General features: G+C 41.4%; 45 protein-coding genes, 2 long non-coding RNA genes and 2 other non-coding genes across 88 annotated transcripts; 28 read left to right on the forward strand and 21 right to left on the reverse strand.

Moving 5' to 3' along the window:
- Positions 1–3,054: 3,054 nt before the first annotated feature.
- On the reverse strand, positions 3,055–8,917 carry LOC135500528 (uncharacterized). The gene is made up of 3 exons (XM_064792049.1): positions 8,826–8,917; positions 8,285–8,350; positions 3,055–8,020 (listed from the first exon to the last, which is right to left on the reverse strand). The coding sequence occupies exon 3, from the start codon at positions 7,986–7,988 to the stop codon at positions 3,360–3,362; it is 4,629 nt and encodes a 1,542-aa protein (XP_064648119.1). The 5' UTR covers positions 7,989–8,020; positions 8,285–8,350; positions 8,826–8,917; the 3' UTR covers positions 3,055–3,359.
- A 3,445-nt stretch (positions 8,918–12,362) lies between these two features.
- Positions 12,363–16,880, forward strand: LOC135500440 (adenosine receptor A1-like). The gene is made up of 2 exons (XM_064791914.1): positions 12,363–12,585; positions 14,240–16,880. The coding sequence occupies exon 2, from the start codon at positions 14,653–14,655 to the stop codon at positions 15,970–15,972; it is 1,320 nt and encodes a 439-aa protein (XP_064647984.1). The 5' UTR covers positions 12,363–12,585; positions 14,240–14,652; the 3' UTR covers positions 15,973–16,880.
- A 1,463-nt stretch (positions 16,881–18,343) lies between these two features.
- Positions 18,344–21,898, forward strand: LOC135500745 (UDP-glucuronosyltransferase 2C1-like). Its single transcript, XM_064792399.1, has 2 exons — positions 18,344–18,417; positions 19,149–21,898. Exon 2 carries the CDS (start codon positions 19,165–19,167, stop codon positions 20,695–20,697), a length of 1,533 nt encoding a protein of 510 aa, XP_064648469.1. The 5' UTR covers positions 18,344–18,417; positions 19,149–19,164; the 3' UTR covers positions 20,698–21,898.
- Positions 21,899–22,485: 587 nt separating this feature from the next.
- Positions 22,486–25,492, forward strand: LOC135500365 (2-hydroxyacylsphingosine 1-beta-galactosyltransferase-like). Of its 3 annotated transcripts, none has more exons than XM_064791797.1 (2): positions 22,486–22,582; positions 23,428–25,492. In XM_064791797.1, the coding sequence occupies exon 2, from the start codon at positions 23,444–23,446 to the stop codon at positions 24,974–24,976; it is 1,533 nt and encodes a 510-aa protein (XP_064647867.1). In that variant the 5' UTR covers positions 22,486–22,582; positions 23,428–23,443; the 3' UTR covers positions 24,977–25,492. The 3 variants fall into 3 exon arrangements, with proteins under 3 accessions (XP_064647867.1, XP_064647865.1, XP_064647866.1); XM_064791795.1 differs by having other exon boundaries at positions 22,525–22,749; XM_064791796.1 differs by lacking the exon at positions 22,486–22,582 and adding an exon at positions 22,838–22,915.
- Positions 25,493–30,993: 5,501 nt separating this feature from the next.
- LOC135500205 (UDP-glucuronosyltransferase 1A5-like) lies at positions 30,994–32,653 on the forward strand. Its single transcript, XM_064791491.1, has one exon. It carries the CDS (start codon positions 31,006–31,008, stop codon positions 32,527–32,529), a length of 1,524 nt encoding a protein of 507 aa, XP_064647561.1. The 5' UTR covers positions 30,994–31,005; the 3' UTR covers positions 32,530–32,653.
- Positions 32,654–32,671: 18 nt separating this feature from the next.
- On the forward strand, positions 32,672–43,788 carry LOC135500204 (2-hydroxyacylsphingosine 1-beta-galactosyltransferase-like). 5 transcript variants are annotated; one of them, XM_064791486.1, is made up of 2 exons: positions 32,672–34,476; positions 41,039–43,788. In XM_064791486.1, exons 1-2 carry the CDS (start codon positions 34,346–34,348, stop codon positions 42,585–42,587), a joined length of 1,680 nt encoding a protein of 559 aa, XP_064647556.1. In that variant the 5' UTR covers positions 32,672–34,345; the 3' UTR covers positions 42,588–43,788. The 5 variants fall into 5 exon arrangements, with proteins under 5 accessions (XP_064647556.1, XP_064647557.1, XP_064647560.1 ...); XM_064791487.1 differs by lacking the exon at positions 41,039–43,788 and adding an exon at positions 35,352–37,786; XM_064791490.1 differs by lacking the exon at positions 41,039–43,788 and adding an exon at positions 35,342–37,786 and having other exon boundaries at positions 34,420–34,476.
- Positions 43,789–44,414: 626 nt separating this feature from the next.
- On the forward strand, positions 44,415–66,824 carry LOC135500085 (dehydrogenase/reductase SDR family member 9-like). 6 transcript variants are annotated; one of them, XM_064791245.1, is made up of 7 exons: positions 44,415–44,483; positions 45,307–46,846; positions 61,325–61,591; positions 62,004–62,265; positions 63,882–64,039; positions 64,199–64,443; positions 64,934–66,824. In XM_064791245.1, the coding sequence occupies exons 3-7, from the start codon at positions 61,330–61,332 to the stop codon at positions 65,273–65,275; spliced, it is 1,269 nt and encodes a 422-aa protein (XP_064647315.1). In that variant the 5' UTR covers positions 44,415–44,483; positions 45,307–46,846; positions 61,325–61,329; the 3' UTR covers positions 65,276–66,824. The 6 variants fall into 6 exon arrangements, with proteins under 6 accessions (XP_064647315.1, XP_064647311.1, XP_064647312.1 ...); XM_064791244.1 differs by lacking the exons at positions 44,415–44,483; positions 45,307–46,846 and adding an exon at positions 58,320–58,479; XM_064791243.1 differs by lacking the exons at positions 44,415–44,483; positions 45,307–46,846 and adding an exon at positions 60,273–60,440.
- LOC135500322 (UDP-glucuronosyltransferase 2C1-like) lies at positions 50,497–55,717 on the forward strand. The gene is made up of 2 exons (XM_064791714.1): positions 50,497–50,687; positions 52,671–55,717. Exons 1-2 carry the CDS (start codon positions 50,557–50,559, stop codon positions 54,208–54,210), a joined length of 1,671 nt encoding a protein of 556 aa, XP_064647784.1. The 5' UTR covers positions 50,497–50,556; the 3' UTR covers positions 54,211–55,717.
- Positions 55,158–58,146, reverse strand: LOC135500323 (2-hydroxyacylsphingosine 1-beta-galactosyltransferase-like). Its single transcript, XM_064791715.1, has 2 exons — positions 57,872–58,146; positions 55,158–57,381 (listed from the first exon to the last, which is right to left on the reverse strand). Exon 2 carries the CDS (start codon positions 57,369–57,371, stop codon positions 55,827–55,829), a length of 1,545 nt encoding a protein of 514 aa, XP_064647785.1. The 5' UTR covers positions 57,372–57,381; positions 57,872–58,146; the 3' UTR covers positions 55,158–55,826.
- An 829-nt stretch (positions 66,825–67,653) lies between the features above and the next one.
- LOC135500631 (isatin hydrolase-like) lies at positions 67,654–70,039 on the forward strand. Its single transcript, XM_064792188.1, has 4 exons — positions 67,654–67,854; positions 68,212–68,439; positions 68,807–69,019; positions 69,372–70,039. Exons 1-4 carry the CDS (start codon positions 67,754–67,756, stop codon positions 69,592–69,594), a joined length of 765 nt encoding a protein of 254 aa, XP_064648258.1. The 5' UTR covers positions 67,654–67,753; the 3' UTR covers positions 69,595–70,039.
- A 687-nt stretch (positions 70,040–70,726) lies between these two features.
- On the forward strand, positions 70,727–86,361 carry LOC135500590 (melanopsin-A-like). 4 transcript variants are annotated; one of them, XM_064792135.1, is made up of 4 exons: positions 70,727–70,838; positions 76,005–76,968; positions 77,193–77,316; positions 84,455–86,361. In XM_064792135.1, the coding sequence occupies exons 2-4, from the start codon at positions 76,066–76,068 to the stop codon at positions 85,726–85,728; spliced, it is 2,301 nt and encodes a 766-aa protein (XP_064648205.1). In that variant the 5' UTR covers positions 70,727–70,838; positions 76,005–76,065; the 3' UTR covers positions 85,729–86,361. The 4 variants fall into 4 exon arrangements, with proteins under 4 accessions (XP_064648205.1, XP_064648206.1, XP_064648207.1 ...); XM_064792136.1 differs by lacking the exon at positions 70,727–70,838 and adding an exon at positions 74,249–74,403; XM_064792137.1 differs by lacking the exon at positions 70,727–70,838 and adding an exon at positions 74,640–74,781.
- Positions 86,362–97,888: 11,527 nt separating this feature from the next.
- On the reverse strand, positions 97,889–107,961 carry LOC135500653 (bifunctional 3'-5' exonuclease/ATP-dependent helicase WRN-like). Its single transcript, XM_064792235.1, has 18 exons — positions 107,873–107,961; positions 106,757–107,385; positions 106,431–106,506; positions 106,219–106,286; positions 105,745–105,853; positions 105,354–105,428; positions 104,798–104,987; positions 104,426–104,532; positions 103,362–103,907; positions 102,997–103,077; positions 102,422–102,616; positions 101,601–101,943; positions 101,179–101,291; positions 100,617–100,776; positions 100,142–100,234; positions 99,564–99,726; positions 98,927–99,072; positions 97,889–98,392 (listed from the first exon to the last, which is right to left on the reverse strand). Exons 2-18 carry the CDS (start codon positions 107,376–107,378, stop codon positions 98,228–98,230), a joined length of 3,252 nt encoding a protein of 1,083 aa, XP_064648305.1. The 5' UTR covers positions 107,379–107,385; positions 107,873–107,961; the 3' UTR covers positions 97,889–98,227.
- Positions 107,962–108,090: 129 nt separating this feature from the next.
- LOC135500752 (zinc finger protein 236-like) lies at positions 108,091–112,862 on the forward strand. The gene is made up of 6 exons (XM_064792403.1): positions 108,091–108,179; positions 108,551–109,063; positions 109,291–110,290; positions 110,534–111,264; positions 111,436–111,732; positions 112,010–112,862. The coding sequence occupies exons 2-6, from the start codon at positions 108,590–108,592 to the stop codon at positions 112,226–112,228; spliced, it is 2,721 nt and encodes a 906-aa protein (XP_064648473.1). The 5' UTR covers positions 108,091–108,179; positions 108,551–108,589; the 3' UTR covers positions 112,229–112,862.
- A 566-nt stretch (positions 112,863–113,428) lies between these two features.
- On the reverse strand, positions 113,429–120,437 carry LOC135500405 (SAP domain-containing ribonucleoprotein-like). 3 transcript variants are annotated; one of them, XM_064791859.1, is made up of 10 exons: positions 120,384–120,437; positions 119,576–119,675; positions 119,155–119,214; positions 118,392–118,468; positions 117,923–118,062; positions 117,595–117,685; positions 116,823–116,893; positions 116,136–116,286; positions 115,778–115,858; positions 113,429–115,286 (listed from the first exon to the last, which is right to left on the reverse strand). In XM_064791859.1, the coding sequence occupies exons 1-10, from the start codon at positions 120,414–120,416 to the stop codon at positions 115,068–115,070; spliced, it is 1,023 nt and encodes a 340-aa protein (XP_064647929.1). In that variant the 5' UTR covers positions 120,417–120,437; the 3' UTR covers positions 113,429–115,067. The 3 variants fall into 3 exon arrangements, with proteins under 3 accessions (XP_064647929.1, XP_064647931.1, XP_064647932.1); XM_064791861.1 differs by lacking the exon at positions 119,155–119,214; XM_064791862.1 differs by lacking the exon at positions 115,778–115,858.
- An 875-nt stretch (positions 120,438–121,312) lies between these two features.
- Positions 121,313–123,722, reverse strand: LOC135500404 (mitochondrial protein C2orf69-like). The gene is made up of 3 exons (XM_064791858.1): positions 123,713–123,722; positions 123,123–123,416; positions 121,313–122,569 (listed from the first exon to the last, which is right to left on the reverse strand). Exons 2-3 carry the CDS (start codon positions 123,411–123,413, stop codon positions 121,739–121,741), a joined length of 1,122 nt encoding a protein of 373 aa, XP_064647928.1. The 5' UTR covers positions 123,414–123,416; positions 123,713–123,722; the 3' UTR covers positions 121,313–121,738.
- A 1,367-nt stretch (positions 123,723–125,089) lies between these two features.
- On the forward strand, positions 125,090–129,195 carry LOC135500573 (uncharacterized). 2 transcript variants are annotated; one of them, XM_064792113.1, is made up of 7 exons: positions 125,090–125,166; positions 126,054–126,194; positions 126,638–126,773; positions 127,254–127,423; positions 127,649–127,945; positions 128,455–128,595; positions 128,892–129,195. In XM_064792113.1, exons 1-7 carry the CDS (start codon positions 125,115–125,117, stop codon positions 129,095–129,097), a joined length of 1,143 nt encoding a protein of 380 aa, XP_064648183.1. In that variant the 5' UTR covers positions 125,090–125,114; the 3' UTR covers positions 129,098–129,195. The 2 variants fall into 2 exon arrangements, with proteins under 2 accessions (XP_064648183.1, XP_064648182.1); XM_064792112.1 differs by lacking the exon at positions 126,054–126,194 and adding an exon at positions 126,235–126,465.
- Positions 129,196–129,640: 445 nt separating this feature from the next.
- On the reverse strand, positions 129,641–136,169 carry LOC135500519 (uncharacterized). Its single transcript, XM_064792041.1, has 5 exons — positions 135,713–136,169; positions 131,994–132,214; positions 131,587–131,612; positions 130,914–131,080; positions 129,641–130,435 (listed from the first exon to the last, which is right to left on the reverse strand). Exons 1-5 carry the CDS (start codon positions 135,731–135,733, stop codon positions 130,349–130,351), a joined length of 522 nt encoding a protein of 173 aa, XP_064648111.1. The 5' UTR covers positions 135,734–136,169; the 3' UTR covers positions 129,641–130,348.
- A 690-nt stretch (positions 136,170–136,859) lies between these two features.
- LOC135500406 (uncharacterized) lies at positions 136,860–138,572 on the forward strand. Its single transcript, XR_010449439.1, has 2 exons — positions 136,860–136,948; positions 137,798–138,572. It is a non-coding gene; the product is annotated as an uncharacterized LOC135500406 (long non-coding RNA).
- A 908-nt stretch (positions 138,573–139,480) lies between these two features.
- LOC135500648 (small ubiquitin-related modifier-like) lies at positions 139,481–143,428 on the forward strand. Its single transcript, XM_064792219.1, has 5 exons — positions 139,481–139,554; positions 139,670–139,717; positions 140,236–140,322; positions 140,541–140,612; positions 140,969–143,428. The coding sequence occupies exons 1-5, from the start codon at positions 139,534–139,536 to the stop codon at positions 141,026–141,028; spliced, it is 288 nt and encodes a 95-aa protein (XP_064648289.1). The 5' UTR covers positions 139,481–139,533; the 3' UTR covers positions 141,029–143,428.
- A 1,721-nt stretch (positions 143,429–145,149) lies between these two features.
- On the reverse strand, positions 145,150–152,595 carry LOC135500636 (transmembrane protein 106B-like). 4 transcript variants are annotated; one of them, XM_064792198.1, is made up of 7 exons: positions 152,303–152,432; positions 151,508–151,682; positions 148,215–148,275; positions 147,611–147,779; positions 147,316–147,506; positions 146,897–146,947; positions 145,150–145,985 (listed from the first exon to the last, which is right to left on the reverse strand). In XM_064792198.1, exons 2-7 carry the CDS (start codon positions 151,641–151,643, stop codon positions 145,838–145,840), a joined length of 756 nt encoding a protein of 251 aa, XP_064648268.1. In that variant the 5' UTR covers positions 151,644–151,682; positions 152,303–152,432; the 3' UTR covers positions 145,150–145,837. The 4 variants fall into 4 exon arrangements, with proteins under 4 accessions (XP_064648268.1, XP_064648266.1, XP_064648264.1 ...); XM_064792196.1 differs by lacking the exons at positions 145,150–145,985; positions 146,897–146,947; positions 147,316–147,506; ... (1 more) ...; positions 148,215–148,275; positions 152,303–152,432 and adding exons at positions 149,186–149,888; positions 150,273–150,625; positions 152,482–152,595; XM_064792194.1 differs by lacking the exons at positions 145,150–145,985; positions 146,897–146,947; positions 147,316–147,506; positions 147,611–147,779; positions 148,215–148,275 and adding exons at positions 149,186–149,888; positions 150,273–150,625.
- Positions 152,596–153,481: 886 nt separating this feature from the next.
- Positions 153,482–159,813, reverse strand: LOC135500334 (glycine--tRNA ligase-like). The gene is made up of 16 exons (XM_064791737.1): positions 159,521–159,813; positions 159,106–159,207; positions 158,738–158,840; positions 158,432–158,573; positions 158,041–158,129; positions 157,783–157,859; positions 157,408–157,550; positions 156,965–157,280; positions 156,634–156,798; positions 156,326–156,433; positions 155,852–155,997; positions 155,414–155,499; positions 155,033–155,142; positions 154,697–154,790; positions 154,334–154,524; positions 153,482–153,909 (listed from the first exon to the last, which is right to left on the reverse strand). Exons 1-16 carry the CDS (start codon positions 159,767–159,769, stop codon positions 153,802–153,804), a joined length of 2,229 nt encoding a protein of 742 aa, XP_064647807.1. The 5' UTR covers positions 159,770–159,813; the 3' UTR covers positions 153,482–153,801.
- Positions 159,814–160,197: 384 nt separating this feature from the next.
- Positions 160,198–163,541, forward strand: LOC135500207 (tRNA N6-adenosine threonylcarbamoyltransferase, mitochondrial-like). Its single transcript, XM_064791496.1, has 9 exons — positions 160,198–160,319; positions 160,582–160,681; positions 160,887–160,981; positions 161,171–161,233; positions 161,478–161,607; positions 161,818–162,022; positions 162,229–162,374; positions 162,622–162,752; positions 163,058–163,541. The coding sequence occupies exons 1-9, from the start codon at positions 160,279–160,281 to the stop codon at positions 163,200–163,202; spliced, it is 1,056 nt and encodes a 351-aa protein (XP_064647566.1). The 5' UTR covers positions 160,198–160,278; the 3' UTR covers positions 163,203–163,541.
- On the forward strand, positions 163,527–169,619 carry LOC135500206 (solute carrier family 40 member 1-like). Of its 3 annotated transcripts, none has more exons than XM_064791492.1 (9): positions 163,527–163,568; positions 164,121–164,356; positions 164,637–164,692; positions 165,043–165,202; positions 165,480–165,722; positions 165,945–166,154; positions 166,446–166,679; positions 167,544–168,080; positions 168,455–169,619. In XM_064791492.1, exons 2-9 carry the CDS (start codon positions 164,188–164,190, stop codon positions 168,784–168,786), a joined length of 1,941 nt encoding a protein of 646 aa, XP_064647562.1. In that variant the 5' UTR covers positions 163,527–163,568; positions 164,121–164,187; the 3' UTR covers positions 168,787–169,619. The 3 variants fall into 3 exon arrangements, with proteins under 3 accessions (XP_064647562.1, XP_064647565.1, XP_064647563.1); XM_064791495.1 differs by having other exon boundaries at positions 163,543–163,558; XM_064791493.1 differs by lacking the exon at positions 163,527–163,568 and adding an exon at positions 163,585–163,876.
- Positions 169,620–169,642: 23 nt separating this feature from the next.
- Positions 169,643–172,022, reverse strand: LOC135500209 (rRNA N6-adenosine-methyltransferase METTL5-like). The gene is made up of 6 exons (XM_064791499.1): positions 171,925–172,022; positions 171,344–171,497; positions 170,961–171,075; positions 170,608–170,798; positions 170,290–170,372; positions 169,643–170,039 (listed from the first exon to the last, which is right to left on the reverse strand). Exons 2-6 carry the CDS (start codon positions 171,450–171,452, stop codon positions 169,863–169,865), a joined length of 675 nt encoding a protein of 224 aa, XP_064647569.1. The 5' UTR covers positions 171,453–171,497; positions 171,925–172,022; the 3' UTR covers positions 169,643–169,862.
- LOC135500208 (ELL-associated factor 1-like) lies at positions 171,991–176,336 on the forward strand. Of its 2 annotated transcripts, XM_064791497.1 has the most exons (8): positions 171,991–172,225; positions 172,705–172,799; positions 172,989–173,125; positions 173,356–173,573; positions 174,054–174,080; positions 174,816–174,938; positions 175,181–175,237; positions 175,488–176,336. In XM_064791497.1, the coding sequence occupies exons 1-8, from the start codon at positions 171,991–171,993 to the stop codon at positions 175,529–175,531; spliced, it is 936 nt and encodes a 311-aa protein (XP_064647567.1). In that variant the 3' UTR covers positions 175,532–176,336. The 2 variants fall into 2 exon arrangements, with proteins under 2 accessions (XP_064647567.1, XP_064647568.1); XM_064791498.1 differs by lacking the exon at positions 174,054–174,080.
- Positions 176,337–182,490: 6,154 nt separating this feature from the next.
- LOC135500731 (male-specific lethal 1 homolog) lies at positions 182,491–187,915 on the reverse strand. 2 transcript variants are annotated; one of them, XM_064792364.1, is made up of 5 exons: positions 187,422–187,915; positions 185,431–185,594; positions 184,549–185,222; positions 184,222–184,294; positions 182,491–183,899 (listed from the first exon to the last, which is right to left on the reverse strand). In XM_064792364.1, the coding sequence occupies exons 1-5, from the start codon at positions 187,839–187,841 to the stop codon at positions 183,791–183,793; spliced, it is 1,440 nt and encodes a 479-aa protein (XP_064648434.1). In that variant the 5' UTR covers positions 187,842–187,915; the 3' UTR covers positions 182,491–183,790. The 2 variants fall into 2 exon arrangements, with proteins under 2 accessions (XP_064648434.1, XP_064648435.1); XM_064792365.1 differs by lacking the exon at positions 187,422–187,915 and adding an exon at positions 186,286–186,515.
- Positions 187,916–188,440: 525 nt separating this feature from the next.
- Trnan-guu (transfer RNA asparagine (anticodon GUU)) lies at positions 188,441–188,514 on the forward strand. The gene has a single exon. It is a non-coding gene; the product is annotated as a tRNA-Asn (tRNA).
- Positions 188,515–214,073: 25,559 nt separating this feature from the next.
- LOC135500188 (uncharacterized) lies at positions 214,074–375,076 on the forward strand. Of its 6 annotated transcripts, none has more exons than XM_064791437.1 (16): positions 214,074–214,152; positions 256,578–256,788; positions 257,404–257,602; positions 258,995–259,157; positions 260,031–260,196; positions 349,473–349,650; positions 355,461–355,535; positions 357,058–357,153; positions 358,262–358,395; positions 361,352–361,399; positions 363,585–363,772; positions 365,842–365,960; positions 366,326–366,532; positions 367,067–367,150; positions 367,432–367,576; positions 368,936–375,076. In XM_064791437.1, the coding sequence occupies exons 2-16, from the start codon at positions 256,683–256,685 to the stop codon at positions 371,045–371,047; spliced, it is 4,020 nt and encodes a 1,339-aa protein (XP_064647507.1). In that variant the 5' UTR covers positions 214,074–214,152; positions 256,578–256,682; the 3' UTR covers positions 371,048–375,076. The 6 variants fall into 6 exon arrangements, with proteins under 6 accessions (XP_064647507.1, XP_064647504.1, XP_064647505.1 ...); XM_064791434.1 differs by lacking the exon at positions 214,074–214,152 and adding an exon at positions 255,971–256,357; XM_064791435.1 differs by lacking the exons at positions 214,074–214,152; positions 361,352–361,399 and adding an exon at positions 255,971–256,357.
- On the reverse strand, positions 262,460–268,924 carry LOC135500700 (platelet glycoprotein V-like). 2 transcript variants are annotated; one of them, XM_064792316.1, is made up of 2 exons: positions 268,864–268,924; positions 262,460–267,060 (listed from the first exon to the last, which is right to left on the reverse strand). In XM_064792316.1, exon 2 carries the CDS (start codon positions 266,847–266,849, stop codon positions 264,906–264,908), a length of 1,944 nt encoding a protein of 647 aa, XP_064648386.1. In that variant the 5' UTR covers positions 266,850–267,060; positions 268,864–268,924; the 3' UTR covers positions 262,460–264,905. The 2 variants fall into 2 exon arrangements, with proteins under 2 accessions (XP_064648386.1, XP_064648385.1); XM_064792315.1 differs by lacking the exon at positions 268,864–268,924 and adding an exon at positions 268,562–268,805.
- Positions 270,179–274,668, reverse strand: LOC135500610 (leucine-rich repeat-containing protein 70-like). Its single transcript, XM_064792161.1, has 2 exons — positions 273,769–274,668; positions 270,179–272,832 (listed from the first exon to the last, which is right to left on the reverse strand). The coding sequence occupies exon 2, from the start codon at positions 272,752–272,754 to the stop codon at positions 270,910–270,912; it is 1,845 nt and encodes a 614-aa protein (XP_064648231.1). The 5' UTR covers positions 272,755–272,832; positions 273,769–274,668; the 3' UTR covers positions 270,179–270,909.
- On the reverse strand, positions 277,377–281,527 carry LOC135500312 (slit homolog 2 protein-like). Its single transcript, XM_064791701.1, has one exon. It carries the CDS (start codon positions 281,231–281,233, stop codon positions 278,771–278,773), a length of 2,463 nt encoding a protein of 820 aa, XP_064647771.1. The 5' UTR covers positions 281,234–281,527; the 3' UTR covers positions 277,377–278,770.
- On the reverse strand, positions 293,115–295,657 carry LOC135500688 (slit homolog 1 protein-like). Its single transcript, XM_064792298.1, has 2 exons — positions 294,436–295,657; positions 293,115–293,875 (listed from the first exon to the last, which is right to left on the reverse strand). Exon 1 carries the CDS (start codon positions 295,367–295,369, stop codon positions 294,437–294,439), a length of 933 nt encoding a protein of 310 aa, XP_064648368.1. The 5' UTR covers positions 295,370–295,657; the 3' UTR covers positions 293,115–293,875; position 294,436.
- On the forward strand, positions 310,641–330,292 carry LOC135500190 (carboxypeptidase N subunit 2-like). Its single transcript, XM_064791440.1, has 2 exons — positions 310,641–310,815; positions 324,820–330,292. Exon 2 carries the CDS (start codon positions 325,672–325,674, stop codon positions 327,544–327,546), a length of 1,875 nt encoding a protein of 624 aa, XP_064647510.1. The 5' UTR covers positions 310,641–310,815; positions 324,820–325,671; the 3' UTR covers positions 327,547–330,292.
- LOC135500441 (reticulon-4 receptor-like 2) lies at positions 335,256–346,669 on the reverse strand. 3 transcript variants are annotated; one of them, XM_064791916.1, is made up of 3 exons: positions 346,357–346,669; positions 339,265–339,405; positions 335,256–337,950 (listed from the first exon to the last, which is right to left on the reverse strand). In XM_064791916.1, exon 3 carries the CDS (start codon positions 337,858–337,860, stop codon positions 336,310–336,312), a length of 1,551 nt encoding a protein of 516 aa, XP_064647986.1. In that variant the 5' UTR covers positions 337,861–337,950; positions 339,265–339,405; positions 346,357–346,669; the 3' UTR covers positions 335,256–336,309. The 3 variants fall into 3 exon arrangements, with proteins under 3 accessions (XP_064647986.1, XP_064647985.1, XP_064647987.1); XM_064791915.1 differs by lacking the exon at positions 346,357–346,669 and adding an exon at positions 340,933–341,180; XM_064791917.1 differs by lacking the exon at positions 346,357–346,669 and adding an exon at positions 339,769–339,787.
- Positions 375,077–379,992: 4,916 nt separating the features above from the next.
- LOC135500737 (rho GTPase-activating protein 21-like) lies at positions 379,993–413,780 on the forward strand. Of its 3 annotated transcripts, none has more exons than XM_064792376.1 (18): positions 379,993–380,180; positions 381,657–381,811; positions 390,694–390,822; positions 396,421–396,641; positions 396,783–398,722; positions 399,673–399,912; positions 406,677–406,827; positions 407,226–407,280; positions 407,655–407,864; positions 408,093–408,293; positions 408,533–408,710; positions 409,005–409,207; positions 409,526–409,651; positions 409,829–409,937; positions 410,211–410,374; positions 410,598–410,723; positions 411,010–411,115; positions 411,355–413,780. In XM_064792376.1, exons 2-18 carry the CDS (start codon positions 381,761–381,763, stop codon positions 413,466–413,468), a joined length of 6,324 nt encoding a protein of 2,107 aa, XP_064648446.1. In that variant the 5' UTR covers positions 379,993–380,180; positions 381,657–381,760; the 3' UTR covers positions 413,469–413,780. The 3 variants fall into 3 exon arrangements, with proteins under 3 accessions (XP_064648446.1, XP_064648445.1, XP_064648444.1); XM_064792375.1 differs by having other exon boundaries at positions 379,993–380,170; XM_064792374.1 differs by lacking the exons at positions 379,993–380,180; positions 381,657–381,811 and adding an exon at positions 388,064–388,310.
- Positions 413,781–424,041: 10,261 nt separating this feature from the next.
- On the forward strand, positions 424,042–424,720 carry LOC135500805 (fibrinogen silencer-binding protein-like). The gene is made up of 2 exons (XM_064792456.1): positions 424,042–424,503; positions 424,700–424,720. The coding sequence occupies exons 1-2, from the start codon at positions 424,042–424,044 to the stop codon at positions 424,718–424,720; spliced, it is 483 nt and encodes a 160-aa protein (XP_064648526.1).
- Positions 424,721–424,995: 275 nt separating this feature from the next.
- Positions 424,996–426,706, reverse strand: LOC135500537 (putative nuclease HARBI1). Its single transcript, XM_064792059.1, has 3 exons — positions 425,627–426,706; positions 425,305–425,504; positions 424,996–425,117 (listed from the first exon to the last, which is right to left on the reverse strand). The coding sequence occupies exons 1-3, from the start codon at positions 426,560–426,562 to the stop codon at positions 425,114–425,116; spliced, it is 1,140 nt and encodes a 379-aa protein (XP_064648129.1). The 5' UTR covers positions 426,563–426,706; the 3' UTR covers positions 424,996–425,113.
- A 597-nt stretch (positions 426,707–427,303) lies between these two features.
- Positions 427,304–436,982, forward strand: LOC135500630 (uncharacterized). 4 transcript variants are annotated; one of them, XM_064792185.1, is made up of 11 exons: positions 427,304–427,377; positions 429,138–429,213; positions 429,842–429,908; positions 430,816–431,531; positions 431,733–431,843; positions 432,308–432,459; positions 432,747–432,909; positions 433,063–433,200; positions 433,894–434,033; positions 434,324–434,722; positions 435,104–436,982. In XM_064792185.1, the coding sequence occupies exons 4-8, from the start codon at positions 431,514–431,516 to the stop codon at positions 433,084–433,086; spliced, it is 468 nt and encodes a 155-aa protein (XP_064648255.1). In that variant the 5' UTR covers positions 427,304–427,377; positions 429,138–429,213; positions 429,842–429,908; positions 430,816–431,513; the 3' UTR covers positions 433,087–433,200; positions 433,894–434,033; positions 434,324–434,722; positions 435,104–436,982. The 4 variants fall into 4 exon arrangements, with proteins under 4 accessions (XP_064648255.1, XP_064648253.1, XP_064648256.1 ...); XM_064792183.1 differs by having other exon boundaries at positions 433,063–433,185; XM_064792186.1 differs by having other exon boundaries at positions 430,816–431,026; positions 433,063–433,185.
- An 893-nt stretch (positions 436,983–437,875) lies between these two features.
- LOC135500576 (116 kDa U5 small nuclear ribonucleoprotein component-like) lies at positions 437,876–446,658 on the forward strand. Its single transcript, XM_064792116.1, has 17 exons — positions 437,876–437,969; positions 438,522–438,659; positions 439,018–439,256; positions 439,463–439,640; positions 439,991–440,164; positions 440,307–440,473; positions 440,846–441,037; positions 441,375–441,601; positions 442,007–442,134; positions 442,399–442,592; positions 442,965–443,217; positions 443,420–443,604; positions 443,822–444,035; positions 444,304–444,605; positions 444,991–445,144; positions 445,390–445,497; positions 445,864–446,658. Exons 2-17 carry the CDS (start codon positions 438,537–438,539, stop codon positions 445,957–445,959), a joined length of 2,934 nt encoding a protein of 977 aa, XP_064648186.1. The 5' UTR covers positions 437,876–437,969; positions 438,522–438,536; the 3' UTR covers positions 445,960–446,658.
- A 109-nt stretch (positions 446,659–446,767) lies between these two features.
- Positions 446,768–455,368, forward strand: LOC135500259 (succinate--hydroxymethylglutarate CoA-transferase-like). Its single transcript, XM_064791601.1, has 12 exons — positions 446,768–446,875; positions 447,765–447,825; positions 447,944–448,017; positions 448,406–448,491; positions 448,659–448,709; positions 449,341–449,461; positions 449,844–449,939; positions 450,387–450,526; positions 451,025–451,120; positions 451,676–451,845; positions 452,685–452,851; positions 454,512–455,368. The coding sequence occupies exons 1-12, from the start codon at positions 446,773–446,775 to the stop codon at positions 454,658–454,660; spliced, it is 1,314 nt and encodes a 437-aa protein (XP_064647671.1). The 5' UTR covers positions 446,768–446,772; the 3' UTR covers positions 454,661–455,368.
- Positions 455,369–478,938: 23,570 nt separating this feature from the next.
- LOC135500865 (rho GTPase-activating protein 23-like) lies at positions 478,939–493,973 on the reverse strand. Of its 2 annotated transcripts, XR_010449524.1 has the most exons (6): positions 493,729–493,973; positions 493,471–493,611; positions 492,380–492,609; positions 491,521–491,676; positions 482,598–482,825; positions 478,939–479,440 (listed from the first exon to the last, which is right to left on the reverse strand). XR_010449524.1 is itself a non-coding variant. In XM_064792533.1 (4 exons), exons 1-4 carry the CDS (start codon positions 493,750–493,752, stop codon positions 491,532–491,534), a joined length of 540 nt encoding a protein of 179 aa, XP_064648603.1. In that variant the 5' UTR covers positions 493,753–493,973; the 3' UTR covers positions 490,936–491,531. The 2 variants fall into 2 exon arrangements, 1 of the variants encoding a protein (XP_064648603.1); XM_064792533.1 differs by lacking the exons at positions 478,939–479,440; positions 482,598–482,825 and having other exon boundaries at positions 490,936–491,676.
- Trnal-uag (transfer RNA leucine (anticodon UAG)) lies at positions 486,316–486,395 on the reverse strand. Its single transcript has one exon. It is a non-coding gene; the product is annotated as a tRNA-Leu (tRNA).
- A 2,258-nt stretch (positions 493,974–496,231) lies between the features above and the next one.
- On the forward strand, positions 496,232–500,337 carry LOC135500534 (astacin-like metalloprotease toxin 5). The gene is made up of 7 exons (XM_064792053.1): positions 496,232–496,348; positions 496,670–496,694; positions 497,069–497,154; positions 497,884–497,965; positions 498,806–498,923; positions 499,506–499,681; positions 499,992–500,337. Exons 1-7 carry the CDS (start codon positions 496,295–496,297, stop codon positions 500,213–500,215), a joined length of 765 nt encoding a protein of 254 aa, XP_064648123.1. The 5' UTR covers positions 496,232–496,294; the 3' UTR covers positions 500,216–500,337.
- A 365-nt stretch (positions 500,338–500,702) lies between these two features.
- On the forward strand, positions 500,703–505,057 carry LOC135500533 (zinc metalloproteinase nas-15-like). The gene is made up of 8 exons (XM_064792052.1): positions 500,703–500,791; positions 501,101–501,122; positions 501,591–501,673; positions 502,121–502,196; positions 502,891–503,008; positions 503,167–503,342; positions 503,965–504,183; positions 504,794–505,057. The coding sequence occupies exons 1-8, from the start codon at positions 500,747–500,749 to the stop codon at positions 504,946–504,948; spliced, it is 894 nt and encodes a 297-aa protein (XP_064648122.1). The 5' UTR covers positions 500,703–500,746; the 3' UTR covers positions 504,949–505,057.
- On the forward strand, positions 504,598–512,982 carry LOC135500535 (Golgi-associated plant pathogenesis-related protein 1-like). Of its 2 annotated transcripts, none has more exons than XM_064792054.1 (5): positions 504,598–504,737; positions 505,101–505,293; positions 510,995–511,156; positions 511,401–511,514; positions 512,468–512,982. In XM_064792054.1, exons 2-5 carry the CDS (start codon positions 505,290–505,292, stop codon positions 512,659–512,661), a joined length of 474 nt encoding a protein of 157 aa, XP_064648124.1. In that variant the 5' UTR covers positions 504,598–504,737; positions 505,101–505,289; the 3' UTR covers positions 512,662–512,982. The 2 variants fall into 2 exon arrangements, with proteins under 2 accessions (XP_064648124.1, XP_064648125.1); XM_064792055.1 differs by having other exon boundaries at positions 504,599–504,723.
- A 562-nt stretch (positions 512,983–513,544) lies between these two features.
- On the reverse strand, positions 513,545–521,838 carry LOC135500225 (uncharacterized). The gene is made up of 9 exons (XM_064791525.1): positions 521,748–521,838; positions 520,359–520,553; positions 519,640–519,852; positions 519,214–519,381; positions 516,495–516,800; positions 515,912–516,298; positions 514,830–514,946; positions 514,513–514,650; positions 513,545–514,214 (listed from the first exon to the last, which is right to left on the reverse strand). The coding sequence occupies exons 1-9, from the start codon at positions 521,788–521,790 to the stop codon at positions 513,970–513,972; spliced, it is 1,812 nt and encodes a 603-aa protein (XP_064647595.1). The 5' UTR covers positions 521,791–521,838; the 3' UTR covers positions 513,545–513,969.
- A 419-nt stretch (positions 521,839–522,257) lies between these two features.
- LOC135500224 (uncharacterized) lies at positions 522,258–529,319 on the reverse strand. The gene is made up of 7 exons (XM_064791524.1): positions 529,202–529,319; positions 528,433–528,623; positions 527,642–527,874; positions 525,645–527,375; positions 524,846–525,124; positions 523,563–524,492; positions 522,258–523,132 (listed from the first exon to the last, which is right to left on the reverse strand). Exons 4-7 carry the CDS (start codon positions 525,721–525,723, stop codon positions 522,435–522,437), a joined length of 1,986 nt encoding a protein of 661 aa, XP_064647594.1. The 5' UTR covers positions 525,724–527,375; positions 527,642–527,874; positions 528,433–528,623; positions 529,202–529,319; the 3' UTR covers positions 522,258–522,434.
- LOC135500806 (isatin hydrolase-like) lies at positions 526,930–528,581 on the reverse strand. Its single transcript, XM_064792457.1, has 3 exons — positions 528,433–528,581; positions 527,642–527,874; positions 526,930–527,375 (listed from the first exon to the last, which is right to left on the reverse strand). The coding sequence occupies exons 1-3, from the start codon at positions 528,579–528,581 to the stop codon at positions 526,930–526,932; spliced, it is 828 nt and encodes a 275-aa protein (XP_064648527.1).
- A 10,253-nt stretch (positions 529,320–539,572) lies between the features above and the next one.
- LOC135500586 (uncharacterized) lies at positions 539,573–540,928 on the forward strand. Its single transcript, XR_010449481.1, has 3 exons — positions 539,573–540,003; positions 540,392–540,464; positions 540,892–540,928. It is a non-coding gene; the product is annotated as an uncharacterized LOC135500586 (long non-coding RNA).
- The last annotated feature ends 8,283 nt before the right edge of the window (positions 540,929–549,211 follow it).

Here is a 549,211-nt window from a genome sequence, read left to right on the forward strand (position 1 = left end):
AGTCTCGGATTTATGCTACACCAGCCACAAGCAGTGAGAGACAGGGGACGAAATATCCAGCTTCAGCAGCCACAGGTTGTTTAGAGAGAGACAGGAGAGCAAAATTTGACAGACTATTCTCCCTGTTACACCAGCCGCAGGTTCTGACGGACAAGACACTTCCTCCTTCACACCAGTACATGCTGTGACTGGGGACTATACCACTGGTTGTGAAGGACTCTGATTTATGTCTCCTGCTTTACCAGCCACACGTACAGAGAGACGGGGAACGAAACATCCGGCTTCAGCAGCCACAGGTTGGTTAGAGAGGCAGGGCAAATTTTGAATGACGGACTATTCTTCCTGCTACACCAACCACGAGTTCTAAAGAAGAGGAGACGACTCCTGCTGACCAGCAGCAAGTTGTGAAAGACAGGGGGCTTTACGAATGGTTGTGAAAGACCATGATTTATACATCCTGCCATATAGTTTGTGAGATATACAGGGGACTATACCGCCTGTTACGCAAGCTACAGGTTGTAAGAGACAGGGATTAATACACCTTGCTTCACGAATCACATGTTGTGAGGGAATGAGGACTCAGCCACAGGCTGTGATAGGCAGGGATTCATACAACCTGCTTTACGAATCACATGTTGTGAAGGACCGAGGACTATAGCTCCTACTACACCAGTCACAGGCTGTGATAGGCAGGGATTTATACACCCTGCTTTACGAATCATATGTTGTGAAGGACCCAGGACTATAGCTCCTGCTACACCAATCACAGGCTGTGATAGGCGCGCAGGGATTAATACAACCTGCTTCGCGAATCACATATTGTCAGGGACCAAGTACTGTACGTCCTGCTACACCAGCCACAGGTTGTGACAGGCAGGGATTTATACACCCTGCTTCGCGAATAATACTGTGAGGACCGAGGACTATGTCTCCTCTTCCTTTACCACATAAAGACAGGGGACCAAGTTGTCGAAGACCGGATACCCGAGTTTTGAAAGACAGGGGAGTGAGCTATGAACGACAGGTTCCTTCTGCACCAGTCGCAAGTTGTAAAAAAACAGGGGACCAATTAGTTGTAGAGACAGGAGACCCGAGTCTTGAAAGGCAGGGGAGCAGGCTGTGAAAAACATGGGACTATTTTTCCTTCTACACCAGTCGTACGTTCTGAAAGACAGGAGACTTCCTACTGTTGCGCCAGTCGCTAGTTGTGAAAGACAGGGATCGATACCAGTGGTTGTAATGACCGTCGGTTTGTACCTTCTGTTTCACTAGGCACTGGTTGAGTGCTGAGGGGACTATACATCCTGCGTCACAAGCCACAGGCTGTTAGAGGCAGGGGACTATGCATTCTGCTACACAAGCCACATGTTGTTAAAGACAGCTAGGGGACTATGCCTTCTCCTCCTTCACCGTCTTCAGGTTGTGAAAGACAGGGGGTTATACCACTGGTTGTGAAAGACCGATCCCTTTTGCTTCTCAAGCCAGATGTTGTCTTTCAGAACTAGCAGCTCGTGTAGCAGGGGTATAGTTCATGTCTTTCAAAACTTGCCCCCTGTCTCTCTATTAAACAACATTTGGCTGGTGAAGCTGGAGGTATAGTCCCCGGTATCTCACAACCAGTAGCTGATGAAGGAAGAGGTACAAATTCGGTCTTTCACAGGACCTTCACAACCGGTAAAACATTCCGCTGTCTTTTACATTGCAAGCAGGAGGAATAGTCCGCTGTCTTTCACAGCATGTTGCTGGTGATTCAGGAGGATTTTGTCCCCTGTCTATGCCAGCATGTGGCAGTGTGGCAAAGGTATAGGCCATCTGCCTCTCTCTACCTATGCCTGGTGAAACAGGTGGTATGGTTGTGGCTGATGTAGAAGGAAGATTCCCCTGTCTATCGAAACTTGGGTGTCCGGTCTTCCAAACCTTGGTCTCCTGTCTTTCACCGCTTGTGGCTGGTGTAGAAGGAATAATAGTCCCCTCTCCTTCGAAACATGGGTCTTTCGTCTCCCACAACTTGATCTTAAGTCTTTCACAGCCTGTGGCTGGTGTCGAAGGAAGAATAGTCCTATATTTATCAAAACCAGTGTCTCCAGTCTTTCACAACTTGATCTTAAGTTTTTCACCGCTTGTGGCTGGTGCAGAAGGAAGAATAGTCCCCTCTCCTTCGAAACATGGGTCTCCCGTCTTCCACAACTTGGTCTCCTGTCTTTCACAGCCTGTGGCTGGTGTAGAAGGAAGAATAGTCCTCTGTCAATCAAAACTAGTGTCTCCTGTTTTTCACAACTGTCTTTCACAGCCTGTGGCTGGTGAAGAAGGAAGATTGTCCTCTGTCTATCAAAACTGGTGTCTCCTGTCTTTCACAGCTTGCTCTCCTGTCTTTCACAGCTTGTGGCTGGTGAAGAAGGAAGAATAGTCCTCCGTCTATCAAAACTTGGGTCTCCCGCCTTCCACAACTTGCTCTCCTGTCTTTCACAGCCTTTGGCTGGTGTAGAAGGAAGAATAGTCCTCTGGCTATCAAAACTAGTGTCTCCTGTCTTCCACAACTTGATCTTAAGTTTTTCACAGCCTGTGGCTGGTGTAGAAGGAAGAATAGTCCTCTGTCTATCAAAACTAGTGTCTCCTGTCTTCCACAACTTGATCTTAAGTTTTTCACAGCCTGTGGCTGGTGTAGAAGGAAGAATAGTCCTCTGTCTATCTAAACTGGTGTCTCCTGTCTTTCACAACTTGATCTTAAGTTTTTCACAGCCTGTGGCTGGTGTAGAAGGAAGAATAGTCCCCTGTCTATCAAAACGTGGGTCTCCTGTCTTTCACAGCTTGTGACTGGTGTAGAAGGAAGAATAGTCCCCTTCTATCAAAACTAGTGTCTCCTGTACTCACAAGTCTTTGAAGAGGAGACTGGTTTTACCCTGGTGTTTGTATTCCAAGACCAGGTGTTCTTGGTCCTGTATCAAGGGGTGCTCAACACCCTACAAGACATAGAACGTCTCCCTTCCAGTGCAACATTGAAAGAAATTGGAAGCAAGGACCACAAATATATTTTTAGAAATATAACAACCACTCCTTTATTTATAAGTTCAAAACAATGAAAATATGTTGAGCCAAGGTAATTCATTCTTACATTTGATAATTCTTCAAAGAAAACTTAACAGCAAAGTACATGTAGAAATATCAACACATTTGTGGCAGGCATATAATTCCCCAACTTCCACTACAGGGTGGCCCAGAATTATTTTCCATTGGACAATAGAATTCTATTGTGTATCCATTGTATGAGGGAAAATAATTCTGGGCCACCCTGTATAGACTGGCCAACAATTTCAAGAGAAAAGGCTTCAGTGCCTTTTGTGTTCACAAGCCCCTTCACCCTACCAAATTTTCAAGACATGCACATCAGTTCCTTCCTTCTGTTCAATCTTTTCGGCCTTGATGTGTGTTTTTTCATGGGTACGGCGACTCGATGTCTGGGTAAATGTCATTTCACAATATTTGCACGTGTAGGGCTTTTCACCGGTGTGAATGCGGACATGTAACTTCAAATGTTCTTTCCGTTTAAATCGTTTTCCACAGGTAGGACACTCAAAATTTGCTTCGGTGGAATGGACAAGTTTGTGTCGCGTATGATATAATTTCCATTTGAAACTGAGACCGCAGACTTCGCATACATGGGGCCGGTCTTCCGAATGGAGCGACTGATGACGTATCATTGTTGACCGATCGCGGAAGGCGCGGTCACACGTCGGACATTGATGCGGACGCTCACCGGTATGAATACGTTTATGATTGCGCAGCGTCAATGGAGTCTTTACAGCTTTACCACACACGTCACAGATATAATCCTTAACATCACTGTGGCTTTTCATATGCATTTTTAGCGCATGCCTCGTCGCAAACTTGTGACCACAAATCTGACAAACTGCCAAATAAGTGCCTTTGTGCATTTTCATATGTCCTGTAAAATGGACACGCGAGTTGAAACCTTTCCCGCAGATGTTGCATTTGAAATCTTTTTCACCTTCCTTTCGCGTGTGAATTCGCATATGATTATCTAAATTGGCTTTCGTCGCCACTTCTGTTCCACAAACCGAACAGAGGAAACCCTTCTTCGCCTCGGGAAAATGCTTCGACATGTGGGTTTTCAAATTCGTCGCACAGGGGAAACTGCGACCGCACTCCTCGCAGCTATAGAGGTTGATACCTTTATGCATCAGGACATGGTGGCGGAGATACGACGGACTTTGGAAGACTTTATTACAAGAGAAACATTTCCCAGTTTTTAAATCGCAGTCGATACCGTCTGTTACTTGCGTATACTCTGGCTTCTCCTTTATTTTCCTTCTTGTTGTGTACGTGCGTTTTGGTTCGTTGGACAGTCTTGACGACTTCTTTCGGGACGACCCGGGCTCAGGAGAACTTACGGATGGTTCCAGTTTCACATCTTCATCTGCAGTCTCAATATCGCCGAGTTCCTTGGAGCCAGACAGGTCTGCTGCAGCGGAAGTTTTCTCAGGAGTTTCTAAGGAGAGGGTTGGACGTGGCCCAGGCTCGTTTATCATCCTGGCAAGAGACTGAGCAGCCTCTAACTTGGACTTCTCCTCTGCAATGTCAATCGCTGTTGTGGCAGACTTTCCCGTTCCAACCAAACTTTCGTTGCTTTTTTCAATATCTTGGGCTTCAGATTTTGGTATCACTTCACACTGAGTTTCATCTGTGGCAGACACTTGTGGAGTTGCACTGCTCAGCTGCTGCAGTGGTGGTTTTGTCGAACTGGGTGAAATAACTTGAATTGGTTTGGAGTCAATTGAACTATCCTCATTATCGTTTTCAATTTCTGTTGTGGCCAATTCATTCTGAAAAGAAGCCGGCGGGTTTGCAGTCTGCCGCACCTCAACAACTTCATCTTTGATCATGATACCCGTCTGTGCGTCTAGGCTTGTTCCTTCAGACTTAACAATGACAAATGGAGAGGTCACGGGTTGGGCTGGTTCTACCTGCACCGCGCTTTCATTGGAGACGGGGAAACCTGCGCCCGAACTTGGTCTCGATAACGACGATTCAACCAAGGCACAGGCTGCAGAAAGTTCATCCCAACTTTCCGCGACTACATTTGGTACCGAGGTTTTTGTCGATGTGTCAAGAACGTTTTCCAAAGGAACCGTAGTAACTGGTGCAGACTGAACCATTTCAATTGTTCCGATATTCGGTATAGTTCCGATATTTGTGGTCTGCATTTGTAAAGGTATTGCATCAAGTGATGCCTCAGAAACAACTGGGCGCGTCTGCATCCCGCTTTCTTGTTGCTCAGTGATGATATTCGAAGTTTCCGGCTCATCACCTGCTATCACAAACGTGACGTTTGAATCCGCGAGTCCCTGTTTCTGCATATCATTCCTGTCCAATACGACCGGCATCGGGCCATTCTCTGAATCAATCAGCAAGTAGATAAGCCTCTCCTCGTCTCCGAAAGTCACAGTATGCGTATCTGGTATGACGATTCTTGTCGCATTAGGATTCTGTGTCACTATTTCTTCAGTTGCGCAAGTCTGTATCTCTACTTCATTTGCATTGCTGGGTACGACCACTTCGCTGTAAACTATGTCTTCATTTTTCATGACATCTTGAGGCACACTAGTGGGGTTATCCATACCGGGAACCCATCTTTGTTTGTTTTGGCCTACAGTCGAGTCAGCTTGAGAACCGACATAAATGTCATCTGGATTTGCTGTGGTGGTACCGGCAGACCACTTTCGATCAATTTTGCCACCCACATGCAAACTTATGAAAGCTTCCGCAGGAGTTTCAGGAACGACATCTTCAGTTACGTCATCATTGTCATAATCGTCAGAATCTGCGCCCGACATATCACTGCTGCTTGAATCATCACTGCTAGTGGATGTCTCCTTCTCCTCGACATTATCATAATACGTCTCATCCTTTAACACCTGCTTCGTCATGAGCAGCGCTTTCCCACGTCCTCCTTTAATGCCACCCTTGCGCAAAATATTCACTCTGTTAACCCTCTCACTCTCATCATCAACATAGACACCAGTTAATTCAACATCAGCATTACGTGTACTTAATCGTTCCAACTCCTCTGCTGATAACTTTACGTCGTTCTTTTTTAAGTGGGACTTTTCATGTTGGCGCATACTGCAGGACTGAGTGAACCTTTTCGCGCAATATCCACAAACATACGGCTTCTCCCCGGTATGAATCCTTTGATGCAGTTTCAGATGTTCGCGACGCTTAAAGGATTTCTCACACTCCGTACAGGGGTATTTTTTCTCATCAGTGTGGATGAGCTTATGACGCGATAAATACAGCGGGAATTTAAACGTCAAGCCGCAGATGTCACATTTGTAAGGTCGGGCGTCGGAATGAACGGTCAAATGGCGGTTATACGTCGTCTTGTTACGGAAACGCAACTGACAAGTTGGGCACTCGAAAGGCTTTTCACCGGTGTGAATCAGTTTATGATTCTTCAGCGTGCCAATAGAGGACAGGCCCTCCCCACAAATATCGCACATGAACGGTTTGATATCAGCATGCGTTTTCATGTGCGACTTTAATCCATCCTTCTGAAGGAAGGCACGGTCGCAAATTTCGCAACTGAACATGTAAATACCCGCGTGAAATTTCAAATGACCCTCCCAGTAGCGCTTCGAATTAAACTGTTTACCACAGTCAGCGCATACGTAGTCCTTCACACCGTCTTGGCGCATGTGAATTTTCTTGTGCGCAACCATGTTTCCCTTTTGAGTGAAACTCGAACCACACTGGTCGCAGACAAAGGGTTTTTGAGGCATGTGAACATTCATGTGATATTTCAGCGAGCCCTTCGAAAGAAATCTTTTATCACATTCGTCGCATTTAAATTTCCTGTCCTCATATAGAGTGTTTTTCGGACAATGTTTGTTCAAAATATGTTGCCTGATGTACGCCCGATTGTAATCTTTCTGACATTTTGGACAAGTAACAGTAGGAAGCTTGTGTTTTTTAGCTTCAATTTCAACACTTCTGATCATTTTTTGTAACTCGTCTGGAATCTCCTCTTTATACTTCGTCTTCTTTTCAATGTCCAAGTCCAAATCAGTCTCAAAATCTCTTTTCCCCTTCTTAACAGAACTTTGACGTGTACTGTCTCTAGAAACCATGTCTTCCAACGATGCCCGTCTTTTTCTTACTCGGCGCCCACGACGAGGGGATAGTGCTGTAGCACCACTGGTACCAGCTCCTTCATTCTTGAAACTCTCATCACCATCCGGGGCATTAGACTCCGACACAGTCTCCTCCGTTCCTTCAACATCTTCAACGACATCAACATCTTGATCATCTTCGTCAGACGAATCTGAATCCATTCCTGATTTCTTAACAACGGGACGTCTCTGTCGTCTGCTAGATGGAGTTCCATCTTTCTGCCCCACGCTTTTGCTTCGTACTGTCTCACCACTCGACAAAGCTTTGAACAGACACGATTCCTCGCCATCTTTTCCATGTCTACCGTACTTAACCGGACGGATTGTTTTACGTTTGGCAGAAGTAGACACTTTGGGCGCCTTTTCAGACCCAGCTGGATTACTTTCTGACATCTCACAAGAAACTGCAGCATCCGGAGCTCCCTCCATCATTTTCCCTGACTCTGGTCTGTCGAAAGTATCAAGACACGGCAAATCCTTCTGATCTGGATCATTTTCTGGAGTCCCACAGGGGGAAACTTTTTCACGAGTCCCTTCCACTGTCTTTCCTAAATCGAGGTGATTTTCAGGAGAAACATCAGCCAAGTTTGCCATTTCAGTTGTTTTGTTACTATCAGTGTCAGTCACTCCCTCCAGAGGAACACTAATGTCATCATTTGGCTGCCCACTGAACATCACCTCATTCACAGCCTCTCCTGTCGCTACTCGAAAAGTTACAGCCTCGACCGGTTCTCCTGGAGACTCTGTCAGGCCACTCGAAACAGCTTCTTGTTCCACGGTTGATTTCAGGTCGGCCATCATTATATATAGTCAGTCACACAGATGGGCAGCAGCTGGAAAGAAAAGTTGGATTTGGTAATTGCAATCTAGCTTAAAGGGGGACTATAGGCAAGAGCCAAGTAGGTCAGATTAAGTTCACAAAGTTGATGCATATTTTCAAAATTGATTGAAAAGTATATAAATGAGAGTGATTTGCAAGATTTCTGAACATCTTGCTCATCCCTTGGAGGAAGAATACTCCCGCGACATAGGAAGCAACATCTCAAAACCTACAAGTGCCAAAAAGAAGTTGTTTATTGCAATGCGCATGTATTTACCTTTATTTATTCAGTTTTTACTCTTCGGCAACACAGTAGACAGACACGCACCAATGAACCCAGACTCTGAAAAAATATACGAAGAATTAGCTTGGGCGTTGAGGGATTACGATCTTTTACGGCACTAAAAAGAAAGACCAATCACAGACTCCTTCCCAAAACCCTGATTTTCCCCAAATCCATTTGTACAGGAAGCTAAGGCCAAGGGCACTCCGCTGAAATTTAGACAGCCCTTTCCAAAGTCTCCAGTGCTTCCCCGCCCCCCCCCCCCCAACATCATACCATGGCAATTTTAAGTAGAATAAAGATGAAGTCGCAAGTCATGTCTTGTTTTTAAAACGAGTAGAAAGTGACCTAAAACCTATGGATTGCCTTTCTGTACATAAATGTACACAGAAGTGTACATAAATAAACTGCAATACACAGCAGTTCTACCAGTTAACTTCGTCAACTAATAAAGGCCAATTATGGACACTTTCACAATTCATACGCGGTGCTGCATGTCTATATGTGTCCCTGAGATATATAGGAGTTTACTTACGTGCTATTAAGATATTCTAAGGGGCTTTATTTGCCAATTTTTTTTAGAGTAATCAGGACGAATAAATTTTGCCCTTGATGGCGCCATATGCATTTCTGACTGATTTCGCGAGTCCGAAAGGAAGTTGGGAACTGAGGTGGTAGATTGTGACTTTGTCTCTGATAAGTGATATCTTTTTTCTTCTTTTCTTCTTTATTTGCAAAGTTTACCAACAGATATTTAATGCTGTACGCCTTGTCCCTCAAACGTACTCAGAAAAAGTACAAAAAGATACATATCACGGTTTCATCAGGTTTTATCAGTGTTTCAACGGTGGCTGTGACAATGGGTGATAGGAAATAAAGACTAGCAAATGCTTTTATCTAAATCTCAATGTACATTTACACTAGGCCTTCCTGTACAAAACCAGAATAAAAGCATTTGCTAGTCTTTATTCATATCACCCATTGTCTCAGCTGTCATTATCTGAGTGTAATGGATTGAGAGATAGCTTGTTAGATGTTGGTTGTGCATGACAAGCTCTATTTTAGACGCAGATATGATAAGGAAGATGAGTAACTTCTGTTGAACTGTAAATTGATAATCTGCCTAAGATTACATAGAAATATAATACGTTGTATACAGAATGAGGCAAAATAATACTTAATTTAAAACCACTGCATCTGCAAATTTGATTCTTATTTCCGTGATACATTATTCCACAAGGATGTCAAAAAGTGAGAAATAAGACCAACCACTGCAGACCAGAGATACCCCAGGGAACTTCACCAGATATCTTAGAGGTGAGTAGGGCCAAGATTATGTATTTGACTTGACTTTTCCATGACATCCTTAGCATAGTTATAGAAACTTTGAAGAGGCTTTGTAGACAGGTGGTTGCTGGTGTTTGATCGCTTTGTCTCTCCTCCTACCATGTATGCACTGCGGAACTTCTTTTTCTATGCGAGCAGCTGATACCTGCCTACTTAGTTGGACGTGGTTGAGCTGCTGAAACTTATGTCAACCAGAGACTAAGTAACAACCAGAGAAATTACGTCATTCAATCTGCCACCTGTTACCTTGGTGTGGTTGAAAGTATGATATCACAACAGAGACAAAGTCACAACCAGATAAATGACGTCACTTGATCTGCCGCTAGATACGTGCTACCTCAGTGGGACAAGGTTGAGCCGCTGAGACTAATGACAGCCCAGACAAAATCACAACCAGAGACAAAGTCACAACCAGTTAAACAATGTTACTCGACCTAGATAGATGCCTGCACATTGGCAAGCTAGAAAATGATTCTTATAGGGTGAATAATCATGTTTACTATCTTTTCAGACCCCCGTGTTTGCCAAACAAGTCTCAGGCAGATTTGATGTCGGTGGTTTAGAGTCATAATTAGAGTGTTACAATTACTTCAGAAAAGAACCACAATTAAGCTGGCTTTCATCCAGAACACATTTCAAAATGGGAGAAGACTGTTTATTTGGCCTGTCCAGACTGATGAATTTTCTGTTACCTTTTTGCTTGTGCCCTACATCGACTCGAGGCCAATGAACTTTTTGGGTCACTTGTTTCGATGTGTGTGTGTACTTTATTACATTTGATTGAAGTAGTATATTCCATGGAGGAATTATCAACCCTTAAATGGAATAATAAAGCGTTATATTATATAAAATGTCATATTTTTTTTCCTAGAAACATGCATTGTGTTTGACATTTTCGTCTACACAAACATGATGACAATTATAGAATCAAAATACTGTAGGGGGCCTAGTCTTGATTCATGAAAAGAATCAACTTCTGTGTGTTTATGCACTGAAGAAGACATGCTTCAAATGGCCATTTTAAAGGACGATATAGGCAGCAGCTAGGTAGGCATGACAAAGTTTCATCACGTCGCTAATAGGGGTCTCTCCTAATTCACACGACGTCGAACTATTTACCCTTGTTCGAGGAATATATTTTCTGCTGAATCAAAATTGACCACTTACTGGGCATTAGGCACCTGTAGAGGGCCAATTAACCCCACTGCTTCTGCCTATAGTTCCCCTTTAATAACTTGCAATCTTCGAGCACACCTCTGTCCACGGTGCAACAGTCCCTTTGCAGGTGGAGACTGTGAAAAGTGCCCCGAATTCTAACGAAGGCAGACAGTCTCTAGTCGTTGCTTTGGGGTACAACCGAAAACGTTTTCGACCCATGTAACAGTCTAAAATGCCCCCCCCCCTCCCGGAAAAAGTATCCATCACTATCCTATTTTAAAATGAAGGATTAAGGTATACAGTTCTGTCGAGACCGAGGTTATCGGCCGGCGCATAATTGAATCCTTCGTCATCCTAGGACCGCGACACTTTCCTTTGGCGTTTTCGAGCTTACACAAGGGCCGCGCGGGTCGTCTCAAGCGGATTTTGTCATAAATAACTTGGCGTTATAAACGCCAGTGCGGGTGACAAAACTTGTTTTGAACTACTGGGCCCGATCCTCGAAAAACAGGGTCAGTCCTCCTCCCAACGCACAGTGAAACGTTATTGGGGATAGTGCCGAGTGTTGGGGGATAGTGCCGAGTGTTGGCCTGAAGTTCAGGATGACCAGGTCCCGGTTTATTGCTGGTATGATGGGATGTTCTTGATTCCGTTGAAAGGGATATTGTAGGTAGACTGATGTTTCTCGAGGATATATCACCATGTCTTGCCTCCTCTTATCTTGTACTTATGGGGGCTGTCTGACACGAGAATTTATGGCTGTGTAACTAAGTCTCTCGATACAGGCTTGGGGAAAAGTGCCTCCTGCAGAAGTCGGTAGTTCTTGACATAGGTTTTGACCCAAAAAACAAGAACTTGACGCAATACTCTGGGTTGATCATATAGGTACTACCATTTTTGCTAGAGCTTGAACCCCTTAAGCAATTAGAACGCCTTCGAAACGAAGTCAATGCAGATTTAAAGCCTGGGAGGCTGTTCTCTGGAAAACAAAGACGAGACTCCTACCTGACCTTGAAATTGGCATTCTCTTCGTTTTGAAGGAGTTCTGATTGCTTTAGGATTTCAAGTTCTAGTCAAGATGTTGGTGCTTCTGGTCACCCCTTGACAAAAAGTATCGGCGGGGTGTTGCGGATACATACATTATATACCGGCACCGATATTAACAATTATCTGATAATGATTCACGGGATCATAAAATGGCAACATGAAGGCAATTATGGTGTTTTCAAGGAAAGTCTAAAATCACATCATCAGAGGAAAACCCTCTCGAAGTGAGCAAACACCAGTCTATCAATGTTGCTTTCATTCAACACCAAGAACGAGGAGTTATTGGACCAATAACCATATAGCACATGCTGTACCCAGAGACTTCGTTTACAACCATTATTTAAACTCAATGGTTTCTAGGAAAAAAGTGCGATGGATAAGAACAGCGTTGCTGGCGTCATCAACGGTAAATAAATGTGAAATAACGGCGTACCCCTTTAAGGAAATCGAATTATAATCGGTCGTTTGCTGACGCTATCACGACTTTCCTGCTCAGTTCAGTAAAACTGCGCCCGTTAACAAGATTATTGGAAAGCAGTGGCACGTATAAGAGTATTCCGGTGATGGAGATTTCTCATAAAGCAGTTTGGTTTGCTGTTTGTCGAATCGCCGCCTGCTGATCGGTGCGAAGTATATCAGGAGAAGACGATCGTCCGTAAACTGAAAAACAGTATAGTGATTTCGACCTAGCCGTTTAGAGTGGTGAATTTTACGGAATAGGATGGCGTCAAAATGTATTGAAGGTAAGTAATTCGTCTCCAGCATCAATAACTAATGGGCTGTCATTTTAAAAGGGTTGACTACTGACATGCACCACCACTTTTGCTAGATCTTGAAGTTCTATAGTAATTAGAACTTGGGTATACCTTGGGTCTATTTAAGTAAAGCCGTAGTGAGTCCGTTAATAATAATAATGATAATGTTGGGCTCTTATATAACGCATTCCCATGGTTTCTCACCTTGCTCAATGCGCTTTTGGGACCATTTTTATCCTGGTCTACGCAGAAATCAATCTGGGGTTTCAACAAGCAGCTACTAAGCGCTAAATCGAACTCGACCAACTTTTACTTTCCTTTTCAAATCATACATAAATTATTATTTGCCCAACTTTTACTTTCTTATTCATATCATACATAATATTTGTTATATATTTCGATAGTGTTTGATTTTGGCACATTCTGGACGCATTACTGCTTCATAGCAGTAACATTGGCATTAAAGGCCTACGCCGTTCGTTAAAAAATTGAATTTGTAATTTAATTTAAAAATGTCCAATTGCGGAAATACATACTAAATATAAATTTCAACATTGTCATTATGTAGACTGATATATAAAAATACTATGAATACCAAGTTTAAACAAATTTGTACTCATTGCGTATTGGTGGATTTCTATTTCACTGGACCAAAAGTAATTACGAACGGGTACCCCTTCAAGTCCCAACGCTTTTGTAAAGCGAAATTTATTGATAACGCTCAGTTGTGCTAACTCCGGCGTTTGTCTATAATAAAGATTGGGCAACTGTTCCCTGCTAATTAGAGTTCTCCGGATTGAGAGTCAACTTCAGGTAACAAATGTAGGTCTATGGTTGTACTATCAGTTTAAAAAGCCCCTCAACATTATGTTATTGCCCCGAATTAATTAAACGGACCAATCAGTCATATTTGGGTTATCCTTCCGCGTCGCTATCGCCAATACTGGACCTTTATTACCGTTACCATGGTAACCTTCCATCCAAAGTGACCACGAGAGGACTTTATTAGATTGTAGCTAAACACATAGTTGTTTACTGAAAGATAACGCGTCTGTGATTTCCGTGAAATTCCTCATGCGGTGGCCAATCGCAGTGACAGATAAGCAAGCCACGTGTGATGTGACTATCAAATATGACAAAATCTGGTGTTTTTCGTTACATTGTCAGACAATTACGAGTACGTTAGAAGTATATAGACGTACTGAACATATGCATCGGAAGAACAATCACTAGAATGGACTGTGGAATTAAAAACCCGCCGAAAACATACGTGCGAAGAACATTAATTTCTGGGTGATGGTGAGATTATTCATTTGTAGGGGACAACTTGGGCGTGGGATTTACCTGGCCAGGAGGATAATGTGCCGACTTGACACCATGTGCCGCCACTTGTACTATTACACTGATGCTGTTCTCTGATAACGATTTTCATCAGTGTTGGAAGGCAGTTTTGGGCATGGCTTGCAAATTTCAGCCGCGGCAGGCCTACGGTTAAGCCCCATGCTGTTACATTGTTTTTTTTTGCAGTTGAAAGACCTGTTTGGAGAAGTTGCGGTCCTGCTGGAAGCCGTTTTTGTACAAAAAACCAACATATCTTATGCCGAAGTTGTCCCTTTAACTCAACTTCCCTTTGTATTTTCAGGTACACCACATATTGTCGGCATTCTCCGGGCGTCGTCAGAGTAAGGGAGACACGTCTGGGTCATCGGGCCCAAAGCCACGCAGCAATCGATATCCGCGGAGCATCTCTCCTTCCTTGACCCAGTCTTCTACGAGTAGTTTGAAATAGATAGTGACATTACACAATCTTCATTTGGATCATTGTCAATTCTGGCACGAGGGAGAACTCACCGAAAGTGATATCCAATCCAATCCAATCCAATCCGTGTTACCCCGAGCGTCGCGTGAACCGTATCAATGCCTAGTCACTAGACTAGACTGCTGGCATCGACATAGACCAATTTAAGTCTGTTATAAAACAAATCTAGCGTGACTGATTGCATCTAAAGGACTTTTACCAGGTGTGACATTCCTCAATATAGGCATTAGAAATAAATGGCGACAACCGATCTGTCGTCGTCAGAGCTCGTGACTGGATCTGGCGAGCCAGACGACAAGGGAACGGAAGATTCGATTTTCATGATTCCGCTCACCCCCTCACAGCCCTTCCTGGGCGACCGGGTACAAGGGATTACCGATTTTCAGCTGGGAATAATTGTCGCCATCAGCGTCATCCTGTTCGTCGTGATAGTTACGGGTAACATCATGGTGATACTCGCCATTTTCCTTTACAAGAAACTTCAAACAGTGACTAACTGTTTCGTGAGCAGCTTGGCTTTCAGTGATCTCTTGGTAGGTCTGTTCGCCCCCTTTCTGATCTTATCAACGACGTACCCAGACTGTGAACTGTTCAGATCAAGTTACCAATGCATTGTACCTTTCGCTGGATTTACAATGTTACTCCACGCGTCTATATCAAACTTAACAGCAGTAACGTACGACCGATTTATAGCCATTGCCTATCCTTTCGCCTACCAGGAATTCATGACGAAAAAACGCGCCAAGTGTATCATAGGCGTCTGCTGGGCAATCGCAGTCGGAATAGGTTTCATCCTACCTTTTTTATGGAACAATGTACCTTTAAAGGAAGCGTGTACCTTTAAGGTGATTCTGCCGTTAGGATACTACGTGTTGACTACACTATGCGTTCCTCTGCCTCAAATCGTTGTCATAATAGCGCTCTATGTTGTTATCGGACGAGTTGCGCATGAACAGGCGACCAGGATCGCCGAATCATCGTGCGTCATCGACTGCAGTGAAGGTGACAAAAAGGTGATGCGGGCGTACAAAAAGGAACGAAAAGCCACCGGCACCATCGCAATTATTGTTTTAGTGTTCTTGTTGTGTTGGCTGCCGTTTATAACATTTTTGTCTGTTGATTTGTTAAGTGGCCGAAATGACACAAGTATGGTTGTCGGCGATGACACAAACACTGTTACTGGCTTCGTCAGGGTTCTGTTAGCATTGTTAGCAATTGCCAACAGCGGGGCGAATCCAATCATCTACGCTTTCAGACTGCGCAACTTCCGGGCGGCATTCTGGAAACTCCTCGCGAGATCTCGTTGCTGTCGTCTGCGGCGGTCGCAGGACTTGGACTTCAGTAGGACAACTTCGGAGAGCGCGGCTCAGAGATACAATATCAAGGGTTCCTCTCCAACCAACAGCGCAATCTTTCGCTGCAAGAGTGAAAACAAATTGATTTCGCAAATTGCGCCTAATGATAAACTTGCAGTTACATGTATAACTCAGTCAAATCCTAATTTGAACATGTTTGTTGTAGTTCAGGGTTGTACGGGTGGTGCAGGAGTTAAGTAGCGACTTTATGCAGCAGGATGAGTTAGGGGGTCCTGTTGGTCGACTGCGGTGAGTGATATGCAGTTGGGGGAACTGGGTCTGTTGGGGAAATGGGTGTGGTGCACAATTTGACAGTGATGACAATAGTCCTTTCGCAATTTGAGCAATGCTACTGTTCTAGTAGAAATTAGAGACACCTAACGGCCACTTTGTGAACCATAACCTGGCCCATCTGACTCTTCTCTATAGTGTCTGAATGAGTTACACGATGAAGCCAATATCAACTGTCGGTATTCACCCATCTACGTATGGGCTTATCAGTCGCAGACGCCTGCTAATTCTGAAGAGATTCGCCAAATCTGGCAAGGCTCGTATCACCTGAAATCAGTGCCAATCATAGGAAGCTTTTTCACAAGTCCCATTATGCACAGCGAATAAACTACGACGCCACCTATTTTGGCGCTGATTTCAGTCGAGGTTTTGCAGCCACCAGGTCAGGCCCTACGACGACGTTTATCTATTGTGTGACCTACGACGACGTTTATCTATTGTGTGAGTTCACATATCTATTGTGTAGAGTTCACAATAGATAAACGTCGTCGTAGGGTTGGGAAACCTTACTGCTGCGACATGTAGCGGTTAATTTTTCTCTCAATATTCAGTGCCAAGGTCACTCGTACATCAATGGCCATCATGTGGCATAACATTAGTTAGGAAACTGATGGAAGTTTGGATGAAAACAGGTCAGTGCAGAACCCTTAAACTACCCAGAAAAACAAAATAATAGGTCGTTGATTTATGTTACACCCGTTTTATTTAGATAGTGAAAGAATTTCTTTTGTAACAGTTGCGTGAATTAAATTTGTTTTGAAATTGATTGCGCCATTGTTTCTGTGTCAAACTGCATGTCAATGAGAAAAGCAAACTTGCTCAATTCAACTTAAAGGACAAGTGGTATGAATAGATTTGCTTTCCATTAGATGGAGACGGACCACTAACGAAACAGAAACCCTACCATTTATGTCAGTTCATTATAAACAGAGGAGTAGGTTATGTTTTCGAGGTGGCTCTCTTTAGTTCTTTAAGGACACAGTTTTCATACGACTTGCCCTTTTAGCGATTAACCCAAAATCTGTCGGCACTTTTGCCTACATTTTAGCTCCATCATCTTGGTCTCGACTCGCCCAATGCGACGTGGGGGGGGGGGGGGCGGGGGGGGGGGGGGGTTCCGCGAAGCCCCCACCTAAAGAAAGATCGCCAACGCGACCGATTCGATCCCATCGTAATCAGGAGGTTGAACAATGGGGTCGTTAGTCGCGATGACGTTTCGGGGGCTTTTCGAAAAACCCCTAGTTATCTCTTTATGAAAAAGAATATTATTGCCCCTTATAAAATGGAGCTAAGATGCGGATTTCGACACTTGCAGAAGCAGCACCTGGCGTGCATCCATGCCTCAAGAAAGACTGGTCGTCTACAGTGCCCACGTAGGAGGCAAAATAGGGTTCAAAAGCGACACTATTGTGTAATTCGTACATTTATCTATACATGTTTTAGGCATTACGCTTTTGGCATTCGTTGGAAATAATCGTGGAGGAAAAGTGATGAACGTGTCCAAAGTGTGGATGAAGAATTTTTCACAGGTGCGTGACTACAATGGATATTCAATCGGTTACCATTGCATGTAAAAATAACATTTATTCAATAAAAGATGGGACCCAAATTATATATGTTGGATTGAATTAAATGTATTAAAAAGACCCGTAAATCACTTATCAATAGCCTAGCATAATAGGCTTATATCGAACTTTTAACACTATAGAGCTAGTCAAGACGTCGAGACGGGCTTCATGCTATAACACTATAGTCCATTCGTAAATGTTACGCCTGCATCGTTTGGAAATCTGGATGGCGAACTACTGGTCGGATTTCTTGAACTTCGCCTCAAAACCAACCATGATCTTATCACTTTAGTATCCATGGTAACGAAATAAATTTTTAGCATGCATTTGTGTACATTGACGTAGTGCACTGAACTCGAACATTTTCCGCTCAGTACGGTTTATTTCTCGACCAATCTGGATGAAATGTTCAGGTTATTGTCTTTGTGTCCCTCCACTCATGTACCAAGAATGAATGAGAAATATCCAGAAACAAAGTATGGCCTATCCAGGGTGACACTAGGACTTCGCTGAAGAATTTTATTCATTTCTGCACTGAGAATGCTGAACGCCAAAAATCCTGTTAAGGTTTCACTTCACTAAGAAATCCGACCAGTATAGTTCGCCCACCAGAGCCCTCCAGAGCCCTGCAAACGATACGGACATAAGATTTACGAATGGACTTTAGTAGAGCATATTGGGCTGGTAATAAAGCATGTGTATGTTTGGTTCTCGTCTCAAAAGTCAAGTTGTTCTCAACCGCATTGGAACAGACCTTCACTAGTGGAAAGAGAGCTGCTGAAACAAGGTAAGGCAACAATTTGATAGGGCGAATTAAAAAAATATCGTCTGTTAGTCTTTTGTTCATGTAGTACGTACTCACATTTTCCCGGTTTTAGGTTTAAGGAATTCATACTGAACTGGAGGTATTGGTTGTCTCACCAAAACCGCGAGGGTGGAGCATATGCCGAGGTTTTGTCCAACATTTCAGCTCCACCCGAGCTGGAATTATGCCCGGCAATAGTTCAGACTTATGCCTTCCTGTAAATTCTAACCCGAACGTCTCATCTTTTTCATACTGCTACTTACTTAATTACATTTTGCGGCGTACGAAATGTTCATCTCCAAATGCCCTCCTCCCCTTTCCTGCGTGATACGGCCCGTATAAAGATTTTATGTTGATTTTCCATACAAAAAATGCTTCCAGCAGGACCGCAATTTCTCCAAAGAGGATCATTGAAAACGATTTGAAAATGAAAAACAATGCACTAGAACGGGGTATAACCTCAGGCCTGCCTGTAATTCGCAAGCCAGTGTCCAAAACTGCCTCGCAACACTGGCGAAAATCGTTGTCGGAGATCAGCATTAGTGTGATACTACAAGTGGCGGCGCATGGAAGAAATAGGGCACATTATCCTCCTGGCTTGGTAAATCCCACGACCAAGTTGTCCCTTTAAATGCGTTACCAACATGCAGTGACGACCTGACAGTAACTTGTGTACGAGGTGCTGAAAAACATAATCGCTTAATTCTTTGCAGGTTCACCAGTTGCAAGATGAAGGGAATTTTCGTCCTAATCCTTGTGTGGGGGACTTCCTTCTCACTTGGTAAGAAAATCCTCCTTCTCCCGCTAGTGACCAGGAGCCACGTTCTACAGTTGAGTTCAATCGGAGATGGGCTTCAGAAGAAGGGCCACGAAGTCCACATAGTGGTCCACTCAGGTCTGAAGGTCCCAAGTAATATCCTAAAGTTGGGCATGAAAATCATACGATACAAAACTAATGATGAAGAATTAAAAATGGACTCCGTTGAGTTCCAAAAGAGCTTGGCTGAAGAAGGGATGACTTCCGCAAAAGTGCGAAAAATGTTGAAGATCATGTGGACAGATAGTGAAAACATGGTTGACAACCCCGACCTAATTGAAAAGTTGAGAACGGAGAAGTTCGACTTCGCAGTTGTGGATGGCCCTGGTGGCATTATTACCGGCCTGTACACCATTCCATATAGACTGGGAATAGAACATGCATCCATAAGTCCAGTTATGCCGTTCAAGACCTTGGCGATGTCACTACAAGTTCCGTTTTTGAATCCCTCACAGTTAGACCCAACATTTTCTATGGTTTCCACCTTCTGGCAGCGTCTTAAATCGTTCTTGTATTTCAACATGATATCAGCGGTATCGACGTGGACATTTGATGAGAGGAGATTGAAAGCTACTTGTGAAACCCCGTTTGAGTCGCTCCATGATTTGATGATGAAGACACACCTTTGGCTGATCGACCTCGACCCTTTGGTGGACGTGCCAAAACACCTGGCCCCAAATATGGTCAACGTTGGCGGCATTGTAACAAGCCCACCGCTTCCATTAGAAGAAGAGTTGAAAGTTTTTGCTGACAGCGCCACTGAGGGGTTGGTGGTCATCACATTCGGAGGAAGCATCGGCTTCCTTCCCGTTGATTATGTCAACAGGATCGTTCAGGCCGTCGAGAAGGTCAAGTACAAGGTCGTATTCAGGCAATTGACAAAACCAACGGTAAAAGTGCCTGCAAATTTAAAGATTTTTGACTGGGTGCCTCAGAATGACTTATTGGCTCACCCGAACACCAAAGTCTTCGTTACTCATTGCGGCAGCAACGGCCAGCACGAGGCAGTGTATCACGGAGTCCCTATGCTAGGGGTTCCGTTATGCACTGACCAACTCTACAATGCTGCAAAACTCACCGCCAAAGGCCTAGGGAGATATCTGACACTCGCAACTGTCACTCCAGAGGAGCTAGCAGCCGCCATTGAAGACGTCGCAACCAATTCAAGGTACCGCGCGAACATCCAGAAGGCTTCCACGATCTTCAAGTCCCGTCCAATGGCACCTCGAGAGAGGGCAGCGTACTGGATCGAACACGTTATGGAACACGGCTCGGATCATCTTCAGGCTTACACGAATCAGTTGGCCTGGTACCAGATTCTCCTGCTGGATGTTATGGCTTTCATACTCGTGGTCGTGTTGTTAGTTTGTTTCATCATTTACAAGTGTGTGAGGTTTATATGCAGAAGATGCCCTAGTACATCACGGAAGGAAAAGGTAAACTAAAACTGCATCACGAACAGGATGCCATGTAGGAGACGTCTCCCAAAACGCTGGCGAGGGATTCTTTCTTTCTACCACGGTAATTCTTGCATATAAAAGGTCAAGGAAAGCCGGTCGCCTTATCACATGCTGGTTGAGCAGCACAGTGAGAGGTTCTCAAAGCACATAACGTCGTGCACTATGATACTATGCACTAGAAGCTAGCTTGATGAGTCATCACTTGAACTCAGGTTTTTAAGGACTACTTGGCATTGTTTCCAGATACTAATGAAACAGAGCTTCACATTAAACAAGATTTAGGATCATATGTAATTATATGGATCAGAAGCAGCTGAAGAGTTTTTGAAACGTAGCCTAAACCAAGGAAAAAACATGCTTCCTCGAAAAGGCAGGATTGCACATACGTCTTGCGAAAAGAATGTTTATTTACTTGGGAATGATTTTTACAGACATGTATCAACGAGTTCATGCTTCAAATCCATTTGAGAGGGACAGGGGCAGAAGATAGGCAACGAAATCCATGTTATTGTTGGAAGGATTGACTGTAGTGAGAAGGGAGATTTTCCATTTAAGAATAGTAGTCTCCATTTTTCAGGGGCATAGCTGACGGGGGAAGAGGAGAGGGCATTGGGTGCAAATGACCCCTCCAGAAGTCACCAAAAAAGGGTTGCATGGTCTCCAAAATTTGCTTGGGTTTAGCAAGGCATAGCTTTCATAAATATGAAAAATATGAAATATTTCTATGCGATTGATTAGGGTACCAGCAAACGTTGCGAGCCATTCGAAATGGCCCTAGGTCGTGCTTGAGTAGGTATTACATTGTAAATACATTCCTCGTATACGCGTGAATAATTTTGTCGTGCTGTCAATTGGGAGAGACCGCCCTATTGGCTGCTTCATGTAACTCAATCTGACCTACCTTCCACCCGCCTTTTGACTACCTTTAAAGGTGGAGTGTACAGGCTCACTGGCGTGTAGAAACTCCTTGACGCATACCATTCCAATCCCGAGCTACCAATTTCCCTGTGCAGAACTGGGGTTCGCTCATAGAAGAACGCACAAGAAGATGATGATGTTCCCCATTCGCATTTATTATCAACAACACGCGAAATACGTTGTAAATATGACAGTGTACATTATTTATGAAACTACATGTAACAATAGCTTCGTTAATCATAACATGGAACCTCTATTATAGGATATAAAGCAAATAAATGTTTTATGTAGAAAATACTCAGTTATTCATTTTGTGACAACCCTACAAATGATGCACATCCTATCATCCTCCTAACGCAGGATTGGAACTGTATTTATCGATGCTTGAATTGGCTGCCATTATCTCGGAATGGCCCCGACCAGACCCATTTCATTATTATAAGACTTTGAGGACCTCTAGGGACCCAAAAGTTTGTGTCATGGTAATATTGACGTCATCCAGAGAGAAAAAACCACTCCGTGTTCGTTCTCGTTCTCGGATTAAAGTCTGAATTCTCCAATATCAAAATACAGTAGGGAATGCAGAGGGAATACAGAACTTAGTCTGAACTCTCCAATAAAAATATACAATAGGGAATGCAGAGGTACAAAACGTATGCATGCACACTAGTGAATTATTTCGTTCTCCAGCAACCAGCAAGTGTATGAAAAAATGACTTTAAATTAAAATTTTGCATTTAATGCATACTTGGGACATGTTTGTATAAACTGACAGTTTATGAAAACGCACAGCTGCATTTCCAATCAATTTAATAATCAGCAAAATTTAGCAAGTATGAATTATGAATGAAATACGGGCCATCCTTTTGGCACATTCGACGATTCTGTAACAGTATTAGCGGCTTTGTTAATCGATTCGGCTTCAGCTCGGAAGTTGCTTGAGTATTTCCCTGTAGGTATCGAAAGTTCTTAATCATTGTGATTTAGTCTGACGACGATACCGGCCTCCACCCACATCTCTTAGAGCTGCGTCCACTTCTATATGGGGGATGCCTGGTCGACCCGTCTGTGTAGACATGCACTCACTTCTCTCTGGAGATGCCTGGTCGATCCTTCTGTGTAAGCATGCGTTCACTTCTCTCTGGGGATGCCTGGTCGACCCGTTTGTGTGGACATACGTCCACTTCTATTTGGGAGAAGCCTGGTCGATGTGCTCCATTGCGAGGGGCTCTCCTTACTTCGTCTGTTTGGGAGTCCTTGCTGACGATTCCGGGATCCGGATACCGTAAGTTGTTCTTATTTCAGGGAAAAGCCACCCAGAGTCTTCGCTACATGTGCGACGCTTCCTCTCTTGAGTCGCTTATTTCCACTGATGAAGGTCTGTTCCAATGCGGTTGAGAATAACTTGACTTTTGAGATGACGAAAAACAGCTTCCAGCAGGTCCGCAACTACTCCAAAGAGGATCTTTGAAAAATATTTGAAAATGCAAAAACAATGCTCTAGAACGGAGTATAACCTCAGGCCTGCCTGTAATTCGCAAGCCAGTGTCCAAAACTGCCTCGCAACACTGGCGAAAGTCATTATCGGAGATCAGCATTAGTATGATACTACAAGTGGCGGCGCATGGTGGAAAGAAGGCACATTATCATCCTGGCTTGGTAAATCCCACGACCAAAATGTCCCTTTAAATGCGTTACCAACATGCAGTGACGACCTGACAGTAACTTGTGTACGAGGTGCTGAAAAACATGATATAAAATTGTAAAGTTTCAAAATTATCGTTTAATTCTTTGCAGGTTCACCAGTTGCAAGATGAAGGGAATTTTCGTCCTAGTCCTTGTGTGGGGGACTTCCTTCTCACTTGGTAAGAAAATCCTCCTTCTTCCGCTAGTGACCAGGAGCCACGTTCTACAGTTGAGTTCAATCGGAGATGGGCTTCTGAAGAAGGGCCTCGAAGTCCATATGGTGGTCCACTCAGGTCTGAAGGTCCCCAGTAATATCCTAAAGTCGGGCATGAAAATCATACGATACAAACCTAGTGATGAAGAATTAAAAATGGACACTGTTGAGTTCCAAAAGAGCTTGGCTGAAGAAGGGATGACTACCGTAAAATTCCGCAATATGTTGAAGATCATGTGGAAAGATATTGAAAACATGGCTGACACCCCCGACCTAATTGAAAAGTTGAGAAAAGAGAAGTTCGACTTCGCAGTTGTTGATAGCCCAGGTGGGTTTTTGCCCTGCCTTTACACGATTCCATATAGACTGGGAATAGAACATGCATCCATTAGTCCAGTTATGCCGTTCAAAACCTTGGCGATGTCACTACAAGTTCCGTTTTTGAATCCCACACAGTTAGACCCAACATTTTCTATGGTTTCCACCTTCTGGCAGCGTCTTAAATCGTTCTTGTATTTCAACATGATAACAGCGGTATCGACGTGGACATTTGATGAGAGGAGATTGAAAGCTACTTGTGAAACCCCGTTTGAGTCGCTCCATGATTTGATGATGAAGACACACCTTTGGCTGATCGACCTCGACTCTTTGGTGGACGTGCCAAAACACCTGGCCCCAAATATAATTCTCGTTGGCGGCATTGTAACAAGCCCACCGCTTCCATTAGAAGAAGAGTTTAAAGTTTTTGCTGACAGTGCCACTGAGGGGTTGGTGGTCATCACATTCGGTGGAACCATCGGCTTCCTTCCAGTGGATTATGTCAACAGGATCGTTCAGGCCGTCGAGAAGGTCAAGTACAAGGTCGTTTTCAGGCAATTGACAAAACCAACGGTAAAAGTGCCTGCAAATTTAAAGATTGTTGACTGGGTGCCTCAGAATGACTTATTGGCTCACCCGAACACCAAAGTCTTCGTTACTCATTGCGGCAGCAACGGCCAGCACGAGGCAGTGTATCACGGAGTCCCTATGCTAGGGCTTCCGTTATGCACTGACCAAATCTACAATGCTGCAAAACTCACCCCCAAAGGTCTAGGGAGACATCTAACACTCGCAACTGTCACCCCAGAGGAGCTAGCAGCCGCCATTGAAGACGTTGCAACCAATCCAAAGTACCGCGCCAACATTCAGAAGGCTTCCAAGATCTTCAAGTCCCGTCCAATGGCACCTCGAGAGAGGGCAGCGTACTGGATCGAACACGTAATGGAACACGGCTCGGATCATCTTCAGGCTTACACGAATCAGTTGGCCTGGTACCAGATTCTCCTGCTGGATGTTATGGCTTTCATACTCGTGGTCGTGTTGTTAGTTTGTTTCATCATTTACAAGTGTGTGAGGTTTATATGCAGAAGATGCCCTAGTACATCACGGAAGGAAAAGGTAAACTAAAACTGCATCTCGAACATGATGATATGTAGGAAACGTCTCCCAAAACGCTGGCGAGGGATTCTTTCTTTCTACTACGGTAATTCTTGTATATAAAACGAGGTCAAGGAAAGCAGGTCGCCTTATCACTTGCTGGTTGAGCAGCACAGTGAGAGGTTCTCAAAGCACATTACGTCATGCATTACGATCGAGAAGACCCAGCCGGTAATCAGGGGTAACAATTATCGCTTTAAAGGAGGATAAAACGTTCCAACCATGCTTTGCCAAATGTGCCAGAGTGACTTGCTAAAAAACGCACTTGAAGAGCAAAGTTTCGGCAGTCTCGAAAAGATTGCGGGAGATCCGGAGATTTGGCAAATATTGTGCTGTTTTTGAGTGGTTTACCTGAGCCTTTCCCAATACGACCACGCAAACTTTGCGCGATGATCTTGCATGGTTGCTAAAATTTGGAGAAAATTTGCTTGGGTTTAGCGATGCATTGCTTTCATAAATATGAAAAATAAAATCTTTTTAGTTTCAGCTGGTTGCATGACGTTGGTATGTACAATTTCTCAAGATGTGGATGTAAGGTACTTTATGAAATACATGTATAGCCATGTGATTGATTCGCTTGGGTACCCGCAAATTTTGCGAGCTATTCGTAAATGTGGCGCTAGGTCGTGTTTGACTAGGTATAACATTATATATGTCGCGTGAATAATTTTGTCGTACTGTCAAATTGTAGAGACCCATATTTGCGGCTTCGTCTAACTCAATCTGACCGACCTGGCACCCGCCTTTTGCAGGCTCACCGGCGTGTAGAAACTCAGCCTCTCATACCGATTGGCCAGCGCAGAACTGGGGTGAGCAACGCATACTCGCTCATAGGAGAACACAAAAGATAATGATGATGTTCTTCATTCGTATTTATTATCAACAACACGTGAAATACATTGTAGATATAACGGTATACATTATTTATGAAGCTATACAAAGCTAGTAAATCACTACTATAATGGACGTAGAAATAGTTTGTCACACACCTCCTCCGTCAGTTCAGATCGGATGACCTCGAAACTTTTATTGAAAGTCGTGGTTGATATGGAGATGGTCCTCGCCGGGTGAAATGGGTAAACTTTGCAGCGATCGAGGAGAATAGCATTTTTTGTTCTTTCTATATATGGGCATACTCATTAACATAAGGGGCCTTTTCAGCAGGTCTGATTTGCATATGGGGCCATCTATTAAATCGAAAGTGTGGGATTATACAAAAGTAAGCCGGGAAAGTATTGGGGCCACTATATGTTTGAAGCATTCATCAATTTCCGTAATTTTCCTCCTTTATTTTGGTCGTACCTTCCCCCTTACGTTGTTAATCGCTCTTAATTTTTCTAAGTACCGTATGGGAATTCATCACGTGATACACGTCTCATAATTACAAAACCGCCTCACCGACCCAAGCACTGGGCGCAAATTAGCGCACAGCTCCCCATATGAATACAAGGGGCAAATATAAAATATGATATAAAATCCCGATTAACATTTCTTTACTGCGATAAAAACAGGCTAACCACTGCAGATTAACAGGTAAGTGAGTGTTCCAGAACGAGTGGAGTCCGTGCGGAGGGTGTCGAAAAAACCCTAGGCGAACTGCTTCCTCCATCTGGTGCTGCCACCCACTATGCTCGCGGCATTTGTTGTACTAAGTTCGTAACACGCCATTGCCTCTTCACCATTCGCGAAATAGTTCGTCAAAATAAGTCGGGACCACTTTGAAGAGTGGTGGAGTTTGATTTTTCCGGTCGTTTTGCTCCATACCATACTCGACCCCACCTCCAAACCAAAGCCAATGAAGACAAATCCCCCCCCCCCGACCTATCAATACATATACCGTGATTGCCTCAATCATTAGAAGAAGACAAGGTCACAACCCCTCAGAACAATCAACCCATATCACCCAGATTGTCCCAATCATCAAAATCAAGACAACATCACAACCCCAAGACATATCATTTAATTTCACCCAAATTGCCCCAACCCCACAGTAAGCCCACACCCTAAAACAACCCGCGCCACGGGTATTATGCTAGTCATCGGAAAGTAAGAGTGGCCGACAAGTGATGAAGGTAAACAAAATGGCTTAGAATTTATTGACAGGTGCGGCCTGATACCATTTGTGCCGATTCTCAACTCTGACACTGGGACCTGACATGACCGGCCAACGATGACAAAGACAGCTAGAGTCGCCTATCTAATCAATAGTGTACATTATACTGATCGAATACTCAATCGGATTGTTTTATGACATGTAAATCACTTATCAATAGCCTAGCAATATCTTGTTTCATTATATCCATACATACCTTTCACAACTTATAGGCCAATGTCGAGCTTTTAACACGATAGAGCTTGTCAAGACGTCGAGACGGGCTTCATGCTATAACACTAGAGTCCATTCGTAAATGTTACGCCCGCATCGTTTGGCGCTCTGGATGGCGAACTACTGGTGGGATTTCTTGGACTTCACCTCAAAACCAAGCATGCTCTTTTCACTTTAGTATCCATGGTAACGAAATAAATTTTTTAGCATGCATTTGTGTTCATTGACGTAGTGCACTGAATTCGGACATTTTCCGCTCAGTACGGTTTATTTCTCGACGAATCTGGATGAAATGTTCAGGTTATTATTTTTTGTGTCCCTCCTCTCATGTACCAAGAATGAATGAGAAATATCATGAAACAAAATATGGTCTATCCAGGGTGACAATAGGACTTCGCTGAAGAATTTTATTTATTTCAGCACTGAGAATGCTGAACACCAAAATCCTGTTTAGGTTTGAGGCAAGGATCAATAAAAACCCAACTTCAAAGAAATCCAACCAGTAGTTCGCCCTCCAGAGCCCTGCAAACGATACGGACATAAGATTTACGAATGGACTTTAGTAGAGCATATTGGGCTGGTAATAAAGCATGTGTATGTTTGGTTCTCGGCTCAAAAGGTCAAGTTGTTCTTAACCGCATGGGAACAGACCTTCATCAGTGGAAAGAGAGCTGCTGAAACAAGGTATGACAACAATTTAATAGGGCGAATTAAACAAATATTGTCTGTTAGTCTTTTGTTCATGTAGTATACGTACTCGCAATTTCTCGGTTTATAGTTTAAGGAATTGATAACGAACTGGAGGTATTGGTTGCCTCACCAAAACCGTGAGGGTGGAGCTAAATTGTAGACTAAAACCGAGGCAGAGCCGAGATTTTGACCAACATTTGAGCTCCACCCGAACTAGAATTATGCCCTGCAATAATTCATATTTATACCTTCCTATAAATTCTAACCTGAACGTCGCCTCTTTTTCATACTTCTACTTACTTAATTACATTTTACGGCGTATAAAATGTTCTACCCCCCCCCCCCCCCCCATCACACAGCTGAGCGCAAATTTACAAATGCCCTCCTCCCCCTTACCTGCGTGATGGCCAGCTGAGTTAAAAAGTTAAAGTCAGCCTGGTACCCTTATACTCCTGGGTGGAGAGAAGCAAGTAGGGTGAAGTGTCTTGCCCAAGGACACACAGATGAAACAGTGTTGATTCGACTTAGTATCGAACCTACGACCTCCTGGTTATAAGCCCGGCGCTCTAACCACTCTACTACTGATCACCGAGAGCCCTGCATTAAACACTGTGTACATTACATGTACATGGCTGTTCATTGGTTTTGGTAAAAAGTACCCCTGGAGCCGATCAATCCTCACCAAATTTTATATGTGTTAAGAAGAACCCTTTACCAATATCATGATAAAATTTTACATTATTCCAATACTAAATGCCATGATCAAGTTGTCCCTTTAAATGCGTTACCAACATGCAGTGACGACCTGACAGTAACTTGTGTACGAGGTGCTGAAAAAGATGATATGAAATTGTATAGCATTCTAAAATACCTTGGTACCGTAAAGTCAACTTTTAAATGGAAAATGCATAAGCCTCGTTCTGAGAGCGGAGTGTTTTGGACACGCAACCAAGATGCTCTACCAAAGTTCCCTCGGGTTGCACTAAAATGTGGAAACCATGCACACGTCACGTCAATGGAATTTCAGCTCACTTCAGAAGTTTGAGGCTCTCAAAACACTGCTTCAAACACAAATCAGCCAAGGAAGCATCAACCACCCTAAGTTTTTTAATGAGCACTACACATATTTGCCGAGAAAAACGCTCCAAATAGGTAGTTGATAAAGCTTGGAATCAGTGAAACCTTGGAACCAGTGATAAACCTTGGAATCAGTCCTAAAAATGCATAAAAACATGAAATAATGCCATACGAACCTAACGTGGTTACGAATCAACATTTGGAGCTTATTCTTACATGATCAGATCGGAATTTTATGGTAATTTAGAAATCTGTCGCATATCCGATTCAATAGTCTATATTTTAAAACAACCCAGTTGTACCTCGCCTCCAGTGTACAGTACTGATCTCCCAAATATGGGAAGACACGCCCACCACACACCCATAATATGGACCAATAGCGCTCCGCTTATAAATACGCCACCACCACACGGGGCCTTTTCGATCAGACGAGTTGCTTGGGAAGTTGGGGGCCTGTCATGCATTATGCATGGATAAGGTTGACGACTATGTCTAGGCCTAATTGTCTATGATTGACTGATATTTTATAACAAACGATGAATAAAAGAAGCCTAGTCATGTATGTTTATCACCGAAGTTTGCGGATGAAAATTTCCTTCGCCGTGAGCGATTTCTTACATCTTCCAGTACGCATCGAGGGATGCAGAGATCTTTGTGACGTCACCAGTTCTAAGCGGGTTTTTTTATTCACGTGTGTGTTTCTCCTATGATCTCGTGCATCTAGTACCGAGCATAATACTTTATCGTCTATGGAATACAAAACAATCATAAAAACTAATTTTTGCTTCCATTGAAGAGAAATAAAATATTTTAACGACCACAGCGCATTGCCAATTGATGACGTCATCCTCCACATTAAAAATGTTGGCTTCTGAACGAACTGGCAAATTGCTATCAATAAAGTCAGCTGGGACGAGACTGTCAGTTGGGAGGGTATAAATCGTGGAAGGAACGCACCCGATTTCCCGCGCTATTTGCACAGTGATTCCATGGTTTACATTGAATATTCCAAGGTTTATCAGTGTTTCCAAGGTTTCACTAATTCCATACTTTATCAACTACCCTCCAAATAGCCCATTTGCGCGGATTTTAGCATCACTTGAGCGAGCCGATGCGGACTTCCTATGCGCGCTGTACAAAATGTACATGTCTCATTTTCTGTAACGTTGCCGTAACATAATGTAAACAACGGCGGTACCGGCGCTCCGGCCGGGCCGGCGATGGATGGAATTTGCCAAATTCGCGCATATTCAAGTTATTTTCGTGGCCTATCTTTTTAAGTTTGAGGTATTTTAGAATAGAAATTGAACCCGAGGCGTATCGGCTCGGGTTTGGACTGTATTTTAGCTCCACCCTCGAGTGTCTTGGTAACTCAACCAAGGTCCGAAGCCGAGGGTTCAATTTCTATTCTAAAATACCTCAAACTTAAAAAGATAGGCCACGAAAATAACTTGAATATGGCAAATTCCATCCATCGCCTGCCCGGAGCGCCGGTAGCGCCGTTGTTTACATTATGTTACGGCAGCGTGCATAGGAAGTCCGCATCGGCTCGCTCAAGTGATGCTAAAATCCGCGCAAATGGGCTATTTGGAGCGTTTTTCTCAGCAAATATGTGTAGTGCTCATTAAAAAACTTAGGGTGGTTGATGCTTCCTTGGCTGATTTGTGTTTGAAGCAGTGTTTGGAGAGCCTCAAACTTCTGAAGTGAGCTGTGTGCATGGTTTCCACATTTTAGTGCAACCCGAGGGAACTTTGGTAGAGCATCTTGGTTGCGTGTCCAAAACACTCCACTCTCAGAACGAGGCTTATGCATTTTCCATTTAAAAGTTGACTTTACGGTACCAAGGTATTTTAGAATCCTTAATCAAAATTATCGTTTAGTTCTTTGCAGGTTCACCCGTTACAAGATGAAGGGAATTTTCGTCCTAGTCCTTGTGTGGGGGACTTCCTTCTCACTTGGTAAGAAAATCCTCCTTCTCCCGCTAGTGACCAGGAGCCACGTTCTACAGTTGAGTTCAGTCGGAGATGGGCTTCTGAAGAAGGGCCACGAAGTCCACATAGTGGTCCACTCAGGTCTGAAGGTCCCTAGTACTATCCTAAAGTCGGGCATGAAAATCATACGATACAAAACTAGTGAAGAAGAATTAAAACTGGACACTGTTGAGTTCCAAAAGGGCTTGGGTGAAGAAGGGACTTCCACAGAATTGCAAAATATGTTCAATATCATCCAGACAGATAGTGAAAACATGGTTGACAACCCCGACCTTATTGAAAAGTTGATAAAAGAGAAGTTCGACTTCGCAGTTGTGGATGGCGCTGTTGGCATTTGGACCTGCCTGTACACCATTCCATATAGACTGGGAATAGAACATGCATCCATCAGTACACTTATGCCGTTCAACACCTTGGCGATGTCACTACAGGTTCCGTTTCTGAGTCCCTCACAGTTTGACACCACATTTTCTATGGCTTCCACCTTCTTGCAGCGTCTTAAATCGTTCTTGTATTTCAACACGCTATCAGCGGTATTGAAGTGTGATGAGAGGAGACTGAAGGCTACTTGTGAAACCCCGTTTGAGTCGCTCCATGATTTGATGATGAAGACACACGTTTGGCTGATCGACCAAGACTCCTTGGTGGACGTGCCAAAACACCTGGCCCCAAATATGATTCTCGTTGGCGGCATTGTAACAAGCCCACCGCTTCCATTAGAAGAAGAGTTTAAAGTTTTTGCTGACAGCGCCACTGAGGGGTTGGTGGTCATCACATTCGGTGGAACCATCGGCTTTCTTCCAGTGGATTATGTCAACAGGATCGTTCAGGCCGTCGAGAAGGTCAAGTACAAGGTCGTATTCAGGCAATTGACAAAACCAACGGTAAAAGTGCCTGCAAATTTAAAGATTGTTGACTGGGTGCCTCAGAATGACTTATTGGCTCACCCGAACACCAAAGTCTTTGTCACTCATTGCGGCAGCAACGGCCAGCACGAGGCAGTGTATCACGGAGTCCCGATGCTAGGGCTTCCGGTAATCGGTGACCAAATTTACAATGCTGCAAGACTCACCGCCAAAGGCTATGGAAGACATCTAATACTGGCAACTGTCAGCCCAGAGGAGCTAGCAGCCGCCATTGAGGATATTGCAACCAATCCAAAGTACCGCACCAACATTCAGAAGGCTTCCAAGATCTTTAAGTCCCGTCCAATGGCACCTCGAGAGAGGGCAGCGTACTGGATCGAACACGTTATGGAACACGGCTCGGATCATCTTCAGGCTTACACGAATCAGTTGGCCTGGTACCAGATTCTCCTGCTGGATGTTATGGCTTTCATACTCGTGGTCGTGTTGTTAGTTTGTTTCATCGTTTATAAATGTGTGAGGTTTATATGCAAAAGATGCTCTGGGACATCACGAAAGGAAAAATTAAACTAAAACTGCATCACGAACAGGATGATATGTAGGAGACGTCTCGCGAAACGCTGCCAGGGATTCTTTCTTTTCTACCACGATAATTCTTGTATTTAGGACTAGTTGTTGGCATTGTTTCCAGATACTAATGATATATATACAGAGCTTCACATTAAGGAAGATTTAGGACTACATATATAGACCTCAAGCAGCTGAAGAGTTTTTGAAATAGAGCCTGAACCAAGGAAAGAATATGCCTCCTCGAAAAGGTAGAGCCTCCCCCACTGACTACGCCCCTATTTTTCACGATTGAGAAGACCCAGCCCGTAGTCAGGGCTAAAAATTAGCGCGTCGAAGGAGGAAAAAACGTGCCAACCATGCTTTGCAAAATATGCCAGAGTGACTTGCTAAAAAGGAACCTGAAGAGCAAAGTTTCGGCAGTCTCGAAAACTTTGCGGGAGATCCGGAGTTTTTAGCAAATATTGTGCTGTTTTTGAGTTGGTTTGCGTGTGCCTTTCCCAATACAACCACGCAAACTTTGCGCGATGATCTTGCATGGTTGCTAACATTTGCTTGGGTTTAGCGATGCATTGCTTTCATAAATATGAAAAATAAAATCTTTTTAGTTTCAGCTGGTTTCATGACGTTGGTATGTACAATTTCTCAAGATTTGGATGTAAGGTACTTTATGAAATATAGCCCAGCGATTGATTCGCTTGGGTACCCGCAAATTTTGCGAGCTATTCGTAAATATGGCGCTAGGTCGTGTTTGACTAGGTATAACATTATATATGTCGCGTGAATAATTTTGTCGTACTGTCAAATTGTAGAGACGCCTATTGGTGGCTTCGTGTAACTCAATCTGACCGACCTGGCACCCGCCTTTTGACTAACTTAAAGGTTCAGTGTGCAGGCTCACCGGCGTGTAGAAACTCAGCATCTCATACCGATTGGCCAGCGCAGAACTGGGGTGAGCAACGCATACTCGCTCATAGGAGAGCACAAAAGAAGATGATGATGTTCTTCATTCGTATTTATTATCAACAACACGTGAAATACATTGTAGATATAACTGTATACATTATTTATGAAGTTATTCAAAGCTAGTAAATCATCGGAAAGTAATATTGGCCGACAAGTGATGAACGTGTCCGAATTTGTTTATCTAATCAAAAGTGTACATTATACTGATCGAATACTCAATCGGTTTTTTTTATGACCAGCTATCATTTACAAATAGCCTAGCAATATCCTGTTTCATTATATCCATACATACCTTTCATAACTTATAGGCTTATATCGAGCTTTTAACACTATAGAGCTTGTCAAGACGTCGAGACGGGCTTCATGCTATAACACTATAGTCCATTCGTAAATGTTACGCCTGCATCGTTTGGCGCTCTGGATGGCGAACTACTGGTGGGATTTCTTGGACTTAACCTCAAAACCAAGCATGCTCTTTTCACTTTAGTATCCATGGTAACGAAATAATTTGTTTAGCATGCATTTGTGTACATTGCACTGAATTCGGACATTTTCCGCTCAGTACGGTTTATTTCTCGACGAATCTGGATGAAATGTTCAGGTTATTATTTTTGGTATCCCTCTTCTCATGTACCAAGAATGAATGAAAAATATCCAGAAACACTATATGGTCTATCCAGGGTGACAATAGGACTTCGCTGAAGAATTTTATTTATTTCTGCACTGAGAATGCTGAACGCCATAAATCCTGTTTAGGTTTGAGGCAAGGATCAATAATAACCCAACTCTAAAGAAATCCGACCAGTATAGTTCGCCCTCCAGAGCCCTGCAAACGATACGGACATAAGATTTACGAATGGACTTTAGTAGAGCATATTGGGCTGGTAATAAAGCATGTATATGTTTGGTTCTCGGCTCAAAAGTCAAGTTGTTCTTAACCGCATTGGAACAGACCTTCACTAGTGGAAAGAGAGCTGCTGAAACAAGGTAAGACAACAATTTAATATGGCGAATTAAACAGATATTGTCTGTTAGTCGTTTGTTCATGTAGTACACGTACCCGCATTTTCTCGCCGGTTTATAGTTTAAGGAATTGATACCGAACTGGAGGTATTGGTTGCCTCACCAAAACCGTGAGGGTGGAGCTAAATTGTAGACTAAAACCGAAGCAGAGCCGAGATTTTGACCAACATTTGAGCTCCACCCGAGCTAGAATTATGCCCAGCAATAATTCATATTTATACCTTCCTATAAATTCTAACCTGAACGTTGCCTCTTTTTCATACCGGTACTTACGACGTATAAAATGTTCTACTCCCCCCCTTCCCCCCATCACACAGCTGAGCGCAAATTTACAAATGCCCTCCTCTCCCTTACCTGCGTGATGACCAGCTAAGTTAAAAAGTTAAAGTCAGCCTGGTACCCTTATACTCCTGGGTGGAGAGAAGCAAGTAGGGTGAAGTGTCTTGCCCAAGGACACACAGATGAAACAGTGTTGATTCGACTTAGTATCGAACCTACGACCTCCTGGTTATAAGCCCGGCGCTCTAACCACTCTACCACTGATCACCGAGAGCCCTGCATTAAACACTGTGTACATTACATGTACATGGCTGTTCATTGGTTTTGGTAAAAAGTACCCCTGGAGCCGATCAATCCTCACCAAATTTTATACGTGTTAAGAAGAACCCTTTAACAATATCATGATAAATAATTTTACATTATTCCAATACTAAATGCCATGACCAAGTTGTCCCTGTTACCAACATGCAGTGACGACCTGACAGTAACTTGTGTACGAGGTGCTGAAAAACATGATATAAAATTGTATAGCATCAAAATTATCGTTTAGTTCTTTGCAGGTTCACCAGTTGCAAGATGAAGGGAATTTTCGTCCTAGTACTTCTGTTGGTGACTTCCTCCTCCCTTGGTAAGAAAATCCTCCTCCTGCCGCTAATGATCAAGAGCCACGTTCTGCAGTTGTGTTCAATCAGAGACGGGCTTCTGAAGAATGGCCACGAAGTCCACATAGTGGTCCACTCAGGTCTGAAGGTCCCCAGTAATATCCTAAAGTCGGGCATGAAAATCATACGATACAAAACTAGTGAAGAAGAATTAAAACTGGACACTGTTGAATTCCAAAAGGGCTTGGCTGAAGAAGGGACTTCCACAAAATTGCTAAATCTGTTCAATATCTTCCAGACAGATAGTGAAAACATGGTTGACAACCCCGACCTTATTGAAAAGTTGAGAAAAGAGAAGTTCGACTTCGCAGTTGTGGATGGCTCTGCTGGCATTTTTACCTGCCTGTACACCATTCCATATAGACTGGGAATAGAACATGCATCCTACAGTTCATCTATGCCGTTCAACACCTTGGCGATGTCACTACAGGTTCCGTTTCTGAGTCCCTCACAGTTAGACCCAACATTTTCTATGGTTTCCACCTTCTGGCAGCGTCTCAAATTTATCTTGTATGTCAACATGCTATCAGCAGTAGTGAAGTGTGATGAGAGGAGACTGAAGGCTACTTGTGAAACCCCGTTTGAGTCAATTCATGATTTGATAATGAAGACACACGTTTGGCTGATCGACCTAGACTCTTTGGTGGACGTGCCCAAACACCTGGCCCCAAATATGATTCTCGTTGGTGGAATTTCAACAAGGCCACCGCTTCCATTAGAAGAAGAGTTTAAAGTCTTTGCTGACAGTGCCACTGAGGGGTTGGTAGTCATCACATTCGGTGGAACCATCGGCTTCCTTCCAGTGGATTATGTCAACAGGATCGTTCAGGCCGTCGAGAAGGTCAAGTACAAGGTCGTTTTCAGGCAATTGACAAAACCAACGGTAAAAGTGCCTGCAAATTTAAAGATTGTTGACTGGGTGCCTCAGAATGACTTATTGGCTCACCCGAACACCAAAGTCTTTGTCACTCATTGCGGCAGCAACGGCCAGCACGAGGCAGTGTATCACGGAGTCCCGATGCTAGGGCTTCCGGTAATCGGTGACCAAATTTACAATGCTGCAAGACTCACCGCCAAAGGCTACGGGAGACATTTAATACTGGCAACTGTCAGCCCAGAGGAGCTAGCAGCCGCCATTGAGGATATTGCAACCAATCCAAAGTACCGCACCAACATTCAGAAGGCTTCCAAGATCTTCAAGTCCCGTCCAATGGCACCTCGAGAGAGGGCAGCGTACTGGATCGAACACGTTATGGAACACGGCTCGGATCATCTTCAGGCTTACACGAATCAGTTGGCCTGGTATCAGATTCTCCTGCTGGATGTTATGGCTTTCATACTCGTGGTCGTGTTGTTAGTTTGTTTCATCATTTACAAGTGTGTGAGGTTTATATGCAGAAGATGCACTAGTACATCACGGAAGGAAAAGGTAAACTAAAACTGCATCACGAACAGGATGATATGTAGGAAACGTCTCCCAAAACGCTGGCGAGGGATTCTTTCTTTCTACCACGGTAATTCTTGTATATAAAAGGTCAAGGAAAGCAGGTCGCCTTATCACTTGCTGGTTGAGCAGCACAGTGAGAGGTTCTCAAAGTACATAATGTCGTGCATTATGATACTATGCACTAGAAGCTAGCTTGATGAGTCATCACTTGAACCCAGGTTTCGAGAGTTGGGGCTTTAAGGACTACTTGGCATTGTTTCCAGATACTAATGAAACAGAGCTTCACATTAAGCAAGATTTAGGATCATATGTAATTATATAGATTAGAAGCAGCTGAAGAGTTTTTGAAACGTAGCCTAAACCAAGGAAAAAACATGCTTCCTCGAAAAGGCAGGATTGCACATACGTCTTCCCAAAAAAATGTTTATTTACTTGGGAATAATTTTTTACAGGCATGTATCGACGAGTTCATACTTCAAATCCATTTGAGAGGGACAGGGGCAGAAGAAAGGCGACGACACCCATGTTATTGTTGAAAGGATTGACTGTAGTGAGAAGGGAGATTTTCCATGAGAATAGTAGTCTCCATTTTTCAGGGGCATAGCTGACGGGGGAAGAGGAGAGGGCATTGGGTGCAAATGACCCCTCCAGATGTCACCAAAAAAGTGTTGCATGGTCGCAAAAATTTGTTTGGGTTTTGCGAGGCATAGCTTTCATAAATATGAAAAATGTGAAATATTGCTATGCGATTGATTAGGGTACCAGCAAACGTTGCGAGCCATTCGAAATGGCCCTAGGTCGTGTTTGACTAGGTATTACATTGTAAATACATTCCTCGTATACGCGTGAATAATTTTGTCGTGCTGTCGACTGGGAGAGACCTCTATTGGCTGCCTCATGTAACTCAATCTGGCCTACCTTCCACACGCCTTTTGAATACCTTTAAAGGTGCAGTGTACAGGCTCACCGGCGTGTAGAAACTCCTTGACGCATACCATTCAAATCACGAGCTACCAATTTCCCTGTGCAGAACTGGGGTTCGCTCATAGAAGAACGCACAAGAAGATGATGATCGGTTTTCCATTCGTATTTATTATCAACAACACGCGAAATACGTTGTAAATATAACAGTGTACATTATTTATGAAACTACACGTAACAATAGCTTCGTTAATCATAACATGATACCTCTATAATAGGATATAAAGCAAATTAATGTTTTTTGTAGAAAATACTAAGTTATTCATTTTGTGACAAACCTACAAATGATGCACATCCTATCATCCTCCTAACGCAGGATTGGAATTGTATTTATCGATGCTTGAATTGGCTGCCATTATGTCGGAATGGCCCTGACCAGACCCATTTCATTATTAAAATACTTTGAGGACCTCTAGGGACCCAAAAGTTTGTGTCATGGTAATATTGACGTCACCCAGAGAGAAAAAACCACTCTGTGTTCGTTCTCATTCTCGGATTAAAGTCTGAATTCTCCAATATCAAAATACAGTAGGGAATGCAGAGGGAATACAGAACTTAGTCTGAACTCTCCAATAAAAAATACACTAGGGAATGCAGAGGGAATACAGAACGTGTGCATGCACACTAGTGAATTCTTTCGTTCTCCAGCAACCAGCAAGTGTATGAAATGAAATGGCCAGGGCCATTGTGCTCACCTGTCGATATGAAAGGGAGAGTATGAGGAAGAACTTGTCATTGTTAGGGGTTAATCATGCAATAGTTGTGGGATGGTGTGGTTTGTCATGAAAGATAGCCACCTAATGATATGGCACCAAATAAATAAAAAATCAAGAAAATGTAAGATACAAGTCAGAAAAGACAAAAGGGAAAAGATAAAAAATAATAAAATAAAAAAAATATTTTTGGCCGTCCCTGACCGGGGTTTGAACTCACGACCTTTGGATTGCCACAACACGAAAAACACAAAACATGCAATTTCGGCCATATCTGTGTCTGCGTTGTGACCTCTGTGACCTTGACAAGTTGGTCAAATTAAAAACCCATATGATATATGATGTATCCTTGCTATGAGTACCTACCACAAAAGTTTTATCAAAAACAAGTCATAAATAAGCGAGATATCACACTTTTTAGATATCCACATTCGACCCCCTGGTGGCCAAATTGAGAATCAGATCGGACCGATATTCAGCACAAGAGGTTATCTGATATAGGGGGTTATATGTACCAAGTTTCAAGTTCATAGCTGTGGCGGTTGAGAAACGTACCATAGTTACAGTGAAACAGCCAATTTATGCCATTTGACCTCTGCAACCTTGAAAAGTAGGTCAAATTAAAAACCCGTACGATATATGATGTATCCTTGCTATGAGTACCCACCACGAAAGTTTTATTGAAAACAAGTTATTGATAAGCGAATTATCACACTTTTTAGGTATCCGCATTCGGCCCCCTGGTGGCCAAGTTGAGAATCAGATCAGACCGAAATTCAGCACCAGAGGTTATCTGGTATAGGGGGTTATATGTACTAAGTTTCAAGTTCATAGCTGTGGAGGTTGAAAAACGTGCCATAGTTACACTGAAACAGCCAATTTACGCCATTTGACCTGTGTGACCTTGAAAAGTAGGTCAAATTAAAAACCCGTATGATATATGATGTAGCCTTGCTATGAGTACCTACCACAAAAATTTCATTCCAAACAAGTCATTAATAAGCGAGATATCACACTTTTTAGATATCTACATTCGGCCCCCTGGTGGCCAAATTAAGAATCAGATCGGACCGAAATTTAGTGTCACAGGTCATCTGACCAAGGGAGTCCTGTGTACAAAGTTACAAGTTCATAGGCTTAGCGGTTAAGAAACGTGCCACTGTTTTTGAAACAGGATACGACGACGACGGACGACGGACGACGGACGACGGACGACGGACGACGGACGACGGACGACGACGACAGACGACGACGGACGACAGACACTGCAGTATTGTATAGACTCCCCTACGGTGAGCCAAAAATGACTTTAAATTAAAATTTTGAGTTTAATGCGTCCTTTGGACATGTTTGCATAAACTGACGATTTATGAACACGCACAGCTGCATTTCGGATCATTATAATAATCAGCAAAATCGAGCAAGTTTGAATTATGAATGAAATACGAGCCATCCTTTTGGCACATTGGACGATTCTGTAACAGTATTAGCGGCTTTCTTAATCGATTCGGCTTCAGCTCGGAAGTTGCTTGAGCATTTCCCTGTAGGTATCGAAAGTTCTTAATCATGGTGATTTAGTCTGACGACGATACCGGCCTCCACCCCCATCTCTTACAGCTTCTGTGTAGACATGCGTCCACTTCTATCTGGGGGATGCCTGGTCGACCCGTCTGGGTTGACATGCATTCACTTCTCTCTGGGGATGTCTGGTCGACCCGTCTGTGTGGACATGCATCCACTTCAATCTGGGAGATGCCTGGTCGATCCTTCTGAATAGGCATGCGTTCACTTCTCTCTTGGGGATGCTCGGTCGACCCGTTTGTGTGGACATACGTCCACTTCTATTTGGGAGATGCCTGGTCGATGTGCACCATTGCGAGAGGGCTCTCCTTACTTCGTCTGTTTGGGAGTCCTTGCTGACGATTCCGGATAACGTAAGTTGTTCTTATCTCGGGGAAAAGCCACCCAGAAGCTTCGCTACATATGCAACGCTTCCTCTCTTGAGTCGCTTATTTCCACTGATGAAGGTCTGTTCCAATGCGGTTGAGAATAACTTGACTTTTAAGATAAGGAAAAACAGCTTCCAGCAGGACCGCAACTACTCCAAAGAGGATCATTGAAAAATACTTTTTTTAAAAACAATGCACTAGAACGGAGTAATTACCACAGGCCTGCCTGTAATTCGCAAGCCAGTGTCAAAAACTGCCTCGCAACACTGGCGAAAGTCATTATCGGAGATCAGCATCAGTGTGATACCACAATTGGCGGCGCATGGTGGAAAGAAGGCACATTATCCTCCTGGCTTGGTAAATCCCACGACCAAGTTGTCCCTTTAAATGCGTTACCAACATGCAGTGACAACCTGACAATAACTTGTGTACGAGGTGCTGAAAAACATGATATTAAATTGTATAGCATCAAAATTATCGTTTAATTCTTTGCAGGTTCACCAGTTGCAAGATGAAGGGAATTTTCGTCCTAGTCCTTCTGTGGGGGACTTCCTTCTCACTTGGTAAGAAAATCCTCCTTCTCCCGCTAGTGACCAGGAGCCACGTTCTACAGTTGAGTTCAGTCGGAGATGGGCTTCTGAAGAAGGGCCACGAAGTCCACATAGTGGTCCACTCAGGTCTGAAGGTCCCCAGTAATATCCTAAAGTCGGGCATGAAAATCATACGATACAAAACTAGTGATGAAGAATTAAAAATGGACACTGTTGAGTTCCAAAAGAGCCTGGCTGAAGAAGGGGTGACTCCCGTAAAATTCCGCAATATGTTGAAGATCATGTGGACAGATAGTGAAAACATGGCTGACAACCCCGACCTAATTGAAAAGTTGAGAAAAGAGAAGTTCGACTTTGCAGTTGTGGATAGCCCAGGTGGGTGTATGTCCTGCCTTTACACGATTCCATATAGACTGGGAATAGAACATGCATCCATAAGTCCAGTTATGCCGTTCAAGACCTTGGCGATGTCACTACAAGTTCCGTTTTTGAATCCCTCACAGTTAGACCCAACATTTTCTATGGTTTCCACCTTCTGGCAGCGTCTTAAATCGTTCTTGTATTTCAACATGATATCAGCGGTATCGACGTGGACATTTGATGAGAGGAGATTGAAAGCTACTTGTGAAACCCCGTTTGAGTCGCTCCATGATTTGATGATGAAGACACACCTTTGGCTGATCGACCTCGACCCTTTGGTGGACGTGCCAAAACACCTGGCCCCAAATATGGTCAACGTTGGCGGCATTGTAACAAGCCCACCGCTTCCATTAGAAGAAGAGTTTAAAGTTTTTGCTGACAGCGCCACTGAGGGGTTGGTGGTCATCACATTCGGAGGAAGCATCGGCTTCCTTCCCGTTGAATATGTCAACAGGATCGTTCAGGCCGTCGAGAAGGTCAAGTACAAGGTCGTATTCAGGCAATTGACAAAACCAACGGTAAAAGTGCCTGCAAATTTAAAGATTGTTGACTGGGTGCCTCAGAATGACTTATTGGCTCACCCGAACACCAAAGTCTTTGTCACTCATTGCGGCAGCAATGGCCAGCACGAGGCAGTGTATCACGGAGTCCCAATGCTGGGGCTTCCGTTATGCACTGACCAAATCTACAATGCTGCAAAACTCACCGCCAAAGGCCTAGGGAGATATCTGACACTCGCAACTGTCACCCCAGAGGAGCTAGCAGCCGCCATTGAAGACGTCGCAACCAATCCAAGGTACCGCGCGAACATCCAGAAGGCTTCCACGATCTTCAAGTCCCGTCCAATGGCACCTCGAGAGAGGGCAGCGTACTGGATCGAACACGTTATGGAACACGGCTCGGATCATCTTCAGGCTTACACGAATCAGTTGGCCTGGTACCAGATTCTCCTGCTGGATGTTATGGGTTTCATACTCGTGGTCGTGTTGTTAGTTTGTTTCATCATTTACAAGTGTGTGAGGTTTATATGCAGAAGATGCACTAGTACATCACGGAAGGAAAAGGTAAACTAAAACTGCATCACGAACAGGATGATATGTAGGAAACGTCTCCCAAAACGCTGGCGAGGGATTCTTTCTTTCTACCACGGTAATTCTTGTGTATAAAAGGTCAAGGAAAGCAGGTCGCCTTATCACTTGCTGGTTGAGCAGCACAGTGAGAGGTTCTGAAAGTACATAACGTCGTGCATTATGATACTATGCACTAGAAGCTAGCTTGATGAGTCATCACTTGAACCCAGGTTTCGAGAGTTGGGCTTTAAGGACTACTTGGCATTGTTTCCAGATACTAATGAAACAGAGCTTCACATTAAGCAAGATTTAGGATAATATGTAATTATATGGATCAGAAGCAGCTGAAGAGTTTTTGAAACGTAGCCTAAACCAAGGAAAAAACATGCTTCCTCGAAAAGGCAGGATTGCACATACGTCTTGCGAAAAGAATGTTTATTTACTTGGGAATAATTTTTACAGACATGTATCAACGAGTTCATACTTCAAATCCATTTGAGAGGGACAGGGGCAGAAGATAGGCAACGACATCAATGTTATTGTTGGAGGGATTGACTGTAGTGAGAAGGGAGATTTTCCATTAGAATAGTAGTCTCCATTTTTCAGGGGCGTAGCTGACGGGGGAAGAGGAGAGGGCATTGGGTGCAAATGACCCCTCCAGAAGTCACCAAAAAAGTGTTGCATGGTCTCAAAAATTTGCTTGGGTTTAGCGAGGCATAGCTTTCATGAATATGAAAAATGTGAAATATTGCTATGCGATTGATTTGGGTACCAGCAAACGTTGCGAGCCATTCGAAATGGCCCTAGGTCGTGTTTGACTATAGGTATTACATTGTAAATACATTCCTCGTATACGCGTGAATAATTTTGTCGTGCTGTCAATTGGGAGAGACCCCTATTGGCTGCCTCATGTAACTCAATCTGACCTACCTTCCACCCGCCTTTTGACTACCTTTAAAGGTGGAGTGTACAGGCTCACTGGCGTGTAGAAACTCCTTGACGCATACCATTCCAATCCCGATCTACCAATTTGCCTGTGCAGAACTGGGGTTCGCTCATAGAAGAACGCACAAAAAGATGATGATGTTCCTCATTCGCATTTATTATCAACAACACGCGAAATACGTTGTAAATATGACAGTGTACCTTATTTATGAAACTACATGTAACAATAGCTTCGTTAATCATAACATGAAACCTCTATAATAGGATATAAAGCAAATAAATGTTTTATGTAGAAAATACTAAGTTATTCATTTTGTGACAACCCTACAAATGATGCACATCCTATCATCCTCCTCACGCAGGATTGGAACTGTATTTATCGATGCTTGAATTGGCTGCCATTATGTCGGAATGGCCCCGACCAGACCCATGTCATTATTATTAGACTTTGAGGACCTCTAGGGACCCAAAAGTTTGTGTCATGGTAATATTGACGTCATCCAGAGAGAAAAAACCACTCCGTGTTCGTTCTCGTTCTCGGATTAAAGTCTGAATTCTCCAATCTCAAAATACAGTAGGAAATGCAGAGGGAATACAAAACTTAGTCTGAACTCTCCAATAAAAATATACAACAGGGAATGCAGAGGTACAAAACGTATGCATGCACACTAGTGAATTCTTTCGTTCTCCAGCAACCAGCAAGTGTATGAAAAAATGACTTTAAATTAAAATTTTGCATTTAATGCATACTTGGGACATGTTTGTATAAACTGACAGTTTATGAACACGCACAGCTGCATTGCCAATCAATTTAATAATCAGCAAAATTTAGCAAGTATGAATTATGAATGAAATACGGGATATCCTTTTGGCACATTGGACGATTCTGTAACAGTATTAGCGGCTTTGTTAATCGATTCGGCTTCAGCTCGGAAGTTGCTTGAGTATTTCCCTGTAGGTATCGAAAGTTCTTAATCATGGTGATTTAGTCTGACGACGATACCGGCCTCCAACCCCATCCCTTAGAGCTTCTGTTGCCGACCAGTCTGTGTAGACATGCGTTCACTTCTCTCTGGGGATGCCTGGTCGATCCTTCTGTGTAAGCATGCGTTCACTTCTCTCTGGGGATGCCTGGTCGACCCGTTTGTGTGGACATACGTCCACTTCTATTTGGGAGAAGCCTGGTCGATGTGCTCCATTGCGAGGGGCTCTCCTTACTTCGTCTGTTTGGGAGTCCTTGCTGACGATTCCGGGATCAGGATACCGTAAGTTGTTCTTATTTCGGGGAAAAGCCACCCAGAGTCTTCGCTACATGTGCGACGCTTCCTCTCTTGAGTCGCTTATTTCCACTGATGAAGGTCTGTTCCAATGCGGTTGAGAATAACTTGACTTTTGAGATGAGGAAAAACAGCTTCCAGAAGGTCCGCAACTACTCCAAAGAGGATCATTGAAAAATATTTGAAAATGCAAAAACAATGCACTAGAACGGAGTATAACCTCAGGCCTGCCTGTAATTTGCAAGCCAGTGTCCAAAACTGCCTCGCAACACTGGCGAAAGTCATTATCGGAGATCAGCATTAGTGTGATACTACAAGTGGCGGCGCATGGTGGAAAGAAGGCACATTATCATCCTGGCTTGGTAAATCCCAAGACCAAGTTGTCCCTTTAAATGCGTTACCAACATGCAGTGACGACCTGACAGTAACTTGTGTACGAGGTGCTGAAAAACATGATATTAAATTGTATAGTTTCAAAATTATCGTTTAATTCTTTGCAGGTTCACCAGTTGCAAGATGAAGGGAATTTTCGTCCTAGTCCTTGTGTGGGGGACTTCCTTCTCACTTGGTAAGAAAATCCTCCTTCTCCCGCTAGTGACCAGGAGCCACGTTCTACAGTTGAGTTCAGTCGGAGATGGGCTTCTGAAGAAGGGCCACGAAGTCCACATAGTGGTCCACTCAGGTCTGAAGGTCCCCAGTAATATCCTAAAGTCGGGCATGAAAATCATACGATACAAAACTAGTGATGAAGAATTAAAAATGGACACTGTTGAGTTCCAAAAGAGCCTGGCTGAAGAAGGGGTGACTCCCGTAAAATTCCGCAATATGTTGAAGATCATGTGGACAGATAGTGAAAACATGGCTGACAACCCCGACCTAATTGAAAAGTTGAGAAAAGAGAAGTTCGACTTTGCAGTTGTGGATAGCCCAGGTGGGTGTATGTCCTGCCTTTACACGATTCCATATAGACTGGGAATAGAGCATGCATCCATAAGTCCAGTTATGCCGTTCAAGACCTTGGCGATGTCACTACAAGTTCCGTTTTTGAATCCCTCACAGTTAGACCCAACATTTTCTATGGTTTCCACCTTCTGGCAGCGTCTTAAATCGTTCTTGTATTTCAACATGATATCAGCGGTATCGACGTGGACATTTGATGAGAGGAGATTGAAAGCTACTTGTGAAACCCCGTTTGAGTCGCTCCATGATTTGATGATGAAGACACACCTTTGGCTGATCGACCTCGACCCTTTGGTGGACGTGCCAAAACACCTGGCCCCAAATATGGTCAACGTTGGCGGCATTGTAACAAGCCCACCGCTTCCATTAGAAGAAGAGTTTAAAGTTTTTGCTGACAGTGCCACTGAGGGGTTGGTGGTCATCACATTCGGAGGAAGCATCGGCTTCCTTCCCGTTGAATATGTCAACAGGATCGTTCAGGCCGTCGAGAAGGTCAAGTACAAGGTCGTATTCAGGCAATTGACAAAACCAACGGTAAAAGTGCCTGCAAATTTAAAGATTGTTGACTGGGTGCCTCAGAATGACTTATTGGCTCACCCGAACACCAAAGTCTTTGTCACTCATTGCGGCAGCAACGGCCAGCACGAGGCAGTGTATCACGGAGTCCCAATGCTGGGGCTTCCGTTATGCACTGACCAAATCTACAATGCTGCAAAACTCACCGCCAAAGGCCTAGGGAGATATCTGACACTCGCAACTGTCACCCCAGAGGAGCTAGCAGCCGCCATTGAAGACGTCGCAACCAATCCAAGGTACCGCGCCAACATCCAGAAGGCTTCCACGATCTTCAAGTCCCGTCCAATGGCACCTCGAGAGAGGGCAGCGTACTGGATCGAACACGTTATGGAACACGGCTCGGATCATCTTCAGGCTTACACGAATCAGTTGGCCTGGTACCAGATTCTCCTGCTGGATGTTATGGCTTTCATACTCGTGGTCGTGTTGTTAGTTTGTTTCATCATTTACAAGTGTGTGAGGTTTATATGCAGAAGATGCACTAGTACATCACGGAAGGAAAAGGTAAACTAAAACTGCATCACGAACAGGATGATATGTAGGAAACGTCTCCCAAAACGCTGGCGAGGGATTCTTTCTTTCTACCACGGTAATTCTTGTGTATAAAAGGTCAAGGAAAGCGGGTCGCCTTATCACTTGCTGGTTGAGCAGCACAGTGAGAGGTTCTGAAAGTACATAACGTCGTGCATTATGATACTATGCACTAGAAGCTAGCTTGATGAGTCATCACTTGAACCCAGGTTTCGAGAGTCGGGCTTTAAGGACTACTTGGCATTGTTTCCAGATACTAATGAAACAGAGTTTCACATTAAGCAAGATTTAGGATCATATGTAATTATATGGATCAGAAGCAGCTGAAGAGTTTTTGAAACGTAGCCTAAACCAAGGAAAAAACATGCTTCCTCGAAAAGGCAGGATTGCACATACGTCTTGCGAAAAGAATGTTTATTTACTTGGGAATAATTTTTACAGACATGTATCAACGAGTTCATGCTTCAAATCCGTTTGAGAGGGACAGGGGCAGAAGATAGGCAACGACATCAATGTTATTGTTGGAGGGATTGACTGTAGTGAGAAGGGAGATTTTCCATTAGAATAGTAGTCTCCATTTTTCAGGGGCGTAGCTGACGGGGGAAGAGGAGAGGGCATTGGGTGCAAATGACCCCTCCAGAAGTCACCAAAAAAGTGTTGCATGGTCTCAAAAATTTGCTTGGGTTTAGCGAGGCATAGCTTTCATGAATATGAAAAATGTGAAATATTGCTATGCGATTGATTTGGGTACCAGCAAACGTTGCGAGCCATTCGAAATGGCCCTAGGTCGTGTTTGACTATAGGTATTACATTGTAAATACATTCCTCGTATACGCGTGAATAATTTTGTCGTGCTGTCAATTGGGAGAGACCCCTATTGGCTGCCTCATGTAACTCAATCTGACCTACCTTCCACCCGCCTTTTGACTACCTTTAAAGGTGGAGTGTACAGGCTCACTGGCGTGTAGAAACTCCTTGACGCATACCATTCCAATCCCGATCTACCAATTTGCCTGTGCAGAACTGGGGTTCGCTCATAGAAGAACGCACAAGAAGATGATGATGTTCCTCATTCGCATTTATTATCAACAACACGCGAAATACGTTGTAAATATGACAGTGTACGTTATTTATGAAACTACATGTAACAATAGCTTCGTTAATCATAACATGAAACCTCTATAATAGGATATAAAGCAAATAAATGTTTTATGTAGAAATACTAAGTTATTCATTTTGTGACAACCCTACAAATGATGCACATCCTATCATCCTCCTCACGCAGGATTGGAACTGTATTTATCGATGCTTGAATTGGCTGCCATTATGTCGGAATGGCCCCGACCAGACCCATTTCATTATTATAAGACTTTGAGGACCTCTAGGGACCCAAAAGTTTGTGTCATGGTAATATTGACGTCATCCAGAGAGAAAAAACCACTCCGTGTTCGTTCTCGTTCTCGGATTAAAGTCTGAATTCTCCAATCTCAAAATACAGTAGGAAATGCAGAGGGAATACAAAACTTAGTCTGAACTCTCCAATAAAAATATACAACAGGGAATGCAGAGGTACAAAACGTATGCATGCACACTAGTGAATTCTTTCGTTCTCCAGCAACCAGCAAGTGTATGAAAAAATGACTTTAAATTAAAATTTTGCATTTAATGCATACTTGGGACATGTTTGTATAAACTGACAGTTTATGAACACGCACAGCTGCATTTCCAATCAATTTAATAATCAGCAAAATTTAGCAAGTATGAATTATGAATGAAATGCGGGCCATCCTTTTGGCACATTGGACGATTCTGTAACAGTATTAGCGGCTTTGTTAATCGATTCGGCTTCAGCTCGGAAGTTGCTTGAGTATTTCCCTGTAGGTATCGAAAGTTCTTTATCATTGTGATTTAGTCTGACGACGATACCGGCCTCCACCCCCATCCCTTAGAGCTTCTGTTGCCGACCAGTCTGTGTAGACACGAGTGGTGGAGTTCGATTTTTCCGGTCGTTTTGCTCCATACCATACTCGACCCCACCTCCAAACCAAAGCCAATGAAGACAACCCCCCCCCCCCCCCCCCACCTATCAATACATATACCGTGATTGCCTCAATCATCAGAAGAAGACAAGGTCACAACCCCTCAGACCAATCAACCAATATCACCCAGATTGTCCCAATCATCAAAATCAAGACAACATCACAACCCCAAGACATATCATTTCATTTCACCCAAATTGCCCCAACCCCACAGTAAGCCCACACCCTAAAAAAAACCCGCGCCACGGGTATAATGCTAGTCATCGGAAAGTAAGAGTGGCCGACAAGTGATGAAGGTAAACAAAGTGGCTTAGAATTTATTGACAGGTGCGGCCTGATACCATTGTGCCGATTCTCAACTCTGACACTGGGACCTGACATGACCGGCCTACGATGACAAAGACAGCTAGAGTCGCCTATCTAATCAATAGCGTACATTTTACTGATCGAATACTCAATCAGTTTGTTTTATGACATGCAAATCACTTATCAATAGCCTAGCAATATCCTGTTTCATTATACCTTTCATAACTTATAGCTATAGAGCTTGTCAAGACATCGAGACGTGCTTCATGCTATAACACTATAGTCCATTCGTAAATGTTACGCCCGCATCGTTTGGCGCTATGGATGGTGAACTACTGGTGGGATTTCTTGGACTTCACCTAAAAAACCAAGCATGATCTTTTCACTTTAGTATCCATGGTAACGAAATAATTTGTTTGGAAGTGACTATTTGGCAAGCCTGGCTTACCAAACAGCGACTTTTTTGTCCTGAATGGAGAGCCGAACTCATTAATATTTATAAATGCCCAAGGGCTCATTAATATTCATAAGTTAGTAATGCGCTGGAGAGGCTCAAGTAAGTGAGGCTGGAAAGGGAGAAGGGAAAAATTGGCGGAGCCCTCGCCACCTTTGCCGATTTCGAAATTACACTGTAACCTCGTACAAAAGGGTTTTCAGATTATGCACAAAACTTCAATGATCGAACGTACGCACTCGGCAATCGAGTGCCATTGTCGTCATTTCGCTTCAGAGGAATTTGGTTACTCTAAAGGAAAAACCGCAGTAACAGCCATTTTCAGATCAATACGACATTATGCATATTCATGAGTAGGCGTGGTTTATTCATCGGCTAGTGCCAAACAGGAAAGAAATTTTGCTCTGTTTGGCAAGCCCGGCTGGCCGAACTGGGCGGCTTTTAAGTGCTGTTTGACAAGCGGCTCTCCAAACAGGACAAAAAAAGATGCCTGTTCGGCGAGTGGCTTGCCATATAGACCCGGCCAATCTGTTTAGCATGCATTTGTGTTCATTGACGTAGTGCACTGAATTCGGACATTTTCCGCTCAGTACGGTTTATTTCTCGACGAATCTGGATGAAATGTTCAGGTTATTATTTGTTGTGTCCCTCCTCTCATGTACCAAGAATGAATGAGAAATATCCAGAAACAAAATATGGTCTGTCCAGGGTGACAATTGGACTTCGCTGAAGAATTTTATTTATTTCAGCACTGAGAATGCTGAACGCCATAAATCCTGTTTAGGTTTGAGGCAAGGATCAATAAAAACCCAACTTCAAAGAAATCCGACCAGTATAGTTCGCCCTCCAGAGCCCTGCAAACGATACGGACATAAGATTTACGAATGGACTTTAGTAGAGCATATTGGGCTGGTAATAAAGCATGTATATGTTTGGTTCTCGGCTCAAAAGTCAAGTTGTTCTTAACCGCATTGGAACAGACCTTCACCAGTGGAAAGAGAGCTGCTGAAACAAGGTATGACAACAATTTAATAGGGCGAATTAAACAAATATGGTCTGTTAGTCTTTTGTTCATGTAGTCTACGTACTCGCAATTTCTCGGTTGATAGTTTAAGGAATTGATACTGTCACAACCTCGGGGCTAAAAGTACCAGTGGTGACCTCCAGGTCAGAGCCTCTGGCCAAACTTACTGATCCTCCTTGTCATAAATTATCTCATCCCAAAATGACGCCCCCTGATATACACTGACATCAGGCGGGTACTCCAATTAAATAAAGTCCAGGCCAACAGTTAAAATATACGGCATTTATCCTCAATAATCACCCCACCCACACCCGGTTACAACATTAATATATACAGGTACATCACAATAGTCAAAACAATCGCACATAAATGGTCCCTCATAAAACATCAGGGAGACAGACCACTCATCCGTGGCAATACAATCACTTCAGATATACGTCGTCAGGGCAACAGTTAGCAACTGTTGCAAATCAAGGCAGAGTGGCAAGGGGTTAATCCTCAGGAGACCGGCATGGAAAAATAGTATAAAAAAACTCTTGGAATAAAACTATTCCAAGAAGAATCAAACCACACCTCGATTCCAGGTGTATACAAGTTTTGCCCCAGCAAAACAGAAAGATTCCCGCAATTGAAGCTACCCAATACAGGAGATTCTGGGCCCGTTTACCAGTCCAACCTGGTGAGCTCGCCAGAAGCAAAAAAACTGGTCCAAAGAAAATTACGCGAGCTCAACACGCATATCGGGAGGTCTAGCGATTTCGAAATGGTCTGCAGTGACCGCAAGGCCCCAGTGATCCACCAGCAGCACGAGGGGTATGCAGAAAAAAAAGAATTTATACCAGTCAGAGACTTGAGCAAGTCACTGGCCTCTCCACAGACAGAGGAATAAAAAGGGTACCCTCAACTCCTGAAGAAAGGAGGAGATAAAAAAAACGTACCAATGCTCGACTCTTAGCAAGAGTTGTGCCTGGAACTAGGTTTACATAAAAGGTTACGAAAATGATAAGGCTATTTTGGTGCCCGTTTCAATACCGAACTGAAGGTATTGGTTGCCTCACCAAAACCGTGAGGGTGGAGCTAAATTGTAGACTAAAACCGAGGCAGAGCTGAGATTTTGATCAACATTTGAGCTCCACCCGAGCTAGAATTATGCCCTGCAATAATTCATATTTATACCTTCCTATAAATTCTAACCTGAACGTCGCTCTTTTTCATACTGGTACTTACGACGTATAAAATGTTCTACTCCCCCCCCCCCCCCGATCACACAGCTGAGCGCAAATTTACAAATGCCCTCATCCCCCTTACCTGCGTGATGGCCAGCTAAGTTAAAAAGTTAAAGTCAGCCTGGTACCCTTATACTCCTACGTGGAGAGAAGCAAGTAGGGTGAAGTGTCTTACCCAAGGACACACAGATGAAACAGTGTTGATTCGTCTCAGTATCGAACCTACGACCTCCTGGTTATAAGCCCGGTGTAATGTTTTTGAGTGTTTCTATTTTTGAGTGTTTCCCCTCATTGTTTGGGAACGCTAAAATATAGATTGACAAGTTTTTCTGTGTTTCCCCCTATTGAAAAGTCATGGTCTCTCTAGCTGCCTATTGTTTGGAAACACTGACACATGGGAAACAACCACAGATGTTACACCAGCGCTCTAACCACTCTGCCACTGATCACAGAGAGCCCTGCATTAAACACTGTGTACATTACATGTACATGGCTGTTCATTGGTTTTGGTAAAAAAGTACCCCTAGAGCCGATCAATCCTCACCAAATTTTATATGTGTTAAGAAGAACCCTTTAACAATATCATGATAAAATTTTACATTATTCCAATACTAAATGCCATGACCAAGTTGTCCCTTTAAATGCGTTACCAACATGCAGTGCTACCTGAGAGTAACTTGTGTACGAGGTGCTGAAAAACATGATATAAAATTGTATAGCATCAAAATTATCGGTTAATTCTTTGCAGGTTCACCAGTTGCAAGATGAAGGGAATTTTCGTCCTAGTCCTTGTGTGGGGGACTTCCTTTTCACTTGGTAAGAAAATCCTCCTCCTGCCGCTAGTGACCAGGAGCCACGTTCTGCAGTTGAGTTCAATCGGAGACGGGCTTCTGAAGAAGGGCCACGAAGTCCACATAGTGGTCCACTCAGGTCTGAAGGTCCCCAGTAATATCCTAAAGGGGGGCATGAAAATCATACGATACAAAACTAGTGAAGAAGAATTAAAACTGGACACTGTTGAGTTCCAAAAGAGCTTGGCTGAAAAAGGGACTTCCACAGAATTGCAAAATCTGTTCAATATCATCCAGACAGATAGTGAAAACATGGTTGACAACCCCGACCTTATTGAAAAGTTGAGAAAAGAGAAGTTCGACTTCGCAGTTGTGGATGGCGCTGCTGGCATTTGGACCTGCCTTTACACCATTCCATATAGACTGGGAATAGAACATGCATCCATCAGTACACTTGTGCCGTTCAACACCTTGGCGATGTCACTACAGGTTCCGTTTCTGAGTCCCTCACAGTTTGACACCACATTTTCTATGGCTTCCACCTTCTGGCAGCGCCTTAAATCGTTCTTGTATTTCAACATGCTATCAGCGGTAGTGAAGTGTAATGAGAGGAGGCTGAAGGCTACTTGTGAAACCCCGTTTGAGTCAATCCATGATTTGATGATGAAGACACACGTTTGGCTGATCGACCTAGACTCTTTGGTGGACGTGCCCAAACACCTGGCCCCAAATATGATTCTCGTTGGTGGAATTTCAACAAGCCCACCGCTTCCATTAGAAGAAGAGTTTAAAGTTTTTGCTGACAGCGCCACTGAGGGGTTGGTGGTCATCACATTCGGTGGAACCATCGGCTTCCTTCCAGTGGATTATGTCAACAGGATCGTTCAGGCCGTCGAGAAGGTCAAGTACAAGGTCGTATTCAGGCAATTGACAAAACCAGCGGTAAAAGTGCCTACAAATTTAAAGATTGTTGACTGGGTGCCTCAGAATGACCTATTGGCTCACCCGAACACCAAAGTCTTTGTCACTCATTGCGGCAGCAACGGCCAGCACGAGGCAGTGTATCACGGAGTCCCGATGCTAGGGCTTCCGGTAATCAGTGACCAAATTTACAATGCTGCAAGACTCACCGCCAAAGGCTACGGGAGACATCTAATACTGGCAACTGTCAGCCCAGAGGAGCTAGCAGCCGCCATTGAGGATATTGCAACCAATCCAAAGTACCGCACCAACATTCAGAAGGCTTCCAAGATCTTCAAGTCCCGTCCAATGGCACCTCGAGAGAGGGCAGCGTACTGGATCGAACACGTTATGGAACACGGCTCGGATCATCTTCAGGCTTACACGAATCAGTTGGCCTGGTACCAGATTCTCCTGCTGGATGTTATGGCTTTCATACTCGTGGTCGTGTTGTTAGTTTGTTTCTTCGTTTATAAATGTGTGAGGTCTATATGCAGAAGATGCTCTGGGACATCACGAAAGGAAAAGGTAAACTAAAACTGCATCACGAACAGGATGCCATGTAGGAGACGTCTCGCGAAACGCTGCCAGGGATTCTTTCTTTTCTACCACGATAATTCTTGTATTAAGGACTAGTTGTTGGCATTGTTTCCAGATACTAATGATACAGAGCTTCACATTAAGCAAGATTTAGGACTACATATATATAGACCTCAAGCAGCTGAAGAGTTTTTAAAATAGAGCCTAAACCAAGGAAAAAATATGCCTCCTCGAAAAGCCAGAGCGTACCCCACTGACTACGCCCCTATTTTTCACGATTGAGAAGACCCAGCCCGTAGTCAGGGCTAAAAATTAGCGCGTCGAAGGAGGAAAAAACGTTTCAACCATGCTTTGCAAAATATGCCAGAGTGACTTGCTAAAAAGGAACCTGAAGAGCAAAGTTTCGGCAGTCTCGAAAAGTTTGCGGGAGATCCGGAGTTTTTAGCAAATATTGAGCTGTTTTTGAATTGGTTTGCGTGAGCCTTTCCAAATACGACCACTCAAACTTTGCGCAATGATCTTGCATGGTCGCTAAAGTTTACTTGGGTTTAGCGATGTATATAGCTTTCATAAATTTGAAAAATATGGAATATAGCTATGCGATTGATTTGGGTACCCGCAACCTTTGCCTTTAATGGTCCTATGTCGTAATTGACTAGGTATCACATTTTAAATACTTTCCACTAATAAGCATGAATAATTTTGTCGTGCTTTCAAATGGGAGAGATCCCTATTGGCGGCTTCTTGTAACTCAATCTTACCTACCTGGCACCCGCCTTTTGACTACCTTTAAAGGTGCAGTGTGCTGGCTCACCAGCGTGGAAAAACTCCTTGACTCACACCATTCCAATCCCGAGCTAAGGCTGAAGCATCTCATACCAATTTGCCGGCGCAGAATTGGGTTGTGCAACGCATACTCGCTCATAGCACAACAAACAAGAAGATGATGTTGTTCTTCATTCATATTTATCATCAACAACACGCGAAATACATTGTTAATACAACTGTTACATTATTTTTGAAACTACATGTAACAAAAGCTTAGTAAATCATAACATGATACCTCTACATTAGGATATAAAGCGAATAAAATGTTTTATGTAGAAATTACTCAGTTATTCATTTTGTGACAACCCTACAAATGGTGCACATCCTATCATCCTCCTCGCGCAGGACTCGAACTCTATTTATCGATGACTTGGTTCGGCCCCTGCTTTAATTGACTGCCATTATCTCGGAATGGCCCCGACCAGACCCATTTCATTACTATAAGACTTTGAGGGCCTCTAGGGACCCAAACGTTTGTGTCATGGTTAAAATGATATATCAGAACAATTGGTTGACACTGGCTTTTTCTAACGACATGCGTTTTTTAAATCTTATCCCCAACGTGACTTAACATCTGTGGTCGCGGCCATTTTCAGTCCGTCTGGCAGAGAGAATATGATTGAATATGATGTCTGCTTTGGAGAATCTTTACGACACTACATGTAGATGACATATCTGGCGACATCAAAAATGGTTTGTGCGAAATCAGTGGCGGAAAAGCAGCTACATGCATTACGTTTAACTCGCATAACTATACGGACTTTTCTGGACGACTTTATTTTGCCTTAGTTTACCTTTTCCTTTCGTAATGTCCCAGAGCATCTTCTGTATGTAAACCTCACACACTTGTAAATGATGAAACAAACTAACAACACGACCACGAGTATGAAAGCCATGACATCCAGCAGGAGAATCTGGTACCAGGCCAACTGATTCGTGTAAGCCTGAAGATGATCCGAGCCGTGTTCCATAACGTGTTCGATCCAGTACGCTGCCCTCTCTCGAGGTGCCATTGGACGGGACTTGAAGATCTTGGAAGCCTTCTGAATGTTGGCGCGGTACTTTGGATTGGTTGCAATATCCTCAATAGCGGCTGCTAGCTCCTCTGGGCTGACGGTTGCGACTGGTAGGTGTCTTCCGTAGCCCTTGGCAGTGAACCTTGCAGCATTGTAGATTTGGTCACCGTGTACCGGGAGCCCTAGCATCGGGACCCCGTGGTTCACTGCCTCGTGCTGGCCGTTGCTGCCGCAATGAGTGACAAAGACTTTGGTGTTCGGGTGAGCCAATAAGTCATTCTGAGGCATCCAGTCAACAATCTTTAAGTTTGCAGGCACTTTTACAGTTGGTTTCGTTTTTTGCCTGAAAACTACCTTGTATTTGACCTTCTCGACGGCCTGGACGATCCTGTTCACATAATCCACGGGAAGGAAGCCGATGGTTCCACCGAATGTGATGACCACCAATCCCTCAGTGGCGCTGTCAGCAAAAGCCTTGAAATCCTTCTCCAGGGGAAGTGGTGGGCTTGTTGAAATTCCGCCTACGTTGATCATATTTGGGGCCTGGTGTTTGGGCACGTCCACCAAAGAGTCGAGGTCGATCAGCCAAACGTGTGTTTTCATCATCAAATCATGGAACGAATCAAACGGGATTTCACAAGTAGCTTTGAATACGCTTTCATCAAAGTTCCACGCGATTACTGCTGATATTATCCCACACATAGCGGTCGCTGTCAGACGCTGACGGAATGTGGAGACCATTGGAAATGTAGTGTCGATTTGTATTGGAGTCAAAAACGGAACTTGGAGGGACATCGCTATCTGTTCGAACGGCATGAACGGAGTGACAGTTGCATATTCCAATCCCAGTCTATACGGAATGACGAAAAGGCATTTGGACACGGGGCTTCCGTCAACAACTGCGAAGTCGAATTTCTCTTTTCTTAACGCTGCTATCAAGTCCGGGTTGTCAACAACCTTGATGCACTCTTTTGCTATGTTTTCAATTAGTCTGAGAACGCTTGAATAAGTACTGCCGCCGGCCGCAGCCGCATTAACCATCGTAAGCTGAAAGTCAGCAGTTTCCATCTTTATTTCATCTACGTCTGTTTTGTATCGTATGATTTTCACGCCCCACTTCAGGATGTTGCTAGGGACCTTCTGAGCCAAGTGGACCAACATGTGGACTTCATGGCCCTTCTTCAAAAGCCCATCCCCGACTGAACCTAACTGCAGGAGGTGGCTCGAGGTCATGACCGGCAGAAGGAGGATTTTTTTGCCGTCAATGACGCTAAAAGCTGTCAGTAAGAGGAGGCAAGCCAGGACACCCTTCATCTTGAAGAACCTGCAAAGAAAATAAAGCGGTGGTTTTGAGAGAGATGTTGATGTTGTGTAACATGGGCTACTACGCTTTTTACGTTGATCTCCTAGACTATGTATGACATCGGTATAATCAGTTTTCGGCTGTGCAGTCAACAAGTAACCAAGATGACCTAGCCAAATTTGGCAAAAGGTACGGACAAGTCCTCAGGTCTCAGAGTCCCTTATTGTCCCCAAAACGTCACCTCGTTCTCGTTCTCATTCTGGGATCAAAATCTGAACATCATGCAAAGCAAAGACAGTGGGCCTCGGTGTAGCTTACGCTGTCGGAAAGGAAACCACGGTGTCGTGGTTCAGAGTTTGCACGAAAAGCAAATACCAACCATGGACTGCCCGAGCATAGATCATACTGAGGAAATCCGGGGGTTAGTAGTCACTTCTCTGGCGAACATTTACCCCTGATTTTCTCAGGATGGGTGTGGATGACTTGGGCTCATGCTCATTGGAGCTCTTACCTTGCTTTTTCGTTACGTTCCCGGGACCTTGGGCAACGACTGAAGTAGAGCACTGGAGTGCCAAGGAGAGTAATCGAATGCCAACAGCTCCTCGATGTTACCCACTTTTATGCATTCATCAACAACGATATCGGCCTATCAGTATAAAGTATTGATCACAGATAGACGACTACTTGAGCTGTCCTCATTGCCTTTGTCTTTGTTCTCGGTCATGTCAGGTCCCAGTGTCAGATTTGAGAATCGGCACAAACGGTATCAGGCCGCCCATTATAGGTCTAGTTGGTGTATTTTGTTAGTCTGCTCATATACAACTGTTTAGAAAAGCCCCTGGAATATGTATTGACCAATTATAATGAGAGCTAGATTAAACTGACGCCTGTTGTGTCGGTCAAAGTCGTCAACGGTGAAAGAGCTGACCTATTTTCTGAAATCTCACAGTCAATATAGATCTACGTGTAAAAACCATACTCAAAGTACTTTTCAATGTCGTAGAACCTATTTATTGACCCGCTAGTACATCGATTATCTTAGTCTACATGTGTCCAGTGTGACATACGTGCTAGCTTCTGACACCATGACCTTGTCTGGACGGGCCTGGTAAAGAAACGGTTGGTATCCCATACGTTTGGTCCTCTTCCCTCAAGTTCAGTGACAGGTTGTTCGTAACCGCATTGGGACAGAACTTTGTCAGTGGAAAGAATACTGCTGCAACAAGGTAAGGCGAAAATAGAGTCGAATTTCCGTCAATAATTTTCACTTGCCAGTTAGTTGTTTATTCAAGGGGCATGCATGCATGCATGCAGTACGTATGCGCACGTTTACCCGATTTTTCAGTACTATACCTCCCCTTACACAAATTAATGACATGTAAAAAACCTGGGTGATCAAGATGGATTAGGTGCTGCGATTTTTGTAAACAATTAACGCCATATTTTTGAAAACGGTGCCATTTCAAACATGCGTTGACTGGTAGGAACTTTCAATGAAACCTCCTTCTTTCTTTGCAAATTATCGTTTAGTTCTTTGCAGGTTCACCAGTTGCAAGATGAAGGGAATTTTCGCCCTTTTCCTACTGTGGGGGACTTCCTTCTCACTTGGAAAGAAAATTCTCCTCTTACCGTACATGACCCCGAGCCACCTTCTGCAGTTGGGTTCAATCGGAGACGGGCTTCTAAAGAAGGGACACGAAGTCCACATGGTGGTCCACTCAGGTCAGAAGGTCCCCAACAATATCCTTAAGTGGGGGGTGAAAATCATACGATACAAGACCGGCGATAAAGAATTACTGATGGACACTGCTGAGTTTCAAGTGGGTTTGATCGAAGGAGGGGTGTCTTTCGGAAAAGTGCGCAAAGTGTTCGGTATCATATGGACAGAGTGTGAGAAGATTGCTGACAACCCCAACCTCATTGAAAAGTTGAGAAAAGAGAAGTTCGACTTTGTAGTTGTGGATGGCGGGGGTGGGTTAATGACCTGCCTTTACACCATTCCATATAGACTTGGAATAGAATATGCATCCGTAAGTCCAATTATGCCGTTTAACAGCTTAGCGATGTCACTACAGGTTCCGTTTCTGAGTCCAACACAGTTTGACACCACATTTTCTATGGCTTCCACCTTCTGGCAGCGCCTTAAATCGTTCTTGTTTTTCAACATGATATCAGCGGTATCGAGGTGGACATGTGATGAGAGGAAACTGAAAGCTGCTAGTGAAACCCCGTTTGAGTCGCTCCATGATTTGATGATGAAGACACACGTTTGGCTGATCGACCTCGACTCTTTGGTGGACGTGCCCAAACACCTAGCCCCAAATATGGTCATCGTTGGCGGAATTTCAACAAGCCCACCACTTCCCCTGGAGAAGGATTTCAAGGCCTTCGCTGACAGCGCCACTGAGGGGTTGGTGGTCATCACATTCGGTGGAACCATTGGCTTCCTTCCCGTGGATTATGTCGACAGGATCGTCCAGGCCATCGAGAAGGTCAAGTACAAGGTCGTATTCAGGCAAAAAACGAAACCAACTGTAAAAGTGCCTGCAAACTTAAAGATTGTTGACTGGATGCCTCAGAATGACTTATTGGCTCACCCGAACACCAAAGTCTTTGTCACTCATTGCGGCAGCAACGGCCAGCACGAGGCAGTGAACCACGGGGTCCCGATGCTAGGGCTACCAGTACATTCTGACCAAATCTACAATGCTGCAAGGTTCACTGCCAAGGGCTACGGAAGACACCTACCTGTCGCAACCGTTAGCCCAGAGGAGCTAGCAGCCGCTATTGAGGATATTGCAACCAATCCAAAGTACCGCGCCAACATTCAGAAGGCTTCCAAGATCTTCAAGTCCCGTCCAATGGCACCTCGAGAGAGGGCAGCGTACTGGATCGAACACGTTATGGAACACGGCTCGGATCATCTTCAGGCTTACACGAATCAGTTGGCCTGGTATCAGATTCTCCTGCTGGATGTTATGGGTTTCATACTCGTGGTCGTGTTGTTAGTTTGTTTCATCATTTACAAGTGTGTGTGGTTTATATGCAGAAGATGCTCTGGTACCTCACGGAAGGAAAAGGTAAACTAAAAGTTCATCACGATTGAATGCTTTGGGGGCGTCTGGCAAAAAGTTACGAATCCCTCCCCCCCCCCCCCCCACCAAGCGGTTAGCTGGCCGATGTGCAGTCAGGACTGTCCATCTCCGATCGACCTTCTTGTATTTGTTTTGGGCAAATATAGCTTCATTCCTACTAGGTATTATTCATAAACGGCAGTTATCCATGAACTCAAAAGGCACATGTAAGATAAGAATAGCAAGCTGTTTAACTAACTTATCAATGAAAACTATAGGATTTCTTTATAAGAAATTTAAAAATTCGAGTATTCGAGTATTCGAGTAAGGTTTGGCTTCTTAACAAAAACCCATTGCTTCAGAGTTGTCTCAAAACTTCGATATGATGTATTTTTGATACTGCGTGTACTAATAAAGCGCTTTATTGCAAATAAAAACTTGTAAAAGTTTATATTGAAATTGAAACTGACATTGAAACTGAAAAAGGCTCATTGATTTAGGTGAATTGTCAACAAGGCTGAATGTCAATAATCCACGCTTTCACACTTTTCACCTAAAGGATGGCTGTTCAGAGCACATATCATTAGGATCGGCTGCGAAAAGTGTGCGACAGTAGTTTTCACCGTATACTCCGCGCAGTAATATAGAAGTGCGATGAGGCCGTCCTGCTTATATGCTTGAGTAGCATGTCTGCCTTGGAGAATGGCTTTAGCGTAGTCGTCAAGAAGTTGATGCTTCTGCTTGCGGGATTTCTCCGCATTTCATAGGCGCTTGTCGCGCTGCGCAGTTAGCAGTTAACCTAGCATCCACTCTCAAAATGGACCTTAATCCGGAATTCACGACTGTGTTACAATATTTCTTAACAGGGGTCTTTATTTTTCGTCTCATAGAATGGATGATTCGTCTCCCAACCTTCGGGGAGGTGCACAGGAAGTACGTTCTTGTCACAGGTTGTGATGGAGGTTTCGGGCGCCATCTTGCCCATCGGTTGGACAGTATTGGGTTTCGCGTTTTTGCCGGCGTGGCGACGGAGGAAGGAGAGGAACTAGTCCAGCAGGGGGCGTCTGTTCGGATTAGACCGGTGCACCTCGATGTGAGGGACCCTGAAAGTGTCAAGGCAGCTTTAAGATATGTCAGGGCGCATTTGGCTGCAGATGGTAAGAGCTTTTTGATGTCTTTCTTCATCACCCAGTGCTCTACAGAAAAATCCGTGCCACGGTGTGCTGGCCCGGATTCGCATAGAGACACCCGCTTAATTATTGGCCAATCAAACCCTGCTTCGGCCCCTATTTCTGAGCCGGACAAAATGATACATGTCTTCGGATTGGCCAAACCCTGATCCGAGATTTCATATTCCAGTTTTAGGAAAGTCACAAAGGAAATATATTCTTAAATGGAGACCATAGGGAGCAGCTCGGTGAACCTGATTACATTACACGAAGTCGCCAAATAATAGGGTCTCTGCTATCTCACAGTACATTGTTCATTGACACCAATTCACACATCTACGAGGAATATCGTTTCAGTAGGTCAAACCAGACCAAGCATTCTTTTTCGATTATATTTCAGGTCTGTGGGGCGTTGTTAACTGCGCAGAAGCAGTAGGCCCCGGTGGATATTCAGAATGGCTGGACCGGAAAGACTATCAGGAATGCTGGGATACCAATGTCCTTGGCCTGACTGACGTCATCACTACATTTCTCCCCATGGTTAAGAAGGTCAAAGGTCGTATAATCAACACATCCAGTGTTGCGGGAAGACTAGGGTTCACCAGTGGTGCCCCCTACAGCATGGCAATGCATGCAGTTGAGGCATTTTCGGATAGCCTAAGGTAGTTATTAGGTTTTTTATGTTTTGTTTACTTTTAAAACTAAGCCGGTGGCGGCGTGTCGGTTCCTATATATTACATACATACAGTCGCCCCACAACCAACTTAATAGCATCGACAATTTTGCAAGCAGCTGATGTGTTCACCATGGAGAATTAATGCCCCAGATTGCCTTCCAGCTTGCCGAGCAGCCCTGCAGTGTCATGGAAAAGGAAAAGTATTCAGTAGAGTTGGAAAAACTGTGTTGTTGGAGTCTTTCAACGAAATGTTGTATGCCGATGGTTTCTGGATAAAGTTATCGTATATAGTAGGAGAGGTTTATAATCGAGAAAATGAGCGATAAAACTATAAAAATACAGGTGTACCACACCCTTCATTCCGGTTTATTAATTTTACTGTGTTTTCATGTGTTTCTTGCTCTTGTTGTGCCCTTACCCTTCTTCCCGTGGTATTCTCGTGTCCTCTCTCGATCCAACGTTCAAGTATCGTTAGTTAGCGTCCGCTATCTCCCTGCCATACACCACGCTGAGTATCGAAGAGATCGGCCTTTCAGATCGAATAAAAAAACAGCAGACTAAACTGGTCAGGCGTTGTAAGTACCTGCAAATATTTGTGTCGGTGATAAATATTGACAGAAAATAGACGAATCTGACGTCAGTGAGTTAAATTTGTTTGATAGGTATTTTCATTGGGATGTTTTTTCATTATCGTTGGTGGTCCACTATCAAACTGATATCCACTAGCAGGAGAACACTATACCTGTATTTACGATTTACACGTACGTCCTCAGGCATCACTAAACCATTTGCTACCTTTATTCATCAGGTTTGTTGGCAATCCAGGTGCCTGCTTTAAGGGACTATTTTGGCCTTGGACTAAGATTATCAGGAGATAACACCTCTGCTCGCCACACTGCACCACCACAAGTCGCATCCCACTGAAGTTCAAGTTTTTAAAAAAAATTCAATCATGAGACCTTTTTATTTTGCATGCGCAACTGAACATGTTTTTAATCTCTGGTGTACCAATGTTTTGTTTCCATTTCAAAGTTTGGTGAACTGGTGATTTTATTGGTCCTTTTCATTTATTTTTCAATTGTTTCGATCAAGTATCATATATAGTTGATCAATGATAACTGTCGCTAAAATGGAAAAGAGAGCTTTTATGGTTGGCCTACATAAGTCTACAATAACAATCAAAATAGTATTCATGATTGTCATTGGACGGTCACTTTCGAACATCTATCATCAGGGAATTAAAGGCCTATGCCGCTGGTTAAAAATTGAAGTTTGTAATTGAATTTGAAAATTTACAATTGCGTACATACGTGGCATTTGTCACCTGCCCCCTTCTTGCTGCGCCCCCCCCCCCCTTTCGTATCCAGGCCTCACCATATCACACAGGTGTGACTCAATCCCGGTTGGATACTACACTATCATGTGACTACTGAGTGATATTGTTAGTTCGGCTTTATACACTAATAAATATACGTCCCATGCCCACACTACTAATACCAAAGTCATTCAATAATAATTTTATTAAAAGACTCTGCCAAAACTGACCATTTCCATTGTGAAGTATGTCGCCGATAGGCTTGTACTATTTTTAATTCGTTCCAGGAAACAGTTGAAACCATTTGGCGTCAAAGTCATCATCATCGAGCCTGGCCTCCACAAGATGAACCTGCTTGGGAAAGAAAGGCGGAATCTTTGGCAGACCTTCCGGTCCGCTCCGGAAGAAATCCAGAAGGAGTACGGTGAAGAGTTCGTAAGAAAATGTGCGTTAAAGGATAAATGGAATAATTAGAGGCACTTTTACCCCGATGTCGGCTGTCCAGTCACCTGACCATAGTCTACTAAAAACAAACCTAAGAAACAAGACGTTTTTTTCAACTATTAAAGAGAGTAAAAATCACTATCTAGTATTCTGCTTTCAGTGCTGCGTTCTGACGTTGACGAGACGCTGGATATGCTAATCAGCTCCGACATCGAGGCTGTGATGGACGGCTTTGAGCATGCGCTGACATCCCTCTTTCCGAAGAAGAGGTACAGCGTAGGGAGACAGGCAAAGTACGCCTTCATCCCGATTAGTTACCTTCCGAGCAGTGTCCAGGACTTCCTGTTGTCACTGAGGAGACCTCAGCCAGATATCGTCAAGAGAAGGTTAGAAGAAGCAAAAAAGGTATACATGTACACCTTTTATTTCAAACCTGATGGGTTACAAAAGTAGTTTCTGGATAGAAGACAGTGCTAGTGAATCGAACCCCAAAAAACTTGCACTAAAGGACTTCAGATTTTGATCCGAGAATGAGAGCGGGTGCCATGACGACGGATATCGCGGTGCTTGTTGTCAGAAATGCAATGAAACAGTTTGTCTTTAATGACTGGAATGCCTAGAAAAATAATACAAACCAATCAAGTTGACTTGATGACGTCAACTAGAGAAAGAAAATTACCTCGTCCTCGTTCTTGGATCAAAATATGAAACTCTCTAATATATAGGCATTTCCTTACAACCTGCATGCAGTTGCCTTCATATCAGCACGGACAAGTGTGAGTGACTGAAACTACTGCCTCAAGAGTGTAGACCTTCTCCAAAACCATTTTTTGTTTCTATTACGTAAAATGAAGGAGAGATTGCTCTGAATAAACCTATCTGCTTTTACACTTAGGTCGCTGAAACTCCTGAAACAACAAATATTGGAGAGAGTGAAGGAAACGATGCTCCTGATAATGTATCAGACTCCATGACGACGGGGGATGAGAAAGTGAGTGAGCCAATCTCCAAGGAAAACGCCGACATGACGGCCTCGCCGGTCAGGGTCAATTCCACAAAGTCTCCAACGGATTCAAACGTTCCTCTTGGAGCCATAGCTACTAGAAATGAAACCATGACAACCGGCGCCACCATAGCAACCGGTGAGGAAACCATGGCAGCGAAGGTAGACTGTACCAAGACCAGAGACGTGGATATTGACGGTGTTGAAGAAAAGGCGGTCTCGGGATCGTCATAGCCTAATAGACTAAAATTCAGTTAATAGAAGAAGTTTGACAATTAATCATGAGAGTTACCATAGAACGGTACCCAATCGTCTCATAAAATGGAAGCACGCCGGACGTATAAAACTGTTTCAATGTTTTTACCACGTCACAGAGCCTTTCTCCATTTTCGTGACCTCTGGTGATGCACCTGTTTCACAGAATCGTTACTATGGAACCTTCTCCTTATCCAACGGGCAATCTGTAATGACAAGAAATGAAACGAAAATGGAATCTTGTTTGACCAAGACTAATTCGTTCTAACTGAACCGTTGGAACTAATTCCGCCGCAGGGCCTGGAATCAATTGTATTAGTGTTCATCTCGCCTTGAGGTTCGAATATGAGAATGACTCGAATGATATGGGTCGAGGTTAGCTAGTCAATCTGCTTGAATCTGTGCCTGGGCTGGATTGCGGAAAGGCTCACAGTCAATTACAAAGTCTTCCAAGCATTGCGGCGGAAGAAGTTCACTTGGCAGGTGTGATTTTTTTGGCGAAGCATTGGCTTTGTATATATGCCTGGCATGTGTTCGAGTACGAGGAGATGTCAAATAAAGCAAGCAAGAAGACAAGGCTTAGCACGGTTCACTGACTTACCTTTGAAAGGAATCCTGATGTCAAATTACGTAGGAAAGCGGTCACCAATGAGAACCATCCTTTGGCTTGGTCACATGACGTGTCCTCAACCAATCCGTGCGTGCAAAGGCGATAGTTATCCGAATTCTGTCTACCCAGTTTCATGGAAGATTAGAATCGCCCAACAAATAGGTCATTGCTTTAAATGTGCTTCAGAGCTTCAGATAATTGGTCTGGTCAGGAAAAAATGCGCTCATACAGTCCAGAAATATGCAAATTTGGTACAAACACACCATCAGTATTGTTTGTTACACAGTTATATACACGTGACTATATATCAGGAAAGGATCTTCTATATCTCAACGTCTCTCAGAGAATGATTTTACAGGAACTAACAGCTGCACTACAAGGCATGCTGGTATATTGGAATATTATTCACTTGATTCAACGGTTGGGGGTGGTATTGATCTGGTCGTGGCGCATAGGTCGTTCGAGTGTGAACTAGCTCGGGCCGAGTCGTGTGGGTGCAACGGCTATTTAGGGTACGTGTCGGTAGACCGGCGCTGGCCCGCCCGCCCCATGTGGAGCGTAGTGGATCGAACATATTTTAATTGGCTAAGGCGTCGGCTGAATATGCGATTCGAAGCAATCTCGCATGGCTTTAGCATTGTTTGGTAGCACTGCGGCAGGAAAATAAAAAAACACTGCCGCATGCGCTGTAGCAAGCGCACCTACACAATGCAAAAATCGTATGCGTCGTAAATTATGAGGAAGTTTTCGCAAAGCCCCAAAACGCCAACGCGAACGCCTAATCGTGATAAGCAGGTCTAACAATGGGATATGCGTTCGCGTTGGCTTTTTGGGGGCTTTGGAAAAACTCCCTATTTCTTCTGGCGAAATCGTTTCCGTGTAATATCACCCCTTATCAGAAATACATCTCAGTGCTAATAAAATGATTTAACAAAAACAATAGATAGTTTGATACTTTTTAAATGTGACCTACTCACAGGGTGAAGAGTTCAAAGATTATGAAAAGTTCGGAATGATTCAGTTTTAATGACCTGGTCAGGAAAATGCCCTAAAGGTTCATACTGAACAATTATCAGGGACAGTGCACACGGGAGATCACAACTAACGGATGCTTTCATCAAACTAAAAATCATTTTTGGATCGACACCCGAAAAGTGCTGATAACTGCCGTAGCTCTGTGACGTTTATTTTCCTTGGCTCGATTCTGCTGCTGACTTTAAGGTAAAGGACATTTTTTCATAGTGCCATTAAATCAACCGAAGTGCTTCCAATTGTACGAATTGCGGTACGAATCACCACCCAGTGGCTGTTTTTTGTGCTGCAGACCTTTCCCAGGCCTTATCAGGCATCACATCTAGGGTAAGTCGGAGGGCCTGCCCTGAGTACACAAGTTTTAGATAAGATCTCTCAGCTCAGTATATAGGTGGGGTCAAATACCTGGGTCACCAACACGCACAACGACGGTAGATCGGCATGTCTAGTCTAGTCAAAAAAGAAGATTACCACTGACCTCAGAACAACCCCTTGACACAGAATAGAACAACTGGTAATGAGCGGTTGTTACCGCAAAAAAGACAAAGGAAAAAACATGTCTAGATAAGTCAATCACGATACCTCTTCTGGCGAATTGCCCGAAGAATCTTTAAGAGTGTTTGGATTGTCTTTGTCTTTGTCTTTGTCTGCTTTGTTTTGTTTTGTTTTCGTTTGCTTGCACATGAATCCTATATGGCTTTCAGATTCAAAAAACAATACCGCACCCTTTTATCTTTGTCGCCGCCCTGTTGCTCAGCACCAGTCACGCAGCACCCAGGGGGTCAACCATCTTCGAGGCCAACCAGCTGGTGGACATGTCACACGACTTGCGGGAAAAGATGGCGACGTGGCCCGGACACACCAAGTATGATTTCAATGTCGACGTTAGGGGCATAGCACCTGGGAAAGACTTCTAGTGAGTGCTAGTGCCTTATTTTTCTCCTTCTATTCGTTGAAAACCAATATAAAAAGATTCGTGGAACCATGCACCCGGTCAGCCATCGAAGATGTCCACTTTGGTTTTGTTCATCTGTATTCAGCCCGTCCGGCCTCGGGCCATGAGCGAAATCAATCCGTGCGGGTTTGAATTGTAGAGAATTTACCCAAGAATTTACCCCGTGGCTGACTTCTCCATTGGGGTCTTATTGGAGAATGCATTGCCGGTAACTTGACAATAAGAAACGTCAAAAGAGAGAGCCAGATAGAGCTTATATCGCCTCTCTGACGCTGATTCCCATTTCTACAGAATTTCCTAATATTATTTTTCATCCAGTCTTGAGTTGAACAGCCTGCATTTGTCCGAGCACGTCAGCACGCACATGGACGCCCCAGCACACTTCGCCAAGGGCAAGTGGCATGTGGATCAAATCCCCACCCAGAACATCGTCGGGGCTGGTGTGGTTGTGGACATCAGCGACAAAGCGTTCAAAGATCCAGACGCCGAAGTAACCGTGGATGATTTGACGAAGTGGGAGGAGACGTACGGGAGAATTCCTGACAGGTAAGTTCACGATCGTGAACTCCCTCTCCCATGGCCCCGGCGATCCGTGTCAAGTGCCCATGAGAGGTGAAGGCGTACAGACGCGAAGAGTGGCCATGAATGGCTCTTAGCGAAATGGTCGGAACTGCCGGACCGGGTCATGCCGATGGCGTCAACACGACCTTCGAGACCGATTTACGTGATGTGTTCCTCGTGATTTTGTATTTCATACCTATACCATTCGATCTAAAAAGGTAGTGAGAGGAGAAGAGGAATTGTCAAGTTGGTTGCGCGCAGAGGCGTTGCGATGGATCCCGCGCACCGAGGGGTGTAACCTCTGACCAATACATTATTATCTTTCTGATACGGGGTTCTCTTTCCGATCTAGGGCGTTCGTGTTCATGAATTCGGGCTGGGAACATCGCTGGAACAACATCACCGCTTTTCTCGGCAATGACAAAGAGAACACGACAGGATTCCACTTCCCAGGATTCCATCCCGCAGCAACAAAGTGGCTAGTCGACAACCGGGATATCATGGCTATTGGGGTTGACAGCATCTCATTGGATAATGCTAGGACGAATGATCATGGCACGCACAGGTAGCACGGCGGAGAATCAAAATCCTCAACTCCGAGCATTACGCGGTTCCGAGCATCACGTATTCCTGAGTCCGAGCAGTTTTTGCGGTGGAACGATGGAGGACTCGGAACCCGGGAACACGAGATGCTCGAAACTGCGTAAAGCTCGGTAGTTTCTGATTTTGATTCTCCGGGGTGGGTAGGAGTCGGTCCAACTTCCAGTACAGCAGGATAAATGCTGTGTAGTCCGTCATCAGGTTGCAAACGCAGTCTCAAGGTCTTTGAAATTGGGTGAATAACACTCTGTAACGTAATTCGTTCAAAAATGGATGAATATACATGTAATTTGAATCCTCTCAGTATTTTGCTTCAGATATGCCATGGGCCATAACGTCATGGGCTTCGAGATGGTAGCAAATCTTAGCCGAGTCCCACCACGTGGCTCCACCATTTACGCACTGCCGATGAAGGTGCACGACGGAAGTGGCGCCCCAGTGCGGATACTAGCGGTACTAAATGGAGCGGCGAATCTGAACAGCGGGTTGTTTATGCCTTTAACAATGATTCTGTGCTCGCTGTTGGAATATTTGGATTAACGTCTGACGAAAGTCATATCAATCCGAACTTAGCGGTCAGGCGCTATCCGTTTTTTAGATGGTTCAGCACAGTTTTCTGCCCATGGGCTCTCAGTGCCGCATAACAAATATGAGTTCCGGGCAATCAAAAGTTACCTCCAGATTTCTCTATTTCACCCAGAGGCATCCTGGCCACGTATTGCTCCATTCTGCTGCGCAATCTCATCATATACACAGTCTCAATTTGCCAAAAGAGTAGGTCAACCCAAACATTACTTCAGACCAGGCGCAAAAACAGTAATACCTTTACAGCGTTGTGCATTTATGGTGTAACGGAGGAAGAAGAGACACAACGATTCCACTGAGGAAAGTTTTGTTAAGAAGTTCCACGCTAGACATCCGATTCACACCTTCATAATAATTTTATTCTATCTTAATTACTGCATATACGTGTATGCTATATGTTATTTAGCTGAATAAATTAACAACAAATCATTCATGGATTATTTTGTCCGCCCGTTAGGCCTCGGCCGATTCATTGGTCGGCTGCATATGGCACACAGCGTATGGTACCCGTACTAATATTCTAAATGACCCCCCCCCCTTCTATAGGGTATAAATACAATATATATTTTTGGGCTTCTTCTGGGACTTTTTTTAACTACCTACGTTTGTTTCACCACTGTCATTCACGCGCCCTTCCGCTACATGGATAATGAGTAATACCTACGTGATATAATAGATGGCAATAGTAGACCTTGAAACCCAACGCAGTCGCGATATTACAACGATATATATACAAATGCCTATTTCGTCATCTCGATGGGCGACATGCAGGACAAGGCCAGGCCACTGCCTCCGGAGTGTAGCGATGAGAGGATGCGGATCTCCGTGCAATCAACACTGTCATCACATGTTTCAGCACACAGAAAATATATTTGTATGTTTTTCCCAAGCTGTTACTTTAACTGTTCAAATCCACCGGCTTAAAGTTCCAGGAAAAAGATCAAAGTTACCGGCGGCACGGACTGTGGTAAAAACCCACAAGCGTGACGTCACTCTGGCCTGAAGCCTGGTATTAAGCGGCCTCCCCTATGAATGGAATAGTCCAAGTAGGGGTTACATAACGGTTCATTACAGCCAGAATGTTTAGAGGGGAAGGTTCGCGGTGTGATTTGTTTCCGTGTTTACCATAATAAGAAGATGAGATGCGGTTTTTGAGAACGCGATGATACGCCAGTGGTAGGCTACATAATGATGATATGGTAAGTAAAGGTTCGTGTATAGTAGGGTCTTGACAATGCCATTTGGAAAACCTAGATTCTTGCCTTTGGTTGGTGCTACCGTGCATTACTCATCCACTGATACTGCTCCATCACCTTTAAAGGCTGCTAAACCTTCATTAAAAAGCTTGTCTCTCTCGTAGCTACAGTGGAACCTCCCTTAGTGGAACCTCTCTATCAAGCACAACCTCTCTATTATGGACACTAGTTTTGGTCCCAAATTGGTTGTTTCCATTCAAATTGACCTCTAATCAGGACACCTCTCCATTATGGACAGCACTTGTCAGTCCCAAGGGTGCCCTTAATAGAGAGGTTCTACTGTATATGTAAGGTAAGCAATTCCCTAGAGTTTTGAAAGATTTCCCCAAGATCCAAATATGTTTAACAAGGATCAAAATCATAGTGGGGTGTTCTCGGCATGGACGAATATTTTTTCCTTTGTGTTAGGCTGTTATCTTGGACAGACATCTGCAAGAAGTCCATGAGGCCAATGTCATGGACGATTGCGACAAGGGCAAGCAAGAGCCCAAACAATTCAAATGAACACTCAGAAACTGTCAGAAGGCCTGAGTTATCTTCGGACAATGCCATGCCACTATATGACCCTTTTTTCCTGGTAAAACGCACGGCTGCTTACTGCCCGAACAGACTTCATCAAAATTATGTTGCAGAAAGACCACACTCCCTTTAATAGCTTCAGCGCCAACTACAGGTGCCATCTTGGTTATTCTTTTCCAAGCCAGTACCCTTAGGTCTGTTTTCATGGCCATTATAGGTGCACACAGTTGCCAAGATTTCGGAAAGTTGCCAATGATAAATCAATCATAGAAAAATTCAAATTTATGCCAGAAAGTGTCTCTTGAGTTTGTTACATAGGCCAAAAGTGTCTCTGTCCCAAGTTGAATTTGAAGGGGGTTCCTGATTTGTTGCATTGGTTACCCTACTCTGGCGTATTTTATGCAGCCACATAATCCTACTACAGGCCTCTGCGTGTAGGCCTACAAATCATCTAGCCTCACAATCCTCTTAAAAAACTTCGAACCACCATCTATCCCAATTCCAAGTTGACACATATATTATAACAATACAATACAATATGATATAACAACAAGTCCTTGAAATTTTCCTGTTTGGCAGCATGCTTGCCTATGTCAACTGTTATTAATTAATTTAATCATCAGGCAATGGCCATAAATTGTATTTACACTGCAATCGCAGCTTGTATTGACATTGATGGGTCAGTTTGGTGTGAGTTGTCCTGGGCAATATTTGTGACGTTATTTCTGTAGCTTTTGCACCGGAGCTGGAGTATGGCGGGATAAAGTCGTGTTGTCTTTTCATCACAGATGGCACCTCCTTCCTAACTTTTCCCCTATTCGGAATCCCTATCCCATGATTCCCGATTTTTGGGGCAATCCCGATGTCCCAAAAGAGACCATGAGTATGCCAGTCCGATATATGCAGTGGAATACTGTACCTTCCTCGTTTCGAGAAAGTTTTATCTTTGAAGTGTTCTGGTGGGATTACAAACTTGGATTTAAGATAAGAGATGCCATGAAATAGTATCCAAGAACACCTTTGATTTCCATGAAAGAAGCCGGCGAAGCACAAGCAGGTACATTGGATGACTTCCCTGTTTCAGAAGCCAATTAAATGTCAAAATGTCTGGAAAACCCAGAGGCCTGAAATGATGTACAATTCATGTAAAATCATGGTAGCTGATATAAAAGATCTGATTATTTTCGTGTTGGGGTTGATGAGAACCATGCAATTGCTTTGCAAAACATCTCATCTGATCTTTAACTTGCTCATCAGGTAGATCAGTGATCCATCTCTCTCTAGTTTTCTTAGGTTTCTTCTTCTTCTTGGCATTTGATTTACTATTTGTGGCTACATCTTGAGAACCTGGCTGTTGCATCTTGCTCCTCCCTTGATCCCTATAGCGCAGTCTCTGTTGAAACATGGCCATGTTTTTGCGATTGTCATGATTGTAGTGTAAACGCGAAAAATAAGCAACTCACAAAATATCTGTTTTACAGTATCTTATCAATATTCCTTTACTTCTGGACAGTTTTCTTGCTGATATCTCAATCAAGATACTTTTTGTTAGTGCATACTCAAATGTCAATCATTTTATTGCATCCGGATGCACTTATAGTGTGTGTACCCTGTATACTCCTGTGAATAGAAAACTTCTTTGACAAAATAAACAACCCAGAAAAATGAGTTATGATCATAGCAATGAGACTGAATGATCATCGATACATTTCAGATAACGTTTTGTCGGAGCAGCAAACGTAAGCCGGATGTGAAAATATCCTATCTTTAAGAGTTGTGGCTTTCACTAAATGTATAAGGAGCCATTAAATTCCAGTGTACTAAAGCGCCCAGCAAAGAACCAATTCAAATCACTGCAACCATAATTGCATGTGACCAAACTGCAGACAAGAGATATTTTGTTGCACTACAGAATTGTGTAAAACTGCATTTCTTTTTTCCTTGACCACCAGTACGACAGCGTCCCTTTAACCTTCCAATTTCCTTGTATGTTTTTAAAAGAAGGTAGTTCAGCCAATTAGCCTACACTCAACATTTTCCCCATAGCCATGAGATAACATCATACCAACATTGAACAAAATCTTATTTTGTTGTGGGAAGATCCTGTATCTTATCGGTGTTGTTGTTGTTGATGAAGTTTCATTGGCCGAATACCAGGTCACAATATGAAAAAGTAATGTATGACTTTATGAGGCTTATTTTGCCCCTTAGCAATCCTTTAGTTGTTTTCTTCCTAAGCCTGTTGAAATCGCTTTTATTCAGGTTGTTTCTATAAGGCTCTTTCATAAAACTTGGGTCATGCAACCTTTCTCCATCCCTGAAAGCTTCTTGTTTCTAAAGGAGTAATTTTCATTAGCCTACGTCAGTTTGAACAAAAAGTCTAGGCATTTATATGTCCCGTTTTGTGAAACACCTTGTATAGGTTATAGTCTGACAACGTTCTATTAGCCGCCTCCAAAAGTTTTTGTCTGAATTTTCTGTAAAGCTCATGTGATGTCCGACTATTTACAACAGCCTTTCCTCATTGGTGGCATTGGCAATTTTGCTACATTTGCAGGCTGTCAGAAGTGCATTTTGTTTCTGTTGTTTCTATTCTCTTCTGTTATACTAAATCAATGGAATGGGGTTGTGGTTACTGTCTGAAGTATGTTTTTATTGCCGAAGAACTAGCCAGGTAAGATTTGTTGTCGGCACTCTGTTTATGCTATTATCTTTAAACAGTTGCTAAGTGTTCATTTGGATACTGGATGCGGATGAAAGTAGGCCTAGGGGTGGGAACAGCTATTTATTTTGAGATTCAGCCATATTTATTTGGGGGGCATTGGTGTCTTTGTTTCATTTTGATTCAATCGGCTTCACAAGTTGCTGCTGAAAGATAACTGTCATCTTCAAAACATGCTTACCTGTACCTGGCTTTGGATTATGTCAACTTGGCAATCTTTTGTCTCGAAGTTCTTAAGACAGTCAAAGTTGGACTTGGATTCAATTGGTAAGTTGAACGCAGTTTCTCTTCATTGGCAACTTTCAGTCGAATCCTGTGGACCATTAATGACATCATTGGTGCCAAAAACTATGTATTTTCACCTCAATTAAAAAAAAAGCCATACAAACATTGAAATCAGCTACATAGATATTTGTTATCAAATCACTGACCTTTGTCAATGGATTTATGGAGAGCAAAACCATCAGAGATAGCAAAATGTTCAATATGTTTTAGGAGAACCATTCTAGCCAGTTGCACCTGTGCGATCTTGTCCAGTCATCATGTCGTGGCAACGTGGACTGATTGTTCAAATGCGCGACAGCGAAAGGCGTACGAGGGAATACGTCCCCAAATCTCATTCCCAGATGGACCCTGCCCTCTAAGGTCAGATTTACTGTCTCTTGAGACTCACTCGATTTCGATCAGAAACGGTTTATCTGATTCCGTATTGTCTCACCATGGGTTTGGCGTTGAGACTTTATATTGGTTGGTGCTCAGATTAGCCTTACCGACAAAAACCACTTGTACTTCAGGTACTAGCCATTAACAACCAGTGATTGGGTATTTTTGTTACATGCAGTTTAGTTGCATCATTCTTCTGCTGAAAGCTTCATTTACAGATAACTGAAATTCCGAGGTGTAACTGTTGTGCAATAGGCCTGGGCTAGATGATAGCCAGGATCAGGGAGATTATTTATTTCTATTTGGATCTTGGATTGTACCTATCTAGGGAAGATTCATCTTTAGTTATCTTTCTAGCCTGAGGTCGGCCTATATAAGCCTCGCGTACACCACCTGAAAATGGACCACCAATCTTGGTTCGCGAACCAATGTCGCACCATCGAAAATACACCAAGCGCGTACACCAGCGCTACAGCTAGTTATAAAATCCGGCAAGAGATGGCGCGCAAACAATAAGCAGAAAGCGCCATTTCGAAAGCGCTGCCTGTCGCCGAACCATCTAACTAGCTAATTGCCGATCCATCAGCGCGTACACCACGACAAAGCCGAGCTTTTAACAAGCCAGGCGAATTCGTCCGGTAATTTGTACCGGCAATGGATTGCCGAACAAATTTGTCGCGGCAATGTAGTGGTGTACGTGCAATTGGTCCACCAATATTTCGTGGTGTACGTGCAACTATAATAGTCAGGAGGAGTAGCAGGCCTTGCGATAATTATTGGCAATTATATAAAATACAGTGTTCCTATGGGGTGACAAGAATATAATCTTATAAAGTGTGCAAAAAGTCCTCGTAAACACTTATTTTTTACATATAATCAAGATTGACTTTTCTCATGGGGCTTTCGTCCACTTGAAATTCAATCACCAGACATGGGTCAGTACATATTGATCGATAATAACGATAATGATATATATAGGCATATATGCAGATAATTACATAAATTACGAGAGTGTTATTCTTTTCGATGCGGGTCAGTCGGAAATGCTGGCAGTCGTCTGGGTTATGTAAGTAATATTAAAGGGACAATATAGGCAGCAGCTAGGCAGGCAAGATAGAGTTACACAAAGTTGCCAATAGGGGTCTCTCACATTGGACCTTGTTTAATGCTTAATCACTTAAGAAATGTCCTCTTTCTCTTTTCAGTTTCTCCCGAATGGTAATATTTGAGGATTGAATGAGAAACTGGTGAAAAACTAAAGCAAGGATGGCAACGGACCCAGGATTAGCTGCGACAGTGAAAGTCACAGTTATCGACACACTGAACACATCAGTTCTTCATTTTGAGAACGACTCACTGTATCATGAACATCACGGCCCGCCTTACTGGACGCTACCCGTCAAGATCATCTATTCCTGCACGATGTTAATTTTCATGCTTTTGGCGTTTATCGGAAACCTAATGGTACTGACCGTCATCACGCGGCACAAGATGATGCGAACCCGTACGAACCTGTTCATCGCGAACTTAGCAATGACGGATTTTCTCGTCTCGATTTTAAACATGCCTTTCTCAATTGGAACTGTGCTGTACGGCGATTGGCCATTCGGGGAGGTCATGTGCCAAATCAATGGATTCTTTATGCCACTCCTGTTCATCTGTTCGCAGCACACGTTGATGTACATGGCGCTGCATAAATTCTTCACGATAAAATACCCATTTAAACGGATCGTGACCGTACGCAGGGCCGTAGGAATGATGAGCGCGGCATGGATTATTTCCGGTGTTCTAAGTGTGCTGGCCTTAACCGGCTTGAATCATATCTTATATAAACCATTCACAACGCAGTGCGGTCCGGAGTATCCCCAAGACAAAAAAGGTTACATTCATGTGATCATCATGACTATTTTAACCTATGTCATCCCAGTTTTTGTCATGGCATTCTCCTTTATTCAAATGTTCATTGAGATTCGAGCGTTTTCGCACCGATTGGAGAAACACACTAATCAAGACAAACAGACAATTATTGATCAACAAAAACGGGCAATTGTAACAATGTTTATTGTGATGGTGATGTTCCTGCTCTGTTGGACTCCGTACACCGTTTACGCCATTGCGTCATCGATCATCAGGGACAAGGAGACAATTCCGCATATCGTCAATGCTATTGTAAGTACACTTTTAAATGACTTATACGGCAGATCAGAGCCTATTTCAATGGGCTAATCACCCATCCTGAAGATTGACCAAACAGAACCTTAGCCTATGAGTGGCAACAACTTCTTGCCCAATCAAAAGCTGTCTTATGTGAGATGTCTGTAAGTTTCGACCAATGACAGCTTGCCTATTGTCACATGATATACGACTTGACCAATCAGTGATCTGTATTTCAGGTGTACCTGTGTGGTTACATGAACAGTTCCCTCAACCCCATCATCTATGGATTCCGGAACCGGTCATTCCGGAATGGTTACAAAGAGTTCTTCTGTCAGCGGGACTCTGGTGTTATGAGTGAAGGTGAGTTGATATAGATTTTAACACCTTCACTGCCGGGTTATTTTGGGGGAGTGATATATTTTTGAATTAAGAACAAACAAAGTGTCTCATCCATACTTGTTGTTTGGTGAAAGCAGCAGTGTAGTACGGTTGGCTCTAGGAAAATTCGTCCCCGGAAAATTCGTCCCCGGAAAACTCGTCCCCGGAAAATTCGTCCCCGAGGATAATTCGTCCCTGGAGAATTCGTCCCCGAGGATAATTTGTCCCCGGATAATTCGTCCCCGAGGATAATTCGTCCCTGGAGAATTCGTCCCCGAGGATAATTCGTCCCTGGAAAATATGTCCCCGAGGAAAATTTCGTCCCCGGAAAATATGTCCCCTAGGATAATTCGTCCCTGGGAAATTCGTCCTCGAAGATAATTCGTCCCCGGAAAATTTAACAAAAGTTGAAAGTTTCTGACATTACTTTCTAGTAATACCTACTACTTACTACTTTCGACTTTTCTCATTCATTATATCTCTCTTTACTGCCCTACTAGCTAGTTACCTACTCCGCTCTTTTCATACTAGTAGGTAGAGGTAGGCAGGCGAAATAATTTTTTTTTTCAAATAAGTATTTTTACTGGTCAGAATGAAAGAAAAGCTCTAAATTCTTCAATAAAATATTTCGCCTGCCTACTTCTACCTACTATAAAAATATAGGGGTAGGTAATAACTAGCTAGTATGGTAGTAAAGAGAGGTGTTACACTGAATGAGAAAAATCGAAAGTAGTACTACAGTCCATTCGACAAGACTTAAGAGTCTTAGAAAGTAAAGTCAGAAACTTTCAACTTTGTGAAATATTCTGGGGATGAATTATCCTCGGGGATGAACTTTCCAGGGACGAATTATCCTCGGGGACAAATTTTCCGGGAACGAATTATCCTCGGGGACGAATTATCCTCGGGGACGAATTTTCCAGGGACGAATTATCCTCGGGGACAAATTTTCCGGGGACGAATTATCCTCGGGGACGAATTTTCCGGGGACGAATTTTCCTTGGGGACGAATTATCCGGGGACGAATTTGCGGGGACGAATTTTCCGGGGACGAATTATCCGGGGACGAATTTTCCTGTAACCAGTACGGTTAATGATTGAAGCTATTACTGAGTAATGCCAGTTTAAGGCATTTGTGTGTTGTTTGAGAGAATGGCCTAATTTGGCCGCTGTCGAATTCCGACTGTGTGGCTATGCTACCGTGATGCAGTTTTTGGCACCAGGTTGGTGACTATATCATTGTCGTCAGTTTTCACCAATCGATTTCACCATAGTCAATACAAGGTGTGTATATAGGCTAGTCCTGTACAAAGTGGGGTCAACCTACTATTTGTTTGATATCAACGATATTATACCCATAATACTGCAGTGTTTGTTTATCAGTAATCACCATCCAGCTGTGTCTTGGCCCAGCTTTTGGATGTAATTGCATTTTTTAGTTCTTGAGATCATCATTTCAGTATCTTTTTCGTAACTGTTAACATGCTGATTTGAGTACCTTTTAGAATGTAACTATCATCATTAGCCAACCGGTAAAGGTACCTAACTGCATACCTTCCAACGGGCCCTCATGAAAATTGTTAATCGCTGGAATCAATGAATCATGTTCATTTATACCATGTTGCCTGTGGCATATTCGAATAACCCAGATTTCAGTGAGACCTCGGACATAAGGGTTTGCCTTGAACTTGAAATCCTAAAGCAATTAGAATATCTCCAAAATGAAGTGAATACCCATTAAAAAATGGGAGGTTGTTCCCTCTAAAACAAAGAACTGACTCCCACCCTTTTAATGGCATTCAGATGAACATATCTTGTTCCAGCCAAAGACTAACCTCAACAATGCTTTTGGCTTTTGCATTACTGTACATTGGCAATGCATTGCTGTGCATTGGCAATGCATTACTGTGCGTCTTTGTGCACTTGGGGGTGGGGTGTTGCATGAGTGACAGAACCAACATTACCCATGCTTTTTCATCACTTTCATTACATTTTCAGCATATTTTTACTAGCTTGCAACCCATGTGAAATGTCCCTGGCAACGTAATGTCCCTAGTAACACAATAGCAACCATTTCAGTTCTTTCAAACATTTTATTTGAAGCGGACCATGTTGCAGAGAAAGCAGTTGACAACCAGATCCTGCTACAAAATGGACTCGCTGATAGCAAGGGTAACACAGTTTGTGTAAATTGGTGTTGTGTTTGTATGTAAGGTAAAATGGTACAATTTTAGCCCTGTTGCAGCTATAGCTTATACTGTGCAGCTTCCCGTACAGTAATGTGCACAAAGGCAATAATTGTACTGGGGCTATAATTGTACCACAATACCTTATAGTTTTGGTGTTGCATTTATTTTGGCTGTGGTTATTCTTGCAAGACGGTATTTCCTGCTGAGAATAGTAAACAATTACCATGGAATAGTTCACTAAATAGTTAATGGGTGTACTATTCATTATTACTGTGAATATAAATGATTACCATTGAATTACAGTAAAGTCTTGAAGAAACAATAATCACACATACATGTACTTTCAAATGAATATAGCCAGGTGGCATTTTCGTATCTGCACATGAGCGACCGATTCCCACGTAAGATCAGCCTGCAAGAATAGCCACAGAGTCTATTTTTTGGTTTATTTTGGTCATCTCTTACACTATTCTACATAGTATACCCCCTTTCTGGTTATTCTGAAAATGCCCCAAAATGATATTAATATTAGTGGTGTGGAGACTTTCAAACTCATTGCGTTCCGTACTAATCGCATGCCGTGATTATTTTAAGTGGTCCGCCTTTCGTATTTGATTCGATATATGCAAAGCGACCGGGGGGGGAGGGGGGGGATCATGCAACTGTTCTGAAACTTGCAACTCACACAACGTAGTGAGTGTAATGGTTACGTATGTATACACTGTATGTAAAGTGTAAACAAAATGCATATATCGATCATGTCCATCGAATCTGAAAAAATTTGTGCAGACCCATAACAATTCTGGTTCCAGTACAGTTTGTCGCGTTCCATATGTGCCGCGCGTTGGCTGATCCTGCATTCATGACGCACCGCACCCACAGTTACGACGACGGACGTGAATCCCATTGTTTCCTTCCTCGTGACGCAATTATTTCATGACGTCATGAGCCATTGACCATTCACACAAGTAGATTTATTCACACCGGCGCCACTGAAGTGCGGGTGTGGGACATCATGTATTTTTTAAAATCATCTGCTAGGACATACAGTTGTGTGAGTTCACTAGAGCTTGTATTTGTACATCTGTCTGAATGTTGTATTCAGAATTGGACATTTTTCAAATTTTGAAGATATGCGAGTTCCCAATATCAAGCCCTGGCATGGCAAAGAAGATTTTGCACTCATGACGAAATGTCCCATATTTCCTTTATCTTTGAGAGTTCAGATCTAACTGAGGTATCACCTTGTTTGTCTTGAATATATCTTTGCATTGAATTGATAAAAAATGATTATCTGAGTTCAGTTGAACTTGAGCTGGCCTTTTAATACAAGACAGCATTTTGTCTTTCTGAAGTTCCAATTTCTTAGTCTTTATCAATTCTTTCAAATACTTTTTATGCTGTATTTGAGTATAAAATGATTCTGTCAGTACAGTGTGGATTGTATTCTTGAACAAATCACTCTTTTTGGAATCATAAAGATGGCGTGGCTTGGTATTTTTGTACTTTCATTTAATTCCATTGAGTAAGTCTTCTTGGAAAGGGACAGTATATTACATCCCGAGTCTTTCTATTTACTTCTCTTTCATCATCATTTTATTGACTTGTCCCAGTTGTTCAAAATAAGGTCATTTTTGTCTGTCTGTATTTGTACTGTTCCTGCCCTTGTCTCAATAATAGGCAAAACATGATTTGTGATAATTTGGAGATAAGAAATTTAAAAAAAAAATTAAACATGCAAAAAAACATGCATAGATCGTCATAATATACTTGACATTGTGCCGTTTTTGTTCCTATCGATCCGCGCCCTGGTCTATTATCGAATGTTCACAAATGTGGCCTGAAAATGTTAAGAAATGGGTGCCTTGATTGTACTTACGAGCTTCATATTTTCATATTTTGCCGATCTATGAGAAATTTGACTCATATACCAAACCTCCGATGTCCAATTTGTTATATAATTCTATCTTATTTTCCACCTCAATATATAATTCTATCTTATTTTCCAGCCTCAACATCACTCAATCTTATTTTCCAACCTCGATATAACTCTTATTTCATTTTCCAGCCTCATTATGTAATTATATCTAATTTTCCCGCCAGAATATTTATCGAAACCTTTCAAGTGGATGTACGCATTGTCAAAATTAATTGTATTTTTCTCTGCAGTGTACGTTAGTGCTCGGAGATTTTCAGCTATGTCTGTCTTGGCTTCCTTAATGGCTCGGAGGTACTATCGGCTGTTATTTTCATCCTGCATCGCGTGTATTGCTTTACGCGCTGTGTAAATGCATCCGCAACTGAAGACCAATTCCCACATACAAGTTTCTGATTCGAACCCTGTATTTGTCAGAAGTAACATCACCCGCTGCATGGATAGATTACTCAGCAGGCCAAATCTAGCTAAGTGATCTGTGCTGGAGGGTTCATCCCCATTTCGCCTACACCCATTTCGCCTACACCCATTTCGCCTACAAAATTTACCCGTTTCGCCTACTCACCATTTCGCCTACTCACCGTTTCGCCTACACCCATTTCGCCTACTCACCATTTCGCCTACTCACCGTTTCGCCTACACCCATTTCGCCTATTCACCATTTCGCCTATTACCCATTTTGCCTACATCATTTCAAATGTTTTATGATAGTGACTTCAAATTCAAAAGATGTTTCAGCCTTCTAGTCTAATTTGAAATGTCTATTGGTGCCAGAATTTTGTAACGCTTTTAGAAATATGCAGTTTATCCAACTGAATACCAACTAAATACTATCAGACGAACTGAGTAGGGTCATGAGTAGGGTCATGATTTGGCTGAAAACAGTGGAAATATCATGGTCTCTCAAATTTGTCCAATTTGAAGAAAAAACATTTGTGGACAACCACCAGTTTTAATAAAATTTCACCATTTACTCGCCTGACTGTCTGGAATGTCATATCCAAATTTCAGATTCACAACCCGAAGCATTATTTGATGCAAGGCGGTCAAACTGTGACAATTTAACTGGAAAAAGGCTTAAAAAATCAATGGTGGTCTTGTCTCAAGAGGCCGGGTTGGAATGATAAAGTATGGTAAAGTTTAACTGGGAAATATGCTATAATATGAAGGAAAAAAACCAAGCTCAACAATTCGTAAAATTGTTCAAATGTCCAGCGCACACCACTCTTTTCCTTTTTAGTAGGCGAAATGGTGAGTAGGCGTAATGGTGAGTAGGCGAAATGGTGAATAGGCGAAATGGGGGTAGGCGAAATGGGGGTAGGCGAAATGGGTAATAGGCGAAATGGGGGTAGGCGAAATGGGGGTACACCGTGCTGGAGTATTGAACAGTAAATGAGAAGGGACATTTTCGTGAGCGGTGATTATGTAGTAGCATGATAGAAGGCTAAAAAGCTGATCATGCAAAGTTTACTGTAACAGAGAGTTTTCTGGAGCAATGCAATTGTGATATAATTTTGTAATCCTTCCCTAAAATAGGATGGTATTTTTTAATTTCTGTATTAACCATTACATATTATCTGTTCTTGCTTCAACCCCAACAGAATTAAGGAAAGATACTAATTTACTAATACATTTACTAATGCTTTTTATCATAATTTGTTAATGCTGCTATTAGGATGCACAGATGTGTGATGAAGGTTTGTCTGCAATTAATACAATGTTTCCTGTGCTGGTCTTGCCAATTTTGATATTATTCAATAAATGAACCTTTCGTTTCGAAGACTGATGCTGCTTGCAATAGAAAATAAAAAGAGGCTGCCTACTAATAGCTTAGATTTGAGAAAAACCCACAAAGTTGGAACTTTTAGCCCTCTTTATCTCTGGTTTTTGGAATATGTGTAGTCTCCAGTTTACATTGCTGTTAGTGTTGGTGATGATAAAAAAGATATGCATTAGACACAGCAATTAATCAAGAGATGGATTTTAAAAAACACACCATTTTGATAGATGGAACGCGGCTAAAGACGAATTACTTCGTAGTTAATGCACATTGTGGTTCTTCCTTTGGGAGCAGCAACTTTGAATAATGCGATATTTCTTGCTTATTTTAATAACCTTTTGTTATTACTCACCCATCCTCCCATTCCTCTGGGCTTATGGCTTAACGTGTATAGCTCGTAAGCGCCTTGCGAACAAGTGATTTCTGTTGCTGCAACCTGCAACAATCATCGCTGTGATAAGTGTGAAAAAGATTGCTCGTCTGCAGGTAGAACTGGTAAATTACTTGGTATGCAATTGATGGCAGGTCGCATGTCCAGCAATCGCCAAGCCTTGTCAGAGGCTGCAAACAAGACGAAAGAAAGACCTTTTTATGACCTGACAATCATGATTGCAGGTTGCAACAACGAAAATTGTTATTTGCGGGGCACTTGTGAGAACTATGGCAATTTCTGACAAAAAACCCTACGTTTAGTTGGTCTATTGGGTAGTACATGTACTCCTAAAAGTGACCCATTTTTCAAAGAATTCAGTTGACTACTGAGTCATAGGAATTAACTTTTTGAAACTTGCCCACCTCAGAGGAGAACATATCAGAGAACATACTGTAATGTATCGTAATTATATCATGTGTAGGTTTCTCTTAAAGTTTACTAATGCTATTTCCGTATACTTTGCATAATGTTAGGAATGCTTTGCCTTGGACAGTTACGTTAGTATGTATAATTATTCAGCTCAATGACTGCTGGTTAGTGTTGTGTCGTAAAATTGTAAGCTTACACCAATATTTTAATCTCGAGACCCTGGCCTGATAAATTGTTAATTTACCAGCACTCAGTCACACCCTGTCTTAAATGCCAAACGCACTCGGGAAATGTTAGTTTCATCCTAATAGTATAAAAAGCAACAATTTGGAGTAGTTTCAACCCTTCTGCTCCCGTCCGTAGGTTCGACTGTTGGAGAATCGATATAACACTTATTGTCTTCCTCTTTCCAGGAGATCTTCAAGTCAGCGGAGCGCACAGTACCCTGCAGCGAATGACCAGCACATTGTCCAGCCACAGCCCCACCAGTAGGCAACAGTCGATGAAGCAAAACGTAAACCAAGCGAAGAAATTAACGGCCTCATATCGCAGCGAGCGACAGTCCTTAGTGTCACAGAAGCGACCGAGTTTCAAGGATTCCGCAAAAAAGGTTTCACTTTCTAGTGGCATGATTACGTACATGAAAAACGGCAAGATAATAAAAGTTGAGTATCCGAAGGAGAAGCCACCTTTGAAAAGACAGCAAGGGTTTGATCATACATGTAGTTCAAATGGACATATGAAAGATGGTACAGTATCTGATGATAATATGAACTCTGATGCAAAGAATGGCATTGTGCGTAAGGAAACGCATGATCAAAGTAATTCTGGCTTGCAGTCACAGGGCGACTCAGAAAAAAGTCCTACCGGTGCAAAACAGTCAGGCCCTGGTGTTGAAATGATGAGTCAGAGTAGTAATTTGAGTCTGTATGACAATGTGAATGATTTAGAGGGCGATTTTAAAACAGCTGAGTCCGATTTGGAGGACGAGGTGTTTTTGCCGACGATATCTTGGATTTCTACTGAGAGCCGCCCAAGTTATTTGACCTTGCACCCAAGGTCGAATTCTGGTCACGAGAACTTTGGTATTTCTCCCAACTCTCCGGGGAGCCCTAGAGACATTTCTCCTGGTGCTCTTGGGTCTTGTGGAGGAGACCGCAATTGTCTGGTCTCTTCACCGACTCGACTTCTTCCCGTAGCGGAAGACACTGAGGATGTCAGCGACAGTGCGAACTGTAAGACAATGACGGTTATCAACCAGCCGCAAACTTCACATCATAAACTGCCAGGTCTCGATCAGAAACCACAATATTTTAATAAGTGTGATAAAAAACCTTCCAATTTGGAACTAGACGGTCTGAAAAACCAGCCGTTAGATATGGGTGGTGTAACAGCTCCACTCTTGAGCAAAAACAATCATACTGAAGTTGTACCACCGCATAATACTGAACGGCGGCTCTCAAATCGTGATATGCGGGCAGACTTTTGGAACACAGAAATAACCAACATCCAGCAGTATTATAGTCCAGCAACGAGCAAGAAAATAGTTTGCCGTATGCCCTCGATGGATTCGCTTTCTCCGATGATAAAGCAAAGGAATCGACGAAGTGCTGGGCCAACTAAGAGTGATACGAGTCTGAGTAAAGGTCGTCTGTACGATATATTTGTTTCGGATAATAAAGCTTAGTAACAGACATTGGTTGTGTTGGGATTTTTTTGCCCAACCATTTTATCCTTTGTTGAACACTGATTATACTGTAACAGGTGTCTGTTTTGTCAGTCTTGTTTGAAGGTCCATGCTGTTTGTTGAAAAACTTTTCAGTCCTTCCATAAATTTACTGTGATTGTCAACGACCACATTCTGTCAAAAAGAATGTGGTTTATATACTACAATTATATGCTGCTTGAAGTACTTCCTGCTGGCTTGAGAAAGGTCACATTTTTTATCTGTTAGGATCAGGATGTCAATCAATTTTTATAAAATGTATAATGGGATACTGCCAAACAAATTTTAAAATTTAACACTTTAGGTTTTTACGGTTGAAATGACCTAATTTAATCGCATTGAACTATGAATCCTTTTAACAATGGCACTTATTTGGTATATTTAAGATGATGACCTTTTTTAGCTCACCTCTTAGCAGAGGTGAGCTTATCCCATACCGTGGCGTCCGTCGTCCGTCGTCGTCGTCGTCGTCGTCGTCGTCGTCGTCGTCGTCGTCGTCGTCGTCGTCGTCGTCGTCGTCCGTCGTCCGTTAGCAGGGCACGTTTCGTAACTGTTAGAGCTATTGAGTTGAAACTTGGGACACATGTACCCTTATGTAATGACACCTTGGAGACCAAGTTTCGGTCCGATTCGTTTCATGGTTTGGCCACCAGGGGGCCAAACGTTAAAAGTGAAAATATGCAATATCTCCCTTAATAGTAGTCGGGAAATTTTGAAAAAAATATGATAGGTACTTCTAGCAAAGGTGCATCATATATCCTCCGGGTTTTTGATTTGACCTCCTTTTCAAGGTCACAGAGGTCAAATGGTGTAAATTGGCCGTTAGGATGTAACAATGGCACGTTTCTAAACTGCAATGACTATTGATACCAAATTTGGTACACATTTACCCCTTAGTCAGGTGATCTCAGGGACCGAAGTTTGGTCCAATATGATTCACCACTTGACCACCAGGGGGCAAAATCCAAAAACCTTAAAAATGTGATTATTCCTTAACCTCTTGCCCGATTGCCACCAATTTGATATCATGGGTACATCTAACCAATATACAGTATATGTCACACGGGTTTTTAATTTGACCTTCTTGTCAAGGTCACAGAGGTCAAATGGTGTAAATTCGCCGTCAGGCCGTAACTATGGCACGTTTCTTAACTGCAATGACTATTGATCACAAATTAAGTACACATGTACCCCTTGGTCAGGTGATCTCAGGTACCGAAGTTTGGTGCGATCTGATTTGCCGTTTGGCCTCCAGGGAGGGGGCCAAATCCTAAATTCTTCAAAATGCCATTATTCCTAGTAATGACTTGCCCGATTGGCACCAATTTTATATCATAGGTACATCTAATTCTAACAACCATTCAATGTGTCACCCGGGTCTTCTTTGATTTGACCTACTTTTCAAGGTCACAGAGGTCGAATGTACTGTAAATTGGCCATTTTGGGGAAATTGTAATTGCTTGGACCTACATCAAACCTAACACTACATGACACAATACCATGCTCTTTATCCATCTTTCCTCCACATGAGGTGAGCACAATGGCCCTGGCCATTTCATTTGGGCCATGATCGGTGATTGTAAACTTCTTCTTTTATACGTCCATTATGATTGTTTTATTAAGCAATTTGTAATGAAACATTTTTTGGCAAGGTGTGTATTATCAAGAATTAACAAGGACTTGATTCATTCTTGGAAGTTGTTTAGAAATTATGCCTGATCCATTGTAATAATGACTTCTTTGCCAAAACTTAACTCTTTCAAACTGTGGAGTCCTTGGGCTTTGCTGTTCGCTCCAGTTTGGAAGAGTTCCAACAACTTTTGCTCAATTGAATGCTCTCCACAAATATTTCTATGCATTATTCGTTACTGTCTGTACTCCATTATCCTCGTATTTTGCAAAGTGGCCAATTTGTTATATCGCATCGTCGGCCCGCATTATTTTATGAGGGTTGCTTTGATTCAAAATGTCTGAAAAAAACTTTGACTGGTCTGCTGTTATCTCGATTCCGAGAATCTTTTAATAGGACACGCCAATACACCAAAAACACCCCAGACTGCCACCCTTGAAATTGGCATTCGTGTCATTTTGAAGGAGTTCTAATGAAAGTCACCATTGTGACACAGTTTTGCAAACATACTGAAAAGCATTGTCCTTTCCCAGGACAAGCCACCTTGTTCGCGTATGTGTTATTTTCATACTATTGATTAAGTCTTGCTCTTGAGTGTTTATCAAATGATAGGAATTTTAATGAGGTCATGAGAAACTTGAGTACCAAGATGAGTACGAGTGGAGTTAAGTGACTACCACCACTATGCACTGTGTCTCTCAGTTTATATCCATCCTACAATTCCAAGGCTTGATTATAAGTTTAAATCCAGTCTTCCATTGTACATGTTGTATCATAGAAAGTTTCTAAAGCTTTGAAAACTCCACTGGGTGTGGTTTTTTTATTGTCATTGCCATTATGAAGATGTGTATATTTCAACCTATTAAGTCTATTCATTGATTTGTAACACACTGTAAACAAAACAAAAAAGTGTTTTGGATAGTTTTATGTGACCCATCACAGCAAAATCAGTTGCATGTCACACAGAAGATGAGCCAAAATGACACTAGGAGATAATGGAAGAAATTAATGAACACAGATTTCACCTAGGGCAGATAGCTGTGAAATGAACAACCAGACAGTCTAAATCTCCCAAGCTTAGGGCAACATGTACCTGGTATTGCTGTGACTGGTCACATATGTCTCAGTCAACCATCCATCGACTAACAGCTCTAAGCATTGTTTAACTTCGATGATGGGGATGAGCACATCAATCTCAACTTCTTTATGAAATTCCTCCACGAATTGATGATTAGACATCTCTTATACTTTGGAGTATGATACATCATCCCTCCCTTGAACAAAGTCAGCTCGTCTGTGAATTGCTAAAGGCGTCGCATTGCGTCGCATTACGTATTATTGGTTTGATTGTCTCACCAATCAGCACTGGGGTAGAGCTGTCACTTTGCCAAAACCTCGGTGCGATACCTTGATATTAGCATGCATTTTACCTCCAACCTTGGGTGTTTGGTGGGACAACAAATCACCCTCAGTTCAGCGTCAATTCCTTAAAAGTTACATTTGTAAAAAGAAGTGAAAATATACCTTCATTTTATGGCCAACATAACTGTTTGGGATTACACTGTTTTCAGAGGTCAGTGCGACCACGTTTCAAATTAGAAATCAAAACATGTTTTTTGAGTAACTTAATTTTTGTCTTGTTTCTTACATGCTTTACTTGGAAACTAGCCCAGCAGGCCAGTAGCTAGCTTGTTCTACACCTCCTGCTACACCAGCCAGAGGTTGTGAGAGACAGCTAGTGGTCTATACCCTCAGCTTCACAAAACACATGTTGTGTGGGACAGGGGGATATACCTCCCCTGCTTTTACCACATACAGGTCATGAAAGACTGGGGACACTGTTTGGAAAGACAGGGACCAAGTCGTTAAAGACAGTGAACCATTTTGCCTGCTTCACAAGACACTGGTTGTGATAAACCAGGGTCCATCTCCTGTTTCACTAAATACTAAGTGAAGGAGACGGAGGACCAGGTTGCAAAAGACATTTAGCCAAGCTGTATTATGAATGACTGTGATATTCCTCCTGCTACACCAGCCACAAGCTGTGAAAGACTGGTGACCAACTGGTTGTCATCTGGAGACATGCATTTTGAAAGACAACAGACTAGGTTGTGAAAGGCTGAAAACTGTTCCTCCTGTTACACAAGCTACAAATTGTGAAAGACAGAGGATTGTACCACTGATTCTGAAAGACGGGGTTTATATATCCTGCTACACCAGCCACAAGTTCTGAAAGACCGAAATCTTCCTCCTGCTACACCAGTCGCATGGTCTGTTCAAAGAACAGGGGACCATACCATTGGTTGTGAAATACTGGGTATACCTCCAGCCATGGGTTGTGAGATACGGGGGACTGTGCTTCTTGCTTCACCAGCCACAGGTTGTGAAAGACAGCTAGGGACTTATACCCCCTGCTTCACAAACCACATGTTGTGAAAGACCGGGTACTATACCTTATAACAGGCTGTGAAAGACAGGGGACAACGTTGTGAAAACAGAGAGGGAATCAGGTCATGAATGACAGCTCCTGTCTTTCACAACTTTCTTTCCTTACTCTCAAAACAATCTGCGGCTGATGAAGAAAGAGGTATAAATCTAGTCTTTCACAACAAGTGGTACAGTCCCCTGTCGTTCACAACCTATCACGATCACGCAGACTTAATCGCAGCTGGCTACTCCGAGACGGGGAAAGAAATGGGACAGTCACAGCAAGAACGCCTCCATTGTTGTGTCAACACGGTGAAAGGGATAAGACTGTCATAACCATGTAGACCAGATCAGACCTGGCTGCTCCATGCTATGAAACATGGAGTAGCCGATACTGAGACAGATGTGACAGCATAGACATACAGATGAGACTGCCGCACCGAATCGGGCTAAACAGCCGTCGTGAGAGAGTTGAGAGGGTCAACACCAGACCACACAGGCCTGTCTGCTTCGTCGTGTTGCCGAAACTACTGTGAAAGGGACGAGACAGCTACACAACGAAGCTGTAAAACGATGGAGCTGCCAGACCCGACGATTTGGTCTGGTTGTGACGACAGTGTCATCTTTCACACTTTGTTGGCAGAACAATTGAGAAGCCAGGTCCGATTCCGTCTGGTTGTGACTGCTACATCTCTCTCAATGTGTTGGAAAGACAGTCGAGCGGCCAGGTCCGAATCTGTCTGTGTGATTGTAACTGTCTCATCACTTACCATGTTGGCAAAGCGGTGGAGCTGACAGGATCCACCCAGTCTGGTTGTGACTGTCGCATCTCTATCACCGTTTTGACAAAACAGTGTTGCCCCGATATCTGATTAGTCTGAATGTGGCTGTCTCACCTCTCTCACCGTTTTGGCAAAACGGTGGAGCTATCATGCCCCATTCGGCCTGGTTTAAGCGGTTTCGTCCATACCACAGTTGTTTCAGCGACACGATGATGAAACCAGGCCCGAAAACCAGACCCGATTCGGTCTGGTTGTGACCGTCTTATCTTTCTCACCGTGTTTGTTAAACAGTATAGAGCTGCCAGGTCCGATTCCAACTGGTTGCTGCTGTTTCAATCGGCTAAGCGGTGGAGTTGTCCGGTTACATTCGGTCTGGTTGATGCTGTTTCGTGTCTCACAGTTTTGCAACACGATGAAGCACCTAGGCTTTGTTCCGATTGTGGCTGTTTCATCTGTCTCACCGAGTAGGCACCGCGGCGAGGCGTCTACAAGTCGGTCTGATTCGGTCCGCAAGTCAGATTCGTTCTGCGTGATTGTCTCTTCACCGTGTTGGCAAGACGGTAGAGCCGTCTGGTCTGCTTGCCACTGTCTCGTCTCCATCAACATTATAGCAAGTGAGCTGCTTCGTCAATTTCCGTTCGATGGTGGATGTATCGTCGTGTTAACTATTGGAAAGACAAAGGGGGACAGCCCGATTCGCTGCGGTTTTGGCTGTCACATCTCCCTCACCGTGTTAGCAAGACAATGGAGCTGCCATGCTCAATTCGTGACCAGTCAGAGCAAAACAAGGCGCATGTCGCTCGGAGCTTGGAAGGTTGAGACTGACTGGTTGTTCATTTCACTGCTGCCTGCTGCAGTGAAATTTAATCCTATTTCTTCCTTATTATTAATAATGGAATAAATTAATCTCAGTAATTTAATTTCAAAAGGTGCCCCCCCCCCTTCCCAGAGACCCTCCCCCGGACCAAAAATCTAGCAACTCCACTGCCTGTCATTAAAGCCACAGGGGAAAGACAGTGTCACCACTAACTATTCGTCCAGCTGAGAAGACGCGGAAAGACACTCTCAAGGATATTTCTGAATATCCTGAAATCTGAAAGGTGATATTGACAAATTACCAGGGAAAGAAGTTTGATCTGCGGTCAAGTATTGATTACCCGGGCTTTTTTTATTAGACGGGAGCTTTGGCGCCAAATATTACTCATGATAATGACGTCATCCGGTCATTACCCGATCGTCTGACCACGTGTGAGATGCAGCGGTGCGGCGGTTTCAAAACGTCTCCTTTAAATTCCCGTATTTTACTTCTATTTCGCGAATAAAAACATATTTTGGATGGTAAGTTCATCGATTAGGTATCTTAGCTCAACTATATTCCGATTTTTTGGAGTTTAATTTGTTATCGAGGCAACAATAAGGCTTTTTTGTGCATGGGCAAAAGTGGTGATGGCAGCAGCGTTGCGCGTTGCGGCCACCCTTGCGGAGAGATTTTTTTATAAAAAAATATCGATTCAATGTTCCATGATTCATGCCAAAGTGCCTCAGCCAACTGAACTACGTTGAGATATTGACCACATTTACCAGTGAAAATCATCTTTGAACTGACCAGTCCAGTGCGACAACTGAATACACTGTTTTGGTGGCCTTTCGCATGTTTGCACAGCGAAGCACGTGTGTACACACAAACACGTGTACGCTGTGCACGTGCATGAATAACATGCAAATGCAGTGCATGATGGTATACATTTGAAGGGCCGTTTCGGGGGGGGGGGGGGGGGGGGGGGGGGGGGGGTCAACGAACTACAGACGCTACAATTTATTCAAATTTTGATTATGATTAAAAGTGTAAAATAGATCTTGGTGTTCAGATTTCTGATGTCCCTCTTGGAGACAGGTCAATGTCACCACCGTACCAGACAGAAATAAATTTTGGTGTTCAGGTTTCAGATGTCCCTTGAAGATAGGTCATTGACAACCACAAATATATCTCAGTACGGATTTCGGATGTCCCTTGAAGTCAGGTCAATGTCACAACCACCAGTAGATTTTTGTGTTCAGATGTCCCTTTAAAGGGGCAACTTGGGGGTGGGATTTACCTGGCCAGGAGGATAATACCCCTGCTTGCCACCATGCACCGCCACTTGTAGTATCACTCTAATGCTGATCTATGGTAATGATTATCGCCAGTGTTGTGAGGCAGTTTTGGGCATGGCATATGAATTTAAGACTGAACTTTTTTAACACCCTGTCCTTATGCATTGTTTATTGCAGTTCAACAATTTTTCAATTATTCTGTCTGGAGAGGTTACGGTCCTCCTGGAAGCCATTTTTGTATGAAAAACCATCATATCTAATGCCCAAGTTGCCCCTTTAAGACAGGTCCACAACTATAAATAGGTGTTCAGATTTCTGATGTCCCTAGGAGACAGGTCAATGTCACAACCAGAATAAATTTTGGTGTTCAGGTTTCAGACTTCTCTTAAAGACTGGTCACTGTCACAACCACACATTTATCTCAGTACGGATTTCGGATGCCCCTTGAAGTCAGGTCAATGTCACAATAGATTTTGGTGTTCAGATGTCCATATAAGACAGACTCACATCCACAAATAGGTGTTCAGGATTCAAATGTCCCTTGAAGACAGGTCAACTTAAGAACCTGAAAGATATCCCTGGTGTTCAGATTTTAGATGTCTCTTGAGGACATGTCAATGTCACAACCACAAATCGATGTCAGTGTTTGCTCTGGATTTTGGGCTGTGAAAATTTGCTCTCTGCCTCCTGTTCTTTCAATAACAGGCCAAGATGAGAAACTGCCTTGTTCCTGTCGTCGCGCCTACACTTCTCAGTACGGGAGTAGCTCTGTCTACTGATGCCTTGATGATATTGCCAAGGACAATAAAAAGTTGAATTGTATTTGTTTGGAAATGACAGATGGTGTTGCCTGACATATGAGATCTGTCTTGTGTCTAAAGAGACTGGACTATGCAGGTGTCTTCCATTTGCCATCAAAGACAGAATAGGAAATGACTAAAACTAAGATAGTCAGCTTAAGTATGCCAGATTGATTTGGATAAAATTAGGTCAGAGACACAGCCCATTGCTGGGCTGTTTCCCAGTGGTGGTCAACCCCTGAGGTTGAAAATTATATTGTCCAATTCCATGTAAAAAACAAAATGGTCTGCTTCTGCAGGATCTACATTGAAGACGAACACACAAGAGGAGTGACTGGCCTGGATGGTGGCAACCAAGCTGCTGTTGGGGAAGAGACTGAAGCTAAGGGTCTCTGGTAGGATGACTGACCTGGATGGTGGCAGCCAAGCTGCAATATGGACAACTGTTGGGGAAGAGACTGAAGCGAAGTGTCTCTGGTAGGATGACTGACCTGGATGGTGGCGGCCAAGCTGCAGTTTGGACAACTGTTGGGGGAGAGACTGAAACCAAGCGTTGATCTTTGGTAGGGTATTGCAGGGTTCTCTTTGACATCTTGGCGAGCTGTATGTGAATGTGTGGAAAGACTATGCTCCATCCATCGTGGGACATGAGGCCTCAATGCATCTCTCCATTTCTCTTGGTATTTTCCTGACCAAAAGAAAGGCCCATCTCTCTCATTTAGGCTGTTGTCCTCCTTTCCCCTGTGGTTCTTGGAAAGCATTAGGATTTCTGTGCCCTTGTGTCAACCTCTGGTTCTAGGCGAGATCAACTTTTGGAAGCTCCAAAAATTAACAGTATTAATTGTTTACCTTCTGCAGGTCCAAGAAAACCCTTGTGATTTAAAACAGATTTGTTTTCTTCTACAGGATGATGATTGAAGACGGATCCTTGGCATGCAAGAGCAGGGCTAAAAAGAAAGACTTTGGCTGGGGTGGGATGGTGGCAGCAAGATGCAAAGAGTGGACACCTGTCAGCTGATTGGAGACTTGAACCTTCTCTGGTACATGGTAAGTATCAATATCTATATCTAATTGGAGAATACCTTTGAAAGGGACTAATACTGAAATAAAAATGTCAAGTTCATTTCTCAGATAGCCCTGACCTAATATGGTACCATCTTGGTAAGACAGGAACTTTCCAATATTTTCCAAATCAGATTTTTCCCACAACTTGGGACACAGTGGCTTTGTTAGAAATTAGTTTCATTTTAATTCATTTGCTTTTGAAATTGTTTGTTTGTGCAAGATTTTGTTGAATGATATGCAATGCATGCTGTGATAACCAAAGCTATTGGTGTGTGTTTTGCTCCTGAATAGGTAAGGTAGCGAGCACCTGACTTAACTCTCAGTGCTTCAACTGCAAAAAATATCACAAACTGAATTCGAGAGCCAAGATAAGATGAGCAGCTGGCCAAATACATTCCCAAAAAGTGTTTAGATGATTTCAGAAAGCATGCTGGCTAACCACCATGCCCTTATTCATTCCATCTTAGAAAAAAACGCAGAAGCCAAAGTAGTCCTTGAAAAATTTCAGCAAAGTTTTTTTGTTAAGAGAATTACTCCTTTTTCAGGCCCTGCTGTAGACCATGAGCCATGTGAAGATAGAGGGGCATAATGTTACAGAGCGAGAAGATCACAAGTGGGGCATTCCAAGTTATGACGTTCAAACCAAGGACATCACCTAGAGGGGCACATGACATCGACAGAGCGAGGACAGTAGTACCCTAACCCCTTTTAGAACAGCAGACATCTACAAAAGCACAGCCGTTTTGGGGTCACTGTTTAGAGAATTTTGAGAAGAATCTGAGCGGAAAACCAAGCTGGCTAGTTTGGAAGGTGAACCAAGAATCCCTGTTGCTTATTCTCGAAAACAAAATCCCAACATTAGAAAGGCATCTTCTTATCCCGGGGTGCCTCTCCCTTGGCATCTTGCACCAAAAAAAGAGTGTTCAGGGGTGTATTTCTGATAAAAATGTAGATCTCTTGCTGGTAATGTAGACACCCACACTTGCACAGTGACAAGATTTAAATTGCGTTGCAAGGAATGAAATCAGCACCTCTTGTGTCAAGATTGGTAGGCACCATCTTTAGTCAAAGAATCTTGTGTGTGGTATTGGTCTATGCACTACAATTCTTAATGCTTCAAGTTCTTTTTCACCCTGTTTCAAGATCTGGGGCATGGATGCTAGTGTCACTCAGCTGTCCAAGAGAGATTCAGCACCATTTGACAGTGGAAAGAGATGAACCGGTTGAGTTTGGCATTATTGAGCTATCAGTTCAGCTTCAGTTATCAATCGAGTAGACACTCTTAACTTTTTCAGTCAAATGTTGGAAAGACCACAGTAAAATGAGTGCAAAATGATATTATTGAAAGGCACTTTAGAGAAAATTCAAGTCAATTTCTTTTTCCTTTACTCACAATCAGTCCTAATTATTATTTCAGCTCTGGTTCACCAGTAATGTCCTCAGATGGTACAGTATGACTATGGGATCTTGAGCGTGAAGAATATGATAGGAAAGATGGGACAACAAGAAGACCTGGCCATTATTATTTAGCTGAGAATTGACTTAGGTTTTCAATGCAGGCCTAGCGGTTTAGATATTCTATTCAAATTCTGCAGGAATATGGTTTAATGCTCAGTGAACCCGTCTTCCTGGATGCAGAGAAGGAATGTAGTTAATAATAAGTTACTGTAGCTTAGCGAGTGTAGTGACCTTTTTAAAATATGTGCAGATTCATTTCTTGCTTTGATTGAAGCAATATTGTTGCTACACTCCTAAAGCAGTGGCAATGTTCAGGTCTTTTCTGCCTCGCGGGCAAATTTGCATACCAGTAATTATGTGCAGACTTGGCTCTTGTAGGACTGTGTCCATTGAATGTAACAAAAATAATCGATGCCTATTTACAAATGAAATGAAGAGTCTGCATTTTGGTGCATATAACTGTCGGGTGATTTCGCTCTGAACTTGTGACACTCTGATTAGTCTGAAATAATCATTATCTCGCCCCTCTGGGAAAATTTTGCAGCCGCGTGGCACCTTCTTGTTACCGTCTGAGAGATGGCGATGTCGGAAGGGCATGACGGTGGGCAAACCTATTGCGAATGGGCAGCACAATTGGGTGTAGGATATTCCGAAACCATTGCACACTCCTGAATCTGCGGTGGGTTGGTACCCCACGCTACGTAAGGAGTAGGTTTCTGGGTAAGACTTGGTCCACGTGAATAGATGTAGCCTTAAAAATGATGAGAAGTTGCGAATTGACGCCCTGTGAAGTGTCCTTCGACCAGCTAGTGCAAATCCGGTCACTGTCTCCAGGTCACCATGCCTCGGTCAATGAGCGGGCGAAGCACCCAATGGCTCCGTCAGGAGTACATCGTCAACTTCAGCCCGTAGTCAAACCGGTACGCGCACAAATATCTTAGTTGAGAGTGGGGGACATCAGTAAAGTGCTTCTCATCGGGGTAATACAGTATTGACCCCATTTTTTGTTGGATTCATTTCCACTGAGGAGTGGTCGATAATGAGAATTGCAGGCCAGTCCGATTGTCACCAGTTCAGAGGGCGATTACCTAATAGTTATGTGGCATTCTGTCAAACGGTTAGCTCTTTCACATCCTTTGTAAATTAGTGTTGCTTGTTACATGTCACATTCAATGGTTCCTTTGAGGTTGATAGTTTCTGTGATTCTACTTTACGGTGAGCAAGCTTGTTTTGGCCTATAACTGTGTTGTTTGTGCTCTGTAGTATGTGATTTGAAAAGTTGTAAATCTGGTTATTGGAGTTAAGATTGTACAATGGAATATCCACACCTGGTATTCTAGTTACTGTAGCTTAGATAGTGCACATAGTGACCTGTTTGTTTTCAATTTGAAAAACCTATGTGATTTGCCGCACTGAACCCTCCAGAGATTGTTTACAAATGAAGTGAGCGGTCAGCCGTTTGGTGTAACTCTGGCTATCTCTGTATGTCTTCTGTCACCCTTGAATACAAATGCCTCAACTTCTTCTATCCCATCTCATCACCTTGAGCCACCCAAAAATGTTGCATGTTGTCTCTGAATGTGAATGCCTTTCCTGTCTTCTGTTGCATCTCAATGCATCTACTGTCTTCGGTGGTGTGTTGTATCAAGAGCAGGACAGTGGTTGCAGTAGATACAGGAACGGGTAGGCAAGGTTAGTATGGCCAGGTTGTCTTCAGGAGCAGGCAGGCCGTCTTCAATAGCACAGTGAAGCAGAACCTCTTAAAGCAGAAGGGACCTTGTGTCATTATTGTCTGCAAGAGCTCCGTGAGACAGACCCCAAGTCGGAGCCCTACAAGACTGTGTGATGGAACAAAAAGAATGAAATTGAAAAAATTGATTTTATTACAAACTGGAATAGATTACAGTATGACAAATTGATACAAAGCACCATAAAAAGGTAGTAGAATTTGGAATTGCAGAAAGGCCAAAAGCTTTACCTTTTTCAAAAAGGCAGTCACATTAATTGAAAGATATCAACATGACGAACTAAATGGTACTCCATTTCGCTCTTACACATAACTCCCACAGATAAAGTACATAAATGCAGGACATTTTGTCATGGTGCAAATCCTACACCCGAGCTAGGGTATGATAGAGTGGGTCCTCCAATGTCCCCAGCAGGTCTTGGATCTACATATGACCTCTGTTATGGATCAATTTCATTCAACGCCGTGCAAAACCGAAGGATTTTTTACTGCTAAGTGCCGGTTTCTTGGTCGCAGTGCCACTGGCACCGTTCTGTGAGCTCATCCAACCTGGCAGTTTTCTTTTTCCATTCTGCTCACTAGGAGTCGAAGACACTGAGGGTGACGATACTCTTGCAGTGAACTGAAAAAGAATGAGATGTCAGCATCAGCATTCAATTAGCAATTTAGGCATCTTGAATACATCCACACTGAAGTTGGACCCCTATAAAATGATTTATATCCGGCGTCCTACTGAACCGCATATCATGAAATAAAGATCAAAATGAAGCAATATCAATGCGCTATTCTATCCATTAACCCTTCACTGCCGCAGGGTTTGCAGTTTATAAGTACCCCATGCCCACACCAGGTACAGACTGGGTGACCTTGATCCCAATTTGGCTAAGGAAGTTTCATTGTAAAATAGGTGCATGTAACTTTGAGTTGAGTGCTGCCATCTTGTTTTTTCAGGTGTAACCAACCAAAGTAACTTTGAGTTGAGTGCTGCCATCTTGTTTTTTCAGGTGTAACCAACCAAAGACTTGAAGACAGTGCTTGACGGACAGAACATGGGGAAATTTAGCAGTAAGCATTACTGTGGGCCAGTAGTACACAGTGCATGGACTCTGTAGATACCAAGTGTGGTGGCGAAATAATTAAGTGTCCTGCCCCTTACCTTGGGCCCTTGGTCATTTTGATTGACGTCCAAAGCACCACTCGTACCACCAAATTGCACCACTAGAAGGGCGATGGTAACCTTTATCTGTTCCCATGTCATGTGTTCTGGCAGTACGTCTTTTATTGGCGTCAACTTGGTAATATCTGAAATTCACACGAATACTTGTAAATAAACATTCACCCATCCCAAGGCCGATTTTGGAGAGCTTTCAACAACATCATCGGAAAGACTTATTTTTTTGAGGACAAGAGCTCCTTGGAGGTGTTGATTTTGATTCTGCACAACACCGAACCATGAAGTGATGTATCTAGATTATGCCTGTTAGCAATGCTGAGCACGTTTGCTTTTAAATACTCCCTCTATACATTGAGGAGAGTTTCTGTACACAGAGGCTTCTGGTTACCCTTTAAGGAAATATTAGTTCATATCAAGTCTACATGTACATGTACTAACATTTTGTGGGCATTTTCAGATGCACCCTGAAGCGTCCTCTCCATAAGAGTGGTGTAACTAAAACAATGGCAAGCCTTTCAGTAATTTCCAGCACTTTAATCCTACCCCTACATATCTGAAGTCCAGAAATAACTGACGGTCTTTAAAAATACTCGGACCATCCTCAAGGGAATATACCTACCTGAGTTAATAGGAGGTGCTCTTATCGCGTCTGTGATCTGCTTTCGGACCTGAGGTGTCAGTCCCAACTTGGCCGGATCCACAGACCAGCCTAACTTGATAGCATCACACAAGTGATTGACGATAGATCCCTCTTTCAAATTCCGCATTTTCGCAACCACTGCCTGGAGAAGGAAATAATTCTGTCGGGCGAGCAGCACATTTTCGATCTATTTTCTATTTTATGAGGCAATAAGTGAAATATGACATCCTCCTAAAATTTATTAGATGACTATGAGGTAAAAAGATAAAAAGGTAAAGTTGGCTTTGCTATTGTCCAAGACGCTAACGGCTCATCCGGCCAGAGCTTATCCCGGTTCCATCGCATTTTGAAATAGACCAGGAGTATTTCACCCCAGGATAGGATGGTTAGGATAGGTGAAACACCTATCAATCTCATCTCAACCCCTATCCCTAATCATGGACCTTAAATGTCCTTAATAGAGAGGGTGTCCTTATTAGAGAGGAGTCCACTTAAGGAGGTTCCACTGTATCTCTGGAAGTTCAGACTGACCGATCACTCTGTTCTGTGTTACTTACAACAGACTGATGTTGATGGTACATCATGAAGGACGTCCTTGATGTGTTAGACAGTTTTGTAAGGATAGCCTCATCAATACTCCGACTGGCATTCTGAAAAACAGCAAGAGCAAAACATTTTTTTTGTTCAAATCCTCAAATGTTTCTTGTTATATTTTCTTCCATTTGGTTTGGTTTTTCCCTTTTTAAACTGGAAATGTTTTGCTCCCTTGACCATGAAGGACAAAGTGACAACCAGACAGTTTCGAAACTTCAACTTAAGGATTAAGAGACGGACACCAAAACCAGTGTAGCTCCTTGCTCCAGGTTCACGGGAATTGCACCGGTAATTGCAACAGTGTCGCCAGGCAGATTATTCTCACCCTTCTGAAAGGGGTGTGGATTGAAGCTGCCGAGTACTTACAAACATTTCCATGGATAAGGATGTGTATACACCTTCTTTGGCAGTCCCCCCCCAAGGTTCCATGTAACTTACCAACATGGATGCTGATGGTTTCTCCTCCACAAAGTTATCAAGGCTGTAATCGTTCTCCTTACAATGCGCAATGATATGTTCCAGGAAATCAGCACCGAATTTGTCGATCTTGACCTCAGGGAAGTCTTCAAGTTTGAGTAGGCCATCTTTTGTGCTTGGTCTGAAATGGACAAAATCGCACGTCATGTAACAAAGAAAGGAACCAGCCTATTTTTCCTACCTCATATAAACACAGTGGCTGGGCCTTGGGAGGTTGGTTTGAGTTATGTCAAAACGAAGATTCCCCTAAATGTACATAGACAACTGAAGAACTGTTTTCGCGTTGACAGCCATTGCATACAGTGAATGTTGTCCATGGAACCTCCCTAATCAGACACCACTCCATTAACGACACCCTCTCTATCAAGGACACTAGTTTTGGTCCCAAATTGGTTGTTTCCGTTGACTTTGACCTCTGTAATCAAGACACCACTCTGTTAAGGACAGCATTTGTCAGTCCTGTGGGTGTTGTTTATAGAGAGGTTCTACTGTATTTTAGTGATGTGTTGAATATTTCGCCTACCTAATTCCAGCCATGTCTACCAGCACCTTATTACTGGCGACCATATAGGGAGCACAGCCCTGTTCATCTGCCAATCTGTTCCTCAAACCAATAAGAGACGTGTACATCTTGCCCTAAAGAATAGATACAAAGCAAAATGTACAATCCCAAATGATTAGTTTATATGATGCTGGCGCAAAATTTGTCCAGCAGCATTGTTAGGGCTCGGCCATAGTCACAACACATTAGGTTCGATAATCACGAAAGAAAGAGCATTGATTCGACCTACCCTAAGGATAATCTAGTGTTGTACAACATCACTATGTTTTGGTAAATGTGATCTGGTCACATTCCTGAGTTTAACTAAGAATCTTTGGCCAGAACGCTATAAAAGACACTTTACAAAAATAACAGTAACCGAGAGCCTGACTAGGCTCACATACCCTAGCAGCCTTCTCCTCTGGTGACACTGCTGGTACGGCAGAGGTCACACTCGCCGAGCTCTGTTGGGCGGCCAGCCAGGAACTCTGGGGAACAGACGGTAAAATCCTGGGCAGATTCTCCAGCATCTTCCTCTCCTCCACACGCTCCTTCTCGACCGCCCTGATTTCTTGATTCGGAACCATCATGAGTTGTGGTTCATTCTCGCACTTTAGCTTTTGAAGAAGTCGACTCCCCGATGTGCTGAATTTGAGGATTCGACCGACACCAAATGATTCTTCTTGAAGGTATCCGGAACAGACCATTTGGCGCCCGAAGGCCTTCCACCACTTCTCTGGATGATAACTGAAAAGGATTAAATGATCAGCATATAAAAAACTTTTGAAATGAAAACATCCTCCCACAGGGCCTTTTTCAAGTTTCCATCACGAAAATATGGGCGTCACTAAGCTTTTAAATAATATCAGTATGACTCATTTGGGCTTTGGCCGCGCATGGTCGGGTTGAAGTGAAAGTCGACTGGGCAATAGCCCACGTCGAGAACGGCTCATCCGGCTGGAGCTTATCCTGGTTTCCATGGCATTAAGCGACTGGGAGTATTACTCCCCCTGGATAGGAGCGCATGGTCGGGGAGAGGCACATCATCCTCCTGGCCACCTGAATCCCAATCCTAAGTTGTCCCTTTAAAAGTTTGTCTGAAAATCTTTGTTTGGAATGTCCTAAACCGCTTCAGGTCAAAAAATCCACAAGGATCAAGTAGCCATGGATGATGAGCATGAAATAGTGAACAATATCTAAACAAAATAGAAATTTCAACACATACTCTCCGGAGCCAAATTTTGGTCGATGAACCAGATACGCTGGCATCTTCTGAGCGGTGGATCCTCTCAGGAACAGGACGGGCACTCCCATACCGTATCTCTCACCGGTCGCCTCAATAGCGCTGAGGAAATCTCTCGCCTCCTTGCCCAAGTTCACCTCCCTTGAACCCTGTGACGAACCAGTCGCCAGAGCTTTGCTGCAAACAGATTAGATATCACAAGAGTTTAGATGCAAAAGCCGCTGAAGCAGAGTATGACTGAAATATATCAAGTTTGAAGAGTTTTAGAATAGAAATTGATGCCTCACAGCTGTCAGTATTGGTCGTCTCACTAAAAACCGCTCAGATGGTGCGGTCATTTTGCTCAAAACCTTAGCTACCATCTCGGTTTTCACCAACAGTTTAGCTCCCCCCTCGCAGGTCTTTGGTGAGGCAAGCAATAACTCCAGTTCGCTTTTAAGTAACTCCTTAAACCAGAGTCAAACCAGAAAAGTTGCCTTTAAAACACTCAATCAAAAGTTCACAAAATGGCCATGAATATTTCCAGATTGACGGACACGGTGCTTTGTAATACTTACTTATATTCTCTACAGTTGTCACAACAGTCGTCACTACCGCCTATGTTGGCCATATTGTCTTCAAAGTGCGACAAAATAGACCTGAAAAGGTATGTCAGCATCATGATTTTAAAGGGGTACATCATTTGTAATTACTGGCGGCTCATCAAAATAGAAAAGCAGTTATACACCTTTACAAATTTTAACCTACAGCTTACATCTTTAAATGCGTTAAAGAGGTCAAGACGTACCCATCTAACACGGCAGACATCTTAACACTGCATTCACACTCGCAGCTACGGGATTAGTAAAGCAACTTTTAAAAGAATGTGAGTTAAAAGCAGAAAGACTCACATATAACATTTCAGTTTTTATCATCAACTTACTTTCGTCGACATTCAGTCGTAGCCAGATACTGCTCCATCTTGTTTGCCATCTTCAACTTGTGTGCCATGAACGTGGCGTTCATTTTGTCAGCAGAACTATTAAGGATAAATTTGTTCGTCACAAAGTCTCTGATTGCATAGGCACTGTGACAATAACTCTGCTGCCCGTCCCGCCCCGCTCGGCCAATTTCTTGATAGTACGACTCTATATCTTTTGGCGCGCCATAATGGATGACTTTCCGTACGTCGGGCTTATCGATGCCCATCCCAAACGCAACTGTAGCGACGATCACCTTTACTTTATCAGTCACGAAACTTCGATGCGATTCTTTCCGCTCTGCAAAGCCTAGACCGGCATGGTACCGCGCACATGGTACTTCCATCCCTCTAAGGACTAACGTCACGTTTTCTGTTTCTTTCTTCGTCGGGCAGTAGATTATCGTCGGTCCAGGGAACTGTAGCTTCCCATTGATGAGTTCCATGTGATGTTTTAGGTCCCGGTGGATGTCATTGGACTTGAGCGAGACAGAGAGGAAGAGATTCGGCCTGAAGAAGAAACAGTAATGTAATACTGTAATTTTTTAGATTTTAAAAATGACCTTGATTCCAAAAATGAGTGGTAAGAACTGACCATACTATATATTTCATTACATTTGGCTTTTGCTGTTTTTCTTCTTGGTAGGCAGCCGAAGAGTAGAACTTCATTTGAGGAAGTGCCCCATTAATACAAATACAGATAGAGATTTAGGAAACACCTACACAGAATAGGCTTGCGAGAATCTGCTCACTGTGAAGCTACAGACCACACTATATCTCATGTAATTCTGACCTGCTCCCCAATTGATAGAGAGGAATAATGGCCAACAGATAGCACTCGGACAACAAAGTTCTGAGCCACTCTGTGGCGGAACATGCCGACTTATCGGTGAACATCAGTCCTAAAGTCTCCTCAGCATGTGGCGGAACTCTCTAGGACATCTCACTTCGTCACCGAAAACAAACTGTCTAGCGTGCATCTTTAAAATCCTGAACAGAGGAAATGGAGAATATAAACAACTCTTCACCTATCAAATCCAGTAGAGGTGACCTGTGGTGTCTTGAGTTTCAGCGATCGGCAGATATCCTTTCGAACCTCAGGGGTAGCAGTGGCAGTCAGTGCCACTAGTGGCACCTGAAAAGTCATTCAATGAGTAGAGATGTGTATATTTTTAGCAAAATGTGAAATGCTTTGGCAAAAAAGGCGCTTGCCACATATTGAGAAAACGTTTAGTTTTTTTCATGAAAATGATTGTATAGGTAAAAAGAACTTCCCAAGTTGTCTTGAAGCTGCCTGGAGGCTATTATAACCAAGTAAAACATCAGTAAGGAATGCTATTAATGGTCTTAATATTGAGTAACTAATCTACAGTTTTTCTCAAAATACCTTTGTTGCGTACCTTAGGGAGAAAGTTCCTAATGTTTCCCAGTAACCTGTAGCCCGTTCTGAAGTCGTGCCCCCACTGAGAGACGCAGTGGGCCTCATCTATAGCTATCAAGTCAATACCAACATTGGAGTCTATGCTCTTCATCAGATCACTCGCCTCACAAGCCAACTCTGGAGTCATGTACAAGATGCGATATACACCTCTGAAAAAAGTAACTCACTGAATTTAGACTTAGACCGACAGATTCTCAAAAATTTGAAGTCTGCTGGCTAAGTTTGAGGCAAGTGTGGTGACACAGTGGAAAAGCATCTGACTTGTGATCAGAAGGTCAGGGGTTTGAGACTCAATCACTCAGTACTTTCCACTGGTCTGAAATAGCCAAGTATAGTGCAGTTTATGTGCTCCGAAAAAAGGTTTATGGACTAGGCTGGGGAACAAATTGTGAAGTGCTTAGACTCAGAGAATGCACTGAAAAGTATAAAACTGCTACATATAAGAACTTTGATTTCATTTTCATTTCCAGGCATCTGAATGTGGCACTTACAGATATATTTATAGAATAACTTACTTCAAGACGTCACATCGTACTTTGGCATTGTCAACCTGTGAACTTCCAAGAAAGGTTGCTTTGATGTTGGCAAGACTGAAATGAACGGTCGCTCATTTAGAAATACAGTAGAACCTCTGAAGTGTCCTGATCAGAGAGGTCAAATTGAATGGAGACAACCAATTGGGACCATAAGTAGTGTCCTTAATAGAGAGGCTGTCCTCAATACAGGGGTCCACTAAGGGAGGTTCCAGAGTAGTTACATGTATCATAACAGGGTACCATATACCAGATTTTTTAAATATCCACAGTACTTTTTGAACACTTATTTGGTTTGTTAGCTGAAAGCACATGACTATAGGATCATCAGTTAAACTCTGCTAATGGCGTAACTGTCCTTTAGCAAACTTACCAACAAGCCATGACCTGGTCCTCCATCAGTGATATCAGCGGCGAGATAACAATCGTCATGCGACCAGTATACAATGATGGGTACTGGTAGCATAAACTTTTACCATAGCCTGCAATTACAACAAAACAACACAATATAAAGTCGAGTTGTGGGTTCTCAATTTACAGCGGGTTTTCTAAAGGTAATCTTACTCCTTCAGATACTGTTAGCTACCAAGTCTTTATGTTGGAAATATAATGTATCATTGAGGAATAACGTTCAATTTAATCATAAAAAGTTATGGATGATACAGTTTAGATTATACAGAGACTGCCATGTTGCCTAAAACTGCTTGTCCATACACTGTTTGCTTGCGCAGACTGCAGGGTTTCCGTGTTCCGGGTTAGCTTATTATTGAACACAGAACATAGAAATTTTGGCTTCATGACCGACTGGGTCTTTGCCCGGCCTTATGACCTTGAGACAGAAACCTACCAGTAGCCATGATGACACACTGATCTCTCTTGTCATTCAGAATGGAATTGATGATTTTCCACTGCTTTCTGGAAAATAACTAATAAAATGACTGGAAACTTGAGAAATTTTACAGCCTTTAGTAAATGTCATTAAGCATAGACAATTATTTTTGAGCTGGTGAGCAGCTGAAATTTGTTAATACAATTGTGTCAACAAAAATGAGAACTTACGGTCTGAACTTAGAATATCCAAAATATTGCTTCAGCACTTTGGAATATTTAGGGTCAGTTGGCTGATGTAATGCATCTGAAATATGAAGGAGACGTTTCCAAAGGCAACGTAAAGTTTTGGAGAAAAATCTCAACTAGAATCCATTCAGAAGTTATTGGGTTGTCATAAATAGTAATGAAAAGTAGTGGTCTTTAAGTTTAAATGACATCTCTTTGTCACTTTTCTGGCACAAGGCTGTTTTCGCAGAAGATACATACATGTATCTTTCATGTTAAGAAATCTTGATTTAGACCTCTATCAGCTATTACTTCATTTCCACTCTCACCATCAGTATCCTCATCTGTGTCTTCTTCGTCATCTTCTTTTGTCTCCTCAACCAGATCAACCTCGTCTTCGCCACCAAAGTCAATATCATCATCATCATCATCCAGGAATGCTTCCATAAGACCACTGATCTCTGCCTTTGATAAATTGGCATCAGGATGCCCCTTTGTATCATCCGTAAAACTAGAATTCAGTTTCACATCTACGCTATCGACGGAGTCCTCACCACCTTTAATGAGACTTATAGCAAGTCCACCTTGACCATTGATGTCTACACTGTTTTGTACGCTGTCACAAACGCCATTCTTAGACATGTCGTGTCTGTCATCAAACATATCTGATGATTCATCGATCACGCTGCTGCTATTAGTTTTATCAGCATCACAATCTTCATCTTTGCTGGGGAGAGATGTCTCAGGATGTGACATATTTTCAGCACATCCTAAAGTCGATTTCAGAATTTTGCTAACTTTTGTGACAGATTTACGAGCACTGTCGACGTGATAGTCAATCTCAAATAGCTCATCATCAGGAATACCTCCGTTACCACAGTTCCTAAGTAACAATGATGCTGCGTCAACTTGGCTCAGGATATCGCTCAGTTTACTTTTGATCTCCTCCATGACTCACCTAATATTAAAAAGTAAATTAAATAATTATTGAAATGTGTTGTTTTGCAGTTGAGTGCAACGCAGTGTTTTCTTTGAAGTGGATATGCGTCAGAGGTTATGTCAGTTTGTGCAAACCGTACCATATCATCATATCCGGGACCGAAGCCGAAGGCAAAGTTCTGAAGTGTCGTACTTTCGATCATTATTAGTTGTGGGTTTTCAGTATACTTCAATCAAGTTATGCCTCATGTGCCGATGCTAAGTACCAGTTAAAATAAGTGACTATAGACTACAAGTGAAATATAAATAGACTGCTGACATGGTGTACACGCATACGCATGCATACACAGCACTTTTCAGGAACACCCTTGCCTTTTCACTTTCAGCATGCAGTGCAAGGCCAAGGGCGAGATAAATTCATTGGCACATCTTTCACACAAGCACTGTCGGCGAAAATTTCATGGTTCTTCTTCATCTCTATATTTTCTTTTTGTTCATTAACTAACCTGATTCCTTCTAACACGGTTTGATCGACGAGAAATTGCGAATAAAGTGGACAAATTTATAATTCCCTCCTTGCATCCCCGATTTTCACCATTTTGTTGACGTCATTTTGATTTTCTACTTCCGTCCGACGAGTCTGGCACAAGCCGAAAAATATCCCTTCGCTTTGTATTGCAAAATGTACAAGCATGTGTGGCGAGTTCATAACGATACGCGCAAGGTTGGTTTGGGAGTTGAGAGGGGAATTCTGTTTTTGTTTTCAAATCCCAACACCCTTCGTGGAAAGATCACCTCAAAGTCATTTCAGAGGCAAGTCTACATCAAATAAAGTCGGTTTTATTGTTAACTAAGGTTTCAAGTACCTGATCAACACCAACATTTGATGTCAATTACAGTATTTATTGTAGATTGACGACAAATTTGAATGGTCATAATCTGATTATCTGAATTTCAGCAATAAAAATATGAAAGTCAAATGCAGACTAGGCTGACCAATAATAGTAATGCCCTTAACCCTAGCCTCTCTCCCAGTGAGAGTTTATAGTAACTGGCTACTACTTCTACCAATAACTATGTCAATGCACCTGTACCATCCTGAAGAAATCGGGGTTAGTGTCATAATTTACTTGGGATTTCAGTTTCAGTTTCACTCACTGTTGTCCATACATTTCTAATTTCAGTACCTCTCATCTTGGGGGCAAAGACTTGCCAAATCAATCATGGATGAGATCCCAAGCACAAGTTGCCAGGGCAACGTTGCCAACATTGTCCTCATCCCAGATCAGACAGGTGACCAAAACAGTGCCGCTGTCGCAGCATTGCAACAGCAGATCATCGCCATAGTCACAGATGCTGGTCAGCAGGTGTCGTCCCCTGCCAGCACCGTCGGGACAATCTTTCACGATATGGGCCAAGACATCAACTGCACCTTCACCCAAGCCATGACGACCCTTCAACAGCCTATGATGCAGACTCAGCCAATCATGCAGAATCAACCGATCGTGCAGACCCAGCCATTGATGGAGAGTGTTCCAGGGCAGGATTTGACTCCCCTTACAGGACATGTTCACACCGTCACGGAGGTCGGAGAGAACACGGACGCAACACTCGCAGCATTTGAAGCCATCACGGTTCTCGCGGATGCCAGTAATCGTCAAGGCCATGGGGAGGTCCAAGACTTGGAAGAAAGAAAGGTAAATGTTGTCACTAGTGCCTAGGACAGGATTCTTCTTGAGGATGGGTGTTCTTGGTATTATTTCTCCTGAATCACATGAAGAGTTTAGATGCAAAAGCCACAAAGTCCACTTCAGGGTTTTTTTCGGGTGAAGATAACCTTTCTGCTGTGACTCGAAGTCTAATGGTTTTTGCATTAAAATTTAAGGCTTTTAGCAGTTGAACCCCCATATCTTTTGCCTTTCAGGTCTACTCATCAGTGAAAGCAAGTCTGTCCAAGTCGTTAGTCTCTGAAGTTGTGAGGAAGGCTGGGAGCCTGGAGAGTGTACTTACGAACATCGCTACTCAGTTGAGCATAAGGAACATCCTGTGTGAATATGATGAAGGGACTGGCGTCTATACGCTTGATGGCGACGTAAAAGAACTCGTAAAACTTCAGGATGTTCTGATACATTACTACGATGAAAATATTGACTTTAATGTCGAGAATATTTCACCGAGCAAGGCATTCTGTGAGACTAAAGACCAAGGCGTTGCCTGTGATATCTTACGGACGCCTGTAACGAAGTCGAAGTCTGGTCGGCTACTGAGTATGAGAATTTGCGAGGATTCCTTCGACAACAATGATGCAGAGTATGGAGATGACATGGATGATGAGTACGTTCCGACCATTCGTAACAAACGTCGGCATTTGAAACGGAAGAGGGAACCGCCGAAGAAATTACGCGAGATCATTTGCGAATTCCCTGGAAAAGCTTCAACAAGCAGGAACATTGGTCCAAGCAATATGTCAAACATTCCTGTTGAAAACTTTACAAGCATTCTTGGTCCGGTCAGTCAGACTGTTGATGATGGCTCAAAGATGCTGAAATTTGAAGTCCAGCCAAGTCTACTGGGAACACAGAAATTGGAGACTCCGAACCTCCAAGAAGAAACAATGCTGGCACAGTCGAACGAGGATGTTGTCAGTTTACTTGAGAAGCCATTAGAGGGCGATGATGCTAGAGGATTCATTAACATTTCAAACTTGACGGGCGTTGTCCAAGCAGGATCAGTTGAGGCAGAAGATTTTGCCAAATATGTTGACATGGATGCAAATGATTTGCTCGCTGAAGGGACGTCGGTTCTCGGGGGTGATGTGGAGAAACCAGAACTGAAGCCTCCACTGGAACTGCCGCCGGTTACCCTTAGTGATGAGGAGGCTATGGCTGCGATGGAAAGGGAGGAGGTCGAACAGAAAATTAGAGGTAGGTCGATTGTTTTTAATTGTTGTAGTGTACCTGGTGAATGCGTTTGTCAGTTCAGTTGCAGGTATCTCCAGTTATAACGAGAAGGATTTTGAAGAGACCTAGATGGATTCGTTTTATCAACCCAGATTGGGTGCTGAACCCGCCGAATGGTTAATAAATAAATGGCAATATAAGGCAAAAGTGGTGATACAACATTGCAGAATGTTAGTTCCATTCTTTAATATGTCTTTAATTTTTCAGTTGCCAAAGGAAAAGTCATGACTTCACCACTGCAGACGTCACCAGAGAGGAAAACGAAGAAACGCAAGGACTACGATTCTTTGATGCCTTACAAGTATCACTGCGAAGATTGTTCCTTCAAGTCGAAGCGTGAGAGTCACTACATAAAGCACATGAAAATCCACAAGGACAATCCGGATCTGACAATCCTAAAGTGCAAAGTGTGTGATTTCAGGACAATACGCCAGTGTCACTTGAAACGTCACCAAGCGGAGCACAGTGCAGAGATTTTACAATGTGGTCAGTGCTCATATAAAACCACTGATGAAGACTTGTTGAAAAAACACACCGTAGCAAAACATTTGCATGGAAAACCACCATCTACGGCTACAGTACAACATTGTCCAAAGTGCAACTATAAGACGACTCGTCCATATCACTTTGAGCGACACCTACGGGTCCACGCAGATATTCTGGGCATGTTGACGGGGGAGGAGGATCAGTCGGCAACGGTGAATTTAGTCCACTCGTACCAATGTCCAAAATGCCCATATCATACGAAAAAGAAGGAGCATTTCGTTCGCCATCTTGGTGACGTTCATTCGGAACATCGCCCTTATTTATGTGACACGTGCGGCAAGTCCTTTAAGCGAGCAGACGCACTGAAGCAACATCGCGATGTCCATGTTGACAAAATGGCACGGATGCTGCCGTACACTTGTGTGACTTGCAAGAAAAGTTTTAAATCAAAGGTGAGGCCAAATATGAAGTTAGCAGAGGGTCGGAGGCAAAACAACTTATGTTCCAACCTGTACGATGCCAATTTGGCAAATACGACGAAATACGAAAAAGCGCTATATAAGAACTAACCATCATTATTATTATTACTACTAATTATGGTTGTTTTTTTGTTAATTTTTCAGGCCCATATGAATGACCACAAAACGAAACACACCAACGTCAGAGCCTATCTCTGTGAGATCTGTGGAGCGTCGTTCAAGACCAAGTCAGTCCAACGGAAGCACATCATCTCCATCCATAGGAATCCTCGAGCCTACCGCTGCCCGCACTGTGATAAAAGATTCAATACGAAGTTCGCACTGCAGAGGCACAGCACAACGCACATGGTTCCAGACGGACTGATCAGGACAACGGATGTCCCTATGTCGGAGCATGAAGTGGTGAACATCGATGGGCAACAAGAGACACAGTATATCCAGGTAAATTGTTGTTGGGTTCTGCATATAAGGGGAACACCATTCATCAATACTGCAGTTCAAGAAAATAGAAATGCAGCCATACACATTGCTGTAGTGCAGTTGCGAACTAATTTGCTGAACTTTGGTATACATAGTATTTGAATACCATTTGGCACAAAGGCAATGTTGAAATTTGTATTCAGTTCATATTAACGCAATTGGATTTGTTTTTCTGAAATTGTTTTCCTTGTCTGAATACTCACAAATGCCAGTATGATAAGAATAATTTCTTCTCCAGGTTGAAGTGAATCCATCTTCACAGCTCACGACCATTCAGACGATACCCATAATGCAGATGGAGAACGCGCAGGTCCAAGATGTCATCATGAAATCAGAGGATTCATTCGTAGAGCAGGCAGACGGAACAAGAATTGTTCCACAAATGTATTCAGGGCCTGGCGAAGCAACAACAGCGCTACTGTATCTGACGACTGGGAACTTCCCTGGATCGTTTTAATTTTATGGATTCGTACTTTGCGTAGCGAAGGATTGTTTTCTGTCAGGATGCCATATAATAAAAGTATAGATATAATCCATACTTGATAATGCAAATATTAGTAGAACTTACATGTACAGTTATTTACGAGATGTCCATGCAAGTTAATGTGTGGTTCTCAAAAATACTGTGCTACCAGGCTTAAGCCAGTTGAGGCATGACTGTAACACATAAGCATTACACGTACATAAAGTAAGCATATTCTACAAGTGTCTTTCAATTCGCTTAAACACACTGACACAGTATATTTGAGCTACATGTGTAATATATACATGAACATGCAGTATGCCTATTTATTTAAACAATGAAGTGTAGATTATTTGTAAATACATGTATAGGAATATACCTCCAAGAAGGCTGAAGTTATATAAGATATTGTCATTTCGCCGAACGTTTTACTCTTTTCGTTACTCCACAAAGATAAAGACACAAACATGTACATGTAAATCTCATCAAGATTAACTCTTGCTCTAATGAATTGTGAATAAATCTGAATTTATCTATCTGTGCTCTTATTGTGTTCACTTCTGTTCCTTTCAATCGAATTGTTTTCCCAATGCAGCAGTCATTGTAACCCTGTACCCCTCTGGTCATGCAATCCACACTTGGTATCTTCGCCTCGGGCTGGGATTCAACTCTTATTTACTCATTAATTAAGCTGAGACGTCGGGAGTTCCACAAATATCCCACGAATTCTTTTGGTGTCTTCAAATGATGTGCACCTAAGAGCAATTATTTTGATAAAAAGCAACAGACAGTCCACTGAAAACAGCAGTGTCCTGCAACTTCCAGGACTACATATGTATGAATAAAATTCAAGTCGACAGATTCAGACACAACCTGTGCACAAGAGAACATTTCCCACACTCAACTTTGCTTTGAAAGCTATGTCTTGGGGGAGACTGGCCTTCTCAGCTTTGGCCGGCAACCAGTCCAAGAGAAGGACCACTTCGAAAAACCAACACGGTTAGACGTCGCTAGTCAACATGTGTGACGGCAATACTTGACCAGCCAGTTTGGTGTGGAATGAATTGAAAATCGGGTCCCCACGTACATTCACAGAATGAGATGCACCAAACGCATATCAATGGCACTGTGAATTTTCTGCAAACAAGGAAGATGAAAAAAAACAGGTGGCAAATTGAAGGGGAAAAAACACTGTTTTACAGAGTACCTAAATTTTTTTATTGAAAACATTGTAGTTAAAAATGGACAGAAGAAACCCATTTAACATTAATTTAGGGGGCCATTCATGTAGTATGTATGCAGAATGTTTCCTATTTTTCAGTACTGCCTCCCCCTATGCGTACGTACCCTCAAGGCCAGATCTGAGACTACCAAATGCACGTATCCGCAAAATGATGGTCAATCGATACTGGTGTACGTAGTCATTGGCACTGTTGATGTCTTCCCGCTGCATGATAGAACACAATGAAGCGTGCTTTTGAACAGATTTCATGTCAAATGGACCCAAGATTTCCAAGAACTAGGCAGCAAATGCCTCAAATCTGGACAATCCCCACTAAACTATGCATTATACATTCGTAATTTATGTCGAAATGAAATGAAACATGAAAATATGCAATGTACTTATTTCTGGCAGTTACTAAAATGTGTTGTCACTGGTCAACAACTACACACATCCTATCAAAAACTATATAAGGCAAACTTATACTCTATTTTCATTGATCTAAGACTAGTTGTTTAACTACTAGAAAATCGAAATAAAGGCCAATTCGGAACTGACCATCAGACAAACTGGTGTCTTCAATACATTGTCTAACCAAATTGACAGTGATAAATGGCATCAATGACCACATGCATTATATTCAGCTGAATTTGTATATTCAGAACTGGTTTTATATCAGTGAAACTTGAGTATATTTTTGATCTCATACACGACACTATTTACATGTACAAATACTGTACACATGTACAACTACATTGTAATGTACAGGAATCACCATCGAATGGTTAAAATGCAGAAAATACATTCTTCACAATGAATCATTCAAACTCCCAGAATATACTCAGGTGACCTGCTCAAAAAAGTAGGCATTAATAGGATCAAAGACAGATATTGAGTTATTAGAATGGCCTGGTTTTGCATGAAATTACCTTTGAAATGATAATGACTATTGTCAATTCCTGGTCATGACGTACTTGCAACTGGATCTTGTGCTTAGTCATTACCCATGACAATTCCTTGTACAAATACCTACGTGTGTATTCAAATTTCCAATGCTGGAGCGGTTGTAGGCAGATTAAACTGGTTGGACAGGATGTACAGATTTGTTTGAGGTAAGTTTGAAGAAAATGCATTAGGGCCTAGCAATCGTGAAAACTAGAGCGCTATGCAATATTTCTTGACATCTTAGAGCATCAATTTTGGCCTTTTATCTCCCTTGTTTTCACAAGCGATAAGCACCGACTTTTACCAGAGCAGGTCACATGATTACCGGTATGTCAACACCGCAATAAAGCAATGATTTCAAGGTGAAATCATTCCGTACACTTCCGATATGTTTGAATGACTCTGAAAAATAATTGTCCTTGATATCCCATACTAATATCAGTGACAAAATGAAGCCAAATACTGTAAACCCCATTATTTGCAAAAACATCCTTTTCAGATTTTGCTTCCACTCACTTCTGCAAATGGGTGCATTTTTAAGTGATAAAGCCATAAGTTAAACATCACGTCCTTTAAGTTTGCAATCGTACCCCCTGTTGCAAAAAAGTTCGCAGAAATAAAAGACGTTTACAGCATTTTGACATTATATTCATTTTTCTAAAAAGTTTATACAGATGATCCGAATCTTTCCTCCCGTTTTCGTTTCTTTTCGTCAACATTACCGTTAGCGCCACCACTGGATGTTGAAGTAATCTTGCCGAACCGCTCCGCACGTCGTTTGCGCTTCTCGTCCATTTCGCTACTTGTTGCTGCCGCGGAGACCGATGATGCTGTCAGTGCACCAAATCGTTTCAGACGTTCTTTTTGACGCTCGGAATCTTCCAGCTGAAAAGACATGCAGTTGCGTCACACATCATGCAAGGTTCCTATTGTACCAAAATTGTCCTCGGGTTTTATTCCAAAATATTTTGCGATTCATAAGGGAAGTGCGAGAAAATGCCTTGTATCCGAATGAATACGGCATCATTCGCACAGAAAGCCTAAATTAAAAATTTGGAACACACACAGGGCTAGATTTTGTATTTGAGACCCCCCCCCCCCAACCCCCTCTGTCTAACATATAAGGAACAACAATACAGTAGAACCTCCCTTAGCAGACACCTCTCCGTTAAAGACCCCTCTCTATAAAGGACACTAGTTTTGGTCCCAAATTGGTAGTTTCCATTCAGTTAGACCTCTCAAATCAGAACACCTCTCCAGTGAGGATAGCACTTTTCAGTCCCGAGGGGTGTCCTTAATAGAGAGGTTCTACAGTATAAGGAACAACAATATCTAGGACACAACGAGAAGACCTGAAGCACAGTATCTTCACTTACCCGCTGTACTTTTTTAGAAAATGCACTATCAGCAGAGCCAAATCTATCCTGTCTTTTTAAAAGTTTTTCAGTTTCTTCAAGCTGCAAGAAAACGCCAACACAAAATCAAGTGTTTGATTTTTTCAAGGCAGGAGGAGCTGCTCAATTCAAGGCAGAATTTAATGGGTCACCATAAATGATCCATTCATCGAACAAAACCGAAAATTTTGATTCCTCTTTTATTTCATGGTCAGCAATGTCTAAATATTTCCAATGCACTTCTCTCTTGAATAAAAACAAAGATGTCGGTTTTTGCATTTGAACTCTTCACTTTATACTGATAATGGCAGAGTAGTCACCCCATTTTCTGAGACCTTACCTTGCTCATGCTAGGAGACACTGAGCTGCCGAACCGCTCTGCCCTCTCCTTCAGTCTTTTGATATCTGTTGGTTTGACACTTGTCCCAATGGGGACTGCTTCTGTTGTGCTAGAAACCGCTTCACTGCTGGTGCTGCCTGTGCTGCCAAATCTGAAAGGAGGATATAAGGCTTGTTAACTTGTACACACACCTTTGCCTAAGACTTGTCAACTTGTACACACACCTTTGCCTAAGACTTGTTAACTTGTACACATCATTGCCTAAGACTTGTCAACTTGTACACACACCTTTGCCTAAGACTTGTTAACTTCTACACACACCTTTGCCTAAGACTTGTCAACTTGTACACACACCTTTGCCTAAGACTTGTTAACTTGTACACATCATTGCCTAAGACTTGTCAACTTGTACACACACCTTTGCCTAAGACTTGTCAACTTGTACACACACCTTTGCCTAAGACTTGTCAACTTGTACACATCATTGCCTAAGACTTGTCAACTTGTACACACACAGTTGCCTAATATAATTTAATATAAGACTTGTCGACTTGTTAACATCATTGCCTATCAAGACTTGCAAATTTGTACACACCATTGCCTATCACTACGACCAGATATCCATTACGACGAAACACCAAAAGGAAGAAGAGTAATTCATCATGTAATAATTATTGTAAGACCAACCTTTCTTCTCTTGTCTTCTTCTTGACATCTTCGGACACGACACCAAATTTCTTCGCCCGAATTGCCAATCGCTGAAATGAGGGTGTAGACTTGAGTGATTCAATTCAAATATGACAACTTATGATGATACTCTGATACCGGTTCATAAGAAAGCAGGAACGGACTGAAACGAACCAAAACGGGCCGGATCAGAGTTAAAATTTGCCAAATGGAGCTTCTAGTGGTTTTAAATGGCAACTATTGGCAAGATAGGGCCCCTGAATTATAAATGATGTTCATATAATGAAGATCAGACTTCTTTTCCATCGTGATATTGATGATATTGCCTGATTTGGTCGAGGCCGATTCCAGTAGCAGACAGCGCTTATACTGCACAAGAACTGATGACGTCACTTCAGCTCTGTGTGAAAGTAAATTTAGTCCTCATTAAATATTTAGGGGCTATCATGGAAAAGAAGTCTGATCTTCATTATAAGAACATAATTTATAATTCAGGGGCCCTATCTTGCCTATAGACGCCATTTAAAACCACTAGAAGCTCCGTTTCGGCAAATTTTAACTCCGTTCCGGCCCGTTTTGGTTCGTTTCGGTCCGTTCCTGCTTTCTTACGCACCCCTCTGATACCAACCCATCAACTGATTTAGCCTAGTCTGATAGTGAAAGCAGGTAGGTATATCATATGATTTCAAGTGTGCCCTTAAGTGATATAGAATGCGACAAGGCTGTCAGAGTGGCCATCAGTGAGTTAGAAAGTGACCTTTGCTATTCTTACCTCAGAGGCTGTTAGTGTGGCCTTTAGTGATTTCACTTTCGCATCACCATGATCTTTGTCAGGACTGACTTGATCCTCTCCATGTAGTACCCTGAAACAAAACTTAAACAGTTATCATGAGCATCCAGTTACTCTGTGTTTTAAAAATATTTTGCATTGAAGCACTTTGCAAAAGAAATGAAAATGCTTGCCACTTTTGAAACACTGACAACCAGACTATTAGTTACTTTTTGTTGCACTTCGCAGCAATTATAATCTCACATCACAGCAACAAAAATCGCTTGTTTGCACCACATCTAGATATCAGTAAAATAGTCATTTGACTTACGAGGCTGGTTCCTTCTTGCTCTCTTTATCATCGAGAATCGTTTCGACGGTAGTTGTGCCAATTCCAAGGGCATCTTCAAGTTTATCATCCAGAAGAGTATCAGGGGGGTTGCCAGTATCCAAAGGGAGAGCCTCATCATCCTGAAATCAGAATGAATAATTAGTTTGTCTGAACATGAACATCCTTGGCCCAGTTGTTCAAATCTCCGCTCTCTGATAACAGTGGTTTGGCAGCTGTTAACAACCTTTGGTTTAGCTGCCGCTAATGTCACTGCTAAGTTAGTGGAAACTCAAGAGCTCCGCCATGGAGTCCTACCAAGTCAAGTCGCGGGTCACTAATACTTAGCGGTCGCTAAACTAACCAGGCTTTGAATAACCGGCCCCTGGCGAATCAATTCCTCTGGATCCTCAGCACCCAACTTGAACAAAAACAGAAGAGGAACAACAAGTAGAAGAATTAAAGCACCCACCTTAAGAATTTCATCATCAACGTTTTCCTCCAAGTCATCGTCACCACCAAGTTCCAGATCAGGCTCATTGGGTTCACCTGAAATATTAAGATGAATTTTTAATATGATAGTATGTAATTGTTTGACAAGAATGAAAATTAAACTCTCATTAAAGTTAAAAGCTCATTTACCTCCTGGTATCTTGTGGAAGAAACTCCAACAAACTGATATCTATGTTAAATGTGTTACCAAAAGCCATTTATAAGCTGAAGCCTGAATTTGTAGCATTGCATATTCTTGCAAATCGTCTGATACTTTAAGCCACTTCTGCATTTTACTGACCAGTTACAGACCCAAAAAAAGATGGGGAGTATACAATAGTCATTGTAGTATGGGTTAGAAATAATTTTACATTTCTTACCAAAACCTACATTGCGACCACAGTTGTGAAATAAAAATGCAACAGACAATAACTAAGAAAATTTCAGAGAACACGCAAGAGAACAGATGATCGAAGAGTTACCATAACACGTGGTGACTTTGGCCAAATGTGGGGTCAAATTTTTTCCACACTACAGCTTGAACCATACATGTCACAAACTTCTATTTCAACCAAACCACAGTACAAAAGATGTTGATACTAGGTATCTTAATGCATTAGAATTATCATAGTTTCACCCAAATAAGAATTTGGGAGGTCAATTTATTTCACCGCTTTTTATGCAATTAAAAGAAAGGCAAAACCATTTTAACCCTCAATTAAACAAGTATCATTCATATTCACCAATGGTAGAGCTGTTACTAGTGTCTGTCAATATGTCATCGTTGTAATTGTCAGCTGTTTCTGTGGAAGCAAAAAAATTACTGAACTCTGTTGCCAAGAAAAAATTATTTTATTACAATCCTAAGCTAACTTTTATTTTTAAAACCTGGAATGGCAGAGTAGAGGAGTTTGGCTGGTCACAGTACATCATTCCATTCAACTCAATATTTTAGAATGTGGAACTCGGAGTGGGGTTAGTCAATTTGGGGGTGGAATGGTCAGTCGAGTAAGGCTCTCTATCAGTATCAGTTCCGTATTGTCTGTTTCTGTCAGTGTTTTGACATTGCACTATAGGTTGCCTTGTGACCTTGCATGCCTCATCAGTCGTAGTCTTTACAAGTTGACCTGCAACCCTTGCATGCCTCGTCTCTCTGTGTCTTACCATTGATTTCCATGTGTTCTTTGAGGCGTGCAATCAGTTCACTTTTGTTTCCAGAGACGGTAAGACCACGGTCCTTGAGCTCCTTCTTCAGGTCATTCAACTGTAAAACAAATGTGGGACTTGTAATTTCTCCTCTTTTCACTTCAGGTAAGCAGTTCTAGACAATATAGCTTGACTTTGCCAACTGTGTGGGGTCATCCTATGCTATTTACATTGCATGCACAATGCCCTGGAGCACGATACACAGTTATTCTGGCACAATGATGTGATCGCACTCTTGTCTCGATCTTCAAGAGACCCTAGTCCCTAGCAATACTAGTACACTCACTGACTCAGAACACGTCAGAAGGCCTAAGCCAACTATGGTCAATGCCATAGTCCCTGTGAGTGTGAGCCTTTGTTCAATGTTCTAGGTGAAACACACGACTGGTCTTCGCCCAAACAATTAGCTTCCACATGTTCTACGCAAAGGTGGTGTTTAACGTTACATCTAGGATTCTTCATGTATCATATCACCCTGCATACTGTGCATATCGTTCCATGTACATGTACGCCAGGCCTAGGGCATGTACTTAAGCCTATACATAGTGTACACATCGTAGTACATTCGTAGTGTATTTTATACACAAACAAAAATGAGACCGGTCAGGAGCTCTTAATAAACACAATTAAATCCGCCACATAGGATCACACTGCTCATTGATTTAACATCTGCATGATCACAAAGACATGTGCTTTCAATATTCAATTACAAAACGGGGAATTACTACCAATATCGAGGAGAAAATTTGGAAAAAAGTAGACAAACCTTCATTTTTGAGAAATTCATGGTGGCGGCCATTGTGCTGGATTCCTACCTTCATGGCTTCGCAGGCAGAGGAGAGCGGATTGTGAAAAAATCGTCTGCTAACGATATACAATGTTGCATTTTTGTCCGAATATAAGTGTCTCCTCTAATTCTCAAGCTTACTACGCGAACGTTCCTTATGGGATGATAACATGAATGAAAAAAGTGAAAAGGCATGGCCTGAAGTAGAGAAGGCAGACAGCATCAGGCAGTACAAACAGCTCTTTTCAACAAAGGACAAAATCACAACTTACTCAGAGGGAAGAAATGACTGCATTATTCTGGCCTCAACTCTAATCATGGTCTTACAACTGTACACTGTTCTCCACTCTTGTTACTCTAAGGTTGGACTTAACAGGAATGAAACGTTGAAAGATGTACATTTAAGCTTCATACCGTTACATCCAAACTTATTGGCCCAATCTTATTTGCAGGCCAGTGTCATCACTCTCGTCCCAACTTACGGCAGTTTTAGCCTCATCTGAACAGCTGCACACAGAGCAGGATTCAAGTCTTTGGGAAGAAAATGAGGATTCCAGCCTATTCTCTGCAGAAGCAACAGGTCTAAATCTAAGAAAAGCTAGTTAAGTCTCAAATCCAGTGTAGAGGTCTGTCTCAACTAGGGACAACATGAATCCTGTCTCAACTTGGCCGGGAACATCAGTTACTAGAGAAGTCTGCAGAAGACAATTTCTGCATCAACTTAGTACAAGTCTTACTTTCAGTCACATTTCTGTGAGATAGGATTTCAATTACAAGTCCATCTTGTGAAGATAATTACAACAACCTGCTGGGAATGCTGATCTCAAAAGACAAACGACTAAATGAAGAAAAAGTTGTTCAATTTGATTTTTGATATCAATATATTTCATCAAACATGATGTAAGACTATGGCATACATTACACTGAAACATGTAAATATGTTTATAGATGAACCCCACAGGGGCCAAATGGAAGATTTTGCACATTGCATGCACAAGAACACCAGACTGTAAAGACAGTGCACAACCTACATTGAACTGAATGTGTCGGCAGAAACAGCATAGTAACAGGATAGTACCTTATTTATGACAATCCGAAACTGAAGCAAGTTCATCACAAAGAACTTTACAATCATAACTGAATTACCAATGGTTTAACATGTCATGGATGTATAATCATCGTATCATTTTTGTGAGCCAAAATCACAAGCCCCAGTCTCCCAAAATAAATGTAACCATAACCCAGTCCCATAGCTTTTCAATTAAAGTGCACAATAACATTTCTTAAATGAAAAACACTATTATATACAAGACTGATACCATAATGGTGATGTCTCAGAAATTTGTAAGAACATTGAAATGATTACATAGACTTCTTTCTTCCTCGTCAAAATGGACAACCTCAGTAACTTTCACGCCCATCTTTTGTAACCTATCGACAAACTTCCTCTCCTCTTTGCCAATCCAGACTCGCATCTCATCTCTGATTTGATACGGCGTAACGTGGACAAACACGTTCAAATTTAGACCAATCAGATTCTTCAAAACAAACAGATGGACGATCCAAGTATTTGAACCACCCGAATGACCCCCATCTAACCAGTATAAGGAATGAATTTTCTCGACCAAGTCTTTCAGTTCAGGTTCCTCCTTGGCATTCTCAAGTTCGTAAATAAATTGATTCAGGACAATGCAACCTTTACTGAAGGCAGATAGTATTAGGGGTTTTTCCAAAGAACACTCAACTGAGATTGAATTTTGACCATTACTGACAGCACAGACTCCCTTACTTAGTTCGCCATTTTGTTCCCCAAGTCCCGACTCCTTTTGATGATCACTTGAATATTTTTTCTCGAGATCAACACTTCCATTGTCACAGTCACTGGAACATTTACCTGGGAGTCTAGCCATGGATATTGCATTGTGTAACAGTGCATTCAAATGTTTAAAACCACCATGGTCACTGTTGTGAGTCGGTGCCCCAAAGTCATTTGACTCAACAAAGTTTTGATAAACACTGAACGTTTTTAAATGCATCCGTGACGGTTTGACAACCCATACATGAGACTTTGGAAATCTCTTGTGAAGCAATTGAGCAGTAGATTCTAAGTTCCATTCTTTATAGCGATGGTTGTCTCGATGATTCATCATGTTTTCCTTGTAATCCTAGAAGTATGAACAGAAAAATATTTGCAATATTGTTAACATGACCAGGGTTACATTGAGCATCCCATTTTTATCTTCACAGAGTAACTTTACAATGATTATCATAGAGAATTAAAAACTAGTGATGAAGATCTTTTGCAATTAGATTGGCTTTAGTTTAGATACTTATATTGCAAGATGCACAATATGCAGTGTCAAAAGTATTGAAAACTATTAGATTAATTCCCAACCACAATGACAGATGTAGGGGGCAACTAAAGCTAACAGAACTCCCTTCACCTTATAATATGACCTTATGTCGATGACAATTACATTAATACTTGTCAGGGACAGTGATTTTCATCTCAAATAAGTTGTTTCAGGAAATTTAACCCCTGGAATCAGGACACCTTGATTTAGAATAGATTAGAACAGCATTTGCCAGTCCCAAGGGTGTCTTAAGAATGTCATCATTTTATGGACAATAATGGCATAACCTCCCTATTTAAGGACACCTCTCTATTACAGACGTTAATGTCCAGTCCCAGTCCCATGGGACTGTACTTATAATCACCTGCACGTCTCCTCCAAAGAAGACAACGTTGCTCTCAGCAGCTGAAGACAGTCCACAGAATATAACATCATTTACTTTCTCCCCATCACCAACGATCCCTATCAATCTTCGGCAGACTGCTTTGTCTTTCCCAGGCCGAATGCTCCGTTCAACTCTGATATCAAAAGCCTCACTAGAAACTCCAGCCGACATCACTGAAGCACAAAACATGGGAATGACTGTCACTGTCAACGTTCTCAAGGCAACAATTGTACCAAGCAGACTCCTGCCAAATTTCACAATGCAACTCATTGACTGAAATTGCAAGACGTATGGATGCTATCGATTGCCTGAAATGACTCTCACTCTGGCTAGCACATCACCATGACATCACGTCACATCACTATTATTAATTACACTGCCAAGCTTGATCAGAGAATTCTTACAAAGCAGGCTAAGCAGCTTGCTTAGTCTTGTCAAATTGTTTTGTTTCACTTTACTATCTTTAATCTTGTAAGACTTGTTTAGCATGTGGATGATGATGTTATCATATCCAATCTACTCTACTGCAGACTGCAGCACACAAGCATTCAATGATGTTGTTAACTCACTAACTGCTTACAAATCCATCCAGTAGATACGTTTTTCTTCACTTTTTGAGAATGATATTAGTAAGTATGTGTGTAGAAAGTATTTCTCTAATTTTCTAACTTAACTATTTTGCACCTATCGGCCAAAGTGTCGTGAAATATCAACTTGATTAGTAAATTTCAAAAACAAAATTACTGAAAAGTTTGCAATAATAACCCAAACCATGTCCACGTTGTGTGAGTCGTTCGAAGTAAACTTGGTACTCCCTTGACCCGATAATAGCCGATACGCCTCCCCTTTTTTCCTGGGGGTCTCCCCAAAGCATAGATGTTCCTCGTCTCTACGTTTGTAAGTGAGTAAAATTATGCCAGGTTGGTGATGAAGGCTAAATTTCGGTAGGGGTAGGATAGGGTGACGGCATGTAAATTTGTTTTCACCCATCCTGATGATGATGATGACGTACGGGATATGACTTTTGAACACCCACTTTCCAGGTTTTCCCGATAGTGGCGCCACTGTCTAATCGTGACCGGGCGCCACTATCGGGAAAACCGTGCAAGTTGGTGTACAAAAGTCATAACCTCTCAAAACTGAGCCTGGGGCAATTATTCATTGTACTGTAAGAATAAATATAATCCTACGCCATAATGGGTGATTCTGACACCTGAGTAAACTGGTATATTGGTACAGAAACGTGGCACAGCCGAGCAATTTTGTCAGAAAAAAATTCCAACTGGTCTGACCTGGTTGAATTGAGGGATGGTAGTTCTTATTTCATGTCGTCTTCTTTTAAAGCATAAAGCAACAAACATAAAGGTCTCTTTAAGAATTACGTTATTGGGCGTTTTTCTTCAGATAATCATTTATTGTTAAAGTAAAGTTAAGTTTGTGGTCAAATATAGTAGAGGTTATCATCCGACTTCATACATTACGCACCCAGGTCTCTCCTGAAACAATTCAGCAGAACTCGGATGAGCTGCCGGCTCAATTCTACACTCCGGATGCAGCGGTATTGGCCACGTGAATATAATGACGACATCGGGGGCCTAATTCGATTCGCGCAACAGCCCGCTCGGAGCATTTTTTGACCGGCAGGTATCCATTTATACATGCAGTGTAGAGTTGAACGTAGTGAATCTTACCATCACTAGAACACAGGGCCATTATATTTTGGTTTACGAGTATTCCAACTGCGTTACATTGAGACACAAAACGCGTAGTTTTGAAAAAAGCTTAGCATGAAATGTGACACTCGCCATTAAGATAAAACTATTAATTGAATATCTAATAACGCATGATACCCGCGGCACGATCAGCCATCCTCCACTCCGAACCGTCCCCGCCCGCCGCTCCCTGCCCAAGTCGACTATAAAACATTGGGCTCCCATTTCACCAGGGACAGATGTCAGAAGGAGTTCAGCCATGGACAAGTTGATTGTACTTTGTCTCGCCCTCGTGGCCATAGGCTTAGCAGGTAAGCAGAATTTTAACGCTGGATTCTTTTAGTCTAGACTCCTGACCGCACTCTCGCTATCAACCCGAAAAGCTAAGGCAATTTTTCTTGTCCTGTGTTCGCAGATTTGAGGAAGCGTTGGTTCAGGCGTGCCACTTTGGTTTGGCGCCAACCAGGATTGTACATACACATGGCTCCTGGCTTGGCCACGGACGTATAATCTTCGTAAATTTTCGTACAATTTGTTGAATTTGAAGGACATGTATATTCTTTCAGTTCATCTATAGGCTAGATGCTTATCAAATTCTTGCTGGGTGTCGACACGGTGTGGTCACTCTTCCAGTCGTTATGGTTGCCGTTCTGTGCGACCCAAATGTCTGGGCCCAATGTCTTACATGACTGACTGGCAACAGGGTCGTGCACACGGGACCATCTAGAACGACCCGGATCGTTCTAGATTGAACCGCCGTGTAAACGCGCACGATTGTGATCTGGTCTGATCTGGTCCATGATTCAGAACGAGTCTGTTGTCATTCATGACGTCGTGAGCAAAGTCATCTGGTTTTGGTTGCTACCGGCCCTATATCTCCGGAGCGCGGCTCGACCCCCGGGGCCACCCATTTCGTTACTCTGGGCTGAGATGTTTAAAACCACGTTGGCTTTAACGGCGCCCTATAAAATCTCAACATGAAAATTCTGATGGTATTAACTAAAAGAGATGGTTACTTAACGTACCGTGACTTTTGTGCTTTTGAACAACCGGGCCCTGAAATATAAGGTGGCTGGACGAGGCCCCGTCAACTGCTTCCGCAGTGCACAGAGCGGAAGGTATCGGGCCGTGTTCCACGATCGTAAATCTGCTGTGTTAAGCGATGAAGTAACCACAGTTTTTTGCTGTCTCTTTGAAGATGCTGGCCTATTTGGGGGTCACCAGAACCGGCTCGAAGCGATGCGAAATATGTTACGCCATCATCGCAAGCACATGAGAAAATGGAAACAGCATGCGCTGGACGATATGATGAGAACCCATCCATTTAAGAGCAAAATAGGTAAGCCTTAAATTACCACCTGATATTGTTTCTTTTCAAGATGCGCATTTGCCTATGGCTGGCCGTCGCCATCATCGCCATCATCGCCATCATCGCCATGGCGGACCACCTCACGGCGGACCACTTCATCCCGGACCTCCTCACGGTGGACCACTTCACGGTGGACCCCATCTAGGTGGACCTCATGATCACCTGCAATATCACGGAATGGTGCACATGAACCATTTCATCAACCACATGATGAGGATGAATCCAGTGATGGTTAACAGGGGTAAGTCCTCGCATTGTAGATCAGTGCAGGTATAGTTCGCCACCGACAGTCGCACCTCTGGTGAATTCACTTTTCACACGAAAGGTTTTCGAGACAAAAATAAGTCGGTATCAAAAGTGGGTGTTACTTCGCCCCGTTAGTTCGTTTATTCCATATTACTCCATCATTCCAGCTTTAAGCCGGGTGCAATGCGCACTGACGCCAACCTCATTTCCCAAAGACGGGTCCGAACAACAGAGGACCCTTTGGCCTTCTTTCTTTGCCAATGTGCAGTCCAAGGAGGCGTGCGAAATGTTGTGCTATGCCGAGTGAGTCACATCTTCTTTTCTCCATCTGCAATGACGAGATTCTGATGGTTGCCCTTGTCACCACAAGCCGACCAGTCCGTGGGACAGTAATCAGTATCTCTGGAAAAGTACGGTAGCACTTCATTTTCCGATGGATTATGTCAAGAATTAATAAAGACGAGTTTTTATCGATTCCTGGTTATGTCTATTGCAGACCAGACGCACGCCTCGCCTCTAATTCATGAAAGATCTTTGAAATTGTTCATGAAATTTTGAGACAACTATACGACAACACTATATAGTCCCTGTGATCGTGCATACCATGTATCCTCAGTTTCAGGGTTTTTTTCACTCCTACGTCATAACACATGTAAAATATGAAATAAGAGAGTGGAGTATACTGATAACCACTGGCATAAGAACATGGCAATAAAGTTACCTGCCACAAAACGCCCTTATAGGTAAAAGGAGACGCTGACAAACCAACTGCCTTGTTTTCAGGCCATGGGGTTGTGGTGCCTACGTAGTTGCAGAAGTAATGGGTGGCCCGACCCCATGCATTCTCTTCAAGAGGAGCAGAGCAAGCGAAATGGGAGCAACCGCTGAGCTGCCAGAGGAGATGAAGAGCAACGCCACCTATCATGAAATGAGATGCAAGGGAAAATTCATGAGTAAGTACATGATGCATAATCAGAAACCGTGATCAGAAAGACGGATACGGTGACTGGTATTTTGATATCAATATCATCATCACCGTCAACTGTATTTATTCTCTATGTCCATATCTTATCATAGGTTATCCTCCTGCTTTTTTTTCGTGAAGTTTCGTCGCCCGTAGGCTAGTTCTAATGGTATCTCATTTCTGATCTCATTCTTTCTTATCATTTAATTTGTAGATAACGAAATGCTTTTCAAGCTCGGGAAACAATTCCTAATTCGCAGCATGCCCTTGATGCTGGCCCATGTCGACCCACTCCTGAAAGGCATCAATGAGCGCTTGGGACTCGCCGAGCCCGAAATGCCAGACAGCGCAACGAATCCTTTCGCCAAGCCAAAGACTGGTACGCCAGAAAGCCACGGGTACCCACAACCATCCCCAAGTCCTTCGCCAGAGACTTACGGCAGACAGGGAGGTTATCACCGTCGTCATCATCGTAACTTTCATCACCAACCAGCAAACGGATTTGGACCATGTAAGACGCATTAGCGAGTTTTTGCAAACCCCCAAAACGCCAACGCAAACGTCTATCCCACTATTCGACATCGTTGCAGCACGTCTGGCAATGGGAGAGGCGTGGTTGTCGTTTGCGTTTCGGGAGCTTTGCGAAAACTCTCCACTGTCGCGAAGGGCAGAATAACAACCGTAATCTCGGTTCATTCGGCAACCTTCGCATGTCCTAATTCATTGTCGGAAACTTTGACTCCACCTTCTGTGGGCTGAGATCAGATGGCGGAAGATGCCCTCCACTATCCTTACTTTGCAAGCACACAGAAATGGTAGTCATGGTGAAAGTGGAACCGTTTTTACTTCAGATTCGAATGCCGCTGGATCAAATATTCGACACCCAATTCAAGTACCACGCCCAAAATGTCACTTTAAGATTGATGGGAATAATGTAAAATCCCTGGTGGTCACGATGTGATGGATCGTTAGATAGTGTTGACGATGTCGATGTTATAACCAAGTCCATTTTTCTTGCAGCGCCTGCACCAGGTCGCAAGTCAGTCGATGGCAATGATAGCGAAGCAAGTGTCGGCCATCCCGAGCATGCGATGGAGGACGCACCCGTAAAAATAGAAGGGTCCGACCCTAATGAGCACCCAACGTTGAACAGAAATTTAGGTACCGGTACATCAATTGTGATCCATTTTAGGTAGTCATGAGCTACATTGGTGCCCCAATACTGCGCCAAAGATATCAGGTTATTTGTACACTAACCATCTCATATGGGAATCTATCAGCTGTTCAAATGACGAAAACCGTTGCCATGGTGAACATGGCAATATTGATCGACGTCACCTACATGGTTTTGCGACGGTGGTAATGAGAACTAGCTTCGATTCGAGCTTACTGGGAGTCTGTTCTGGTTGGTCGGGCGGCCGGGCACCTCCACTTAGTAATCTCCTCTGCCATTTCAGAACCCCGTGAGTTTGTTGAACAGGACAGCATCGACGCCCCAGAGAAGCCCAAGGTCGGACCTAATGGAGAGGCAGAGGAAGGCCAGGGTGGGAAGCGAGAACAAGAAGTCGACCCAGATATAGCTGCAGATAGGCGGCGCCGTCTTAGGAAGTCCCATCACACGATGGAACATGACACGATGGAACATGACACAGACGCATTTTAGACACACAAATTTTGAGATATTGTAAGGTTGGGTTTTTTTTAACAAAAATATGTATTAATTACTTATTTTTGTTAACAAATAAACATAAGAGAATTCAACTCAAGTCTCGCTTTCTTTTGTAATGATGTTGCTGATTTGCCTTGCCGTAACCCTAAAGGGACAACTTGGCTTGCCACCATAAATGTTTTGTATTACACTATATAAATGTTGATATCTGATAATGGTTTTCGCCAGTGTTATGAGGCAGTTTCGGACAGGCTTGTGAATTTCAGGCAGTATTATTTACGATTACTTCCCGTTACATTGCATTGTTTATTGCAGTGCCATGATTTTTCAGTTTTCTTGTTTGGCGAAGTTGCACGGCTCTGCTGGAAGCGATTTTTGTTTGAAAAACCAACATATCTCATCCACCAGCAAAATGCCGTTTCTGCACGGCAGGTCAGCGAGGGTTTTTTTACAGGTGAACCTACCTGTGAAAAAAAACCTCGCGGCCGGTCAGGCGTCGAACGAGTAAAAACAACACGAACAAAAATGATATACATGTACGTGTACATTTTTATTGTTAGTATGTGTACATGTACATGCAATAACGTTATTGATATTTCAAACTCTGTCCCCAAGATGAATGACTTCGATATTCTATGTCTCTGCTTGAGAAACTGAAACATAGATGTAGCCGAAAAACTTTTTTTAATGACATGAAACTTAATTTTGATACTACATTTACATACGTGTATTTATGAAACTTTCGCCCGTTTCTATAATCATCCCTAAGCCCGTTTAAAATAACCCATTTGTTGAGACTCTGGACGCAGTGGTATTTCGTTGCAGTACGCTCTCTGCCGACGAAGGTCCGCGCAGTTAGCGCTGATTTGAGCGTCGACTGGCTAGACTTTCGTCATCCTATTCATACTGTGCTGGGTATAAAGGGGCGAGGTCGGTTCACTACGTCCGGAGTGTACGACTGGCAAGCCAAACGACGTTGCATTGGTGTCGTCGCTTCCCTTAAGTGAAATGATGAAGAAGTTCGACTGCCTGAGGAGTCTGACTGTTAATCGGTCTTTGGCGCGAATTAGCCGTAACCGCATGCCAACAGCATCTTTTCACGTGAAGGACTTTATCAATTACATATCGCTACTGGACGGTGTGTATTTGTTGACAACAACAACAACAACAATGGAGAATAATGGCCACAACATTGATGTGTCATCCAGTTTCCATGACAATTAGACCTGTATCCACTTGCGCGCCTCAGATCGTCAACATGTCCAATACTTCGGCAGCGGACGGACGCTTCATAGGGTCGGCGTTGGTGCACTTTCTCACAACCTCTCGAAGCTAAAATGAATGGAAGATTGATTAATAGCACCTGCACTCCGCAGTGGTTCTCATGGTACTGGGTGACGTGATGGGTACAATAACCGTAATCAGTGGCTCGTGACAGTGCATGTCCCTATCCGGCAGGTATGCCGACCAATAATGGACCGGCGTTGGGCGTCGGTAATCCTTCCTCCACGGAAGGAGACTTGAAGATTTACGCACACCGCCAACAAATCGGTATGCCATTCATTCTACTTTTACAGTCACCGGGATCAACAGCCTACTAAGCTCTGTTAAAATCCTCGATGGTGCCCGGTTTGGATTTGAAGGAACATGGGTTGTACCATACATTAATACCGCAAATGGGATTTTCCTTTCACAAATTACGACATCTTCAGATTATGTTTTTTTCCACTAACACGTTTGCTATACCGAGAGGCTGTGAATAAAAACCACGAGGATAATAGGACCATGAGTTATACGAGGATGAACTTACGACGGCGAGGATCTTTTCGTCTTCGTCCTCGTTTACCAGTTCCATGTTGGACTCGTTCTCTGATCGAATCTTCAACGAACTTAGGTCCGCCACCCCAGAACCCGATAATACCGAGGACGAAATTTCAGTCGAGACGACGTCAGTGGTGAACGCTGGGTTGTCCATTTCTGTAACGAGGAAAGGGAACGCAATCATGACATAGGCTCGATTCCTCAGGAGGACTTCCCACTGTGTACGGCTCCAGCGGGTACATCTACAACATGTATGATTGGTTGGATCAATCATAATATCGTCAAAACTCGCCAAACGCACCTGGCTATTACTCTATGCATTAGCTTAGGTTGCCACGCCCGAAAAATGCTGCAGTAGAGTGGGGTTGTGAGGTCAGAGGAGTATCATCCAACAATACATGAATGATTGTTGTGAATCTAAACGAAGCATTTTACATGAGAAAAAAGACACGCCACGCAGCAGCTGGTCGCATCAATTTGCTGTCTGCCCCGTGGCCTACGTATAATAAACACCCCGGACGCACTCCCTCTCCGTAGATGAACATATAGGATTACGAAGAATCGGGCTGGTTCGCGTCACGAGCCAAACGTAAATACCTTCAGCGACAGAACAAACGCATCTTTAGAAGAAAGAAAAACAAGTGGAAATGAAATGGACTCACCTAAAGATGTCTGTTGCTCTTTGCCGCTGCAATGAAAACAAGAAACGAGACAGTGCTGTCTATGAAAAGAAATCATGGTCGCCTGATTCCACGAAATCGTTTTCCGCTGCTTCATCCCACCAATCGCGCAAGCGGGTAATTTGAATGATCGAACACCCACTTGAACGAAGTTTTCCCGCGGCGGCGACAACATCGGTCAGCGTCCGTTTACAAAAATCTTGCAGCGAAATAATATGATGTATCGTGATGAGGATGGAGACTACGAGATTGGCCCGGCCTGGGCATATGGGTCGGGTCGTCTATGCGTTGGCGTTTCTCGTCGAGGCCTCTGCGATTACAGCTAACTCGGAACACCAAGTATAATATACCACAAAGAGGCGATGAAAAGATTTTGTACATGATCCTACCTCAAGTTAGTGTCTTCCCCTTGATTCTTCTTGACACGGATTTTCACGGAATCCGTCCTGTTTCGCTTCAGATCTACGACGGCCACGTGGCTTTCTCCAAGATCGATTTCCTCGAGCGCTTCCTCTTGTATTCGGGAGACAGGCGGGTCTGGTAGGCAGGAGAGTTTGTCGAAGTGATTGTCTAATAGGTTGAGGGAGTTGTCCGAGTCGACTTGACGGGCCTGTAAAAGAAAGACGGAGACTGCACATATGGGTCTATATAATGCCCGATTATAGGCCTGTTTTACGTCAACATCATCAAATGTCCAGTCAAATTCAAATTCAAATTCAAATGACCACTGAACTGGGTTGTTGGGGAAACGACAGCACCAATGGGCAACAGAGGCACATCGAACGCAAAGAAAGAAGGAAATCTCATCATTGTGCGGCTAATGCAACAAATCTCCGTTCTTGATGTCGATCATTTATACCGTCGACTTCGAAAATAAAGTCACATTTCCCCATATATCTATCACAACATGAGCGTAAAATAACCATCCAGTCTGGTTTGAAGGAATTCACTGCAGTGGTTATCAGCCAACACAACTAAGCAATGGTACATCCTTGGCCATCCTTACCTTAAATCAATATGCGCTCATATCTGACTGTCACCGCTGAGCACTTCCAATGATGGGAACAACTGTCAATACAATGGGGGCAACATGGAGACGAGCCGTTATCAGATATGTTTAAGGGGGCCGTTTCAAAACTACTAAATGTTCCCTTCTCGCCACCTAAACACGAATACTGCTGTACAAAACTACGTTCAACGTTCATCTCATAACTTAACTAGATTCGACCACCAATATCTGCTACAGTTGCCACCGCAGCAAAACTATTTTGGAATGAAAATAACCCCAAGCGCAGTTGGTTGAAAGCGGAAGTGTCATCAAAGGTCATGACCTATTGCATCAGCGGGCAATTTAGATTTACAAAATACCGCTGGAGCCGAGCAAAGTTTTCCCATATCGGCTACCGCAGCGGGGAAAAGGTCTATAGCATCACAAGGTATTATGTCGTTTGATAGTTTTTTACGCGCAATTTTCATTTTCCTTCTCGTGTTTGGAACGCGGAAAAATCTAAAATTTTGGAATTCGATATCAACTGGAAAACAAGAATATTTTATCTGTCATCTTTTTTGTGATGATAGTTATCGAACAGTAATCGAAATGTAGGATTAGGTGTGACAGAACAATAACTGATTGTTATATTCATTCACTTTACACGACATCGACCCGAAACTAGATGTCGAGTTCATCAAACGTGGCATCATTAACGTATAATCAAGTAATCAATATGAATGATTTTATCATCAATGGTTCGTGCCGTCTCTGTGGCTGGATAATGGCCTTAGGAAAAAATGATAAAAGAAATTTATAGGGCAGGGCGGGTCCTAGCGTTCAGAGCGGCACCCGAGATATTTTTCAGTAATTCGCATTTAAGGTCCCGGTCACACGCACGTGCACGTCACAGCTACAACTTCCAGGGGCCGTTTCAGGAACATTCTCAGACGTAAACCTGTTTTATCTTCGAGCTGTAGAGTAAGGGTGCCATCTAACACGGACGCCTTCTGCACCGACGTTTCTCTGAGTCCGTGACTCTATAGGCTTAAGTTAGAAATGAATGCTTGGGATGCTTTTCGCCAACCTGAACACTGACAATGTACCTTTAGTAGATGTTCAACGAACCTGAAGGCTTTTTAGATTCTGAAGCTTCTTTGGGTTTCCTTCATTTCGCTGAAGCAAGGAGTGCATATTTCGTTTGGTGAAAAAACTTTAAATGTATTTTAACAGACTCAAATATTTCTAAATGCGTACTAGCTTATTTTGCCACAAGCTGGTGTTCTGTTCCTTTAATCGAAGTAGCATCCGATTTTACCACTTTATATCGCCTGAGTCTAATGCGCAAAAGCGGATCGGCAATATCACATCAGCAATTAAAATCAGGCACGGAAAGCTGGTCAATTAATGCAATGACGAGGTTCCTTGATTAATGCCATGATCTTTTGCCATGGTAACCGAATTGTCGAGAATGGAAATGGCATCATAACATTGGGAAACTGTGTAATTTATGTTTATACATTTACTTGAAGAGGGAGAACGACTCGATCACAACACAATGGCGTCAACAGAGAACGACTCGGTCATCACAGCCCAATGTCATAACCAGATATAGCGCTGTGCACATGAGTGGTAGACTCCCGGGGCAGTCCATTGCATCATCCTAACTGAATCTCCTTATGGGCTAGGGTGAGGGACGATGCCGGTCCACTGCGTCCGGAGTGTTATTGAGTGGCTCCTCCTGAGACCAGACAGAATGCCTCATGATCAAGTGACATCATATAGCGAATAAATTATAAGCGCACACATTATATATTATAACCAGCCATACTCTTTTTCTCTTTGAAAGTCCTCAGATACAACCTGAGTGACAGTTTTGGTGTAAAGCGCTTTGAGACAGTCCCATGCAGGTCACAGCGAAATCGCGAACATTGTCATTTCATCGATGTTCATGTATATAGCCCGAAGCCGCAAAAACAAAACGACATAATACGAACCGGAAATTAACCAGGGAGATTCTTATGATGCTGCAGTGGTCAACCGAGCTCAGTGATGTGTGCGAGGGAGGAGCATATGTAATTGACTCTGATATTAGAGGATGGAAACGCATGACTTCGGGCCGGGGACCAATGAGGAGCCAGCATCCCTATCCTAGTCGCGGACCAATACGGAGCTGGCAGAAATTCAACAAGATTGCCAAATTTTCTGTGCCGTAGAAATAAGTATCCATTGGTTACGACGTGGTAATCTTGGTTACTTATCAATGCGGCCTGCATGCTTACCGCTGTGTTAATTCAACGTCCTCAAAATTTAAGAATTATTCAGTGATTGGATTGTTGAGAGCATCAACAGGTGGACCAGATCAATACAAAGCCATAAGCGAATATTGAAGAAATGTATTGACATTGGTGACATCGGTGACTGGGCCAATATTGCAAGTGTTTTCTCAATGCACAGAGATAATGAGAAACTGATGCAGACGCGATCAATGGCGTGACAATAAAGCGGATGACGTTGTCATGGTAATATAATATCAACAGTTTGTGCAAAAATGGTAAGCAAACTTATGCGGGACTCGGTTTTAAAGAAATGATGATGAGTAACTTAATTGGTGAATTAGCACTCAGTTAAAGAAATGATGAAAACTTTGGTAGCACTAAGTTTTCACGAAATATTGGTAACACTAGTTTTTTTTAAGTAACGATGATGAGTAACAACACTAAGTTTTTAAGAAATGATGTTACCTTCATGTTAGTAGCACTATGATTTTAAAATGATGATGGGTAAACTTTGGCAACACTAAGTTTTTAAGAAATGATGATTAATAAACTTTGGTAGCAATAATATGTTTTTAAGAAATAATGATGAGTAAATTTTCGCAGCACTAAGTTTTTAGGAAATGATGATGAGTAAACTTTTGTACCACTAGGTTTATTTCAAGAATAATGATGACGAGCCGATGATATACTACTGCCATAAGAATCGAAATGGACCAACTTAAGTAGGCCTACCGTTTTCATAAGATGTATACAGATGAAGAATATGACTGTAACCCCTTGATGCGGTACGAAATTTGACAGTAAAATCTAACAAACACAAAGTAAGGGGCCACCAACTTACCATTTTCTCCAAAGACCCCATCAGTTCCGTCGGTTAAGTATACGTAAATGTATATCTGTGTTTATGTGTATCTGCCTCGGTTGTTGTCAAAGCTGTCGATGAAAAGACGATATGCTTTCTCCGGCGGCGTTTCTATTGGAAATGCGCGGTGATTGGGTCCCGGGATGCCGAGGCCAGGCATTGATAGACGAAATCGCAAGTTTTCCACCAGATGTCACCAGAGCGTTAGCTCTTCCATTAACATACCATAAACAAACAAAGAACAACCACATTCGTATTATTCAGCCCAAATTCAGCACTACAACGTTTGTAGGACTATATTGTTCAGGATCCAGTTGCTCAAACGGCGTTAGAAGCAAACGCCAGCGTTAGCCCTACTAATCTCCTTTCGTTAATGTCCTTCACTACAAAAGCCAACGTACCGTACTGCTAACGCCAACTGACTGGACCAAGAACTTTGGTGACATCTTTTGTGGCCTAGTGAGCCCCCCCCCCCCCTCGAAATATATCTCCAATTCGCCACGATAAACTCTGAATTCACCATGGTGATGAAATTTCACTTAGGTGAATTCGATTGACCATGAATTCAGCCTACCATGGTAAACACTATTTTAAGTCCCATGGTGATGGTTTGCTATGAATTGTGGGTTTATACACCACGTTGAAAAAGGACACACATTTTCGTAGGGGCGGGCGCCGGTAGCTTGGCTATGGTGCTGTGACCATGGAAGGTATCTCAACCGCCTCAAAACATTTCACGACGGGCTAATTGGTATGTGTCGTGTTTAGGATGATAACGACAGGGGAATCACTGATAGGTCAGCCCCGGAATGCAATGCAGGATATTACTTGGAAATTTTTAATGAACATCCAGTAGCTTGGCACCAATAAAACTTTATGGCGACCTCGTTTTTCAGTCGTCGCTGATTCGTCGAGACTCGCGGATTTCTTGACTCGCAACACAAACCCGAGATTTTTTTTTGTTTCGGCAATAAACTTTCGCAGAAATGATGTATTTATTCCAGACAGTGGCACTTAAGTAGATGTCACTATTTCGAACAAATATTTCCTGTTAGCAAGCACCTGGTGTGAGCCTATAAGTATAAAACGACCGCACCTGGTGCGGCGTGGCAATCTTAAAGCTGTCAGTGTCCGACCAGGCTGCGGAATTCAGTGCGGACCACGAAAGCATTCTCATTCCTCGATTATATAGTTGTATTTGCTAAGTTATAAAAGGTAAGATTTTCAGTCACTGGTAGTTAGGGCCTTTTGGGGCCATCGCTCAGAATTCGAACGGACTGCACCACAATTTTCGATTACAAAAGTTTCACTGATATAAATGTCCTATATAAATGATGAGTCGACATGGTATTCGACACTTCTTATTTTTCTGAAAAAATGCACTCAAACACCAGCGACACTAATTTGACACTATGAAAGTCTTGACCCGTGCCATGGGGGGGGGGGGGGGTAGGCTCTATAGGGTTTTCACAGACCGCTGAAATTATCACTTCGTAATGGTAGCACAGTTTTGGGGAGGAAGGTCGTTTTCCAAAAAAATACCAGTAAATTCATGGTCAACTTTGAAGATGTGTCTCAGCTAACAGCATTTCTCGCACTATTTCAATTTCTTCCCAAGGGGGGGGGCACGGTAGCAAATTGGGCTTTATCATGGGGGTTCTGTCTGATGGACCTCAGGGTGGAACTCTCCTGAAAAAGTTTAAACCTAATAAAACTTTGAAGCTGCGGGTTTCTTTCGCGGTAAATCAACCATGCGAACCGTTCCCGTCGCCAGGCTTACCATGGCTCAGGTCGGCAGACAGCCAGAGCCGCCTGGATACACTCTCACCACGCGGTCCGTTGTGTGATTAGCTTTCTTTTTTTAACGAACAAATATTTTCTCCATTTGTATTGATTATTGGTAGTGGCACAAACTTTGGTCAGATCAATTAATTCATTGTACCATAAATGAATAAAGACATAAAAGGTCCCGGTCCACAAAGGCCCTGCAATGAATTTAAAATTTTCTCTGTCTTTTTCATACTGGTTGTTATGTTTACATGATTTCTTATTTTTACATTGCAGATGCAGGCACGAGTCCTCTTCCTTACCGTCCTTCTGATCTTTGCAATCTCCGCTAACGCAGCCAGTATCCGAAAGTTGCTGAGCCATCCGAATTTTTGTGACGTCATCCCAAACCCTCTCAAAAACGGAAAGGTCAAAGTGTGCTGCGTTCCTCGGGTCGATTACTGTGTCTGTTTCATAAATTCAAGGGAGTCGGACAAATACTGCAGAACGACGTAAAAGATGCGGGCGATAACACTCTGTGACATTTCTGCCTGTACATTCCATTGGACTGGGTGGTGAGGGGGTAGTGGCGGGGTAGACTCTTTCACCAGTCTCTTTCATTCAATCATTACAGCGGAGCCGAGAGTCGTGGTTACATGGGCTTGTGGGGCTTTTGCATAATGGGAGTGTAGACTCCAGCATTTAGTTGAGACCTAAACACAGTCCTCTAATACGTGGAGGGACGAGCCACGTGTTTATGTTAAACCAATGCCTTTGTTTCCTAATAATGGAGTTTTTTTCATTACAAGAAGGGCGGACTGAACTTTGGGTGGAAGAGAATAACACTACAGGGCCCACGTCGACACAATTTGCATCCACTTGTACTGAGCAGTTTAATAATTTTTCAAAACATAGTTTGAAGATGTAACGGTCCTGCTGGATTCATGTCGTGCACGGGTAAAAACATTCTCACGTCACACTTTTTGTCCTTGCTTTCAAGCGAAATGATTAGGTCTACATTTGACATAACTTTTGTAAATAATAACGCGTAATAAATTATTTGTTTCATTGAGTGCTGTTTGCGATGTTTGTCATTTTGACCGGTGTGGAAGTAGTGGAAGGGTCACTCCCATACAGGGATACACATCCCGGAAAAAGCCAGCTAGGCATATGGTAATTATTTCCATCAAGGCAGCGAACAAGCGGGCCTGCGCGGGAGATCTTTAGCCCCCATCAGCGGCCGGGAAAAGCCCATGGAATTGCTAGATCAACCTTCTGCTGCCTCTATCTTTACTAAAAACACAACATTTGAAGAAAAAAAACTACCCGACCGACTTGCAATGGTAAACAACACCCGGTTGCCACACTGTCGCTGGGCAATGATCGGTCACGTCCTGGAAGAACGAATGGACTGCCTTAGGAGTTCAGCTCCGTTGCAAATTGGCCTTTGAATTTCCCGCCTCGCTGCATGGTTTGAATTTCCCGCTATGATTCCCATTGGCGTATAACTCTGTAGACGTCATAACTTACTGGTTACGGGGTTTGGCATACCAGCCTCTGAGTTCCCGCTCGGTCCAAAGATGTATTTTGGACACCAGTTGGTGCATGAAACAACCAAAAACCCTTCTATGGGTCGTGTTGCTAAATTTCTGTTGAACGGTTAGTGTTATATCCGAAACAAAACGCTTTAAAATCCTTAGGTTCCAGGTTTAAGCGGATAGTTCGAAAAGGTTAAGCTGCCGCGACGTCTGACGATGTAAAACACAACTATATTTTTTATGATAGGTGATATAAACTTGAATATAAACCTAATAAGAATACAAACCATTTAATTTCAACAACGTGTAGAGAACATATTGTAATTTGGCATTAAACCGTATGATTTATTGCCATCTTCTTGTCTCAGCCGCCGATAGTTCCTCACGCCTTCCTCGGAATCAATCTCCGGCTCAATAATTTTCGCCAAGTTCAGGTGCCGGTTGCCGCCATATTGTAAAATTTTAGAACGTGTGGTGAAACAAAACGTCGACAAAATGTCAGATAAAGCAGGACAGGTAAATATTCATAAAGTTGTGACTCAGAATCCGATTAAAATAAAGCAATACCATTCTGTTGATACCACGTTTGTTGTAATTGCACTGTTGTAACTATTTTATTTTCTCATTTTAGGATGGAACGAAAGACAAAGAATTTATCAACATCAAATGCGTTAGCCAGGTAATATCCCCGCGAATCGATTTTTGTCGACAACAGTCATGACGATCATCATTTAATCAGTCGACAATGTTGCAAGCTGCACACTTCCCTTGGTTACCTGCATTAGTCCCACTGCGCTGCACACTATTTAAAAATTTTCAAACGACTGAAATGGTAGAAAAGAAAGAAAAGATAAAATTGAAAGAAGTGAAACTGAAAATGAAGTAGGCAAGGCCTAAGCTAAAGTTAGTATAGACTGGCTGTGCTGAATGAAGACAACAAATCATGGAAAAAGAAAGTGAAAGCCATCATTTCATGACTGAGCTGAACGTCTTCTATCTTTGCAGTGCTTGGGCTAGGCTTGGCCGGGTCATATATATTGTGATTCGCTGCTCGCAGAAATGCCGCCATCATCATCAGACATCATTCATATCATTGAGCTGAGCGGGAAATTCGTTGAAATGGTCCCTGCTCCACTTCAGTATGAGCCCAGTACCGCCCATGATAATTATATCAACCTTTCTCCTTTCTTTCCGCAGGGTGCCCTGACAGAAAATGAGGTGTTATTCAGGGTGAAGCTAAACACAGCGATGAGAAAAGTAATGAAGTCATATAGTGAACGATCTGTAAGTATAGGACAAGCTTGACCTCAGAAAAAAAGACAATTTTGTGCTTAATTTATTTGAAAGGAGCAGGCGGCCGTAACCAGAAACAGGAGGTATTATGTACCCTGCTGGTGTTTTGTACTGAGAGAGGTTAAACACTTGATTGAAGTAGGACCTAGTGAGTGTAGGAATTTAAAAAGTATCATATATAAATCAAAATGTTTGGTTTTATTTCTCAGGGAGTTCCAGAAAGTAATTTACGATTTCTCTTTGATGGACGAAGAATTCTTGAAGATCAAACGCCGAAATTGGTATGTGAATAAAGATCAGTCTTAAAATTGGTTGCAAGAAGATGTTATGACACATGAAAAATCATCAGGTGCTTTCAAGCACTCTCAGTGAACCGTTTTGTCGCCGGAATTTTGAGTTACATACTGAAGAAGCAATCAGAAATTGAACCGAAGTTATCAAATTCTTTTTAAGATATAGACCATTCAAATTACTAATTTGAGCCTTTTCAGTGGTTGGTATGGCGTATGAATATAGGGTTTTTGGTCTCACTAGAGTATACACCCTAAAAAACTATCAGAATTTCAACAAAAGTTATCCAACTCTTTTCAAAATAGTACCATTCAAATTTCTAATTCTTCGCTCTTTTACTTTTTAGCTGGGTTTCGAGGACGGTGATGTAATAGAAGTTTACCAAGAGCAAACGGGAGGACACTAGCCTATTTTATCGCCGGGGATACCCGGACAGGACTTGTTTTTATCTGCTGTACAGAAATGAATTCAATGATGTTGGTGATTCGCGATATTGAGGGGAAGATGACTCTTTCTGCTGGTGAACAGAGTGAGGAGAGAGACTTCGTAGATTGAAGAATGTTGAAGTGGGCCGACACTTCAGGTTCTATCCTAGGGAATTATTATCAGTCAGTGTCTTCCCTGACTGTTTTGAATGCGTTGGATCGACACATTTTTAAAAAACAGTGCCATCTGGGCCCGCCACTTTAAAAAAAAGAACGAAATTGTCATTAAAACCATCTGGAGTCATTTTGAAAGCAGATGACTCTAAAACATTTTAAAATGCATTATAAGTCCATAAAACTGCAAAAATATATGTCTTAGTATCGAAAAACAAAACTTGCATCCTGCCAAAAACTTGATTAAACAATGGTAGGTTCGACGTGTTCAAATCAAATGCCAGGGGGGAAACACAGTGTCACATATTTTCAAGAAATTTGGTTTTGAAACGCCCAGATTCATCTGTCTGAACTCCATTGGTGCCATTGGTGGTGGCATGGCTAAAAACCAGTAATTTGAATCGATCAGCGGAGGATGTGGCGTCCAAATGTATAGTTTCAAATATCATGGCAGAGTTACGCTGTTGCTACTGTACTGCCTTGAAATCATTATTGGATTTCATATGTCATTGTTCCTTCTGCAGTGTATTAATAGTTTTTTAAAGAGGTGGGTGAGGAGATGCCTTTATTACTAGTGAGTTTCCGAAATTGACAATTCTCATTATTTAGACACAATTCTTTCCAAGGGGTCAGTCCATTCAAGCGCCGTATGGAATCAGTTTTATGTAGCATTATTCATAACCATTCCTTCAAGTTCAAAGGGCCATTCTGATAGTTCATCCTGGTGTAAAAATCTGCATTTGATTTTGTTATATGCTTTATTCGTTCAAGCTCCATTTATTTGTTGACCAACAAATAAGTCGCACTCCCATCGTAACCTTCTAGACTTGTCCTCTTGCTTTAAAGAATGGCCCGTGAGGGTTGAAGCCTTTTTGTATATTTCTCATCCCGTTCAATGCCTCGTTCTGAATTCTTTGCCTTGTGGTAAGACAGTAATATCTGGAATCAGCCAGTTTAGTTACGAAGTTGCAAAATGCTTATCCGTGTGTACAGGGCTTTTTCAATAAGTAGGGTACACGCTGTTTAAATTGTAGTTCCTCTGGGTTGTTATGCTCAAGACAGATTATTCTGAATGCGTGTATGAACGTGAAGTGGTTACCTTTGTTAGGACTAGTATTACCTCTTGTATCATTTTATAACTTGTACATGTATGAGGGAAATTTATGGTTATCAGCTCGAAGCAAACACACCCCAAGCTTTTAGAGAATACTTTTAAACAAGGTTTCGAATGAATGTTAAATATCCGCTTAGCCATAGGAAAACGGCAACTAATGTAAAATGGGTCATTGTTTTTCTGCTAGGTGGCAACACTTGCATTTGGGTGCTGCAATTGTTAGAACTTGGTTTACATTCCAAGGCTCTTCCTCTGTCTCTGACCGCCATGTGGTGTCATAACCTTATGAGTGTGGCTGAGCAGGTAGAAAAAAACTTCTTAAGCTTACCCAAACAAACAAAGGTGGGAATTGATTCTACTTTTTGTTAACCAACAACACTGAACATAATCGCTGGTGTGTTGCTGCCTTTGAGAATAGTAATGATGCCTGATCATAATTCATAATAAGGATATTTGTTCCCAGTTGATTACCCTAAGTTTGAGTGTAAATAGTCCCATCTTATCACCACAATATCAAGTTCATGTAGCATCAGACAGTTCCGTACCACCCATTTTTTTGTTGGACAAAATGTGCTTTGCTTTCTGCGGAAGAAATTTGACGAAGTGACCTCAAATGAATACATTTAAGACTAAGTTGAAACTAGTAACTTTCTGACGAGTATTTGGATATTCTTTTAGGGCTTCCCTGCATAATTTTAATCATATGTATAAAAGTTGGATATTTTTATCAAAACTAGTGGGTCCAAAGTTGACAATTCAGTTGGGTTGGTCCCGGGGATGATATCGGATGAAAAATTCTAATCATAACTCTTGCTGATTCTGATGTAAGCTGTGCCTGAAAGCTTCAGCTGTATGAATTCCGTCGATGAAATAAAGTTTTTTTGGAGGTTGTCTTGATCAAGTTTAACAGAAATTAAGATTGGAGAAGGTGACTTCGTCTTTCGGGTTTTCTTTTTTGCACTTCTTTTTTCTTCACCATGATTTTCCAAAATGATGAATTGTCTTTTGTACCATTGTTCCATTGTAAGATATGTGTATTATGATGCGTCATTAAATTTGTGAACATAGACCAAAAAATTGTAGTATTGTCATACATAGGTGTTCTTGTTCAATCTTTAGCATGTTTAGAGAACATGTCAAAATGGAATCCAAGGATCTTGTAGACGCATTAAAACCCTTTTAATTGTGTCTCCTGTCCCAACCAACTTCAGAACTTCTCTTATCTCACTCAGGCACATGAAGGTCCAAATGCCAGCCTCGAACCATTCGTCAAATAGAAGGCATTTCTCTGCAGCACTTGCTGAATTGTAGACCCTCTGAGGGTTAATGCTACCTTTTATTGTCCCATGCAGTTTAGTCTGATGTGTTTTCATATCGGCTGAAAAAATGAGAAATTTGACAAGTTCGAAACATGTAGAGAACCGTACAACCGACATGACACCATGCAGGACCAGGAGGTTGGATACCCATGTCAACAAAGTGTGTGCCAAGGCCTACTACGGTCTCTACCGGATACGCCAAATCCGTAAATTCCTCTTGGAGAAAACGACCAAGACCTTGGTACATGCTTTCATCATTGCCCACTATTGCAATGCTCTCCATGGTATACCTGCCAGGGCTACAGACCAGGTGCAACGGGTTTTTAACTCAGCGGCAAGAGTTGTGTGTTTGGTGGGCAAGTTTGACCACATTTCCCCTGTTTTTGGCACAGCTACACTGGCTTCCTGTCAAATTCAGGATCCAGTACAAAATGTTGCTCCTGGTGTTTAAGTGCTTGACTGGTGAAGCTCCGGAGTATCTCAGATCCATGATTCAATTAAAAAGAACTGGGCGCTCTGGCCTTAGATCTGAATCTGAGATGCTCCTGGAGGTTCCCCGGTTCAAGCATCCAACTCTCAGTGGACGCTCATTGTCGGCAGCTGCTCCAAGTCTGTGGAATCAGCTGCCGACGAGCGTCCACCATGCCGATTCCATTGAAGGTTTCAAGTCCCTCCTGAAGGCCCACCTATTTGCAGCTGCCTACGGGAGGGATAGCGCCCCAGAATACTCTCCTGCGGAGTAATTGGGGCGCTATATAAATAATATGTATTGATTGATATTGATGTATTGATTGTCCTATGGAGGCAACTAGATATTTGCCTGACTGTCCTTTGTTAGGTCTTCAAGACGGATTGGTGTTACTACTAGTCTTATGTTAGAGGTGGGCATACTCCGTGTAGTAGCAGTAGTGCGATTAGGTGGTCCTATTGTATTTCGTCTGCATTCTATCATTCCCCACAGTCCCTTGAGATCTTGGGGATAATCTGGCAGTATCGATTACTTCGGGCCAATAGTGGGCAGTCTATGGACCCCTGGTTAATTCCGGGCACCAGTGGTGAAAGAGTTAACACATGGCCAGAAGCTGTTGTCACCACACAGACGTGTGTCATCATGACTGAAGGTAGTTGGACACCCTAGCCGTGTTGGATGATGTCCATCTTGAGCTAGCAATACCATGAAACTGGCAAGTCACCTCTCGATCTCTCATTGCAGGGAAAACTCAGATGACTGTTGGCAAGGGGTCGTCAGGAGTCTACAAACTACTCATCACAATCCAGAGTTGGAATATAAGGTGCAGGTGCATGGGATTGTATATAAATCTATGGGACAAAATCATAAACCAGTTTTGGCACCTCCATTTCATACAGGCCTCTTACACTTGAGATAGAACTTTTGTACAAGTGCCTCTCAGTCGGTTTAATAACGTCGTTATTAGCATCCATGGGACTGGGTTATACATGTATATCAAATAATTGAATAAACTGCTAATTATAATAATGCTAATAATAATCTCAGACACTTTATTTCAAACTTAGAAACATTTTTTACTACATAATTATTAATATCATGCCTTTCAACTCAAAAAGTCTAAATTAATTAACAACAAGAAGATTTTTAAAGAAAAAACCACTGATAAATATTTTTGAAAGATGTCCATACCAGCGTTTCCAGCTATTTCGTAAAAGTCTCTAGGGCCAGTATTACATGTCACTTGTGACAAGCATTGCATGTCACTTGTGACGAAACTTTGAATTACCAACTGGAAAACATAACATAACATGACAAAAGAGTGAAAAGAGACATCGTGAATCCTGTGACATCTCCTTTTTGGAATTTTGTACTTAAAGTGACACAATACAAGTGACAACATGAAATCTATGTCATTATTAATCCAGCCTAACTATAAATACTACTTCATTCTACCAAGTTTACAACCTCCGTAAGGTCTTCTACATCAGAAGCTCAGAGATCTGTTGGTAAATTATCCCTTTACAATGCACTTGCAAGTGCTTTATCAGTGGTTACCATTCCTTGCAATATTTGGTCTTATGCAGAAGTGGAGATTGGGTGACAGAAAACATAGCAAAAGCAATGCATAATTTGCCGCGTCACAAGCAATAATTTCAAGCTGTTACAAATCATACAGTCAAAAGTCCAATCAATGTCGTCCTGATGAATATCCTCATTGAAATAATCCAAGCTCACCGAGCATTTGGCTGACAGCTGATCTCCGACGACGTTTGGGTGAGGTCGCAGAGCAATTGACGTGTTGGTACGTTGTAATTGTGTCCTGTTCTGTGTGCCCGAGATAGGTTGAATTGATCGAGATACTGGAAGAAGAGTTGAAGAACTTAACTCGTGTTTTATACTAAAAGGGTTATATTCAGCAGTCAATGCATCTCTGTACCCGGCCCTGGTAAGGGATCTATGCCAGAACAGTGGCGAAACGTTGAAAGTTCCAAATTTTTCTTCCAAAAATTTCCAGATGAGAAAATCATAATGATACTCTCTTGACACCTTGGACTTATCAAAATTTTCGGGCAAACAATGAAATGGTGTGAAAAGACCCTTCAAAATATTGCCCTACTTGCAGTGACGGTTTACATTTATGTGTGAGTTTCAAAGGTCCCATTTAGTGATTTAAAAGTTATCAATAATGACGTTGCACTGTTGGTGCTAGTGATCTCCTGGCGTTCACCACATTTGCTTGGGCAATCTCGAGAAGAACCCTGCCCCCACAGGATTAGACAGCAGGTGAATTTGTGGCAAACAGCATTGACATCCTGGGTGATAATATGTTGAATATGGGACAAACGAAATAGTTTCAAGCATCGACCACCTCAACTGGGGGGAGTACGGGGTTTGCATTGACCGCTGCATGATAGAATGTTATCATGTTTCCATGGCTACAGATTTTTGTCAGATGCCAGGCGCCAATTGGCTGTCCTACGAGTAATCGACAAAGTGCCCCAATTTCAAGCAGTGTCTGCGCGAACACTGCAAAATGAGTAAGGTAAACTGGTACAATTATAGCGTATGCAAACATCAATTTGTTTTCTGCACTGTAGGGGCTATAACTGTGGCCGGGCTATAACTGTACCACCTTATCTTACTGGTTTACAGAAAACTTACTCAAATTCTATGTCTAGTAGCGACATCCATGATCCTCTACCACAATAAATTCTGGAAAGAAAAGCCGTTTGATTTTACTATAAAGCTACTGTACAAAAACAAAACTTACTCAAATTCCATGACAATCTGCGACGACCAGTTATTTTTGACGCAAAAACCCCTGGAAAAGAAAAGACAGTGTTCTTTGGTAACTCATACATTAGAAATGCGTACCTGAATACAATTTCGCTAAGCATGTTAAAACGTTTAGTCATTCAGTAGCCTGCACCTAACGTTACGCGAATCACTGGGGAAACATTGTCTTTTACTATCTGTATGTCTATCTGCCCCACAGCCATGTACCCACTGGGACAACTTTGTATAGTTGTCTCTGTGACACCATAGTTGTCTATCATCCACAAAACAGACCAGATCTCTGGTCCTTTTTCCCGTCCATTCCTTTAGATGTGCTTTACTATATAATTAAACCCTTCAACCTTAAATTCTCTACCTAAGAGACAGTACTGAAATTTGTTCTAAATAACTTACGCAACATATCCCTCATCGAAATCAAAAGTGATGTTCATTTTTATATAATGTAAGCTTGTTGATCGGAGCGGAATGTTCAATTCTGAAGAATTTGTAGCAGTCGCCTGCTTCTTATCGTCATGCATTGCCGTCATACGGGCCGTCGATACAGTTACTGGGTAAAAATTGTCATTTGTCACGTTGAATGAATTCTGAAAAGAAAAGCCAAAGTTGTTAAGCGTGCACTGAAAAGCGTGCCTCTCAAAAATTCCAAACTCAGGAGAAAAAATCCTCGAGGAAGAATGCTGATACTTACCGTGAAATGTAATATCACTAATCCTTTTCCACTTGTGTTGACAAGTGCATACTCTGGTTTTATTTTGAAGCCCGAAGTCGACAGAGACACGCTTCTTGGAATAAGGAAGAATATAGTCAGAGCCGCAATCACAATGCATGCTATCACAGCTACCGCTACCTTTGATTTTCTGAAAACAAGAAACGAAGATGGTCAATTTACAAAGTATTTTTAGACACGCCTAAATGACACAGCCTCCATTAATGGTTGATAAACTTGTTCGTAAGTCGAAGGTTTTGAGGGACCTTGGTATTTATTTTTCTCTGAGATTGCATCAACACAGTGCTGTGCAACGTCATTTCATAAACATCAAACCACAGGGTCGCATGTATCTAATTTGCCCTTGGCAGAACGTAACGTTTTGTCCCAAATTTGCGAGGAAAACATGTTTTTTAGTATCTGTAATACAGCTCTGAACAGTAGCCCATCCTTCTTTTAATGATTTAAAATTTAATCGACAATACCAATATGCCAGTCAACTTGCCGATTTTTATATTCAAAATGTCCGAGAGCCAGAAAAATGTCCAAGATTTTGCTTAACAAGATATGTTAACATCATACTTACATCTGTGGGTTAAGTCTCATATCTGTCACTGGTATCAGTGCTATTAGCTTGGCCTCTTGTTCTGAAAACAACAAGGAGGTGGGTAAAGATGGGAAATCATCTTGGTTTTTCTGATGACACATTTTGGCAAGGCTTCATTACACTTCTCTCTCTTGAATTAATTTCGCACGCTAACGCTTCCTTTCATGACATCACTAGTTTTCACAGGTAGTATTGTAGTTCATGCTTATGGTCATAATTATAATTAATACACTGAACGTTCATGTGGGACGCTCTGATCACCTCATGCAGCTGGGTGTATGACCAACTCGGCCTATTACCAACTCGGCCTGGGTTATAAATCATTGGTTTATTGGCATAAGTTTTTCTTATATTTTTTTGTTTTTTGTTGGTATATATAGGCCTACTATGTATTCATTCCCGTTGGAAATTTGAAGAAAATTCATTGGGATTTGAAGGAGAAATCCATGAAATAACGGCGGCGAATGTGGAAAAGTCGCGGTAGCACTCCAAATGCACATTCATGACTGTGATTTCATGGATTTCTTCTCCAAATCTTGATGAATTCTCTTCAAATTTCCACCAGGAATGAATAAATAGTAGGTCGATATAGCAACAAAAAAAAACAATATAAGGAAAACTTATGCCAATAAACCGATGATTTATAACCCAGGCCGAGTTGGTGGGCCGAGTTGGTAATAGGCCGAGTTGCCCCGTAATCTGCAGCTGATCTCCAACAGAATTTTTCTCTGGGAGTCAGATGACTGATGAGAGGGTATTTGGGGAGTTGGTGGTCTAACCATGAAACAAGTGAAGACATGAGCCACTTAAACAACGCTTTACTAGATTCTAAAACTGGCCGAGACAATTTCTGACGCAGTTGTATACCAATGACTGCACAGCACTGGGCCTCACCAAAATTATTCATTTTAAAGTATTCAGACATGAAGTGACTTACTAAACCAATGAAATAATGTACATATTTATTGAATTTGGCTGATGAAAGACTACACAGTACACTTTAATGTAAAAACGCACATAAAAAACATCATGAAATACAAAACAAATGCAACTTTTATCTTTTCCAATGGGACCTCACTGCAGTACATTTACATGTACATGGGTGTAGATTTGCAGTAGATGGGCTTTGAAACTGGACACATAAATGCACTGCAAGTTCAACTTTCAAGTTTTTAACGAATGGCATAGGCCTTCAAGCCTGACAACTGCACATCATACAATGTCTCCACACGCATTCTGACTGGGATCGAGGTCTCCACTCAGCTGAACCTGCATTTCCTGAAGATCATTTTCAGTCTGAGCAGACGTGATCGCTGGTTCCTGTCCATTCCCGTCCCCGGCAACCTCTGGTTCCTGTCCATTGTCGTCCCCAACAACCTCCTGAGCTGCTTGAGTGACATTTTCCACTTTTACTTCCATCGCCAACAATACCTCTGTCAGATTCGCCTCATTTTCAACCACATCTAGTGCATTCTTTCGCTCCTTTTCAAAGAACCGCGAGATGATGTCGGGATCTAGATTCAGGACCTCAGAAATCGACTGCAGGGCAACCTGGTCAGGTGTTTTAGAAATTTCGTTGAAGAATTTTAACATTGTAGCTTTGGCGTGTGCACTAACTATTCTCCGTTTCTTGTAACTCGGTTCAGTCGATTCCTGGAAGGAAGAAATAGCTTTTTGAAGGACATGGGATTCAACTAATGCTTGATTTGACCTTCATAATGTTACATGATACCAAAAACATCAATTTACACTTTCTACCTGTAAACAAGCAATTTAAATCGTTGTGACCTGCATGTTTAATCGCATGCAATAATCAGTCATTTGCAGTGGCTGCGGTAATCTGCACGATTCAATACCAAACCCAGTGATTACCGCTCTTCCCCTTCAGATGAAACGATTATGATTACAGGTGGCTACAGTTTAAATCAGCCGTAGGCAATGTTGTTGAGAAGTTTCACTAGCCCTGAAAAGCAACGCAACTCACTGTGCCATCTATAGGAATTCATCAAAGTCCACTTCCTCATTGTGATCACTTACCTCGAAGTACTCTCGCCTCATGCGCCGCTGATCTTTGGACTCCATCTTGTACTCCTGGTACAAACGTAACCTCTCTTCCACCGGTTTATCCAAAAATTCCTGAATTCGCAACAAATTCTGAATCGTCGTTTTAGTATCCGGCATATTTCCTGCCTCTCCTCTCCGCAGCAGGTCCGACAAATACCCCTGGGTTCGCCCGCTTGAAACAGCAGCGAAAGTCTCTTGGCTTATTTTCATTTCTTTCAACTCGGCACGTATCTTTGCAAAGACTTGCTTATCTATTTTCTTTAAGAGTTGGGAATTGTCTTGTTCAGATTCTTGGGAGGGAGCCTGAGGTTCGACACCGGGAAGATCTGGAAAGCAGGGGTAGTGCTTGTATGTATCACTTTGTCTCAAGTCTGTGTGTGATGTCCCGAACACCAACTCTTTTAAAGAAGTCGTACCCTCAATCCAACCAGACATTTCGAAATAGTCTTAAATCTCTAAATTTCTTAATGCACATAAATATTTTTTTAAACTTGTGGATTATATGGCATGAAAATGTGTTACAATACGAATCTGAGGATGATGGTGATGATGATGATGATGATGATGATGAACTAGAAAAAGATGATACCAATGCATGCCTCACTTCAGTCATCCTGAGGGGTTAATGTTCGACTCTCAATTTGTGTGGAGAGCCGGAGAAGCGAACATCAACCCCTGATTTCCTCAGGATGCACTTCAGTGTACTTCCTACAAACCTATACATATCTACACCCATTTCTATTGTGCCCGTTTCAAGTTAATGAATGTTTGCAGGTGCTTTAGTTTATGACCCAAGTCACCAAGTATGAAGTACTGAGCATTTGACTTGAGTGAATATAAAACTATGTCAATTTTGATTTGGTTTTTAGATCAGGACAGGACTGACGGGACAACACATCTTAGACACCATGGGCCAAATTCATAAAGGGCGTTTGGCTTAAAAACAGCGTTTAACTGCTGAATAGACAGATTCTGGCCCGTCATGTAAATCTTCACAGAATATGAATAGGCCCTGAAACTGATTAGGGAGAAGTTGTACATGTCTAACCCTTAAACGCCCTTTATGAATTTGGGCCTACGTGTACCTAATTACTCTTATCAGTCAATTTGACCAAAATAACTCAATGAGCCCTCAAATGCTACAAACTAACCGTTTTGGTGTGACGGGTCGCATTCTTTTTGATTCCCAACAAAAGAAAGCAACTAACCTTTTGGTACCCTTCCTGTGCCCCGACATGTTGGACAGTGTACGCTTCCTTTCATCAACTCTTCATACCCATCATGATTATTCTCCGAGGAGATCAGCGGCTGCTGCATTTCTCTGCCTTTTATACTCCCATACATGTGTGATCGATTTTCTTAACTGTCCATCAGCAGCACTCACTGAAATGAAAATGAATTGGAACATTTATTAGACTATGTATCATTCAAAGAGAGAGACTAGAGAGTATTGGCGTCAATGCCCAATGTAGCAGTTTAGCTGCACATTGAGTAAAATGTGTGTAGCAAGTGTCGCTTAAGACAGACCAGATGTCAAGAAACATTTATGTCCAAATGAACAAGGCGAAAACATTTCATAAGGTGGTTCCTATGGTGCCTGTAAGAAAATTAAAGAGGTTGCTGATTAAACCACTTAGTCCACCTACCTAAGACTATGTCTATGTCTACGAGGGCTATTTTCGGAATTTTCAACTAATGACTAAGGCACTTACTAAATCTGAACGCAAATCACCTCGAAACTTTGCCAAATTCACAATAACTTTGAAATGAGAGCTATCCTTCTTTGTGCACATACGCACTGGCTTCTTTTGATTTGATCACCATCACTAGAGACACTGATCAAACACTGTAACCTGGCCTTGTAATGACATCGTATTGTTGAATATCGTCGCCGCAAGGCTTGCGTTGCAACTTTTCATGAGCACAACTTTTTGGCCCTAGAATAACGGACTTTGGCGTCAAGATTAAGCAATTCACAGATGATAGAATACATCATAACGTACCTTAAGAACTATATCGACATATGTTATCGACTGTAGACACGTGTCTGGTTTAGAATGGACAATAATCTTGATTTTATTGAAGAGAAAATTGCACAATTTCTCAAAAATGACGATTTTAAGAGTGTAGCAAAGGAAGCAAATGATGTTGTAAATAAATATAAAAATCTATAGAAACGTACCTTAAATGACGTGATAAAGTCAACAACTGGCATTCAAATTTTATCATGACAAAATTTGTCTAAAAAATGTCATAGAATTGAACCTATTATTCTCTATTTGCAACATACTTTTCTGTCAACCTCGCTTCCAGGTAAATATTATCCTGGGTACGGGGTTGATCATGATGGTAATCACATGATCCATTATTATATCATAATAATGCCATTATATGGGCTAGACTTTAATCACCTGGTAATTTGTCAGATATTTATTAGATTATACATTCTGGGACGGGTCAGAAGTCCAAACGAGTAATGGGATGTCATCACAACCAATGGTAATGTGCCTCCGGCCGACCAACTCGCAATGTCACAACCAGTCACTTGCAAAGACGATCGACAAAAACAAAACATACTTCATAAGTCAAGGTCACAACCTAGTCACCGGACAAGTGTTGCCGCTTAAAAAATGGGTACAAAGTCACAACCAACTTTAAGGCCCTTTTTGTGTGGACCACTACCAGAACAATATAATTGATCCTCTACACGTGTAGGCCTATGTCCGACACAGTTCAGATAATTTCGGTCTATATGTCCTTATCAGAAGATTTAAAAGATAGGCCAACAGCACAATTGATATATGATATGAGGGCTGGGACAACTACTCACTGGCTTGAACAGAAGACCTGCATCTCGGAGCCCCATATACCAATGAGCAGTACACGGATGGTACCAACATCGGTTGTACCATGCAGTACCACAAATGTGGTATTTCAGCAAGGTTCCAAACCCTTCAACTGCAAGACTTGCGAGTACCCTACGGCACATTTTTTGCTCGACATAAGACTTGAGGATTTCACACTTCCAAATTCTTAGTCCTTATCAATTCTTGGTTGTATATGTACTGATGGACACAAAGTGCCCAGAAAATACATGCTGGGCATTCAATCCAACAGACCTATATGACAAAGAAAGGAGAGTGAGGCACAGAAAAACAACATATAAAGTAGATCATTGATTATTTAATAGTTTAGCACATCACAATACATGACTGTTTGAAGATGAATTATAGTGGATTACATGCATTCTCTCGAAGCTTTGATAATCCTCAGGCACAGAGCGAGAGGCACCGTTTTTTCTAAGACTAGAGAAACCTACTGCAAACCATAGTTATCTCCATGAAATGTTCTCTTACATGTACAAGTACCAGTTTTCCATTAAAAGTTTTTTAATGAGGACTCGAATCTGTGAGAGACCTACATAATGTGAAATCCACAAGCTTTAGAGAATGCTATCTGAAGTGTTCAATACGTTCAACCTTCTTGTAAATGTTGAAAATGTCTATTTTGTAGTTTCCTGTTGCTCAAAGATTTCGTAATTATTCAGACAGTCCTCCCATGTCCGTCTGCCGTTGGCCAAGTCACTCACGATCTTTGGAAGCTCATCGATCTGTTATGACAAAAAGATAGGTCAATCAATCATCAGAAATTGGTCAATTCATCACAAATAAAAACATTGGTCAATAATTATAACAAGATTGGTCATTAAACAGGAAACGCTAGTGGGTATGACCAAAAACAACTCATTACTTCAAGTATTTACTTGAAGTAATGAGTTTTTGGTATGACCCAATAGGATTCATCCATTGCTTTAACGACATGGAAGTCCCCTATCTGGGAAGTGGTTTGTCCTGTCTACTGGAGTTACCCCTTTAATCATAAAACACCTAGTCAATTTTGAAATCACAATCACATTTACTCCCCCCCCCCCCCCCTATACGAACGCATACGCAAAATGGGCCTAAAATTCTCAAATGGCCTCCTCCCAATTTGCACGCGTATTAAACGATCCTCTTCCACGGTCCAACACTTACATCAGCTCTGATCTGCTTCATCGAGTCTCTCTCCCTCAGTGTTGCCGTGTGGGGCGTCTTGTTCACTGTGTCAAAGTCTATCGTGATACCAAATGGAATCGCAATCTGGTCAGTTCTCGCGTATCTCCTGCCGACAGACCCGCTGCTGTCATCAGTTTTATGGGGTACGTCATGTTTGGTGAGGGCAGCAGCTGAAATGGGAGAGATGGTAAGATGAATTCCCGGGCTCTATTGCATGGTAGCCAGAATCGTTAACCAATAGGCTGCAAGCCTCATACATAAAACTGAACTACTATGATATTAGATGATAAAACTAACAAATTTCTGAATATCATCATCCAAGTCATCACAGAATATACTTACAGAGCTGTTTGGTGAAAGGTATAAAGTCTGGATTTCCACTCAAAGGTATCACTGAACACTTGTAAGGCGCTATAACTGAAGGTAGGCTGATATACTGCAATGAGGAATGAACTAAAAATATGTACTTTTTCGTCCAAAAATACAACTCTGCTTATTTCTCTAGGCACTGAGCAATAAACTGTTATTAGTCAAATCCTGATGACATATGGGGTACAAACTGGTTTTGGCAGTAAGCGAAGGAAATGTACTGTTAATCCAGAAATATTCGTGGACATTTCATTTGTCGGTCTTGTGAAATTAAAACTTTGCACACCTTAATTTTGGATATAAACTTACCGTTCTCTGTTCGTCACCCTCTCGTATCCGAAAGTTATGTTCAAAGATGGCGTACATGATTCGCCCAATGCCAAACGAGGGTTCAATCACAGATGGCATCACTTCTTCAACTGGAAAATTATGAAATGATTTATGAAAGAAAGACAGATGGGAAATTTAAAGTTCACCATCATTTCCTGAACCCACTGGAGGACTGGAAGACTACCAGACCCTGTTTCCACCAGCAGACTCTGATTTCAGTGTCAGATAATCTTCATGGAGCTGACTGACCTGGAGAGATAGACCAAAGACAGAAGAAGGTGGAGAGAAGTTGTTTCTGGGCCATGCTCCGGCAGCGGTGGAACGGGATAAGTAATAAGTAAATATCTGCGGTAAACCTACCATGAACTGTTTTCTGGAACCTTTTCACATTTATCATCTCCGGTTTCAAAAGGAACGGCTTTTCATCAATCGTCACAGTTGTTTCGCTGGAAGAATATGATACAAAATTGAGGACTTTGAATCAACAGAAGCAGAGCAAAACATGTTGGATGAGCACAGAATTTTAGATGGTGTGATTTTGAAGTCATTACTTATTGCATTGCAGGGGTATACAAGGAACCTGTGTTAAGTGAGTGCAGCTCTCCTACAACACTCTGTCGTGCCACAGGAAACCAAGCTCCATCAGGCGACTCCTTCAGCAGCTACAATAATCGCCTGGCGGCCATATTGGATATCAGATCAAGCCAAAAATTGATCGGGGACCTCCTCCCATGAAAAAAAACAATTAATTTCTTTAAACTGGTCACACAACATTGTGAAATGCATTTAATTACTCACCCCTTCTCCTTGAGCACATTTTCTAGTTCACTGATTTGATTTTCCTCTAAACGGGTTAAGTATTCAGTAACTAATTTGGCTTCTCTCTTGAACACTTTTCCAATGACACTCTTCTGCACCTGACACTCGACAACATCCACCACCTTGTAAACGTGTTAAGGTTTCATATTCTAAAACACCTAATCAGAAATGTATAAAATGTTTATATGCATCAGGGATGTGCACAGTTGCATAAGGGCAAAAGCATCATGCTCATAACCAAGATGCATTGGGTTAATACCTGTCTGAACTAAGTCCTACCTGCCAGGTCAAGATCAGGTAAATTCTTCAAAATCTGTTGTTCTTCAATTGGCTTGATAATGATAGCACAGTGCAATTTGGTCAAGACATTTAAGGTGAAAAGTGGAAGACTGGTTGTAGAAGTCACTAATAGAAAAACAAGCCTATGCAGACACTGTCACAATGAAAGGATATGGGTTGAGGCAGCTTCTTCTCGGCACACAATCGGACTCCAGTGGCCTTTGCGTGGTGCGAAAGATCGAAACAGGATCTGTCCGCACACCCAACGCACTCGACCCAACCCTGAAAAATAATGCAAGAAGACACTGTTTATCTGCTTTAGGGGCACCTTGAAAAAGGCCTATCTTAATTGTAAATAGGCCTGCCTATGTGCACTGAGTCGGAGTAGTTCTTAAAAGATTTTACTTCTATTTGTTCCGCAATAGATATAAGGAAGACTAGAGAATACGGAAATACTTGTCTTGAAATCTTCTTCAACTTACATAAGATGTTTTACATTCAGCATCCCAGCAGTCGCACGCATAATGAGCCATCTCGTTAGCCATGTGTTGTCTGAAGCGCAGTTTATTGGGATCCACGCCGGCTTTGGTCAAAAAGAGATAGATTCGCCCAATGAAATACCCAAGAGATTCGTTGGCGATTAATTTCTGCAAAAGAAGATGCATGAAAGTTCAAAGGACATCAAATAACCATGATGGTGAAGTGGTGAATCCAATCCACTAGAAGGCGCAGCGAGTCACATAGCTTTTCAGGGCTCATATGGAGGTATGAAAACAATGTGCGTAAATCAAAAACTTCAGAATCTTTTCTCACCTTTGCAACAGCATCTTTTAGTTTCACCAACTCTGGTCCCTTCCCATCCATCTGGTTACAAGCAGAAAACAACGCCAGCTCGAGATCGGCAACCATATCAAACTTTTCATGGTGGTCTTTTTCCGCTGGATCACAGAAATATTCAATCTCCGCCATGGTGAACTCGCGGACGCGGATAAGGCCAGCACGAGGTGAGATTTCATTCCTGAAGGCGGCACCGATTTGAGCTGCGGCGAACGGGAGTTTCCCTTGATTGAATTCAAGCAGACGCTTGAAGTTGACAAATATACCCTGAGCAGTCTCTGGTCGAAGAAAACTGGAAATTACAAATATAAAACAATTAAATTCATGAAATAATGATGTGGCATGATACTGACCTAACGTTAAATTTCACACAATGAACGAAAACATCTCAAAAAAAATTGCCATTGTAAGAGACTCACCCTTTCACATTTCCAGCTGGTCCTATAGATGTTGCAAACATGAGATTAAACTCCAACGGTTCAGACAATTCATTGCCATTCTGTGACTTCATGTCGTACTTCTTCATCAACGCAGCCATCTCATCTCGATTTAGGTTGTCAATCTGAAAGAAAATTCTAATATAATAAGCTGCCTACCATACTCACTGCCTCAGGAAAATAAGATCTTTCGAAACTGAGTTGTGTGTTTGGGAACATCCCTTTCCCACTGAGACAGATCTAAAGAAACGAATCCAGTTAAAAATACAGCCCGTTTAGTGTAGTATTCTTGGGCTACACCAATTGGGCTGTCTGACTACCTGATATTGATTTTCACTTCATTCTGCAGTAACTTACAGTCATGATATGTTTCCTACACTCTTCTTTAACATTTGCTGGCGTTTTCTTCTCTGATATCATCTTTTCTAGAAAGGCTGCAAAGATATGTGTATTATCATCAGCGTGAAAAACATGTCACACGTCAGAAAGTGAGATGTAATAAAGTGCCTCGTGTTCTCCTCAACTAAACACTCAACAAAAAGATGTTAATTTCAATGAGAGAGCAGGGCCCTAGCTGGAGGACCTCCAAGGGTCACAAAAAAAAGTTTAACCAACCTTCAATGAAATGATCGCATCGAAAACATTCCCCATTTTTCAAATCTTTTACCATGTAGTCCGAGAAACGTTCAACATGACCAGATGCTCTGCAATGAAAATAACGGAATTATAAATGAAGACATAAGGTGCTGTTTCTCCGATTTAACAAATCTAAACCGGACTGGGATATTGCCTGCACTAGCTGGCAAATAATTCATTAGGCTGGAGCTTTTCCACGGTTTGGTAGCGTTAAAAGACTAGAAGTATCACCTCAATGAACAAGATGCTGGTCCTGAGCAATGCAGCTGATGTGAATTACTTAGGTATTCAGTATGAGTGAGGACGGGTTATCTCCTTGAAGTATTATGACAAGATCATTTAAACCGTAAAAAGAATCTCCCAAACTTACTTTAGAATGACCTCAGGTGTCAACATGGAGCAGTCCACTTCTAACATCTGCTCCTCAAGGATGAAGAAGTTCCTCCACATGTTGATGAGGTTGGACTTCATGGCACATCCCATGGGGCCAAAGTCATACAGACCCTGAACACCTGAAAGGGTTAGCAGTTATCTTAAACAAAGGGGCGGACAATCCAAAAATTCATAAGAAAATTAAGTTTATCTTTGCAAAAACAGCACTTTATAACGAACCAAGTACATCCACAGGAGTGTTCTGTCCAAGCATTGTACTAAAGTTGATCAATGATCATCTCACCTCCATATATTGAAAAAGATTGGTCATAGAAGAATCTCTGTTTCAGCAAATCTTCCAACTTTAGACGGTCGATCTGCTCATCTGCTGGAACTAAAGACAACTCCTGGAAAATAATTGAAGAAGTATTCTTTAGAACAACAGCATACAATTACAACCCAAGGATATGATGACAAGGTGATGACTAGATGATACAAGGCCACTATTAACCTTTAAAGGGGACTACATTCTTTGTACAAGCCTGACCACTTTTACTGAACTGTCAGATGGGAAAGACCCCTACTGGCGACTTCATGTGTCTTAAAAACCTACCTGGGAAAGCCTACTGCCTAGAGTCTCCCTTTAAAAATAAGATGTCTGAGAAGACCTACCTTCTCCTCCAGAGCTTTCTTTCGTGCCTTTAACTCTTTGACAGCCAAGTTGACATCGATTTCCGGAGCTTTGTCCTGCTTCAACTTCCTGACCAGATCACCCTAAAATGACACAAATTACATGTTACAGCACATGAAGTTATTTAATCGGGCCTAGATCAGATGAAAAATCTTAAATGTATGTAGTGACAGTGCCGCTACGAAACAATCATACAACTTAACGATGTTGTTTCCAATGTTCGGCCTGCTGCTCTCCGCTTGGCCCCGCTGATTGACCGGCCGACGATTTACTGTACGCCCATAATATACGGGGAAGGACGATGTTTTCACTGCAGTTTACGACTGGTTATACGAAGCGAGAGCGACGGATGGACGATGAAATAAAGTGTAGCTAATTTCCTATAGCTAAGCCTACCTGTTCCTTGACACTCTTTCGGAGTGGAGCAAGGATTTCTTCTGTTTTTGAATCTGCCATTCTAAAATTCAAGTTCACCCCTTTTGGTTTTAGATTCCTGATATTTTTCTGCTTGGATCCCCACAGCAGATTGTCATTCGCAGATTTACAAAGATTATGAGCCACAGAAAACGATCGAATAAAGTGCTGTCTGTACGCAAATCGAGCAAACACAGCTGCACTTCTTGCTAAGTGCAAAGCAATTTTCATTCGGGATGATGATGCCACGCTCAGAAATTTAATTGAGGAAGTGCAGGAGATTAGGATATGGTACGGACTTTCAGCAATGGAAATTGTATTACAGTTTTTCAAGTCCGGATTTCCTTTATGGTATCTTTTCACCGCCTCCAAGGAAATCCAAGATGGCTGCGCCCATGATCAGAAAAATCAATTTTGACACACCAAAAAAGCTAAATTTCTGTCTCTTCAAGCGACTTAATGAAAGCAGATCTTACGGTGTGCTAAAGAAATTCTATCGGTCCTTTCAGAAATGTCAACATAATGAAAGTCTTTATCGTACTTCCCGAGATATTTGCAATAAAAAATCAAGCCGGTGCTTTCTCTACACTGGGGTAGTGCATGGTCCTCGGAATGCACGTGCACTGTGCTGTCAGCTGGAAAGTGGGCGTGGTCGGACAGATGGCAAAAAGTTTGTTCTTGGAATTGAGACGAGTTGTGATGATACTGGTGCAGCAGTTGTTGATGAGAATGGCAGTGTCATGGGAGAAGCAATACATAATCAAACTAAAACTCATGTTCAGTAAGTTTTTGTACCGATGCCAGTTTGGCAGGCCTCGATCGGCCCACAATAAATGAATTTAAGGGAGACACAGGCAGTGACAAAACCTGCCATAGCCGGGCAAGCTAAAGTTAGCTTTTGAATATGCCAGATGTCACCACGCAGGCGTCCACTGTGTTCACAGGCCACAAAAGTAGACTTCAGGAATAGTTGCTTGATAGGAAAAGAACAACTAAGACGATAGGGTCGACCACTGATTCTAAAACTTTATTCATCTTTTCAGGATGGGAGGAATAATTCCTCCTCTGGCTCGAGATCTCCATGTGCAAAATATCAAAGGTGTAGTAGATACGGCTATGGAGAGAGCTGGAATGACATTAGAGGTAGGCCTACCAACTTTTTCTCAGCATCTTTTCTTTAGTGGTTATACTACAGAACCAGGCCTATGTCTCTATAAGATAGATAAACTCCATAGAATTAGAAGCTCGGAGCTTTGCATGCACCTTTCCTGGCTTTTCATAGGGCTGATGATTGATTGCCTGCTAACTTATGAAATGTGAATTCACACTGTCCATATTTCTACTTCAGGATCTCGATGCAATAGCAGCAACAGTCAAACCAGGCTTACTGCCTTCACTTCGAGTTGGCCTCAATCATGCAAGGGAACTTGTTCGAGAGTCTCGGTAGGTTTCTAACTAATGTTCATCACTTTTGCAGGAAGAAAAATGTAAGACATTCACAAGGTGGTACACAGGTTCAGTACAATTTTGGCTTCTGTTCGCATAAACCTGCACTGCCAGGAATAATTATGATGGCTCCTGCTGAATTATACCATGCCAGTAAGTTCAATTTCATCTCGAACATATTTTCAGGAAACCTTTCATCCCCATTCATCACATGGAAGCACATGCTCTAACAGTCCGAATGATAGAAAAGTGAGTTTCTTCTTAAAACATTGTTTTCTCCTTATGTCTTGCCTTGTCTAATTCATTCATTGACTTTCCAATCAACATTGGCCACACTCTCCACTGCCTGCTTGCTGTATAGAAGTAGATAAAGGTACATCAAGGAAGGACAGTATCCTGGACACGGATGACACTGTCAGTAGGGCGACAATGTGTCAGACATTTTTTTCCTTCTCTTTCAGTACAGGTAATCTCACTTCTTTATTACTTGCAGTGTAGAGTTTCCATTCCTTGTTCTCCTGATCAGTGGTGGTCACTGCCTGCTTGCAGTAGCTCGAGGGGTGGATGATTTCCTCCTTCTGGGACAGAGTCTGGATGACGCCCCTGGAGATGCATTCGATAAGGTAAACCTATGGTTATTAGGTTGTGACTTTGCCTCAGGTCATGTCAGGCATATCACAGCTTTAGCATCCCCCTATCAGTATTTAAATTGTGATTTTGTCCTTGGTCAACTATGTACAGCTGATGTAGACCAAGGGTTGTGAGATTGTGACTTGTCCTTGGTTGTGACAATGTCCTAAAACAGTTAAAACCTACTCTTTTCTCTTCAACAGGTAGCAAGAAGACTCAAGTTGAGGAATATACCCGAATTCGAATCTGTCAGTGGTGGTCAAGCGATAGAGACGCTTGCAAAACTCGGCAATGTTGAAGCAGTTCCATTTGTTGCTGTGATGGGCCGGAATAGAAACTGTGACTTCTCTTTTTCTGGCCTCAAGGCCAAGTATAAGAGGTTAATAGAAAGTGAGGAGATCAGGCAAGGTAATTGACATGGATATGAGATATTAGTATTTTGGTTTAAAATTTCTTTTATCTCGACCCTGGTTTAAGGATATAATTTTGGCAATTTGTGGCCAGTAGTTGATAACATACATGTAGTAATTGCATTGTAGTCAATTGGATAAAGTAAGAGGCCTGTGATAATGACTTCACCCCAATGTTGAAAGATTTAGTTTTTTCTGTTCAAGGTGTTGCAGGAGGCTCTATCCTTCCAAATGCGGCCGACATCTGTGCCTCATTCCAATTCCATGTGCTCCACCATCTCTCCAAAAGGCTGCAGAGGGCGCTGATATTCACAGAGATGAATGGTTACCTCCCAGTAGAAAAGACACTGGTACGTAAAATGTTACGGTTAATTTTCCTTGATGCTGTGATCGTAGGCCAATGCCCTTTGTTAAAAGTTCAAAATTTTTACTTAAATTTGAACATTTCTTAGTTTGTAAGTACGCACTGAATATGACTCTCTTATGATCCGACAGGGAATCAAACCCGCATCAAGAAGTGACTGTTGCAGTTATCCTCACGACCCATGAAACTATGTCCACCTCCCAAAGCCTCATGATAAATATTGTCTTTTTTAGGTTGTGTCGGGTGGGGTAGCCAGTAATGGTTTTCTGAGACAGGGTCTTGAGAAGATGTGTAGTCATTACAACTGTCGTCTTGTCTGTCCTCCACCTAAACTATGTACAGACAACGGCATAATGATTGCATGGTGAGCGGTTTTTTCTTGATCCTTGCTGTAAGTCGCCAAATTAAAAAAAATGAAAACAATTATAGTGAAGGGAACCTGACAGTATAACTCAGATGAATACCAAACTGTTTCATTGCCAAAAGATTCAAAGTGGATTAAGTCCCTTTCGCAGCTGTAGCCTGCTCTTCCTATCTGGTTTATGCAAATAAGGTCAGTCATTCTATCTTTGGACAGATATGACAGTTGAGAAAAGGCAGTGGTCTTTTCAACATAATATGGCCTTACATCATAATGTCTTGCCTAATTTTTTGTGTCTTTTATTATAGGAATGGTATGGAGAAGTTAAAACTCGGTATCGGAATGCAAGATATCGACTCAGTGGATGTTCTAGGAAAGTCACAACTTGGGGAGGACATTTCGCACGAAGTTGAAAAAGCTACGATAAAATTACGTTCTGTGAAGTTATTATGACAACAAGAAATGATTCAGGAAAGAAACTTTTCATAGACTTCTATTGTAATAAAAGTTATATCAAGTTTATGTGAGAACATATTTTCTAGTTGCCCATTCTTGGTCTTGTGCATGCCCCTCCTCCTTGCATCTTGATTGGGTAATGCTGATGATAACACCCCACGCATTTTACAGTGAACCATCATAAAATTTAGGTTTCACTAGGTTAAATTCGTTATAACCATGTGTCACATTTTTCTGAGACACCCAGTATACACTGGTCTATGGTTGAATTTTAGTTCCTCCATAATCTGATAGATGGCCATGTCACTGTTTGTCACATGTCAATCATGTGATCCAGTTTGACCAGCAAAATGGTAGACCAAGGTAGACATTGAAAACAAATGGTTTTCTAATTGAAACAATATGCTAGAGCTCTGCTAGCCTGGCATAGCATCGATTCTGTTGGTGGATATTATAAATACCTGTGATGAAAATGACCTTTCACTCTCGGCATCTTGAACTAGGGCTGGGTGGGCTGCAGGGCCGGTTAATTTTATTCACAGCATAATTAAAGGCATATATAATGCGCGAGTTTTCTCAAACCTTACCATCGTCATATTCGGGACAGAAATTCTGAAGTTTCGTATTTGGTAGAAAATCTGGACTCCTGCATGATTTTGTATGCAAAGCAAGTAAGACACTAGTACTAGTAGTAGACCTTGGCCCTTAAATCCTCTAACATGGGTTTCCTGCCTTGTTCACGGCCTACGGGCCTAGTCCCTGCTGGCATGTCATGATGTGGCAGCCTATAAACACAGTTCCAGAGTTCGTATTCCAGCCATTTTGTGTGAATTATGGGACGTCCTGTAGATTCTAATGATCTTTGTTCTAATAAAGTAATAGTTGCAATATTCTCAAGCTTAGAAATTCTTTCAGAATCCAATCCATCTATGAAAAACTCTCGTAACTTACCTGAGTGATCAGTGATACTGACCATTCAATCATGGAACCTGAACCTATTGATAGTGAAGATGAGGTCGAGGTTGAGAAAGCAGCACCACTCATTGAAAGAAATGGTAATAAAAGTGATCCCAGACTCCAGGATGATGAAGAATGTGAAGAAGAAGAAGAAGAAAAAGAAGAAGAAAAAGGTTGTTGTGAAAAGTTTAGAGGTAAGTCATACTGTTGGTTTCGGGGATGAGATTTATTTCAATGGAAGGTCATTTTTTTATGTAGTATCATTAGTTGGTCTGAGGGAGTGAGTATGTCAAAATTATTTTGGGGCAAAAAACACTGTTTGTCTCTCCTTGGACCTCCTTCCCTCTAGAAAGACAAACACTTTGGAGGTTGCTCGGCATATCAGGCCCAAATATGCTTTCAAAAAATTAAGACAAGTAGTTCTGAAACTAGAGAACAGTTGTCAAAACATCAATATGTAATTTACAATTTCAGATTGGCTACACAGTGTTTTTTTCCTGGTCTACTGCAGCCATCTGTTGTCAACTTGGGTATGTATTTTACCGTTCTCGGCGTGCTGGGATTTTGATGACTTTCGCCATTCAGCCTCGAACTATCTGCATTGATGGTAGTGCCAGAAATTTATCCTTAGAGTAAGGTGAATACTTTCAACCACTTGACATGTCATCAGATGGTAAAAACTCTGGTTTCTCAATGGACGAACTTGCCGTGCCCCTTTCCAAGCTTTGTATTATAATGGTCTGTCATTGTCTTCATGTCTTAGGTGTATCTCCGGTACTTAATTGAGTGATTCTGTTGCTTGAAAGATTTCATGTATTTACACAAGAATAATAGGTGGAATTTTCTTAAATCCTTCCTCATATGTGTGCCTATTTTTCAGGGAGATCGGATGTGGCAGTTCGCCGTTGGCCTGTTCCTCGTCAGCCTTACCAAGGACTCGCTACAGCTAACTGCTATCTATGGGTTTTCCTCTGGAGCTTGTGTGCTGTTGTTCGGAGCAGTAATCGGGGACTGGGTGGACAGGAATCCAAGGCTCAAGGGTGAGAGAGGCTGGGACTGTTCCCGGGACTGTTTGACCTGCTGTCTTTGGTCAGAGGCTCGAAAAAGTTCCTATTGGATGGTGACCAAGGAGTTTACATGAGCTGACTGCTATCTATGGGTTTTCCTCGGAAGGGTGTGTGCTGTTGTTTAGGCCTATTATAGCTGCCTTGAAACAGACGGGTCATGATTGGGTCTGTATAGCATCCTGTCCTTAGCAACATTAGAATATTCAGAATATCAAAATATTCTGTATCAAATTCATCTTTATTTTTTCAGTTGCCAGGACAACGCTCATCATCCAGAATCTCAGCGTCATGATCTGTGCCGTTGTCCTTTGCATGATGTTGGTGTACCCGGTTGCTATGGCAACAGTCTGGGATGGATGGCTCAACAACATCTGTCAAATACTCGTCATTGTTTTTGCCGATATTGCTATCCTCGCCAGCACTGGACACAAGATTGCGATTGAGCGAGACTGGGTGGTGGAAATCTGTGAACGGAAGACGACAACTATGACAAGTAAGATGTTTTCAATCTTCAAGCCATACCGCATGAAAAGCTAAGCTTTCATTCAATTGGGGAGAGTGAAAATGAAGCTGGACTTGACTTACATTGACAATAGAAAAGTCCTAGATAAGAAAGCTCCACCAAACATGACTCCTTTTCTCAACAAAAGAATAAGACGGCTGGACTGATGAAGACCTGTTCACAGATTAATCGATTTTGATGATTTTCTTCCAGGGATGACAGCTATTCTTCGCCGCATTGACTTAACAACCAACATTCTAGCTCCTGTGGGGGTTGGCCAGATATTTACATTCGGATCTCTCTTCATCGGTGCCGTCTTCATCGCCGTGTGGAATTTGGTCTCGTTCTTCATCGAGTATTACCTCTTGTGGAGAGTATATCACGCGGTCCCAGCCCTGGCTTCAAAGGCTAAAAAGACACAAGGTGAGTTTAAAGGCCCAGTGCATCCTTTCTTTTTGGAATTTGAAACAAAGAGAAGATGGTGTTTTGCTTGTGAAAAAGTCACTGGTTGCTTAAAATTTTACTCGGTGGGCAGCTGGCCCGATTCAGTCTGGTTGTGACTGTGTCCTCGACAACCTCGCCAATGGACCTTGTCCACAAACTGCGATATTGCAATGTTATCACACAGATGAACCACTCTTCCTTGTTTGTCTATTCTTTGACATAGTTGAATTCATCTTTTCGTGGTAGTAACACCTAATCCATTTGTAACAGGACAAGGAGATGGCAGTATTGAAAATGGCGAGCTGCAGCCAATCGCAGCAATGCCAGACGTCAAAGTGCCCGAACCGTCCAAGAAATGCCCAAACATTTGTTACAAGATCTTTGGTACCTTTATCACCCTGGTGAAAGGCTGGCGTTGTTACATGCGACAGAGTGTGCGGTTTGCTGGCCTGGGACTGGCGTGTCTCTACATGACTGTGTTGGGTTTCGATAACATCACCATTGGTAAGTTCTCGTTACCCCTTATTTTGATAAATGTGATATGAGTTATCTTTTAACATATTTTTGTGCGATGATTCAGTTAAAATAAAAAATTTGCCATATATGGTTCAGTTACCTGTTTTCTCCTCAATATTACCAATTTCATTGGTTTATAATTTCAGGTTGAACGAAATTTGAATGAAAGATTAGTATGTTCAGCGATAGTTTCGTTTTGCCCAGTGTTTCCCTTAGGAATAACAGAACCTTCTCCTCCCCACCAACCTATGTATAAGAAACCTCAAATATGGCATTTCACTCTTAAATGGCAATTGTATATAGGTCCTCTTGTTGATATCAAAGTATCCCCTGTTTCACCTGAAGGTATCCAAGAAATCACTCCACCGTCCTGCTAAAGCTGCATATCCTTAGGCTGTTCCCTTGCGAACTTTGTTTCCATGTCTTCATGGTATGTTCCCTGGTACAACCAATGGGAATGTCCCATAAACCAAACAAGCTTCGTTTTGTGTGTGGCAGGGCTCAAGGTCAGCAACAAACACGGAACAAGGAAAAACTACACAAGCAAACAGTCTGTATATACGCAGCCTATTGGACCCTTGTTGGAGCAGTGAAATGTGATTTTGATAACTGTTAGGGACACTCTTTACAATGAGGGACTTCAGATTGCAAAAAGGTGGCAGTGTTAGTTCATTGTCTAATGCAATACAGAACCTTTGTGTGGATGAAATAGACATTGGTTTGATATAAGTGGGTTGTCTATTGCATAATTGTTGACTACTGCCACCTACTGGTAACTAAGTTCCTCATTGCGATATTACATGAGCTTCAGTTTTTAAGTGGTTTAATCTGATATGTGCTTCCATCTTCCAGGTTATGCGTACTCTCAAGGGATGTCCGAGTCCATATTGGGTGTCATGATGGCCCTCGGGGCAATAACAGGAATCCTTGGTACTTACGGTTTCCAGTATTCAAAAGGAAAAGTCGGATTAGTACGGACTGGTTTGTTCTCCCTATGGGGTTTAGTGGCATGTCTGACACTGTGCGTGGCATCGATATGGGTCCCAGGGAGCCCCTTCGACCCCTATCTAAATCATAACACTCTGAATGATTTTGATTCAAATTGTACTATCTCATCAATAAATTCATCTTTATACGGCTCAGGTTCAAACTCTGGCCTGGGATTTTCCATGGACGATCACAAGGAGTTGCCAGATATGACGCGAACGAATCTACCGTTTGTTAACCAGAACTCTACCCCATTCAATGACTCTTCTTTAAATGATACGCTGGATTCAGGAGACAGTGGATTTCAATTGCCAACTGGTGCATGTATCAATTCAACAGCGGAGGATAAGAATTTCTTCTCGCTGGCATTGCTGATGACAGGAATCATCACTGCTAGGTTTGGTAAGTTTACAAAAGACGTCATTTGTGGTTATTCTGAAGTTGCACAACCACCTGAGTCCCCAGCTATAACTTTTAGTCCCCAGTTCCAGTGTTGGCAATTTGACCTTTGTTGTAAAAGCACTTCCATTTCTTTAAAGTGGGACACAAGGCAGGAGCCAGGGGGTCAAATTGCGAGTCTTGAGGTAACTAGTATTCACAGTAAAGTGCCTGGGCTGTTTGATTCAACGATATTTTGAATCATATGTCTCGTACAACTAAAAGGTTCCATGTACTGTAAGAGGGGATACCTCTATTGGGGACTTTGTTTAACTCAATCTGACCTACCTGGCTCTTATCTAGTCTCCCTTTTAGAATTTTCAGCCTTCTCCTTCCAGGTTTATGGAGTGCAGATCTCGTCATCACACAGTTGGTACTAGAAACGGTTGTGGAGACAGAACGTGGGACTGTCAACGGCGTGCAGAGCTCACTGAACATGCTAATGGACATGATCAAGTTCATCCTCGTCATCATCGCACCTGACCCTCACACGTACGGAATCCTGATCCTCATATCGTTCATCTTCATCTGTCTCGGGTTGATCTGCTATGCTGTTTATAGCCGGAAAGTGCGTGGTCATCTGTTTCATTTCAACAAGTGCGGCGGAGGAAAGCAGGCCCAGAGTTCACCGGTGCAGACTGTGGAACCATCTCCTGTCGAATTGGCATAGGACATAACGTTCATTTATAAAATTGTCTGCCAGGTGCAAGTACACTAGTTAAGTCAGGCAGACAGGTCCTTTTTAGAATCAAAAACAGAAGCACAGAAGGGTTGAAGCGACCGTTGACAAGCACCGGGAATTTGGCATGGATCTCATAATCTTTAGAAAAGTAACACTTGATAGACTCTACTACCTCAGTTGCAATTTTTAACCTCGCTTTTAAGGAGAGATTTATTCAATCATCCAGCCTTCATTTTCAAAATTCCAGCTGGGTATTGGTTTTTGAAGATATTGTTTAAGGAATTGATACCGAACTGGAGGTGTTGACGGCCTCACCAAAATGGCAAGGGTGGAGCTAAAATGTAGACCAAAACCGAGGCATATCAATTTCTATTCTAAAACATCTCTAATTAGATAATGAATGATGTGGTTTTAAATGCTTTTTGACTGCTTCCATACTTTGTGGTTATGGTTCCCCAATCATAACCGCGGAAGTCAAAATGAGGCACCGTAGTCGTATAGTGTATTTACACTGTAAACTGTGGTTCATTGTAAATCTAGATGTTTTAGAATATGAATCTCAATGATGTTTGTTTCATCAAATTGTTGTTTGAAGTTTTCTAGCAACATAGTTGTCCCCCTGTTGACCGCTCTGAAAACTTCTTCAGAACAGCTTATAGGTTTTAGTTCTATTCTCTTCATCTGCTCTTTAAAAATACTTGTATATTTTTCTAGTTGTTGTTTTTATTTTAATGTACTTTTTAACCTTTAGGTGCTGAATGTACATATATGAATGAAAGATACCCGTGATAATAAGAAATGATTTAACAAAGAATTTAATTCTTGTTTTCTTTATTGTTTATGTACATGTAAATGCAGAATACTCCAGGTTTTATCATAACAAAAAATACTTCCTGTACCATTCTATCCTTCCTGTCCCTGCCCCATGGACAATTTTAGGGGTGTCTGCAAGAAACCAGTAACCCACATTTCGTTCTGTATTAATCGCTAATCAGTCCAGTTGTATTGTCACCCCTAAAAAGTTCTAGAAGTACCATCTAAAAGATATTCCCAATTTATCCTTGTCAGCTGGAACTTTTCTTAGCTGCTTTTGGTAACTTTTCAAATGAAAATCGAATGAAGTCCACTTCAATGTCAACACTGGTCTTTTTATGGAATTTGTAAGACGCTGGCAGATCGTAGCGTAGCTGAGCAAGAATGTCCATTTTTACACCCCATTCTGTGGCTTTCTTTTGTATGTGCTGAAATGGATAAGAAAAAGCATTAGAGTACTGGTAAAGACTAAAAGACCAACAGAGTGTCATTATTACTAAGCTGTTGGCTGCCCAGTCACCTTCCAATCAACAGTCATGACAGAAGTAGTATCTGGTATTCATCATCAATTGCTTACAGTATTGAACGATTCAAAATGTTGTGACCTCCAAGCTAGGTTTAAGTGACATGGTCCCTTCCCACAGAACTTTCCAAGTTGAAACTAAGTTTGTTACTCACCTCACGTGTGGCTGTCTTATGGAGGGAGTAGACAGCAGTGGTTGCCATTTCAATACCAAGCTTCAAAAACGCCATGTCAATACCTGAAAACAGAATGAAAAATATCAAGAGGGTTTTTTACCAGACCTGAGATCATTTACGGAACGCTATAGATGGGTTGTGTCCAGGACTTAAATTTGATGGACTTAAAGTGATGGACTTAAATTTCAGCTGAGAAGGATCAGACTGACTTGAAAATTTCTGGACAATTTATAATATTTATGTTGAAAACTAAAGTTTAAACCACTCTGGGTCAATATTCCCAATGTGAATATTTACCTTTGTTGTGCTTCGTCCCAAATGGCGGATTCATAATAACCGTATCAAACTTTTTCTGCCATTTTGTTAGTGTGACGTCTAGGTTGGCGAGGTCAATTTGAACAAGGTCTAGGTTATTTATCTGGAAATCACTGAAATTGCTAGAGCATATGTCCAGGGCATCATCATCAATGTCGAATCCTGTACAGTGGCTGAAACGTGAATGAATGTGATATATGATAAAGGCAGGAGAGTCGGAACAGATCACCCGCAGACAGCAGTTTGTCAACTCAGACATGTGCCATCAAATGAATAACCTTACATATTGTATATGTGTCATTCAGTTATATGTGACCATGGTCTTTAAGACTTACCTGCACCCCAACATAACTGCTCCCATGCTGAGGACTCCACATCCACACCCGAGGTCTGCCACGAGTTTATTCTCAATGTCGTCAAAACTGGCGCTGATAGTGTGCAACATCCGAGCTGAAAAATCATGTACAAGATTTAAATTCAGGCAAGATAAAAAATCAACCGACAAAACCTTTTAGGAATGTATGAGGACTTGTCTATTTTGTCATTGTCTTCACATAAGCTGGTGGGGCCGAAAGTTAAATTGTGACACCACAACCAATTTACGACAGGTGAGGGACATGCACTGATCGTGAAACTGTCCTCATGTGAAAGAATGTGGCAAAACTTTGCCTCCGATCACCTTACATAAATATTGGTAGAGTGCAGAAAATATTCACACCTGCAATATGAGGAGAAGTAGGATATTGCTCCAACAGGATTTTCGGCTCCTCAAATCCATCCACATCTTGTAGGTTTGACTCCAATTCCTTCAACTTCATTCTCGCCATGGTGATGTATGGGTTGGTTGATCAGCACCTCTAGAATACCATTATCTGAAGTTCAGTGATGTATAGGTTGGTTGGTGAGGACCTCTAGAATCAGTACTCTTATCCGAAATTTCGAACAGCCATTTGATAGTAACTGTACCAGTATTTTGCAGTTGTCGTGGTTGTGCCACTGTCTTCAATGAACTCAACAAAGATGTGACAAACTAAATCATGCATATTAATGAGGCTGACTTAGTTACTTTGTCTTTAATGATGTAGTAAACTATGTTGACGAATTGTGCCGACACTGGTTGTGCCAAGTTGTGACATTGGTTGTGACTATGTCCAGGACAAGACAACAGGTGCTGCCATCTACATCACAAATAAATAACTTTGATGAAAATGTCCCCAATAAAAAGTCATATTTCTCATCAATGAGGACATTAATTCTTATAAAAATAGGACCTATAATGACTCACATGTACATTCTTACCATTAAGTAAGGATTTATCAAAATATAAGCAGAGACTAGGGTGAAATATCAATTAAAGTAAAGAATATGAAAAAATTTCTTTTTCCAGTTTTAGCTCTGGTGGCAAATTTTAGAACTAAATTGCAACATGGCTTTTCCAGATTGTGTGAAAATGTTTCGAAATACTTGATTCCAAGGCGGAAGAAGGACGGAAATATTTTGAAAATGGAGGGATCACCTCTGGGACTCGATGATAAACCCCATGAACTGAAATTGGGCTCAAGTTTCAGTACAAAAGACCAGACTTTTCACTCAATTCGATGTATGTGTATACAATGTATAGTCATAGTGATAGTGTGTAGTGTCACACTGAGTGTGTATTAAGTGTTTACAATGAGAGCAACAGCTGTCTGGAGGTTTACCCTCAAGTTTCCTGTTTATTCTTGCATTGGTTTCGTGAAGCAGCGGAACATGTTTACAATCCCCGATCACGGCCCCAAAAAAGGTCATCAATAGGCCCTTGGCCTTTTCCAGATACGCCGTTACCACCTAGGTACGGCAAAACAAACTACCTTGACGATAGGTTTTTACGGTCAATGATGCCAGACAATGCCTCTCGAGCCATTGTCTGGCGTCTTGTACCGTGAAGATCTATTGTAAAGATGGTTTGTTTTGCTGACCCTATGTGGTACCGGCATATCTGGAAAGGGGCCTATTAAAATAATTGAATGCGATCAAAATGCGTAATTTCTAATCAGATTATTTGTAATTACGGCTACATAATTTTGTTTTTATTTGCAGATGACTTCAAGCCGGCCTCCATGGACACAAATCAAGTGGCCGCAGTACAAGTAGGGAAAGGAAATGAAGTCACTGTTTCTGTGCCTCATATTGAGGTATGTATTTTATCTGTCATACGTCATTATGACAAGGGTTGTTAACCAAAAAATACCCTCGTTCAGTTATTATCAGTGTACTTTGTCTCTTGACCAGAAATTGAACCTTTAACCTTCCTGTGGATACTAATATGTTGACACTACACCACACTTGGCACTGGGTTACTATTTTCCCTGTTTTATTTATAGGGTGCAAGTTCGAGTCATACAGACTTCAAAGGCAACAAACGTCCAAGTCAGAAGGATTGTGTCCTGATTATAGACCATGAGACTGGCGAGATTAAACTGGAAAAACTGAGTTATATGGTACAGTTGAAAAAAACAAGGTAGGCATCACTTTCTTGAGTACAATGTATGTTGTCCTGTCTGCATTGCATTCGAACTCGATGACCAGGGATACACTGTACAGAAGGTGGTATATGTGCAAAGTCGTTTGCAAGAATGAAAAATATGTTTTCCTCTGTAACTTTTTATTGTAAAGTTTATAATCATCAGTTATCATTTAATCAACTTAAAAACTGAAATGTATTAACCATTAACCTGTTGTTCACTTCAGGAGTGTTCCTGCAGCATATCGAGGACAGCAGCTTAATCGTCCATCAACCCCAATAGAGCAGCCGATAAAAACCAAGGATGTGAAAACGTCCCCCGGCAAGACAAAAATAGCTTCCAAGCCAACAGCGATGGCTGCCCATGCTCGACCGAGTCCTGTGTACAGCCGCCCGAGCCCCTCAAGTCAAGAATCTCCTGTTCCTACTCCTGAGACAAAAAGAGGTAAATTCCACCAAAAAAAACACCTCTGCAAGCTGGTAAATCATGAAGTGGCATTTTAGTCAAATTGAAGCATTTAAGGAGGAGAATCCAGCCACCAGAGAATGTCATTTCTTATTCTTCAGAATGCTTTAGATAAGGCTGCTTTGAAGCTAAGGCCATCGGCTTGAATTTTTGACAATATTATGTGGTCAAAAGTAAACATACTCTTATCCTGATAAGTATGGTGCTTACTTCACATAAATGAAAAAATTGCTGCAAAAGAGTTGCATCTAAATCAGATATATTGACATCAGTGCTAGAAAATCCTATCAACTGTTCTTAGCTGAAGGGATAATTTAAGTTCATCAGTTGCCTCCTAAAGTCAGTATAATCGGTTAACTGAGGGGGGAATCAGATTGGTTTATCGTAACAACATAATCACCAGATGATAGACGTAGAATTAAATAAATCTTAACCAGGTTTTTTCCATGATTTTTTTAGCAAGTTCACCTGATTGGTTTGAAACAGGTAAAAGTGGTATATTTTGTTTCATCTTTGGGAGCATGTGGCTTTGTGGTCGAACTTTAATTCAGGTGCAGATCTATATAATTTCCTCATCAAGCAGGATGGTCATTGCTCTATACTGTTGTTGTATATCTAGACCATGGTCTTGGGTCCTGGATCTATACACGTAGAATGCTTTCTTTGTTGTAAGTAATGCTTTGCTTATTGAGTTAGTTATGTTGGAAAAGCTTTTACACAGATTTGCACTATAGGCAGGAGCTTGGGCATATAATTGGCTGTCTTCGGGTGAATATTATCTAGAATATAGAAGGATAAGTCGTTATTAATTCTTGGTATTATGCAATGTTTAGCAGGGCTTAGGATGGGTTAGATTTAGATTTAGCGATATTCCTCGTGCAAGAATGAATAGCTTTGATGTTCCGTTAGAGAGGAGAGACCCCTATCGGTGACTTAAGGAACTTAATCTAACCTACCTGGCTCCTGCCTATGCTTTGTCTCCCATGGTACATATGCAAGATCATAGAAGATTCAATTATATTTTGATTAAGTCAAAGCAAAGTGCTGGTATCCAAAGTATTGTTATGCATGTCGCTATTGTGCTTGCATGTGTTTTTCCTCAGTAAATTGCATTGCACAAACGAGCGATTTGAATTGCCGCCACCTGCAATTATAATCGCTGCAATGTGCAACGAAAGCATGTGTACAGCTTTAATTCAACCACTCACTTTTCTTCTTCAGTTGAGGCTGCATCCGTTGGCATCATGACAGACAGTTCAGGTAGTGATTCCGGTTCAAGTAGCGGGAGTGACTCAGAATCAGAATCTGAGAAGCCACCAGCAAAAGTCGTAAAGCATAATCCAGGTATTGATTTGTTTTCTCTTTGGGGTTCAGTACCAGTCACTCTGAGATTTGGCGGGATGAGAATTGTTTCTGTGCCACTGCGTTTATTTTCCAATTGAGCCCTGTTTTCAGATATTAATCTGACACCCCAACCTCTCCTAGATCACTTTGGGCAAAATTTGATTTCTTAATACTGAAATTGTGGTGTTGTTTATGCTAAATATACTCTTGCATTTTCTAATCAACTTTCATTTGATCTTCAGTTGCCAATGTTAATTCCTCAGACAACTCTCACTCCAAGCACTTCATGAGTACATTATGTAAGTAATCTTAGTTGGTAAATAATCCTGGATTGTTTTCTGTACAAATCATCTCTGTATCAAACCCTGTCCTTGTGGCTGGCAAACATAAATTGCCCAATTTGATCTTGCAAGAAACATCTGTAGAGTTTTTAAGTATTCTCATCCATTGATAGTGTGTATTCTCATCCTTTAACTGATAACGAATATTTATCCTCACCCTTTAACTCTATATAGTCAGAGTCTGAAATTTCCATTTTGTCTGTTACAGGTGAAGATCTCCAGCTCAGTGAATCAGGAAGTGATAGCGACTGATTTATATCTCTGCGTATGTTGAAAACTGGGGGAATCACACTCTGGTTGCCAGAGATGAGGTGTTTATATGTCTGGAGGCTGAACTCTATCTGTTTTATGTAGATTTCGTCCAAGAAACCACTGTCCACAATTCTCCAGTCTAAAATGTTCTCTGAGCGGGTCATTGTCTTGTCCACTGTACCCATGTGTACTAGATCTCTTCGAGAATTTTTTTACGATCACCTCCAAGGTAGATTATCAAAATTGGCGCTGTTAAGTTCTTATAACAAATATGTGCATTTTATACATATCTGGCAAATACAATGTAGTATTAAATTTCTGAGCCAAAAATGGAAATAGTTTGTGTGACATTGAGTAGTGTTAGTGATGTCACAGACAGCATCTTCTGTGACATAATACATTGTAATACAAGTGAAGTCATGATTTGTGAGTGACGTCACAATTTGTGTGTGACTTCACCTGTATTGTACTTGCATTTTGCTTGTATCTCTGTTACTATTTATTGCATGGCAGTAAAAGAAATATATTCATGATCAGCGCATTCAAAATGATTTCAACGGACAGTCACGTAATTGAAAGCATTTTATTTGTGCTTTGAAATGGTTGTTCTTGGACCATAAAATGGTTCAGTCATGCCGAGACAATGTAATCCATTTCGAAGCAAATGATCTTGTCTCTTCCAGTTCGAAGACACAAATTCTTGCTAGTATATATATTTGTCAAAAATGTACTATTGTCTATTTCATGTTGTAATTATTTTCATACCTGTACTTGGAAGAGATATATTATTAAAGTTATTTCAGACAGAAAAGTTGGTGTTTCTTCTAATTGGTTCACAGCTTCCTTAGACGGATTCTCTGCACTACATGTAGGCCACTTGAGGCACCATTTCGCAATACTGTATCTATGAGGAGACCACTCTAGCACCATATCTCAATGCTCCATCTACATGTAGGCCACTCGAGGCACCATGTCGCAATGCTGTATCTATGAGGAGACCACTCTAGCACCATATCTCAATGCTCCATCTACATGTAGGCCACTCAAGACACCATGTCGCAATGCTGTATCTATGAGGAGACCACTCTAGCACCATATCTTAATGCTCCATCTACATGTAGGCCACTCGAGGCACCATGTCACAATGCTGTATCTATGAGGAGACCACTCTAGCACCATATCTCAATACTCTATCTACATCTATAAACCCCCGTCTTTCACAACCAATGACCTGTGTAGCAGGAGGCATAGTCCCCTGTCTCTCACAACATGTGGTTCATGTAGCAGGACATATAAACCCCTGTCTTTCACAACCAATGACCAGTGTAGCAGGAGGCATACTGTCCTGCCTCTCACAACGTGTGGTTCATGAAGCAGGACGTATAAACCCCTGTCTTTCACAACCAATGACCGGTGTAGCAGGAGGCATAGTCCCCTGTCGCTCACAACATGTGGTTCGTGTAGCAGGACGTATAAACCCCTGTCTTTTACAACCAATGACCGGTGTAGCAGGAGGCATAGTCCCCTGTCTCTCACAACATGTGGTTCGTGTAGCAGGACGTATAAACCCCTGTCTTTCACAACCAATGACCGGTGTAACAGGAGGCATAGTCCCCTGTCACTCACAACATGTGGTTCGTGTAGCAGGACGTATAAACCCCTGTCTTTTACAACCAATGACCGCTGTAGCAGGAGGCATAGTCCCCTGTCTCTCACAACATGTGGTTCGTGTAGCAGGACGTATAAACCCCTGTCTTTCACAACCAATGACCAGTGTAACAGGAGGTATAGTCCACTGAGCCTCACAACATGTGGTTCGTGTAGCAGGACGTATAAACCCCTGTCTTTCACAACCAATGACCAGTGTAGCAGGAGGCATAGTCCCCTCCCTGTCTCTCACAACATGTGGTTCATGTAGCAGGACATATAAACCCCTGTCTTTCACAATCAATGACCAGTGTAGCAGGAGGCATAGTCCTCTGTCTCTCACAACATGTGGTTCATGTAGCAGGACATATAAAGCCCCGTCTTTCACAACCAATGACCGGAGTAACAGGAGGCATAGTGTCCTGTCTCTCACAACATGTGGTTCATGTAGCAGGACATATAAAGCCCCGTCTTTCACAACCAATGACCGGTGTAACAGGAGGCATAGTGTCCTGTCTCTCACAACATGTGGTTCATGTAGCAGGACATATAAACCCCTGTCTTTCACAATCAATGACCGGTGTAGCAGGAGGCATGGTGTCCTGTCTCTCACAACACGTGGTTCGTGTAGCAGGACATATAAAGCCCCGTCTTTCACAACCAATGACCGGTGTAACAGGAGGCATAGTCCCCTGTCTCTCACAACATGTGGTTCGTGTAGCAGGACGTATAAACCCCTGTCTTTCACAACCAATGACCGGTGTAACAGGAGGCATAGTCCCCTGTCTCTCACAACATGTGGTTCGTGTAGCAGGACGTATAAACCCCTGTCTTTCACAACCAATGACCGGTGTATCAGGAGGCATAGTCCCCTGTCTCTCACAACATGTGGTTCGTGTAGCAGGACGTATAAACCCCTGTCTTTCACAACCTATGACCGGTGTGGCAGGAGGCACTGTCCCCTGTCTCTCACAACATGTGGTTCGTGTAGCAGGAGGAATAAACCCCTGTCTTTCACAACCAATGACCAGTGTAACAGGAGGCATAGTCCCCTGTCTCTCACAACATGAGGTTCATGTAGCAGGACGTTTAAACCCCGGTCTTTCACAACCTATGACCAGTGTAACAGGAGGCATAGTGTCCTGTCTCTCACAACATGTGGTTTGTGTAGCAGGACGTATAAACCCCTGTCTTTCACAACCTATGACCAGTGTAACAGGAGGCATAGTCCCCTGTCTCTCACAACATGAGGTTCATGTAGCAGGACGTATAAACCCCGGTCTTTCACAACCTATGACCAGTGTAACAGGAGGCATAGTGTCCTGTCTCTCACAACATGTGGTTCGTGTTGCAGGAGGTATAAACCCCTGTCTTTCACAACCAATGACCAGTGTAACAGGAGGCATAGTCCCCTGTCTCTCACAACATGAGGTTCATGTAGCAGGACGTATAAACCCCTGTCTTTCACAACCGATGAACGGTGTAACAGGAGGCATAGTACCCTGTCTCTCACAACATGAGGTTCATGTAGCAGGACGTATAAACCCCTGTCTTTCACAACCGATGAACGGTGTAACAGGAGGCATAGTCCCCTGTCTCTCACAACATGAGGTTCATGTAGCAGGACGTATAAACCCCGGTCTTTTACAACCTATGACCGGTGTAACAGGAGGCATAGTCCTCTGTCTCTCACAACATGAGGTTCATGTAGCAGGACGTATAAACCCCGGTCTTTCACAACCTATGACCGGTGTAGCAGGAGGCACTGTCCCCTGTCTCTCACAACATGTGGTTCATGTAGCAGGACGTATAAACCCCTGTCTTTCACAACCTATGACCAGTGTAGCAGGAGGCATAGTCCCCTGTCTCTCACAACATGAGGTTCATGTAGCAGGACGTATAATCCCCGGTCTTTCACAACCTATGACCGGTGTAGCAGGAGGCATAGTCCCCTGTCGCTCACAACATGAGGTTCATGTAGCAGGACGTATAAACACCCGTCTGTCACAACCAATGACCGGTGTAGCAGGAGGCATAGTCCCCTGTCGCTCACAACATGAGGTTCATGCAGCAGGACGTATAAACCCCCGTCTTTCACAACCAATGACCGGTGTAGCAGGAGGCATAGTCCCCTGTCGCTCACAACATGAGGTTCATGTAGTAGGACGTATAAACACCTGTCTGTCACAACCAATGACCGGTGTAGCAGGAGGCATAGTCCCCTGTCGCTCACAACATGAGGTTCATGTAGTAGGACGTATAAACACCTGTCTGTCACAACCAATGACCGGTGTAGCAGGAGGCATAGTCCCCTGTCGCTCACAACATGAGGTTCATGTAGCAGGACATATAAACCCCTGTCTGTCACAACCAATGACTGGTGTAGGAGGAGGCATAGTCCCCTGTCTCTCACAACACGTGGTTCCTGTAGCAGGACGTATAAACCCCTGTCTTTCACAACCTATGACCAGTGTAACAGGAGGCATAGTCCTCTGTCTCTCACAACACGTGGTTCCTGTAGCAGGACGTATAAACCCCTGTCTTTCACAACCTATGACCAGTGTAACAGGAGGCATAGTCCTCTGTCTCTCACAACACGTGGTTCATGTAGCAGGACATATAAACCCCTGTCTGTCACAACCAATGACTGGTGTAGGAGGAGGCATAGTCCCCTGTCTCTCACAACACGTGGTTCCTGTAGCAGGACGTATAAACCCCTGTCTTTCACAACCTATGACCAGTGTAACAGGAGGCATAGTCCTCTGTCTCTCACAACACGTGGTTCCTGTAGCAGGACGTATAAACCCCTGTCTTTCACAACCTATGACCAGTGTAACAGGAGGCATAGTCCTCTGTCTCTCACAACACGTGGTTCATGTAGCAGGACATATAAACCCCTGTCTGTCACAACCAATGACTGGTGTAGGAGGAGGCATAGTCCCCTGTCTCTCACAACACGTGGTTCCTGTAGCAGGACGTATAAACCCCTGTCTTTCACAACCTATGACCAGTGTAACAGGAGGCATAGTCCTCTGTCTCTCACAACACGTGGTTCCTGTAGCAGGACGTATAAACCCCTGTCTTTCACAACCTATGACCAGTGTAACAGGAGGCATAGTCCTCTGTCTCTCACAACACGTGGTTCCTGTAGCAGGACGTATAAACCCCTGTCTTTCACAACCTATAACCAGTGTAACAGGAGGCATAGTCCTCTGTCTCTCACAACACGTGGTTCCTGTAGCAGGACGTATAAACCCCTGTCTTTCACAACCTATGACCAGTGTAACAGGAGGCATAGTGTCCTGTCTCTCACAACATGTGGTTCCTGTAGCAGGACGTATAAACCCGTCTTTCACAACCAATGACGGGTGTAACAGGAGGCATGGAGACAATGTGCAGACAATTGAGGACCTGTTTTACTTCCTTTGTCAACTATCAGTGACAATCTCCTGGCATGCAACAGATGCTCCGCACTCAAAAAAGTGCCATATTTCAGTCAAATAAAAAACAAACTCAAAAATAAACAATTATTACTTTTTTCGCCAAAAAAGTTAACTTGGTACAAACTAAGTTGCCTATTTTCATAATAAATCACAAAATCTATACAAACATTATTTCATCATCAATTACATGTACACATGAACTATTTATCCCCTGTCTCTCACAACATGAGGTTCATGTAGCAGGACGTTTAAACCCCGGTCTTTCACAACCTATGACCAGTGTAACAGGAGGCATAGTGTCCTGTCTCTCACAACATGTGGTTTGTGTAGCAGGACGTATAAACCCCTGTCTTTCACAACCTATGACCAGTGTAACAGGAGGCATAGTCCCCTGTCTCTCACAACATGAGGTTCATGTAGCAGGACGTATAAACCCCGGTCTTTCACAACCTATGACCAGTGTAACAGGAGGCATAGTGTCCTGTCTCTCACAACATGTGGTTCGTGTTGCAGGAGGTATAAACCCCTGTCTTTCACAACCAATGACCAGTGTAACAGGAGGCATAGTCCCCTGTCTCTCACAACATGAGGTTCATGTAGCAGGACGTATAAACCCCTGTCTTTCACAACCGATGAACGGTGTAACAGGAGGCATAGTCCCCTGTCTCTCACAACATGAGGTTCATGTAGCAGGACGTATAAACCCCTGTCTTTCACAACCGATGAACGGTGTAACAGGAGGCATAGTCCCCTGTCTCTCACAACATGAGGTTCATGTAGCAGGACGTATAAACCCCGGTCTTTTACAACCTATGACCGGTGTAACAGGAGGCATAGTCCTCTGTCTCTCACAACATGAGGTTCATGTAGCAGGACGTATAAACCCCGGTCTTTCACAACCTATGACCGGTGTAGCAGGAGGCACTGTCCCCTGTCTCTCACAACATGTGGTTCATGTAGCAGGACGTATAAACCCCTGTCTTTCACAACCTATGACCGGTGTAGCAGGAGGCACTGTCCCCTATCTCTCACAACATGTGGTTTGTGTAGCAGGAGGAATAAACCCCTGTCTTTCACAACCAATGACCAGTGTAACAGGAGGCATAGTCCCCTGTCTCTCACAACATGAGGTTCATGTAGCAGGACGTATAAACCCCTGTCTTTCACAACCTATGACCAGTGTAACAGGAGGCATAGTGTCCTGTCTCTCACAACATGTGGTTCGTGTAGCAGGACGTATAAAGCCCTGTCTTTCACAACCAATGACCAGTGTAACAGGAGGCATAGTCCCCTGTCTCTCACAACATGAGGTTCATGTAGCAGGACGTATAAAGCCCTGTCTTTCACAACCTATGACCAGTGTAGCAGGAGGCATAGTCCCCTGTCTCTCACAACATGAGGTTCATGTAGCAGGACGTATAAACCCCGGTCTTTCACAACCTATGACCGGTGTAGCAGGAGGCATAGTCCCCTGTCGCTCACAACATGAGGTTCATGTAGCAGGACATATAAACCCCTGTCTTTCACAACCTATGACCAGTGTAACAGGAGGCATAGTCCTCTGTCTCTCACAACACGTGGTTCCTGTAGCAGGACGTATAAACCCCTGTCTTTCACAACCTATGACCAGTGTAACAGGAGGCATAGTGTCCTGTCTCTCACAACATGTGGTTCCTGTAGCAGGACGTATAAACCCGTCTTTCACAACCAATGACGGGTGTAACAGGAGGCATGGAGACAATGTGCAGACAATTGAGGACCTGTTTTACTTCCTTTGTCAACTATCAGTGACAATCTCCTGGCATGCAACAGATGCTCCGCACTCAAAAAAGTGCCATATTTCAGTCAAATAAAAAACAAACTCAAAAATAAACAATTATTACTTTTTTCGCCAAAAAAGTTAACTTGGTACAAACTAAGTTGCCTATTTTCATAATAAATCACAAAATCTATACAAACATTATTTCATCATCAATTACATGTACACATGAACTATTTACAAGACAGGCGAGTGCCAGACCACCAGCCAAATCAACAGGGTTTCACCAATGATTCCTTATCCATAAATATTTTAGATTCTTACAGTAGGGGGGTTGTTGCACGCTGATGAAAAGTTATTGGTTATGGTTAAGTCTAACCAGCCGTGAATGCTGCTGGTCTAATAGATACACACGAGAACCATCATGAACAATATTTGTGCCTGGGTTATTGAACTACCGAAACACTTTCTCATTTCCAAGGTCTGGCCAGTTGGCCAGTTGGAAGGCCAGCCCGATTCTAGGCAAGCTGGGGAATTGATACACCAGGGTGACTAACAAATAGAGGAAAATAGCTGTCGACTTATCATGAGGTATTTTGGCCATATTTTGCATACTGGGTCTAACACCGGTCTAAGTATCACCTATTGTACACATCACTTATTTGACAGCCCAAAGCACAAGTTAAAAGCTAGAACATCAAAATCCATCCAGACCATAGCGTAATACACATAATTTCTCACCTCATAACATCCATTCAGAGGCCACAGAGATGCCCAACTGGAAAGACTCCAGAAAAGGCCAGGTCCACTTCCCTCAATTGCCCATCCCTGACTTCAATATTCATTAGCATACAACAGCAAAAGTGCTCCAAAATGGCTTAAAGCCCAATCATCCTACTCAGCACATAAGCTCATCCATTTACATGATATCAATTAAAATTTGGAAATAAAATATTTTATCAGCATACATATACAGAATCAGCAAGGAAGACCACATCAAGAAAGTTTTTCAAAATACAAATCCTGCTTCAACAATCAAGACTCAAGTTTAGTTTCCCAAAGCGGGCATTCTACACAAATTTGCTCCTCATTTCATAAACAGAGGTTCCCTCAAAATGCATCTTATCGCAATTTTTAAATCCCCATTTTATTTGACATTTGGCGTTCACTGAGCCTCGTTTGTCAAGATGTCAAACTGGCGACAATAACCTGATGATCAACATCTTTTCATCTTAAGCAATTGGGCAATGGGCTTCTCCAGTTCCTGCAATCATAATTTGCACTACATTGAAATATAAAACCAGACCTCACAGTCACAAAAAGTAAAGCGCAGTCTCTGAACAACAAGTCAATAAATGCAATTTCATGAGGTGGGACGAGGTCAGAGCACCATCCAAGAAGAGCGGACAACTATCTTTTGCGGAAGCGACTCTGCTGCTGTTTCTGCTTTTCCTCCTTTTCCTTACGGTCCTCCTCCTTCTCTCGCTTGGCGATGTCGAACCATGGAAGACTGAATTCACTGGAAACAAAAATTACACATTTTAAATTAGTGGACCTGCCTATGCCTTAAAAAAGCAAACTGAATACAAACGCTGTGTTGGAACTACCACTTACAACTTCAGCCATATCAAAGGTCGTATTGGGTGATAGACAACAGGTATTTACTTGGAATACTGCCTCTTAAAATTACTGATGATAGAAATACTTGAAAATATCACCCACAACCAGACTATCGTCTGGAAGAAAGCCAAAGTTTTGAATTTTTGAGTTGACTATCGTTATCAAAGATTTATTCACCAAAGTTGATAAATGTCCAGAGTAGAACGTATATCGGTACTTACTTTTTCTTCTTATATGGCAGTGGATACCCGAACACATTTACAGGAATGTCACCAGTTATTTCAAGAAATTTGGCTGAAAGGAAGAGTGAAAGATTGAGAACCGTTTTTAAAACTTTAGTACACTAAATAAAGTAGGGCATGACTTGACCAGAATCCTTCCTCTCCCTCCCTTTCTTCAGAACTACTATACATTTTCGCGTACATGACGGCGCTGAACACTGCCCTTTTTCTAAGTTTACCCTGCCGTTTTCTTTGCACATTTCCAAAATCCCCCTCCTTCCAAATTTCTGGAAGAAATACAACGCAAACTTGCCAGCATCAACTCACCTTCATCAAGTATTGGACAGAACGTCGTCACCATCTCATTCTTCTTACTCTTTGGCGGGCTGGATGCACCATATCGGCCAGACTTCAACTTCTCGTACATGCGCTGTTCCCGCATCCGCTGAATATCCCAACGTTTACGCCGCTTTTCGTCATTTTCCGACTTCTGGTGGCGTTTTAGATAAATCTCATCTTCCATATTCTCGGTGCCTTCAAGAGCGTAACAATTTGACACCGGGTGAAACCGCCATTTTGGGACTTCGACTCTTGCACGTTTTTTTCGATTTGGACTCTCAGGGACTTTTGCAACGACTTCAAGCGCTTTATAATCTACACATGGTACATAAAATGTTTTGTCCGTTTTCACGATCTCCCCGACTTCTTCTAACTTTCGTTTCACTGGTTTCAAACGGAATTCTACTCTGCTTGGTGCAGGTAAGTTTACATTGGGGTCATATTTGTCTATTTTAACAGGTGATGCCTCTGGTTGTTTGCTTCGTAATTCAATGCCTGATGGCGATGCCAACCCCTTCTCTGCTGTTTCTGTGCGCTTTTTTACTCTATTACTGAGTAAGTTATTTACACGGGCTTTGTTGCGGTTTTTCCCTGGCGTTCCTTGGTCCTTATTGGGAGTGTTCAAGTTTCGTCTGTTTGGCGTTCGCTGCTCACCATGTCTCCTGGAAAGCGAAAAAAGATTAATGCTCATGTCTGCTAGCGCAGTTTAATTCCCAGATTCCATTTTTCTGCTAGACAGTCCTAACCAGGTGACAAACTACATGTTCCGTCATAACCCGGATCACTATCATAAATATCAAAATTGCTCTTCAGATACAGGTTTTGCACCCTCCAAAAAACTTCCACTTAAATCCCAAGCCTTGGTTTTACCTTCTAATACTTTTTTCTGGTGTCCTCATAGCTTGCACTGGAAGATGAAGCGTCCTCTCTGATGTAACACCGGGAATGTCTGATGGAAGTGGTGCATCTACTCCGTCGCCCTTCTGTTTCAGCAACGACATACGCCGTTCCATGCGCTCCAAACGACATTTTAACTGCAACGAAAAATAAGGGACAAAATCATAACACTGCATTTTTCAGTCATTCTATTTTTGCACCCGGGCTCATTTCTTCACCACCACCCCACTCTTGAAAATTGTGGTCTTTGGTCACTTGGACAGGATTTCATCTCAAGGTCACAGTAGACAAAGGGGATTGATGATGCAGTAACCAATGGCTTAGGAGCTCTGTCCTGGATGTTTAAAGACGTCACCAGCTTGAAAATAAGGGTTCCTCTTCGTTCTAGATTAGGATAGTGAAAGTGAGATAGATTTTAAGACTTATCACATCATATGGCCACAGACTACAAAGGGGAAAGTTGAAATTGTCTCTGCCACCAGACAACACTGATTGTTGATTGTCCCTGGTACCAGGCAGCACCAGTCTACATGTATTGTTTGTAGGTCAAATACCAGGGTACACAGTATGGACTGGACGTTTTCTGCACCTCAGTCATAGTCTCAGCCCCCCCCCTCCCCAAACAGTGAAAAGTACTATCCCCACCCTTATGCCTCGGCAGACAACAAATACTCATGCCCAACACACACAACCCCATGCTATAACCCTGCTGCGTGCATACAATAACAACAATGCTCACTCAATCAGCAGTGTATCCCAATACACACAAACCCCATACAGTGTTCTGGGTATAGCACAGACAGTGTAATGCCCTTGAATGTGTTATACCTGGCCATACCAGTACGATTCTGGTATCATCTTGAATGGAGACTTTAAACAATTTGGAAGCAAAACATTGGTCATTTTGCAAAATTTATCCACAACCGTCTCAATCAGACCACTACTCTCTGCTCTGACGACTTGCAAGGAGGTCTGGCCGTTAGATTCTTTGTTCATGGCATTTACATCTGCCCCTATATTGTGTACTGGCACATGTATACAGTGCTACTAATGGATCAGTCTGGATAGGTCATGTGATCTACATAATGAATAAACCAGTCTGATCAAGTTTAGAGTGGGATATTTGAATGGGAGACTTGATGGGGTTACTTATCTCATTTCCCAGCCCCAGCGATGTATCCAATTAATTTAAAAATAATTCTTTTATAAATTAAAGAGGTAACCCTCTTTTTCCTTTGATGTTGTCACAAAATTAAAATTGTCAGATGTAATAAGCAGTTATTCTGGTCACTTTAGTGGTTGGCATAAATACCTGCCTAATTTTTATACTGAGGTAATTAACATATTCGAGAGGCCATCCTTTCCTGTAGTGAGGATGATTATGAAGAATCTATTAGATTACTTACTTCTAGAATGGTGACGGCTCATTTGAATATCCCAACAAACTCAATGAAGGCAATGTGTAAACAAGCGCACGTCAATAAAATATGAATGTCAATGGCCCAACAGCAACAAATTGAACAATTTGTGAGGGGTCCTGCTCTTTAATTGCTTACTAAAATGCACAGTTCAGCTTTAAAAATTGGTTCATACAGAGGTCACGGATTGACCCGGAAGTAAAACAAAAACAAAATGCACCTCTGAAAACGACTAAAAATCACACCAAAACCAATGTAGTCTGGCTCTCAAAATGTTTTTAATGGAAAGCTTGATCATTCTGCTATGTATTATGCATATCACATCAGCAAAGCGTGGCTCAACAATCAAACAAATCGCCAAAGAATCTGTAAAGTTTAACACCGACATTTTAAAAGCGCATGCCGCATCATCAAACTCGCATCATCTCATCTGTCATTTTTTTTCTTGCTCATTTTTCTTACACAGAAACAAACACTGAAGTCTAAACTAAAATCGAAAGAGAATATATACGACTAGTAATCTTGATAACAAAATACGGATCTTACCGCGTCTTTTTCCGCAGCCAAAGTTCTGATGAGACGATCTTTCGCGAGCAGAAGTTGTTGTTGATGTTGGATCATTCCAAGATGAAGAATCAGCATCTCTTTCAAGTGCGCGGATTCTTGATTCCCAGCACTCGTCTGCTTTAGAATTTTTTGGATATTGTCATCCGCATTCTGAACTGTCATATTCTCAATTTTCTCGCTAATCGACCCAGACATGATGGTTTTATCTACATTTTCCTGCGACGAAACCGACAAAGCGCCCCCACCGTCGTCGGTTTTCAACGACGGCGCCAGATCAGTTTTTTCGATCTCAAAACCAGGCGAAGATTTCGATATTCTCCTCATCTGTACAGCTTGTCGACTGTCTGGTTTGGTTCTTTGGCATATAGTCAATTCAGATTTCATGTTAAATCCCCTCATAAGACACCAACAGGGTAGTTATTGGTCTCTAAACACAAGAAATTCGCGGTTGGTAATCCATAACAAAATTTCGAAGCGATCAGGAAGTGACGTACCCTCATCATTTCGCGCGCACTTGCCGGCTGTTGACAAAAACAAAAAGTCCGTAAATGCTTGGGTAAATCGTAATTTGTTCACTGTTTAAGTTATAGCAATCACGTTATACTTAGGTATGATAAGTATTAACTTGTCATTTTTGTCAAATATATCCGCATTCGTGCCTAAATAGTCGCAATTTATGACTCTTTAAATTCAAGTTTGCGGACGAATACAATATTGGGAGTCTGTGTAAAAATTGAGATATTTTAGCGTTTTAACAAAAAAATCTATTAAGAATCCTCAATCAAATAATCAAGACCCAAAAACAATGTCTTATAAATGTGAAAAGATAGCAACTACTTTAGTTGATACATCAGATTGAACATGACATTGTACGCTTAATCAAAATGTATAAAAATCAAATGTACACTTCAGTGATCATGACCAAGATGTATAACTACGCTGCGCTTATTCTACACAAAGTATTCAATTACTAATAAGTTTCTATCACTAGCAGGCAGGTCTCCGTGGCGCAATCGGTTAGCGCGTTCGGCTGTTAACCGAAAGGTTGGTGGTTCGAGCCCACCCGGGGACGACCTGATTTTTTTCTAACAGCAATAAGGCCCTCAAAAAATTCTAAATTTTTATCATGGGTAGGGCGGTTTTTAATATTATTTTTTATTTTTTCTGCACATCAACCCCATGTAATGGAGCATTCTCTTCACACATAGTTTTAGTTCAGCGAAGTACCTTAAGAGGCGCGCTAATACATCTAGCATCAGGCGAGCACGTTTTCTGAAAAAGGCGCGAATTGGGTATTGAGGAGAAAAAAAATCTTTCAAAAAATGAATCCTTGAAAAGTGTTGTAACACTATGAAATATCTAAAATCACTGTGCTATTGTTTATTGAGAAGATGCAAAAATTTGGTGGTCAAGATGAATCCTCCATGTCTTACTTGAGATGACATCTCATGGGGAAGGTCCTTTATTTCACTCCACCCCCACTCATCAAGTTTTTTTTCATCTCTTATTGACCCAGGTGCACTGAGACTATTAAAATAAGGCCTTTCTCGATTAATTTGGTGAGAACCCAGCAGATCGTTAGATCGAAAAGCTCATCCATCTACAAAAGAAATGTGAGCTCACTTCGTCGTCAAATAAATCGTCGACTACGAGAAACCGGAAGTTCTTACAAGACGTACACGCCTTTCCCCATTCTCCAAAGCAGCGATCACTGCGCAAGGAGTATCTCTGCTATGGAGAATGGGCCTTTCCCTAGTCTGGTTCATACCAAAATCATTGTAAGGGGTATTTCTTAGTGTTAAAACACATTATTTGGTGGAAAGTGTTCTTTTTTTACAATTTATCGGTGCAAAATCTGCGAGCATAGAGGAATATCTTATTTAAGCTACTAGTGAAAGAAATCCATCGTTATTTAATGGCATAAAACATTTCGGATAATAACGTCCACCCCTTTTAAAGCCCACAATGAATTTGCCCACTTACTCTGAACGAAGCGCGCGCACGTGCAGTCACGCTCCGTTTATCTTTTACTACACCACTAATTGCAGCCTCTTGCTTTCTATTCAGGTTTGTGAGTATTCAATAATCAACCGTGATTAATCAATAGGAGATCGATTCATTAGCTTGATTGATTAAAAATGACCAGAAGTCAGAAATCCGAAACACTTTTAAAGGTCTGTTCACTTTTACACAAGTATTTTAAAAGTAATGTTTTAGGCTAGGGGTGGGGCTGGACGAGATATTATGTAACAAAAATGTTTATAGAAACATGATGTGGAGTTAAAAGAAATACAGTAGAACCTCTCTACTAAGGACACCCCGGGACTGACTAGTGCTGTCCTTAATAGAGAGGTGTCCTGATTAGAGAGGTCAAATTGAATGGAAACAACTGATTTGGGACCAAAACAGGTGTCCCTAATAGAGAGTTTGTCTTTGATAGAGAGCTGTCTGCTAAGGGAGGTTCCACTGTAGTCTTATAGATCATTGTCTTTGTTAGCAAAATGACATCATTCTGTTGCACACATGAATTAATCTTTCGATGCTGATTATTAGGGTGCTTAATTAGTACATGTACTAATTAAGTACATGTACTAATTAAGTACTAACAAAGACAATGATCTATAAGACTACAGTGGAACCTGCCTTAGCAGACACCTCTCTATCAAAGACAACCTCTCTATTAGGGACATCTGTTTTGGTCCCAAATTGGTTGTTTCCAATCAATTTGATCTCTCTAATCAGGACACCCCTCTATTAAGGACAGCACTTGCCAGTCCCGAGGGTGTCCTTAATAGAGAGGTTCTACTGTACTAATTAAGCGCCCTAATAATCAGCATCGAAAGATTAATTCATGTGTGCAACAGAATGATGTCATTTTGCTAACAAAGACAATGATCTATAAGACTACAGTGGAACCTCCCTTAGCAGACACCTCTCTATCAAAGACAACCTCTCTATTAGGGACACTTGTTTTGGTCCCAAATCACTTGTTTCCATTCAATTTGATCTCCTGATTAGAGAGATCAAATTGAATGTAAACAACCAATTTTGGACCAAAACTAGTGTCCTTAATAGATAGGTGGTCCTTAATAGAGTGGTGTCTGCTAACAGATGTTCCACTGTACTAAATTTAAAATTTGCTGATTGGCCACTTCGTGAAATCATCAACGAATTATATTGATCACATTGATACATGTAGCTAGGTCTTCATCATTCCGTTTGTGATGTTTGCATAAGAGTACTTTTCCCCGCCCGATATATATAAAAAATGTTTGTAAACCATTTATTTGTAGATCTGGGAAGCAAATGTGCCTGTAGGTCACAGAGTTTAGGTCTCCATTGATGGAGGTGATATCGATATAAACCACTTAATCGTGTTTACATTTTGGTATTTTTGCAGGTGAATTGAACAGTGGAGCAGTATGGCAGAGAATTTTCATGAACCACCTCGTCCAACTCGTCTTGCTAAACCGCATACTTCAATTGGTGATCTTAGGAATCAGGAGGCATCGGAAGACGTCATCGGTGCGAGCAAGGCTCGCGGTTCTCAAGAATCCTGGAAAACTCGGACAGGTCACCCTGCTGGGAATTATGGAGCTTCTGAATGCTGGTATGGGCTCGATGAATATTCTTTGAGGGGGCCAGAAATACAGGAAAATCACTCCAGAGGTCCTCAATTTCAGGACATCCCAACTAGGGGTCCCCGATCTGAGGATAATCTGACGTACTGGGATCCTCTGCCTGGGAGCAAGGTTGAACGTTCATCTCATGGCCTTGAACAGGCTCAAGGATCTTCGAGATATTACGGACAAAGGTACGCTTCTTGTGGAACTTTAGGACAGGAATCAAAGTATGTTGCTCTATACGATGGAGGGCAAAAGTATGGGTCCAGTGATGTTATAGGATCAAGACCAAAATCGCATGAATTGACTTGGGGACTAAAATACGGATCTATTGATGAAATAGGACCAAAGAATCCATCACGTTATGTGTCTGAATCAACGCTTGGTTCAGGTGATGCTATAGAATCAAAATACCATTCGACTTGCGCCCTGAGCAAGAAGTACGGTTCAACTTATACTGTCGGGTATCATTGTGGGGATTACCTAAAGGCAGATCCCTGTCGGGACAATTCTGAATATCGTAATTACGAAAAGTCTGATTATCCCGTTTGGACAACCATGGGACAGAATTTTGGACATGAACTGCACCTTGGCGACACCCCTAAAGATCTCGATCACCAGGCTGAAAACGATGGTGGAAAAAGATTTTATCGTCAGTTTAGTGCACCAGAGGAAATGTTCCGGAAGCCATCTGTTCCCATACCGAAACATAGTAATCATGGTGACAACGTACAGCCACTTCAGCGTCGAGCGTCAGCTGATTGTCTCCAGCGGTCCAAGTCCGTGCCAGATCGACATCCCGAACGAGTTTGGCTTAAAAAATCCGATCGCATGGATGTCCATGTCTATGATGCACAACCAAAAATGCATGAGGGAGATGACCAGTCACAACCAAGAGGAACAAACGCATTAGATGTCCGTGGTCGAGGTGACGACGTGCGTAAGAGAGTCTCATTGGATAGTGGGATTCACTCCGTTGATTCAGATTCTCAGTTTTCGACCGGGCATCCCCATCGTAAAGGTTCAGAGAGTTATGGCGTTGTTCTTAAAATGGAGGGACCGGGGAAGCTGCATATCGATTACCACGGTCATGATCGGGAGAGCAAGAACGTTCGTCCGCGTGATTACCAATTGTATGGGCGAGATTATCCCGAGATTAACCATCAGTTTCGGGGTCAAGACGTCCGATTTCCGTCTGAGCCTGATCTGCGGAGAGCTCCTGGTCCACAACCAAAGAATGAGCCTGGGGCAAGGAAGAAAGGTGAGTGTGACATATTTTAGACGGTCTGGATCATCAGAGGAATTAATTGTCCTTGAAAAGATTATCACAGCCAGATTATCTTCGAGAGCAATCGTTCTGAAGACAGAACAAATTTGTCCCTGGACAATCAGTTTTCAAGGACGATTACAGTCTTTCATCTCTGAGAATGATTTGTCCCTGAGGAAAGTTTCTCCCTTGATAGTTCATCTTCAAGAGCAATTGTCACTAGGACAGTTACAGTCCCTCACCTATTCATCTTCAAGAATAACTTGTCTCTGAGGACAGGTTGTACCTGGCCTATTTATCTCTGAGGATGATGCACAACATGGCTCTTAGGGTAGGTTGTCCCTTGGGTTATTCATCTTCAAGGACAACTTGTCTCTGAGGGTACGTTGTCCCTAGATTATTCATTACTAAGGATTACTTTGTCTCTGAGGATATGTTTTTCCTGCATAAAATTTCCAAGAGCAAGCATCCCCTGAGTGAGTCGTCCAGGGGCCAAGTGATTTACGATCACCAGAGATTATATTCAGTATCTTTTTAAAAAATTTCGTCTATTATGCTGAGCAGTTTTTTGGCTCACCTGTGAGCCTTTACCATCACACAGTGTCCGTCATCGTCATTAGACATGGGTGGCACATTTTGTAACCGCTCAAGCTTTTGAACTCTAACGTGGTACACATGTACCCCTGGGTGACCGCTGTCATCGTCGTCATTGTCTATATCCTGTTTCAAAAACAGTGGCATGTTTCTTAACCGCTGAAGCTATAAACTTGAAACTTTGTACACAGGATCCATCAGGTCAGGTGGCCTTTGACCATGAATTTTGGCCCGATTTGATTCTTGACTTAACTACATGCTTACTAAAGAGTAGAATGTATTTAGGACAGTCGAGATAGTTTCTACAAGTGTGTCATGTGTGGAATAGTAAGGGGCATCTTCGTAAAGGAGCAAGGATATCTGGGTTCAAAAGCTGAATCGACACTGAATGTTAACACCTTGAGTGTATAGCGATGTTACAGGGTGGCGTAAAATTATTTTCCCTCACACAATGGATACACAATAGAATTCTATTGTCCAAAGGAAAATAATTCTGGGCCTCCCTGTAGATAGATCTACGTCTATTACACCCAACCATTCAGTGCCCAATGACGCTATTCAACGGTGTTGAACAGGGGGTCCCATTGACTGCAGCAATCCTCTCTTTGAAACAATGTCAACTACACAAGCGGCATCTGATGTGCTGGTCCTGAACCGAAGAAGTTCTTTACATCATCTTATCTAACGAAATGAATGTTGAGTCTATTACAGCAGTGAACCATGAAGATGAAGAATGTCAGTCCACCTCTGTCTTCTTTACTTTGTCTGGTGACAACATCAAGAGGAATCAATGGAGAATGGAAATTTTGTCTCTTTCACAGTATCAGTCTGGGCGGCCGTCATCATGCCCAGATCCTTGATGCTCGCATTATTGCATTTCCTTATTTAACTATGATAATAATAATAATAATAATAATAATAACGATAATAATATTAATAATAATAATATAATGATAATAATAAACTTTTATTAATGATTAAGGCCATCGGCCCCTTACAATAATACAAATTATTATATCAAGCAATACAACTCAAGATGACAAAACAAAGTAATACAATTAGAATTCGAGTCTCCTACCCCTGCTCTTGTGTAGAAAAACTGACAAATTACACAAGGTTTCTGCACACTGACTATTCATTGAGGAGACAAAGGAATACATCGTTGGCACAGAGAAAGGTAACAATCTGGTATGAAGATATTGCAAAAATACACATACATTCAAAACATGAACTAGCTCTCAGCAAGAGCTTGCGGCGGTGAAGTGCAGGAAGCAAAAATGACAAGTTGGTGAAATGGGGAGCCGGGGTTTTTATGCACAGATTGAAAATGCATTGACTTAGTGAATGTTCAATGGAGTAAGGCATTTAATAGGAGAAGCTTCCCGTTCACTTTTACAGTCAAGAAACCATGAAATCAAAAAAGGAATGTCTGTGGAAATGAGCTGTTTTTGATAAAAATCATTTGATGTTGGGAAAATAGATGTGTTTACATGGTTGAAGGGAAGTGAAGGAGCAGACTGCTCTATAGTGGAGTCTGTCATTCACAATAATCACTGGCACCCTGGCTACTGAACGATTGGAAGCTCATGTCGCTACCAAGTGTGATGTGACTGCGTATTCTAACTGTGAAGATGCTCCACCATAGATCTCATCTCCCTGATAAGACGTCCAGAAATAGAGCCAGGATCCTCACTGTCCATGTCATCTGTATCAGGTTTCAAAAAAAGTGGTTCGTTTCTTAACTGCTAGGACTCTCCAGGTCAGGTGACCTCAGACACTGATTTCGGTCCGATCTGATTCTTGACTTGGCCATCAGCAGGCCAAAAGTGAAAACCTAAAAAGTGTGATATCTCTCTTATAAGTGAATCGTTTTCAATAGTATTTTTATGGTAGGTATTCCGAGGTGTAAATGGTGTAAATTGGCTGTGAGTGTAATAAGTATGGCACATTTCTTAACCGCAAAAGCTATGAACCCGAAATTTGTCACACATCACTCCCTACGTCAGATAACCTCTGACAACAAATTCCAGTCTGATCTGATTCTCGACTTCAAAACTGAAAAGGTAAAAAGTGCAATATCTTATCAATTACTCGTTTTCAATAATATTGTTACGGTAGGTACTCCTTCTTGCAACTGCACAGCAAATATTTCATGTCTAGGTACCACAGTCTGTACAATACCGCAGTGTCCGGCTTCTGTCGCCCTAGTCATCATAGTCGCCGTAGTTGTCAGTCGTCAGTCATCAGTCATCCGTCATCGTCTGTCGTCGTTCGTTGTCGTCTGTATCCTGTTTCAAAAACTGTGGCACATTTCTTAACTGCTACATGTAGTAAGTCTATGAACTTGAAACCTTGTACACAGGCCCCTCCAGGTCAGATGACCTCAGACACTTATTTCGGTCCAATCCGTAATTCTTGAATTAGCCATCAGCAGGCAAAAAGTGAGAACCTAAAAAGTGTGATATCTCTCTTATAAGTAAATCATTTTCGATAATATTTCCTAGCTAGGAATTACATCACATATCATACGGGTTATTGATTTGACCTACTTTTCAAGGTCACGTAGGTCAAATGGTGTAAATTGTCTGTTTGAGTGTAAATATAGCACGTTTCTTAACCGCTAAAGCTATGAACCTGAAATTTGGTGCACATGACTCCCCACGTCAGATAACCTCGGACAATGAATTCCAGTCCGATCTGATTCTCGACTTCAAAACTGAAAAGGTAAAAAGTGCAATATCTCTGCATGAATTCTTAACCACCAAATATCTAATGAAATACAAATACTTGTGATGCATTACTGAAAAATGTGAAAAAGATTGAAAGAATCTCACTGAAAAGCTTTTGTGCAGCATTGAAATGGCCTGAAACGATTGACGAAGCCATCAGCTGCCTTGTGACTGAAGTCAGGGGCAGGTTTGCTGTGTGACCATGGATATCATTTATCTTTCCTGTGTCCTTTCATGGTAGACTTCGTGCATTAATCTCGCTGTGTGGCTCCAGAGTTGAAACCAATGATGCCGTTACTCCGTAACCCAGGCTGATGGACCAATTTGCCACCATTTGAACCAAAAAACCTCATTCTCTCTTCAGTCTGAAGTGGTCGGCTGATGCTCTCAGAATTTGATTCTTGCCTGAAAAGAAGAGACAACAAATAAATACTCTTGTTTGGACATAACACCCATGACTTTGTTTAAATTGCTTCTTCAGCAGACATTTCCACCCTGGGGACAGCCCCAACAGTTTTATTCATCACCAACAATGGGGTCAGGGCTTGAGTTAGAGTTTATTAATCGAGTTTAGAAAAGGGTCTAAAGTTTTATATGAGGCAACGCTACTGATCCACCTACATGTATCAAATTGGCTCCAATGTCATCATCATTGTGTGGCATTGATTCCTCTCTCTTCACTGATATAGTTCTATGGGGTCCTGAACTCTTGCGAAATGTAGAGACTGGACCTGATCAACACTGCAGGAGTATAAATCAGCAAGTACAACTTTCAAACGGACTAAAACACTGGAAGATGAAAAACGAAGAATTATAATTTTTTACCAATTTGGTGGGAAAAGTGCATAATTCTACCTAAAAGAACAAAAGAAACAGTTGTCTGAACTTTACAATCCCTGATTGACGTAACCCTGCAGAACAACTCAACATGTAGTACTAATAAACAAGCCTGCCAACCCCATTGGTTGATAGGTGACATGACACTGAAACTGAGCATAATGTGTTCTGATCAGAGGATTGCGGCTGGGTTTCCTGTATCAGACGGTGAAACCACATTCGACTCACTATCTGCTCTATTAGAGAACTGCTCTGGTTGCCAGACTGGCCCAGAGGATTGCGTCTGGGTTTCCTGTGTCAGACGGCAGAACCACATTCGACTCACTATCTGCTCTATTAGAGAGCTACTCTGATCAGAAGATTAAAACCTGATCACTCGTGTCAGATGGCAAACCAAAGCATGGTATACATATTCTGACTAGAATACTGACCATTAAAAACATTGATATGGACTGTATTAAATCATGCTCTAGCAGAGACCAGGCAACTATTATGTCTTGAAATTTCTAAATCAGGAAAAAGGTTTCCAAATAAGGAAGTTACCAGACTTTGAACTTGGTGTGTGCTTGACCATATGATCGCTGTCGACTATCACTTCAACTACCACTTCAGACTTCATGGAAATTAAGTAAACAGGCATCTTGGTTTGTTATATGCAGTTTTAACTCAATCAGTAAGAGGCAGAAAAGACTGAAAGACACCTTGATAGAAGAGAAATTATACTTGCTCCTCTTGTACAGCTGACCAGTGGACTGACATCTCTCTAGTCAATGATCAACTGAAAGTAAAAATTAGAGAAGGGAACAGAAATATTCAAGTGTTGAAATCCAGTTTGGGTTCCTGGCAATGCTGATTACACTTCAACTTCGAATAAATCTCAAATGTTTGACATAAATGTGGTCTTGTAGCTCATAAATGTGAGACACTCACCTTTTTACACACACCTCAGCCCAGGCACAAGCTGTGTTCTGTCTGATTCCAAATGCACAGAGCAGTTAGAAGTGGTTCTGCTAATTAAGTTATGAGCATGTGACCAAACCCCATTTCATTCCCCCCAGAAACTGGTTGAGCTAATAAGGTCATTTGACCCTCTTAGTCTATTCATTCATCCAGGCATGTCCTGATGACTGTATTGTTGAATCTAATCTAATCCCTTGTCCATTGTCCAGTGTCCATTGTCTGGGGTCCAGCTAACCATGCCACTATTCTAATTCTTGTCCTTACAATGCCTTTCTTCTTTTAATAAAACTACTTGTCATGGATGATGATTAGATTAGTTTTCTTAAAGGAGGAATATGTCATCATTATTGCATCTTGACCATCAAGATTTTTGCATCTTGCTCTATTTGCATTTGGCTCTATACTATAGAGCATGAATTCTTAACCACCAAATATCTACATGGTGAGCGCAATGGCCCCTGGCCTTTTCATTGAAGCTAGTGGTTGTACGTAGAGTGACAAAATGTTTATGGTGGGTGTATCGAATAAGGTTAAATAACATATCACCAGGGTTTTTGATTTGACCTTCTTTTCAAGGTCACAGAGGTCAAAGCTCACTAAATCACCGATAGGTGGCACGTTTTATTTCTATTTGAGCAAGAAGGTTCTTAATTTGTGAGGACATATATCTAGGGACCCTCTATTCTACCACAAATTTTTTCCCGCTCAGACTTCAAATATGGCCGCCAGGCTGCCATCTTGAAAATTAAACATAGTCGGATTGCCACCAAATTTCATGTGATTGTATATCTATGTACTCTCTACAAAATCCTTGATTTTCAGTCAACTCCATCAAAACTTAAAAGGGGCTGAACAAATGTGTAACTCTGAGTGCTAAAGGGGGGGGGGATATCTCCCATTGTTTGAAAGAAGCCCCAAAGTTATGTCAAGTGTTAGTTCCAATGGGTAAGAGATTGGAAAGGTAAGCAAGAGTGATACCTGCACTCTGTTGCTTGGATATGAGATTCAGGTGTCATTACTTGATATTGAAAGGTTGTTGCTGTTCTGTTAGGGTGGATACTCTCTTGTGAAAGGAAAAAATTGCATCAGAAGGTTGCCATTGGATAAATATTTACTGCTCCCGGTAAGTGTTTGATGCACATGGATTAATTTCATATTTTTTTGCTGTTGGGATGCATCATAAAGATGTGAGAAATAATCCATCTGTCTGCATACAAGTTTTTTTGTGTCCAACAAAATTGATGCAATTTTTGGAAAACTTTTTACCGACTATAAAGAAAAGTTCTGACCGAAATTCTGCATGATTTGCCTGAAAGAATTCAGGTGAGGTAGCTGCCCGCAGTGTCCTGACTTCAAAAGTGATAGTTTACAAATATGAAAGCAGTTATTTTCAAATTCTCCTGAACTTCAGACTTCAAGGTCTCCTATTGTCAGACACAAGTCAGGTACTTTAATCAAGTCAGTCTTAGATTGTCACATCTCCCATCACAGTTTTGGTGGCAGCAGTAAGCTGAGTGGTGGTCAGGCCAAACAAGAGCCGACCAGCATGGACGGAGCCCTGCTTCTCAAACATATCTGAGATTAGATACACTGCCACCATATTTACTAACATTTTTATCATTGTTGACTGAGGGTTACAAGATTTTTTTAAGTGGGTTCTTGTCTTTTGTGAGATATCATCTTCCTCCCCACTAAGGCGCCTCTTCAAACTAGCCACGTTTTCGAGTCTTGCATGTCTTGATTTAATTGGTGCTTTTAATAGCAACGGTGGTTGCTGATTCCTACATATTGAAAAAGTGCTACTCGCTTTAGTTTCTCAAAGTACGGCTGAAGGCTGGGGTGCCTGTAAGTTCTTCATGTGTGTAAGAACCCGATTGAAAATGACTTTGATTTCTCAGGGAACGGTGTCTCTTTCATTGGGGCGTGGATATTGGGAACAAAATTTGCTGAGGAATGAGCCAAATTTGCTCAGAAATCTGCTTTACAGTCTCAAAAAGGAGTATTTTTTCTAAAAGTCAGATTGTCAAAATCTTATAGTGGTGGAAAATAGGTTTTTCAGGGAAAAGAAAGTCCTTCTGAGGTATTCTAGGGGTGCGCATATTGTCTTGAAAAACCTAAAATATCAGTTCTGAATGCTCAAAACCCGTTATTTTTAAGAGTTTACCTACTTTGAAAAGTTTTACCTCTTCCTTCTTCTAAACTTGTTCATCATTCTTATCTTGTCCTGACTTGTAACTTTTATCTTCATCCGATGTTTCTCCACAACCTCACCTTTCCTCACATCGCGATTATAACTGTTAGTTATTTTCATGACTTGTGTTCTGCCAAGAAAATTTGTAGCTCTAATCTGGCACCTGTAGGAAAGTTGTGTTCTTTGACCAAAATAATGTATATACTTCTTAGAAATAAAGGTTTTTGAGCTTATGAAAACTTTTAAAGGCGTTTTTGGCAAACACATTATATGCATCCAGTTGAGGTTTTTTTTGAGTTGAACTAGTTATTCACTACCTTTTCCTCTCCAATTCCTACCTGCTGTGGATCCAAGAACAAAATGGGTGACCCCACACCATCAGAAATGGTTCTCCATCTCATGATTGCCATCATTATAGTGGTAGAGAACTAGGATGGTTGTTCATAAACTTTCCTGTCGGAGAATGATCTAGAATTCCCTCACTGCGCCAAGGTACTAAAATTGCTCATTTGTTTTTCCAGTACCAGATGAAAGATATTACATGAATCACTTTAGGTCTTTAAAGAATGATGATAGCTTTGCTACAGCAGTCTTCCCCTGGTCCAAATCACTATTTGACTATTAGCCTGGTTTAATTACCCTTGGTCTGGTCAAAGTGACTGGACCAAACAGACCCATCTTTATTGGTATAGATTTTTCCGCCATGTATCCGCACTAATATGATATGTTCTGGTCTAGTCCGGTCCAATATGGCAGAAAAAGTAGACCCTCTCTGGAGTAGGAGTGATCTAGACTGATCCATCTAGCTACTTTGGTTATGTGTATGTGAGCGCAGTCTGATGTTGTCCCATGTGTTTGGTACTTCACACATGTGCAGAGTCTGGTCTAGTCTGGATTGGTTTGGGACCCTGTCACGATGCATCACCTGGTCCAAAATATAAGTCATGGCAGTCATTTTAAAATCCTAGAAAGAAGAGAATATTCTCTTTGTTGTTTTTACAGTTTTTCGAAAGAAGCGATCGAGCCCTCGCTCAACGCCACCAAGGACGTTCGCAGAACAAGGTCGCTGTTTCAGAATAATTGGAAGTCTCGATAACCTTGACCAATTGGAACACACCCAAGGCGGCATGCCTGAGCCGGGCCTCAACCAGAAGCCCAGAACACCACGCGGCCATGCCCGTCGTCACACCCTTGGTGGCCGGCCTGTTGAGAGGAAAGTTGAGTTTTGCACACCAGTGAAAAGTTATGAGTCGCCCACAATTATGCGTCGGAGTCTGGATTCGCCAACTCAACGGCGGAAAGATCCTGTAAGTATGTTTTATTAAATGAGTGCTAGGTGGTGGGAATGTTCATTGATTTGACACCAAACAAAATTACATGACGATATTCAGGTAAACATTTGGGGAAAGCTAGTCGTTGTATAATCAATTATGTATTCAGATTAATTGTTTTTGTTCATCAAACACTGTAGTTATAAATATACAAATAAATATTCTTGAATCTGTGAAATCTTCTTCGTCTTCTGTGTTACGATTTTATGTCACTATCATAGCTTCAGTTCATGTAATGCAACAGAATTGGCTGTTTGTTGCAGGTCTTTGGTGGTTCTTAACAGCTTCATCTGTGAAATTGGCTGAATATTGCCAACTTTGACTGGATTTATATCAAATGATTACACGTAGTTCCTCAAAGAGTTAACAAATCAACACCAACAACTTTACCCTTCGTAAAGTATATACAAGTTTTTGTAATAATGCTTTCTGGATAATTTATCGCAGTGAAAGTATGTTTGTATGGGGTAATTTGTGATGGAAATATTGGTATAATAAGGTATTTTATCAGTAATGTTACTGCAGAGGAATAGAGCTCAGAAAATTGGTGGTACCATAGTATTCCGAATGTTTGATCTCGATGAGATGTGGAAAATATAGGTTGTAATTCAGATATCTCAGAAAGAAGGAAGTAAAAAGCTACTTTTATTTAGCATTTCACTTATTTGGTTTCTCATGATTTCATCAGTTTGGATAAATTCTCATGAGTTGTTTGCCAAATTTATTCCAAAAGGAGTATAAAAAGGTTTACTTTTGTTTGTAGTGCTAAAGGATATGTGTGTAATTCAAAGCTTCTTTACTCATGGATCTTCATGTTTCTGTTAAAATGTTAAGCAGGTCAGCTCCAACAATGTGTAATCCTTTATTTGTGAATAGCAGTTATTTGGAGCTTTTACTGATGTGGGTTGGATACTTAAATATTTGAAATATCAAATCAATTAAACTACTTTCTTAAACTGTTGATAACATTTTTGAAAGTTTGACTATGGGTGCTTCTCTTGCAAAGAAGAAAAAGAAGCCAAAGAAAGCTAAAATTGTTGCCTCTGATATTCTTCACTATACTGCTGATACTGCAGACAAGGTAAGTCTAAGCGTATCATTCCGTAAAACCGTATCTCTCTGTTGGGACACCCTGTTTTTTATTTCCGATTGTGCTATATACTTTTTGAAGACCGAAAGGCTTCAGCAACTTGCCAACCCCTTTAAAAAAATGTTCCCATTGCAATTTTGGCCAATCGTGGCACTATCAACTTTGCTCGTCCTAAATCCTGCTAAAATTTGTCATGAATCCCATCAGCCTTTTCCAGCGAAACCTGGTGTCTTATATTTAGACTATTTAAAGAAAATCCAACAATTTTTAGAGTATTGCTATTGCAAAACTGAAAGTTCATAGGAATACGATTTAAAAAGGTGCTGAGTTGTAGTGAGGGTTGTTACATGACCAACTTGTGAATTCATTCTAATTTTCAACAATCTTGCCACCAGTCTTGAGGCTGTCAATCATGCATACATTTTCAGGACTTTGAAAACAAGCGGGAAGCTTTTCTAGACCACCTGGCAGAAAAGTACCCAAGTCATGCAGAAAACATCAAGGGGTGGAGCCCGGTGCGGGAGATACCTCCCAGGTCGACAAGCCCTCCTAGACAGGAAAGTCCCCCCAAACCTTGCCGCGGCCCGTCAAGGCTACCATCATCCTTGCCGTCTTCCCCAACCACGAAACATGCACCTTCTAAACAACCAAAGGTAAGTGCACGATGTTCATTCCCGTTATCAGTCAAGGTTAAGTTGGCTACCACTGGTTATTTGTTTCCAATCTTATGAGTTGCATGAGTTTGATATTTCGATAGACCTGCAACTGCAACTAGAGCTACAAGAACATGTTAATGATCCTGATAATTGCGGCTAGTGAATGTATGATGATGATTTCAGATATCATGTCCTCAAAATATATTCTTTGAATTAAACTTCTTCCCTTTACAAAGCGTTAAAATCTAGGAGCCAAACTGACTAATGTTTCCATCGTTACTTTGACCTGGCTTGACTTTTGAGGCCATTCGTAAATGACAAATCAAGCATATTGCAACCATTTCATATTAGTAATAATTAGAATGCATGTCCGTTATTAGCTCTTAATGATGCCTCATTATTGATACACCAATTATTTGCAGTTGTTTTAGATTTAGGTGAACTGCTCATTTGGTGGGATGGTTGTGATTGTTTATGCCTACAGTTCTTGGTGTGCATTATTATTTGTACTTGTAAGGAAGGTCCAGTATCTGCCCCACTTATCATTTTGGGAACACCTACATTTGTTCCTTACTTCTAAAAAGACCTCTTTCTCACGAACGACTTTATTTCTCCCTACTCCCTTTTTAGCTTGTGTCAGCTGATCTAGTCTAATAGCTATTCGAGTGGTGTCCGTGGGTCTTAGCGGCCGTCTGTCCGTCCACCCAACCACCAACCCACCCACCCCTCCATCCGTCAATCCATCCATCCATCTATCCATCGGTCCGTCGATCCATCCATTCGACCATCCCTCTATCGGTCCGTCCATCCGTCCATCCATCGGTCTGTTCATCCATCCATCCGTCCATCTGTCCATCCATCCATCCATCCTTTTGTCCGTGGACACATTTGGGCATATTTTATGATGGTCACATTTGATTTGACTTGACAAGTTCAAACAGTCTGATAATTAACAAAAATATTTTAGTAAAATGTTACAATTAAATCTGACATTATGTGCCACAAGATTATGATTGCCAAAATATTTGTTGAAAAACTACTTGTGGGGTTAACACAATGTCAGTCATATTTACTTTATATTTAGAAGTATTAATGCTTAATTTGTAGGGCAATTTATTGCTTTGTATGAGAGTGTTGGGCAAAATTTTGAAATTAGGAATTAAGGGTCAATGGTCGAGAACCCCATAATACTAAAAGTGTACAGGGCATTTTCATGATAATAGTATGTAGCATTAAAAATATGTTTGACAGTGTTTCATTTTGTCGCTTGGAAAAAGTCCAATCGAGCTCCCAAAATAGGCTTACTAGGTCGGTGAATATTGGCAACTTACTCCTAGTTGTAATTTCCCTGTTGTTATTTAAAGTAAAGTCTGGAATAGAGTTGTTTTTACAAATAATAGGTTCAGTAGCTCACTTAGTACAACTACGAGTTGTTTATTTTAGCTCTTGAACCTAAGTTTCAGACCCTCCAATACTGTGGGTTGGCATTGAAACTCAAAATGTGAAAGATTCAACTCTAACCTATTAACCATTCAATCATGGCAGCAAACACAATATTCAGTCTACGCAAATTGAAAATGAACAAATTTACCAATTCTTAGCTTTGCAAACATTTCACAGTTCATAGTGTGCCAAAGAAAAGTACTTTTTTTGTAATTACAGTAAATAGAGTACAGTTACAAATGTTGTCATCTGCAACGCTGCATTCTCCGATTGCAAAAGAAGTATCTCTGCTCAGAAATTCTTGGTGAACCCTTAATGAACCCTGCCATTGAAGAATGGTGCCACTAAATCGCCGGCATGTTTTCCATTGACGGGTGTAATATTGGCGTGATTCTCGGATTAAGTTTGTGTAATACTTCAAACCAAACAGTAAAAAGTATATTAAAATATGACTTGAATTCTAATGTGGATAACTGTGCTGACTTGTGGAATGTCCAGAATGTCCATTTGTGACATATTTGAAGTTTCAGTGATGCATTATCCCTTGATTGTGTAGATAGATTCGGATTAAATGATGTGTTGGATCTTAATATACTTCTTCAAAATGATACAATTTTCAATATTACCTTGGGTGGTATTTGTTGGGAATACACTGGAATATTCTGTGGATCATTTCTCTAAACAATTCCTCTATATGAAAGGAGGTTTATGCTTCTGTGAAAGATGTCCCTCTTCCTTGAATCCTTTTGAGATCCTCATCTGTTACAACTGTCAAGTTTTAAATTCCCAGCTTTTGGAATGATCTACGATTAAGAGAAAGGTGTAGCTTAACAAAATTTCTATATTTTTGCAAGGAAATGAAATTATGTGGTGTCAGGATGCAGTCGCAGAAGGAAGATCATTGATAAGTCAGGAAGTCATTGATAAGTAATGTGAAAGTCACTCTGGACCACTCAAAACTTGCAAAAAGTGAAAGAATGAACGTTTGTCAGTCCCTCACCGATGATATATTTTCTTAAACATTAGGCCTTCCTCTCATCACAGAATGACAGAACCTCTCCTTAATCGATAAGTGACGGACAAACCTAATTCAGTTGAAATAACAGGAAAAACTGTAACTATTCACAGCACTTTTGAAGTCCGTTTACACTTCAACTGTTTATGCATGCAATCAAATCACACTAGGGGGTCCTTTTAAAGACACTACTACTAGAAAAGAACACAAGATCTGTTTTGATGCCGTTCAATCAATTGGGTATAAGATTGAATTTAAAGTCACCCCGGTCGGTCTTTTCCATTTGCTAATAATAAGTTAGCGAAGAGGGCCAGGCTTCCTTTAATTTGGTTGGGCGGCTAGACTAGTTTAACTAAAAAACTTGGAGGGCTTCTCCAAGAAGGGTGCAGCTGTTCAAATTTCAAGGATAGAAAATCTTCTACTCTCTCGCATTCATAAAGACACTAACATTGAAAATTTGAAAACCTAAAAGTCACATTTAATTCAGGAGATTACACTTCAAATTAACCTCAGCTGATTTGGCAAAGGAATTTCCGATAGAACAGTGCAGTTTTTTCTGACATTGTTTGCTTTACTCATTAAGGCAAGAAGGGACACTTGTATTTCTTGTCATTTGATTCAAGCTTATCAAAATGTTGATAAAGAATCCTTGTAAGGCTTAAAAAGGCCTGCATTGAATGTTCTGAGGTTATGCTGCTCCTAGCCTGATGTTTTATCTCAGAGGGATAGCCTGAGCTGACGATGATAGCTAAATCTAAGAAATATCTTGATGGATCAAGTTTTAGCGAGAAGTAGGATAACGAAAATATATTGCCAAAATGGCTGAAGAATCTAGCAATGGGGTTTCGGACCAACGATCAGAACATGGGCTTCGTAACTCAGAGGACAAGTTCATTGAGGAACAAACCAGGAATGTTACAGTTTGTGAAGCAATCGGTGAGGGTTATTCAGGTGCTGTGGAGGCCGGGACAGAAAGATTTGAAGAAGCTGAAAGTGATGTAGCAGTAAAAGATGTGCGTCATGCTGTTGAACTTCAGAAGCGAAAAACAGTTAGATTTGTCGATATGGAGATGTTGACGAGGCCAACAAGTGTGTATAGGGTAAGTCGACCAAACATTGCATCACTAGTTGCTGGCAAGGGATCTAGGCCAACTAGTCTCCCCATTAGGACAAGCATGCCAAGAGAATTTGATCAAATGTCTATGGAAGCTGAAGAAATTACAGAATATTTCATTGGAACCCAACCACGTTCTCCAAAAACTTGTAAGGAACTGCCAGGCTTTTCTAAAGTTCCTGTTGAAGTGATATTTGCTTCAAATGTGCCAAGCGAGACCAAAGGAAAGGTTTTGATGTCGCCAAAAGCACAAGTGAGAATGAAATCGTCTTCCACCAGTGGTGCTGAAGAGGATGTGACTACTGTTCATTGTGTACCAGAAAGTGTGTCACAAGACAGGAATTCTCAAAAAACTAAAAGTAAACTTTCCAAATCAGCCATTCCAGAAAGATTTGGTTTTAAATTGCCAAGTGCATTGAAGGATAGGGGTACAAAATCATCTAAGCCCAAAGGAAAGGTACCTATGCATGTTGACAAAAGTGATTCTGAACTAGGGGTCTTACCACAGAGAGGCAAATGTGGCGATGAAGCTAATTTTGCAAGAGCTAGAGGGACTGTTATTGCACCTGAGACCAACTCTTCAAAAACAGATGACACTATTCCTGATAGGTTTGTTTTTAATCTACCTATCAGAACCATCGTTAAAGGACCGTTGTCACCAAAAGTAAAAATGAAAGTCCCTGCTTCCATCACCAAAGAGGATCTGGAACTTAGGGACCTGAATATGGTTCCGCCTGTTCAAGATAATGAAGGTGACTTCATGAGGAGTCAGTTACACCTGCCTAGAAGTGATGGGGCAAGTTCTAGAGCTTCTAGTCCTGAACGCTTTGTGGTCAATGTGTTCAAGGGAACAAAGGACGCACGGTCATCTACAGCCACAGGAAAGGGAGAGACTTCAAGTTCAAGTATGAGAGTACCAAGTCCTGAACGGAATCTAACCTCTCCGGAGAAGTCTCCAACAGGATCAAAGAAAGTAATTTCTCCACGGGAGTCAAGCCCTAAAGGAGGTCAACTGGTGAGCACCTTTGCTAAGATACTACGGAAGAAAGAAAAAGGATCAGAGGAACGTGTTCCACCAACATCTTTGGATTCCAAGGCAAAAAGTGCTTCTGAAGTGAAAGATAATCCTATCAAACAACAGAGAAAGAACAATAAAATAAGTGAGAGCAAAAAGGGGAAAACTGGCACTAGAATTCCTTCATTCAAGAAAGAAAGTAACTCTGAATCTATCTTCAGAAGGTCGATCAGTTTTAGAAGTTCTAAAAAGAAACCAAATCTCATGGGGAATCAGTCAAAGGAAGTAGGCGATATGCCAAGTAAGGATTTAGAAGTACCAGAGGCTACTGCTTCAGTGTTCCCAAAGTCAAAAGAAAAAAACCTGACAATTGAAGATGATAAGGAACACCCTGATGATGTGGTATGGAAAGGTGAGGGCCAGGAACAAAGTGAAGTAGACCATGAAAACTCACCAGACAATTCATATTCTACAGGAAATGTACCATCTCAGATTGAGGAACCAAGACCTTTAGATATTGCTAATAGACAAGATAAGGAACACAAATGTCCTCTCTCCGAATTGCCGAAGCTGGCTAACAATTCATCTTTGAGAGAAGTGGATTGTGTTTCACCTGGTGCTGGTAGGGGTGATTGTAGTCGAACTGAGGAAATTCCCCTTAAGAAGGACGTTGTTGATTGTGAACCTAATATGAGTTCAATTCCTGAGAGAACTGCCAACATAAGACCTAGTGTATTCTGGCCACCGAAAATGGGAAGGCAGGATCTCAGTCCATATTTATCTAGGAGTGTTAAGCGTAGATTGAATGAATCATCCATGATGAGACCAGAGACTCTAAACTTTGGGAAAGAAATTGATGTTGTCAGCAGGCATATCAGGGAGCGACCTTTGAGCTTGAATCTGGCAGTTCTTGGCAAGACAAAAGTGTCAGAGGTTGGGAAGTGTCGCCCTTTGAGTTTGGGGTCAGTCAAGGATAGTGAGCTCGTTGGAAAGTGGCTGAATCTTTCCCTAAAAGGTCATGATAAGTCTGGATCTCCGAGCTTGGAATGGGATGGCATTGCTCAGACTTACATTGACGACACTGATGTTTTGGACAGCTATGATATTTTTGGAAATTCTGTCGATTCTGGTCATGTGTCATATTTCACCTCTGATAGCGATGTGCCGAAGGCAGAGTCAGTTGGACCACCAATGCTTCTCAATATTCAAGGACCAGCGAGAAGCATTCCTGGCATGGCAAGGGCCAAATATCTTGCAGAATCCTTTGAGAATGATGAGCAACTCTGGCCAAGATATGGTGGCCCCAAACAACTCGACTTGAATGTATTGCATTTGTGTCCAAATGATGATGCCGAGGGATCAGATTCTGATGATGTAGATGTCCCAGCTGCAATGGCTATAATAGAACTGAAATCAAATGTGGTATCCAGCTCTGCGTTGGCCGACCCACCTGAAATCTTGGCGGTGCAGAGTTGGACCTCTAGTGAACATTTACGACTTCAGTGGCAGTCTCAATCTGAAGTTATGCAGAGTTGGACATCAAGCGAGCAACTTAGACTGAAGAGACTAGCCCCAAGTGGAGAGATCCTCAGTTGGACCTCCAGTGAACAACTTCGATTACAGAATCAAATTGCAGATCTCCAAAATTGGGCACCGAATCAACAATGTCAACATCCGAAACCATCAGTTGTTGAGAGACAGACTGGGCCATCAAGTGAATCATTGAAGCATATTGGGAAGAAGTTGTTGGTCTTGCCACATAAGACCTCTCGACCAAAGGACTTGAACCTTCCAAAAAGTCCATCTGGTGAATGGGCCTCTCCTCGAGGTCATACAGGTAACCCAGGCAGCCCATGGACTCCAGGAAGTCCAGGATCTCTTCCTCTTCATTCCCTGTCACCCAGAGGAAGGTATTCTGGTCTCGTTTCTCCGAAAGACTCTGGGAAGCGGAGATTCTTCTTCCCAGATGACGTTTTGTGTTCAACACCAAGCATTCCAGAAGAAAGTTCTGGCGATGGCTGCAACACTGAAGCTGAGTTGGAAGGGAAATTATTATGGCCAGATTATTTGCAGCCCAAAGCAGCTAGACCTACAAGCTTCCCAAGTTACTTTTCCCGGCTCCAAAGCCCTCATTCTCAAAATATGGACCATGAATTTCAATCAGAGTTCCTAGATCAGTTTCCTTTACCTTTGAGGGAAGAAAATGAGATGAGAAGCGTTTCTGATCCAAGCATTGGGTCACCTAAAGACAACAATACTCTTTCAAAGAATGCAAAGGAAAAAAAGCACCATTTAGGTCTTGGTGAGGGTGGATCTTTTGCTAAAACAACAGATATTGGTGATGGAGTGTCCGACAGTTCGCAGTATCGTAAAAGCGTGCACTCTTCTGATGATTGGCTAGATGTTGTTGAGATGATTAACTCATCAAGTGGAAGTGTCGCAGATAACAAAGTGACCCCTGATGGTCTTCCAGGAAATGAGCATCCAGAAATTTCGTTTGCATTTCAAACTGATAATGGCAGCAAAAAGAATTGGTTGTTTGGCCCAAGTGTAAGTTTAGAATCAGATATACTCAGCCCTGATTCAGATTGGAGTACAGATTCTGGTAGTGCATTCGGTGAGAAATGTTTTGGTGTAAACTTTAGACGGACACCATCATTCAGGAGGAGACAGCGAGAGAGCAAGAAAACCGACTCTGATATTTTGGACCAAGGTTCCAGAACGTTTTCTGGTGAGACAAAGTCTGATTTAGCAGGCACACTACCTGGCCTGAAAGATGACAACTTTAAAAAGCAAAGTGGTTGTGAAAAGCCTGCAGTAGAGGATGTGCGAGTAGAAACTGCTGGTTGCTTCTTATTAGAAAAGGCTTTATCAGGTCAAATTCGGCCCTTAGACAGAACTTTCTCATTCTGGAAAAAGGATTTAGCTGGTGGCAGGCCTCGACCTCTGAGCTGCGTGGATTATCTTAGTGTTGTCAGGGGGTTGGACCTGGATTACAGGAAAATTACTCAAAAATGTGAAAATCAGGTAAGAATGGTTTGTTTCTGATATTTGGCTTCTCTTTTCCAAGTCTTTCCAGCTCTTTTAACTCTGGTATAACGCACTTTGGTTATTTTTTCCATTCTGCTAGAAATATAAATTTGAATATGAATATGATAACATTTTAATCCCACTAGTTGGTTAACTTGCTTGCAATCACTTATCGTGTTATCAATGCAGGTCGCAGCAACAGAAATCACTTAATTGCATAGTGCGTTAGATAGAAAGGATATTGCGACGACAGTACCACCGCCAGCCTAAAGAACGCTGACATTATCATCTCGTCACACTGTCACAACAAATATCTGGTACCATCCCCGTTATATCTAGTTCTCTTAAATTCTGATAGATGTCAGTACCATGTATCTAATTTCCTGTCGCCTAATTCAATTCTATTATATCATGATCTCTATCGGCTATTCTATTCATCATCAACAACGAGAAAAATGATAAGTGACTTTATGAATGCCATTTGGAGAGGAATGTTAGACAGGCAGAAAATTGTGTCACAGGAAAAGGCCACATGAGACAATGAAGAATGGGGGATTAGATCTATGTTTTGGGTAATTTGGTTGGGGGAATTAATCATAGCGAAGTAGCTGGACTGTAGAAGTGTGGTGCATCATCTTGCTTCTTTGTAGTGTTGATAGTGAAGTGAGAAGGGAAATTGACCGTCTCTGCAGAATACCCGGTAGATCAAGGATCGTGGATCTTTGCATCAAATTTTTCTGCAGTTGTTTACCTAGGTATTCTTCTTGCTCTCTACTCTCCCATGTGAATGTTTTTGTTTTGTGCCAATTTGTCCATCACAGGCAGTTAATGTTTAGATGGGATCCCTTGCTTGCCTAATAGTATAGGCACTAGTGCTGCGCCCATCCCGATATATCAATATATGTACTAAACTTATCTAACATTTAGGATACTGATGTGACAATGTCAGCTTTGTTGTAGCTAAGAAAGCATATTTGTTGAATTCTATTTAGAAAACAAACCACCCACTTCCAGTTTCCCTTGAATACCGGTATCAATTTCAGTATTGTTGTGTTATACATCTTTTCATTTTACAGATATTTATATCGAATAAGTCTGATTGAGCATCTCTGAGACAAAGTCTAGTTTTGAGGTCGGTCAGAAAATGAATAAACTATTACTTTATCTTAATCTTCATGTTCATCTTGTCCAACTTTAAAGTCTTTAACATCTAGCGTGTTGTCTCTTTTGCAGCTAAAAATAGAATAATTGACATTGTGGGATTCTCTTGCAAAAAAAGCAAACCGCCCACACTCTGTTTCATTCAAATATCATTTTCAATATTGTTGTGAAGCAAGTTCTTTTAACCAATGATATTGATATCAAACAAGTTTGATTGAATGTCTCGGCAACAAAGTCAATGTTAAATTTTCTCCTTGTGCTCACTCTGCACATTAATCAATTATTACTCATTCTCCTGCTCTGCTTTGTCATCTTGAGCCATCAGTGCAAACAAATAATTTATCATCGTATTTTCTTGATGGAACATTAAGCTAGAGTGCATAGATGACTGAGCTGAGCTGTACTTCAATCAGGACCAGCCCAAAGCTAGCTTTTTGGTTGGGAGGCTGCTTTTCAGTTACGTTTGGCTCTAGCTACAGCTGAGTTCGATCCATGACGTCATGGTAAATAGATGATGTCCCTTATACTGTAAACTATGAAATTTTTGTAATTTTGACGGGTTAACCAATACATTTCTGCAGTAAATGCAATAATTAGTCTATCGCCAAGTGAATAGGAACTATTTTGCCAAATTTTCGTATCGTGAGACTTTCATGGTTTACAATATATAATACAGATACTGTTAATAACTGTAGAATTCCCAAGTCCAAAAATAGATTTCTCGATTGTAAAAATAACATAAATCTGTGTCCAACAACCTCCTACATGATCTGATCCATTTTGTACGAAAATCAATAAATCAGCTTCTTCTGGTTAAATGTGGCTTTGAATTTGCTCTGGGGTTTGCTGCTACATGTGACTACCAGAAGGTGTTCAGTTCCCCATGCTGGTAACTGATCTGCGTTGTTCAGATCCTCGTTTGTGCGTTATGCAGCAAAGGATCAAATAAGTCTTCTTTGGAAGTAGCTTTGAATTGAAGTTGTATTAGGATGTTATGCCGCATGTGATAACCAACCTGCTGGGGTCAGATGCCTGGCACTCCCTTGGGCAGCCTGGAAGTTTTCTGGCACCCCCTTTTTTCAGCTTTGGTGCCCCAATATGATGCTTGTAATAGTTGGTTACCCTGAAAGAGGATGAGTGACTCTGTCAGACAGCATAGGTTTCATTCAAGTTCTCCGGTTTGCTCCTACATTGCTTTACAATACATCACAGTAACATTCAATTCTCAGCTCAATATTTAAAAAAGTTAGTCAATATTTAGATTTTTTTTAAAAACACTATAATGTGAATGACAGACCTCAAACGAGAACCTGGATGGACTTCGTCTGTTAGGCTAAAACCCGGTCTGTTCACTGTCCCATCAAAACAAGCCACTAGGCCTGCTATGAATATTGTGATGTTGACTCAGTTACCATGACAACTGCTTAGCCTTGTACAAGACTTGATCACACTAGGCTGCATGGTTGTGTGGTGAAAAATGTTTTGATGTAAACCTCATCACCAGCTTAAAGTGGGAGTATCACATCATTATAGCTTGGGAATGTCCTCATCCGTGTGTCGAGAGCGTATTTTGAATGCAATAAATGATGCTGAAGTCTGCATTTTTGTAACCCTGCAGAGATTCAAACTCATGACGAGACTTGATTACGAAGGCTAATTGGTCTGCGTTGGAAAGATACATTTATTTCTTTTTTCACATACAACTGTTAGCTGTTACAGTATCAGTTTTTCAATAACATAAGCCTACACTCCTTTCAAAGTCTGACATTATGCCATTTCGAAGTATGTAAGTTCAACCGAGGAACGATTTTTTGGTCTAAAATGCTGCTGGGGAAGAATGCAAATAGCAAATACAAATAGTGCCTAACTTATTCTGTAACATTTCGAAAACGTCATACAGATAAGTGACACCATGACGCTACAATCTCCCAACTACATTAAGGGGGAATGTCAGCATCTTTTAAAGGGGACGCCATTTGTATTTGGTTGTGGTGGCTCAGGAAAATAGAAATTGCAGTTATACGTGTTGCCGTAGTGCAGTTATCATGTAGGTGAATTTACTAAAACTGGGTATTAAGAGTATTTAAATGTCTTGTTTTCACAACTGCAATGTTGAAATTTATATTCAGTTCGTATGGGCGCAGTTGGAAATTGTAAAATTCTATTCAATCAATTGCAAATTTCAAAGTTCGAGAACAGCGTGGGCCTTTAAAGAAGATGAGGCAGATCTCCGACTTCTGAGGGTTGATTTAGTTGCTTGTTGAAGTTTCTATGATAAAACTTCATTGGGTAAGATAGTCTATTAGGCATTTGGGTACACCGCGTGAATAGCAGACAACAATGCCATTGCATAGTTGAAAAGACAGTGTTCTGTTACTCCCACGCTTGCTACATCGCATGTCGCTAGCTCTTCATCATCGTATAATATCACGAAATGAGATTTAACATTATCGATGTGACACCGCAAGCTCCATTGCTTACAAGCAGGGGGAACGCAACATCTATTGACGTGTTCTGCATCCGATACATGTGCTATGTTGCAACGTACAGTCTCTCGACTACTCAAAAGGAATACTTGATACTCACAAATATGGAATATTTGGCACTGGTTCCACGATCCCGACACGTTTGATATGTTCGCATAGATCGCAAATGTAAGTAGACATTTTGTCTTGACTGTTGTGAGGATGTTGAGAATTACAAGTCGGTGTGAACGGTTATTTTGCTCAATGGACCTCGTTTCATTACGCTATGGGTGGTCGACACGTTAAGGTATTGTACACACAAGCTACCACTGAGATAGCATTGTGTTGATTAATTGGCGCATGTGTTTTCATCTGGCCTCGAGCAATTTCCGTTCTGAAAACCTTTTTCTTTCGTCATTTTGTTTTTGCATGTAAAACAAATTCGATGACATGTGTCAATTCGCTTTTGACAAGTGCTTGCAGCTTGCATTTATGCAAGCTGCTACCATTGTATTTAACCAAAAGCAAATTATGCTGTCAGCTGAAAGTTGGTCTTGATAGTATACCTGTCTACACAAAGCAAAGTTGAAATTTGTATTCAGGTCTTATTCACACACGTCGATATTTTTCCAAAATCAATTTCAAACTTCAATTTTTAACAAACAGCATTGGCCTTTAACTTTACAATTTGACTTTTGAGTGTCTTTGTTTATAGAAGCCTGAACAAAAAATCACATCTTATATTACGATGATTGCATTGCTTTCATCAGAGAGAAGTGTCAATGCTCTGAAGGATATGATTTTATTGCACTTTCGTTTGATGCTAGGTGCTAGAATATGATAATTGCAAACACAGGCTATGACTAAATTAGCACTGTCTTCTAATAGCATAGGTTTCACAATTCAGTCCTGAGGCAAAACGTTTTAATAGATATCTTGTAGTTGCAGAAGGAGCAAGTGGGGTTGTTGACAGGTTGGTACTAATGATAGTCACAGTGTTCCTTTAAGTAATAAAAGAAATTTTTATAACTCCTGTTTTCTATTTTTGGCATTTATTTGCTGGGGCAGTGAAGTCATCCCAGGCTCCAAAGTTAACATGTTTTGCATACATCAGTGCCGGTATGGTCGTTTCTCATGGTGTAACCTTTCAAAAACATTCAAAAAACGAATTGTTGAACACATTTGAACAAATACATACTTCTTTCAAACTCTTTTTGCAATTAGTTAGCATTTGGTTACATCTTGATGCATCTGAAACTATTTTCAGTCTCATTAAATTTTCACACCTTTTGTAGTTCCGTTTGTATCCTTGGGCTCCTTTGAAAGAAATCAATACTTTGCCTGCCTATTGAAGCGCCCTTCATGGGCTTTATGTTAAACCTGCAAGGTAAGATGTCTTCAAAGGCGGACTTTGATATAGGAAAGATGTAAACTTATCACTTTCATATAGAACATTTTTAGGTAGAAAATAAAGGCAAGGAGGTAAGGATACGATTCTATATCCCAACGTCCCCAGTAGAAAAAAAGGCCACATCCAGGGTTCTAATAGCAATTTTGGCCGAATCTCTTTAAAAAAACACCTGCTGATCAGCAGACTTGTACAAATCTGATTTGTATGAGTCTGCCCCAGCAAGCCCTGTCCTGTGCACCCCATGTTGACTTGTGTCATGTTTTGTGCCTGCATTTCAAGGCCAACATCCTGAGCATCCTGTAGCTTGTCACTCTATTGTGATTGTGACAGTATTTGCCTAAATTTAGGTAAAACCTATTAATTTTCGAGGTTTTGATCAAATTAATTTTGTAAGGGGCAAGCAGCTGCAGCTAGCAAAGTTATCAAATATCATCCGAGCTGACAAAGTCCTGTCAAAGACTTTATCTTGTGTGTGCCAGTTTCCATGACCACCACCAGAATCCAAATCAACAGGATTAGACAAAATGAAAATGGCGATCTTTTCCCGATGATCCCAGGATGTTGATAAGCTATGAAAAATTAACTCGGGTTTGCATTTATTGGTTATCGTTTATCCAATAGAGCTAATCCCATCGAAGCATCATAAAAGTACATAACGCATAGATCAAGTACTTTTACCTCGTCAATAACCATAAAACATTTACTAAGTTATAATTCTATATCTGTTTGTATGTGCTCTGTATGTGTGTGCCCCAGTAAACTTTATTACTGGTCTATGAATACCTGGTATGTATTGATTGATTTTCCGCAGCTTCCCATAGCGCCGATCTGCGATGTGTATGAAACCACCGACGCCATAGCGTGCAATGCATCACATGTATTAGCCCGGTGATAACGTTTATGGAGATAGCGCACAGTGACTTCGGGGCTTGAAGTTATTACAAGATTTGATGTCATTTCTTTGAGATAGCGGGTGATGATGAATTATGGTCTGCGTTAGGTAATGATTTTAACCCTCTAGGTGCCCAAGGGTGACACTCGACACCACAAGGAGTCTTTCTCATTGGAGTCTGCAAAATTTTCTAATCACTTGACTAGAAAAGAATTCAAAACTTGTGAATTGTCGAAAGCTTTTTTCATCACCAATCACAGGCTCGCTCAGACTGAGCACTTCATGGAGTGTATGTGACCTGTAACAGTGGTCCACCTTTAAGGTCTCCATATGACAAGAAAGATCGATTGCTAATTAGAACCTTCAGAACCAGCGTACGCTGAGCTATTACTTTGGGGTTCGGGTGATTGATTTTGGGATGTGTCTGATAATCTGATCAATACGTTAATGAACTGGGAACTAACAGTCTTCCTGTATCATTATTGAAGGTTTCCACACCACAGTTATCGGTTCATGAACCTGGCTCACTGCTTTGGTTCTTAAAATACTTCGCCATAAACGCCGTGTTGAGAAGGAAAAGAACATTGTAAACCAAATTTGAACGACACTGCACTGCTGTTATCCCATTTGAATCGTTTTTTGTTTAAATCAGCAAAATAATTCTTTTCGTTAACATGAAAATGACTAAGACTATAAAATGAGCCAGGTTCTATGGTAATACAATGCTGGTCAGATACTCAGTTCGACTAAATGAGCTGGATTATTGTAAGATGAGTCGGGTTCTTTCCAAAGGTATGCCATGTCATATTGAGTATAAAACGAGTTCATTGGTACTTTTGGATCACAAGATTTGAGAGATTTCATAGCTCGAAAGAGGTTTCCCAAGTGGGGGTTGTCATCGTTACTAATGGTGTGCAGGCTCTTCTAAATCTAGTGTAAGTATTAGAGAGGTTCAGATGTTGATCCAAGAATGACTACGAGGTTTTTTTGTCAACTCGATAGTATTATTGTTTCCTGGCATACTTACTTACTAAGGGTCTTCATCCCATGTGGAACACAAGGCCACAACATGTTCCCTCTTGGCTGCCCTTGTATCCCATGTCAACCCCTTCAGCTCATCGAATATTGTTCTCTTCCAGCTGGCCTTTCAGCAGATTGCTTTCCTCTTTCCTCAGGGAGTCCAATGGGTGGGAGTCTTGGATATGCTGCCTGGCTTCAACACAATGCTTCACTGCATTTTTGACAAAGGATATCACGATTTCTTTCGTCAAAGTGCCACCTCGTTCACATTCTCGGATCAAAATCTTAACCTCTCTGCAGTACAACTATAGATTAGTGTGTTCAGTAGTAAACATGAGTAATCATATCATTGGAGGACTTGGAATCATTTCTCCGGCAAGCCAACAGGCCAGCACACCTGACCAGCATCAGAAATTGACCGTCAATTGCCATTTCACACCTTTTTCTTTCCTTGCCTATGTCCTCTGCATGATATATCACAACTTCATTACCCCAATATAACCAACAAGGGAATCGATATAGCGTGGCTGGCGCCATTTTTGTCTCTCATAGGCTATCAGACATAAAATGTCCCGTTGGATGTTAATCTTGATGCTTGTTTGACAAGGGTCAGGAATGAAGTGCCAGTGTCTAAGCCTTTGGTGCAGTTGTTTGTATTTTTGTGCAGCTTTCGTCCCTTATTTTCAGGGAGACTGCAGGCGGGCACTGGGTGGGCTAGGTTTGGTTTTGGGATTTCCCAATAGGCGTCTCTGTAGTATCTCGCAGAGCATCGAGAACCATCCACGCTTGCACATGTATGAGGAATATTTTTGAATGCTCAGAGGATGTGTCTGGAGCACATTTAATCAAGGTGAATTATTAACCACATGTTATCTTGTACATGTAGGCGAAATGTTTTTATGAGGAAAATACGCTTCACTGGAGTTGCGTTAACAAAATGTTATTGGAAAAGGACAGGAAGGGGACGGATGTTTTGTCACCATATGCAGTAATGTAATTAGATATGAACGTACATGGAAGGAAAAGTTCATTTCAACTTGTCAAAACTTCTTTGTTAAATATCTGCCCCAAATATCACCCCCTTCTCAGATATCACAATGATCAGATGTTGAAACTTGACTTTGAGATTATTTCGTAACCATTGTTTCTATCGCAGTGAAATATTGATGAAACCAGACAACACGTTTGGGATCAGTACTTTAAGTTAAGTAACCAATGGCATAGTTGCCAAGCTGTCGTCTGCCCAGTCACCTTTCACCCTAAAGTGGTAGTTCCCATCATCAAATTTCACATAAAATGGAAAAGTTCAAACAGTGTGTTCTGGCTTTGATGATCTTACAGTGTAATTTGTCATGACTTTTGTTTTATTGCATAAATTCTTTGGTAATAGTTATTAAAGCGGTTGATGTGCAATTTGTTTTTTCAGTTTCCATATACACCACCCTTGCCGTAGGCTATGATGTATCTTGTCACCTTTGGTTTCAACTCATTTAATACCCGAGTATCTAGCAGAGGTGTCATGTTCATTACTTTACTAACCTTCTGATATCATAATATCATGATCGAAAATAGCCGCCTGCCAACTTATTTACATGTATGTTGGGTAACTTTGATGTGTGTCTAGCAGTATAGCCGGTGGTCTTTGTCATCTGCAAGGCTGTGGTCAATGTAATGCCATCATTAGTATGGTCAGAAATGGCCAAAGCTCTCATAGATTTCATATGAGACCACTGTCACTGTTATGTTTTACTCCAGTTTGTCATGATAAAATGTTGGTGTAGTTGGCGCTGACTATAAACTGCACTGATGTGCACTAAAATATTGCTATGCTATGATAACCTCAGAAAAATACGACTATGTCCTTCAATAGGTTCATCAGTGCTTGCTGAGCCATACCAAGATCCTAAGTATAAAAAATAATGATGGGTGCACAATTCCTTTTACTGGACACTGAACAAAGGTCAATGTCATTTTCAAACGGAAATGTACCGTTCTAATTGTTCTTCCGATGTTACGCACATAACGTAATGAATCACACATCGATTTCGTGAGATTATCAGCGTCGATACGTCACTTGTCCGACTGTATCCGATACGTGATCAATTAGTTCAGTGAGAGCTGGCCTTCTGGGACCGTTTGATGGCGGGAGAGGAAAGCAGATTAGCGTTGATAACGTGACGTGACTGACCGGACTTCTGATGTTGACTTGGATGAGAAAATTCTCCCTTGAAATATTGTCAGAGGAACATGGTACACATGTACTGAAAACCGCCGAATTTTGGCTGGTTTTTTTACGCACATTTGTGAAAAACTGTTATGCAATTGTAAAGCAGTTACGGGGATTGGAGTCAAACACGAAGTCTTTCGATTATGACCCATCTTTCTAGCTTTACAACACATCAACCCAGTATCAACAGTAGTCACGACACCAAGTGTGCCAGGGCTAAGCACCTTGCAAATAAGTGCTTTTCTTCATTGTGGCCTGCGATTGGCGTGCGACAAAGAGATATCTCCTCTGGAGGTAAAACCGACAACCACTTGATTTTTATATTGATTACGGGTTCCTACGATTGCCAATTGTTGTCGCCTTTACCTGCGATGACCGCGGCAGATGAGCGATTATTGTCGCATGCAGTATGATTGCAGTTGGCTTCGATTCAAATTGGTCATTTGCAGAGCGCTTACCCTCTGATGCTGCAACTCCCTCGCGTTAAATACCATCTCCCCCATTAGTGTTTTTAATGAGATATAAAACTAAAATAACATTTCACGGGTGATGGGTCGTCTATTGATTCTACTTCAGATGACATTTTTGCAGAAATGATGATAAACGAGACCAAAAAGAAACGGTTTGCTATCATAGGGTTATGATGTGAAGTGTAAGGATTGAGTTAGATATCCCACAGTAGATGTTGTGGTGGTTTGCTTTGATGTTGTTGGTGGCTGGTTCCTACAAAGTAGGTCATCAAAGAGTTGGGTTAGGATAGATATCGGAGCTGACCAAGACCTATGTCTTATATAAGGTGCATCTGGTATATTGTTATAAAACAATATGCAGCGGTAACGCTTCAGATTAACTGGGTCCAAGGAGACATATTGGAAAAAAGCCATGGTGACCAGTGACCATGGCGATCTGCCTCAACGAGAACCCCATTCACACAATTCATTTCTATTTCATCGCTCCCCTTCCACATTATGGTCAAGAATTTCATCCCTTCTCCCGATTTTGGCTGTGACTAGGAGCCCCGTGGAACCACATTGGGAAAAACCTTATGGTGACCATAGTGATAAGTATCTGGTACCCATACCATTTACACATTGCTTTGCTCTGACTGTAAGCCGTATTTACCCTACAATCTGTAGCTACCCTAAGTACATAACATGACATTGATTTCACGATCGGCGATGTTGTAGCTTGTAATGTTGAGGCTCATAGAATTGGAATTGGTAAACATATCAGTCATATTTGTATTTACTTGTGTTATCATGATAGTTCGTGACATTAGTGTATCACTGTCGCACACTAAAAGCATTGGCCTTACCTCAATGTTGTAATGACTTAGAAATGAGAAATTTATTTCAGTCGACATTTCTAAGGTATCAATTCGATGACTTCGTCGTTAAGCTCAGTGCAAATGAGCAATTTCAGTCCCTGCCCGTGTCCATGACAACATGACGATTGTGGTTGTGGCATTTTTCAGGGTGACCCACCCTATCTTGGCAGCTTACCAACTTACCTTGAAAACGGCCACCCTACCTTGCTCTAGAATTTTGTAAAGGGTTTCTATCAGGCCAATCTACCTTAAATTGCTGGCCTGAGCCTTCCTTGTGTGGACACTGGAAAAACCTTTTGAATATCAAGGGCACCACCCTACCTTCAGAAAACCCTGTGGAGAAGCCTGTTTTCTAATATCCGTGCAATAGAACCTACAAACGTTTTCCTATATCTGCAGCAGCGATAACGATGAGAACTTTCCAATATCAACAGACCCAAACAAAAAATCCAACTTTCTCAAAATTCTATGAAAACAATATAAAACGATAACATTTTCCAAACTAGGAAAATTGAAATACTGCAGAATTATTACCAATGAAATTGACACGCAAGTACTTGTGTTGGTCTCATCCTGTCTTGGTGTAGCCTCGAGCCACAAGTATTGGTATTCACTCGTAAAAACATTTCCGATACTACATGATCTATATTGATGTAGCTAGTGCTGCAGTGTGAATACCTAATGAGTGGAACGAGATGTTTTGCTGGTTCTTGATGGTATGTCGGGCTGTTCAGAGATTAAGGAAAGTTTCTATATGGATGTGGTATTGCCGTTTGCCGTGGAAACCTGGAACAATAATTTGTATCATCCTCTAGTCCTGAACCCAAGGTTGAGACATTGCCAATTTTTTTGAGGATTTCTGTTTTGTTCCTTCTAAAGAGAGCTTAAGTTGACAACAGAAACCGACAGATCTATTCCTCAGGTCACTTTAGAACTTGGAATTTTAGAAATAGGACAAAAACAACCATTTTCGGAGTTCTGGACACTGTCACATCCCTGAAACCCAGGGATGCCAAAGTTGGCTATTTTAGAACACAAAAGGGCTATTTTATGACTGAACATGCCAAAAACATGCCTAAAACAGAAGCCCTCTTTTCAGCAAATGGCAGTAGGTACAAAAACCTATAAGTGGTCTTATCCTGGTAACGATATGAACACCATAAGGCCTGTAAGCCGAGACAGAGGAGAGAAGGTTTCCATGGAGAACTAGGAAGGTTGCGGACTGTCGTTACCTTGATGTATACCTCTGAGAGGGGTTCACTTATCAAAATTCATTGAAAGAACACTTTGGCACGATTAAATTGCCTGTTGTACGCTTTCATGAGGTCAGTTTACCTTTTGAAGGTGCAATACCAAACCTTGCAACTGGTAAAATCAAACGATAAAGAAAAAACAAAGATAGATGCACGTCAAAACTAGCTACATGTATGCTATCTAGTTTTTGAACACATTGGTTCTGGTAACAATGGATGTTTATTTCTCCGGAATATGACTGACTTTGGTTTCAAAAGTCCTGATATCTATTTTCAAAGCTTTGAGAAAAACAGCTATCATGACATTATCAAGATTTCCAATAGTAAGGTACATTTACAGCGGTTAGCATTTGAATCTTAACGGTTTTGCTGAGAATGACAAAAAGGTGAGGGTTCTTTGGTACACCCTTTGCCAGCATCATTGACATTTTTATTTACAATTTTTTTAACAACAAACTCTTGCAAAATATTTAGAAATAGATGTAACCATTGTTGATCGGCTCTGTAACACAGCAGATGTTGTATTGGTAATTTCTGTGGGATGGGCTTTACTTTATGCCTGGTGTTTCTGAAGGTTCAGGTGCAGGTGAATCAAATTGAATATAATGGTTTTGCTCCTGCTGAGAAAAATTGCATTTGCAGCAATTAGTTCTTCCTTTGATAACTGGCATAATGAGGATCAGATATTTCTTCCTTTGATAACTGGCATAATGAGGATCAGACATTTCTTCCTTTGATAACTCAAATCGAGGATCTGATGGTTCTTCCTCTGATAACTGGCATAATAAGGATCAGACATTTCTTCGATAACTGGCATAATGAGGATAAGACATTTCTTCCTTTGATAACTGCCGTAATGAGGATCTGACATTTCTTCCTTTGATAACTCAAATTGAGGATCTGATAGTTCTTCCTCTGATAACTGGCATAATGAGGGTCTGACCATGTTTCCTTTGATAACTGCCACCATTGTTTTCAGAGAAATTTGTTCAGATTTTGTGAACCAAAGCAATGAAACAAACAGTATTTCCATCCTTAAGCACATCAATCTTTTGATCAAAGTGCAAGAAGATAAGTACACTAATAGAAATCTGAGTCTTCTAATTTATTTTCATGTCTCGCTCAAATAACGCTAAAAATCAATGATAATAATTGTATGGTGTCTGGTGGTTTCAGGTCGATCAGCCAGGCGAAAGTAATATGTTATTGTTGGTCGATTATTACATGTTTGAGTCTGGTTCTTCATTGTTATATAGACAATTTGCTAAAATATCAATTTTGATAACACCTTTTGATAACTGCCATAATGAGGATCTTGCTGTTCTTCCAAATGATAAAGGCATGCTTTTGGAGGATGTCTGTCCATGTCTGATACCTGACCCATATCGATTGGACTCCGACACATAGACCAGCCTCCTCCTCTTTACTGAGGTCAATGCACGGCATTATGTACAAAGTCTATCACTCCGAAAAATTTGCTAATGAATTGGCTCATGTAACTTGTCACATTGTCCGGCTTCAAGAGATTAAAGCCAATGAAAAAGGGTTATCGCTTCAACCTTTCCTGTATGGGTCAGTCGTTGTTGATTAGTCTATCAAACGTTGCATTAGTCACTCTGATGAAGAGCCTGGTGTGAGCTTTGCTGTTGGCAGGTCACAGTCAGGACAGCGATACCACCCCAGAGAGTCAACACGTCAGGCGTGATACTTAAGTTTGTTGGATGAGTGCACATATCTTATCCTGTACTCACTTTTAATGACCCCTACTCGACAGAGGGTTACATATGATGGCCATGTAACCGAATCAAAAATGAAATGTTTTTATCTCACACTTGATTCTGCACAATTGTTCTGTCTCGAAGGGCTTTACACTTAATCCATAGCCTACTGATAAAAACCTAGCTGTAGAACCCGAGGAGCTCACCTCTAAAACCTTTTGATATCAGAAGAACAGACAATGTCAGGATAATCCAGGTCCAAAAGAAGTCTCCCCGTGGCCTGCCACTATGAAAGCAATATCCTGTAAGCCAAAGGAGGTTGTTATTATCAGGTTTATTCTTACATACGCACTTAGCCCGGTTCATGACCAATAGTACTCAGTGATAACCTTTAGATGTGATAGTTGGAAAAGTTGCTTTAGGTTACAAGATGTCTGGTTTCTTTAAACCAGGGTGGTTAGACTTCCGTTGCATGAGAACTTTTGCTTCTTTCGTTTTCATTGTCATCGAAATATGGCTTGAGTAGTGGTGTAAGTATTAATGATGCTATTCGGAAAGAACCCTCCAAAACAGTATCATTTTGTGGAAGCAGCTGTTTTGATGTTTTAGGTGTAAGATTTGTCTGAAGCTTGTTATTAAAAGTGTCTTGAGATCTGGTTGACATATAATGTGTTCAGCAGCCAGACCAACTTAACTGAGCATTTTTCTGCACTGGAGTTTGTACAGGAAATGAGAAAGTACCTATTTGTTGGAGGTGAAAATGTAAGAAGACTAAAATGCTGGTCATGCCAAATTCACTTTAACAACATAAGATACTTAGAAACTTTCAATGCCATACCCTTACCAGTAACTCATTCTGCTCCCCTCCCCAAAGAAGAAATATTGTGCCATGTTAGAAAGTTGGCTTATGTCTATGGTATGCTCCCTTCTACATGCTGACATAAGCTTTAACAAATAATATCAGTATCAAAGTATTTGAGTGGTGGATGACCGTTAGAGGCTGCTCCCAAATAAGCAACTTGCTGAATACAGCAATATCACTTTCCTTGGATGGGGAACTCGATCTGTTGGTTTCTTACCTGACGTAAAGGATGCATTCCTGGATGGCAAGAGACCAACGAGGTAGGTGATGGCAAAGTGACATAATTGCAGCTCTTTTGGAGGGAAACCGAGGCTAAGCAGCGAAAGACCAAAAGGTGACTAAAGAAGACCATGGATTAAAAATTGCTCCTGTGGATCAATGATGAGCGAAATATGGGTCTAGGCTAGACCTAGTCTGTAGCTGTTGATGAAGGAGAGTGTCGAAGATACTGGTACAGTGGTGGATGAAACAACCAGTGGAAGCCCAAGAGGGCTCACTGGTTTGTATGTTCCAGCAACCATGGATAAATAGTTAATTCAGACAATGGTAATTCTCTATTGTCATGGTTCTGAACTATTTAAGGCCATATAGCTCGGGGGGGGGGGGGGTGAGAAGGTTAATGCCCCTCCAAGAGTAACAAAATGTCTTTTTATGCAGATGTTGGTTGATTTCCAGATGACGCAGAACCCCCCCCCCCCCCCCCATGACAAAAAAGCTAGCTACGGGCATGCTGCTTCCTCAGTAGATTTGCTTTTGATGAGTTGTGACAAAATGAAATACTAGACATACATAGAAAAAAAACCCTCGGATTATCAGTTCCACGATATATCATCTTTTTGTCCTTGATAGGAGTCTGATGACATTGCTACACTGTTGATATTAGAGAAGAAAAGTTTAATGAAAGGGGATCATCAAGGTCGCCGTTCTTTATGCTGCAATCTGATTGTTTTTCAGTAATATCATTGTTCTAACTTCGAAGGTAAAGGTCGCATTGCCTATGTGATAATTTCAGTGTTAAAACTTATTGGCTTGTGTTGCGAGCCAAAGATACCTGAAAACATTCTAAAAAACAATATTTTCGTGCTTATGTAATTCTATCTCTCGCCTGCGTTGGGTAAGCCGAAAGTTTTGTGAAAAGAATATGACTTTTATTGGCCTCCCTGAAAGCTTATAACTGAGCTGTTGAAATTCATTCCACCACTTTAAAATAGGGCCCCTTTGCTCCATCTAGTATCACCAGTGCCAGCCGGTTTGTGTTTCTGTTGAGGTGATTCATGTGACAGCACAGTTCATGTGACACCCCACTGTATGATTGTGAAATCTCCAGCATTATCACATTTCAAATAACTTGCCTCGTCCTCTTTGAACCATTTTAAACCACCATAGTTTTTTTCTTTTGATTTTTGCACAAATTAATTTTTTTATTGGAAAAACCAGGAAATTTTGTTGTCTGCCAAAAATAAGAAGTGTGAAAATTTGAATATCTTTAGAAATTTTTTCAAATCACAAAATAAGGCATAAACATTTTAAGGTTGACAAAAATAGCATTGCCAGCTCTTGTTGCTCAACTGTTGCCTCAAAACAAGATATCTGATAATCTTTGAAGTGTCGAGACAAGTTTTGCTGATGGTAGACCTTGATCTTTTGTAACACATTTTTCAAAGCTTGAGCATTTGAAAAATGATATCTTTCAAAGTTAAAGCGATAATGGCTGTCACCAAGCTGGTAAATTCTCAATAAAAAGGATTACTAGTGAAATGTCAAGGCTGGGTTTGCAGATGGCAGACGTTGACACTTTGTAAGAAATTTTTCATTCTCAGCAATGCTTTTGTAGGATGATATCCTTTAGAGCTCAAGCGGATAACCTCTTGATGAAAAAGTTTTCAGAGTTTGTAAGTGATAGATTTGATATGCAGATAAATACGTAAGGTAAGATCATGATACACCCTGGACGAGTATAGCCTGAACATGCTGAATGAAAAGGTTCCTTGTATCTGGTGTCTATTCAAAGACCCCACCAAGTGAGAAACATAAATAGCTTGCCTGGACTCTACCTCTGGCTAAAGACTTTGTTGTGAAGTTTTGGATAAGCAGCACCTAATTGTACCTCCCACTTTGCATTTTTGGTTGTGGGAAAAGCATATGATTTCTAGAATAAAACCTTACAAATAGTTTCAGGTCCCAGCGGGTTAATAGTCCAGCATCAATAGAGCTTCGATTACCAATAATAATGACAGTCAAAGCAAGTTTACTAACAAGATAATTCTGATCTAATCACGGCATAGTGAGTCAGAAAGGAAAGGAAGTGCAAGTCACAAGATTTCAAGATGAAACACATCAGAAAATCACCACAAATTATGCAGCAGTCAGTGTAAACCTTGCATCCCCTTGTTCAGGGGTCAATTACACATCCCACTGTATTATATTGTGTCGCAAGAAGACTTTTCATTTGAATCGCACGTTGTTATGACCCACAATGCATTGCAGTGCAAAGCCAGGGTGATTTAAGAGTTTAAACTTCAGCGAGGTATGGGTATCCTTTATACAGTGAAGTCTTTATTCCTAGCCTTCCCGGAAATTCCTGAGCACACTTCCAAAATCACCGAATATCCCCGACGGTTCCAACATAACGAAAGATGACGTTAAATGAAACAAAAGCATCCACATGTCAACAAGACAGGCGAGACGTGGCCTTGCTAGTTGATACTTGTGAATAACCATGACATCCATTATATCTTTATGTACTCCTGATCAATAGCTTCACCAGTCTTTATCACATGACAACTGTTGAAGATATTGATCAGGGGTAAGCAATAGCCTTGTGCTCTATGGTCGGTAGTGAACTCAAAAGATAATACTAATAGCACATTGCTCGGTTTGTTTGACCCCTATTATTTAAAGGGAGACTATTAGCAAAAGTTTTGCATCCTTCTTCTTCAGCATTCACTCCGCACTTTGAGGTGTTAATCCTCAGAGAGTATTCCTATTCCAAGGCGGGATGAGTGTGCCACTACGATTAGGGCCTCAATTGGGTTTATTGGCTTGAGGTAGAGTCCAAATTTCTGAATACACCACTTGACGATACGATAGCTTATGCAAGTCTCAAAATATAGTGACCAGGATAAAATCTTTGGCACTGTCGATGACATCACAATTTCTTACTTCGTCCATAACAACTTCGCTGCCCAAGCTTGAGGTATTCTCCATCTTGTCATAAGGTATCTTTAGTGCTGGTATTGACGGAAAAGAAAACTAACAATTCCCCCCTCAGCAGTCTCTTTTTTTGAATCCGCCATTTTGCCATCGTATGGACTTGCTGATTGCTTTCTGGCTCTTGCGATATTAATTGCTGCTGTAATGCGAGATGATAGATGAGAAGTCGTCATGCCTTTGGGTTGAATCTATCTAATTGGAAACTGGTGACAATAGCCCATACATTGCTTTATTTCTTGGTTTACAGGATAGACGACCTTGAATTTTGGGACTTAACTTCAAAAGAATAACAAGAGTGGGAAATTTGGGTTTTGTGAGGTGTTTAATCTTTATACTCACAACTGGTGAGGAATGTTTATATACATTTGAGTTACAAATCAACTTCACAGTGCTTAAATGATATTTTAAAGACACTTTGAATACATATGGACGGTGTTGTCGGTATGAGTTGCTTCACCAGACACCACTCTGGTAGAGTTGCCATTTAACCCAAAATACATTTTAGCTCTACCCTTAAGGTGTTTGGCAAGACAACTAATACCTCCAGTTCAGTGCCAATTCCCAAAACCATCATCAGGATCACAGCCGGCAAATTTCCATCAATGGCCTTAGAAAGTATTCAAATTGCTTTTCCGTTCCATTTCTCCAAAAGCATCACTTGGAAAGGTGTGCAGTTGCCTGAATTTACTAGACTGAGTTACATTACTGAACCTAGAGAGGCCTACTTCATCAACACATTTAATAAATCGATGTCGATGTTAAAAGATCTTCCGGTACACCTTTTGTTAAAAATGTTAAAACCTGTCATTGAAATTTCCAATTGCGTATATACGTACTGATTATGAATTTCAGCTTTTCCAATGTGTAGACTGATATACTAATACTACAGTTACCATGTTCCAGCAAATTTGCATACATGATAACTGTACAACAGCATAGTGTAACTGTGCTTGTATTTTTCTGGGCCACCCGAAAATACGAACAGCGCACCGCTTCAAAGATTAGGTAGATGACCCAGTCACCATGCCAACAAACCAACTTTGGTATTCAAGACATGTTACAACAGTGTACTCCCTCAAGCCCATGAAGCAAAATTTATCCTAAATATTCAATGAAAAGCCTTTCTTGGTTGTATACTGTCACTATAGGAACCATGAACATCCTCTGTGGTTCAACTCATTTTGTTCCCACCTGTTCTAAATGATCAGGCACTTGTCACATCCATCTATCACTTCACAATGTCAGTCTCTTAAAGGGGTAGGCCCTTCGAATTTAAACGTAGGTCAGGAAAAATAATTGCCGGTATAAACAATGCCGTAGTTTGTGTGTTCCAATTCCCCATCTTAACTTTCCACTTTCATGTGAAATTGTCGCTTAGACTGTACTTAGATGATTCGATGTATTACAAATATGAACATTTCGTCTAGTTCCAATTCTTCAAAGTTGAAGAATCATGAAACACTGGTATAAATCCCATTGCACTTCAAGTATCTGAATAATCACTTCGATATTGAGAAAAACACCCCTGGAGACTCCAATATCTTGTTTCTCTACTAGAGTTGTCTTATGTGCTGAATATTTCAGACCGAAGATTTGGTGGTCTGGCATTGCTGGGAAGCTGAAAGGCTACACTGCCGATGTATTGGATTTTATCTATAATGTCTTAGTTAAGTCGAAAGCACTGCACTTAGATGCGTTTTTATACAATTCTTATTGGAAACCAGTATATATTTCGAGTATATCAGCAGAAACGCTTTTGCTCAAGCAAAAGGTTATTATCCTTGTCACTTGGACTGTGAAACCCTTATAAATTTATCTTTGGTGGATACCAAGACTGCGTGTGTGATAAAAAAACATGTTGCCTTTGGACTAGTGTTCAAATGATGAGCACTGCTAGGGCTTTGACCAAAAGCTGAAGATCTTGTTATAAACTGACTGGAGAGGAATAGGTAGAAACCAATACTTCAAACCAATCCAGCCTAGACTAGCTAGTCATGCAACAACAAAAATCAGTGCCAGAGTTATAGGTTGGCACATGACTTTTAATCTTAAGAGCAACAATTTTTCATGGCCTTTCTTGCCCAAGAAGCCAATGACTACTTCTAATTTTAGCCCTCAAATGCCCAGGAATGGCCTATTTGACACCAAAATTTTACATTTATCCCCCTCGTTTCCAAAAACACCCATCAGGGCTCTCTAGGTTTGGTTGCGTCCCCCTATCCAAAACCAAAAATTCTGGATCCACCACTAGTCTGCTGCCTGTGCACAAGCACAAGGATAGATAGCCAATACTTAACCTAAAAAGTCCAGTACTCAGTTAATAACTAGCCTGAGGTGCCATACCAGCACGTTCCTCTCCCGGTCTGTTGAGAAGCCGTGTTTGACTAAGGAGTAATTACTGTTATCTCAGATGCATCCTGTCTGCAGCATCATCTCGGTCCAAGGATGCTGAAAAATATGGATATAAAGTATACTCTCCAGCTGCCAATAACTGACTTGATTAATAATCATTGTAGGTGAAACAGTCGGCTTTGCCAACGTTGTTTTTCGCTTAGTTGGGTTAGCTGTTTTGCCAAAATATGTGTGTTTTTTTCTTTTGCCATGTTTTGCCAGTGGGTGTAAGAAGAAGCAGCCCAAGTATAAATTGGCATTGGAAGGAGGTTGTTGTGCAGATTGCTCTGCCTTGCTTTCTTTTCATTTGCCTATGATGTTTCTTATCTTTTTTATTGTCTTCACACTTGACATATTCACTCCGGAATGGTAAAAATTGAATCAGGATATGTTTTTCTGATATCACAAAGGCTTGACTATGCCAGTACTGTTTTGCATCCATATTTTGGGGGTATTCGGAAAACGCATTTTGGCGCTATCAGTAGCCCACAAAGATAACCCACTTTTCACATGCCTCAGAACATCGCTATTGTGTCGCTAGCAAGCATACAGTACAGTTACAGTAGTTAGACTTAAAACAAAAAGGAATCGCCCTTTCTGACATATAAGAATGCTCTTCCTTGTGTCATCACACAGACACAGGTTGCGCTTGTTTGTTTACGAGAAAAGACAAGCGTGTCATTAGCAGAAAGATACACCTTCCAGGGCCCTCACACAGCTTGATTCAACACAATAACAGTATATATTTCTCCATCCACAAAGTATAGTAGACCCTTGCATGATGCCATGGATAATGGGTTCTCTTAATCAAGCGTGTTACCGATAATATCCCTGTACTTTTATATCCAATTATGTTCGAGGCACGTTGTGTTTGTCAGATTGCATGACTATTTCGTTGACGCGTTGACCATATGGCTTCCATTTGCAAAGGATGGTAATAGTAAAGTGCATATGAGAGATGCAAAACTTGTCATGAAAATCACATTGAGTTGAACTCTGGATTTGGCAAAATTGCTTATTGGGAATTAGATGATGACCTTTATTTTAAGGGAACAGGTGACCCTTTACCACCCTGAGGAAATTGGAGCTGCAGTGAATGCTCAACCTTTCCTGAAAGTGTAGGAAAAGAGGAGCCCTCCATGCAGATAACCTTTTTAAGTTTCAGAGTACAATAGTATACGATCGCTGCTGACAGCGCTGGATTCATTTCAAAGCAGTGGCATTGGACGGATGTTGAGGTAGTGCATTGCTTAGAATCTAGATGGAGTTGGTCTCTTCTCAGCAGTGAAGCATAGATCCTTATCAAAATTCAAATTTCCATTCTCGCTTGTTAGATTGGTTCTTGATTGTCAATACAGATGTAGCTGCTTTTCACTGCCTATTTGATGAACTTGTAGATCAAGAGTAGCGTCAAGGTGGTAGTAGAGGCATCTGGCTCAGAATCCAAGCATTGTTGATTTGATTCGATGCCCAACAGATGGGGAACCTTTGGAAAATTACTTTGCTTGACACTCATGTCCCCATCCACCTCGCACGTTAATGTGACAAGATTATTTGATGACCTCGTTCCCTCCCCTGCCTGCCAAGGCTGAGAATTGGTCATTCTCTTATTATAAGACTTTCAGTGCCTCTTTACAGATTTAGCCACTTTCATTCAAAGCCTGATAGCCTGATAGCAAAAATTGCATTTTGAGGACAAAAAAGCATGAATATCTGTTTGGAGACTGCAGTGTCCTATATTCCATCCAAATGAGACGAGTAGAGCTTGTAAAAGGCTTCCCCTACCTGAATTAGCAATCATTGCTTGCTAAACCTGGGCTGCCAACTTGATCATGTGGGATCTTGTATTAGCCCCAAATGCCTCATCTATGATGAAGTAATCATCTATGACCTATGTACTTCCAAGTCTTGCCTCGCTATTGTTCGGGATATTGGACACGCTTTTGATGTCTTCTTTTGGTTGGTAACTGTGGTCTGCTACCTAGTTGATAGAGTAAAACCTAGTGGGGACCATCTTGATCACCAAGGTTTTTCATTTAGATTTGAGGGAGTACAAGACCATGGGGTTCAGGATGAGGGGGGTCTGGTCTGTCAGCCTTCGATGAAGCGCTGCCACGAGGTTTAGAAGCTTTCCCATTGCAATCTTCTCTTGCTACACCAAGTTGCTAGAGTACCATGAATTAGCTTGGGTCGGACTCCGGATACTGTTTCAAACTGCCGTCGATCAATACTGGCCAGATCCAGTAAATAATATGATTAATCTTTCCTTCAAGGGATGATTGTTTTTTTCCAACCATGGCACACTCAGATGCTCATCGTGGAAAAAAAGTTAAATGGCTTCTTCTTAGCTGTGGTGCTTCTTCTTTTACAAGAAGATCCATTCTGAATCTCGTGGTCTTTTACTCCCTTTAAATGCATCCAGGGTAAGATTAAAAACCTTGGCAGTCAAGGTGAAGAAGATCTGGAGGTGTTACTTTGTTCTCTGACAACCACAATGGCCAACAATTATCGGTGGATCAGTCTGCAAAAACACAAATGCCCATCAAGGCCATACAGTTGCACTGCATTTTTGGTAATGCTTTCTAAGGGCATCTCTCCACAAGAAGTAAATAACCACTTCCGATTTAAAGCCCTCAGATGCCTGGAAAACGCATATTTGACACTTGATGTTGAATTCCTTTTAGGAGAGGGCCACCAGACCCTACCTCGGTTCCAAAATCACACATATAGTGCTCTCTGGTTGGGGCTGTGGCCCCCTTTTCCAAATTCCTAGATCCAGACATACCTGGTGTTTCGTATAATCACAGTCTGCCTTTGAGCCAGAGTAAAACCAAGCCGCGCTAATGAAAGGAAGGCAACTTTAAATAAGTGCTTCCTGACATGAATGGTTATGTAAATCTTGACAAACGTGAATAGAACATCAAAGAATGAAGAGGGTTAGTCCAGGGTTGGTATAGTGTTGCTACAGAGACAATGTAACCAATGACTCATCACAATTGAATCCATCATATCCTTAAGGCACATTATGCTCTCGGAAACATTTACATATCGTTATTACGAGGCTGTGAGGGGCATTCTTCTACGGAATGCTGTGGAAGTTGCCAACTAAGGATGCTACGCCAGCTCAAGAATTGTCATATTGCTTGTTGTGTGAGTTTTTTTGCTCACCTTGTTTTGGTTGCAAGAGGTCCCATGGGCGTTGGATAGCTTGTCCTACCTACAGTTCCACTGCCTGGTTTGGAGGTCAAGTGACAAAGCCTACAAAACTAACAGTGCCACTATTGCTCACCCTTTTTCGTGCCACTAATGCACCAAAGGCCAGTGTGTTTAATCAAATCACATGAAATTTAGAATTTCTCTTCGGCTATGAATGCACTAAACTGCACTGCCAATTAGACTCAGCGACGACCGCTCTGCCCTTTAGCGCACCCTTGTTGACTCCATCTCATTACGCCCAATCAAAACAGGCATGGATAAAGAAACCGGAAAGTCATAGAGATCATCGCTTCAAGCAAACTTTGTGGTTTTAACCCATTTGCGAGAATTTTAGAAAGGTGGTTGCCTTGGTGGCAAGTTATTGCTTCGGGGCATGGAGGGAGTGCAGATTGAAAGGGGGTTTGTCAAAGAGTGCTTTCTAGTTGTGATGTTACCTAGCTATCGGCTTGCAGTTGATAGAGTCATGTTGATCTTGGGTTATTTCGCTGAACATCAATAGATTTGTTTGAATCTGTCTGGCAGTTGCTGTTGGTAGAAAAGGATATTCATTTGTTCTTGTTGCAAGGTAGGATGGGGTGTCGTGTGAGAAATGTAAGGGGAAACAGTATTTACAAGACGAAGTCGACCATGTTGGACAGACAACCAGGCTGGACAGCTCCATAACCTAAGGCAGCATGCTGATGGCATCCATAACTTAAGACACTATGGTTATGGCATCCAAAAGCTAAAGAAGCCTGGTCACAGCATCCATGACCTATAAAAGGCAGCAAGCTGATGGCGTCCATAACCAAAGGGCCATGCTTGCATCAATAACCTAAGGCAGCTTACTCACGGCATCCGTAACCTGAAGGAACATGATCACAGCATCCAAGCCAAAGACAGCATACTCACGGAATCCATAGCTCAAGGCACCACATGCTCACGGCATCCATAACCAAAGTTAGTTATAACCAGATTCATCCCTGACTCATTTCCCTCTATCTGCCTCAAATCCTTGAGGTTTGTGCTTCCTGGAAACATGCAGCCGTCATTAAAGGAGCATATCGGATTTTGATTAACCTCCAACAATGCTTATGACCAAGCGTGCGGCAAGTTGGGCGATCTATAGCATCGGAACACGAATTTTAACGCTGGCGTGTTGTAGGGTGGGTTATCGAAAATGCTGTGAATATTGCTCATTAGTTGTCCAATTCATGTTTTAGGGGTTGGTAAGGGTTCTTGAAGGGGAGACGTGGATGCTTGGTTAGTAATTGAGAGGGTTGCATGTAATGTGGCATCATTTCACGAACCTATTATTTTGGTGTCAGACATTCTTTGAAAATGATGCTACTATTACTCATTATGTGCCCTCTTCTTTTTTGCCCTCATCTATTATGTGGACATGGTGCAAGTAACCTAATACACAATATATATGGTCATGGTTGAAAGAATCTTTGTTGCCCCTCCCCCTGGACCAACCAAATGAAGGAGGGTGAACTTGGGTAAAAGAAGAAGAAGAGAAGAAATCACCATTTCATGAGACATTGCATGCTTTCTATGACACCAGCTAGAGATCCAGGCTGCCAGGCACGAACAAGATAAAAGATGGTTTGCTATGATTCATGGATCGTAATGATCCGTGCAATCGACGCTGTCGTAACCGCCATTAATGATGGACTGCTAACCGTAATCGCAATGAACTTTAGACTGGGTTATTGGAGCAAAGGGACCGAGATGGCAGTTAGAGGTGGTAAAGAAGCTGTGCCTGATGTTTGATTCATTGCATGAAGAGTCGAGAAAAAGATGACTGTATCTTGCTGTCTTCTTTCCTTCATTCAGGTAGTAAGGCATATCATTGCGGCTTATTGTTTGGCATGGTTGCATCTCTCAGCTGGTGATTCTTGGCTCCGTCATGTACCTTTGCTTATTTACTGTCCTCAAGTATGCTGCGGGGAATGCTTTAATGCATGCAATGTATTACAAGACCACTCATTTTTGCAGACTTAGGCATTTTAGGGAAAAAAAGGCAATCTGACTGATTGACTGAAGGACAGCCCTGCACTCTCCACTACCACCACTGTTACGACATTATCTCCCCTCCCGATCAATCTCGGCCTGATTTCAGACTATGACACAGCCCTAGACTGACCAACAACCGCCAATTTTACGGTGTCATCAATTTGTCCCGCATCACTTTGATTCTTCTCCACCCACCCAAACAATCGGATGCTGGTCGATGCAGCATGGAAAGTGGTCATTGAGATTGATTGCACAAATCGTACGTCACAACGGTTTGATTAAGATGGTGTCTGATTCTGTGAAGGTGGGATTAATCATCAGCATGTCGGCATTCATTGAATTCCCAAGGCAGCTCAGTGGTCAACCTTGGACATGAGATGAATCCATCATGGGTTACATTAAGGTTTGTCCAGTGTCACTCCAATTGTCCTTTTTAGGGAAGATTACAGCCTGGAGTATCAGCATCACAGTTTGTGAGTTTTTCTGATTGATTCATTTGAGCTAACAAGGAAATGGCTTTCTTTTTGCTGATGTTGACCTTTTGAAGAAATTGGTGCATGTTTCATCCATCATTGGATATTTTTCACAGGTGTCTCTGGACATTGTTGACCAATTAAGGGGGATTTCACACAACCAGCGTTTTAGCCTGTTTTTTACATTTTCACTGCAAGAGAGAATTGTACCTTCTTATTTCCTCTTTATACTCTGGTACAGACTGCCTGCTAAAACACGTGGACAATATGTTTTGGCCCCTTATCAGCTTAGGTGCATTCAGTACAAAGTCATAACCATAATCTTCATGCAGGAGATTAGAGAGACAGAATATCTAATTATCAGGAGATCTCCTTGAGGTACACAATGGCCGTTAAGTTCCACAGACGCCCTTGAACTGACCTTCACTTCTCGCGTAGTACGTAAATCAAAGTGGCTGCCGCAAATAACCTTAATCACCACGTTTATGTTGTGATAAAGATGATTGGAGGTCCACCGAGAAGTGATCAGTGGATTTTCAGTGCCGTCATCTTCTAGCGAATCGAATGTGTATGAGAAATGTTCAACAAAGTGATGGGTTTATGATCAGACGATCATTTTTAAAGCCTTGCAACTGGAATCACAAAACTACCTCAGTTTCTCCAATCTAACACTGTTTCTGAATGTTCAATTAACCGTAGATAGTCAAGTTGTCTGATACTCATGATGTCATCTTCCAGCTCAGTATTTGTGAATGAAAAGGTCTGACAGGTCTCTAGATCTCTGATGTCTTGATGTCTAATGTATAAACACCTAATAGATGTCATTTAGCAAGTATACTTGCTATTAGGCATGTTATAGATGTCTATTAAAACATCTGGATGTCTTGTCTAACAAGACAATGGGTGATATGAATAAAGACTAGCAAATGCTTTTACTTCAATTTTGTACAGAAAGGCCTAGTGTAAATGTACATGGAGTTTTAGATAAAAGCATTTGCTAGTCTTCATTCATATCACCCATTAAATAGATGCTTTTCCCTCTATATTTCATTATTTGACACGGTATGTTCAAGGTTTTCTTTGAAGCTGAAGATGCTAATCTTGAACTGTATGATACTGCTATAGCAAACAGCTATCCCTCTTTATAGATCAAGTTTCAAAGAATGGTCCCCATCCCCATCCCTATCTTATAAACGCTCTTATAATGAGTTTGCCCTTTGAGAACGTCGTTACCTTTCACACTTAACCAGCTTCCAATAGGCAAAGATAGGTTTATGAACTATTTCTGGTTACCCTTCCCAAAGGCACGGGAGGTCGACTGTAACATTGAATATTGGATTGAAATAAGACCCATCTTTTGAGCAGTATGAGAGTAAGCAATGGTACAGTGATGTGCTGGTAGCTTCATTCTTTTGGGAAATATATCCAACTCGTGATGAAAGACAGAATTCTTTGTAGCTTTTGCTGCTGCACAGATTTGGAGACTCTCAACTCAGGCATATAACGGGAAAATGATAACTGATAGAGGAAGCTGTTATATGCTTTTCCCTTTTTTAAGAAACCTTCATCAAAACAAGCTAAAGAATAGTTGTTTCCAATCAATTTGACCTTTCTAATCTGACACCACACCAAAGTCAACCTGAGCATTTCTGACTGGTACTCATTTATTCACCATGTGAAGAAAGTTGGCCAAAGTTACCTGCAAAGAGTCTTGTGCCAACCGTGAGATTTCGATCGGGGACCTTAAGACAACTAGCTGAAAGTCCCAGCCACTAGACCTGAATACTATAAACCAAGAAATATTCGCAGCCATTTTATTTTACGGTTTGGTGCATTTGCAACATCTGTGTGCTTTTGATAGGTTGTTGTGATACAGACCTTGATGTAGTTGGCCTCCCCCCAAAGTGACTAGAATATTGTAGTATGTTGTCCAAGACATGATTTATTCATATTTTCTGCGATAGATCAGAAAAATCAATCCGAGTCTTGAGAGATGTTGGACAATGATTGTGATAATCTATCTCCATATAAATGCCCTCAAGTGGTTATTATGGGCTTACTACACAGGCAAATTGTGCAGAGGTCTCAAAGTCATCCATCTCTGACAGACGTCATTATTGCATGAGGCCCAACAGATCTCTTCATTTTGTCTGTGTTGTCACGAAGTTGCTTGGCAAGACAATTGAAGGATGTATCAGAAGGCAGTTCAACATCATTTTTGTCCATGAGAGATGAGGACTCTGACATATGAATAAAAAAAAGGGGAAAGAAATGAAATACACACATACAAAGAATAATTGATACCTGATATGAGTCGTGTCTTGATTTGATAAAAAAATGCAATATCATGACATCCCCTTGGCAATCAGACTGCAAAAAAACCATGAACCTCGAACATGTCACATATTCCAATATATCACCATAGTAACTTAATTTGAAAGCTTTCAACAAAGTCACAACTCATTAATAACTATGTCCTTCATATTCATCGTTCATTGACTCGTGGTAAAATATAATCAGATTTTTTAGTCGAGAAGCAAATAGAAACTCTAAGTTTGTTTTTCTTCTGTCAAGACTGATATGCTAGCATTCTACAGACAGCGTGAGACTTTTTTTAGATTAATTTTGTCAGTAGATATTCATATTCTGCGTTGGATGGTTGGATATGGCACCAGAAACTGACTTTTTATCCAAGCTCCTCAATGCAACATGATGCAAATGAAAAATATATACTTGGACCGAATATTCATATCGTCTAATATCGGTTAAATATTCATTGGAGAATGTGACTGTTGATGTTGTCATGCACTTGAAGGAGGTGGTATGAACTAGCAAATTCATTTGGTGAAGTATTCTTAAAGGGGTGCGCCATTCGTATTTAATTGTGGCTCAGGAAAATAGAAATGCAGTTATACACAATGATGTGGTGCAGTTATTTTGAATGTAACTGTGCTGAAACTTGGTATGTATAGAATGGTATATCTGTCTACACAACGGCAATGTTGAAGTTTCGACTTCGTACATATTTACATAATTGAAAATTCTAAACTCTAAATACGAATTTAGAATTTTTTATGAACGGTGTAGGTCTTTAAGGCCTGGTTATTGGCAAATGATATGGGTTGAGTAGTGGTGTGGTGTGATTAAGTGCTGCATATTCTCTAGCTACATCAATGAAAGGTTACAGATCAAATCCAGGGATGTTTGTTTAAGGAATTGATATGCAATGGAGGTATTGGTTGTCTGACTATCTAGCTACAAGGATGGAGCTGAAATGTTGGCCAACATGTCCAAACCAAAGGCACTTTGCTGAGGGTTTTTGCATTATGAGAGCCACAGCTCTCTACAAGACAAAGTACACTTTGACCATGGCTCTCAACAATCCAAAGAACACTTCAGCCACAGCACACTTAAGCCGTGGCTCTCTGCAATCCAACAAACACTTCAGCCACAGCACACTTAAGCCATGGCTCTCTGCAATCCAAAGAACATTTCAGCCACAGCACACTTAAGCCGTGGCTCTCTGCAATCCAAAGAACACTTCAGCCACAGCACACTTAAGCCGTGGCTCTCTGCAATCCAACAAACACTTCAGCCACAGCACACTCTGCAATCCAAAGGACATTTCAGCCACAGCTCTGCTGCGCAAAAACAATTCTATAATCCGATGCTTCACAATTAGTCAATCTGGCATCAGATCCATTGCCAGCCATTCATCATCGAAATACATCAGGTCCCCAGGGATTTTAAAATATGCAATTTCACGACATGATCTGTGACCTTCAATCATAAAAAATGGCATCGATTAATTTTGACATGAGCGAACATTAAATCAAAGTTGTCTGGTGAGCAAATTTATATGGGTCCCTATGCACTGTGCTGCTTCTGTGTAGGTTTTTCTTCATAGTCGTTATAGAGTGATTCTGATCTCTCTGAATCATATCAAATTGCCGATGAAACATAACTTAGGTCCCTTGAGATTGGTGTTGTAGTCTTCAATCTACATGTTTCTGCCATGTTCTTCAAATATTTTACAGGGCTTGTCAAGGGCTTTTTGAGCTGGGTCATTTTGGAAAACTGCATTGAAGAGGGAAATATCCTGTTAACATGATGTATAGTTGCAGGGCTTTGAGCAGAATGACTAGAAAGGAATCTTCCTTTAATGCAGCATAGTAAGCCATAGTGCAATGTAAGGGGCAATATCAGACAAATATGGAGGGGGGGGATGAATACTAAAGCTAGGTAGGGGGCCCTTATGGGAAGTGTCCCTTTTGGTGTTTTGACTGGGTTTCATGAGACCTCGTCAGTGGCCACTATTGGCCTTTGGAGCGATTTTCATCTTCCCGTTAAACAGCATCGTACTGGCCGCTAATATGGCTTGTAATCCTTACGGCCTTCTTATAAGATTACATCATCACCAGCAGAAGCAGCAGCACACCTTCACATTGAGAATATTGATTTTATATTGGCGGTATCTGCACGGCGTGGCATCGCCGTTGCAGTGTGCTGTGACAATTGCACATCAGCATTGGCGAATGGTGATGGTAACTTCTTACAAGAATGCTTCTATTGAGTTTTCGGCTTGAAATTTTGCATTTTTCTTGCTTTGCTGAACAGAAAAGTTCAGCATCATCTGATTTTATATGACCATAAAATACTGGAAACTGCAAAACACCTTTACCATCACACACGCCCACAGCATTACAATGCACCCATCATAGAATTTTATCCACCTCAACGTTCCTGCCTATCAAAAGTGGGGAGATTTGAGATGGCCTTGCCATCAACATTGCTCTGGTTTTCCAGCTTTATCAGGTCTGTGGTCAATCATTTGGAGAAAATAACAATAAAAAGTGCCCCCTGTCCGATCTTGAGACAGATTTGGACAAGAAACAGTGTTTTATTTTGACTTGGCCTTGCAGAACAGATAGGCTTAGAATCACATAATCCAAACGGTATTTCCGCTTAACTACCGTGATGTCCGTTGCTTGTCTCCTTAGATTACATCATCAGAACGGAAGGGGTAAAATTTCCCGCTTCATATTATTGATTGCTCATCTCAAGGGTACGAAGAATATCGCACATGGCTTCGCCGCGTTACGATGACATCACCGCCTCTATATTTAGCACGTGCTATGTGTCACCTAGCGGTAACAGAAGACGGACAGCTGGTTAGCATGGCTTGAGCATGCGGCAGATCGTATTGTGGATTGACGGTCGCTATCTCGTGGATTCCTCGTGGATGTAGCATGACAATTCTTGGATGTACGCTATCTGTTTGTCGAATGACGATATGTAGCATTGTATTTTGGTGTTGGATCTAACTGTGGAAGGTTTATTGGATATTCTCAGATATACACCTGCAAAGGATTAAAGAGTGCAGCATGTTTTCGAGGATTTTTATACGCAACTGCTGTGAATATTGTAATTTACGTATGAAGTGTTTTCGAATTTTGGAATAGTCTGCTCTCTTGAAGTCTAACTTAAATAAATTTTATTGTGGTGGATTAAAATTGATGTGCATTTTTACTTTTGCACTAGGCGGATATCAGCACTCCTTGGATACATTGAGTGGTATAGTTGTAGTGTTACTGTGTGTTTTATTTCGAAGTGAAATATTTCTTTTATTTGTGTTGATTATCAGCATCTTGACAGTTGCAATTTGATGCAGTAGTAAGGCAAATAAAATAACAAGCTCTATATTCAATTTATTCACTTATGAAATATCAACTTCAAAGATGCTATCACTGTTTCCATTTCTGCAGTTTTCTTTCAAGTCCTCTGTACAAATTCATAATTTTGATGATGGTGTTTTGGATGCTCTTGCATGACTCCTATCATTTCGATTGAATTTTTTGAGTTGCTGATTTGGAATTTCTTACAGGCTGTACAGTATGAGGGATTGCTTTCGTGACTGATTCTGAATTTCATTCAGGCTTGTCATGTTCATAAGTTCTGTTCACGATGATAGGTTGCTTTGGTAACTGATTTCGTTTATCCATTCAGTGCATGGAATAGTTTTCCATGATAACGTGGATGTGATTTTGTTTTCATTGGATTGCCATGCATAATTTAGAGCGGATGGATAGATTTCCTATTTTTGGTTACAGGTGATAAGAATATCATTCAGATGGAGAATCTCCTCCTTCCGTGTTTGCCTTTAGGAGCTTTTATTGCGTGACAATTGAGTTGGCTCTCAAATGAACTTATGTGCTCTGCAAATGAGTGATTTGAGGTGCCATGATCATGATCTCTTGTGGTTGGAGCTCCTGGCTCATAATCAGGAGGTCATGTGTTCGACTTTCGGCAGGATCACTGCTGTTTTGTCTCTGCGTCCTTTGAGGAATACACCTGACCCCATTTTGCTTCTGTCCAGCCAGATTGAGATGTATACCAGACTTCCTATCCAGCAGGAGTGATACTTCCAGTTATTTAACGCCAAGAACTTTGAAGTAGGCTCTGGCCTTGGAGCTGTTTACAGCTCGGGAGCAATTTGCTGCTGGGGCAATTGCCAGACTGGGTTTACCGGCTCCAGTGGAGGTTTTTGACTTCTTGACTGGTATGGCATTTACCTTTGGTCTACTACATCAGCTGAATGTCACCTCCCAACGAAATATCGATTCCATAATCAATAGAGGCATAATAGCAACAATAAAACGCATCTTCTCTTTAAATATTAGAGTTTGTTCGAACAATGGAGAAGTGATTTGACATTAAAACACATTTTCTTGTTAAACATCAGAGTATGTTCAAACAGAGAAAAGTTATTTGACATTTGACATACAGATAACTTGTCTCCACTTAGTAACCTGTAAATAATATACCCATCAGGAACTACTACGTGATATGTTGAATTAATAATCCATATCAGTAGCAATATAGATGAAATGCATCGTCAACATATGACATTTGCCTCCAATGCCCCATGGCTTTCAATGCACTCATTTGAAAATTTTTTAATCGATTTTTGCATTTTTATGCATGATGATGCTCAAATGAATTGTCGGGTTCTCTGAGCATTGAAAGTTTTGCACCTTTTGCTTTCGCACAGTCATGACATTAGACCAATCTATGTCACGATAATGCGCTTTATATTGAACGAAGATTGTTTTATTCTATTTTTTGAACACTCTTGAGGAACATGAAGTGTCTCTGCTTGCTGGTTTATTCTTTAAAAACACAGGCACAAATAAATATGAGACGCTGCTCAACCCACCTTTTTTATTCCGTTTCTGTCATGCCAATAATTATCTGCAAATAGCCCAAGGCTGAATTTATTAAGTCAGAAAGTGTAATTTGAACTTCTAATTAACACAAAAAATACCCTCGCAATCTCTTTTTACTGTTGTTTGATAGAAAAATCAATATTTGAAATCCATGAAATATGCTTTTGAATGAGATCTAGTGAAGAAATCGATTTTTATTGATTTGGAGTTTTTAAAAAGTGTGATGGTCTTTAGATCATTTTTATGAAAATGGTCTTCAGCTGTCTTTCATGATAAATATCGATACTGATATTTACTTATATTTACATGATAAATATTTACATGATAAATATCGATATTGATTGTTGGCAAAGTAATAATTCTGCATCAGTTAAGTCAAATCATTGCACTGGCTCTGATTTGGGGAAGGCAAAGAAATCAAATGAAGGGACAAACCCTGTAGTGTACTTGACAGAAATTTTTGGCAGTTATGGCCCAGCAGTTACTGGTCAGTGTTGAGATATCACAGGGTACTAAACATTATATTCAACCACTGTGAGGCATACTGTGCAGGTACAAGGAATCTTAAGGGGAATCTGGTAATTGAAGTTTACTGAGACATGGAACTAAAACCCTCTGCATTTCTTCAGGTGGTGACTGTCTGCTATGTCACGTACCTCTGTTTTTAATCTCCAGAAAAAACGATTTAAATCCTCGAAGAAAGAAATTCTGTGTGTGAAAATGTACAGAGGAATGTTGCACCTTCACGAAGTCACTGTAACACTGAAAACTGGTGAAGTCACCTTCTTTATATACCGATGTTGCTTCACCTTCAATTCAAATTTGTCATTATTTGTCAAACGTATCCATCTGAGCACCCTGCATATAAAACCTTCTCCCCGACTTGTCCATTCACCCCATTCCTTCAGGATAATCCCTCAAACATTCAAGGAAGCTCATCTCAATATCGGCGGATCTTAAAATGCTGAATCAGCACTTTGCATTTGCATGTCTTGTAAATTGCCCAGGGCTGCAGCGTCAATTACATGCAAAATGATTGACTCATCCTTAAGTGTTACACTAGATCATTGGAGCTAGGCAGTGGGCATTAGTTACAGTTTACGTTAACCCTTTTAGGGAAAGAACGAAGATTGAAAAATCTCCTTCCTGATTAGCCCATTCTTGGGTCTCCTTCTTCAGGTGTGCCATAAAAAATCACATGAAGAAGGAATCATGTTTCCTTACCAACGATTGAAAACAAACGGCATTCCCCTTTAACACAAAACACTAGCGTAATCTTACAGCTACAAGTATCTCCCTAAGAGTTCCATGTACCCTATTATCATCATAAGAGTATCAATTCTATTGACAATACATGTATTGCCTCAAGCGGTTTCCAGTAGAAAGGAATGTGTAATGTCAGCCAACGCAGGAACAAGGATCGATCAGTGCTTAAATCAATCGGTGTCAAGGCTAGCAGATAATGACATAAATAACTGGGGTTTTTTTAGGATAATACACTAGTTGACTTGCTTGGTGGGAAATTATGATGTGGTAATTGGTTTCCCGAAATTGTCCAGCTACTGAGTGTAGTATTTTGCATCAAATCTTTCGGAGAGGAACAATTACAATCGATATACTTAGATCAATGTCAAGACCAACAGTTGAGGAATTGGATTTTTCCAACTTAATTTACATTTACTGACCTGACAAGAGATTTTGCATGCTTTGGTGATTGATTTTCAATTTTGTAATAAAAAATTGTCGACTGGGAGGCTAATATATGTAAATGCTTTATCTCAAACCATTCACAGAAAGGACCAATGTCAAACAGCACCCAACGGATCAATGCCTGAATCAATGTCAGGGTTACAAGATAAATGGGATGATGTTTTTTAAGTACATGACAGTTACTGACTTTGTTAGGATTGATTCGCTTTGCCTCTCAAAGTTGCTGCCAGCCTGAGTGGATGGAATGTTGACGATACATGACAAGAGCAGAGAGTGGTTTCTAGAGTGACATTTCTTTAGTTTGCTGCAATGAATCGACATGTTCAGAGAAGAAAGCATGGCCCTATTAAAATTTGGCTTGCGGAAAAGAACACCAACAGAACATTGCCAAGTGTGGAGAAGCCACTTCTCTCATGACTTCTCTGACATCTTTTTAAAGCAGATTTGTGAAGAATGTGGTGATCTTTCCTCCCCTCTACCCGGACAGCCTATTGCCCCTCCCCCAAAGTTAAATACAGCCCTGCGGAATGTATCCCGGTGTGATTTATTGCATTGAGAGAGATAGGCAGGAATCGAGTAAAAACACCCTGAAGCTCTCTCTTGTGACAGTTGGCCTTGACAATCAATGATCCAGTTTATATCGACTCCCAACTTCCGCAAAAGCCTGCAGCAAGCACCTATCAATAACATCAATACAATTATGAACTATTTCTGGGAATCTGATATACCTGATCTGGTCAAAATCAATTTGGTCACATTTACTGTTGATGTTTTTTGTCAATATATCCCGAAGTGATAACATTAAAAGAATATCATAACTTCTTCTATTGATAGACCCAGCCAAGGAATGTGTGGTCTCGTAATACAGAGCCTACATTTTAGCAGTGTGTTTCTTTGTTAGCAAACCTGGGGACAGAAAAAAAGCTGAGGAACATGATTCAACGAACGAGCACCACCTGGAGTGCTACTGGGCCTACAAGTGTCACAAGGAAACGGAAGTGACATGCATTACTGCCTTAGAGCACTCATGCAGAAGCCTAAGGCCGTTTCCATATTTTATTTTACATGACTAATCGGCAGAAAGTGGTGCAGGGACATTTATTAATGAGTAGTGAACCACCAGAGGCCACTTAATCAAAGTGACATCATCATCGGGTCACCCTGCTTGCCGTTGGCAATTTCGATATGGCAAAGTAGAAGTTTTCCTCCTGAAGGAAATTTCAACCGAACCCATGCAGTCATTTCAATATGCTTGTGGTTGCAGGGACGTTAAGAATATTGCATGATGGGTTGCAAACAATGTTACCCATCATGTTCTGCGACTTTGATGAACCATGTGCTGATTTTGATAATGGAAGAGGGGCTTTTGACTAGAGCAAGAGGGCCAAATTGTCAGGTCTTCATCTGGTGAGTAGTATGCACAGTTATGGGCCTCTGTTGTGTTTGATTCTGACCTACATGACTCCTGACTTAGGTCTCCCTTTAAGGAGTATACATGTACAAGAGCATGAAAGCATGCATAATGTTGTTGATCAATTGATTTAGCCTTGTATATATCTTATACCACTAGATGACTCAGTGACAATTCCTTGACTCAGTGACAATTCCACCAATAATTTGCAGGGGTCTCTGGGGAATGGTATACATTCATATCAACTCAAAGCAATGTGGTTTCATCTGAAATGATATTCACCACAGTAGCACAACGTCAATTGATTCCAAATGATTTATTACACTGGGAGCATCCTTATAGATGCATGGATGCAATAATATTAGATGCATCGATGCTTGAAGAAAATGAATAAACCGATATCTACCGTTTGAATCTGGTGCAAAACTCGATGCTGAGAGGTAACTGAGATTGTTTGAGAGAAAATGAAACGTTTTTTTATGTCCCCTCTTTTTCGCAAGCTGTGGTACAGAACCAACCAACTCTGTCGTAAGAATATTGCCAATATTTATCGAAGAGAACTAATGAGTCTGATGTTATCGTACTAACACGTCCAATAACACGGTCTGTTATGATATGGTTCATCGAATAATTTATTACTACCGAGGTTGACTGATACACAAGACTAATTGAACGGATATTTGATTTTAACCCGATATTTTGGCATCCTGTCTTGGGATAAGTTCACAAGACATTGGATAAGTTCACAAGACATTGATATATTCAGGAACCTTGAGCCTTCTGGGAGCAAACTGCAACATTGGCAATATGAATTCTATCCTTATTTCAGTGACTGCCATTGTTGCTGTTCCTTTCTAGTTTTACCTCTCATTGTCTGTTTACAATCACAAACTCTTGAATTCTCTGCCTGTATCAGTTGTTCATGGCTTCATCAAAATGATGGATTGAATGGAAAGAATGGAATATGATGGACCATGATAAAGCTTCATCCGTGATTGTACATAAACAGGCCAATTCGGCAGGGTAATAATGCGAAGCGCTTTGAGCCCGGTATTGCTGTGACGGTTACCTATTTGGTGCTGAGTGACTACTGTTAGAGAGAGTAACATCACAATGTGGATTCCATCCATGCTTAAGCGATTCCTCCTGCACCCACACCGATAATCTATACCAATAAAAGACTGTGATATTCTCATGAATATCATGAAAGAGAATAATAATGATTGATCTGCATATGATGCTGTGTATTAACTCCCTTGACCTTGTATCTGAATGCTATTGATTTCACCCTGGAATATCAATGCCCTGGCTTGCTGAGAATCAGGCAGGATTTCGAACTTACTGAACTGGTCTGTCTTGGGAATCGAGAAAGTTTTTCAATGATGTTGGAATAACTGTGTTGTTCCAACATCATTGAAGTGATCATTGACAAGATGACATCATTGAAGACATCAGACATCAACAGACGTCAACATCATTGACGAAATGACAACATTGAGTTCATGTAGCAGTGATGCCCTTTAACCTTTATGTCAGTGCTATTGATCATTTAGCATGTTTAGGGGTGACTTGTCATGACATCCATGCAGTCGATTGGCAAGTTGATTGACAGCGTCCTTGGTGGGCCTTCATCTGTTGCTTGTGGGAAGCCATATAAAAGCTAAAAATCATAAGCTGGAAGTCCATATCTCTGGTGTTGATGGTGGCTTAGGTGTTGCATTGTTGTGACAGGGACATGGCACATCAATTTTGTCCGAGTTTTGATCGTCATTTTGACACATACCCCAGTGAAAATCCGCACCACCTACTGAAATGTGAAAATTGTCTTTGTTCCCGAAATTAGAAAAAACAAACATTGAAGATATTGGCCGAGTAGTTTTTGAACACCAGTCCAGAAGGATGTGGAGATTTACTGCGGAAACAGACTTTAGTGTCTCGGATGAAACGCTTGCAGAAAAAAAGTTTATTAATGAAGCCAAAGAAGAACAAAAATATTGTAGTAAAAAGTTGCCCACTCCTTTAAATTTTTGGTACCATATTATCATGATGAACAAAATAACTGCGGCTATTGCAATCTTTTGATAAATATGGACTGATGCTGACACTATCCAAAACTGTCAATTGTCTCCCAAACCCAAACCAATGTCAGTGTTGAAATTGCATCTCTGGTGTATTGGAAATTCCATGCTGGTACTGGGGTGCCAAGGATCATCTCTGGTGTTAGTATTGGAAATTTCTTGCTGGGATGAGGAAAAAACTCCCAAGATTCAAGTGGCATCAACAGTTCCTAGCTGGGTTGATAATCAAAGGGAGGAAAAAATTGGGTTTGCATAGCGGGTGTCAAAGAGATCCGTTTTGCAATTAGATACCGTGGCTTTGTGTGATAGGCGATGAGCGGATGCTTGTTTTTGCTGGATATGTTTTTGGCGAGGAATTGTGTTACGAACACGGGCATCAATCGGAACATGGTTCTGTGTATATGATAGACCGTTTGGGTATGCTGAAAAGATGCAAGACTTTTGAACTCAGAAACACCCTCCTTCCCCAAAGAAATTAGAAAGTTCCTTAACACAGGGTCACTAATCGTAGGGAAGAACCCTCGAAATATTTCTCATGGAAACTCTAGCAACAACCCTTCATGAGCCTTCTTTAAGAACATCTCCTGCATCCAGCTTCTTCAGCAAATAAAACCCCACCATCACAGTTGCTCATATTTCAATTTCTGACACATGATAGTGCACATTTGCCCCAAGACTTCAAACTTTGTGTCAAATGTAGTTCCTTGTTGCCATGACATTGACGTATGTCATATCCTTGTGAGATACTAAGGAGAGGATTATTGTTGGCCTTGTTAGCAGCAGTAACCACTGTGGATGTGCTTGCGTGTAGTGTTCAGGGAGTATATCTTTTTCTTATTTCTGTTTGTCATGAAAAATAAATCCTTCAAGTTTCTTTGTTTTAAGTTACTAGTTGATCCTCTAAAGATTTTTCACATGTGCACAACATCTAAAGGTTTAAAAACCTCCACGAGGTGCATATTTGGGTCGGCTGAAAAACAGTTGAAGGTTTTTCAAAAGCTAAGAAACCTATATTTCTGAGAGTTTAAAACATTGACATTCATCTCTCTCATGATTAAAATTGATAGTGAACTTCGGCAGTAACATTAACAAACTTGGCCCTGAGCTAAAACAAGTATTGAATTGCTCATTATCCTGGCACGATTAGAAAAAAAATTAAACGCTATAAATTTCTTACAACTAATTTCTCTGAAAGATTGCATGTCAAAAATCATTTTTGACGCTATAAGAAAAAAGACGTCTCCCTTGAGCTTGTAGACATGATATGAGCATTTCACGTAAGTTGCCTGTCTGTGGAAAAATTATTGAGAAACTTTCATCTTCTTGGTCTTTATCTGTTCATGCCAATCAAGTCCGTGGAGCCCAATTTGTGAAATTAATTGCAAAGGGGACCTCCTGGGTTATTTTAGGATTAGTTTCATCCTGGGCTGACCATGCTGTGCTGTGCATTTGATGTATTGTCGATTTAAGAAACTTTGAATGTGGTCAAGTTTGTGTTGTATGATCTTCTTCACTCTCCAACAGATTGAATGTAATGCTTTTGGAGGAAGGAAAGTGATGAAGTTTGTGTTTTATTGATCTTCTTCTATCACTGACAGATTGTCTGATGACAAAAGGTTCAGCAGACCTCAAGGAGTTAATAACCGATATCATCTCAGATACTTAATCTAGCATCTATTTTCTATCCTCTTGGCTCACCAGCTGGCCGGTTCCTCACAAAGACCATTGCAGTTCTCCCCTTACAGATACCAATCTACTTTATCGGGTATGGAGTGACAGAACCATGGAAACTATAAAGATTACTAAAGCGTCTTGAACCCCAAATTGTCTAAATGAATAACTTTAAGCTTTGAGAGCTCGTAAAATGGAGACACATATCGATACTGAGATGGTGTAAACTGTATGCAGTCTCAAAAGGTGTGTGATAAAACGTGCTGTATCTCAGTTATCAGGAATAGGGTGTCTTGAAAAACTCTGACAACATTATATTGATTCTATGATGGCAAGGCAGCTACTGTAATACATACTACCAAGAATTACTCCACAGCGGCTATGTCTTGCGCCTCCTTCTGGAGTGCTCGAGTTTTGTTCGGTGAGCAATCGTGTTGTACTTGGCAAAACTACAGCTTCTTTGTCCTCGAGAAAGTGCATTTCTCAAGTTGGTTAGTCTGAAGAACCTGAGCCTTTAAAACAAATTTAAAGGTTTTTCAGCCAACAAAAATATGCACCGTCGAAAGGTTTTTCAGTTTAACATGTGTAATGAAAAACCTTCAGAGGTTTTTGCACATCTCAAGAACCATTCAGGTTTTTCCAAAGTAAAGAAAATCCCCTATTGATTTATGTTGGCCAAAAGGTTTTTTAAAATGCAATATTTCTGAGAGTGTAGCTTCCACAACACTACCCAGCAGCAATGCCTCGTACCTCCTCAAGCATTGCTTGAGTTTTGTTTGCAGTGCTGTGGAACGAAGCAATTTCCATTACCATATGAAAAAACCTGAATCAATTTGTTGAAGATGCTGTTGACAAGCTGTGAGGTAGAATTAATTGGAACTGATTGACATGAATTCATACATTTTTTTAGAGGTGCTCATCATGTTCAGGGTACCAGTTGTACTGGTGTATCAGATTAATAACAATAACTTATGTGAATCAGATTGAATACTGGTTTTGCGCATCAAATTAAATACCGGTTTATGTTCATCAAATTGAATTCCCCACACTGTGCATCAGATTGAATGATTGCTGTTTTAGATCATATTCTGCGTTTGCTGCTAGAATTAAACATAAATGCATTAGAGTTGGTGAGTTTAATATTCACATTTGCCGCTCTAATTGCCAAAATTACCTAGTTTACAGTGTCTCACCGGGTTATTGGGGACTTTTCTCTAAAACTTCTTTACAAGCTCACTATCTTTTAGCCATTATAGCCATATAAAGTAGCTTTTTAAAAAAAAACTAAGCACATTTGCAATACTGAGATGATATGCATCAGGAATAATGGAAAATAAATGAGCTTAACTGCCTTTCTTCGTAAAAAAGGAATATCTTTAAATGGAATGATGCTATCATAGAACGGATTTCTGGCCAATGTTGTTGGAGTGCAGGCCAATTCCTTTTGGAGAAATGCAATTTGAATATCAGTCGTTCTTTTTCTTATGACATGGGTTCTCTTTGCCGTTTTCGTTTGATTCGAATCCATTACCTTAGCTGTTTGTGCCAAAAGAATGTTTGAAGATGGGGGTATGGAACGGATTTGGAAGTTGGCTCTTTTTAGTTTGGTGTACGTGTGTGGCAGGTTTCATGATGTGGAGTGGTGTATGGCCAGCTTTGTGTTTGGTACTTTTTGGGATGCACTGTAACTCGCTGGAAATCACTGTTGAGATTTGTGTTATCCACTCTTTACTTAGATGTATTTTAGGAGGAGTTTAGACGTACTCTGGTTCGAAGATCTTTCAAATACCGACACACATGGCAGTACTTGCCAGTTCCCATTCAATGTTTTAACTAGCATGTTGAAAATATGAGGATGTCAAAATCTTGACAGAATATCGAACAAGTTGAAGTCTTCAGTTGGCACTTGGACATGTCGCTATATGTTGTGCATGTAAGATATTTGAAGAAGAATTACTTCAAGTGTCTTAGGCTGTCAATAGTTTTGGCAGACTGTCTGTGTGATGATGGCTTGTTCATGATGAAGAGAAAGGATGTGGCTGGAACACTTGGAAGAAGCTGTTTCCCAGCAGCTGACTAAGGATCTTATTCTTATCATGTGTATTGAAGGCAGACCTTCAAATGCCTAAGATGGTGCATTGGGAAATGTGTGCATTACAAGAAAAACAGCCAAATGTGCACTCGTTGGTTAATTGACTTAACTGACCGGTGTCCATCTCGTAACTTGGACAATATATCATGTGCACCAACAGTTGAAGTAAATTAAACACCTAGGTTACTCCTTACTGGTCAAACAAATCAGTTCATGCAAACTTTCGAAATCAGAATTACATTACAACTGGTTTAAGGCATTGAATGAGTTTGTGTTGTTTTAATCTCTAAAAGGGGGGTTGGCAAGAAAAATGGACATAGATCCATGTCGGCTGGCGCTGAAAGTTTTAATAGAAAGGGTGTCCTTAATAGAGATGTGTCTGTTAAGGGTTTTTTCACTGTACTACCAATCCAGAAATGAAGGCAGACCAGTCTTTCCCTTGAGAACATTGCTTTAGGAATAAGTACTTAACAGTGAAGAGAAATTTCCATTTGACTTGTCTGTTCCAATAAATTGTGCGGATACATATCAGAGTTTGGCATCACTGCCTCTCTCAAGGGATAGTGAGTGTCTCCAATGAATATTGCTATTGAAAACTGTATAAAATGGTTCAAGTATCTTGTTGGTGATCATATTGGAAGTTAGTTTGGTAATTTATAGGGACTGGTGGTCTGCTTAAGGTCTCGTAGATTTGGAGTTTTGGCTTTGGTCAGCATGTCTTATTTCCTCATGGACTTGTATCGTGAAGCTATGGCAAGTCTTTCTTTTGCTGTCGATGCCAATGGGAAACATGTTTGGTATCTTATAGACTCACTTGTCCTTCATGCCATAGATCTTATAGACTCACTTGCCCTTCATGCCATAGATCTTATTGACTCACTTATCCTTCATGCCATAGAGATGGCTGTAATTGGTGAGATCTACCTCTGGATAGATGGTTCTAGGTCAGCTTCTGATCCAGGCAGATCGTGACACTTGCACTGATTGACCTACTGGTTGACATAATCTACTTGTCTTGGCTTCCTCTACCTTCTATGGTATTGCGTTGTTGTCTCCATCTTCCTCCATGATGGCTGCAACTAGGACATATCCTTTTTTCCATGGATCATCTCCAGGTGCTGTGGATTCTACGTCTCCCTTCTGGGTTCCAACTTATGGCCTGCCGTCTGATGATGCCAGCTGGTTCTCGCTGTGTTTGACCAAACCCAATTTTTTCTTTAGCACCTGGACACTGACACTAATCTGCCAGCCTTATTCACGGAGCACCTTGGGGTACATATTGACAGAAGAACCATGTCTTCTTGTTGCCACCCACTCACTCACTCACTCACTCCTGCAACGTGACATTTTTCTATGTCAGCTTTGCCATCACAACCCTCCAGGCGTTACGGTCCTGAGCAGTCTGTGTCAACAACTGTCTTGCTACTCCGGCGCTGTCTGCATTGCACGCTACTTCATCCATCCAGCGTGTCCGGCAATATCCCCTTCATCGTTTGTCTCCAACATTCTCTGGTTGTCTATCCATCAGAAGACAGGGAAGCCTTGCTGGTTCCATTTTACACAAGTGTCCCAACCAACGTAGTTTACTCCTTTTCACAATCAGGGAGACCGGGATTGACCTGTTCTTCTGATCTCAGTGTTTCTGGTTCTTAAGGTCACAATTTCATAACACTAAATCATGCGGAGACCTCACAATTGCTAGAATGAAACTGCTTAATGATTAACTTCATTTTGCCTGTGCTCACCAAAACGTTAGATTTAAATCAGCCATATAATCCACCCACATCCACACAGTTCACTTCATAAACGATTCAAGTTTAAAGGCTTCCTTTCCTGTAACTATGGTTTCCACCAGTTTCATGAGATCAATTCATTAGTTATCTGAGCGGTTTAGCTTCGATAATTTGAGGAGCAGAGATTTTATTTTTATCCTGCTGGTCTTTACCTAATCTGCCAAATGACTTTTAATTTCAAATTGAAGTTCAGCGTACCGGATTTTATTGCCTTGTTGTTCTGTTTTGTTGTCTGGTTGAGTTTCTGTTTTATTGCACAGTGGGCAAGGGTGGTGGCATAGGTATTGCGGGTAGATCTGAGACGGAGAAGAATATAGGATGGACTTGTAAAATAGCCTATCAGGCTTTTGGTATGGGGGCAATAAGTCTCGCAGGGAAAAGCATGTAGTCCCCTTGCATCCTCGCATGGCTTGTTTTATTGACAGACTTGGTTTCCTCTTGAGCCTTGCTAATTCACTATCCTTCTTCATCAGATCTCAGATAGAGTAAAGGAGAGTAACTCTGGGATTGGCGATTTAACTTCCAGCAAAATTACAAGAGTAATCCTGAAGTAATGAGAAATTTATTCAAGGATTTGCATTTTAATCTCATTGGAATTCAACACCAAGTCGCATCCAGTTGCATAGTTCTTGAGCTAATTTGGTGTTTCCTGAGTATTTTGAGTTGAGTTGGGTCTCTTGCTAACGAATGGATGCATGTTATTCCATTGATAAGTTATAAGAAGGTTGTGCTCATCAGCATGGCATTACTGTCAAGATCAGTTGGGTTCCTGAAGTGGAGCAGTGCAAAGATTGATGTTTGAAATTAGTTGAAATCAGTGTCTGGCACCTGTGCTGTTGTGGGCCTCAGCCATTGATTGTAGTGATAAAAACAACATGATGATCTTTCGTTCCATTATGTTTTGAAATGATGGTATCCCTTCCCTCCTTTCCCACTCACACATATTGAGAGATTTGCTTGCTCTGGCGTAGGCACCAGATAATAAAATTCTTGCTTTTACTGCTCATTCATAGTCAATTGGAGACGAAGTTCCCAAGGGCCCTGGTCCAGTGTCTCCATCAGGTGTCGCACCTGATGCTGGGATAAACAGTCAAGCACCATAACTTCTAGACCACTTTGCCCATATATCAGAGGGTTAACTATGCCCTTCTAGTCGCTAATGCTCATACTAGTATAAAGTATTTACCATCATCTTGCATTATGTATCTTGTTACAATTTCATCGCACATTAGCCGCGCTACATATAATTCCATTGTCAATAGCACTTTCTCATCAGACTAATGGATTCCTGAATAATACCCTTATAATCTGCAACAATTGTGTCTTGTCCTGGCCGCAGGGCATTCAAACAAGTATTCGTGATAATACAGTTCCAGTTACAGGGGTTAAAATTGTCTGACCCTCCAGCCGCTTGGCGTAGGCTCTGCACATCATATTCTTTGGTGCCGTGCAAGCTGCATTCAGCTCACAAATATACTTGGGTGCATCTATATCGATGTGAATGTTGTGTGTATGTTGTGTGCAACATGTGACGCATTCACCAATCCTCCTGTACAACAGATGCGTGCATGTTGCTTGCAGCTCACGCAAAGGTTACGCAGCATAGCCCAGGCTACGGCACCATGTGCAAAGTAGGCATGTCTGACCTGTACTGTAAATAGGAGCGAGTGTTTTGACCTTTTATTGGCCAAAAACTGACACTTTAGCATGAAGGGATCATTATTGACATTTATTAAAAATTAATGGAGCCCATTAATATAAGTGTTTTTTCTCATATTATAGGTTGAAGAACAAAAAACAACTGATTGACGTTTAAAAATGAAACTCTCCAGACTATGATTGGCACGTTTTGTGAAATTGCAATTTTTCAAAGAGAATGTTTGACCCGCTTTATATTTTGTCAAACACTTGAACCGTAGATGAGTTTGATGGATAGAGATTTGGATATCTAGTACTCTTAGGCCATTCTGAAGATTTTGATTTTGTGACTTGGATTGTGTCCTCCTTGAGCGAAATGTCAACATTTTTAAAACTCTGTGGTCAGTGATTGATGTTTCATGACCTGTTTCAAGTTGTGATGGGCTTTATAACGTGCAACACCTAAATCATGAATAGCAGAGAGAACAGATTTGAGGACATTTTGAGTTTGTAGGCTGTAAAAATGCTCATTCTTAGATTGTGACACACTCTGGTGGGATGGAGCGCTGAGGATGAAGTAATGACGTAAATCGTGAAATTTACCACAGTAGTATTCAGTGGCTCAAGATGAACAATGATTCAGGGATGCTGGACATTCTGTGCGAATATCTCATGAAGAAGGATTTCAGGAATTACATTTTTCCGGATCGTTTTTTAATTAGGGTGTAATTGAAAGAAGCAAAGATGGGGCATACATATTCATCGGAAATTGAGGTAATTTGCTGTGATATTGAAGTTAATATCATTCATGTAATTTTTTGCCATCATCATCATCATCATCATCATCATAATCGACTGTGGTATTTTGACCATTTCTTCTCTCTACCACCGGAAATGAACCTGAGTCTCATCAAGGGATTAACAGACTGACTTGAGCACATCAGAATTCGTAAATTATTTTGCTCAGATTTTCTTCAAAATTCTACTTTTTCAGGGGAAATACGCAATCCATGGAACTTCGCCGAATATCCCACGGTCGCGCACGCTAGATGACAAGAACAGCGCAGAGTTCCGTCGCGACCACAGCAGCGATGGGATAATGTCCGAAACGGACACAAGTGCGACGGGATTTGCCCGCGGAGGCAAACTCCGGTCAAGTTTGCCAATCGTTCGCACTCCCTCCAAGTCACTGGAAAAACCATTAGGTAAGATTAGCCTCTCAGTCCAGTACTCTTGTAAGGTCTTGGAATCTGTGCCACAATTGGTCTGCTATTGGATTATTAGTAAAAACTATCATGCCAGAGAAATTTAAACTTTTTCTGGCCTGACCAGGCGTAGCTCTCATTCAGTCCTGATGGATTTTCACACCTGACCTGACCTTGCTTTTGCTACTCCGTAGCGTAATATCTCGCCAATACGATTCAATGAAATGTCAATCTGGCCGTCATACAAATTGGAAATTGATGTGGAAACTTGTCAATATGTTTGAATGGACTGACAAATCTAACAGATTCTGATAGTTGTGATTGACAATTGGCACTTCGGCAACACCGACGCATTGATGATGATTGATTTATAGCCAACTGTTGGCAATAGTAGTATTGAAAGTTGTATTTTACGATGTTTTGATGCAAAGAGACAGTCATTTAAAACCTCAGAATTGGTTTGCTGGCTCTATTTAATGTTAGCATAGGCTTGTGCTTGTAAAGGCAGTGCTGAACAGGAAGAAGCAAACACCATTTAATTACTAACAGTGTTTCTCTATCCATTGAAAAAGCACCTGTAACGCGGCATAACGTGGCATATCGTATATGTTTCAGGTTTGGTTTTCCTAGTGTACCGGGATGAAACCAAGAGGGCGCTGCTACCGAATGAGATCACCTGCATCGACACGGTCAAGGCGCTATTCGTCCGCTCGTTTCCTAAGCAGCTCACATTCGAATATCTCAACTCAACAGCGAGGAAGATCTACATTCTTGACGACAAGACAGGGTTGTATTATGAGTTGGAGAATGTAGGGTGAGAGGATTATTGATATTTCCCTATCCTTACTTTGGCAGCAGAAATAAAAGATCAATGCCCAAGCTCTATGAGAACTTCAAATTATTTTGAACTTGGACAAAAGATAACAGACCCATATATCGCAAGTTATGGCAGTTCCAAGGACATTTTCACCTGAAAAATTTTGCTCTGGGCGCTGCGACATACATGTACCATTCTGCCATATTCCTTACACACATCCTCATGTTCATCAGCGTCCCCTTCATCATTCACTTTACAGAAGAGGAGGCTACCCTGGGCGCAAGGTTGGCTTGAACAAGTGGGTATTTTGAAATCTGGTAGATTTTGCTTGCATATAGGTTGTTCGAATAGATATTTTGCACTTTTTACCTAACTTAGGACAGCAGTTCATCAAGATTCCTATGATCCAATGAAAAAAGCTGAAATGGGTCATTTGTAGAACTAAAAGCATGATTCCTACTGTATTTTGTTCACCAGTCAATGATCAAGTATCTTCATGCGCTGTAGCAAGTTGGCCAAATTTGACCAACTTTGAGTGGTTACTTGTGGTTGACCAACCTTAAACAACCATAAATTGGTCAGTTTACCAAGTTACATTTTAAGTGTGTGCTGAGGACAGAATGATATTATTGTTAAAACATAATGTAAATCGAGAGGCTACTTTTTGCGAATAATTTGTAGTGTAGAACCTTATGCATGCTTTTCTGTATTGGATATTTTTTGGCATGTTGCATGTACCAATCAAATTCTCAAGCCCTGGCCTCTAGTTAGGCCAAATTTGAAAGTTTTTACCAAGATAAAGAGAATGTATGGCGGACCTCGGACGCAGTGAGGGACTGGACATACCACCTGACAGCAGAGTGGGTGCCAAATATTTCTGCTTTGAATGGCGTACGGCTTAAAGGGAACTGAAACCGCCAAGCCAGTTCGTATGACCTCGTTTTCATTTCCCGCGTAGCGGGTGATCAGAACGAGGCATGAATGAAACATGGCGCCTAGCTGTCAATCATTGAGTGACGTCACTACTATGGAATTTACTACGAAAACTCATGAATGAAAGATCGCATGACTCACGTGATTCTCACATGATTCTCAATAATAACAAATTGAACTGCGCATGCTCGGGCACTGGGGGCGGAGCTACAAATCTGAACTCGAATAGGAAGTTGGAAGTTTGACTTTCTCGGGCGGTGAAAGTCGAAAAGTTGAATAAATCGCTCGGCGGTTCCAGTTCCCTTTAATTACGCAAAAGATAAAAGCAAAGAAGAAAGCAAATTTCTTTGCCAAAAGGTGTAGGTGAAATTTTGGTTTATGATTCGCACCTTCTTGATATGGTAAAAGGACGTATTTGTACCAGTGTAACATTTACTTCTTCCTTTTCTACCGCAGAGACGTGAAGGACCGTAGCGTTTTAAAGGTGCAAGAGTTCGATGCATTTGGCCACCCCATCCAGTTTACTCCGACGGCAGAAGGACTAGCCCAGCGTCAACTTGTTATGTCTTCCTCTTTGAATGATAGTGCTGAGGTCGCAAGTTTGAGGGCGTCACAAGAGGTAATGATAGTTTCTGATTGCCCCACCAGGCCAGTAACTTAAGTCGGGCAACTCCTTAGATTATTTCATAATTTTTGTCAGAAACCATCCAAGTTACTCGCCAGACTGTCCGGAGTATCATGTCCACATTTTAGATTCAGAACTGCACATACTTGATATCACAAGAGGTGATCAGACATTGTCAATCTGCTGTGAAGTGGCTTGGTCTTGTTTCATGATGATACGTTTCAACCAATCCTTAATGTTTTTGTGCTTTCTCCAGTTCTTCTTCGGAGGCTCATGTGAGGTATCCACTTAATTCTGTTTCCCATTTTGCTCCCTACGAGCTTATCTTACTGATGCATCGATACTACTTCCCAGAAATCAAAAATTTGGTTTTCAATCAATTCTTCTCTTGCGCTGTCCTCAGCATGATGCTCTACTCTTTACTATACATCTACTAATCTCATAAAGTTTTAAAACATTCCAATCTTCTCACTTGCCTCATCAAATGGGCACATTCAATTTTGTGAATTCTTTATCCCTTGGATCTTCACGGTACCAAGTATAGATTAATCCATACTTGATGGTACAATATTCATTCTACTTTTGTTTCTCTTCTCCATCCAAATCATTGTCCATCGCCGATAGTTCCATCTTTTGATGAAGAGTGGAACTAGAAACTAGTTCTTTTGCTTGTATCTGTCGGGATTTAAATCCATTTCACTTTGGGTACATTATGTGCTCAAAACTGAAAAGTGTTTATGACAATGTATATGGTCTATACTATCTAAAAGTATAAAGACACACCTTCTTAAAGGTGACGGGTCCAATATATCCTCTCAAGTTCAACCAAATGCTCAGCTCTCAAGTAAATTTTTTTTTCTTTTCTAGAGTATGACTAAAAACCAACCACCACCAAAATCCCCTCAGCCTACCACATTCACGAATGGCCATCCTCCGCAACCCAGACCAAGTCCACAGAGCTCCCCCTACAGACAGCCTTCATCGCTACCGCAGTCGCCTCAACGAGTCCCGCGATCACAAGTCAACCGTGACTGTAAGTTCGAATATTTTCTTTAAAAATGCTTTTCATTAGGAAAGCATCATACCTATTCTAATAATGTCTCCGACTTTGAATCAAAATCAAAGCAAGATGGGGAGGAAAGATAAACTGGGGAAAAGCTAGTCCTGGGGGAAAGCTAACGCTCATACCATTGTTGTGTATTCTCACACTTAAAAACTTATAAACATGTTAAAGGCCTACACCGTCTGTTCACAGATATTTACTTTATATTCACCTGTGGTTCGATTATATGCAGTGCCATTTTCTAACACCAGGTGACACCTGCAGACTTCCCCACCGTTAGATTTTCACACCGTTAGACTGGGGCCTATTTCTTTTTTTGAATCAACATGTCCACAGGGCTACAAGGTCAGAAATGCCGCCTATTTCAGCCCAAAAAATGGACACGATGTTTTCCTAGTTTTTGTCAAAGCCAGCTCTGTGTTGAAAAAATTCATTTGATGAAAATACGACACGTGCATTTGAACCTGAATCTATTTGGACAACTGTGTCAATTTGATTAACCTGTTTTCATTATTCCTCTCATAAAAGCTTCGTCGATTTGTAAAGTAAAATTTGCATGAATCAAAGATACACATAAATGAATAAATCCAAAGAACATATATGGACAGGTTCATGTGTGACTATGAATATTTTGAATATCATCTATTTCAGGTGCATCATATTTTCAGGAATAACCTCTAAATACTGCGAACCATGAAATTTCACAGCAGTGAATGTTCATGAGAATAGCTTAGCACAATTTGGAGTTACCTCAGCTGACGAAAGGCAGCAGAGCTGGTAAAATAACTATTCAGAATGGCGTCTGTCCCTCCATCCGTCAACATGGGTGCACGTTTTGTGACCGTAAGATGTAGAGATTTCAATTTGATGTCAACTGGAGGGATATAAGAGATCTAATCTAATATCAATGGTTTATATCATTAGCTCAGCTGACGAAAGTCAGCAGAGCTGGTAAAATAACTATTCAACATAAGTGCATGTTTTGTAACCGTAAGACCTAGAGATTTCAACTTGATGTCTAATTCAGGGTGATCAGAAACCAAAAATCAGCGCGATTTGACCTACATTCAGTGTTTGACACGGCATTGTTTGAAAAGGCTTATCTCGCTTGATCAATGGTATAAGTCGACCATCTGCTCAACAGTCACCAGGTGAGATGTCAAGATTAGACTCTTGTTTTTACTTTTCCAACTTAGATGGAGACACTGAGAATATCGATTTTTTTTTTTTCATACACCAGGTGTAAGATGTATGGGGTGGGGTATCAGTGGTATATGCTTGTCACATGCTTCCATATCAGAAGAGGTTCGGCAGAATTTTTGACAAAACTTCCAGATTTCTTATCCTGTTACGCATGTGCATTGATAATTATCCAAGGTGGGGCTAAAATAAAATAATTCTCCGTGAGAGCAGTATCCTTATACCTACAGTATCTATTGATTACTCAGTTTGAATTTTAAGATATTGATTGAACATTAGATTGCCCTTGAGCAGAACTCTCATCATCAGGTCAATGCAGATAACATTTCAATCAAGTGCATCAAAAACTAGGCCTACTTCATATCTGATACCCCCGTTGCAACCAGGTTCTGAAGAGTCTCATCGCCCGACAGCTGGTTTATTATTGGCTTATTTCATTGTTTGTGCAGAGTGTGTAGTAAAGGCCTACTAGAGTATAACATGGCTAACCTGCAGCTTATTAAAAATTGATTTTTCCTTGGCTTTAATCATATGATATATCATCCATTGTAGGCCTGAGAGCTTGTTCGAGATAGATGACACATGTGGGCCTCTGGGCGGAGTCAAATTGGGAATTGATATAGAAATTGTTTTATGTGCATTCTGTATTAAAGGCTAAGTTTTCCCATGTATTGGCTTGTAATACAATTTCCCACACCCATTGTGCAGTTGTGATGTTTGAGACCAGTCAGCCTGTGAGCTCAGATGTGGTATCAATGTATCACCCTCCAAACAGCTATCATAAAAACAGCTCCACACAGAGCCAAGGCATCTGTCTGCGCATGCGCAGTATTGAATTCTATTAGGGCTAATAAGTCGGCCCTTTTTTCAAGGCCATGAGCTGACAATCATCCTGTCAGAAACTATCTGAAAAATCTATTAGAAAGACCTTGACCTTGGCCATGATTGGTTGCTCATTAGATTCATCCTCGATCATGGATGATTTGGTGAATATTAGGCAAAATACCCAAAATAAATGAAGCAAGAGGATGAATTAACCGATATGATTTTATTACATAAAGGATGGATCATACGTTTTAACGGATATATTTCCCCTTATTTCTGCGTATTTCATCTAATCGGATTCTTCATTAAAATTTTGATGACTGACATACTATGTCATTCTAATAAGTAGCTAATCTTCTTTTGTAAAAATGACAAATTTTATACCGTTTGTTAAAAATTTGAAATTTGCAATTGAATTTGAAAACTTCTAATTGCATTAATACCTACAGAATATAAATTTCAACACTGACCCTGTGTAGACAGATATACAAATACTAGATAAATACCAAGTTTCAGCAAATTTGCATGTATGATAACTTCTCTACAGCAATATATAACAGAGCTGCTAGCAAATACAAATGGTGTTCCCCTTCACATTAATTGTAATACCTTTATTTTTTTGTAAAAATGCTTTGCAACTTAATGATGAACTACAGACATTTTTAACTTTACCCTACCTTAACCTTGCATTCTATATGGAAATTGAAGTACATAAATATACATGAATAAAATTACATATTGAACGTATCGAATTTACAAAGCAATAACAAATTTTAAAGCAGCTTGATGTACAAAGCATGTGAATAAAATGACCATTAATGCACTTTATGGGTAATTGCATGCCACAAGTTCCATAAAATACGACCGCTTCCTTCATGGAAATATAAATGGTGCTCGACACCTTCATGGCCATACCACATTTAGGTCCTCTTCCAGCTGGCTATCCCAGATCTAAAGGCTTCAGTTACTTGACCGTCATCTTCAGGACGCTCTTGGACTTAAGCATTAAGACCCCGTTACTACAGCTGATTGATACAAGATGTGGAATTGCCAGCAAGGAGGCTGATCATCAACACAATAAATCTGATAATCGCATGTTGTTACGAAATGGTACAAAAGTCCAGAGAAGCCACCCTCACAAGTTTTTGCAACAAACATGCTGATTAGAGTGTTAGGTTACATGACGCATCGCTATTTCAACGCCAGGATCTATCGCAATTCTTACATCTGATACCTTCATGTGTTCTTTTTATCGCCACTCATATCGACTGGTTGGTCACTAGGTATAATTGTTGCCTCGGCAACCTGGGTTTGCAGCAATTGATTGTGCATTTATGAAATATTCAATAGGTTGTCAAGTTGATGCCAACTTAACTTTGCTTTGGTCATCAGTATGTTGATGTTGACTTTCAAGGAAAAATGCACTGTTATTTGAGACCAGCTAGGCATTGATCTGATCGGTAGTTGAACTTCTGCACTTTGAGCGAATATTTGCACAGGTTGGTCAGTGCATTGATGTCCAATGATGACAGATAGGAAAGAATTGGTTGTACGAGATGATAAACATTTTTTCCCATTTTTAAAAATCAAGTTCATGCAAGATAAATGTATTTGTGTTTTGGTTCGATACCAGAATGTTTTTTGGTCTGGTTTGAAGAATGTTGGGCCCAATCCCTCCAATTATGAGTCTTATCAGGTGTTGATCCTGGGGACTGCCAAAGGGATGGCACCACTGAGAATGAGGGGGCACCCTGTTGGATTTTACACGGCCCATTCCCTCAAATAATTAGTCTTATCGGGAGTGGATCCTGGAGACTGACAAAAGGAGGGCACCTTTGAGAAGGAGGGGGCACCCTGGTGGATTTTACAGGGCTCAATCTTTCCAATTATGAGTTTTGTTATATGGAGACTGACAAGGGGAAGGCACCAATGAGAAAGAGCGTGGGGACTCCCTGCTGGATCCTGGAGACTGACATAGGGAAGGCATCATTGAGAAAGAGGGGCCACCCTGGTGGTTTTTACGGGGCCCAATCCCTCCAATCATGAGTCTTATCAGGAGTGGATCCTCAAGACGGACAAAAGGAAGGAATCACTGAAAGGAAAGGGGAACCTGCATCTGAAAATTTTACAGGTTACTGTATTGATTCAAAAGAAGCAGTTGGCTTCGCCATTTACCCATCCTGTCGAGCTATAGTTTAATGCAGGAACAATGTGGCCCTTGATTAGTATTTCCTTAGATAGCACTTATCAATATCTGCATCATCAGCTCACCCAAGGTCCACGAATAATTATCCAAGTGAGTCTAATTATTTGAGATAATTAATTACCAAGATCGATAAGATATAGACAAGAGAAAGCTATAAACAGCATAATAACATTGACCCTTTCTAATCTGAGAACGTGTTAGAGAAATCTTTAAACTACCATTGTGATGAGTGTAATTTTGAGTTTTCCAGACACTGTGAAGTGTTAAATTTTCCCAACCTTTTATTTTTGCAATTCACGATAATTTCTGAAGGCAGTTTAATTTTTGTGATTTTTTTTGGCAGATTGCCAATTTCTTGGTTTTTCCAATACAAAAATATTTTTCCACTCAAGGTTATTCGCAAAAATCCAACCCCATGAAAATTTGGTGGTTTACATAAATTTGAACTTCAAACATAAGTCACATACATTGACGGTGCCTCTGGTAAATATGCCACATTATATTCACCCCGATCGTACCTAAAGTCTGGTCGGTCATCGCCGTAACCGTAATCCGGTCCACCGTAACCTGAATTGGGTTGATATTCCGGTTCTGCGCGATCCGGACGGAGAACAGTTCTACTGCTAGATATGGATGAAACAGGTTTTGCTTTCATGTTGTCCTGCCTCGCGTATCGCGCGGGGCTCTGGAATCGCGTACTTATCGGAACGCTCCGATATTTGTAGTGATAAACTAATAAGCCGATACAGCCACCGACTATGAGCAAGACTAGAATGAGAATGATTATAAGGGCCCAGAGAGGTATCGCCCATCGCTGAGGATAAACAGTCAACTTTAGAACTCCAGTGTCGTTGCCATATTTATTCCAAGCTTCGCACGTTATTTTTCCCGAGTTTTCTTCCCTGATTTCTCTGATGTTGATGCGAAGTTCTGTGTAATACGTTTTATCGCCAAGGAGCGTCTCCGTCCATTTTTTCTCCTCGACATCGATGAGTTGTTCCTTTGGGACGGGGTTGCCCTCTAAAACTTTGTAGCTCATGTTGGCAAAGTGGCTATATGATGTAGCACGACATTTAAGAGCAACAGACATGTGCACCTCGGCTCTGGTGTCAAATTGAGGCTTCCCTGAGAAAAGTATCGGTGCAATGCAACGTAAATCCTCCCTTTTCAATTGGTATAACTTTTTGTGCAAAAGACGGAGCGGCGATGCACATGTCAAATTAAACACAAGATTTTCGCTCTTTATCCATTCGAACATATCTAAGAGTGCGCAATCGCAGAGGAAGGAATTATGGCGGAGCGAAATCGTGGCATTTTTTACAGGTTTTAGAACCTCAGGGGTCAAATTCTGCAACTTGTTGCTCTCTAGATTCAAGCGTTTTAAACTTTTCAAATTTTGAAAAGCGCCATTGTCTATTTCTTGAATTCCACAGTCATACATATCGAGCATTTCCAACTTATTTAAATTCTTGAAAATTCCCTTTGAGATTTTTGGGAAGTAATTATGGCCCAGATATAATGAAATTAAAGTCTTAGAAACCGGTTGAAAATCTGCTGCCGTTATACTTCTAAGATTGTTCATCCGTACATCCAAATAGGTAAGCATGTCCAAACCAGATAACAAACCATTTGGGATGGTGTTCCATCCAGTGTGATTCAATAAGTCCGTCATGAATAAAGATTTGAGATTCTTGAGTGGGGTGAAAAGTCCAGGAGGAATTTGTATGAGTGGACTTTGCCAGCCGATGTCCAGTTCTTGAAGATTTTGAAGCGGCGAGAAAGTGTCGTTTGTGATTGATCCGAGTGAGTTATGATTGATATGAAGTGTTTCTAAACTCTTTAAATCGCTATGAAAACTCCTCCCATCGAGTTTGCTTATTTTGTTTTGATTCAAAAACAGCTTTTTCAACTTGACTAATCCACTGAATTCGTTGAGAAGTAACGTCTCCAATGCGTTATGGGTAAAATTCGCCATCTCTAAATTGACTAATCCCTTAAAAATATCCGCAGGGAAATTTTTGAATGGGTTGTCCGAGATGTGTAATTTTGTTAGTGACTTCAAAGAGAGAAATGCATCCTTCACAATACTGGTAATATTACATGACATCAGCCCTAAACTTTGCAGTCTTGTAAACCTTGTGAACACATTTGGAATTGTTGGAAGATTGGCGCGAAATATTGTGAATTGGATCGTAGTCGCTGGCGTCCATTGTATGATATCTCGAAGATTGGTTTCGTTTATCTTTGTCACGTTTGTCCCGATGCATAATACTACGTCAGTCTTGCATGTACACGCCTTGTGACAGTTTTGCGCATTTATACTAAATATAATGCACAAGATAATCAAGAGAATGAACCAGAATTGCACCGCCTGTCCATGATTGGCGGCCATGTTGCATAGAAACAAACGTTTCCTTATTGATAATCCTGTGTCTTCAAGCCCAAGATTCACAACTTCATCGACTGTTTTTGGTTTGTCTCAATTCAGTCCTTGCATCATGAGGAATTTGTGTACTTCTGCTGCAGACCGGATCATTTATAGCACCAGATAGGTTTCTGCAGCTGCTTTTTTGACCTGGTAACCAGGATTTATGTGTCTCAACCTAAAATGAAGTAGAAGGTAGAATGTTTATAACATTAAAGAACTAACAATGGCTTTGTGTTGGCAGATCAATAATATAGAAACCAAGTTTCAGCAAATTTGTAGGCTTAATACCTGTTTCCTCTTTCCTGAACCATCAGTAAATGTACTTTATTTTGTGCCATTAATATTCCAGCCTGTCGAACTATGATTGTGGTTTGCTAACTAACAGCAACTGTGCATTCTGCAATATATCCAGGTCGCTGGGAAAGATTTTTAAATACTAAATGGAAATTTGTCGAAATTTTACATGTTGTGTGTTTGCCGATAATCAATTCAGAAACTTTTGTGTTTGTTGCACATGCTCCCAGTCTGCTTCTATTGAAATGTATTCTAATTTCAGTTTGTGAATAAGGACACTCGTGGTTGGGTTGGTGCTTGTACTGGCTCAAATTCGACTGCTGAGTTGCACATTAAAGTTACTGATATTTCGCCATGATTCAGATTGAGGGGTATACCAACAAAGTTTCAGAAATAACGAAATTTGTTTTTTTCTCAAAATGGGACGATAGGCAGGAGCGAGGGGGGGGGGGTTTAATTGACCATCTTCAGGTGACTTATATGCAAAGTGAGGGCACTGGGTCATGTTTGATTCAGCATTATATATATTCCGCCTACAAGTGTGAATAGTTTTGACATACTTTGAGATGGGAGAGACCCCTATTGGCAACTTTGTGTAACTTCATCTTGCCTACCTAGTTGCTGCCTATCGAGTCCCTTTAAAGAGGGTAAATGATCCATTGGAAAAATGTTTTCTTCACCTAAAATCCTTTCATTGGCTCCCAAATGCCCAAATTTTGCATTATAAATCATGAAAATTTGTGAAATCAACTTTATTCATCTTACATCTACTTTTCAAGTGGGGGCCTGTCCCCTTGAATTATTTCGGGCCGGGATGGCACAAATCTGAAAATGGATGTTTTCGCCAACAGATGTGGCCACTAAGATTTACTATGTTACTCACAACCTTTAAAACTTCTAACCTATGATTCAAACGAAAAGACATCAATCTGGAGAGACACTGGAGGGGGAAAGTTTTATCACTCAATATTAGGATATAATTTGGGTTTCCGTATGTACATAGTTGTTTTCATGGGGTTAGGGATGAGTACTGTCGAAATCAATTTAAAATTATCAATTGGGAATCGAGCCATGGCACTTTTTATAATGGGACATGGTGACAGGTACCCCCTTCCCCCCACACACCATGATCACTCGGGTATATCATGGATCAGTTCTGATCAGTTTGTCAAGTTTTAACCATCCTATCTTAGAATAGCTACACCCACAATGCATAACTTGTGTAAATTCATAACAAAGTTTAAACTATCCCATTTTGGAATTTCGACAAATCTCGAAATCCAACCTATGAAATACACTAACACACATGTCAATAAGTTTTGCATTTTAGTAATATAATGTCTTACATCGCATAAATCGAGAAAAATTACAAAACCACTCACCTTGTGTTGATCAGGCTCTGCAGTAATATCTGTATTTTCTGCAGTGAAATCACTACAGTTATAGAAAGTGTGTTGTGTGGATTATTGATCTTTAGAACACCGGCTGTTACCTCAGTCAGTCACACTCCCACTGCTGTTGTAAACAAAAGATGAATGTGTCGATTTCCTGGTCTGGAGTTATATTAGAGAAAGCTGTTCCATCTGTTGTTCAAGATGAGATTATCTATTTAGGTCTGAATTCACTAAAATTCAATATGAGGATGTCCAGAGCATGCAAGACCAACTTGTCAATAGTTTATTACCTGTTATCTGATGGTCAAACAACTGCCGTAATTGTTCAAGAAGCAAATGTTGCGTCAGTATAGATGGGTCTCACTTGATCAAATACCGTAGAAACTCTATGTCAAGGACAGCCAAATGGAACTGACGACTACTGTCCTTGATAGAGAGGCTTCCGGAGTACTGAGGTCCATTTGAACAGGAATAATCACTTTGGGACTAAAATCAGTGTCCTCAATGGAGTGTGTGTCCTGATTAAAGGCGTGCACTTTTGAAGGGGTGTTTCACTTTAATTGATTTTCACTCAACAGCCTGATTTTGTGCTGTTTTTGTGACTGAGCATCATAAGGCCCATGCTGTTTGTTAAAAATTAGAAATTAGAAATTTGTCATTAAATTTGAATATTTCCAATTGCATACATGTGTTCTGAATATGAATTTCAGCTTTGTGGGTGTGTAGACACACATTCAAATTGTATGCATAATAACTGCTCAGTGGCAATGTGTATGACTGCAGTACCACCAGTAATTACAAACGGCGTACCCCTATAAGCAATGACAAGCCGTAGCAACGAAATACACATTGTTTTCATCATGGTAGTGCCATCTGTGATGTATTGATAGTACCATGACAGAATCCGGAGGGGAGGCTTCTAGTTGATTTTGCTCTTAAATCTAGTTGATCATGGTTGACCTGGTAGATTATGATCTGGCCCGCTTAATGCAAACTTCGTATGAGCAATACAATGCCCTTCCCACGTCACAGACAGTATCTAAGCTATTGTATCATCAAGTCTTATTTCGTAAGTTTCTTAATGGAACCCTTTCACAGGCCCTGTTGTCCGCATGTTCACCTGGCCGTATCTCGCAAACTGATCATCTCCGGACTTATAAACACGAAATGAGAAGGTTCATTTTCACCGCCCGAGAAAATGTAAAAAGTAGGCCGAGATGTTTGACGCGTGAAATCCCCCTTAAGTTCCTGTTCATGTAGTTTGTCATAGAAAGATCCAAGAATTGATTGCGATATTTTTTTGCCCAGTGATGCCGTTCTGGCCAGTGGTAGATCTATTGCAAGCTACTCATGTTTCCCACTTGGGGGTGTGTATGTCTTTTGCTTGCCCTGGTGAGGACACCAGGTACAAGGAGCCTCGGTATTACGTTTTATTCAAAAGACAGAGTAGTTAGGGGTTAACTGTGTATCAATGCTTGACAACTTGGAGCTAACTGTCCAACATTTGCCCGAGGCAGGAACCCATTCTCACAAAGCCAAATGAATTTGCTAAAATAATCTTCTCGTAAAGTCGAGGAAGTTATAAAATCAAAAATAGGTCATGCGTCCATTTTATGGAATAACCTTATATATTTTATTCACAATCTAACCAAAAAAATATTCTAAGGCAACAAGTATGGCAATGTTCTAGTCTTATATGTGAGTATAGACCTATAATCAGCAATATATTAAAGAAGTATTCATCTGCCTATACCTGCTGCTACAGCCCAATGCATCATAACGAGCATCAAGCTCATTGCCAGATATAACATAAACCCATAACTACCTGAGTATGGTCAGGCCCTGATCATAATTGGTACTACTGAAGTGCCAGGATTCAGGCTTGGAGATGAGATCAGCTGTGAGTGGCATTCATAAATAGAAAGTCTGATCAGGTTGACAGGCAGATGAATACTGCCATTAATACACTGCTGCTGTAATTGATATAATACTACTATGTGCTAGTCTAGTACCTTGGCTTGATGGCAGGTGGCGTTTTCTATGTCCGGAACCTTAGCGCCCACAACCGTTTTATAGACACGTTTTCTAATTAGCATTAAACATGTACTAGGGGTAGTTGCATTACATCACATGTCATGTCATGCCCCACTAAAATTCTAAAAAATAATCAGCACTTGGTCGCAGCTTGCGTCTCTCTTTGGGGAATATTAGTTTCATCCAAATAGTATAGATGGCAACACTTATGAACATTTTTGACCTTTCAGATAAAACTATGCTTTACACAATATCTCACCGGGTAAAAATGGCTGCCGCAGCGAATTGGTTTTAAAAGCAGATTATAAAGATGTTTCTGATATCACAGGTTGTGGCACAGCTGGCGTCTCAGCACTATTATTTTCTCTCGCTGAGTTCGACTCGTTTGAAGACAAGCTATTCGTCCGTCTAACGTTTCTCCTTCTCTCATCTTCTAGACGTCTCTCCCGATTTCTTTTCTGTTGCCAGGTTATCGCTACGGCAATGACGATTATCACAACCAAGATTGTCACAAGAGAGGTAACGACACCTATAGTCCAGTTATTTGTCGAAGACTTTTGCTCCTGAATGTGTAACAAGACGAAACTTTCCGATTTCCCATATGTTGTATTCCCTGAACAGACAACTAAACCCGAATTTTCTTTGTCGACATTTTCGACAGAAATCTTTGCCGAGGTCGTGAATTGTTTTCGCCCGTAGGGCATTATCGTAATTGTTTTGTTTGTTTGCACCAGGAATTTGTTATAAGGGAGAGGGTTGCCGTCTACTGCATGAAAAGTCAATTGTGGAAACTCTTCCATGGAGCTCGCATTACAGAGAATCAAGGCTATCGATCCAACAGTTGTGTAGACAACAGTTTCATTCCTGCCGCCGTTCAAAGATGGCGCTGTGCAGCCCAAGTCTTCGTCCGTCATTTGTGATAGGAAGATTTTTTCCACATTGATGCGGCATTGAATATCAGTCTTGAGCAATCCGTTTATTATGTCCCTCTTCAAATGGAGGAGACTACAATTGCATAGAAAGTTGTTCCCATACGCGAGAGAAATTTTGGCGAATTTGACTGGCTCAATAGCGGCCAATGGGAGCATAGTCAAATTATTTCCTTGTAGATCTAAGTAGGTTAGATTAAACAAGCCTGTGAATGCGGAGGACGGTATCGGCAACATTGGAGATAACATATTTGATAATTTCAAAATTTGTAAATTTCGTAAAGATGAGAATTTTCTGTTCTCTATCCTTGTGATGTTGTTTTGTGAGAGATCGAGATATTGTAATACTCGAAATCTGCGCTCTTTGATCAGGAACTGATGTGGAAGTTTTTGTATTGCATTATCCCTCAAAGTCAGTCGTTTTAAACTGCCTAATCCTCTAAATTTCAAGTTTAAATTTTGTTCAGTCATTGTGTTCATAGAATGGCCTAAATCGAGCGACCGAAGGCTGAACAATCCATAAAAACATGCATCAGCTATTGAGACTAGTTGAGTGTTTGATAAATCCAATGAGGATAAGTTTCCAAGGCCACCGAAAGTGAGATGCGTTAAATTCTGCAACGGGTTATTCCTTAGCACCAACTTGTGTAAATTTGGAAAATTGGAGAAGAAATCATTTTCAATAAAACTGAGCTGGTTGTCCCCTACGTTTAGTTCTAGCATTTCGGGGAATATAGTCTTAGCTGGGTTTTCAACATGCATAATACTGTTTGAACTCAGATCAAATATCTGGACAGTTTTTATGGGGTTCAGGTGTGCGAAACTGAAGTTTTTAAAACTGTTGTTGCGGAGTGAGAGATCCGTCAACTTTGTCAGACCTTTAAAAGTGTTTTCATTGATGAAGGCGATATCACATTTTATGATTGAAAGTTGCGTAAGCTTTGGTAATGACGCACCGATCTGCGTTCCCCGGAGGTCTCTGACATTTGCACTCTGCAGTAGAAACTCCTTTAAAGTTCCTCCCATGGGCCGTTGTAGGTATATTAGGATGTAGTTCAGGCTGTCGGACGTGACCTCGAGGCTTAACCCGGAACAGTAGACGACCTCCGGTAAGCAGAAGGAGCAGTATTCGGGTGGACACTTTTGCCCGGCTGCTGGCGTGAGCAAGGTCAGGACGGAAACAAGCCATACTGAGACGGTTGAAGACGGTGGCGCCATATCTCACAATTGAGTCATGAGGGTCGATTGAATCTTGATCAGGATTCCGTTAGTGGTTATCTGATTTGCTGTCATTTTCTGAAATAAAAATCATTTGTTAGAATTAGTTAGGAAATGATGGAAAACGATGAAATGGCTGTCAGTTGCGCTTATGACCAAGCGGTTGAGGCGTCTGCCTGATGAACACCAGTAGTCTACTTTTAGCTCTTCCAATCTGGCTGGTTTGCTAGCTACAATCTAGTAAATAGTATAAATAATATTTACTGCGATAGGGCAGTTAATGCAGCCTATAGTCGTAATTCCACCTATCAAATCCCCGTGTCTTTTGCGCTTACACCTATGAATGGCCGTGTCTAAATAGACCCGTGTGTCAAATCCCCGTGTCTTATCAGCACCATCGAGCTCGATGGGGCTGATCGGGGGCTAATTTAGACCCGTGTTCAACACGGGTTTTTTGATAGGTGGAATCTGAATAGACACGGCAATTGCAAGTTCTAAGATCCGGCGACAGATAGCGCGGTGTAGTTGCCTCGGTATTGCGCATGCGAAATTCCCCTCCACCGGGAAAGAAACGCAGGAGAGCTCCCTACCTACAGCGCACCTGTCGCCGGGGCTATTAACCATTATCTAACACCACTGATAGGTGTAAGTGCGCCCCAGGTTTTTTGACACAGGGCGAAGACACGGGTCTTGAAAAAACACGGGGTTTTATGATAGGTGGAACTACGACTTATATCATAGGGTACAAACTGCCCTATCGCCAGGCACCTGGGCTGGGGTCACTCCAAAAGAAGGGGTATGCACATCTATGTCCTTGGAGGAGATTTTTAAAGCCCCTTAGCAGCACTGGCAGTGAGAAGCCTGAATCCTCAACCCTTTCGAGTCAGCAGGGATGGATTGGATTTTAGGGCATTTCCAGTCGTTATGTTGAGAAGAGTCTTCCCGGCATCAGACGATGGGCATGCATGTGTTATATAAGTCGAAAAAGTTTTGTTTTACGAAGTCAGGGCTTACCATTCCTTTGAATACCACATTCCTGTAACACTCCATGTAGTGAACACAACACAGATATGAATAGAATGTGAGTGGTTTTACACAGGTCAAACATAGATCAATACACTTTACATGGTGACACCAAAATCAACTGACTTGTGCATGTGCTAAATATTCTAAAAACACCTAAGTTTATCTACTAGTCACCACCAACCAATAGCACGAAAATTCAACAAGGACGTAGTTTATCATCTTGATTGGTTGGTTTTGATGACTTGCACAATATTTATCGATAGGTTCCTCTTTATCAAAATGGGCTAAGGTCAGGGTCAATCTCAGGTAAACACACACTTGTTAATGGGTAAGTTTATTTATCTTATGATAGATGGCAGCACTGTTTGTTCAGTGGACTGAGACAGGACCACCATTTTTTTTCCAACAATTTTAGCAGCTAAATTGTCAATGTTTGACCGCGTCGTATCAAATACTGCGTGGGGTTGTGAATATGAAATTTTGATATGATATTCCGGACAGTTGGGCAAGTAAATGGTGAAAAGTAAACTGGTAGTTGATAACGGAAATTTTTTGACAATTGATTTCCACAAAAACGGCTATAATTAAAAACATCGTTATATTCAGAACGATGTAAGTCGCAGTACAAAGAATGTTATCTCTGGCAGCAACGTTTGTCACGTCACTGACATTTTTTAGCCCTTTCCCTGCAGTTGACATGCATAGCACGTCATGTACATATCCCCATGACGTGTGGGTGATGTCATACCCTCCTCAAATTTTTATTCGCCAGCACTTGGTCGCAGCCTCTCTTAACATGCTACTGAGTGATCGTAATAGTATAGATGGCGACACTTTTAAATAGTTCCCCTGTTCAGAAAAAAGAAAGCACTGTTCAGTATAGTATCCACAGCAGAAGATTGCGCCAGCCAAAAAATGGCTGCTGCAGTGAAAGGGTTAAAATGTTCTATAGGTCTGTGATACAAATAAAACTATTTTTCCATAGATATCTCAAGATTCATTTGAGATTTTTAAAATGTTAGTGATATTTCAGATCTCTCGGGCTGGGTTGTCAATGTCATACACTTCTTCATTCGCACCCGGCATTGAAACTTGTGTCCTCTTTATTTTCTTCTGTTCGGCATTATGATGTCGTTTGGCCCACTGACAAAGCATGCCTGTGATGATGAGCATTAGCGTAGCTATTCCTGCGATGATTAGCACAATCGCCCAGTCAGGAAGCGCAGTTGAATACACTTTAGGGAGAGGGGTCCTATTGGGCATTGCCTGTGTTGCTGGCGGGCAGATATCGCTTTCGTCCAGTTGCTGTAAAAATTTGCTGCTCAGTCTAGCTGGTGTTGAACATTCAATGCTTGTGCTCAAAGATTCGTTAGCTAGTCTTGTGTCTGTCAGCCAGTCATGTAGTGGGACAGAAGCTGTGCAGGAACAGTCAATTTCATTACCTTTGATGCTGATTTTTGCCCTTTCAAAATCTGCAAAAATTGAAGGCGCAAATGTTTGTATTTTGTTTCGGTTTAAGACAAGAGATTTCAAATTTGTGAGTCCTGTGAACGTTTCATCAGAAAATGTCAACAATTCGTTGCCCTCTAAATCCAAGTACCAAAGAGTGTCTTTGATCGGACGAAAAACGTTATCTGGTAGCTCAGAAATCTTGTTGTATGTCATTGTCAAACTTACAAATAGTCCTCCGTTAAATGCATCACTTTCAATGGCGGTCAAATCAGGGCTGTTTAGCATGTAGAAATATTCAATGTTTGGAATGAGGCGCATGTGTTCGTATTTCAACGTGTCGCCCAAATAATTTTTGATCAAAAGACGCTGGATATTTGGTGCTGATGATGCATTAGTGAAGATTGTGATGAGATCGGACTCGGAGACATTTCCTGTTTCGCCGCACGTGAATGAATTTGAGTTGCAAAAGCACTTGTCCGGACAGGTCAAAGCTGAGGCTGTCAAAATAATGGTCAGAATTGATCCCAATTTAATCAAATATGTAATTGTATCCATATTGTTGGTATTTCAAACTTTAAGGTGTCCAATAATATTCCTGAGGATTGTTAAGCTATCTCAAGTCTCACAGAACTGAAAATCGTGATGATACCTTGATCCCGAAAGTGAGACTTTTGAGTATTAAATGAGATGAAATCACTCATGCTATGTTTCCTGATCCAGAGCGAAAATGGGGGGAAAATGTCTCAAAAAAGTCCTCAAGACTCACAGAAATAACGCCTAAAGTGAGACTTTTGTGTGCTGGTATAGAACTACTCCTGGTACGTTATCTGATCCAGTGCAGAAAATGGAACAAAAACATCTCAAATAAGTCCTGAAGTTCTATTTTGATTGGCTTTGAGCCACAGATATATCCTCTTACACGCAAAACGTCTTTAGAATGTTGTTGCACCTTCTCAGGTGTTGTGATCCTAGTGTGAAATGTGATGATCTTATCAACTAGAGCCTGTGACGACTTTGTAATTCAGGAGAAAAAAATGTCCACTCAACAGTTTCCACCGCATTAGACAGAAAAAATCGATCAAAACCGGGAGTAGGTTAGAGAGTCTTTTGGTGTCCTTACGATGTCCTGAATAGATGTCGTGTTGCTTCAACTGTTGTTAAAAGTTTGTTCTTACATGTAAAGCTGTATGGTTTTCGGTTTGATCTGAGGACAGCTGCTGTATGCCCATAGATGTTTTCCAACAAATGTTTTGTATGCTAGTAGACCCATGTATACTTATATGACCCATGCTATGCCAAAAAGGCTTTCATGCTTATTACACCCCTAGCTTTCATATTAAGGGACCACTTTTTGTCAATGTGTTGTTATGTTATTTGATAATGGCCTGATTCAAGGACTCCAGGGGTTAAGGAAAGTATTAAAAAGTAAAAACCTGTTTGAACAAGTTGCACGTGTAAATCACTTAACGAGAAAATGACCAAAAATGAATGAGATCAAATCTAATCCAAATCCGGAAACTAATGTGGACTAGTCCGGTGACAAAGTTGACCATCCCAAATACATCTGGACCATTCCCGCCGTCTAAACACAAAAGGCCCACAATCAGGTCTCATGTAGACTCCAGGGGTTAAGGAAAGTATTAAAAAGTAAAAACCTGTTTGAACAAGTTGCACGTGTAAATCACTTAACGAGAAAATGACCAAAAATGAATGAGATCAAATCTAATCCAAATCCGGAAACTAATGTGGACTAGTCCGGTGACAAAGTTGACCATCCCAAATACACCTGGACCATTCCCGCCGTCTAAACACAAAAGGCCCACAATCAGGTCTCATGTAGACTATATCCCCATAAGATTGCTTTTGCCCAGGTTGTTGTGAGGGATGTAAATGGGTTAATTGGAATGAGACCGATCCAATTGAAAATTTGGGGCGGGGCAGTAAGGTTCTTTGGTGGTGGAGCAGCACATGGCCAGAACACTAATTGAATCTGAATTTGAATCAGTGTGAAAACAAATGTTTCGGAGATATCTGTGTCCCTCTCCCACAACATGGCCCTGTGATGAAATCATGATGATATGTTTAGATTTTTGGGGGAGGGATGTGGGGGAGCAAGAGAATCAGCCTGAATGAGGTTTGTCTGAATATAATAAACATTTTTTATTGGCTTATAACAGTAAACATGCTTAGATCTTGGATCGTGTTGCCTGGTGTATGTCCTGTAAGTCCTTGGACCCATTCTCTAAGTCTTTTCAGTCATTATTCCTTTCATGATCAATGTCTTCTAAATCAATTCATGAAGCATACCAGGGGTTTCTAAGTCTTTTCATAATGTATTCAATCTAAGTCCTTAACCATGACGTAATGTATATCTTCTAAGTCTGTGCATGATATATCTGATAATTCCTTACCACAATGTATTGTACCAGCTAAATAAGTCCTTTAAGATTGATGAGTATCCTCTGATGTTCTATGTATGCATAACCGTCTTATCCCTTAAATGATATTATCCTCTAAGTCCCCAAAGCACGAAAAATGTTTATGTTGTAAAATTCCAAGTCTATCAATCAAAATATGTCTCTGTCAAATCAACCACATATTTGTTGTATCCTATGTCTGTGAATCAAGAAAGGTGCATCCTAAGTCCTTGATTCAAGAAAGGAACATCCGTAGTTTTTTATTCAAAAAAGGTGCATCCTACATTGTAAGTCCTTGAATCAACAAAGGAACATCCTAAGTCGTTGATTCAAGAAAGGTGCATCCTAAGTCCTTGATTCAAGAAAGGAACATCCTCAGTCCTTTATTCAAGAAAAGTGCATCCTACATTGTAAGTCCTTGAATCAACAAAGGAACATCCCGAGTTCTTGATTCAAGAAAGGTGCATCCAAAGTTCTTGAATCAAGAAAAGTTCTCTATTGTCAAGTTCTATTCTCCTTTGGGTGATAATCATATGAGCAAAGTTTTTGGCATGACTAGAGTGTTCTTTAGTGGTTTGTTGCTGAGCAGACAATGTTATTTCACTGCGCACCTGGAGACATCCCCATCATACCCCTCATTACTACTTTACACCCAGGGGCATCTCGCCTGTACCCTAAAGACTACTGTGCACCTAGGGATATCCTGCCAGTACCCACAATACTACTCTGCACCTCAGGGCACACCAACCGTACCCTCAATACCACTGTGCACCTGGGGGCATCCCGCCTGTTCCCTGAAGACTACTGTGCACCTAGGGGCATTCTGCCTGTACCCTAAAGACTACTGTGCACCTAGGGGCACCCCACCCATACACTAACTACTACTGTGCACCCAGAGGCATCGCACCCATACACTAGATACTACTTTGCACCTAGGGGCATCCCGCCTGTACCCTGAAGACTACTGTGCACCTAGGGGCATTCCGCCTGTACCCCAAAATCTACTGTGCACCTAGGGGGACCCCACCCATACACTAAATACTACTGTGCACCTAGGGGCATCCCACCCGTTCCCTTGATACTACTGTGCATCTAGGTATATTCGACCCGTACCCTCGATACTACTGTGCACCTAGGGGCATCTCACCCGCACCCTCATTGCTACTCGTCAATTTTTCATAATGCTGTCTCCTGACTGTCATGAGGATTGATGCAACCACGATGATCACAATGGCTATAATGGCTGCTATGAGAATCCCAAGGGCCCAGTTGGGGATGCCAACACCACCTGCTGGTGAATGGGGAGTGGGATTGGGATCGGATGCACATATATCAACTTTGGTAAGAGATTTCAAGTCTTTGCCTTTCATGGCATCAGGCATAGTACAGTTGATAGCAAGTTTGTGGTCGGGGTTATCCGTCATCCATTTGATGAGGCCTGTGATGTTATCGTTGCAGGAACAATCTACCGGATTTCCGGCAGTGTTGATCGTCGCTTGTTTTACGTCATCGAACATTCTAGCAGTGAAGGATTCAATTGCATTATCGGTCAAATCAAGTTTCGTCAGTTTGGCAAGTCCTGTGAATGCTTTCTCTGGAAGGTTTGTGAGTTTCTTGTTCTTCTGGATGTACAGCTCCATCAGGGTACCTTTTATTGGTGAAAAGATGAGTTCTGGTAAAGATTTGATGGAGGTTCCAGTGATGCGTATGACTACCAGGGCGGTCAATCCCTTGAAAGCATTCTCATCAATTGTCGTAAGTGCAGCACTGTCATCAATTGACAGTCTCGTGATCTTTGGAGCTGACTTGAATACATCTTCTTTGAAAGATTCACCGAGGAATGTTGTAATTTTCAGTTTGCCACCAAAATTCATCAACTGTGGTAGTATTTTCGACGTAAGATCCTCCTCTGTAATCCCATCTGCCACTTTGTCACACGTGAAGTTGGCGCCGGTGCAAGTGCAGAGTGTCGACGGGCACGGACAGATAGCCTCAATTGTCTGCTCTTTCAAGTCTTTGTCTTTTAGCAGTGCTGGGCTGTCACAAGCCAGGGCTGTGGTGATGGCATTTGGGTTGGCTTTTATCCATGGGATGAGGCCAGCGGTGTCATCGTTACAGGAGCAGTCAACAGGATTACCTGCGACTGATATCTTGGCCGTTTTAATGGAATCGAACAAACTAGCTGAGAATGAGTTGATCGCATTGTTGGATAAATCCAAAGTTGTCAATTTTGTGAGTCCCATGAACACTGTGTTAGGAAGTGTTGCAAGTTCCTTATTTCCTTTAACTACCAGATCCTCCAGAGTTGGTTTGACGATGTCAAATACAAGATCAGGCAAAGTCGTCACCGAAGTTCCGGAGATTGACAGACTGGCAAGTGCAGTCATTCCAGAAAATGCATTCACATCTAAGGCGGTCAAAGCAGGTGAATTTTCAATGGCAAGAAATTTAATTTTTGTCGTTGAAGCATTGAATACCCCAGCCTTCAGAGTTGTTCCTAGATATGTTGTAATTGTCATCGTGGTCACAGTGTTTAACAAGTTTGGCAGTATTGCGGTCGTCAGCTCCTCCTCAGTTATTCCGGCCACTTTTTTGTTGCAAGTGTACTGTGTTGACTCACACGTGCACAGTGCAGTAGGGCATGGACATACATCCGCCTTCGTTACCGATTTCAGTTCTTTGTCCTTCATGTTGGCTGGGGTTGTACACATGACAGTCAGCTTGTTGTTTGATGCCACAAAGTCGATGAGGCCTAGGATGTTACCACATGAGCAGTCGACCGGGTTACCACTGGTGTCTATGGAGGCCGTTCTTACATCGTTGAACAAACTAGGACTGAATGATTTTAATGCATTCATCTGTAGATCCAAAACTGTCAGTTGAGTGAGGCCCTTGAAGATGTTATCGGGGAGTGTTGCAAGTTTGCTATTGTCTGCCATCAGCAGTTGACCAAGAGTGGCTCTGAGAGGTGCAAATATTGTTTCTGGTAGAGTTGTGATAGACGTTTTGGAGATAGTCAGGTCAACGACTGCTATTAGTCCCGTGAAAATCAATGCGTCTAATGATGTCATGGGATTCTGAGTCAGATCCAATGTTTTCAGTTTCGTAAGTCCCTTGAAGATATTAACTTGGATAGATGCCAGCTTAGCATTCTCCATAAGCATAAGGTCAGTTAAAGATGTGGCGAGCGGCGTAAACACAGTTTCAGGGAGGGTTGTCACAGATGTTCCCATGATGTGTAATTCTGTTAGAGCTAGCAATCCCTTGAATGCATCAGCATCTATTGTTGTGACAGCCGGAGAGTCTTTAACTGTCAGTTTCGTGAGCTTTGGAGTGCTCTTGAACATCTCAGACGTCAAAGTTGTTCCGAGGTATTTTGTAATTTTGAGCTCAGTAGCGCCATCTGTGTTTGCATTGGCGATTATTGTAGTGAGATCTGCGACCGTGATCCCATCGTTCTTGACATCACATATGTATGCACCTTCTATACACTTGCAAAGAGCAGTGGGACAATCTGCAGATGCAATCAAAATAACGTTTGTGATCGTAAACAATCCAAGGAAGATATAACGATCCATTTCCATAATTTTTGCTCAGGTGTTTGTGAACTCACTCTTTTGGGAGGATTTTTCCTAGTTCTCTAATCCGGAGAGGTTCGGCTATCTTGCAGTTTGTAGTTCCTATAGTCCTTTTCACCCGATATCTGACTGAGTCTGGCTGCCCTGCAGTTAAGAATTGTTTGCAAATTTGAACTCCGAGGTACACCCTGATTCAGGCAGAATATGGCTATCCCTGCTGTTGATTGTTGTTCCTATATTCAAATTCCTCTTCATCACTATCAGATGTGGCGTGATGGCTATCAACCAGTCAACAATTGGATGACTTGAAGATTGTGTGTGGGCTATAGAAAATGATCTTATTATTGTAATTGTTGGCTTTTGTCAGCAGGGCAACTCGAGCTGTTCCCAGAATCGATCAGAATCAAAGAAAGTGTCACAGAAATGTGTTTCCACAATCAATAAAATGTTTCCCTTAAAGCCAGGATATTACCCACTGGAAATCACGGGAATTAGTTGTTGAGAGGTCCCATTAGGGAGCCATTACTTTCTCACTACCGAAATGGCCTTTAAAAGCATTAAGATAATACAACAATACCCTGTTTATGTCCTTGCTAACCAATTCCACCCCTCAACACGGATGCTTCAGCCCTGTTCCCTTGATAGTCCAGCCCTGCCGGCTGTATAGTGTATATCAACATAGTATACAAGACTAGCACGTGTCATTGTTTACCTCATTACAATAACGGATTTTCATTGGTTCCTGGAGGAGGTTGACATATGCTCCCTAGCCCCATGTGATATGTACCACGGCGCGAGATAAAACGAGATTGAAAGAAAGGTCCTGGTCCCTAAGATCCGTAAGCCAGGCAAAAAGAAGCTGGGTGCTGTTTGTCTAGTGCAATGGCACCCAGGGTGCTTATTGTCCAATCGATCTCGAACCTGGGTACCATTTGTCGGCACCCAGGACGACATCCACCCTTTCAGCTACACTGGAGCATTAGAAATGTTTTGGAAGACGTTCACGTGAATTTGAAATGTGCTGGACGGGGCGATATCTGGTGTTTTAAGAAGCTAACTTTAACTTGAAGGGCTACGGCATAATTTGTCAATTCCTATATTGTCCCTTCAAGGAATGTATCCTGGAGTTTGTGAAAAAGGGGGCGCTGCAGTTTAAAATGGGGAGACCTTAGTTGGTCCCGTGCTAAGAAATATGCACACTTTCTGGTCGTTGTGACTCATTTTTCTATCCTGGGTCACATTTTACGGTCAATGATTTTGGTGTCTCATTTTCAAATCATTGACACAGTAGGCCTAGACGCTCTCTTGTAAGAACACCATTGGGACATTCAAGAGTGTCCTCAATAGAGGGGCACTGCTAAAAACGTGTGTTCCCATATATCAAAGAAAATCTATTCATATAGGATGTTGATAGCTTATTCAGAAATATGAAATAAAATCAAACCAGTTCTACGACTTTATAACCATCTAAAAGGAGATGTTTTTCATGCAATCACCCTGCACAGAGTTTTAGAATATCAACAAAAGAATTTTTTATTACTGATCACTTATTTAAATCTGGCCTAAATACTTTCACTGCTGGGCTTTTACAGCAACACCCTAAATGACCATAGAGACAGTCTAGACACATCACGCGAAAGGACTGGTAGCTCTTTCAGAAAGCAGCCAACAAACTTCACGCTCATCAGACGTACAGACTTGGACTTGGACTATCAATCAGAACTACTAGGGTTTTATTCCATGCTGACTACTTTTGTGTGAAAAAAACAAAAACATTTCATTGAACTTTTGAATTTTTTGAGGACACTATTCTGATGATTATTCCAACAACAATCTAAGACATTTCATGGCAGATGTGACCCTTTCATCTCGTCTGGTGAAAAATTTCATGAATCGCACTGATTCGGCAGAGCATTCAAGGAATACTGCTTAGGATTACTGTATATAATCACGGAATCATTTTCGATTATTTTCTGGTATGATATTGTTCGACATGCGAAGTCAAGTTTGAGTAAAAACGTACACTTAATTATTAGGCTCAATAAACAAACAGCTGACTCCATAAAGGACTGAACAAGTTGGGACAATGGATCATCACATCTTCCTCGGATTGTTTACGATCACAAACATTATTTTGATTGCCTCTGCAGCTTGTCCCTCATCTCTTTGCACATGCACAAATTCCACCGAGTACATCTGTGATGTCGAGTCGGCTGGGATCACGGTCGCAAATCTCACTACGATAATCGCCAATGCAAAGACAGATCAGGCTACTGTGCTTATAATTACAAAATACCTGGGAGCATCTTTGACGTCTGAGATGTTCAAGGGCACTTCAAAGCTCACGAAACTGACAGTTAAAGACTCTCCGGCTGTCATGACAATAGACTCTAATGCATTCAAGGGACTGCCAGCTCTGACCAGTTTAATGATCATGGGAACAGCTGTGACAACTTTACCAGAAGCTTTGTTTACACCGCTCAAAACATCTATGACTGGGCTTACTATCATGAACAATACTGGGCTTGCGTCCATCCCAGTTAAGATCTTTGAGGGACTCACAAAACTGACAAAACTAGAGTTGACTGACAACCCCATAAGAACATTGGATGCATCGGTTTTCACAGGATTGACAGCATTGGTTGATCTGACTATCTCCAAAACGTCTATCACGACTCTGCCAGAAACTATATTTCAAGCATTCGCAGCCACTCTCGGTAAACTGAATGTTGCAGAGAATACCAAACTCACAATGCTGCCCAAAAAGATCTTTATGGGATTAACGAAGTTGACAACTTTGGATTTAAAGAATAATGCAATTAAAACATTCAGCGCTGCAATGTTCAATGACATCAAAACCGTCGCCATTGACACCACAGGCAACCCGGTCGACTGTTCATGTAACAGAAACATTCAATTACTCTTTGACTTTGTGGTCATCAACACGAACCTGACCATCAAATGTGCTACGCCTGCTACTGCTGTGAAGGACAAAGACTTGAAAATGCTGACAAAGGAAATTCTCTGTCCGTGCCCAACAGCACTTTGCACGTGTACAAATGTCACTTCCACATGTGACAAAAAAGCAGCTGGGATAACTGAAGCGGATCTTGTGACTAAAATTCTACCAAACTTGTGGAACAGTGTCAGGGCACTGACGATCAAAAAATATGTTGGAACAAGTTTGAAAGCGGAAATGTTTAAGAGCATTCCTGACATTCAGAAACTGGAAATCAAGGATTCCGCTGCTCTGACAACAATTGATGCAACAGCTTTCAAGGGTTTGCCTACTCTTGTCCAGCTGATCATTTCGGGCACTTCAGTGACGACACTGCCTGAAACCTTATTTTCACCTGTCGGAGGCACTCTCTTACAGCTGCTGATTACAGGCAATAGCAAACTCGCATTGCTGCCCAAAAAGATCTTTATGGGATTAAAGAAGTTGACGACTTTGGATTTAAAGAATAATGCAATTAAAACATTCAGTGCTGCTATGTTCAATGACATCAAAACAGCCGCCATTGACACCACAGGCAACCCGGTCGACTGCTCATGTAACAGAAACATTCAATTTCTGATTGACTTTGTGGTCATCAACACCAACCTGACCATCAAATGTGCTACGTCTGCTACTGCTTCTGTGAAGGACAAAAACTTGAAAACGCTGACAAAGAAAATTCTCTGTCCGTGCCCAACAGCACTTTGCAACTGTACAGCAGCAAAATACACTTGCAACATAAATACGACTGGAGTAACTGAGCAGGAACTGATGACAATAATACTGCCAAAAATGTGGAACACTGTGACTGATCTGTCAATTACAAAATATCTGGGACCGACTTTGAAAGAAGAGGCATTCAAATCTTTTCTGACATTAAAAAATCTTGCCATTGTTAGTTCTCCGAATGTGACGGACATCAACGCAAACGCATTCAAAGGAATGTCTGCACTCGACCGTCTGACTGTCTCGGGCACTTCAGTGACGACACTGCCTGAAACCTTATTTTCACCTCTAAGAGGCACTCTCTTACAGCTGCTGATAACAGGCAATACCAAACTCGCATTGCTGCCCAAAAAGATCTTTATGGGATTAACGAAGTTGACAACTTTGGATTTAACAAGTAATGCAATTAAAACATTCAGTGCTGCTATGTTCAATGACATCAAAACTGTCGCCATTGACACCACAGGCAACCCAGTCAACTGCTCATGTAACATTCAATTTCTCATTGAGTTTGTGGTCAACAACACGAATCTGATCATCAAATGTGCAACGCCTGCTACTGCTGCTGTGAAGGACAAAGACTTAAAATCGCTAACAAAGGAAATTCTCTGTCCAACTCCAACCAAACAGTCGATGATTGGCATCCTCCCAGATTGGGCCTTTGTGATCATCATTGCAGCCGTTGTCGCCATCATCCTGGTTGTGATCGGAATCTTTTGCCAGCGGGCCAAGAGGAGACATTACGAGGAACAAAAACGAATTGCCTATGAAGGTTAATATGGCAATGCAGTTTGCCAGACCGACTAAGTGAAATTGTTCGAATCAGTGCCTGAGGACACAATTCAAGAACGTAGGCCTTAGAATAGACTATATGAGTTTGGGTGCACTCTTCTGGCACTCTTTGAAGTAGAGGACTTAGGATATACGAATTTTGAATTCAGTCATATGATACAAGGTCAATTCAAGGTGTAATGATTCAAAATCCTAGGTCTAATAGCATTCCGCGATGATGAGGTCACTGCAGCTGCTGCCCTCTATTTCCCCATCACTGAATTACATGCAATGTCGGACAAACATGCGGTTTCGTAATGGATTCAGGCTTTCTAACTAGGGCAGTTAGATTCAATCTGGTTAATGTCCGAGTGTTGGAAATACTACATAATTGTTCTGAATATTTCTCTCCCTGACTCTATGGTATCATTCATGCTAAAAACAATGCAGGGTCAAAGATAATTGACTTTGAAATAAGCTCAAATGCGTAGAAATAAGTATCGATGTCCGACTGTCACGTGACTAAAACGTTATCAATATCTTATGCAAATGACCTTGTGAGCTATAAATAGTAACTTCGCGGAATGCAATTCACAGACTTTGGTCGCATTCAAAGGTTGAGTTGATACCTTCCTTTGATCAAGGATTTCTAGACTAAGGCTATTACGCACCTCTTGAACTTTTTCATATCTAGGATACACTTCTTGATTAAAGGACTTACGTTAAACGTCTTTTTTTCATCAAGGACTTAGGATAGGCTACACATCTTATTTTAGTGACTTAGGATACACTTATATTCAAGACTATGTGATATCTATTCAAGGATATGTGATACACTTCTTCATTCAAAGGCTCATGATGCACTTATATTAGGACTTACATGTATAATACACTTTTATTCAAGGACTTGGGGATATTCTTTGTGTTACGTGGACTGAGGATACAATTTCTCCCTAAGACATTTGATCAATAGACATTCCCATTGTGTCAAGCGAAGGACTTAGATATATTCTGGATATAATCTGATGAATCGAGGGCTGGCTCAGGATATACTGCAAACGCAAATGCCACATTTTTACAGGCACCATATTTTCCGCAGATTTCGCAAATGATCTAGGTCTTTGAACTTTTTTTTTGTCCAGGCTAAAAATTCGGTGAGGGCAGTGACAAGAACCATGACATCTTTCAGTGGCCTGAGTGTCACTGCTGAGTTTTATATCAAGAAATACATATGCTAAAAGACCACAACACAAGTTACATTCATATTAATTTTATTTCTGTTCTATCACAATAATTCACATTGCTCAATATAAAGTGTTATTTTCATGTTCAAAAGACATAGAGTACAAAAAAAGTTCTCCAACTTGAATTAAAAGCATGTATTTTCATTAGAATAATGCCATGGCCTGTTTGCTATGTCAGTTTTCATTGTGGAAGTTGGAATCGGGACGTGGGAAGTGCATGGTAGAAGTATTTCAAAGACATTGTCACCAAAAAACTTAAGAAGGAAGCCATATTGTTTTTTATGATTGCTTTTTCATGGCAAAACTGGCAGCACCTAAAGTAATGTGCAAAGAATGCATACGTACATGTTTTTGGACAAAATATTTCTTTTGAATGGTGCTGTATATTCCCGGAGATTCGAGGATATACAGCATGATCCAAAAGAAACATTTTGCCCTGAAATGTGGATGTATGCACGCTATGCACATTACTTTAGAGATCCACGATGCCAAACATGTTAGGCGGGGCTTGGAGCGCAAGTGGAGGAAAACGAAGCTTACTGTCCATCATCAGATGTATCGTAACCAGTGCGCAGTAGTTAACAAGCTCATAAAGCAGGCGCGGACTTCACATTATTCAACAAAGATCATCGAATGTGGCCGCGATCAAAAACAGATATATAAAATAAGCCGGCATCTACTCGGGGATACTGTGTCTTCCCCACTACCACAATCCGAGTCGCCCAAGGAACTCGCTGAGTCCTTCAGTGAGTTCTTTACCGATAAGATTGCTAAGATCCGGGAAACCCTCAACACTGCCCAGGATGACGGTTCCCAAGCGACCGACGAGTTACCAGAGGGAGTGACCCCTCTCTCCGCATTTCCACCAGCCACAGAGGAGGAGGTCAGAAGGATTGTGATGAAATCCCCCTCGAAATCCTGTGAACTGGATCCGGTTCCCACATGGCTTCTTAAGCTCTGCATCGATGAGCTGCTTCCAATACTAACTGCCATAATAAATGCATCGCTAAAAGCTAGCTGTGTCCCCCGCACTTTTAAATCTGCGCTCATTAGGCCTCTACTAAAGAAGCCAGGTCTCGACTCTGACATTCTCAGAAACTACCGCCCTGTGTCAAACCTACCCTTTGTGTCGAAGGTTGTGGAGAAGGTCGTTGATGCCCGCCTAGAACATCACCTCCTGTCCAACTCGCTGCATGAAGAAATGCAATCCGCCTACCGAAGAGGTCACTCAACAGAGACCGCTCTACTAAGGGTTCAGAGCGACATCCTTGGTAGTTTGGACAGGGGTGATGTGACAGTGCTTGTCAAGATCGACCTCTCTGCAGCCTTCGATACCATTGACCATAAGATCCTTCTAAAAAGGTTTGAACAGTTATTTGGCATCACTGGCTCTGCTCTTGCCTGGATTGCATCATATCTTGATGACAGATATCAGACCGTCGTTATTGATCGTCAAAGATCTACGGCTGTTCTCTTAAAATATGGTGTTCCACAGGGGTCAGTGTTGGGCCCAAAAATGTACTGCATGTACACAAAGCCACTTGGCAACATAACAAGAAACCATGGCCAAGGTCATCATTTTTATGCTAATGATGCCCAGCTTTATGACTCTTTTAATCCGGTGATCCAACATGCACAGGAAGATACAATTGACTGTCTTGACTTATGCATAACTGACAATGGTTCCTGGTTGAAGGAGAACATGCTGAAAAAGAACGACGACAAGACGGAGGTGGCACTCTTTGCATCCATTCATCGTTCCAAGACCCTGGATCACGTTTCGGTGAATGTTGGTGACTCTATCATTGACTCTGTGGCATGCGTACAAAATTTGGGGGTGATGTTTGACAAGAAAATGAACATGGAAGCACAGGTGAATGCTGTCTGCAGATCGGCCTACGCCCAACTGAGGAATGTTCGACTTATCCGGCAGTATCTCAGCGCTTCTGCGGCCCGCTCGCTAGTGTGTGGCCTAGTCACATCACGGCTGGACTACTGTAATTCACTGCTCTATGGCATTTCAAAAGACCTTATGAACAAGTTGCAGAGGGTGCAGAACGTGGCAGCCCGCATTATCACGCGCACCAAGCGTCGAGACCACATCTCCCCTGTACTACGCGAGCTCCACTGGTTGCCAGTTGAGCAGAGGGTGAACTATAAAATCCTCATGCACGTTTTCAAGTGTGTGCATGGAACAGCCCCGGGTTACCTGTCAAGCCTAGTTAATATCTATAGGCCAGGCAGAGACCTTCGGTCAGCTGATGACAACAGACTGGAAGTTCCAAGGGCCCGGAGCAAATATGGAGAGCGTTGCTTCTCTTTCTCCGCTGCTGTTCTGTGGAATGCGCTCCCTTTTGAGGTCAGGCAAGCAAGGAGCCTTGCATCATTTCAGACGATGCTAAAGACTCATCTTTTTCGACAATGTTATTAATATTGTAAAAGCGCCTTTGAACGGATAATAATCTGAAAAGGGCGCTTAAATTTAAATATGGTATATACATACATACATACATACATACTTTAGGTGCTCCATGTATCGGCGTGCAAAAACTATGTTATAGAGAGAAACTATTAGCAATGTTCTGATGTGACTTGGCAAAACCTGTACCAAAATGGTCCCGGTCACAAAAACCTCAAGCACCCCAAAATGTTTGATTTTTGTTGCAGTGACCATTGATAATAACATGTGACAAAAGCGTTTTGTTTGCAGTTGTTTTTGCAGGTGTTTGCGACAAGACTCGGTCACATCGCAGTGACGTGCATTAAATGTCAAACCTAGCTATAACTGGTTTTACCTGCAAAGTACCAGATACCTTATTTACTCTCAGTAATCTCAGGTCACTGCAATAAAAATCCTTCATTTCCGGGAGCCTCAGGCTTACAAACATAGTCTGAATGACTTAAACTAACGTGATTGAGTTGTTACCAGGACCCTTTGATATTGGGTTCAATTAATTGAAAGAAAGTATTCAAAGCGTTTGGCGATCTATCCTGTTGCGTGTTTGTGTTTGAATACTCAGTAGACCTAGTAGACCTAGATTATACACCAGGATGTATAATTATTGAATGACTTCGTCAAAGCATTTCCTTGAGGATATTGTGGTGCATGAATACCCACCGAGATTAAGCCAATAATGACTAATCCGAAGCCATAATAAAAAAAAGAAAAGAATGCATAAAAGAGGACATGCGTAAATTTATCTAGGACAGAACTCTGAACGTGTTTTTGTTCTGAATGGATAATGGGAAGTGACTGACCCACATAACATTTGAACCACACCCTAATACAGTGTATCGGAGAAAAATTTTGCAATAAGATTTTAATGAATGCTTTCTAAGAGGCCAGTGATCAAGGTGTCTGATATGGGTGCAGAGTCATTTTGAAAAGGACTTTACGGTATGCTGCAGATTCTTGTGTTTAAAAATAAAAAGTTTACATGTAAGCTTATAGTTGTAAAAGTTTACATACTCAAAGCTACCACATTTGCTATATTGTGTTGTCACAGAAGATTTCCTTCCTTCATTCTCAGACCAATAAATGTACTCTGATATTGAAGTGCAAAAACCACGCAAGGGAGAGAAATTACTGGCAATATTTTTCCTATGACTCAGTAAAATTTGAACCAAAATGGCTGCTGGTCTCGCAACTGACATAGTCCCGGCTGTCCTCCATTTCCACTAAGTCCTCTTTGTGTTGAGTTCAGATGCTTTTGCGGATGCTTCTCTGGCATTTTCTGAAAAAAGAGCGATTCTAAACGTTAAATGAATCATAACATGATGTCAATATCAGCCTCATGTGGCATGGGTCTGCTATCACTTTCAACTTTAAAGATTGTAATATAACGTACATGTAACATAACGAGAATTGTTTTATCTATTAAGATGCAATCAGTACTCAAATGATCTGTGATGCAAGCCCTGTACGTTGCTTTGAAAAAATATGTTTCTCAATAAATTTGTTTGTTCATCTTCATTGTTGCATAGTTGTTCCAAGGGGGTGCTGGGTTGGGGTGGTGGTGGTTGGTGGGGTTATGAACAACCCTCTTTTGGGGATAGGTCATTATTAAAACTTGATCATCGGCACCACTTTTTTGGCCGGAGCTTGAAATCTTAAAGCTATAAATATCTTTTAAGACAAATTGAATGTCAATTTCAAGGGTAGGAGTCTGTTCTTTGTTTTCCAGCGAACAGACTCCCCTTGAATTGGCATTCGCTTTGTTTTGAAGCAGTTCTAACTGGTTCAGGATCTCGAGTTCTAACCAAAGATGGTTGTGCCTGTGGTCAACCGAAGCCCTTGAACTGAATTAAATTTTTGACGACCCCCTCTTTGAAATGTGAACTCTTACCTAGGCATTTAAATAGGCTGGACTTTCTATTCCCCGTCCTTTCTGTGCATTCTCAATCCTCTGCTGGTTAGCGTATGTGTTCCTCTTGCTTTTCTGACAGAAGACGCCACCCGTCACGAGTAGGGCACACACGACGAGCGAGATGATCATGACGAATGCCCAATCTGGTAGCGCACCAATCATATTTGCTGGTTATGTTTGAAAAATTGCGATGAGAGAACAAGAAATATCCCTGTTGCTTGGACAAGTGCTGTTTTCAGCTTATCGGCCCGTGCTTGATACTTGATGGATTCAAAATTTTTGGTGTAATATTCTTTCAATGGTCTCCTGGATAATATAACGTTTATACCAGTTATTTCAGCACAGATATCAAACACAGAAATGAACTCCGATGTAAATTTTGTGGTGTCCTCTCTTCTTCAGTGTTGGAGAAGAACTGTAGTCACCTTTGGTCAAAGACTGTCACACAAGACACCTCCCTTATTTTTTCCCTTAATTTGCGAAAAGCCCTCTTGCATTGGTTTATCCCCTGCCTAATGTTTTATCATTCTTTGGGACTACTCAATTCCCCACAGACTAATTGGTTTTCAACCTGACAAGAACCAAAACGCCAATGTATTTCTTAGATATGTTTACTAAAATCTCAGTTTTTTCGGTTAGAATTTGCCTGAAATAACCTTATGGGACCTGAGGTAAGAAATTCAAAATCTGCGCCAGCCAAGTTGGTTCAAAGCAGTAGTACATTATGTGAAGAAGTGCATTTTATTGTAGTGTCAAGCCAGTCGGTTTGACACGAACTGAACTACAGGGTCGTTTCGAGTTTGTCCAAAGCCTATAACAACTTCTTCTGTTGTTGTTGGTTGAGCTTGATTTACAGTGTGTGGAAATTGTCGGAGGATCTTGTTCAGGTTGAGGTAGAACGATTCCTTAATTTGTTTCCTGTCCAAGACCTGGCATGTTTTTGTGTGATGTGAATTTGGCTTCGAAACTCGGGGTTGACCATAGATGCCACCATTTTGTCCAGAACTCGAAATCCTAAAGCAATTATAACTCCCTCAAAATGAAGGGAATGCCCATTTAAAACCAGGGAGGCTGTTCTCTAGGAAACAAAAAACAGTGGGTTGTCGTACTTCGCATGGAAATTTTGACAAGCAGTGTATTATAGCTCCCTGTTGATTTGACCTAATATATTTTCAGTGTGCAACCATGTGCAACAGAGGGGAACTACTTTGGCTATAAATTTAGGCGTTACCTTATCTGCGGAATAATAGACAACAAACCTAGTATTAAAGGTCCAGTACATCCATATTTTTGTCCTGTTGAAATTGCGGAAGCATGTAGAGAAGTTATTGCACAAGCAAGCAAGATGAAACTTCGCATGTATAATTACTGTAGACATTGGAATAAGTGGCGGGTCAGGGAAATCAGAAGATTTTGATTTATACATGTCAGGTGAAACAACATGTTATTAAAGCCTGTCATTATTAAAGCCTAACAATTCTGTGAATGTGTATAAATGAAATTTAGGCCTTTTCTGGTCTCCCTCGTCAGGCACTTATTTCGATTTCTACCGAAGTATGTCAATCCGTGCAATAACATTTTGAAAATTATAATTATTACTCGGTTTATAATTGTTGAATTCTAAGAAGAACTACCTTTATTATGCGCTTGACAGAAACAAATAAGTATCTACAGTATGAAGTTTTATGGCACAAATTTTAACAAAGATGAAGGAATTACTTCACAAATACTGCAAAATCAGTCAAGTTCTGTCAGAGTGTATTATCACAGTGTTAGTGCTGCCATCTATAAGTTCCATGTGATGTAAGTCCGGTAAAACAGTGAATTTAGTAAATTGAGTTTTGCTTTAATTTGTCTATTTAAGCACAGTCCACCCCATGTTATACTCCAGTGATTGTGGTGATCTGGGATCGCTGTGCAAAAAAGACAATTTCCACAGGAAAAAAAAAGTCTGAAAAGCCGGGCCGCTGTAATCCATTGATTGCCACTGCATAAGCGTTTGTGATTGTTTTCACAACAATCCCTTGTGTAGTCTCAATGATATAGGTAAAACTTAATCCATCTGGGCCACCCATGTGAGGGTGATCGGTGTGCCTGTATTTCCGAATGTGATTTCTGGTGTTTCCAAACTTTGCTGCATTGAGCCCAACAGATTCTTGGCGTAGCTCGAAGATGTGAAAGACACTGTGACGTAATGGGAGTTGTCTCAACGCCTTGGCTAACTCTCTGTTTGGCTCAGCATCACCGACGCCATGCATGACATTGCTTACATCATAATGGTCATAGATTTCGGCCTATTAATCATCGTTTTTTGGTACATGATAAACACGAAACATCCTCGTAGGATTTTAACATTACCAGATCACACTCGTAATTGGTCTTTTGCACTGGAAAGCCCCCAACCTGCAGGCGTTTTTGTTGTCGTGGCTGAAGACCAATCGCTTGTGTGACCTGCTGACTTTGAAACCTGACATCGGTAGTTTCGCTTCTCTGAATTCGGTCTTCAGAACGACACCGTTGTTCTGTCTTGGTTTGTCATAAACTGGAAAATAAAAACAGATATTTAGGAGTTTTGGGGTGGGGGGGGGGGGGGTGGGTAGCGGGGTCATTGCATTTCTTGCCACATCAAGTTGTGTCTCTCACTGTCCCTAGCCAAGCTCAGATTATTGAAATAATGTCATTCCTTTCTGTCTCGGACAGCATTTTAAGGCCGTAGTCCAATCTTTTTGCATCCCCTCCAAAGCCAATTATATCCTCAGGTTCATTGCACTTATCTTAGTAAGTCATACTGGGTGATTCAGAAAGAAACTGAGCATTTTTATAAGTTGTCATGATTTCAGTAAATCTTGCAATTCTATGGCAAAGTAATTATTGATGCTCAGTTTTATCTGGATATCCCTGTATATCCCTGATTATCATAGTTGTGTTCAGGCTCCATCTCTTACTTGAGCCAATCCCCTTCCCCAAGCTAAATACGATCATTTCACTTACCTAATAGCCATTCATATATCCCTGATTATCATAGATATGTTCAGGTCGGGGCATCTGCTCTAACTTGTAGCCCATCCCCTTCTCCCAGCTAAATATCGCCATGTCACTTACCTTAGCCTGTCATATATCCCTGATTATCATAGATGTGTCCAGCTTGGTGCATCCCGTTCCTCGCCTCTAATCGCTTCTTTTCCTCAAAGTCCCTTCTCTTAGCACGCTGGCAGAAGATACCTATGACGATCAGGATGATGGCGCAGCAAACCGCGATGATGATGACAAGTGCCCAGTCAGGGAATCCTGGTTCCGGCTCAGGTGTGGGTGTGGGTTCTGCTTTCGGTGTTGTCGGCATTATGCATGTCTCCATCCACTTCTTCATTCCGAGTATACTGTTGTTGAGAGCTGCAGGCAGTTTGCATTGGATGCTGATGTTCAGTTTTTCCGTCATTATCCATTTGCCCAACTCCTTGTTGCTGGCGCAGGCGCAGTCATAGGGGTTTGTCTTGACGCTGATAGTAGCAGTCTTGACCGGTTCAAAATGGTCCTTCTTCAGTGAAACAAGTTGATTTTGATCCAAGGTCAACGCTGTCAGCTTTGATAGGTCCTTGAAGATTTCATCAGGGAGGGTGGTCATCTTGTTTTGGTCAAGTTGGAGCATGGTCAGGGTTTCGTTTAGTGGCTGGAAAACCATTGGCGGTAGCGTCGTCATTCGGCTTCCACGGATAGTCAGCGATGTAAGCTTCGTCAAGCCTTTGAAGGCATCTGCCGCGACTGAAGTTAACTTCGTGTCTCCACTTATCAAGAGCATTGTAAGTTGGGATGCATTCTTAAAAGCTTCGGCCTTTAAGGTGGTTGGCAAATAACTTGTAAGGTTCAGCGTCAAAACTGTTGGAGTTTTGCTCAACTCAGCGATTGCTGCTGCCAGTTGAGCCTCTGTTTGATTGACACAGTCATATCTGACTGAACTACAAACACATTCTGCTGGACAGGCTGCTGTTGCAGCCCAAAGCATCCCAAGGAAACAAATGAGCTGGATTACAAGCTTCATATCTGTTGATGATTCTCAAGCAGAAGGCCGAATATGTATACCAAATAAAGTCTTAATGATGATCTGAATAGACCACAGAATAGTCCAGAATATAGTGACACAACACTCAAACAGGACTGTCTTCACCAGTTCTGAAATCCACAAATACCAAATCAAATTTCAAACCGATATTTCATGCACTCAGCGAAAATCCTAACGAATTGATAACAGGTTGTCAAGTATTGCTGTTAATATAAGGTGGATTTCTTATTTCAATAGGCCTTGGTATCTACAAGACCATGGGTTGTCCACATGTCACAAAGGTTGGGTGACTCTCTACTCCTACATGTTTGGTCGTCATAGATTTTTTTGGGTCAGCTTTTCAGCTTGCTTACTTAGGTGGGCTCTTCTCCTTTGAAATCTCAAAACCTGTTCTATGATCATTTTCCAATATTATGGTCATTAGGCCTAAGGCCACACTTATTTCATTTACTGGATAATGGAATCGCCACATATCAAAAGCCCAAAAGTGGACCGAAAATCCAGTTCTGTCCTACCATTTTCACCTGATTTAAAATTCCCGTTGCTCATTTTCAATGCAGGTATATACTTGTGCAAATTTGTGGTCTCTAAAAAGATAGGTGTCCTTAATAGTGGGTCGTCCTGATTACAAAGTTCAAAATATATAAAAGCAACCAATTGGGGACCAAATCACTGTCCTTAATAGAGAAGTGTTGACTAAGGGAGGTTCTACTGTGTATTGTTTTAAAATATCTTCCTCGCTTGTTATATTTTACTACTGATTCATTACTATGAATGAATTGTTTCATGAGAAAATGAGGTTTTGATTTTTGATTTTTTTTTCTCCCATTTAGATTTTTAGGCAAAATTTGTAATCCAATGAATAATTTAAGCATGGCCTATAATCGATATATTCTGAATAAGTAAACTGATCATTTTAAAAGAGATGTACAAGCGATATGTACAACAAACATGGTTTGAAAAAAAATTTTTGTCATCAAGCGAAAATTTTGGCTTTTGAATTGTAGAGGGCATGAAAGTTAAGTCGGATAACGTTGCAAGTTATGTTAGTTATGAATTTCTTGGGGACTTGCTTGACTTTTAGCAAGGTTTGAGATTCACAGCTTGTAACGATACTTTTATGCATGACACAGTATGAAATCAGCATGCATTAAGCCAATTTTATGTGCATCTGCAAAAAGGATGGGTGTCTTTATATGTTATGTGGACCCCATGGGTACAAATCCCATGGCCAAATCCTTAAGCTTTTAGTTCAGCTACTTCCCTCTAGATTGCTGTGTGCTTATAAAGCTCTTGCAATTTATCAATTGCTCCAAAGGCAAAATATTTCATTTTATGGTTTATCAATAATAGGGATAAAATATTTAGTTATTTGTTAAATGGAAGATCTGACGGTGGAGAGCTTGATTTCTTCTTTGATAATGGCAATGAAAGCAGGACTTCTAATAAAGATTAATAGATTAGATTCATAGGCATAACAATATTGTGGTATTTCTCCATAAGACGGGGATGGTGTCTGGGTATAGTATATTCTGCTTTGTGAAGTTCCTGTCTTGTTGTGTATGCACGGTAACAGTTGACAGTTGAATTTTCTTCAGCTTTTCATTCTTCCATCTTGTCAGTCAATCCGAGTCCTGAAAACTTAGTCAAGGGCTGTTGAGAAGGAAGTACTATTTCTTTGATAAATTCCAGGTTGTGCCACAGAGTTATTACAGCTCCTGACTGAGTTTATAATTATAATAACTTTTGGGAAATGGGAAGTTGGGCTCCTTGCATCCTCTTGTGATCTCAGGTCAAATTCCTTTTCCTGGGTTCTTTTCTCCTATAGGGAGGGGAGGGGTGGGGACTTAAGGCTTGTGTGAAATATGTACTTAACAGCTTAGAGGTTGCTCCTTATAAATATCTGCTTTCAAAAATCAAAATGAAAGACCGTGGTTAACAAAATAAGTATATTTGTTGCTTCTTATCAAAACATCCTTGAGTATTGAAGACTACAAAAATGAAGATGCTCCATACATGCAATAGACAACTTCTCATGTCAAATAAGTTTCCATATCGTCATATCAAGCGTCAAATGAGTTTCCATATCATTATCTCAAGCTTTCCACATGCAATAGAAAACTTCTCATGGCAAATGAGTTTCCACATCATTATCTCAAGCTTTCCACATGCAATAGAAAACTTCTCATGGCAAATGAGTTTCCACATCATTATCTCAAGCTTTCCACATGCAGTAGAAAACTTCTCATGGCAAATGAGTTTCCACATCATTATCTCAAGCTTTCCACATGCAATAGAAAACTTCTCATGGCAAATGAGTTTCCATATCATTATCTCAAGCTTTCCACATGCAATAGAAAACTACTCATGGCAAATGAGTTTCCACATCATTATCTCAAGCTTTCCACATGCAATAGAAAACTTCTCATGGCAAATGAGTTTCCAAATCATAATTTGGCTCAACAGTGCACAGGCTCTTAAAGACCCAGAGTTGGACCCAAACTCCTGGCTATATTCCCTTTTCAACTCGGACTGTAAGCCAGAAAAGGTTTTAAAATGAACATGAAGAAATAAACAGTTTTCCTTAATCCACTCAGTAGGAAACGAAATAATACAAAGCAAAAGCTGAAATGCCTTTCTATGGCTCTAATACATGTACAACGCACTATGTACAATAATGTTCTGCAACCTTGAAGGTTGGGACTGACCCTGATCAAGTTGAAGCACCACTCAAACAAGCAATTTAAATCAAGGGGACCTGCTATCTAAATCGCTTAATTAATTGTTTGTTGGAGCGACCTGCGAGTTGATATCAAACTGAGCTATACTTTTATCGCACTCCTTTTATCGCACTAAGCAGTGATTATAACGGCAGGTGGCTGCAATTTAAATCGCTTGTTGATGCTGCACTTAACAGCAATCATAAAACTAAACCTTTTACTCTGGTAAATTCATACATTTACATGCTTTCTTTTTTAAATGACTCGGCCAATGAGGAACCGGCGTTAAGATAAATGCCAGTGGCGGCGCCACAATCGATCGTGACTTCTGACGCCATGACGTCATTTTCTGATCTGTTGACGTCGCATGAGGTCAATCACGGGAAACCATTGCGTACATTTTTGCACAGGATTTCAACAACAGAAAACGTGCCCAATAACTGGCATCGCGCATATTTTCCGCAAAATTATCTTAAGAAACTGATAGCTCAATAGATTTAAAACAGGAAGATGCAAACGTCGCCGAAATCGGTCGAAAATAAGCGATCGTTTTCGGGCTCAGAAATAACATGATAATGCATTGGAAATGGAGAGTTTTGGTATGATCGATTGCAGCGCCACGCGGCAGATAAATCGCACCGGTTCCTCATTTCATAAAAAGTTAAGTGTATTTTGAGAATATATGGTTTAGTTTTCCCACATCAGAATTTTGACATTTTGATTTTGTTTCTGGTGTTTCAGATGATCCGTCAGGGTTCATGACCATGAAGGGTTGTTTTTCCAACTTGCCGAGGGTCCCCCAATTTACTGAGTTGGCTTACCCTAGGCAACCCAAAAGGAAATGGGGTTACCAATAAAAAAAGTTTTCAATGATACAGGGTAAAAACTTTACGGCCAGTTTGTTCTGTGGAAAAAATTTTCCAGATAGACAAGAGATATGAACATGTCTGGTGGCCATATATGGATGCAGACATCCTCCCAGGACCTCCTGGCTTATAGGCTTCTCGGTAAGTTGGAAAGTCTGCCCTGGTTACACATTGTCAGCAAGTTGGGAAACCAATTTAGCTGAAATATCACACTAACTTGGTATTCTCATTAAAAGATTTACGCAAATTTGAATTGACTTCGAGTAGCGGTAATTCGTCGTACGGGTCGTCGTACTCCAAATCGGCCATTGTATCTGGCTCATCGTCCAATGAAAAGAAATCGGTCTCGCGATCTTTGATGCGTTTGTACTTATGCTGGCGGAATTCGCGGAAAATTCCAAAGAAACACAACCCAGCGAGAATTATCGCCCCTCCAATTATGAACCAACCATAATTGAACATAGACTCGGAAACTCGTGTAAGTTCCCCGTTACATTCTAATTGGTCTCGGCTTAATGTTTCCAGAAGTGATCCATAGAATTTTTCGGGGCTTCCGCACTCGACACTTATCGTGTAGCTTCGATTGTGAATTAGTTCAAGTAGTTCCTTCACAGATGGCGCACAAGCATCACAGGAAATATTATTGTGAAGTAAGCTTATCGCAGTCCGCCACAGTTTTGGCGATCCAAATGTTTCATTTGGTGTAAGGTGATTTTTGAGCAGATTTCCTGACAGGTCGAGAGTTCGTAGATCTTTTATCACTCCGAATGTACCATACCCAAATGTGGTGAGTTTATTATTCATCAAGTTGAGGTTTTGCAGCTGATCAGCCACCGGCGTGAACAGGTTTCCCGGCAGATCAGTGATGAGGGTCTCCATGATCGTAATCGATTTGCACGATTTTAAAGAACGGAATGTGTTTTCATCAATAGACGTAACATCAGGACTTTCCGTAATCGCAATTTTTGAAATATCAGGAACACTTTTAAACAAATCTGCGCCTATTTTGCTAGTTTTGAATTTTTTAATCAAAATGTTCGTTTTGTTTTTGTCCATTTGTTTTGTAATTTGGGCAAGATCATTTTCAGTTATCCCTGTGCATTCAATGGCCTCGCCAAAACAACTGCACTTTTTCGGGCATGTCGATGATTTTAACACTTTGGGGGTAGAAGACATTTTTGTCGGCTTTTCTGTTGTTTGTGGTTGTATGATATTTGACAGGGTAGATGGGGGAGAAGTAGTAGAAGCCTTAGTTGTCACAGGACTTTTGGTAGTTGTGGTAGTCAGCGTAGTAGTTCCTCTTTTTGTAGTCGGTAAGGTTGTTTCCTTTTGGTTAGTAGGTGTAGTGGTTTCCTTTTCAGTAGTTGGCGTGGTAGTTTCCTTTTGGGCAGTCGGCATAGTAGTTTCTCTTGTGGAGGTAAGCCTGTCAGTTGTACTCATGGTTTCAGTAGGCGTTGAATCCATTGTTAACTCATCAGTTGTTGTTGTAATCATTTCAGCATCAGTTTTCATTTTTGAGATCACGTCACCACAGTTTAAATCATCTTGTGTCAACTCATTAAGTTTTTTTCTAGCCAGATTGTCGGGTGTATTACAATCAGTGCTTATAGGGTAACTCTGTTCATCAATAAGTTTTAGCATACAGGGGGTACAAGATATGTTATTGTCTTTGAGGCGTACGACAGTCCGATCAGGATAATCGAAAACTAATGCTGGGGGTAGTTGTAACAGGTTGCCAGTCAAGTCGAGGGTTTGTAAAACTTTCATGCCCATGAAGGTCTTGTTATGTAATGTGGTGAGCTTGTTATTCGTCAACTCAAGAAATCGTAATGTTGCCCGAACTGGAATGAACAGATTTTCTGGCAAGTCCGTGATAGATGTTCTGTTTATACAAATGGACTCAACATTTTCTAACCCCTTGAATGCATGTTCATTGATGGAAAGAACCTTAGGACTGTCTGTGATAGCAATATGTTTGATATGGGGGATTTTCTCAAATTCACGGCTTGCGATCTCCTTGGCTTGAAAATTATTCAAAATGAAACTTGCGTTTCCATTGGACGGTTTCATAGAGGCAAGAACATTGCGGAGTTCATCACTCGTCATGGTATCACAGCGGATGGCATTTTCGTTATCATAACATGAGCATTTCATTGGACAACCGTTGACCGACATGTCAAAAGTTGTTGCTATCGTTTCAGATGTTGTTGGTTTTGTTGAGTACATCAGAGGATCTGTTGTCGATTCAGTAGTTGTTGCCTTTGTCATGTGGGATGTAATCATTTTACTGCATTTTAGATCCTTGATGAGCCTAGGTTCTATAAACGTGTCATGCATCTTACACTCGGCATGTATCGGATAATTTCGATCGTTAATTAGTGAAGCCATATCGATGATAGAGGTGGTACAAGGACTACAAGAAATGTTATTGTCTTTCAGAAGCACAGTTGTCTGGTTCAAGCTTTGGTAACTGAAAACTGTTACCGGGGGTAACGTCAAGGGATTACCTGTCAAGTCGATGGTCGTTAACCCCTCCATACCCTGGAAGATTTTTTCTGGCAATGAGGTGAATTCGTTGCCAATGAGTTCGAGAAATTTCAGAGTTTTTCGAACAGGCATGAAAAGTGTTTCCGGGAGGTCGTTAATGGAAGTGTCTTTGATGACAATAGACTCAATGGCATCTAACCCGCGGAACGCATTTTCGTCGATTGTCAAAAGGTTCGGGCTATTGACTATGGACAGTTTTTTCACAAAACTGATATTTTTAAACATGTCGGCAATGATATAGTTCACCTCAAAGTTACTCAAAATCAACCCTTTCTTTGGCGGTTTGAAGCTTGAAAGTGTTTCACTTAGTTCATCACTGGTGATGTAATCACAAAATAGCGCCAGGCCGTTGCTTGTACACTTGGAGGTGCTTTCAGCAGAATGTAGGAATAATCCTGTGGTCAGGATGACCAATTGAAAAGTTGTCATCGCCATTGTAACAAGTTCAGTTTGCACTTTGACACTGTAGTCCTTTATGGAACACTTTGCACTGTGGATAGTCCTTTATGGAACACCTTGCACTTTGGATAGTCCTTTATGGAACACCTTGCACTTTGGATAGTCCTTTATGGAACACGTTGCACTTTTGATAGTCCTTTATGGAACACCTTGCACTTTGGATAATCCCTTATCGAACACTTTGCACTTTGGATAGTCCTTCATGGAATGGTTTGCACCTTTGACTTGATGCTACAAAAGACTGAATTCTTTGCACTTTACACGGAGCAAGATCTACTCGGGATGGTGACAGACTGCCCGCATACACAGTCCGGATATAACGACGCTTCACACGTTCGTCCTAAAGAAGCGACTCTTGGATACTTCAAGTATGATTTTTCGTTTTTCTCTCTACAATCAATATGGCGTCACTTCCATCGCATGTCATAGCCTATATCACAGTGCACAAGGAGTTGTCATAGTTACGGACAAACAATAGAGCTAATCAGCTAATGGCTACAATGACTCCTGGTTAACGAGTCGAGTCACAGTCATTTATTTCAGGCAATACGATACAGGCCAATACAACTTTAGCAACACACTCAACAGACTGTCAGCCTACAGTGACTGCTATTTGGTGATTAGCTCTAAGTCCTAAATTATCAAAATTCCTATCACTACTCCAGAAATAACCTTCCAAAGGTCACAGATTGGTGGTAGATCTTTCACGTTTTCGCTTCGTGGCTGCCTTAAAATCCCGCGAAAGTCTAATTGTTTGTGCACAAAATCAGTACTTGAAGCATGCCTGCCAGAGGAAGTCTGTACTTGCTTGTCTGTGGACTAAATCTTAGTGGCTATAATTTGCCTAACAAAAAAGCTTTACAATAGCTTGTTAGGTCAGTGTTCCAGTGTTGTGCCTCACTGGTCAAGTAAGTGTAAACAACAAGACAAGAAAAGGTTAAGAAGGCTATTCAACACCCCAATTTTCCTTTCGACACTTTATTACTACTTTCCACCCTAAGATATTTTAAAATGTGTGTAGAATAGTCTAGATAATACAGCAATGTTTAGAGTCTTGTTAGGCTGGAATTTAACATCTATTTTTACCTCAAATAAATCAAAATATGTGTAGATTACTCTACATAATGCATAGCTATTAGAGTCTTCTTAGGCTGATTGGTACTGTAAGCTTTCACCCAAGTTGGACTGGAATTTCCATTCATTGCAATACAAGTGCAAAAGCTTATACAATCAAGCTAAACTGGTAGCAAGTTTTTTGGCATTGTTGTTTCATTAATAATCTGAGTCATACTGAATGATTGACCACATTTTCCCTTTCAAAGTCACCCAGGCCTAGAATTCTTATTCAGACTGCTCTGGATTTGTCTGGACTTGTGAATAGGCCTATGATTTATCATATTTATGGGCAATTTTGAGAACTAGATATGATAGCATAAAGCTAAATCTGTTATAAATGTTTGTCAAAGTATGTGAACTCTTGAAGGGGTATTTAAAATTTCGTCTCATAGTTCATCTCGTCAGATTTGCTAAGTCTATGGATTCGACTCTTTTTTGGCTGATTGCCACCTGTGTCGCTCTTGTCCTCAATTCTGTTACTATTGCCGATGCCAGATCTTAGTTTACTTTCAACACTGTTGCAGTATCAACCCCGTCATCTTCATCGGTTTTGATGACAGGTTTATTGTTTAAAGATTGAGGGACCACGAGGAAGAAATTCTGAAGTAGACACATGGTAAAGATGCTAAATTTGTACCACAACCATCAAAATGTCCCTTGAAAGTAAAAACTGTGTGAAGATCCTAATCTCTGTGTAAAGTATATGGTACCGTACAATCTTGTCTGTGAAGAAGGGAAATCCTTCTTCTGATAAAAGTTTATCCTAAAGAATATGGTACAGTCTTGTCTGTGAAAGGAGAATCTTTCTTAGAAAAAAGTTATCCTAAAAATATTGTACGATCTTGTCTTTGAAGAGAAATTATCCCGAAGTTCTAAAGCTTCAAGGACTCGACTTTTTTTTCCGCCTGTGCTACATTGTTACATTGTTAATTTCAGTTGCCCATGCAGGAGTGTATCCAAGGGAGAGCAATCCTGGTCGGGACCCTCTTATTACAGAAAAATCTTAAAAATTTACCATGAGTTTTCCATATTTGGACAAATCTTTGACAGAGTTTAACAATGCATTGTCTTTTCTTTCTGAATTGGTACAGAAAGAGTTTGATTTAACATGAAGAAAACTAGGTCAAGGTATAGAACTTACTTAATTCATTGTGAGGTAATTAGCGCCAGTTGTTAAGCAATTGGTTATCTAAAGTTGTGCATTGTCTTGATGAAAAACGGTAACTTATTTTGAAATTTAGATCTGTACCAAATAATGGCTGATCTAGTTTTTTCTTTTGGCCCAGTTCTTCCATAACTATCTGATTGTCTACAAAATGTACTTTGTTTATAATGTGACTTATCTGCAACTGCAATGTAGGTGTTCAAATGGCTGTTGTGCAGAAATGGAATTCCTGCGAAATGATGTTAAGTCCATGTCACTGTGATATTTTCAAGATGCAGTGGAAGTTGAAGTCGCAGAAGTGAGTTACTTGGCTAAAATGTCAATACGACGAGAAGGCCTGCTTTTGAATAGGGCTTCATCTTGGGATCGAGTTTCCTTTAGATGAAACTTGACAAAGTAATTCCTTTCTCAGTTTTAGTTAGATCTACTCACATAGAGTTTATGGGAAGATGCACTGGATCGCAAAATCAATGTACGCATAGAGTTCGTCGGAAGATGCGGTGGATTATGAAATGTTTATATTAAATTTGACAAAAAATTGTAAGATCTACACGATTTGCACTAGTTTCTCAGACTCCCATCAATGAATGCCAGAAGTCCGAATTGTCACATACAGTATCTAGTTATCACTCTGACTGTTGGTTTAAAGTGGCAGTGTTGTTGGCATGCTTTGTAACTCCTCAGGTAGCTAGTCCCTGTTTCAATGAATTTGTTCAGTGGTTTTATTCCTCTGTCGGCTATCTTTGTTGTAATACGGTTTTGGTATCACCATATAGCAGAGAAATAATCACCGATTTAATCCACTCTGACTGTAGGAGAGAAATAATCCACTCTGACTCTTCCTTATTTGACAGGTAAAACAGTTAAGTTTACCGGGCTGGTACATGTATGTTGGCTTACTCCAGTCCTTCAAAGTCAAAGGCTCTCTTTGCCTGAGCTGATAAAGTTAAAGTGGTTTTCCAATGGTATAGACCACTGATGTGTTGCCTGAAATAATTCCCTCTCTGACTAGGACTGTGCCTGACAAGTTCAACAAAACGTTTAACTCTTATCTGATATGAAGTTCAGTGTTATTCATCGACCTTACAGAGTTCATTCAGTTTTGCAATGGTTGAAGCCACTCAGCTTTGGTATGGCCTTGTTATGACCTGGAAGGACATGTCCTTTTTCAAGTCATGCCGTGTTCCACCATGGATCTCATTCATGCGATACCAGCTGTTCTGACAACAGGTTTACTTTATTCGTTGTGGTATTAATGCCCAGGGATGCACAATAAGATATGATGAGTTTGTAGCCCAGGGGCCTTGTTTGCATCATCGTCCTAGCCCCAGGGATGCATGTTATGCACAAGTTTGTTTGGAAATTTCTATGATGTGTTGAGAAAAGTTTAATCCAATTAAAGTGAATGTCTCATAAAAATTGAGTGGCAATTTCAAGCAAGTGATCATGATATGACCGTATTTGATCCAATGAGGTTATTTTTTTGAGAAATGAAAGTCTTTCACTTTTGGTTTGTTTGAACACAGCTCATGTTCCAGACAAGAATATTGTATGCCTTTTCACTGCCAGTTCGTGTCTGCCTAGCAATGCCCCCTAGTGTCCTGGATGTACAACGGAGCGGTCTAATTATGAATGTCTGTCCAGGTGAAAATTATGAAAACGACAGCATTGTCTCTATTAAATATGATCCCATCACAATTGCTAGGCCCAGTCAATACGATTTTGAACTTATGTTAATGAAGCACTTCGCCAGTGCCTTGAGTATCTGTGAGGTGTAAACATGGCAGCATTGTCCTCATTTGAAAATATGAAAATGGTAACAAAGTCTCAATGAAAAATGACGAAAATGCGATGTCACCTTTGTTGCCGCCATTTTAAACTTATGTTAATGAAGCACTAAGCCTGTGCTTCGAGTATCTGTGACATAGAATCCGGCAGTAATGCATCTTGGTTGAAAATATAAAAATGGAAACACTGTCTTAATGTAAAATGATGGAGACATGACATCATCGTTGTCACCGCCATTTTGAACTTATGTCAATATAGCTCAGGCCTATACTCCGTGTGTCCGTTAGATATAAATCGGGCGGCATCGACATAGATTCTGTCTGTTGTATGACGATCCAGGCGAAGATCAGCACTGAGTAGATGACGATGAAACGAATCTCTTGGAGGAACGGGGAGGATTCTATGAGGTCTATCGCAGACTCCATCATCGTGTTTGTTCGCTTGCTCTAAGTAGCGGTTACCAAAAATTCTTGGCAGTTGGCAGTCGTTGATTCTGTTACTCACGCGTGTCAACACAATTTAATGGTTGCCCAAAAGTATTTTCAATTGGCTCTTTAATGCTCAAAAAACGTTCTTACTGGCGACCTCACAGATTTAACAACTGTTTCCTGAATGTTTCAAACTTCCGAGAAATTTTCTTTGGACTTTCGATATTCCGTGACAAGAGCAGTGGAGACTTCGAGCTGAAGTGGTCGATGAGAGTAACGTCCAGACTGAATTTGTTGAATATTGCCGTATCCTACATGTATGAGTATCCAATTGTGAATTACAGTATACGCCAGCATCAGTTCGTGGTTACGTTTGACAATAGTTTCTTTGTCTTCACTTAGAGATTCTGTCTTGGGGCCTACATAAATTTAAGTAGTATCCAGGCTCAGTAGGTTCCATTAAATGTATCTGGCACATTAAGAAAAATTATCCTTTTAAAAGTGCTCTAGAAACATGTGTTAAACGTTTCCTCGAAGTGTGGCATAATGTAATGGTGGGTAATAGAATTGGTTTAAAAGTCTAGTTAGGCAAATGCTTACCAAGTAGGCCTATATGGCTATTAGCATTTGTTTACCTTTTTGTTAGCCAAACATACAATGCTAAAAACACAGTTGCCATGTGCCAGTAGTAAACAGGTGGTATAACATTGTCAACAAGAAGCACTCAATGAATAGATTTAAAGAATATCCCTTTACAAAGCCATTGACTCTTTTTTGTTATCAAAAATCAGTTTGAGTTGAGACTTGAAATTAGCCACAACTCCTCAAATGTGGTTATGTCGTAAAAAGTCCTTGATGAATTTTGATAACTCATGTAAGGATGGACCTGTTTTTTTTCCGTGTTTGCTATTTCAGTGGAAATGCATACCACTGCAGTTCCTAAAATGGTGCCTTATCAGCCCAGTAGATCAGACTTAGCACAAACTTCTTCTTGTGCGTAAGATGTTGGACATCATGCTCTTAACACTTTCAGCGCCCAGCCATATTTAGCGTACTTCCCCCAGGGGCCAAGGTTACGCCCCTTTTTACCCTTTTTCAAAATTATGAAAACAATAGAAGGAATAAAGATAATTACATGAAATTTTCTGTGTTGGTTCTTCTTTATTAGATCTCTTTATAATGCTAATTTGGAATGATAGTCAGCAAAGCACTTGATTTTGCACAATGGTACCCCACACATAGAACAGTAATATCTGGTGTCTTTCCGAATACCCGCTTTTTGGCATACTCTCGGCTACATCTGCCCCCGTCATCAATCTTCGACCCGCCATTGCGCCTATTCGAATGCAGACGATCTTGGCTATAAATAGCACATTGGCTGAACATCATACTATCACCTCAAGCGCTGTATAGTTAAATTATTTTCCCCTATACTGCGCTGCTAGTCACCTCGAAGACAAAGCGGGAAATTTAAAAATGCGACGTAATATTACGTCGGATGGCTCAACCCTGTGAACTTGCAAGACGTAAAATGACGTCGGATGGCGCTGAAAGTGTTAATTCCATAGCATTCACAGAGGTGGCAGTACATGCAAGTTCACCAAGTGATCCCCTCAGCTTTGGTTTCAGTCCTGCTCCCTCCAGAACGTCTTATGTCATTGTAAGGCTGAGACTAACTGGGCAATCGTAGGAGTTTGGTTGGCACTCCCGCTCTGGTGGAATACGGAGTCACTTGGCCAACAGTTGGCACCTAACCGTAGTGGTTCACAAAAATACTCATCCCACATTAGCGGAGCAATACTACCTCGAGAATAACACCTCAAAGTGCAGAGCATACGCTGAAGAAAAAGATCTGTTGGAAGCAAAGTATTATCCCCCAACTCGACAAAGAGGATAACAAGCCCTTTCTCTTTGTATCAGGACTTTGAATATAGTTTTTCAGTATTAGTTCATCATCGCTAAGAGGACATCGACATCCCTTTCCTTATGAACATGGAGTTTGGGGTATTTTGAAAAAAAATTAAGATAGATTTCCGTTAACCTTCCTCACTCATCTACGCAACTCCGCAGAATGAGATGATATTTCTTCTTGGGCGATCAGTTTACATGTTCATATTGCAACACGCTGTTTGTATCGGTTACCATGGCAGCCACAGACTGTACATGTCAAGGTGGTGGCATATTTAACACTCTGTGATTGTTTAAGATATAGTCCATTTTATGGAGGTCTGTTTAAAATATTGTCCGTTGTCCATACTTAGAAAGAAGGGGACCTTTGAGCAAGACAGTGTTCCTTTTAGGCCCACACCATTTCGACCATGGTGTTGTGTAGACTGATTTACAAATGCTATAAATGCCAAGTTTGAGTGAATTTGCGTGCATAATAACTTAAAAGTCTTCTCCCCACTCGTGTCCCACCTGGTATTAAATCAAATTAAGTGACTTACCTCGGTCACAATCGTTCGGGGTTCCAAAGTAAAAGAAGTATTATCAATCATTAACGGACTACATCAGCCATTTATGCCCCTCCCTGAACCTGAAACATGATATCTGGGGGCTTAATCTGCTCTAGAACATAAAACGATTCCAAAAGAATAGAACTCACTTTGATGCTTTGTCCCTCATCGGTTTATACCTCTAGAAAAATTGACAATATGTAACATAAATATTAGGAGTTCAGCACAATGATAAAATAATAAAGCTGTTTGTTTGATGGTTCTTCTGATGAAAGGAAGAAATGTCGATAATGAGTATTTGCTTATAATTTATTTATGACAAATAGTATAAGCTATTAGTTTGAATTATTTAGATTTCTCCAAGCGATTTGCTTAGTTCATTGTTATTGTGTTTACTCTATTTCGACATGTTGAAAAATTGACTTGGATATTTTAGACGCTGTTGATTGGATTAGCAACTAGGGGCGTAAGGAGTTGCCAAAAGCTGTTTTCGTTTGATCATTTTAATTCTAAAATGCCTGGAAATGAAAAATCCCTGGGGTGTTGCTTCAGGTTGGTAAAGGAAGCATTTTTAACTGAATTCATTAATCAATTCAATCCTTATTCAAAATTTCATGTGAAAAAATGTGGCATTACAACCCTAGGCCATTCCAGGCACTGAGAGTAGATAATTTCATGGCCTGGAATTGCTTGGAGTGACATCTAATTAATGCCCTTCATGGATTGGACATATAGGGGTTAAAAGGCAAGTTACTCCAGGCTCTGCATCACCAATTGACCAATCAGCATCGAACACTCTTGGAAGTAGTTCTTTTTTTTCGAAATCAGTGTGTTCTCTTACTTTCCTGCATGTAGAGCTGCATCTGTGCAATCAGAATGTAGTTCCTCTGATATCATGAACTAAAGCTGTTTCTGGTGAACATTCTGATGGAGTTTGAGCCTGATATGTTCACCGACGTGGATTTGGGAATCCAATTAACCTGCTAAGCCCCAAAACATGACAGCAAGTGAAATGAAGAATTCAGATTCCCCCTGAACATTGAAAATGTCAATGTCATGACCTGTCAAAATGCTGTGGATTTATGCCCTGGGCGAGATCTTCTTGCCCTGCAAATGATAGGTTTGAATGAGATGCTGGGTTTGATGTCTAATGGAAAATGGCTCAGAATCTATCAGTGGGGTGTAGCCTCGAGGCATTGTGATAGAACAAATCAAAAGTATACCTTGGGCACCACCCGGTAACGAAAAAACAAGCACTTGGTTGCCATGGATATGAACATTTGTTGACGTTCTGAGGGACTGTTGCATCTACCGCAATTGCTCAGGCTCATATTGGTGGCGCCACCTACTTTTTCAGACGGACATTACCCCCTGGCCAAGGAACTGGCTTAACCATGCAGTCCCTTTAAGTATGACTGGTGTGTACATTTCAGTTAATTTGAGAACGCTTGCCTCATAACCTTTGGAAGAAAATATATCAATTTTCTCTCATTCACTTCAGTCCAGTAAGGGTTAACTGTTACGAATAAATAGTCACTTTCTCCAAAACATTTATCATCCATCTTTATAGTACCACACTGTCACTATGTAAACCCTGATTCCACATTAATGGAACAAGCATCGTACAACGGCGATAAAATCACCCACAATGCATCAGAATGCCTATCAGCGATTAATCAATATACAAGCGTTTCATGTGACGGGAGTTGGCTCTTGCAATCGACAAGCCTTCGATCTGCGGGGAAATGTCGTTGAAGGAAGGAGAGGAAAGCGACAGTTATGCTAATTTTTCAGTCCAATATGGCGAGAAGGAATCAGTTTGAGATTTAGCGAGAAAGAAGAATGTTGTCGTGAATTCTTTTGGGAATTTTTAACATCAGGTGAGTAAGATTATATTCTTCTTCAAACGCTAAGCAACAGTTCTGCGTCATTTTGAAGCTCCGTGGATGATGAGGATTATTCTTTGTACGGTAGGGATTGTCACCATTGAGGGTCTTGGATTGCTTCGGTCAAGTTTTCTTTATGCTGATGATTATGGTTTGTTGAAGACCATTGATATTTGTTTGATTTTGTTCAAGAAATTTGTGCCTTGATAGATCGCTCTGGTCAAGTTTGATTAAGATTCTGGCTCTTAGTTCACTGGCATTTGGGTTCAACATAAATTTCATGTAATTCTTGAATCATATACATTTCATGTTCTGACGTAAATTCTATGTTCGAGGCTGTACGTTATTTTCTAACATTTGAGGATTTTTTTGAAAAAAACTTCTCCTGTATTTGCGATTTTTCCTTGAAATGTCAGAATTCAGCCATTGCTGAGAAATTATCTTTTGAATTTTGAATTTTCTTTAATAAGTTTCTTCAAGAAGGACGTCTTATGGTAATGATATTGTAGCTGTTGGAAAGCTCTTGTCAAGTTTGTTTTAATTGGTTCTGTGGCTGGATACTTCTAATCTAGGTGCGATATTGTGTTTGCTGTAGACCGGTGTTAATATTGACCATTTGCTGTTCGACCAGGCACTACGTTAATTAAAACAAATACGAATTCTGTCTTCGGATTTCTAATCTGGATAATTCTTGTAGCAGGGGAACTGGCAATTGGACCTTCCACTGCCTTGGACAGTGCCACCTGTGCTCAATGCCCTCACTCAAGCTTCATTGATTGAAATGACCCTGAAGGTGTGACCTTGCAGAAGAACTGGCTTAGGCAGTGTCAGATTGTCCAACTGGATTTTCCGATGGCATTATCTGCCTCGAATCGATTCATGGTGAATCCTAATGCCTCAGGTGTTCATCCTCACGGTGTTAGCTTGGTCAGTACAAATGACAAGGCTGTTTTGAATGTCTAGCCAAAGCTAGCTTGCGGCATCCGATGATAGTTTTGAGGCATCTGGGGCCAAAAAAAAGCACTACGTGAGTGTACATGGGATTCATACAAAAACCTTTATTTTGTAACCATGGTTAGTGAAATGTAAATTTTTTTCTTGGGTACCAAAATTGAATTAAATAAAAACCAGACTTTGAAGAAATTGGCCGCACAGCAGCCAAAAGAACGCAGAATTTTTTTTCTAAGGCCCTGGGATTTCTCCCTCTTGCTTTTGGAGTGCAAGTATGATTGAAGGAGAAGGGAGTTGATGCTTGTCTCTGTTGACAGCATAAAACCTGTACTAAAAACACCTAATAATTTTCCAATGTCACAGATCAGATTCTGCCTGGCTTCGCATTCTTGCAACCACATTAGCTCCGAGTTGATTCTCGAAGAAAACTTACCTTCCAGGCGATCTTAACAATATCCTGGCAACCAGTTGCAGTGTATCATGTTGGCTTCCTGGCTTCGGGAAATTATTGCGATTGTTACTGATGTATCCGTTTCAACAATGTACATTAGGATTCTGTTGTAGTGATATATGAGGTGTTAGTCTGATGATAACGCTAAACTGTAATCTTGGTCAGAGGCTTGCCGTTGTTCGGGAAGAGCTTATGTTTTCTCGTGGTGGATAGTTGACCTAGAGGTTGTGGGTTCAATTTTCTTTCACTGAAAATGAAGAGATGAGGTCAGTAGCTGTTGCTTAAAGGCCTACCCTGGTTGTTCCTTTTCAAAGGGAAAGTCAACTTCGTTGTTACTGTTGGGGATCAAGTCCAAAGTCAACTTCCACTTGTGAAATTTGTGCTGGAGCTCTTTTTTGGGCAAATCTGGGCCATTAATTGCCTGGCAAATAGGCAGAGTATCACCGCTGATATTCAGAGACATTTGCCGCGTATTTGTGTATTCGATCCATAAGCCGCACTTACACCACCTGAAAATGGACCACCAATCTTGGTTCGGGAACCAATGCCGCACCATCGAAAATCCACCAAGCGCTTACACCAGCGCTGCAGCTAGTTATAAAATCCGGCTACAGATGGCGCGCAAACAATAAGCAGAAAGCGCCATTTCGAAAACGCCACCTGGAGCCGAACCATCTAACTAGCTAATTGCCGATCCATTTGCGCTTACACCACGACAAAGCCGAGCTTTCAACAAGCCGGGCGAATTTGGACCATCAAGCTTGGTGGGACAAATTCGCTCGGCAATTTGTATCGGCAATGGATTGCCGAACCAATTTGTCGCGGCAATGTGGTGGTGTATGTGCAATTGGTCCACCAATATTTCGTGGTGTAAGCGCAGCTTAATCAGCCTGATTAAATGGGGGTGATTATGGAGTGAATACAATGGCTATAGTCTGATTTTGACCAACTGTCACCTCCACCAGCTTCTTCCATGCAAATTTTCCCAAAGATTTGCATGCAAAATTTGGACATGATCACTAAATGCAAATGTTGGATGCCACAAGACTAGACGTTAAGTGAGATATACAGAATTTAGAAATAAGGTATTACACAGGAGTAACTTTATCATCCTGAGGCAATGAAGGGTATGTTGATGATTAAAAGTCTTGTCTTATCATTTTGAGAGAAAGGTAGATTTTAATACATGTATTTCCTGAGGTGCTATCTTCAGTTTCACTCCCTGTTCACCACAACTTGCATTCATTGTACATTTGAGTGCTGTAAAACATACTGTAGTCGGGCCAAGTTAGACTGGAACACTGTTGAATATAAAAAAATTCCCTCCAACATGTCAAGACGAGAACCTGCTTTAAAAAACGCTAGCCTGTAAAATATCAGAATGAGTATCTTTGTAGCCTGTATGTTTTAATACTTGGCATTCAAAACATTTTCCGAATAATTCTGATGGTGGCTTTTCTTTGTCCATGACAAATGCCAGGTTGCAGTGGTGAAAAGTCTCGAAGTGATAGTTTTTCGTGGCGCTTGAAATGAAAAGTGTTGAAGCTAAAATGAGAGGCAGCTCTTGATATCTTTTTTTCATCGGAAACCTTTAGTAACATGAGCCTGAAGGTGTTGTTGAAATTCTTGCTTTGGTTGAACAGGATACTAAAATGACAGGGAAAAAGAAGCTAGTTTATACAAAAAATGAACTTAAGTCATAGGCTTCTCATCTTCAAGGTGTTCCTTGCGAAGCAACCTATTTCAGAGGGGGGTTCATATTACACTTTCAAGGGTAGTTCTGACCTGGTGGATTCCTCAACCCCTGAAGCATATATGTTAGCAATCAATTAGTTCTTCTGTATTTGCTCATCAAGCAATTTTTTTGCACAATCAATAAATTTATGCTGCAGTTAGAAAATTCCCGCATCATCAAAGACACATATGGGTGTAGAGTAAAAATATAAATGGATTTGGCTCAATATCCTGGGTGTGATCCCGCCAGCATCGAAATTTAACCCCACAAAGTTCCCGAAGTTATTGAAGTCCACGTCAGCCAAGATTGGTCTCGTTGAACTGTACATTAGCTAAATCAACTCCATATAAATGTATGAGAGATTGTGCTCAACTAATACAATAACCTTAACTTTTCCTATTCAACTGCATAATTGACTGATACATTTCATTCAATCTCAACATATTTGCAGTAATTTTAAAACGATCAAATATAAAATTTCCAATAAATGACGATGTTGTGCTTTTTACTCTCTTTACGTTATGGGTGTTGGCCAATTTGAAATCCACTGGATTATTTTCATTGGTTAGCAGGGCAGGGGTCATAAAAAATTACAGAAATATAATAGATAGTTGTAAATGGGAAATAAATTTTATGATTTGACTGTAGGCATGTATACATTGGGTGCAGATATTGAAAATAGATGATATCAATAATTGATGAAGACTAGTCTGTTTAAAGTATAGATTGATGGATTAATCTGTACTTGATAATATCTGGTTGATACCGATAATGGCTCCATATACATAATTATTGGGATATTTACCTATGAATAGGCTGCCAAGTTGGGTTGACCTTTGCTGAAAACTTAACAGTGAGGAGGACCAAGTTCTATAGAATATGGAGGGGAGGGGGAGTTTTTAGGTTTTAGGATCCAACCATTTCATTTCATAAAAACTTGTGATTTATAATGTATACATGCTTCAGAGATAAAACTGCGATTTCAGACCTTTTCTTTTACCCTGTTTTGTAATGTGTGCTGCCTGGGTGTGGCTGTATTTATTTGTTACTAGTATTGAATGCTTGGAGCAAACTGTTCAGGATAAGACAATAGAAATACCTAGTGGGATGCCAATATCAGCATATCGTTGGTCTTTTTTGAGTTGAAATTAGTAGGTTGGTTATTTCTCAAGGCCATAAATGAAAGAGATCGAGGCATCTGATACATATCCAGAAATCCTTCAATAAAGCAGTCAGTATTCCTCCAAACCTACTACTTTAAGATTAATCACTTTGCTGGAGGGCATGTTAGCAAATATATTTACTACTTCAGATGCTCATGTTGTGTAATGCACTATGTCATACATTTCTATGCACTGCGTGGTGATTTCATAAAGAGCGCAAACATAGCCTGCTGTACTATGTGTCATGATGCAGAGGACTGGAAATATGGTCCATCGTAATAAAGTGGTTAAGGGTTGACCATAGACTAGACCATTTTGTCTAGAACATGAAATTCGAAAGCAATTAGGAGTCTTTCAATATGAAGTGAATGCCAATTTCAAGAGTGGGAGTCTGTTCTCTGTAAAACAAAGATTTGACACCCACCCTTGAAATTGACTTTCACTTTCCCTTGAAAGAATACTACAGTAGAACCTCTCTATTAAGGACACCCTTGGGGCTGACCAGTGCTGTCCTTAATAGAGAGGTGTCCTGATTAGAGAGGTGAAATCGAATGGAAACAACCTATTTTGGCCCAGAACTAGTGTTCTTAATGGAGAGGTTGTCCTTAATAGATAGGTGTCCGCTAATGGGGGTTCCACTGTAATTGTACTCAAATTCCAGCCAAAATGGTGGTGCCCATGGTCATCCCTCAAGAAGGTGTTGAGCCTTTCCAGTTAAAACATCGACTTTGATATTGATTGCCAAATATACGCAGCTATTCTGAGAATCACCCCTCCCCCATCCAGGGTAATGGGTGTGGGTATGCCCTCCAGCTGGTTTTTGATGAAAATTGATTTATTTCTAATCTGTATTTTCATGAATGGAGCCGGGACACACATATATCCACCCTGTCTGGGCGTGGGCTGCATTGAAAACCAAAACTATTATCAAATACGAAAGTTCACTGATCTGCCCGTATTATGTATATTGGCTAAGGAATGCATGATTATACACCTATCGTGGTGTATCGATTTCAAAGATTCTTGTGAATGGATTCTGCTGCATAAAAATCACCAGGTTGAAAATCAGTTTTTTTCTGACATCACCATATATAAGTTAAGCTCATAAAGGTGAAGCATAATGAAAATCACCTCAAACTTTGCGAAACACAGGTGACTGTCCCGCAAATTTCATTGGTTATCATTGGTAGCTGAGTTTACCTCAACTTGTAAAAATCTGAGTTGACTCACCGACATTAGATGGACAAGACGCTACATAGTATTTGTATATCTGTCTACATGACGGTGATGCTGAGATTTATATTCAGTACATGTTTAATACGCAATTGGAAAATTTCAAATTCAATTACAAACTTTAATGAACGGGGTTGGCCTTTAACCAGGCATCATCTTTAACTGGGTGTTGGCTTATTAGAAATCCTACACTGCTTCCAAAGGTGAAGTGCAGCATTATTTACTGTTTGAGTGTCCGATCTTGGTGATTCATATCCCAAAGCGTCTCAAATTCTGCTGAAAAAATAACAAGAATGTGCTTTGATTCCTGCTCAGGTAGTTGTGAGTGATGAAATTGTACCCCCCAATTACGCTTGAACGTTTTCCGATAGATGCTGCTATTTAATGCTTGATCTGCAGTCATCCAACGAAGTGATTTTATTTTTGCAGCAAAATGATGTAACATCTTGCTAATGATGTTGAGATCATCCTTTGAAGAGGATCATAGTTGTTTGAGTACATCTTATGAAGTGTCCTCTTGGGGTTTGGGTTGGAACAAAGTGGGCTAGATTTAACCTTTAAAGCGCCGAATTAACCAGGATTTGCAACTTCTGCAGCTGTCATTCGGTTGTTACTCACAATATTTCAGCCAAAAAACTTCCAAAAAATTGGCAAAAATCATGAAACTCGAGCGACATAGCCACTCTTCAATATACGGCCGTTGGAGGGCTTTCCCATGCATGATGACGTCAGGGGAATCCCTGATGCGCAAAACCGCGGACGATTCTGCGTGCAGCGCTTTAAGGGTTAAGGAATTGATACCGAACTGGTGATAAAAAAACAAGTAAAAAAAACATTTTAGGCTTAGAAATGTTTTCATCCTATTTAAATAAACTTCAGAGGGAGGTGCGGCTGGGTGGGGCAGTAAATTGCATCTGCATCAAACAATCTTCGAAACTATTACTATAGACTATTTCTTTGTTCTATGATGATTATGATAATTACTATCTGAAAAAAGACCACTTTGTTGTGAGACCATGGGCGGTCTTTCTATGAAACTTTGAAGAAAAACCCAAGCTACATTGCACTGCCTCCTTTGCGACTTCTGTAGAATGCTGCACTATCCATGAAAATCTAGCATATTTTGCTGCTGATGCAATTGTTAGGGTGTGGGTAAAATGTTTCTTTGATGTGCATATCCTGATGAGAAGCTTGTATTGCTCCATAAAAGGACAAAGGATATAAATTCGAGTCGACGTGAGCGTAAGATGTTGTGCATCCTAAAGTTATATCCTTTATTGTCATAATCAAGATTTTGTTTGGGTCTTCTGGAATTTTGGTTTCTTGAGTGGAAGCGATTAGTGTGCTGGGGATGTCAATGATTTCAAAGCTGACTGAAAAATATGAACAAGTTGTTGCATTCTAAGCGACATCTCTCCCACTCAAATTAGGGCAAAGTTAGGAAGATCACTTTGGGCAATCTTTGTCATATTATAGTAAACCGCCTACATCCTGTCTTAAGATACCAACCTTCCTTACGCTTGACATTTGCGTAGCGTGGGGTGCTGGTATGTTGTGACAGTGATGTTCTTTGTTGTTTATAGTTGACATGATTATGAACACTGAGCTTACAGATGATGCTCTTTGTTAAGAATATTGTGATTTTTAATTGAATTAGAAAAAAATACTTGCACAAATACGTAATGAATATAAGTTGCGTAGACTGATATACTTTGTATACATGTACCAAATTTTAGCAAAGTTGCTTGCATCCACTGCACTACTGCATTGTGTATAATAGCATTATATCTTATTGACCAACGATTGGATACGGACTCCTTAGTGTAAAACAGACTTAGTCTAAGTTTTCCCCAAGTTATTTAAAAGTACGCAAGGTTTGATTTTGTAACCAGTGATTGGTGCAATGAGATCATCTGAGTGGTGTTTATATATGGAATGTTTGATCCTGTGAACAATGCTGCTCATAGCAGACCTGCAGGTATTGGGAGATGCCTTCTGTCACTAGTAAACTGCTGCTAATACCATAGCTTTGTGCACCGTCAGATTATCACTGACATCCTGTCTTTCGATATGAAACTTCCTCATGCGTGACAACAGACGGGTTTGAAAAATCATGGTTTGTAAATCAAAGAAGCCAGTTGTGCTTACGTGTGCAAAGTTTTATCGCTTTACGTGATTTCGTTTCTAATCTATGATGTCATAGCTTTTCAACTTATGCATTCAGTATATGGCGGCAGCGTTAAGGGTTTAACAACTCTCTTCACTTCGTCTTATTGTAAAAGTTCTCTGATGTAGAGATGATTTCACAAAAATTGTTGGAATATAATGCCATATGGCGCTGAACAAGTCGTTTTCAGCCTCAGAATCTCCCTTATCAGTGCCAAATATGTCTTGGCTACCAAGGTTTTTACATCTCATCAACTAAAAATGTATATCATCAGAACGACCTGATGTACAATCCAGGTTAGTTAGGTTTGGCTAAATAATGCATGCGATCAATCCCCATATAAGAGAGAGTGAGGGTTGTCATATGATTTTCGCAGCATTATCTCTACTTCGGAGACCCTTAGCAACCAGCCATTTGATAAGAAGCAGGAAAACCCAGAAGTTATTAGTACAGTGGAACCTCCCTTAGTGGACCTTTCTACTAAGGACACATTCGCTATTAAGGACACTAGTTCTGGTCCCACAGTGGTTGTTTCCATTCAATTTGACCCCTCTAATCAGGGCACCTCCCTATGTAGGACACTACTTGCTAGTCCTTAGGGTGTCCTTGATAGAGAGTTTCTACTTCCTTGGAAACAATTTTCCTTTGCAACAAGTAGTTTTATTGGTAGTTCAGTCTTCACCTGGGAATTTGAGGACTCGATAACTTATGATACTCCCTGTGTGCTAGGTTCAGTTAAGATATTCAGCTAAAGGGTTAAGAAATTAGCAAAGGTTTGCCACAGGACTCCCAGCAGATACCTGCTTCCTTCCAATGAATTAAACATAAAACTATTCATCAGAACAACGGAAGCAGATACTGATTAAACATCTGTATAGAACAGGAAGGCGTTTGCATGACAACCAGTGGTAATTTTATGGCAAAGGCAAGATGCGGATGTTGAACCTATAATAATGATAATGAAATGTCTATCTTTTTTCCAATCAGAAAAATTTTTTTTTGAGATTTATTTTGGCAAATAAAGGTTATTCGAAAATCCACGAAAATAGGATCTTTATGAAAATTTGGCGTTTGACAAGATAAGAAATGGATGCAAATCCGTGCTGAGAAAATGTCAAGTTGAACAAAGCGAATGCCGTACAATGTGGCAGGTCATAAGAAATGGCTGCTATCACCTGTTTTTCGGATTGACTTAGCTATTTCATTGAATCTGATGCTATTCATTGGCAGGGCTTTTGTGAGAATGTCAGGAGTGTAGAAAGTGTGCTTCTAGTGTTGCATATTGTAAGAAATGTACAAAGCATGAAGTATTGTGTATCTAATGTAATAGAGTTCTGGGATAGCTCAACTACCTTTCTACACCAATGTTCATTGGCCTTTGTTCATCTACATCCATGTTTATCTACCTTTCTGGCCCATGCTCATCTTCTTTTCCTGCTTATGCTCATCTACCTTTCCCTCTATACTCATCTACCTATGCTCATCTGCTCATCTACCTTTCAAGCCTATGCTTGTCTACCTTTGAAGCCTGTGCTCATCTACCTTTCTGGCCCATGCTCATCTTCTTTTCCTGCTTATGCTCATCTACCTTTCCCCTTATACTCATCTACCTATGCACATCTGCTCATCTACCTTTCCAGCCTATGCTTGTCTACCTTTGAAGCCTGTGCTCATCTACCTTTCTGGCCAATGCTCATCACCTTTTTGGTCTATGCTCCTCTACCTTTGCCGCCGTTGCCCATCTACCTTTCCCACCTATGCTCATCTGCCTTTCCTGTCAATTCAGATCTACCTTTCCCGCTGGAGCTCATCTCCCTTTCCCATCTATGCTCATTAATATTTCCTACCTGCGCTTATCACAGCGTAAATTCCCGATTGACGTTCCACCCTGATGGCTGATAGTTAATTCATATTGGGTATGCTTGACTTGCTTCAGAAATGGCGATTGTTGTCATGGGAGACGTATGCTGTTGGGCTGTCGTGCAGTCGATTCTGTCAAGCCGAGGCAGCCCAAGTAGGCATTCAATCAAATGAGAAGTATGGTCTGTATGGAAATTTCTTGGCTTTACATCTTTATGTTTTCTATCAGGAGCTGGTTGCATCGGCTGCCTGCTTAGAAAACCTTATATTTGCATCTAGAGATCTATGTCTTGATGTTTGTCTCATTTGCGGGCTGCTTTTAAAAATGTGATCATTGCAGGATGTCAGAATTGGGGGGGAAAACTGTCAAATTTGTTGTGCCTGTTTGTTCACGAAATCTCAAAGCATTTTGGAGTTTTCTCAATTTTCATTTTGGCGGACTACAAAATTTCTTCACCTTTACTTAATCGCTGTTGCTTATAAAGTCTGTGAACATAAAACTACTGTGAAAAGTTTGCCATTTAAAATCTACAACCTATATTTATCTACACAAACAAAAATTGCTCAGGAAATTATTCAAAAAATCAATATATTGAAAAATGATAACAACAGTTCCTGAAAGAATTATATGATGAGTTTTGCTGTCAATATGAATAAAACTAATTAAGTTAATGGAATATTGGTGCTTAAGCTCTCATTAAAGGATTGCATTGTTCGACATTAGCGTCCCAATCCTATAAATATTTTAATAATTTCTTTATTGCTCTGCATATACGATCTTCGTCAAAATGAAATTCCAGGCTTTATTTTACCATTGCTCAAAATTTATAAGGAAGAGGAACACAATTTGTACTGATGCATAGGTACATATTCATGTAAAGAAGGAGCTACTGTGATGCCCCCAAAACTGCCCACAAATGTTTGACAAAAAGTTTGAGTACATTTGCTAATACATCTAGAAACGGAGCAGAATTAGTTTTCTTATGACCATTACAGTACTTGGCAGCAAAGCATGATGAACACAGGTTGCTAATGTTGGCATATATTAAAAAGAAATAATGAAATAATAAAATTATTACTAATTTCATGCAAAATCTAGCATGATATCACAATATTATCAATTGCAGTATGGTTGTCAAATTCATTTATCCACTTAACTTTGATTATGAACATCTTTTGTCTTTAATTATGATTATCGATATTGCAAACTACATTGGTATTTTAGGATTCTGATGCAACAAATATTTATTGCCAATAAAATCATCACTTCAGGTGAAATTGTGGAATAATCCCGGGTGTACCCGGGAAGTTATAAACTGTTATTGATCCTGAATTTGCCAATGGACGTAACATATTAATGGGAATGCCAGGTGAAAGTGAAATCATTTTATTGTTGCCTTGGAGGGCATTATTGATCACAATTTATTGAAAAATCCAATCTGTGAATATTTGTATTGCGTTTGTCCCTTGATATCTTAAGGTTGTAAAATGTTTGCATCAACAACCAGATTTATTGGTCATTTTCTATCAACTTGATAGGGTAAAGGGTAGGTGGGTGTTGTTCTGACTGGTGATAATGGATTCCATCATGAAAAGAGATGATGACAAGTCATATTGAAATGGTGGGGTCTATCTCCTCTCCCCAGGTTCCATCAAGTTGATGCTGCTCATCAAGCCCCCTCCCCCCCCCCCCCCCCCCCCCGATCGCACCCACCAGTTTTAATGCACAGTATTCCTGACGTCCTGTTATCCTCTGCTTGAATTCCGCTGAAATAAGGGTGTCTCGAAAAGTACTATTCCTCCTATTCAGTCTCTGTTTCCGTACTCCCTTAACTGCTGCCGTCTTCATCAGCTACTCCCAGATTTACTCACTTGGCACTTTGTCAAAATTGATGGCCTGGTTAGTGGTTTTATTTCCCATCACCAAGAAAATAACTGTCAGTTTCAATTAACTCATCAGCACATGTTGATTAATGAGTGGTGTTAACGTCGTTGAGACTCCTTCTCTGATTAGCGCTAATGATTTCAAACTAATTTATTGATGACAATCTTCAGACTATATACTAGCGTTTTGTGGAAATACCCTTTACGCCTGAGTGATGAAATGTTTACTTTCATTCAAAAACATAAGTCATGTGGTGCATGGATTGCCAGCTTGTATCGCCCTTTCTAATCATGTGCAAAAAGAGCACATTTGCAAAATTATCGGACTTTCTGCGTTGTAAAGATAGAGTTAATGTTATGTAGTCACTCTACAAAAGCACAACTTTGACCTGAATGTACATTGCTACCAGCACAAAAAGGCTTTTTCTCGGGAGGGCTTCCAGCTCATGATGCTGAAGTAATGTGTTGCATGTATGCAATGTGGGATGTTACCTCTGACCAACACTCTACATGTTGATGCCAAAACCTGATGTTTTAGCAGGTTGCAGTAATCGAATAAAGACGTACACACCATATTCCATGGAGACATTTCCTAATCTAGCCTTCTAGCAAGTGATATCCAATAAGAGCACATTGCAAATTTCATGACCGCAGATAAGTGCGAGAATTCCCATATTGCCTGAATACTTCAGCACAATTTCTCTCGCCACATTTTATCCAGCCGAGCTGGTGAACAATATTGTGAATTGACTAAGCGTGCCACCCATCAAGTCCAAGGCAGTTTCGCTATCGATCGTTGTCAGTCCTGATGGTGCTGCTTATCAGTCAGGCTTGACCTTTTTCGTCGGGGAGAACAAAGGTCAAGGATACTAGTTCATCCTATTTGGATGCCTTATTGCTCTATATGAGGTTTCCGACTGTAGTATTATTCACCTTGTTTCTCTGCGCATCATTTGGGGGCTTGAAATGGCTTCGTCATTAGTTTACCTTGATGTTTGCAGCAGATTTTATGCTCCAAGTATAACAACGAATAGCTTTCCCCCAATGTGCAAAAGGTTGTCAGGTTAATGGCTCTAACCCTGTTAATTCGTAAATGTTTGGTTGAAAACTTGTATTTCTCCTGTAACATTGTTACTTTGTATCATCTTGTTTCCCCATAAACCAACATTATGGACAAAACCAAGTCCGAGTGTAGAAAGGTTCATGTCTTGCTGGAGGATGGACATAGTGAAGTGTAAATGTCATCCCATGCTGCCCTACTATACAGTAACTCGAACAAGCTCAGAAGGGCATTGGGCGGATCCATGATATGGCTAGGGGAAATACTTCAATGAATGGTCTGTGAGTGGGAGTTACAAACAAAAGGTTTCTTTGGTAATATTCCGAGAAAGAATCCTGCAGCAGACGAGTCTGGAAGCTTTGAGAAACAGCTCGTTATGTTCTTCAGACCAGTTTACTCGATTTTATTCAATTCTGCTCTCTAGAAAGGTTACAGAAAGGTTTCCGCAGGTCAAGCCTATGGATATCTTTTCAATGATCTGGTACTGATAATGAGGAAAAAGTCTTGAGAACCAGGCTTTTATTGGTGAAAAATGGATATGATAAGGTTTTCAATGATCCTTTGCTTTATCATTTCATTTCATTTCGTCAAATTTCTGAAGATTTTGATTCTTGTAAAGGTCAGATTTCAATAGACTTGACAAATTATTAAGAATTGACTTGAAAGGACATGTATTCAGTCCTAGCGTTGTTACTCCTGAGCAAATCTTTGACATTTAGCATTATGCTGGGTGTGAAGGTGTAATCTTATCTTGCTCATTACTGCTCCTGTAACTGTTGTAATGAGGCTGTCTGCTTGGTCGATTCTTACGTTAGTCAGACAGAAATGTCTACAAAACAGTTTGAGATGCTTGTCTAATCCCACAAGGTAAGTGAACTAGCTTAAATGCTATCATCCGTTAGAAGTTTAGTGTCCGATTTTTAAAATGTTCATTGAGGATTTTGAGAAAATTTGAGATAAGGTTTTCTTTATATCAGCATTTTAGCATCACCAGCATTTATCTACTGAATAGACCAGTTCAGGGCCAAAGGTTTACACTTGAAGACCTTGTGGTTGGCCCACAATTAGCATACCCTGAAATATTATTTCTTGCAAAATGTATTGACTGCCAAATGATGTCCACCCAAAAAAAATCCTACATTTGTCCTTAGCATCTCTGTCGGCAATTTTGATGTAGTTAACTTTGGCCAGAATGTACATAAATATAGTCGGCCTAAAAAGTGCTGATGATATGATGTCCAGACTGAAAAATACTCTTCCCCACTATGAAAAAGTGACATGCCTGGCAAAAGTCTTTCAGGTCATTCTACGATGTCAATAAAACTTGGCTCCATGTCAGATTGGCAAAAAGACTATCGGGTTGCTCCCGGATGCCAATAAAACTGGGCTCCAAATCAATACCCATTCTAGCTGCTTGCCCTAAAACACCGCAAAAAGCTACTAGCCATGTTTTCTACATTATTACATTTCTTCGATTTTTTTGTGGTTTTGCAGGTTTCCATGGTAGGCAACCACATTTTATGAAGATACAAGACATTTGGAGGATTTAGATTGAGCAGAATGTTCATGAGAAGGAGGTGTCTATTTTGTTTGTCACCAGAAGGAGTCAAATTGGAAAAGGTTACCGCATGGAAGATGGAGTAATTGTGACCTTATCGTTTTGACCAAACCCAGTGGATTGGATTCATTGCTGTGAGTTGCTGTACTGGATTAACTGTGTAGGATATAGTCATATTGGATAACGCTATGATATTGCAAAAGACACCAGCCATTAGAGGGAAGTATAACCAGGCAGACTGGTAAAAGGACAGTTGATCTGGCATTTGTAATCGAAGAGGTCTTGTTGGGAAGGTTGTTGTATGGATGATCAGGTAGTTGTGTTCTTATCATGATGAGGAGAGCTTGATTGGATTCGGTGCCCTGACTGGCTATGTTGGATACAGCAATATTGTGGTAACGTTATCATATTGCAAAAGGGAGTCTAAGGATGATTGCAGGGGATACACAGCACAGTGGTTGTCCATATTATGGTGAAGTTATCCTATCGGAAAAGAAAGCCTTAGGATTCTTGCAGGGAATACGCACTAGAAACGTCCATATTGTGGCCAAAGTGACAGCTAGACAGGATTAAAACCAAAGAGACCTTGGGTCGTGGGAAATTAATGAATTAGTTTCTGAGTGAAATTTGTGGATACTTAAGCCTGTTTAAGACACCTGTTTCATTCGAGGAGAGTGCATGTCATCAAGAGTTTTAGTTGGCTTCAGTTATGGCCCATCGATCCTGAATTTGGTAGATGAAAATGGAATTTATTCATTAATTTAGCTGCTCCTGTATCAAGTATCACAATGTTCAGACTCGACTGCCAGGCCGTGTTCTCCATTACTGGTTTTATCATATCGGTGCTAATATCACTCGTGGCATCCGACAGCTGTCCAGAAACGTGTCGATGTCAATCGACTCGTGTAAATTGTTCCACACCATTTACTAGCGCCCTTCTGAGACAAACATTAGAATCATTATCAGAACAAACGACAGTATTATCAATAGTGTACACATCGAGCATTCTCCCAGCGTATCTTTTCTATCGATTGTCATTGTTACGGAAGCTGGAGATTCGGGGCGATCAGAATTTTCATACGCTGCACAAAGATTCATTTACAGGATTATATAACTTAAGAAAGCTGATCATAGTTGACACTAACATCAAAACACTGCCAGCAGATTTTGTTATGCCATTAATTAAATTACGCCACATAGATATTAGTCGGAATAAACTTGGTAATTTGATCGATAATACGTTTTTCTGGTCTTCCAAGAATATTACATATTTAGACATGTCCAGAAACGAACTTTCTAATCTACCTTGGGGAATATTCCGGCACGTCCCAAATATTGAGACGCTGCATTTGGGCGAAAACAATCTTGGGAGACTAGATGTTGATTTTTCCACAGCATCGAAACTCCAAAAGTTATATTTAGAAAATTCCAACCTCACGCAACTCGGAGAGAGGACTTTCATTGGATTAACAAGCCTAAATATTCTGGTGTTGAAAAATAATCAAAAGCTTGTAGAAATATCACAGACAGCATTCGAACCGCTAGAAAATTTGCGCACACTTCAATTAGAAAATGGCAGCTATTTGAATTTAGTGTCGGAAATGTTTCTGGGTTTGTCCAAGTTGACGCATTTGTATCTGAGCTCAGGGTTTAGGAATACGATACTCCCGTTCAAAGTGTTCAATGGTCTGAAGTCGTTGCGGACTCTGGACTTGAGTTTTACAAACCTGACCACGATTACAAGTGATGACTTGGAACCAATTGCAGAATCAGTCCAAAACCTTAATCTTAGCCACACAGACATGAAAATACTTGAAAATAATACATTCTCGGATTGTGTTCAATTGAAGGAACTTAACTTAAGTAATGCCTCAAATTCGAAAGGAGTTGGCACATTTGAGGCTGAGACCTTTGGTGGCCTATCCAATTTAACTAAATTAGACATAGGCCAAAACAGTTTTCAGACACTGTCCTATCCATTCATACAGATCCTTACTCCCCTAAAAAGTGCCACGATATTTGCAAATAGCGACAATTTGACCTGTGATTGTGGTGTGTTGCCCTTTGTCAAATGGCTTACTTCAAATTCGATCGATATCAGGATGAAATGTCTGCGACCAAGCTGGGTCTACTCACATGATATCAAGACCCTGAATGCCCAAACTCTGCGATGTGTAAAACCGGACGGGTACGAAAACACCCTTATCCTTGAGCAAGACGGTGTGGGTAAAACAGTTACCGTCTCGTGCATTGCATATGGCTACCATGACTACCCCAATGTTTCATATACCGTAACTGGTAATCCATTAGTCAAGGACAAAACAGACGAATTCCGCAATCTCCGAATTGACGACAACTTAAACCAATATGTCACCAATCTAACTTTCAAAATTCATGGCTTTAAACCGGAAAATAGTGGATCTATCCATTGTATTGCTTCAAATGAGTTCGGGAACACATCATGGGAAATGAAGATTGCGTATGAAAACAAACAACACCCGAAAGCGATTATTGTTCCGTGGGCGATAGTTGTTATTGTATTGGCTGTGGTTGTCACAGTGACCGTTGTGGTTTGTTGGTGTATAAGACGTACGAAGGAACCAGATGAGTTGAATGAAGATGAGGATGACGAGGATGAGTTTTCACCATCAGACGAATTCTAAAATGTCCGATCCATCTGAAAAAGGCATATCTGTTGGTGGTCACAGTTTGTTAGTATCTACCCTTTCCTTATGGCATGACATTTTGAAGGTTATCTCGACGACTAATGTCATCAAGTTCGTACAGAAACTAAGTTTCGTCTTGCCAGTATTGTTACTGCAGAAATTGGTATAAGTGGCCACCCCGGGAAATCAGAGTATGCCTTAATTCTGATTTATACATTGTAAGACAAAGTTAAGAAAGCCAATGAATTTGAGACTGCCGTGCAGTGTATAAATTGAAATATGGGCATGTTCTGATTTCCCTAGGCAGCCATTTATTTCTTCCAATTTCACCAGTATATGAGTTTACCAATAGAGATTTATATGCCACGAGCATATATAAGATAAACCATGTCCTAAAAGGTATTTGAATTTCTGCTATTAAAATACTCTTTCATCATGGTTCACTTCATTTAAAGGGACACGAATGACAGTGGATTAAGGAGGGGAAGGATGCCCCTAGTCACCACCTTGTATCATTTGTGTGCACAACTCAATCTAAAATTACCTCCCCAGTGTTATTGAGGTGTGGTTTTGCAAATGGCTTTCATATTTCTGGTGGGCACTGAGATATTTTGTTCTTGTGTACAGTTTAAGTTTCAGCTGAATAATTTTCTAATGATCCTGTTTGAAAAAGGTACAATCCTACTGGAAGCCATTTCATTTGAGAAACGAAAATATCTCGCACCCTTCTTGTGGCTTCAATGGAAAATCCATGGGACAAGGTTATCCACTTCTTGTTTCTAAGCACATTTCATCTTAACATAACAAGACTATTGTTGGTAGTCTTATTGCTGTAAACCTTCAATAATACCCAGCATCACAATGACAAACATGTCAATTACATTCAGCCCATGAAGTCTACGATTTCTTATGAGATATGCATTTCCATGACAATTGCTACAGATGAAGAATCGGCTGGTTATCTCCAGATCTGTAGAATTATTAAATTTGATTCTTTATGGTCAGCACACCCCAAGACTGTTTTCTCAAGTTATTTTTTATGGTTAGACCTGTTTGATTACATGTCTTAGGCCCCTTGTTGTTGAATCTAATTTCATTTTGAGACTGTCACTCGCCAGTCTTGCGAAATTTTTCATTAATTAGCGTTCAGTTTTTTATGAGACCTACTTCTAATGAATCTTGACATCAAGGCGCATAGCTGTAATCCATGAAAAGATTTCCTCCTACCACTACCCCTCCCGAAAATGCAAAAAAATAACAGGGTAGGAAACTGTGGCAGGGGAAAGTTGCATGTGTCTTGGTGCTGTGGCCAAGATTTTGACATCACATGGATTACAGATGGTCTGTTGCAATGACGTTATGGATGTTTTCCCATGTCATCCAATGCATTTAGCATGACGCTTCTGCAAATTCCTGCCTTTTCTCGAGCAGCCTTGCCAGAATGAAGTTTTCGACTTCCTTTAGAGGTAGGTCTTATAAAAAGTGGATTGAAATCATCAATATGAGTGCGATATGAAATGCTTCTCGACAATGCTGAGCAAACTTTAATGATATCTTCATTAAAGTCATTTTACTGTAGCACCAAGTATAGATTAAATCCACACTCGACAGCACCTATAACATATGGATAAACATTAGAATCAGACATTGATGAACATGAGGTTTCTTCCACAACTAAATTTGCTTCACTTTTGGCTGTATATATCGAAACTATTGAACCATTCTGAGTTATAGAAACCCTGGGCTGAGTTGTTAAAAATGTGTTAGATGTAATTGTCTTATTGCAAAAGCTTTTTTGTGGGATTATCTGAAAAACATAATGTCTTCAAGGATATACTTAACATGAGTGTAAAGGATAACATGAACTTCGTTCTTTTGAACAACAGGGACTAGAATAGTGTAAATTAGTCTGCAAAAGCTTGTCCATAGAACAGTAAACACTTTGTGAATGGCAGCCTTATGTGTATGTATGTATACATTCAATGAAATCAACAACACAAAAATATTCGTACACATTAAATGAAATCCAACTGGCATTATTGTGGAATTTTTGTGATTGTGTGATTCGAATTTTGAAAGAAATTTTTATTTTTCTTATGATTTTCATATAATCAAATTTGTTGACATTGTTGTCTCACTGCATTAATTAGTTGGTCTGGTTCGTCAATCAACTTGATGCTAATGCTTTGAAAAATAAGAATTTCACCTTTATCTTTGTTCTCAAATATATGAATAGACTGCCTGATTACGCCTCCAGCAACATGACAAATAAGACTGACCAAATCACATCTTACCCCAATCTATATTACTCATTAAAGAGGCAAGATTTTCATGTCAGTGATCGCCTATGACGCCATCGTATCGACTAATCACGATTGGCTTGAGTGTCAAGATGTCCAAATGCAGATCATGCTTTTATTCTGAGTTGTTTAACAGTTTGTCTGGAGCCAGAACAAAATTTGCTGATTGCTGGTTCATTTTGGCTCATTCGGGCAGTTAATTTCTAATGACCAGTTCGTAGATTTTGTGTTTGGGTGTCCATAGATGTAGAGTGGCCACATAAGTTGCTTTTCATCATTTTACAGTGCCACCAATAGTTGATTGAGGAACCGAACAAAACACAAAAGTTATAATTGTTATAAACACTGTTTGTTGAGTAGATAAGGCTTTAGTCAGAATCTAGAATGAGAAAATAGTTTTGTATTTGGTAGAAGATTAATAAAAGTTGTTTGTGGTTGTCATATCTTCGTCTTGAATGATTTAAATCTTTCTAATGGCTTTTATTGCAGTTACTATAACCCCCCCCCCCCCCCCCGCCCCAGATTCAGGTAATCTAACAAGAACTGTCTGTGTCTTCTGACTGTTGAGGTATGGGGAGAACAACAGCTCCGAGATGTCGGATTGGCACAGTGGAAACATCAGCGTCTATCAACTCTATGGTCCCGGGTTGGATTCCCGGTAGGTCCTGGTTTAAGCAGAGAGGGTGACTCTCTTTCACAGGATACGTTTCCTTCAGGATCTCAAGGTGCCCCTTTCTTTCTTTACATTTATAGCGCTTTTCTTTACTTTACTTTATAAATATTCTTTACAAAGCTAATCATGTCATAGTTAAAGCTCAGTTCTCAACTAAGTATTTCGAACCGACTGTGGAAGTTGTGAACGGACAAATGATGTCTAAATCTGTGCAAAGGGATAGAAAAGAAACGTCAGAGACAAAAATTTATTAAAGTGATGTTCTGTCCTTTGGCATCTATTAACAATTCTAACTCAGCTTAAGACAAACATACCAATTATAGAATGAAGTAGCTCAAAATTTGTATTCATCAGCTGCTTTAACAATACTGTTCACTAATGGAATATTGGGTTGGGCATCATTATCACTAGCTTTTATTTTGATAGTCTCCGAAGAATATATCTGGAGCTGCATGTTCAAAGTTCAGCAAAGACTTGAAAAGTCTCATGCAGTTGACTTGTAATGAGACCCTACTCGTGTCACCTTGATCTCATCGTGATGGAACAGGTGATGAAAAAACAAGCTCTCGTTACTTTGGTAATGTTAAGATTGTTTTTGTAATAGAGCACTCTCTAGGTGACAGGTGTGTGTTCATCTTCTACCATAGGTTGATAGAACAGAGGCTGCCAACTCCTGACAAAGTTTGGCTAAGAACCTTTCACCCATGAGTCCACTGAACTGTCCAACTATTGGCAGTCTTTGCAACACAACCCTACCCTCCAGGGGTGTCAGGAAGGATGAAAAACGTGCACCGTTCACTTGTGATGAGATCATAGCCTCTTGCATGATCTTGCTATTAACTGCCGAGCTTTTTCTGGTAACAGCCGCTCTTGTCATCGTCTTCGCATCATAATCAAAGTGTAGATGAAAAAAACCTCTTCATGACTCGGGTTAAACGTAGGGAATCTTTCGCAATACTACACTTTATGGTGATGTAGGTGTTTTCATCCTCTCATAGGTCAAACAGTTTAAACTTCCTTCAAGGGGAATTGTGGGGGAAATTCCTAAATCATTTGGTGGAAGTTCTGAAGTGCGTCAACGGTATCGGGCCAAGTGCGTAGAAGTGGTGTCGATCATAAAATAGCAGATCACAGTGACAAAAACAGCTCATTTGCAGGGTGTTTTATAAAGTTCAAAAGAGATGGCTGTTGGAGATCAACTGTGATAAAATTAGGGAGCTTACCACTTTGATCCTCCTACATGAACAGCCGTTGATCCAGAATATTTTTTCCATGATGCTTGCAACTGATTTAGATCCACTTTGAGGCACTAGGTGAGACGTGTGTGACGGTTGAGACGTGTGTGATATGAAATAAGGGAGTCTCCCCTTTGACCATCAAGGTGACCTGCCATTGATTGAATGTAATTGGCTCCTTGGATAATTTAAGCAGACTGGTTTAGATGAGGCAGAACTGAGACTTGTCTCTAGCGTAGTTTCACTGATATAAGACCATTTCTGCATATATGGGGGGACATTCGAAGCCATCAATATCATCTCTACATCGACTGTAGCAGAAAAAAAGTCATCAGTAGGGAGAGGCAGATTTTTCCCCCTTAATCTTTGTTATCCTTTGGCCTTGGCTATTTTTTTTTCTCAAAGCTATCAACGCTGCAGACAGGGATCTAAAGGTCACTGCTTGCTTTGTACAAAGATATACTTGAGGATGGGGATGAGGAGGAAGGCATGTTGAAAGAACCTTACTTGCCCCTGGGGACAAAATGAAGGAAAGACATTAATGTGCCTTTACACATTATTCATTATTCTTTAATCTTTTAGAACCTGAAGAGCTTTCTTAGCATTGTCATTTACTTTAAATCTTTCAGTTCTTAGAGAGCTTTCCAACTATTGGTCGCGTTACTACCATACATCTGGGGCAGATGAAACGGATTATTGTTGTCAGTATACATCAGTTTTAGATGACCTCTTGTGCTTCTCACAAGTCAAGACATGATTCATTAGAGGAAAAAATTCAATCAGAACAGTTTGAATGACTTTCGGCCAAACCTCTCACTAACCAACATTGGCACCAATCTTGTCACTTACCACACCAGGGGAGATTTTTCTGCTTATTCGGAGTCTGACTCTCTTGAATTGGGCTGTCTTTGACCTCATGTGATAGCGGAATTTCGCAGAGGAGCTAATCTAATCAGTGGACAGACCGGTCCGAATTACCTATTCTTTCGCTCAAGGATGCTGGCTATGTCACTTTCATGGTCAATCAAGTTTGAGGTAATCCTGTTTGTGGTATTATGTGATAACCAGAGTTAGGTGAAGGATGAATTCAATCGGGGCTGGTGTGATGACATTTAACCCCTCTGCTGTCAAGGCCAGTGGAATGCTCTGTACCACAATAGCACCCTCTACTCTTTAGAACGTCAGTGAACACAAGGGTGGCAAAAGTGTTGAGCCAAACCTCTGGCCGATTAGACAATCCCAAACATGTCGAAAGGCAATTACCTTTCTCATGCGAAAACCCCAATGAACCAGTTTTGTTTCTCCTCGAATCCTCCCCCTTTTCTCTCAAAGAAGAGAAAGGGATAATATGGTGAACAGCAGTATATGTTTTAAGTAAATAAGGGTCTTAATTTTTACCTTCACCCAAAACTAAATCAGCTAAGTCTTTGGGAACGTTTGAGATGGTCTCTTAACTCTACGACATTGGGCACCACACCATTCTTGTCACATATACAGTGTGATTGGATCAGCTGAAGTGTGTGCGTTCTGATTAGGATTATCTCCGTCCCTCATTTGAGTCCGCTTCCAAGTGGTTTCCTCAACCTTGGGAGGTTTGGTGTGGATATTTATCTGTCCAGATGTGGTCAAGCACGCCCAAATAGTAAATAGCTTGATCTTGCAAGGAAATTGACAATGTATTCCACTTAGATTGAAGGTGTGTCTCACTGATGATTAGGACACTGGTTTTATCTCTGTCTCCCATTCGTGTAGGCTTCCAACATGTTTCCTCGAGCGTGGAGATAGATTTGGTCAAAATATATTCATCCACCACAAGAAGTCACGCAAGGTCCGAAAGTTAATAGCATAAAATCACAAGGAAATTGGCACTGATTAGGGTACTGGCAGTAATCATCCTCCCTCATGGGCTTCTAAGCTGTTTCATAGGTTTGCTCAGGATACATTTATCTGTCAAGATGTCATCAAGCAGGGTAAGATAGTAAATAGCATGATCCTGTGAGGAAGTTGACACTGCATTCCACTTGGATCGCTGGAAGGTGTGCCGCACTGATTAGGGTACTGGCTGTAATCATCCTCCCTTGTTAGCTGGGGGTTCTGAGCTGTTTTCATTGAGCTTAGGGGTTAGGTTTGGTCAGAATATATTTGTCGCGCCAGAAGTGGTCAAGCATGGCCAGATAGCTACAGCATGATCTCGCAGAGACATTGGCACCATACGCCTTCTAAGCTGTTTGCTTGGGTGTGGGTGTAGCTTTTGTCAGAATACCAGATGTTGTCAAGCAGAGCCAGATAGTAAATAGCACAATCACACAAGGAAATTGACACTGAAATCCACTTCTCTCGAAGGTGAGCGGTACTCATTAGGACATTGGGAATAATCATCCTTTCGCATTAGCTGGGGGCTTCTGAGCTCTTTCCATGAATGCTTTGCTTTGTTTAGTCAGCTGATATCTTAGCCCTTGGCAATTCTTGATCACACGCCTAATCAGTTTCACAAGAAAGTAGACCGCCGCTGGCTATTACCATCATCGATAGTCAGAGAAATCATTCGCCGGTTCTACCAAATAATCAAAGAATAAAAGAAGATTCTCTTATGTAGCTGTCCCGCTTATCTGATTAAAACTCCGATCATGGTGATTAAGAAAGCCTTATGGTCCAGCGGTTGAGGCATTCCTCTTTTCCTCTTTTCCACATTTGAATACAGGACAGGCACGGTAACCGGAAAAAAACGCCGACCGACCGACCGACCGACCGACTGACCTGCCAACCTACCGTCATAGTGCAGTATCCCTTTCGCTTCTCTATAGCACATGTATCTGTGTAGTGCCCAGCGCAATGGACGTGATGGAGTCCGACGTGTCTGACAGCAGCATCTCCAGTCAATTATACCGGGAAAACGAGTTCACGCGGTAAGGAACTGATAACGATACTCTAAAGATATGCTTTGTCTACATGGTCGGTGGATATAAAAACATGATTTGGGCCTAATCTATGCACTGTAGTTTTTCTACTCGAGTGTCTCGACCGATGCAATGCATGAACTGCAACGCGCAACATGCATTTGTTGTCATTTGACCAGCGCACGTGCGCTTGTTTACAGTTTCATTTCACGTGACCTGCTATCGTGGATTGGATATATCACATTGACTTATGAGACCTGTGACTCAACTACGAAACTCCTTGGGTTGGTAGGTCGGAAGGTCGGTCGGTCAGTCGGTTGGTCGGTCGGTCGGCGTTTTTCCGGTTACCGACAGGCACAACTTGTACATAATGTATCGCTGGTAGTTGAACTGGTCAAAGACAATAGATTCACGGCATGCCTGTCTTGTTATGATCCAGTGTAAGAAGGAGTGCCGGAAATTATTCCAGGCGCGTATCAATTTCTATGTGACATGCATGGTGGTGTAAGTGCAATGCTCATCATTGAGAGCCAACGGATGACATTGAACTGGTTGTGAAAAACTCAGCTACGTGTGGGTGGATGACAACAAAAGAGAATAATTTCTATTAAAATGCCTACATTTATTCACGTTGGAAGCTTTTATTTTACAAGGGATAGCACCAGAGAAATTCGGTTTAATGTTTTGCAATGCTGAAAATACATTTAAGAAATGGCAAGATTTTATGAGTAATGCTGAACTGAGAAAAAAGTGTGTCGTGAGCGCGTCCTCAACTTGCTGCCTAAATGATCAGATGAACATCTCGATAAAACTTTATTTGCTAATCATAGAGTGGTTCAGAGTTAATCCGAGAATGAGATGATTTCTCTGGTTGTGGTCATCAAGGCAATTGTTTTGTATCATTTTTTCTGGATATTGAAGACACACTGTTTCATTGCATTTCTGACTAAAGGCAATGTGAAATCCATCGTCAAATTGCCATGTCATTCTTCTTCTTGAATCGAAATATGAACCTCTCTAGTACACTACAGGTTATCCCATAAAGGTAATCATCGTGATAATGTTCTACCAAGTTCATACATGGTGCACCAAAAGCATTTACAGTAGCATTCTATAAGTTCACTATGATGTGTCCCGAGAGGCAGTCCTTAGAATGCTCCAGCCACCACATGCAGGATGTCCCAAAAACACTCATGATAATTTTCTACAGTGCACTACAGGGGTCCTATATGAGGTTATCATAATAATGTTCCAACCAGTACATTCAGGGTGTCCCAAAAGCATGCATATATTAAAGGGGTACGCCGTTCATAATTACTGGTGGTCCAGGAAAATAGTCCTACACAATGCTGTTTTGCAGTTACTATGCATACAAATTTGCAGATTGAACTTCATATTTATAGTATTTCTATATTCTCTGTCTACACAATGGCATTGTTGAAATTTATTTTCAGTCCGTATTTACACAAATCGTTTTTTAAAATTCATTTACAAATTTCAAATATCAAATGAACGGCATAGGCCTTTAACATTCCACAGTATATACTCCTTATAAGGTGTCCATTGAAGAACACGCAGTAATGCTACTACACTGCAGGTTGACCCAACCCTAACAGAGAAATCTATCAAAATTTGGGACACAATGAAATGTCATTTTAAACACTTGGTACAAGTGCACTTTTACATGCACCACTGGTTGGAAAATATCCTATCGAATCACGCCGTCTGTTTGTCGATTTCACATTATCCTCGAATGCGTGATTTTCATGGCCCTTCATCGCCATTAATTCATTTGCCTTCGCTTCCTTTTCGGCCTGCTTCTTATTTCGGATATTTAGGCAAGCGATCAGTAACCCAATCGCGATGACGAATGCCATAATCCCAGATACAAATATCACAATATCGATGCGCTGCCCGTTATCAGTTTTAAGAACCTGCAAAATGATCACCAACTTATCCTCCCCAAGGATATTATGTACGTGACACGTGACGTTGCCAGAGTCGGAAATTGTCGGTTGCACGAAATCCATTATGATTGTTGTAAAATGGCGTGCGACACCTTGATCAAAATGAATGCTGTGTCGGTAGATCACCACCATTTTCCGATTGGTGCCCTGTTTTGCATGGGTGCAGTTCACAGTGACGTAAGGTAGGCCGATTGCTTCCACAACAAAGGTCGCATTATCGCCTTCGAATAATTTCAAAGGATTTTTACTGATCTCTGTCACTTTTGGTTTCTCACAACCCAAGTCGTACACGTTTAATGTTAGCAACTGTTTATTTGCAAGTATCAGCGGCCATTTGCATTTTAGATCGAGATTCACGTTCTCCTTTTGCAACCACTGTACAAAGAAGATTAAACTGCAGTCACAGGTCCAGGGATTCTCATCGAAATTGATTGTTGCATTTTTTATTGGTTCGACATGCGAAATTCTTAGAGTGTGAAGATTGTTCCCCTGAAGATTCAACTGTGTCAAACTAATCAAGCCACTGAAAGCATTTGCGTCCAGTCCATCCAAATGAGAGTTTTCAATTGACAGATTCTTCAATTTTGGACAGTTTTTGAACGTGTCGTTCTTTAGGGTGTGAATGCGGTTGCCAGATATGTTCACCGACTTCAAATTGATGCAAACCCCATTGAAAAGCCCAATAGGAATTTCGTGTATTTTGTTAGAACATAACTCCAGAATTTCCAATTTCTCGACACCGTGAAATATTTTTTTCGGGAATTGCAAATTTGGAGAAATCGGCGAAAATGCGTTGTTAAGTTTTAAAATTTTCAGATGTAGGAGTTCCTGAAATGTATAGTTTTGGGGAACAATGTTATTATCCGACAAGTCCAAGTATGTGATGTGTATGAAATTCTCAAAAGCAAGGGGTTCAATTTCAGAAATTTTGCTAGAGGTCATGGTGAAATTTTTCATAGAGTCAATAAGACCTTTTACATGCATGAATAATCCTTGTGTCAATTTCGAAATACTTGCGTGTTTTATCACAAGTTCCTCAGTCCCCGCAGGAATCTGTTTGAGTATTTTCGAAAGTGCTGCATCATCAATTGTGACGGTCGCGTCTTTACTCCCGTCACATGTCATTGTCTTTGTGTTCAAGTTGCATGAACATTGCGTCGGACAGGTAGATGTCGAGGCACATATTTGAAAGATCGTGAAAATTGCCAATACGACTCTTTTCTGTAACGGCGATGCCATTTTCGATTTGATGTTGTTGGGTGTGAGTTCTTCTGGTTAAGATGGCTGTTGGAAAACTTACAGTGTTGTTTCTGTTCTGCTTGCCTGTGCCTGAAAAATACAATTGAAGAATTGAATTTTTTGAAGTGCGTGAATTTTGTTGTACAGATGAACCTAGAGAGCCACCTTTCTATGAGGATTGCCTGTTTGTTCGGGATAGCAGCCAATATACAGTTTCAGGTCACGGTGACAAAAATCACTCATTTGCACAGCAGGAGGGTTGAATTTGGGAGATCTAGACTGACCATTGCTATTATTGCTAATTTTCTTGTCTCTTCCCCTGAAAAAGGCATATCTGCCTAAACCCTGAGTGTTACCCGGGATTTGTAGTGCACAATTTCTATCTCTTCAAACCCAAGAAACAGACTATCGATCGCTAATGTTTCTTTAAACTCCAGGTGGTGTTAATCAAGAACCTGCCTCATGAGCGCAGTCAGAGCAGCTTGTATTGTCAATAATCTGTTTAAAAGTCTGACTAAAAGACGAAATAGACTTAAAGACAAAGAAGTTACTGTATTTAGAAGTATATGATTAGCTCCGAAGTGCTTTGGAATCATCCTATGGTCATATTGGAATCAGTGCATTGTGTATGACTATAGATTTCAGCATTTAACTATTGTGCAGACTGATATACTTATAATATGCTTGTCAAGTTTCATTTCATTTGTGTGGATAATATCTGCTAGTGCACTATGGCAATGGTATTTTCTAATTGCCAATGTGATAAACAATGTATGTGGATGAATGAACGGTCCCATCGGCTAAAGGGCATGGAATTTTTGTACAAATGTTAATTGGGCCAAAAGTGTTTCTGTTTCCATGGTTACCCTGGTGATCTCGGGCAAATGCGAGAGATTGGTTCATTAATGGAATTTGTGTGCACGATCAGGCTTCTCATGCAGATAGGAAGATTATGGGATGGATTGTGGAGATCATAGAGGTCGACTGAGGCCAAGCGTGGCAGATTGCGGTCGCTGCCTCAACAGTTTCCTGTTTTGATGGAAATTCTGAAGGCCGATGTTTCCTTCCTGGCGACCTGGGGCTTTTACATGATGGTGATTGATCATGATGCTTTGGTACCATTTAGTTTAAGGAATTGATGGTAAACTTGAAGTATTGGAATTGTCTCACCAGGAAGCGTGAGGGTGGAACTGAATGTAGGCCAAAGCCGAGGCGCCTTGCTGAAGTTTTGGGTGTAATGACAGGGTTTCTCTAGCGGTGTTTGATGACAAAACTAATACCATAAGTGTCCCAAGCACAGAGCTAACCTGGCTCATTATCACAGTTTCAAATCGTACGACCTGTCCTGATTCATACGCTGAATTACTGCTTCTGTTCATTTTGTCTCAACTTCTCATAACTTACCGCCAAAATCAGTGTTCCAAGACTAACTGTGTCTAGTCTGTATCACCATTACACCACAAGTCATTAGATGACCATCAAACATCCATCCATGCGCCAACTCTTCCTGATTGCCTTTTCAAAATCGCGCACCAGGATCAGCGGCTGAAATATTTATGAGAAAGAGGCTACAGATCAGCGTAAATCGATATCGAGAAACAATTTAGGTTCTTTTGGCATCGTACGTTTTGAAAGTATGATTCGTTGACTGCTTTGGTTGATGTAATTGCCCAATCTGCATCACACTAGAGTATTCTCAAATTGTTTTGGATGACAGAGTTTCATGATGTAAAGAACCAGCATGACTTTACCAATGGTCATCCCTGTAAAATCACACGTTTTTCCCATGGATTGTTAGCAGATATTGGTAAAAGTGTTAGGTAAGCAGTAAAGTGGGAATAAACAAGTACGCAGAACTCTTATTCCTAATGTACAAATCAGAAAGAAAAGTTCCCTTTTTATGCACACCTTGAAGTGTGATTTCCCTTCCTGGGTTTTCTTTTTAATCCTCAGAATCACACTTGTTGCAGAATGATCAAGGAACAGCGGAAATCCACAGATAAGATACCGTTATCTTCATAAGAACAACGACTGAGGGAAAAACGTAAATGTCAGAGTGTCACGTATGTTGTATCTATGTTTACCATGTCTCACTTTTGTACATTGTAAGAAGGATATTCACTCAAATAGCCATCAGGGAAATGCTGTGCCTATAATTCTAAGATATGTGATATCTTCAAAGGTCAAAGCAAGGCCGCGTTACTTGTATCTATTTAACTCCCTCTATCTGTGGCCATTGATGCAACAAGAGAAAACGCCAGCGTGTTGGTTATCACTATTTGGTGTCTAGCTTCTTCTTCTTCTTCTTCTTCTTCATTGTTGTTAAGTTTCTCGCATCATCATATCATATTTTTATGAAACTCTTCTTTAAAATAATACTTGGCAGCGTGGACGAGGATTTTAAAAGCTGATTGTTGTGATAAAATATGCCATTAGTCTTACATCCAATGCCTATGTACAGATTTGTTGGTGTTACAGCATACAGCTTCAGGAAATTGGAGGGCTGCTCTAATTGTTGACATACCTGGCAGCTTGCCGCTGCACCAACCCTTGCCTATGGGTATATCCTTCAAAACACACATCACTAGGGGTTAATATTTCTTAATACAAAGAGTGCAACTTCGTCCTTGCCACAAAAGATAAGATTCTGAAAGATTATAAGCCGAAGCATCTTCTTATACTGCTAGCACAGGTTTGCTTTCAGGATTTGTGTCTGGTTTAAAAATGTCTGCCTCTGTTGCTGACACGTATTAACCACAGAAACTGTCACTTGTCGGGCCTTTCTATTCAGGAAGCAGACAAATGAAAATGTTGTTATTAAAGACCTTTCAGTGCGGTTTGTTAAAAATTTGACTTTACAGGCAGTGATGCCCCTGGAACTTGGTCTTACATTGATGGCTACCAGGGCAACTACAAGATCATGCATGCAGCATAGGTGGACAGTCCCGCCGGGAAAAACCTTATAGGGTTACGATGCCGGTATTGATGTTGATTAATGATGAATTATAAAAATATTACTCGAGTATTGGAATATTGGGCTGAAATAACTAAACATTAGCAGATTTTACTTACATATAGGTGTATACATGTCTCCATATGCCCTGTGCTTTGGTGCTGTGTGATGCACAATATCCCGATTCAATGCCTGAATTTAATAGCTATTTTATGCATAGAACTCATTTGAATGAGATTGAAAACCGCCAAGCGGAACCACCTTTACATTATGAATTTTTAAAAACTTATCTACGCACAACAGCTAACTTCCGCTATGATATCATGTTATGGTGGATGGTCGTTGTGTTATGGTCACATTGATTGGTAGACCACTATACTTTATGTCAGCTGTTGCCTGACGCATTATGGCTGATTTTAATGATATTTTATGCATAGAACTGAACAATAAGCAGTATAAACTGCTTTCCATGATAATAATACTTCAGTGAAGAATGTAGGTCGTGCCAGTGGGCGCTAGCCCGAAATCGAACATGCTAAGTGTTGATGACAAGTAAAGCCTTACAGCAAACTGAAACCTGAAAAAATTATCTTCTAAATGCAGGTTAGATTGTTATTAGTTTTGAATGAGTCACTTTGAGAATGTTCTTCACACAGCCTTTAATCACAACCTCTATACAAACTCGGGATGCAGCCCCACAGGGAGTTGCAGTGATTAAAATTTGTCTTTGCAATAAATCAATGCCATGAATTTCTTCTCTCTGGACTACATCTTAATTACCAGTATTGACCCCCCCCCCCCCCCCCGGGTCCACTTTATTGTTGCATCACTTTAACTATCAGGGATGAGGCTTGAAATTAAAAATCTGCGTACACTAAGAAATAAAGGTTTTTGAACTTGGACACAAATATACACCCGTAGAGGTTTTTCAGGAAAACGGTTTTTGAGCTTGCAAAAGAAAGCTAAAAGGGTTTTTTAGGGGATGTATCAGAAGCTCAAAACCTTTATTTCTAATGGTGTGTTCACACTGGATGCGAATTGAAACCGAATTCCGTAGAGCGCTCTCCGGAATACGAATTGGTTAATCCAGTTTCAGAACGGTCGCGTCACACTGGCCCGAATACGCATTCAAATCGGTTTAAAACGCGCCACACTCAATGCATACTAACGACGCGCCATCTATTATTATTATTATTATTATTATTATTTATTAACCTCCCATATGGGGGAATAAAATTTACAAGTACAAAACATATAAGTGTATAATATCACAGTATCACACAGTCATTATTAACAAGTTAAAATCGCGTAAGGTGCTTGACCATTTCCATCTCCCGGCCATGCCTATTGCCAAAGTTCGGGTCAAAGAGGAGTGTCCTCAGCGAGTCGACACCACCGTCGCTAAATGCGGAGAATCCCGGCCTCGCCCTCGAAAACGAGGCCAAAACCGGGGAAAACCCCGCCGCGACGATGTTGCTGACCAGTGTACCTTTGACCAACGAACCGGCGGCAACATACCTTGCCAGGAAATGGAAATGCAAGTCACGTGCAAGGGAGTTGATTTTTCCCTATTCTATGGCATAACGAAAAACGATTTGAGTTAATGAGATCATTTAAATACATCAGTTAACTAGTTCGGAGCACTAGTTCCCGCGGTCAAAGGTCACTTTCCATGCGCCGGGCGCATGCGCAGTGCGATCGAAAACCTTAATTCGTATCAAGCGCGTCACACTTGAAATCTCAATACGGTTTCGTTGATTCGGATTAGCTGATTCGCATTCAATTCGGTTTAAGAACCGTGTTGGTTAAAGCGGATTGAGATCGGTATGAACCGAATTGAGTGTGACGCCCCAATACGTATCAACGTTTTGATTTGAATTCAATTCGTGTTAAAACCCCAGTGTGACCACGGCAAGAGAGTGTACCATGTTGTGTATCTCAAGCAAATATAGCATCAGTTACTTTTATCATCTACCAGCTTTTTGTGACTGTGCGCATCCTGAACATCATAGTCTTGCACTACTATAAATTGTTGTACAGTGGAACCCCGGTCGGCGACCACCTCAGTAACGCGACCACCCCGCGAACACGACCAAAATTCTCCGGTCCCGAATGGTTTTCTCTCTAATTCCCATTAACTGGCCCTCGCTAACACGACCACCCCGGTACCCAGACCGCGACCACCAGCTTGGTCGGTCCCAAACTGCAAATTAACCCCGCTAACGCGACCATGAGGCCTAATTGCCGTAATCAACCATGACCGCATCGTATCAATTGGCACCTTCTCGCAAATCCGTGTTGATAATTAGCACCTCGAACACATGGGATTCCATATGAAAATAAATGATGTGTAAGTGAGTTTGATCAAATGTAAGCGCAAATAAAATGAAGAATAAACTTTCTTTTCGACTCACGGTTTGTGTTTTCATCATTTAGTATTAAATGATGTCAAGAGGCATGCACACGTAGTTTTTAGGACAAATCAATTATGTTGATTAGTAAGAGTACCGATACTCAAAGTAAAGAATGCTTACTACGTCGTAATGTTGATAAAATACGTTATTAAAAAGATGATTTAATCAGTACCAGTTCAAATTGGCTGAAGTTAAAGCAGGAAGACATCAGGAAGAATTCTCAACATCTTCTCACATCACCTCTCTCAATGACAATGTTAGCGGGAATATTAGCTTGACATCAAGAAGGGCAGCTGCCGATGGTGTGAATTACATGCTTGTTCTAATTAGCATGCTCAAGTTTTAATGTAATGTTTGGTCTAATTAGCTCTCGTCAGTTTATTTACTCATTTACATAAGTTGCAAATTAAACGCAAAACACTCAAGAAAATGATTTTTTATTCGTAATATACACACAAAATTATCGAATCACCCGGTGGCGTAGTCATTAATGCATGTCAATGTACACACAGCAGGACGATGTTTTGGCGGGAAAACCTACTTATGATTCTTAAATTCACTAACGCGACCACCCCGGTAACACGACCACTTCGGCTAAGTCCCTTGGGTGGTCGTGTTACCGGGGTTCCACTGTATATAGAGGGTTAACTCCAAAATATTGGATATGGCGCATATCTCATTTTGTGATGAAACTCTTCACATGATATTCCCAAAAAGTCTGATAGAATAACTGAGGTATCTCACGAAATATGCTCATTTAATCAATTAGTGTGGCCAGTGGGGTGCGGTTTATGTCTCAAAATGGAAAAAAATGGGATATATCATATGAATGTGAAAAAAATAATTGTCTACTGTCATGTAAGCGTTTATTGATTCGTCTGAATTTGAAAGTTGAAGGCGAGTTACTGTGTACACAATAATATGACCTATTTTTTCCCAAATGTCAAATTGGTCTTTGTCGTCGACCATGGCGTGGGGTGAGGTGCAGAAAAGAAAACAAAATTTCGGGGAAATGTTGTTTGGGTCGACAAGGAAGGATCCTTTCAGATGTCACCAATATAGGACATGTTGATTCATATGGATGTTCCCCATTGGCACCACCATTTTGGCTAGAACTTGAAATCCTAAAGCAATTAGAACGCCTTCAAAATGAAGTAAGAGACAATTTTAAGGGTAGGAGGATGTTCTCTGGAAAACAAGAGACTGACTCGCACCCTTGAAATTGGCACTTACATGTAGTTCATTTTGAATGAGTTCAAGTTGCTTTAGGATTATAGAGTTAATAATACATGTACTAGTTAATGTTCATGTCTCAAATTAATATTAAAAAAAGATATACCTTGCTGAGCAGCTCCCAAAATTGTTCCTCATTAACTCCTCCCCATACTACAGAAGCCACTTCAACCACCAGTTTACAAAATTGCCTCGTATAAAAAGACCTGTTTCTACTGCAGGGTATTTCTTCCAGGTTTCGTACAAATCTACAATCAGTTTGGGATGAAAAGGATGCTAATGATGGCTGCTTTACTGTTCAGGTTCTAGCTTCTATTGCATGCTGAGGATAACTACCCAATCATGCAACATAAGGCCAGGGAAAAAAGCAATTTGTTAAGCATCATAATCTGACTTGGAAAGTTTTGGCTTTTGTGGTTTATTTGTTGTTCACATTCAGAAAATATCATTCTTTTTATTTACTTCTGAAATAGGTGGCCTGTTTGTCGTTTTAGCAGTGAGGTTGACTTATGACAAGTACTGTACATTGACATTTTCTGTTATGCAGCTTTGAATTTACTCAAGTCTTGTAGATCAAGATGCTTTGGCATTTACTAAACTATGGAAGAAAATATGAAAATATCCTTTCATGGGGTTTGGAATGTCAATGCTAGATTCTAAAGCAGACAGCTTTTCATTCGGCCTAACTCCTGCCATACGGCGATATCAACGATACCTGATTAAGCGATGCTCGACTGAGCTGCCAAATTTAGTCTCGCTATTCAGTCATTGCCACAGTCGCTTTCCGCCCTTGGCCATGTGCTTGAAATTGATGGCTAGCAGATTGTCGTAAATAGGGACCTTCTCAATAGGGAAAACAATCTGGCTGGGCTGAGGTAGTCGCAGGTCACTTTCAATTCAAGATGGCCACCAGAGTAACCATGTTAGATTTGATGTCTCTAAAATGGTTTGAAAAGGCATTGGCCAATCAATTTGAAAGTTTTGTGGTGGGTTTTAATCAAGAATCGTATGACTTATCAGTAAGGGCCCTTGGTCATGTCAGACTCAGCACTAAATATATTCCTCGTGCAAGCGTGAATCATTTCGACTTACTCTGAGATGTGAGAGACCCCCTATTGGCGACTTTTTGTAACTTTATCTTGCCTGCCTAGCTGCTGCCTATATTGTCTCTTTAAGTCTACAGGCTTAACTGAAGGAGATAATGCCAAGTTGACTTGTTTTGAGGAACCAGGCCCAGAACTATTTCATCCAACTTTGAAACGCTCCCCAACGCAATTGAATGGATCTGAAGCTGCATCGATCGCTTGTGATCGCGTTTCTGTTGGCGTTGATTGGATGGAGACGACAAATGTCGTACAGGGCGGATTACTCCGTCTGGTGACAATCAATCATGGATTAAACGCGATTTAATTACGACTGATTTCATTGATGAGTGTACTCATTACCCTTTTGAGGGATTTGATATTTAGTTCAGGAGTGTCTATCACATATTGACCTATAAGATTTTAAAAGCAGTGCCTTCATTGCCTTCAGCCAAGCATATCACACAAAACCATATTGTCACGTGGAGAGAAAATGGTAGTTCTTAGTTTAACCACCAGTTGACAGCACATACATGTTCGTAATCCTGGGATGGTTTTATGGTGGAATTGGTTTGTCAGATAACACCCTTTGACAACACGGCTCAGCATAGGCACCACAATTTTGGCTAGAACTTAAAATTCTTAAGCAATTAGAACTTCTGCAAATTGAAATGAATGCCCATTTGAAACATGGGAGGCTGTTCTCGGGAAAAAGACACTTCTTACCACACATTTTGATGCATTTTAGAATTAAATTTCCTTAATTGCTGGCTGACCTTTAAGCCGATATCACTCTGCCAAAGGTTTTACTCACCTTAGTCTCTCCTCATGTAAAAAAATGTGTCTCAGACAAGGGCGGCTGTATGTTTACCAAAGTCTGCCACCTGATGAAACATCCATCACCTTGATCACTGTTGATGGAGCAGCCAGACAGTCTCTGTATTAGGAAAGAGTGGGATGGGGAATATTTCCATATTGATTGGTTACGAGCCGTTGAGGTGATGTTACAAACCCCCTGGTCAAGCTGGCTGTTGAATAATTATTCCTCCCCATGTTTTGCCTCTCCTTTCCTCTCTTCACACGGTGTCATGACTGTCTCTCCACACAGTGTGGTGACTGAGTAGATAGTTGGGATCATTTGTTTGTTCGCATCATGATAGATGGAGACATTGAAGACCTATTTTCATTCATAGCCCCGATCTGTCATACATGATAGCAGATTGTGCGTGCTCCTCTGATACAGCTTAGCCGAATGGAAATCAATTAAATTTTAGGAAGCTCTAGTGTTTGCTGTTGACCAGCAGTGTGGTGTCTGTGGACTAAATCTAATAAGTGTATAAGTGTGTGCAAGTGTCCTTGAGGCTGGGAAGTGTTGCTGTGGTGCACTTTTCATAGTTAAAGAAAAGTTAATGCCTGGGCTAGAACCCAACCGTGATTGGCTCATCAGGCCAGCGCTTATCTTAGATTCCTTGGCATTTGTGACTGGGAGTATCACTTCCCTGGATTAGATGCTGGTTGATTGCAGGTCAATTGCCAGGAAAGCCTGGCACCCTTTTATACTCTTGGGTCGAGGAAAACAATGTTCAGGGTAACGTGTCTTGCTCAAGGTGATTGAGTGACACAAATCATTTCTTCTTCTGCCATGATTCTGCTGCACAATCTTGATCATAATTGTCATATGATGAGTTGATGCCAGAAGTATAAAAGAAACATTGGCGGAAAAATAACTTATATAATTGAGTATCATCAGAAACTGGGTTGCTATTAGCCTCTGGTTTTACTCAGAATCCAATATTTATGAATACACTCAATAATAATAAAAACATCAAAACAAATCTCAATAAACCTCAACAAGATGGGCGTCTGCTAATGGGATGGCTCTACAGACCAGCTTTTATTCCAGCGAGTGTTCTCCACAGACCAATATCAATAATTGTATAGTAAGAGTAGAGCTCTAGCTATAACAGGATTTGAGAGCTACTTCTGTTGAGGCACAAATCACCCGATTCACATTCTCCGGTTTTGCGGATCTGTCTGGACTATTGGTATCCGGTCAGACGCCGACCGCGCTTTTTTCCCCGTTTACGCGCAATCAATAACTCTTCAGCATCTTCAAGGCAATCTCGATGGTTCCAAATAAGCAACAACAGGATTCCAAAATTTGGCTAGTCGCATCTCCATGGCGATGGAGATTCCCTTGAATACTGCGTAGTGTCTGGTCACATGGTTTTGACAACGGACGCCAGATCTTGCCGCCTCTGTGATATTTTATCGGGATTTCTTGTATCGTTGGATTTATCTGACCACGATCTGATCTCAAGAGTTTGATAGCTCTCGGATTGCTCAAGACCTATTTGATTCTGTGATTTTCCAATGTGGTGGGAATTTTGCAAAACTTGTTGAGTTTTTATGCAGATGGTTGGTTTTATTTGATTGCGTTATGATGCTTACCACTCATTAAAAAACACTAAGTAGGGATATTTTATACTTCACGTGTTAGAAGTTATAATTAAATTGTCAATTTTGTTGCAAGATAAATTCATCAATTGGCATTTTTTAGTGTGATATCAATATTAAGTTTACGCTTTGCCCTGTATATTTTGTTTTAAACACTGTGATACATTTTCCAAATTTGACGCCTGTGCTCCACTGGATATTTCCGAAACATTTGATGGGAAAACAATTTATTTCTTGGATTTGAATAATGGATATAAAAGTTTCATCATTTCTTTTGAATATCTTTCACCTCTATTGGATTATCAAACTCTTCAGCCATTCAGTGTAGCATTGAAATGTTTGAACTTTGAGTCATTTATGAATAAATATAGCTACTTGTTTTGAGGATCAAAAGAGATGTTCAATTGGATATCCCCAATTAATTTCTCATAAAATTTGTGAACAAATTCACGATTGGGCAGACAGGGAATCTATCACACAAGTCGCGACCATGCGGCAAGAAAGGTATGTTGCTTTGCATATTGCTTCTTTTTCTTTTTTCTGTATCTTGTCGGGTTTAAATCGGAATTGCACAAAAAGTCTGTCAGATTTTACAATTTATGTACAATTTGATGATGGGAACTTCTACTGTCAAGTGTTGGATCTTATTTGCCTAGAAGTATTTATCCGAATTATGACTTCGCAATCATAGTTTAAAAAACCCAATGGGATTATTCCTTTGTGACATCGTAATTGTCTGATGTCAAGGCGAGGAAAAAAAACATGCATATCTTTTCAGAAATTCTTCAACGGTTCATTTGTTCTAGTTATTTGAAACCAAAAAAATGTTGTCTCCTATTTCAATCCGTCTCTCCTAATGAATTTGAGAAACCTTATCGGATACTTATATTTCGTAATCGGAAACTTCGAGAAAACCTCTGGATGCAACCTGTCGCTGGGTTGGTATGCTGAGGTTATTTTTCGCCTTGTTTATCATTGAGGCTGTTATTCGTGTGGAGGCGGGATTGTCCTTAAAAGGTTTTTTGCCTATCATTCTGATGGTTTTCAAATTTCTATGACAAGGCAGGAGATGGGAAATGTATCCGCAGAGGAAATACGGAGTGCTAGCTAAGTCATGTGTGTATTTTTATAATCCTTTAAAGATTTCGGATATTTTGAGAAAAATTCTAAAATAGGATGATTGACTCCAGAAGTGTTGCACAAGCGAGTGATTTTTGTCGCCGAGACCCTCGATAATAATCCCGATATGCGACAGAAATATCTCTTGTATGACTCAGAAGATGATTTGATGCCAGGTTCCTGCATTTATCCTTCCCTTTAATTTCAGATTTTGACAGAGTTCACATTAATAAGCATCTGGATGTTCTAGTCAAGAGAAATTTGACAGGCAGAAAAAAGCAACCATTATGTTATGCATTTTGCGGCATGTCTTCATTGTAATACTTATGTGCCGCCCTCTTTATCTCGTTCTAGATATGACGGGCTCAAGTGCCATCCCGCAGCAGCGGCACTCCCTCTCTTTCATGCCGAGCTCGAGCACAGGTTCGCTACCAGAAAACATCCCATCAAGTCAAAGTTATCATGCATATATGGACAAGAATGGCGGCAGTGGCTCAGGGTCGGTCACACCAAAAGCGGGTGATCCACCAGGGTAAGTTAAAACTGTTTACTTCTGCATTTCTTACTTTTGAATTTGCAGTGTTTGAAATGGACAACTCTTTTGGCTTTACTTGAAGATCTTCGTCATTGGACCTTCTGATCTTCTATTGTTGCAGACATCATGTGCCCTGTTGGTGGTTTGCTGAAAATTTGGAGTTGCGTATACTAGGGCCCTTCATAACATAAACTACTAAAAGAACACCTTCTGATTTGATCGAATCTATCCTCAGTGTGGTCTCACACGATTAATCACATGTTTTCTATACTTCTGCCATGTCACCTCATCCCTGATACAGCCCGTATCGGAAAGACCTGTCAACCAATAGTACCATTGCCTCAGGCACACCGTGGAGGGATCCAATAGCAAAGGTTGCAAGTATTTTTATACGATGGTATTATGGGAAAAGTGCTTGTACGAAGAAGATAGAAAAAGTGGCAAAGAGTACAAAGAAGATAAAAATGACACTAAGAGTTCCTTGAAGTTAACCTTCTTGTCTCGTTTGATCTGTTCAGCGACAAGTTTGAGGAGTTTTTATAACTGATGCATCACAGTCCTATCCAGGACAGGTTCATCTTTGGCCGGTCCATGATTAGTTGAGGTTGGTGCTTTAGTGGCTGAGCCTTCAACAATGGGGAGGTTAGTGTGTGGACTAAGAGCCAGAATCCCTGTCTAATTAACTCTCCTCTCAAATACATTCTTTACCCAGGAGAGGCCAGCTCAGCAAGGTGGAAGGCCTGCTTGATCCACAGCAAGCTGGGGAGTTGATTCTCCAGGTTGATGAAGTTTCTTTGAGAGAGAAACTCTTTGAGTTGTGCTTGTTAGAAAAACAGTATAATACCATTTTCTCTGGAAATGGAAAACCTGGCTCTCCCCACTTGATCTATCAGGTCAAGAGAATGTCACATTTTGTAAAGAAGATACTCACTTTCATAAAAGTAGAGAGATATATTGGCAAAGTTTTCATTTGAAGGTGACTCCTTTGTGGTAATGATGAAAGTGGTGTGTGGAAAGGTTATCAAGGATGAGTTGTTTATGATTTTTGGAGGGTATTAAAAAGGGCCTAATGTGACAGCAGGAATGGAAAAATCCATACCTCAGCTAAAACGTTTAATTTTCAAAATTGGACAGAAAATTACCATTTTATGGGCATATTTGAATTGGAAATACTGCTTCAAATCTGTAGCTGATTTGAAAGGTAGAGTCTAATCAACCCCTCCACCTACTACCAACCTCAGATGTCATCTCACAAAGGATATTCTTTCCTCCAGCATCCTTGAAAGCAGATACAAAATCATAACAATGGATAATCATGCCTTTGGAGGACGTGGCGTATCATCTCTCGTTACCGCGCGAATCTAAGTATATTCTGTAACAAATTGATCCCACGTCTCCAACTTGAGAATTTATTCATGTTCCCATGGCAACATATTCTCAGCGAAGGAATTGGCGAAAAAATATTAAAATGTGATAAATCTTGTTTGTTCTGCTTAGAATCCTTATTGGATTCTTTAAACCTGTTGAGTTTTTGAGTGCTCTCCCAAATCAGTTGAAAAATATTGTAGATGTTATGTTGGGGGGGGGGGGGGGAGGGGAGGGTGAGACTTATCCAAATTTTAAAAAGATCATTTTTACTTAGAGATCATGCCATTTAACCACCCCTTCTTCAGTTGCTGATTAGCGGCCCGTATCGATATCAGGGTCTACCAACAGATGGTTAAAGACTAATAGTTTCCCTATGAAGGTATCTTTGATATCTGAGTACAATTCTGATTCAAAGTCGTTATCTGTAGTGAGCTGTTTGAAGCCATTAGGGTCTATAGAATTACAGACGGAGAGGAAGGAGGTCCGTGTGGTGTTCAATTAGTAGATCTCATTACAAGGAGCTTGGGTGAAAGATATTGAATTAAAGGGGCCCTGTCATGAGGCAGGTAAAGGAATCTAACCAGTGCCTCGAATGGCCATGACATTTTGGAATAAACCAGGAGTATTTCCGGCTCCAGGATCCAACCCTGGTAATACTATAGAATTTCTACTCCAACATGATAGTGATTGATTGCCCGATTTACACTGTTAGATACAGTTCTTCTCGCTACAATACATACAATATCTTGAACAAAAGCTGAATGAGGATGCTGTTCATGTGATACAACATCTTGATACAATACATCTTGATACAATACATCTTGATGCAATATATATATAATATATCAATTGAGGGTGCTGTTCATTGGAAAAGAGTTGAGTGCTGCCACTACCGCTGGTGTCCTTGAAACTGCACCAGCACCAACACCAGCAACAGCAGTTTCTGAAGTCAAATGTACATTTCCTCTGTCAGGGACTGACATCCCCTCAAACCATTTTTGCTGAGCGCTAATCGTAATCTGTCTCCATCACCCATCTCCTCTAATTCAATTCGTAGAATACCTTTAGTCCTGATATCTTCCAACAGATCTGACTTCAAGGCGATATCACTTAGAGATTACTTATATATCAAAGTGAGCATTGGAGGGTTTAGCCATTAATTGAAAAGGAGCAGTCTCTTTTGGCAGTTTAAACCTTTCGGGACTAATTCGCTTCATCCTAGATGTGCGCCCCGTGTGGTGGAACTCTATTGTTTTAAAAAAAACCAGCCATTGACAACAAACATTTGGAAAACTTGTTTCTTCATTGGAAAAACAAGAAGTTTTTTGTAGTTTGCAGAAAAATTTTTAAAATTGTGAAAAATACGAAATTTTCAAGAGATTTCGTAGTCCACCGAAATAAAAATCGTGAAAATGTTAAATTTCATAATCTTATAAATTTTCGCGAGATGCAAAAATCAGAAGGCGCGAAACTTTGGCAATTTACAGTACCTCTGTGAGTCTTGATATAATTACTTAGCAATATCTACAATGGTAAGGCTGGATGAACATCATCTGGAAAAGCTCCATTAGTGGAATGAAGTGTCTTGCCATTGGGATTGAAGTGAGCCATTTGTGCTACGTGACTCCTTTTTGGTAGGCTACTTGCTACATCTTAACTTTAAATGTATCCTTTGACTCCAACTGTTTCAGTCGAGAATGATTTCAGCACAAATTACAAGAACTAATGGCCAATTTATACGTGAAACGAAGTAATCCCTCGATATTTCACAAACCTGACAGCACTTCTAGCTAAGCAGGCTTGACTATCATCTTTTGCCAACATCTTGAGATAAATTACCTTTTTCCTGAGGTTTAACACCTTGAAATCTGTTGACAGATGAATAGAACTTACAGAACTTAAGCAAGGTGAATATTGGAGTTGCCTCGGGGTACAAAAACTCACATCCTTCAACAGGAAACATAACTTGTTCTCGAATGTTGCTCGTATGGCTTATGGAAATAGGTCCGCGAGCGAGGCAGGTGGTTATCGTCCTGCATGCATCCCATTCCGTTGATAATCATAGTGGATCAGAGGAGATGGCAGAATTTTAGTGGCGGATTTGGGCGGTGGGGCATGAGACGTGCGTCCTCTTTCCATCAGAGAGCAGCTCTATTTCAGCCTAGGGCGCTCTCCTCATGCATCCCTTTCCAATTGTAGGCAATTTCCCCTACTAGCTAACAATTTCAGCCATAAACTAACCTCTGTCTGAAGGGTTAACGGGAGGCTACAGGCAGGAGCCTAGCGGTTAAGATAAAGTTACACAAATTTGCCAATAGGGGTCCATCTCTTATCTCAAAGTACATCAAAACTATTCAGGCTTTGACAAGGAATATATTAACCCTATAACACCTGGAGGCGCCCTATGCCGCCTGCCGCTGATCCCCCTGGGGGCGCCCTATGACGCCCGCACACCCATATTCAAATTTCGCGCGCTTAGCTACCGATCTCCTTCAGAGCGCCGCCTATTATCAATCTATGAAACTTAAGCTTTGAAATGCCCGGATGAACAATGGTGGTTGCTGTAGAAGTTTTTGAGATATTTGACGATTAAGTTTTTGTTTCTCTTCAAGCCAGTAAATTCAGGTTGGACATTTGAATTGCTGAAATGGATTGTTTGTTTGATTCCACTTTGGATGTACCCTATCTAATAGGGAATTTCATCTTCTTTAAAATAAAGAGGACTTGTAATACATTATTTCGAAGTTCACCTATGTCATTTTGTAAAAAACTGGACCCATCGCAAAAAATGTGATTTCCAGGTAAAATCACGTCGGGGCCTAGTGGAATAAGCACTTGCGCTGGCAATGGCTCTAGGTGTTATAGGGTTAAAAACACCACATAGCTCACTTGAAGACAACCATGCAATTTGACCCCAAGCACCTGCATGTAGTCCAACTTTAAACTGTGGTAGATAAGCCCCAAGCCCCATTACAATGTTGATTTCTTTTCGCAATAAATCCTTCTCTAGACATGCTCAATGCAGACATGCGACACCAGGCTAATCCAGTGGAATTGTGGAAACTGTTGCCAGGCAACAAGGCGTAATGAGAAGATGTTAAGGGATTTCTGGTTCCCGATGGCAACGGCAAGATCCCATTTCGCATACAGAGAGGTACTGAATTTGACAGCTGATTGGAGGGGCGATTTCACTTGGGTCGGCGGAGGGATGAGTGTGGGTATGGAGGGGAGATTTGGTAATAATGATTTGTGATTTAGGTATAGTAATGTGGGGACAATCAAATCTCGTTAGTCGGAGAATTCCGCAGGAAATCTTTATTGGTATTTGCAGTTCAGAAAGCTTGTTATGGTAAATCAGTGGCTGCGTTGGAGTGATGAGGTTTGGTTGATTTGGTGATTGGGATTCTGCCATAGTAATGTGACAGTTGAATTTCGGGTTGAATAAGTTGGCAAAGTGTGCAATAAATCTTCATAAGTCGAGAAGTATTCTTGTGTTATATCATGTCTTATTCAAATCCGTTCATCATGTTCAATTTGGATGGCAAATGGGTTGGCGATGCCAATTTGGCCATTGGTCATATTCCAACTGGCCTTTGTATCGACTTCATAGTATTTAATCAACCAGTCTTATATCGATGAAACTCAAGTATTTTCAGTATATTAATTGCGTGTAAGAACTTGTTGTCATGCATGTTGCCATTGAACCGGGCACGTCTGGTACGTCGTGGGCATAAATTTCCCATGAGTCGCTTGATTGAGAGTACTGTCACGTAAAAGTGGCCATTAATATGATGAAGGATCAATGATTGAAATGGTGATGGTTCAGTTGTGGTGTTTAAGCCCTCAGCTGATATCTTGTATGACTGCCATTTTGTACATTAACTCCGATTTTTCTCTATTTCAGTTTGCCATCATTGTCTACGATTATGCATATTCAAAATGCTTCTACTCTCATTTGATATTTCTTTACTGTAAATTGTTGATTCCGTCATATCATTCATGTTTCATGTGCCTTTGTTTGTCAAGAACAATATCTCAAATGTGTGTTTTACTATGTGACAAACTAATGAAATTTTAGTCCATTATTTGTAGCTGTAAAAATGTTTATTTGAGGGAATTGCTTTCGCATTCAATAATCAAACTGGTCATCTTATAGAATTGGATTTCATAATCTTCTTCAGTGTTTTGTCTGGCGCATGAGATGATTTTGTAAAAAGCTGCATCAAGTGTGATTTTGTTTTGTCACGTTGAATGCTATCTGACTGAAGTCGAACAGAAATTATAATTCTACAAGTAAATTTTTTAAATCTATATCAAAAGTTGGTTATGAATCATTGTCAGACCTAATATTTCCTTTGCAAGTCATCTTGCATTTCTGCAAATTAAATCAAATTTCATTTCCAAGTAGGCTACAACAAACTTAACTGCTTCTTATTCAGGGCGTCCAAACCTCCTGAAGCTGTTAAGAGCCAGGTGAAACTGAGCGCAACTGTGCCCGTATTTAGGCAACGGAGGTGAAAGAGCTTATTTGTATTTCTGTGTTTGCATGGACGTTAATTAACATGTTGTTGGTACATTTCAATGGTATCACTTTTGATTAGTGACACTCAACTCTTATGATACGGGTTTCAAAAGGTGTCGCTAGTGATGTGTTTTTTGTCCAGCAGTGATGGTTGCAGTTTCCATGTTCATGTTCTATCTTCGGCGCCTCGATCGCAAGTACAAATGTAACCCAGTGGCAGCCTAATCCACACGCCTTGCTGATGTACTCTAATATCACCAATCTAAGACCCATTAAGAACATTCAAAGAAAGTTAGATATCATGCACATGGTCATTACATGCTGATGACCTTTGGCACCATAATTTTCAATATTCTGTGAGGTGTTGTAATGATACATGTATGAAAGAGTTGTGGTGTTTTTTTGCACTTTGCTATCCCAAATTTGAAACCATCAATTTGCACTATTGCTTTTTGCATGAGTGTAATGTTTTTTACGATAATTGACCAATCCGCATTTAGCACGACTGTTAGGCCCAATTCCCTTATTAACCTGTATCTGTAAAATGCTCTAGGCGAGTAGGGGATTGGATAAAGTCTTGTGAAAAACTGCCTGATGTGTCCCCAATAATCTACTGCTGCAGCAGGATGATGCATGATCGATCTGCTCGTCATCGGTGCATGCGACAGGACGGCCAATCTATAACCCGGATCCATAACCTTGAGTAAACCAGAGCGATCTTGAGGCGAACAGAGCATTGGATGAAGTTTCGTGAAAAACTGCCCGATGTGTTCCCAATAATTTGCCGATGCACCAGGACAATGCATGATCGATCAGTTGGTCATCGGTGCATGCAACAGATTCATCGATCCATAACCCGCTGACCTTGTATATTTCATTACGCGAGTGTTTGGTCACCACTGACAGTGATGACAGCTACCCCTTTGATAACTGTCGCTCTTTGTGATCCAGAGATTTTATTGGAGAAAGACAGAGAGCGGCTGTATTATCTTTGGCTGCCTGTGCAGGTTTTTCTGTGGGAATGACGCGCAAAACATAAATGAACTCGGAGTCGCCATTTTCCCATTCAGAAGTTTTTGTGAGGTTATAAATACTCACTGGTTCACTTCATTGACAAAAAACTGTGCAGTTCCGATCAACGTACGTTTTACCTTGAACTAAAAGCATTTTTCTACACATCTAGTGATTTCTTTAACTGGAAAGAGCTTGGAGACGAACTTGTGAGGAGGTAATTGAAAGACTTATTGCTTTATTGCTGTTGCATAAAAAAATCTGCCTCAAAACTTTATTCTAAACTTCTGCATTATTCCGTTACATTTTTCTTGAAGATTACTAACAAGCAAATGTGTTATGATCTTATCGCTGAAGGTGTCGAAAGAAATGCATTTAGACCTAGAATTTGTTGGTACACCCAATATAACACATTTACTTTTCCAGCTATGCTTTTCCTCCTACTCATTATCAAACTTCTGCATCCATCCTTGTACTAATACTGCTTGTTCAATTATCCACAGGTTTCGCTCAAACAGTGACTGCACGTTGCGGCCATTCCATCAGGAACGACGGATGTTACATCTGGATATCATATCCGAAAATAAATCATTAGAATGGTACTTTGATAGACGTTTTAAAACGATCTTCTCATTATACATGTAGTCGGTCAGTGGTGGCTTTGTGTGACCCCTGTCACCTCAAATTGCACTTCAAACATTTGATTGGTTAAGTGCCCCGCACGCAAGTGATTTAAATTGCTGCGACCCTGCAATGAACACAACCAATGAGTCCCAGGTGGCAGCAATCTAAGATACTTGTTTGCGGGGATGGATCAGGAGCCGATGTATTTCGTTCCTCTATGCTGCTATGGCTGTCCTCACATTTTGTGAATTGTCTTCAGCCCATGATTGTACCAATACAACACGCTTCCTGATTTCGATGATTGTTTCTTTATACTCAGCTTGCTGCTATTAGCTTTTGAAGATATTTGGCATATTTCTTGACAAGTATTGTGTTCATTTTCGGCATTTTATGAATAAGGTATTCTTATTTTCACTCGCTTCTTGGTGTCGTGGTCAAATCCACAGATTAACTGTCACTATGTCACATCCCGTGTCATGCTACACAACTATCGGTCTGACGTTTTGTGACTTTTGTGACTTCTGTGAAACTAAAACTGTCACAGTGTAATCTTTGTCATGTGCATCCATTTCTGATGAAAAATTTGAAAATGATTTCACTCTTTCACTTTGTTCTCTGTATCTCTGTGGTCTTGTCCAATTGGCTGTTCAATTTAGAAATATCAGTAAGAAGTCTCTTTTTACAAAAGAAAATAGAAAAAAAGTATGGAAAGTTGACCGGACTTGATAGTGATGACAACTGATTGAACAGGCTTCATAAAAGGTATGATCACTGAGTGTCAAGACTTACTTTATGTTTTTAATTGTAAAACCCATAGACGATCGGGTGTCTGATATGATGGGATATATTTTGTTGATTGCAATACTGATTTTGGTGTTAGGTTCTGTCTAAGGTTTCAATTTGACATGCAGATGATTGACGAATGTATCTGACATGCAGATGATGGACACCCTTTTGAACTTACTACTCTATGATTGTCTGTAATTGTTTCTTGAATATTGAAATAATTTGAGAACGATTTCAGGAAGGGCTATGCAGCCTCTCAGCCTCTATTTGAACGTTTTCTCCACATTTCTTTTCCAGTCATAGAATGGCAAAGATGGAGGCCCAGCTGGCGAACCTGACCGCCTGGGTCCAGACGGCCGTCGTGCAGGACCACGCCCTTACCTCACAAAGTCAGACAAGCCTTACTTCCGATGCTGGTTCCATGAGAAGTAGTGAGTATTTCTACCTGTTGGTTGTCTGAGTTCAATCATTTTTTAGTTTAAAGGATTATTCCTTCTACAAATTCCTGTCCTCACAAATTCAATGGAAATGGCCAGTTTGCAACTGAAATCAGTGTCTTTAATAGTGGGGTGTCTTGCTTACAGAGGTGTCCGCCATGAGAGGTATGACAACACTAAAAGGTTTCTTGACCCCAAATAACGTATTCACCCCCAGATGTTCTAAAATCTGTCTGTTTTTCCTATTTCTTGAAAATAAGCACAAGAATCATTATTCGATTTCCCATATCCCCTTAACTTTTCAGTCTATGTGTTCATTCCTTCCACTGAAGTTCATACCAAGTCTGATTGGATATCAACGCAATGTACTGTGTCAGCACTATTTAGCCAGTTGAGGGGCACATCTGCAAAAGGCAATTCTTACGTCTAATAGGCTTTGGTGAACTAGCAGCACCAAAACCAGCTAAATAGCGTCGACACAGTTTATTTTGTGTACATATGCAACTCAATGCAACTTGGAACCAACTTCAGATCCGTGTCTTGTCTCTGCATGCCCTCCTTAGTTTGCCTATGCCACTAAAGGTGGAGACACTGACCAATCTACTTTCAAGATCCTTCATGTTCTTGGTTGGATTTTCCTCACTACCAAAAGGATCACTTCTCCTAAATCAGATCTTTCCTTCAAACTTGGTACAATTTTCAAAGTTCCTGCCAGCATTTACTTTAGTTCATCATTTCACTCCTAGATGGCCAAACTTGCTTCCTTTAGTCGTGCCACCTAGGAGATAACTCAAGAACTATAATAATTTCTTCACCTATTACGTATGAATTGGCTCTGAATTTGGCACTCTCAAAATATATAACAGGTATAACATATAATATTGTCAAGAATTAATAAAGACCAAGTCTTTATTTTTCCCTGACATCATGTATTCACCTAATGATGTCTGTTGCAAACAAAAATCCAATCAGAGTGTAAAAACTGATTATTTATCCTGACAGAATTGGAAAACGTAATCTGACCGTCTTTTCCCCACTCCCATGGGGCTCATCCAATAATCATGTTTGCGGATGGTTTTTACATCATCTCCTATTGTTGGCCACCAACGGAGCTCCCAACCCACACAGTTCTTTGCCACTTTTGTGAATGAAATATGGAAGTACATGTACTTTTTGCTGATGGAACCGTTAATTGCTTCATCCCAAAGGCGTATGTCTTCACTTGCCTAAAAGGATAGCAAAAAATATTGGTGACAACCTGGTTGAGTGGTAGAAGTCTGCTTTCAAGAAGATTGAAAAATTTGATCTTGAGTCTGCTTTGAAGAGTGGCAGAGCATTCTTATTCTGAACCTGCTGGGTATCTTCTTTTGGATCCGTTTAATACTCTTGGCACGACTGTCTGGAGGTGGTGCAAATCCTTCTAAGGAAGCTGACTGGAACGTTGTGGTTTTGACAGAATTTGAAGCCCTATTTCGCAGCATGACTTAGGAATTAAACGTTTCAGGAGACAGAATAGTTAGTAACACTACACAGAGCTCTGTGAGCTAATCACTGAACATAGCCATCTGATAAAATTGGTGACATGAGTATTATGGTGAAAGTATGGAGTAGTACATGTACATGGAGAGCAGTACCGAACATATTCAGTGCAATGTAGAGCAATACAGAGCATGCACGTAGCAATACATAGAGATGAGACCCAGAAAAACGCACGTACAAGAAATGAAAAACACAGTTCATTGCAATTCCTCACAAGAGCGACAATCCAATTAAATTTGCTCTTTCTCTCCTGCTGTTCAGGGAAATTAAAAAACGACTGTGATCGACAGTTCTCGATTCCGCTGGGCACTTCTTATTCTTATTCTTATTTCCTCCCTGAACTCTATTCTCGGCACTGCTATCTTTATCTCCAGAGGCAAAATGAACTATCCAGCAAAATCTAGAATCAATTTTCATAATTGCATATTCTTTTTCGAGAGTGAAAAAGTGGTTGAAATTTGGATAACTTTACTTGTAAGGTGGCAGAGTTACTTGCCGTAACTTGTACACCATCTGGAGTGACACTATTCTGAATGGGGCGCAATGACAAATACTCTAGTTTCACCAATCTAAGACTGGTTCTGAATATAGGTCACTGGTACATGGTCCTTCAATGCTATTCAACATGTTTTGTCTGGATTGACAATGGGTTGGTGACACCAAGTTGACCAATGGTCACAAGGTCATGTTCTCACTGGCCTTTGCTTAGATTTTGTAGCAATAAAGCGTTGGTCTTTGATCAGTGACACGGGAATATATTGGTACCTTGTTATGCTAATTGTTTCTTTCTTAATTGTGCACCAAAAACTTAATCTTTGTGTTTTGGCATGGAGTTGTCTTTCTTTAGCTGTCATTTAAAAAAAGGAATGTTTTCTCGTGAAATATGTGTATCCAGAATGAGTAAAATTGTCACTATCTGAAAAATTGTCCTCTTGGTGTTTTTGGCATGACGATGTAAATCCTTTGACGCGCTATTTTAGTTCTATGAATCGGGCGCGAACTCCTTCTGGTTGTGAAAATATCTTTTTCAGAATTAATTCTGTGGTCAGCTTGTAACTATAAGCAACCTTATTCTTCCCTTGTGCTGGTCTCTTTGGGTCAGATTAATTGTTATAACAATTTGAGATTGTTGCTAAATGTGAAGTGAGTAAATGATATTGTGCATCTGATCATTGCTCTTGTTTGACTTTAGCGCCCTTCAAATGAATGATGAAAACTGTTACTTTAGAGTGGAAGGTGACTAGGCAGCCGACAGCTTGGTCATTATGCCTTAATAATGCCATTGGTCCTTTAAGTTTCACAATAAGATAGGTCATAAAACGCTGTTAACAAGTTGATTTCAGCAGTGGTCTCCATTACGGCATAGGTTGTTGTCTCGTTGTTAGATTTTTGTTGTTTTTGCTAATTTCAGCTCCTGACCGACAGGTGTTAAATCCTCCACCTTCGCAAACGTCAAAAGGTAGTCGTTTAATAGATAGATAAACTCGGAGTTTGTTTAACCTCCCGTTTGGTTCCAAATTCGAGGTTCAACAAAATCTTGTCCAAACATGACAAAAAAGCCTTCAGACCTATTGTTTGTTTCTACAATATGATTAAATCGATCATTTTGGCCTGGGTGGAAAAATTTAGTCTAAAATGGGATTGGCTTGCATTGCTGTTCAGAGATCTGAAAGCATTCGAATTTCTGTGTTTACTCCAGTTAGATGTTGTCCATATCAAATATTCTAATGCGCATTCATGTTTGGACATTGGATGAAGATATAGTAGATTAGTTGGTGTTGTTTTCTGCATTGCTTTCTATCTTTAACATTTGAGTATATCTAATGTTGATCTATCCATTTTCAGTAGATCTTGAACTGGGCTATTCAGGGGCATGTGCTTTGGAAGTATTTACAATCATTGCCACGCTGCATGATATACTGTGTCGACGAACTTAAGCCCAATGAGGGGCATCCATTAAAGTGCCTATTCTACCTGTATTAGGCCAATGTGCAACAAACTTGCCTCACGCGGCACAACTGCATCAACACAGTATGTGTACTCATGACATCTCTACCTCACCAACGCCCACCATGCTCCCAAACACTGTCGAAAAGCTTGCCGTTGCACTTTTTCACACACTAACTCACTTTTCCAATTTTTTTCAGACTAGGTCTGTGTTTAGGCTGATTTTTTTCATCAAGCTGACTTGTTAGTTTTATCACAGGTTTCATCTTTGCTACCCACTTAGAGAGGGAGAATATAGGCGTTATTTCATATTCTGTGGCCTAAGACCATGGGATTGCTTCCTGTATCATCCTTTTAAGCTTAACCAGCATCACTTGCCTAGCACTGCTACTTTCAAGACAAGAACGCATTTTTCCAGGGAATGGATTTGAAACCATTTCTTGCCGTGTTACATCAAATGTCACAGCTGTTATCTTTCTCCGTAAATAGTATCAGATAATTGCCTCTTGAAATTAATGGAATTTTCATGGGTTGCTTGTATTTTATGGCTGTTTCTATTTGTTAATAATCCAAGTCTAAGAGGATCTACTTTGAATGAATTAACGGAATGCGTTAATATCTTTCCAAGCCTTATCTTTGCCATTCATTTTTAAATACATCACGAATTCCCATCATGCATCTCAGTTTTGTCGTTCATGCATGTCGATAACTATAGATCACTGCATCTAAAAATTAATGATCACTCTTACGAATGAAAATGACAAGTTTTATGCTCAGCTGTTTGCAATTTATGTACTCTCAATCTTTATCGTGTCTCAATCTTTCGGTTTCATGCATGGGTTAGTGTGTGATGTTAAACGCTAAGTTTAACCCTCTTCAAAGGTAGCAGAAAAAAAAATTGCAAAAGCATTTTTTTGTATTCCAAAAAAATGGAAAGAAATTCATTATATGCCAAAATAAAGATCATGAACATTTTATTTCTTCTGAATTTTTTTGCGGCAGCAAGAATAAAAAAGTATGTTAAATTTTCCAGTTTACAGTGTCGGGGAAATGTGATGTGCTAGGAACAGTGTAGAGTGGCACACTGCTCAAACACCCCGCCTCTTCAGTGTTAGACTCTCAAATAATTGTGTTTACTCCGTGGAAAATTGCTTTACTTCTTTCCTAATGAATCATGTTTGATGTTGATTAGAAGCAAACTAATTAGTGTTGAACACCCTGTAGGATAGAAAGCGGCCAGTGCCTTGGGATGAGTGTCAAACATGATATGCATCACACTAACAATCCATTAAAACCTTGTCAGCCCAGATTGGTTTTGATCTTGGTATTCATCCATAGGCTCTGAAGGAGGGAGGGCAGAAGGTTTTGACAGCTGTTGCTATCCCATGGCTTCACCTTCCTTATAGATGCTGTCACTGATGCTGGTATGACGGTGCACATAGCTTCAACATGTTGACAATTTAAATTGATAGTGCTGATTGTCAAAGCTCAGTTGTTGATTCACATTAAAACAATAATAAAAAGAAGCAGGCATACTCAGTTACAGTAGTGAAAGTGAAAAAGCAAACCAACAGTTTAACTTGGTGTATAAATTGTTGATATAGTTTCTGATTCAACAACTTCAGGTTGACTTAAAGTTAATCCATCTTCATCAATGTCATTTATTCATGAACATCTCACATGTCCTTTAATTGCAGGTTTGTCTGACAGCTCAACTGCTACACCGACTCCGGCAGTCTGTAACGCTGAGTTCCAGTACTCCCTACGGGCCTTGCACTCCCGTGCCAAGGAACTTAGTTCAGAGGTGAAAAATCTCAGGAGAATGCAATTACATAGTGCTGAAACCATTCGGGAGACTATACACGATGCTTCAAAAAAATTTCAGGTAAATTGGGATTTTTCTTTAGAGGTAAAGGTCACAGATAAACTAGGTCACTGGGTCAGGTTTCTACAGAGTGACCCATTTACTACTGATTGCAACTTCTTGATTCATTGGAATTTTCTCTCTAAAATGTCCTCCGTTTGCTGTGGATTAACAGTTTAGAGTGAAAACTGGCTCAGTTCTCTTTGAATAGAATTTATCTGTGTATATCCTAGTGTTGCCAAAACATCCTTTTGATAATGAAATCCTATGAGAAAACAAAAGCACAAAAAATAGCTAAATCAATCTTCTTCGAAATAGATTTTTGCCTAATCTAATCTGCAAAATGCAATGTCACATCATTCACGATGTCTCTCAGGAAATCAAGGCAAGTCAATAGATTTCACTGATTTGGATGAAAGATAAAACATAGGTTGCCATGAAAATTCAAAAATCATATTTCATATTCTGATAATTAGGTTAGAGAAATGGATTCTGTTAAACCCTGTATTCAGATTTCGCATCCATCATTGTCCATTTGTTTCCACGACTGGGTGCATTTTCTAATGATGAAAACCTTTAAGTTACATTTTTGAATTGCATTTTTTTCATCTTCTCTATTAATGAGAGTACTTTTAAGTCCCAAGGGTGTCCTTAGTAGAGAGGTTTGAGTGAATTTTATTGCTCAAGGTTTCCCGACGTGGTAGTCCCTCTTAATGTAACATCGAAATCCCACACAACTTCATTTTGTTCTCCAGTGCTACAAACCTAGCGCTATTGACTAGTTACACATCAGGGTTGACTGGTACAAATGTATATGACGAATAACGAACCATTCCTTATTAAATTTTCCGAGCCAATCAATTTGGCGGTGTATGGAGCCGCAAGAGGTAAATCATGTGAAAGGTGCCTGGCTCTCGCGATGAAAAATTACTCGATATTTGCTATAGAATTCAATAAATATGCAAATTGACCGATCATGGAAAAAAGAGAGTGATTTTACAAGATTATCAATGGACTGTAGTCTTGAAAGATTTTGTCAGAATTACATTTAAGACTGCTATAATTAATGAATTGATAAAAGAGATTAATAGCAGGCCGACCAGTTTAGTCCTGACGTCTCTTGACCTCTTGGTTTGCACCTGAACAGCAACATGACGTTTTTCTGCTACACATTAAGGTGACAAGTTACCAACCAAAGGAAAACATGGGAAAAGTATTAGGCATGTATTTGAAGGGCCATTAAAAAAGCTTTTACCTGACTATTTTGGTCACCACGGGAGACTAATTGGTACATGTCCTTCGTCAACCATTCTGCTGCGGCAGGATGCGGTAAACACCTATGTCATAGCCTGACTACACAGTTGGGAGGTAAATCAGGGATGCCACTCTTAAGATGTTGATATCAATAAAAGATATTGATATTTCTGTGAATATACAGGTGGTAATTTAATTTTCAGTGACCCAATTTAGACCCCCTTATTCAACCTTCTTTTTCCTCTTTGTTTGACGAAATGCCCCCTAAATAATTCATGAGAATTGATGAGCAGTGGTCACCTCAAAAGGTCACTGCTTCTGTGATCACTAAACAATGTATTGTTACCATGGTGTCTCTTCATGGATGTTGTTAACTCTCTGTGAACTGCTCCAGATTTTTACTGATTATTGCATTGGGCAAACTGATACCAGACAAAGATTGCTGCAGAGTCAACTGCTCGTCATTGAATATGCTCTTCTTCCCTTTACTTCTTTCAATATTTTGAATATTGTGGGTGCAGAATCTGACGCTGAATTGAGGCCTTAGGTAAGTCTCTTAGCCTCATCCTGTCATCGAGGGGCAAAACTGAAGATTTCGTCTACAGTGGAGCAAGCAAGACTCTGTCTAAGAAAGAGACATGAGTAGCTTGTTAAGGAATCTCCCTGGAACCAATTGGCACCAAACCATAGCAGCATGCAACAAACGCTCGCTAGAGTGAGTGAAGAGACAGATCAGACCAGACCAGACTTTTCGCAAAATCTTCCTGAAAGAAAATGCCCGTCAAAATACAGTGCAGTATCAGTCACCATCATAACTGAGTGTTATATCTTTTCAGTCTCTCCTGCTCACAGTCCCTGGTGCAAACGAACAACCTGTCCGCGCTGAGCGCATACAGGTCAATGAGGACATTGACACGTATCGGCAAGATGCGGGCAGAGTCGACAAATTATTATGGTGAGGTTTTTTTGGTATTCATATGTAAGATAATCCTGAAATCTTTTATTGTCGTAAACGTTAACTCTCCCACTGCCAATTCGGGAAATGCCTTCATGCTATTGGCTGGTCAGGTACTTGTGTATTTTCAAAACCTGGGGCGAAGGTGCCTTATAGCCTATTAGTCAACACTGCTGGCTACCATGCATAAGGGCCTGGGTTCGATCCCGGGGAGATCCCAGGATTGTAGTTCTGGATGAACCGGCGTTGCTTTCAAGGAACTAAAATTCCTGGCACTGACCGTCCTCCGAATGAGACGTAAAGCCGAGGTTCCTGGTATCTAGCGTCTCTGCTTCAGACTTAGGTCATTTTCTACCTCTTTGTAGTGATCTAGAGGAATCCGTTGAGGAACTTAGGAACGAGGTTGTGAATCGGCGATGTCGGGTGACGCAAACAGACGTTGAGGGAATGGCGCTAGCTCTCAGTCAGATCAGCCGTAATCTTGCTGACTTCAAGGGCAAGTTTCCTGAGATGATGGACAAGATGAAGAAGGTGATGGCTGGCGAGATGGAGATCGTGGTCAGAGAGGAAAAGTAAGTTTGCACCATAGCATCCCTACACCCCCGAAGCAATGGCAACGTTCTAGTGCCAGTCTTTCTTCACGCCCGCCACTGTTAGAAGTCATTCATTTGCTTGTCACTGGAGGCCTGTTGATGCCACTCTATGATGCCTCTCATCAGGCATATCAGATCTTGATGGAGAAACTGGACAATCTTGCATTTGATTGGTTTACGCAATCGCGAGAGAAATTCATTGAACTATATCTCATCTACAGAAAACCTAACAATGGTTAAAAAGATAAGTTAATGAAGTGGTTATAGAGAAGGTCGGGTGGAATATGGGCATGCAATATATTCTAAAAAAAGTCAAAACTGCAAGTAAATTTGTTATGTTTTTTCATGCCTCTAGGAATGTCATGCAAGTATCTGAATGATGCATGCAAGGAAGTATATAGCAGTAGCCTACTGACAAAGTTTTTGGAATACAACACATTTAAGTTAGATCAGCACCATTCTGACATTCTAATTACTTTGCGGTTTTCGACACTGTCTTAATTCCTATTCCAGGTTTTTGAAGGAGGAGCCAGAACGCATAGACTCCAGTCTTAGGAGATGCAAAAAGATTACTGGAACGCTCTACACCCTGAAAAGGTAGGGTCACCGTAAAATGACAGAGTTTGTGGGGCTCTTATGTTGATCTGAAATGGTCCATAGGTGATTGGGTGACTCAGCCTTGGTCTGCTGATGATGCCGTTGTGGATTACAGTGTGTCAAACTTAGGTATTCTCTGTTACATCCCTTTCTAGTGCGGTAGCGCTGGAAACGATTATTGTATGAAAGAACAAAATATCTCATGCCCGAGTTGCCTTTGTAATACCAGAGTTGTCTCTTTCCTTGAAATGAATACAATGGCACATTGATCTTTCTCTTAGGTTGGCGTCAGTGCAAGAGAACAAGCCGCCAATCGCCCCCAATATGGCGACCAACTCGTCCCCGAAAGAAAACGATAAACGCGCCGTGATGGAAAGCATCCAAGCCTTGGTGCCGGATCACGAGAGACGAGTGGAGAAAGTTGAGGTGAGAATTCGTCATGATCATTTTCATTCAACAATTTGACTCGTGAAGTGGTGAAAACGGGTTCTTGCCTGACTGGTGAACATCTTGTAGTAGATGCCCAACAGAATTGGTGACGGCCCCTTTTTCAGCACTCCTCGACCAACTTAGACAATTCCTGAAGTCAGAATCGCTTTACAATCGGTTATAAGGCATTAAATGAGTCAGTTCCATTGTTACCCTGATGATGGCTTTTGTGTTGTATTAACTTTAAAACCTTTAGAGAACTGATAAGCGGCTTGAGGAATTGGGGGACTTGGGCTGAAAAAGTGACATAGGTCTATGTCTGATGGCGCTGAAAGTGTTAAAAAGATGATTAAAGTGTCACCCACACCATCTAGTGATACTTCTCTGAACTAACTAAACTGATGACTGCTGATGGGCAACATACTTTTCTTTTGAACTCAGCGCAAGAAATGGTTGAAATGTTTGGATAACTGAGGTATATGAAAACCTTTCAGCTTATCATGAGCATGTGGCATGAATAGAGGGCACTTTCATTTCTAGAGTTTTGCCACTGTTTTGATTATTGAGTTTGATTTCTGTAAACCAGTTTAGGTTCACGGAGCCAAAAGTTCGCAAATTTAAATTTGCTCTGGTGTAGACTACATTCCACATTGCTGCAGAATGATGAATGCGTTGGAATTGAAATTTTTGTGAGATTTGCGAAAAATCATGGAAGTAAATGGTAGTGAACATTATCTGGTTTACAGTGTTGGTGAAAAAAGTGAATGATAATTTGCCTACAATTCGTCTTATATAAGATTGCAAGCCTTTCTGTTGATGGTTTTCTTATCGATGTCGAGCTTACCGGAATGCATTTCAAGACTCTTTGAGACAAAATGGACCGAAAATCTGCAGTACCTAGTCGGGAAATGCAAAGAACTAGAAATAAAAGTGCCACCCTAATGACTTATATGTGATGCTCACATTTTCTGATTGAAATACTAACAGCAAGTAATCCGCATGTTTTTTCCACGGCAAAAGGTTTGAATCAAACTATATTGGGCAGCAGAGGCATAGTTAAAAAGCGTCTGCCTCAAGATCCCGAGGTTAGGGATTTGGCTCCCGACCGAGTCACTTCTTTGTTCCCCTACAGATAGGTCAAGTTGAGCTTCGACTTCGACTGACTGTGGTGTTGATTCAAAGGCCTCAAAGGAGTATAAGACTACGTTGATTATATCCCCTGGAAAATTTGTTTCAGTTGTCTTTGTTTTGTGTAGAGCATCATGTATAAATCACAGCAACACCATGCCATTTGTTTGTCCTAGATTAATGCAAATTTATGCAAATGAACTCAATGAATATTCATATGTTTTCCAGGCGGCCGAGGCCTCAAGGGAACGTAAAAAGAATATGACGTCACAACAAGAGTCGCTGAAGTTCCAAAAATCTCTCGAAATGGCAAGCAAAAATTTGAAGGACACGAAACCTGACAAGAAAACGAACGGGAAAAAGGATACAAAGGATATGAAAAAGGATTCGAAGGTCACGAAGGATGTTAAGGGGAATAGCAATGGGAAAGGGAAGGAGGCGACTAAAAATGGGAAGGAGAAAGGAAAGGATGCAAAAAAGGACTCTAAGGATAAGGGAAAGGATGCAAAGGACAAGGGGAAAATGGGGAAAGATAAAAAAGGGAAAAAGGAGGATACGACGCCAAATGAAATGGATGATATTCAGAAGGTTATTACGCAAGAGAATGAGATCGCGGTCTGTCAGGGGGATTCTTGTGACGCCGAGACCCCAACGATTCAAATTCCGCAGACAGTGGAGTACATCATGGTGCCGACGCAGAATGTAACGCGGAATGCTCCGGCGCCGAAATTGTCCTCCTTTTCTCCACCTCCGACGACAAACTTTGACAATTATTATTCAAATTTCTCAAAACTTTTAGTGTCTACAGCACACGTGCGAGGGCGCTCTGTCTCACCGGAGCCAGTTTATTCTCGCCCTTGTGTTCAAACTGAGCCGCAAAGTGTTCATGCGAATCATCCGATTGGATCTCCGCAGCAAAACTTCGGCAATCACTTAGAGAATCCGTACGCGATTGGCCGACCAAGACCTGCGTCTATCTCGGGTCCGATTCACTCGTCGTTGCATGAACGTCAGGTAGTCGCCCAGCACACAAATGATGTTATGTCGAAATCCACAACATCTGCTGAGCAAAAAACTGTCACCTTTGACCCCTGGGTTGAAATGAGGGAGGGACAATCAAACTTAAACTCATTTGGCGGCCAAAGTAATGGTAACAACAGTCAGCGCCACTCTCGCCCACTCCCTGTGCACATCAGCGAGAAACAACACAATATGTTTGCACCGGTGGAACCTGTGCCCACAACACAGGTGAATGATAACTCGAAGAAACGCGTTCCTCCTCCTCCACCTCCGAGGAAAAGTAGTCGGGCATCGATCCAAGCGATGAAAGCGAGGCAGTCGCCAACAGGAGAGAGTGATTATGAAAACATCGAAAGCGTACGTGCAGCAATCAAGGAAGCTCAATCGAAAAGGTCGCCAGGTCAAGGTCAGACTCCTAGTCCCAAAGGTCAAGGTCAAACACCTAGTCCTAAGCAAGGTCATTTAACGATGGTGCCAGTGGCTGTCAATCATGCACGGAGTAACTCTGAGCCAGTTTCTACCTCAACCCCTATCGAGAAGCAACGCATAATTGGTCGGCGACCAGAAAATAGGTTTCAGAAGGATCTTATGGCAGGGATGTATGCAAATATGAACAGACCAGATTTGCAGGATCAGAATATCAATATTCAGAAAGTTGTACATAGCCCAGAGCGCCATACTCCTACGGGGAGGGACGGGCAGGGTGGCTCGAGCGATAGTTCTGAGTCCTCCAGCTTGGATAGTCAGAAAGGACATGCTCCGCAACAGGGGCCTGACCGCGATACACGGAGGATGGACATGAATGATGGGTCAGGGGTGGGTCCGCCGGTCAGCATAGCATCTCGTCAGCAGATGTTCGAAAAACAAGCAGCTGCGTTCAAGGAGCAGGCCTCGTTGCAGATCACGTCGCAACAGATGCAACATCGGCTGAGCCAGGGGGACGTGGGGCAGACATCAACTCAACATCGACCGAGTCCGGGCGAGGCGATGCATATGTCGGCGCAGCATCACCATCGCTTGAGCCAAGGTGACATGAAGGTCATTCAGATGGGCACCCAGCACCGTCTCAGTCAGGGCGAAATGCGGAAAGCTATGCAAATGCATGAACAGTATTCTAAGTACGGCACGGTGAAGGATCAGAGGAAGCACACATCTTCTGGATCAAGTCCGCAGGAAGTCAAGGCGAATAATGTTCGGACGGAAATCACTCATAATCCATGTTCTAATCCGCAGACTGTGACGTCACCTATAATTACGAGGTCAAAGGTCGTTATTAATCTTCAGACCGGGCGCAAGGAAGAAGAAACGGACATTTATTAATCAATCATTATTTATCATCATTATTAATTAATGAAGTCACAAAATACCATGATTAGGGAACTAGAGTATAGCCAAAGATTCTTAATAGGGAATACAAATATAGACTAAGGATATAACAAATGGCGTAACGAGCAACTTGGGGACAAGGTTCTGTAGAAAACGTGTAGCTTTCTTCCATTCAACTCAGCTGTGCTTTTGTTGGCTTTTCGCGACCTATGTAGACAATATTCGTAATTTTGCCATGAAAGCTTATTCATTCTGGTGACTATTTCTAAAATACTTGCATCAGAGAGGTTCAGATTTTGATCCGTGAACGAGAACAAAGTGGGCGTACCAGACATCACAACACACTGTTTCGTAACATTTCCAGGGCTTTCCAACTTTACCTCAGAGCGGGTTGTCGTTAAAGGTCTCTAATGTAGAGATACCCAGGGGAGCCTAGGGGAGCCCAGCTGCCCCTAGGGGAGCCTAGGGGAGCCTAGGGGAGCCTGTCGGTTTTTTGGTGCCACCTGGTTCAGCGTGTCACCCCAACAACCTGTTTATAGTAGTTGGAAAGCCCTGTATTTCTGACAACAGACAACGTTAAGTCCATCGTCATTGTCACCTTGTTCTGGTATCAAAATCTTGACCTCTCGAATATGCTTGTTTATAAGTGATCAAGATATAACCACATGTGTTCAGTAAACATAGAAGTTTGTGGAACTGTGCTAATAATAATCGTGTCAAGTCTAAAAGTGCCGTAAGTGATGTCAAACATAAGATTTATCGTAACTTTTAATGAATTTGTTCCAATGTATGCCATGAAATATCTATGGGAATTGTTAAAACGTGTTAAGATTATTCGTGAGCGTTTTTGAGAATTCGATATGATTGAGAATTTAATATTGATTTGATTGACAATTCGACAATTCCAATAGATGAAGGTCCTATGTAGAACTACTATGGAATTTCGTGAGTGTGGTTTATGCAGTGTAATCATTGCAATCATACAATGCTGTAAAACAGGACATTTTAGCATGCGTTTTAATTTCAAGTTTTTCGCAACCAGCAAAATTTGCGAAAATAAAACGCAGTGAAAAACAAGCATTTACAATACTCCTTAAGTTTTTCTACAGAATAATATGATTCTTCATGAACTACTCAATGATATATGTAAATATGTACAAAGTCTGTGTGCGTGAAGCTGTGGTATTTGTTACTTTTGATAAAACCCTGAGTTGTGAAGAGAATTCCGTTCTTTAAGTTAGTCTCAGGAGTCTGTACTATAATTTCATGCTGTCTAAAAAGTAGGTATACATCTAGCAAAACAGAAATAAAATGTGTGCACCTTGAAGGATACCTAGTAAATCCCATGGTCACCCAAGGTGTTGATCCTTGGCTCTGACACAGACCCTTGAAGTAGGGATATCGTTTCATTTCTAGTAATGTATTGCCATTTTTATACAGTAGTACCCATGTAAAAACCATTAGATGTCATTGTACCCATCTTAAAGGGACAATATAGGCAGCAGCTAGGCAGGCAAGATAAAGTTACACAAAGTCGCCAATAGGGTCTCTCACATCTCGCAGTATGTCGAAATGAGGCTTGTACGAGGAATATATTTAGTGCAGAATCAGACATGACCCAAACCACTTACTGTATATATTAGTCACCTGAAGATGACCAAATTAGTCCCTCTGCTCCTGCCTATAGTCCCCCTTTAAGCTAGATTTCAGTTATGCTGGGACCTCTAAATCTCATCAGGTTCTTGGTTTAAGGCGTCTGTGGTACGAAAGTAGGTGTGCAACAGAAATTGTAAAGTCGGATCTCGTGCTGCCCTCTGCAGTCAGTGTTGTTATCTAGGACAGTAATCGTTTGGTCTTGATGTCGACTCTGGAATTCGCTAAACAAAAGTCTTTCGACTGTTCTGTAATTGCATGACGATCAATTCATAAGTTGTGTATTAGAATTGAAGGGACACTGGAGTTTTTGTTGACAAGAATTGCAAAAGGGGCTCAACATGAAATTATACCAATGTGTTCTTTGACTTAGATTGTTAGAAGTTATATTTTCTTTCTACGGGTACAGAAGAGGAATGAATTCTACCCTCGTTTGGCTGAAATTTGCATTTCAGCTGAACCCATTACGTCTTTTCTATTTCTAGTCTATCAGCCATGGCAGCATGACTTAGGAGATGGCTGTTTATACTTTCATAATACATGTTTATTAAAGGAGGTAGTAGCAAACAATCACCAATATATCACAGTTTGTTAAAGGAGGTGTTAGCAAACAATCAGCAATGTATCACAGTTTGTTAAAGGAGGTGTTAGCAAACAATCAGCAATGTATCACAGTTTGTTAAAGGAGGTGTTAGCAAACAATCAGCAATGTATCACAGTTTTGTTAAAGGGGAAGTGCCGCAGAAATGAGAAGGGTTTCTCTCTCTCAGAATGAGAAGTGTTTGAGGTGTAGATAAGGGTTCCAATGTACATTTGACGCGGCCAACACAACCACTTATGTATTGTGACAGTGCTCATGCTTCATGTAGCCTTAGCTGCTGCTTCATGAAGTACTTGTATCTAATGTTTGAGTTGAACTTAAAGCAGGACTGTAGGCAGGAGCATGGGGTCAAATTGGTCATCTTGGGCTTACTAATGTACGGTAGGGGGCTTGGGTCCTGTTGGATTCTACATATGTGCAACATTCGTCATACAAGCGAGTGTAGTTTCCATGCACTGTAAGATGGGAGACTCCTATCGGCGACTTCATGTAACTTAATCTGACCTCTGTGGCTCCTGCCTATAGACACCCTTTAAGGGACCACGCCCGATATTATTTGCAACCATCTCGGAGTGTGCAGTTTTGTGAAATTGCAACTTTTGCCTACTTGTAGTATTTAGCGTTATGATGACCCTGTAATTGTGTGATTTCGATTAAGAATTTATTTTTTTGCGGCCATGTACTTTTCACGAGCAATATGCAAATGTATATAAAAGGCACACGAACTTCTCTATGTTTAAATTAATTCTCTGAAGAATATGCGTCTAAAACTTGTGCTGCCATCTAAAGTTGCTTGACTGAACTAAACCTTGGTATGTGGTTGTGAACAGTCTGCTTACAAGTGCAAATTCTCATAGATATATAAACTGGGTGTGGTCCTTTTGATTGTCAATTATAGAAAAAAAGAATATGGAAAAAAGGGCGTAAGACACACCTTGTAGATTATGACATGATTACATAGAGAAGGCGATAATAATACCAAGTATATGTTAAATACATAGGCCTAATTGCTGCAAACGTAAATAATTTATTAAATCATAAACCGCCAAATTTTCTTTTGCAATTTTGACGATTTCTAAAGAAATTAATTGCTCACAATTTTCAATTTGGCTGATTACGAAATGCACTTGGGTTTTAGTTTTGCAATATTTAATTTTTGCAAATCTTTGAGATTTATGAAATCTGTGAAAATTTGGCGGTTTATCATAGTATACTCAGTGCATTTAGTTCTAATATTTTGGTGCTCAAATTACAACGTAATATCTATACTTATAATATAGTTCTAAGATTATTATCATTATCATTATGTAAATATGTTTATGAATATCACTCCGGAAAATCAAAATCTCCGAGTGGTTCCAAGCATCTCCCAGAGTTTCAATTCTTCTGATACAGTGTCTTGGTGAAAATCTGCTAACCCAATGAAGTCCTTATCTTTACTTGAGAATTGGGATCTGGAGCTGTTTGGGAACACTATGGTCAAGGTTTCCCTTAAGAAACTCCATCTAGAAGGCTAAATCAAGTAAAAACATTTGATTGGGTTGCTTATTTTACTGTCTCACACTTTCATTTGCTATTGAAGCAGAAGTTTGGCCCAGTATTTCTAGTCCCAAATGCAAATTTCTGTTTAGTACAAGTATTCACATGCGATATGCCAGGAGAGCTGTTTTTTCCCGAGGAACCATGGAGTATACTTAACTTCCAGCGGTATTGCCTCCGTTACCTCCGCCCATATTGGCCGCGCGTTGTCTGTAAAGCTTAGCAATGTCGGTACATTGAGGGTCAAGATACCAAGGAGGGACTCAAAACTCCGGACATGAACACAAGATGCTTGAAACCGTGTAATTCTCCAAGTTTAGGATTTTGATTTTCCGGGGTGAATATCAATTAATTAATATTCAATATTATGTTTATAACTAGCCAAAGGTAATTCGTTCGTTTTCTGGAAAAAACTCATGTTATTTTCAAACCGTCAGTCCTTTGATATTTTATGCAAAAGGATATAATTTACCCTTTTTCAAGAAGAGAGGGTTGAAAAGTAAAAAGCGGAAAATTTCTAGTCCTCTTGAAATTGTTAGTACAGTGGAACCCCGGTAACACGACCACCCAAGGGACTAAGCCGAAGTGGTCGTGTTACCGGGGTGGTCGCGTTAGTGAATTTAAGAATCATAAGTAGGTTTTCCCGCCAAAACATCGTCCTAGCAGATATGCTGTGTGTACATTGACATGCATTAATGACTACGCCACCGGGTGATTCGATAATTTTGTGTGTATATTACGAATAAAAAATCATTTTCTTGAGTGTTTTGTGTTTAATTTACAACTTATGTAAATGAGTAAATAAACTGACGAGAGCTAATTAGACCAAACATTACATTGAAACTTGAGCATGCTAATTAGAGCAAGCATGTTATTCACACCATCGGCAGCTGCCCTTCTTGATGTCAAGCTAATATTCCCGCTAACATTGAGAGAGGTGATGTGAGAAGATGTTGAGAATTCTTCCTGATGTCTTCCTGCTTTAACTTCAGCCAATTTGAACTGGTACTGATTAAATCATCTTTTTAAAAACGTATTTTATCAATATTACGACGTAGTAAGCATTCTTTACTTTGAGTATTGGTACTCTTACTAATCAACATAATTTATTTGTCCTAAAAACTACGTGTGCATGCCTCTTGACATCATTTAATACTAAATGATGAAAACAAACCGTGAGTCGAAAAGAAAGTTTATTCTTCATTTTATTAGCTCACCTCTTAGCAGAGGTGAGCTTATCCCATACCGTGGCGTCCGTCGTCCGTCGTCGTCGTCGTCGTCGTCGTCGTCGTCGTCGTCGTCGTCGTCGTCGTCGTCGTCGTCCGTCGTCCGTTAGCAGGGCACGTTTCGTAAGTGTTAGAGCTATTGAGTTGAAACTTGGTACACATGTACCCTTATGTAATGACACCTGGGAGACCAAGTTTCGGTCCGATTCGTTTCATGGTTTGGCCACCAGGGGGCCAAACGTTAAAAGTGAAAATATGCAATATCTCCCTTAATAGTAGTCGGGAAATTTCGAAAAAAATATGGTAGGTTCTTCTAGCAAAGGTGCATCATATATCCTCCGGGTTTTTGATTTGACCTCCTTTTCAAGGTCACAGAGGTCAAATGGTGTAAATTGGCCGTTAGGATGTAACGATGGCACGTTTCTAAACTGCAATGACTATTGATACCAAATTTGGTACACATTTACCCCTTAGTCAGGTGATCTCAGGGACCGAAGTTTGGTCCAATATGATTCACCACTTGACCACCAGGGGGCAAAATCCAAAAACCTTAAAAATGTGATTATTCCTTAACTTCTTGCCCGATTGCCACCAATTTGATATCATGGGTACATCTAACCACCATACAGTATATGTCACACAGGTTTTTAATTTGACCTTCTTGTCAAGGTCACAGAGGTCAAATGGCGTAAATTCGCCGTCAGACCGTAACTATGGCACGTTTCTTAACTGCAATGACTATTGATCACAAATTAAGTACACATGTACCCCTTGGTCAGGTGATCTCAGGTACCGAAGTTTGGTGCGATCTGATTTGCCGTTTGGCCTCCAGGGAGGGGGCCAAATCCTAAATTCTTCAAAATGCCATTATTCCTAGTAATGACTTGCCCGATTGGCACCAATTTTATATCATAGGTACATCTAATTCTAACAACCATTCAATGTGTCACCCAGGTCTTCTTTGATTTGACCTACTTTTCAAGGTCACAGAGGTCGAATGTACTGTAAATTGGCCATTTTGGGGAAATTGTAATTGCTTGGACCTACATCAAACCTAACACTACATGACACAAGACCATGCTCTTTATCCATCTTTTCTCCACATGAGGTGAGCACAATGGCCCTGGCCATTTCATTTGCGCTTACATTTGATCAAACTCACTTACACATCATTTATTTTCATATGGATTCCCATGGTCATTGTGTTCGAGGTGCTAACTATCAACACGGATTTGCGAGAAGGTGCCAATTGATACGATGCGGTCATGGTTGATTACGGCAATTAGGCCTCATGGTCGCGTTAGCGGGGTTAATTTGCAGTTTGGGACCGACCAAGCTGGTGGTCGCGGTTTGGGTACCGGGGTGGTCGTGTTAGCGAGGGCCAGTTAATGGGAATTAGAGAGAAAACCATTCGGGACCGGAGAATTTTGGTCGTGTTCGCGGGGTGGTCGCGTTACTGAGGTGGTCGCCGACCGGGGTTCCACTGTATGTTTAAAGCTGACATGCATGGATAAAACCCCCTGCCAAGTGCCTGACCATCAAAGACTCGTTATGCTGAAAACATAATAGACCTCCGCCGTCTGGTCTCACTTGAAAGTTCATAGGCAAAGCAGGTCACAGTGAGACTCTGGTTAAGGAGAAAAAAGAAAACTCTTCCTACCATGTTCGAACTCGGGACCTTCAACATGTCGGTGCCTCTGTGGCTTATCTTGTCAATGAACATGTTGTTCGTGCAGTCGAGTAAAACCAGGCGCTGGGTGCCTATCATGTTTCAAGTGCAGTTGGTCTTGACGGTTTTGCATTTGTGTTTTCTGCCCACTGGGGGTTTAATGCACACATATCAGCTTTAATTTATAAACATATTGGAGGACTTTTTCCATGAATGATTTTTCAAGTCAAACAGATTTCATTTTGCTCAATAGCTTGTGTGACTTACTCCCACAAATTTACTTCAGAATAATTCATTTAAGGAATAATTAAGACATTCATTGCCTGTTTTTGTTCAGAGTTTGTGACTTTCGAGTTTGTTTTGTTTTGTGTTTTCATTTCCTCATAGTGTGATATGTTAACCATTTAGTCTCAATTATACTCATAGCAAAAGAATATTTATTGTGATTTTTTATGTGATGCAGTTGTTGGAAAAACAATAAAAACTTCAGATTGCCAAAAATGTTTTCAATATCTTTGGAATTTGTCCAGAGTTGGATGTGCCAATCATGCAAGGAGAGGAGCATGTGAATGGTTATCTTTGCTGACCGAGATTCAAACCAAGGAAAGATGCCACTCAATTTCCCACTGGATACCATGATCAGTTTACAACCAGATACCATTCAGTCTCCAATTGGATGTCATTCAATACTCCGCTAGATGCCATTCATTCAATATTCCTACTGGATCCCATTCAATATTCCCACTGGATCCCATTCAATATTCCCACTGAATGTCATTCAATATTCCCACTGGATCCCATTCAATATTCCCACTGAATGTCATTCAATATTCCCACTGGATCCCATTCAATATTCCCACTGAATGTCAATCAGTATTCCCACTGGATCCCATTCAATATTCCCACTGAATGTCATTCAATATTCCCACTGGATCCCATTCAATATTCCCACTGGATCCCTTTCAATATTCACATTTGATGCCATTCAATATTCCCACTGGATGCGCCATACAATAGTCCCACTGGATGCCATTCAATAGTCCAACTGCATCTGTTTCAATATTTCCACTGGAAACCTGTCAGTACTAGGACTGCTTAATTTCCCCAAGGCCAATGGATACCATAACCAGTTTGCCATTGGATGCTATTTAGTATCCCAGTTGACCCCATTCAGTATTCTACTAAAACCCGAATTGTAGTCCAATGGAAGCCATTTAGTTCCACTGGATGCATGCCAATCAGTTTGTCACCAGTTGACTGTATTCATTATGCTACTGGAAACTAGTTGGTACGCCAATGGAAGCCATTCAGTTTCCCATCGTGGCCCAAATCCCCCTCGCCTCATTGAGCTGGATATCGGAGTCTTATACTACGCCATCGCCATCTTCAGGGCGAGGTAGGAACTGAAAAGACTAAACCATTAAATATCAAAATAAAGCCATTCTGACTGCGGGAATTTTTAGGGGGGGGCGTCGGGGGTGTTGGGGTTCATGCAATCATATTGGAAACGCATTTTAAAATAGATGTTACGTCCTGTTAATTGGGCGCGTACATTCGGGAAAAACTCCCTAATGAGACCTGACGACACAACTGTGATGCCATCTTTGAGAAGAAAGTGGAACTGAATTCCCTCTGGGAGAAAGCACAGGCAACATGAAAAACTAACAAAAATGGGTTTTATCGCTGCCAATTTTTGCTATCCATCATTGGCTACTTTCCTCAAAGAAATACTTGAAATTTCCGGCTTGCTCGAGCTGCTGGGACAATCACGGAAAACCCCAAATATTATACATTTCTTCCTGGATAATTCTTTCAGTGACCATTCTCCCGTGAAAGAGTAGACAATTGCTTAGGCTACACAAAAATCAAACAAATTTGAGGGTCAACCATAAAATGCGTAGTTTCTTGTTAGCCGCCTCCAGGTTTCAGAAACTCCAGAAAAAATGTCTTTGCCAAAACAACTGCTAAATCAACATTGGCATACTGTGAGGACCAAGAAATCAATGATTTTTTAAGAAACTACGGTTAAATGACACATTAATAAAAAAAAAATCCCTTATGAGACCTCATTTCGGATCAACCCATTTTGTTAGTTTTTCATGTTGCCTGTGCTTTCTTGCAGAAGGAATTCAGTTCAACTATCTCCTCAAAGATGTCACTACAGTTGTGTCGTCATTTCGGATCAACAAGTGCACGCTGGAACCAGCCAATCAGAGAAGGCGTTACAAAGGGTGTGGGTGTCTACATGGACAAGGTTATGCTTCGGAACTGAATTATTTCATGACAATTTTACCCACATTATGTCCTAAAAAACAAATATTTTGCCATTTTAGTAGGCTATGGATACGAAAGAGTAGACATGGAATATACATAGTGTGCGGATAATAGTATTTTAGGAGTGTTTAGGCCGTGAATCGGCTGTAAAATAGGTTGGTTTTGGTAGTACATTTTTATTTTATGCATGTTTTCACTCACTTGCACACAAAATGCACATGCATGCAGAATCAAAAAAGTGTGAAACCACTGATCTGATTTGTTTGAAAAACACGCTGATTTGAGTATCATTGAGGGTCCTATCAAAAAGAGGTGATGTTCTATAAGTTAAGGATGCGTTTGGTATCTTTTATTGCAGCAGAAATAACCTACTTTTTATTTCTGAGCACGTTCATCATTGTGTTCGTTGAGCGGTTTGTATTTATTTACTTCTATTTTTTTCTAACGTTTCACGGAGAAGGCGAATCGGCGCCAAAACAAATCAAATACGCACACTCGGAACACATCTGAAGGCCTAAGCCGACTTCGGACAGTGCCTAGAGACATGGCGATCCTTTGTACATTACAAGGTGAAACGCATGACTGGTCAGTGCCAAAACAAACCTCTACGAAATCATCAATAGACAAGAAGTTCTACGGTACAAAGACTGCTTTGGCTCTGACCAACCTGGTCACCAGCATAACCAGTCTCCACATCCCTATGGCAAAACTCGTTTCGTGTAGGGAGGTGTTGACGGGTGACTGGGACTCCCTGGCATTTTTTAGGTCCCAGTCAAAACTGTCTAGTCTTCGCCAAAAACATGTACCAGAATGTACCCGACTGTCAACTCGTAATCCACACTCGTCTTCATCAGGTTACGACACACTTTGATTTACTGTCGTCAGGGATGGTTGTATGTAAGATAGCGCCTGTCCAAACACGAAAATCCTTTATCCATTTTCCAACACACCATGTTTTAAGGCTTGGCTTTCAGCGCAAAATAGTAAAGCGAAAGTATTGGTGGATCACACATGTTTGTTGTTACTTGGTAGCTCAACACATACACAGAAGACTGCTCATACATCTACATGTGTGTCTCTTGAGCCTCAATTTAGTCAGCTATCAAAATAACTCCAAATATGTACATGAATGAAGGAATGCTCAGGAAGGAAATTCTTTGTCACTTGGTGAACCAGTATTTTGTTGCTTGTTAGCTCAACACATTCACAGGAGACTGCTCATACACACGTGTGTCTCTTAAGCCTCATTTTAGTTAGCTATCCAAAAAAACCCAAAATGTGTTCATGAAATGAAGGAAGGAACACGATGGAAATTCTGTGTCACTAGGTGAGACAGTTTTTTCATTATCACCGTTTGCCAGACCAAATAATGATATAACCAGTAAATATCACCTTCTTTATCGCTTTGATCAGTCTTATCATCCTGGGATGATTTATCAGCGTCTACCATAACACTGAACACTTTACATTGTAATGATACCAGTGATATCATTTGTACATGACGAGGTGTTCAAGGAAGTTAGACTTTTAAAGATTAATTTTCGTGTATTTGTAATGATACCAGTGATATCATTTGTACATGATGAGGTGTTCAAGGAAGTTAGGCTTTTAAAGATTAATTCACTGTATTTGTATTTCCAGATTTTTGTCCATGCACGATGTCCAATGAAGATAGGACACTACATGTAATGTAGGCGAGCGAATCCGTCCCAGTGTGAGAAAGAAGGATTGGGGTTGAGGGAAATATGGCAACGGCTAATGCGCCTGGTCAGAGGGGAAGTTATGATGGCAGTGAGGTAAGTTGGCATGGTTTAATAAAAAGGATCAAATTGGAGAAAGCATAGGAGTATTGGTATTGAAAAACAATTCAAAAATTGATTTTGCTCAATTTCTCTGCGGTAAAATGTAAAATTCAACTGCCGTTGGAGACCCTGGTTACTTCTATGCATTTTATGAAAGCATGTCATGAAATCTTCATAGAGAATAGTACTTTTGTACGACTGGATGATCCATTGGTCTCATTGCCTTCTGGATGAACCAGAGTAATTGTCAAATTGAGAGAACATCGTTTAAAAGTGTTCCTTATTACAGTCATTGTCAATTGGGACAATTGAATTTCAGACCATTTGTTTTGCATTTCATGGCTTTCATTTCAGCTTTCAGTGCATGTAAGTATCATCATACGCCTGTCATTCATTGCAATTGGAATGTGGGCCTACATGATGTACGTGTAGGGCCTACAATACACACATATACTGAACACATGGAAGTACATAATGTACTTGTAGGTCATTATGAGTATTATCGCTGTCTATATCTTGGTCGTGGTATGTAATGTATGGTTCAAACCAATTATTAAAGATGAAATTATTACATTGGGGTGTCATTTGTCTCTCACTTGGCATGACATTGGAAATGTTAACCGAAGGCTCAGGTGACCAGTCGATATAATAATCTGTCACTATCAAATTTACTTACAAGGTAATCAATTGCAAATGGATGGATTAATTAGTCAAAGACAATCGATGTACATCTGGGTTTATCGCAAGTTGTGGGCCTGGGTGTTCAAAACAACTTTGTCACTAATGCTGGCGTTAAACTTCTCTTGGCGTTAACATTGCTTGGCGTTATGTCTAAGGGTTTAACTGAAGGAGTTAACGCCATGGGAAGTTAAGGAGCCAGTGTTGGTGACACAATTTATGAAGAAGAACCAGACCCGGTCTGCCAAGTTCTCAGAGATTACAGGCCTACTCTGAGAACTCTTGACTGCAATCCAGATTGTGAATGAAGGGGTGGTACAAATTATCGATTCAAACACTGGAAGGCCTCTTGATCATTGTGTATCATCAGAGCACAGATTGTTCAGTGAAAAGGGCTACTTGTGTCGATCTTGAGCCGAGTGTGGGTGGAATAATTACATGTATGTAGGCACTGATGGCCATCAAATACTGCAGGGTAATGTGCGCCCTGATCGGTGACCAAGGGCAGATGGCCGAGAAATTATGAGCCAACTCGTGAGGGATTTTGAAGCCAACATTTGCAGAGGACCTACATGTAGCTTGGACCGTTGTGGCCTTAACCGGCTTGCACACTGTGCAGTTCCAGTGTTTTGTCAGCCATTATCATGGGCTTATCTAGCCGGGGCAGGAGGGGAGGCATGGTTTTTCACAATGATTTTGGCAGTCATACACCTTGTCCTCGATACGCAATGAGAACACAAACAGAATGATACCTCAATCCATTACCTAGGGGATGATCTACTAGTTTATAATTTATGATACATGTACATGTAACATTCAGGCCTTCCATTCATAGATCAATGAATGAATCCCAGCTGACAATCCTCTCTGTGACTTTTTTCTGGACGGCCTATTTTCCTCTGATGAATGAGTTTTGATAATGTTGTGATGAGATGAAGGAAAAGGAAAACATGAAGACCTGGATGATTCACTGCTTCGCTATTCTGATGTCGCGTGATCAGGATGATATGTTTTCAATAGTATCCGGGGATGGTGCTATTATACTGTCTCGACTGGTTTAAGAAGGTCGGTGGTGTCTTAGGCTTTTAATGTGAAAAGTGGGTCAATTAATACAGGTGTGCCTCATCCAGCTTAAATCCGTCAACACAGTATCTGATCGAAGAGTGTAAAAGCACTGAGATTTCTGACAAAGTTGCGCATTCTGACAAAATTTCCCAACCCAACCAAGCCCTACGAATGAATTATTCTAACCCCTAGTAGAATTACTGTAGAACCTCACATAGCGGACACCTCTCTTATACAGACACCCTCTCACCGATCATCCCTGTGCTATAGCTGCTGCTGCCTAGAACGACTGACTGTCTCGTGTCACATGTTGTTAGTTCTGATTTGAAAGGGTTAGTGCGGAATTAATGGACCTTAGCTCCACAAGCAGTAAAATACGAAATGTACAGCTCTCTGTGGGTTGGTCATTGTACATTATCGGATGTATGTCTGGAGTGACGAGAGCCAACAAAACCTGTATAACAGGCCGCTGCAGCTCTCTATTGATAGATGGGACTAATTAGTCCTGCAGTGATGGCTCGTTAAAACTTGTGTTTTTTATGGCGCATCCCGAGAATCACTGCTCTGTTTGTTCGATGAAGCTTTTTCTTCGAAGATGTTCTTTGTGTGATAATAATTGTTGGACGCTATTTTCCTCTAGTGGACGGAAGGGCATGCTCCTCCTTGGACTGGCAACCCTCATAGCCTGTTGGGTAATTGCTGCTAATATTTTGACAATCCAGAAAAGCTACAGAACTTTATTTATGTATTTCCATAAATTTGAAGTAAGAAGTACTCGTAAAATAGCCTTTTTGTGTTAGTTTTAAAATTAAAACAGTCAACGAACAGAGGAAGTAACAGCTCACCAGAGTTTCCGAACTGAACCAGAAGCAGGGAGTACATGTACTTTGGTCAGGCTGAAATACTCCGATACTCATGATATAGTACTTCCCTCTGTTCCAGTCCGACTTTGTCACACATTCCACAAAACAGGAAAAGTTCACAAAAAGCTTTATTGTGTTACCAATAAATCTACAACTAGACTGCTTGTATTTGCGCGTCCACATTGTTGGTCCACATGCTTTTGTACCGACATTGTAGGCGGCTTTTCGAAACCGTCAACCGTGCATTTGATGTTCGAAAGTTCCGGTTGATTGGGGTGTTGGAACGCTTTTGGCAGAGTTTGGGTGGGACCCGAGCGGATGGGTACAAAAGCCCTGATTGGCTAAACTCAGTCAAAATTGAATAATCGAACCTCGACAGGGTACAACTCGTGCAAGTCCTACTCAAGTTCCAGATCATTGGCTATTCTGGCTGTGGGCAGTTTGGGCTACCCTATCACTGAGGCATTGGGATGCCAACCCAAGGATTTGACTGTTCAGATGACCTGGCAGCCCCATATAAGGTGCCTTTAAAAATCTCATTCTGAACATTTTTGAAAGGATTAGACTTAAATACTATTTAGCCTACCTCATAAACAACATGATAAGTCATTCTTGCTATCATATTCATACCTAGCCCACATTTTATGGGGTCAGTTGAGGATTTGTGGTTTGCAAATACTTGACCATTTCAGGACTTGACCTAGAAATAGTCTTGTTTATCGCTAGCTTTGATTCTTGGTTGGACAAGTATTGGTGGCTCTTGTGTCGAGTTGGGTGAATGTGCCTGTTGTCCTGTTCAAAATGTACTTTATCACAATTTGGCTTGCCGGCCTCAGTTGACAGAATATTGTTGATGAATAAATGCTGGATGCGCTAATTGTCGATCAATCAATCATTCAATCATTACGGATGTCAGTTAAGGATGTCAGTTATTTTGACAAATCACATGGTGGGTGATAATTTGTGATGCAGTATGCATGCCAATTATTTTGTGTTAAGTCCAGCTGTTTCTCCGAGCTACATGTAAGAGAAGTTTAGGCTAACACTGGTGCTGAGGATGATTCCAAGCCCAATCTCAAGTCTAGTTGATAAATTATACAGAGAAGTGCAGTTTGTGATAGTTGTCCAGAGATACTCTTGGTTTGAACATGCCAAGTTTTCAGACCCGACCAAGGAGCAGCGTTGGTGTAGTGGCTCCGGTCTCTGAAATGACCAGGTGTAATGTGGTCCCTGGTTTGATTCCCACTGTTGGTGTGAGACTCTCGGCAGGACCATTCGAAGTGGTGACATTGCCGGTAATGCTAGACACACCAATGGCCATGTAGAGACCCTTTTCGTTGTGCAATTGGTGCAGTGTCGGGTAACAGCTGATGTTCCCTTGCCAAAAAAACACCTGTCTCCCTACCCTCTGTCCACTCAAAATCATCTGATATGTGAAGTCTACACATTTTCAATGAAGGCAGGACGGTTGTGAGGCCTCATACTTCAGGCTTTGCCAATCCCAGGCCGGGATCAGGACAGATGATGATGAGTTCTGTTATACTTTTACCAGCATAGACGGATCCCTACTCTAACCGACATGCACTACCACATGTTAAGTCGACCAATACATGGCAACACAACCCTGCCTACAAACAAAACAAGATGCATGTATTTTTGGGCGGTCTAAGCCCAGGAATGCCAACTTTCCACAATATCTCACAAACGCCCACGGTTCAACTGCTATGCACCTTCCCGAGCAACCTGTTGGCTAGACAGATATAAGTCAAGCAAAACAACTTGGCATCTCATGTATTGTTCTAGTCTTACAAGTAAAGACTGGTTAAACGATAATAAAGAAAGGTGTGTTTGCCTACGATTCACATAACTGGTCTTCTTCACTCAGTGTTTGCTCGCATTTGGAGAAGTTTTTCTTCAGAGACAGAAAATGGGGGAGTATTCCTCCACAAGGCGGAATGAGTGTTTTGGTATGTGCCAAATTTTGGCCTTGGTTTTAATACCTTGGCCAAAAGAAGAGTCCATCGCAAGCTACTGTCCACTTCAAGGGTGGATTCTTTTGCTCACTCACTGCCAGTTGACACCAGACTTCATGTACAATGGATGTCACTTAAAAAAATGTACATTCCTGAACAGGTAGGAACAGGGAAGATCATCCAAGAAAATTAGTCCATTAATTGTACATCAGATGGAGACACTTCTGTATCTATCAACACTTAGCTTCAAAGATTGTTTGGTTGTGCTTGGCTATTTACCCATTATTTATTTGGTATTTACAGGTAAATTGCAACATTCTTCAATCTTGCTACCTTGTCTTCTGGAAGGGAAGCCCCAAGCACAGCGCAAGAAATTTCGTTCATCAAAATAGCAGTAGATGGAGTTAATACTCAACTCACTCGGGTGGTTGTAGAATCGTTGCCGAGACTTCAGCACTCGGTCAGCAGTTTGGTCTGCCATTTTCGTTATGCTGTTCATGAGAACCGTTTGGTGGGATGGTAAAATCAAATAGTGTTAAATGTAATCAGAATAATTTGCAGGCCAATGGGGACGCTTCACTTTGAAAATCTAATATGCGGTCCAATGAGATTTTGCATTCAGATACTTGGGTGCTTGGCTATGTTGGTTCTTCCTTGCTTTCTTTAGCAATAGCACTTTCGTTGACACCGATGGGTTACCCCATAGACTGTTCCCTTGTGGCCTTATTTGCTTGTGACCTTGTGACACCCCACACACAAGATGAACCGTTGTTTGGCATAGTGGACATTCCCATCGCCTGCACCAGGGAACATGTCATGGAGGCAAGAGAAACAATGCCACTAGTCGATGGAACATCTATGGAGGTACGTGGCCTGAGCTCCCCATGTTGGTGGGTGCACTAACACCTCAGTTAACGCCGACATGCCAAGAATGCGGAAGGGGTTAATTGGTCCGTGCACGATTGGCCTCCAGTGGTTGTAGCGAATGCCTATCTACCTGCTGGCAAGTGGCGAGAAGTATATATGATCCTACATTTTATGTAGCGATTAGATTCCGCCCCCTTAGGCCTGTCTACCTGCGCAGAAAGGGTATTTCTTACTGCATAGGCCTCTGCAAGTTATTTCTGAGTTAAGAATGATATTCGCAAATAAACATTTCATCTCGATGCAGTTTCTATCATTCCTTTGAGGTACGAGATGAAACTCGTTGCCAGTCTGTTCCGACAGACAAAAACCTGTCACTATGATGGCATGCAGTTCGGTACGTCTTGGGACATGGTGAATGATCATGTCGCAGATTGAAATGTGTGCATCAAAATTCAGCATGCAATAAAGCATCGCATATTGGTCTGTTCTGAGTGACCAAAATTAGTGTTTACCCTGCAGCCATTGGATGGTCACTCAAGCCACACTCAGCATTACGATATTTCAGCTGATATGGAACTTTCAAACATCCGTCATTTCTTGGAGAGTATGTTCCCATTGATTGGGACTCCTTGTCCTTCCTGCTTGTTCCTGAAAAAAGATTGTTTTCAAGATATCTGCGTAGGCCTAGAAACCAACACGTAGCTCATAGCTGCCATACCTGCCGTAAGAGAAGAGAGAGGAACCCCACTACCACTTTCCTCTTCATAACATCACTTAGTCATAAGCCATCATTCTATACACATACTAGTGAGCATTAATGTGCCGAGAATCCTTCACTTGCCTGATAGGCCAAAGGTGCAGGCATGTAACGCAACATCTTCGCAGGAACTTTCGTAGTTGTGTCGAGGGAGAAACCTGGTTAGAGGGGGTTCACTTTCGGATATGGACGGGCGTAAACTTGGACGCTTTCGGATTAAGATTCGCTTCCGAGGGGCTAAGCCTCGGAAGAAGTTGATGCCTACCCCCTCTGTGGTTGAGCCGAGTCAGGTAAGCCTTAGACTATTTGGCCACCAAGTTATCAGAAGCTCAGTGGTGGAACTTCTGATAGGAAACTGTGTCAAGGTATCTTGTCGTTTTAAGGGATATCTCCCCCTTTGACTGGCCAGAATTGTTTGTGGGTGCCTGACCTTGATCTGTGTGTTTTCTGTCTTGGTACAGAGTACACATTTTCACTGGCTACTTTAGTAGAACTCGGGGGGGGGGGGGGGGCAGTTTCCAGTCATTGGTAGGCGACTGAACAAACATTTACTATAGTGTCTCATCTAGCCTCTGCTACAATTTGTCTTTAGCCTTTGCAACCTTTGGCTAATACTCAGGTGGGTGCAATACATTGTAACAAGTCGACAATGTATGCAAGCAAGGTATGGCCTACATTCTTCCTTGACGCACTAGAGATACAAACGTAGGCCTAGGTATCGGGAACAGGTGCAGAGGATGCTGAATCTGTGTCTAGTATTCCTTTCTTCCAACAAAATACAGAAAAAGATTGACCTTGAATTGAACAAGCCTTCACTTGAATGGTGTCAGAGATATCTGTTTTTCGATTTGGAATGATGGTCGATTTCAGGGTCTCGGTGCCCAACCGAAACGACTGTATTGCTTTGGTAGTAGACTTTGCTGTTACAAGAGACCACACCAATCTTTTGTTACTGGTGAAAATAAGGGGTGTAAGGAGGCCACCTCACTCCTCTAAAATTTATTCTAGAACAGATTCAGGTGAGTCTGTAAACGGTATATTCATTCGATTGAACACAGTCCATGCAGTCAGGGTAAAAAACCGCTGAAATATTTCTTGTGAGGTTGGTCAACCCAACAAGTGCCTTTGGAAAAGACTTTAGGCAAAGTGCCTTTCCTAAGAAAGCTCCCACACCGTGTTGGAACATGGAATTCCAAGTATAAAAGTCGAGACTTCAAATACTAATTCATCAATCTGGAAAAAAATTGATATGATTAGTTTGCTCACAAACTGGTGATTCATTCTTCATGTATCTTCGTAAGATACGCTGTGTCCAAATGGTACGCTGGACAGGTGTAATAGGCCTACAGGTGTACAACATCGCAATGTTACTCATCCGAAGTCAATCCCTCTCGATATTCCCACAGGTTTGAAACAGATACTGGACCAACCCATCTTTGCTAGTCCACTGATGTTGAGTTAAGACTTTAGGCAAAGTGCCTTCCCTAAGAAAGCTCCCACACCGTGTTGGAACATGGAATTCCAAGTATAAAAGTCGAGAATTTGACAGCAGAACTGGAAAAGATCTATGCCCCGTTCTCCGTAGATCTTTGAATTTTTCAAAATTGGACGAAAAAAATCCCATTTCAGAGGCATTTTTTGCAAGTTTTCGGCAGTTCCAAGGGGCACTGTCACATCCCTGAGGTTAGCTCAGGACAATTCTCTGTTTAAGCTATTACTGAAGACTTGCCGTGTCATTCAAACTGGCCTCAGATTTCATTTGTCTCAGCGTGGGAAGCGATGGGTACCACGGATGACCATGGTGGGAAAACAAATTTGAGAAACATGTAAATTAAGGTATGTTGGCCAATGGTCACTCGAAAGTGCAGTGTCCCTCAGTGGGAAAAGAAGCTTATGAGAAGGAACGGCCTTGCAGTTGCCAGCTTTCTAAGCCTAGGTGGCCAAAGAAGTCATCAGCTGTTCAGGTGTTTCCACTAGATCACTTGGTTTACTCACATAAGTCAGCTTCTATATAAATCTATCCTCTCCCTTTGCTATGTTAAAGCTGTGTTTTGAAGACAGCAAGATACCTATTAAATTGGTAATCCCTTGTAATAAATTTACACCTGGGCAAATTAGTCTGCTGTTAAAAAACTCTTCCTGAAGATTGGACCGTGGATTGGAAAATGAGAGAGCTGTGTGCACACCAATTGGGTGGAGAAGGCAGTGAGGTTGTTCAGCCTCAGATGCGAAGTTTTGTATTCTTGGAAGTATGAATGATGCTTTACCTTTTCATTTTTGCGAGCCTAAGATTTCATAATTTTCACCGGAAGGGGGTACTTCAGTTGTGGAAAAATGACTAACTTATTGGTGTTATCACTGGAAAATGCGACCATTTGCGGAAATTAATGGAAGCGAAATCTGGAAAGGATGTCTGTTGCAGCCATATAGGGCTCCGAAAACAGCTGGGTTAACAGACCCCTCTTCTGATATGACCCCCCCCCATCCGACTCCTTTGATATTTCAGAGTTTTGAATTTTAATCCATCTCTCTTTTTCCTCAGAAATCATCAAGGAAACCGTCTAAAGCAATGCGTCCAAGATCACTCCATTTTCATCAGTTTTGTGCCAAAATAACCAATGATTGGTCTTCGTCATTACTGACTGCAATCAAATCCAAATCCTATCATTTCAGAATAAGGAGAACCAACCAGGTGGCACCAGCTCCTCATGGCAGGATCCGCGCACAATACTCGTCCAACGAACGGAAGGGGGCTTTGGATTTGTCCTGCGACATTTTATTGTCTACCCTCCAGATGCTCAGGTAAGTGCTTTTGTGGTTAGCTGTAGGCAACATTGCCGCTCTCAAAATTCAATCCCCTCACTTATCTTCACCTGTCCTGCATGAGGCCTTGAGTAGCCGCCTCAGTTTCTAACCTAGCTCTCTATCAAGATGTTATTTCAGTTAATTTTGCAACCAGTCAATGCAAATCAGTACAGTTCCTTGATTGATTCAGGTCTTTCGTTCATGATCAATAGCAAGCATGGTACGTGATCCATCCTCATTCTCGTCAGCTGATCTGATTGCCGGACTCGGCCGGCTCATCATTTGAACTTCCAGAGTTCATCTTTCCCAAAGGAGTGAGTCATGTATCGTGATGTGAAGGTGATCAATTGTGATACACATTTGGACGCAATCAATCCAGTGGATCTTCATGTCTTGTCAAATATGTGAACATTTGCCTTTGAACATTTCAGACTTGGAGCTAGTGCAAGCTATAGCCAACTGACCTGTGCTGAATAGTGCTAGAAATCTAAAAGGGCAGGGCAGAAAAGGGCAAGCTTTGAAAAAGGCATGGTGCATCAGGAGAAATAAATGCAGACAAGTGACTGAATGAGTTAAATATCTATACTTGCGTATTTAGGTTACAAGGCCGAGTATGCTATTCATTGACCATTTAAAGCTTGCCCCAAGAGACAGGAGGGCAATTCATCTAATTATCTGATGATTACTGAGCAGATCAGGATGTCACACTTGAATATGTTACAAGGACTTAACCCACCACCTACCGACATCATAAAATCTGTCTTAGCCAATACCACCTTATAGCTACCTCAATGCTATCGGCAGAGATTGGATGCTGTGGTGTAGTGGTTCAGGGGGGAGGGGGTTAGGGGGGAGTAATTCTGACATAATATCTCAGGGGAACTGTGGCCATTGATTTATTTTGAAGGCAAGTTTCGCCAAAGGATCTCGTCTGTGGGTAAAACTTGTCATCGCTGAGTTTGATACTGACGTGCGATGCCCAACGCAGAGGAGTGATTACCATTACATGTGATATAAATTGCAGGTTGCAGTGATTTGAATTGCTCATTTGCGTTTACGCTTAACTTTTAGTTGCTTCGCGTTTTGACCATTAACTTTTAAAAGTGGCCTGGATGTAGAGCCTACCTAACCCATTGGCGTACAGTTGCAATGTTCCTGCAAGGTTCAAGGAAACATCTTGATAAGTATCAAGACATACACAATCGGGCAGTGCCTCTGTAAAGTGCATCGTGTTGGAACATGTAGAACAGCGCACATGACATGTACGTTGGTACTAGAGCACTGGGATAATTCGCTGTGACAGTTAGTACCTTAAAGTTCTTGTGGGAAGGAGAAAAGCAAGATAAGCCCTATCTACCAAACCATCGAGATAAGTTTTGTAAACGGCACTTAGGCGAACATCCTGGCACCTTCATGCTAATCATCCAGTTTTGAGGTACTTCTCGCAGATAACAATGCGAACTTGTTTTGGTTGGCACTTGACTTGGCTTGTTCCATCTTCAAGGTGGGCAGCGAGGGGAAACAGTGTTGGTCAGAAAGGATTCTAGGGAGACCAGTGGCATATTGGTTCGACCAGAGCTCGCAACACTTTGCAAGCTTTTTGAGATTCTCCAGTCGAGAATGATTCTGATTTAGTCCAAGAAACACTTGATGATTGAGCTTTAGACAAGGCAGAAATTCCTTTCTTGCTTGGAAGAGGGGATGTATGCATGATCACCCCTCTTTCTCTTTACAAAAGTTTCTTTTACTATTCTTATCGAAGATTTCTGTGGTTTTGCTGTCTGTGTATAAAGTTTTCTTACTATATTTTCTTCCAGGTAGATCTCTGATCCTGTCAGTCACATTTTGTTGATTGTTTTGGCGTTTCCCGCCATGCTTTCTTCAGAATACGGAACCTGTGAGTGTGAGGCCATTTTTACCTAACGATACAAAAAACGTGGGCTAAGTAATTGCTTCCGCCACACAGGAATTGGTGTGGTACATTCTAACATGAAAATATTGAGTTGGATGGCTGCGCGTCAACTCTAACTTTACTAGCTCTATAAACCATATTGGGCGATTTGTTATGCTGGAGGAAACCTACACTGTCAAAGAGAGTCGCCCTCTCACTATCACATGTATATTGGGACCAACCACGAATCGAATCTTGGTCCTCAGAAACAACAGCCAGGGAAAAGACCGTTTGTTTCGTCTGTGCCAGCATATTTCATGTATTGTCTTGGATCAGGTTCTGCCCCCCCCCCCCCCCCCCCCCACTCCATCGATCCATCCGTGATCGGCTGGTCAAAGATTATGAAAGATAAAGTTGATATTCACACCTTGTCAGTTGCATCCTGGCACATTTGCGTGAGCAGTTAAAATATCACGATCATATCGGTGCAATAAGTGTGCATGTTGTGTCACATTACAAGTACCAGTAGAGGCTGACTCAGTTCTTCTTGAAATTGCTATTATCAAAAACCTATTTATGACGTGTGGTTTGAGCTGGATTTAGCGGATGTTTTCGCCAAGAATAGCAGCGGTCATGGACAAAAAGTATTGTGGTTTTTTGCGCTTCATCACATTGTTTCCAGTGATCGCCTTGTGCATTTCACATTTAGACTGACTCTTCTCTTCTGTGGCTTCTTTTTCGATTTGAATGTCGGTTTGTGTGGATGTGTTCTTCATTAAGTCTTGCAAGTCGGTGAATGATCACCATTTCAGTGTAAGGATACTCGTTGATTGAGGTGAATATTTGGCATGACAATGATCATCATTATGTCTTCGGTTGCAACGAAAGATGCAAAAAGGTAACATAAAGTTTAACAAGTCGCTGAATGGAACCAGTATACTAGGTCTCCCAGTTCATGTGTCAAATTGAAGTGCAGTCAAGCCATTGTTAAGGCCCATTGGCCTGAAAAGTTGACCCCTGTGCCTTAGGGAAAATCCGCTTGAACATAGACTAAATATTTCACAATAATTCCAAGTCTCGCTACGTATTTCGTCCCTTCTGACCCCTTAATCCCAGACAATAATATAACATTGAAACTAGTTTATGTTCACAAAGACAAATGAATATAATTTGTTGCTATTTCCCCCGCGGTGTTAACTTCATGGGCTTTAAATTCCTTTCTTTTTGATCCTGACTGGGTATCAAGTTTCAAGGGATAATTGCGCTTAAATTTTTTTCTATATAAAGTTATGATGTGGTCATAGTTGAAATTCTTCGATCGACAAGATTAAAATTAGTATTTTCGAGCATTTGAACTCCTGTACACAGGATAAACCAAGGCGTTGTTTAAAGAATTGAACCTGAAGTGTGGGGATATTGGTTTTCTCATTAAACATTTTGGGGGTGAAGCTGAAATTTGGGCCTAAGCCGAGCGGCAGCAGGACCACCTAACGCCTAAAAAAACATCCAGGACCCAGAAGGATGTTTACGAGGAGTACCATACACACAAACCTCCAAGACCCCATAACAACAAAACAAAGACCACCAATGGACCAGACGATGAAACAAATCAAAAAGGATTACTAACTAATGGAAGCCAATAATTTATAGGTCCACTTGGCAAAATTAAACAGTTCAGCTTTATTTCACAATCGAAACTTGAAAATTAAATTTGCTGCACAATTGACCAAACTTATTGACTTTTCTGCGAGTATACATGTAAACTTATCTGTAAAGAATGCAGTAATGGGTCCAATTCCCCCCTGGAATGTCAAGTAGTGTGCGTATTTGGACATGTGATTAGGCGGTCAGCCACATTAATGTTGTAGGCGGGAGAGTGATTGCACATAAAGTCCTCGGATAAAACATGGCGTGCACATGGGTGAAAGGTAAGGGTCGTTTTGGTTGACTGTTTTTGGTGGGGTTTGGTGTCTTGTCCAAGGATACGGATTCACGACATTGATTGCTTGCATTGGGCATTCAGCAGGTGTGCCGTCAACCTCGCCCCTTTTCTCCATGCTGAGCAAAAGTCTCATATTGTCATTGATGAATAATGGTTGTGGGGACCAGGTGGCTAATGAATGAAACATAAGACAGGGTGTGCCGGGGGGGATTTGATCGCTGTTCTGACACGCATTTCTCCAAACTTTGATTGATTTCATCTGCTCATTATGCAGAGTATGAAAATGTGATACAAATCGATCTTTATCAATACAGGTGATCGGAAAATTTTATTTCCTAATTGACCGATCAAATTGATGATGGTCCTGGCATGGTGTGGTATGAAATCAAATGAATTTTGTGGCAGTGTGTTTTGGACTAGTGTATTGTAAGTACGAATTTCCATTTTTGTGGACCTCCATCCCTGAACTAGAAGTGTGACTGCTTTTAATAATATTTGGATGACACTTGCTTGATAAAATTTGGATGACACATGCTGTGTAGGTAAAGTGTTCATTTTCTGAAGCACTTTTTGTTCCCTGGACAAGTATGGTTTCCAGTGGCTGGGTGATAAGAATTAAAAATTCCCTTCACTCACACAGCTGCATTCAATGTAGCAAACAAACACCTGGAAAGGGCTTCCCTTTCATTCATTGGATTCAAACAGAATACTCAGTGGGTTAGTATACCCCCATGTGATTCGTATGGAATACCCAACATTCCTTCCACCGCTGAGGTGGAGTGGCGCCGATCTTGTGCAATCTCGGACCTGCCCCTAGGCCTAGACACACTGGAGTCTGGTGCAAGAGTTGTTCAAAACTGGTGGAATTGGCCCTATTGTTCTTAGATATGATGGGGTTAACTTCTATTGGGTTGAGCCCGATTTCCCCTTTCTTCATTCTGTTAGGTTTAGTGTGTTATGTGATGCCCTGCAACTAGAGTTATAGGCCAGATGAATACTTCCTTTAATAAACTGCCCATATAAACATATTTACTGATCATTTGTGATAATATTCGTGATCGATGAATCTGGACTTTTTTATGTCGTGTTTGTCGGAGGATAATTGAACCCAGCGGTATGTTTATGGGATGGTCCTGACTCAGAGCTGATATGTTCGTGGTTGGGATGGACCGGTTTATGATGCTGGAGCATTCACCTGATTCAACCTCTGAATATATTCGCCGATGATGTTGCAGAAATGTTACCGACAATCAAGAGATCTTCTTTACAGTGTTAACAAAATAATAACCTGTCTTTTTGAGTACATCCTGAATTTTTCATCAAATTTTACCGTTGTTTCGTTCAGCTGCCAATTCAAACTTGTCCTCGGGGATTCTTATCTGTCTCTGTGGTGATTAAGGGATGGTGCGGTGATAATTAGCCTGCTTCATTGTGGCCAGCACTGCCAAAACTGTATCTGTTAACACTGTTCAGTTGAAAGTGGGTGTAAGGTAGGAATTCTATTGCTGGGCTTCCAACCATCGGTACTTTCAGTGTTAAGTCATGAAGCTCTTCAGAGAACTTCCACTTCTTTAAATCAGACAAAAAATAATCATTTTAGAGGCATATTATGCAAGTTGGGGCAGTTCCCAACAACAGCACTTTCACCTAAAAATTCTTTTTCAGCTCATTGCTCTTGAAAGTGTCACATCCCTGCTTGAAGTGTTAGTGGTAGCAACTTTTGTTAGTGTTACTCTATTTCTTAATATTTCTATCGTTGCAGGATTCCGAGAGGGTAGATGTCGCCTCGGAAGACCCCCACTCAAATAAACGCACTCGCTTGAGCCAGCAAGATCCTATGGACACAATCTTCGTCATGCATGTCAAAGAAGGTGGTCCCGCCCACACGGCTGGTTTACAGGAGGGCGATCGTATCCTCTCCGTCAACGGTCAGAGTATCGCTGGACAGACTTACGCGCAGGTCATAGGGCTCATACAGGCCAGGTGAGAATGAATTAAAAACGTATTATATTGGGCAGTATTTCCAACACAACAAAACACTAAATAAAACATACAGTTATCACCGATTTTATGAGTATAACAATTGTGTTTCTGTTCTCATTCAACTTCAATTTATATTTACAGTGACGCCACCTTACGGCTTCTTGTGGTGCCAAGGAACGAGGACATTCTGCAAGTGGCCTATCAGAGCTCAGCGTACAACCAGGGCTTGGACACGTTCCGAGGGAGCGCCAGCAACATTCCTTACCCACCAGATCAGGTAGCAGCCCCACCTCTACCGCAAAGCAGGCCGCCAGAAGTACCGCAGCGGAGACCTTCATCGTCGAGATATCGATCAGAAGTACGGTTCTCTTCCATAGACAAGGATGTTGATGATGATGAAGTGGTCGAAATGCAAGAAGAGCCGCAGTGTTTCTCTACAGCACCAACGATGCCACTGCAGTCAGGCTCCATATCGAGTCATGAGTCGATGGATAGTCAGCTGTCTCCGGCCTACTTACAGGAGTCAAGTGATTCTGGGAGAATTTATACGTCGGCAGTGACGTGGCCTCGGCGTGGAAGTAAACCGGAAGAAATGACATATCACTCGGGTGTGTCAAACGGACCGCCTGCTCCGGTGCGGACTTCGTCCAAAAATATTTCGTTGTCGCACCTTCAGAGATTTGAGGCAAAGTCGGGAAGTTTGGAAAGTATTTCTAAATCAAGTAAATCAAGTAGTGACAGTTCCGGGTCGAGAATGGCGGATATTATGTTACGACGTCAGGACTCGAGTGAGAATTCAGACAACCAGGGGAATCTGTCTGTGCCGTCAAGTCGCGATGTAAATCGCTGGTCTGCGCCCGAGGAGCAGAGGAGTATACTACAGTATAAAGAAAGTTTACGGAAGTCGCAAGAGGATTTATTCAGTGCGTCGTCTAGGAGTGCCAAACAGGTTGCAGTTTTATCCAAATCTGTTACGACGGGTCAACTGCAGGTGGCCCACGTTTCCTCTGCCCCTACGTCACCTTCCAGGCCAAATCTCCCCTACACAAAATCGCACACGACCTCGTCTTTACTGAGTAGGAATAAATATTTCGATATCGAGTCTGACGGAGGTGGTTCATATAATAACGAGGAAATCAAAATAACCGTTGCTGCGTCGACCACGCAGACGTATTCCACGACGACATATGTGACATCAACTGGTAGTAATACCGTAGCGACGACCTCAGTGACGATAAACCCGACCCCTGTCGGAGGAATCCGGTATTTACCAGCATATAGCAGTCAATTGCCGGAGCCGGTTACAAAACCACAAATCATAATCCGGAGGCGGAAAAGTTACGATAATATTCTAGACGATGGCCCACGTGGAAGAGGCGCACTGCGTAAAATACACGATAACTTGAGATCTGACTCAAATTTATTACCACGACAACACCGGATTCCGGTGAAACATCAGGACACGTCGCCAAGTCATGTGATGAAAATTGAAAAGGATTATGGTGCTGAGGGAGTCTCTGTGACGGTAAAGAGAACCCCCATTCAGGATACTCAAGGGGGCACTAGCATTGTCTCCCAGAGACTAAGTCAATTTGAGGTTGGTAGTTATGAATCCTTGCCAAGTTCTACTAACGTGAGACACCAGTTTGAACTCAGAAAATTAGAAACTAGCGCCCAAATAGACAGTGTAGCACAGAAAGCGGCAAAATTTGATAGTTTTAATAACAGTGACCAGGTTGATGGTAACAATGGTAATAAAAAAATATTAATTCAAATACGGAATCGGCAACCGTATGACAGTTCTACCCTACCGGCGCTGCGGCGGCCATATATACGCCAACAAGATCCGCCACCTAAGACTCCCTCTATTGACCTGCATAATGAGGCGCCTAAGTTAATAATGGGGACTGCGTTCGAGACTTCAAAGCGGGTCACAATCGGGCCGACTGGATGGGAAAATAAGAGTAAAAGTACGAGTTTCTTGGTGGACGACCGGTCGTATCCGGATGGTGGAGCGATGTCATCTGTTCGGCCGCAGCAGTCCTATTCTGTGCTGCATTCAAACCAGGATCGCACAAAATGTAAGTATTTAGTGTACCGTACAGAAAATTCAGAATAAAAGAAGGAGGGGGGTCAGTGGCAGTGGCAAAGAGGCTAAAATTAAGAAATGATCCTATCTATAAAATGGGGTTGGTGACATGGGATTCCCGATGCTGTAAGTCGGTTATCTGAGGGTGATTCCCCATTCTATTCAGGTGTAATGAGTGGCATCATTGCCAGGTTTTGTCGACCTGGTCAATGAGACTACACAAATAAAGAAAGTGAAAGTTAGATAGTGAAATAGTGAAATGATTCCCTGTTACTTGGTGCCAATGTCGTGGGGCTTGGCAAGCTGTCATCAGGGTTTCACAGGCTGTCATTGGCGTAAACAAGGCACATTGACTGTACCATTCTATTGAGGTGTAACAGTCGGGTCAATGACTTACAAATGTCAACGGGACAACCGAAAAAAGAGAGGGGAAGTAATGAAAATCTGCCACAAATGTTGATGATGTCGAAACTTGCTTGGGTGCCTCATATATCAAAATAAACACATCACGTGGTCTTGTTTACAATTCATAAACTGCTGTGGTTGGCTATTGAAATCAGTATGTTGCAAGCCATTCCAAGGAAAGAATTCTATATTGGCTGGATAAAAAAAGCAGAAGTGTTTTTGAGTTGGAATACTGAACTTACTGTCAGCAGCGGATCTGGAGTGGTCGAGTCAAATACGATTTGTTGACCAGAAATCAGAAATTCATACTGTATTCTAAAACATGTGGAAACAAGTATTAATGAGAAAAGCTTCTTTTCGGAGCATTGCCCTTGACTTTAAGGCTTGGGTTTTATACCTGTTCTGGCACCAGCCATCACCTTATGGCAAGTATAATGCACATCCATAATGATCAGCATACTCGTGTAACTTAAATTGGTTGCAAGTGGTTCATTCAGTTGGACGTCCCATTTATTTTATTTTAACTCTTTTATCCAGTTACACGGCAGTCGTCGGAAGAGAGGAATCCCAATCCCTACACCAATAGTGAGACATCGATGTTTACCTCCTCCCAGTCCATGTGTAACATGAGCAGCAGCAGCACATCGTCGAGCCTTGTATCGCCAAATCTACCCAAGGTTGAGCACGACCTGACCTCGTCCCAGGACCGATCGCCTACTACACCGCCAGGCCTTGAAACCGATGTGGGATCGGTCACCCGTCGGATCAAAGCGACAGGTAGGAAGTTATCTCTGATTATTTTCTTGTGAGGGAAACACCCAACACTGTATCGTATAGCAGCGTTTTATTCAAGCTTCTTCAGGGTAAACTATTCTCACAAAATACATGTTGAAACAATTTGTACGATATAGATACTCACAAAATAACACAGCGTGGCCGAGACCTGTTCCTCTGACCGCATGTTCCAAGTTATCCCTGAAGTCATCAGTGTGTGATTTGTAGACAGAACACACATGGCCTGTCATCTCGACCCCATTTCATGAAGAAGTTGCACTCTAAATTTGGGTGATTTTGCACAGAAAATGATGTATTTTAACAAAATATCATATCTCTCATCTGAAACTTCCAAGTCCAAAGTATCTAGAAATATTCATTTTGTGTCATTCAAACTTACCTATGGAACACTTTTGCATGTTACTCCATTTGGGCTCAAACACAAGAGTATCCCTTTAATTTTCTAAAGGGAGAACTGAGTTAACAGCTCGGCCGCCAGGCGGCGCCCTGACCGATCCCGCGAGATCGCGCCGATCTCATGCCGCCATATTCAGTCTTTACTCTTGTGCTTCTACGAAGCACATCGTTTTTTCAAAGCTGCCGTGAATTCGATTTAAAACCAAATTCAACCAGCCAAGTCTAGACGATTTTTGGGTTCATTCACCTACGGAGTAGACCGCCAAACTAATCTTGGCATTAGTATTGTCCAGTCTATTTAATTATAGACATTTTCTTAGCTAGCTTAGTCGACCCGGCTCCATTATTTTGATCTTGGTAGGGTAGAGTTAAGTAGGCTATTCTCCGCTCTATTGTAATGAACAAGACTCAGATCCATTGCAATAGTGTTTAATTCAAGTAGGCATGTTTTCCTTTCCATTAATTATTGCGTCCTTTCTGTCCTACTTGGGGTTCCCAGTGTTTTTATTGTCATTGGTACCATTTTTTATATGGCGTACCCCTCCGACGGCATCCTTTGTCTCACCACAAAGGAATGCGTCTGGTGGCGGGAAACGGGCCGCGAAGACGCCTAAACCCTCTTCCGGTTCCGTTTCCGGGCATATAACCCGGAGGTCTAGCAAACCTCCCGCCACCACCCCTTCCGTCAGCCGAGTTCCGGTTCCGGCCGCGGCTGCGAAGGATGCGGGATCTGACATTATTAATGTATGTGGTCCCAAGGGAGACTTACATCCAATAAGTCTCCAAGGGTTTAATATACCCCGGACCTCAGGGAACCTTCCGGTTCCCCTGTCGTCCGCTCCCCCGAGTACAAGCCCTTTGTACCCGCGGGAGCACCCTGCTTCCGGTCCGCCGATTGCAGTTCCGGTTACTGACGCGGGTTCCCGTTTTTCAGTAACCGAAGACTCTACTGGGGGTTTTTCTCAGTCTTTACTGCGAAATAACCCCAGTCCTCACGGACACAGTAGAGTAGGGCCGGACCTTATAACGCCACCTCCGAAACGCCATGCGTCTTCGGTAACAGCGTTTCCGCCCTCCGTACCTCCTTCTAAAAGGGCTTCCGGTAGCTCCATACCGGCGAAGGAGTTACGGGCATTTCCGGTTTCGGACTTCGTCCTACCGGAAATGCAGGCACCTTCCTACGTTGGCCAACCTCTTGGGTGGAACCAACCGGAAGTGCCACCCCCTCCTCGTAGCAGAGGCGTCGTTCCCATGGAACGAGCTACGCAGAGAGGACATCTGAACTCTGGTTCAGAATATGGGAATCTTCCGCTTCCGGAAGACCCATTCGCCCGTACATACGGCTTCCAGGGTTCGCTTATGCGCTCACCCTCGCCTCAACCGCCCGTCGTTGAGAGAAGCCGCACGTCGGGTCCGGAACCCGAGTCGGGACAGCAACTGTCCCAGCTCATCCAGATGGTAGCAGGTCTTTCTGATAGACTCAGCCATCTGGAGCAGGGTTCCGGTTCCTCTGGTGCGCCTGGTCCCATCGGATACCCACCATCCGACTCCTCTATTTTAGAGGAATTTTCTGAGAACGAGAGTTCTCAGCCAGGCTACCGCTCCCCCAATCAGGAGGAGCTGTCACCAGAGGAGGCCAGTATCCTGTCGGATATGAGGACACTCAGATCCTTGATCAGAGCGTACCTCCCGCAGGATCTGTGCCCTACCCCGCCGGAACTGCCAGCCTTGTCAACACCGACCTTTTCACTCTGGGGACAGGAAGTGGATCCCAATCCACAGGTTTCTCAAGGCTCCACTCGGGCACTTGAATTCCTTCCTCCCTCCCCGTCGGTGTTAGCAGTCTCTGAACTTTTTGAGCGTACAATCAGAGACTCACAAGGCGCCCACCAACGTACTTCCATCCCTGTCCTTCCGGCAGTCGGACCGGAAGCTTGGTGTAAACCGGGGAAGTTGTTCACGGCACAACTTCCTCCCGTTAGGCAGTACCGCGCTGACTATTATCGAGTCAGCTCGGCCGGCTGTCCAGCTGCAGCATCGACTTCCATATTAAAGGACGATGTACAGCTGGACCAACTCGTGCCTAGGGTGACCTCCTCCTCGGCTTACCGAGACCTTAGAGCACAAGAGGGTCTGGCCAAAAACACGTTAGCGGTGCTCTCCTACGCAGAGCACACTAACCTGGCCCTAGCCAGATCCCTAAAAGATAATGAGTCACTATCTGATGACACAAAATCGCTTGTGACATCCTTGTCACATTCGATTAACACGCTATTGCGCTGTCCGCCAAGACTGCAGCAAATAGCGTCCTACTCCGTAGAGACGCCGCACTGGGCTCTCTCAATGTCATCAGATCCCTCCAGCTGGAAGGGGCCTTAAGAACCGCTCCTATGGACGGTTCTTTCCTGTTTGCAGATTCTGTACAAGAGGCGGCTCAAGCACAGAAAGATTGGGACAAATTATATGCCCCCACTGCGACACAGAGGGCCAAGAGGTGACTCCCCCCTCCTTTCTCCTCCCGGACGCAAAAAGGAGCCGACTCCGGTAGTCGGGGGCCGTCTGCAAAAATTTGCAGACATTTGGGACGATTGGTGCCCAAAGGGGTCCCCAGTCCCAAACATGTTGAGGTACGGAGTGAAACTAGATTTCAACCGTACCCCCCCGACTACCATATATCCAACCCCAGTTCAGCCACCGAAGGACCCAGTCAAGGCCTCTGCCCTCCAAGCAGAGGTCGCGACATTACTGGAGAAGCAAGCTATCCAGGTCCTTCAAGATCCATGCTCCCCCGGCTTTTACAGCCACGTTTTCTTGGTTCCCAAGAAAGCAGGGACATGGAGGCTGATCATAGACCTTTCCAGGTTAAACACCTTCTTGAATGTTCCTCATTTCAAGATGGAAACCACCAGGTCTATAGCAACGGCGATACAGCCCAACGATTGGGCGGTATCGATGGATTTAATGGATGCGTACTTACATGTACCGATCCATCCAGACTATCAACACTTCCTTCGATTCCATTACGAAGGAAAGACGTATCAATTCAGGGCCCTGCCGTTCGGTCTGGCATCGGCACCCCTAATTTTTACGATGATAGTCACAGCCTTCGTCGCTCCCTTTCACGTGATGGGGTTCAAGCTCCATCACTACCTAGACGATTGGCTACTCCGTTGCAAATCGCGGGAACTACTACTGCAACAACTTCAGGTTCTAAAGCAAAAAGTAGTTTCCGCAGGTTGGATTATCAACGAAACAAAGTCAGAATTCATACCATCCCAAGACTTCGTTTACGTTGGAGTTCGGTTCCTTACGGCCATTGGGAAAATGCTGCCCCCCCTAGACAGGATAAAGAAAAGTCTTCATCTCGTCGCAGAATTCAGAGGAAGGACTCAAGCTCCCGCAAGGCGATGCTTGAGCCTTTTGGGACTTCTGAATTCGGCAGCAGACCAAATCCCCCTTGGCCGTCTATATATGCGTCCCATCCAGATGTTTCTAATGTCTCTATGGAAACCCCACAGGGACCCATTAGACAAGTTGGTATTGATACCTCAATACCTACTCAAGAACGTCTGGAACTTCTGGGAGTCGGAGACTCGTCTCCAAAGCGGTGTAGATCTTGCTCCACCGCCCCCAGAAGTGTCCCTGTTCACAGATGCTTCCCTACTAGGGTGGGGAGCACATCTGAACAACGGGGACATGTCCATAAGAGGTCTATGGACAAGGGAGGAGACCATTCTTCCAATAAATATATTGGAAATGAAGGCTGTCCTTCTTGCCGTGAGGGCTCTTTCCCTTCGCCTGAAGAATCGGAGAGTAACCCTGTTCTCCGACAATTCTACAGTAGTAGCATATGTCAGGAGACAGGGAGGCACAAAGTCCGGCATTCTTTGCCAGCTAACTTGGGAGCTTTACCATCTTTGTGCCGACCTTGGAGTATCGATATGTGCCAGACACATACCGGGCAATCGCAACATCCTTGCCGACGCCCTGTCCCGTCAGAACAAGCTAGTTCAGACAGAGTGGACACTCCATCAGGAGATTGTAGACGAACTTTGTCGCCTTTGGCAATCTCCGAAGGTAGATCTGTTCGCCACCAGGCTGAACAATCGCCTTCCCATCTATTACTCTCCACTTCCGGACGAAGAGGCCCTGGAAGTCGACAGCCTTACAGCCTCTTGGGTCGGGCTGAACGCATATGCGTTTCCACCCCTCCCTCTCATCCAACCAGTCCTGAACAAGATCTTGACCAGCCATCCGGTGAGAATAACTCTCATCGCACCTTGCTGGCCAAATCAGGCCTGGTTCCCAGCCTTGCTGGAGCTCCTGATAGATCACCCCAGGAGTCTTCCTACTTGGAAGCACCTCCTGTGGCACCCCCTGGGGAGATGCTACCACCAGAACCCTGGATTTTTCAAGTTTCACGCCTGGAACTTATCCAGTTGCATCTCCACCAGAGAGGCTTTTCGGACATCGCTGTCAAGCGCATGTCCGCACCTCAAAGGGGGTCTACCCTTGATGTGTATCAAGGAAAGTGGTCTACCTTCACTTCCTGGTGCAGGGAGAACGGAGTTAATCCGATCTCTCCCTCTATATACAGATTAGTTGATTTCCTTATTGAATTATTCACGGAAAGACAACTATCTGTCACGGCTATAAAAGGGTACAAGTCCGCCATCGCTTCTACCCTCCGTGTTTTAAGCACCTGGGATCTTCGTTGGGAGGACCAAATAACCCCTCTTTTCAGAGGAATGTTATTAGAGCGTCCTAGACCGGTTCACAACACCCCTAAATGGGACCTTGCTGTTGTCCTTAAGGTGCTCATGAGGCATCCTTTTGAACCCATGTCTATTTCATCCATGAAATATCTGACACTCAAAACGGTCTTTCTAGTAGCCTTGGCTACCGCCCAACGGAGATCAGAGCTCCATGCACTTTCTTTTAAGAAGCTGGCTTTTAGAGAGGGAGGGGAGGTTATCCTGGCTTTTATACCAGGATTTCTGGCGAAGAACCAGGGACCGGCCGCCTCTCGGCCCCCGGTTACTATTCCCTCTCTGTCAGGAACGATCTCTTATGATCTTCCTGACAGAACTTTATGTCCCGTCAGGGCCCTAAAGTTCTACATAAATAGGACAAAACCTCCCGGTATCCGCCAGGGGAGAGAGCGTTTGTTTTTGTCCTATAAGGAGGGAAATAAACGAGAGATAGCGGCCGCCACTATTTCAAGGTGGATTGTGGAGACTATTCGTCTTTCCTACAACACCTTGAAGACTTCCTCTGATCTTCGTGCGCTAGCTAACATCTCAGCGCACGAAGTTAGAGCACTAGCCACCTCCTGGGCTAACTACCGAGGAGTTGCTCTTCAAGAAGTCGTTTCCGCTGCATGTTGGAGTAATCACTCCACATTCTCTCGTTTCTACCTACGAGACGTTTCTTCCCTCGTAGATGGCATGCACACAATCGGCCCGATTGTGTCTGCGGGGCATGTTGTTTGATCCTGGCTAGATCAAAAAAGGGGGGGAAGCCCGATTGAAGAGTCAAACGCGCATCTTGCGCCATTTTTGATGTGCCCTATCTTCAACATCCAGGCAACCCCTAGTAGACTAGAAAGGACGCAATTTCTTATTGTTGTTTAGCAATAACTCATTCTACACCCTTCAACATGCCTTACTTGCTCTAAGCTCTGTTGCCGGAAAGAAGATGGTTTTATTACGCAATTCTAGCGCTTTCCGGAGAATGGGTCTATTACTCTCTATAATATGATTGTAATACCGAGATCAAAATACCGGTCCTCCGGTTCTCCCCATTTCTTTCCCCTGGCGGTCCTCCTTAGCTAATATGCCGGTGGTGCCTCCTGGATGGAACAACAGCTCAGCCTTAGGTAAGTCCTCGTTTCCCACCTCCATTAGGTTGCTGGGATTCGATGCAAAAGTGTTCCATAGGTAAGTTTGAATGACACAAAATGCCCATTTCCTTACAAGAAATGGCCATTTTGTTAGTTCATACTTACCTATGGAACACGGCCCTCCCGCCGTCCCCACAAACGGGACATACTCTTTATTAACGCTCAAGAGTAAAGACTAAATATGGCGGCATGAGATCGGCGCGATCTCGCGGGATCGGTCAGGGCGCCGCCTGGCGGCCGAGCTGTTAACTCAGTTCTCCCTTTAGAAAATTAAAGGGATACTCTTGTGTTTGAGCCCAAATGGAGTAACATGCAAAAGTGTTCCATAGGTAAGTATGAACTAACAAAATGGCCATTTCTTGTAAGGAAATGGGCACTTTGCCAGAAACAGACTTTAGATCAATATTTCATGAAGTCAAACAAACGAAAATCTTCTTTCATCAACCAGGTGCAGAGGAAGATAACGATGTGAAACTATTCCGGCGGATATCGTACCTGAAAGCCACAGCCAAGGAACGGGGACATCTTAACCTGCCTGTCAGTGCGGCCACCTTGGAAGTGGGAGAGGAGGGCGCCGAAGTCAACCCAGCTGATCAACCGTAAGTGTATTTCCCTGCTACTGAAGCGCAACAGTCTTCTTAGAGAATTGAGAAGTCGACCTGGCTGATTAACCGTTGGTGCATGTCCCTCGCTACAGAAGGGTTACAATCTACTTTGAAAGTTTGCAATTGACGCCACTCTGTCACCGTCTTTTGTCTTGGTTGCCTCTTCTTATGGAGTGTGGCCATTGTCTTCTTGTTACAAGCCCTGTTGCCTGAAGAAGTTTTGCCTAAAATTGGGCTCACAAAACTCTTTGGACTTATGGTAATGTGCTATTGTGTCAGTACAGTCTTGAGATGTGAGGATATTCTGCTTTGGGGGGGCCATGCATGGGTGGGTCTTATAAAGAAAGCAAAAATTCACATTTGATATTAAAGAACTTTCATTTTGATTTCAGGACTACACCAACAAAAACCAGTATCCGAAAACTTAAGTCTTTCTTTGGAGAAAGGGTAAGTTTGCAAATGAGGTGATTTCTGGTGATTCTGGAAACATGAGTAGCTTGTTTAGATTCCACCTCTGGCTGAAGATGGAGTCACTTGGCTGATAAAGCTAGTTAGTGTGATTACTGTGATGGCACAGCAAAATGCCTTGGATAAATAGGATGAATACTCCTTGGAGAATAATACCTCCAAGTGCAGAGCAAACACTGAAGAAGAAGAAGAAGAAGTCCTGATAAGTACTAAGCCAATCATGTTAATGCAGTCAGTGACTCATGACCCTTCTCGGAAGGGACACCTTGCTTGAAAGGGCCATTGCTATTGCCAAATGCCTATAATCTCAGATAGCCTATAGCCTGACCAGTTTCGTTGCACTTATTTTCCAGACACCAAAAATTGTTGAGGCAACAGAGCGTCGGCCCCAGTTTGCAGATCTATCGTCACCGCCTGGCGAGATACTCAAGGAAGGCGTCCTGACCTGTAAATTAGCTTTAGTTGACGGGAGGCGTGGGAGTGATCGGTCGTGGAAGCAGAACTGGTGTGTCCTGTGTGGGCACTATCTGTATTTCTGCAAGGAAAAGAAAGAGAGTCAGTTGGTAGGTTGATGTTTTTATTGCTGGAACCCGACTTTCTGATACCGAAAACTTTTTCTCCCTTATGCGACATCTGCCTCCTTAAGAGAGTTGCCTTTCCTACCATATCACATGAGTGTTGTGGGACCGACAGGAAATCGCACCCAGGCCTCAAGGTGACTGCTGATGTTTCCACCGCGCCAATCCCAACAGCCCAAAACTTTGTTTTGAATATATTCTTGTTATTTTTAGGGCACCCAAGTGATCAACGAGGATCTCCCCATCTCGATCAAAGGATGTACCGTAGACATCGCGCACAGTTATACCAAGAAAAAACACGTCCTCCGCCTGTGCACGCAGAACAACTGTGAATATCTTCTCCAGGCAGACGACCATGAGTCCATGATGAGCTGGATTAATGCCCTCCAGGCTGCGTGTGCTCTTGATGAGGAGGTGAGGTTTTGAGTTGATTGTTTGTGCATATTGTTTGTTGTCTCAATTGGCAGATTTTCTCAATGCGAATGAAGGTCTTTTGTATCATTGAAAAGGATTTTGAGGAGGATCGGATACATCCGCAGTTGTTTCTTGAATATGAAAAGAATCCTCAGATTTCTCATCAAGAACCAAAGGTAGCTGAGATTTCGAGAAGATGTTGGAAATAATAAAAAATACTCTTTCTCTCGATGTTTTAGGAGGATCAGACCCTGAAGAGTCAGTCCAATCTAATTGTCAAGAAGTCGAATCAGCACGACCACCAGACACAAAAGATGTCGCCACTCGTACCGCCAAAGTCGACAGTCAAGAAAATTGCTGCCTTATCCTTCCGTGCCAGATCACCAGGTCATTCACCGGGAATAAGACCTCGAAAAGGTAATTATTAGTTCAGCCAAAAAACTATATATGTCAAGGTGAAAACTTCAGCTCCAGGTCCAATCGGAGCAGAACTTTTTGGGCCTACATCCATATGTCTGACCCCACAGGTGAAACTGGCACCTGAGGGAATCATTTTCACTCCTTAACATAAAAAACAAATCAATAGTCGATGAAATTCATGAAAGAAATAACATGGGAAATCAGCAGTGCTTGTCCAGAGCCTGTTGCCTGACTAAGATATTCTTGTGATAGCTGTTGCTATTTGTTGCATAATATCAATATCCTTTTCAGAGGAAACACCAAAGACTAAAGATTCGTCAAAGGAACTTAAAACTTGGAAGGGGAAAGTTGTGAAGAGTTTCAAGCGGTTGGGTTCTGCGTCGGACACGCTCGCACTGGCTCACCATGAAGCCGACCTCGACGAAACTGAGGAAGAAGTCCGACAGACGTTTGGGGTTCCGCTGGCTTTATGTCCTCCCTCAACCTTCAGTGAGGTGAGTTTGGGCCTGGATTCTGAGTTCTCCTGCTTTATCAAGTATTGATATTTTGTAGTATAGACATTATGTACCGAATTCAGTCTCCAAAAACGATTTTGAGTAAATACAAACCCCTTTGTAAACTAGTTCACTCCTCGTGTACATCTCCACTTATACTGTTGCTTTGTAGTATACACTTACGATTATCATTTCTGGATTGTGTGGGAACCTTCTAAAACATTTGTCCCAAGTTGGTTGTTCTAGGACAGAGCCCCTACCAGAGTGGGGGGATAAGTTCACTTTACTCGAAAACTTAATTTCTTCTCTTGTTTTCAGTTTATTCCCCTGGTGGTAGAGTTGTGCACTACGATAATCGAAGTGAAGGGACTGGAGTACACTGGTATCTACCGCATTCCCGGTAATAGTGCCACAGTCAATATGCTACAAGATGAATTGAATAGGGTAAATATTCCTCTTAGATTCATAGTAATTCTCCCCAGCCCTTTTGTCATCGCTCATTTCTTAACTTTTTTGATGCAGAAAGGATAACGTTGCCTTTGAAAAGTCTTCCCATACCTGATAACTCTTCAGAATGAAATGTGTAAAGTTCGATATTCACCAACGTGTCGTCTTCTGCAGGGTTTAGATCAAGTGAACGTGGAGAATGAGAAGTGGCTGGACATCAACGCCGTCGGTAGTCTGCTCAAGAGTTTCCTTAGACAGCTCCCTGAGCCGCTAATAACATATGGTAAGCAGAACAAGGCAGATAACATGGCCGCCCTCACCAATATCTGTCCTTATATAGAAGTCTCAAATCTGTGCATGAATATTGAGTATCAATTTTTTGGTCTCAGACTTAGTTTTCTCTCTGGCTCGTAGATAGAGATAACCTTCCGGCCAGAAACGTTGACGTCCGTGACGATATTGTGTCCAACCCTCATGTGCATTCAGTGCTCCCATATCCAAGTTTCCAGCCTTTTCCAGTATCATAACTTATCAAATTTTTTATGTTGTTTTGCAGAATTGTACAATATGTTTATCCAAGCGAACCGTATTGATAATCCAGAGAAGCGGATGTTGAACCTGAAGAGATTAATACACGAACTGCCCGAGACGCACTTTGAGACGTTCAAGCATCTAGCTCAACATCTCAACACTGTCGCTGCCCATGGACAGTACAATAAGGTCAGTATGGTTCAGTGTTCTTGTAATAGGGGGCAGTTGATTTCAACTTGGGGGTTCTAGTTGATGGCGTACTAATCGTGTGTTAAAAAAAAACATAAGAGAAGATCAGTAGCATATTTTTAGAGCATCGGGCTATAATCAGATTTGGATATATCTTTCTGCTTGGCCTGGGCCAAAGTTAAAAATATTCCTCATCTTTCATGAATTCCTTCTCTTCTTACAGATGGACGCCAAGAATCTGGCCATCGTGTTCGGGCCGACGCTCATCCGCAATGTGAGCGAGGATCGTGTTGCCATGGTAGCGGACATGTCAGATCAGTGTCGGATTATAGAGAGCATAATAACTCATGTAAGTTAGGATCACCAGTGATGAGGAATGCAACATTTTCGATTTTGGAGGATTTCAGGGTTTTTTTCCCTCATGAAAAGGCTTATTCACTTGACAGCAGAAATTGAAAGATCTATTCTTCAGCACTCCGTAGAAGTTTGCACTTTTGAAATTTGACAAAAACTAAGCGATTTTGAGGCAAACTTTGCAAGTTGGGGTAGTTCCAAGGACTGCACTTCACATGAAAAGATATTGTCAATTTCTTTTGCTTGAGGCAGTCTATGTACTGTTATAATTACAATTTCAGAACGACTGGTTCTTCAGTTCATGGGATGTTGACAATGAGATCCCCTTGGACAATGGAGGGGAAGATCATCCACCGTCCGCTACCACACAGACCATGGTTGCTGATGGTAAGTTTCCTATCAGCGCCTTGCATACGAGTGAGTTTTGTTGATGCAACCTGTGGCAATTATTGTTGCAATGAAAAGATCACTTGTCTGCGGGTAAAATTGGTAATTGCTGGGTGTGATATTGACCGCATGTCGCAGCGATCACTGATAGTAACATCTTGAACTTATTTTTGCTAACAATTTGTTAGAAACATTTATCAGAGAAAGCTCTGTATCTAAATTATGTTCTGATCTTTCAGAGGGTGGTCTGAACCTAAAGGAACTGGTCGCCACCATCGTCCAGGCAGCTAATAAGAAGCTTCAGGAGCGTGATGCGAGGGAAGCAGCGAACGGCGGACCCCAGACGACGTTCACCCTGTTCGGGGAAAGGAACATCGACGAAGAAGTCTCAAAACGGAAATATCAGGAACGGAATATTGACGAGGAGGTGTCAAAACGGAAAGATACGGTTAAAGTCGAGGCAACGTCAACAGTTACTGCGACGACGACAACAACGAAGGAGACGGAGAGTCGAAAAACTGAGATCTCAACGCGTGAGGGAATTTTTACGGCGAAGATGGTGTTTCTGCAGGGGCGGCAGGCTTCTGAGAGTTCACTTTCTGAAGATGTTCTCTCTGATCCTGGTTTATCCTCCAGCCAATCAACGCAGAGTTTTCAGGGCCGGTTTGGCCGATTTCAGAACACTGCCTTACCAGGGCGCTTAACTTTAGGGGATAATCAGTTTCCGCGGCGGCATTCCGAAGAGATTGTGCTTGATCGGCATCCGTCGCCGGATAACCGGACTTCGACGAGTAGTTTTGAGTCGGCGGTGTCGGTGCAGGAGCAGCAGAGACAAAAAGATATCTCTCGGTTTCGGAAAGCGGAGTCGGAGGGCGCTGCTAGCGAGAAACGCATGTTAGATAAACAATGGGTCGAAAAAGAATTACGGAAAACTCAAGAGGAGATAGAGGAAGATGAAGACTGCCTTGAAGATTTTATCGGCAATACAAACAAGATTTCTCGGAAGATTTCCGATTTCACGAGCCGCATGGACTCGAATAATCAAGGGGATTCCAGGTCGGTCACCTCGGATTACTCAACTATGTCCTCGACGAAAGAGGTCGCTCCTAACAGCAGCCAATCGGATTATTCTAGTAACGCCTCGACTGCCAGTTCGATTTGGAAACCAACCTTACCGCCACCACCTGATAAAAATCGCAGTCACTCTCTGACAAATTTGAACAACAACAGTGGTTCTATGGACACCAGTTTAAAAGGCGGGAAATTCTTCGCCGTGAAAATTAAACCTATGAAACAGGAGGTAGACAAAACAGATAACATTACTCGGAGTTTGCCGACAGACTCTTCGGAACCGTCATCGTCGCAGCAATCTAGTCGGAAAGGTCGTTCCGTCAATTTCAAAGTGGGTGGGGAGGATATGTCCCCAGAGGATAAGTGTACTCTTTCCCGCGCCGGTTCTCTGCGGCGTGGCTCTTTAGACTCTCTGAGAGACTTTTACGAAAAGAACGAGTACACTGCATCCTTTGCTTCAAGTAGTTCGGAGGATGGTTCCGATCTTTTGACTAGTTTGACAACGACTTTCGATCAAAAGCTGCGGATTTTGCTCGATCCGAAATTTAAATTAGACACGTCTGGTGGTGGCATCGTGGGACTTGCTACAGCTAAACACGAGGATATTGCGCAGAAAATCAAAGATGTCAATTCTAATAGTGTAAACGTTGAGGAGAAGGGAAACGGCCACAAACGAGGATTTCAGGATCCGAGTTTGCACCGGTTCGCTTCCGACTCGAAAGTGGGGATTGCGTCGCGTTTTGAACGCCCAGAACTTGAAATACCCGATAGTGTTCTTCAGAAACACCACCGGGAAATTCCGCCCGAGGGGAGAAAAACTCGAATGGGGAAAGTGAAGGCCTTTGTGTCAAAGGTGGAAAAATCGGACTCCTTCCCAAAGTCACATGAAGCCCCCTTAGGGGAAAGTTCTATGGGGGCGGTCGCAACTGTGATGTCTGATCCAGGTCTTGCGGCAGCAAAATGTAAGTCTGCTTCCCCGCCAGTGCGGCGCAAAAATGCGTCTAGTTTACGCAAGCGGCGCCACACTGTGGGGGGAATTCGTGACTTTGAGGATGTGATGACAATGATACGTGAACAGGAACCGAAGCCTGTGCGAAAAACGTCAACATCGGCGTGGGATCGTCTGCAACCGGGGGGTAGAACTGGTGCGGGAAATCTTGTTACACAAGAACGGACAGTACAGTCGTGGATACAGCAAGAGAGATTACGTAGTAGCTCCTCGGATGTCAGTCAAGCGTCATCTGATGGTCGAGGCCCGAAGAGGTGCGAGAGTGGCGTGTAGGGTCAAGTCTTAATCAAGCCAGCCTGATTGGGTTGTAAATTTGATATAAAACACTGTACATTTGTGTACAGGGAATATCAGGCTGGCTTGAGATTAGGATCTATATTTAGCGTAAATGTGTGTTTCTTTTGTAAGGCTTCATTTCAATTTAACCCCCTAGCCCTTGAGAGGTATTTTTTGATGTGATCAAGAAAATTTAAAATGAAAATGGATACGATGTAGTTTTCGTAAAAGCCTGGAATTTACATCCAAAATGTCTTCAGGTCTTGAAAAAGAACTTCCACCGCAAACCATTTGGTTCAGTATTATATGTATTTATTTCATAATTATCTACAACCTTAGAAATGAACATTGTAAAACCAACTTATTAAGTGACTTTTGTCAACGAATATGAAAAGAAATTAAAACTTTTTGATTCTGCCCTATAATGCAGAAAACGGGATCTCATTTAAAAGGTATTCTATCAGCTCATCACAACTTCCTCCCATCATCATCGATTGTGCAATATTCATGAAAGGTTTTAGACGAGGTCTCCTTTATTGGAAAATCTTAGAATTTTTGACTTAACATAAATGACTGAAGGTTTGTTTCAAAGAAGTTGAAATAATTCAGCCCCTCGCCTTTATTGTGTTGTATAACCTAATTGTCCGACAGATCACTACTATCTGATGACGCCATGTTTTGTAACTAGACGTAAATTCTATACCATTTTATTTTCTGCTTCATAGAAAAAACCTATCAGTGAAGATTAGTTCAAGGTTGTCGAGAAGGTCATCTTGGAAAGTAACTCTGTCGCTGACTGGGTTGGCATAGGGGTTTTTGACTCCTCAGGGACTTCTCAATGAACCCGAATTACGTTACCAGCTCATGTCCGTTATCCTCTCATGACAAAACCACAAAGTGTTGTATTTTTGTGTCCTATTCTTAGTGGAGACTATGAACAGTGAGTTTCTTAATACTGCCATCACTAATGGCAATTTTTTGGTGACAAGCTGTAGTAGCAACAGAATATATTTATCGTTAACTGTGTAAGAAATATTCAAAGTGATAGTACCCTATTTTCTATAGGTCATCTATTCTTCCCTAGAATTACAATTCTTGCCATAACTATTAGTTCTGAACATGTAGTTTCTGTGTTTTCTCAATTTACACTCGAAGAGATATGTTTGTGAATATTTTTTGATTTGATATTTTCACAATTTTGAGTGCAGGCTTTCTGTGTTATGTTCCGATCTGTAGAGTATGATTGGCAGTTGTGAAATTTTAGCCAAGATTTTTTGTACCCACAAATTCAGTTTCACAGTGACTTTCTGTTCCTCTTGATTGATGTACATCTTTAGAACTTCCCTAGGTAGGTCTTTGCCTCTTTGGGTGTATTTCTACTTGGACATAAGATCGGACATAAATGTTTAAAAGAATTGTTGTGCAAAATTTGACAATATCAAATTTTATAACAGCCAGTCATATTCAATGGACACTTACTTGACATAAGAGTTCAGATTCACCCATTACATTTATACAAAAGTCCGCTTTATTTTTGATGGAGAAAAATGTGTTGTTTCACAGTTGGCTAGAATTCACACATGAGACCTGTTTACTGTTGTGTTGCTGGTAGTTTGACCAACCCCTCACAAAAACAGCTGAAAACCAGGAATGAGACATATCTGGTTTTTGAGAATTTTTTTCTGAAAAGGGCTAAATTTGACAGCAGAATGCCTAACAGATTCTTGTGCCTATAGAAGAATGAAGTTTTCTTCTGGCCGTTTGAACCTAAAATTCATTTTGGACAAGCTCGGCAACATAACTTTCATTCTTTCAGGCCAAAGCATGACTTCTTGACAACACTGGTGATTATAAGTTGCAACCGGCTTCCATGTTTAAGCTTTTGCGTGTTGAGACCCGCCACATTTGCTGTTGTATTTACCGATTGTTGTCTTCCTGTGTTATCTTGCGAATAAAAAGAACTGATGGCAACTTTTCTTGGCCAAAACGTGGCAAAACCGACAAAAGACGGAAAAGAAAAAAAACTGAGCAATTTTGGGTGCATGTTTTGGCATTGTTCACTAGAAAACCATGATTTGGATGTGGTAAACTTAAGCCCTTAGTTCTTAACAGTAGGACTATACTCCATTTCACCAAAAGAATTTGTGTATTGTGCCATTTTTTGGTGAAAGGGAGTATAGCAGTGTATGTTCGTAACGTATGGTGTTTTATGCAGTCTACTACATGTAGTATAGATCATAATATGAACACATTGCCTGGATGTCAACACTGTACCAGGTTGGCGACGCTGGGACTTGGTTTCTCTGAAATCGGGTCGATGGTGTATTTTTACAGAGTGAGCACATTTTCAAAGGCGGATTCTGTCGAAGTGTGTGATGATTTTCGGTGCATTGTTATGGCTCCCTGTGCCTGTCAAAATGCGTGCTAATGCTGATGAAGATATGATTTGATCCTCTGCAAGTAATAATACTGGTGCTTTCTGAATGTGACCTGGATAAAATGGATTTAAGTTTGATAATATTGATTTGAAGTGCTCCCTAGTTAATACCTTGATACCAGTTTTCCACGTTCTTCAGTATTCGTATTGGCTCCCTTTTGGAATTGACCTTACACCAGTTTTGCATATCCCAAGTTCATTGACGCAAACTGTTGGAGTTTTCGCTATATTTGATACACAATGCTTCCACTTTTGTATTCATTCAGTATTTGCTGTCCAGTAAGCGTGGGTTTGGTAGCGAATTAGTTGAGTGTTTATTGGTAGGGGGAGACACCTGAATCAGATACGCCACAGTCTTAGCGTCGTCGTCCATTGATCATGCCATTCATAACTGCTGGGAGGTCACAAACTCTGACCTCTGACTCATAATGCAACAACTTACTAACCAATCAAAACTGTCCATCTTTTATACTCTGTGCGAATCACGTGTGACGTTAATGGCCGTGTGAACTTTGACCCTCTGGAAGGGCGTGAAATTACCATATTGTTTTTCTGCTGACATCACATTTCTGTCATAAGGTAGGTAAGATGGTACAATTATAACCCCTCCAGTGTAGAAAACAGCTGATTGTACACATCAAAGCACACAAAGGCTATGATTGTACCAGGGATATAATTGTACTACCTTACCTTATATCTTACCCAAATTTGCTAGAGTTTCCTGTGGTGCATAGAGAATACAGTGAACCCGGAAATATTTGTGGCCATTATATTTCACAGTTCTGTGAAATTACAACTTCTGCATACTTTCAATTTAGCTTTTTGGCTCACCGTAGGGGAGTCTATACAATACCGCAGTGTCCGTCGTCCGTCGTCGTCCGTCGTCGTCGTCGTCGTCGTCGTCGTCGTCGTCGTCCGTCGTATCCTAGTTCAAAAACAGTGGCACGTTTCTTAACCGCTAGGCCTATGAACTTAAAACTTTGTACACATGACCCCCTAGGTCAGATAACCCGTGACACTAAATTTCTCTCCGATCTGATTCTCTACTTGGCCACCAGGGGGCCAAATGTGGATATCTAAAAAGTGTGATATCTCGCTTATTAGTGACTTGTTTTCGATGAAACTTTTGTTGTAGGTACTCATAGCAAATATACATCTTATATCATACGGGTTTTTAATTTGACCTACTTTTCAAGGTCACAGAGGTCATATGGCGTAAATTGGCCGTTAGAGTGTAAACTATGGCACGTTTCTTAACCACTAAAGCTATGAACTTGAAACTTGGTACATATAACCCCCTATATCACATAGCCTCTGGTGCTGAATTTCAGTTTGATCTGATTCTCAACTTTGCCACCAGGGGGCCAAATGTGGATATCTAAAAAGTGTGATATCTCGCTTATAAGTGACTTGTTTTCGATAAAATTTTTATGGTAGGTACCCTTAGGAAGAATACATCACATATCTTACGGGTTTTCAATTTGACCTACTTTTCAAGGTCACAGAGGTCATATGGCGTAAATTGGCCGTTAGAGTGTAAACTATGGCACGTTTCTTAACCACTAAAGCTATGAACTTGAAACTTGGTACATATAACCCCCTATATCACATAGCCTCTGGTGCTGAATTTCAGTTTGATCTGATTCTCAACTTTGCCACCAGGGGGCCAAAAGTGGAAATCTAAAAAGTGTGATATCTCGCTTATAAGTGACTTGTTTTCGATAAAATTTTTATGGTAGGTACCCTTAGGAAGAATACATCACATATCTTACGGGTTTTCAATTTGACCTACTTTTCAAGGTCACAGAGGTCATATGGCGTAAATTGGCCGTTAGAGTGTAAACTATGGCACGTTTCTTAACCAGTAAAGCTATGAACTTGAAACTTGGTGCATATAACCCCCTACATCAGATAACCTCTGATGCCAAATTTTGGCTCGATCTGATTCTTTATTCGGCCACCAGGGGGCCATAATGGAAAAAGTAAGAAGTGCAATATCTTGCTTATTTTTAGTGATTCGTTTTCAATAACATTTTTATGGTAGGTTCTCCTAGCAAGGATACATCACATATCATATGAGTTTTTGATCTGACCTGCTTTTCAAGGTCACAGAGGTCAAATGGCGTAAATTTGTCGTTTGATTGTAACTATGGCACGTTTCTTAACCACTAAAGCTTTGAACTTGAAATTTGATACACATGACTCCCTACGTCATGTAGCCTCGGACACCGAATTTCGATCTGATCTGGTACTCAACTCGGCCACCAGGAGGCCAAAACTAAAATAGGTAAAAAGTGCAATATCTCGTTTATTATTGACTTGTTTTTGATGATGTTCTTATGGTACTTACTCCAAGCAACGATACATCACATGTCATACCGACTTTGGTTTGACCTATATACTATACATGTACAATGTTTCTTAATCTGGATGAATTACAAAGCACCAAATATCTATACGGTGAGCACAATGGCCCCTGGCCGTTTCATTGATAAACCAGTAGCAGTAAGTTTCTTTTATGAGGCTGTATCTGTCAACGCTAAAAAATCGCAAAAATTAAAGGCACAGAGATATTCCCGGGTACAGTATTACCTCTTGAAAGTGTATTCTGGCAATCTTTGGGTGAAATTTCTCCTGTTATCTGTTTTACCCAACTCCTCAGTTAAATTTGAACGGAATTTGAAAGAAGGAATCCTACAGAACTTTTTGATTCAGAGATGAGCATGGATATTTTCCTTGTATTACTTCAAGACTATTAAGATTTTGATTTCTTTGTTGGCTTAGAATTAAAATCTAAATGGGTAACATAGAAATCAACATAATTGCTTAAGGATTTAGATTAAAGCCTAAGGATGGGCCTATATTATCCTTTTGACCCTATGGCCCATAATTGACAAATCGCAAAAACAAATAGTACTGAATTGTGCTCATTTTGGAATTTGTCATGGCGACAATTTGACCCTCTTAGTTTCTCTCTCACTCACCAGGGGGCATGATGATTTGTAAGGATGTTGCAACCATGTGATTTCTCTCGTCATATGTGTCATTCCAGCTTCGGCTGGGACATCATTTTTTTTCTCGTGAAAATATGTCGTGAAATAATGGTTGGTGAAAGCATTTGAGCACTGAATTCAGGGGAAAAAGTTAGTAGAAAGTTTAACTGGGAGAAAAATCGCCGGTTTCTCAGACATGTTCAGGGAATAAAATAGAACTTAAAAGTCGATGAAAAAATGTATTGAGTTGGCAGCATTGTTTGTTTTGATCTTGAAGTAAAATTAATTTCGGAGTTCTGCATGCTCAAGATGGAAATGTTTTGGGAAAATGTTGCAAACCCAATTATTTTTTATGTTTGAAACCAGCTGCAGAGTACATTGACCAGTACTGTAAACCAGAAAGGTTTTTTTTAAAATTTTGGCGAGGGGGATTTTTTGTGACGCCTTCAGTGTTCATCGGCTTGGGCTAGAGGTGACTGACCCATATTTGTGTAAATAATGAATAATAATGTGTATTTTAGCAATGTAATTTAACCCTTTGAATGGAAGACTGGCCGAAAGGCAGATATATATTGTAATTATTTTCTGTGGGGGAGATTTTCCCGAAAAAATATGTGTATGTGGAATTATCAAATTGAAATTGTATGCGGAATTCTCTAGTATTGTGGAATTATCCGGTAAAACTGCCAGCACGTGGTTGGCGAAGTGTGTGTTGTGATTCTATGTGTCTTATCTTGAATGAATGCTACCATTAACCTGGAAATATTTGCATTGATTTTATTTCACGGCCTTGTGAAATTGCAGATTTTGCGTATTTTAAAAAAGAAAAATTAACAACCCTGTAACAGGGATTTTTCAATTAGATTTCATTTTGGGGCCATGTACGTTTTCGTGATTACATCTAATTACAAATAAAAGGTACCTGAATATTTCCGGGATTAAGGTATATGTCTCTATAGAGGTGTGGTCTTATAAAAAATGCTAACTATTTTATCTGTTAGAGGATTCGCTACACATGTATATGGAGAAAGAATCCTCAAATCCTGTAAGGACTGGTTGGGTTGGGTTGGGTGGGTGGGGGTGGGGGATCAAGAGTGAGTATCGTCATCTTTACATGTGTTAGGATATGGCTCAGGATGTAACAATAACCCTCGGCCATGCCATTGGTCAAGGGAGTATTGACAGGCAAAGGACGGGAATGAAAACCAGTACAAGTTCTGTAACTATCAGTGTAGTTCGGATCTGTGAGAGTGTACTGTTGGCATACCCTGAAACATGTGAATGTATCCCTGTGCAGCAACTTTCCATAAACAAATATTTCAGAATTTATCTTTAAGATAATTGTGACTAAAGATCTCTGATGAGGTCGTTGAATTTAACTGCGAGAAAGTTGTTAATCAAAGTCAGTTGTAAGACGAAAAGTCTTTGAGGTTAAACCCTGCAATTTTATTTTGACAACAGTCCCATCCTATCTTCTCTCAACTCAAAATATTTCTTGTCAGAAAATGCGCACAATTTCTGTAATTTCAAGAAAACTTTTTGAAATTTTGTGTAAAAGCGAAAATATAGCATGAATTCAGGTTGACCTGGTTTGTTAAGTGATTATATTGCTGCATGGAACAGCTAATTTTATATGTCAGATTCTGTAAGAATGTAAAATTTCTGAATTTTCTGTTAAAATGAATGTCGTTGAATTCTATGATAAAATGAAGGAGGAAAACATGCACCTTTTGTAAAGACCTTGGGAAACTTCTGTTATCAAAAAAAGTGATCATGACACAGCGGGATCAGTCTGTGTGTTGCCAACTTTGGAGCTCATCTTGAACGAAAGGTTAGGGCGTGATTTGACTGCTCAGTCTTCATCTTGACTTACAAGGCCAAATGCGCAATCGAACTTGACCAGTCGGGGAACCAAGTAGCAACTCAGCCGGGAGGTGAACTCACCATCTCTTGATCATGCGGCCTTCATACTTCCAATGCACTACCCTGCCCCGGATTATAAGCGGTTTCAAGCTCTTTTTGGTAACAGAAGTTTCACTTGGTCCTTATTTGGGTCTTGTCAAATTATGTCCTGTCCTCGCCTTGTAGAAGATTTAAATTTTGATTTAAAGAATATATTATTTAGACTTAAAAAGTAATCCTTTATAATAAATATATATATATGAATATATCGAAGCTATTGATTAATTGAATGTTTTGAGTCCGTGTTGTGAATAGTATAGAGACTATGACCGCACTGGCACTATCGTAAATCTATCTAGGACAACTGGAATTTTGTACTGTTATTATGCAGTCATTAAAGCAGTATTTTGTTATCTGGATCTTTGCCTTCCGTCACTTGCTAATAGTCCTTGGAGGGGGCGTGGTGATCTAGTAAAGTGTTGCGACTCGGTCTACGTATACCCTACATCTGGGCTGTGTAGCAGATAGGAAAACATTGATTGTGACCTCGGGCCTGGCGCTTTGCCTGCTGTTCCTTAGTGGCCCTTCACTCAAGTCAAGATGAAGACTGAGCAGTGAAATCACGGCATAACCTTTCGTTCAAGATGAGCTCCAAAGTTGGCAACACCCAGAATGATCCCGATGTGTCACGATCACTTTTTGATAACAGAAGTTTCCCAAGGTCTTTACAAAGGGTGCATGTCTTCCTCCTTCCTCCTGCATCAGGACATAAGGACAAAAAGACATCTAGTGTAGACTTGTATACCCTACATTGTTGCTGTGTACCGGAGGTGAAATTGGTTGTGACCCTTGGCCAGTCACTTGCCTTCTGTCACATGCAAGCAGTCCTTGAAAAGGGTGTGGTGGTATAGTAAGTGCTGGGACTCGTATACCCTTTAGTTGGGCTGTATAATAGACAAGGAGACATTGACTGTGACCTTGGACTCCTCACTTAGCCTACTGTCGATGGCAGAGTTCCCCTTGAAAGAGGTGTGGTTGTCTTGTAGTGTTTGGAATCGTATACCCTACATCAGAGTTTTGAATCAGATGAGGAGATATTGATTATGACCTTAAGGTCTTTTTTATTGTCCATGGTCCGTCGTCACTGCTCTTTCCAGTGGGGATACTTGTAGCAATTCTGTCACAATCTGCCGTGAAGACATTTCAGCTCCGGCTGGGACGGAATTAGCCAATGACGAACACAACGGCAACATCAAGGTGACGCAATATCTACATCCGGGGTCTACTTGGGGTCACACTAAACAGCGTCTACCAGCGTCCACCAGGTATCAAAGTTACTGAAATCATTTTTTTCTTGATATAAATCAATTAAACAGGTCATTTCAAACATATTCTGCATGTTTTATCGCAATACATTGAACATTAAGCGAGTTATATGTGTTAGAAGTCGGACCCATCAAATGCCAGGAGCGTTTACCAGGCGGCTGTTGCTAAAATGTGGAATCGCTGTCTCCTGGAGCTAAAATGGCGGACTTTTTTAATAGGCTTCCAGCTGACGTGCTAACTTTTGTACATGCCGTACTCTGTCGCTGGTGTCCTGTGCTGTAATGCGGGCAGCGGCAGATCAAAATGATATAGCATTTTTACTGTAAGATAGTGATGAATAAAATTTGATGAACAATTTTCTAGTTATACTTTTTCCATGCTGTATATCATACTGAGTTGGATTTGTTGATTTGTTACACTGACTTCGGAAACACAAAGATTTACGTTGTATGAGACTATATTCATGGGCTGGTTACTCTAAGATGGAACATCCTTTGTTAAAAGACATTACAATATTGAAGGTGAGTCATTGTCTCACTTGGGGCGGCCGCGTCCCTGGCGGAACTAACAACCTGGCGGCCTAGGATATTGGTCTAGCACTGAGAAATACCCCTATCCCAAGACAGTCACAACCCCCGTGAAGACACAATCTTGCCCCCTCAGAACATATTCGACCACTATATGAAAATATGACCCGTGATACCAAGTTAGTGCTGACTCCCATCGCTCAGGGAATATGCCTAATTCTTTGATTCAACCTGCCTAAAATTATCACTTAAGTCCTGTGGAAGAAGCGGCTGGTCGTTTCAAGGTCATTCTGTACGTGTTCCCCAAAGTTTTCCTTCGAGATTGGTGTCTGCGGACCAGAATTTCTGTCTTAAATCCTGGTGCAGGGGACACTCTTAGGATGTGGTCTGGTGTCTGCACTGCTGTTTGGCATCGGCATTCTGCTGTGTCCCTTAATTATTCCTACTGACATTCTACCTTTATATCCGTTATATACTTATATGCCGATAACGGATATAAAGGACTTAGGTACTAGAATAATGTCACAAACTCTGGTTTAACTTATCTTAACTTCTCCAGCCTCCTGTTGTAGGGACAGCGTGGCAGATGGATGACATAATCACGTTCAATATGCGCGGCACTTGGAGTAAAGCACTATTAACCCTCTAAGACTCGGGCATACCTTCCAGCGGTCGGATGATCACCAAATTTAGCAAGAGGTTGCATTTTAGGTCCCTTATGACAAATCTGTACGTTTTCAATATATCTACCCCTTAACACCCCTTTAGTGATGTTACACCCGTGTAACATTGGGCCTTCGGGGGCACATTTCTTAATTTATAGGGTACTTTGCCATTATTTTACAGTATCAAAATATATTTTAAAGAGCTCCATTAGCTGATAGGGCATTTCTGCTGAACCAAATTACAGGAGCAAGAAGAAGTTTTTCGTGTTCCGTCCATACAGGCCGAATTCTGGCAAATGTGTCCTGTAACTAACATTGGGTCAAATGGGCACTGTCAGAAATTTTATGACTTGCAGAGACATCTGTTGAATTTTCCTCTAACTAAAGTGTTTCGCATATGTAACGTTGGGCCTTGGAGGTTGTATACTATATGGGCCGTATTCAATATGCTGTTTTAGCGACTGTTTAGTTAAACGGTGATTACCTCTTAAGCGCCGTTTAAATAGATGTTGTACGCGGGCGTATAAACGGAGGCCTAAACGGCCTTTCAAAAGTCGCGATCATCGGACATTTAGCTGTACGCGGTCAAATCCCCGATCATCGCGTAACTTTCATTGTCGACACCAGACCAAGTTTAATGAACTGACGTAATTCGAGACGGGTAGGGATATTTAAATGGGCTCGATCAGGCCTTGCACACTTTGTATGGTAGTTGCAACTATGGGACCGAAAAGAGCGGAAAATTTTACGCACGAGCAAAGGATGGGCCTCATCCAGCTCATTAGACTGCAGGTGAAGGTGATAGAAGACAAACGATCGGATACCTCCTCCAACAGAAAGAAACAGAAGGCGTGGGACGAAATCGAGAAACAAATGGCGGCGAATTTTCCCGAGAGGGCGAGGGCCTCTGCAAAGGACCTCAAGGAATTATGGAGAAGGATGAAAGGGAAGACCAAAACGGTCGCACGGGATAAGAAAATAGATATGGCCAAGACTGGCGGTGGAGCACCGGAAGTTGACGACCTCGACGAAGAAACAGTCGCAATTTTGTCCATTATAGCAAAAGATTTGGAGCAGATTAAGAACACTTACGACGATGATTGCACTGGAGCGGTCACCGACACTCGCGATGAGGATGTTACTGCAGGCACCAGTTCAAGCGGAAATACAAATAAGAGGCAAGTATGCCTTCTGATGATTATTATGAAAAATACACATTTCTGAGTTGCAGGAAGTGCGTGTATTTTACTGTCATTACAAGATACAGAGTGGCATCAGTATAAAACAAAAATATCTGGGATGGTTCTCGTGATGTAATGAACTGCAAAGCAAGTTACGAAAATTTACAAGCACTTGATTAACCAATGTTCTTTTACAGTGCATATCATTTGCCCAATGAATACGATGATGACACCGAACCAGATGTCGAGTTAGAAGAAGTGAGAAGCAACGAGGATCAATTGTCAGTTTGGTAAGAGAATCGTTGAAAATGGTGGATGAAAATTGTTGCCCTAATTTTCCTTTCAACAGTCATTAAAATGAAAAAATTCATTTCATCTTTTGAACACGATAGTCCTGTACTTTCTGATTTGTTAAAATGCCACTCCTTTTTCAGCGGGAATAACAAGTCCTCAACTCGTGGAAGGCTGTCGCCGTCCTCGACAGTCTGCCGTGAGCAGACAACCCACACCAGTTCACGTCAGCAGACACTCGTTGCCACACATCAGCAGAGAGCCGTCGCTCCGAGACAGCCGACAAGTTCAGCATTACAGAAGACGACCGAAGCCTTGTCTTATCTGAAAGAGGAACACGACATGAAGATGGAATTATTGGAACTTCAGAAACAGGCAGCTATATGTAAACGAAAGGCCTATGAAGCAAAAACTGAATATTACAAAGAAAAACTTAAACAGAAGCGAATCGACCTTTGAATTCTGAAGGGACAAATCCACTTATTAATTCATCCATTTATGTTGCTCTTACTGATTAAAATGCTGCATGATGAATCGTTGTCGGAATAAGTTTCCTCTGAAATTTACTTCAGCCGGGTTGATGGGTCGTTCTGGTTCACCGATTTCACGTCGAGGAAGGTCAGCTTCTGGCTCCGGTACAGGATCATTCATTCGTGTGGCGAGATTATGTAAGCAGGTGGTCGCAACTATTATTGCCATGTTGTGATCCAACTGAAAAATGAAATTTAATATCAGAGTCAGTTTATCTGTGTTAACGTGTTTTTTTGGCAAAGCGTACAACACAAGGGGGAGTAAACCGTTTCCATCACCAGTGAACCGTTTATGATACTCACTGAACACCTCAGATGCATTCCCTTGGAGACGCAGGGAAATCTCTTTTTCCAAATCCCGAATGCTCGTTCAACCACTCCCCGGGTACGTCGTTGGGCATTGTTGTAACGGTTCTCCTCTGGTGTTGTTGGGTTGCGAACCGGGGTAAGCATGAACGTGCTGCAAGTGTAGGCCGGATCCCCTAGCAAAATGCCTCTGTATTCCCCTGCTTGAAATTTACGGAATAGTTGTGATTCTTGAAATATCCGCGAGTCATGTGCCGAACCGTACCATCTGGCAACAATGTTAGTGAAAAGAAGTTGATGGTCCACAACACCCTGGCAGTTGATACTATACCAACCTTTACGATTGATAAAATGGGCCGCACGCTCCCCACCAGGATTAACTATAGCAACATGGGAACCGTCTATAGCACCAACGACCCCAGGGAATTGGGCAATCTCATAGAAGCCTTCGGCAATAGTTCTCCTTTCTTCCGGTGTGGTTGGAAAGTGAATGAATTGCTGACGTCTGGCACAAATAGCAGAGGAAACGCGATGAACCACCCTGCAGACAGTTGCCTGGGATACGCCACACATATCACCAATGTCCATTTGGAATGATGCCCTGGCATAAAAGCGCATGGCAACCAGCACCTGCTGCTCCGGGTTCAGAGCATGATTACTCTCCTTTAGTGGCATCAAATCCGGGGCTAAGAAATCTACTAGCCAACGAAATGTGTCCTTGGAAACCCGGAATCTGCGGATAAATTTACTGTCGCTATACTTTCGGAGCGCATCCACTCGGACCTCAAATACTCTTTCGACACGAGGACGGCCCAACAGTACCTCCTCCTCCTCCTCCTCTTGTGCAAACTCAAGAATTTGTAAAACCGCCTCCATGATGTCTAAACCTGTGCTGCATGTACTTGCGTTCCACCTAAACGCGGACATAAACATGCCCAGCCCGGCGATTAAATTTTCTTTTGTTGCTTAGACGTCGGCTAACCGCATGTTGGATAATAGCTTATTCTGAATTGGCGTATAACTTTAGACAGGCGATGATCGGGCGATCAAGAAATTTGTACGCGCGTAACCCTTAAACAGTCGCTAAAACACCATATTGAATACGGCCCTATATGTTTAACAGTGTAGCAGCCTCCAGCACCTCATTAACAGTCATGGTTGATTTTATGGCCAGTTAATTAGCCTTAAGTGTGTTACGTGTATGTCACTGAGGGTCTGAAAGGGTTAAGCTAGAGCGGTTTTCTATACAGCATGTATATTTATAAAGTGTTTCATCGCCACCTTCCTTTTAACATTTAAAAAGGGATCATATATATATATATACGCATATATTGCATTCTGGTAAATGATAAATGTACCTTCCATGCCTAGTATTTAAAAAGTCAGCCATTTAGCTCCAGAAACAGTGATTCCACATTTTAGCAACAGCCGCCGGTGGACGCTCCTGGCATTTCATGGGTCCGACTTCTAACACATATAACTCGCTTAATTGTCAATATATTGCGATAAAACAGGCAGAATATGTTTGAAATGACCTATTTAGTTGATTTATATCAAGAAAAATGATTTAAGTAACTTTAAAACCTGGTGGACGCTGGTTGACGCTGTTTAGGATGACCGTCTACTTGATCAGCGCGCAATGACCCCTGGGTAAACTAGGAGGAAGGTCGACGCCACGTTTGAATGCGTGGGTGGGTGTGGACTCTTGCAGACAGAACAGAGCCAACTACACGACCACTCCTCACGCAGTAAGTTTGAATCGAGTGAAATGGCCTGATATTGTCAGGATGAGTCCCAGGAGGATTTTAGAAATATACATTATTTAAAAAAAAGGATTTGTTACTTTAAAGGGACAATAGGTAGCTCGCTGCTAGTGCTGCATGGGTAGTCAAGATAAAGTTACACGAAGTCGCCAATAGGGGGTCTCTCACATCTCACAGTTCGTCGAAACAGCCCTGTCCAAATGTGGCCTCCGACATCTATAAATAGATGTCGGAGGCATTTGGCGGCATCGGGGGGGGGGGGGGGGGAAATGTATCGGATGCCGTTGGTGGCATCCTGTCCCTCGGCTCATGTCCCTGGAAAATAATTAAATGAACCCATAAAACAGCATCCGTTTAGCATGTTGGCGGCTCCCACGTGTTGCGCCCTGTACTTTTCCACGCGCAAATCGGGCATAAATTATGCATGCAAGCTAACTGCAGCCCTTGAAAAGAGCATTCACTACGTTTTGAAATAGTTCTAATTGCGCTAAGATTTGGAGGTCTAGCCAAAATGGCGGTACCTATAGTCGGCCCTTCAACTAAAAAGTAAGTAGAAAGCATTTTACATCGTTCGAAATACAGTTAGGAGTGGCCAGCCAAACGTCAATGGGCCCATAGAAGTCATAGGACCTGATATCCGCTCAGTCAGAAGTTTCTGGGTCGATCATTTCAAATGCTCGTTGTCACTACAGTAACGAAAAGCAGTTGGCTCTAATCTTCTTACTCTTTAACTCTTTCAGCCCTGCCGATTTTGACGCGACAATTCCAAGATCCAAGCCAATTTTCAGGAAATGCAAGACTTCAGGATTTTATTTCTTTTTTAAATACTCCTCCTACCACTACTTGCTTGGTACCTCAAGGAAGGTCTTGATCCCCACGTTACAGTGATATAGATTATAGATATCCATGGATTTGTATATTTTTCTGAATCTCGTCAATTTTGCCATGTTTTGTGGCAAAAGCCACTTTTAGCGAATAAAAGAATATTTCCTTGAAAATCTCTTGGATTATTCCTTATAAACTGATAGAGAACTAGTTGACACCATGCGAAAACAAACTTCGGCCATTTTGAAACGACCCTTTCCACAGGCAACGTTTGTTTACCATGGCAAAAAGTAAAAATATACAAGCTTGTTCAAGCGATTTACTTGACTTTTAACCATGTCTTCCAATGTTCATGATATTTTGAATGCTTTTGGTGATGACTTAATTAAAAACATGACTTTTATGTTGAGGTAAACTTGCGCTGCCTGTGAAAAAGTCTTTCCAAAATGGCCGAAAATTTCAAAATGACCGACTGGTCGGCCACTGGGATTCAAGAGGTTAAACCAAATAAGAACCATCTCAATTGAACAGCGACAAAACATACCACCAGCTGTTGAAATAATGAAATTTGACCCCTGTGACCTTGAAAGGTTGGTCAAGTTAACATCCCGGATCATGATGTGACCACCCCTTAGTATCAGACACAACCACCAGAAAAGTTTCATCGCTATGTATAGCAACAACCATTGGCTTCAAGATGGCTACCTCAAACCTAAGAAGTATGTAAACATTCGTGAAATGAAAAATAAACCAAGCATACAAACTTTTTGTCAAATTGTGCCCCTTTTGACAGATGGAGGGACTAACGGACAGACACAGCTCGATTAGCTACTATAGGTCACCTGAGCTAAAAATGACAATTTCTCTCAACTAGCAATTAAGGAATTTGGAACTGCATTTATGCCAATTTATCATTACAGCTGATGCATACCTTGTATGCAATTGCTACGAATGATTCTCGCTGGTATGGTTTGCAAGGTGAAGGTTTACATGTAGGTATGTATGATATAGTATTAGATTCTGACTTTCTGGTTGGTTGAGAGGTGCCACTGTCAAATGACAAAATATATGAAAATTGCGTGCTTCTGTGCAAAAGAACTGGAGAATATAATCGGGTCACTAAATCAGGAGGCCATATTTGGAGCGCTGATGCCATTTCATTGGTTGCTAGTTTTGGGTTGATCACGAGTTTTGAGAAATGAACTAGTTCACATTGTTTACATAAGTACAAGGCCGGAGCTGTTGTTCTGATGGTCCCATTGGATTTTACATACAAACTACTGGCTATTCTTACGGCAGTCATATTCACTTTTGTGTCTTAATCCTAAACCTAACCCAGACCCTAACTATTCCTCCTAGCACTATCCCAAACCCTAATCCTTCCCCAACACCAATCTCAACTCCCTAATTCCCAAAATTGCATTAATCCTTGTTATGACGAGTCGTAAGAAGGGCAACTTTGTATAAAATAAAGGAATTCAGTCCATCAATTCCATGAAGAAAATGTAGTTCATAACTAAAAATTATGTATTTCAACATCATTTTTAGGCAGTAATTTAATGACTAAAAACACTAGAATTGCTGTAATAGTGCTTTATGCATTTATTCCAATTTATCATTACAGATGCCACAAACCTTTTGCAATTCCAACCGAAGATTTTTGGGTGAACCGCAAGATGATCGGATGAAGGGTATGTATCATGAAACAACTTGCCCAAATTGTTGCTTGAGTTGCCACTGTCAAATTGTTTTCTACCGTTATTAGAATAAAATAGCAAAACAATGCTATTGAAGGCCACAAGTGAAAAGTCAGTCCCCAAATGTGTCACTCTTAGTTACAGCAATCTGCCAGCAAGCTAAAGAATGAACTGACAATGCTAATGGTAGATTTACCTGCATTCAGTGCTTCAAAGTAATATCAGGTGGTGAAAACTGATAGAAGCCACACACTGAGAGTTGAATATTGTAATCATGACTGGTGAAAGATATAACAAACCAATAAGCAAGTCAAACACTTGTCATAGACCAAGCCTTGTCAAAATGAGGTATATGAACTAATACTGAAATTTAAAAAATATCACAAATCACATAAAACCTTTATCCCAATTGCACTTTCCTGAGAGATCAAGGATTCATAACTATCTTTTATATATTTTGCCATTTTTTATCCCAAGAATCTTTTTTTACAAAATGCACAAATAAAGCCATTGCTACAATGTACACCAAGTTTTGAACATGTTATATAGATTGACAGTGATGCCTCCATCAGCAATTCATGTGAGAGGATGTTCAAAAGTCGTAACCACAGTATATAACGTAACTGTGTGTGTGTGACACGATAGGAAAAGGGTGCGGGAGGTCATGTGGGGGGGGGGGACTATGGTGACCGTTGTGAGAGTTGGAAGTGTGTCTGTTCGCCGACTTATTCATTTTGTTGTTATTCTAGTTGTCAGAGTAGTTATCGTAGCTATCTTGCTATCATAGTTATCTGGCTATCGTAGTTATGTGGCTATCATAGTTATCTGGCTACCGTAGTTATCTAGCTATTATACTGTTATTCTTTTGGTTCCTGCTTATCATCTATTTTAACCTATTCAGCTTTCAGTTGTCCAGGCCGGGCCAGGTGACCAATGACGATGATAGATCGGGTTCGATTCAAGCTATACGCTTGGTGTATTTGGTTATCGTGACTGGCGACTGAGTCTAACTCACGTCAACAGCGCGGTGGCTGGGTCCCAGGCATGCTTGCCACTTTGTTCCACGGTCCTCATCTATGTTTCGACACTGATGACATGGACTTAGGTTCAAGGTACGTGTTCCCCTTGAGTCATTGTGGTTGATTAATAGGGGGGCAATTATTTGCGTGTTGCTAGTCGTTCACAATATCACCCGTTGTAGAGTGTTGATGGGACCCTACTTTTATAGTAGTGTATAGACGTATGAATGTTAACAGTTAGTACGCGCAATAGCCGGCCGGCTGCCCCCTACCTGATCTTGAGGGTGATGGAACGACTGGGGTCGGAGGCCTGTTGTTAGCCTGCGGAATTTCGTCGGACGAAATGTCTGGTGTGTCCGTGTGGAACTTGTGCTAAACCAGTTTAGTACTAATGACGAAGACATTGGGCTCTTTGGATAACAACATGGTTCTTGACCTCCTTGGGCTTCACAAAGCTTATACATAAACCCCCTGAAATTGACAAGACGGCGAAGAAGAAGGAGAGCCGGCCTTCAGCTTGTCAGCCTCCAGCGCGTCAGCCAAGGAGCCACTGGACCCCAAGAATATAGTGTTGCAGCTAATGTTGGAGCCATACATGGTAAGCATCACTTTGTCCTCAGTTACATCTGGATCTCTACCACAGGACTGTAAAAAAGATAGAGAATTCTTGTTCCTTGAAAGCCACGCCACTTCATCCAGAAATACAATCCTGGGTTCCAATTGATCAAACCCACACCCTGTTGGAACAGTTTTAGCCATCCTGTTATGCTCAAGTAATATTTGAATCTTTTCATTTCAGATGATCGAGACCATGACCATTATCGTGATGACTGTTATGAAAGAGACCACTACTGTGACCGAGATCGATACTATGACTGTAGCAGGGATCGGGACTTCGATCAATACAGAGGTAGGTTCAGTTGAAGGTCGGTGATGAAGCACCTATTCATGCCGAGTGCCCACTTCAAGGGGAGACATTGTTTAACTGAGCAAATAAGGGCCGGCAATCACCAGGCTGTTTATAGCTAAATCCCAGTGCTCTCCACAAGGCCATTTGTCAGGGTGCCCACCCAGTCTTAGCAGCCTACCTTGGCAGCTTACCACCCTACCTTGGAAGCAGCCACCCTACCTCGCTGTCGGAGTTCGTAAAGGATTTCTCTAGGGCCACCCTATCTTAAATTGGTGGCCACCCTACCTTATGCTGCACAGTGGCAAAACTTCTCAAATGTCAAGGCTACCACCCTACCTTAAGAAAACCCTGTGGAGAACTCTGAAATCCAGAAATGAAAAGCAGTGTATATTTTCTGGTAAAGAGTCTTTTAACTTTTCTTGGCATCATTCATATTCATGATTCTTAATCCTCTTTCTCTGCAGATCGCGACCGCGACTGCCACCGTGACCGGCATGATCGCAAAAGAAGCCGCTACAGTGAGTCACCTGATCAGGGAGATGATCGCCGAGCAGGAGGCAGTCGTGATAAACGACGGGCGAGCGAGCATGAGCCATGACGAGGAGAGGGTCCGGAGGTACGTGTCTGTGTGTTGTGTGATGTGTGATGTTTCACTCCATTTCTGACATTGATATTAGGGCGTTTGAGAACAGTGCCTTATCAAGATCCTATATTGTGTATACTGATAAAACTCTGTAGCAAGAGGACGAATTTTGTGTACATTACTGGCACAAAAGTCACATTATCCTTTACTGTTACGTTAAGTATCCTTAAGGACGTTATCTCTTTCAGTTAAACCTATTAACATTTTTCTGTTGATATTTAACATTCCCGTTAAAACTAACATTGTTTTGAACAACTCAGCCCAGGGCCACGAGGACAAGGGACAAGAGGACAAGGGACACGAGGATACGGGATACAAGGACAAGGGACACGAGGATACGGGACACAAGGACAAGGGATGCAGGGACAAGGGACACGAGGATACAAGGACAAGGGACACAAAAGACAATGTTGCAGCCTCGAGGTAAGCATCACTGAATGCCAGTTTCAAGAGAATTAACACTCAAAATCCACAGCGTGATGCAAAAATTGAAAAGTCCTGATGAAAAAAAGGGAAACAATGGAATTATGATGTCATTTTTGAACTAACATTAATCATTATTGCATATTTTTGTAGGTGTGGCACACTGGTAGAGAATGAGAGATTTCATCATCACCAAGGCCAGTCTGACTGAGTGATGTTGCAGAGATGAAAGTCATTCACTCTCTGAGCGAGGTTGAAAGGAGGTTGCAGGCATTGGTAACTGTACTCTAGGCATATCTTTATTCAAAATCATCACTGACACTGTCACTAGATGCTTGCAGTGGCATGGTGGTCATTGTTGCATTATCAGTCAAAACCAAACAAACGACCAACGTTCCAATTCTTAAAGAGGGAGCCAACTTGAGAATTTGTTTGCAGAACAAAGTTGGTTTTAAAGCAGAAATTTTGATCTGACCATTGACACCAAAAGGAATCAGGGCTGATCAGTGAAAAATAATAAAGAAACAAGTAGAACTTGAAGGATGTTATCGAAATTATACTAAGGAATCATCCCAAATAGACTGAAGCCAAAAGAAACTATTTTTTTCTCTGTGAACCCTCTACCCCCTTATGTGACTAAAAACTGGAGACTCATGTTTTCAACTAATGAAATAGGCCATAAATCATGAAGATTATGCCTGCTCAGTTGTGTGCCTGATCAGCGTTTTTTCTCAACAAACACTGTCAACCAAAGAAGTCTTCACTCCACTTTTATTGCATATGCACCAGATGAGAAAATCCAGAAAAGGCCTGTGAGCCTCTTCAGCAGTGCCACTTCAGAAAGAAAGTGAAGCCAGAAAGTTTATGAAAACGAAATCCGACACCTGAAATGACCATATCGCCCAAATGAAGAAAACAAATTCTTTTGGTTTCAATCTATTCATCTTGTGGTTGGTCCTTGAATGTATTTTTCCTGTTATCTAGCCCTCTGCAGATTGAGATGATGGCTGTCGAGACGACCCAACCACTCAACCTAGATCTACAATTCGTACTATTGTAGATGCGACTCTCAAAGATTTTGGATGACAAAGGAATCCAACGCATATACGGTCAATATAAAACAGGTGATCTTCAGATGATGACATGACATTTAAGCATCCAACCACTTCCAGAAACTTGTGATGATTTTTTTTAAAAACCCACTTCAGCCGCCATTTTGTTTTGGGCAGAGATGTGCCATGGTGACGATACCCCCAAATTTCTAGTTCTTAACGAACTGTGTAGTACTGAAGGTTTGTGATTTCAATATCATAAAACAACTCTGGTGAATTTGATGAAACTGACTGCAAGGCCCTACTGGCACAAGTGCATTGATTATGGTAACAATTGAGTAACCCTAAATTTTGTTTTCCAGTCGCTCATAGATATGGGCAGACGTCTAAGAGTCGAGTGGATTCAGTGGATCGAACGGTTGCGCTGAGGGATATCCATGTACAGGAGTGACAAACCACAGTTCAGCAAACAATGCCTTGACACTGACCAATTCAAGGAGAACCTTCGCTAAGATCAGGAAGGGAACGTGTTTGCTGTGTGGATGGATCGGACACTTAAATGTCCGTCATTCTAATAGACTATAATGACAATGTTCTAATAGACTATAACGACAATGATCTAATAGACCATAATGACAATCCAACTCCGAAAGGGACTCTCTGGACTTAGGGAAAGCTACGGACATAGAGCCCTGACATGATATCCTGCAGCCACCATGAGGACAGCCTATCTCATACACTTGGAAGGATGCCATCACACGGTAATATAAACAAATCAATTTCAGTCTTTCAAATGTCCTTGACTGGTGTAGCCTGATTTAGAGATCGCAAGCTCTCTGTTGAGATATTATTTTCCGACGTTTTTGGGATAATCACAGTGATGATAATTTGGACCAATCTTAATCAATAAAACAATGCACTTTTGCAAAATGTGCAAAAAGAACTAGACAATAAGGAATAGTATCGTATAGGCAACAGGCAAAGCAGATTATCAGAAATTTGTCTAAAAAACTATAGCACGTTTCTTAACCAGCATGAATTGTCTATGCAGTGAGCACAATTGCCCCTTGGCATTGAATTATCAACTCAGCATGTGCACCTACATGTACAACCTTAGTTTCATGTTGTCTTTTTCTTTTCAGCATGATGAGCCATCCCCACAGAAGGGAGAAGGATGTTGTTGAGCCAGCACATCCCAACCATGCTCCCATCGCCGTCATGTAACAGTATGACAGTTAGATTGTATATTGTCGCCGTAGGCCCTATCATTTTATCAAGATATCTGATTGAAAGGTGATTTAATGAAAATTCAAATTTATTAATCTATGCTTGGTTATGCATTGGTTCAAAATCTTACACTTATCAAAAAAAGGAATTGAAATTATCATTATGGGGAAATTAGATTGTTTCTGGTCAACAAGGGAGCCAATAAGGCATGCCAGAACCCCAAAAATATAATTTTCAAGCAAAATTTTGTGCTTTAGATAAGAAGGAAAAACAGTGGGTGGTTTGTTAGTGGCTACCAGAGGAGCCAACAGTCACCTTGGGCATATCAGGAGCCTGAAATTCTTTTCAGGCAAAACCTATTTTCTGCTTAAAAAATCACCGAATTCATCAGATATTTATTTGATTATATCCATCACTTTAGACATGGGGTCCATGTGTTGTTGTTTCGCTGACCCCACGAAGCAAGAACACATGTGTCTGGTGGAACCGTAGGCCTTTCATATTGTTTCTCGATCTCATCAGTACCACAGAATCAACTGACATGGCCCGGGCGCTGATGCCCTGGACCCTATATCACACTGGCTGGATCAGTTGCTCTGTACATGTACCTTCATGCTGGAGGCAACTGACCAACAGTGATATGTTGAATTTGAATTTCCTCCTTCATAATTTCCTACCCGGGCAATACCCGGAACCAAAAAATCTTGAACTAAAACAGTTAGTTAAACTCTTATTGTTTTATTGAAATTGAAACTTGCCAGAATATCAGAAGTTTGAATTTTTGATATTCTTATGAAAAGTTTTGAAATTTTGACAAGCAAGACTGATCCTACCCTTGTGGTCACACTGGAACGAAGTTCAGTCTTTTTCATTTTTATTCAAAAGACCTTTCATTGTAATGGTATTGTCATGTTCTGCAGGTTAGAAAAGTATCTTCTAAACCTGTCATGACAATTTTGATTGGACTTGATACTGAATTGATCGAGAAAAGTGTAATTTAAAAACGTCAACTTTAAGACGTTTTTAATTTTTTGGTCCTATATATATGTATTTGTGAGTAAATCTAGCATGTAAACTAAATATTTTGTAAAAATGTCTAAATGAGATCTAGACTCCATGACTTGGCAAAAAATATGGAAAACCCAACTTTTAATCTTTGCCATGTCGAGGTCGCCTCTTTTGTCATGCAAATAACATGTCTGAACTTCTCCTTTTGTCATGCTAATTGGCAGCCACCTCTGTCCAGTGGCCTTGACAAATGTGGTTCTTTTGTTATTCAAATTGGGTCCTGGAAATCAACAGCACTGACCAAATCTATTGTCAGCTTACATGGCTCAGCTGAGGGCTGAACAATTGGTTTTAATACAATAGCTATTCATGTATAATAAACAAGATGAATGCATAAAGTTGTGGTGGAGTCTATTGCGTTTGATCTCAATTTAGCATTGTGTTGCAAGGACACCACCTATCAGTGTTTCTTTGTGAAATCTTGTGAAGAAGTTGACCACGTCTTAAAGGGATAGTGCTACTGTCCTATCTCCTGGTCCTCTTCTTGTATTGGGCTTTCGGAGTGGTGCAGCAAAAAAATAATGGACTTTGATCATTTTATATTGTACAATGTATGAAGTCATTTTAAACATAAGCGCTGCGCCTGTCACCTGTGTGATGGAGATGGCGACTCCCTCCGATTGCGTAGGTTTTCTCCCGGTACGCGGGTTTCCTCCTACACCACTGTACATTCCAATTCGTCATGCGTCTTCCTTGGAATGTACAACAATAAAGTTTTTTTTGAAAGAGAAACAGTTTTATTCTTATTGACTCGCCTCTTGTGACGCCGTCACGAATCTTTTCACCGGAGCCATTGTGCTAACCTGATTTTGATCTTGAAAAATGGGTCAAATAAAAAACCCGCTTCCTATGTTGGAAGTTGGAACTGACACACTTTTAGTGTTGTCAGTTTCAGTCGCCCCTGAAGTCATCTTACCTGGTGGATTATGCATCAAGTTGCAATGACCATAACCACTGTGATGGACTACAAGCTCATTGACCTTTGCACCCCAAGGATCATAACCTTTGTTAGACACTGGAGCTGTTTTCATACTGGGTAACACCAGTGGCATCAAAATGTGCCCTTGTCCACCCTAAATAACAAAACAGTTCAGAGATGTCGCTGAAATTGGCGAGGAAGTGTGCCAACTGGTACACTCCCAGGATAGGGGGCCATCCAATAAGTATACGCATCAAATTGGGGATTTTGGGCCCCCCCCTCCCCCGTATGCAAATTGTGGACAAAATGTACAGGTGTACGCATTTTCCCAAAAATTCCTAGACCCCCTACCCCTTCAGTGCATACGTACTAAATGGATGGCCCCATAGCACTCCATTGGACAACTGACAGGGAAAAAAATCGAGGCCATCAAAAAGAGTCATGGCACCCTTCAGTAGAAAAGGAGATGAGGTAAGAGTTGAACCTGCGACCTCCTGATAATGAGTCCTATGCTCGACCCAAGCTGCTTGTCTCTACATGTGCTTTGAATTCATGAGGTACTGAAGGTCTTTGTCTTAGCCCATGGTCCGTCACCACTTTTTTTCCATCGAGGACAGTCAGTTGTTGCATTTCAGTCACAATCTGCCATGAAGACATTTCCGCTCCGGTTGTGGCGGAATTCGACAACGACGACCACATCGTCAAACGTTTTGTGCACGCTTTTGTGAAAATGCATTGTTTATTTTCTAATTTCTCATAAAACTATTGGATTTGGGGAATTGTTGAACTGACAGGTAGATTCTCTATACAATTTAGATCATTCTAACAAGATATGGGGATGCTGACTATGTTAATAGATGCAAAGATCGCCGATCGGCGTTTGCTGATTGTAAAACGAAGTTCAGTGCTGTACATTTTTACACTACACTAGAAAACAGTGTGCACAATATACACTGCAAAGTGCAACATGTACATTTTGTGCACTATATGAATTGATGATATGGTCTTCTCATTAGCTTCTGTTTTCATCAGTCTCGATGTAGAAGCCAGAGAAAGAGCGCAGACTCCACATATTTGTAATGTTTTCATGGTGTGGTGGATCGTAAAACGTCGAGACTGAATGGGCATCATCATCATCAGACAATAGTCAATATCATATTGCCACTATCGTCCGTATTATTGCCATCATATTATCGGCATTAGTAAGTGCATCTGTTCCAACGATTTGACAGTATCATGTTGTCTGTTGTTGGAAAATGGTGAGTTGAATCCTCCCAACCGTTTTCTTTCTGGGTCCTTTTTCCTACTCCCAAACGGAGTTAATTTCTGTTTTGTCCACCATGCAGATTTTGACTGTCACCATGGACGCTGACCTCTATGATGAGTTTGGGAACTATATTGGTCCAGAACTGGACACGGATGAGGAGGCTGAGGAAGATTCTGACAATGATCTTGAAGATGAGAGGGAATACGCTGGCATGGATGTAAGTTGTTAAGAGATGTGCTGATAAGCTAAAATAGAAATATTGAGTTTAAGAGCTGAGTGTCAACTAAGACATTATCAGCTCTATAAACACTAGGACAATTGTAATGTAATTAGGTGGGAACCGTTGACCCAGGAGGTCTTTCACATGAGTGTGGTTGGCCAGCTAGGAATCAAACCCGGGACCCTGGAAGTGACATACGCTTACATGTATGTAACCACTGGGTCACTCAGACAGCCCCTAAGTTAATATTATCATAAGATAATGATAGAAACAGACCAATTGCTAGGTTGCTTGTTACCTAGAAACCCCTCCTGTCAACTTAATTTTCAAAACTTCCTTTCATGATGTTTCCTAGGATGAGGACATGGATGAAGACCGAGACAACATGGACGACGGGGCAGAACAGATGCAGGTTGTCCTCCACGAAGATAAAAAATACTACCCGACATCAGAGGAGGTGTACGGTCCAGATGTCGAGATCATCGTCCATGAGGAGGACACTCAGCCGCTGACACAGCCGATCATTGCTCCTGTGAAAAAGACGAAGTTTGCTCTCCCAGAGCAGGACCTACCAGAGACCACGTATGACATGGAGTAAGTGTTTGATTGAAAGTTTTTGTGAACATCTGTTGTGTACCATCTCAAAATTGCTTATTATTGGATTTATTGTTCCATATTTATTCCGTCTTAATCCGCTTGCGGAATGGGCGAGATATTTGACATTTTCATATGAAACAGGCTAAAAGTAAGAAGCATCTCCAAATCTGAAGCATTTGAATAAGTTTGTCTGTTGTTTTCAGGTTTCTTGCTGACTTGATGGACAGTCCTGAGCTGATAAGAAACGTGACACTCTGCGGTCATCTGCATCACGGGAAGACGACGTTCATCGACTGCCTGATGGAGCAGACGCATCCTGAGATAAGACCACAGGAAGATAAAGATCTCAGATACACAGACACGCTCTTTACTGAACAGGAGGTAGGTTCACCTTTTTGCTGACAAATTCTCATAGTAAAATAACCCATTTTTGACCAAAACGACCCTTCCACTATAAGTGGAGAGTAAGTGGAGAATTGACTCCCTCATTCTCCACCTCTGACTCTGAAGAGTTTGGCTTAAATTTCATGCTTCAAGGTTTAAACCTTGGCAGCAAGCTCATCCTGAGCTGACATTCTCGGGGCTAACATCCCAATATCCCATACAGATAGCTTATCATCCTAGAAAATAATAAGTTGGTCAGATGATATTGGAAACTACCCTTCTTTAAGAATTTGGGGGTTTAATTAGAAGGTAATAGTTGTGTAATGTTAACATCCTTATTTTTTCAGCGTGGTGTGAGCATCAAGGCAAGCCCTGTCACCGTGGTCATTCCCGACACCAAGAGCAAGTCGTTCCTGATGAATGTCTACGACACGCCCGGGCATGTCAATTTCTCTGATGAGGTCACAGCCGCTTTTAGATTGAGCGACGGAATTGTACTTTTCATAGACGCAGCTGAAGGGGTGAGTGTTCAAGACGTGTTTCTTTTTGTATTACGATGGGACATTTGTTGCTCAGTTGCCTCAAATATTGCTGCTTCCAAAATCTTATTTAAAACCCTGATTGAAGTCGATCTCTTTTCAATAACATTGCATTCTCCTTTAGGTGATGTTGAACACAGAGCGCCTCATCAAACATGCAGTCCTGGAGAAACTTGCCATCACGATCTGCATCAACAAGGTCGACCGCCTCATCTTGGAGCTCAAACTCCCGCCAACCGATGCGTATTATAAATTACGGCATATCGTGGATGAAGTCAATGGATTGATAGCGTAAGTGAAATAAATCTAAAGAAATCCCTCCTTCACAGAAATCTTTACTACTTGTGCTACGAAACTCACTGATTGGGAATCACATTTTTCTGCCATACGGTGAGCGCAGTGAGTCTGGTTCAATCACCCTGAATCCCTGGAAATGGGTACAGCCATACCTCTGATGTGTCCTGTGTAAGATTCATCGATTAGATCTTGCCCTGCAATTGACATTGCTGTGTGCTCTGTACCATGTCCTTATTTTTTAAAGTTTTCTCAATATAATATCTGTAGTATTTATATCATTGACAACACCACCAATCGATGGAATACCATGTCCAGATGACCCTTTTAAATCCCTCGACTTTGATTGTTTTGTTTTTCCTCTTCTAGGATGTACTCAGAGAGTGAAGAGCAGACGGTCATGTCTCCAGTTCTTGGCAACGTCTGCTTTGCGAGTTCTTACTACAGATTCTGCTTCACGCTGCGATCGTTTTCTGCCATATACGCCGATTCTTACGAGGAATTGAACGCTGATGAGTTTGCAAGACGGTTATGGGGTGATCTCTATTTCCACACGAAAAGGTATGTTTAGCAGGGGTCATAGTGCATGAAGTTGTGTCACCCTCTCTTCCAAACTGCGTGAGAGTTTTACTGAAATATTTAAGAATCAAACCTTCAGAATACAAACTGTTAAAATCCCTTAGGATTCTTGCTGTTCAAATAAATCTGTACCCAGTCTGTGTCTTAAGAATTCTTATGCGTTACTCTCTGACAAGTTTCTTATCAACCTCTGACTATATGTCCTGCTAAACTCCAATTGCCTTTGAATTTGTGAATATTAAGTTGATTTCAAAATGTCCATTGACATTTTTGCAAACCATGTGCTAAAATGCCATCTTGAATTTGTGTTTAATTCCAGTCGGAGATTCTTAAAGAAGGCCCCTTCGTCCACTGCATCGAGAAGTTTTGTTGAATTCATCCTGGAGCCCCTCTATAAGATATTCGCCCAAATCGTCGGCGACGTGGACGAGGGCCTACCGCAGACCTGTGACGAACTTGGCATCGGTCTCACCAAAGAGGAGAGAAATATGAATATTAGGCCATTGCTGCAGATTGTACTGAGGAAGTTCTTTGGGGATTTCACTGGTAGGTACCTCTGCTGTTTCTGGACTCCATGCTGAGCTAGGGGGTTGTTGGAAGACTAGCGGGTTGAGCTTGGGTTTGTGACGTATTCTGACTCGGCAGTGAAAGCTGATTCAAGATCTGTTTATTCATGGGCTTAGCATTAAAAGATTGAGAAAGGAGATAAACAAATAGGTAGGGTGAAAAAACATTCATAGATCTATTTCATTCTCCAAAGATCATCTCAAAATCACCCTGATTAATATAAGATACAATCTGAGTAAACTCGTGCATGGGTCCTTGCAGTTTCCTGGCCTCGCAATATTGTATACTCATTTCCAGACCTTGTCAGCAGGGTACTGAGTTAACAACACAACAAGAACTCAATGCACAGCAGTTCTCACTTTTAAAATGTTCTTTTCTTTTCAGGTTTTGTTGACATGTGCGTGCAGCATGTCCCTTCACCATATGCCAATGCCCAGAACAAGATCGAGCACATCTATACCGGACCAGTCGACACAGAGTTGGCAGACGCTATGACATCATGCGATCCAGATGTAAGTCCGGAACATCTTGTTTTGATCGTCGCCGTTTAATTGCTCTGTAGGGTGTCATGGTGTTGTGTCATTCAATTATTCTCCTGTTTTGAAAGTAGTTTTTGTTGGCTGTGAATATTGGTTATACAATGTAGGTGTGTGGTCATCTTTGAACCGGGGCATGGCCTCCCTTGGGTTAAAATTGCTGACTAGAGGGCCAGTAATGTGGTTGTCGGCCATCTCCTCAATCGCTTTCATTTCTAATCTGTTTTCTCGTTTTACCAGGGCCCGTTGATGGTGCACACGACCAAGATGTACCCCACAGCTGACTTGACCGTGTTCCACGTGTTCGGCCGAGTGATGTCGGGCATCCTGTACGCAAACCAAGACGTCAAGATCCTTGGTGAGAACTACTCGCTGCAGGATGAAGAGGACTCGAGATTTGGTCAGGTGGGGCGGCTGTGGATTTTTGAATCGAGGTATGTGAGGTTTAAGCTTCCTTCGACAACTTTTCATGATTGTGGAAAGCTCTTTTTTCTGCTTTGGTTATCACTGAGACTTTGAACTCTGGCCCATTGGTGCAGTAGTGTTACCATTGGGCTATGTGACATTCTGGCCCATTGGTGCAGTAATTTTTCCATTGGGCTATGTGACATCCAAAACCAACACATTACTCCATCAATGGATAGCTTATTGTGTGATGAACACATTTAGCCACTGGTCAGCTGAGAGACGATTGTGATATGGCTGGAGACTCTATTGTCTGACATTTCTATTGTATTCGAATTAATCTACTCGGTCAGAAAACGTCGTCTTTCCCCTGCCTTTAAAATTTGATTGTTCCCCTACAGATATCGAGTCGAGGTGAACCGTGTCCCAGCAGGAAATTGGGTGCTGATAGAAGGCGTCGACACGCCAATCGTAAAGACTGCCACGATTACCGAATCAACTGGAAACGAGGAGGCACACATCTTTAGACCGCTCAAATTCAATACAAGCTCGGTAATGAAGATTGCCGTCGAGCCAGTGAATCCGTCAGAACTGCCGAAAATGTTGGACGGGTTGAGGAAGGTGAACAAGAGCTATCCCTTGCTCACAACAAAGGTACGATTTTTAGAATAACAACAAATGAGATGACACGCTGACAGCAAACGCAGTGATGTCTAAGATCCTTCCCTTCATTGTGCTAGCGTTGTTTACATCATTTGCTGATTTTGTTATCTTGATCATCGTGACGGTTTGAATATTTGCCCACGTGAGATTTTCAAGATTTGTACAGTTTATATGAATGAATTGATATTTCTAGGTTGAGGAATCTGGTGAGCACGTCATCCTGGGTACCGGCGAGTTGTATCTGGATTGTGTGATGCACGACCTGAGGAAGATGTACTCGGAGATTGAAATCAAGGTGGCGGATCCGGTCGTTTCGTTCTGTGAGACGGTGGTCGACACATCGTCATTGAAATGTTTTGCCGAAACTCCAAACAAAAGGTAAGTACCTGTAAATTCTGTTGAATTGTATCATTTAAGGTAAGATGGTACACTTATAGCCCCAATTGTAGCCAGAGTGTGCATTGTTGTGTACTACCAGGTCTTTTCAGCACTTCAGGAGCTATAATTGTACCACTTACCTTACAAATAATGTAAGGATGAACACTTGGCACTTGGAAAACACCAGCAGACTGAAGCTTTAACTTTCAATTTCTAGGAACAAGGTCACAATGATAGCAGAGCCGCTTGAGAAGGGTCTGGCTGAGGACATCGAAAATGAGGTCGTCCAAATCACATGGCCGAGGAAGCGGCTTGGAGAATTCTTCCAGACGAAGTACGATTGGGATTTGTTGGCTGCTCGATCGATTTGGGCATTCGGCCCTGATGCTACCGGTCCGAACATTCTTGTGGACGACACACTGCCATCTGAGGTAATTTACATTCATCACTGATCCTTTGGTTAAGGCTCTGGCAGCGGATGAATAATGTAAAGACTTTAAAAAATTATGCCTGAGGCTCTGAGTGGGAAGTCACCTTCAATCTTATTTCAATTTCCAATTACCCAAAAAGAGCTCCCATGAGAAAACCTGCACATCTATTCAAAGGGCATTAGTGTACATTAGTCATTTTCTCCACAAACTGACGACGAGTCCTTGTTGCAAAGAAATATCTAGAAACCAAACTTGATTATTTTTTCAGGTGGACAAAAATTTATTAGGTTCTGTCAAGGACAGTATCGTGCAAGGTTTCCAGTGGGGAACACGGGAGGGTCCACTCTGTGATGAACCAATCAGAAACGTCAAGTTCAAGATCCTCGACGCCGTCATTGCCCAGGAGCCAATCCACCGTGGAGGAGGTCAGGTGATCCCGACAGCCAGGAGAGTGGCCTACTCGGCTTTCCTTATGGCGACACCTAGGCTGATGGAGCCGTACTACTTCGTTGAAGTCCAGGCGCCGGCTGATTGTGTGTCCGCTGTGTATACTGTCTTGGCGCGAAGAAGGTATGTCTGGGAAGATCTAGGAAGTCTTTCCAAAACTCTGCTGCTTTGTGTTATGTGACTGGGTAGTTTGCGTGGGTTTTGTTCCCTAGGATTTTGACACTTTTGTCACTGGACATTTTCCCACTAAGATACTGGTAGGACCGTGTTGACCTGTCCTATTTTACATTCTCATCCTCATGCCATGCGAGCCGCAGTGAAAAAGCGTGCAGCAAAGGATTTCACTCTTTGTGTATTAAGGCTAAAGGCATCTGAACTCAAATGAATTTTGTCATGTACCGTTATACCCGTGCCAAGTTAAAGTATCAAGTAACTACCTGTTCCATACTTTCCGTGTATCATTATATAATGCTGCTGTTGTTCTAAAACTGATGTCATCGTCTTGCAGAGGTCACGTCACCCAGGATGCTCCAGTTCCTGGATCACCGCTGTATACGATCAAAGCATTCCTTCCCGCCATCGACTCGTTTGGCTTTGAGACAGACTTGCGGACACATACGCAGGGACAGGCGTTCTGTTTGTCCGTCTTCCACCACTGGCAGGTAAGCTTGACAAACTGCTGATTAGCTCTCTAGTAAACAGCAGTCAAATTTCTACTGATGGCTAGATGCTCTCTTGTTTCCCTCTCTCCTGGAGGTATTCATCTTCCAAGGTTGCGTGAGTGTTTTTGCTAAAAGTATGGCCCCTATTAAAAGTGAATAACTTGTGTTCTAGAATTGTGTTTGTTTTCAGATTGGGCCCGATTCTCGTTAACTGCTCCATCATGACGTGTTGTATTTGTTTCTAGATTGTGCCTGGTGACCCCCTGGATAAGAGCATCATCATACGACCGCTAGAGCAGCAGCCAGCCACTCACTTAGCAAGAGAATTCATGATCAAGACACGGCGAAGAAAGGTATGAGCACTGTTAAAGTACACTACAAATGTGCATGCTGGTCTTCTGACCCTGTCTTTCAGTCTGTGTGACACGACACTCCAGTTTTAAACGTTACAGGGAGCAAAATTCCTCTAATAGCATGAAATTTGCACAGATGAATAAATGATAAATAAACTTTACGATTGGCGAAAAAAAGTCCCTATGTCTTCATAAATGAGTGACCCTGTCTTCAGCCAAGGAGGAGTCCGTCACAAAGATACAGTTCACTTTTTCTTGTGGTGGCATTGGCACAAGGTACAAGGAAGTTTACCAATTCTGGTATAGGGATTCTGTGATGACTGTCATGGAAAATATTTTAAATTTAATCGTATTTTACTATTGCAGGGCCTGAGCGAAGACGTCAGCATCAACAAGTTCTTCGACGATCCTATGTTGTTGGAGTTGGCCAAGCAAGATGTCATGTTGAACTATCCTATGTAGAGGGACGTTTGTTTGTCATTGAAGGCGTGGTTCATGTCGGACTTTGGCTTCGGTCGGACTTTGCATTTCGGTACAGTTGGCATATACGAAGGAAGAGGCACTACCGGCCAACACACAAGTGGGGCTCTTTTCTAGATTGACATTATCATCATCATGGACTTAAACTGTGTTGACCACACGACGGGGGGTGTTTTCACAGAGCACCTCCCCTCATTGAATCTGTCATGGGAGATCTCGTGGAAAACGTTGTTTAATCCATCATAAATTCTATGCTGTGGGTTTCATCACAGCGCATGTAAACATCGGAAATATGAACCTGAGAGATCAGACCCAGTTGAGAGAGCCAGCAGATGTGTTACAAAGATGAACAAGATCTCAGGTGGCGTGATTGGTTTCGCCATGGTTGTTTCACCTCATTTGCTGTTTTTCTGGTAAAAAAACTATACTACTGAGCCATTAAAAGGTGTACAAGCAACCTCACCTCCTAGCGGATTTAATGGGTCACTAGCTTGTTCTCTTCAGTGTTCATTGTATTGGCAGCAAATCTCACGAAAGTTCTACACCTTCCGTGTAACATCTAGTTCATTTTTGTGGTACTTTATATGAATTAGTTTAAAAGCATCATCATGTGTTCTCATTTGTACATAGAGGAATCATGCAATGTATTTCAAATGTGAAATAAAGACTTGTCGTAAGAAACCTTTGTTCTTGTCATTTTTCATCCTGCCAACAGCCAGAAATTCCAAAGTCACAACCTGTCTTCACTTTTCGTTTAGGTTAGTCATTTCGACAACAGGTGGCGCAAAATCCAAAATGGCAACCAGGAGTTGTCTTTTCTCATTTTCACAGTATTTGACTCGCCAAATCACCCGTTCTAGTGTGATTAGGAGAGTTCCAAGGCGTTATGTTAATAATGGTAAGACAGAGTAACATTTTCTCCTATATAAGCAAGTTTTTATGGCTTGTATTGAGTGAAATTTGCCAGAATATGGGTGTCTTTAAGCCAGTTGAATTTCACCACAGGGTGTCCCATAAATAATGTTATATAGTGAAGGGCTCACTAACTTAGATGGACTGGTATGATTGTCATGACACGACATATGATGAAATCCTTTCCTTTGGAATCTCCGTGAACGTGGTGGAAGTCCGTGAATGGAATGAAGGAAGTGTCTATTTACGAAATCCGTTTATTTACTCCATTTGAGTACTCTCAGCAGTACAGGGTTACATGTCACTGTCTCACTTAAACTAGTTCCAGCACTTCATAATACTGAACTAGTTCCCTACTTGGGGGACCTGAGAAAGAATCCCTGACGATCTTTTAGTTTTAGCCTTCAGAATAGATGTTACACTTTCGACTAACTTTCCCCAAGTGCTGCACAACGGCGAAACTGGCACGCGTCATCACTGTGACCACGTGACCAAGCTCCTTTGTGATTCGTCCCTTGAAAGTGAAACTAGTAGCTATCCAATCAAATGACAGAGATTTTATTGACTAAATTATCTCTATCGAGGTGTGGCTCGTGCGTTGTTATGGCAATGAGCTAAATGGTCCCCTGATGGAGGTTCCGGGAATATTGAGGAAGCGCGGGAGATCAATAAGTGCAAACTGTCAACATATTAGATAGGTTTAGCAAATTATTATACCACAATAATTCACTGTGGCTATCAGTCTCTAATGGATTTGATTTCACATACAAACAACTGTCTATTCTTACCCAGTCACTTTCTCTTATTTAGCCTTAATCCTAACCCAAACCTAACCATATAGCCCGAATCCTAAAATTGCCAAAATTATTTTTTAGTCTCCGATCGAACACCAAATAAAGGTCCCTTGGCTGGATACAGGGTTCTGGACTTGACAAGGTAAGATACTTTGTTGTTTTATCAAATTCCTGCAAAGACTTGATGTGCATAAGGGGGTTGTGAATATATTTTCCATTTGTCTCCTGTGTGTGTCATTTATCATCTATCATTTTCACAGGATCCTTGCTGGGCCATACTGTACAATGATATTAGGAGACCATGGAGCTGAAGTGATCAAAATCGAAAGTCCAAGTAAGTTGCGTCAAACGAAAATGTCATGCAAAGTATTTGTTCTCAGAGTTGTTTTGCTCTTTAAGGGGGGGGGGGGGAGTACAGTCATGACATTTATTAGCAATGGGGTAAAACTGGTAGTTCTTAAGTGGCTAGTATGCAGAGTTGGAGGCCAAGGTGGGAGGCCTATGTTGTGTCTGATTCAGCTATAGTAATATTCCTCGTACAAGCGTGACTAGTTTTGATGTAGGCCTACTATGAAGCAAACAAGGCCCCTATCGGCAACTTACCCACCTGGGTACCCTTCAGTTTACCTTAGACTTATTTGTAGCTCACACCCCAAATAGATATGAAATTATCTTCAGAGTGAATCTATTCCTGTTTCATCCTGTTTCATTTTTCTCTCCAGATTTTGGTGATGACACAAGGAGATGGGGGCCACCCTTCATTAAGGGAGAAAGTACTTATTTCATGTCCATCAACAGAAATAAAAAGGTGAGGCAATTAAAATGGCCTAGTAGATATGATCACACCATTGAGGACATTATCCAATTGATGAAGTTTTACTGTATTGACTAATCAGCCTAATCTTTGAGCAATTTCTTGTGATATTTTTTCATTCATGGTTATACAATTTACATGTCTGTTCCTTCTGTTTATAGAGTATAGCTGTAAATCTGAAGAGTCCCGAAGGTGCTAAAATTGTCAGGGAGGTGAGTACAGAGATTTCTTCTTCTTCTTCTTCTTCAGCGTTCGCTCTGCACTTGGAGGGGTCATTCTCCTAGGAGTAATCCTCCTCCAAGGTGGGATGAGCGTATCCTGCGTGCCACTACGGTTAGGCGCCAATTGGGTTTATTGGCCTAGTGGTCCGACTTTGGCGAGAGAGATAGAGTCCACGCAAGCTACTCATGTTTCTCACTTGGTGGGGTCTTAGCTTGCCCTGGCATAGACACCAGGTACAAGGAACCTCGGTTTTGAGTCTCATTCGAAGGACTGTGAAGAGCCAGGAATTGTAGTTCCTTGAAAGCCACGCCGGTTCATCCAGACATACAATCCTGGGTTCGTCCCGGGATCGAACCCGGGCCCTATTGCGTGGTGGCCAGCAGTGTTAACCACTAGGCCATGAGGCTCCTGAGTACAGAGATAAAACTTCATATTGGAGACAAATGCCAGCATTAGCTCAACTTAGCGTTATCTCCCTTAGTGACATTTGCGATAGTAGCGTTCATTAGGACTTAGCACCAACATTACTATTAACCCCATTGAGCTACAGGGGCCCAAAGGGTTAAACAGCATGCCAGTCCCAAACTCACTTTGATCTAACAGTATGTTTCCTTATTTCAGCTGATCAAAGAAAGTGATATTGTCGTCGAAAATTACGTCCCGGGAACATTGGAAAAATTTGGCCTCGATTACGAATCGGTGAAATCTTTAAATGAAAAGTTAATCTATTGTTCAATCTCAGGTGAGTTTTACGCCTCACTTGAAGAATTTCCTTGGCTGAGGATATTGCACTTGAAGGAATTTTCCAATTTTTAAAAAACCGACACGAGTCGCTATAGAAATAGGCTGTTTTTCACCGTGGAGAATGAGCACCACGTTTCCAAAGGGCATTCCTTGGTTCGGTTCGGGTCAAGTTAAGATTTTCTGGAAGTGTCATCCTTACACCGAGGTCATCTTGCTAACCAACAAAAAATGCTAAAATATTGCATCAAAGTCACAATAAGGTAGCTTGAAATATCTTGGGGAGTGTTATTCTCCAAAACCCTATTGAATCTTGGTTATCAATGCATGGATATCAGAATATCAGGATAATATCACAATTTTTAAACACTGTCACATTTCAGGTTTTGGACAGACAGGTCCCTATGCAAAGCGGGCAGGATTTGATGTCATAGTGGCAGCTATTGGAGGGTTAGTGGAGATTACGGGGCCCGAAAATGGTAAGAAGAGGCCTTGCTTATCTGTTTGTTCATAAGAAAATTGAAAGATTTAGCTCCTGTTATATTTACAGTGATAGTTCTGTGTGAAGTGTCTCCACCCTGAAGAGACCTGCATATCAATGAGTAGGGGAATTCTGTCTCCAATCATGTACCCGAGTGATGATGATCTGAGATCGCTGACCTAACTTTGATGATTATCATGGAAACAAACATGTCAAAAACAGACTGTACACCTCATTATCCAAGACTGCATGTGCCCTGTTGGAAGCTCAGCAGAGAAGGACCTGGCCGAAGGATCAGTATGTCGAGAAGAAACCATGGAGGAAGACCACAGCCTGATTGGTGACATCAACCGACCTAAGAATTCGATGTTGTCAAATGTTAAGAAGAAGAAGAGTTTGGAAGTGCTGCGGTATGTAATTCATGGCTATTATCTCTCGTTTTCAGGTGAGCCGTGTAAGGTCGGTGTAGCTGTCACAGATCAGGCCACAGGGTTGTACGCGTATGGAGCAATCATGGCCGCTCTTCTCCATCGATGTGCAACAGGACAGGGACAGTATATTGAGTGCGATCTCCTGTCAACTCAGGTATGTTAGACAAGACCAGGCTTACTTTTGTCAGAATGGTAGAAACTATTCAAAAGTTGTGCCACCAACATGTATACTATGAGGATGAAACTAATTATCCCCTAGTGCATTTGGCATGTTTTGAGATGGTGGGACCAAGTGCTGGTGAATCGATATTTTAGAAGGGCATGGCATGCTGTGCACATTACCTGCACAATATGGGACCATGTACATGACGTGCTATGCATGTCACTTGCAGCGAAAGGTTTAACTCAGGTATGTTCAATTGGATAGGGACAACATGGATAAATTAATGCGGGTCTGTCGGATGAGAGTAAAAGCTGTGGTCCCTTGTACCTGAGTGTCTATGCCAGTGCACTAAAGATCCCTCATTAGTGGACTGTAACCTATTATGGACTCTATACCTCCTTCCGAGATCCAACAGGGTTAAAATGTCAGTAATGATAATGATTATGATGATGTTGATGTGACTGGACCTTATCCCCTCTCTTCTTTCAGGTGTCATTGCTGGTTAATGTTGCCAGTGCCTATCTGAATGCAGGTGTGGAGGGCAAGAGGTATGGAACAGCCCATGGCAGTATTGTGCCTTATCAGGTAACTACTATAGGGAGACCAGTGGCATAGTGGTTAGAGCACTGGGCTCATAATCAGGTGGTCATGGGTTGGACACTCAAAAGGATCACTGCTGTTTTGTCTTTGTGTCCATGAGTAAGACACCAGGGCGAGCAAAAAAACCTATCATGATAAACTTGAGTAGGATGCAATGGAATGGACCTTTGGCCACAGACGGAGTCACCAGGCTAATGAGCCTAATTAGCACCTAATCGTAGTGGCACATAAAAACGCTCCTCCTGCCTTGGAGGAGGAAAGCTCCATGGAGAGTGACACCTCCAACTGCCGAGTGAATGCTGAAGATGAAGAAGGTAATACTTGAGGAGCCTTTCTTCAGGGAACCTTCTCTGCATTTACTACAAGTGCCAGGTTCTCTCGCTGCCATTTTCATCAAGCAACAACCATCAATTGAGGCTTATACAATCAACCTCATATTTGAATAAATTCCTATCCTGAATTCAAATTACAGTGTCTCTATCATTAGTTTCCTGAACCTAAAAGATTTTTATGCATATTCTCCTGATTTTCTTCTCCCAGGCTTTTCCAACGGCAGACGGTTACCTTGTGGTTGGCGCCACCAATGACGATCAGTTTAACAAGATCGCCACTCTCCTCGATCTTGACCATCTCTTAGAAGACAAACGTTATGCCACAAATCCGGCCAGAGTGAAACACAGAGTTACTCTGGTTGATACGTTATCTACAAGGTATGTGTACAATATATCTGGCCAGAGTAAAACACAGAGTTACTCTGGTTGATACGTTATCTACAAGGTATGTGTACAATATATCTGGCCAGAGTAAAACACAGAGTTACTCTGGTTGATACGTTATCTAAAAGGTATGTGTGCGAGAAATCTGGCCAGAGTAAAAATAAATAAAGCACATATTTACTCTGGTTGATATATCATCTCCAAGGAATGTGTGCAACAAAGCCGGCCAGAGTAAAACATAGAGTTACTCTACTGGATACATCACCTTTAAGGTATTTGTGTAACAGATCTGGCCAGAGTAAAACACAGAGTTACTCTGATTGATACATTATCTACAAGGGATGTGTGTGCAACAACTCCAGCCAGATTTAAACACAGAGTTACTCTGATTGATACATTATCTACAAGGGATATGTGTGCAACAACTCCAGCCAGATTTAAACACAGAGTTACTCTGATTGATACATTATCTACAAGGGATATGTGTGCAACAACTTCAGCCAGATTTAAACACAGAGTTACTCTGATTGATACATTATCTACCAGGTATATGTGTGCAACAACTCCAGCCAGATTTAAACACAGAGTTACTCTGGTCAATATGTTATCTACAGGGTATGTGTGCAACATGGTCAGTCAGAGTAAAACACAGTTACTGTACTGAATACATTATCTACAAGATATGGGTTTGTGTTGCGCTACAAAGGCAGTATCCACTCTCAGTGCAAGAAACCGCCCGCCAAAAAATGGCTGCCACAGCATAAGAGTTAAATGTGACTTCGGCTAGGGCTCAGGATGTGTACATGTACAGACACGAAATTTTTCTCATTCAGGTTCAGAAGCAAGACAACAAACGAATGGCTGGAGATCTTCAAAGGCAGCAAATTAGCGTATGGGCCCATCAACGATATGAAGGATGTATTCAGGAATGAGCAGGTTCTCCACAGTGGTATGATACAAGAGATGAATCACAAGAGGGCGGGAAAAATCAGGGTCGCAGGTCGGTAAAATGTCACACTTCTTTAAAAAAATAAGTGAGGTGATGTCACCAGTGGTGTTTGAACTAGGGATCTCTTGACCGCTTGTCGAGAGTCCAAGCCACTACACCACAGCAGTTCCTTATATCAATTTAAAACATACAAATTACAAATAAATTGAGGATGATGATGTGATATTCAAGGCAGCCAATCAAATGTTAGGGCATTTTGTTCAAAGATGTATTGGTTACGAAAAACAGCATCTTGACCAACAATATGAAACACAGTTACAGCAGTTGAGGGCCGTAAAGTGTGACCAAGGAATTGAAATGGAAGGCTTAATACCTTTTTAGCTCACCTCTTAGCAGATGTGAGCTTATCCCATACCGTGGCGTCCGTCGTCCGTCGTCGTCGTCGTCGTCGTCGTCGTCGTCGTCGTCGTCGTCGTCGTCGTCGTCGTCGTCGTCGTCGTCGTCGTCCGTCGTCCGTTAGCAGGGCACGTTTCGTAACTGTTAGAGCTATTGAGTTGAAACTTGGTACACATGTACCCTTATGTAATGACACCTGGGAGACCAAGTTTCGGTCCGATTCGTTTCATGGTTTGGCCACCAGGGGGCCAAACGTTAAAAGTGAAAATATGCAATATCTCCATTAATAGTAGTCGGGAAATTTTGAAAAAAATATGGTAGGTACTTCTAGCAAAGGTGCATCATATATCCTCCGGGTTTTTGATTTGACCTCCTTTTCAAGGTCACAGAGGTCAAATGGTGTAAATTAGCCGTTAGGATGTAACGATGGCACGTTTCTAAACTGCAATGACTATTGATACCAAATTTGGTACACATTTACCCCTTAGTCAGGTGATCTCAGGGACCAAAGTTTGGTCCAATATGATTCACCACTTGACCACCAGGGGGCAAAATCCAAAAACCTTAAAAATGAGATTATTCCTTAACTTCTTGCCCGATTGCCACCAATTTGATATCATGGGTACATCTAACCACCATACAGTATATGTCGCACAGGTTTTTAATTTGACCTTCTTGTCAAGGTCACAGAGGTCAAATGGCGTAAATTCGCCGTCAGGCCGTTACTATGGCACGTTTCTTAACTGCAATGACTATTGATCACAAATTAAGTACACATGTACCCCTTGGTCAGGTGATCTCAGGTACCGAAGTTTGGTGCGATCTGATTTGCCGTTTGGCCTCCAGGGAGGGGGCCAAATCCTAAATTCTTCAAAATGCCATTATTCCTAGTAATGACTTGCCCGATTGGCACCAATTTTATATCATAGGTACATCTAATTCTAACAACCATTCAATGTGTCACCCGGGTCTACTTTGATTTGACCTACTTTTCAAGGTCACAGAGGTCGAATGTACTGTAAATTGGCCATTTTGGGGAAATTGTAATTGCTTGGACCTACATCAAACCTAACACTACATGACACAAGACCATGCTCTTTATCCATCTTTCCTCCACATGAGGTGAGCACAATGGCCCTGGCCATTTCATTTAAGATTTAGGGAGGGGAAGTTATATTTTCTGGCATTTTTCTGTCAAGTGACCTGTTGTTGTTTCAAGGTTTCTGCTCAATTTTGGGCCACCCCTTATGCCTTTCTGTGGTTGACATTAATAAAGGCAGCAGACATTGTCAAATTCTTTTCCCTTTTTCTTCAGCCTCGCCTGTGAAGTTCAACAAAACGGAGACAGTGTTTCAATGCCCGCCACCTATGTTTGCCCAAGATACTGATCAAATCTTACGCGATATTCTAAAGTATAATGACGATCAAATAGAGGCATTGAAGGATGAGGGAGCAGTTCGTTGATTTCGATATGTAAAGAAGATTCTTATGACCATGACGGAGTGTTATGTCGGCCTAGGCCTATGGGGTTAAAGTATTGTGCTGCCATCTAGTTATTGGTTATCACACCACCTATTGTGCAATTGACTGTTATCCATTGGCCCACATAGGCATGTGGTATTTTGAACTCTCTCTCTTGCTATTTGATTACTGTTAGCAGCACATATGTGCTTCGCTCAATTCGACATTTTTGTAAATTTCCAATTTCAACTTGAAGAACTCTCCAGCAGGAACAACTGGACTTTATCCTTTGAAAGTATATTTAATCCTGTCCTTCTTTCTTCATTAAATGCAATCATTTATTTAAACATTCAACTCCGTCAAGACAATCACTCGTGTTATATTTTCACTCAAAAGATACACTTGTTCGGTTTTCTTATCATATCAACTTAAAAACTGCTATAAGTGTCTGTTCACCTTTGAACTTAAATCTGTGGATATTAGACAATGTTTGAAGGAATGTTTCTTTTTATTGTAAATCTTTATCCGAACACCTTCACGGCCGTGGCCCCAATCCCCCTCTGTGAGCTGGTTATTATGGGACTCATGGACTTAACGAAGGAACTACACCATCGCCAGCTTCAGGACGAGGAAGGAACTGAAAAGACCAAACTTTATCTTATGATGAAGCTATTCTGACCAAGGGCATTTTTAGGGGGGGGGGGGGGGGTGGGTGAGGGTGTTGGAAAGGGGGGTCATTTTGGTCATTTTTCAACCAAAAAATAAAATATAGTAAAAGAGTGCAGCTAAACACCGGCCGTGAAAGTGTTAATAGCAACTAGAGATATTTATTTTCCTCATTTATTGTAAATTAATATATAAAATTCAGTATTTTTTACATCTGCGCACATTGGGGCCTTAATTGCTGAAAAGTTAGGGGCAAATGTGGTTATTCATACCAGGCTCGAGGTCAGAGAAATCCAGGGCACAAGGTCATGTTTGTTGGATTAAAAAAGGGAAAAAGTTTGGTCTATGTGCCAAAGACCACCACTTGGGTGTTGCCTGATAACTCAGAAATCCCTCTCGTGTGGTTTTGTGTAAAATGTAAAGCAAAGTTTGTTTATTATTGTGTCACCCCTAATGAAAGGGCCAGCCAGCTTTTGGCTTATTTTTTGAGTGTACTGAAATGAATGAAATGTAGTGTCTTAATTGTAAAGAACTGAGGGAGAAATGTGTCGTAAATATGTATTTCTAGCTTGAATTTTCAATTGTAGGATCTGTTAAAATGATTTTTTTGTGCCATAATTTGCAATAAAGTAAGGGAAAAATGTGCTGTAGGTATATCTAGGTTGAATTTACAAGGTAGGATACGTCAATTAAATGAAGTTTTGTGCCTCAATTCCCAAAGAAAGTGAGGGGAAAATGTGCTGTATGTATTTCTAGGTTGAATATACAAGGTTTTCTTTAACTAAGTTGCACTGTATTCTGTACTGTATGCCAAAAAAGCTGAATGGTCTATGTGCTCCTTCTCCTCCCATCGCACCTACTACATGAGATACCTCCCACCCCACCTCCCATCGCACCTACTACATGAGATACCTCCCTCCCCACCTCCCATCGCACCTACTACATGAGATACCTCCCACCCCACCTCCCATCGCACCTACTACATGAGATACCTCCCTCCCCACCTCCCATCGCACCTACTACATGAGATACCTCCCACCCCACCTCCCATCGCACCTACTACATGAGATACCTCCCTCCCCACTTCCCATCGCACCTACTACATGAGATACCTCCCACCCCACCTCCCATCGCACCTACTACATGAGATACCTCCCTCCCCACCTCCCATCGCACCTACTACATGAGATACCTCCCACCCCACCTCCCATCGCACCTACTACATGAGATACCTCCCTCCCCACCTCCCATCGCACCTACTACATGAGATACCTCCCACCCCACCTCCCATCGCACCTACTACATGAGATACCTCCCTCCCCACTTCCCATCGCACCTACATGAGATACCTCCCTCCCCACCTCCCATCGCACCTACTACATGAGATACCTCCCTCCCCACCTCCCATCGCACCTACTACATGAGATACCTCCCACCCCACCTCCCATCGCACCTACTACATGAGATACCTCCCTCCCCACCTCCCATCGCACCTACTACATGAGATACCTCCCTCCCCACCTCCCATCGCACCTACTACATGAGATACCTCCCTCCCCACCTCCCATCGCACCTACTACATGAGATACCTCCCTCCCCAACTCCCATCGCACCTACTTCATGAGATACCAAGTTGTGAAAGACGGGTTTATACTCCCTTCACAAGCACATAATGGATGTGAAAGCCAGGGACAACACTGAAAGACTGGGGATCAGATTGTGAAAGACTTGTGCCTGGACTATTTCACCTGCTACACTAGACACCGCTTGTGATAGACAAGGGGTTGTGCCTCCTGTTTCACCAGCCACATGTTGTGAAAGAATTGACTTAATGCCCCCGTCTTTCATGAACCATATGTTTTGTGAGAGGGGAGACTTCACCTCCAGCAACATCCGCTACATGTTATAACATACAGGGGACAATCCCTCGTGCTACACCACCTACTGGGAGTGAACCACAGCTTTGTTGCGCAGGACAGCGCGAAGCTGTAAAAGACAGTGGACTACTTCACCTGCTACACCGGTTGGGAGAGACCAGGGAATGTACATGTACCTCCTGCTACCCCAGCAACATATTGTGCATGTGAAATACAGGTGTTTATACCCTCTGCTTCACCAGCCACATGTTGTGAGAGGCAGGAGACTATATGTATATACATCCTTCTACCCCGGCCACAGGTGGGGAGGACGGGGACAACGTTGTGAAAGATAGCGGAACAAGTTGTGAAAGTGGACTATAATAGTCCACTTTCACAACTTGTAATTTCACCAGCTACTTGTTGTTAGTGACCGAGTACTACACCTCCTGCCACGGGTTTTGGAAGCTAGGGGGTTATACCCACTGCTTCACGAAGCACGTGTTGTAAGAGACACCGAAAGACTCTGAAAGACGGGGACAACGTTGTGAATGACAGGGGACCCAATTGTGAAAGACAGGGAAAAACCGCGGCACATAATTGCGCTGGTATCACGTAGCTACGCCGAAACAAATCACTTGTGGTGCACTGTATTCCTCAAGGGTGAAAAAACACTGCAGTTTTAGGCTATCCTCTTTCATGAAATAAGAGAACATTATCGTGTGGTTATTGTATTCATACTGGAGAAAGAGCATCTACCTAAAAACACCTGGTTAACTGTCGTTGTTTTTTAGAACTCTCTGCTGTCGGTAACGCCCGTTCAAGGCCTGATATACATATCATATCATTGTTCAACTTATTTAGAAACGACAAATGTTGTTAGAAACTATCATATCATTGTTAAACTTATCTAGAAACGACAAATGTTGTTAGAAACTAAAAATGTTGTTATCAAATGTACAGTTGCTTGGTCGTTAGTTTTCCCGCGATCATCGGCATCGCGCTCAGACTGGTCAAAGGCGTAACATATTTGAATCTCCCACTTTCCAACTTTCCTGGGCCCTTGCTTACTGAATATGTAGACCCTTGTTCATGAGCCTCAGTTTGAGGTACCCTCTTCGGAAAAGAAAATGTCTGACACCAGTCGCACACTTGAACTTCTCTCCCGTAATTTTGATATCATGCCTTTATTCTGGTAAGATAATACCTTAAGTTCACTTTTTTCGATAGAGTTTGCTTTTGGGCTCAATCTGGTTGTTTAGACGACTTTTGGTGACATTTATGTATATATTTCAGTGGTGCTCGAGTTGAGGTCTGAAGAAATTTTTCTGAGCAGCCCATTCCGGTGTTGAAGTAGGCCTATATATTCACGAATGATTTTCCTGTAATTGTGTTTGTTCAAGGTTGCAAAAGTAGACATTATTAGCTTACACAGTAACGGTCGACCATCAAAAATTGTCGTACGAAGGAGATGTGACCATTTGGGGGGGGGGGGGGACAAAATAGGCAGGTTTCGCTAACCTTACGAGACGACATAACTATAATCTATCGACGTCGGTTTAAAAATTTCCCCGATTTCTTCTATGAAAATGATTTACGACTGTTGCATTACCCCGTAAATAAATTAGCACAGTCCTTCGTACTTCCTCTTTCCTATTGTTTGCGAAACCTGCCAATGTCTATCAGGCAGCACGGATAAAATGTGTTGCCACTTTCCCCTGAGTTATAACCTATGTTCTGTAAGTTTCTAACTTCATTTTCCAGGTGAAATCGTTGTAGCAGTTGAAAACATGGAGTGGACCAGCCTGGCTGTGACTGAAGTCTGCGCCACAACTAAATCCAGTGGAATCCTTATATATACCGGTATGTCTAAGTGTGGTTCTTGGTTTCTATGGAGCCATGCACCTTTGATCTGCAAATTCTAGTTTTCATAGGCATCCTCCATGATCTTTCGCGGGGTTGTTGTTTTCTGCAGCTATGCACCTTGAGCTTTCAATAACAAGGATCCTTTTGTACTTCGCTTCTTTGCAAAATGCAAGACCCCCCCCCCCCCCCCCCCATATTCACTACTGTTGTGTTTAATTATTAGGAATCACAGTTAAAATCCTAAGCAATTAGAACATTATTGAAACCCCCCCCCCCCCCCCCATCCCATATTCACTACTGTTGTGTTTAATTATTAGGAATCACAGTTAAAATCCTAAGCAATTAGAACATTATAGACCCCCCCCCCCCCATCAAAAAGATGCTTAAAATAAGAATTCACTTCAACTATTCCAAACAAAACGATGGTCAACACTCTAAAATATTTTTCCTTTCTTTTAAGCATCCAAGGACTCGTCCAGCTTCATCTTCGCAGCCTTACGCTTTCTTACGAACCTTAATTCTTCTGTATCTGTATCATCAACATAATAAAAAACTACGAACCTTATTACTTCTGTCCAGCTTCATCTTCGCAGCTTCATCTACGCTTATTCTTCTGTATCATCAACATATTAAAACTACCAACCTTATAACTTCTGTATCATCAACATAATAAAACAAATACTTTATTACAAACTCTGTGTTTCTCATATTTCGAGGAGGGGGCTAGTCATGCCGTCGGAGCACTAAGCGCACGACTACCCCCTCAACACTCTCTTTATCATCAAAAAGTTACGGAGCGAATCCACGCAAAAAATTTTTTTGGACGCGCCAGCTGTTAGAAAAATTCCCACCGACAGGATCAGAAAACCATCCTCGCCCCCATATTGATCACAAAAATGTTCAGTGCGTGACAAGAAGAAAGCAAACAATGATAAGAAGCAAAGACTGCATGAAACAATGTTCAATGATAAGAGAGGAAGCAAACACTGCATGAAACAAAAGAAACAAACACTGTATGAAACAATGTTCATTGATAAGAGAAGAAACAAACGCTGCATGAAACAAAAGAAGCAAACACTGCATGAAACAATGTTCATTGATAAGAGAAGAAGCAAACACTGCATGAAACAATGTTCAATGATAACAGAAGAAGCAAACACTGCATGAAACAATGTTCATTGATAAGAGAAGAAGCAAAGACTGCATGAAACAATGTTCATTGATAAGAGAAGAAGCAAAGACTGCATGAAACAATGTTCATTGATAAGAGAAGAAGCAAACACTGCATGAAACAATGTTCAATGATAACAGAAGAAGCAAACACTGCATGAAACAATGTTCATTGATAAGAGAAGAAGCAAAGACTGCATGAAACAATGTTCATTGATAAGAGAAGAAGCAAATACTGCATGAAACAATGTTCATTGATAAGAGAAGAAGCAAACACTGCATGAAACAATGTTCATTGATAAGAGAAGAAGCAAACACTGCATGAAACAATGTTCATTGATAAGAGAAGAAGCAAACACTGCATGAAACAATGTTCATTGATAAGAGAAGAAGGAAACAATGTTCATTGATAACAGAAGAAGCAAACACTGTATGAAACAATGTTCAATGATAAGAGAAGAAGAAAAGACTGCATGAAACAATGTTCATTGATAAGAGAAGAAGCAAAGACTGCATGAAACAATGTTTATTGATAAGAGAGGAAGCAAACACTGCATGAAACAAAAGAAGCAAACACTGTATGAAACAATGTTCATTGATAAGAGAGGAAGCAAACACTGCATGAAACAAAAGAAACAAACACTGTATGAAACAATGTTCATTGATAAGAGAAGAAACAAACGCTGCATGAAACAAAAGAAGCAAACACTGCATGAAACAATGTTCATTGATAAGAGAAGAAGCAAACACTGCATGAAACAATGTTCATTGATAAGAGAAGAAGCAAACACTGCATGAAACAATGTTCAATGATAACAGAAGAAGCAAACACTGTATGAAACAATGTTCATTGATAAGAGAAGAAGCAAAGACTGCATGAAACAATGTTCATTGATAAGAGAAGAAGCAAACACTGCATGAAACAATGTTCATTGATAAGAGAAGAAGCAAACACTGCATGAAACAATGTTCATTGATAAGAGAAGAAGCAAACACTGCATGAAACAATGTTCATTGATAAGAGAAGAAGGAAACAATGTTCATTGATAACAGAAGAAGCAAACACTGTATGAAACAATGTTCAATGATAAGAGAAGAAGAAAAGACTGCATGAAACAATGTTCATTGATAAGAGAAGAAGCAAACACTGCATGAAACAATGTTCATTGATAAGAGCAGAAGCAAAGACTGCATGAAACAATGTTCATTGATAAGAGCAGAAGCAAAGACTGCATGAAACAATGTTCAATGATAACAGAAGAAGCAAACACTGTATGAAACAATGTTCATTGATAAGAGAAGAAGCAAACACTGCATGAAACAATGTTCAATGATAAGAGAAGAAACAAACACTGCATGAAACAATGTTCATTGATAAGAGAAGAAACAAACACTGCATGAAACAATGTTCATTGATAAGAGAAGCAAACAATGTATGAAACAATGTTCATTGATAAGAGAAGAAGCAAACACTGCATGAAACAATGTTCAATGATAAGAGAAAAAGCAAACACTGCATGAAACAATGTTCAATGATAACAGAAGAAGCAAACACTGCATGAAACAATGTTCAATGATAAGAGAAGAAACAAACACTGCATGAAACAAAAGAAACAAACACTGCATGAAACAATGTTCAATGATAACAGAAGAAGCAAAGACTGCATGAAACAATGTTCAATGATAAGAGAAGAAGCAAAGACTGCATGAAACAATGTTCATTGATAAGAGAAGAAGCAAACACTGCATGAAACAATGTTCAATGATAACAGAAGAAGCAAACACTGCATGAAACAATGTTCAATGATAACAGAAGAAGCAAAGACTGCATGAAACAGAAGAAGCAAACACTGCATGAAACAATGTTCAATGATAAGAGAAGAAGCAAACACTGCATGAAACAATGTTCAATGATAACAGAAGAAGCAAACACTGCATGAAACAATGTTCAATGATAACAGAAGAAGCAAAGACTGCATGAAACAGAAGAAGCAAACACTGCATGAAACAATGTTCATTGATAAGAGAAGAAGCAAACACTGCATGAAACAATGTTCATTGATAAGAGAAGAAGCAAACACTGCATGAAACAATGTTCATTGATAACAGAAGAAGCAAACACTGTATGAAACAATGTTCAATGATAAGAGAAGAAGAAAAGACTGCATGAAACAATGTTCATTGATAAGAGAAGAAGCAAACACTGCATGAAACAATGTTCATTGATAAGAGAAGAAGCAAACACTGCATGAAACAATGTTCATTGATAAGAGAAGAAGCAAAGACTGCATGAAACAATGTTCAATGATAACAGAAGAAGCAAACACTGTATGAAACAATGTTCAATGATAAGAGAAGAAGCAAAGACTGCATGAAACAATGTTCATTGATAAGAGAAGAAGCAAACACTGCATGAAACAATGTTCAATGATAACAGAAGAAGCAAACACTGTATGAAACAATGTTCATTGATAAGAGAAGAAGCAAACACTACATGAAACAATGTTCAATGATAAGAGAAGAAGCAAACACTGCATGAAACAATGTTCAATGATAAGAGAAGAAGCAAACACTGTATGAAACAATGTTCAATGATAAGAGCAGAAGCAAAGACTGCATGAAACAATGTTCAATGATAACAGAAGAAGCAAAGACTGCATGAAACAGAAGAAGCAAACACTGCATGAAACAATGTTCAATGATAAGAGAAGAAGCAAACACTGCATGAAACAATGTTCAATGATAACAGAAGAAGCAAACACTGCATGAAACAATGTTCAATGATAACAGAAGAAGCAAAGACTGCATGAAACAGAAGAAGCAAACACTGCATGAAACAATGTTCATTGATAAGAGAAGAAGCAAACACTGCATGAAACAATGTTCATTGATAAGAGAAGAAGCAAACACTGCATGAAACAATGTTCATTGATAACAGAAGAAGCAAACACTGCATGAAACAATGTTCATTGATAAGAGAAGCAAACAATGTATGAAACAATGTTCATTGATAAGAGAAGAAGCAAACACTGCATGAAACAATGTTCAATGATAAGAGAAAAAGCAAACACTGCATGAAACAATGTTCAATGATAACAGAAGAAGCAAACACTGCATGAAACAATGTTCAATGATAAGAGAAGAAACAAACACTGCATGAAACAAAAGAAACAAACACTGCATGAAACAATGTTCAATGATAACAGAAGAAGCAAAGACTGCATGAAACAATGTTCAATGATAAGAGAAGAAGCAAAGACTGCATGAAACAATGTTCATTGATAAGAGAAGAAGCAAACACTGCATGAAACAATGTTCAATGATAACAGAAGAAGCAAACACTGCATGAAACAATGTTCAATGATAACAGAAGAAGCAAAGACTGCATGAAACAGAAGAAGCAAACACTGCATGAAACAATGTTCAATGATAAGAGAAGAAGCAAACACTGCATGAAACAATGTTCAATGATAACAGAAGAAGCAAACACTGCATGAAACAATGTTCAATGATAACAGAAGAAGCAAAGACTGCATGAAACAGAAGAAGCAAACACTGTATGAAATAATGTTCAATGATAAGACGAAAAGCAACACTGCATGAAACAATGTTCATTGATAAGAGAAGAAACAAACGCTGCATGAAAAAAAAGAAGCAAACACTGTATGAAACAATGTTCAATGATAAGACGAGAAGCAACACTGCATGAAACAATGTTCATTGATAAGAGAAGAAACAAACGCTGCATGAAACAAAAGAAGCAAACACTGTATGAAACAATGTCCATTGATAAGAGAAGAAACAAACACTGCATGAAACAGAAGAAGCGAACACTGCATGAAACAATGTTCAATGATAAGAGAGGAAACAAACACTGCATGAAACAATGTTCATTGATAAGAGAAGAAGCAAACACTGCATGAAACAATGTTCATTGATAAGAGAAGAAGCAAACACTGCATGAAACAATGTTCATTGATAAGAGAAGAAGCAAGTACTGTATGAAACAATGTTCATTGATAAGAGAAAAAGCAAACACTGCATGAAACAATGTTCAATGATAAGAGAAGAAACAAACACTGCATGAAACAAAAGAAACAAACACTGCATGAAACAATGTTCACAGATAAGAGAAGCAAACACTGCATGAAACAATGTTCATTGATAAGAGAAGAAGCAAACACTGCATGAAACAATGTTCAATGATAAGAGAAGAAGCAAAGACTGTATGAAACAATGTTCATTGATAAGAGAAGAAGCAAAGACTGCATGAAACAATGTTCATTGATAAGAGAAGAAGCAAACACTGCATGAAACAATGTTCAATGATAAGACAAGAAGCCAAGACTGCATGAAACAATGTTCAATGATAAGAGAAGAAGCAAACACTGTATGAAACAATGTTCATTGATAAGAGAAGAAGCAAACACTGCATGAAACAATGTTCAATGATAAGACAAGAAGCAAACACTGTATGAAACAATGTTCATTGATAAGAGAAGAAGCAAAGACTGCATGAAACAATGTTCATTGATAAGAGCAGAAGCAAAGACTGTATGAAACAATGTTCATTGATAAGAAAAGCAAACACTGTATGAAACAATGATCATTGATAAGAAGAAAGGAAACACTGCATGAAACAATGATTAGAATAAGCAGACAATGATCTTTTGATGAAGAAGCAACAATGTTCATTGATATGAGAAGAAGCAAACACTGTATGAAAAATGTTCATTGATAAGAGCAGAAGCAAAGACTGCATGAAACAATGTTCATTGATAAGAGAAGAAGCAAAGACTGCATGAAACAATGTTCATTGATAAGAGAAGAAGCAACCACTGTATGAAACAATGTTCATTGATAAGAGAAGAAGCAAAGACTGCATGAAACAATGTTCATTGATAAGAGAAGAAGCAAAGACTGCATGAAACAATGTTCATTAATAAGAGAAGAAGCAAACACTGCATGAAACAATGTTCATTGATAAGAGAAGAAGCAAAGACTGCATGAAACAATGTTCATTGATAAGAGCAGAAGCAAAGACTGCATGAAACAATGTTCATTGATAAGAGAAGAAGCAAACACTGCATGAAACAATGTTCAATGATAACAGAATAAGCAAACACTGTATGAAACAATGTTTAATTATAAGAAAAGCAAACACTGTATGAAACAATGTTCATTGATAAGAAGAAAGCAAACACTGCATGAAACAATGTTCATTGATAAGAGAAGCAAACAATGTATGAAACAATGTTCATTGATAAGAGAAGAAGCAAACACTGTATGAAACAATGTTCAATGATAAGAGAAGAAACAAACACTGCATGAAACAAAAGAAACAAACACTGCATGAAACAATGTTCATTGATAAGAGAAGGAAACAATGTTCATTGATAAGAGAGGAAGCAAACACTGCATGAAACAATGTTCAATGATAACAGAAGAAGCAAAGACTGCATGAAACAATGTTCAATGATAAGAGAAGAAGCAAAGACTGCATGAAACAATGTTCATTGATAAGAGAAGCAAACAATGTATGAAACAATGTTCATTGATAAGAGAAGAAGCAAACACTGCATGAAACAATGTTCAATGATAAGAGAAAAAGCAAACACTGCATGAAACAATGTTCAATGATAACAGAAGAAGCAAACACTGCATGAAACAATGTTCAATGATAAGAGAAGAAACAAACACTTTATGAAACAATGTTCATTGATAAGAGAAGAAGCAAACACTGCATGAAACAATGTTCAATGATAACAGAAGAAGCAAACACTGTATGAAACAATGTTCATTGATAAGAGAAGAAGCAAAGACTGCATGAAACAATGTTCATTGATAAGAGAAGAAGCAAAGACTGCATGAAACAATGTTCAATGATAAGAGAAGAAGCAAAGACTGCATGAAACAATGTTCAATGATAAGAGAAGAAACAAACACTGTATGAAACAATGATCATTGATAAGAAGAAAGCAAACACTGCATGAAACAATGATTAGAATAAGCAGACAATGATCTTTTGATACACAAGCAACAAAGTTCAATGATTAGAAGAAGCAACAATGTTCATTGATATGAGAAGAAGCAAACACTGTATGAAACAATGTTCATTGATAAGAGCAGAGGCAAAGACTGCATGAAACAATGTTCATTGATAAGAGAAGAAGCAAAGACTGCATGAAACAATGTTCATTGATAAGAGAAGAAGCAAACACTGTATGAAACAATGTTCATTGATAAGAGAAGAAGCAAAGACTGCATGAAACAATGTTCATTGATAAGAGAAGAAGCAAAGACTGCATGAAACAATGTTCATTAATAAGAGAAGAAGCAAACACTGCATGAAACAATGTTCATTGATAAGAGAAGAAGCAAAGACTGCATGAAACAATGTTCATTGATAAGAGCAGAAGCAAAGACTGCATGAAACAATGTTCAATGATAAGACAAGAAGCAAACACTGTATGAAACAATGTTCATTGATAAGAGAAGAAGCAAAGACTGCATGAAACAATGTTCAATGATAACAGAATAAGCAAACACTGTATGAAACAATGTTTAATGATAAGAAAAGCAAACACTGTATGAAACAATGTTCATTGATAAGAAGAAAGCAAACACTGCATGAAACAATGTTCATTGATAAGAGAAGCAAACAATGTATGAAACAATGTTCATTGATAAGAGAAGAAGCAAACACTGTATGAAACAATGTTCATTAATAAGAGAAGAAACAAACACTGCATGAAACAATGTTCATTGATAAGAGAAGCAAACAATGTATGAAACAATGTTCATTGATAAGAGAAGAAGCAAACACTGCATGAAACAATGTTCAATGATAAGAGAAAAAGCAAACACTGCATGAAACAATGTTCAATGATAACAGAAGAAGCAAACACTGCATGAAACAATGTTCAATGATAAGAGAAGAAACAAACACTGCATGAAACAAAAGAAACAAACACTGCATGAAACAATGTTCATTGATAAGAGAAGCAAACACTGCATGAAACAATGTTCATTGATAAGAGAGGAAGCAAACACTGCATGAAACAATGTTCAATGATAACAGAAGAAGCAAAGACTGCATGAAACAATGTTCAATGATAAGAGAAGAAGCAAAGACTGCATGAAACAATGTTCATTGATAAGAGAAGCAAACAATGTATGAAACAATGTTCATTGATAAGAGAAGAAGCAAACACTGCATGAAACAATGTTCAATGATAAGAGAAAAAGCAAACACTGCATGAAACAATGTTCAATGATAACAGAAGAAGCAAACACTGCATGAAACAATGTTCAATGATAAGAGAAGAAACAAACACTGCATGAAACAAAAGAAACAAACACTGCATGAAACAATGTTCACAGATAAGAGAAGCAAACACTGCATGAAACAATGTTCATTGATAAGAGAAGAAGCAAAGACTGCATGAAACAATGTTCAATGATAACAGAAGAAGCAAACACTGTATGAAACAATGTTCAGTGATAAGAGAAGAAGCAAAGACTGTATGAAACAATGTTCAGTGATAAGAAAAGGAAACAATGTTCATTGATAAGAAGAAAGCAGACACTGCATGAAACAATGATTAGAATAAGCAGACAATGATCTTTTGATACACAAGCAACAAAGTTCAATGATTAGAAGAAGCAACAATGTTCAATGATAAGAGAAGAAGCAAACACTGCATGAAACAATGTTCAATGATAACATAAGAAGCAAAGACTGCATGAAACAATGTTCAATGATAAGAGAAGAAGCAAAGACTGCATGAAACAATGTTCATTGATAAGAGAAGAAGCAAACACTGCATGAAACAATGTTCAATGATAACAGAAGAAGCAAACACTGCATGAAACAATGTTCAATGATAACAGAAGAAGCAAAGACTGCATGAAACAGAAGAAGCAAACACTGCATGAAACAATGTTCAATGATAAGAGAAGAAGCAAACACTGCATGAAACAATGTTCAATGATAACAGAAGAAGCAAACACTGCATGAAACAATGTTCAATGATAACAGAAGAAGCAAAGACTGCATGAAACAGAAGAAGCAAACACTGTATGAAATAATGTTCAATGATAAGACGAGAAGCAACACTGCATGAAACAATGTTCATTGATAAGAGAAGAAACAAACGCTGCATGAAACAAAAGAAGCAAACACTGTATGAAACAATGTTCAATGATAAGAGAAAAAGCAAACACTGCATGAAACAATGTTCAATGATAACAGAAGAAGCAAACACTGCATGAAACAATGTTCAATGATAAGAGAAGAAACAAACACTGCATGAAACAAAAGAAACAAACACTGCATGAAACAATGTTCATTGATAAGAGAAGCAAACACTGCATGAAACAATGTTCATTGATAAGAGAGGAAGCAAACACTGCATGAAACAATGTTCAATGATAACAGAAGAAGCAAAGACTGCATGAAACAATGTTCAATGATAAGAGAAGAAGCAAAGACTGCATGAAACAATGTTCATTGATAAGAGAAGCAAACAATGTATGAAACAATGTTCAGTGATAAGAAAAGGAAACAATGTTCATTGATAAGAAGAAAGCAGACACTGCATGAAACAATGATTACAATAAGCAGACAATGATCTTTTGATACACAAGCAACAAAGTTCAATGATTAGAAGAAGCAACAGTGTTCAATGATAAGAAAAGAAGCAAACACTGCATGAAACAATGTTCAATGATAACAGAAGAAGCAAAGACTGCATGAAACAATGTTCAATGATAAGAGAAGAAGCAAAGACTGCATGAAACAATGTTCATTGATAAGGAAGAAGCAAACACTGCATGAAACAATGTTCAATGATAACAGAAGAAGCAAACACTGCATGAAACAATGTTCAATGATAACAGAAGAAGCAAAGACTGCATGAAACAGAAGAAGCAAACACTGCATGAAACAATGTTCAATGATAAGAGAAGAAGCAAACACTGCATGAAACAATGTTCAATGATAACAGAAGAAGCAAACACTGCATGAAACAATGTTCAATGATAACAGAAGAAGCAAAGACTACATGAAACAGAAGAAGCAAACACTGTATGAAATAATGTTCAATGATAAGACGAGAAGCAACACTGCATGAAACAATGTTCATTGATAAGAGAAGAAACAAACGCTGCATGAAACAAAAGAAGCAAACACTGTATGAAACAATGTTCAATGATAAGACGAGAAGCAACACTGCATGAAACAATGTTCATTGATAAGAGAAGAAACAAACGCTGCATGAAACAAAAGAAGCAAACACTGTATGAAACAATGTTCATTGATAAGAGAAGAAACAAACACTGCATGAAACAGAAGAAGCGAACACTGCATGAAACAATGTTCAATGATAAGAGAGGAAACAAACACTGCATGAAACAATGTTCATTGATAAGAGAAGAAGCAAACACTGCATGAAACAATGTTCATTGATAAGAGAAGAAGCAAACACTGCATGAAACAATGTTCATTGATAAGAGAAGAAGCAAGTACTGTATGAAACAATGCTCATTGATAAGAGAAAAAGCAAACACTGCATGAAACAATGTTCAATGATAAGAGAAGAAACAAACACTGCATGAAACAAAAGAAACAAACACTGCATGAAACAATGTTCACAGATAAGAGAAGCAAACACTGCATGAAACAATGTTCATTGATAACAGAAGAAGCAAACACTGCATGAAACAATGTTCATTGATAAGAGAAGAAGCAAACACTGCATGAAACAATGTTCATTGATAAGAGAAGAAGCAAGTACTGTATGAAACAATGCTCATTGATAAGAGAAAAAGCAAACACTGCATGAAACAATGTTCAATGTTAAGAGAAGAAACAAACACTGCATGAAACAAAAGAAACAAACACTGCATGAAACAATGTTCACAGATAAGAGAAGCAAACACTGCATGAAACAATGTTCATTGATAAGAGAAGAAGCAAACACTGCATGAAACAATGTTCAATGATAACAGAAGAAGCAAACACTGTATGAAACAATGTTCATTGATAAGAGAAGAAGCAAACACTGCATGAAACAATGTTCAATGATAACAGAAGAAGCAAACACTGCATGAAACAATGTTCAATGATAAGAGAAGAAACAAACACTGCATGAAACAAACACTGCATGAAACAATGTTCATTGATAAGAGAAGCAAACACTGCATGAAACAATGTTCAATGATAAGAGAAGAAACAAACACTGCATGAAACAATGTTCAATGATAAGAGAAGAAACAAACACTGCATGAAACAAAAGAAACAAACACTGCATGAAACAATGTTCATTGATAAGAGAAGCAAACACTGCATGAAACAATGTTCATTGATAAGAGAGGAAGCAAACACTGCATGAAACAATGTTCATTGATAAGAGAAGAAGCAAGTACTGTATGAAACAATGCTCATTGATAAGAGAAAAAGCAAACACTGCATGAAACAATGTTCAATGATAAGAGAAGAAACAAACACTGCATGAAACAAAAGAAACAAACACTGCATGAAACAATGTTCACAGATAAGAGAAGCAAACACTGCATGAAACAATGTTCATTGATAAGAGAAGCAAACACTGCATGAAACAATGTTCAATGATAAGAGAAGAAACAAACACTGCATGAAACAATGTTCAATGATAAGAGAAGAAACAAACACTGCATGAAACAAAAGAAACAAACACTGCATGAAACAATGTTCATTGATAAGAGATGCAAACACTGCATGAAACAATGTTCATTGATAAGAGAGGAAGCAAACACTGCATGAAACAATGTTCATTGATAAGAGAAGAAGCAAGTACTGTATGAAACAATGTTCATTGATAAGACGAGAAGCAACACTGCATGAAACAATGTTCATTGATAAGAGAAGAAACAAACGCTGCATGAAACAAAAGAAGCAAACACTGTATGAAACAATGTTCAATGATAAGACGAGAAGCAACACTGCATGAAACAATGTTCATTGATAAGAGAAGAAACAAACGCTGCATGAAACAAAAGAAGCAAACACTGTATGAAACAATGTTCATTGATAAGAGAAGAAACAAACACTGCATGAAACAGAAGAAGCGAACACTGCATGAAACAATGTTCAATGATAAGAGAGGAAACAAACACTGCATGAAACAATGTTCATTGATAAGAGAGGAAGCAAACACTGCATGAAACAATGTTCATTGATAAGAGAAGAAGCAAACACTGCATGAAACAATGTTCATTGATAAGAGAAGAAGCAAGTACTGTATGAAACAATGCTCATTGATAAGAGAAAAAGCAAACACTGCATGAAACAATGTTCAATGATAAGAGAAGAAACAAACACTGCATGAAACAAAAGAAACAAACACTGCATGAAACAATGTTCACAGATAAGAGAAGCAAACACTGCATGAAACAATGTTCATTGATAAGAGAAGAAGCAAACACTGCATGAAACAATGTTCAATGATAACAGAAGAAGCAAACACTGTATGAAACAATGTTCATTGATAAGAGAAGAAGCAAAGACTGCATGAAACAATGTTCAATGATAAGAGAAGAAGCAAAGACTGCATGAAACAATGTTCAATGATAAGAGAAGAAGCAAACACTTTATGAAACAATGTTCATTGATAAGAGAAGAAGCAAACCCTGCATGAAACAATGTTCAATGATAACAGAAGAAGCAAACACTGTATGAAACAATGTTCATTGATAAGAGAAGCAAACAATGTATGAAACAATGTTCATTGATAAGAGAAGAAGCAAACACTGCATGAAACAATGTTCAATGATAACAGAAAAAGCAAACACTGCATGAAACAATGTTCAATGATAACAGAAGAAGCAAACACTGCATGAAACAATGTTCAATGATAACAGAAGAAGCAAACACTGCATGAAACAATGTTCAATGATAAGAGAAGAAACAAACACTGCATGAAACAAAAGAAACAAACACTGCATGAAACAATGTTCATTGATAAGAGAAGCAAACACTGCATGAAACAATGTTCATTGATAAGAGAGGAAGCAAACACTGCATGAAACAATGTTCAATGATAACAGAAGAAGCAAAGACTGCATGAAACAATGTTCAATGATAAGAGAAGAAGCAAAGACTGCATGAAACAATGTTCATTGATAAGAGAAGCAAACAATGTATGAAACAATGTTCATTGATAAGAGAAGAAGCAAACACTGCATGAAACAATGTTCAATGATAAGAGAAAAAGCAAACACTGCATGAAACAATGTTCAATGATAACAGAAGAAGCAAACACTGCATGAAACAATGTTCAATGATAAGAGAAGAAACAAACACTGCATGAAACAAAAGAAACAAACACTGCATGAAACAATGTTCACAGATAAGAGAAGCAAACACTGCATGAAACAATGTTCATTGATAAGAGAAGAAGCAAAGACTGCATGAAACAATGTTCAATGATAACAGAAGAAGCAAACACTGTATGAAACAATGTTCAGTGATAAGAGAAGAAGCAAAGACTGTATGAAACAATGTTCAGTGATAAGAAAAGGAAACAATGTTCATTGATAAGAAGAAAGCAGACACTGCATGAAACAATGTTCAATGATAACAGAAGAAGCAAACACTGCATGAAACAATGTTCAATGATAAGAGAAGAAACAAACACTGTATGAAACAAACACTGCATGAAACAATGTTCATTGATAAGAGAAGCAAACACTGCATGAAACAATGTTCAATGATAAGAGAAGAAACAAACACTGCATGAAACAATGTTCAATGATAAGAGAAGAAACAAACACTGCATGAAACAAAAGAAACAAACACTGCATGAAACAATGTTCATTGATAAGAGAAGCAAACACTGCATGAAACAATGTTCATTGATAAGAGAGGAAGCAAACACTGCATGAAACAATGTTCATTGATAAGAGAAGAAGCAAGTACTGTATGAAACAATGCTCATTGATAAGAGAAAAAGCAAACACTGCATGAAACAATGTTCAATGATAAGAGAAGAAACAAACACTGCATGAAACAAAAGAAACAAACACTGCATGAAACAATGTTCACAGATAAGAGAAGCAAACACTGCATGAAACAATGTTCATTGATAAGAGAAGCAAACACTGCATGAAACAATGTTCAATGATAAGAGAAGAAACAAACACTGCATGAAACAATGTTCAATGATAAGAGAAGAAACAAACACTGCATGAAACAAAAGAAACAAACACTGCATGAAACAATGTTCATTGATAAGAGAAGCAAACACTGCATGAAACAATGTTCATTGATAAGAGAGGAAGCAAACACTGCATGAAACAATGTTCATTGATAAGAGAAGAAGCAAGTACTGTATGAAACAATGTTCATTGATAAGACGAGAAGCAACACTGCATGAAACAATGTTCATTGATAAGAGAAGAAACAAACGCTGCATGAAACAAAAGAAGCAAACACTGTATGAAACAATGTTCAATGATAAGACGAGAAGCAACACTGCATGAAACAATGTTCATTGATAAGAGAAGAAACAAACGCTGCATGAAACAAAAGAAGCAAACACTGTATGAAACAATGTTCATTGATAAGAGAAGAAACAAACACTGCATGAAACAGAAGAAGCGAACACTGCATGAAACAATGTTCAATGATAAGAGAGGAAACAAACACTGCATGAAACAATGTTCATTGATAAGAGAGGAAGCAAACACTGCATGAAACAATGTTCATTGATAAGAGAAGAAGCAAACACTGCATGAAACAATGTTCATTGATAAGAGAAGAAGCAAGTACTGTATGAAACAATGCTCATTGATAAGAGAAAAAGCAAACACTGCATGAAACAATGTTCAATGATAAGAGAAGAAACAAACACTGCATGAAACAAAAGAAACAAACACTGCATGAAACAATGTTCACAGATAAGAGAAGCAAACACTGCATGAAACAATGTTCATTGATAAGAGAAGAAGCAAACACTGCATGAAACAATGTTCAATGATAACAGAAGAAGCAAACACTGTATGAAACAATGTTCATTGATAAGAGAAGAAGCAAAGACTGCATGAAACAATGTTCAATGATAAGAGAAGAAGCAAAGACTGCATGAAACAATGTTCAATGATAAGAGAAGAAGCAAACACTTTATGAAACAATGTTCATTGATAAGAGAAGAAGCAAACACTGCATGAAACAATGTTCAATGATAACAGAAGAAGCAAACACTGTATGAAACAATGTTCATTGATAAGAGAAGCAAACAATGTATGAAACAATGTTCATTGATAAGAGAAGAAGCAAACACTGTATGAAACAATGTTCATTGATAAGAGAAGAAACAAACACTGCATGAAACAATGTTCATTGATAAGAGAAGCAAACAATGTATGAAACAATGTTCATTGATAAGAGAAGAAGCAAACACTGCATGAAACAATGTTCAATGATAAGAGAAAAAGCAAACACTGCATGAAACAATGTTCAATGATAACAGAAGAAGCAAACACTGCATGAAACAATGTTCAATGATAAGAGAAGAAACAAACACTGCATGAAACAAAAGAAACAAACACTGCATGAAACAATGTTCATTGATAAGAGAAGCAAACACTGCATGAAACAATGTTCATTGATAAGAGAGGAAGCAAACACTGCATGAAACAATGTTCAATGATAACAGAAGAAGCAAAGACTGCATGAAACAATGTTCAATGATAAGAGAAGAAGCAAAGACTGCATGAAACAATGTTCATTGATAAGAGAAGCAAACAATGTATGAAACAATGTTCATTGATAAGAGAAGAAGCAAACACTGCATGAAACAATGTTCAATGATAAGAGAAAAAGCAAACACTGCATGAAACAATGTTCAATGATAACAGAAGAAGCAAACACTGCATGAAACAATGTTCAATGATAAGAGAAGAAACAAACACTGCATGAAACAAAAGAAACAAACACTGCATGAAACAATGTTCACAGATAAGAGAAGCAAACACTGCATGAAACAATGTTCATTGATAAGAGAAGAAGCAAAGACTGCATGAAACAATGTTCAATGATAACAGAAGAAGCAAACACTGTATGAAACAATGTTCAGTGATAAGAGAAGAAGCAAAGACTGTATGAAACAATGTTCAGTGATAAGAAAAGGAAACAATGTTCATTGATAAGAAGAAAGCAAACACTGCATGAAACAATGATTAGAATAAGCAGACAATGATCTTTTGATACACAAGCAACAAAGTTCAATGATTAGAAGAAGCAACTATGTTCAATGATAAGAGAAGAAGCAAACACTGCATGAAACAATGTTCAATGATAACAGAAGAAGCAAAGACTGCATGAAACAATGTTCAATGATAAGAGAAGAAGCAAAGACTGCATGAAACAATGTTCATTGATAAGAGAAGAAGCAAACACTGCATGAAACAATGTTCAATGATAACAGAAGAAGCAAACACTGCATGAAACAATGTTCAATGATAACAGAAGAAGCAAAGACTGCATGAAACAGAAGAAGCAAACACTGCATGAAACAATGTTCAATGATAAGAGAAGAAGCAAACACTGCATGAAACAATGTTCAATGATAACAGAAGAAGCAAACACTGCATGAAACAATGTTCAATGATAACAGAAGAAGCAAAGACTGCATGAAACAGAAGAAGCAAACACTGTATGAAATAATGTTCAATGATAAGACGAGAAGCAACACTGCATGAAACAATGTTCATTGATAAGAGAAGAAACAAACGCTGCATGAAACAAAAGAAGCAAACACTGTATGAAACAATGTTCAATGATAAGACGAGAAGCAACACTGCATGAAACAATGTTCATTGATAAGAGAAGAAACAAACGCTGCATGAAACAAAAGAAGCAAACACTGTATGAAACAATGTTCATTGATAAGAGAAGAAACAAACACTGCATGAAACAGAAGAAGCGAACACTGCATGAAACAATGTTCAATGATAAGAGAGGAAACAAACACTGCATGAAACAATGTTCATTGATAAGAGAGGAAGCAAACACTGCATGAAACAATGTTCATTGATAAGAGAAGAAGCAAACACTGCATGAAACAATGTTCATTGATAAGAGAAGAAGCAAGTACTGTATGAAACAATGCTCATTGATAAGAGAAAAAGCAAACACTGCATGAAACAATGTTCAATGATAAGAGAAGAAACAAACACTGCATGAAACAAAAGAAACAAACACTGCATGAAACAATGTTCACAGATAAGAGAAGCAAACACTGCATGAAACAATGTTCATTGATAAGAGAAGAAGCAAACACTGCATGAAACAATGTTCAATGATAACAGAAGAAGCAAACACTGTATGAAACAATGTTCATTGATAAGAGAAGAAGCAAAGACTGCATTAAACAATGTTCAATGATAAGAGAAGAAGCAAAGACTGCATGAAACAATGTTCAATGATAAGAGAAGAAGCAAACACTTTATGAAACAATGTTCATTGATAAGAGAAGAAGCAAACACTGCATGAAACAATGTTCAATGATAACAGAAGAAGCAAACACTGTATGAAACAATGTTCATTGATAAGAGAAGAAGCAAAGACTGCATGAAACAATGTTCATTGATAAGAGAAGAAGCAAAGACTGCATGAAACAATGTTCAATGATAAGAGAAGAAGCAAAGACTGCATGAAACAATGTTCAATGATAAGAGAAGAAACAAACACTGTATGAAACAATGTTCATTGATAAGAAAAGCAAACAATGTATGAAACAATGATCATTGATAAGAAGAAAGCAAACACTGCATGAAACAATGATTAGAATAAGCAGACAATGATCTTTTGATACACAATCAACAAAGTTCAATGATTAGAAGAAGCAACAATGTTCATTGATATGAGAAGAAGCAAACACTGTATGAAACAATGTTCATTGATAAGAGAAGAAGCAAAGACTGCATGAAACAATGTTCAATGATAAGAGAAGAAACAAACACTGCATGAAACAAAAGAAACAAACACTGCATGAAACAATGTTCAATGATAACAGAAGAAGCAAACACTGCATGAAACAATGTTCAATGATAACAGAAGAAGCAAAGACTGCATGAAACAGAAGAAGCAAACACTGTATGAAACAATGTTCAATGATAAGACGAGAAGCAACACTGCATGAAACAATGTTCATTGATAACAGAAGAAGCAAAGACTGCATGAAACAGAAGAAGCAAACACTGTATGAAACAATGTTCATTGATAAGAGAGGAAGCAAACACTGCATGAAACAATGTTCATTGATAAGAGAAGAAGCAAACACTGCATGAAACAATGTTCATTGATAAGAGAGGAAGCAAACACTGCATGAAACAATGTTCATTGATAAGAGAAGAAGCAAACACTGCATGAAACAATGTTCATTGATAAGAGAAGAAGCAAGTACTGTATGAAACAATGTTCATTGATAAGAGAAAAAGCAAACACTGCATGAAACAATGTTCAATGATAAGAGAAGAAACAAACACTGCATGAAACAAAAGAAACAAACACTGCATGAAACAATGTTCACAGATAAGAGAAGCAAACACTGCATGAAACAATGTTCATTGATAAGAGAAGAAGCAAACACTGCATGAAACAATGTTCAATGATAACAGAAGAAGCAAACACTGTAAGAAACAATGTTCATTGATAAGAGAAGAAGCAAAGACTGCATGAAACAATGTTCAATGATAAGAGAAGAAGCAAAGACTGCATGAAACAATGTTCAATGATAAGAGAAGAAACAAACACTGTATGAAACAATGTTCATTGATAAGAAAAGCAAACACTGTATGAAACAATGATCATTGATAAGAAGAAAGCAAACACTGCATGAAACAATGATTAGAATAAGCAGACAATGATCTTTTGATACACAAGCAACAAAGTTCAATGATTAGAAGAAGCAACAATGTTCATTGATATGAGAAGAAGCAAACACTGTATGAAACAATGTTCATTGATAAGAGAAGAAGCAAAGACTGCATGAAACAATGTTCAATGATAAGAGAAGAAGCAAACACTGTATGAAACAATGTTCAATGATAACAGAAGAAGCAAACACTGCATGAAACAAAAGAAACAAACACTGCATGAAACAATGTTCATTGATAAGAGAAGCAAACACTGCATGAAACAATGTTTATTGATAAGAGAGGAAGCAAACACTGCATGAAACAAAAGAAGCAAACACTGTATGAAACAATGTTCATTGATAAGAGAGGAAGCAAACACTGCATGAAACAAAAGAAACAAACACTGTATGAAACAATGTTCATTGATAAGAGAAGAATCAAACACTGCATGAAACAAAAGAAGGAAGCACTGCATGAAACAATGTTTATTGATAAGAAGAAGCAAACACTGCATGAAACAATGTTCATTGATAAGACGAGAAGCAAACACTGCATGAAACAATATTCATTGATAAGAAGAAGCAAACACTGCATGAAACAATGTTCATTGATAAGAGAAGAAACAAACCCTGCATGAAACAATGTTCATTGATAAGAAGAAGCAGAAAATGTTCTTTTGATAGAGAGCAGCGATTTCACATTAAAGAAACGAACACTGCATGAAACAATGTTCATTTGACAAACAATAGCGATTTCACATTAACGCTAGAAGAAAGAAACGAACAGTGGATGAAACAATGTTCCTTTAATAGACAACAGCGATCTTACATTTTCATGATATTCACCTAGCACGGGCGGTCAACAACATCCTGACACAAGCTTGATGTTAATATCCAGTGTTAGTGATCTTATCAAGTGTTATATTTCTCATCAAATACACCAGAGTTGACGCATGGAATTCGAAACAACATCCACAAGTACAGGGCTATTTCCCATCGAATTTATTATTATTAGCCAACAAATACACCACAGTTGATAATCCAAAAATGAATGTTCCTTGGAACAAATTTATATCGATAGTTCCAGCAAACCACTGTCCATTATGGTAACACAAGATGTAAACACGTCATGCAGATTCAACAATTAATGTCTGCCAACGAAATTTGTGACACTGTCCGAATCCTCAGGATGGTAAACACGATCAAGAATGTCCATGGGAGTCAGGAGCCGTCCTGAAATTTCATGAAGGTTGTAACATGCTCGTGCCGTAAACAACATCATGAGGAACCATGTCTCCGTCTTCCAATACTGATGATTCATCTCGCTGAAATGAGAGGCAAATATAATTAGTCATCTAGAGAGACAAATGTTTGGGACTATATTCATTTATGACGTGCTACAGACAAAAAGGACCAAGGACCGTAGCCCATATCTCCAGAAGGGGGGGGGGGTGACTTGGCAACGATCATTAGCATTGACCACGCCGATTCGAGGATTGTCAGGCAACTCATTTTCAACCTCAACTTCCAAGGGTCCTCTTATCAACCCCTGGACAATAACAACGACATTTTTCACGACACTAACTAGAGAATTTATTTTCGTATGGACGTGTTCTCAATTTAAAACTTATTTGCTTGTCACGTAGAAACTGCAGTGACACGAAACGGCCAACTATAGGGGTGTTATCAGGGTGTACATTGCAGCCATTTTGAATTGCTAATCAACTAGTCACCGGATGGAGAGACTTAGGCCTACTCACTGGGAAAACACAATGTCAACGCTCAAGGGTGATTACGAGGCCGGGACAGACCTTTGCACCCGTTGGACGTGCCAAGACAAGTGTTTCCGTGTGTCAAGGCATATACTTCTCAAGCATGAGTTCCCTAAAGACAAATGCCAACTGACCTTGCTCATTTTCAAATACAACAAAAATCATAAGGCAAACCTTAATTTATTGAAGACAGGATGAGGTCCTAATCTCAACACAAAGGCAAGGCTTTAACTTTATTTTCGACAAAGGAACAAAGGAACAAGCTGTTCAACTGCTTTTCATATACAATGAGAACTATTGTGTCTCCCGGCCAACATGAATGGCGCACGTGATAATTCATTTCACTAGGCCTATGCAAGTCTGATCGGGTTGATGACGTATGACAATTTTCCAACATTCAGTCGCAAACGAACGCCGGGTTTTTACAGAGCGCGTAGTGGCCTGGTGGTTAGGGCGGACGACTTTGGAGGTTTTTTTCTCCAATAGTCGCGAGTTCGAACCCCATACGCGGTTTCAACTGAAATCAGTCAATCAGTCAATAAAACAAGTCAAACAAAATCAGAATGCATTTTGTTCATTTTTTGGTGATCAAAATGTTGTTTCAAAATAAGGGCTGACCATTGGCACCACAATTTGAGCTGAAATTTGAAATTCTAATTGCTTTAGGATTTCAAGTTCCAGCCCAAATTGTGGTGCCAATGGTCAGCCCTTATTTTGAAACTACATTTTGATCACCAAAAAATGAACAAAATGCAGTCTGATTTTGTTTGACTTGTTTTATTGACTGATTGACTGATTTCAGTTGAAACCACGTACGGGGTTCGAACTCGCGACTATTGGAGAAAAAAACCTCCAAAGGCGTCCGCGCAATCTGGTTTTGTTTTATTCATTTGAGTGGAAACAACGTGCGACCCTTAAAGTTTTAAAATAAAATCATTTTACTATTTTATTTTCATGGTCAAAAACAATACAACATACAAAGCTTTTCGTTTCTGTTATTTCGAACCATGTCGGGACAAATATCAAAAAAATAATATCTAAAAGAATCGATACAGAATTTTTATGCATAACTTAATAGTACATATATTTAGGTAAAGTTTCTTCCCGGATCCCCTATTCTGACATCAGTAACCAGAAAATCATGTCAGCCGGGTGAATCAAAATTTTAGTTGATTAATTCAATAATAGGTGGCAGTACTGACCACTAGACTCTGGATACTCGTGTACGTCATATCCAATAGGTGTAGCTTAGCTTTATTTTCGACAATGGAACAAGCTGTTCAGCTGCTTTTCATAATACTATGAGAACTATTGTGTATCCCAGCCAACATGAATAGCGCACGTGACAATTCATTTCTCTAGGCCTATGCAAGTGATCGGGTTGATGACGTATGACAATTTTCCAACATTCAGTCGCAAACGAACGCCGGATTTTTACAGAGCGCGTAGTGGCCTGGTGGTTAGGGCGGACGACTTTGGAGGTTTTTTTCTCCAATAGTCGCGAGTTCGAACCCCATACGCGGTTTCAACTGAAATCAGTCAATCAGTCAATAAAACAAGTCAAACAAAATCAGAATGCATTTTGTTCATTTTTTGGTGATCAAAATGTAATTTCAAAATAAGGGTTGACCATTGGCACCACAATTTGGGCTGGGAATTGCTTTAGATTTTCAATTCCCAGCCCAAATTGTGGTGCCAATGGTCAACCCTTATTTTGAAATTACATTTTGATCACCAAAAAATGAACAAAATGCATTCTGATTTTGTTTGACTTGTTTTATTGACTGATTGACTGATTTCAGTTGAAACCGCGTACGGGGTTCGAAGTCGTCCGCCCAATCTGGTTTTGAGCGACCCTTAAAGTTTTAAAATAAAATCTTCACATTATTTTATTTTCTTGGTCAAAAACAAAACAAAATACAATGCTTTTCGTTTCTGTTATTTCGAACCGTGTCGGGACAAATATCAAAAAACTAATATCTAAAAGAATCGATACAGATTTTTGATGTACAACTTAATAGTACATGTATGTTCAGGGAAAGTATTATTACTCGACAACTTGTAATATGAGGTAAAGTTTCTTCCCCTATTCTGACATCAGTAACCAGAAAATCATGTCAGCTGGGTGAATCAAAATTTTAGTTGATGAATTCAATAATAGGTGGCAGCACTGAATAGAGCAAGTTTTTCGCCACCTATTGGCCTGAAGCTGATTAGCATTCAGAACCTGGCGGTGACCTATGACCTTTGTGGCATTTGTAACATGTGCTTCGTCGGTTCTATTATGCCAAAAGTTCAATTGATTTGTGATCACATCAGGGTAAATAAATGGTTACGTAGACTGATTAGTCGCCCTTTTACCCGGAAACGTCATATCCAATCATATCGCTCGTCACAGCCAGAACCTGGCGGTGACCTATGACCTTTGTGGCATTTGTAACATGTGCTTCTTCGGTTCTATTATGCAATTGATTTGTGATCACATCAGGGTGAATAAATGGTTACGTAGACTGATAGGGTGAATAAGTCGCCTTTTTCGCCGATTCAATATGCCATGAATATGCCAAGTGTCAAAACATTATTCAAATCTTATTTGCATGTCAAACGTTATCCGAGGGCGAGGGCTAAATACATTTATTTTTGGCAATAAAGGAAATGGGACGCTCGCTTAATCAAGTCGGAACAGTATATAACACAAGAATCTACTCACCATGAACATGAACAGCCCATTGGACATCGTCGGCATGGCGTGACACTCCGATACTTCGGGAGCTTATTTTTGGACACTATAGTGGCGATGATGACATATCACCATGTTGGGCGTACTTTTGCGGATTATCGTAATTTATGAACGAAGACCTTTCGTATTACTGTGATCTCGGCCAAGAGCCGTCGTGATGTCGAAGTTCTTGGTTCTGTTGACACGCCCGACGGACATCTAAAATGAAAGAAACAGAAAAGGACATCAGATAATGAATTCAATTTATAACATAATGGGTGATATGAATAAAGACTAGCAAATGCATTAGACCAGGCCTTTTCTGTACAATTCATTTCTTTACTGTTCAGGATTGTCCATCGCGACAACCGTCATGGATTGAGACACTGAAACTAGTCACAACCATGGGATGTGACGTGTAGGACATGCAGCATTCTCACAAGGTCTCACTGTTGGCCCCGCCCCGATGAAAGCTTTAGCTTTATTTTCGACAATGGAACAAGCTGTTCAACTGCTTTTCACATACAATAAGAACTATTGTGTCTTCCGCCCAACATGAATAGCTCACGTGATAATTCATTTCACTTGGCCTATGCAAGCCTGATCGGGTTGATAACGTATGAAAATGTTCCAAGGTTCTGACAGTCGCAAACGCACGCGTAGACAAAATCGCATTTCGTTCATTTTTTGGTATCAAAATGTAGTTTCAAAATAAGGCTTGACCATTGCCACCACAATTTGGGCTGGAAATTGGAATTCTATTTGCTTTAGGATTTCAATTTTGTAAGGATCATCTTTTCTGATTATATAATTCTGGTGTAATTCCTATGAAATCAATATTCAATGAATAGGCAGCAATTGATCACCTGCACTGACTGACATTTGTGAGATGACATTAGACCAGTTTACACCAGGTGGAGGAAGTCATTGTCTAAATATAGGCACAAAGAACAAAAGATCATGTGGTGTGCGACCATGCGGTCTTTAATTGTTTGTTGTGGCATTTAGTGGTTTCCTCCGCCTGGTGTGAGGGCCTATTTTCGGCACGGAGGCATACAACTGATATTTGTAGAAGATTTACAAGTAAATTAATCAGCAAATGACTTGATACCACGAAATAATTTATAATTTATAGTTCTGCGAAACCTGCCTATACTTGTACGCCAACGACAGGGATGCCAGCATTAGCAGACTCGCGAGCTCGCGTGAAATGATAGGGAAACCAAAAATAGGGCATCTAGGGCAAATTTTGCCCTAAAATAGGAATTTTTGAGGAGAACAAAAAACTACAGGGGTTTATAGGAGTTATAGGGCCGGCAGAAAGGAGTGAAGACGAAAACGTTTAGGGGGATGGCAATGCGCCTTCCAGACCCCAGTCAGAGCACGAGGTACAAATCTGAACACAACAGGGTTCTAAATCACACCAAAAAATGCTACGCCAACGACAGGGATGCCAGCATTTGCAGACTTTCGAGCTCGCGTGAAAATACGGGTGGGAAATATGAAATGATAGGGAAAGGGTATAAGGGAAACCAAAAAGTAGGGGTTATAGGGCAAATTTTGCCCTAAAATAGGGATTTTTGAGGAGAACAAATAACTACAGGGGTTTATAGGGCCGGCAGAAAGGAGTGAAGACGAAAACGTTTAGGGGGAAAGCAATGCTCCTTCCAGACCTCAGTCAGAGCACGAGGTACAAATCTGAACACAACAGGGTTCTAAATCACACCAAAAAATACTACTTACAGGAAACTGTTCGTTTCTACAAGTTTGCCGACTCCTCCAGTTACCATTCGTCGAGATGGAGATGATTTTGGCAAAGGATTACTTAGATTAAATCCGATTTAATTTGCACCAGAAATCTTTTTCCCAGTTCGACCTTCTTCTCGCCGCCAAACAGGGCCTAGGATGTGACGTGGAGGACATGCGGCAATCCCAGAAGGCCATGCTGCAGGCCCTGGTGAAAGGGCGGGATAATTCAAATGCAAAATGCTTCCTTTTGGTTCTCCGAGACCTTTCATCTCCTGCAGCAAACCAGCCCGACGTTTATGGTACACTGGACAATGTTATACTTGATAGGGTGTATGACTTCACATATCTGGGAACATCCATTGACTATAAGGGTTCTTTTAAGTCTGGAGTTGAAGTGCTTACCAAAAAAGGCTCCAAAGCTTTTTATGTTCTGATGAAAACAATTAACTCCAATCGAATAGAACCTCGTACTGCTATTCGTTTGTTTAATAGCTTTATCAGGCCAATTCTCATGTATAACTGTGAAATTTGGAGTTTCGCTTTTCTCAAGTCACTACTTATTAACGACAGCAATAAATTTGTCAAACAACTGGATCGTTTTCCATTTGAGCAATTATTGTCTAAATTTTGTAAATGGATCTTGGGTGTTAATAGATTTACATCAAACTGCGGAGTGAAGGCAGAACTTGGACAATATCCTTTCCTTGTATTTATGTTCAAACATACTTTTGATTACCTATCTCATGTTAAAAACTCCAGTAATACAATCCTTAATGAAGCTTATGAAGTTGACAAAAAGCTCACTTCGTCCTGTAGTATCAACAAATCTGTATCGGCAACTATTGATGTGTTAAACACTAAATTTCAGAAAAATCTCGATCTCTCGTCTAGTAGTACTAATGTATCAAATTCACTCGAATTATTGTATCATTCTCATTTCTTCTCTGTATTACAAAATGACAAAAGGTCAAATTCTAGTCAAAAAAACAAACTCAGAACCTACAGAACTTTTAAAACTGAGTACCAACTTGAGCCCTACCTTAATGTTCTAAAAAACAGGGGGTTGTTTTCAAAAATGGCTAAGTTTCGCCTTAGCAATCACAACCTACTCATCGAAAAAGGTAGACATTTTGGTACTCAGTTAGAAAAGCGTCTCTGTCCTTTTGGGTGTAACGTTATTGAGGACGAGTTCCACTTTTTTGCACGATGTCCCTCTAACAATAAATTTAGAGACGAGTATCTCACAAATATAAATTTTTATAAATGTAGTCAATTATTTTCAAATCTGGATTTTATTTCTATTATGAGTAGTACTGACAACAAGACTATTTTAGATACTGCTATTTTTATCTCGAAAGCCTTTGAAGAAAGACAAACAGCTCTTCAGGGGCACTAATTAATAAGTCATTGTGGTCTTATTTTAATTACCATATACATGTAACTTTCTTTTAAAAATATTTTTGTATGTGTTGTATTTGTATATATGTGCTGCCATACTGTCTTATCCTTTGATAGTTGTGCAATAAATTGAATTGAATTGAATTGAATTGAATTGGTAAAGCTGCGAACTATATGATATATGCGTTTGACGAAAAACCGACCTATACAGCAATCTATTTTAAGTTTGACCGAAACCAATGCTATTAGAGTAATTGTAAATTAAAGATTAAATGCAGTGACCCTCATGTTTGCGACTTATGTGGAGATTCTTTCTATCACAACCACGCACGAAGACAATGTCACCGCCAGAACCCCCCCCCCCCCCCTTAAGTCTGTGTAGTCCAGCCAGTGTTATTTTCATATACCAGAAATATCACTATCTCAAAATAAAGATCTTCTCTTTCTTCGTATATATATCACTATCTTCCAATAAAGAAGCGCGATAAAATCGGGAATGAGAACCTGCAGGGAAGTACTGAGGACACGGAAAAAAGGATAATTGTAAAAATTGCAAAATATTTGACAGCTGTGGGATTCGAACCCACGCCCTTTCGGACTGGTGCCTAAAACCAGCGCCTTAGACCGCTCGGCCAAGCTGCCATATGCCTCTGCTGCCTTTGTGCATAGAACACAATCTATAGCGCCGGGTGATTCATCGATAAAGGAAATGACGCGGGTGTACGTGGTTTTCCCATCATACCTTTTGAGCGGGCTGTTCAAGACGCGCGGGAGAGACAAATGTGCAATAAAGGCGAGAACATATATATATATCGGCATACACGTGGGCATAACGCCAAATAGTCCAGCGGAGTCCGTGTCTAATAGTCTATATCCCATGTTCCTCTAAAGGAAGTACATTTGTAAAAGTGTATAGTGTAATCAAATGTGTATGTCAGGAGCAGTGTAACAGTTTTAAGTTCCCCCTACAGAAAGGATTGCCCTGCCTTAAAGGCTAAAGCATGTTGTCGGATTGAGGTGTGGTTCTCCGTTGATACCTATAGGAGATTAAAAGCACTTCATAAAATCTGTTCCCGGACACCTTTTAAGACGCAGGTTTTCGGAAACTGATAAGTGACAAAGCGCGACAAAGGAGTATCATACGCTTTTATAATATCGGAGGTATAATGTTACTGTAGAACGATACCATACAAGAGGGAAGGATGGGGGATCAAAACTGCTGCACGAGTACGACCGCTGTGATGTTATGGAGTTTTCCCCTTGATAATGTCCGGAGTGTATTATTCTATGGCTTGATGTGCCATCCGGAAGGTTGGCAGTTCACCACTCCGTCCCGAACAAGAGGATGAGATATATAGTTAGTATAAGGTTAAAACCAATATTCGCGCCGTAGAAACTACAACTTCTGCTCCTCCTACCTGGGACGGCCGTCTATTATTTTTGCTTGAGGAAATGGCAGATGCCGATCCTGCAATCTTTTAGAATATTGATTTCAGTGACTTTCCCTTACTTATAATATCGAATGTCGGTCAATATTGCGCCTCCATCGTGGTTTGTAAAGTGCCGGCCGCACCCCTGGTCACTTCAGGCTGAAGAGTTCCTGAGGTAGGATGGCTGTGGTCTGGATATCTGCCGCGGTGGTTGTCGTCGTTATCGCTGATGTTGGCTCGAATGTACCGAGTCCGGTCGTGAAAGGTAAGACTTGGACTAGTATCTTGCCTTTCTACTCTTCCGAGAGCAGAATCATTCGCCCATTATGATATAGCGTCTTGTAAACGAGGGGCTTGTTATCGCATGAGGCTTTGGCAAAAGGACAAGGCGCAGATTCAATATCATTTTGTTTTGATACGAATAGTCGACGGCAAAGTGTTTCAGGTAGTTTACATTTGTGACGAGGGGTTTACCAAGCAAGCGGAACCCACCCATAACTAATTTTGGGTGGTTCACGCCGAACTAGCACTTTGGCAGTGACTGAGAGCGAGCGCAGTCGCGAAAGCATGAAAGCGCTGAGCTTTCGTCTCTCGTGGCGTCGCGAGTTGTGAGTGCTGTGGAGAAGAGGGAAGGCAGGAGGAGGAGGGGAGGGGGTTCCGTAGTATTTTGTCCCTGGGGCTCAGACGATTTATTTCCGGCGCAACACCTGTTGTCCTTTTCCAGTCCATCTTGATGCACCTTACCAATGCCGCGAAAGACACGAACTGGAGCTGCGATGGAATGAGACGAGGGGCTTGAAATTCGACTACGCCCTCCGGCATTACACCGTCAACGCGGGTAGGCGGAGCGTGCAGTCAGCCGCCGCCTGTCGCGAATGGTGCCTCGACGGGAAGATCAAGAAGGGGCAGAGAGATAGGTAAGAGATGATTTTTCACCCGGTTTTGAAACATCCGTGGCTGTCTGACTAACGTCACCTCCGTATGTACGGAAAGCTGGAAGTTGAGATTGACTTACTTGACTTTAAAAATCCTGTTACTTTCATGTGGAGCATAATGTGTCGACAACAAGATTATTCCACTCCCTCCTGTCTTGGGCAGTTCTCTCAACTATTGACGGCAAAGTTCGCTGGGCAAAATGTATCAAAAGACATTCAAAACCGAATCTCTTTCTGTTGTCTTCAGGTTTGCTTGCTTGATGTACAAATACGATCGACGTGAAAGACGTTGTCAACTCTACACCACACAGACACAGAGAACTGTGAAAGACACTAGGACAGGGATATGGAGCTGTTATTTGAACGGTGAGCCACTGTTTCAATAGGTTTCGAAGAAAGGCTCCGGTGGGTGTCTGATATCCGCACGAAACGCTATGTCATTTTACCCCTTACCTTGTAACTATAAAGAATTGTGGCCAAGCCTAATTCGCTGTCTATTGTGTTTTGACAAGCCCGCTCGCATCTAAGTCCCAATTCCTCTTCTTCCCCTTCTAGCAAACAAATACTACCTACCAATGGAGGACATCATAGACCACGTGGACAGAACAACCAATGTCAAGACAAGAATCCTTCTCGGCCACCATATCAATGGCAGTCTCCAAGGCGACGCCCGGCTCGTCAACGGGAAGGTAGGAACTGATCCAGAGACCATGAAAAACGCGTTAACTTGGTGATGTGGTGTTGTCCTTCAGTGCGACTTGGGCAACGTCCAGGCGAAACTGAATATCCAAGTGCCAGGTCTCCACGTCATTGGTCGTTGTTCCTAATTAGGCTGCTCATTCTTTCATCACGAGAACTGTTTCCACTTGAGATCTTTTTTTCGCTTTGGTCGCTGCCGCGGCAAAACTATGCTTGGCTCCAGCGGTTATGGGATGATAAAAAATGCTGGCCACTGGTGCGGTTGGCGTCATTGGATTAAAAGTTCCGCTCGCCACCAACTGTGCGGCTAGCAAGTACATGTAATTGAAACAACATACACACTGGGGAACCAGATGTAGTGTTCCTTTTGCGGCGATCATAGCGGGGAAACTGCTCATAGTGGAACCGTGCCTTCATGTTTGATCATTTATTTCAGGTTGGTTTCGGACTGAAGCTCTCCAGTCATCCGATCAACGTCTTCCTCGGCAACCGCGCCCACGAGTGCTTCGGAAGTTTAGAACACTGCAACAACGGCATGACGATCGCCATGTGGACAAAAGAGCGACAGAAGGAAGAGAGAATGACCTACGGCCGTATCTTCCATTCCCACGAAGTCACAATTTATCTTGTCAGAGGTCGCCTCTTTGCCGTGTTTCAGATGCCGCGGCGAATGTGGAGCGTCGCAACACCTCTGCAGGTGAAACGAAGACACGATATACTACGTGAGTGGCATCACGTGGTGCTCACGTGGCACCGAAAGAAAGGTCTGAAGCTCTACGTCAATGGCGAGATTCGAAAGGAATCTGGAGGAGAGTTCTGGGTACAGGGCGCGGCAGGGAAGTTGAACAATGATTCCTCGATTGGAGAGTTGATGCCTCACAAAAACGGCAGCGTTATTGTGGACGAGGTGCGTTTCTGGAATGTTCACGTTGACAAGGTCGCTGTGGAGGGCATCTTCGAATGGGAGTCAAGGGCACGCATGCCGAGTCCAGTGCTCCAGAAGGAAGAGGTCAAGGCCAAAACGAATTTCTCAACGGCCCCCGGAATGAAGTACTATATGCCAATGGACAGATTAGTGGAAGGGAAGGTACTTGGCGATGCCATCAACGGGACAGCAGGAAAAAGGATCAGACCGTACTCAAGCCGCGGGCATAAAGCTTTGGGATTTTATTATGGAAGTATCATTGACCTTGGTGACAGGCGCCACGAATGCTTCGGGAACATCGACCTCTGCTTCAGCGGGTTTTCCATGTCGTTATGGGTCACAACCAAAAGAAAACAGCGGTCACCATCCACGTTCTATGCCTTATCTTCCGGGGGCAAGAGACCATCAACCGCCATTGCTATCACCGATAGAAGTTTGTCAATTACCGTGCAGAGTCTCCACCTCGGGAGGGGAAGGCGGTTCAGTCACACCCTCAGCTACCAAGAGAAGAAGGCCGGATGGGTGCACATTGCACTGACCTGGCACCACGGAAATATGCAGGTTTACATCAACGGGAAACAATGCCTTAGAAAAACCAAGGTCTTGTACATTTTGAGTGAAGTCCCCGAGGCTGAAGCAAATGCACAGATGGGACTTCGCTTCGTCAAGCGCCAGAAGAATGACAAAAGGAAGATGCGGGTGAAGGGTGGCGAGGCTATTGACCAAGTGCGCTTCTGGGAGCGCGGGTTGTCAGCGAAAGAAGCTAGTAGCATATTTGGGGTCGAGGAAGAGGCGAGGAAGAGCAACAGACAGTCTTGGAGGAATTTGAAAAAGCGTAACGGAAGAAAGAGAAATTAACAGGAGTTAGAAAAAGAAATGAGAGAAGCATTCCAAAAGTTTAGTTAGAAGATTGAGAAATTGTATATGCCACCACGGACTTTTCTACAAGTCAGAGCATGATGCCACCGTCAAAATGGTTTAGCCATATTGGTCAAATTGATCGTCGATTACTTGCGCTGCGCCTACACGCGCAGGTGCCGCAGCGTTCTTTCACCCATGTGACCATCGCTCTTACCCCTGTGACCTCGCATGTGCTTGTGGCGCCTGGCCGAAGTGGTGTCCACTTTCTTGAACGAATAAATCTAATTGCAAATGAATTGAGTTATTTTGTGAATGTCATTTGATAAACACATTCTCTCTATAACAATGAGATGAATATAAGATCATCGAAATTACTACCAATATAGTTTTATGTACAATTCGTACGGAGTGCTGTTAGGTAAATTTCTGAATTGCTATGCAAAATTGTCTTGAGAATCTTCCGGTACGGTGAAGGCATGATTGTCTTCGAAGGGGTTGGTGCTTTGATCTGACCCATCCCATCGTGTGCTTTTGATGCTGCGCATACGTTACTTTCCTGCTCTGACGACGGGACAGGTTCTCAGAAATAAAGATTTTGAGCTTTTGAAAACATTTTAGCAGCCAGTAGAAGTTTTTCAGAGAAATGAAAACCCTTTGAGGTTATTTAAGGCCTTAGGGGTTCAGCCGAAAACCCATGCAAGGGTTTTCAAAAGCTGAAAAAACTTTATTTTTAAAGAGGTACTATAGGCAGGAGCAGGGGGGTTAAACTGGCTATCTTTTGGTGATTATATGCGCAGTAACAAGGTAATTTTGATTTACCCCTAAACATATCCCTCGTACAAGTGCGATTAGTTTTGACGTACTGAGAGATGGGAGAGACCCCTATTTGCCAGTTTGGATAACTTTATCTTGCCTACCTAGCTGCTGCCTATAGACTCCCTTTAAGAGTGCGGGCTCTCTTATGCTCCGATCCAGCACCGCCAAGGTCCATGGCCCGTAGAGTCTGCTCCGGGTAGGCCATCTGAAGGATGTCTTCGCTGCGCGGCACAACCAGCAGTCTCAGTGTGGAATCGCTGAAACACGAAGGTTGATACTGTTATATTGCATTATGTTGTTGTTGGTCGTGGTACCACCTACTGTTTTTCATTTCAAATTTGTTCAAAATACTTGAAGATTTATTCACTTTCCGTTGCTTGAAAACGAATTCTTTTCGTAAAAGGACATTTATTCGTTGTAACCACAACCGAAAACCGTCCTCTACTTAGACACACACCTGTGAGAAAAGTTCCTGTTGAGGTTGTACGAAAATAATCCCTTTCAACAACTTGAATTCCTTTACTAAAAATATACACTGGATAATAGTTTTCATTTTTTATATTTAAAAAAAATCATAAGTAATATAAGAATTGAGTACGGTCTATAGGGCTAATACATTCTATTCTAGATCACTACTTACATTGCACATTTGTTCCTGTCAGTGGGTTTGAACGATACAACCCAAAAAGGTGTGCCACGGTGAAAATCATTGAAGAAAGTACCAACTTTGTTCAGACCCTCAAACCTTGAAGTTATCACTCATAACGCACAACGAAAATGTCATGGTTTGACAGGCTTGAATAGATCTGTTTTGATGTAAAAGCGTTCCTCGCCGATAAAGTCTGGGAAAAAGTGATGACCGTGGAGATTGTGCCAATCTAGCCGAAATAGAAGTTTATTACAATTTCGTGACCTGAACCGTGAGGCTAACCGTTTTTGAATGTGTGAATTTAAACTCACTTCGTTTTGATGAGTTCTATAACCTTTGCATAACTGCGACCAGCAAGGCTCTGACCGTTGACGGTGAGGATGCGATCCCCGTCCTTCAAACCCGCCTCGTGAGCTGGACCGTCGTGTTTCACGTGATGCACAAAGATGGTGTCCACTGGGTCATGGTCACTGAGCTTCGTGGGCGTACGCCTGCTGAGGTGAAGGTCTTTCGGCGGCACCAGAAGTGGTCTCTCCGGACCCTGTAAAAACGAATTTCTTATGTTATATTGTTGTTTTATGGCATTTTCGTTATGTTCAGCAACAGGGAGGAACATGAGGAATCTACGTGTAATATATATAGAAAAGATGCCATACGCTAGAGTCGAGAGCCCTAAAGCTTAGGATGAAAAGACGGGGGCCTTAACGCTGTGAGGTCATAAACTTCAAACTTATGGTCAACGCGTCCTGGCGCCATTCAAGATAAGGTCGTCAGGCATCTCACGGGCTCACCGGCCGAATCATTTGATGGCGATGCATGCGAGCGGAGCGTGACACGATTATTTGGCCCATAATCAGATAATGACTTCACGCACTGGAGCCAGTCACCAATTTAATCCACGAAAGTGGTCCGCAAATAAAACCATCCTATTGAAGTTGGTTTATGGTTGAGATGTTTTATGAGCAGTTTTCAGATTTGCGACGTTTTCAAAGCGTTGACGGTGTAAACGTTTGAGATGTCCCAGGAGAGAATGTCCGTAAAACGAAGGATATAATGCGCTTCTATCTGAGCTTTTGCCAAAGATGGTCATGGCCTCTATTGAACCATATGCCATGCCAGAATATAACAGTGACGGACACTTTTTCCAGGGGATCATTTTCTACCTCTCCTCCAGCTGGCGCGCAGACCGTTCCGAATCTACACTCGGCCCCAGCGGGTTTTTCGTAATTTAAGTCACCCGCTAGCGCGGTTTGTGGGAAGCGTAAGACTCTTCCAGTGGGTAACCTTGATTACCGAATAATCGCTGGGACCAAGCAGGGTTTTCTCGCGGCGTCGGCGACCAGCGGGAAACGGCCTTGAGAGAAGAGAAGCACCGCCGAGAATGTGTTCAATCGATCCTCACCTTTGATTTGGGAGGGAAGACGACGAAATGACGCAGTGTGAATCCGAATCGTCCCTTCCTTCTGTGGATGAGTATCGCACGAGGATTATGCGGTTGCCTCGACGGTCCTGCTAATTGACAATCGGGCGGTTTCTTCTCATTCTGAAAAATCATAAAGTCACGGTTCGTTCGTGTAAATGTACGTTGTTTATATGTGGCCCAATGGTAGCCTAAATATCAGGTCTACTCTTTATCTAAAAAGCGAAGAATTATACTTACCAAGTAAATGAGATTACTCATCATGGTTCAGTTGATTAAACAGTATAAAATTGAAGGAACCGCCTTCGCTGTTAAAATATGTAATAGCAAGAAGAATTTTCTCGATGAGAACTCCAGAGATAGTGCTCACGCGCTCCACGAGGGCTCATACATAGGTGAAAGTCGGTTAAGGGCTTTTGGCAAAACCACTCCAAATATCACCGCTGGGTCCAAGTCGGCACTCCACGCGAACCTTTTATCACCGCCCGCTCTGGCGACCTCAATTTGACATAAAGACATCTCAATTAGGTACGGTGCGTAAGAATTGAAAACGAAAAACCATAAACTACTCATGAAATATCGGCGTGTGATTCGGTTGATTGTACAGTGTTTATTACTGTAGACTATAGCTAGGTGTGGAAGTATTTTATAATAAAAGCCAAATATGATTAAGATACGTTTTCAGTTGAACTCTCTGGTGAGGACGTTCTGCTATGGCGACGCGCTTTATTTGGGTTGTGGCAATGTCTCGAGTATGCCATATATGTCCTTTTAGTCGTATCTCCACCCCGTACAATACAAAGAGCTCATTCACCTGGCGCGTTTTTGCGCTGCGTTTGTCGTTGTGGATATCTGCTAGAGAGACCAAGGAATTTGATTCTTTGATGTTCGCCGTCTGCCCAGAACTAGAGTTTTCGATTCCTGTCAGACCAGCTTGAAGCTTTTATTCAGTACTCAGACTGACATTGTCTTCCATGTCATTGAGAAAATTTTCAAAAAAAGTTAATATTTTGATAACACGTCCAAGTTGTCATTTCGTGATATTAGAAGAATAAATTGTTAATTAGCGTTGATATCGATATTTCGCTTTAGCATCAATCATATCATGTATCTATCATTACGTCCCAGCATCTTAGCGTCGCTCGTGTTTGCCCTGAAAATCCATCCAAAAATGACACAAAAGATATATTGTTATAATTGATACCTAGACATGTCAGAACCAATACAAAATTCAGCTCAAAATTCCAACCGCTTCATGGTTTTTCAAACATTTGGTAAATTTTTGTGAAATTCTGCCGTCAAACTCAAAAAGGGGCCTTGGATCCAGGGCCCATATGACCATCCATGAGCATGAATGTATAGGACTGAAAAGCCTGTAAGACCTGGGTACAAGGTATTTTTAAAGTGGTCTGCATCCGCAAACTATGCGTGATATAACGCCGAAAATGCGGGATATTGATGATAGATACATAATCTGATAGAAGTTAAAGTGAAATTTTTATGCTGGTTTCTCAATACAACGAGTGTTCTCCATTCTCATGGCCTAACCTTAGGCAAATACATGTATATTGATAACTGACTAAAATGTACTGGATATGATTTATGTTTGCAAAAAAATATGATCTGAACAACTGATATATCACGTTCATATACTGTTTTGTAAGATATCGCACGTTCCTGGTGTGAAACGGTCTTGTAAAGACACATGTCTCTTCAACATCTCTCAGCGGGCTCCCCAGCTTCTGCCCGTCAAAAGCTGTCTGGTTCGTCATTATCTCCTCGCTTTCGGAGATGATAGGGGCGTTTACACGGTACATAACCGATCTAGAAGATTGAATATGATCTCATCTGGTCTGGTCTGGTTGGGTTTAGTTTGGTCCCGTGTAAACGGCCCTATTGCATAAATTACCGTTCGCCATCAGTCCGCCCGAAAGTGATATCTCCTCCAAGACCGTTCAACGTACCGACTTGAAACCTCGGTACATGTTTGGTACTCATCCACTGATGTACCCAACACCCTTGAAATTGCCACCAGGGGGCAATATGTGAAACATATATAATGCGATATCTCGCTCGTTTTCGATAAACTTTCTATGTTAGGTATTCCTAGCAAGGATACAGCACATATCATAATGGGTTTTTAATTGACTTCCTTTTTAAAGTCACGGAGGTCAAACGGCGTAAATTGGCGGTTACAGTGTTAATACCGATAAGGCAGATAAAGAAATTTAGCATGCGTGACCCCCTTGGTCAGTGAAGCTCCAAGACAAATTTTAGTTCATTATGATTACCGACTTGGCCGCTAGAGGGCCATAACTGAAAACTCGAAGAGTGATATCTCCTCCTAGACCACTGTTCAATGTACCAACTTGAAACTTTGGTACATGTTTGGCATTCCTCAACTGATGTCCACAACACCCTTAAAATTTCGATCCAAAATTCACCGACCACTTACACATTTTCAACGTCCAACACCTTCACCTTCACCATCACACACGCACACACACTTCTAACACCCCCACCATAAAATCATCCACCTCAACGTTCCAGCTTATCAAAAGTGCCTTTTTTTGCGATGCCTTGCAATCGACATTGCTCTAGTTTATACTGTTGTTAACATCATTATTTAAATCACGTTGTCTGTGATAATATTCCCATATTTGGTAAGGCGAAATTTAGTTTTAGCCTTTAGTCAGTAACGGGATCATTTTTAACCAATCGCCACTCGTATAAAACCTGCGTCAGAGATTTTTTCAAAGAGGACTATATAGGGGTTGTCACGCCTCTTTTTCATCACTTGGATGCAATGATTATGGCGGACTTGCTGAACATATTGTTGGTGGCGTTCATCTTATGCCAGGTAAGACATCTACGATGGCATCATAAAAAAAGGCTTAATTTATCTATAGCGTTTCTCGCTGTGAGTGACTTTTGATGCTACTTTCGCTTCCGACCGACCGCGCTAATGAGTGTTTCTAATTACCAAATTCCCGCTGGAGCCTATACGTGTAGTTGTTTCTGCCTTGGCGTTGACTGCGGGGTATCCGATCGAGGAATGTTTTTGTAAGAACCATATTCAGAGAATTTTACCTCTCTCACCTTTCTTAATCATTGAGACCTTTCTTATAGCAGATCTAGAGCAGTATACTTTCAGTAACAGATAAACTGCTTTTGTTTTCAGGGCCTTCGAGCTGCACCCCTGAAAGGTAGGGTAACCTCTCGCAGGAAGCAGAACTCAGAGTGAACTTGAGAATAGGCTTCTCGACCTGAGCTCAGACTTCGAACAAATTCAGTTGCTGTTCAAAATTGCCGATTCTTAGGATACATACCCTTCTTTTCTGCCGAGTTTGATTCAGATTGACCTTGCAAACGTGTTGTTATCTATTTCTTTGGAGGTTACCACTTTTTGATGCTGCAAACGTGTTGGCATCGATTTCTCAGTGAGCTTTCCACTTTTTGATTCCGCAAACGTGTTGGCATCGATTTCTTAGTGGGCTTTTATTTTTGATTTTGCAAATGTGTTGGCATCTAATTTTGTGGTCTTACCACTTTTCCGGTCATTATTCATTTCTCATTTAAGATGACTTCGACGTAGACGAAGATTACAGAAGAAAATACCCAGAGGAATTCGGTGACTTGTACGAGGGCGACATTGAAGTCGATTCAGTAGGTGCAACGCCCATCAGGAGACCTCTCTCATGCGTCGCAAAATGATCGTCTCACAGATAGCAGTTCGACGAAATGACGCGTTCGGTCATATAGGCTATATATGCCATGTTTTTGTTATGCACGTGCGCAATAATGGGCATCACGTGTTCATAAAAATCTTGGCCAACCAGCGCTGGCTGCTGTGACATGTGACATGCATGATGCAAACCTGAATGTCCAAAAATTGGACGAAATCGAATTTGCGTTTATACATTGGCAGACAAGACCGATCGTCTTATATGCTCGCTGTGCTGCCATCTGTGAGAGGTTCGGGTCTCAATCTACATTGAGTAACAGGCGTGTGATGAAATTCTGATTGGCCAATACTGACAGGAACGCCAAAGACGTCTGCTTAGAAAAGCTGCGAATGGTAAAAATTTAAGGAAATGGAAAAGAAGGGCTTCAATTTGGATTCTTTCAGACTGTACTCACGCATATACCAAAGATGAGACCGATCTTTCGTACAATCATTAATTAAATCATGTATGAGGTTGGAGGGGACCAGCTGTCAATTTGGAAAGTATCATTTTTAGCTGTGGCAGAAGGAAATTACGAAGTCTAGGAAGACCTGAGGTAAACCGATACATTTTACCACCGTGAGATCGACAAGTTAAGAATTATAAATGTTGTGCGGTGGGTGATGTTACTTTTGACTGGTATTGTTATTGGTGTCTTCTTTTGCTCTAGTTCAGGAACGGCGTGATTGACAAGGCGAGGTTGTGGCCTGGCGGAAAGGTTTACTACGTCATCGATACAAACTCGAACTACAGTGAGTACACTCAAAGGTTTCCTCTCAGCAGTTTGCAGATGGCCACGCCACACAATCCAAGATTTTTTAAAGAAGATAATTGCAAAACAAATAAATTGAAATTTATCAACCAAGCACAAGATTGTGTATCAGGGACTTAAAGTCAGCCAATAAGTTTGCCATGGCTCGTGAATGACAATTGCAAGACTAAAATTACCGCCAGTAGAATAATCTGAAACATGTCCATCACAAATTCCCACTATGGGAATTGACAGCAGTTTGTATACCACGTCATCCAAAGAGATGATTATAATGGGCAGCAGCCCAGTAAACCACGCGCCTCACTGCGAGATCTCGTGTTATTCGGGTGGTCGATGTTAACAAAAATATGGTCTCACTGGCCAGCCTAGAACTTATATTTTAGTAGGCCCAAATAGATCAGTGCGCGGGCGTCAAATTGACGAGACAGTTTACTCAAATCGTTTTTTCTCAGTCACTACGTATTAGAATCCTATAAAGGTTTATTATTCTACTGAAAAATGGTTCCTCATCACAGATAAAAAGAATTTTCGTGATGATTAAAACACCATAGGGGTACTTTTTTTACCAAAATCTATGTACACAGAATGTACACGGAATGTACACAGAATGTTCACGGAATGTATTCGATCAGCAATAGACGACTCTGATCATACATGTACCTGCTTAATATTTCCCAAGAAAGGTAAACTGCAGGTCATCCAAATGAACTGAATGGCTGGCAGTCCTCTCATAATGTTCAGAGCTTGTCTTTTTCTTTAGAGAATATGATTGACAATACAATTTACGCTTTTTTATGCGAACTCTTTTTCCCGCATGTAGCTGCCAACATCGTTCCCAACATCAAAAAAGCAATGGCTTTGTTTCAACAGAATACATGCATTCAGTGGATTGAGAGGACCCACCAGACGAGATATGTCAAGATTTGGAGAGGAAAGGGGTAAGAACAATGTTATTGGGAAATTCCTTCTCTTCAAAAATACTACGTATTCTTTAGGCTTTTAATTTCACTGTTCGTAAACAAAAAAAGCTGTGACTGACCGGGACCGTTGTGAGTGACCGCCACTTGATCTTGAATAGGCCTTTTGATAATGATGCTGTTAAAAAAACCTGGGCCGATTTCTTCAAAGGTTGGTTTTTCTTTCAAATCCATAAGAAAAACTCGGCCCCTGTCTAGACCCACCAAATGGACAACGGCATTTACTTATGAAGCCGACTTTAGAGATCTAGTGCGGGGTCTGATTCGAAATCTATTCAAACCGGGGAACCCGAGAGCTTCTTTAGTGCATGACGATCCATCTTTCGGCGTTGTGCGTGGGTATATCTCCTCCGAACATGGAGACTTTAGGATTGTCGCACACCGCCGATAGTTCGGCATGAATTTGTTGGCTCTTTTGCGCCATCGACTGACATCGCTTGACATGGGTTGCGCAGATGTTGGTGGGTATAGCCCGTCACGAGACGCAGCGCGCCAGTAATTCAAATTCTCTTAATCGTTGGGTTTTCATCATTTATTTTTTAGTTGTTCGTCTGCTGTAGGGATGAAAAAAAAGCCTCAGCGTCTGTCCCTCGGTTCTGGTTGCGGCGGTGTGGGAACAGTCATCCACGAGATGTTGCACACCGTAGGCTTCGTTCATGAGCAGAGTAGGCCGGATAGGGACGAGTATGTCACCATTAACTACGAAAATATCAAAGATGGTACGATGCATTCTTGTATTTGGCAGAAGTTACAGAGAAATTGTTTCTGCGTTCCCATTCATGAAATACAAGTATCGGCCATTTTGAAAAAAAAGAAGGCGTGCACTTCACCAATCAATCTTGACACTAGAGGCGCTAATTTCTATTTTCCTAAACCACCAGGTATCACGAACGGCGTACCCCTTTTAATAAGCATTGAGGTTAAAATTCTAAAGCTTCACCAGGGAGTGTTATTGGATGTTTCTTATTACGGATTCGAGTGTTCATATTTTGATTGCTAGTCCGTTTTAACTTATCAATTACACTTTAGGCGCAGCATACAACTTCAACAAGAAATCAAACGAGCACTTTCAGACATTGGGCGCTCCCTATGATTACCTATCCATCATGCACTACGGTCGGAGGGCGTTCTCAAAGAACCGGAAGGATACCATCACGCCAAAAAAAGACCCGAAACAGCAACTAGGCCAGAGGAAGGGTTTTACAAAGATTGACATTGAGAAAGTCAACAAGTTGTACAATTGCAAAGTTTGAAGTAGCATAAAGAACTGTGTAATTTCTGTGCAGCGATATCATAACGTTTTATTCGCCAAATTATTCGTTCGTTTATCATTTTTTTTTGTTGACTTAAAGGCCAAATGTTGGCCAAAACCTCGGCTCCGCCTCAGTTTTGGTGTGTATTTTAGCTCCACCCTCACGGTGTTGGTGAGACAACCAATACCTCCAGTACGGTATCAATTCCTTAACCGAAGCCGGTATGGTTACCCAACCCTATCGTGCTTTAAGTCACGTGAGAACGCCGTGAACCTGATGATTACGGTATTCAGAATGGTAACTCAATATCTAATCAATATATAAAAACATCAGCCTTCCCTTCCGTTGCTATCAAAAAAGTCCCACTTGACGACACTTTCAATAGCACTCCTTGATATCGGAAATAAACACAATATCATTATCAGGAGGAACAGCCCACGTGAAACTAACAGGCTGCTTCCGGTATAACTAACTTTATAAACATGTTTCATCCTCCGGCGTAATCATTGCTGTAACCCTCAAAACTTGATCATGGCGGCCTTGTACTGCGTTTTGCTCTTGGCGTTGTTGTGCGAGGTAAGTTTTTTTGTCTTGATGTAATTCGTCCTACACCCGAAAAACACAATCAATTCTTGAAAAAGGAACTCCGCACTTTCTGACTCAGTTTTCAAGTAGTGTCTCTGATCAAACTATATATTGTGTATCAGACTAATTTGTAATAATTCCTAAAAAATCCTTTTTTCAAGAAAAATCGTCGACCCAATATACATACATACACGTATTGTAATTTCTTGCCAGACGCACCAGTCAAACATATGTAATATCAGTCTCGATCATCGTACTAAGAACTGATTAAATCTGTGATTGACTGCGTTTTGTTTTCAGATACACGCCAGACCTGTTGAAGGTAAGAACTAAAGAAACATTTCAATAAGAAAATGTGGTACAGACCAAACACATTCTACGCTTTTCCGCTTTTCTCAAGTAGAATTCTGGGCCCTCGTGTCGGTATACTGGCTCATCAGAACCTCTTAACTAAATCATAGCCACGCCTTTCCATGCTGAATACACATGATAGAGGTCTGTAAGGTTCTGAGGCGCCGCCGTTTTCTTCAAATTCCGATCGGGTATTGGCCAATCAGCAGACGTCTATCATGTTTGTTCGGTACTCAAAATGGGCCATGATAAGTAGAGGGCTTCTGATTGGACAATGCCACTCTAGATATCTTGCTCAAGGAATGTGGCGAGCGCTTGTAAAAAAAATCACTGGAGAACAGAAATAGTTCTTGTAACCTTGAAATCGCGAACTTGAAACATTGCACAATGTTGAATTAAATGATAAATGATAATCATTTCCTTATCCGTTTTTATTTAGATGCCGAGATGGAAGCCTACAAGGCGGAACACCCGGAAGAATTTGGAGACAAATTCGAAGGCGACATGGTCGTCGAACCGGGAGTAAGTCCATAAATATCAAAACTAAAACGTCGTAACAGCAGTCATCAGTGATCGCGTATTGCATGGGAGGTTTCATCCTCCTTGCTCATGACCGGAACTCAATTTATTGACGACGTCGTTCCGTCTCTGCTTTGAATTTGCCACCATTGCCTCCGAATGACCTCGACTCGACCTTTAAGGCTTCTAGTCACCCGAAAGTTTGTGACCTGGTTAAAAAATATATTAAAACAATTGGTTGCCCAATTTTATTTCAGACGCCACGTATTTTTAGCAAGGACTGATAAAGACTAGTCTTCATTAATTCTTGATTTTTGTAATTTTTTCCCCAAAGTCAATACGAATCTGTGGTTGTGCGTTTTGTGCGCGTTTTTTTTAATCTTTAACAACAACTAACATGGATGATTATTAAATAGCGAAATATAATGGCATTTTCTCCATAAATTTCAGTTTAGAAATGGCATCATCAACAGGAATCAATTGTGGCCAAATGGCGTAGTGCACTACACCATTGACCGCGGTTTTTGTAAGTACATTGTACATGTAACATGTCGCCAAGGAGTAGACCTCCACAACATGGATGTGTTTTCCATGATTAATGAATTTTTTTTCTATAAAAGGAAAATAATGATGATATTGCAGTTGAGTAGCCTAAATATTGTGGTTACGGGGGTAAAATTAACCCGTCGCGGCCGAAAAGTCGACTAACGGGTCGAAAATGGTCAAAACTCAGACCCCCAAACCCTGAAATGATCACGGTCAACCCACAACGAAAATTTTATGGTTTGAAGAACTATCATAGGTCGATTAAACCTCCTGGTATTACTTTCATTTCTTCGGAACGTCTGGGAAAATTTTATGAGCCGCTAGATATCCCCAAATTAACTGGTTAATGCATTTAGCATTTTACTAACGTGTACCCACGAGGGTATCGCAGTCATGTTGGCCAACCAACCTCGACAATACACCTCGCCCGCAGACTACATTGCATGCAGTGCAATGGAGCCACACATGGCGGGTGGATAAAAATTTTGAATCATAAGTAAACGCGGGGTTGGGCGTGGCCAACCGCAGCCATCCGCAGCGGGAAAACCAACGACCACTAAGTGGAATCAGCTTAGTGTTTATAACGGCCTCGAAGTTACGCCAAGATCTGGTAAAATACTTCCTTCTGATTCCAGTGAAGTCAGAATCATTTCACATACTATCTTTATATCCAGCCTCAAGAGATATTGCCAACATCAACGCAGCCATCGCAGATTACAATAGGTACACATGCATCAAATGGGTAAAGAGGACAAACCAGCGAGCTTACGTCAGGATCTTCGTTGGAGGAGGGTGAGCACGTGACCGTATTCTGCATCATTATTTTCCATTTGGCGTCATAGCCTGCACTCATCGATGGTCTTCGTAAAAGTCGGGAAGAGTGAAAGCCGAGGATACAGGCTTGGCTTTTTTGGACGCAATTTGCCATTAATCACCTCACTCTTTTTCAGATGTTTTTCTTCGATCGGGATGTCGGGCGGGCGCCAGGATCTCTCTCTCGGCCAAGGCTGCACCGGCAAGGCTACCGTCATCCACGAGATGTTGCACGCCCTTGGATTTGTCCACGAACAGAGCAGGACCGACAGGGATGATCATATCATTGTGCAGTGGAATAACATACAACAGGGTAAGAGTTCCTCTTGTCAAAGACACAAAATTCAGAGACGTAAGTCCGTGATAAAAGTTATTGAAATCTTCTTTTATCGAGCAGAAATTACTTGCCTTGTAGATATTTCGCCCCTGCCACTGAGGTCTTCTTCAGATTGGCAGAGGTAGCTCTGATGACGTCAGCTGACACTGAGTCAGGATTTTCGGATTTTTGGATTTTCGAATTTTATGACCTGGTCATCGTCAGACTGACAATCTGTCTATTGAGAAGGTCCGTCGTCTAAGGACGAAAAATTAACAATACGGTAAATGATTTCTGCGTTAGATGGTGCTTAGACCTAAACATTCACCAAATTTCTATAGCAAAAAGTACAGGATATTTTCCATAAATACTCCATTATAATGTTTTTATCAAAAGAGTGATATGATAAAATAGTTAAAGAGAAAATATCCCTAGGTATGCCGATTGGTGCTATTACAAGGCCTTATATATTGTTACCCAAATTAAGCTAAATTAACCAATACCTCTCCAGTAGAAGCTAAGGAGAGTAATACCATATGGGGTCCCTATGTTGAATCCCCCCCCCCCCTCCTACCCCCTCTTGCCAAAATCTTTGATGTCACCGATATTTTCTCCACAGATATGAGGTTCAACTTCAACAAGCACGGCAGTAACTACATCTCCTTATTAAATACCCCCTACGACTACGGCTCCGTCATGCAGTACGGCAGAAAGGCCTTCTCTTTCAATGGAAGGGATACAATGGTCCCTAGGAGAGCGGGGGTCGCCCAGCTTGGACAGCGTATCGGTTTCTCCAAGTTAGACATCGAGAGGGTCAACAAATTGTACAGCTGCCAAGGTAAGACACTCGTCATGTTCATTCCACCACTCAACACACGCTGATGTCACAATGACGTTAACGCAGATATGATATTCAAGCAAATTCTCTCTGCCAGTCTTAGCATCCACGTTGTGACGTCACTATACATAAAACATTGCGATTGCGTGGTGATTCGTTCTCGTTGCTTTATGGGTATAAAATTACAAAGATATATGTCGTTTAAAACAAAATCTAAACTCTTTTAATGTACCATTTTAACCATGTCTCAAACCTTCGGGTGACTAAAGGCACAAATGTAGTTTGGAATGGCCTAGCCTAGGCAATTCGTGAGCAATGCCGCCCGATTCTTGCAGGGACGGAACCACGTCATCGGCAATGGTCGGAACTACGTCATCAGATAGAGTTCCGGTCCTGCGCAAGAAGGCTGGAAAGCAGTGATTGGTGGCCTGCGTGATTCTCTGTGCGTAGAAGGAATACAGATAAACATGAAACCTTAAATGTCAAAATCCGCGTTGGCTCGCAGTTAATAAGGAATTGAATCTCCAAGGCGTGTCTATGGTTATTTTTGATTGGTATTTTCTCTTGTTTATGCACACAATTCGATATTATAGTTATCGCAATTTTTCAGGCGGCGGAGGCGGTGTGAGGCCAGTTAATCCACCGATCACCAACCCGTGCACGGACAGCGACCCAAATTGTCCCTACTGGAAAAGCGTCGGAGAATGCTATTACAACCCCGGGTGGATGTTACCGAATTGCAGAAGGTCATGCAACCAGTGCTAGTAGGGTCGGACCAAACTCCAGGAATGAACGAGGCGTGAACTCGTACGAGAAATTTCCCTAATTGCACAGTAATCTATTAATAAATATACGAAGAGTTCGAAATTATTAATTTTCACTTTATGTACATGTATTTAAAATGCTCCATTCCACAGGTTTACCAGTAAAGTCCATGAGAAAGGTTGCCTGGTATTGCTGAATGAATTTGAAACTGACTATAGAGTGAGAGCGGCGTATGTTCTGAAACTCAGGTCGGCTCTCCAGTGGAGCAGTGCAAGCTTCACTCTGTAGGATGTAGGCAAGGAATACTCAATTCATTACACCGGGACTAAGTAACTATAAGAATGGGTAAGTTTGTAGTTATACCAGTACTGCACGGGGAAAGGCAACGATAAGTAACTATGGATAAGTTGTTATACCAATACCGCATGGGATAGGTAATTATAAATAACGAGAAATAGTTTAGTTTATAGTTATACCAATACCGCATGGGGATAGGTAATCATAAATAACGAAGAATAGTTTTTTAGGTAAACCAATGCCGCATGGGGATAGGCAATAATCAGTAACTTTGGATGGGTATTTAAGTTTGTAGTTACACTGATACTGCATAGGAATGGACAATGATAAGTAACTAGGAATGGATGCGTTTGTCGTTATATCAAAACTACGCGGGAAAAGGCAATGATAAGTAACTAGATATGGGTAGGTTTATTCCACGCCGTCCTCGAAAACCAGAGTCAGCCGTATGCCTCGGACACGTTACTATAGCTCGGATGTTACCAACGGGATAGTTAAATTTTAGGAATGAATTCATGTTGCTGTGCTAGCCTTAGACGCTCCAGTGGATGAAAAATCATTGTTCTACAGTGCAAGGTAAAATAGGAAAAGTGGTGAGCACTTCAAGCGTTCGCATGTTTTCGTATCCTATTTCAAATCTGGCTTATGTTGGTTAAAGATTGGGAAAACGAAAGGTAACTGCGGGAAATCTGATACCATCCTAAATGCGAACAATGTAATACCATCCTGGATCTCTATAGTATTCATCCAATAGCAACCTACGTGTTCTAGTAAAGAGACAATACCAAGGCCGCATCGTTCCCTTGATATCATAATTTCTATCACTGGTGACTAATTATATCTAATTGCTGTTTCATTATTTTGTTAATTATCGCCTTTGAATGCCGAGCACTGGATCCATTCATAAATTCATTGCTGCCCACGCGCTGACACAAAATGGAACATGCCTGTTCAGAACAACATAATACATGTACTGTCTGTAGTTATTCATCTTTTGCCACGAATTTTTACTTGTCCCGACGGGAATCCAAAAGCACGGTCCTATTGGCGCTCAAATGCCGCTTTCTTAAAACGAAACCCAAGCAGGCCGTTTATCATAAGGTTTATCTGCGGCAGGAATTGACTAGACGTCAAGTTAATAAGATCCGCTACTAAACTGCTGCTGCCTCTAAGGTTTCAAGGTGAACCGCACCTTCGATATCTAGTCTACCTGACTCCTCAGTTGACTCAATAGGTACCCCTGGAAAAAGCCATCGAGCGATATTGAAACCTCTTGGGTCAACATCTATCGGGATATTTTCATATCGGTCCAGGTGCAAGGCTTTCGAACCGACCGCGCGGATATATGCATATTTCCTCTACAGTCTCACTTGGCAGCAGGACCAAAAAAGTTGCAGTCGTGTTGGCTTGGTGCATAGCATATTTGACATACCAGCAATTGATCAAGTCGCGAGTTGCCAGCTAAGCATTAACCACAACTAATCCAAAGGGAAAATGGTGGCGGCCATTTTGGAATCCAAGATGGCGGTCAATGTACGAACCTTTCATTGGTGCCATTGAATTCGTCACACCCGAAAATCTAGGGTAAGAAGCCCGTTAAAATTATCCACGTATATGTTGCAATTGATTTCGACTGAGATATTCGAGGAAACATAGATCAAAATAGCGGCCATCTTGGAAATCCAAGATGGCTGGACTACTGGGCTACAACGATGATAATGCGGGGGTCGGTGCTGCTTACCCTTCCTCACTGCCCTATCCACCATTGGAAGCCACCTTCCAAGCAGAAGGGAATACATTTATTCCTCAGCCAATACATTTAAAGGGAGACTATAGGCAGGAGCAGGCAGGTCAGATTAAGTTGCACGAAGTTGCCAATAAGGCTCTCCCTTTCTCACAGTACATCAAAACTATTCATGCGTGTACGAGGAATGTATTTATCATCGAATCAAACACGACCGAGTGTCCTAACTGTGCATCTTAGACACCTGAAGGCTGCGAATTTTACACCTAGCTCCGGCCTATAGTCGTCCTCTTCTAAGCTGCATATTCACCTTGATGAATGTGTGCTAACGATTTCGCTACAAAACAAACACAGGTAATAAAGGACGCCTTGAAATTATTTCTAGTTTCTCAAAGCCAACGTTTCGTAGCTTGCTTCCGACAGAACTACTATACTGGGTTCAAGGTAACTGAGAAATTCTAAGGCACAATTCGATGTGACCTTTATCGTTTTGTCCAATCAGAACAGTCTTGCATTGGGATGAGATTTGGGAACTTTGGTAATGTCCCTATAATGCCAAATCGTCGTCGCCATATTGAAAATCTGCCAGCGTCGCCACCATATGACGATTGTGACGAGGTCGCGAGGGTTGCAGAGTGAACTGGCCAAAATAGTTCCTCAAAGTTATCGTACAATTCGATATTTGTGCAATAATTTCTCCATATATTGTATTGATATGCACGTAGCTCAGTTATTTGATAACCTACATGTATTTGATAACCTTATTTGATAATCTAAGAACTCGGACAACATCATCGACACGCTCAAGGTCAGCCCTCTCAAACCTCTCAAAGAACAGCAGAGTTGGGATCCCTGCACACTGTGGCATCCCAGGAAATGACAGGGCTGATCTACTTGCCAAATATGGAAGCCAACAACATCAGGAAGAATCCTGTACCTCCTACAGGCAAGCAAAGACACTCCTGAAACAGGCCCACAAGAACAAGAGCAAAGAGGCAAGAGAGAAGAGGGGACCTCAGATGCAACACTCTCCTAGACATGGACAGAAAAGAAGCGACCACAATCTTTCGTCTAAGGACCGGCCATTGCAGACTAAAAGCCCACCTCGAGAGGATGAACATGGCTGAATCCAGAAGTTGCCAGTGCGACACATCTGATCAGACACCAGAGCATGTGCTTCAGAACTGCCCACTCTGGGACACCGAGAGACTGGCCAAATGGCCATACGGTGCATCAATGGAGAGTAAGCTCTCTGGATCAGGGGAGGAACAGGAGATGACAGCCAGGGTTATAAGAGACATATGTATAGCCATATACAGTTAATCAAACGCAAAGAAGAAGAAGATAACTAATGTTTGCAGCAGATTTTAACGTTTGAATTGCCTTTATGAAAACGTTTATAGAATCGAGGTCAAAAGAAGAAGTTTTTTGCACTAATGACAATTTTGTGCTAAAGTTTTCGAATGCACGAATTAGAAGAGATAAATTCTGCATCACCGATGCTGTTATACGTCATTTCACGAACCTACAGAGTAGTTGACCTTTAATTGTGGTCTCATAAAAAAATCACGAGTTTTGGAAGAAGAAACCGGTTGAATGTCTTGCTTTCTGATCAGAAGCAAAGTTACTCCTTTCTTCGGACTAAAGGTTGCACAGCTAGCAAGCATAGCATAGCATTCGCCGCGTTTGCTATGAGAAGAGAGACCTAGCAATCACTGCTACCTGGACCTAGAGCTATTAAGACATATTTGCCGCAGAACAGGTTAATTTTGTTGACATTTGCAACAAATAGGTAGCCCAATAAACATCAAAGAGTATGCGTACATGTACATGTATAAGAAGAAACGGAAAATATGTTAGCTCTGTGAAGATGGCTCCCAGTCTGGCAGATTCCCCATCTGCGGTCACGTATTTCGTTTTCCGCGAATGGGGAACTAGGAAAAAGACACAGTAGCTCCAATTTCCCATTCGATTTGCTTTACAAATACACTAACTAACCCGCCAACGTTTAAAGGCCTACGCTTCGTAAATACATAATGAATATATATTTCAGTACGGTCGTTGTGAAGACAGTTATACAAATACTATTTAAAAACCAATTTGCATCTAATTTGCATCTAATTTGCATGCATGATTTGCACCTTTAATGCTCGTTCATATTGGCCATGCATCTTTCCATGCAACTATTTGAATTCTTTTACTGCTATGACTGAGAGGAAAGAGTAGGATGTTGGCGGCTTTAAGAAGACCACTGCCATGACTGAGAGGAAAGAGTAGGATGTTGGCGGCTTTTAGAAGACCACTGCCATGATAGAGAGGAAAGAGTAGGATGTTGGCGGCTTCGAGAAGACCACTGCCATGACAGAGAGGAAAGAGAAGGATGTTGTCGGCTTTTAGTAGACCACTGCCATGATAGAGAGGAAAGAGTAGGATGTTGGCGGCTTTTAGTAGACCACTGCCATGACAGAGAGGAAAGAGGAGAACGAGATATAACATTGGGTGGATTGGGCTATTTGAATTCTTTTGCTGCTGTGACTGAGAGGAAAGAGAAGGATGTTGTCGACTTTGAGAAGACCACTGCCATGATAGAGAGGAAAGAGTAGGATGTTGTCGACTTCGAGAAGACCACTGCCATGATAGAGAGAAAAGATTAGGATGTTGTCGACTTTGAGAAGACCACTGCCATGACTGAGAGGAAAGAGTAGGATGTTGTCGACTTCGAGAAGACCACTGCCATGATAGAGAGAAAAGATTAGGATGTTGTCGACTTTGAGAAAACCACTGCCATGATAGAGAGGAAAGAGTAGGATGTTGTCGACTTCGAGAAGACCACTGCCATGACTGAGAGGAAAGAGGAGAACGAGATATAACATTGGGTTGAAATATCGGCTACTTACATTGACCACTCTTAATAACATTTAAGAACTTGGTCAATGTATTGTCTTTAATATAACTCAACGAGTGAACGATTGTCCACGGTGTGTTTGACACTGTACGACTTATCGACCTGCGCACCAACTGTTAATTGAAACTGCGGTACAAATTGCTCGGCCCTCTGTGTGAAACGGGAATCATTTTATGCACATAATTTGTGCTCGTAAATTAGTTTACGGGAATTAATCAGAAATATCTGCATTTTATTAGCTTTGCCCTGAAATGAACCAAGACCAATCATAATGTCATATCGGGTCATTGCATGCCCTCCGCAAAATCCTTCCCTAGCTTGGTCCTTTCAAAGTTATCGCTTATCTAGCTTAAAGGGGCAACTGAGAAAGATATACCGTGATATCACCAGGCAGTTAGATGTGGTGTGACATTCACTGCATAATTGTTTGAAGAATATTTACTGTCTTTATGCGTGCATCATAAGATTAACATGTCAGCCCTGAAGGTTTGAAAGGTTTTTACATGTAGTCAGTATTCAAATAGTTGAAAAATGTCGCCATGAATATCAAACTAATTTTTATACGTCAACACATGTTCGGAAAAGTCGTTCTAGGCTGATAAGGTATATATCATAGGTCGCGCCTGAGTTTCCAGGGATTTTGAATGAATATGTTCAGCTGATTTTACTTTTTTAGCATGCTTTTACAGAAAATTAACATGGATTCGTGAGAAACGTCATCTTCTTTTTCACCAGATTTGCCTAAAAACAAAAAGCGTGGTCGCTATCTCCCATATCAAAATAGCTGTGGGTGTTTATTAACATATTAAACAAAACTCGACTCTCGTGATATCAACACAAGCATCTTAAGTGTGAGGTATAGCAACATAAAGAAATAATGACTAAAATGATTCACATTCGCCGAGAGGCTATCCCCCAGTGGGCTATCACTAAGAAGAGAAATTACCTCCGGCTCGGAATATCTCTAGCTGATTCGCCAGTCACATAATAGTTGCCAAGTTTCTTTGCTCGTATTTGAATAACATTTCGAACATCGGATTAAAAACAAAGCCGATGAACCCTGTTGATTCTAAAAGATAGTTTTTCAATATTTCTTCCAGATATCGTCCAGTTTACGTCCGATTGTCTGCGGGCGCACAACAAGTGTCGTTCGGAGCACGATAGCCCAGAGTTGAACCTCTCGGAGGATTTAGGCAACAAGGCACAGGATTGGGCCAATGTTCTCGCGGAAAAAGGATACCCGCTTTACAGCGAAACACCCGGTAAAGTAGAATTAAAATATATTCCCTCGATGCAACCTTTTTTTTTTTAAATTTCAAGTGTGCACATCAGCGTTAATGTGCGCACGTGCTTGTGGAGAAAGTATCCCTGCTTTAGGCCTGTAAATATCGATCGTCGATGACACTTGATGTCTGCAGGTATAGGCCAGAAGAATACCACATCTATTTAACTGCTGTAGCAGGCGTGGATCAACACAACTAATTGCTTAAGTTCTCTGTTTTACAGGTCTAAGTGAAAACATTGCCATCTTAAACGGCACCCCGTCTGGTGAGGAGGTGACGAAGATATGGTATAGCGAATGCAAGAATTATAATTTTGCCAAGCGAGTATTTCAAAGAGGTTAGTATTCAAGCACACAGTGCAATTCGTGAGCATATATCACATTGAGCTATATCTTTATGCAGGATATGTCAATACCACTCGAGCTCGTTTCTGTATCGGTTATTCACTGGCAGCATAAAAAATGAACACTTGCCCATCCAAAATATCAAAGCATAAGGCCTTTCGACCATCTTCCTACCTTAGAATTGGACCTTCAAACCAGTTTCGGTAGTTCACAGTCTTCAGCCTTAGCTCTGGATTCTGTATTCGATCAATTTTTGCAACCTGCATGGGTATCAAGTACACTCTGGACACAGTGGACCGGTCTCGTCCTGTCTTGCGGTCCATGAGATACGAATGAATACATACCAGTTTTTATGGGCCTCGATGGACTCGTGCGAATCTGTCTCAAACGAACATTAGAAGGTTGCATAATGCAAACCTTCCGCCCCCCAATTACACCTGTCACAAAATATCGGGCGGGTCTATTTTATATATACCAGGAACTGGCTGCATGTTACGTATGTTCGACAACAGGGCCCGGTTGTTCAAAAGCACAAAAGTCACGTTATCCCTGACGGTTACGCTAAGTATCCTCAAGGACGTTATCTCTTTCAGTTAAACCCATTAAAATTTTCACGTTACGACTTATCGACTCCGTTAAGGGCTAACGTTGTTTTGCACAACTCGAACCGTTTGATTGAGAGCCGGATACCTTACATTATGCATCGCCACCCCGCTTCTGCAGCCGTCATCAAGTCGACTTTCTTCCTGCTGTGTTCCCCACAGTTCCGCGACATTGGTGTCTGCGGGCGATAATTTCTGTCGTAAATCCTGGTAAGGGGACAGTCTTGTTGGATGTGCAGTCTAGTCGACCAACTTTATAAGGGGCACTTCCGCTATTCTTAATGCATCTCTGTGTGTTCTTTAAACAAGACTGATCACTCAGTAAAGATAGTTACATTTTTCAGATTCTGCCCATTTTACACGGATGTTATGGAAAAGCAGCACAGACATGGGAATCGGCATAGCCAAACTTCCAAACAAGGACAAATACGCCATAGTTGTCGCATATAGACCAGCGGGAAATATCAACTTCTCCGGAGACTTCGGGAAAAATGTCGCACCACCAAAGAGTCTGTCGCATGAACAGCATGAAGCGTAGGGCAGCAGATCGCCTATTTATCAGCAACTCCGCACCAGAGGCGACACTGTTGCTCTTTCCGGTCAAAAGACCTGACCTCTGGTGTCAAGATTTTTGCAGCCAGTATTAACCACACAACTAAACGAGACCCCCTCACATATTTTCTTATGTATGGGGACACATATGTTAACGTATTTCGGTATACTATGTATCCTGAAGTCTGTGATATTAAATTCATCCGTTCTTCATAACACAATGTCGGTTCGTCTGTATTGGAGAGGTTTACAGGCAATAAGATTGACGTTTACGGTAATAGTAACGTCGTTGAGTTTCGCGTTACAATGCGATGTGTTACAGATTCTATATGGCCCTCCCCTCATTCGTATGCCTCTAAACATCCCTAGTTTTCATCGGGGCATTGCCGCCCGATTCCGGTTCATGCGTGCAGAGCGAACGCGGCTCCGCTCTCTGGAATAGCATTCCGCGAATATGACGTCACTGCAGCTGCTGCCCTCTATTTCCCCATCGCTGAATTACAGGCAATGTCGGACAAACAGTGCGGTTTCGTAATGGATTCAGGCTTTCTAACTAGGGCAGTTAGATTCAATCTGGCACATGTCCGAGTGTTGGAAATACTACATAATTGTTCTGAATATTTCTCTGTCTGACTCTATGGTATCATTCATGCTAAAAACAATGCAGGGTCAAAGATAATTGACTTTGAAATAAGCTCAAATGCGTAGAAATAAGTGTCGACGTCCGACTGTCACGTGACTAAAACGTCATGAATATCTTATTCAAATGACCTTGTGAGCTATAAATAGCTTTGGAAAACCCGTGCACAGCCGATTGGTTGGTAACGATGGCTGTACTCCACGAGGTTAGAAGAATATCAAAGGCAACGTAGTGGTGAATTGCGTTTTATTCGTCACAGGAGGGGTTTACATTTCATGCGCGCCTTGGAAAATAATCGGTTTTGGACTGTACTGCAACATAGCGCTGACCATGCGAAACACATGATATAAATCTTTAAATCTTATACAGTTTATCCCGTCCCATAGATTCTTTGCGAGCTCGGAGGGGAAAATTGGGTTTATTTTGTTGGCTCAATTTGGATATTGATAAATCCGAAATGACCTTGAAAAGATTCAAAATGGCGGTCCGTCAGAGTCAAAATTGCTGACCTTATTACCGCGTGCACTGATATACGGTTAATCAGGATTTTTCCAATTTGGTTTGTTTTTGTCCAGCTGGAAACGACATTAATTTTAAGACATGGTAATAATTCAGAATGTCGGATTTTTCGTCTTGCCCAATCATATGGTCGGCCTAATAACCGTTCGAGCGAACTAGTTTCTTGCACGGGTACACAGTGATCAGGTTCTTTTCGAATTTGGGCTTGCTGTCAATGAGGAAGTGACACTTTGCCCTCTTGGAGTTGCCAATCCATCGGACGCCCTTGCACCAATTCTCGGAGACGCATCTGTGCTTGCATTCGTCGAGCTTATTGGGCTGGCCCATCGGTTCGGCTTCCCCGCTGATCTTGTACTTGGACGCCTTCATTTCGCAGACGCCTGTATGAGAAGCGATAACGGTTTCAGTCGCTCTAGATAAATTCCAGGGTATGAATGTCATTGACTCGGACTCCAGTATTGTTTCAAGGACAGTTACGTTCTCAAAATGCGTGTCAGTCTCTGTCTCGCCATTGGTATACAGAAGGTGCCAGTCACCAGCATACTTTTTGGTACGGAGCAAATATAGCTATACCTCTCATTGGGATCGCACGCGTTTGTGAAAAAATAATAGAGGGCTCTGATTTGTTTTTATAACATCATGAAACCGCATTTGTCTTCATCCAAAAAAAATACTTACCGGTTGTGTCGCAGTTCTTTGTGAACGTCAACTCCTTTGGTTTTGCAAGTGTGGTTTTTCCGTGGTAGAGTTGGCAGTTGCTGGCGTTCAACTGGGGTTTGTACCACATTGCCGTGCAGTCGAGGTCAGTCATACAGCCTGAAGGAAATTCCACATTTTACAAACCGGTACCTTTAAACCACACCATCTCACAGGATCAAGATGGGACAAAAGAAAAAGCAAATTAATCGATGATTACGAGTGTTGAATATCAGAGAGTTCCTGCTGCTAGACAGTTTCACATTTTAAAAGATCTCATTATTTTCAAAAACACTTACGCGCCTCACACTTGTCCCTCGTGTTCACGGTAACGGTGGCGCCAGCTGCTCCACTAATGGTGTAGTATTGGTCCACCCTGGTTGGTTTTCGGCCAACTCCTGGACATACATTAGATTCTAGGAAGAAAAAGGTTGCATGTGTCGCTCAGTCCGAAGTAAATTTTATTACGTTTCATCAACAAAATTCCAATTCTAGAGAGAAAGTCTGGTGTGATTAAAGGGGCAGGTAGAGCGTGAGATCTGTTGGTTTTTCAATCATACTCAAACGGTTTTCGGCAGAACCGTATCTTCTCCAAACAGACTCTTCAAAATGCGATTTCTCCAAACAGGATCAGTGAAATCTAAAAACAGAGCCCCAGATGAAACTATCCTGTAGTCCCCACTGGAATTTGCAAAGCCAAACCAAAATTATCTCGCAAAACAGTGGCAGAAATCTTTTAATAAAGATCAGTATCGTGTGACTGAACATGTAGCGGGGCATGGTGGCGATCCGAGACACTGTATTTCTACCACCTATATCCCACGCACAAGTTATCCCTTTAAGAAGTACGAAAGATACTCTTGAAGCCTAAAATTTCTGGCTACCTTGTGGTTGGAAACAGTCAATGTAGTAAATAACAGTTCTAACAAAGACAGAAAACATACATGTACATGTACAGCCATTAGAGACAGTGATCTATACAAGTTAAGCACATAACTCTCAAAACTATCTCTGTCCCGTACGACACACTACATTTGATGACAGTCATTTTTTAGGAATAGGCACTTATAGTTCTCAAATGTTCAAAAAGTAAGGTTTGGAGTTCATTCAAAACGTGTTTGAACGCTCGTTATTCAATGAATGTCAGCGAGGTCAGCAAAATGCTGGGCGACACTCTCGTCTTTACTTCGAAGCAGCGTATCCGGAATGAGCCAGGGGTTGTAACATTGCAGGGCAGTATCTTAGTACTTCTGCTCGCAAATGTAACATTACTGTTGCATATGCTACTGGAAAACAGAATTGGTTGAGGCATTTGGTGTGGACCCATTGCGAAAACTCGTAGCACAGCACTTTCTTGACCTGAGTTGCGGGTCGTACTTACCTCCATCCTCCGGCTCAGAAGTGATATTGGCAGGCTTGCAAACCTTCTCGTACAGGAAACTGTAGGTCGAACGCCGATTCAGAACCGACATCGGTCCCTTACCAATGAAAGCTGCAAGCAAACTATTGACAAAGATGACGCAGACAACGTCCTTCGGGCCGATTTTCGTGGCAAGCAACGGCCGGAGGTGGGATGGAATCTTTTCGTACAGGATTACGCCGACCGCTGCGCATGTATCAGATATTTCACACTCGGTTTGACATTGCTCCGCCGAGCGGACCATCCTGTAAGTCAGGGGGATAAAAAGACGGTTCTTCATGGTCTCCAAGGCTTTCACTTCGCATTCATCCGCGTCTTCTATCGCCTCAGTGACCTCTTCGATTTCTTCTGGAAATGTGAACACAAAAAAACAAGGTCAATATGGGTAAGATTTATTGGTACATGTAGGTCTAATTGCAACAATTTCGATGACATTTCAAGAACTCTGAGTCTGGCATGATTGTATTCTACCAACTGGTTTCCTTCAAACCCACTATTCATAAGAATGCACTTTTCGTGAAGGACGGAACATCAGCCAACGTACCTTCCTCCTCCTCTTCTTCATCAATCTTCATGACTGTTGCCGCCCCTCCGCCATGTTTATTCTCCAAGGCCTGGTACTGTGACGGATCAGCGATATTGGTCGCCACCGCAGGCTGGTCACTCTCATCCTCAGTCTCCTCATCTTTCGACTCTTCTGGAAGTTCCTCGTTATTCCCTTCGTTTTCGTGTTCTTCTGTTGTTGTTTCCTCTGGTGATTCTTCTTCGGGCTCTTCCGAAGTGGTCGTGGTCTCCTCTTGCTCGTCCTCTTCGGTCTCCTCCGTCGCTGGCGCAGCCTTCTGGCCTGGAACTAGAAAATGTCAAGAAAAAAATTAGCAAAAAACCTCTAGGTTACTCTTCTGATAAAATCTTCTTCATATACTCAAGTCGTGGTCACGTGTCAAAATGGCTAGGTGCGCGCACGCGATCCCAGGAATCGGCAGATGACTGTCAGGTGTCAGTGTCGTTGATCCATCGCCATTGGTTGAACCCTGTCCTCTTTTTCTGTTTCCCACTCTTGCCTCGATCGCCTGATTCGATTGGTCCCTATAGTCTTCGCATTACAAGTCTCTGGTCGAAATCTGCCATGCATTCTGGGCAATCCCCATCTCATCTTTGGAGTTCTTTCCGTGTCACCATCAGCATTTCCTGCGATGTCATTGCAACTTCTTCCTTTAGACGAATCAAACGAGCTCTCACGGCGGACACTCGGGCAGGGATGGTGTTTCCGAGCGAAGGGCGACGAGTGCCTGTAGATTAAGAGACAATACCACCATGAGTAACGATTTAGAGAAAACGAGCAGGGGTGGCGTAGCGAAGGTTTTCGGGTGCATAATTTTTATTAAGATTATTTTAGAGTAGGTGGGTTCATCAAATGCCTTGATTTTTGGCACCACCGGTGCCGGTGATATTCCTCGCTTCGCTTCTTCAGCCAGCCGTATATAATTTATCTATCTTCGGTGCATTCGCTAGCGAAGATCCCTAATGTTCCGACGTTAGTTTCGTGTGCAACATGAGCTATCATATTTACCACGGACATGGGTAACAAAATAATGGTGGTCTTGTCTCTTAAACACATCTGAGGTTGGAATAATCGTCTGTAGGCCGTGGGCCAAATTCAGAAAGGTGCTCGCTTTTTAAAAAATTCATGACAACATTTCGGGGCCAAAGCTTCAACTGCTCTTAACTGATCACCTCATTCATCGTGATTACATTTTTGCTTTGCCCCCGAAATATTGTCACAAATGACCTCCATTTGCCACTTTCCTCCAATAGAAATATTGCGGGACATGTCAGATGACAGATATTGTCCAATCGAAACCCTCGTATTCAACCATGGCCGTGCTGTCTGCGCCGAACAGGCATGGTAGGTCGCCTCTGATTGGTCAATACCTGACAAGAAGTCTGGAATTCCTGCTCAAAGAAAGTTGTGAGTGCAGATCGGCGATGTAAACACCTCGTCTAAACATAATGAAAAATGGCAAAATGCGTCGTCTGATAATTTTATTCTGACTGTATTACATGTATTTATGATACTTATACTTTAGTGTATAGTTTCGTGACTCTTTCCTAATTATATGTCCTTGGATTTAATGTTCTGCCTTTGAAATATCGTTTGGTCGGCTACCAAGTTCTTGCTTATTTGTTGTCTGATGTCAAAAGGTGATCTTCAACGGTGTGAGATACATTTCGCCGAGTTTTGATGTTCACGTTAGACTATTATAATACTAAATTCAATTTTAGTAACATTTTTAGCTGATTGCTTTGAAGATTCTTTCTGTAGGTTTTGAGTCATTTCTGAACCTGTCACAGTGTGGAACCGTTCCGGATGAAGTTTTCATTTTTTTTCACCTGATTCCCAAAATAATAACATTTAATTTCAATGTATCTGTTTGAAACAAATAACCCAAGATGGCGGCGTTTTTTCTTGGAATGCAACAGTTTATTTTGGATGACGCTCTACCGAGCTACCTCGTGCTCTGCTCCCCCCTCTGTGTCGGTGACCACGCTTTCCGGATTTGGCTCCTTTTCGTTTTTCTAGAAAAAGAAAAACAAAAGAAGTCAAAACCGGAAGGCGATGCAGATTTTAAGCTTCGTTGCTACTTCTTTTCTAAGTCTTTAGTATTTGTCAACTCTGCGTGAAAGACGACTTGCAGATGTAGGAACCAAACATGAAATAAAATAAGATGACGGTGAGAGAGGAAACGAGATTCAATCCAACAACAACCACGACAACAATGTGATTGGTGAAAAAACTATGAACAGTGCCCGAATGTTGGAAAGCATGTTTGCAGAACAAAACATCATCACATGTTGACGTGTGATTTCGTGTACATTAATGTATTTTGAATAACATGTGAAGACGATATTTTGAACATGCTTTCTGACAACAGGGCCTAGGGAGCAGGAGGGCCTCCTCACCGGCCTCCTATATTCTTGGAAGTGGGCGCTCGGAGTTTAGATCCTATTTATCAAAATTCGATACAAAATCACGCCAACATGGTCATCAGCAAGATAAGACTTTCAAACGGATGGCTCGTACGGTATTTGCAACTGAGGTATAGAGAGGTTGTGAAAGGGTTTTCATTGAAATCAAATATGTGGTCACAACTGTGTAACAGGTCAACTCTAAAATCGTGTAAATAATGACTTCGACCCGTAACCATAAACGTGTGATACTCCCGAATCATACGGAACCTCTCTTATAACTAAAGTATACTTACTGACACATTTCTCTGTCATTGGTTTCCACTTTTTGTTAACACATCCGATTTCGACTAATTTCTTTCCATTGGTGAACGTGTATCCGTCACTGCACGTGTATTGGGCAATCTGGCTGTTAAAGTTTACCGTGGAATGGGGGTAAAGCTCAGGAGAAGAGCAAGTCTTGGCTGGAAAAGGATGTCAACATGATTACGAAGAGATTTACTGAGAAAAACAACAATCAATAAGACTTTGAAGGGGTACTTTGGCAGAGTTTTCCAGTTACGCATACGCATACTCGAGTCGTCTTCTTCTTCTTCTCTCTTCCTAATCAATGAAGTTCTGACATTTCTCTTCGCGTAACTGAACCTAGCGATCAATTATGCCTCCTTATAATAAAAAATATATAAACAAAAAGAAAAATTATAAAATTAAAAAAAACTTACACAGACATGGTGGCTTTTGGACATCAACATTCCACTTTCCGCTGATCTCGCACTTAAGTTGCATTTTCACATTCAGAAGACCACTACTGACTTCGAACCCCTTGCTGGTGCACATAGCCTTAGGGAGATCGACATATTGACCTGGCTTAAAGACCGTAGGGAACGCTTGCCTACTGAACCAAACTTTCCATGGGACACGACATGAGTTTTTGGCTGAAATGTAAAGATTATGATTTGTAAAAAAGCAATGGTTTGACCTATTAAATGACAAATTACCCATAACACCCTCAAGAAATCACGTTTCGGTTAAACTCTCCCGCGATCACAAACCGTTCGATTCACCAATTTGCCAGCGCTCCCACTAGGAAGAGTACAATTCCTCTAAATAAATGAAATAAATATGCTGCTGGGGCCGAGTGTAATGCCTAGTCCACTGGCTATTAAGTTTTTACAAGACTTCAATTTTTTTGCTGCTCAATATTTTTCTTTAATATTTCGACATATCATCATCTGATCTGCTTTAAAATGCGGGACAAATGAAACTAGTTAGACTAATTCGGAACACCTTGTATACATGTAGTAGAAGGTGTCATTTTGACCAAAAAGGTAGCTACGCCACTGTCTGGGGTAACCAGTAGCATGAGAGATAAGGATATTGATATGCCATATTGAAAAGAAGATACATACGTGCCAAATAGTACTCAGAAAACTTTACTTACGATCACAGAAAGACTTGAATTTCGACACGTCTGGCTCAAGCTCGCCTTTATCGTTACACTTCAGGGTGCCTGGTGCGCCAGGTGCGGCCTTGTAACCCTTGGGACAGTTGATGATGACGGTCTTGCCGACAGGGATGTCGTTACTGAACGCTTGGTGCTTGCAGGCCTTGGCAACCGTCTTGGCGAGGGTGTTGCCTATGTAGATTACATTCAGCAGGCGACGGGTGAACAGTGGTCAAGAGGAATGGAGAAAATCACACGACAGAAATAATGATAATCTGCGGGGCGCTCTCGGTTCAGTACCTTCCCTTATATAGCAAGATTTGGTGAGAGTTGCGGTGGCAATGACCAATCAAAAGCCGCGAATACATACTACTTCACTAAGAAAGGCTTAATATTCAACCAATCACAAAGAAGTATATGCTAGTAGATTGTTTGTTGAACTAGAGTCATATATGCTAGTAGCTGTTTGTTGAACTAGAGTCATTTTCGCCGGAGTCAATTTCAAGCAGTCTAGCAATTAACTGGTTGACCATTGACTTATCAAAATTAACATTAAAGGATGCAGTGTGTCGTACAGGACAAATCGGACGTCCTCATCTAGAGTTAGTAAACATTTAGCTAGGCTAACTGATACAAAGAACGATGGTCAACACCGACAGGTACTCAACAAGCTACATTTCAGAACATGATTTATTTAAATCGAGTGGCATAAAGCTTGCCAATCCAGCGACTTAAACTGTCATACGCAAGTGCAAGAGATTCTCCATCTGAATCCCAATTCATCATTCAAGTGCCGACCTCCGTCAGCGCAAACGATCGAGTAGAGTGAGTTTCTGAAGCACTCTTAAAAATAACGGTTTTGAGCTTTTGAACCCCTAAATGGGTTTTTGGCCAAAACAAATGCATATAAGCACCCTGTAGACGTTTTTCAGCAGTGTCTAAAACCGTTAGGGCTTTTTCAATATACCGACAAACCTCAACACAGGGACCATATCTGTGTTGGCCGAAAAACCTTTCAAAGTTTTCAGAAGCTGAAAAACGAGTGGGTTCTCATCATCGGTCAGTTTTTGTTGTAAGTCAGCTCACGAAAGGAGCTCAAGGGAAATAAAACGGAGGCGATCATAAAATTGTTTGTATTAAAGCTGAGGCGACAATACTTTTATAAAAATGAAAATGTTCAGTCGGTAGGATCGTTCTGTCCCGCGTGTGGCGTCCTTTTGATGTAATGATTAAAATCGGAACCCAAATGGATCTGTCATATTGAAGATATTTGGAAACTTGCATGGTTGAGGTCGAATTTCTTGCAAAATTTCTCATCTGCCAAACCCTGCCAATTTTTGTAACAAATTTAATCAGAAAACTTCTTCAAAATATGCAAAGACTTACCGCAGATGGCTACGAAAAGTACAAAGAAAAACCACAACTTCATCTTGTCTGTTTGTCTACCGATGCCAAGGGAACAATGATCGAAAATGTTACATCGTCTATTTGATATCGCGGCCAATATCCGGGTCTCGTGCTGTCAACCAGTCAGAAAAGGGTTCGTGGCGGCCATGTTACCGTGAGAACGCATTGCTTTGCAAACATTCTAATGGATGGCGTCGAATTACAAATTCTAAACAAACTTTCGAATTCTAATGTTTCTATTTCTGAGTTTGTTTAAGACGCTCGAAATACTTTTTAAGTGGTCGGAAATACGAAATTTATTCAATAATTTACGTTTTTTTTCTTGGGTTTTGTTCATCCCTGGCTCGACCAGACCGATCAACTTGTAACAAAAGGCGCATAAAGGGAATGGTTCCGATGGTACGTCATTCGGTTATTTTTTTCTGTCACGTGCCATTTGACTGTGGTTAAAGGTGTGAATAGAGGAAGGAATAAAAACGTAGTAGCATATATTAATCATCAAGGAATATATTATAATGTTCATTTTTCTTTACTTGCAGATATCCCCGTCTCCATCTTGCAAGTACCCAGTTCCCCTGCTATCATGACATTATTTAGGGTCAATTGTATATTCGACAACTCCGTGTCAATTCACTACACAACTGTAACCCCCGAAGCACAGTCCATCTAAACCACAACTGTAGCCCCCGTAGCTTTGTGCTTTTCCATTTGGTACAACTTGCGGCAGCTATGTGTACAGATGGTACTATTCCACAGTCGTATTTCATCGAGATGGATCCCTTTATCTTTGACGCATGGATGCCGAGTTGACGGAACTGCACCAAACGTGGTTGCACCTTTCAAAAGGGTTTTTGGCTCGCCATCTGGTCTCCGCTGCCGATTTGTGACCTTGACCCCATTCAGATTGACCTTGACCTCCAAGCGCTCATCCACAACGATGACAACATGGAGCCAACCGCCTTCGTTCAGCATCGCCTTTCCTCCATAAAAACGCCCCCTGGCGGTAAAACCTTTGACTCTGACTGACCTCTGCCCACTGGACTGGAACACGAAGCGGACCGAACCCTTTGAGATGCCAAGACTCCATGGCGTCCTGCGAGGAGGAAGGACCATTAAAGAGATGGTAAAACCATACACACAGCGACCTCTATTGGACAAGCAGTCGTCTGATGTTCCGTTTTCATCGCGACAAGTGGTGTTTCCCCCACAGTAGGTGACATTGCCTCCACACGTGGCGATATTTATACTTCGGTGGTCCCTTCCAAGTCCTGGTGCGAGGCTGACGTTTCCTGCAACAGCACCGTTCAGAGGTCCAATTACCTGGTTGTGCTCAATTCTTGACATGGGTAAGCAATACTTGCTCCCTAAACAAAAGCAATTAATATATGTATTTAAGTTGATAGAAGAAATATATTAGTTTTATCAGGTTTATAAATCTCCGGACCTCCAACTATACATGATGGAAATCTGAACTTAAGCCCATTTCCACCACCCTCAAGCACAAGAGGACATATTCTAGAGGAAAAAAATGAGACCAAAATTCCTTGATTGAGTCGATAAGTTCTAGCTCGATTCGCGGTCCAGTCGTTTCAGCTCCAGAGAAATTTTGTCAAGAAGAAGCCTGAAGTAATCAAAAACTTTCCCATTAGTTTTACGATGTTGTCCAGGCACAGGTGCTTTGGGTCTGCGTGTGTGTATCATTAGGCAATAATAGGCCATTATAAACTACCATTTTGCAAAATGATGTCTAAATCTGATAATTTATACCCTACGAAAGCAAAATTGCAAACTCACCAGGACTCCACTTCCCATTCATCGTACCGTTGTTTGACTTCTGTAGTTCTTCCTCTTCTCGCCGGTTTCTCTGTTCCGCTTCATTCTCGGATGTCCCACTTTCGTAATCTGCATTTGGCTTCACGTGGCTCTTCTCTGGTTCTTGTCCAGTGGCTTGGCGCGCTGGTTCTTCATTCGATACAGCCGCTGCTTTCTCTTCTGTGGTCTGCATCGTCTCGTTTTCAGATTGGCCTGGCCCCTTCATCACGGGCCCCCGCGGCACCCTCCTGGGAACCCCACGCTTTTCAGATTTATACAGGGCCTCAACCACCGCGATACTCAAACTGGACTTCCAGAACCGGATCTCGTCAACGAGCATGTTCCAGCCTTCATGGCATCCGATATTAAGGTTATCCTCATCTCTCAGCGAAGCCATGATATTGATCGGACCCCTCAAGACCCCAGGGTCTCGAGCAATTGGATGGTTGACTTCGACGGGGAATGTTTTTTGGGCGTCAACCATTGCCTTTGCGAACATACCCGTTCTTCTTGCCGATACCGAAAGAAATATATGAACCCAGCCAGCTCTGGACCGCAAATGGCCATATCCCTTGTAAACCATTTTTTTATTTACTAAAGCACGAATATAGACATTTTGTGACTGTTTTCGGCGATATAACACAAACAGCAACTTTCCTTTTTTAACGAAGAAATGCCACGTATTCCGTGGGCGGATCCAAATAGATAAGCTGAAACCTGACGAACAGCGCCCCCATCCGATGCAACCATGTTCCTCATCTGTTCTCAGTTGTGATGTACATACCGGCAAACGTAGACTGAGTCCCTTCCTGCCGGGGGCGAGTCCAACCTTACCCCTGAAGGTCGCGTTTAAACTTTGACCAATGACCTTGTGACCTTGAATCGCTTCAACGGAAAGATATCTCTGGCTTTCTGGAAAAAAACGGAAAGTTTTTTCCACCCCAATAATATACTGGGCGTCATCAGATCTTGCCTGTTTCATCATTACTTGCTATGTGATTCAGGATTTACCCCGCACGGGAGTAAATCATCCTGAGGAAATCAGGGGTTAATGTTCGCTTCTCCAGCCCTGCACGTTTGTGTGCATTGCCGAAGAAGAAAACGTCAATCCCTGATTTCCACAGGATAGTAAAACCTTAGTAGGCAAGGAGCAAATAGTTTTGTTCACCCAAAGAATTGAAACAAACGAATAAAGCCCTCACGGGAAAATATTTTGTGAATATGTGCACGGGAATATAATCACCAAGCAGTAAAACAGTACTTGCCCATTTTCTGACACATCCATGTACCGTGAACAACTCCCAAGTCCCTTTCGAACTTGTTGGTGAAGATGGTGCAGGTCTTCGTCCTCAGATTGTATGTGTACTCGACGCAAGCAGCGCCTCGAATGCCTGGTTTGGAAAAGGCGCAGAGTTTCCAACAGGCTGTCGCGTGTTTAGCTCTTCTCGTGAAAGTCTTCTGCGCCAGCTTGCCAGTGGTATACACCCGCTTCAGAGTGTGGCCTGGCCCTTTTGAGATGCATGCGCTCGGCGTCAGCACATTGACTAAATTCAAAATTGAAATATTTCTTTCAAAGGAATTGATAAGAGTAAAGTGGTGCAGGGCTCCTATACATTGTAGAAACCAGTTTGTAGTACGCCTTGGTGCACACAACGGCTATAACTGTACCACGGCTCATATTGTGCCTGCCTTATATACATGTATTGAGAAAACTCTTTCAATAAGTGTATAAATGTAGATTTTTTTATCTGATGGGGTTTTCCTATTTGAAATACATACGGTGTAAGGAACACGTAAAGTAAAGCCTTACAATTACAACCCTCAGTACAATTACAGCCCAAATAAAAACAGCAGGCAGTATACACATTAATGGTGACAGCGGCGTACCGAGTTTGCAATTGAACCACCTTACCTTACCTTACCTTACCTAGCTATAATGCGGCTTGTTTTTTAACCGGTGTGCAGCGGGGTATTGCTATCTGGCACGGACCTTAAGTAGGTCTCGGGGGGGGGGGGGGGGTCAAGCACGCTCTTATTTAATAAAATAAAGTAAGCTTAACAAACCTGCTTTATAGCCATTTCCTCCAAGAACCGAGGCTGCTACTGCCAGGGCGCAGAGTAACAATGTCAATGAATATGCCATGCTGAAACTAAGAAATTGAACCTTTTACGCATGTAATTGGTTTCAACCGTCATCATCATTATCATCATCATCATCGTCATCGTATCATCATCATCATCATACCGGCGTCACAACCGTGTAGTATTTTTGCAAGAGGCTAATGGAGTCCGATATAGGCTACTATACTTCCACCTATAATGAGGGGCGTTTTACTGACCCTGGCATAGACACTCAGGTAGTATAGGGTCCTGCCCGCGAGTCCAAGGCCATAGGGTCAAAGGTATGTTCTCAAGACCCGGCACTCACCTCAGTAAGTCTTATTATCCCAGATCAGAGCAAAAATTCAGTGATGTGCGATGCATTAACTGACATCACCGCTCAATAATTTCTTGCTTCTCGACAATGCAGAATTAGAAAATGTCCCCCTGGAAAAAGTGCCGGGCCTTATTGTATTTTGACGAATTATGGTATATGGTTCTAAAGAGGCCATGGCCATTTTACCCGTGGATATTCTTAAACCTTTTGGACAGCCCTATATAGCCATCTCAAAGACGAGCGTTACAACTTGAGGCAGTTCTTTCGGCAACACAATTAATTCCATTGCCTTAGATTTTCCAAGGAACATAAAAAAACGAACCAACCTTCTTTATTCCCTCTTGAAGACAAACCAAATTCAAACCCACAAGGCCCATTACAATTTAATTGACCGCACCTTAGTCGGTCAGTTTTTATTAATTTACATTTTCTGATCATTGTTTGCATAGAGTCAACAAGCGTTTAACTTTAGTTACAAATGGAGAATTTGCGGGGATTGGACACATTTAAACATTCCGTTTTCTACGCGAGATACTTTGAGCTACCTGTTGTTAAATAAGATACAATTTTACTGCAAACTCGGCTGTACCCCGCCCGGTGCATAGTCCGTGCAATAACTTTGGTCAGTCATTGACCACTCAATTGCTAGAACACCGGTCAAAGACTTTGGAAGCAGCATCTGAAAAGGTTGCAGGCTCCAGTATAAAATAGATCTATACTCAGTTGAGGAAGGGATGTGACGGGCATAGCCGATTTTACAGAAATTTTCTAACCGACTTTACGAATGTCATGTACACGTACTAGTTATTAGGCTAATATAGGTAAAAGTTTATGAATGTTAATGTCTTTCTGTCCAACCGATCGAGGTCGTGCAAATCGCGCTCTTTGGCGGGTCGACATCATGCACCTGCTTTAAAAAAGCCCAGCAATGACAGTCATAAACAACACCAAGATGGCCTCGATCACGTGACGAGGAGCACCGGAAGTTTTGCCATCATCATCCCACGTGGCGATGACCCTCGTTTGACCGCCGGTCCCATTCTTGATGAAGATAGGCAAAGCGTATATCATTGCTCCTGCCTCCGGGACTGCATCTAAGTTGTTGACATTCTCCAAAGCAATCAGATTGCTTACAAGAGCTAGTCTGTGCGTCATGTACTGTGTTGTATTCCCGGGATCGATACTAACTGTATCTACACCAAGGCAGTATATTTCGCGGTTGTCCAGCAGCCATTTTGTTGCCTCGGGATGGAAACCGGGAAAGTGTAAATTCGATTTGTTTCCCTTGTCGTTGCCGAGGAATTTCGTGTGGTTCTTCACGTGCTTGTACCATCCTGAATTCATGATGACGAAAGCGCCTGCAAATATAAACATGATCAATATTAGATACATGCAACTCGGAAAGTGGTGGAAACCGAACTAAATTATCAAACAGGCCTCAACTGGGCCCCCCTTAGTGGTCACCTCTGCAAGCAGGACAACCGTATTAAAGCAATTGCATTTCATATCGATTGCCTCATACTGTTTTAAGGCTGTTTCCGCCCGTTCCGCAGATTCTGCTGTTTCCGCATAGATTCGGATAAAACGCCAATTTTCGGCCAATTTTACACATCATTTCTCCTACCTTCTGGAATTCTCCCATACTTCTTTTCCCAATTTTTGATGTCACCAGGTGTCACGGCGTAGTCTGGGTTGTTTTTAGCCTGTTCCTGGACATTGATGATAACTCCAGGGCCAATCAAGCGTTCAGGGGGCACCGCCTGTGTGTCCCAGCAGCTTTTTAGGCTGCAGAAATGACGCGGCGCATCGTAGTGGGTGCCGCCATGCTCGGCGGTCTGATAGTCGTTACTTAAAAGGCTGAAACGAAAAAGCGAGTCAGTGAGGTTTCGCAATTCTCAGGAATAACGAATTATAAACTTTGCACTCTGTTTATCCTTTGCGATGCATTCGATGTAAGCGGAAATGCATGCTTACGTCCAGCTCTGAGCTTGTTGAAAGACGAACATATACAGTATAGGCATGACGAGTTCACGACGACTCGGCGACTTTGTCGCCAGGAATTCAGTATTCGCATCTTTAAAGACGAATCAATCGCTAAGCCAAATACTTATGCATTAAGATGGCGCTTCTACGAGGAACAGCCATTAATCAGCTAAAGAAAACAATAACTGTATCGTGACTGGCCGAGGTGCAACGCGCAAGTAAACTGCACAGGTATAACCTAGCCACCAATTCACCACTTTCCTCAAGCATAAATCACGTAGGACTTCCTGTCAGGTGACTTATTTTGACCAATAAAAAAACCCTGATCATGGCCGTGCTGTATGTCTCGAACAAGCATGATAGCTCTCTTCTGATTGGTCAATACCTGTCAGGAAGTCCCAAATGGCGATGCTTGAATGATAATGAACTTACTCGACTTTACCGTCGACAAACGTTCCGGAGAAGCTGATGTTTAACAAGAAATTGAGATGCCCGGGATAATACGGGAAGTCCTTCGTGAGCAGATGCGTCATGTCAACAATCCTCTCCGGCCTCCTCGAAATTGGTTTCCCTGTCACCATGGCTACGAGGCCAGAGGCCAAGGTCAGGTAAACAATGATATTCTGCAAATGTTATTGCGGGATAGTTAATGAGAGAGACGGGTGGGGTAGGGGAGGCGATTACAGGCGACTCCGGTGTTTATTATCCTGTTATCCAGTGATATATGTATTCAATTTACCTCAATTGACGAACGTTCTCGCATTGATATCACACATGCATTTTTACCAAAATAATCTAAACGACAAATTGGGCCTCTGAATAAGACGGATTTAACAAAGGCGCTATCCAAGCCAATGTACAGATCACGACCCGGAATTCCAAATATCATACGAGTGAGTTTTCGCAACTACTCCCAGAGTCGAACTGCAGGTAGGCCATCAAACCAGGCCAGCTCACCAAATATTAGACCTACTTCCTAATGTCTGTCACCATCAGAAAGGCGGACATTTTCAGAACTTGAAAACAGTGGAAGACAACAAAAAGTAACGATTTACACTTTCAAAAATAGCCAACCGCACTTTTCAGTGATAGGATGAGACAAACGAATACTATCAATTTCTCTCATCACGAGCACGATTAGCATAGAAATGTGCTTTTTCAATGTTTTATCAAAAAGAATCTCAAAGATTAACGGACTCACCATTTTGTCGCTGTCTACTTCGTACACACCTTGAACCTTGTTGAACCAACACAACAAACATAGGCGGGTAGGACACGCTTCGTTTACGCAGATTATCACAAGACCATATTGTATGATTCTATCTATCGACTCAATATATGAGACCGAAAGGATATGAATAGGAAAGTGTATTTGTAATAAATTGTTCATGTATTGTACCTTAGGACATTGCATTCCCTTCACAATTGATGTCTGGCGGTATTTATTAAAGAAAAGATATTCTTCCCCTAAAAGGCTACTCTCTTTTCACTTCATTCAAAACGGGTTTTGTCACTAACGCTGCCGTTAACTTAACTTGAAAAATTTGTTTTGAACAACCGGGCACAGTCGTTAAAAAGGTTTTAAAGAACTTATTTAAAAGAGTATGCACCATGAAGTGAAAGTTCGTTAAGAGGGCCAAAAACTATGCAAGTGTAAAGTTAAATGATTAAACTGCAATAAACAGTGCACTAGAATCTCGTACAAGCATTGGCCTGCATGAAATTCACATAGGATGTCCAAAACTGCCTCGCAACACTGGTGATAATCATTATTTGAGATCAGCATTATTTATTATTATACTTTTTTTTCATTAGTGTGATACTACAAGTGGCGGCGCATGGTGGCAGGCAGAGGTATTATCCTCCTGGCCAGGGAAATCCGACGCCCATGCAAGTTAAACCCTTAAAATGGTGTCGTAAACTCAGCCGGCCTGACTCAGGTAAGCATTCCAGACGCGGTGGACCGGCCTCGTCCCTCACCCTCACCTTATGAGACAATGTCAAAACTATATAACCGAGCTCGCCCTAAAATAGTTTTGACAGTATGAATAGGAAGACGAAATGGACTGCCCCGGGAGTTTATAGGCTTTCCTCAGGTGAAGAGAGCGTCCAAGAGGTTTCTTTCAAGTCTACATTGGTTGGAAAGAATTAGTCCGTTCCGAGTTGATTTTGAAACGCTCTGAGAACTTTCAATGCATTTACGTCTGATAACTATCATTATAATAAAAAAAAATTCCATGGCTTAAAGTGCGATATTTATGTACATGTATTGTCGAAGTTAAGGGAGAGTTCAGGGAACTCACGGTTGTCGTAAATGTACATTGTATATAGTTTAAAATTCTCTGCGTCACTGATCTAAGTCAAACGATCCTTTGATATCATACTATACTATATCATGAGATCACATTCTTCTTTGTATACGTATGATTTATTGTGTAAATCTTTCTATAATAACTCGTTCTGGGTTCTATATGAATTAGGTTACCACGAATAAATTATTTTATGAAATATTTAAGTCAAGTTGTTGATATCTACTGGTCGAAAATGTCAGCGTTTTGTATATCATGGGACAGTCGTTCTCGTTTCGGAGGCTTAGCGAAAACTCCTATAGCCACCGCCAACGCCTGCCCCATTGTTCCACATTTGCTCAGGATGTCGAACGTTGATGTTTCGGGGCCATTGCAAAAAACTCCCTTTTACTGGGCCGGCATCAGTGGCGCGGAAGTTGGCGATGGCCGCGCATCCGAGTACGAATTCGGCCTTCGACGGAGCAGTGCCACCGATGCCACGATCTCTGCCACAATCTCGCACACATTTAGCTCCGTGTGCTCTAAGCTTTAAATGTATCATGCACAAAGTATAGTTCAGTTTTTAAGTTGTTGTTTTTTTATTCACAAGTTGATTTCTGGGTCCATGACTCAAGAAAACCAGTACGAATATGTATGAATGAATATTTTCCAAGGGGTAGTGGCCAATAGGATCTGCTGGTAGTCAATAGCTATATGCAGTCTCGCTCAGTTAATTGCAATCGTACAATCGGAGGGGTATCCAATAAATTTTTATTCACACCCCCTCCACCCACCCACCCGAGGATGGACAGGCCAGCCCACTCCACTGCTAGATTTGCACTACAGGATATGATAGTTTAGTGCGATGATGTCTGGAGTGCTCTATTCAAGCTATCCTTGGGCAAGCCTCTTCACAAACACTGATGGCGCAGAACGACAGAGAATAGGCATGGTGTTTTCCAAATGCGTTCCAGCTTATGCTCCTGATGCATCGATAAATGGTTCCATCCTGTTCCAAATACTATTTACTTTGACGCCCTGGTCTTAGTTTCCAAATATGCAGAGGGATCTTTGGTGATTCTGTGCCATTTGAAGCGGGTCTCAAGCCTAAGTTTTGCCTCAATATGTAACATATCTTCCATCTGCCACGCTATAGGTTGGGCGTTGTTGTACGAGTGTCAATTATGCTATTACCTCGTAAATGAAATATCGAGAGGCGGATTATATTAAAAATCACTGGTTAGGCCTATGTCAGGATGGTTGCCAGGGGCCTATTGGACGTTGCCCGTGACACCGTCCTCCGCACTGTGTAGTGCCACCTCAATCTCCCGGTCTTCGGGCCAAAAATTTTGAATTTACATACACCCGTTGAAATTCTAACATAGTCAGTAGATTGATGGAGACTTGGTGGCAATGGTCACTATTGACGACGCTTGGAGAATGTTCCATGTTGTCACAGGCGCGTGACAGTACTAGAATCACCAAATCAATGTTAGCGCTCGATCAGTCTTCAAATAAGAAACTACAGAATATAATAATAATAATACCTAAATATAAAATTTGGGATTTTATGTCCTGTGTATTAGGCTGGTCTATCGCCTCGGGTTGATCTCTGTGATCCTGGTTTCTTCACGCACCTGTTTCTACTGGACGTCGATAAATACTTCCGGTCATGCGCAAGGAGGTTGACGTCTGCGCCACGTGAAAGATTCATTGGCCGGGAGGCTTCAAAACTTCCCCGCTAAAACTTTCGATATAACGTTTCCTTTTGCGAGTAAAGGCATCTTATGGCGGTAAGTTGATAGCTGAGATGCTATTAGCTCATCCATACATTGACTTTGTTTCGTTTCTTTGACCATTGATGCAATATTTCTCGATTTTTGGAGCTGCGCAAAAAATTGTATGGCGCCGACTTTTTTGGCGAGTGGGCCCTCGACTCCTCCAAAAAAATGTTATTTTGGAAGTTCCAGCATCCCGTCCAGGTCATCTCAACCGAATATTTGTGTTCTATGTGTATTTTTTCTTCTGGTAAACTGGATTTTATCAGTTATTTGAGCGTTTTTTCTAAAGAAAAACATGCTTCAAAAAATCATTGATGGAATGATGGCAATGATGAGATACCGGAATACAGTGTTTCTGCAATGCATTAGTCATGCATTAGTCGTGCATTGCGCATGCCTGTAGACCATGTGCTTTTTGGCCGGCGCGGATTTTCCCGACTACCTTTCAAGGCTACTTGGCCTGGTCTTGTGCAGCAATGGGCGCAATGTACCCTGTTCATTGTTTAATTGGTCAATGTAACTGATTTCATGCAAGGTTCTTCATACCCCTTGCCTTTGAAGTTGAAATCATGCATGATTATGATGATATTTATATTATGATGATATTTATATTATCATTATTTTCTTAAATCACTTATAATTTTTATCAACCCTCCTATACTGCCCTTCCCCCTGACTAGGTGGATATACCTTGAGTTGGTGTTTTAAACCACTAAGACAGCCAAGGTAGACCCACCTAGTCAGGGCCAGGGGGTAGGCTGGGAGTGCATCTAAATGTACCTCGCACATTATATCAACTTGTTGTGGACTTGATTTTCACTGAATCAATTTGTTTTTGGAATTTCATTCTCCTGGTGAGATTAAGCAATTAGGGAAATGTTCTCTGTGGCTTATTATGAATATTGGACCAGTGGACGGAAGACAATTTTTCACATTTCTTTCACATTGCCAGTAACTGTCCCTGTGGCTGATCAGAGTTTTGATCAATGTCAACCCCTTCCAAGCCCCCTATTTGCCTTGTAATGGCAGTGCACCAAAAGCGGGGAGAATCCCACTATGCAACCATTGCTTCTTGGATGGCCCTATTGTCAATTTGATCTCAACCAATGCATTAAAAAGGAGGAGCCAGGTCTGTCACTTTTCAGACTTGCCATTTGTTTGGACAAAAATCTCAAGGGTCAAATTTATCTGTCAAGTGTATTCTTCTTAGGGATGGTCTGTCAAAAACAAACATAGGGCCATGAGAATGAAGGTTATAGATTTGCGTTCGAACAATATGAAAAACACATGATGCTTTTTAGCTCACCTCTTAGCAGAGGTGAGCTTATCCCATACCGTGGCGTCCGTCGTCCGTCGTCGTCGTCGTCGTCGTCGTCGTCGTCGTCCGTCGTCCGTTAGCAGGGCACGTTTCGTAACTGTTAGAGCTATTGAGTTGAAACTTGGTACACATGTACCCTTATGTAATGACACCTTGGAGACCAAGTTTCGGTCCGATTCGTTTCATGGTTTGGCCACCAGGGGGCCAAATGTTAAAAGTGAAAATATGCAATATCTCCCTTAATAGTAGTCGGGAAATTTTGAAAAAAATATGGTAGGTACTTCTAGCAAAGGTGCATCATATATCCTCCGGGTTTTTGATTTGACCTCCTTTTCAAGGTCACAGAGGTCAAATGGTGTAAATCGGCCGTTAGGATGTAACGATGGCATGTTTCTAAACTGCAATGACTATTGATACCAAATTTGGTACACATTTACCCCTTAGTCAGGTGATCTCAGGGACCAAAGTTTGGTCCAATATGATTCACCACTTGACCACCAGGGGGCAAAATCTAAAAACCTTAAAAATGTGATTATTCCTTAACTTCTTGCCCGATTGCCACCAATTTGATATCATGGGTACATTTAACCACGATACAGTATATGTCACACATGTTTTTAATTTGACCTTCTTGTCAAGGGCACAGAGGTCAAATGGCATAAATTCGCCGTCAGGCCGTAACTATGGCACGTTTCTTAACTGCAATGACTATTGATCACAAATTAAGTACACATGTACCCCTTGGTCAGGTGATCTCAGGTACTGAAGTTTGGTGCGATCTGATTTGCCGTTTGGCCTGCAGGGAGGGGGCCAAATCCTAAATTCTTCAAAATGCCATTATTCCTAGTAATGACTTGCCCGATTGGCACCAATTTTATATCATAGGTAGATCTAATTCTAACAACCATTCAATGTGTCACCCGGGTCTTCTTTGATTTGACCTACTTTTCAAGGTCACAGAGGTCGAATGTACTGTAAATTGGCCATTTTGGGGAAATTGTAATTGCTTGGACCTACATCAAACCTAACACTACATGACACAATACCATGCTCTTTATCCATCTTTCCTCCACATGAGGTGAGCACAATGGCCCTGGCCATTTTTTTCATTATTCATTATTCATTATAGAATAGATTTTAAACCACTTTCCTTTAGACATCAACTGCCATAACTTTTAAAATTCCAACCGCTTCATGGTTTTTTAAACACTTGGTAAAGTTTTGCAAAATTATCCCACCAAACTCAAAAAGGGGCCATGGATCCAGGGCCTACATGACCATCCATGAGCATGAATGTATAGGACTGAAAAATCTGTAAGACCTGGGTACAAGGTATTTTTAAAGTGGTCTGCATCCGGTAACTGTGCGTAATATAACGCTGAAAATGCGGGATATTGATGATCGATACATAATCTGATAGATGTTAAAGCGAAATTTTTATATCAATGCTGGTTTGGCAGTAATTCTTCAATATATCACGAAAATGATATCCCTCTCAATCATATAGACTTTGATGTTTTCACCCCAAATCTTGGTTCAGTACTCAGACTGACATTGTCTTCCAGGTTATAAAGAAAATTTTCAAAAAATATTGATATTTTGAGAACATGTCCAAGTTGTCCTTTTATGATATTTAGAAGAATAAATGGTTGATAAGCATTGATATCGATATTTCGCTTTAGCATCAATCAGATTATGTATCTATCACAACGTTCCAAAATTTTCAGCGTCTTAGCGTCACTCGTGTTTGCCCTGAAAATCCATCAAATAATTACAGAAAATGATAGGCCTATATTGTGATAATTGATATCTAGACATGTCAGAACCAATAAAACACTGCCAATGTAGTTGTTGATGTCCTACGATGCTGCATGCAAAATTTCAGCTCAAAATTCCAACCGCTTCATGGTTTTTCAAACATATGGTAAATTTTGGCAAAATTCTGCCATCAAACTCAAAAAGGGGCCTTGGATCCAGGCCAACATGACCACCCATGAGCATGAATGTATAGGACTGAAAAGCCTGTAAGACCTGGGTACAAGGTATTTTTAAAGTGGTCTGCATCCGCAAACCAGGTGTGATATAATGCCGAAAATGCGGAATGTTGATGTCAGATACATAATCTGATGGATGTTAAAGCGAAATTTTCATATCAATGCTGGTTTCTCAATACAACGAGTGTTCGGCAATCTTCGCCAATGTTCGTTTTCTCTTCGGGATTGACGGGATCGATGTTGTCTGGTCCCCTGCTCTCGATACGGGTGGAGAGGAGCAAGAGTTAGGTCAGGAGCCCAGACTATGATCGATGTGGCATGCCTCTCTGGGACCCCACTGCCTTGGGAGTGTACTGATTGAAGAACTTGTACCAGAAAGTCGCCAAAGAGACAATAGTTATGCGATGTTTCTTGGACAGTGAACGAGAGCGAACTCTAGTCTTTGTAGATGTTTTGTCTCCTCTGAATGTCACAACTTTCAGCGAAGTTGTTATCATGAGATTTGTACTCCCCTTTCCAGGCTCTTCTGCAAACTAAAAGCCATGTGTATATGACAAGTGAGATGTGTAATGGCGTTAGGGAGCGAGAACAGCAAGATTCGGGCACTTCCCCTGCGAAATTCGACTGGATATTGTCGGCAAAAGCCCGCATTGGGGTATGTTGGATTTCAGGCCAGTCCGATTGTCACCAGTTCAGAGGGCGATTACCTGATAGTTATGTGGCATTCCGTCAAACGGTTAACTCTTACACATCCTTTGTAAATTAGTGTTGCTAATGCCAGCAGGATGACTAAGTGACAGAAACTTTCATGTGTAATAGCCTTAAAAATTTATGATCGTTCTAATGGTTTTGGCCTTCTGTTTCAGCGTGGTTTTAAGATTGAAGGACAGGGATGTCACAGAGGTCTGGAAAAACTATTGCTAACTAGAATACACTCGCATCTGGAACACCTGCTGTGAGAGAGGGCTGGGGACGCACTAGGAAAGATGTTCTTTCCAGGCATGTTGCCAGTGCCACAAAGAACAGAACTGAAGTTGGTTCCAGTTTAAATATGAACTTGAATTATCAGAGGCTGTCCATGAGAGCCTCTGCATGCACCCTACAGTAAAAGGACAAGCAGCTTGGTTTGACCTGGAGAAATATCCACCGACTAGGTGCCAACATGACATAATGAGGGCACTGATAATTGATGCCCTGAATTTGCCTCCTTAGCAAGTTGTCGCATGTTTGTTGTTTCGTGAGAAATATTCTGTGCTGTAAAGCATGCATTTTGGAATGATTCCTTTTGCCTGTGATCTGACCCTGTGCGAGACATTGATGCAGATCATAGAACTCGGTGAGATGGTGACAGCTGGTTTGGAAGAAGACTCGTCAGTGTGTGTGTAAAAAAATTCAGAAGAAATTTGGCTGCAGTCAAGACCTCCTTGCAGTGAAAAGCTTGAAGTGTTACAAATTCAGGCACTCTTGTTGAGTTAGAGATATTTTTCGACCTACATGGTTTCAAGGAAGATGAGATGGAGAGATGACAACATACATGGAGAGACATGTGTCCATTACATAAAGGTCTGTGTGTGTATCCTGAAGAGGGATGAGTTGACTTTTGAAGAAGCAAATATTTCGGGTAAGAAAATTGTTCTTCATATTCCGTCAACAAGTTGAAAAGCTGTCAAAAGCATTGACATTTCTTGCCCTTCATTCAGGCAAGAGAAGTTTGAAGTACCATACAGCTTCAAATTCATGTCCATAGATTAAATCTTGATTTCTGCTCAAATAATGAACAAAAATCTGCTCATCATCAAATCACCTCAGACAGCTGATTATCTGGAGATGTTATTTAGTATTTCATCACATTAATACACCATCCAAGGCATCTTGTGATGAATAACAGCAGGAGTTCCCTCTGTGGACTGAAGGTAGGTTGGCCTAACAAGGCATGAGAAACTGGAATTTCCATCATTTTATCTTGCTGAATGTATGCAACAAGTTACTGCCAACTATTCACAGAGTCTGAGCAAACGTGATGGTTGTCTGTATTGCACTTCAGACCAGTGATCTGCTTATGGCAGGTATGGCACTTGTTTCTAAAACAGCTTCGTATTTGCCTAGTGTCTTCATATTTGGCAGATGATCATCTAGGTGTGGAAAAGCCAGGAGACCGTTCAGCGTCATTTATTTTGTTTAGAAAATTTTATTAATGAAAACTGGTCCTTTACAGCTCCTCCATGAGATGGCACAGACTGGAAAAGAGAAAAGCTGCCGCACCATCGTCCTTTTGGTAGCAAGCCAAGGTCAGTCCACATGCTAAGGGTTGCAACTCCAACACCACTAACAAGATTTCACTGTAATCATCTGACTGGAGAAAATGATGAAGGAATCTACAATGTCGTTGCAAGGAAAAGCAATCTTGGAATACAAGGTTCAGGTGTGCAATGTGAATCTGTGCAGGATAGTTGTACAGTAGCCTGCCTGCCGGATAACTTATCAGAAAGCAAGTATAACCAGAATGATGAGAATAATAAGTCAAAAAGTTTATAACAGATTTAAGTTATAACACTGGTCAAGTGCTGTCCTGTTGTGTTCCTTTAATAGAAATTTTTACATTCTAAATAGTTATGGGCCCCAGACCAACAGTCTGGGGACCATATTGAGATTGCTGGAAGTTCTACATTCTTCTATCTGTTCACCCACAAACATTATTGTGAGTGTTCTCTAAAGCACCTAAATAAACGAAAAATCTTTCTTCCGTATACCACCAAACATAACCCCAACCATTCAACGTCACCAAAGACTATTCGAAATTTGGATAATTTTGATGACTTTGAAGCGTTTTTATGCGCCGATTTTTCTGATTTGCTTTCAAATCTCCGGCAAGATTCGGTCAATCTGTCAATCGCACGTACATAAGCATAAGCTCCGCCCCGTAATGGTGACGTCATATCCTCATGCATCATGGCGGCGGTATCTCTTTGCCGAAGTGGGGGATCCCCCGAAGTGGCGAGCTGTCGAGTATTTTGAGCAAAGAACGACGGTTGAATGAAGGAATAAAATAAAGGAATAGCCTTAAAAGCTTATCGATGATCCATCCTGCCCATCTGAAAAGGTTAGGGTGTTGTTTAAATGTTATTGAGCGTGTGATTTTGAGAAAGCGCGAGCATGTTTGTCCGGAAATAGATCATCCGCGAAACGGAATAGACTTCAATCCGTGTGGGCCCGTGGGGGCTATCAAATTTGCTTGTCTATAAAAAAGGATTTAATTGAATTGTCATCTCAAAACAAAACGTAGTACAGTAGACTTCACCTTAGTCAAACCTATTGGGACCATAGATTTTTCTTCGACTTACACGAAGTCTACTTAGGTGATGATTATTCAAAAGAAAAGCATGAAATTTGCTTCAACTTAATCAGATCTCGGCATATGCAAGTTCAACATTGGCAAGGTTGACTGTGTCTTCAATTTTCATGACACGGCATACCTTTTCAAATGACAACTCAATTATTCCTAAATGGACCAAAGCAGCTGTGCCTGCCATGAAAACCACCACCACTAGCCAATTCTGAGGAAAACCAGATGCTGCTACTATGTTAGACCTATGGACAACTCCAAAATACAGAAGTACTTGATTTAATCCCACAAAGCAACCACCTTCTTTGCTCTTCTACCCAGGTGCCTCCCTACCTCACAACTTCCATTGTACATCTTCACACCTCCCTCAACCCTAATTAGTGGGGACCATTCAATTTGCTGCCAAGCAAATTCATAGTTCTAGTTGTTAGTCAGTAGTGCTGGCAAGTTCCTGGCGGATAAGTGAACTGCAATCACTGTACAATGTCCTTGTGCATTTGACAACCCCCTCTTAGTAAGCCAGAGGCCTTTCATGGAGCTGTTTCTAAAAACTCTTGTCTTTGTAGAAGAAGTCATTAAAATCAAAAGAATTATTTTCAGCACCTCAACGGGAAAACCACTGGTAATTGAAGCTGGTAGATCGCCGTGACATCTCTCGTAAACAAGCTGGGTAATGGACAAGGATCACATCAACCAAGTCTTGAACCGATACTAGGCCCCTTCCATTCTGACTGGAAAAGACATCTCTCATCTTAATAGAGAGGTGTCCTGATTAGAGAGGTCAAATTGAATTGAAACAACCAATTTGGGATCAAAACTAGTGTTGTCCTTAGTAGAGAGGTGTCTGCTAAGGGAGGTTCTACCGCTTATTTTAGGCATAGCAACCCTGCCAGAGTGATTGCGGAGCTCCTGGCAATGCACACCTGGATCCGGAGCCTAAGAACTGGGGCTGTATAATTAGAATAAGGCAGCCAGGCCCATAACTTAGGGGTTACCATTTGCCGCGAGTGCCGTGGAGAATTTACCATTCAGAATCAAAAGTTAAGTGAGAACCAGTATCTTTTTCTGCCCCTCCACCTGATGACCCACATTAACAGGGAAGTAGATGAAGGGATTCAGATTTGGTATGGCATCGTCATTCTACTGACAAGCCATGGCTCGTTAACAAAATTTACCAAGGACCACAGTTCTTTGCTGCGATATTTGCTGGGTTTTGCTGACCACAATACCATTTGAACTGGAAATGTTGTTGCGAGAAGAATCCGTCTTGGGATACAAGGTTGGTGTGGAGTCTGCATGATATTTGATGATGTAATAAAAAACTTTAGAAAAAATTCATTGTGTTACCCATAAAGAATGGGCCAGCCAGACTTGCTATATGAGATGCTCCTTACTTGCTATATTCCTTTCTTACATGCCAAGTGCGTGGCGAGGAGGCAATCTGTACCCACTTAATTTATCAAGCTAGTGGCTAACCACTGGCCGTATCAGAAAAGGATATAACAGGGCTCAAACCCTCTCCCATGGCAAGACAATGAGGATGGTGTTCAAACAGAGGAGATTGGAAAGCAGTCAATCAAAGGATGTATGCTTGGCGAGATATCAAAGACTCTTGCATGCGGTAATGGCCTGCATTAATTATGATAAATCTTGATGTTTCTTTTCAGCCTAATAGCAAGATCAGAGGGCATGGTTCCCACGAAGGCTGTCCAAGGGAGATTCAGCAACCTACTTGATCAGGTAGATGGAGCACTTTGGTTTGGCGTGGCTCAAGTATGCAGGCAAACTGTCCATCAAAGGAGGTGGAGGCCTGTGTGCCGTGAAGTTACCTGTCTCTTTGTTTAGTGACATTCATTCTGCTGTAATTCTGCAGTTTAAAAAGTGCTTGCTTGTGATCTTCGGTGAAGTGAAAACTGCTCATTTAGTGATAATTGGACTTGTGATAGAGAAAGATTATCAACAGCGACAGAAATTAGGGTTGTGCCACCTGGGAACATATCTACGAGGTAACCACCACAGCTAGGCAATTACCTAGCAATTGCTAGGATGAGATATCAGTAGCCAGTCAATGACAGGATGGATGCTTCCCGATGTCAAAGTGTCCGAATTTTTATGTAAAATTGTCAACAAATTTATGATTATTAAAATGGTTCGTGTTGTTTTTCAGCATGGTTTCAAGATCATTAGGCTTGGGTGTCGCGGGGGCCTGGAGAAACCATCACGTTGCGAGGTAACCACCACAGCTAGGCAATTACCTAGCAATTGCTAGGATGAGATATCAGTAGCCAGTCAATGACAGGATGGATGCTTCCCGATGTCAAAGTGTCCGAATTTTTATGTAAAATTGTCAACAAATTTATGATTATTAAAATGGTTCGTGTTGTTTTTCAGCATGGTTTCAAGATCATTAGGCTTGGGTGTCGCGGGGGCCTGGAGAAACCATCACGTTGCATGGATGCTCGGAGACACTTGTCACTCCTGGAATGCCTGCTGTAAACAAGAGCTGGGGCTGAACCAAGCTAAGATTATTGACAATCCCTATCATGTTGCCAGCGCCACCAATGGCAGGACTAAAGATAGATCCATTGGAAACTAAAGGCTTTTCCTGTAAGTTTTTAAATGTATTAAAGGGAACTGAAACCGCCAAGCCAGTTCGTATGACCTCGTTTTCATTTCCCGCGTATCGGGTGATCAGAACGAGGCATGAATGAAACATGGCACCTAGCTGTCAATCATTGAGTGACGTCACTACTATGGAATTTACTACGAAAACTCGTGAATGAAAGATCGCATGAGTCACGTGATTCTCACATGATTCTCAATAATAACAAATTGAACTGCGCATGCTCGGGCACTGGTGGCGGAGCTACAAATCTGAACTCGAATTGGAAGTTTGACTTTCTCGGGCGGTGAAAGTCGAGAAGTTGAATAAATCCCTCGGCGGTTCCAGTTCCCTTTAAGAGTTTTCAGTTTGAATGAATATGAACTTTTTCCCTGAGGTTGTCCAAGAGAGACTGCACCACACAGTAAAAGGACAGGTGGTTTAGTGACAAGTACAGGTACCCTCTGCTGTAAGCATGCATTTTGAAATTATTCCATTTGCCTGTGATGTGTGCTAGTTAGGGCTTCAAATCATTGCACTTTGTGAGACAGTGACAGCAGGTTGGGAAGACGACACATCAACATATGTACCGGAGCTTCTGTGGATTAGTTGCTTGAACTCCAGAGGCCCATCGTTTGAGCCTTAAAGTTGGCATGAGACCTGTGGCAGGTCACTGTCTATCTTGTTTAACTCCACCCAGCTTTATGAATAGAAACGCTGAGGTTGCTTTTTTGGAAAGACTGGCGTTGAAAGTTATGACACCAGACCATAAGACCATAATTTTGGATGCAGTCAAGAAGTCCTTGTAGTAAAATGTAGGTTGTGCCAAGTTACACAATGTTTGTAGAAGATTAAAAGGAATTTGGCTGTGGCCAAGACTCCCTTGCGGTATTAAATTGGAATTTGAATTGTCCCAAATTTACAAGGTGGAGTTTTGATTTTGTCTTCAGAAATAAAAAAACCAAGGGAGGAGAGCATGACCTTTCAAAATTTCAGAGAAACGGAAATCGAGGATTGGTCATTCAAAACTCTAAATTAAATGAATACTATTGGTCTTTCCAGCAGCCAACACCTCATGAACCAGACTGGAAAATAGCACAGGTGATCAAGACTGATACCGCACAATCGTCCTGGTTAACAAGCTAAGACCAATCCAGATGGGGAGGGCCGGGGTTGGCCCTCCAACACCACTACCAATGCTCTCAGCTGGGATCAGTGGACTGCAGCAATAACTTACTGAAGACAAAGATGAGGGAATCTACAATGTTGATGTAAGATTGCCCTGTGATGTCCAGGCGTCTTTGACTACAACGGTTTGTTGATTGTTTATAGCAGAACTTGTGTTTTGCGGTATAGGTCTAAATATGGCTGATCTGGCTGAGGCCTAGGCAAGCTCAGGATACCCTTCTTTGACTGCAACTATCATCCTAATGATGACATTGTTGCACGGAAGGATAGTCCGTGGAACATGATTCTAATTTCCTGCCATGAAAAATTCAAGGACAAAGTCACAACCAGTCTCCCGTGATAGTGCAACAGAAGTAATTTGAGTATTTGATATGACTGATATCTTTCGGTACAACATCTTGTAAACATCATGATTGACGGACACCTTTCAATTGAATGGGTAACCCTCATTTTCTTTCACTCTTAATCAGTTGTTATCATTATTTCAGCTTTGGTTCACCAGTAGGTCCTCGGATGGTAAAGTTTGGACACAACATCCTGAGCATAAAGAATATTCTGAAAGACAGCACAAACAATATTTGGACATTCAATTTTTCAGCTGAGAAGGACTTTTTTTCAAGTTAGGACTAAAGCCCCTGGGCCTGCTTTAGGCCTATAACTGTAGTTTGTGCTCTGTAGTATGTGATTTGAAAAGATTGGAGTAAGGATTGTACAATGGAACAAGTGTCATTTTGTTTGCCACAGTAACTTAAGGCAGTGTTAGTGACCCATTTGTTTTCAGTTTACAAAGCCATCATGATCAACTGCATTGATCCCTCAAAAGATTGTTGGAGTAACTCCATTAAATGTAACAAAAATATCCAACACCTGGTATTCTAGTTACTGTAGGTTAGCTTGCCTTACGCAAATAGTTCAATCTAAATTGTTTTAAAAAGGCATGATATTGCTCAAATTTGTAAATTCTTGATTGAAATCTGCCAATTCAAGCAATGAGATAGCGGTACTCTGCCTACTGTACTATAAAAAAAAACGACGATTATCGCGGCTCTTGGCTCTAAGATTAGGGTGTCCCAATATCCACACCTGGTATTCTTTAGTTACTGTATATAATGACCTTTTTGTTTTCACTTTTAAAAACCTATGCGATTTGCCGCACTGAAGGTCCCTCCAGAGATTGTTGGACTGGGTCCATTAAATGTGACAAAAATATCCAACACCTATTTACAAATGAAGTGAGGGGTCAGCCTTTTGGTGTAACTCCATATAACTGTCTGTTGATTTCACTCTGTGCTTGTGACATTCTGATCGGTCTGAAATAATCATTGTCGCCCATCCCTCAATTTGAGGCCTGTGTCCCGATGGTGGCGTTGAATGGCAAAATCAAAGGGGCATGACGGCGGTTAAACCTATTGCGAATGGGCAGCATCACAACCAGTTCTGAGATCTGGGGGTGGTGTAGGATATCTGGTTACCACGCACACATCTCCTGAATCTGCGGTGGGTTGGTACCCCACGCTACGTAGGGGGAGATTTCTGGGTAAGACTTGGTCCACGTGAATAGGTAGTACCTGAAAGATGAGAAGTTGCGAATGGACGCCTTAGAATATGTCCTTCGACCAGCTAGTGCTAACCCGGTCACTGTCTCCAGGTCACCATACCTTGGTCAATGAGCGGGCGAAGAACCCAATGGCTCCGTCAGGAGTACATCGTCAACTTCAGCCCGTAGTCAAACTGGTGCACGCACAAATATCTTAGCTGAGAGTGGGGGACGTACTTGCTTCTCATCGGGGTAATACAGTACCACTGTATACAATGACCCCGTTTTAGTTGGATTTTACTGAGGAGTGGACGATAATGATAATTTCAGGCCAGTCCGATTGTCACCAGTTCAGAGGGCGATTACCTGATAGTTATGTGGCATTCCGTCAAACGGTGAACTCTTTCACATCCTTTGTAAATTAGTGTTGCTTGTTACATGTCACATTCAATGGCTCATTTGAGGATAGTTTCTGTGATTCTACTTTACCATGAGCAGGCCCATTAAAACCTAAACTGTGTAGTTTGTGCTCTGTAGTATGTGATCTAAAAAGTTGTAAATCTGGTTATTGGAGTAAAGATTGTACAATGGAATATCCGCGGGATACCCTAATCTGAGAGCCAAGAGCCAAGACGCTGTTAAAGAGCCAATTAAGTGCTGCCAGGAAAGCCACGAGCCAAAGAAAAAGTTTAGGCTAATGAAACTTTGGGACTCCTAAGCCTACAGGTACCCTGACTTGATAAAAAATAAATTTATTATGTAATCATTTATGACATTGTAAGAAATCGCCACCTTGATAGCAGTATGGTTCACAGTCTACCATGCCAGGATTTTTGGCTCACCGTAAGGGGAGTCTATACGATAGCGCTGTGTCCGTCGTCGTCGTCGTCGTCGTCGTCGTCGTCGTCGTCGTCGTCGTCGTCGTCGTATCCTAACAGTGGCACGTTTCTTAACTGCAAGGGCTATGAACTTGAAACTTTGTACACAGAATGCCCTAGGTCAGCTGACCTCTGACACTGATTTTCGGTCCGATCTGATTCTCTGTTTGGCCACCAGGGGGCCAAATGTCGATATCTAAAAAGTGTGATATCTCGCTTATTAGTGACTTGTTTTCGATAAAACTTTTGTTGTAGGTACTCATAGCAAATATACATTTTATATTATACGGGTTTTTAATTTGACCTTGTTTTTAAGGTCACAGAGGTCATATGGCGTAAATTGGCCATTAGAGTGTAAACTATGGCACGTTTCTTAACCACTAAAGCTATGAACTTGAAACTTGGTACATATAACCCCCTATATCACATAGCCTCTGGTGCTGAATTTTGGTTTGATCTGATTCTCCACTTTGCCACCAGGGGGCCAAAAGTGGATATCTGAAAAGTGTGATATCTCGCTTATAAGTGACTTGTTTTCGATAAAATTTTTATGGTAGGTACTCTTAGGAAGAATACATCACATATCTTACGGGTTTTCAATTTGACCTACTTTTCAAGGTCACAGAGGTCATATGGCGTAAATTGGCCGTTAGAGTGTAAACTATGGCACGTTTCTTAACCACTAAAGCTATGAACTTGAAACTTGGTACATATAACCCCCTATATCACATAGCCTCTGGTGCTGAATTTCAGTTTGATCTGATTCTCAACTTTGCCACCAGGGGGCCAAAAGTGGATATCTGAAAAGTGTGATATCTCGCTTATAAATGACTTGTTTTCGATAAAATTTTTATGGTAGGTACTCTTAGGAAGAATACATCACATGTCTTACGGGTTTTCAATTTGACCTACTTTTCAAGGTCACAGAGGTCATATGGCGTAAATTGGCCGTTAGAGTGTAAACTATGGCACGTTTCTTAACCAGTAAAGCTATGAACTTGAAACTTGGTGCATATAACCCCCTACATCAGATAACCTTTGATGCCGAATTTTGGCCTGATCTGATTCTTTATTCGGCCACCAGGGGGCCATAATGGAAAAAGGAAGAAGTGCAATATCTTGCTTATTTGAGTGAATTGTTTTCGATAAAATTTTTATGGCAGGGACTTCTAGCAAGGATACACCACATGTCCTACGATTTTTGGATTTGACCTCCTTTTCTAGGTCACAGAGGTCAAATGGCGTAAATTGGCCATTAGAGTGTAACTATGGCACGTTTCTCAACTGCTGAAGCTATGAACTTGAAAGTTGGTACATGTAACCCCCTACATCAGATAATCTCTGACACCGAATTTTGGCCTGATCTGATTCTTGATTTGGCCACCAGGGAGTCAAAACTGAAAAAGTAGGACATGCAATATCTCGCTTATTAATGACTTTTTTTCGATGAATTTTTTATTGCAGGGACTCTTAGCAATCACACGATATTGATCTTGTTGATGTCATAGACAATTATTGGTTGGATCATAAACTTATATATACTGCCCTGTCTTATTACTTGACATCAATACACATCTAAAAAAAGTCTTCATGCCTGATTGTGTTCACCATATTCACCTCTAAACTAAGCATGATCCTGCCTACTAAAAGATGTATACGGTGAGCACAATGGCCCCTGGCCGTTTCATTTATTGTACTCTTGTTATGCCGTCAATACAATAGGGCGGGTGCAGTGTACATTGAGTCTGCACTTCATACACTGTGTACAATCGCACTTGTTTGTCATTCCTGCCGTATCATGTAGCCTTGCGCAAATAGTTCAATCAAAATTGTTTTAAAAAGGCATGATATTGCTCAAATTTGTAAATTCTTGATTGAAATCTGCCAATTCAAGTAATGAGATAGCGGTACTCTGTCTATCTGTACTATAAAAAAACCGACGATTATCGCGGCTCTTGGCTCTAAGATTAGGGTGTCCCAATATCCACACCCGGTATTCTTTAGTTACTGTGTAGTGATCTTTTTGTTTTCACTTTTAAAAACCTATGCGATTTGCCGCACTGAAGGTCCCTCCAGAGATTGTTGGACTGGGTCCATTAAATGTGACAAAAATATCCAACACCTATTTACAAATGAAGTGAGGGGTCAGCCTTTTGGTGTAACTCCATATAACTGTCTGGTGATTTCACTCTGTGCTTGTGACATTCTGATCGGTCTGAAATAATCATTGTCGCCCATCCCTCAATTTGAGGCCTGTGTCCCGATGGTGGCGTTGAATGGCAAAATCAAAGGGGCATGACGGCGGTTAAACCTATTGCGAATGGGCAGCATCACAACCAGTTCTGAGATCTGGGGGTGGTGTAGGATATCTGGTTACCACGCACACATCTCCTGAATCTGCGGTGGGTTGGTACCCCACGCTACGTAGGGGGAGATTTCTGGGTAAGACTTGGTCCACGTGAATAGGTAGTACCTGAAAGATGAGAAGTTGCGAATGGACGCCTTAGAATATGTCCTTCGACCAGCTAGTGCTAACCCGGTCACTGTCTCCAGGTCACCATACCTTGGTCAATGAGCGGGCGAAGAACCCAATGGCTCCGTCGGGAGTACATCGTCAACTTCAGCCCGTAGTCAAACTGGTGCACGCACAAATATCTTAGCTGAGAGTGGGGGACGTACTTGCTTCTCATCGGGGTAATACAGTACCACTGTATACAATGACCCCGTTTTAGTTGGATTTTACTGAGGAGTGGACGATAATGATAATTTCAGGCCAGTCCGATTGTCACCAGTTCTGAGGGCGATTACCTGATAGTTATGTGGCATTCCGTCAAACGGTGAACTCTTTCACATCCTTTGTAAATTAGTGTTGCTTGTTACATGTCACATTCAATTGTTCCTTTGAGGTTGATAGTTTCTGTGATTCTACTTTAGGATGAGCAAGCCTGTTTCGGCCTATAACTGTGGTGTTTTTGCTCTGTAGTATGTGATTTGAAAAGTTGTAAATCTGGTTATTGGAGTAAAGATGGTTTATGCTCTGTAGTATGTGATTTGAAAAGTTGTATATCTTGTTATTGGAGTAAAGATTGTACATGTACTCAAGAGTGGATGATAATGAGAATTTCAGGCCAGTCCGATTGTCACCATTTAAGAGGGGAAAAACCTGGTAGTTACGTTGCGTTCCCACAAACTGTTAACTCTTTCACATCCTTTGTAAATTAGTGTTGCTTGTTACATGTCACATTCAATGGCTCCTTTCTGGATAGTTTCTGTGATTCTACTTTACCATGAGCAGGCCCATTTAGTCCTAAAAAACTGTATAGTTCAAGCTCTGTATGTGATTTCAAAAGTTGTAAACTCGTTATTGGAGTAAAGATTGTACAATGGAACAAGTGTCATTTTGTTTGCTTTAGTCATTGGCATAACATTGTAGGATTGGAGCTGCACAAGAAATGAGATAAAGAGGGAGAAAAATTGCTAGACTGTCGGTGCTGTTGAAAAACTAAACAGCATTTCAAGAATCTACACTTCTGAGTCGTGTCTTGCATTTATTTGGGTGTGGATAGGGGAAATATGTGCTCCACTCCTGTATTGTTCATGCAAAGGGGTCTTAATATTCTTAAACTACTTCAAAGTTTGGCATTGAGACTATCGGTAATATGGTAGTCCATACTCTGTCCAGAATTGACCTTGCTCTGGTGGCTTGTTCAGGACGTCGCAATCTGATTGCGCCCATCAATTGGGTGTAGATTAATACGGTTGTGACTTACCAGTCATGAGTGTGCATCGAGATCTGACTAATAATTTTGTCAGTACTCTTCCTCGGGTGGCTTGTCTGGGACAGTGTCAACCTATGATTGTGCCCATCAATCTGATGCAGACGAGTTGTGGCATTGTACCAGTCCCGAGTGTCCGCACAAAGACGTGAAGATTAAAGCCCCCAGTCCCTTCTACTAGAGAGCAGATCAAGACTTCAACACCTGCTGCAGCTGTTTACAATCATACAAAATAATGCTGTAAAATCAGCCAGGAACCCTTTGCAGAGTATTCCTTGCCACAATGGTAGTGGAAATAAATGCACTTTACGCACTAATCACAACCACCAAGGACAAGAATATGTGTTTACTTGCCACAAGCTGTTGTGGCCCCCAACCAATTACACTAGTGGAAATACTATGCCATAGGTCTGGCAGTGGTGTGGGGGGGGTTAGATGCAAATATTTGTTCCACTTGTCGCGGACCAATAGAAATCATCAGGACAGTCCAATTCAAGTGCTCCAAA

This window comes from Lineus longissimus, chromosome 16 (genome assembly GCF_910592395.1).
Source record: "Lineus longissimus chromosome 16, tnLinLong1.2, whole genome shotgun sequence".
NCBI classification, from domain to species: Eukaryota; Metazoa; Nemertea; class Pilidiophora; order Heteronemertea; family Lineidae; genus Lineus; species Lineus longissimus.

Bases quoted from the DNA above. Each gene is read 5' to 3' on its own strand.
- LOC135500205 (XM_064791491.1), top strand. From the start codon at position 31,006: ATGAAGGGAATTTTCGTCCTAGTCCTTGTGTGGGGGACTTCCTTCTCA.
- LOC135500533 (XM_064792052.1), top strand. From the start codon at position 500,747: ATGGCGGCCTTGTACTGCGTTTTGCTCTTGGCGTTGTTGTGCGAG. The intron at 501,123-501,590 runs GTAAGAACTAAA...GTTTTTATTTAG, and splicing joins ACACGCCAGACCTGTTGAAG to ATGCCGAGATGGAAGCCTAC. The intron at 501,674-502,120 runs GTAAGTCCATAA...CATAAATTTCAG, and splicing joins ACATGGTCGTCGAACCGGGA to TTTAGAAATGGCATCATCAA.
- LOC135500631 (XM_064792188.1), top strand. From the start codon at position 67,754: ATGTCACACGACTTGCGGGAAAAGATGGCGACGTGGCCCGGACACACC. The intron at 67,855-68,211 runs GTGAGTGCTAGT...TTTTTCATCCAG, and splicing joins GCACCTGGGAAAGACTTCTA to TCTTGAGTTGAACAGCCTGC. The intron at 69,020-69,371 runs GTAGCACGGCGG...ATTTTGCTTCAG, and splicing joins AATGATCATGGCACGCACAG to ATATGCCATGGGCCATAACG.
- LOC135500610 (XM_064792161.1), bottom strand. From the start codon at position 272,754: ATGGCGCCACCGTCTTCAACCGTCTCAGTATGGCTTGTTTCCGTCCTG.
- LOC135500441 (XM_064791916.1), bottom strand. From the start codon at position 337,860: ATGGCATCGCCGTTACAGAAAAGAGTCGTATTGGCAATTTTCACGATC.
- LOC135500752 (XM_064792403.1), top strand. From the start codon at position 108,590: ATGGATGAGATCCCAAGCACAAGTTGCCAGGGCAACGTTGCCAACATT. The intron at 109,064-109,290 runs GTAAATGTTGTC...TTTGCCTTTCAG, and splicing joins AAGACTTGGAAGAAAGAAAG to GTCTACTCATCAGTGAAAGC. The intron at 110,291-110,533 runs GTAGGTCGATTG...TTAATTTTTCAG, and splicing joins GGTCGAACAGAAAATTAGAG to TTGCCAAAGGAAAAGTCATG.
- LOC135500745 (XM_064792399.1), top strand. From the start codon at position 19,165: ATGAAGGGAATTTTCGTCCTAATCCTTGTGTGGGGGACTTCCTTCTCA.
- LOC135500405 (XM_064791859.1), bottom strand. From the start codon at position 120,416: ATGGCCGCCACCATGAATTTCTCAAAAATGAAG. The intron at 119,215-119,575 runs GTAAGACACAGA...TTGCTTCCACAG, and splicing joins AGAACACATGGAAATCAATG to AAACAGCTGACAATTACAAC. The intron at 118,063-118,391 runs GTGGGTGCTTTA...TTCTGATTTCAG, and splicing joins TTGATGATGAAATTCTTAAG to GATGATGAGGCTCTCCCTTT.
- LOC135500630 (XM_064792185.1), top strand. The intron at 431,844-432,307 runs GTAGGTTCAGTT...CTTTCTCTGCAG, and splicing joins GGACTTCGATCAATACAGAG to ATCGCGACCGCGACTGCCAC. The intron at 432,460-432,746 runs GTACGTGTCTGT...TGAACAACTCAG, and splicing joins GACGAGGAGAGGGTCCGGAG to CCCAGGGCCACGAGGACAAG.
- LOC135500188 (XM_064791434.1), top strand. From the start codon at position 256,328: ATGGGGCATACATATTCATCGGAAATTGAG. The intron at 357,154-358,261 runs GTACTTTGATAG...TTTCTTTTCCAG, and splicing joins GAAAATAAATCATTAGAATG to TCATAGAATGGCAAAGATGG. The intron at 361,400-363,584 runs GTAGTCGTTTAA...CTTTAATTGCAG, and splicing joins ACCTTCGCAAACGTCAAAAG to GTTTGTCTGACAGCTCAACT.
- LOC135500653 (XM_064792235.1), bottom strand. From the start codon at position 107,378: ATGGAGGAGATCAAAAGTAAACTGAGCGATATCCTGAGCCAAGTTGAC. The intron at 105,429-105,744 runs GTAAGTTTGCTA...CGTTCATTTCAG, and splicing joins GACCAGGTCATGGCTTGTTG to TCTTGCCAACATCAAAGCAA. The intron at 104,533-104,797 runs GTACGCAACAAA...ATGACTTTTCAG, and splicing joins TTAGGAACTTTCTCCCTAAG to GTGCCACTAGTGGCACTGAC.
- LOC135500576 (XM_064792116.1), top strand. From the start codon at position 438,537: ATGGACGCTGACCTCTATGATGAGTTTGGGAACTATATTGGTCCAGAA. The intron at 439,257-439,462 runs GTAAGTGTTTGA...TGTTGTTTTCAG, and splicing joins GAGACCACGTATGACATGGA to GTTTCTTGCTGACTTGATGG. The intron at 445,498-445,863 runs GTATGAGCACTG...TTACTATTGCAG, and splicing joins TCAAGACACGGCGAAGAAAG to GGCCTGAGCGAAGACGTCAG.
- LOC135500636 (XM_064792196.1), bottom strand. From the start codon at position 151,643: ATGTATGGGAGTATAAAAGGCAGAGAAATGCAGCAGCCGCTGATCTCC. The intron at 150,626-151,507 runs GTTAGTTGCTTT...CCTGCTTTCCAG, and splicing joins CACAGGAAGGGTACCAAAAG to ATCTTCCCGGTGTCGAACCT. The intron at 149,889-150,272 runs GTAAGTGATCAC...TCTTCCTTCCAG, and splicing joins TGAGGCGAGAGTACTTCGAG to GAATCGACTGAACCGAGTTA.
- LOC135500731 (XM_064792364.1), bottom strand. From the start codon at position 187,841: ATGAGGGGATTTAACATGAAATCTGAATTGACTATATGCCAAAGAACC. The intron at 185,595-187,421 runs GTAAGATCCGTA...TTTTCGTTGCAG, and splicing joins TGGCTGCGGAAAAAGACGCG to TTAAAATGTCGTTTGGAGCG. The intron at 183,900-184,221 runs GTAAGTACCGAT...TTTTGTTTCCAG, and splicing joins CTGCCATATAAGAAGAAAAA to TGAATTCAGTCTTCCATGGT.
- LOC135500322 (XM_064791714.1), top strand. From the start codon at position 50,557: ATGGACTTTAGTAGAGCATATTGGGCTGGTAATAAAGCATGTATATGT. The intron at 50,688-52,670 runs GTATGACAACAA...AATTCTTTGCAG, and splicing joins AAGAGAGCTGCTGAAACAAG to GTTCACCAGTTGCAAGATGA.
- LOC135500737 (XM_064792374.1), top strand. From the start codon at position 388,206: ATGGACGGGCGTAAACTTGGACGCTTTCGGATTAAGATTCGCTTCCGA. The intron at 409,652-409,828 runs GTAAATATTCCT...CGTCTTCTGCAG, and splicing joins TACAAGATGAATTGAATAGG to GGTTTAGATCAAGTGAACGT. The intron at 410,375-410,597 runs GTCAGTATGGTT...CTCTTCTTACAG, and splicing joins CCCATGGACAGTACAATAAG to ATGGACGCCAAGAATCTGGC.
- LOC135500440 (XM_064791914.1), top strand. From the start codon at position 14,653: ATGGCGACAACCGATCTGTCGTCGTCAGAGCTCGTGACTGGATCTGGC.
- LOC135500534 (XM_064792053.1), top strand. From the start codon at position 496,295: ATGATTATGGCGGACTTGCTGAACATATTGTTGGTGGCGTTCATCTTA. The intron at 496,349-496,669 runs GTAAGACATCTA...TTTTGTTTTCAG, and splicing joins TGGCGTTCATCTTATGCCAG to GGCCTTCGAGCTGCACCCCT. The intron at 498,924-499,505 runs GTAAGAACAATG...TTTATTTTTTAG, and splicing joins AAGATTTGGAGAGGAAAGGG to TTGTTCGTCTGCTGTAGGGA.
- LOC135500224 (XM_064791524.1), bottom strand. From the start codon at position 525,723: ATGGCATATTCATTGACATTGTTACTCTGCGCCCTGGCAGTAGCAGCC. The intron at 525,125-525,644 runs GTTTGTTAAGCT...TTTTGAATTTAG, and splicing joins AGGAAATGGCTATAAAGCAG to TCAATGTGCTGACGCCGAGC. The intron at 524,493-524,845 runs GCAAGTACTGTT...GTTTTTTTCCAG, and splicing joins ATGGATGTGTCAGAAAATGG to AAAGCCAGAGATATCTTTCC.
- LOC135500312 (XM_064791701.1), bottom strand. From the start codon at position 281,233: ATGGAAATGGATCGTTATATCTTCCTTGGATTGTTTACGATCACAAAC.
- LOC135500204 (XM_064791486.1), top strand. From the start codon at position 34,346: ATGGACTTTAGTAGAGCATATTGGGCTGGTAATAAAGCATGTATATGT. The intron at 34,477-41,038 runs GTAAGACAACAA...AATTCTTTGCAG, and splicing joins AAGAGAGCTGCTGAAACAAG to GTTCACCAGTTGCAAGATGA.
- LOC135500207 (XM_064791496.1), top strand. From the start codon at position 160,279: ATGGGAGAAGCAATACATAATCAAACTAAAACTCATGTTCA. The intron at 160,682-160,886 runs GTAGGCCTACCA...TTTCTACTTCAG, and splicing joins GAGCTGGAATGACATTAGAG to GATCTCGATGCAATAGCAGC. The intron at 161,234-161,477 runs GTGAGTTTCTTC...TATTACTTGCAG, and splicing joins ACAGTCCGAATGATAGAAAA to TGTAGAGTTTCCATTCCTTG.
- LOC135500404 (XM_064791858.1), bottom strand. From the start codon at position 123,413: ATGAGTTGCATTGTGAAATTTGGCAGGAGTCTGCTTGGTACAATTGTT. The intron at 122,570-123,122 runs GTGATTATAAGT...TCATACTTCTAG, and splicing joins TCTTTGGAGGAGACGTGCAG to GATTACAAGGAAAACATGAT.
- LOC135500206 (XM_064791492.1), top strand. From the start codon at position 164,188: ATGGAACCTGAACCTATTGATAGTGAAGATGAGGTCGAGGTTGAGAAA. The intron at 165,203-165,479 runs GTGAGAGAGGCT...TTATTTTTTCAG, and splicing joins CAGGAATCCAAGGCTCAAGG to TTGCCAGGACAACGCTCATC. The intron at 166,155-166,445 runs GTGAGTTTAAAG...CATTTGTAACAG, and splicing joins AAAGGCTAAAAAGACACAAG to GACAAGGAGATGGCAGTATT.
- LOC135500190 (XM_064791440.1), top strand. From the start codon at position 325,672: ATGTTCAGACTCGACTGCCAGGCCGTGTTCTCCATTACTGGTTTTATC.
- LOC135500700 (XM_064792316.1), bottom strand. From the start codon at position 266,849: ATGGCCGCCAATCATGGACAGGCGGTGCAATTCTGGTTCATTCTCTTG.
- LOC135500573 (XM_064792112.1), top strand. From the start codon at position 125,115: ATGGACAAGTTGATTGTACTTTGTCTCGCCCTCGTGGCCATAGGCTTA. The intron at 125,167-126,234 runs GTAAGCAGAATT...TTTCTTTTCAAG, and splicing joins CGTGGCCATAGGCTTAGCAG to ATGCGCATTTGCCTATGGCT. The intron at 126,466-126,637 runs GTAAGTCCTCGC...CCATCATTCCAG, and splicing joins TCCAGTGATGGTTAACAGGG to CTTTAAGCCGGGTGCAATGC.
- LOC135500259 (XM_064791601.1), top strand. From the start codon at position 446,773: ATGGCAACCAGGAGTTGTCTTTTCTCATTTTCACAGTATTTGACTCGC. The intron at 449,940-450,386 runs GTAAGAAGAGGC...TCTCGTTTTCAG, and splicing joins GATTACGGGGCCCGAAAATG to GTGAGCCGTGTAAGGTCGGT. The intron at 451,121-451,675 runs GTAACTACTATA...TTCTTCTCCCAG, and splicing joins GCAGTATTGTGCCTTATCAG to GCTTTTCCAACGGCAGACGG.
- LOC135500528 (XM_064792049.1), bottom strand. From the start codon at position 7,988: ATGATGGCCGACCTGAAATCAACCGTGGAACAAGAAGCTGTTTCGAGT.
- LOC135500365 (XM_064791795.1), top strand. From the start codon at position 22,673: ATGGGGGATGCCTGGTCGACCCGTCTGTGTAGACATGCACTCACTTCT. The intron at 22,750-23,427 runs GTAAGCATGCGT...AATTCTTTGCAG, and splicing joins TGCCTGGTCGATCCTTCTGT to GTTCACCAGTTGCAAGATGA.
- LOC135500209 (XM_064791499.1), bottom strand. From the start codon at position 171,452: ATGGCGAGAATGAAGTTGAAGGAATTGGAGTCAAACCTACAAGATGTG. The intron at 171,076-171,343 runs GTGTGAATATTT...ATGATTTTTCAG, and splicing joins TACTTCTCCTCATATTGCAG to CTCGGATGTTGCACACTATC. The intron at 170,373-170,607 runs GTAAATATTCAC...TTCTGTTTTCAG, and splicing joins TGGGACGAAGCACAACAAAG to GTATTGACATGGCGTTTTTG.
- LOC135500537 (XM_064792059.1), bottom strand. From the start codon at position 426,562: ATGTTTATGTCCGCGTTTAGGTGGAACGCAAGTACATGCAGCACAGGT. The intron at 425,505-425,626 runs GTGAGTATCATA...TTCATTTTTCAG, and splicing joins GAATGCATCTGAGGTGTTCA to TTGGATCACAACATGGCAAT.
- LOC135500865 (XM_064792533.1), bottom strand. From the start codon at position 493,752: ATGATGAGTAATCTCATTTACTTG. The intron at 493,612-493,728 runs GTAAGTATAATT...ATGATTTTTCAG, and splicing joins TGAGTAATCTCATTTACTTG to AATGAGAAGAAACCGCCCGA. The intron at 491,677-492,379 runs GTGAGTTTAAAT...TTCGTGTTTCAG, and splicing joins ATAGAACTCATCAAAACGAA to CGATTCCACACTGAGACTGC.
- LOC135500208 (XM_064791497.1), top strand. From the start codon at position 171,991: ATGAAAAAATTTCTTTTTCCAGTTTTAGCTCTGGTGGCAAATTTTAGA. The intron at 172,800-172,988 runs GTATGTATTTTA...TTTTATTTATAG, and splicing joins TTTCTGTGCCTCATATTGAG to GGTGCAAGTTCGAGTCATAC. The intron at 175,238-175,487 runs GTAAGTAATCTT...TGTCTGTTACAG, and splicing joins GCACTTCATGAGTACATTAT to GTGAAGATCTCCAGCTCAGT.
- LOC135500334 (XM_064791737.1), bottom strand. From the start codon at position 159,769: ATGAAAATTGCTTTGCACTTAGCAAGAAGTGCAGCTGTGTTTGCTCGA. The intron at 157,551-157,782 runs GTAAGTTACTGC...ATTTTCTTTCAG, and splicing joins GTAGGAAACATATCATGACT to ATTGACAACCTAAATCGAGA. The intron at 155,998-156,325 runs ATATCCTTTCAT...TAACACGTTTAC, and splicing joins AGAAGAAGCTGCCTCAACCC to AAGGTGGTGGATGTTGTCGA.
- LOC135500225 (XM_064791525.1), bottom strand. From the start codon at position 521,790: ATGAAGTTGTGGTTTTTCTTTGTACTTTTCGTAGCCATCTGCG. The intron at 519,382-519,639 runs GTAAGTTTTTTT...ATCCTTTTCCAG, and splicing joins CCAAAAGCCACCATGTCTGT to CCAAGACTTGCTCTTCTCCT. The intron at 514,215-514,512 runs GTAAGTATTTTT...CTTCTCATACAG, and splicing joins AAAGAACTGCGACACAACCG to GCGTCTGCGAAATGAAGGCG.
- LOC135500535 (XM_064792054.1), top strand. The intron at 511,157-511,400 runs GTAAAGTAGAAT...TCTGTTTTACAG, and splicing joins GCTTTACAGCGAAACACCCG to GTCTAAGTGAAAACATTGCC. The intron at 511,515-512,467 runs GTTAGTATTCAA...TACATTTTTCAG, and splicing joins CAAGCGAGTATTTCAAAGAG to ATTCTGCCCATTTTACACGG.
- LOC135500806 (XM_064792457.1), bottom strand. From the start codon at position 528,581: ATGGTGACAGGGAAACCAATTTCGAGGAGGCCGGAGAGGATTGTTGAC. The intron at 527,875-528,432 runs GTAAGTTCATTA...TTTTCGTTTCAG, and splicing joins TTTGTCGACGGTAAAGTCGA to CCTTTTAAGTAACGACTATC. The intron at 527,376-527,641 runs GTAGGAGAAATG...TTATATTTGCAG, and splicing joins GTATGGGAGAATTCCAGAAG to GCGCTTTCGTCATCATGAAT.
- LOC135500590 (XM_064792135.1), top strand. From the start codon at position 76,066: ATGGCAACGGACCCAGGATTAGCTGCGACAGTGAAAGTCACAGTTATC. The intron at 76,969-77,192 runs GTAAGTACACTT...TCTGTATTTCAG, and splicing joins CGCATATCGTCAATGCTATT to GTGTACCTGTGTGGTTACAT. The intron at 77,317-84,454 runs GTGAGTTGATAT...TCCTCTTTCCAG, and splicing joins CTCTGGTGTTATGAGTGAAG to GAGATCTTCAAGTCAGCGGA.
- LOC135500688 (XM_064792298.1), bottom strand. From the start codon at position 295,369: ATGAAGCTTGTAATCCAGCTCATTTGTTTCCTTGGGATGCTTTGGGCT.
- LOC135500648 (XM_064792219.1), top strand. From the start codon at position 139,534: ATGTCAGATAAAGCAGGACAG. The intron at 139,555-139,669 runs GTAAATATTCAT...TTCTCATTTTAG, and splicing joins TGTCAGATAAAGCAGGACAG to GATGGAACGAAAGACAAAGA. The intron at 140,613-140,968 runs GTATGTGAATAA...TTTACTTTTTAG, and splicing joins AAGATCAAACGCCGAAATTG to CTGGGTTTCGAGGACGGTGA.
- LOC135500085 (XM_064791241.1), top strand. From the start codon at position 45,323: ATGAAGGGAATTTTCGTCCTAGTCCTTGTGTGGGGGACTTCCTTCTCA.
- LOC135500805 (XM_064792456.1), top strand. From the start codon at position 424,042: ATGGGACCGAAAAGAGCGGAAAATTTTACGCACGAGCAAAGGATGGGC. The intron at 424,504-424,699 runs GTATGCCTTCTG...GTTCTTTTACAG, and splicing joins GAAATACAAATAAGAGGCAA to TGCATATCATTTGCCCAATG.
- LOC135500323 (XM_064791715.1), bottom strand. From the start codon at position 57,371: ATGAAGGGTGTCCTGGCTTGCCTCCTCTTACTGACAGCTTTTAGCGTC.
- LOC135500519 (XM_064792041.1), bottom strand. From the start codon at position 135,733: ATGGGGTCTTTGGAGAAAATG. The intron at 132,215-135,712 runs GTAAGTTGGTGG...TTTCTTTTACAG, and splicing joins TGGGGTCTTTGGAGAAAATG to GCCCGTCAAGTCGACTCGGA. The intron at 131,081-131,586 runs GTGAGTCCATTT...TCCTCGTTACAG, and splicing joins AGAGCAACAGACATCTTTAG to AAATGGACAACCCAGCGTTC.